Here is a 458,876-nt window from a genome sequence, read left to right as displayed (position 1 = left end):
AACCTCAAGTACCTTCTGAAGGAGGGACCCCAGGTCCCCTTAGGAGCATTGTCCCCTGCACCCAGCAGCTCCCCTGGCAATGGAGAGAAGGATGTGTACATCAAAGACTTCATGGAGAAACAGCATTTTAAAAGAAGATGAAGAACACTGATGGCAGTTGAAGGGGCTCATATTTCTATAGCAAGGACTGTCAGGAGCTCTATTGTGGCCTGCAGAGCAAGAATAATGTCCCAAGTGTATGATGGGTAAGGATAGGCACCATCAAAGAACTACCAATTGACCGGAAGGCGGGGAAGGGAAGAATAGTAACATTTTGGTATTGAGATTTTCACAAGCACACAAGAATTATTAGAAAAGGTGGATACAGAGAGAATTCATAAAGTGAAGCTGCAAATTAAAGGCTTAGAAACTAAAAGTAGTGACAATAAGAAATCCAGGAAGGAAGGAAAATTGTGCCCGAGGAGCAGGAACAGGCCTGGAAGATTGGGCAACAACAAATCCCCTTGTTTTTTTAAGAAGTGAGAAGAGATACCTTCAAAAGACTCAGAATGGAAATTCAGCAAACTGAGGGCAGAGATTTATTGTAAGAGGGCAGGTTGGGATAGACTGATTTATAGCCTATACCCTGAGACCACATATTAAGCAATTATAGCTAAGAAATTTTATTGGCAAGCCATATAAAAGATTATAAAGCAAAGAATATTGGAGAGAAATAATTTATCCAAGCTAATCATGGCCAGAGAAGCAGGGCTTCCAAAGGAACTGAGCTGGGTAAGACTCAGGGCAGTGCCATGGCTGGATTCTTTGCTCTGTGCCCAGCAAATCCACCCTCCTCATCACCAGTCAACTCCAGGCAATTGCACACCCATTAAAATAGTCCCAGAGCACATGTCAAATAAGCCCAAAATGCCTAGGAAGAGCAGCACCCAGTAAATGGCACTGTGTGGCCTGAACTGCTCTAAGATCCTGAGTCTCAGCCAGGACCTCACAACTTCTTGTTAATTACCCATTTGAATGGTGGTTTACAAGCCTAGAGCCAATTTTCTGCTTAGCATGTGCAGCACTAAAAAGATAATTTGGGTGAGGAAAGGAAGGATTCTGTTGGGAGTGGTTATTGCAATTTTAGATTTGATAATACATTGGGATAACTGTCGTTGATCATTATACCTAGAGCAACTCAGAGATAAAGAAACTGAAAAGTAATGACTTGCATTCTTCAGTTCCTGGCTTCTCCCTAACCTCTCCCATGGAGTTGCACAATGTCCAGCAGGAGGCCACGGGGGACTATCACAGAGAGGCCTGAAATAGGGACCACCTCCCTTTCAGATGAATCAGTAAAACTGGGAAGACCAAGGGCACTTACTGGAGTCTCTGCTGAGCAGCTTCCTGCAGCCTCTGGAAAAAAAATGTGATCTGAAAAAATGTGCTATATATGTGTAATATGAATTATACTGCATTCTGCTGTCATATATAACAAATAAGAATAAAAAATAATTTTTTTTAAAAAGTTGAGAATAGATCATAAAAACCAGGCAGTGAATGCACTACTATCCAAGCTGAACCATGAGGAATGCTGAATCTGGGAACCAAGGAGGCCAGGTGGGACTTGGGAGTCATCTTTCTAAACCACGAAGGTCCTGGGAAAATGAATCAGCCTTGCAAAACTCTTCACCTGTTACTCAGTACAGTCATTAGAACATAAAAGAATTTGAAGCCACAATTGTATCAAAACAAAGTCCCTCATAAGCTGTGCCATAGACACTGCATCGGATGCCATAGGTAGTCCAGAAGAAATCTAACTTCCCCAAAGAAGATGCATACCAGGGCCTTGAAGACGTGCACTCCAGGCCAATTCTGAACCCTGCTGGACACAATTTTGAGGCAGTCATTGGCTCAGAAGGCAAAGCCACCAAGTAGTTGGAAACATGAACAGCAGTTTCATGAAGCTACCTCCAACCTTAATCCACAGTTTTAGGCAGGAACCCAGCACAGCCCACCTCCTCCGCCTGCACTGCACCTTTCTGTGAGCTATACAGATTGGTGGGGAGCCACAGGAATGCAGGTTGCCAGAGGTTACCTAAGTGCAGTTCCTAATCAGAAGCACCTGTGTCACCTTGGGTTCCAAGATGGGCTTCCAGACCACTGCCTGCCCCAGATTGCCCCATCCTAGAGCCCTCTAACCCTCCCGCTGGCTGCCATGGCAAGTGGTGTGAGCAAGTTTCCCATCTTTCCCCATAACTCTTAACGTCAACTTCATCAACCAGTAAGTTTCCACATGAATCTGGATTTTCAGTTTGGACTCTGTCCTGTGCTGTTGATCTGTCTGGCCATTGCTGTGTATATAGTATAACTGACTATAATGATAATACATATGTATAATATATAAATACAAATACAGTAAAATGCCCAAGTCAATAATACAAATATATAACACAAATATGTTGTAACTATCAATATACTAGTATCATATGTTGGTGACTCTAGTGTAATCATTAATAATCTTAGGACAGGCACCATTTCTCTCTTTGTATATGTGTCCATTTAAACAGCTAATTGTTTGAAAAAATCAACTATTTTAATTACAAAAGATTCTCTTCTAAAGATAAATTTTTTATCATTCTCTTGATCATTTTCCAATTTTATGTTACCTTTCTATTGCCTTTTTACTCTTCTCAAACAACATACACAGTTGTTTTTAATCAGGGCTATTTATATTATTCAGTGACTTGCATTTTTCACTTATATTCTGCAGATATGTCTGTACATATGCATTCATCTTCACTGCACTGAATATCACAGTATATTTTTAATTAAATTTTATTGTGTATATTTGAAGCTTACAACATGATGCTCTGGGATATATATAGAGACAGTAAAATAATTATGATAGTGAAACAGTAGAAGAGCTATCATCTCACTTAAAAATTTTGTAGGCGTGGCTAAAATCTACTCATTTAACAAGAATGTCTAGTACAATACAATTTAAATTTAGTCCTCACAATGGTAGTAAATCTCTAAATTTGCTCATCTTACTTATCTACTAGTTTGTGTCCTTCGACATTCAATCTCCCCATTCTCTCCTCTCCCCTCAGCTATCCTTTCTCTGTCTCTGTGAATTTGAAGCCACAATTGTATCAAAACAAAGTCCCTCATAAGCTGTGCCATAGACGCTGCATCGGATGCCTTAAATATATGTCTCTGTGTATTTGCCACAACTTGAATGGACCTGGGGGACAGTACCCTAAATGAAATAAATCCATGTCTTTTCTCAACAGTTGTTTTCTCCCAGGTGCATGCTATTAAGCAATGCTGCAGTAAACATTCTTGCATGGACATGAAAGTATACCCTTGTGTAGCATGGCTTTTATTTCTCTAAGGTGGCACCTATTTCAAGGTGGCATTACTGAATTACAAGGTATGTATGTTCTAACCTTTAATACATTTTAATGACTTCATCCAGATTACTTTCTGAGAAAGTCATGATGAGTTACAGTCCCACCTTTTCTTAGAACCTCCCAATTATTAATTAATAATCTGCTCCCAAATTATTAATGTCCAAATTCTACATTTTCAAATCTCTCAGGAACTTTGGAAAACTTACAGCCCCGGGATTTAAAACAATTAAATACTGGTCATGGTGGTGCATCTGCATTTGTTTGAAGCTCCCCAGACAATTTCCCTGTATGGCAGGACTAGATGTTATCAGTTTTCTAAAATATTGCCCAACTCAGGCAACAGTAGGACATTGTTTATAAAATTTGCATTTTCATGACTAGTTTATATGTTAATTGTTTCATTTGTAATATCATTTGACCATTTTTCTATTTTCTTTTATATTTTCAAGGAACTCTTTGTATATGAGGGAAATTAGCCCTCTATATCATTTGTGTTAACTTTAACAGTTCTTTTAGTTACCAGAACATTTAAGTTTGTATGTTATCAAATCTGATAGGTTTTTTCCTTTGTAGATTCTGAATACTTTATATCAACAAGGCCTTTTCCATTCCAAGATTATGCAAATATTGGCTTGTATTTCCTTCTAATATATCTACACTCTCCCTGGAATCATTTTTATAGTTAATATAAAGGAATTACTATGGAATTTTTTTAGAAGAATAGACAATTGTCTTAAAACCAATCAGGCATAAGAAATATATGCCTCCTGTTATTAATATTCTTTTTCTTTTTAATAACCTCAATGCCAGTCAGTTTGTGCTTGTTTAATAAATAGTATTTACTATGAGGCAACCGTTTTTTAAATAAGATCAATCTATGTACATATTGATTAGGGGAAGATGCCTACCATATAATTTTAAATTTTAACGAACAAGATCTAGAATAATTTGTATAATATAATCCAAATTTCGAATAAAGAAAGCTAAATGTATCTTACATAAAGCAAAGAAGTTGCTCTGAGCAACACAAATGAAATACATGACATTGTTACTGAAGTCATAGGGAGAAACAATTTTAAACACTTTTATTATTTAAATTTGACAGTTATTATTTGGCTTTTTAGACCCAAATTTCTGTAAGAATAATGATAATTTTAAAAAAGAAAAAAGTACTTCTGTTGTTCTATAAGGAGGCAATATTTTATTTGCTTTTTTAATTTAGAAGAAAAATGTGTGTATGCCCCAAATAAATGGTGACAGGTCCTTCATTCAAAATAGCAGAATTCTATTGGATGACTTCACTCTAGATTTCATCCTGAATTTCCTGGTTGGTTTCAAGGAAAAATAACAAAGTGACAAAAGCCACCAATTTGTGATGAGTCTCACTGCCCAGGGGACTTGCAGAATCCCAGGAGAAGAGTTTCCCTAGGGAAGATGTCCTCACGAGAGTCACTAGTTCAAGAAAAACCAAAAACCTCTTAAGCTGCTGTCTACCACCAGAAGTCACCCTGCTTATCGGTGCCCTCAGGCCATCAGAGGCAGCGAAGTGAGTGTCTTGGGGAAGGGCGGGGCAGGTCCTCCCCGTGCCTTTCCTGACACAGGCCTCAGAGACCAATCATCCTGTTGCATTTGCCTTGAACTCTGATCCTCCTGGGAACCTCCCAGGAGATATGCCACTCAAGCCGGGCTTTGCATGGGGCTCAAGTCCTCCTCTATGTTCACCCCTGTCCTGGCCACCCTGTGGATCAGAATGGGAGAACAGATGGGGCAACTTTTATAAAGCCCTTTTTGTCCAAGTCTTCAGGAAAATCTACCTACAGCATCAACTCTGGAGCCAAGACATCTGGGCTGAATTTCCAGCTCAGCTATTTCCTCAGTAACAAGAAAGTTACTTAACCTTTCTTTTCCTCAGTTTCCTCTTCTATAAAATGGGATGATAATAATACTTCCTGCTGCAGAGGTTGATATGAGGATTAAACAGAATATATGTGGTGTGTTGAAACAGTCCAGGCAAGTATGAAGGGATAATTATAGTATTTTATTGCTGTTCCCTCCGGCTTCAAATTGAATTTAAAAATGTCTACTGGGAAGAGCTTACCAGATCTTCTTCCCACATATACTTTAGAAAAAGAAAACAGCTTAGAATCTTTTTCCTCTTCTATTTTTCTTTTTAAATTGTGGTTACAAAAGCCACATAACAGGACATCTGCCCTCTATGAATTTGCATGTATACAGAGCAATATTGTTAACTATAGGGACAGCACGGAGGGCAGATTTCTGTCTGATTTGACAGCCCCTCAGGAAGCATCTTCCCTGAGCCCACCCAGGTGTGTGCAGCCAGCATGGCCTCACTCTGTGGGCTCCCACCCTGCACCTGCAGAGGGAAGTCGTGGCAGGACCATAGCCTTGTAACCTCCAGAAGTACAGTCCAGGCCTTGAGTTAAAAATGGCATTTGTGTGGTAAAACAGAAACAAACAAAATGCCTAAAAATGCGTCCTTGGGACACTTCACAGAAAAAGTGTGCTGACCCTTGAGATAGAATTGCCTAAGATGAATGCCATTAGTGGTGGCATGCAGCAGGCAGAATCCTTTCTCCAAGGAGACTTCCGGAATGCAGTCCTGCAGGGGCAACTCAGCACCCGATCCCCTCTGCCGCACTTCTATCTGAGTGCTCTTTAGGGTTCTTCCCCAAAGACAACCCTGCAGCATCCATGAAAAATTCATCTTTCCTTTTCTTCCCCCCACCCCATTCCGTGCCCTTGGCTTCTATGGAGGGCAGTGGGACAAGACTTTACCGTTAGTCTTGAGAATGGAAATGGCACCTGCTCCTGTGAGTGATGAGCACAGAGGGTTCTGCAAATCCTTTGGCGCTCCCAGGTTGTGTTGCTCATTTCCTAGTTGGGACACCTGCCAGGCCAGCAGCCAGGGTCCTTCCCTTGGCTGCCAATGCTGATGTCAGGAATTGAAGGGTTCCAGTCCCCCTGCAGGGCTGCCTTTTCAGAGTTAGGCACATCCCGTTGGCATAGGGAGAGTACGTGTACCCTGCTTATATGCAGAATGGGAAATGATTGAACTTACAGAAGCAGAAAGCAGAATGACAGTTATCAGAGGCTGGGGGTGGGGGGCTGGGGAGATAATCCAAAGGGACACAACTTGAGTTTGAGAGGAAGAATAAGTTTGAATTTGGTTTTGAGATTTTTTTTTGCAGAGCATGACAAATACAGCTAATAATCAAGAACTGTACATCTCAATATTGCCGATGTTCTTACCAAGAAAAGGAACAATATGATGTGCATGCATACAATTTTATTTTTTGTAATAAGTAAGTAAATAAATAAGAGGGGGATGTATGAGTGTCTTCACAGAATGGGCACTAAGAAGGGGATGGTGACATAGTTGGGCAGGTGATAAACCTTGTTCATTCAGGTTTTTGGATGCTTTGACCAGCTGGGTGAGGTCCTAGCACCTTCTCCTGGGGACAAAACCAAGCACTTTCTTCTCTTTGAGAGCCTTGCAGTCCTCCAGAAACCAAAGCAGTTCTGGCAGCTTCTGAGATGTTGAGTCTCCAGTACCAGAGGGCAGCTGAGAACTGGGAATGAAAGGACCTCACCCCTGGGGACACTTTAGTCAAATGGGACACAGGAAATTTGAAAGAGCATCTATTTTATCTTTTTGCCTCAATGCAGTTACAGAATATGGATGAAAAATTCCTCCATGACGCTATAACTTCTGTGATTTAGCCTTCCCATTCCTGGGATAAGGCTTAGCTACTTTTTCCATAGGAAGAAGCTGCAGCCAACCTTGGTTTCTACCATCTGTGGGTTCAGTTCCTTTTCCTGCCTGGAGCCAGATTCTTATAATCTGGGACTTTAACCAGTTGGAACCAACATTGCCAAGTAATTAAAATAAGATTCTCTCCTCAAACCTCCTATCTTTTTATAAACTTGAGGATTTTCCCTTATACAGATGAGCATCCCTAATCCAAAAATCTGAAATCTTTAAAATGCTCCAAAATCCGAATCCTTTCAAGTGCTGACATGATGCTCAAAGAATTTTGGATTTTGGAGCAGTTTGGATTTTGGATTTGGGGATTAGGAATGCTCAACTGGTAAAGTTCACGAAAATATCCAAAAATCTGAAAAACTTAGAAATACACAATACTTCTGGTCCCAAGCATCTCAGCTAGGGGACAACTGACCTGTGTGCATTTCTATAGCTTTTGGGAATGGCCACCTCCTCGGTGGAAAAGGGGAATATGATTCTTCACAAGTGGAGAGGCACCACAAGAGGCCTTCTGGTCAAGGTGGTATATTGCTTTGAAGGATCACATTTGCCTTAAAAGTTCATTGACTTTTTCCTTTCTACTCATAAATGTGAAAGCTCATTAAAATGAAAAATTGGTGTTTTCTCTTTAGTATATTTTCATATGAACTCTGTGACTTTAATAATTTCTAGGAAGCTCCAAGTAGTACTTCTTATTACTCAAGTATAAGGTCAGGAAGACTCAGCCCATATCTGCTCTTCACCCATTTCTGAGGTTGGGAAAGGTACATAACTGTGTTAAGCCTCAGATTCCTCACCTGTAAAACAAGGATAATCATATTTTTGCTTTCATGGGGAGTGGTAAAGAGTACCTGGAAATAAGGACTGAAAGTCGTCCCTGGTCAAGGGAAGCCTTCAATAAAAGGTACTTCTGTATATATGAGTGTGGATGTGTGTGGTTCTTCTCAGGGTAGAAAGGAGAATTAAACATGATCTCATCTTCTAAGAGAACCTCTTCAACAACACTTGGACTTAGTTTCTGCCAAGTCCATGGAAAATTTCCTGCTGTTTCAGGAATTCTCCCTACGTTCACCTTCACCGTCACCAGGTACTCCAGGCCATGTGTAGGCAGTTTCATTGGGAAGTTTGTCTCTATCTTGAATGTACATCTCTCCCCATATCTGGATCTATTCTTTTTGTGGTATCTCCAAATATTGCAATTGTAAACTCACAAAGATGTGAACTTAGGACTAGCTCCTTTAATGCACATAGTCCAAATAAGCAAACTTATGAAATTTTTGCTTCCCCAGAGTAGACATTCTATATTTTTAGAGAAACAAATCTAAACTTGGTAGTTTTGAGTGTAAATGTCTCCCAAAGCCTTGAGAATATGTAACAATGGAGAATGTGATCTTGGGCCAGTGAGCACATTGAATCAACCCTCAGCTAGCCATTCCCGCTCTCATACACTCCAAAGGAAAGACGTGAAATTCCATAGATTGCCATGGACTGTCTCAAAACCTGGCTGATCAGGGAAAATAGCAGAGAACACACATAGACAACTCTGTTCCTTGGTATTTTGAGAAGGGTGACAAGGGACGAACAGGGTGCTTGGAGAGGGTAGATGCCTGGCCAAATGAAAAGACTGATAACTGCTGGATCCAAAATGCAACTCAAAAGCAGAAGGAAACTCACTACAGCAAACATTTCAGCCCTCTGCAAATTCATCAAAGGCCTGAAACAATAGGAGAAATGTTCATGCTTGAAAAACTGCTTAACTTTGGGTAAGTGAAGGTTGAATTTGTGGCATTTTGCCTGGGGCTGTGCCCATTCCCCACCCTCCATTGTTGGGTCAGCATCAGAACACAGCAGTTCATGAGGACCCACAGCTGTGCTGCTGGTGTTTGATGAAGGATCTAAAGAAGGCTCCAGTGAAGACAGAGAGGAAGAAATAGAGCTAGGTACGGAGAAAGGGGCACAGAGCTTCCATGCCCTCCCTGGGCACCACCCTCCAGGCACCGTCACCTGTTGAATTTTTCAGAGTCCTCTGAACCCTGCCCTCTTGGGCCTCTGAGGGAAGCCTCACCACACACACACACACACACACACACACACACACACAATCGATCACATCTTTGGCCATTGATGAGCAATGCAGCCCTCAGCCTCTCTTCCCTTCCCACATGTTGGAGCCGAAAGTTTCCAATTCTATACAAAGTTGGTTCCTGTACAACCAGCCCCCACCTCAGACTAACCCAACGCCCTCCAAGAGTCACCTCAGTCAGTAGAACAGAAGGTGTTCATATTGTCACATGAGAAGTGGTGTCTCCCAGGAAGTGTCTAAGGAGTTTCCAGGGAGCAGGGATAACTGGACTCAAGACCAGAGGGGTTCTTGGCATATGCATCATTTAGAGAGGCCCAGACAGAGGCTTATTTAGAAAGTAGGTAGACATTTAAGGAAGAATGCAGGCAATCTCAAGGGAGAGAGGCCCTTTGGGAGTTCTCTTAAAAGAAACTCATTGTGGGGTGGATATGGGAAGGTATATAGGAATGATATCAGTCTGGTGACCTCAAGATGGTTTTTGATAGTTTGGTCAACCTCCAGATCCTTAGGTTGACATAGTCTTTGTTATCTGATCAATAGACTTCACAGTAAACCCCCTACATTATAGGTTCCTCAAGGCATCATACCTCTTTGTTAATATACTTATTGGGGGGAAAATATCACTGCACTCGTAGATTTATAGATTTCTCAGGAATTCGGGAGTAACAGATCTAGAAAAGAGAGTCTCAGGATGCGACAGTCCAGGAAAAATATGTAGAACTTCTGAATTAAAATCTTCCTTTCTTGTCCTTCCTTTATGTCTCCTTTTTACCTATTTTTTATTTCTTCTACCCTACCTCACCCCCTACCAATTTAATCCCTTAATCATAAGGGACAATGAAGTTTGAAGATATGTCTTTTATGGTCACTTTGGGCTGATAACAGACAATGACCCTCAAGGACTGAACATCTTTTTTTTTTTTTTTTTTTTTTTTGAGAGAGAGAGAGAGAGAGAGAGAGAGAGAGAGAATTTTAATATTTATTTTTTAGTTTTCGGTGGACACAACATCTTTGTTTGTATGTGGTGCTAGGATCAAACCCGGGCCACACGCATGCCAGGCGAGCGCGCTACCGCTTGAGCCACATCCCCAGCCCAAGGCCTGAACATCTTGTCCTGTCTAATCTACAGGGGACAAAGAAAGGCCAGGATTTGTTGGTTGTAGAACCATTCTTTGATAACCTTGAAGAAGAGTCACATGCCTGTGAGATATTAACCTCCCCCCCACCCCCATGTCAGTAAATAAGCACAAAGAGTAAGAGTCCCTGAGTGGTACATACAAACAAACATCCTTGCTCAGCCTTCTCACTTCTTTTGCATAATACTTGTAAATCTTCTAGAGGTTCATGGAACTATTGATTGCAAGTTTTGTTCGAGTCTTGGGATGGATTCCAGACTTGTCAAGGTCTTGATTCTGCAAAATCTCAAGAGGGACAGCATGAATTCTAGATTCACAGATTCAGAGAGTGTGCCCCTGTGACTTAACAGCTGTGGGAATGCTAAGGAGAACCAGAAAAGGGCCCTTTCTTTTGGGGTCAGAAGAAGTCTTCCATAAAGCATCTCATAAGGGCTTGCTGGAGAGAGGTTTAGGAGCAATTCTGATTCTTAACACAGCAATGGGCTGTAGAGGTGACCAGGACATTGAAGTTTCTCAGCATTGTTTTGCCAACGTAGTTTTGTTATGTAAGTCAGCCCCCTCAACTTTTCCTGGGGATCAAGGGTACCAGGAGGTTTGAAGATAGTGAGCAATGCCAACAGCTTTAACACCTCCTAGGATACCTTTCAGACAAAGAAATGTCCATTGTCACTCTGAAGTGACCTAGCAAGTCTAAATCTAGGAATTATTTCTTTTAATAAAGGTTTTAATGACTTCTTGGGCCTTCCCGGTTGGGTCGGGTATACTTCTATCCACCCAGAAGAGGTCTCAGAAAAAACTAGAAAGAATTCAGATTCTTCCTTTATGTCTCCTTTCTAGCTATTTTTAAAATTTCTTCTATTCTACCTCAGTATCACCTCCACAAAATTCTAAGGAATTTGGGAGCACTATGTCAGGAACCAGGGTCCCAGGCCAGATATGAGAATAGAAGATTCTCCTTGTACACTTATCTTCAAGACTTGCAGGAATTCTGTCTGAGTAAATGGGGGTAGAGACCAAATGTACATTTCCTACTTCATCACAATAACACAATAACAACAAAAAGTCAGTATGGAGGAACAGAGGGGAAAAAGAAGATGTATTCAAACCAATAGCAGAATGGCCAGCGTGAATCCATTTGGTGTAAGTTCCCTGGACAGCAGCAGGAGGTGTGGCCCTAATGGATAACAGGCAGAGAGTCTTCAGATGCCTGGTCCTGCTCCAGGCTCTCCAGGAGTGGGTGTTGTGGTTTGGATGTGAGTTGTCCCCCAATAACTCTTTTGTGAGACAATGCAAGAAAGTTTAGAGGAGAAATGATTGGGTTATGGAAGCCTTAACCCAATCACTGAATCAATCCCCCCCTGATGGGATTCGCTGATTGGTAATTGAGAGCAGGTAGGGGTGGCTGCAGGAGGTGATTGGGGGCATGCCTTTAGGGTGGATATTTTGTCTCTGGCAAGTCGAGTCTCTCTACTTCCTGATCATTATGTGAGCTGCTTCTCTCTACCACACTCTTCCACCGTGATGTTCGGCCTCACCTCAAGCCCCCAGGAATGGAGCCAGCTGTGAATGGACTAAGACCTCTGCAACTGTGAGCCCTCAAATAAAACTCTCCTCCGCGACGATTGTGCTGGTGAGGTCTTTTAGTCACAGCAGCCAAAAAAGCTGACTGTCTTCACAGGTACCCTATGGGGTGGGTAGTGATGTTATTTCCACTTTAGAAATGAGGAAACCAAGTGTAAAGGTAAAATTTCTAAACTGCAAAAGCTTGAGTTAAAGTGTAAAAGACTAGGGCATTGTAAAGCTTCTAGATTACAAGGCCTGGGCTAAAAAGTAAAAGACAATTGTTACAATTGTAAAAGTCTATTGTTACAATTCCCCTGCTATCCCCGGAACGTGTAATCTCTGTAAGTTGTTAGGACAATGTGGGAACTGCCCAGTAAATATCTCCATTGATTCCCTGGTTGTTTAATAGCTAAGGGCTCCAGGTAGCATGGCACGTAAGCATCTAGACCCCAGAACCAATCAGTTTAAATGTGTACCCCACTTAGAAGTGACCAATCACCCCTGCCCAAACTGTTCCCGCCAATGAATGTGCTAATCACGTCTCAGAGTTGTTGTTCAGTTTTCCTACGCCTCATGATGATTTGTTCTGATGTATGCAAAGCCCACCGCACTCTCCAAAAAGTGTACTTAAGCTCTGCTTGACCTCTGCTCTGGGCTCTGGGCTGCTCTCCCTTCTTGGGTGAGCACAGAGCCCCAGCGCGCTGGATCGGATCCCTAATAAATCCCCCTTGCCATTGCATGAAGCTAGTCTCGTGTGGTCTCTCCTTCTCCCACGCTTCGCCGGATCCTTTACACAAGGAAAAGAGGGATTAAAAAAGTAGCCAGGGGAATGATAAAACCAGAAAATCAAATAACTGCTGGTGTCCTATGACTAAAATGTGATGAAACCAACCCAGCCTAGAAAATAAGTGAGTTTGGCTACACAATAGCAGAGGACTCTTGGAAGAGAGGAGAAAGGTCAGCCACTGCCCTTAAGTGCCCTCCATGGATGAGCCAAAGTAGTCTTCACAACCCTCCTTCAGGCAGGAGGAAGTATTCTCTTTCCTACTCTGTGCTAAGATTTGGATGTGATATGAGCATGCCCCCCACCCACGCCCCAGGGTTCTTGTGTTGACAACTTGGTCCTCCTCGGTGTGGTGATATTGAGAAGTGGAGGAACCTTTAAAAGGTGGGACTTGGTAAAGGGTAATTAGGTGGGGGAGGTGGACTGAACTCATAAGAGACTAAAGTAGTAGCTCAAGTGGGATCCTACACAGATCTCTAGAGGGAAGGTGGTTATAAAAAGGCAGGACTGGCCTCTCTAAGCTCTCTGGTTTCCTGTCCATACCATGTGATCCCTATCACTCTCACACCCACAGTAAGGCCATTGGTCTTGAGATGTTGCCAGAGCTGGCACCATGATGTTTGGAACTTCAGCCTCCAAAACCGTGAGTTAAATCAACCTCTTTTCAAGTTACCTAGCCTAAATATTTTGTCATAGTATTACCCCTGTTTACTGGTGTGACAAGTCCTTGCTTCCCCAATGCTGAAGTATAACTCCAGAGATGCACCCCAAGGCAAGTGTAGAGTGGAAAGTAGAAGCTTTATTAAGGACAGCAGAAAAGACTCCTCCTGGAGGAAGAAGGGGACCCAAGAGGTGGAATCTGTGGAAGCGGGGGAGAGGTCTTCCCTCTTTTACAGCTAAGGTCTTCATTCAACTTTCCTGCATGCATTTCTGTTGGTGTTTTGTTCTGTTATTTTGCAGTGATAGAATGTAGGTGGGGAGACCCAAAAGGTGAGGGGCAGAGGGGTCAGAGGAGTAATCTTGGGCAGAAAGGGCCTGAGGCCTCTTTTGATTAGCACCTCCCTATTTGCTGGGAACTGTTTCATTAACATTTCTTTAGAATGGGCTCTGGGCCTTGGGAACTTTAACATTCCAAGTGCTGCTCTGCTTTCCCTGGCTCCATTCTCAACATGGCCTTCATTTTCGATTTTACTTGATATTAGACCCGATTTACCTAACTACACTAACTACCTATCTTTAAATCTGGCTTCAGTAGTAGCTATGGAAAACAGACTAATACACTTTACAGGAAAAGAAAATGAGGCACAGGGAAATTAACTTACTTAAAATGGCAAGGTAAATGGTAGGATGAGGATTCCAACTGAGTAATCTAGATGCGGAGCCTGTATGTGATGTAGCTCTCAATACATCATGTGCTCCACTCCCCCATTCCTCAGGTGAGTCATACAGAAAACAGGTAACTCTGAGGGGAAAGGATGTCCTGAAATGGAAACCAGTCATCCTGCTTTACCTCCATGGTGGGGATAACAGGTTTTTGATCTAAGCATATATATTTCAGATCATTCAATCATCTATTCACTCTTTCATTCGTAAATAAGGACTCAAAAAGCTTCTTTGTCTCTCACTGGGAAGAAGTTGGGGTTAAGTAATAGAATACAGTTATTCCAAGGAGAAACTTATTTAATCCTCCTCATCATCTTACAAATGGATGATGGCTTATCACCATTGTGTTGATAACCTGAAGCTCTGAAAAACCAATTGTCAGTGATCCTAAAACTTGCATGTGATGGTGCCTTGTCAGTGTCTGAAAGGGTAAAGTTTCTAAGCTGCAAAGCCTGAGTTAAAATGTAAAGGATCAGGCATTGTAAACCTGCTTCTAAACTGCAAAGCCTGGGTTAAATTCCTGAGGCAGTTAGGATAAGGCCCCACTGGCCATTTAGTTGAATTATGGCCTGGAGTCCTGTGCAATTCCTCATGTAGATATTCAGGGTCCGAACCAATCAGTTTAAATGTAACCCCTACCTTAGGAAAGACCTATCACTCCAGCCAGCCCTGTTCCCGCCAATAAATGTACTAATCAAGTCTAAGAATTATTGTTTGATTTTCCCGAGGTGTAAGGTGATTTGTTAAAGGAAACTGTGATGTATGCAAAGCCCCCCCCCCCACTCTCCTCCCCAAAAGGTGTACTTAAGCATTGTTCAACCCCTGCTCTGGGCTCTGGGCTGCTCTTGCTTCTTGAGTGGGCCTAGAGTCTCAGCACGCTGAATTGGATCCTAAATAAAAAATCCCCTTGTGTGTTTTGCATGAAGCCGGTCTCTTGTGGTCTCTTCTTCCGACGTTTCGCCGGTCCCTTACATGTCTACACACCTGAAGTCAGTGTCATACACCTGCAGTGGGGGCGCGCAGGAGAGGGGGATGGAAGATCTATGTTCTACAGATCTTCCAATCACCTTGATTTCCCATGAAACAGTAGTGAACTATTAGCAACAAGTACAGCATAAAAACAAAAGAAAACAAAACACAATCTTTCATTTATTCCTTTATTTGAACATCAAATAGGTTGAGAAAAATGTTTTACAGGTGCTAAAGCATCCTGCTGGATTCTTTACTTTTTCAAGGTGCAAAAGAGGTTTACAAGTGTGTTTCATTAAACAAAGCAAAGCTGCGACAAAATGGAATCACATCAATAATGGTACGCATCAGCATGAGCGCATATCACTCCATCAAACACAATTGGGCATTTGAGCCTTTTCCCATAAAACAAGAGCTCTACACTGAAGAATATGTGGTGCACCAAAAGCATTGTTTACATCTGTGAGAGAACAAAAACTGGCTTAATGTCACTTATTAATTCAAGTCTCTACGACCAATGACCTCTCTGTGAACACAAAGGGGTCCGTGTCTTAGGCACCTGTTCATGGGACTAAATGTTATTTCGAGGGTGCACAGCTCATAAAAACACACTAAAGATGGGTTTGGTTGGGACATGGCAGCATTTACATATTTAAAAAGTTCAGGCACATTTGGATGCAAAAAAAAAAAAAAAAGGAAAGAACAGAAATTTTTCTTGAGTCTCTAAAAGACAGTGCAAAATTGAAGTGCCATAATAGAGGCAGTAATTATTAGAAAGTAATTTTAAATGACTTAAATAAAAGACCACACCTTAATTTAAATGGAAAAAAAATGCAGCTAGAAACAGAGCATAATCACACTAATGAAAAGATGGATATTTGGGACCACAGTTAAATTCATTTGCTCCAGTTAAGAGTAAGTAAATTTTCAGGGGATTTAATCTAGGGAGTGTGCAGTGTTATCTGGATCAACCTCCCATGACTTGCATGGAAGAGAATCATAGTTCCCTTATGAGCTACTCTGTAACTCTATTTGCCTTTCAAAGAACTAGTTTCCCCAAGCAAATCTTCCTGTGAATATATAGTCATTACTATGGTCCCAGTGATCATCCCCAGTATCCACAGTCCGTCTCAGAGTTGCAAAGTATTAATAGGAAAGGATTCATAATTGGTTTCATGTAGCGATAGAAGTCTTCTAAACAAATGGCCTAAATAAAGGGCCATTTCAATGAGTAAAATTTTAAATACAGAACACCTCAATGTGATTAAGAGTAAATTATCAGTAAGTCACTTATTTATTCAGCCTCCAAAAGGCATAAGACATGGCATAGTTAAGCATATTTGCAAGACTACTAGGGAAATCTATCGAAGATTGCACTGCCTTATGGCCTGAATTTCACAATCTCCATCAATAGGGTCTTCTCTTTGGAATACCTAGTCTCCTTATTTCTGCATGATAGCATTGCAGCATCATTACAGCAAGCTAGGCAGTGGGTAAAAGAAACTCAGACCCCCAACTATTCTTTGGACGTCACTGCTGATGTCACTTACTTCCCCAGAACTCAAGCCACCATTTTGGAAATGGCTGTCAATGGAGCTAGTTATTTTTGGATTACAGTGCACAAGTAGAATACTGAAACTTGGTGCCAGAATACTTTCAATATTCTTATTCCCCTTTTTCCCATACATCAATCTCCCAAACCCACTTTCCCATCCTATCTGTATCCTCCAGGTAGATCATGTCTTTCAAACTTTAAGTTGGCTCAAAGTGGGGGGAAAGGACAGGAAAAATTATTCAAAATCTACCCTATACTCTACAGCAACATCAGCTGGAAAATGTCAGCAGCTCATTATTGACACTTCAAATAAGGATAAAAAGAGATTTCCAAAATTGTTGTAATTCCCGGGCTAACATTTCAACCATCTAATGTTCTTGGCCCGTTTCAAATGTAGTAGTATCTTGACATGAATACAAACACAGTAGATGAATAATGTAAAACCCTCCACTGTATTATTGTTTGGATTTAGCTGGTATTACATCATCTATAGTCCTAGAGGTTTTTTTTTATTTTGTTTTTATTTTTTTAAAAGAAAATCTCAGTATAAACATTAAAAAGAACCCACTGACCCATTAGCTACTGTCCAAAAATATTACTACTGAATATTTTGGTAAAAGCAAAATTAGCTGCCCTGAATAATTTTCCTTTTCAGGCATAATCTCTGCTACATAAGATTGTCTTATCATTCAATATCCAACAATAGGCATGTGGATTAGTGCTATTTTGTCTACTGTGGATACAAAAGTTGATATGAAATGTGATCTTCATTTAAATGAATAATCACCAGGCTTCAGGCATCAATAACTGCATACATGACAAGGTAACTTGAAAAGTATACAAAAAAGCTAAATATTTTTCCTTGGTTTTTGCATGTTAACCCAGTCAAATTAAATCCAGAACAGAATCATTACATTCAATTGTCTGATAAACAAGCAATGCAATTTCAAAAAAATATATATTATACTATATAAGGTGCTTCTTAAACAAACAACAAAAGAATTATGTTCTTAAACATATTCTTAATGCAGATACATAAAATTGCCCCCAAATTTAGATGCTCATATAAATGGAAAAAAAAATTTTTTTCTTGGCCCTCCCAGTTTCCCAGTCCTTTGGTAGAAATTTAACTGGGCAACCAGAAATTAATCAAACTTGCTTTTCCAAACAGGACATACCAAGAGAAGCCTAGTAGCTCTCCAGGGGTGTTGGCAAACATGTCACTTCTCAAGGGGGTTCGAATTACACACTATGAAGTCAGGGAAGGAAATCAAACTTACTTCTTAGCTTAAAAAAAGGAAATAGCCCTCAATTGCATTAAAGAAGCAAAGACCCCAATGCTGGTCTCCTCCTGGCTTATGAAGTTTTAGGACAGGAGATGGGGGGTGGGGTGGGGAGGGGCTGATTTCTTCCCAAGGACATGTGCAGTCTCACCAGCCCCCACAGCCTGAGTCCAGTGCTCTGTCACTTCTCTCCTTCCCTCCTTCCCTGCCAGGAGCATGCTGGGCCAACTATAGGCACACAGCTATCCACTGCTGTTCTTCCAATGAGGACCACTCAGAAAGCAAGAAGGGCAGACTACCCTGTGGACCCTAGAACAGCCCACTGTGCACTGCAAGGTGGAGGGCCTGGGAGCTGCGGCCTGTGGCCATGCTACTCTGAGCAAGGCTGACCTTGCTTTACAGATTTATCCAGTTTCTCCCCTGCTTACTTTCCTCTGGAGCAGCCGCAATCATCATGCAGTGTTACTATTTAGCCCCATGCCCCAGGGCTAAAAAAAAAAAAAAAAAAATTCAAACACCAGGAGGAAGCCGGCTCATTGAAACTCCCCTTTTTCCTGATGGGCCTTACATGTTAAAATTCAGTGGAGCTCACACCAGGAAGATCCAAGTACAGCGCCCTCTGCTGATAAATAGGAGACCCCACCGCGACCTGTCCTGAAAGCTGTTTCACTGCAAGTCCTGGGGGCAGAGGGCTTGCTTCCATAAATAAAAATTAAAACAAAAAAACTAGAGCTTGTCCCTCATTAAGAGAGACTGATCTGTGTGGGGGTGACTTAATTGAAATCGACTTGCTGACTTCCCACAGGGCCTTGGGAAGCAAGAATTAGCCAGAACCCATGATCTGTATGTAGTGCTCTAGAAATACAGCAGTAGAGATGTCAGCAAGTTGACATGATCTTGACAATCAGGGGGTCTTCCTTCCCTGTGTGTGTCTTGTATTCCTATAGGTGAAATGAATAGACAATCACTAAATATAATGCTACAGCCATGCAACAGAACAAAATGATAAAGGCATCACCTTGATAAAGTGACACATGACTACAGGAATACAAGAGGATGCTAAGGAACCCTTGAGCTAGCTTTCTCAATGTCATAGGTTAAAAGAGCCACTATCAATTCTTTCCTGAGGCTTTTTCTTGGAGCCATCACAAAGTGCTTATCAGAAGTGAAATGGCCACTCTCCGGGCCTGGGCCTCAACAAGTAGTTTCAATGCACAGTCATCTCATAGGTTGAGTTCAGTCGCGAAGGGCTATGGGAATCCTCATTCTCAGTCAGGTAGCAAAGGGGGAAGAGAGCTGTTACCAAGAATTGGCCTTGGACTCCCTTTGGCTGTTCCTAACAGAAGATGTATCACTAAGAACTGAGCAAGCAAATGAATGGCCACTCATACTAGAAAGCCACTGGTGGTGGATGCATGCCTGGTGTGTGCAGGAGACAGAATTCCGCTAAAGTGATGCTTGGCTTGAGTACAATGCTGCAGGGATTCTCAAAGCTTTGGGAGAGGCCGAGAGCTCTCACATTGTGTTGGGGAAACCCTCTGCTTCCTGGGGGATGTAGTATGTCTGCAAGGAATGTGCTGAAGTGGAGCCCGTGGTGGCCAGCAGGCTCTGGCTAGACTCCTCTGGGGACCCTCCTCCACGGCTGGCTGGGGCGTGCAGGCGGTGGGCATCCAGCATCTCCAGCAGCAGGTCGTACAGGGGCACCACGTTCTTGCACTTCATGTTGTACAGATGCTCCATGCCCTTGTTGCTGGGGAGGATGCACAGAGAGGACCGCATTAGACACCAGCGGAGCCCCAGGACACCTGAAATTCCCAGGGGAAGTAAGAAGGACTCCAGGGACGCTTGTAAACCAGTCTTCCTTCCCATTTAAAGACCCATCTTTGGACGGCACCTGCAGAAACCTGAGGACTGCTGAGACCCCCGTCTGTGACTTATCTTCATTTGTGTTTCATTTTCCCATCCTACAAGGGCAGTCCCACCCCCCACAAACCCACTCTCCCTCCAGTCACCTCACTGACAGCGTACTGTTTACGCAGGTGACTTTCATCCTGGCATGAGACCCCATTCCCCTCTCTCACCTTTACATGTAAAAAGAGAACAGGAGAGGTACAGCCAGGCAGGAGTGAAACTACGATATTTGGAGCTGTCCAAGAAGCTCCCTTGCTTAAACCTCTCCATGGCTTCCCAGCAAACTCAGAACAAAACAGAAATTTCTGTCCACACTCTCCAAGGCCCAAGTGACCTTCCTTGTCCTCCTTCACGGTTCTCATCCTGTCTTCTGTCCCTAACTCACACTCCTTAGCCACACTGGTTTTTGTGCTGTCCTGTAAAGGAACTAGGATCCTCCTAGATTTAGGGGCTCTGCACCTGCCAGTCTCTCTCCCTGGATATACTTCCCTAAATCTTCAATTGTCACCTCCTCTGGGAAGTTTCCACTACCCCCATGGCACGAGGCCTGGCCCTACAGTCTGAGCTGCTCTCTTGTGAATTGTTCCATCTTCCTTCTTACAGTTAACACAACCTGGAATTCTCCTGTGTGCTCATGTGTGTTTATTCCCCCCACCAGACACACACTCCACACAGACACACACACACACACACACAACCCAGCATAGTACAAGTTACAGGAGGAGAGGATCTGTCCATCCTGTCATCTACCATAGCGTAGAACTGTGTCCGGAACTTGGTGAGTGTCTTGCAAATGGGGGTAAATTGGCAAGGGGAACATAGGCAAATGTCACTCCTTTCTGTCACATGCCCCTCCTCTACCCTCCACCAGCCACCTCTCTGCTGTTCTCACCACAGCATGAGGTGGGAGGGGGCTGCAACAATGACTATCTAGCTTGACATTTCTTAAGAAAGAAAATATGTATCATGAGGAGACAGGACCCAAAGAATGTCCTGGAAAATATTTGCAGTGTTGGGGGCGGGGCGGGGGGTAGGCAAGCACAGATTGGGGTCCTGCGGTGGAAACCCAGCATCAGAGTCATCCAGGTCTACAGCCCATCCTAGATGATGTGTTATTTTGTTACTGTTTTGCTATTTAATTTAGATGCTGTTAAAGTTAAATGCCCCCTGGATCCGCCACTGTCTTGCTTGTGCAATGTAATGAATCACATTTATAGTCAGATGAAATCTGGTGTTAAATTCTTTGAATAGCAGCATATGGCTGGAGCCACGCTTGACAAAACAGAGTTCTGGGACTTAGATTAGCTGTCGTGAGGCACCAAAATATTATTTTGTATATGTGTATGAGTGAGAGAGACAGAGGGGTATGGGAATGGAGGGAGGGAGAGAAAGAGAGAGAGAAGAAGAGAGAAAGAGAGTGAGGGAGTGGGACACTCAAAGCTTTCAATAAAACAGCATCTTTCTCTAGTTTTTCACACAATTCCTAAAGAAATTCTAACAGAGCTTCCACTCTGTTCTGCTCAGTAAAATCAGCCAGGGCTGGATGTCTAGTGCCAATATACTTGATATTAACCCGTTTAGCTTGCTAATGCTGTCAGACTGTTAATGAATTTGACTGGTCATCTATTCCTATCAACAAATAAACACATTCATGGGGTGTGGGGTTTCTATAACATGCCTGAAATTCCTAGCTCAAAGTAAAAGATGGTCTGTTTTCTTCCAGGTAAGGTTATTGTCTACACCAGGTAATCTGGCAGGATATATGATATTCTGAGCCTTTTTTTCTGCTTCTTTCTCTAGGAGGCTCATCAAAAGGCAAAGACAGGAAAGGGCTGGATTGTTAACCCTGGTGCAATCACCTACTGTACCTGGCAGTGTGAGTCCTTGTAATCACTTTCTCCCAACTTACCCAAGTGGAATTCTTTACTTATGAATTTCAAATTCATTGGAAGAGGAAAACCTATCAGGACTCATTTGTTCACTGATTTATTCTCTCATTCATTCATTCACTCGGTTATAATTTTATGAGCGCATTTTGTATGTAAGTATTCATCTACAGCACTCTGGGGGATATAAAGGAAAAAAGGTACTTCTCTTTTCTCAAGAATCTAACAATCTTGCAAGATTGTCTCCAGAAAGGAGACAACTAAGACTTTGATGGGAAAAACTTCTTGCCTTTTGAATCATACAGCTAAAGATTGAATGAAGGTCCCTTGAAAATGAACTATTTCCACTCCCTCTAAACATCTTGGTCCTTTCCTCAAAGATACCTCTTTTTGATTCCTAGGGTCCTTGTATAAGTTCAAGGTCATGCAGGTTTTATCACCCATGGTACTTGTCTCTAGTGCTATCATTTCATATCATTGTCATTATCGTGAACTTTCTGGAGTCTGTGATGAAGAATCCATATTTTCTTCATCTCTTCCCTGCAGGCTGAGCTCTGCCTATGAGAATGGCATCCCCTAAACCTGTTGGCAGCCAAGTTTCATGATTCTTTAGAAAAGAAATGAGGCTACCTTTAAGTTTTGGCATAAAGAGATTCTATTTCCTCTGTAAATAATATTCACTGCATTTTACTATGTGCTTAGCACTGTGCTGGGTTGTGTAGGGTATACAGGGTAAGACAAATTGTGATCATAGCCTCACAGAGTTTACAGTCTATTTGGGCAAGAGGTTAATGAAATGGGCAATAACAATTAAGAAGAACAAGTCTAAAGGGTCAGGTCATACTTTCCAGAAAGGAGAGAGATCTAAGTGATGACAAGTTTGATTACTATTTAGAAATATTCACACACACACACCCTTGCCACCATGTGTCCATGATACTTGACTTTGGGTTTCACCACCTGACTTGGTTGCTAGGGAAAGTTAATGGAAATGATGCACTTGCCCAAAAGGGCTTGCTTCATCTGCCTGTGCCCAGCACACGCCAACCTGTGGGTGCAAGGAAGATGCACCAGACACAAAAAGCTGTCAGCTGGCCTACCTGCAGGGCTGCAGCGTGAAGCAGACTCTCCCACCTGTGCCCTACAGATGTGTTAGTGCATCCAGTGGAGATCAGCAGAGCTGCCTGGCCCATCTGCAGCCTGAGGTGCAGGCTCCCGGAGGACTTAGAGAGCAGCTTACTATGGAGGCAGGGCTCAGACTACAAGGAGGTCCCTGTAAGTTAAGTAGGGCTGGACCACGAAGAGTAACATAAACAAAATGAAGGGATTTATATAACTTTTATTTAAAAGCAATGGGAAGCCCCTGAGAGGTTTTAAGCAGGGAGATGACATGATCAGATTTGGTATAAGAATGATCACTCTGGCTACATCACGCAGGATAGTTTGAAAGGGCCAAGATTAAAGGCAGACAGACATGTTAGGTGGCTGGTACAGAAAGGGCAGTGGAAATGGAATAGAGATGACAAGAGGGGTTAAGGAGCTATGGAGAGGTCAAGTTTGACAAGGTTGGGCATCTCAACAGTCTGTCATTTAGGATCTCTGAGTCGAGCTTGGCAGGGAGCAGAAGGGATGTGCCCCTTCAGGAGAGGGGCATGTGCTGACTGACTTGCTTTGATTGGCCTCCTCCCCCACCCATAAGACCTTGCACATGCTTCCAACCCAGCACACACACCACACTCTCTATGAAGCCTTCTCCAACACTTGCCCCATGCTCTAGGCAGAGCAACACCCCCCTCCTCTATCCTACCATAACATGTGAGCTTATTATGTGCCCAGAACTGTCCAAGGGTGCTCTCCATATATAGGCAGTGGTCCTTCCTGAGCCAGCTGTCAAACAGGGCTGGGGCAAGCTTCCTTTAGGTCTCTCCCAGGGGACCCCATGGATGACTGACCTCATGTGCCGGATGTGGGAGAGGATGAGCAGGAGCTGGGCCAGGCGCCGGTGCTGCTGCTGCAGGGTCAGGCCTGCCTTGGCCATCAGGTGGATCAAGGTGTCTGTGATCTTGTCAAGGACCCGGTGGATATGGTCCTTTTCTTCCAGAGACTTCAGGGTGCTGGACAGAAATGTGTATACTCCTGAATGTGCACAGAAAGAGAGACTCAAAGAGGATGAGGTCTTGGAGACTGGAAATGTCCATGAGACAAGATAGTGAGCCAGAGCCCATTCTGGCACAGCAGTACAGCAGTAGGAACGTTCTGGAACCATTTAAGACCAAGCCACTCCATGAAATTCCTAATGAACATGCAAGTCTGGGAGCCGCCAGAAGCCAATATGGCCCCCTGTGTCGGAGTCAAGATTCCTAGGATAGAACTGTGAGCATTGGGGCCGTGGGACACTGGCCACCCTTCTGGGGTCTATCTGACACCAGTGTGAACTGTCCATTTAACACTGACCACAACCCTGTAGGGAAGCCACTATTGTTTCTTTTCAGGGCAGAGGGATGCTCTGACCTGCTACCAAGCTTGCACAGTAGTTACAAAGCTTTGTTAGCACAGCTGGTGATGAGAAAGCAGACTCTCGGACTCCTGGCGGTTGCTTGGCTAAGTGACTGGAAGGTGGCTTTCCAGGTAGGATTTGCTTTGCTTCTGTGTTTCCAGTGAGATTTGGGGCCTAAGCCCTTTTCAGTGTCAGCTGATGGCTTAGGATAAGGGTGAGTGCAGAGGATCTTGGAAATAGCTGTTTCTACTCCAGGTAACCCTCTCTTGCCTTTCTCCAGCTCTCTGTGCCACAGGTAGGGTCAGGACTGCAGCCGAGACCATCATGCACTCCATTCTGGACAGTACCAGTCCTGAGCTAGACAAAAGAGACCCTTTCTGGAATTTTTTTTCCTATGTTTGAGTTCAAATCTAGGGCCTTGCTTACTCTGGACAAGCACTCTGTCACTGAGCCACAGCAACAGGACACCTCTCTTCTGAGGTTGTGCATGGAAGTTGTAAGCTAGAAACCCTTCTTCTAGGGTTGCTAAGCTAGGAGATGAGAATGCTGTATAGGGCTTTAAATGGCCCTCTTTCTAGTACATGAAGCTCCGATCTGCAGAAGGAGCTTAACAGCAATAAGGAGAGAGAGAGAGAGAGAGAGAGAGAGAGAGAGAGAGAGAGAGACTCTATTCAGTCACAAGACCCTAGTTCTTATATAGTTTTCATAGTATCCTTCCTAACATGTGAATCAACAAATTCTCTCTTTGCTTAAGATAATAGGAGTTGAGTTTCTGCCACTTTCAACAGAAAGAATCCTGACTATTCCAGTAAATTGTAAGCTGAGCCCCAGCACAAGGTGGGGAGGGTTGAGGAGTGTTAAAAAGGGCTGGATGGAATGTGCTTGTCTTGGGACCACAGATTTTCTATCAGCTGAACCTCCGGAAATAAGCACTCTTCCTGCTCAATCACACTATCTTATAGGGAGTAGAAAGCACAGAGCTTTTCTCTTAGTTATAGGTTTTGCAGCACCATTTTTTGGTCTCCCTTCATTCAGCTCACTGGCCATCTCATGACTAATTTCTCCTCCCCTCTCCTCACCAGCACCTTCAAGTTAAAATCTTCCTAGTTTGCAGCCCCCAACTTAATACTGTTAAATGTAATTCAAAAGTTACTGCCCATGCAGCAGTCTGTGGGTTGGGATTAAAGAAAACACCTCCTTAGAGGAACTTATAGTAAACAGAGTTGTAATTGCCCAGAATAGAAAATGGCTAAGGTTTAAAACAAACAAAACAACAACAATAACAAAATAAGAGTGGCTAGCATGCCATCAAATAGCATCAAGTCATTTTTGTTACCTGGAAGCCATGGATCCAAAATAAACAAAACACATAATAAGCAAGCAGCAGACGGGTAGTGGGATAAGAAGGAAATTGCAAAATTCCTTCACTTACATTTCATGTGGGTTGCTGACAGAGAAAGAATGTGTCTATCAGAAAAATGGGCAATGTCCAGTAGCCATGGGGTTGGATTGGACGTAGCACGTAGCATGGAGATATGCAAGGGTGGATTGGGGTCAGGGGTGGCCCTGACTAAGCTCCCCATGGGCTCTGCCTCTCGAGGTCTGTCCTTTATGTCATTATCCACAGTCCAGCTTCATCTGCTACAGGTCCTGCCGTGGACTGGATATGCTGGGAACTCACCCAGGCCACAAGGCTAAGTCAGTCCAACTTGAATGATGCAATTTCTACTAGTTTCCTTTTCTGTTACCACCCAGGATACTGGCCTCATTCATCAATGACCCCTTTCTTGTTCAAGGGAACCCAGAAACCAGGGTCAAACAGCACAGAGGGTCCTGCTTGACCCTTGTGCTTCACTTCTCCTCCTACTGTGGGCTCAGTGGCAAAGCACACACTCTATCAGTCCTGGGGGCCAGCATTTCATGATGCACTTTCCAGTGGAGGTAAAAGAGGCAGCACTCAGGCTTGAGCAAGTCAAGTTTTCTCTTGGCCTGCCAATTCCCTGTCCCCCTCAATGAGCATGGCTGCATGGGTTCCTTCATCCAGCAAGCAATAACTGAGAACCTATTGTGTGCATCACTGTGCTCTTTGATAGGGATTCCATGCCTTATTTCCTTTCAAGTGTTAATATTTTAAGAGCAGATATTTCCTGTGGAGAGAGGATTTTCTTAACAGTGACTCTCGAGATGTGGGCCATTCTCAGAACAAGCCTGTTTTTCCAGTCCTGCTCTGGCACCAGTACAGCTTATCATCTCATCCTTGTCAGCAGATGCTTCCTAGCTGTGCAAATATACTTAGAAATAAAAATACAGCCCTGTAAAAATGCCAATAATTGACAACAGCAGCCATCATCTTTTGGGGCCTTTCCAGCAGAATGTGGTCCATGTTTGCTGCCTATTGCCCTTAAGGAGCCATTTGAGAAGCAACAGCAATCCAAATTCCCAGAATGCTTCAGGTTCACTGGCAACCACTGGCAATGAGCAAGAGCAAAGCAGGGCTGTTGGTAATGTCCATATCCCAGATGGTTTCTGCAACTGCTGGAAGGCTGCTCCCTGGCTCCCTGCAGCAGGAGCCAGTGAGCAGACACTGAGAGCCTTCGGAGTCTTGCAGCAAGGCAGACTATTGCAACTCTGGAGATGGGTCCAAATCCCAAAGACAGCGCAGGGGAGAAAAGAAAGACCATTTGTATGTCCCTGCCCATGGTTGGCCTGGTAGGCAGATCTGAGATTCTACATACTCTGAATCTTGCAGCCACCATTGAGAGATTTAGAAAGAGTCTGTAGGAAACACACTGGTAGAGAAGATTGGGGAGTACAAACACACAGAGACCCCCATGCGCAAGAGATCTTGACTTTCCTCTCCTGTTCTCTGGATCTCATGAATTGGATTCTGCTCTCGGGCACCTTCTCTCCTGCATAGACACCTCTTCCTGCTTCCCTGTCCATCTTCACCCCATGCAATCTCCTCCTTATTCCTCAGCTCTTTTCTAGATAGTAGTGGCTTCTGGAAGATGGGGGAAGGTAGGCTTGGCTCTGCAGCACACAGGTGTCTGTCTGCCACTGGCGGGAGGAAGACAAGCAGCCCCCTGGGGTCCCCAACTTGCCCTGCTATTGGCCTCCACAGGGGGGCACTGTGGTTGAGAACTGACCAATGCGGGTCCCTGGCTTACCAGCTGCTTGAGGACAAATTCTTCAAGCAAGGCCACATTCCCTTCCCCTCCCCTTTTCCAAAAGGAAGAATGTGACAATAGGCCCTGGGAGAGTTCTTCAGTCTATGGCATCTTGATAAAAGAGGGAATGGGAGGGGGAATGATTCAAAGGGAAAAAATAGCAAAGACTAAGTCCACAGCTGTCAGTGATCTGGGCCAGGATACTGTCACTGGGCTTGGATGAGGAGGAATGCCCAGCATTCATCGAGGACCCTGTGATGAATCAGCATGCTGGCATTTTTGGGTTTCTGCAGAGAACTGTTCCCACAACCAAATAGCAAAATAGTGTGTTGGCTCAGAAGTGACTTTGAGGCCCAATGGCTTGATGACCCACACTTGTGGGCTTCGCCTCAGCTAACCGTTCTTCCAGGGGGTGGTCCTGTCCCTGATGGAGTCTTGGGACAGCTCATGGTTGCTGCTGCCACTTGGTGGCAGGGGCTATGCTAGATGTCCTACAATGCTCAAGACAGCCCCAGACAAACGAGGATTTTTTTTCCCAATCTCTACGTCTCTTGAAAGTCCTACAATAAAAATTATTGCAAATAGAAATTTGTAAGAAAAAAATTTGAGAAGTGGTCTGGGAGTGTAGCTCAGTGGTAGGAAACTTGCCTAGTTTGGGCAAGGTCCTGGGTTTCATCCCAGCAACAGACACGCACACTCACACCATTTCAAAAGCTTTCACAGGCTGTACTTAAAAGTCTAGTACACAAACTGGTATACAGACAGAGAAGATTAAGCAGAATGCATTTTCTCAAATTATTAAATAACTGCTTCTCTTTATGCCGTCTGTCAACTGAGGGCATTGTATAAGCTTTCCATGTGCACATTCAGTTGGATGATTTCAGGGCTACTCTGCAGGTACTACAAAAAATAAAACCACAATTGGCTGTGAATATATAAAGAGGAGATATGAGACTCTTCTAAGCAAAACTAGAACAGATGATTGTAAAAGTAAACACCGGTGGAATATTGTGTTATTGCCTCCTATACAATTTAAGTAATTTTATAACATTACTTATAAAGGAATTCATTTTGTGAAAAGTACATATTTAAGATATTTGGGGATTCTTATTCTTTCTGTCTTATGTTGGCACTGTCTCCTGAGTTTCCCCTGTACTTCCTGATACCTCCTCTGTGTTTGGATGTTACTTTTTCCAATCTATCATCTAGTCTATCATCTAATCTGTCATCTTTTCCAATCTATCATTTAGGATCTAGTCTCTAAGGCCTTTTCAAGTTTAAGAGACTGACTGAATATCTGTCTTGAATGTAGTGGGATATTAGGATATGTTTCTCAACATCCCAATGTATCCCATTATCCTACCTATCAAGATAGGAGAGTTGGCACTTTCTCATCCTACATCATAACAAAGGAAATCACTTTTTTCCACCTTTTTTATTGGTGCACTATAATTATACATAATGGTGGGATTCTTTAATACATATTCATACATGCACACAATGTAATAGTCATGATCAATTTCAATCCTCAATATATCTCTCATTTCCGGTCTTTCTCCCTCCCCCTGTCCCTTGTCTCTAGTGAATTTCATGGAATCGTCCACATACACGCACCTTTCTTTTTCTTCTGAGACTCCACATGTAAGAGAAAACATACAACCTTTGGATTTCTGAGTTTGGCTTCTATTGCTTAACATCATGTTCTCAAGTTCCATCTGTTTTCCAGAAAATGTCATAACTTCTCTTCTTTATAGACAAATAAAATTCCATTATGTATATATACCACATTTTCTTTATCTGTTCACCCACTGATGGACACCTACGCTGGTTCTATAGTTTTGCTATAGTGAATTGTGCTGCATAAACATAGGTCTGCATGTATCACTACAGTATGTTGATTTCAGTCCTTTAGGATAAATATCAAGGAGTGGTATGGGTAGGTCATATGATGGATTCATTTCTAGTTTTTTAAGGAACCTCCATGCTGATTTCCATACTGGTTGTACTAATTTGCAATCCACCAACAGTGTAAAAGTGTTCCTTTTCCCCCATATCCTCTCCAGTGTTAATTATTGTTTGCATTCTTGATGGCTGCCATTCTGACTGGAGTGAGATGAAATCTTCATGCAGACAGAGAGGGAATCACTTTGACAATAAACTTAGAATAATGCCCAGCGTAGGTAAAATTACTTCACTCTCTAATTTTTCTTTCACCTTTACACTCTTTGGTTTTTCTTGGCATGTTATTACTAGATCTATTTATTTTTCTCATTTTATCATGTACAAATAGGCTATGGTTAGTTTTTCATCTTCTTCCTCTGGTGTCCATCTCTAGCTCTGCTTTTTTCCTAGGCCTGTACTTGGACAGAAAGGCTTCTGATCATCTTATATCCAAACATTCATTCTGAATACAGGAAAGCATTTTACTTACTGTATTGCATTTTCTACTTTTCTTAAGCCTGGATATCTATATTGAAATAGATATCATCTTATTTTAAATGAGTTCAATATTATTCATTTTTTATATGAGAGTTTTCAAAGTACATTGATTTTTTTTTACTATCATGCATCTAGGTGTAATATTATCTATTTCATTTCAAGATAGTCAACGTGTTATGTATATTTTTATGTTTTAAATGCCAGTAGGCATTTCCATATTTTTTCCTATGTTTGTGATTTCCAATCTTGGCTTTCTTTCAGAATCTTCTATGGAATTTTGTAACATGCAGCTACCCAGGTTCCACCCTAACATGATGATTGGAAGCCAAGGGAGGAGTCTGATATCTGTGATTTAAGAACATCCTCCATTAAGAAGACCATGCAGCCAGGAAGAAAAGCCATGTGATTACCTTGAATTTTTTCATATTGTGGCTCCTAAAATGTAAATGTGGCTACGGAAAGTATATATCGTGTGTTCCATGAAAAGTGCCACAACACAACAATAACTTCGGGAAATTGTCTTCGTGGATTTCCTGGACCACTTGTGCTCCCCTGGGCCCCTCCTACTTCCCGGCCTGGCTGGTGAGAATGGAGATAACTCCGCGGATCTCCCTGGAAACCACTCATTTAAGAAAGCAGAGTCCTCATTCACCTGCATCCCTAAACGACCACATGGAAGAGGACTATGACACCGGGTTAGAAAAACAAGCCATTTTTCCTGTGCTCTCACACCACAGTAGACACAGAGGACATCTGTGACCCTGAAAAGGGTGAGGACTTCTCCTCCCCAGCTGGTGTCCTCTACTTCAATTTGGTTCTGATACTATCAACCTGGAGATGGCACTGGTTCCCACAGGTGAGGGCTCCATCCCCCAGGACTGTGATCCCACCCCCTTCATATGCCAGTCACTAGCTCTCAGTTGTTCTACTTGGGCTTCTGACCCACCAACTGGAAATCAGGGTTCCCACAACCTCCTCCTTGCTTGAGTTACATTAATTTGCTCAAGCAGCTCACAAAACTCAGAGAAACATTTATGTTCAGTGGTTTATTATAAAGGATATTGCAAAGAGTATCGATGAAGAGATGCCTGGAACAAGCAGAGAGGAGATTTCAGGTCTTCTCAGGGCTCACCACCTCCAGAAATTGCCACATGTTCATCTATCCTGACGTACTTGAGCCTTGACCTTTGGGGTTTTTATGGAGGCTTCACTGCATGAGCATGACTGGTTACACCACTGACCACTGGTGCTCAACTCAGTCTTCAGCCCTCAAATCCTACCTGGTCTTTCTAGGGATCAGCCCCCATCCTCCATCTACCTAAAGGCTGCCAGCCATTAAGTAAATTCATTGTCACAGAAAAAAGACACTATCACTTTGGAGTGTCCATAGACAGGAAACTTCTATGCTTCTACTGATGTGTAGTTATTCACCTGGTGAGAATCCACTCATAACCCCATCTTTGTGCCAATGTGTGCAATTACACTAATGTGTACAAGACCACACACTTCATAGAAGTCCTCTCTCAGTGGTCTCAATGTGAGAAAGATCAAAGTGAAGTTGAGAGTCCCTGCCAGAACCCGGCGTGGGAACATGGTGGCCCTATTCACTTGGCAATGCTAGGTCCCTATGAGTGCCCTCTTGGCAGCAATGACTATGAAACTATGTATTTCTGATTCAGTGACATTTGTCAATTTGGTATTTTTTTTTTTTTTGGTGAAATGTACTAGATGTTCTAGAAGGTAAATACTTGGTCATCAACACAGTCAAACTGACTCAGAAGAAAAATTTCTTAATGATGACTTCAGATGAACTGACTCAGAAGACTTGAGGGAAAACATCTTAAATGTGGACTTCTCTTTTACATTTAAGTGTCAAATATGTTTCACTTTTACATGTGAAGTCCCACTTCTTACGCTTTTCTAACCACTTATCCTTATTCCTTTTAGGATAAAGCCATTGTGGATATATAGTTTGTTTAGGAGTCTTAGTTTTGTTAGTTATGTTTGTAATATATTAAAAATCATCCAAGGTTTTACCTCTTCAAGGTCAGAAAGGAAATGCTCCAAAGATACACTTGGTGGAAATTGTGCAGTGCATCTATTACAGAGGAATTTGTACAAGGTTCCACGTGGGACTCCTAACCACAAGGAGCTGGCTTAGTCTCAGGAGGTCCTGACAGTTTCCTTTTCTTTCCAGAAAAGGCATTTTCTTAACTGGTATTTTAAGAATCAGGGAGCAACAACACAGAACAGGAAGCAGCTCTGACATACTGGGGCAGATTTTATTTTCCAAAGATGACCATGCCAATATCTCCTATCCACATGGCTTCTATAAGGACATCTTGGCATTCTTCTTATGGAGATATGTGGTCTGTTCACCCTCCCTTGAATGTGGATGAGCTCATAACTTGCTTGTCATCAATGGAATGGGCTGAAAGTGACTTTGCATGACTTCTAAGCATATGTCATAAAAGGTCATGAAGCTTTGACCTTGTCAGCCAGGATATTTGCTTTGGAAGCACTTGCCACCTTCTAAGAGGTCTAGCATTCCATGCTGTGGAGAGGCCACAAATGGCCATTCTATTTGATCCCATTGATAGTCCACCCAATAGCCAACATCAATGGCCAGTGAGCCAACAGGGGTAACTCCAGGTCACTTTAGCTCATGACAAACAAATTACCCCAGTTGACAAGTATCCTCATCTGAAGACCCTAACACCACAGAGAGGAGACTGTCATTCCCTCTGTGCCCTGTCCAAATTTATGACCAATATTTTAAGCCATTACATTTTCAGTTAATTCATCACACAATGGCAATGACCAGAAGATACTTTGACATCCACATCACACACCTAGGGAGGAAAGTGATGAAGAATAAGCAGGATGGAAATTAGGCTCCTAATCTTTTTTTTTTTAATTTTAATATTTATTTTTTAGTATTTGGCGGACACAACACCTTTGTTTGTATGTGGTGCTGAGGATTGAACCCGGGCCGCACGCATGCCAGGTGAGCGCGCTACCGCTTGAGCCACATCCCCAGCCCCCTAGGCTCCTAATCTTGAAGGCTATGTGAAAGATGGAATTTGGGCTTCCCATTCTGCATTATGAACTCTACCACTCACCAATGCTTTGGTCCAGCCTCATTGTTATAAGGGTTTCAATTCATCCTAAAAGCCTGAAGGAGAGTTTTCATGGTGAGCAACTGAGTCCATTTTATTTCATTAAAAGCCTATGACCTGATAATGGAATTTGTCCTCCTTTTTGGTTTGGGCAGGCAGAGAAATTGAGAGCCAAATTGTGGACCAACCTAGGAACTGAACAGAGGTGTATGTACATCTGTGTGCTAACCTGACTCCTGAATTTATTGTTTTCTTCATGGTATTATTCTTTTATGCAGATTTTGTCAACTGTTAGTTTGCCCCTTTGCCTGGCATGAAATTTGGTCAGTCAAACCCTCTGTGGAATAGGCAGTGTATGAATAAGAGAATGGAAAAGATGCTCCCTTGCTCTCTGCCAAATCAATGAACGGTGTTAGTGTGAGGAGAAGTGTTTATAAAACATCATGAAATATTCACCTGACTTAGCCTCGACTCCAGGAAAAAATGACAGACAACCTAAGCATATGCAGTTAGCTGATTTGCACATGGTCACATCATTCTGAACCAAGCAGCCTGCTTAGCTACCCTGTGATATTCAGCTCCAGCAGCTAATATGTGAAGTCATGCCCTCTTCACACTGATCTGCATGTCTATCTCCTCAACCACAAACCTTCAGAAGTATATTTCCTTTTTATCCTAGTTATAAATGGAAATGGCTGAGAGTTTTTTCTGGTTATTCCTGTTTTAGAGAGCTAAGTGGTCATGCAGGTTGTATGTATCTTTAGGTAGATCCATCCCATCATTTTCATTGTATACTAGAGTGGATTTAAAACTCTATTGAATAACTGTAACAGGTTTACTTTATTTTTCTTAAGGAAAGAAAACTTATACTACACAAACCGAGGTACAGGATTTTAGAATTATAAATTTAAGAGATGCCTTAAGATCATCATCACACTTCAAACTTTTGAGAATCAAAACAACCTTTGTACAAATAGTGAACCCCATCTAAACACTCATATATAAACTGGGGGAAATCAGACTTTTCTGATTCAAGCAGGGAGAATGATAGGGGAAGCCTAAAGCCCACTCCTGCTCTTCTTGCTACCAGTACCCAATCCTGTGGTGGCTCTGTGGATCCTTCTATAGTGCTTAGTTTTGGCACAAGTAAGTGCAAAAAACATTGATCTCCAGAAAATGAGAGGACAAACCAGAGACTGGAAAAAATATTTGCAAAAGACACATCCAATAAAGGACTATTATACAACATATACAAAGAACTGCTCAAACTCAACAAAACCCAATTTAAAAAATGGGCCAGAGACCTTAACAAACAACTCACCAAGAAAAATATACAGACGACAATTAAGCATATAAAAAGATAATTAGCATCATATATAATTCAAAAATCGCAAATTAAAACCACAATGAAATACCACTGCACATATCTTAGCATAGCCAAAATCCAGAGCACTGACAATAGCAAATGCTGACAAGGATGTGGTGCAACAAGAACTCTTATTTGTGTTGGTGGAAATGTATAACACAGCGATTTTGGTTTTTTATTGTTACTGTTGATCTTTTTCTTTTCCAATGTTTTTAAATTGGTGCATTATAATTATGCATAAGGGTGGAATCACCATTACATATTTGTACATGCACACATTATAACAATATGATTTGGTAAATTTTATTCCCCATAGTCTCTTTTCTCTATTCTACTTGTCTCTCTTTGATTTTTGTGAGACTCTCCCTGCATTTTCCCCTCCTTTACCTCTAACTTTCACATATGAGATAATATGTGAGTTTGGCTTCTTTCACTTAACGTAATGTTTCCAAGGTCTATCCATTATCCTGAAAATAACATAATTTCATTTTTTATAACTGAATAAAACTCCATTCTGTATGTATACCATATTTTCATTATCTGTTCATCTATTGATAGGTTGGTTCCATAGTTTGGCTTTGTGAATCATGCTGCTATAAACATGAGTATACATATATCACCATACTACAATGACTTTAATTCAGAATAAATACCAGGGACTGATATAGCTGGGAGTAACAGTGATTCCATTCCTAGTCTTTTGAGGAACTTCTGTACTGACTTCCACAGTGGTTGTACTAACTTACAGTTCCACCAACAGTGTAAAAGTGTTCCCTTCTTCTGCATCCTCTCCAGATTTTATTATTTTTTGTACTCTTGATGGCTGCCACTCCAGCTGGAGTGAGATGAAATCTCAGTGTAGTTTTGCATTCCCCCAATTGCTAAAGATTTTGAACATTTTTCAAACATTTTTTTGGCCATTTGTAATACTTTAGAAGTGTCTGTTTAGTTCATTTGCCCATTTATTGTATGGGTCATTTTTTTTTAGCAGTAAGTTTTTTGAGTTCTTCGTACATTATGGATATGAATCCTCTTTCCAAAGAGCTAGCAAATACTTTCTCCCATTCTGTTGGTTCTCTCTTCACCCTCTTAATTGTCTCCTTTGCCGTACAGAAGCTTTTAAATTTTATGTCATCCCATTTACTGATTCTTACTGTTATTTACTGAGCTTTAGGAGCCCTATTGAGGAAGTCATTGTCTGTACTTATATGTAGGAGTGGTGACCCTACATTTTCTTCTAGCATTCGCAAAATTTCTGGTCTAATTTTAGGTCTGTGATCCATTTTGTGCATGGTGACAGAGATGGATCTAGTTTCATTCTTCTACGTATGGATAATCAGTTTTTCCAAGTACTATTTGTTTAAAAGGCTTTCTTTCTACCAACATGTGTTTGGGGAAACTTTGTCAAAGATCAGATGACTGTCTCTGTCTGGGTTTGTCTCTGTGTCTTCTATTCTGTTCCACTGGTATATGGCACGGCCACTTTGGAGAACACTTTGGCAGTTTCTTAGAAAACTAAACATACCCTTAGCACACAATCCAGCAATCATGCTCTTTAGTATTTGCCCAAAGAAAATGAAAATATATTTCCACATAAAAACTTTTCATGGATGTTTTTAGCAGCTTTATTCATAACGACCAGAATTTGGAAGTGACTGAGATGTTCTTCAATGTGTGAATGGATAAACTGATACATCCAAACAATGGAATATTATTCAGTGCTAAAAAGAAAAAAAAACCAAGCTACTGAGCTATGAAAAGTTACAGAAGAAACTTAAGTGCATATTACTAAGTGATAGAAGCCAATATGAAAAGGCTGTATGTGTATGAGCCCAACTACATGACATCCTGGACAAGGCAAAACTATGGGGATAGTAAAAGATAAGTGGTTGCCAGGGGTGGCCAAAGGGAAGGTTGAATAAGAGGAGCACAAGGATTTTTAGGGTAGTGAAAGTATTCTACAGAATAATACAATAGTGGAGACATTTGCCAAAAGCACAGAATGCACAATACCAAGGGCGAACCTTGGTGTGACCGTAGATTTGGCATGATAATGATGTGCTAGCAGAGGTTTATTGATTATAACAATCATCCCACTCTGGCTGGGGTGTCCATAGTGAGGGACACCGTGTAGATGGCGGAAGTGGGTATCTGGGAACTCTCTGTAGTTTGCCATGACCCTAACACGATTCTGAAAAGTGAAATGAAGTCTGCTAAAATGTAAAAAATAAAGTTCAAACCACTGATTGGATGCAATTATTTTAATTGTTGAGAAACAGCAGCTCAAAGAGGCAAAGGTACTGGAGCTGGAAGATGTGTGAGCTGGAGGGAAGTCAGGCAGGGCAAAGAGTCTGGACTTGACTGAGGTCACCCAATTGGTAAATCAGTGACAGAGCTTGAAATAGAATCCAAACATCCCTTACCTTATCCCAGTGTTCAAAAACTACTCAAGGCATTTCCTCACTTCAGAGTTGGAGAGAAACTAGGGATGGCTGCCAAAGGACTCACCTCCAGAGTTCTTTGAGAAAACAATAATTTTCCTGGAATGATTTAGGAGTGATTCTGCTTTTCAAAACAGGGTTCATTATGGTGTGGAGAAAAGGAGTAGACATGAGCAGGTATCTTCTAAAATGTCTCTGTAATTAAGGACTTTCACCAAAATGTTAACAATTATTACTTTTGTGTGATAAAATCATGATTACTTAGGAGACTATTTTTCTTGGTGGCTTTTCTCTACTTTGCAAGTTCTCTGCCTTGGGCATGCATTATTTTCATAATTTGATGGAGAAAAGTGCTTTTAGAAATAAAAAAAAAATCAAAGTTCCTTTCATTCCTATTATTTCACAAACTGTCAACACCCAGACTGTTGAGAGGGAAATACAGCTGGTGAATGGATATTCCAAAGAATTAAGGAGCTTTCTATAGAAATATTATTTATTACTCTTTTCATAATATTTCCATCTTCTCTAAGGCTGTTCACATTTATGAAACTCTTCAAATCTTATTATTTCACCAGGAAATGGAATTAATGTTACTAAAAGATTTTTTTGAATTATTTTCCTTAGAAATATCTGAGATGTCATCAATAAGCTTAGCTACATATATAAGTACAAAGAAGGTCAGCTTCAAAGAGTGACCATGCATGGTCCCCAGAGGACTTGCAAGTTTGACTGCCAAGAGAGCACAGGCTCAAGGTCTTACTAGCAGGTGCTGAGGGCTTAGCTTTTACTAAGCGTGAAGGCTCCGCTAACTCAATGGTTCACATTCCCTTCCAAAAGAAAGGGCTGATGCTTCAGGTGTCATGGTGAAAAGGCATTTCACATTCAAGTTCATTCATCACTGTTGTTGATGCCAATTTTAAAGAATAAATAAACTTCCCCTGCCATTTTCTTCCTGACCCACATGCTGAGCTTCCTCAGAACGGCTACCTGTCCCAGCTGGACTATGGAGTCTAGTATCTGCCTTCCATTGCAGAGAACCTGGAGAGTAGTTTGTACTTGATCCTTGAGGCCTCAGTGCATTTAGACAGGACACAGTATGAGTAAAAGTAGAGCTTGTCAGAGAAGGGCACACCTGGAGAGATGGTTACATGCTAAACTGCTTCTTCTAAGCTTCTTACTGACTAGAAAAGAGCATGTCCATCACACAAAGCCCAGAACCCAGATGGAGCAAAATCACTGGAGGAGCCAGGATGTCCTCTTGTAGAAGAGTTTTAAAAGAGATGTGCTTTCATATCTTCAACCTCTTGCCTGTCTTCCTTCCTTCCTTCCTTCCTTCCTTCCTTCCTTCCTTCCTTCCTTCCTTCCTTCCTTCCTTCCTTTCACAAATATTGCTTTAAAAAAAGTCTGTGGCACAGGAGCAACTGCAGAAGGTAAAACATAAACTATCAACCTGTGAGTGCCCTCACTGCCTGGAAAAAGGGTAGCTCACCAGCACCATATCTGTGCAAGTCAGGACACTTAAAATGAACATAACAAGCACCCGTATGGATCATTAAGCAGGTAACATTCTCCGATAAAAGATAATCTGTGTTTATACTATAATCTGTGTATAATTCCTGACTGTAGGCGTTTCAATGCACAGGCAGTGCCTGGCAGGAGGACAATGCTCTCTGGACTATCCAGCAACCTGCACTTGTGTTCCATGGTGCACTATAAGCTTGCGTTTATGTGCACACTTTCACTCCCAGTTGTTAAAAGTGTAAACTGGTAGAGTTTGCTGGAGCTGTAGGCAATATGTATTAAGGGCCTGAAAAATGTTTAGGCCTTTTGCACCAAGCAAATCCACTTCTAATAATGTATTCAAACTAATAATGAAAGGTGGACAAATAGGTGTTGAAAGTGCAAAATTAGCATTATTTATAATATCAGAGGAAAGTAATCACTTTTAAGTGTTTAACAATGAAAGATTTGTTAAATAAACCAAGTTGTATCCTCATGATCAGCATGCATCCATTTACAACCTTATTTTAAAAGAAAGTACAGGTGTAGAATTGTAATTAGATACATAAATATAAAGACAGTCATGTATCACAGAATGACATTTTTGTTCAGTGATGGACCACATATGGGACAGTGGTACCAAAGACTATAAAGGAACTGAAAAATTCCTGTTGTTCAGTGATGTCATAGCCATCATAATGTCTAAGTGCAAAGTAGTACCTGATTGTGGGGGTGCTGGTATGGATAGGCCAACTGCACTGCCACTAGTAAAAAAGTGTAGCACAAGTATACATAGCACATGATATTGATCACAGTAACAAAGGACTGTGCTCCTGGTTTATGTATGTGTGTGTGTGTGTGTGTGTGTGTGTGTATAGTCAGCTGCTGTATCACCTGGGCAGCCTCATGCAATTTGTGTTTACTGAGTCTCTTGATTGCATTAAGAGGCTACAAAGAGAAACTGACCTGAACCCACCACATCTGTGCAAATAAATGTACTCTGATGTTCATACAGCAACAAAATCACCTAATGAAGCATTTCTCAGAATGCTTGCTGGTCATTAAGTCACACAGCACTATTTACGAATACATGCACACTGCGGCATGGAGAAGAAAATTTGCCTCATGCAAATTGTTAGTTTCAGTAGCCATTGTTCTAAGAGCTGACTGGCATTAGCAATACCCTACGAGGTAGGCATTACTACAATTTCCATTTCACGGACAAGGAAACAGAAGCACAAAAAGTTGAAGCAATTTCTCCCAATGTTGTACAACTAAGAGGCAGCAGAAAGAGGACTTGCACTTGTAGCCAAAGTCCCTTGTTCTTAACCCTTACACTGCCTTGTAGGATGGTGCATCAAAGCATTAGTGTGGTTGGTTAACTGCAGGTGGTTCCATGTTTCCTTAATTATACATTTTATCTAATTTTACATTTTATATGACTATACATTGTTGAATGCACTATATTATAGTTCTAATTTTATATTTAAAAAGGATAATTCTCTTGTTATACCTGTCCTTTTCATCAGACTGTGAGTTCCTTAGGGTAGAAGTTGTTTCTAATTACCATTACTATTCCCACAGCCGGTCCAACCATTGAGTCACCCATGGAGCCATTCTTGGGTTCCAGGAAACAGTCCCTAGGCCCCACTTGACACAAAACCTAACGCAGAACTACTGTTTTCCCCATTTTACAGATGGGGTAACTAAAGGCAGCTTTGTATTTCAGCACTTAGCACAAGAACTGGAATGTAGTAAATCCTAAATTTGAGGTCCAACTCACAAGTAATATTCCATATAATGGGAGATTGCTGTCTTTCTTTATGGCAGAAGAAAAATAAAACCTACAATATGGATATAAAGTAAAAACTCAGAAACTAGAGCGGAGGCAAACCTCAGTCAAACTCAACACAGCCACATGCCCCTGGGGACTGTGCTGAGGGAGGCTGTATCTCCATAGCAGGGCTGGACATGGGGAAGATGAACTTCAGAGCAGGGATCTGGTTTTTCCATCTCTATTTCAATCCCAGGGAGCAACAGGAGAAGCAACAGGGCCATTGGAAAGGCCATGCCCATGGGTAGGTCTTCCAGGTAGGTGCAGTCCAATTGGGTTCAGACTTTAAATTTTACAGAAAAGTTTGATCCCCCACTTCTGTTTCTGAGGGAAGTATACATTTACTATTATGCATGCCTTGAATGCTCACTCAATATTCAAAATATCTGGTGGAAAAAGAAAAACCCATTTTTTAAAAAACAGAACTTTATTTTTATTTCTGGTCTCAGGACTTTGGTAGGGTTTTTCTTATCTGTTGTTTTTGCTTAGTTTCCTTTGGTTCAAGGTTCAAAACTGTTATAGTCTACAGTTCACAATGCTGGGCACAAATACTAAGAATTTTAAAGTCAGCACTTCAAGAGTCTGTGGGCATATTATTAAAAAACATGGATCTACACATTATTCAAACTTAAGAATGCCAATTTACTGTAGAGAACCCACAGAGGGTGTGCCAAAATGGTTGTCAAATCAAAGACCTGAGCGGTGGCATTTCCTTCATTGGTGTCGATGAGAGCAAAACATGATGAGCATCTTCTCCTCCTGCCGAGGCCTGAACATGAGTGGATAACTCCTCCTGGTATCCATAACAGACAGGGATTCCCAGTCTCTCAATACCAGATGCCTTTTGCCTCCTCCCAAGGATTTATAGTAAAACTCCCTGTTTCAGTCTGTTTTCTTTTGCTAACAACACAAATTTGATTAAGTTACAAAGACAAGAGGCCTGTTTTGGTTCATAGTTCAGATCCAAGGAGAAGGGGCCATATGTGGTAGTAATTTTCCTGCCTGCAGGGTCCAAAGGCAGCACAGGATATCCTATGGCAAGAGACAGGAAATGCACACAGACGTTTGTGCACATTTTTGTGTGTGTTCTCTGGTCTCTCTCTCTCTGCTTTAAAGCCATTCAATAATGGGGACTCCCACCTGATGACCCTGATGATCATAAGCACTACTCAAATGCCTCACCCCATCTGTAGCTAGATTGCGTTTCTAAACTCTTTTTTTAACCTTTATTTTGTTTATTTTATTTTATTTACATGATGCCGGGATCAAATCCAGTGCCTCATGCATGTTCGACAAGTGCTCTACCACTGAGCCCCAGCCCCAGACCCAGCCCCAAGTTTCTAAAGGCTTAATCCCTCACAATGGGGATTAAACTCCAACCTGAGTTTTGGAGGCAAGAAACCATATCAAACCATAGCATTCAACCCCTTTTTTCCCCAAATTCATGTTCTTCTTACATGAAACATACAATCATTCCATCCAAATAGTCCCAAAGTCTCATCTCATTCTAGTTTTAATTCAAAAGTCCAAAGTCTCATCTGAGTTTAGAGCAAATTTCATCCAGCTATCAGTCTATAAAGTCACAAGTTATCTACTTCCAGTGTGCAACGGCAAGTCAGGCACACAGGACACGCATTCCCATTCCAAAAGGGAGAAATAGGAAAGTAGGAAAGAGTAATCAGCCCGAAGTAAGCCAAAACCCAGCAGGAAAGATAAAAAGCTTAAGACTTTAAGTTTAGCATGCTGTATGCACTGTACTGGGTAGAGAAGCCCCCTCCCAGGGTCTTAGGCAGCCCTGCCTATAAGGCTTTGGGTCACAGATCATGTTTACTCTCTTGGGCTGGCTCTGCACACAGCCTGCAGCTGTCTGCAGTGGATTTTGCATATTGCTGCTAGGTTTCTTCTCTGGGATTCCTGCTTAGGCTCCATGAGGCATTACCCCACTGGAATTTCTGCCCAGAGGATCTGACTCTAAGGCACACTTTTACCTGGCTTTGTAGGCTTTCCTTTGAAATTTCAATGGGTATCATCATGATGTCATAACTCCTGTATCCTGAGCACCTGCAAAACCAGCACAATGTGGACACTACCCAGGTCTGCCACTAGCACAAATGGTGGAATCCTACAAGGAATAGAATCCCAAAGACTCTGTGGGAAACAAACCCCTGGACAGTGTCCCAGGCTCAGTCTCTAAAACAATTTGCCCTTATCTGGGCCTGTAATGGGAGAGGTCATCCTAAGATGGCCTCAGTGAAGCCAGATTTAAAGTTAGGTAGTCAGTGTAGTTAGGTAAATCGGGTCTAATACTGAGTGAAATCTAAAATGGAGGCCATGCTGGGAATGACTCAGGGAAAACACAGGACAATTCATGGAATGTTAATGAAGTCCCGAAAAGGCCCTAGGCCAAAGTCCACCTCAAAGAAGTGTTAACCAACAGCCCCAACAGATTTGGAGATAGCCCATCCCAGAGAAGTGATAATCCCATCCCCAAAGGTGATAATTAGGCCCACCTGCGTCCCACCCCTCGGGCCTTCCAACCTACATTCCATCACCAAAACTATAAAAAAGGGAAACAACCGCACTTCCACGGATTCCACCTCTTGGGTCCCCTTCTTCCTCCGGGAGAAGTCTTTTCTGCTGTCCTTTAATAAACTTCTAATTTCTACTCTGACCTTGCCTGGGCGTGCTTCTTTGGTGTTATTCTTCAACATCGGGAAGCAAGGACTCGTCACCGGTCAACAGTGGTAACATCAGGACCTTTTTCTCATTGTCTTGCCATTTATCTGCACCAATTGCTTTAACAAGTGTCATCTTGGCTGCATCTCAGTTTCTTCTTTCAAATATACTTTTTACTCTTTACCTGGCCATGCAAAGAATTTTCCAAATCTTTCCTTTTTATTTCCTTTTGCTCCAAAGTTTCACTCTAAAGGTGATTAAAAACAACCAGTAATACCTTTGCCACAGCCTGAATGCAAGTCTCCTTTGCCAAAAATATTAGTCCATCACTTTCAAGTTGGGCCTTCCACATAAGGCCAAATAGAGGTGGAGGGCATGAATACAATACAGTCAAGCTCTTTGCAAGGGTGAAACAAAGATGGCCTTTCCTCTGACCTGTAGTACGATCCTCATTTTCATCTGAGACTAGTTTCCTAGTCGCCTGTCTTCTGAGCCCTTGCTAGAATTGCCGATAATGTTCCACTCATAACATTTGAGGCTTTTTCTAGTATTTTCTTCCAAAACCCTCTAGCCTTCATCCATACCCTTACGCTTCCAATGCTGCTTCCACATATTCAAGAACTTGTTACTAATAACAGTCCCATTTCTTGGTACTAATTTTCTGTCTTCATTCATTTTCTGATGCTAATATCACAATGGCACAGACTGGGTAAGTTATAAAGAAAAGAGGCATATGTTGGCTTACAGTTTGGTTCACAGGGGAGGGTCCAGGCCTTACTATTGGCAGAATTCAGAGGCAGTGTGGGGCATCAGACAGCAAGAGACAGGCAGTGTGTGCACATGAGTGTGTATTATCAGAGCCTCTGAAGTTCAATCATGGGGGCTCCACCCTGACCTTATGTAACCCCAATCACCTCCCAAAGGCCCTACCTCCACCTCTATTGTTGGCTTAAGTTCCATTTTCTTCATGCTTCACAATAGGGGTTAAACTTCAGGGTGACTTTTAGAGGTAACACACTAAAGCCAGAATTAAAGACAGTTATTACAGAATTAAAGTCAGTGTAAATAGGTAAATTGGGTTGAATTGAGAAAATGGAGGCCAGTATGGGTCTGGGAAGTTGGAAACTGCCCCTGAGAGATTGAAATGTTAATGCCTTCAGAGATCTTCCTCCACCCTTGTCAGGATAACCTGCTCTGTGGCTAAGGTACCATGTCCCAGGAATTGTCCCTGCTTACAGGGAGTTGTAAAAGTTGTTAATTAATGTGTCCTGGGCTGCTTCCTGCCCGGATCGCTCCATTTGGCCCTTCTCCCTGTCCATCTGTTCTCCCTTTTGGCCATCCCACCAGAGCATCTCCTGGGCCTTATCGCATATGCAGAAAGGAGAGAGAAGGGGGAAGAGAGCAGGAGAACAAAGAAAGTCTAGGACACATAAAACAGGCAGAACACTCTCATTTCTGGGGATACCAGGATAGCAGCTATGGCCCCCTTGTCCCTCCCTGGAGAAGCCTGTATTATCCCTTTTTAAATAAATCCCGCTTTATATGCTTTCCTCAGCATGCTTCTCTAATGTTATAGAGTATATTCCAGTATATTTGGAAGCAGGACTCAGTGATAATTGGCCTGTATCATACTTGGAGGTCCCACTGAGATGTACACCAAAGTAAGCTCCTCTTCATGCACCCCACATCTGTTTGAGGTGCATCTTTCTGTCTTTTTCTTTGTGGAGAATGATAATGGGGGCACCTGTCGGCTACTTATATGCAGTTAGTGCAACCACCATTCTTCAAGACTTGGGGAAAGATTTACTGGCCTAGGCAGCTCCCAATCACCTGTTCTGTGCAGACCGAAGCCACTTCCTACTTTTCTATCCAGGCCTGGAGAGCAATGGGCATAAGTGCACAGTGTCTCTAGTCCTGGTCTACCTCAGATACCTGGAGGCAGATGAAAGAGCTTGGAACTACTGAGGAATTCTGGCCCAGACCACTTTTGGGTAAATTCCAAAGGTTCCTTCTCCAGATTCCACTCCCCACTGCCCTAAGGAATATCTAGGATGACAGGTCCATAAGTGGCACTGAGGGAAAGGGTCTGTTACAACTAGCCTCCATGTGGCCCATACAATACTCTCTGTACCCCTCTCCCAATACCACCCCTCCAGGGTGCTTTCCTTCCCTGATCAGACACTATCAATTCAGACCAAGCTGAAAACTGTTAGTAAGAAAACATCCATGTTCCCTTTGTTTGCATACTTAGCCTTCACTAGCCAGTTAAAATCTCCCCATAACTGTTCCTCTGCTCAAAAGTGTTCAATATATTTAAAAAAAAATGTAGGAGGGAGGCATTGTATTTTAAACCAATCCCTCCAATAAACTCTGGGGAAAGGGCATTATGCACCTAACAACCAGTAGATGTTCCCTTACTCTCCAGCGAGTCCTTTAGTCTACAGGGCAAAAAAATAGGCAAAAATAGGCAAAGAAATGTTCAATTTCCTTCTTTTTTTTTCAGGGTTTTTTCATAATCAAGAGTTTATAGTGTCAGGGAGAAAAGCAGTAATTCCCTTAAGTTTGAATCCTCCAAGGGTCTCTGGCACAGGGCAAACTGGGACCCTAGCACTTTGCCAAAGGAGGCCAGAAATAACTTTGGCAAAGCTAGGTGAGGAGAGATGGGTTTTCTGGGCCATATTGAAGCTTAAGCTTAGGGAGCCGTGGCAAGTGTTAAGATAGAAGCTTCACTCTCGACAGTGTGCAGGTTCATCACTAACCTGCATACTGGGGAATCACAGATGATCAGGAAAAGTGCCTCATTTTCTTATGTTGCCAGGCCTGCCTTCGATAATCTCTGCCATGAGAGGAGAGAGCCTTAAGGAATTACCTACTAAGGGAGAAAAATTAAGGGAACCCCCTCAATTTAAAACAGATAAGAATAAAATTAGGAAGATTTTCAAAGGATCCAGATAAATATATTGAGATGTTTCAGAACTTATGCCAGGTGTCTGACCTCACCTGGAAAGATATTATGCTATTTCTTAACCAAACTTTAAGAAGGAAGCCACCCTAAAAGCAGCTGAACAATTTGGGGGTGACCTACATCTTGCCCAAGCCCCAGCAGTACAAACTAGGAACAAACCTAATTATCATCTAGAGCACAGGCAGTTCCCAGAAATGATCCTAACTGGGATCCAAATGATGAGCAGGATGCCTGGGAAATTATTACATAAAGCCCTCAGGAAAGTCCTGCTATTTTCATGAAAAGATAAAGGGAGACAAAAACAAAAAAAACAAAAAAAAACAAAAACACCCTGGATCCTGAATCCATAGAGGTCCACTTACTTTTAAGAGGATAAATTTATCATTCAGTTGGTCCCAGAAATTTGGAGGAATTTACAAAAATTAGCATATGGCTCTGATCGATCCTTAGATGATATCCTCAAGCTTGCAACTTCTGTTTTTTTTTTTTTTTTTTATAATAGAGATCAGAAAGGAAAAAAGAAAGGGAGCATAAAGACAAAAAAAAGGTGGGTTTTGTTGTTGTTGTTGTTGTTTGTTTTTTATTAAAGATCATTAAGATCCTTAATTGCAGAAATGTCTAATGCCCTACAGCAGCCGATGTAACACACCTATTTTGGGTGTTCAAAAGCCAAATGGGGAATGGGGCCTAGTGCAGAATAATTAATGAAGAAGTCATTCCCCTCCACCCTATAGTTCCTAATCCATATACTCTGTTATCTGAGATTCTAGCTGCTGCTGCTTGGATTACTGTGTTAGATTTTAAAAAATGCCATTTTCTGTATACCCCTAGACTCTCAACCACAATACCTGTTTGCCTTTGAGGAACCAAATAGTGACTCTCAATTAACCTAGAGAGTGTTGCATCAAGGATTTAAAGATAGCCCTCATCTGTTTGGATTAACTCTAGCTAAGTACTTATCAAAATTCAGAGATAAAACATCTGTAATTGTTCTCCAATATGTAGCTGACATCCTTTTTTTTTTAATGTGCCACCACTCAGGAAAAAAATCAAAAGGCCACTACATTAGCTGATAAGGGTTATAAAATCTAAAAAATAAAATAAATAAAAGAAAAAAAGAAAAAAGAAAAAAGAAACAAAGCTCAATTATGCCAACAACAGGTTCAATACTTAGGATCAAGCCCTTTAAGGAACAGGCAAGCTAGGACAGGAAAATAATCCTCACAGGACAATATCCTCTACCTGAAACAGTAAGGCAACTCAGAGCCTTCTTAAGATAATTGAATACTGCCTGCTTTGAATTCCTGGTTATGGGCAATTAGCTAAGCCTCTTACAGCCTCTTTAAAGAAACCCTACACTAAAGAGCAAATACCCTGATGTGGGAACCAGATCATATTAAGACCTTTAAGGCATTAAAAAGGGGACTTACTCTAAGCCCCTATCCTCAGTCCTCAGTTTACCTACTGAAGAAAATAAGTTTTTAATTAATTTTTAAAAATTTATATATGACAGTGGAACGCATTACAATTCTTATTACACATGTAGAGCACATTTTTTCATATCTCTGGTTGTTTACAAAGTATATTCACACCAATTCGTGTCTTCATACATGTACTTTGGATAAAATTTAACCTGTTTGTCACTGAGAGAAGAAATAGCCCTGGGAGTGATCACACAAAAGAATGGACTTGCTCAACAGCCAATGGTATAGCTCAGTAAGGAGCTTAACATAGTAGGTTCATCCTCAAAAGTAATGGAAATAAGGTATCATAATTTTCTTTTTCTTTTTTTTTCCAAAATAAACCTTCTCTATTTTATTTTTTCCCATTTTTTTTGTTACTGAGGATTGAATCCAAGAGTCCTTGACCACTGAGATACATGTTACATCCCTACCCCCCCTTTTTTATTTAATTGATTTTATTTTTTTAAATATATGTCAGTGTAATGCATTATAATTCTTATTACACATATAGAGCACAATTTTTCATATCTTTGTATATGAAGGAAGAGGAGGTGGGAGGGAAAGAGAGGAGGCAGGGGATTAGCAAGGATGGTGGAATGTGATGGACTTCAAAGTACATGTATGAAGACAGGAATTGGGTGTCAACCTACTTTTTATACAAACAGAGATATGAAAAATTGTGGTATATATGTGTAATAAGAATTGTAATGCAAAAAAATACATGTATAAAGACATGAATTGGCGTGAACATACTGTATATACAAAGGTATCATGATTTTCGATGTCCAAACCTGTCAGATTACCAACTAGGAAAAAAAAAAAATGGTTAAAATGCCTAAGCATGAGGTTTCTGCTCAGAACAGCAATTTCTCTCATCTCCTTCCAGATCTCCTGGAAGGGCTTACATTGAAATGTAAATGGAAGAAGCTTGCAGGCTCAGTAGGAGACCAGTCTAAAACCCAAGGGGGAAAAAGAAGTGTCTTTTGCCTGAACTCATGCTAGCCTGAGCCAAAATTATATAATGCTTTACTAAAATAATTAACAGCCATGTCATTTTTTTCTAGGACTCCTGTTTTGTTCTTAGATTCTATATGTTTTTGAGCTCATGATTTTGATCCTACACACCTAGGTTAATGTTTTTGTGATCACTTCTATTTTTTATTCAACTACAGAGTCCTTTGAAACATCTGAAACTTTGCAATGGAGATTCACCTACAAAAAGCTACAAGGTCTTTGCTTTTGTATGTGTGCACAGTGGTGTATCATGTTGTCTATGTATGAGAGTATCATGTACATGATATTAAAATTGATATATAGATAATGAGCACTCACAAATCAAAATTTAAAAATGAATTCAAATACCTTTAACTCATGTGATTTAAAAAGGGTCAATTTAAATTGGGTAAACAAATAAAGGTAAAATGTCTTTAAAATTACTTAACTCACAAGTCTCTCTAGGTGGTCAAAGAATTAATAAAATGTCAATGTCTATAAAATGTCTAACATCCATTGTTTCTAGGACTTTTCTTCAACCAGGAAGAGATGGCAAATACTGTTCAATACACTTGTCTGATATCTTGGTTTTTACAATGAGATAAATAAATTTGATATGTAAAGGATTCCTCATAAATGTGTTTCTTAGAGACATCTGATTAATTTACAAAGTTAAAATGCTAACTGTTAAATATAACATCAAGTAATCTTAACTCTCTAAGTTCCATAGGAAAACATACTTAAACATTATTGGTGTTTTGATTGGAAAATAAAGGGTTTTTAATTGCTTTGTGTCATAACTAAAGACAAGGTTACTAAAAGTTAAGTCCCAACAGGTATAATCCTATATACAAAGGACCTCAAAAGGTTCAACTACACTTCAATCAAATACTATAACTTTAATATATATAAAATATCTCATCTTAGTAAAATGGAGTAATTTATCTAAATTCAGAAATTAACAAGGGTTGTTTCAGAATGTAAATAAAAAGAAGGATCAATGGATAGGAAAGAGAAATTAGAAAGTTCTAGATATAAAAATATACTTAATAAAAGGAAAAAGAAAATGCTTCTGGGTAAGAAAGTCTTTGTGTGATGAAATAAACAACATGAGGGTCTAAGTAAGTGATAAGAATGTCTGTGTAAGGAAAGGGCAAATTTCAACAAGTTTGTGTGCAACTAAGTTGGTTATATATATATATATATATATATATATATATATATATATATATATATATAATGTTTTATCATATATATATTTTATATATATATGATGTAAACCAAAGTTTAATCTATGTGCTAAAATGGCAAGGATTTCTTAAAATATTAATTTACTAATGTTGTTTCTGTTAAGTTTTATTCTTTAGAACAACTAGTCTTGAAGGAATTAAAGTTTATACAACTGTGATTAAACAACAATGGTTATTTTGCAGTATTATATTATATTACAGACTCTAGATTTTTATTTAAGAGCTAAACTCGATTAATATAAAAACATCAATGTAATGGTGGTGCTATTACTCTTCTTTGTATATTAAATGTATTCCTATATTGCAGGTATACATGTCTTTAAGGTAGAAGGTTTAAAATAACATTTTTATCAAGCTGGTGTTCTCTGAACTAAAGTTGTCTGGTAATTTTAATTTTAGACTTAAAAGGATAACAAATTTTATTGGGGATTTATTTATATCATGTTCTATAACTAGATCTGTTATCAATAAGATATACACACACACACACACACACACACACACACACACACACACTAAAAGTTAAGTCCCAACCAGCATAATGCTATATACAAAAGAATCCTTTTAATTTACATATATGTGTGTGTGTGTACACACATACATACAATTTTATGTTACTTTTTACACTGGGATAAAATTTAAATGTATTTTTAAAAGATAATGAAAGCCTGATCTATTCAAAGGTTAATATTGTAAAATATAAAACCATTTTGCCACTTCTTCCACAAAAAGAAGGTTAAAAGTTATCTTAGCCTTTCTTTAATTCATTTTTACATGTAATATCATATTATATTAGCTAACATTCATATAGACGCAAGAAATAATATGTAACATTTGTAAAATGATATTTAAGAAAGAGGCAAAGATCAGCTTCAGAACTAGAACTAGATTTTTGAGGAGCCCTGCCTTACCTGAGATAAGGCTCTGCCTCCAACCTTACTGCATGTTCAAATGTTTCCAAATTAGGCCAGACTTCAGTTCATTTCAAATTGTGTTCAAAAGATTGATTTTTTGATATAAAGATCATTGTGATCTCAAACAGGATATAATGAATAAATAAGCCAAAATTCAAGATAATTGTTACACAAATTAATTGTGTTTTTTACTCTTGTTAATTCCATTTTGTATTTTCCTTGTAAACTCTATAATTATTACCTATTAAAGCTTTTCAGAGGTACTGTTTCAAGATCACACAACCTGGGTTAATTTAAGATAATAAACCGTCACCCACAGGATAATGCAGACCCCAATTAAATAAAATGGGTAAATGACTGTGAAGTTATAAACGTTAAAGTTAAAGCCAAATACTCTCATTTTAAGATTAATGAAACTGGATTGCTAGATATTTAAAACCAAGACTTAAAAATTAAAGTTAAATTAAAAGGACCAAGAAAACCAATATTTGGCTCTTGCCATCTCAGTTAACCTAAACCATGGAACAGAGAACTTTCTAACGAGCTTTGCAACTCTGGGACACATGGTCTCTCCATCAGGGAGATTAATGAGACCACTGGAGAAGGAAAATCCAATCAGTGCACTTGCTATGAAGAGGGGGGGTCATTGGAGAAGGGAGACATCCCTGATGCTTCTAAGGGAAGCCACATGGTCAGTGAGACCTCAACCCATCTTAGGGCAAATGTCACTAGCCGAGGTAAGAAGCTGCTCTCAAGCTCCCCCATGAGTGACCCCTGGAGGAACTCTGCTGACTTTTAACAACAGATAGGAATAAGATCAATTTGACCAGTTTGATCTTAAATATCTAGCAAAAATAGTTAAAACCAAAACACAACCACTCCTGGGCATTAATAAACAACAAACAAACAAATAAATAAATAAAAAGCAATAGTTAAAAGTAACTTAAGATTTGTGTTATTAAGAATGTAACACAATTCAATAAAAAAAAAAAAAAAAAAAAAGAATGTAACACTTGTGTTAGCCCCTAAGAGTAAATAAGACTGGAGGCTACAAAAGAGAGACTTTCAGGCAGGAATGCCTGATAACTATCAAGAGAATCTGCCAAAGCCAGGATGTTTTTGTAAGTTTAAGGCCTAGAGCTCTTCCTAACCTCCTACACAGGTAGGCTTAATCAGTGTTTGCTAGCATGATTATCTAGCCTTAAGTAACAGAAATAAAGAGATCTCTACTAAACACAGAGGTCATCATACCAATAAAATCATCTTTTCCAAAAATCAGCTGACATTAAATAGCTTACCTACATCTTATGAGGATGGACATCTGTGATATTAAAAGTTAAGTGTTGTGTTTACATTCCTGATAACTCTGGCAATGTTAAAGATTTATATTCCCAAATAAAGGCCTTGTCCTGTCTGGCCTTGTTATAGGGACAACTTCTTAGCTCTTGCACCTCCTGGTGAGAGATTATTGACTTCTAAAGCATCTTCATGATATTCATTGACATGTTCCAGATGCTGCAACATTCATTATGTATTAATCTCATTTCAGTATTCATATATTTTTGTTTCTACCTCATAGAATCACCCATCCCCAGGTGACCCTACAACCTGTTCTTTACAACCAGACTATTACCATGGACTTCTCAACCAACCGGATTTCTAAAAGGTAACTCCTAACTGCTTGCCCCACTCCACGCCATCTCCTCTCAGCTCCAAGCAGCCAGAGAGGTCATAGTCCCATTTCATTACAACAGTAAGGAGTTCCTAAAATTAGATGAGGGAATGATGCCAGAATTAAAGAAAAGTAAATTGGGCAAATAGGTAAATTGGGTCCGATGAGAGAAGGGAGGCCAATTTGAGTCTCAGAAGTTGGAAACTGCCCCTGAAGGATTGAGGTGTTAATGCCTTCAGAGCCCTTCCTCTACGCTTAACAAGATAACCTGCCCTTGCTCCATGGAACCTGTAACATTGTAAAATGATATTTGCTAAGGTAACCTGTCCCGAGAATTGTCCCTGCCTACAAGGAGTTGTAAAAGTTGTTAATTAATGTGTCCTGGGCTGCTTCCTGCCTGGATCACTCCATTTGGCCTTTCCCTCTGTCCATCTGTTCTCCCTTTTGGCCATCCCACCAGAGCATCTCCTGGGCCTAGTCTTCTATGCAGGAAGGACAGAGATAAGGGGGAAGAGAGCAGGAGAACAAAGAAAGTCTAGGGTATATAAAACAGGCAGAACACCCTCACTTCTTGGGATACCAGGATAGCACCTATGCCCCACTTGTCCTTCCCTGGAGAGGTCTGTAATAGCCCTTTTAAAATAAACCCTGCTTTATATGCTTTCCTCAGCATGCTTCTCTGATGTTATACTTCAACATGTGAGGAAGCAGGACTCGTCACCAATTACCAGCGGTATCAACACCATATTCAAATCATAGCTCTCTTTTGATTTCCCCAGGCTATAGGCACTTGGTTGGTTCCCAGTTCTCAGACCCTCCAGGAGAACTTTGAAGGAACAAACCCACCCCATCTCAAGGGCATCCTTCTTCTGAGACTGAGAGCTTTTCATTCCGAATGAGAAGTGAAATCCTGCCTCAGAATTTCTGGAGGAATTCACTTATTATCTGCTAAGAAAAGCAGAGTAATTTATTTCATGAAGCCCAGAGCCAGGGTATTTGTATTTGGAGGCCTGGGATAAAACACTCTTGCATGCATGTGTATCCCCCACATGCCATGAGCAAGTGCAAGATGCCACATGAACTGTGTGGCCAGGCTCTCAATTGTCCAACATTTAGTGTCACTTGGGACTGTTTTACACACTGGCTTCAGGGAAGCAACTTATCAAAGGGCCTCTATTATCACCCCTTCAAGTAAGTGGTGGCATCCCTTGTATTGAATTCCAGTCCTCTCTGATGACAAAGATCATGCAATGTCACATTTTCAGGAGGTGGCCATGAGGCTTGTTTAAAGCCACACTGGAATTTGTTAACAGGTGAAGGCTCCAAAAGTTGAGTTGCTGCCTGCACAATCCAGTCAGCCAGAGAGGAGACAATGAACCACTTAATAACTGTGAAGTGCCATTCATCTCAAAATAATGACAATAAGCAGGCTCCCTGGAGAGGAAGCTTGGCATTACAGAGAACACAGAGATAATATAATCAAACCTTTTTCAATGGAACAACAATGGGCATCCTTGGCAATGTGCCCATTTGTGATTTCCAAGGCTTCTTCCTGTCAGAAACCTTTAATTGTTGAGAATCAATGATCCTCAATGTTTACAGTCAATATGGTTAAAAAAAATGTTCTTTCATCTAAATATAGGGACCCTCTGAATTACTGTATTACTTCTAAACTTAAAAACATAAATGCTCTGAGTGACTGTCTAATAACACAGAACAAGTGCAAATAATCCAGCTCTGGAGAGATGGAATATTCTTTGTGATAGGACTAGTTAAATTTAATTGTGAGAGAGCTGAGTGAGGTGGCTCATGCCTGTAATTCCAGTGGCTTGAGAGGTTGAGAAAGGAGAATTGAGAGTTCAAAGCCAACCTCAGCAAGTTAGTGAGGCCCTACGCTACTCAGAGAGACCCTGTCTCTAAATAAAATATAAAACAGGGCTGGGGATATGGCTCAGTGGTTAAGAACCCTGGGGTCAATCCCTGGTATAATAATAATAATAAATTGTGGAAGAAATGCTTCCTTGACCAGAGTGTGGCTACTGATGAAGACAGAAAAGGCACTCGGATGCCATGAGTTCAACATCACCTGCTTGACTTCAGGACACCATGATGGCAGGTACATAGTCAAAATAGCCTAACAGTTTTAAACTTATGTCCACTATATCTGCTCCTGTTCAACATTCCCCCCTTGCTTCACTAGGGTACACACTTTAGAAATCCTGCCAGAATCCTTTCTAGCATTCTGTTTTCCCTTACATTTCACCTTGAGTTTTTAAGAGTCTGTGGACTTTGGCTCTCATCCCTCATTATTCCATCAACAAAAGAGAAATATTGTCCAAAGGTCAGTTCAGGTAAGGCCTTCCAGGACAAGATGTCCTGTTAATGGTGTTTTGGGGAACCAGCAGCACATGGAGAGGACTTCCGGGTGGCTGGAGTTGGTTTGTGGGCCAGGAAAAGAAAAAGGCCCTTCAGAGAGATGAACACCCAGGAGATGGAATTGGGAGTCTGACCAGCTCTCCAGGCTCGAGCTGGATAATGTTTCCAAGGAGCAAAGTGAACGAGGCTCTTCAGAATAAATATGTAGAATTGTGATCAAAAAGTGTTCCAAAAAGGGAGGAAATAATTATTAAATTGAATTTCAGACCAAACAAAGCAAACTTCATTAGAGATTATAGATATGTGCATATAAAACTTGGATACATGGATTTTTCTGAGTTATGAAAAAGGCTTTTTAAAAAGGTGGAGTTCTCTCTCTCTCTCTCTCTCTCACTCTCTCTCTCTGTCTCTCTCTCTTTCTTAAAAAAAAAAAAAAAGGATTCCAACATGGCGGCGGGTGTGGAGAGATCAAGTCTCTGACCTCTTCAGCTGTGCGGGCATAGGGAGTCGTAAACAACCTAAATCTGTTTGCTCAGGATCACTAGGCAATGCTGAGCTGACATGGATCTGGGGCAAACAGTCTGGGCCTCTCAGAACACACACTGAGCCCGGATCGGCTGAATTCAAGCTCCCATTCGCCTGCTTCCCGCAGACAAACAGCTGTGACTCAGCACTAATCCATCCGGCTGAAACAACTGGTCAGCCCTTCTCATCCTACGGAGGTAAATGCCTACTGAGCCTTCATAGGTAGTGGCCACAGGTTTGAAACGGGGCTTGGGAGAGACAGTAAGGACCCACCCGTTGCATTGGTCACCCGGCAAAGGGAAACGAACTGTCGCCATTTGCAAGAGATACCACCATGGCAGAGAAGTGACGTCATCAGACTGCGGCGGAGGAGATAACTTCATTGAAACCTGCGGCTACAGGTGTGTAATTCCCTAGCCTTCCCTCTCCACACATCGGGGAAATCTTAAGGGCCTCTCCCAGCTCTCCCGTGAGTGTGATAGCCAGCCCGAGGGAATTAGAGGTGGCGCGGGAACCACGGCGCGGAACTACGGAACTACCACTCCCACCAGGGCTGACTGCTGAGGCCTCTTGCACCAGCTACCGGGGGCGTGGCTACCGGAGGGCAAGTAAAATTCGCTGAGGATTCTCAGCCCCAAGCTCTATAAACTTAGGGTCTGAGGGAATGGCAAACTGGAAGAGTGTGCCCAGTCGTTCATGAAAACAGGGCTCCCGGGAGCAACAGACCTGGCGTGTAGCCAGTATTGTGGTGAGCGGCACCCATGAGAGGGGCCTGGCTAGAGGAAAAGTGGGAAGTGACTAGACACAAGAGGAGGCCCTAGGCACTCAGGATTGGAGACTCGCCCAGTCTGGGAGGAGCTGCTGCACAGTGATTGGTTCCCGCGTATTGACAGGAGAAACTTGGCCTGGTGGGCACAGCGCCACCTACTGGAAGAGAAGTTAATCAAACTCTAAGACTGCATTTATTAGTTTTTTTTCTTTTTTTTCTTTTCTCTTTTTTTTTTTTGATTTGGGTTTTTCTTTCATTTTCATTTTTCTTTCTTGTTTTTTTTTTAAATTTTTTTTACAATTTTTAAAAATTTTTTTTCTTCTAATTTTAATTTTAATTTTTTAATTATTTTTTTAAAATTTTTTTCTTTTTTTATTTCCTTCTTTTTTCTTCTTTTGTCTTTTCATTTCTCTTATCCCCCCTTCCTTGAATTCTACCTGCTTACTCTCATTCTCTTTAGTGACTTCTTCCCTTCCCTTCTAATACCTTTCCTCCCAAGCATCTAATAAATTTATAGGAGTAAAGAGTAACTCAGCAGTCAAACAGAACAAGTAACATGAGCAGCTTCAAAAAGCAAGGAAGAAACAGAGGACAAACAATGCAGGACAGCCTAAATATTCAGGAGGACCTAGAGTCATCAGAAAAATGGTCATATAAAGAACTCAAGGAACACCTTAGACAGATGGAATGGAACCTTAAAGAGGATACAAGACAGCAAATTCAAGCAGCGAAAGAACACATTGAGAATGAATTACATAAACAGATAAAAGAAGAAGTTAAGCATCTTTATCAGGAGATAGAGATTATAAAAAATAATCAAACAATAATTCTAGAAATGAAGGAAACGATAAACCAAATTAAAAACTCAATTGAGAGTATCACTAACAGAGTGGAGCAAGTAGAAGCCAGAACGTCACATAATGAAGACAAAATATATCATCTTGAAAAGAGTCTAGCCAACTCAGAAAGGCTGGTAAAAAATCACGAGAAAAACATCCAAGAGTTATGGGATAACATAAAAAAACCAAACTTACGAGTCATCAGGATAGAAGAAGGTACAGAGATTCAAACCAAGGGAATGAGTAACCTGCTGAATGAAATAATTACAGAAAACTTTCCAGAAATAAAAAAGGAAACAGATATACAAATTGAAGATGCATACAGGACACCGAGCACACAAAATCACAGTAGACCAACGCCAAGACACATTGTTATGAAGATATCCAATATACAGAACAAAGAGAAAATATTAAAAGCTACAAGAGAAAGGAGACAGATTACATTCAGGGGTAAACCAATAAGGTTAACAACGGATTTTTCATCACAGACACTGAAAGCAAGAAGGTCATGGAACAATGTATTTCAAACACTGAAAGACAATGGATGCCAACCAAGAATTCTGTATCCAGCAAAATTAAGCTTCAGGTATGACAATGAAATAAAAATCTTTCATGATAAACAAAAGTTAAAAGAATTTGCAGCCAGAAAACCAGCATTGAAAAGCATTTTGAGCAAAACACTACATGAGGAAGAAATGAAAAACAATAACCAAAACCATAAGTGGGAAGTGCCTCAGTAAAGACAGAGGGTGAGGGGAAAGATAATCATGGAGAAACAAACTAAATTTTTTTAAAAAAGGATAAATAATCAAACATGGGTGGAAGTACAAACCATATATCAATAGTAACTCTGAATGTTAATGGCTTAAACTCTCCAATAAAGCGACATAGGCTGGTATCATGGATTAAAAAAACAAATCCAACAATATGCTGCCTCCAGGAGACACATCTGATTGGAAAAGACATACACAGGCTGAAGGTGAAAGGATGGGAAAAAATATACCACGCACACGGTCCTCGTAAGCAAGCAGGGGTGGCCATCCTCATATCGAATAAAATCCACTTCAAGACTAAGTTAATCAAAAGGGATAAAGAAAGTCATTATATACTGTTAAAAGGAACCATTCACCAACAAGACATAACAATTATCAATATTTATGCACCAAATAATGGTGCTGCGACATTCATAAAACAAATTCTCCTCAAGTTCAAGAATCAAATAGACCACAACACAATAATTATGGGTGACTTCAACACACCTCTCTCACCATTGGACAGATCCTCCAAATAAAAGTTGAATAAAGAAACTATAGAACTCAATACCACAATCAATAACCTAGACTTAACTGACATATATAGAATATATCAACCATCATCAAATGGATATACTTTTTTCTCAGCAGCACATGGATCCTTCTCAAAAATAGACCATATATTATGCCATAGGGCAACCCTCAGTAAATATAAAGGGGTGGAGATAATACCATGCATTTTATCTGATCATAATGGAATGTAACTGGAAATCAATGATAAAAGAAGGAAGGAAAAATCCTACATCACATGGAAAATGAACAATATGTTACTGAATGATCAATGGGTTACAGAAGACATAAAGGAGGAAATCAAAAAATTATTAGAGATAAATGAAAATACAGACACAACATACCGGAATCTATGGGACACAATGAAAGCAGTTTTAAGAGGAAAATTCATCGCCTGGTGGTCATTCCTCAAAAAAAGAAAAAACCAACAAATAAATGAGCTCACACTTCATCTCAAAGCCCTAGAAAAGGAAGAGCAAAACAACAGCAAATGTAGCAGAAGGCAAGAAATAATTAAAATCAGAGCGGAAATCAATGAAATTGAAACAAAAGAAACTATTGAAAAAATTAACAAAACTAAAAGTTGGTTCTTCGAAAAAATAAATAAGATTGACAGACCTTTAGCCATGCTGACGAAGAGAAGAAGAGAGAGAACTTAAATTACTAACATACGGGATGAAAAAGGCAATATCACAACAGATGCTACAGAAATACAGAAGACAATTAGAAATTATTTTGAAAACCTATATTCCAATAAAATAGAAGATAGTGAAGACATCGATAAATTTCTTAAGTCATATGATTTGCCCAGACTGAGTCAGGAGGATACACACAATCTGAACAGACCAATATCAATGGATGAAATTGAAGAAGCCATCTAAAGACTACCAACCAAGAAAAGCCCAGGACCGGATGGGTATACAGCGGAGTTTTACAAAACCTTTAAAGAAGAATTAATACCAATACTTTTCAAGTTATTTCAGGAAATAGAAAAAGAGGGAGCTCTTCCAAATTCATTCTATGAGGCCAACATCACCCTGATTCTGAAACCAGACAAAGACACCTCAAAGAAAGAAAACTACAGACCAATATCTCTAATGAACCTAGATGCAAAAATCCTCAATAAAATTTTGGCAAATCGAATACAAAAACACATCAAAAAAATTGTGCGCCATGATCAAGTAGGATTCATCCCTGGGATGCAAGGATGGTTCAATATACGGAAATCAATAAATGTTATTCACCACATCAATAGACTTAAAGATAAGAACCATATGATCATCTCGATAGATGCAGAGAAAGCATTCGACAAAGTACAGCATCCCTTTATGTTCAAAACATTATAAAAACTAGGGATAACAGGAACTTACCTTGACATTGTAAAAGCTATCTATGCTAAGCCTCAGGCTAGCATCATTCTGAATGGACAAAAGTTAAAGGCATTCCCTCTAAAATCCGGAACAAGACAGGGATGCCCTCTATCACCACTTCTATTCAATATAGTTCTCGAAACACTGGCCAGAGCAATTAGACAGACGAAAGAAATTAAAGGCATAAAAATTGGAAAAGAAGAACTTAAATTATCACTATTTGCAGATGACATGATTCTATACCTAGAAGACCCAAAAGGGTCTACAAAGAAACTACTAGAACTAATGAATGAATTCAGCAAAGTGGCAGGATATAAAATCAACACGCATAAATCAAAGGCATTTCTGTATATCAGCGACAAAACTTCTGAAACGGAAATGAGGAAAAACACTCCATTCACAATATCCTCAAAAAAAATAAAATACTTGGGAATCAACCTAACAAAAGAGGTGAAAGACTTATACAATGAAAACTACAGAACCCTAAAGAGAGAAGTAGAAGAAGATCTTAGAAGATGGAAAAATATACCCTGTTCATGGATAGGCAGAACTAACATTGTCAAAATGGCGATATTACCAACAGTTCTCTATAGGTTTAATGCAATGCCAATCAAAATCCCAACGGCATTTCTTGTAGAAATAAATAAAGCAATCATGAAATTCATATGGAAAAATAAAAGACCCAGAATAGCAAAAGCAATTCTAAGCAGGAAGTGTGAATCAGGCGGTATAGCGATACCAGATTTCAAACTATATTACAGAGCAATAGTGACAAAAACAGCAATGGTACTGGTACCAAAACAGGCGGGTGGACCAATGGTATAGAATAGAGGACACAGAGACTAATCCACAAAGTTACAACTATCTTATATTTGATAAAGGGGCTATAAGCATGCAATGGAGGAAGGATAGCATCTTCAACAAATGGTGTTGGGAAAACTGGAAATCCATATGCAACAAAATGAAACTGAATCCCTTTCTCTCGCCATGCACAAAAGTTAACTCAAAATGGATCAAGGAGCTTGATATCAAATCAGAGACTCTGCACCTGATAGAAGAAAAAGTTGGCTCCGATCTACATATTGTGGGGTCGGGCTCCAAATTCCTCAATAGGACACCCATAGCACAAGAGTTAATAACAAGAATCAACAAATGGGACTTAATTAAACTTAAAAGTTTTTTCTCAGCAAGAGAAACAATAAGAGAGGTAAATAGGGAGCCTACATCCTGGGAACAAATTTTTACTCCTCACACTTCAGATAGAGCCCTAATATCCAGAGTATACAAAGAACTCAAAAAATTAGACAATAAGATAACAAATAACCCAATCAACAAATGGGCCAAGGACCTGAACAGACACTTCTCAGAGGAGGACATACAATCAATCAACAAGTACATGAAAAAATGCTCACCATCGCTAGCAGTCAGAGAAATGCAAATCAAAACCACCCTAAGATACCATCTCACTCCAGTAAGATTGGCAGCCACTATGAAGTCAAACAACAACAAGTGCTGGCGAGGATGTGGAGAAAAGGGTACACTTGTACATTGTTGGTGGGACTGCAAATTGGTGTGGCCAATTTGGAAAGCAGTTTGGAGATTCCTGGGAAAGCTGGGAATGGAACCACCATTTGACCCTGCTATTGCCCTTCTCGGACTATTCCCTGAAGACCTTAAAAGAGCATGCTACAGGGATACTGCCACATCGATGTTCATAGCAGCACAATTCACAATAGCTAGACTGTGGAACCAACCCAGATTCCCTTCAATAGATGAATGGATAAAAAAAATGTGGCATCTATACACAATGGAGTACTATGCAGCAATAAAAAATGACAAAATCATAGAATTTGCAGGGAAATGGATGGCACTAGAGCAGATTATGCTTAGTGAAGCTAGCCAATCCCTAAAAAACAAATACCAAATGTCTTCTTTGATATAATGAGAGCAACTAAGAACAGAGCAGGGAGGAAGAGCAGGAAGAAAAGATTAACATTAAACAGAGATATGAAGTGGGAGGGAAAGGGAGAGAAAAGGGAAATTGCATGGAAATGGAGGGAGATCCTCATTGTTATACAAAATTACATATAAGAGGTTGTGAGGGGAATGGGAAAATAAACAAGGAGAGAAATGAATTACAGTAGATGGGGTAGAGAGAGAAGATGGGAGGGGAGGGGAGGGGGGATAGTAGGGGATAGGAAAGGTAGCAGAATACAACAATTACTAATAGGGCATTATGTAAAATTGTGGATGTGTAACCGACGTGATTCTGCAATCTGCATTTGGGGTAAAATTGGGGGTTCATAACCCACTTCAATCTAATGTATGAAATATGATATGTCAAGAGCTTTGTAATGTTGTGAACAACCAATAAAAAAAAATGTAAAAAAAAAAAAAAAAGGTGGAGTTCTGCCTGGGCATGGATTCTGAAAGTTAAGAGAAGACAGGGTGGATGGTGAATGAGCTGCGGTGATTCTGCACTGAGTCCCGTAGCTTCATTAAGCTTTCAACACTAAAGTTCAATCACAATCAGTTATTACTCATAAGATATATCTCACTCTAACTTTTTCTAAACATAATTAATTAGCACAGTTGTTTAAAGCTTCAGGGTAACCCTCACAGCCTCTACTACTTTACCTTCAAGTTCCTGCATTTCTTTCATAAGCCTTTCAACTACAATATTTCATTGCATTGCAAAAATACAGTAATCCACTCCGTGTAGGCCAGGTTCTCATGGGCAATGAGGATGCAGCCCTGTCTGAGGACACTACGTCCCAAGAACTGCTTTATACATTTTCCACAGCATTTCCTCCTTACCCACAGCTGCAGCATAAGGACATCGCTTTTTCCTCTTAATAATTTGGTATTATCTGGAGCTGTAATCCTCTGAAAAGAATGATGTATTTCAGAATGGTAGGAAAGGGCTGGGGAAAAAATAAGGACTTGAGAGGTAGCAGAATACAACTGTCACTAATATGGCATTATGTAAAAATGTGGATGTATAACCGATGTGATTCTGCACTTTGTATTTGGGGTAAAAATGGGAGTTCATAACCCACTTGAATCAAATGTATGAAGGATGATATGTCATGAGCTTTGTAATGTTTTGAACAACCAATAAAAAATAAATAAAAAAAATTAAATTAAAAAAAAAAAGAAAAAGAAGGACTTTCAAGGTTCTCCAGGCCACGTTCAGCAAATAAGCATCTATTAAATGACTGAATGGTGCAATATATGTTGACAGACTATGAGGAATATAAAAATGGTATGAATAGTTCATGCAAGAATTAGGAAATACATGCATACAGAACCAGAGAATAACTTAGGTTAAAGTGAAAAGCTGAAAGAAAAGTCATAAAACTGTGACATTCATTTTGGTATATTTGGCACAAATATCACAGTGGGGATTCACAAAGCATTGGATTGTTGAATAAGTGAATGGAATTATTGATTAAAGAAATGAAATTGATTAATTAAATGGTAAATTTTTCAGTATTGACATAGACTAGAGAAAGAAGATGCATTATGAACTGAGCACTAGAAAGATTTCCCAAGTAAGAAGGGATCTGAACTAGGCTTAGAAGAATGCAAAATATCTGATCGCTCCTGGGGAAGACAGGAAGTCACCTGGGTGGAAGGAAGACAGTGGATAGGCACAGGGTCGCCTCCTCAGTCTTCTCTCCTAGCTCCAACACCCCAACCTTCCTCTACTCCTGCTCCTTAAGTGCTGTGCCCTGAGCTCACGTGCTCTGTTCTTATTCACCCTCCTCCTGAGTTCAGCCCAGCTAGTTCTCTGAAGTCTTGAAGCTGGTACAGATTCTGTTACAGCATCTTTGGTTTAACCAGGAACGCCTTTGTCCTTCAGTGCAGAAAAACAGTGCTTGTCCGATATATGATTCCAGTCTTTTGCAAGCAAAACAATAAATTATTCTAAATGAGGCAAGAATCGTGATGGATATCTTCTCCCAAGCTGCTGTGAATTTCTGGCCTTTAGAGAATTCCAGGAAGATGTTCCTGGCAGGTCCTCACAGTAACCCTTCAATTCTCCTTGTGCCTCTGCTCCAAAATCAGGGCCAACGTGAACATGGCCTTGTCAGACTTTTGACAGGCCCTTGACACAAAACCTTAGGCTCCTCCATATGCTGGGGATTTGCTGCCCAGGCCTAGGAAGCTATCTCCTAATTCAGGTTTCTGAACACTTCCAGTGTGGCTTCTGTCAGAGGCTCCTGGAATGGAGTAGCTTTGTAATTTGTCTCATGATAGGTAAGATGTTACCCAAACAAAACCATGAACTAGTTAGGTTTTTAGAAAAATCTTTCCCCTCCATTGTGTGTGTGCACGGGGAACCATTGGTGGTGGTATTCTTCCAATGACAGGTTGCTTTCTTTACTCAGAAAAAGGCTCCCAATAACATACCATTGTGTTTCAGAGGCTGTCCACTTTGATTCTGCTTTGATGGGGACAATATGAGACATCAGGAGCTGTGCACAGCAGCAGATCTGCTTTTCCAAAACAGCTCACTTTTGTGTTGAGAAGAGTGGCTTCACTTGTGACAGGGTTGAGAAACTACTTTCTGCTCTGTTCCTGCTCCCTTGAGCCAGCAGCACCGTCCTTGATGGAAAAGACAAGCTGCCAAGCTGCTGCACTGTTATCTCATGAAAAAGAAAACTGTAAACTCTATCAACATTACAGGGCCTCGTATTTCCAAAACAGTGTTCCAGCCCTTCAAGAGCCAGCAAGCACACAGAGGATACTAAGAAAGGAAGGAACAAGGACAGGGTATAAAAGGTTACCTCGCATGACAAGGAGTCAGATGGAAAGGGCCAAATCCCGCCATGAAAAATTCAGTATTGAGGTTCTAGGGCCAGTCTTTGAGTAAAAATGTTCCAGTGAGGGCTGAAAGTTTTTCTCCTTGGGTTATAACTGAAAGTTTTTCTCCATGGGTTTTAAAAATCCTTGGTCTATGTATGAATCTAATGTTTTGGTGGTAGTGTTATGACTTTTTTTTTCTTTTTACCAAATGTTTTTAAAAAATAATAAAACCCACACTGTCCTAGGAAGAGAAACAATCAAAATTCAGGAAAAGGCTATCTGGATCCGAAGGAGGTATTTTTTCATTACCAAGAGTAGATAAATCACAGGTGTTGATTCTGAGTAATGCCACTTCCTGTCTGGGGTATCCTTCCCTGATAATGAATTTTGAGTTTTATTTTTCAGTGCTGGGGACAGAATGTAGGGCCTCATGCATGCTAGGCAAGCACTCTACCTCTGAGATAGACCCCCAGCCCTTTTATGTTTTGTTTTGAGCCATAGACTAAGTTGCCTGGGCTAGTCTCAAACTTGTACTCCTCCTGCTTCAGCCTCCTGAGGAGTTGGGATTGCAGGTGTGCACCACCACATCCAGCCTCTTTCCTGGTTAAAGACGGAAATACGTCCCAACACTTGTTAGGCCCGCTTTCCCTGAAGTTAGCAGATTTCCCACATGAAAGCTCTGCGTGTGTGCCAGCCCTCCACCAAAGGAGGAGCAGGTTCAGGACCTGGCACTGTGCAGCCGAGTGGCACTGCTCCCAGAACTCTCATCCAATAAAGAGCCATTGTGGGATCTGGACCCTTCAATGTACAGGACAAATGACTCAAATGAATAGGCACAATGCTTGTGAGTGAGACCCGAAACTTGAATGGGGTGGTAATCACTTCCTCCGAACAGACCACAGTATTTTCCAGGGAACTTCACTCTGTAACGCAGTCCTTGCCTCATGTAATAGTACAGATTTCCATTTTTTAGTTGATAAGTGAGCATGATTACGGTGACAATCATTAGGCAGTGAGTTGCTAGCACTGGGGGGGGGGCAAGAGAAGTGGAAAATTGTTTGGGGAGATGGGATGGGATTGGCATTCCTCAGGGAGAGACAAGAACATGCAGAAAGACAAGGAAGTGCTGTATTTGATCAAACAGACTGTGATAGGTAATGATGTAAGGAACTAAATTGGACCTGAGGCTTCAAAATAACTATGATTTCACCATAAGAATGACGTAGGAGGCACAAAGTAGGGCTGGGGGCGTTCAGTCCCCACTCAAGGTATCCACTGAGCAGGTGGCACTCAGTTGAGGGCTTCTAGTCCCTGAGGCTATAGACCTGGTTCTTGACCCACACATGAAGGGGGCTGGGAGGAGTAAGGGTGTTAATTCAGGCTGAGCCACCCTTGCCATCTGGGTGGCCTGTGGTGACTCCATGCCACAGCCAGCCTCACTGTAGAAAGACAGAAAAGCAAAGCCGATCCGTTGCCCCTCTCAGCTAAGCTTTCTCAAGTGCATAAATAGGACGGGACAGCAAGAGTAGACTTCGTGGGCAGGTGAAAAATGCTCTTGCTGCTGCATTCCATGATGCTCAGTTTTAGTAGCTGGTTTATTTAAGCTAATTTAATCAATTTTAACCAGAAACATGATCTGTCTCAAATAACTGTCTTTATTACCTGGAGTTGGAAATGGTCATAATTTTTCTTCTTGGTGTTCCTGGGGTTGGAACCCAGAGCTTTGCACATGCTAAGCACACACTGTACCATTGAGTTGCAATCACCCCAGCCTACAGATCACAACTTCTTATTAGTGCCTCTTGGTCTGCTTACTTCTGACATGCATAACTCTCAATATATATATATTACCTACATCCACCATTTTTTTTTTTTAGAGAGAGAGTGAGAGAGGGAGAGAGGAGAGAGAGAGAATTTTAATATTTATTTTTTTTTAAATTTTATCGGCGGACACAACATCTTTGTTGGTATGTGGTGCTGAGGATGGAACCCGGGCCGCACACACGCCAGGCAAGCGCGCTACCGCTTGAGCCACATCCCCAGCCCCAACATCCACCATTTTTAATTTTTTAAATCCCTACATCTGCGAAAGGATGCGCATGTTTCAACCAAAAGGCCATTTGATTGTCTGCTATCATTTTCACTTTTAATATTTGACTAACATTGTTCTAGCTTCCCAGGAAACTCACAATGATGATGGGTTATTTTTAAACATGCATAATGTCTTTCCATTTATGACATCATGACCTTGGAGTGGGTAGATCATATCTTGCTAAAAAGTACAAACAGATATTTTTTCCAACAATCCAGTATTAAGTTCTCACATGTCATCAACTCACCAGAATTAAGCAAAATGATAGATTTGAGGCACACAAACTCCTCTCCCTGCAGATTCATCATACGGAACCGGGTCGACGTAGCCAGCAACATGTCAAAGATCTCCACCATGCCCTCTACACATTTACCCTGATTCCTACAAAAACAAATTTTTAGAAGCATTAAAGGACAGGAAAGTTTCTGCAAAACCGCAAATTACATTTATAAAAAGCTACCGACTCCAAATCTGTAATAAAAACCTGCAGCCCATCCTCTTAATGGAACATGGACGTTCATTTGAACTCCAGAAGGCAAGATGAGCAAAGATTTTTCCATCAATAAATATCTTCACTTCAAATTCCTAGAAAAGATGTGTTTAGTTGCCAAATCTATGACATTAAATGTGGAGTTCTTCAATCTATAGTAATTGAAAATAATTAAGATTCAGGCAATTTTTTTCTAATACAGTTCATTGTTCTGTTACTGTATTCTAGATATTGTAGTAGCTATGAGAATAAGAGGGGAGGGTTTGCCCTCAAGATGCTCGTGACCTTCAAGTAATATACCAATGTGCCAAGAAATTTACTATGGTATGAGTCTGGGCTGGATCATTGGTGTTATAAAGGACCGTGGGGAAGAATGTACCTAGGAAATGACATTTGAGTTAACCCTAAGAGAATGTAGGATTTCCTCAAGTAAGTATATGAATGCATAGCTAGAAGAAAGTCCTACACAGAAAGAGAGCAGCAGGAGAGAACATAGAGTGGTGGCTGTAGGTGATGAGGACACAGGAGATGAATTCAGGAAAGTAGGCCTGTGTAGCTGATGAAGCTTCTCCTATACCATCAAAAGAAATTCAGGCCTTCTCCCTTTCCAACAGAAACTTGGCATCAAGGATTTCACCTTAGTGGTTGCAACTATTAAATAAGCAAATTCAAAAGGTCAGGAGACATAATATTTAAAAATGCACATGGCCATATCCTATCCGTGGGGTTGTTTCAGAAATAAAGAGAGATACTATATATGGAAGGAATCCATTCATTTGAAGGCATGATATGTTTGAATATTTTAAAACACAGGAATAAGTTAAAAGAGTCTGTGCATATTCAGTCATTTGTAAAACACATAACATTTAAACATGAGCAGAAACATAATTTAATTCAGGACTTCATTTTGTCTTTGATTAATAGATCCTGGAGTTCTTTATTAACCCAGTTTAACAACTGAACAGTTATCACTGAACAGAATGCTATACAATCATTTGTCACATAATGATGGGGACACACTCTGAGAAATGTGCTGTTAGACAATTCTGTCACTGTATGATCATCATAGAGTTTAGATAAACTAAGATGGCCACAATGTCACTAAGCAATATAACCTTATGGGAACACCATTATACATGTGGTCCATTGTTGACCAGAACATTCTTAAGTGGTATATGACAATTTATTTATCCACCTCTTTTTTAGTTGATATCTAGCTTGATTCTAAGTATTGTGCTGTTACAAACATTTCACAAAATGACAATCCTGTGTTTATGCCCTTGGACACATATAGATAGCTACAGAATACATTCCTAGAGTTAGAATTGCTAGAACAAAGGACATAATATATTTTTTATTTATGATAGTTAAAATATTGGTTTCAAAGACCTTGTACCAATAAGCTATTGGTAGAATAATTTTTTCCCCTTATTCTGGCTATTGAACCCAGAGCTTTGCATACTAAACATGTGGTCTACCACTAAGGTACACCTCCAGTTCCATAGGAAAATATGTTGACATGAGATTTTCCTCTGAACTGCCTGCTGTAGTAATTTGCCCACATTTTTCAGTTGGGTTATTGGTCATTTTCACCTTGAGAGAGAGAGAGAGAGAGAGAAATTTTTTAATATTTATTTTTTAATTTTTGGCAGACACAACATCTTTGTTTGTATGTGGTGCTGAGGATCGAACCCAGGCCACAAGCATGCCAGGCAAGCATACTACCGCTTAAGCCACATCCCCAGCCCTCCATCTGATTCTTAAGAGATATTTATATATGATAGTAATTAGTGCCATGTCATACATATTTCTAATATGGTTTTCCCATGGTTTGTCATCTTTTAATTTTGTTTCTGGAGTTTTCTTCCTGAAATGATTTAATTGTTGTAGGATCAGATTTGTCAAACTTTTCATTTATGGCTCTAGAATACTATGTCTTGCTGGATAAGGTCAGTTCCCATTCCAATAACACATAAATCTTATGTTTCCTTTCAGTAACGTTCTATGCTTTTATGTTTAAATTTTTGATTTTCTGGAATGTATTCATTTTTTATAATGACTTTATTAAGAGATACCCACATGCCATATAATTCACCCATTGAAAGAATACAATGCAGTGGATTTTGGTGTATTCACATAGCTGTGCTACCTACCCTCTTGTGGGATTTGTTTTGGTGTAGTCTTAAGATAGGATTCAGCTTAACACTTTTTTCAGGTAGCAAGTTGGTGTCCTCAACACCATTTGGGAACCAACCACCGGCTTGAGATACACTAGGGACTCTCGATTTTCATTTCCAGAGTGTTATTTTTTCTGTTGTCCAAGTAGTAGAATTAGGACTCTAAACTTTCCTATCAAACCACACTGCCTACATTCTAGAAGGAAGAATCCTAACAAAAAGATTTTCTTTGTCTTCCTTTCTTTAATTCAAAATTATGAGGATCTATTATTATACCAGTCTTGTGCTCGACATTAGGGCATAGAGAAGAAAACAATGGGAATCCTAAATGAAGAGGTGAAAATTGGGAGCTTAGGTGCAATGACATGAGATGCCATCCACAGAAAAGGTCCAGAAAGAATCTCTGCATCTAATGTCAGTCTCCACCAATTCCATCTGTGTCAATATTGAAGCATTTGCCATGGTATGTTTGACACAGTTTAGTAAGTGTTTTTAATGTGAAATAAATTAGAATGCTATGTGGCATTTGGCAGGGATGATATTTAAGTATTAGTTACGTATATGTTGATGAATAGAGAGATGAGTGTCTGTCAAGGGAGAAGCATCTAGAGCCGAGTGCTGTGTGCATTTCATGTTGACCATGGAAATCTGGACGTACAGGGGAAATTTTAAAAGCCATATTGCTCAAAGTGAGGATGAGATCGTGTTCTCGCCAAAGGGGCCCTTGGCCTTAAGTGGAGAAGGCGTCCTAGGAGTGGGTTTTCCTTGTCACCTAGCTGAATTTTGCAAATGTGGTACATTTTCTTTCCAGTGGAAAAAATAAACAAGGATAAGGGAAAATGTTTGGAAGATGAAGCTTTAAAAATAACAACTCATAGCCAAAATAGAGAAATGTTCCTTTCTCAGTATAAAGTCTCTGTTTACTTAGCAGACTGCACACCAGCAGGGAGGAAGTCTTGGTGTGGGAGGAAGCCTGCTTTCACCTGCTGTGCGCAAAAGTTCAGTTCAGAAACCGAGAAAGTAGAGTCTGAACAATTTTCCTTTTTTCTCGTCCTTTTTCAACAGTCTCCCACATTTTCTGATGAAGGAAAATGCCTGAATCGTTCTTAACTCTTCCAGCAAAGGTGGATTTTTCTGCACTCTCTTTTCTCTGAATATCCTGCTTATCCCCACTAGCAATTATTATCTGCAGACATAATGCTGACACTGCAGTATTCATTAGAAGCTATAGACTGTGTCCTCAGAGATGGGGCATACCCCCAATTCTCAGTTCAGTTCTCCCCTTGAGTGTGTGTGTATGTCTTTTAGGGATGTGGAGAGGGCATGCATTGAGCGGCAATCACAGGACATGAGAGGAGGTCCCTGGAGTCTCCTTTCATGTGAATATAGGTGCTCCACATTCTGGTGCATGAGTCTGAGACAAGCACTTGTCTTCTGTCTGGTGCAAAGAAACTCTCACTGTTGGTTGAGGTCAGAGCCCCGTCAAAATATCCTGCACCAACTTCAAGGAGCAAATCAGATGAGAGCATTTAACTCAGTTTTTTGAAGAAGTGAATGTATCCACAGCATCAAAAAGGGGAAGCCGGTGCTGAAAATCTGGAGGTAACATTACTGAAAGACAAGATTAGTGTAAATCCATGGAGGTGCTCCTGAGGCTGAGAAACACACAGGGTGTGGAAAAAACAAGATGTATTTTAAAGGAATCACAGCACCAGTCATAGATCAAAAGCAACAGTTTACCAAGCCGACCAGCCCATGACTCCCACTGTGAGACGTGACAGCCTGCCATGACTAACTCCTTCGCAGATTATATCAGACAGCTTTTCAGAACACCTCGAAATCCCCTTGTGGGGAACCTTGTTCTGCCACTGACCCTCTTCAAATGCGGCCCATTGTCACTTAAGTAATGAGAGAAGGAACAGGGCTTGAAAGAGCTCAGAGCAGGTCTTGGATACTTCTCTATAAAAGTGAAATCCTGTTTTTCAGAAGCTTCAAGTTCCTCTTCTTCCCCATGGGAAGGAAATAGAGATGTCTCATAATCAAATCTTTTATATCTTCAAAATATGCTTTACAAACTGTAATGTTACCCATTAGCCTCTCTTGTATGTAAGGAATTAGAGAAATAGAAATCAAGAAAACCCAGATCAGTGTAGGACATTCAATGAAAAATAGCACAATATGGTTAGAAAACAGTTACAAATAAGATACTGTATAAAATCAACAGTGGTAAGATCAGTCATATTTGAAGAACTTGACTTCAAAAATATTTATAGGATCATGAGGTTTGCATCTACAACTCTGAAACATAGAAAGAAGAACTGAAAATGGCAAATTGTAAGCAATATATCTAAAAAGATGCAATTTTTAACAAGTGATTTAGGCTCTGTATCCCAGAGCCTATATGGGTTCAGATCTTGATATCACTACTTAGAAAGCATGTGACCATGAATCTGTGACTTTATTTCACTACTTGTTTCTGAATGAAAGGAGAGACAGAATCACCCATATTGGAATGTAAGTTGAATTAAAAAAGTAAAGAAGCCATTGGGGAATGATGATTCTGATATAGCAGTTAGATCATGGAGGAGAGAGAGATGGGTGCCGGAAGTGGAAATACTGCTATAAAAAATGTTTAAATGTTTACTTCCTGAGTGCTGGGTAGTAAGGAAATAGATACTGCAGCAAGCTCGGGAACCCTGCTACAACATCATAAAACATCTGCAAAAACTTGGAAGGCAGACCAAGTACCCAGAGAAGTGGGCAGAACGAGTCAGACTGCAGTGGGTACTGTGGCTGCCATCAGTAAGGCATTTTCAGAAAGAGGTGAGCTCAAGCAGAAACTGAAGTGAACAGAAAAAAAAAGGTAGATGATCTTACAGATTTGGAAAAAACAACTATTTCTGGCCAAAAAATATTAAGAGATGAAACCGAAAAAGGTCTTGGGTAAGAAAGGCTCAGGAAGGCTCCTCAGTTTACAGAGTACAGCTAGACTCCCATATCTACGCACTCTGCATCCTGTGGTGCTTCATACACTATATGGTTAGACCTACCGTGGATGCACCTCTACTGAACAAGTACTGAGCAAGAACATTTTTCCTTGTCATCATTTCCTGAAAAATGAAGTATAGCAACAATTGACACAGCACTTACAGTGCATTAGGTATAAGACATAGTCTAGAGATGATTTAAAATTCATGGAAGGGTATATATATATTTCATGTGCTAATTTTATATATGGGACTTGAGTCTCCACAGATCTGGGTATCCTCAGGGGTCCTGGAACCAATCCCCTAAAGATATCAAAGGATGACTACAACATAGTCTCATGGAAAAGAATAACTCCAAAAGGGTATTACCTCCCATCCAAGCACATCATTCAAAAAGCCTCAAAAGAGTCACACACAAATCATAAGGAAAAGGCCAAAAGACTAAGAAGCCAATGAGAATATCAAACTTGTTGGTGAGAATGTAGGAAATATGTAGCCCTTGCACCCTATTGGTAGAAATGTAATTAGTGCAGCCATTATGGAAAATAGCACAGAGGTTCCTCAAAATTTTGAAAATAGAATTATCATATGATCTAGCAACGTGTCCAAAGGAAACGTAATCAGTATATCGAAGAGATATTCCACTCCTGTGTCCTTGAAACATTATTCATAATTGCAAAAAAAGTGGAATTCACCTAAGTGTCTATCAGTGGATGAACAGATGTAGAAAATGTGGCATGTACATATAATGGAATACTGCTTAACTTTGAAAAAGAAGAAAATTCATTCTTCGATGATATGGATGAACCTGAAGTACAGAAAGACAAATGCAATATGGTCTCACATATGTGTGGAATCAAAAAGTGTCCATCTCACAGAAGCAGAAAGTGGAATGGTTACCAGAGTCTGGGAAGGGAAGGGGGTTAGGCCTGGGGGATGTTGGTCAAAGGATACAAACCATCACTGAGAGGAGACCTAAGTTTAAGGGTTCTTCTGGGCAACATAGTGACTACAGCTAATAGCATGCGTTGCATCCTATGCATCACGATTGCCCAGAGAATGGATTTTATCTCACCACAAATAAAAGATGCTTATGTGATGCAATCCTTTTGTTTAGAATATGTATATATTTCAAAACATCATGTTGTACACCATAAACATATACAAATCTTATTTGTCAACTAAAGCATAAACAACAACAATAAAATAAAGAATAATCGGATTTGAGAACTGTCTCTAGCAAAGTACTTTGGGAGTGGTTACAAGTGGTTGGAACTGACAAGAGGCATGTAAATTGAAGCCTCCTAGGTTGTGGAGACAAGTGTCCTACCAAAGAAATTACAGCTTTTGACTGAAAAACAGCTTTTGATTGTTCTGAGCCTCTGATCCACTGGAGAGCCCACCACTGCCCACTTCAGATGCGACCACGGGGGATCAATGGGAAGAAAAACCTCCCAGTAAGTGAATGACGGAACGAAAGACCCTCCCATCAGGGTGGGAGAAAATTAGAGCACTTTGCTCCCAAAGAGCAAAATTAGGGACTAATTAAAGAACTTTCCAGCTCAGGAGAGTAGAAGCCACCTTGAGTCTGGCCACCAGAATGTCATAGCTCCTATGAAAGCGTGACACTGAGTCTTCCCTTCTTCCATTTCTCTGTAAAGAAGTCTGGATCACAGTACGTTTGCCCTTGCTCGATCACGGGGCATTGGGTACATTTTGTGAGTGAGGCTGCCAAACCAGGGAAAGCCACATCCATCCTTGACAGAGAGGACAGCACATCATGGAGAAATCTTTGAGCTGACTCTATGGGTAGATGTGATGGGATCCTCTCCCTGGGGTGGTGCTAAGTGTGTTCTTTGTGTGGGACAAATAGATATTTGGCAACCATAAGTGAAGGCTGTGATAACAACGATGACAGCCGTGTTCCCCAAAGCACTTTTCCTTGTTCTCTTGAATTCCCACTTGGAAGAGACTTCCTAGACTCCATTACTGGTTAAGAGTGGACTATGACTGGGCTCTGGCCAATGGAAAGTAAGCAGACACTGCTGACATCTCCTTTGTGATGAGGTAGTAAAGAAACATATGTGCTTCCCCAGACCTCCACCGACCACCTGAATCAGGAGCCCTTCAAGGACCTAGTAAGGGACAGAGGTACAGACTAGAAAGATTCTGGGTCCCTTAATGATAGGTTCACCTAGCAAGAGATATACCTACTCTGAAAAAAAATGTTTTGAATAAGAAATAAACTGTTATTAAAATTTTAGAGATAATTCCTCCCTGTTCCAACATACTCTCAACACACAGAAACACATGGGATGCAAAAGTGCACCTATCTTCTGTAGACATGGGTACTGTATGACCAGGGGGGATAAGATATGGAATTCCAGGGCTGGGGATGTAGCTCAGTGGTAAAGCACTTGCTTAACATGCACTCATGAGATCTGGGTTCAAGTGCCAGTGCAAAAAAAAGGGGGGGGGAATGTACTTTGATAGCACCTTGCTTTAGAGATTTGAATCATTTCCAATGGTGTGATTAGTAAAAGCACAAAAGAAGATGTAGCATTTGACATGGGTCTCCAGGGGAAGGGTGAGTGAGGAGGAAGGAAGGTCTAGGCCCTGAGGTGGGGCCATGGAGCAGGCTGAGCTGGCTATTTCTAAGGAGAGAAACTTGCAAAGGGGGCTTAGTCAGAGCGTGAAGAGTGGTTAACAGAAGAGTCACAAGATGATGGTGGGAAGAAGAGGGCTTATCAGTGGGTGTCGGGATCAAGTACCATAAGCACTTTGTTCTGATTAATTTGGCAACAGTGCACAAAGGAGAGGAAGGGAGGGAGGAGAGAAGTCTGAAGGAGACGTTGGGGGTGGGTTGGGGCAAGAGCCACCACAGCGGTAAACAAGAAGAGAGAGTTAGAAAATCCCCTCGAAGGAAGAGCAGACCCACTTAGTGAATACTCCACAGTGCTGGACAGACAAAAAAGGGTCTAAAGGGTCCTCTGAAATCATATGCCAGGATAACTGAAAAACTATAAAAGAAATAGAGAAATGAGCAGAGAGAGGGAAAGTCAGAGGTCTTTAATTTATGAGAACAACCTCTCCTAAAAAATTATCGAACTTAAAAATTCACAGAACTGTGTAACTAGAGATGACAAGCAGAAGATTAAAGATGTAAAATAAATTAAAGATATATATCTGAAACCTGGGAGAGAGAACAGGCTACATACATCAGTGCAGAATAGTTTTTCCCACTTGCCATAGGGGGCATCTATTCAAATCAGCACATGAGAATATACACATTTTTGGAAAGGGTGCCCAGCCCAGTTGTCCACTGTAGTCATAGTTATATGAATGCCCCCATATTGATTAGTGTCTATACTATTTCCAACTTTTAGCTACAAAAAAATGTACGATTATTCTTATATATATGTTTCCTACACTTGCCAAAGTGTACAGAAAAAAATCCTTACATATGTTATGTCAGTCAAAGAATAGAAACGTTTAACGTCTTACTAAGTATGGCTAAAATGATTTTCAAAAATGTTATGCCAACTTCCACAGCCCTTAGGAGAGCAGGGACATATCCAGAAACTGAGATTTTGAAGCTATCCAAATAGACTGCACTCATTAGGGAAAACAGAGGTTGAGAGGAAGAGGTAGGAGGAGGAGGAGAGCAGGAAAGATGGAGGAAGAAGGAGGGTGGGGGAGATAGAGCCAGAGGAGAAACAGGCTGAGCAGAGGAAGTTGGAAGGCAGCAGCGTCTCTAGCATGAGAGACAAAAACGTGGAGCCAACCAAGAGGGCAACAGTCAGAGATGGGCGACACAGGAGGAACCGAGATGCAGAAGGTCTGAAGGTCAGACAGAAGAGGTAGTGGGCTCAAGCGGGGACCTGAGGGAAAGGGAGAAGAGAGTCATGGAAACAGACGAGAACAGATTCAGTGTCATCACGGGAGGAAGAGAGTGCTTTTTTCCTAACTCCAGAGTTAGAAGCTATAATGTCAGCACAGTAAGTCTACATTAAATGGCTGATTAATGCCTCAGTTGTTTTAAGAAATGGAAGTGTCATTATTTGCAGAGAATATGGAAAGGTAGACTGAGGCAGGGAATTCAGGACACCCGAAACATCTGTAAAAGCCACTGGAGCCCAAGATTGGATCAGGCTGAAGCTCCCTGGCATTGCCTGGGATTTCTGGCCCTGGTCCCTTTCTCTGTGAGTCCATGTCTCACTCCCGGCCTTGCCTGTGAGCTGCACAGCTCTGCAGAACAAACGCAGGCTTCCCAGGGCACTGCTTGTGCTGCCTGCTTGGACTATCCCCTCACCCCTCCTGCCCTTGGAGAACCCCTTCCCAGCTTCTAAGGCTCAGACAGGCTCTAGGAAGACTGCCCTGAGAGCCCACCATTCTCTTCCCTTTTCTCCCTTGGGTTTTATACTTTTCCCGGGTGTTGTTGGACTATCTCTTTTATCAGTGTCAGCAAGCTGTTTCTCTAAAAGGCCAGAAAGTAAATATTTTAGGCTTTTGGGGCCATCGAGTCTCTGTTGCATTTCCTCAGCTCTGATGTCTTAGCATCAAAGCAGATGTCAAAAACGTATGCTCAAGGCACATGACTAACATGCATAAGTAGAGCATATAGCATGTGCTCTAATAAGACTTCACTTACAAAAACCATAGCAGGCTGCATCTGTCCTGTGTTCCTACTTTGTTGACCCCTGTCATATATCGCTGTTGTATATTTCATGAACTTATTGGCCACTACTGTGCTCAATATGTGCCCACACCCAGTGGCTTGGTAAGAATGTCGTGATGAGTAGACAGGAATGTGCAAACTCAGAAGGACCTTACAATAATTAGAGTGGCAGATAGTTTTCAAAAGAAAGAAAGTCATGGTTATTGATAGAAAGGAGGAAGTCATGGTATTGCACTGTACTACGAGAGGGGGAAACAGAGCCCCATGTGGAAGAGAAGCTTGAGAAGGCAGTGGGATATCTAACTAGATGGTGGAGAATGGATCTGGAACTCAGGGAAACTTTGGGATCAGCTTTGGGAGCTGCCAGGGGGGAATGTCAAGGGCATGGAGGGAGAGGAGAAAGACAGCCTAAGAGGAAGATGAGCCTGCGAAGACACAGAGAGGGGCACTGCGGAGCAGAACAGCATGGGAGGAAGGCATCGCAAGGCCAAGAGGAGGTGTCGAGAGTGTTGATGGCTCAGAGGAATCGAGGAAGACAAGCATGAGTTTGTGGGCCAGATTAAGATGCTATCCTGGCCTTTTTTTTTCCAGCAGTCTAGGTAGCCAGGGGATGGAAGTGAAGAATGTGGATGGTGGATGTGGTCCAAGGTAGAAGACTGACCCTCCAGGCCTGGAGAAAAGTTGAAGGCTGAGATGCTAGAAGGTAATTTTGCAGTGGTTGATTATAGGGCCTAGGATGGACCAGGAGTCAAATGGAAAACTATTTATAATAAAAGAAGAGGAAGGAGTAGGATCAATAGTAGGAAGGGGTGAGAGGTGTGGAGGAGGCTACGGAGACTCCTGCCCTGGAGAAGGAGCTTCCGGTTTAAAAGACTGCAGGTGGTGGGGTTCCCAGGGGCAGTTGTGCTAATGCAGAGGACAAACCAAATAACAGAAGTGGGGAGCCATAAAGACACTGAGACCAAGTCCGTGTCACATAACAAAGCACAATATGAAATGGCTGATTAAGAGTTGACAAAAGGCCTGACTTTGAAGAACAACCCAAGGTTCCTTTATGGCCAACCCCAACTTTGAGGCCTTTTCCCATGAAGACTTCTCTGAACAAAGACAATGACCAGAAGGTTGCCAGACCAGGTTTCACAGTCTCACTAGAAGGACAGCCACCTCCCTCATGCCCAACCTTCTTCCTGGCCACCTGTCAACCCTGATGGCCCAGGGTCAAATTCTATGTTCCTGTGTTAGTGTCCTTTAACTATCACAAGCTGTATTGCAAGGCAAAGGAGCTAAAACCAAAATAATAACTAGGAAAAATATTATTTCTCTTAGGAGCAAGTTTAGGTAGGGAATTAAAGGGCGGGGGCGATGGAGTAAAATAAACACAAACAGGAGAGATTTTAAGAACACAGCCAGAGGATCCTCTTCTCAGAGTTATTAGGAGGAAATGGAGATGACTATGTCCTGTGATTCATTTAGAAGGATTGGATTTCAAGTGGAAATGGCTCTCGGGTCCGTTACCTTGAGAAGAGTTGCTATGAGACAGAGAGCAGTCCAGCTTCCCCGGGAGTTTGAGGGATAAATGCTCAGAGCAACCCAGGAGCCCTTCAGAGCTGCAAACTCCTCAGAAGGCAGGCAGGCCCCAGGCAGCACAACTTGCCCCAGAAGCTGGGAAGCAGGACTGTGTTTTAGCTCTCTGCTTCTCTTAGCCTAAACCTGTACATAACTATACTTCTGTAGTTGTCTTTTAAAATTTTGAAACATAAGGAGATCTGTAATCAAGAGAAGCCAATCGATGTGTGTAGGTGCCCAGTGAATAGATTTTTTTTTATCATAAAAAATTAAAAAGGCAGAGATATTCCTTTAGTATAAAGAAGTCGATGCTCACTGAAAACAAAGAAAGAAGTATTTATTTCTCTCATGCAGTGTCCTTGGGCAGATATTTTCAGGTTGAGGGAGAAGAGTCATTCTCCCTGAGACCTGCCTCACTGGGGGTGAATGCTCTGCCCTGTATCACCAGCTATCCACGCACGTCTCATTCTATCCACAGCCACCCTCTTCCAGAAAAAAAAAGGCCCCCAGCCTTTTTTTTTTTTTCATCCCTTGTCCTTGTTTTTTACTGCAGTTTCTACAGGTGGATGTCAGCCTTGAAAGAGCCCCTGTGAGCCTGCCTCCCAACCCTGGTCACAGAGGGCAAATAATTGATGTATCTGTTACCCGCAAGGAGTCAGTCCCTCTGTGTTCACGTTGGCTCAAACTGTTGTTGTGGAAATTACACAGGAAATGTTAGATTGACCTACCTGAAGGATGTGTCTGGATTTGAGCTTCAAACACTTAGTCATATAATGTTCAATTATCTTTATTAAGCTGCCTGTCACACAGAAGTGAGACCCTGGGGAACTCGTTGCTATTTTCTTTTCTCACATCAGGGGGCTGATAGTCAAAAGCTTTCTTAAGCCAGGAGATACTTTCTAATAAATTGAATGAGCTTTAACATGCTCTCTTTTCTTATACTTTTGGGTGGTAAAGTGGCAAAAAAAAGAGGTTAGAATGGGTTATTATAGATTCTTCTTTCAGAATGTGTAAAACACACTTCTAGGTTTGAATGGTTTACCAGAGGGAGATGGGATTCTGCACTCCTATAGATAATGATCCACTTGAGATTGCTTGTTCAGTTTATATGGCTTAAGAGCCACAGTAAGCCCCTGGAGGAAAATTCTCTAATGGTTGTGGCTACTCAGATATCCAGCTGAAAGGAGACACAATCAATCTTTGAAGGCATCCTCATCAAGTGGGTAAGAGAAGGATGAAGGCCTCAGTTATTCACTTTTTGTTGGGAAGTCTTGAAAATATACAAAAGAGTTAGGCAGTTTCTCTCCACTGCCCTTCGATGAGCAACTCCAGGAACTAAAAGGAAGGCAAATGAATGAGCAGAGAGTGCGCCAGGTTATGCACATGAGAGCAGGGTTTCTAGATTGATCAACAAACCACCGTTTTTCTGAAAGAAAACATGATTAACACCTCATTTGTTCATTAACTCAATTTTAGCAGAGCACTATTTCCAGAATCCAGGTTAGATGCCATTCTCTATGCTAGGCACAAGGAACAAAACGATCAGTTTTATTCATTCCTCTCTTTATTCATTAGGTAAAAATGGACGGAGTCAGAATCTGCTATGCTGCAGGCCCTGGGTTACAGGCTGAGTCCTTCTGCAGTAGAGAGGTTAGTAGTAAGCTGATATTGAATACGCACAAACACATACACAGCGATAAAACAAATAAAACTCCTAATAAATGCCAAAGAGGGAAAGCACCCGGGATTATGAGATGGTACAACAAAAGGAACTAAATTAGATGATAGAGAAGAACTTAAGTGTCAGAGAAAGTCTCCTTGAGGAGGGACATTTAATCTCGAACTAGCAACTAGCCTGGAAAAAAATTGGGAGGAGTGGTCCCAGGAAAGATGTGTGAGGTTTTGGAAGTAAGAAAATGCTACAGGATTTGAGAACCTGAAAGAAGGTCAACAAACTAGAGGCAGGTGATCCAGGCACTAGTGGCCCCAGGAGCTGGAGAGTTAGAGCTCATGCTATAGCCCACAGGGAGGGCACTGAACCTTGCCACCAAAAGAGGTCCTTGCAGTCTTAAGGGAAGAGTGACCGAGCTGTGCTGTTGTTCTTTCAGTTTCTGTCCTCAAGGCACTCATATGGGAAATATTTCTAAGTCTTTATAGCAGGAAGAAAATAAAATCTACGTTTCTTAACTTGTTCATTCTATTGCCAAAAGTTTTTATGCATCCAGAAACCAAAACAAAAACAAAATGCACTGTATAATGTTTAGGATGGATGAATCATGACCACTGAAATACCTGAAGGAAAAAAGAAATATTTTTCTTTCCCTCTTCCTATTATGAAAAACCTACCCACTCACAAAGACTTGGAATTTCTTTTTATCTTTTTCTTTTCTTTTTTTTTTTTGGTACTGAGATTGAGCCCAGGGGCATTTTACCTCTGAGCCACTTCCCCAGCCCTTTTTATTTTTACTTTTTATGTAGAAACAAGGTCTCACCAAGTTGCTGAAGCTGGCCTCACACTTGCAATCCTCCTGCCTCAGCCTCCCAAGTTGCTGGGTCTCACAGGGTTCCTAGTCACCAGTTTTTTTTTTTTTTGGTACAAATCATGCTTTCACTTGGCCCTAAGCTGCTAATGTGTCAAGCCCCTGACTACCCTGACACATAGTCAAGTGGAGCAGACAGACAATAAACATTTCATAAACAAGATCATCTCCAATTGTTGAAAGACAGAACAGGGGGAAGCAGGCAAGCTGTGTGAGGTCAACTCCAACTAGCTTGCCCTTGAGGAGGTGACAATCGAACAAAGGCCTACATGACAACATGTTTTGAGGTTATCTAGAATCCATTTTTAGGAGTGAAATGTGAAGTACTTTGCATCAGGATATGAAAGAGTTCATTATTTTAATGGTTGCTTTTAGGGGTAGGGAAATAAAATGTGCAACTCTAAAATCCAGTAAGGAAGAACAGGAAATAAGTGTGCAGAACAACATGAGAAATCTGAAATGGAAAGGTGGAATTACAAGTGTCCTAAACACTGTCTCCCTCCAGAATCCGTCTTTCCATGATGAAGTCAGAACCGCAAAGGTTAGCGGAGTAATAGGCTTTCCCAGAACCCAGTTCACAAACCAGGCCCAGAATAGAGTGGAAGGAACTTGGCAGGACTTCCCAATTGCCAGTCACTTCCAAACAATCCTGTTGAGTATTGGACGTCTCTCCTTTCTATTGCAAATATTCTGTGGTTTTTTGTTTACTTCATTCTTTTCACTTTGTCTTCTTTTATTCTGGACAATCCTTATCTTGAGTTCTCCACATGATTCCTCCTTTGTAACTTCATTTCATACTTCTTACTTTCAGTTTTATTCAAATAAAATACAGAAATGAAACCACCATTTATTTAAAGGAGTGCATGTGTGAGCTGTTCCTCATGGGGTGGGGGAAGTGGAGACATATCTTTCCATGTTCCATACTAATTTTTTTTTAAGCTCTTGCATACAGATGCCGATTTGGAGGCATGTTTTAGATTTTTCTTTTGATTTTTCAAGATTAAGAAAAGTGAACTTATCTTGTGTCATGCAGCAACAGGTAGCATTATGTAACTAGGAAGGAATAGGTCTGTGTGTGTGGATTCACTGTGCTCATAAACGGTTGTGCCAACTTGGGCAAGTCATCTAACCTTCCTGGAATTCCATTTCCTCTTCTGTGGATAAGGAGCCTGGATCATATCAATGGCTTTCAACCTGATTTTTAGAAGTGAGCTCCTCCTAATAAATAACATGCAACACTCCAATTACGAAACAGAATCAAAGAACCTCTGCTATGCAAGAACGAAGAAAATGTCCTAGATATCCCATCCCTCCTCTTTTCTTTAAGGCAACCTCTCAGCCACCTTTGTGAAAAGTCTCACAGAACCCAAGGTGGAACGTTATCGGCCTCACTCTTAAATTCCATTCCAATTCTAAAATGATTTAGGGTCTTTATAAGTGCAAAGAGAATCATAAAATCTCCAAAAATGACACTTGAAACACAAACTGAATATTTGTAGATTTGCTAACTTTTACGAGAAGGTAAACCTTCAATAATTACAAAAGCTCCATCTCTGGTAACCAAACTTCTTAAAGTACTGCTCTTCATTCCTTTGTCTTAGTACTGACCACACCTCAAAGGCTAGTTATGATGTAATTGAGCTCCACTATAAGCTAATGTTCTGAGTTTTTACTAGATGCTAATAAGCACAGCCTAGGGATTGAACATCTAACCATTGAATCCTTAAAATACTCCACAAGAAAGCTACTGTTATTATAAAAAAAAAAAAAAAGAAAAGAAAAGAAAAGAAAGATGAGGCCCAGAGAGATATGTGACCTTCCAGAATCCACCATTAGTTGGCGCTCAACCTGCAGCCTGGCTCCAGTACACACTGAACACCCTTCCACCACCACCCCTTCTCCACTAGGCTTGCTGGCCCTGGTCTCTGAGGCAACTCAACCTTCTCACCAGGCTGCTCTGGGATCCTCTCACCCCAGTGCATCTGAACATCAGTGGGGAGAACCAAAAGGTCGCTGATTTTCAAACTGATGTGCCAATAAAGCTTTGAAAGTTTCTATAACTCTCTTTTCTGCTGGTTCCTCTGTCTGTTCAATGACTACATGGTACCAGTCCCACAGCTAAAACCTGACTTGGAACCAGATTCTTGGATTAAAGATCCTGTAGCTGTTGAATCCTCTTCCTCGGTTCTTGTAGGGCACCATCTATTTGCTTGCGGTAATCTTCCTCTCTGCTTCTCCACCTACTGCTCTCCACTGCTAGTTCTCCCACGATGAGGACATGGTTAAGTATGCTCCACCTTGATCCCTTATTTGCCACCTATCTCGTTTTCACTGATATATCCAACCTTCTGTATTTATAAAACTACCCTCTCCCCAATGTAGTACATGCTCTCAGAAGATGGCAGGTCACATTTTTCTCTATGTACCTAATGCCTAGGAAAATAATGAGACTCTTAATCAACACCAATAATTAATGGTGGAGTGAGAAAGCATTGAATTGCAGTCAAGAGTCTTGATTCCTTCCACATTCTAGTCTTGTGGTTCAAGGCCTCGTAATGTGTATGTTAATATTGTCATGATGCTGTTCCAAGGCTACATGAGAGGCCAGGACACTCCAAACCACTAGCATGATACATACTATCAGATCGTCATCACTTAAAACTTACTTTGATCTTCTAGAATCTTTTATTCTAAGCCTTTTTAAAAAGCAATGCAATATGAGAGAAGGAGGAGTAATAACTCATCAATGTCTTGAGGAAACAAATAAAGATCCACTAAGTTTCACTAAGAGCAAGGCCCACCATCACCCATGTGACTCCAAAGGCCAGATGAAGACTTTCTACTCGGCCCAGAGGATGTTTTATCTTTGCAGTCACATGCACTGACATTTTCAGAAATAAATCACAGATTATCTGATGTCTTTTATGGGTAATGGCGTCTCACTCATCATCCTTACTGTACGGGGCCATGTTCTGGTTTTGGTTGGTTCTTTCTCTCTGTCACTTACTCTCTCCCTCTCCTTGGAAAACATTTCCAGTGCTTCACACCTCAGTGCCTGTGGAGAGTGTATCCTTGGTCTATCAGAACAACACAGAAGAGAGTCAGTGTCCTTGCTCTCAGTTACCTGAAGCTTCTTCAAGAAACAAGATCAAAGTATAATCCTGCACCTCCTCCTCCAGGGTTGGCACTGCAATATGTCATCCCTGGAACAGCTGGTAAACAAAACCCCAGCCCATTTCTGGGCTTTTAGCAAATCATTGTCATCTTTCCCACCGCTGCCCAGAGTATCCCCAAGGCCTTCAGGCTGCTGCCTGAGCTCCCCAACCTCCTTGATGGTTGAAATGGATTCCGAACCGAGGTAAACAGGGCTCCTCCCTGCAGTCTGGAGAGCTTCGGGCTGCAGAAAGCTAATGAAGCCCTTGAAGCAGTATGCTTCTCTTCCACCCACACTTTATTGAAATGCTTTTGAGTCTTATTGTGTTGTAATTACATGCTATAGAAAACTCGACCAACATCTATTTCAAGGATTGGGCCCATGACTCTTACTAAAACATTTCAATTCCATTTTCCTGAGCATACAATCTCTAAATGCATCTGTGAGGGCCCTCCACAAGTATTTCCATTTCACATTTCAGAAAACTTAAAAGTGATGCAGGTTCCTGATTCAGCTGATGATGGATGTAAAGGGACTACCTTCATGAGCCCTAGGGGTTGTTTTTCCTTTCTGTTTCCCTTCCTTTTCTATAGTTTTAGGATAGAATTTTTATTTTATATATATATTTTTTTATTTTATATATATATGTATATATATATAATATATATTTTATATATATATATAATATATATTTTATATATATATATGGAAACATAATGAAATAAATAAGCATTTCTTTGATAATTTGTTTTCTTTTTATTTCCCTTATAAAAGCAGTTACTTTAAAGAGATGGGCTTTATCCATATTTCTTTATCCTTAGAAACATTTGGGTCTAGTTTAAGGTATAATTCCCAACCCTGAGATAAGTTTTCTTTCCAATAAAGATTTAATTTTGGCTTTTAAGTTCTGGAATTATTTTTTTCACATGATATGGAATTGAATCTGATTTTCTTTTTTTCCCCTTGTAGAAAACTAGTTCCTTCACACCCTTCATTGAACGATTTCCCTGGCACTCTCAGTACTCATGGGGTTACAGAACAGCTTATCCTCAGAGTAGAGGTTTATTTCTGGTTCTATTTTCTATTAGTTGATGTGTTTATTTCTATGCAAACACCATCACGTTGTCCTAATTATTACAGCTTTATGATTTTTATAATTTAAGGGTTTCTTTTTTTTCTACCCAATCTCCTCAATCTTCATTTTATTCTTGGGAGCATGAGGGTGGATTCAGTTGTTAAGCTTTTCCATATAAATTTTAGAATGAATTTGAGATTTTGATTGTAAGTCCTATGAACTTATAAATCAATTTAAGGAAAATAAAAACATTTTCAACAATGAATCTTCCCAGTCATAAATGTAGTATAGATTTTTTTCCATATATATTTAGTGACTTTCAATAGAGGGGTATAATTTTTTTAGGTTTGAGTTGCAGCTATAAAGTCTACTTGTAGTATAAAATAATGTTTTGAATTTGTTGCTGGTGTAAATAGATTTGATTTTTTTTATATTGATTACCTTCTTTTAACCATTTTTACGGGGTTCAATATCAGAAATATAAAATGTAATTTCTTATTTAAGAATGTTTTAAACAGGATATGTGAAGTCTATATGAATCATCATTCATATTTTAAAAAATGAAACTTAAAAACTTATATCCTGCTGCTGCTGCTTGTAAATGAAGAATAACCCCATAGGATTTCCATCTCATGGCAAAGATAGCATGAAACCTAAGAATGGCTTCCTCTGGGCCAATTACCTATGGATCATTAATTGTTCCCAAACAAAACACATTTCAGCCAGGAAGGAGGATCCTTTGGAAGCTCTATATATGGTTCAGACTTCTTCTAAAGACAGATATGTTATGCTTATGAGAGTTTTCAGCTTGAACTCTTTGTTAGCTGTCAGTAACAATGGGGTCTGGTGCAGATTTCAGGTTCGCAGGGACTGCCCTGGCAGCTCAGCTCCCCATGGCACTGCTGTCCACAAAGCAGATGAAAACTGGAGCCTAATGTTTCAGTCAGAATTAAAAACACTGAAAAAAAAATGATCAAAGCTTTTCCAAGAGCTGGTGGCATATTTCAGAAAGGGAAAACTTAGAAAAGATACGGTCAGGTAACAGGAAGTACAACAGGTGAGATATTTTAGAAATATATGGGTATCCTTTAAATGTGCCTCTGAAGAAGGAAATCAAAGCGATATCGCAAAGCAATTATTTAAGAATATAAATCAAGAGAGTCAAGAAGTAAGAGATTGCAACCTACACATTCAAGAAGCGTGCCAAGTACCTAGAGTTACTGGCCAAAATGGTCAAAGGAGAAGCACATCTTGATTGCTATTTAAGAGAAAAACAAAAAGACCAAATCATTAATGAGGGAAAGAAAATCAGATTTCCATTCAACTTCTTGACACGGCAATACTTTGTACAAAACAACTTAAAAACACTTGAGGAGAACTGTGAGCCAAAGATTCGATATGCAGGCGAGTTTCAGCACAAAGGAATAAATAACAAGACAAATACGAATGTTATTAAACTAGACAGGAAAAGTGTTCTCATGAGCATTTCTTGGAAAAACCTACAAGAAAGAAGTTCCAAACAACCAAAAAGATTAGAGAACCATCACAATGCGGTCTGAGGGTGGACATTAAGTATAATAATAACAGAATTGACATTAGAAATGAACTTTGAGGTGGTAGAAAATAGCATGGAAGTATTATTATAAGCTCTAGAGATATGTAAAAATACATGATGAAGTGGGAAAAATAGTCATAAAAATTATTACTAGCTTATAATTACCTCATAGGCATTATCTGGAAGTAAATTAATATCATTTAATTCTGACAAACCACAAAGTAGAAGCTTAAGTATATTTAACATGATAATGCTGAACACAGACAATACCAGTGACTAAAATTGGAAGTTAGATGGGAAATATTACGTTCACTATTGCTCATAGCAGGAAATGAACCGTTTCTAAAGGAAGATTTGATAATTATTTATAAATCTAACAATCAGAACAAAAATACAAAGATCTAAAACCCAAAGAAACATAATAAATCAGTCAATAAACAGCCAAGAAAATAGAACAGTTAGAATATGGGAAATACAACTTGAACCTAACACGCTGTTGGTATCACTAAATATAAATCAGCTTCATTCACATACTAAAAATATTCTCAGATCGACAAGTAAACTAAAATACAATTGTAGTCTATATAAAATAGAGACTGAAAGCAAAGTTGTTCTGATGTTGAAAATAAAGAATGAGGAAAGATCTATGGAGTAAGTGAAAACAAAAAGGAACCAGGGTGGATTGGGGCTGTAGTTCAGTGACAGAGCGCTTGTTAGCATGTGTGAGACACTGGGTTTGATCCTTAGACACACATTAAAATAAACAGATAAAATAAAGGCATGCTGTCCATCTACAACTACAAAAAAAAAAAAAAAAAGAAAAAAAACTTTTAAAAAAGGAACAAGGGTTTACGATCTCGGTTTTAAGCAGGGTAAAATTCAATCCCACAAAATAACTGAATGAATCAAAAACTTTACCACACAAACAACAATAATGCATAATAGATATAAAGCAAATATAAGTATTTATGAATCATGTACCAGATTTGAAGTTTTCATTAAGCAGAAATGACAGATTATAAGAAGATAAATAGACACAGGCATATAATATTTTACCATGTAGCCCAATGATTGAATAAACCTGCATTTCAAATATATATGGAACATTTAGAAAAGCTGAAATTATAAAGTTGCATTAATAAGTTACAAAAGAATCAAAATGTAACCCATAGTCTTTGATTCCAAGGAAAATAGTATTTATTAATAATAAAACAAAAAATGCTCTTCCAACCTAGAAATTAAGATATTTATCGAAGAACTATTGAATAAAAGAGAATAAAACATAAAGTAGAGGAATTTGGGGGAATGTTGATGAAAGAAAATATATATAGGAACACAGCCAAAGCAACAGTTTGAGAAAATTCTGAGCATTAATATCCTATACTATTAAATGAATTAAATATTAATTTAGAAAGCTAATGAAAAAAGCTGAAAGCAGAAAGAAGGACCTAATAAAGATATGAGTATAATTTAATGAGTTAGGAAGCAGAAAACCAGCAGAACTAATAAGACACAAACTTAAGCTAGTTCTTTGGGGAAAAGAATCAACAAAACAGGAAAATCACCAGCTGATGTAAGTTTTCTAGAAGCAGCATAAATGCATAAAACGAATTATATATTGCAATAACCATCCAACCAGAGGAAATTTAAAAAAACAATTAGGAATCAGTTGTCCAACTCAATACAATAAATTTGAAAACACACAAAATAGATAACTTTATCAGAAGATTCTATGTATGTATGTATGTATGTATGTATCTATCTATCTATCTATCACCTGACTGTGGAAAAAAAATAGAAAGTCTAAAGAGATCAATTACAACAGAAAAAATAAAAGTTTCCAGAGACCTTCCCTATTATAAATTTCCAGATCCAGATAGTTTCAAAAGGGCATTCCACCAGTGTTTTAAAAGATCAAATAATCCCAATACTACCTAACACTTTCTAGAATATGAAAGGCAAATTTCAAACTACTTTTTAATGCAAGTGAACATAAATAACAAAAACTCTTTAAGACTACATAAAGAAAAAATTTCAAACCAAGTGTGGTGGTGCACATCTGTAAACCCAACAATTTGGGAGGCTGAGGCAAGAGAATTGCAAGTTCTAGGCCAGCCTGGGAAACTTAGTAAGATCCTGTCTCAAAATAAAATGTGGGGATGTAGCTCAATGGTAGAGCACCACTGGGTTCAAACCCCAGTACTAAAAAAAAAAAAAAAATCACTCCAAACTTTGTCTGAATTTTGATGTAAACTGACAATCATCTTTTTTTTTTCCTAATAAAAGCACTTAACAATATAGAAATGGCTGAAAACATTTTAACATGAATATATAGGAATAAAGAAGTATCAGATAGATAGATACACACAAACATACATAGAATTTCTGATAAAGAAGTATTTCCCACAATTCATACCAATTTTACAAGATATTAGACATTAAATATAAATAATATAAATAATCACAAGATTATTTGACACAGTTAAACAAGAAAAAATATTTGGATGCTTAGGAATATGAAGGAAAAGGTAAAAGAATCTCTATTTGCAGATATATGACTATATACTAAGAAACCCCACTGTATTTAATGAAAACAAAATACTCTGAACAATAAGAAAATTTAGTAAAATCATCATCTATAATAATAAATGCAAAAGTCGCTTATCTACCAACATAGAGTATCCAATTAAGAGAAGCAATGGAAGAGAAACTCCAATTAGTGATCTTCATTCACTATATAGTGCATATATAGAGTATATAATATAAATATTACACTTTCATATTTTATATATTGAATTTATATGTATTTATATAAAGTAGGCAAAATTTTACATGCAAAATACTTATGAGGATATTTAAAATACTTATGAAAGACACGCAAAAAGATTTAACAATGAAAAGGCACAATTTGTCCTTGAATAGGAAGATTCCACATGATAAAGATGTCAACACTTATTGTGCTTCTCTTACAGTTACTTATTCTGCTCTAATTTTCAAAAAAACAAAAAAGTCAACACTCCCTAAGCTAATTCATATTTACCACAATTCCAGTAAAATTATCTACAAGTTTTCTTATAGGGTTAAACAAGTTAATTTCAAAGGTCAAATGGAAAAAGAAACAGAAGAATTGCCTGTTAAACTGTTAAAAAAAAAATCAAAGGGCAATATTAGAGGGATAGTAAGCTAGATTTAAAATCATTTGGAGCTTCTATAAATAAAGCTATGTGATATTGATTTTTAAGTAAACAAACTTTAGCAGATAATTAAAATTTCAGAAAAAGACTGAAGTGTATAGAAAAATTTAATGTGTAATGAGGGATTCATCTCAAATCACTTGAGAAAATATTGACTTTTTTATAAGGGTGTTGGGACAACTGAATATCCATTTGGAAACATATGAAAGTCAATCTTTATTTCACACTGTAAATCAGGAAAAATTGGTTTAAAAAGCTCCCCTTGATGCTGCAGCTGTCAAAACCAGAGGCCCCCTGCTTCCCTCACTGCCAAACATCTCAATGAGCAGGCTCATGCTTCCTTTCTTTAATGTCGCCTGCCCATTTTCTCTTTCATATATCAATATAAAGTACTTGTGTTCAATACGCTATACTGTTTTTTCCTCCTCTACCTTTACTGAATGTGGTCCCTTAAGGAACAATGATCCCCTAATTAACCAATCCTTAAACCCTTCCACCTCACCCCTGCCCCTCTCTCTGCTCTCTGGCCTCATGCACCATCTTTTTCTTTTGAAAAGCATTCCCCTCCATGGTTGGAATTAGGGATATTTTTACTTCTACTTCTCAAAACAACTTTTCCTTAACCCCAGGCTGAATTCTCTTTTGCCTAAAGTCCCCCAAAGTCAGCCTTTCAGGAAACCTTCCCTCAGCCCTCTGGACTCCTCTTTCTCTATCATTTCATCTTAGAGTTGCGTTCATTCCACGCTGTAACCCATGGAGGTAACTTCCCAAACCTTTATCGTCAGTTCTGACCTCTCCTTGGAGCTCCAACCTTCTGCTGGGCATCATCTTGAGGACATCTTCCCTGCACTTTAAATCAGCTGTCTCCCTGAAAAAACTTCTCTGATTTGGTTTCTCCAACAGCCACCCTTTCTCCTCTTTCTCCTGGCCTCCCAGTCTCATTGCATACTTCCCAACACTGACATAAAATTTGGATCATCTTGCTGCGTTGCACAAAGTGCCCTCAAAGTTTTCACTTTCCCCAGAGGCGCACCTGAACCTATCCAGAGGATCAATCACACACATCAGTTAAACTTGTCTTGACCAAACTCGCACAGATACATCCCTGCTTTGTCCAGGGGGTCCAGGATAGAAACCTAGGGTCCAGAGTGCCTGAGTGTACAGAGTATGCAGTAACTAACCTTCCCTTAACAAATCAGTGTGTTTGTTGCATCTCCTTTTCCAATGATGAAGTTAGGATGGATCTTGCATTACACCAATGGAGAATGACACTTAAGCAAGCAGGTTACAGAACTGGTTCTCAGCGGTGATATAAAAGAAGACACTGACTGTTTTTAACATCTCTTTTCTATTTGATAAAATGAAGATGCAGGGGAAATGACAAATAAGAATACTAAAAGACTTAATAAATGTCTCCAAAATCATCAAAAAGAAAGTTCATTGCCGCAGTCTGGCTGGGCACAAAATAACCGAGCCATCACAAAAGCCTTGTAGATTCAAACAGCAACTCTTTATTCCCGAACTCTCACAGGCCCTCTACATGCACATTCTGGGAAAAAATCCACCCTCCACCGGGCTCTGGGTACCAAATACCCTCTGAATTCTGCGAGAACTCAACGTTACCTCAAGGAGCGGGCACCTGAGGCAGTAGGATACGCCCTATTCCCAGCAGGATCCACCTTAAACCTGGAACAGCCCTATTCCCAGCAGGATCCACCCTAAACCCAGATCCACCCTAAACCTGGATCTGCCCTAATCCCTGAGCAAGGTCACCTTTCAAGCAATGTCACTTCAAATGACCTGGGTCCAAGGCAAGCCCATTTCCACAATGGAGAGTCCTCCCTCTAAGCAACATTGGGTAGGCTGACAAGGAAATTGCCATGCGTCATTCCTACTTGGCTATGGCTCTCAGCAGTTCATCTTTATCCTTTGCATTAGAAGCCCACAGGGGATGTCAATAATACGAATAGAAACTGTAACTTAATTATAGACCACAAGGACATGTAACCATGACACTAATAATAAAGACAATTTCAACTTTTAACAAGAAATAGACATTCTAACTCCATTTACCTTGAAGCCAAACATTCACCTACTCATAAAATTAAGAGCTATTGTCACAGAAAAACATCAAAGCCTGGTCAGCCTTAGCATATGCAATATTTCAAAAATGTATATGTATGTATTATGTGTGTGTGTGTGTGTGTGTGTGTGTATGAAGTGACTTGATTATTCCTGCATAATATTTGTGATTTACATAGTATTGGTTTAATATTAAATGTTTATTTTAAAATAGTATATTTATAGGCAGGAATAATGTATAATGAGCATAATTATGCTAACTATTGCACCTTGGATTATCAAGAATGTATATCAGTACAACAATGCAAGCATAAACCAGGGGTTGGTTTGCACTCAGAAACCATAGCCATTAAAAAGTGATGAAGGAAGACAAACAGACATGAATGAGGTGAAGTGTGGCAAGCTCCTGCTTTCGATTACATTCATTTACTTACAAATATTAATCCACTACTGCACACTAAATTCCCTGAGGGCAGGTCTGCCTCGTACCCATCTCCTTTTTGTGTGTCCTCTAGTATCATGCATGCTGCGTTGTGCTGGTGTTCAGTAAATGCCTAATGGGTTGGACTATACTGAATTCTAACCAACACAGACTTGCAATTGGCTCTCTTCCCTTATAGCTGGATTTTAATAACTCATTTAAAAAAATGAGAATGGCCACACTGGAGTGCGGTGCAGTGGTAGGAAGGTTGCTTAGCATGCAAAGTCATTGAGTTCCATCCCCAGCACTGCACACACGAAAAAGGATATTTCCATTCTTAACAAGAAGAGGTATCTGTAATAAAAGTAGCTATGCAGCATGAGGGCAAAAGCCTGGATTATCCCTGTATAGAATCTGTGATTTCAATAGTATGAATATATTTGAAAATTAACTGTCAAAATACTATTTTGATTATATCTAATCAATTTAGCTGATATTTAATTGCTACTAATAAGTGGCAAGTGAAAAATAAAGCAGTGTATAAAAATGTAAGAAAAGTCAAATTAACCTCCTACACAGGATTAATTCCTGAGTTGGAATTAGGCCTTTTCCCCTGGAGTAATTGTATGTTGAGTGGATACTTACTGTTTACAGGCTTAACTCTCTTAAGGATTTAAAGATTTGGGGTTTAGCAAATTTTATAATGTTGTTCTTTTGTTTTTAAGAAGAAACTTTGCACTCCAGTAAGATTGGCAGCCATTATGAAGTCAAACAACAATAAGTGTTGGCGGGGATGTGGGGAAAAGGGTACACTTGTACACTGCTGGTGGGACTGCAAAATGGTGAGGCCAATTTGGAAAGCAGTATGGAGATTCCTGGGTAAGCTGGGAATGGATCCACCATTCGACCCAGCTATCGCCCTTCTCGGACTATTCCCTGAGGACCTTAAAAGAGCGCACTATAGGGATACGGCCACATCAATGATTATAGCCGCACAATTCACAATAGCTAGACTGTGGAACCAACCTAGATGCCCTTCAATAGATGAATGGATAAAAAAATGTGGCATCTATACACAATGGAGTATTATGCAGCAGTAAGAAATGACAAAATCATAGAATTTGCAGGGAAATGGATGGCATTAGAGCAGATTATGCTAAGTGAAGCTAGCCAAGCCCTAAAAAACAAATGCCAAATGTCTTCTCTGATATAAAGAGAGCAACTAAGAACAGAACAGGAAGGAAGAGCATGAGGAAAAGACTAATAGTAAACAAAGACGAATGGGGGGAAAGAAAGGGAGAGAGAAGGGAAAGCATATGGAAATGGTAGGAGACCTTCAATGATACACAAAATTATAAGAGGTTATGAGGGGCAAGGGGGAGGGGGTGAAAAAAAGGGGAGAGAATTGAACAACAGCAGAGGAGGTAGAGAGGGAAGATGGGAGGGGAGGGAAGGGGAGGGGGGATAGTAGGGGATAGGAAAGGTAGCAGAATACAACAGTCACTAATATGACATTATGTAATATTGTGAGTATGTAACAGTTGTGATTCTGCAATCTGTATCTGGGGGTAAAAATGGGAGTTCAAAACCCAATTGAGTCTAATGTATGAAAGACGATATATCATGAGCTCTGTAATGTTTTGAACAATCAATTAAAAAAAAAGAAGAAACTTTGCTTTCAATTTTTTATTTTCTACCTTTTTCCAATAGAACACATTCAAGTACTTTCATGACTGATGATCTTGTTGATCAAGTTGACTTTTCCTGAAATACCAATATGGGTATTTATGTGTCTGTGTGTTCAATATCTTTATTGAGATACGTTCATGTCTTAACAATGATGCATTGAAAGTGTATAAATTCAACTGACTTTTAGTCCAATAGATACTTTGATTCATCTTCAATCAGAAGTACCAGTAATAATGGAAGTTAGGCTAATTTCTCCCTTCTTTGACCTCAATAGTTCTCCTTTTCAGTTTACAGTTTTATATTCCCAGAATCTGTCAAGGTATTAAACCAGAGTTTTAAGAATAGATCAACTGGCACAAGCTTCTGAGTGATTAAGGGCTCAGAATGACAATCAATAAATCCAGGGTTAAATTATAAACTGGTTATAACTTCCTATATTCTTATACAATGAATGAACTATAATGTAGAAGATAACCCAGAACAGGACTGTACACATTCAAGAAGTTAAATGAACATTGGCTTCCTCTCTTTTCTTTTTGCATCCAGTTCTTAAGATGGAGAGGAAAAAGGCTATGAAAGGTTAAAGTATTTTAAAATTGACAAATGATAATTATACATCTTTGCAGCTGTGCTATGATCTATTGGTGCATTGTATAATGATCACTCAGGTCTGAATGGGGCAAAGGGCAATGCAAAGCACACCGCACTCCTGGCATGTGGAGGGGGAATCTGGCAAAGCTCCTGGCTTTATGGAACTGCCTCCTGCCCCAGGCTGGCTCTGCTGACAGGTGGATGGCTCACTGCACACCCCCACAACCTGCTCCCCCGTCTACCTACTGTGTGAGGTTTCTCTTTAGCACAGCACACACTTCTTGGAAGGGCAATTTTGAAAAGGGAACATAAAGGGAGATCCTTCCCTTTCTACCCCCAAAACACATGTGGATGGATTACATTCTGAATTCATCAACAAGTTATTTCAGAACTTCATATTTTTATTTCTTCCAAGTAAAAAACCTGCAAAGAATTAATGAAGCTGTAAAGACAAGGGAGGGAGGGTGTGGGGGAAGCCAATAAAATTATTGCTGAAAGCATTATTTTGTTGTTGTTGTTGCTGCATGTTTTTATTTGCATTTTCTTTCTGAAATATTTACAGTAAACAACCTAAAATAAGAATGTTCAAAAATTACTCTCTTTTCAATTTAAAATGAATCTATCAACAGAAAACAGTTTGCTCTTTAAATGTTCTCTCCGGTGGAGCAACCTGGTTTTTTTCCTTAAGGAAGAGAACTCATTCCTATTTCATGCCTATGGGTTAAAGAACTTCTGTTATCCAGCTCTTATTCCCTGCAGGCAGAGCCTCCTGATGGAAGAATAGTGGAAAGAGCTAGATCAACAACCCTCTGGTGAAAGGCTTGGTTGAGGCAATATTCTGTTTGTCCAATTTGTTCTCTGCATTTCAAATGCATGAATCTTTTTTTTTTTTCTCTCTGAGAGTGAATAAGAATCAAAAGAGAGTGCGTTGGCTTCACTGACAAACCCACAAATATTTCTCAGAATTTGTTAGCATGGACGGTGCCAGCAAAGCAGTATTAGCCAGCCCCTTGATGGCTGGACAGTCCTACCTAACAGCCAATTTACATTGCTTCCTCTAACATCCTATCTGCCTTGTGGACATAGTAAACTTCATTCCTGCAAAAGTGAAGAGACCTCACAACAAATGAGTCATGATGAGTGCCTCCGCTCCAGTTTTTGGTCTGTATTTTTAGTATGAGCACTCAAGCAGGACTAACTGAAGAGGCTCATTCCTAGTAGACGCGGAGGGCATATTTTGTGTTTTCTAGGGCCAAACACACACCAAAGGATTAGGTGCTAGAATGAAAAATGAGTTTTCTCCATTTTTTGATTATTTTCGTAGGCATTTCTATTATCTTTAACTTTCTTCTTCTAAAACACACACACACACACACACACACACACATACACACACTGCCTAAGGAAAATTACTAAAGAAATTACTGGGTTCTTTATTTACATTTGATTACAACCTTTACTTCTTGGTTTTCATAGGAAGAAGTGACAAGGACAACGTTAAGAGGTTGGCCCTCACTGCTGCAGGATATAGGAAAGAACTGGAAATTGAGGGCAGGCTAAGCTGGGTAAGGATAAAATTAGCCTTCAAGCATATGACTACCAGGAAATAATAAACTACCAGAATCAAGATACCCTGAGTTGTCATCGGGGAGTAAATCAAGCCATAACTCTTTTCTAAAGGACACAAGATAGCAGGGAGGGCAATCCAGCAGGTTTTATAGCCCCATGCTCACCAACCCCCCACTTGCCAATTCAAACATTTGAGTAATTACAAAAGGCTGGGGTGTAGTCTACCCTTCGGATGGCTTTGTAAGACACAAATGCCAGATTCATAAGAAAGATTTGAGAAAACAGGGCATCGGCATCGGTATAATTAATCACAGATAAAACTCTGTCTCCAGTTAGTAGCATTGATGACCCTCATGTTAAAAGGGCCATTGTGACTTTAGGCTTGATCTTTCCCCATTTCTACGTAAATGAAAACAACCCCTGGAGATGGCCAACCTCAGCCGACCTTTCCAAAGTGGCATCAAAGCCTGAGATGGAACAAAAAGGGTGGTGCCAACATTTGTCTTCTGCCTCCCAGCTCTCCCTCAATCCCAGAGCTTTGAAAATTATGGATGTCTCTAAAAGAGCAACGGGAAGATAGAGGTGACTTGTGCTAATCAGAGGGTCCAGTGCTATCAGAGTGGTTTGGAGCTTATAGAAAAAAGCCACGTGAACCCAGTTCTCAGTCACCACTCAAAAGTCATCTTCTACACATATAAAGTTTCAGATGGGCTGCTGATTGAAATACTTTTTTTTTTTATTGTTCTCTACCTATCAATGTCATCAAAAGCAGCTATCCTCAAACACTAAGAAGTTAATTTACATTATATTAAAATTTAATAATATTTATGTGCATGTTAATGATTAGAAGACTACAGAATTTTTTATATTCTAGATCATATCTTACTGTTTATATTTTACATGATTCTATATACCTTTTATATTTATTTATACATTTTAATCATCATTAACATGTACCTAAATATTCTTTTTCTTTCCTTCTTTCTTTTATTTTTTGCACTTTACCACTGAGCTACATCCTTATCTCCTTTTATTTTTTTATTTTGAGACAGGGTCTAGCTAAGTTTCACAGACTGTCCTTGAACTTGTGATCCTCCTGTCTCAGGTAACCTAATCACTGGGATTATAGGCATGCACCACCATCCCTGGTCCTAATTATTCTTAAATTTAGTAATACTAAGAATTATACTCCATAGTGAGGCCAGTTATGGGGGAAAATATTTTGCTCATCCACATTTAGAATTTAAAAGTTGTACAAGAGGGTTGTGGAGTATAAGCAGAAGTATAGTTACAAGTCAAATGCATTAATACATTTAGAAAGTCCTTCCATAACAGATGGATACTTATTCTGCAAAATTTATAAAGGAATAAGCCAGGAATTGATGAGTAACGATGAACAACAAGAAAATAAACTTGATGACAATAACAGATGACATGGTTATCAGAAGATGTGGATCCTCCTTCTGATTCTGCTATGAGCTACCTGGTTGACTTGGCCTGTGTCGTTAGCAAACATTTATTGGGGATCATGGAACACTTTGTATGTTGGAGGTGACACAAAGATAAATAACATTTGGTTCTGGACCTTGAAAAGTTTATGAGCTGGTATGGAAGATAAGAAATACAACCATAGCTAACATCTGGCAGGATGAGAGAAGTCCAATTCAAACACATGAGATTGTAGACAGAGGAAAGGATAATTTCTGTCTGAAGAGAAGAGTTTAAAGGAAGGTTTTATGGAAAAGTAGTTTCTGATTGAGCCTCATGGAATGCATAAGTGTCTGACATGAAACTCAAGGAGGAAGGTCTTTCAGAAGCAGTGTGTGAAGTTGTGTTCACAGTTCTCACGCCAAGTTCAGCCACCAGATGTCTTTAGCCTGGGCAAGGTCACCTAATCCTCAGCACTCCTCTTTGGACTCTCACCTCCTAGCCTTCGTCATTTACATCATTTGACTGGCTCTGCAGACATTTGGGATTGTGACACTTGTAATAGAGATGTGGAATTTTTGAGATAAGGAGCCTACATAGTACTTCCAAAAGAATGGACAGAGCCAATAGTAGCTGAGTCCAGAAGCTTCATGCTTCTAGCTATGCCTTGGGAAGTAGTTTCTGGTATCACTATGGAGGATAAAAAGAGGGGTGGGGGGCCAATAAAGAGAGACAGTCAGGGAGGTGAGTCATCTGAGGACGAGACCACCAGGACCTGAGCTGAGGCAGTAGAATGGAGACCAAGGGAGCTTTGGATTCTGGGTATTCTTGAAGGAGGAAGTGGAATCCATCCTTCATTTAAACTTTATAGCTCCAAGGTCTAGGTAAATATGTCATTAAGAGAGGGAAAAAAAAGAAACAGACTTGAGGAGGAAGATCAGTTCTTCATTTTGAGATGTGATGAGTCTGAAGGGCTTGTAAGACATTGAAGTAGGAGTGTGTAGCTATGGTTCTCAACCAGGTTCACAATAATTTGGCCTCGGCCACCCACATTGCACACAGTAGAGGTATGGAAATGTGTGGAGATGGTATTTGCTGCCATATCTGGGAGGATGCTACTGGCGATTAGCAGTAGTAAATATTCTACAAGGCACAGACAATCCCCTGCCCACATGAGAGAATTACCCTGGACATCAACGGGGCAGAGGTGGAGGAATCTTAGTCTAGAGGTAATAGAAACTTCTAACCTAGATTTTTTGAGAGTAGACTAGATACAGATGAGAACTATGAACCCCTCACCCTTCTGTAGGAGATGTGAGAGAAGACTCACCACTTTAGAAATGTGTACAAAGGAAAGAAAGGCAGGGACTAATCAAATCCTAGGCAACTTCACTTCACCGGCAATATGAGTTCAGTGGGTTGAAGTAACGCCAGAGGCTCTTTCATATTCAAAATACAATGATTTTATGACTGTTCTCAGCAACTGTGAATCTATAAAGATAGACATAAAGGAGGATGGAAATCATGGAGCAGATCAGTTCAGCTATGAATGTGAAGACACATTGTGGTATGTAGGAGGGAAATATTATATATTGTCTAAAATTTTCATCTGCAAATTTGATATAGAACCACACTATTATAGGGCAAGAAATTTAATACAAAAGAAGGAGACAGGTGCAAAAGAAAGAAGGAAAGAAGATAGCAAAAAAGTAAAAGAGAAATGAAATAGGGAGGGGAAATGACAAGACCAGGAAAAGAAGGAGAGGAGAGGAGGGGAGAGGAGGGGAGAGGAGGGGCGAGGAGAGGAGAGGAGAGGAGAGGAGAGGAGAGGAGAGGAGAGGAGAGGAGAGGAAAGGAGGGGAGGAGAGGGGAGGGGAGAGGAGGAGAGAGGAGCCTAAAGACATCCTCTAAAGTCTGAGAGAATACAGTATGAAACAGTTATGCATATGGTTCCAAGGAATAAGACTAGCGGCCATTCTTAATAAGTTTTTGAAACTGTGATACTAGAATATGGTCCATGGACAGCAAAATCTGCTTTTTGAGTGGTGTCAACAATGTTTTTCAAAAGCTAAATTCACACAACATGACAAAACAATGCCTTGCACTATATTCTCACACTTGAATTTTGCTGTAACTCCACTATAGTGGGCTTGGTGAGTAGAGCGAGCCCCAGAGCAGGGCGACCCTGGAGAGGCAGTGCAGCTCTCCAAAGCAAATGGAGGCTAAGTTTGCAACAAACAAGAAGATGGTCCTTTCACACTCAAATCATCCTGTAGCTTTGAAAGACAAGGTGCACATGAAAACAGCAAGTTAAAGTAGCCAACCATAGAGCCAGAGCCAGAAAGACCTTGAGTTCAAGTGCCAACCCATCATCCACTGGCTCCTGCTGACTGCAAGCCGGGGGATGTCTCTGAGCCTGGACTTCCCTTCTCTAAAACATGGATGATAAGCCCCTGCCTCCTATGAGCTCTATGACAATTGGATGAGATAACAAATGTAAAGGGTTCAGGCCAGCAGCTGGTGTGGGGTGGTGACTGTCCCCAGTAGCTGCTGTTAAGTGACATATAAATCCCATTACGCTAATCAGTGACCGAAAGAGAAAAACAGTAGGACCCACATTCCAAGGCAACCAAAGTACAATACATTAGAGAAGGTAATGCATTTGAAAACTGAAATGAATTTGTAGAACTGGAAGTGGCTTTCAGAGCTCTCTTGTCAAATTTCCTCATTTTATTGATAGGAAAATTGGGGGAGGAAATGAAAAGGCTATTGTGGGTTGGATATACATGCACCAAAAAAGGTCTTAATTAAAGGGCGGTTATTCAGGTTCAGCCAGCAGATGTCTTTAGCCTGGGCAAGGTCACCTAATCCTCACCACTCCTCTTTGGACTCTCACCCACTAGCCTTTGTCATTTACATCATTTGACTAGCTCTGTAGACATTTGGGATTGTGACACTTGTAATGGAGATGTGGAATTTTTGAGATAAGGAGCCTACATAGTACTTCCAAAAGAATGCATAGAGCCAACAGCAGATATATATATATATATATATAAATATATATCTGAAAGAACAACAAACCAGGAAAATAAAGGATGTGCTTCTCCTAAGACAGAGCCAAGTCACTCACCTGTCCAGGAGCAAGTTGGGAGCAAACAGTAGCTTCCCTGGGTGCTCCATGGAGCGCCAGACAAGACCAATCATTAGGATCTCTAGCCAGGCACATTCCAGAAGATGGACCTGATCGTGGAGGTTCAAATCCCCAAAGCCTGAAACATGACAAGAAAAAATAAACTCTGCTGAGTTAAAATGAAAAGCATTCATCGCTGGTGGAATCAATGCACCAGGGATTGCAACCACTGGGCTGTGTTTTCTATGAGATGGAATTAAGCGTAATAGAGGCACACCATATAGGAAAGTCAAGGAACTATTATTTAAACCTAGCACTATGAATAAATTTGTTGTGGTTTTAAGTTTTTTTAATGACTTAGTGTCACATCTACAGAAATACATTAACTTATATAACCCACTTAGCTTTCTGTACTTAGTAATGAAGCTTAAATGCTTTCTACTTTATAAATTTTTTATTTGTTTTAATTAGTTATACATGACAGTAGAATGCATTTATGCACTTTGATACATCATACACAGATAGGATACATATATACATAAAGTAATAATGTCTGTTTCATTTACTGTCTTTTCTATCCCCACATCCCCTCCACTCCTGTCTCTTCATTTCCCTCTACCTAACCTAAAGTGATGCTATTCTTCTCTAGTGCCGCACCCCCTCTTATTGTGAATTAGCATCTGCATATTAGAGAAAACATTTGGCCCCTGGTCTTCTGGGATTGGCTCATTTCCCTTAACATGATATTCTCCCACTCCATCCAGTTACTGGCAAATCCCATAATTTCACTCTCCTTTAAAGCTGAGTAATATTCCATTGAATATGTATACCACATTTTCTTTATCCTTTCATCTATTGAATGACACCTATGTTGGTTCCATAGTTTAGCTATTGTGAATTGAGCTCCTGTAAACATTGATGTGGATGCATTACTGTAGTATGCTGACTTTAAGTCCTTTGGGTATAAACTGAGGAATGGGACAGCTGGGGAAAATGGTAGTTCCATTCCAAGTTTTTTGAAGAATCTCCATTCTGCTTTCCATGGTGGTTGCACCAATTTGCAGTCCCAACCAGCAATTTATGAGTGTACCTCTTTCCCCATATCCTCATCAACACTTATTGTCACCTGTATTCTTGATGATTCTGGCAGGAGTGAGATGAAATATTAGTGTAGTTTTGATTTGCATTTCTCTAATTGCCAGAGATGTTGAACACTTTTTCATATATTTGTTGATCAATTGTATTTCTTCTTCTGTAGAGTGTCTGTTCAGTTCCTTAGCCCACTTATTGATTGGGTTATTTGATTTTTGGTGTTTTTTGAGTTCTTTATATATCCTAGAGATTAATGCTTTACCAGAAGTACATGTGACAAAGATTTTCTCCCAATCTGTGGGCTCTCTCTTCACGTTAATTGTTTCCTTTGCTGAGAAGCTTTTCAATTTGAATCCATCCCATTTATTGATTATTGATTTTTACTTCTTGTGCTTTAGGAGTCTTGTTAAGAAAGTCAGATCCTAGGCCAAAATAGTGAAGATTTGGGCCTACTTATTCTTCTATTAGGCCCAGGGTTTGGGTTGATTTTTGTGCAGGGTGAGAGATAGAGGTTTAATTTCATTTTGCTACATATGGATTTCCAGTTTTGCCAGCACTATTTGTTGAACAGGCGATCTTTTCTCCAGTGAATGTTTCTGGCACCTTTGTCTAGTATGACATAACCAAATTTATGTCTAGTATGACATAACCAAAATTCTATTCTGAACCATTGGTCTACAAGTTCTATTTTGGTGCCAATACCATGCTACTTTTGTTACTACAGTTTAAGATCTGGTATTGTGATGCCTCCTGCTTCACTTTTCTTGCTAAGGATTGCTATTCTGAGTCTCTTATTTTTCCAAATAAATTTTATGACTGCTTTTTCTGTTTCTATGAAGAATGTTCTTGAGATTTTAATAGGAATTGCACTAAATCTGTATAACGCTTTTGGTAGTATGGCCATTTGGACAATATTAATTCTGCCTCTCCCAGAACATGGGAGATCTTTCCATCTTCTGAGGTTTTCTTCAATTTCTTTCTTTAGTGTTCTGTAGTTTTAATTGTAGAGGTCTTTCACCTCTTTTGTTAGACTGATTCCCAGGTATTTTATTGTACTTATGACTTAATAGCCCTATTTGGCTGCTATTCATTTGTGCTTGGTTGAAAATACTAAGGTGCAAGAAATTTAAATTACTTGTCTTATACCATATAGGACCAAAGTCATTAAACGTCTATTTTTTTTCTTCATATCTAAAAGATCATATCATATGATCTTCTTTCATAATCTGTCGAAAACTCAAGAAATAACATGTAAGTAAGTCACTTGGGAGAATGAAACAGATGATTAAAGGTGACATTATGATTACTTTTGGTAAAAAAAAAAAAAACATTAAAATGTGCCCTTTTTCCAAATTGTTGATTAGGATATTAAAGCTTTTTCCAATCATTAATGACAAATGCTGGATGCTCAAAATATAACAATAAGGAAGAGGAGGAAGAACAAAGATAAGAAGGTGGAAAAGGAGAAGAAAATGGAGGGAAGAAGAAGAGGAAGAAAGAAAGACCAGCTTATGAGTGCCTTACTATAAGTTAGAGGCAGTGCCAAGTGCTTCCTGTACTTGGTTCTTCTCATTTTTATTAATACAATATCCAGAAGAGGTGGGAAGTGACACCTATTTACAAAGTAAGAAAACAGATACTCAGAGATAGGAATGTAATCTCCAGTGCTTGTGCCCTTGACCACAATTAACATGACCTCTTCTGAGCTTTCCTTAATTATAGAATTTGAATTGAATGACCAAGTAAATCTAACCACACACATAAGGATAAATTAGTGACAGGGAAATTAAATGAAGATGCTGTCCATAAAGTTTTTTTGGTTTTCAGATCAGCTTCCTGTTCTTTGGCCCAGGGGCACAGTGTATTTCCTTCTTCTTGCTCCTTACCCTCAGCTCTGTTCCCACTTATCCATGAGAATGGCTATATAAATCTTTTTTTAATGTTCTCTTTTTTTTTTCTTGCTATTTCTAATTCAATTAACAATCTAATATTGCATTAATTGAAAAGTCAAAATGTAAGATGATTTCCTTAATTAGTCAAGTATAAATGATCTGCCTAATGGATATTTCTTCTTGAGGGTCTTGGTGTTATCCACAGCTCAGCCTTAAATAATTAGCTCATATTTGTACATGCCTACGCATTGTATAGCACTTAATCTTCATCAACAAATAAGTGAGATCCAGATACAGAAATTTAAGCCTGAAACAAACCTCACAGCCTATGTCCCCTTTCTTGCCATCATCTCATCATCAAACCTAATCCATTAGTCTTCCTCTCCTCTCTCTTCCTACAGTTAACAAAGTCAATTCCTAATCACCTCTTATCACCTCTTACCTTTTTGTATGACTTCCCTATTAATCTAATACTTAATCATGATGTTGCTTGTATGGATAGTTGATTCCTTCTCTCGTGGAGTGGATTATTGAATCACTAAGTACACATTTATCCTATCATTGGGCATTTCGATTGTTTTCAGATTTGAGTTATTACAAGTAAAACTGTTATGAGCAATTTATGTATCAGTTTTGGTATGGACATATACTTCCATTGCTCTTGGTTAGATATTTAAGTGTGCAGTGCTTCTTAGAAACTGCCATACAGTTTTCAAAAGTGGTCGTACCACTTTACATACCCACCAGCAATGGATGAGAACAGCAGGTGTTCCGCATCCTTGCCCGTATCAGTGTGGTCGGTCTTTTTCATTTTAGACATTCTAATAGATATAAAGGTATAACAATGACATTGTGGTTTGATTTGCATTTTCCTAATCATATTGAGCATCCCATGTTTCCTACCAGATCATCTCGTTACACTGTATTCACGTCAATTATTCACGTATCTGTAGGACCCACTAGACTATGTACCTATTAGAGCCACAAAATGGATGATCTCTCAAAGCCCACTTTTTTTAAAGCTCAAATTTGTTGCGACTTCCAAACATCACACAGCCATTCCAGGGCTCATAATAGCATAGCCTTCAGGGCAGGTACCTTTCAACTGGAAAGAATGGATTCCACTCAGGTGACACAGACTGGTATCTGGAGAAATGAGGAAATGGGTGGCATTGATCATAAGAAAATCTTGAACACTAAAAAGCTATTTTTTTTTGGTTTCAGACCTGCCTGGGGGAAAAAGGAACATAAATATCTGCAATACGTAGATGTTCACCTAGTGCCCTGGGTCAAAAAGGACCAGGCTTTCTCCAGAGGAGACATCACCTGGCTCAACAATAAATGCTTCTCTTTCTTCTGGTCTAATAGGAAAAACCAAACCCAGGGGAAGAACATAAAATGAAATATGTCCCTCAACTCTCTGAATAAAGTCTCCTAATAGTGAAATAAACCTACCCTATAAGTTTAACTCACTTTCAGAAATGTTAACTTTTTTTGTGTGTGTGTGGTGGTGGGGATTGAAGCCAGGGCCTTGTGCCTGCAAGGCAAGCACTCTACCAACTGAGCTACATCCTCAGCCTAGAAAGGTTAACATTTAAAAGCAAGTCTTTTTCTGTCTTCTCACAACATTCACTATTTTGTGTACACAAAAACGGTATCACGTGATATGTTTACCCATGAAGAATTTACCCTGTAATATTAAATTCCTTACATTAGCCTCAGAAAATTATAAAGGATGGGCTTGGGGACTGACTCCCAAGTTCTCAGAATTGCAGTTGGTCATGTAACCAATCAACTTGGGAAAACCAAAGGCCTGCTTTCTGATGGCAACTTTATATTTAAATGGGAATCACACATTTTAATTCTCTCTTTAGAATTCCAGTGTTGTTTAGGTGTGACAGTTTTAGTGGTCTTTTGGGAGCCGAATAAGCTCCCTCTAATCCTTTGTACCATGTAAGTATGGTGATTATGAAATGGGTCTGAGGGATGTCTGTTAGTAATAGTTTTCAATGGAAGGCCAGCAGGATTGCTAGGTCTCTCTATTGAAATGTTGTAGATCTCTCAAATGAGCCTATTTAATTATCTTTCCCAGCTGTGTGTATTGCCTACAGACAAAGGTTATTATGTCTGTTCCACAGTGTCCTCTGCAAGTTCCTGGGACAGGGTCAGAGAATCATGCAGAAAAGACTGTCAATTAACCTCCTCGATGAATGAGAGGGCTGTAAAAGGGAGTTATTAGATGGAGTGTCTCCTTTCTTCCAACATACTGGTCTTGACATTACATTAACCACGCAGGAGCCAAATACCCTTTTTGGTGTGGAACAAATGTCCATGAATTTTTCAATTGACAGTCAGTGGGGAAAAATAATGTAATAAATCCCTAACAAAATGATAGTGTGCCAGATATCTAATGCCATCAAGTTTCAACTCCTTGGCTTACTTTCCTTATGAACATGAAGACAGTTCCAATATGTAATTCCAATGGACCACAATTTAAATTCCATTCTTTCTGAACACTTGAGAGTTCAGCAATAGGAAGACAGGAGCTTCTCAGTTGCCATGGGATATGAGTAGAGACATCAATGAGAGATATTCTCGCAGGTGGCACAGTGAGAGGTGACTCATCCCCCCATCACTTGAGGACCATATCTTAATAACCATGATAAGGCAGCATGATCCTTTGGACTCCACTAGAAGGAAAGAACGTGTGCTAACAAGTAGTAACAGCAGTCAATTGAGATGAAGCTAAATCAAATGTTCAGAAATCTCATTATATAAAATAAAATTATTTTTAAAAAGCAAACACAGGTGTTTTCTCCTGTTCTCCTTCACAGGCCTAGTAAAATAAAATCTCCAGAGATGGGATATAGTATAGACAGACAGAGATGCCTCAAGACCTCCTCTCCATCCCACATGGAATGTAATCTAGCTAATAAAGTTGAGGGAGAAAAAGGACACCAGCCCATACATCACCAGCTTATTATTTCCAGCATCCTGGCCAGGTAGAATTATGCCTTCTCTCCTACTTTTTTTTCCCCCTTCAAGATATTTTAACTGTAAAGGGAACTACAGCATGTCCGTCACCCTCCCTAGGGCCTCATGAGATGCTAAGCCCTCTGCTCCACTCTTCTCTGCTAGGAATTGTTGTACAGATTGCTTCATTTGCCTTGGCACACGCAGAGATCGTTAAGCTTCACCCTCCATTACTGGGTGTGGCCTGGGGCTTTTAGAAATGATGTTGAAAGTGTGCAGAGATCCTCAGGCAAAATGACTAATATCATCTGAATGCCCATAAAGTCCCACACTGCTTCAGAATAAATGATAAATCAGAGTTCCTCTTCAGTGGAGACATGAGAAAAATCAAGCATTACAGCAATTATATGTGTTATTTCCACGGGATACACTTAATGGAGACAAAAAGTTGAAACCCCATGGAAGAAGAAAGTAGCATTTCTCAGGGGAATGCTATCAACAAAACCAGAAGCCAGGTAGTTGGGTCCCTCAGTTAATCTATTGGAACAACTACTGGCTTCTTGACCTTCAAAAAAAGTAATCATGTTCTCAGTCATATGACCACAATGTTCTCCAAAATGTCAGTTATGAAATTGCCTGATTTATTTTTTTCTGTGTTGCCTTATTACTCAATGGAAGAAAAGTTTAATAATTTATATCTTTTGCCCTTGATGCCAAAGACTCAATGTAAGAGAAGAGAAAGGTAAGAAATTAAGAAATCATGGAAGGTTCTGAGAGATTTTAGCACAATGATAGCTACAAGCTGAACCAAACTAGGATTTCTGAGAGAAATCTTATAGAACAGATAATATCAGAAAAGATCCTAGAACCCTGTTCAAATGCCAAGTAGTCTTCACATTCTTCATTTGGTAATTTTTTCCCCAGAAAAATAGTAATTTAATGTTATACCATGGTCCATGGACCCCATGGTATGGTTAAATATGATGTTCCTTCATTCCAAAAATATTCTTACACTCCATCTTATACACAGTCCCAGTGTAGAGGCATCCACCAAAGCTGTGATTGCTAGTTTATAACACTTAATGCTGTTTCCAACAGTGTAAGCATCAAAAACTTCTTTTTGCAGAAATGGGTTTAATGTACTTAAATACACACAACTCTTTTATCAAATATGTATTACCATTAAAAATAAAATAAATATAAACTGTATCAATACAATAAGTAGTAACAGAATAAACAGTCACTTGCTCAGAAATATTGTGAATCACAATGCAAGAGCCTTCCCCACATCACCATCACTAGGTTCTGACTTTAATAAGAGAAGTGTGAGCAGCCTCCTCCCTGACCTCACACCTTATCATATCACCTATCTGATGCTCTTAAGCAACCACCAATTAAATATTGACCTTGTCAATAGCAAGTTTACTTCTTTCCTTCTTTGTATGACAATAGCCCTCATCTGTGGGCATAATGACTAAGCTATTTCCAAATCACATCCCAACATGGGACTGTGATTATCTGGACCCTACCCGCCAACAGAATGGACAGAGAGTGAGCTGAAAAGTCAAGCAGACCTGCTTTGCAATTGCTCTGTGGCCTTCAGCCAGTTACTTAAGATCTCTGAAAGTGCTTCCATCTGTAAAATGCAGATAAACTGACCTGCCACTCAGAGTAACTAAAAAAATTAGCAGATGTCCCAGGGTACCAAAGTGACTACTGTCTTCCATACTTCATACCAACAGGCTAAAATTTCTGTTTCTGCATAACATCAAGAGACATGATTTATTTTTAAAATATTTTAGATTTTGAATCTCAAACTTAAATTGGGCATTTTGTATTGACCAATTCATGATGTCATGTTGTATTTTCTGTTTCTTTTTCTGTATATATAAAGAACCTAATAAAAAGGATAAAAGACTTTCTGGACATCAAAGAGCGCTTTAAAAAACAACAACATTTTTATTATTTAAAAGTAGAAGAAATAAGAGCATGTGAATTATATTTTCCCTAAAATACATAGATGAGAAAAGAGGGTATATTTGGGATTTTATTATATCCAAAGCATTCTAAAATGGTAAGCATCTCCAGAATGTATCTATCTCCATGTATCCCCCCAAACAAGTAGAAGATGGTTTTCTATTGAACCCAGAACCCTTCTAGGCTATGCTGGGTACCCTTCATGTCCTTGGGATAGACAAAATAAAACTTTCCCTGTGGTGGATACTCTCTTTGGGAAACAAAATGGTGTTCCCCAGAAAAACACTATGCAATAAATCCATTGGTAATGAAGGACCAAATGTGAAAATTTGATATCTTAAAAATACGTACACTTAGCATAGTTGGAAGCCAATTAGTTTGAGTAAAAACTGAGGAATTCAGTAAGAGGTTTGAAAATAAATGAAGAGATTGGTTTTTAAAATTAATGATGCCTGCTTCTAATGCCCCACACTGAGAGCCATATCTCAAAAGACTTACAGATGATGAAGGTCATGATAGCTATATAAATCTGTATGATCTCTGTTTCCCAACATTGACACTGCACTCTGACAATGGAAGCATGTATTCTTTTACATAACATAATGAAGATTTTCATGACATCATCACCAATTCCTTCAGAATAATGCAGCAAAACCTAACACATCTTACCTGAGAATTAGTCTTATACCTACAGAGTCTAAGATGATGGTTGTGTGGAACACCTAAAACAAACAAAGCAGTACTGTTTGGGGTAATTGCATTTTTTTCCTCATTTTTATCTAAATGAAAGGGGAAAAACAAGAGAGTCACAGGTAATCCCTGGCCCTCACTTGTGAATGCATTCATTAAGTATAAACTAAGTACAGAAGAGATGTTCTTCTGATAAAGTCTTAGATACCTTATCATAAGCTACTTGTTGAGAAAAAAAATCTAAAGACATAACCATTTGCTCAACTGTTGAACTAAATTGAAGGATCCATATACCTCATAATATGCCTCTAAGAAATTATTAGCCTTAACCCCGAAGTAAATTCAGACTCTACCACAAAGTCTTTCAACAGTTTTCTCCTGATCTGGAATCAGTCCACATTTATTGTTTAGGTGTGTGTGTGTGTGTGTGTGTGTGTGTGTGTGTTGTGGTTACATCTTAGTCATCTGCCAGTATTCGATTATGTTTGCATATAGAGATAACATAAAAACAGTGTATGGAAATCTGACCTACAGTGGTAATTATAGAACTTCTCTGTATAGAAAGAAAAATAGAGCTCTATTATAAAAGCTCAAGATTCTAATGCTTAGAGTAATACATTATAGCATATATAAAATAACATGCAAATTATTCTTGACTTTAAATGAACTTCATGAAATATTTCCCTTAATCTTATTGATTTAGTTTATCACATTTTTTAATAGCAAAATTTGTACTTTCTTCTTTTTCAAAGGCCAAATGGATCTTAATTCTGATCATGGCACATGTGAATTTTTGAAATACTGCCTATTTTTCTTAAAAATGTATCTCCTCTGTTTCTGTAATGAGTCAATATTAGAAAATGTCATTGCATCTTTGTCAAAGAGGCTGGATACCTCATAAAAGTCTTCATTTATATGGTTCTTTATGAATTTAGTAAAAAATTTCTTCTGAAGAATTGGCATGTCTCTTTTCATTGGCTGGTAAGCCCCATCGTCAGGAAGCATAGACATGAATACAATGTTCTAGATCACAGGCAATTTCACCTATTTCCTAAAAAAAAAAAAAAAAAAAGTCTGCCTTGCTGCTTCTTTTCTGTGGACTTTACTTTTGGACGAACCTTATATGGAACTTTGCAAAGTAGGTAGAGAAATAAACCATTCAAATATGTGTGTATTTGGTTTTGCATACATACAGAATATTCCATTTTCCCTCCATTTAACCATAAGTAAGTTCTGTGGTAACAGATGAGGAAGTGATTTGGCAAGAGAAGAAAATTCATAGCACAACTAGAGCTGCCTCCCGAGAGGAAAACAGTCAAGACTTCAAATCTGAGGCTCAGACTTGGGGATCCAAAAACAAGTCCCTCAGAGAAAACAAAGCAGATGGCAATTCTACCTTGTTTCCAGCCCCATCTGTATTACATGCAGAGCCTTGGTTTATGAAGACATGGTTGTCATGACGATGAGCATTTGAGAAGAATTCTGGAGACGCTGATGAATTTATGAGAGTCCCAATTTTCCAAACACACCAAAATCCAAACCCCCAACCCCCAAATAAGCAATTCCATTACTGCCCATATTGGTTACAATTATTCTACATAGATATTATGAGTTTGGGCACTTTTCAGATCAAAATCCTCCACAGAAGGATGTAACAGCTTTTTACTCTGATAGAGCACAGCTTGAAGGTAAACCAGTCTTTTATTTTTATTCAGTGAAGGCAACTCTATTAACTATGGCTTAATTTTCTTTCCTTACAAGCTCAGAAAGAAATCAATTTCAGCTTAAATGAGAAAGGGGAAAAAAGTAAAAGAAATTATTTTCCAGTTTCTGAGAGTAGATTGCAAACTAAAGAAGGAAAAAATTAATAAACTATAAAGTAAAGTACTTAAGACTGTCCTTTTAAGTGCTTGTCAAATGGACAGGAAGGCCAGCCACTGTGGAGTGACTCTGAGTTACCTGACAAAGAGCACAGACTGGCTGCATTTGAAAAGTCAACAAGCACTTGTCCCCGGGAACATAGTTTTCCCCATATTTCTAGAAGCAGACCTACAGAGCATTTCAAATACTATTGTCATCAGTCTGAGTTTCCAAACTACGCTCCTGGTAAACAGTACAAATGTCATCAACACACTTTAAGAAGGAAAAGATAGTCTCCCTTTAGAGTAAGTCCCCAAAACAAATCAACAATGATGATTTCTTTTCTCCCACCTCTGCCAAGCTCAAGCCCCTTCATGAAACCAAATTGCTGATGATCTATGGTTTTAGGAGGACTCCCCCCACCACACACACACACACACACACACACACACACACACACACATACTCACACCTGATTTAAATACTAGAACACCCATCATAGCTGATGGCCCAGGGACATCTAGCTCTAGAATGCTTTAGGAGAAAAAAAGGTTAATTTGTTCATTGTTTCACTTAAATTTATGTCAAAATGGGAGCTTTACAAGGCAGAACCCCAAGAGGTCTGGGAAAGATAGAGTATCAAATCACACAGCAATGCTCCAGCCAAGAAGGCAGGGGACAAGCCACAGGTTCCAGATCAAGAAGGGGCAGGCCAGCAAGTCTGGGGTCTCACAAGTACTTGGGAGTTATTTAGAAAAGATGGGTCTTTCCCATCTGGTCTTCCTACAATTGCCTGCCACCCATAATTGTTCCATGATCCTATAGAAATTTTAGTACCAGATAAAGTGAGCAATGAAATGAAGGAGAAAGAATTATTTCCACCTCTTCCACCCAATACTTGAAGACAATGATCCCTGAATTTGCACGGATCATTCTAGAGAGAGGTCAAAAGGAAGCCAGATAGCCAGAATTGATGTTCCTTTAAATCCTAGTGGATACATTTATAAGTCCAATATATATTTCCAGGTCATTAAATAGCCTCTCTAAAAATAAAGTGGGTGCTAGGCCAGCCTAAAAGAGAGCTTCTCTAAGTACTGCTTGTCTTGAAAGCAAGAGCTATGTAATTTCTTGCCGGCTGAATGTGGAACCTAGCTTTGTCTTGGGCCTCATGGATAGTGTGGGCTTCTGAAGGATTTCAACAGGAGCACAGCAATATTTCCAGACAGAGATAAAGAGCATCTGTTTAATCTCCTAGGATTTCCACCATAAAGTTCCACAAAATGGGTGATGCCAACGTGGCTTAAAAAAAATATTCAACCCTCAAAATTGCAAAGCCTCTTGATCTAACTATTTCAGGCCACAGATGTGAAATAGTGTAAATTGGGATCACTGAAAAATAACAGAAAACAAAGATCTCATGAAAATACAATGGCACCTACACCAAATTAAAGGCAAGGTTTCTGAATATTTGTCGAGGCAAATGAGTAGATATATGTTCGTGCGTACAAGGACACATAGATGCCATCCCTGGGATGACAGACTCTTAACTCTGCATCCTTGCAAGATTAGTGACAGAGCTAGAAGAGAACTGGTTAATTCCAGAACATCACTGATTGGAATACAGCTTGCTCACTCAACGCTAGAATAAAGAAAAGCAGAATCATTTCTTTCCAGGGAAACCTAACTATATTTCATATTTATATAAAAAGTAAAAGATGTATCAGATACCTTCCTAGAGTTTCAGGTCTCCAGGGGACTTCTTACCTGTCTGACACAGAATAAGATGCTGTGAAGATGTACTGTCTGGTGGAGGGACAGTGGGCTTTGCCGGGCCCAGCTTTGCCCCCTATGAACCATGTGGTTTGGGTGAATTGATCAGTGTCTGCTGCCCACTCTTGGTGTCTGCTCTATGGATACTTTAAAAATAAATATGTGCTTTGTTCTGGGATTCCATTTCTTCATTTGCAAAATGAGAATGATAACATGATTCCTGCAGTTTATTATGGTAAAAATTATATATATATATATATATATATATAGAGAGAGAGAGAGAGAGAGAGAGAGAGAGAATGAATCTCCTATTGCCTGTTACAAATTGGTGGTTCATGAATAAATGGTAGCTATCATTACTACTAGTTCCATTTTAAGGTAAAAAAGTCAAATATTATGCAGAAGATCAATTTTCTTATGCCTAACCATGAGTTTTACATCTAAAGTATATAGGTAGAAGCACATTTATGACAGGGTTTTTGAATATTTTTATTTCAATTGGAAATCTGTGAAGTTTATGGAGTAATGTTTTAAGTGCATAAATTAAAATATATTTTATTGAGAAAAAAATTATGGCATTTGTGGGTAAATGGATGGAGTTGGAGAACATCATGGCAAGCAAAATAAACAAAGGCCAAATGTTCCCCAAAATCCCAAAATCCCCAAAAAACAAAGGCCAAATGTTCGTTCTCTGATAAGTGGACACTAATCCATAATGAGTGGGGGGAGAATGAAGGAACAAAGGGGAGCACCGGGGCAGGAAAGATGGTGAAATGAGATGAACATCATTATCCTAGGTACATGTATGACTGCACATATCATGTGACTTGTATCATGTACAACCAGAGAAATGAAAAGTTGTGCTCCATTTGTGTACAATGAATCAAAATGCATTCTGCTGTCATGTATAACTAATTAGAACAAATAAAAATAAATAAATAAACATATGTACATGTGCATGCATAGATATAACAAAATATACTGCATGTGGATATATTTCTAACAAATGGGTACATATCATATATATTATATTTTTGTATATATTACATGTATATCATGCTTATGTAGTCTACATGTTGCTTTTTTAATTTGACAATAATAAATCTCAATACATTCTAGAAAAAGAAAATATCTTTTACCAAAGTCACTAAATGAAAAAAATTTTAGTGGGACTTAGTTCTTCTTAAGACCCTGGTGTATACATGGACCTCAGGTTAGGAGTACCTGATAGGCTGAGGATAAATGTCAATGAATTCCTAAATAATCAAATTGGGTTGGAAGACTGTCCTACAGTATCTTTCTGGTGGACTGTGACACACGTCATTCATTCTATATCTTCTCTTGAAACTAAAACACAAAATATTAAATGAGAATTTCATGCATATGACATTTCAAACAAGGAAGACCTTTTCTCATCCTGCACTCTTTCTGGAATGCTTTCATAAAATGATTGAAGAGCAAATAAACTTCTATAAGCTATTGGAAATTCTTATTGTATATGAGACAAAGAGAAGTGAAAAAAATTGCAACAGAGATCTAGTGAAACAACTACTGTTTAACAGCAGGTACGAGAGTCGGCCTTGATGACCCACTTTTGATGATTCATTTCACAAGCTATTTAGGGAAATCATTAATATCTTAACTAAAGAATGTCTGTGAAATTTCATGAAGATTTGAAGAGTAAAGGTAAATTGCAAGTCTTAACAAGAAGAGATTAGTAATTCAATAAATTATAAGATGATTTGGAGGTATCAAAAATACATTTTATTGACTTTTAAGGAATAATAAAATCCGAAGTTATGCATGAAACAGACAAGTAAAACCTCAAAAATACAATGTTCCTCAGTATGAAGCATCCTAGTACCTGAACATAAATGGCCAGTAGAGGGCTGGCCAAGAGAGGGGACATCCAGCTGTGGGGTGACTGTTGACCCAGCCCACTCTGCAAAACTTCTATGAATTCTGACAACAGCCTCATAAACACTGATAAGAGCCAGATTTGGGGCTAACAACCAACAGCGAAAATATTCAGTGAGTGAGTACAAGGAGCTAAGAACGCATAGGAAGAACCCCAATTTAAAAATTACGCAATGTATATGTGTTCTAAAACATCACATGGTACCCCATTGTTTTGTATAAATTTTATGTTTTTATATATCAGTTCAAAATAAATTTACATTTTTAAAATTTCAAGTGAAAAATAGAGATAGAAACTTAAAAGATTATCCAAACAGGTTGAGGTATAAGAGAAGATTCTATCAAGAAGGCAGAAGCGCTGGGGTTGCTTTCATCACTGAAATTTTAGAATGACCCTGAAAACTCTTCCTTTGGCCTTTCGTGACTTGCTGCTTAATCCCTCAGAATGGTGGCATCTTTAAAACTTTTCCATTGCTTTTACTGCCCTTCTTACATTTCTGTGTTTTCCTCTTCTGCTACTCTATCCAGTGGCATTTTAGCAGAGGGACCATGATGTAAATTCTGAAAGCTAAAATTTCATATAATTTTTGCCCTGCTAAAAGCACAGTCAATGTCAAGAAAGAGGCAGAAAATGGAACAATGATTTGTTGAAAACTACCTTCTGTTCTTGAGTCTATTAGTGTCCAGCTAGCATAGGAAATCTTTCATAAAGTGTTATTCTTTTTGAGCTTAATTTCTTACAGTGACAATACCAATCCTATTAGATATCTGTATCTGATGTCTCATATTGCAACACTGGGACTGTGATTTTTTAAAAAGCCCCCACCCCAAAAAAAAGAATGAAAGAAAGACAGAAAGAAAAAGAAAAAAACCTATTTGGGCATAGAAAACATTTCTAGTTTCCTAAGGTTGCTATAAAAAAGAGATAATTTAACCTAAGCATAGTGTTAGGGTTTGCAATTACCTAGCATTTCAATTCATATTTCCTGAAAGGTCTACTATAGAATTTTTCATTTATTAGTAGATGATTAGTAAATGATGTGTGAATTTAATGTATTTTAAAAGTAATTATATTGGAGGGAAAATTGAAAGTCAGACTTCCATAATACAGATTTTCCACAAATACTGATCAAATCTACCACTATTCACTAGTCTGGGGCAAATTAACCAAATAGTTAAATGGGGTTTACATTGTTTTTGCTTTTGATTTCTTTGCTTTTTAGTTTTTGTTTAAGACTAGAAAAGGTACTTAAATAGAGAGAGATGGTATTTTCTTTTGAAAGACTCTTAGGGCCCCATTTAGTTAGCTAAGATGAAGTATTAGGATAACATATTTGGATGGGCTCAAAACATTTTTGTCATTGAAGTCTCTTTTGTCCTTAATAAGTAGTAGTATTTAAAAGCTCCTCACTTGTTTGAAATGACCTAAAAGATAGAATTATCTTCACTTTGAGAATAGCACTTATGGATTTGTTCAAACAATATGTCAAAATCTTTCATCCCTTAGATATTTATTGAAGTCCTATTACATTCTAAGTATTGTGTTAAGCGTTGAAATTAGTGTACTTTGCTTTATTTTCTATATTGAGATGGACTCCAAAGTTCTCATTTTATCTCATTAGCTACATGCTTACATATCTATTGGTGTGAATGATACACAGAGAGATATGTAACATGGTCTCATAGTCATACCTAAGCAAGAGGCATAAATGCAAGCTGGGAGAGCTCAAGAGGAGAGAAGAGTTGGTGGCAAGGGGTAGGGAGCTAAGGACATAGTCCCCACAGACATTCATGAAGACAGCAGGGCAAGATAGGATGCATGTCCAGAAGAAGAAGTGAGATGGAAATGACACCAGTAGAGTCTTGCTTGGGAAGGAGCATCACAGTAGGAGGACAAGGTGGAGGGAGCCCTGGCTAGAGAAAAAGGTATGTATGCAGAGGAGGAAATACTCATCTAAGTGGAGCTCAGGCCAGCAGAGCAGGACCCCAGGCCTTGCTCAGATGCCTCCATGTGAGTCTATGGCAGCCACTGTGGGAACCAAAGCAGACAGCCATAATGGCCCTCTCCTTCATAGGCAAATAAGGAAGTTCTCCCACACGTACCGAAGGGATGAGGGGCATGCACTGTTTATGGAACGGTATTAACGATCTTGCTATGCAAGTTTCTTCTCAAACTGCAGTGGAGGAAGATGCCATTCAGTTTGATGTAGTCATGTGTACTTCAGGGTGTGGCCTCAGGAACAGAGGGTCTGGCTGAGATCCTGGCTCTGCTACTTCATAATGGAAACACCTTGAGAAGGGTACTTGACTTCCCCATGCCTCGGTTTCTTCATCTGAAGTGGGAGCTTAAAATTTAAAAAGTGTCTTTCCTCTGGGTGTATTATGATAAGTAAATGAACCAAGAAATATAAAATGCTATAAATGTTGTTCCAGGTAGTCACTCACTGTTAGTTCAGCAGTAGTAGCAGCACTCATTGTGGTTCAAAGTGGTAGGACAGGTCTGAAATAAAAGTCAATTTTTACCTTTGGAGTACTCAACTTACTTTATAACTCTCACCATTTGCATAAAATAAATAAAATAAAATGAAGAAGCCATAAAACTATTATTTGATTTTTGAAGTTTTACCCCAAAAAGCATAACTGGAAAACAGATATTAAGAACACAAAATGTGAATATGTAACAGATGTGATTCTGCAATCTGTATTTGGGGTGAAAATGGGAGTTCAAAACACAATTTGAGTCAAATGTATGAAAGATGATATATCATGAGCTATGTAATGCTTTAAATAATCAATAAAAAAAGAAAAAAAAAGAACACAATCAAGAACTTCAACTTTGAACTTAAAATACTACTGTCAAATATGAGACAATATATTTTAATCATGATCTTATTTCAATTGTGACTTCCCATATGAAATCTTTCCTATCGGTCCATGCCCCTAAAAGAATTGTACAGATTTTCCTTTATCTCACCTTTCTGGCACATAAGTACTCAAAGAGTCTTGGATTGATGGATAGATGAATGGGAGAAGGAAGGAAGGCAAGAAGTTAGAGAGGCCAGAACACCAGAGGTTAGCTGCTGTCCCAGCACTGGAGGTCAAGGCCTTTTTCTGGATTTAGGAGTTCAGAATTCAGGGTTACCACCCATGTTCTCAGGGCCTGATCTGCACACAGAGGTCATCTTCAGAATGAAGCCAGGGGATCCATGTGCTTCTGCATGCAGAGGGTGCTCCATCCATGGACTCTTCCTCTCCTTGTATCTCCTCTAGAGAAGGCTCCCTCCTTCAGTTTGAAAACCTCCGGAGATATGTGAGGGCATATGAAAAGCATAATTTTTGTTTCTCTTTGAATCAGGCAAATGACATTATTCAAATATTACTTATAAAGATTGATTTCTTTTAAGTTAAGGAAGGAATTTGCCTTGGAAAGTGGAATAATAAACCATCTCCATGATAATTTCCTAAATGGAAATATACTAAGCAAAATGGACAAGTCTGCCCCTTTCACTCTTTCTCTCTGTACCTCTCCCTTCCTCTCTCTTTCACTCTCTGTACCTCTCCCTCCCTCCTTTTCTATCTCTATCTCTATCTCTATCTCTATCTCTATCTCTATCTCATCTCTATCTCTTTCCTGATTGTAAAGGCAAGGTGTTAATGAGAACTAGCAGGCATCCTGCTAGCTTGTTAGAATGCACTGTATTGCTTCATGAAGACAAAGATGCAAGAAAGCTTCTCTGCTTACTTTAACAGAGCTTCCTGGACTTATTTTTGATGGAAGGTTTTGGATGCCACCCATCATCACACATGGAATAACAAGTAAGAGAGGGTTTGTCACCCATGGGTCCTGACTCAGCAGCATGAGGAGCATGTTAAGACATCAGCCTTTCTGTCTTGGTTTGGGGTTTATTTGGAAGAGTATTTTTCAACTTAATTCCATAAGTTTTCTCTGAGTGCTCACATGCCTAGGATTGTTCACACTTGTTAGAAGGTAGAAATGGAAGACCAGAGATTACATTTGAATCGTTTACAGCAAATTTAGTAGAGGTTATTTTTTAAATGTTAAGGTTCCAATCAAAAAGTGATCTCATATAGAGAACAAAGAATCGTGACTTCAGGATGGAATGGACCTCAGAGGGGCTCAAACTAAGTTTTCCCCAACTTCTGTGACCTAAGCAACTTACCTACCATCTCAGTATTTCAATTTCCCTATCTGTAAAAATAGTGATAATCACTCTATATGGTCATTGAGAGGGTTAAATAAGTTACCATATAAAATGCATATCATGCCTGGCATAGAGTTAGTATTCTAGAGTCATTTGCTCTTATCATTACTTTGCAGTATAAAAAAAAGTAGAAGTAATTCTTTGGCAAAATTCCTAGTACTGCCTCATCTAGAAAGGAAAACGAGCTATGCAATTATGTGGCAATGTGGGCTAATGGAAGACACTTCCCCATTGAAGAGCATGCAGCCTTGGACAAGCCACTCAACCTACCTAGACCTCAATTTCCATATCTGTGGAATGGGGATAATAACACCCACTCATCTTCCTGCCAGATCATTGGAAGTTTTGGTTCAGATGTTAGAGAATAAATCAAGTTGAAAAATGCTAAATGCTGTGCATGTCAGAAATCATAGGGAGGATCTTGGGTTGAAACCAGAGAATTCAAGGGAAGCTGTCAACAAATCCAGAGCTGGAGTTAAAGCTGATCCAGAGTTTAGGAACAAGTCAGTGCTCTCATTCTTTTCTGGTCCTTTCTTTAGCTGGTGTCCTTGTGGCTTGACTTTTATAACTTAGAGAATACTGTGACTTGGGAGAAGGAAGTTGGTCCTGTCCACTTGCTCTGGGCCAGGACTGACCCAAGAAAATAAGTTAATATTATTAGATCAACATATCCCATTTCATACCTTGCTGACTGTGATGTGAATGTATTGAGTGTCCTTTGGATAGTATGTCAACAGCCCTTTGGCAACTGAGTGTGATGTTAACTTCATAGAGACTAAGATGTTTCTCTGATTTATAGATTGCCCTAGACAACAGTTATTTAATTTAGACATATTTAGAATGCAGAAGAAATAGATTTTCTGACTTGTAAATTAATTATCTGAAAACATATTAACTCATTTATATCATGAAGTACAATTTACTGTATGAAAAGTTTCTTTTGGGCTTCATAATCACATTTTTAAAATGTGATTACCTAAGAGTGGGGAACATCTCCACTCATGTACCAACATTTTGCAACTCAAGCAAAATCCTGAAGTAAACTAGGTAGGTATAGACACTATAGTGTGCTTTCTTGCAGGTATTCTAAATACTAAATTACATACAGCATATCAGACATGTTTATACAAGTCTTCACACTCTTATCTCCTGTTCAAATCCTGTTCTTCTCTGCCTCTCCTTTCTAACACTGGTGCAGGTCAATAAGATAGCGTCCCACACATGAGTCACAACAACATCATTGTTATGATAACAATAAGGGTACCCAGGAAAACTGAGGATGCTTACCTCTTCCAAACTTTTTAGAGGTCCAATGCTGCTGATAGGAGATCCAAACACTTTAGGACACACAGGTTCTTCCCGTTCTCGCCCCACCCACCTTGCCAACCTCACCACTCCCAGTCAACTTCCAAATTCCAAGCTACACTATCTCTGTCCCCAGGAAACTCTCTTGAGTATTCTTCAAATATACTTATATTTTTCTGATCTTATGCTTTCATTCAAAAAACATTAATTACCTTCTATGTGCCGGGCATTATGAAAGAAAGATACCCAAACAAATAGGACAACATGGATAAACTTTGACAGTGCTGTCCCCCTGGGAAATAAGCTAGGCACAAAAGGGAACCTTATGTGTGATTCCACTTGCACGAAGTACTTTGAATAGTCAAAGTCATAGAGGCAGAAAGTAGATTTGAGGTCACCAGGAGTGAGGGAGGAGGGAGCAGAATGGATAGCTACTGTTTAATGTGAACAGTTTCAATTTGGGGTGATGAAGTTCTGGAGATGGTGGTGGTGGTGGCGGCTGCACAAAAATATGAATGTACTAAATGCCACTCATCTCTAAGATTTAACGTGGTGAAAGAGAATGTAAAATGAAAAAATTAAGCATAACAAAGAAAAAGAAGACCCAATCTCTGTCCTCCTTGGAGATCCTGACTAGTTGGAGTTAGCAAACTACCATAACAGAGATGCAGCAATACAGAAGCCTGGGGACACTTAATCCGGGCTCAGGAGAAGTTCCTGGGAAAGTTGATGTCCTGCCCATGACAATAAAGAGGATGAAAGAGCATGTCAGCCAAGAGTGTGGGATGTTTGGGAGGCAATGGGGGCAGGATTTGATGAGAAGAGGACTCCTAGACAGACCACCTGGCCTGGAGGGGCAGGAAGTCCAGGGTTTGTGCTGGGAACTACAAGCTCTTGTTCACAGTATCACATTCACCTTAATGGCCTTTCCTTAACTGGCCCTGGCTCCTCAAACCATGATTCATCTTCTCACAACCAGTTCAGGGCCCATTTTTGTCTGTGAAACGTTTCTTCCCAAGAAATCGATCATTATTTTTCCTTCCTCTAAACTTCCATTTTGCTCCTAATTATACATTTTTTAAAAAAATTGAACTTGCTTTCTCTGACCTGTGTTTTGAGACAGTTGAGAGCAGAAACTATGGAATTTGTTTTGTTTTTGTTTTTGCTTTTGGTTCCTTATAGCATCTAGCTGGTAGTATTATAAAATTCTTTTCAATAAATGTTTTCAGAGTAGGATTCATCTTTAATTTCCAACTACTGTCATCTAAGAAAATTAAAAAAAAATGAATCATAAAACCAAATTCTGAAGAAGAAATATTTCCTCCTAAGAAATAATTCATATATGGGTATGGTGGTTTAATAACACAAGACTGAACTGAATTGTGATTCAAGATCTGCACACCTCAGAGTTACCCAAAAGTCACATCAACCAATGCTTTCTATCATCACAGATATTAGGATCCACAGATCCCATAAAGTAACTTGCCATCAATATGGAGTAATGTGAAATGAGCTTTTTGCCTAATATTCTCCCCTAAAATGCCATTTTTTTCTAAGGGACTTTAATACACAAAGGTTCAGCATACTGAAAGAGGCACAGAATTGGACTTGGATTGTATGGGTTCCGATGTTTCTCCTAGAGGTACTGTGTGGATTTGGGCAACTAACATAACTTTTCTTGGTTAAGTTTATCTTTAGTAGGATATTAGCTTATACATCTATTTATAAATATCTACTGCTATGGTTTAAATGTGAACTTTTCCTCAAGGGAAGGTGTTGGAAGTTTCTTTTCCAAGGTGAAGATGTTAAAATGTGGTGGGACCTTTAAGAGGAGGGGTCCAGGGAGAAGTCCCTAGGTCAATGGAGGCATGCCGTAAGAAGGAATTAACAGTTCTCGAGGGACCTAGGTTTCCTTTTCTGGCTTCTAGGTTTTACCATGCAATCTCCCCCTCATGCATGCTTATGAATCCACCTGCCATAAGGTGAAGCAGCCAGTGGGGGTGCAGGCCTTTTGCAGAGCTAACACTATACAGTCTGGACTTTCAAATAAATCTCTTTTCTTTAAACAGCACCAGCTTGGGTGCTTCACTATAGTAAATGAAAACAGACTAACCACCTTTTCATCTATGCATATCTATATTACATAGCAGATAAGCAAAATTAAATTCTAGAATTAAAAATGGAAAGGGAAGATTACTATTTATTCATTGATTTTTATGGATAATTATTCATATATTTATATCAGTGTGCTACAATGACAAGGCTGAATGTCACTTTAATATTGAACAGGGGATGGTTCACTCTCCACCAAAACTCATGCTTCCATCCCATATTTTACACTTAGAGTTGCCACTGAGAAAAGATATCCAGGGACTATATTTCTCACCCTCTCCCACTGCAGCCAGCTCTGGGCCACCATGATACTACATCTGTCCAATGGAATGAGAGCAAAGAGGTATGTTAGGTCCAAGCCAAGGCAGTCACGAGCAAATATCCTCTACCCTGGCTTTTCTCATGGCCACAGAGATGACACAGCCACAGAAGGAGCAGATTTTTTCTCTGAATCTCCCTGTAGATAGAGACACCCTCCAAAAAGGAGCTCAGCAGGGACTATTTTGTGAGCAGGAAATATTTTTTTTATAATAAACCAATCAAATTGGGGGATTTTTCTAAGGCAGCTAACATTATCCTTTTTAATACAACATGCATGTACTTCTCTCCTTATATACCATGTACACACATTCATTCCACAAAAGAATCATCACTTAAAAATTTAAATAAGCAAAATATACTTCACTGGCAATAGTTGATCATAATCCATACTACCTCTTAGAAGACATTTAAATCATTTAGAATTCAGTGAGTTTACATTTATTGTTATAAATGTTGCTTTTTATTATTATTTGTAGGTATGACTATTTATCATCAACATTCACCTAACACTCCATCGATGACCTATGAAACGTAGTCTTATCAAAATATGACTGGATGCCCACGTGGTAGATGATGTAATTCTGCCCATAAAAAGAAACATAAATTAAAAGGAAAAAGTGTTCAGTGTATGATATAAGTGGGAATGTACCCATTTTGTCCCAATGTCCCAGATACCATATTTGCTCAAGGTTCTATTTTTAAGACAGCTTATATATCTATAAGATGCATTTTCCCAGTGTCCTGTTTATAGAAAAATCTACTTTTGCTCTTAATGATAATAAAAGATATATAAGCTCTAGATTATGATTCCCAATCTATTTTATTTATTTATTTTTTTGGGGGGGATTACTAGGAATTGAACTCAGCAACTCTCAGCCACTGAGCCACATCCCCAGCCCTATTTTGTGTTTTATTTACAGACAGGGTCTCACTGAGTTGCTTAGCACCTCACTTTTGCTGAGGCAGGCACTGAACTCATGGTTCTCATGCCTCAGCCTCCTGAGCTGCTGGGATCACAGGCATGCACCATCCGGCTCCAACCTATTTTCATGCACCTGTGTCAATTTTGTTAAAATATTTGCAGAATTGGAAGATTGGGACTTAATGGGTAGAAGCTCATCAACATTTGATGAATATTGATGCTTAATATACTCTTAAGGGAATTTTGCCTCCAAATTGAAGCTGTAAAGTCATTGGAATTATTAAAAAAATAAAATAAAATATGTAGCTTTCTAGATTTTTGTTATATGTTAAAAATTGTGTAACGTTGAAATGTCTATGTACTGATCCTTCACACAATAAATAAAATCTCAATTATGAAAGAAAGAAAATGTAGTGTCACAGAAGCCAATATAACACAGAAAAATGTACATGTACTCCCACCCTTAACACATACACAAATCATAGATAGAAAACAAATTCTAATAGAGATGTAATCCAATTTTAGGCATCAATGACACATTAACATAAAAGTATTTTGAATATAACAGAGATACTGGGAACATACACAAAGCAATGACTTTTTCTGCCCTGAGATGCCTGCCAATAATCTGAAGATAAGTCATAATATAGCAATTAAATATAGGTAGGAAGCAAAAGTATGGAATTTTTTCAGCTATTCAGTCCCTGAGCTGGTTTAAATATATCCAGGACATTATCTCAGTCTCAGACAGTTATTGGCAATGAAGTCTAATGCTTTGCTCATCACTAGAATTTTTTTTCTACTGGCCTATGCAAACCATTTAAATCTGCAATCATTTTAAATATAATGATTTGATAATAGTTTTGAAGTTAATTATGTCTTAGGTTCAGAGGGAACTATAAAAGCCATCGTAAGCACTACTATTACATATTTTTCAAATTAATTTTAGAGAAAGGTCTTATAAGAAAGTAATAGTAATGAAAAGTGAATGTGCTATATTCATAAACACATTTAACAAATCTGAACTAGATCATCTTGTTTTTATTAAGACACGTATTTAATTTTTTGATCAACTATACAATATTTATCACCAGGGAAGTTAAGCAACCAGCTAGGATGTGCACCAGCACACTCAGGAAGAGGTGGAATCATCCCCTCCAGAGGCATCATTTGCCAGCCTACTGGGTAATTTTTAAAAAGGTGCCTTTATTGGGCTGGGGATGTAGCTCAAGTGGTAGCGCGCTTGCCTGGCTTGCGTGCGGCCCGGGTTCGATCCTTAGCACCACATACAAACAAAGATGTTGTGTCCGCCGAAAACTGAAAAATAAATATTAAAAAAAATTCTCTCTCTCTTTCTTTCTCTCTCTCTTTAAAAAAAAAAAGGTGTCTTTATCATCCAAGGCCTCAGTGTTGTAAAAAGTGTTGGTAAAATTCCTAACCAATGTACTTGACTTGATAGTCCTGAAAAAAAAATAGGACATTCCTTGGAAATGTATATATAAATGAAAACATTTTTCAAACTGCTTTGAATTTTAGCTTTTAATTCCACTAACCCCAAACAACAAGCCAAAGGAGAAAAACATTTGCATATTTTGTCTCATTTGTCATATATTCATGTGTATATATATATATATATATATATACACACACACACACACACACATATACATTATATATACATATATATATAAGTTCAAGTGACAAAGCAATAGAAGCTTAAAAGACATGGTCAACTTTTTATAATTACATAATATTTTTATAATTAATGATAATATTCAAGAGCCTATTAAAAATCATAACAATATATACCAGGCATAAATTTTTTAAAATGCTGTCAGTGGAAGGATATGACATTAGCCATATCCTTTTGGTGTCCTGAAGGAGAGATGAGTGGATACAATGGGATGAGATGAAGCACCAAAATTAAGCTAAATCACTGCAGAGACCTGAAGTGTAAGAGCCACTGTGCTAAGCAGAGCCCACTGGGACCCAGAGTGAGGGAGGAGAAAGAATGTCCAAGGAAATACCAGGTTGCGGTCTGGAAAAGGCCAGGGATTCCAGGGTAGGAATCCTTCTAGAAGCATAGGAGAGATGGGAAGGGCAGCTACCCTGAGGGATCATCCCAAACCAAAGCCTGCCAGACAAAACGGTCCCACATGTACACACACATGTACTCACATGTGCATACACACACATGCACCTGCCCATATTCCCCAGGCAGGCATGGAACAATAATTGAGAGGTGTGTAAAAAGAAGGAGAAGAGAAAATGATTCATATTCTTTATCCTTCATAGCTGGAAGTCAAGACATTCTGCTCAAAGTCGGTAAACCAAGATGTGAGACACAGGCAAATCATTCAGAATTCTGGGTGTGGCCACTAGGAGAGCTGGTCTAAGGTGGTTTCCACTGGGAAGACATCCAAGGGAGCATGGCAGGCAGGACCCTGACCACTTCTTCACTTAATGACCAACTGCACTTGAATACTTTGGGCCATGGATACTTGCCTGTTGAATTCTCAAAAAAAAAAAAAAGATCTAAAAAACTAGTTAATCCACTAGTTATATCTATTGCTGCTTATGTTATAATCCATTTACATAATAATGCAAACTCTTATTGTCCCATTTTGTCATCTTATCAATACAAATAAACTGCTTCTCCATACCAGTGTGCCTGGGAGGTGTCCACAGGCACAGAAACCTAGAAATTTAAACAAACATAAACAGTAAATGAGGAAAAGAGAAAAGCAACAGATACTTTCTCTTCTAATCAACAATATGCTACAATATATAAGACAAGAAAGAAAAACAGGTTTTCATTTAAAATTTTTGACATTTTGTTCCTCACAGATTTTTGCATTAATTTTGATTTTTAAAATACTGCTTTACAATATTGTATTGAATGTTGAGTGTTTCCTTTGGTTTTGTGCCCAAGACCAGGACCTCACACACCCTATACACCTCATGACCAGTCTTAGCCCTGTCATGAAGACAAAGGGCACTTGCCACACTTCCAAACTGTGCCTGTTCTCAGCAATGCAACTATATATCACTGGGCCTCCTCACCCTATACGGTCACACACCCAAGTAACACATTTGAAAATTAAGGAATGAAAAACTTAACCAAAAAAAGAACTAATGCATGAAGGCAGACATCTGCCCAGCTGAAAAGTCATAACCATTGCCCTGTCAACAAAGATGACATCCATACCTGGAACCTTACAATCCTTCTGAAGATCCACTGGCCTTTTCCATAAAACCTGCTCCCTTTTAAGGATGACAAGACCTAGAGCACAACCATCCCTCCAGCACAGAGATGTTGATATGCTTCATTTTTTAGTACTTTATGGGGTTGATGTTTAGGTATCCATTGGTATATTGCCCTCATGATGTACAAATAATTCTCTCCCATCTTCATGATGAAGAGGCTAACAATGAATGTGATTAAATTACTTGTGCAAAATTATATTTGAAATCAGGTTTCATGACCCTAGAGTGCTGTTCTTCTAAAGCTGTCCCCAAATATCCACGTATGGAGAGGTCAAGTCATAACATTTAGGATAGAAGAAAAAATTAAGTACTCAAATTACTTTTTAAAATTTTTGGAGATTTCTATATATGTAGAGATTATTTTGGAGAAACAAGGGTCATACAAACACTATAAGAAGCAAAGCTGCTTATTTAAGAAAATAGGCATCCATAGCTTTGAGACAAAAGAGCAGAATTATGAAAATAATACTTGCAAATGGTAGTCCACCAGTGTCCAGATCCACAGCCCAGGGAGGACTATAGTAGGGGGCCTGGACTATCTGTTGAAACCCAGCTAGTCTGTGATAGCAGAGGTTAAAATCACTTTGTGTAAAAAGTTCTGCATTTGTCCATGGGTGTCATAGCTTTTGATTTTAGCCTAGCTTCAAGTGCCAAAATTGATTACCAAGTTTGTTATTTCTAGTATTTTGGCTCTCAAATTGAATCCTGCTTAGACCTGATATTTCCTCATAGTTGGGTTTGAATGGCCACTCTAGCTTTCTATGAAAAGTCTCTGATTTCACCTTAATCCATGTCTCTCTGAAGAGAAAATAAATTTTATGACTGATGGATAGTAAGCCTTCTAAAAAAAATCCATAAGAAAACAATCATACAGGTTAGACTTTAGAAAATGCTTCCAAAACCAGGAGGATGGTGAAATACTAAAAAAAAAAAAAGAAAAAAAAAGAAAAAAAACACTAATGAAAATTTTAAAGAGAAGATAATAATCTTGTAGAGGATAGTTGAGAGAATTTTTCTAGATGCACCATGATGTTCTTGTCTGTAGAGTTTCTGTTTGGTCGGTTTTGATTTGTTTGTTTGCCTAATCTTTAGGGAGAGTTAAAACAAATAAAGTGACAGACAAAAGCCACAGTGTAAACGGAATAGAAATCTGCCAGTCGTGAGTTGACTAGAGATCCCAAACTGCAAAACAGGCAACATGCCAAGGAGGTGATCAGGGTCTCAGCTAGCAGCCCAGTCCGGTGACTCTCACTCACCTCCCATGTCTCCAGGACAGTTCCAACATTCCAGATGGCAGCCACAGCCATCATTGGCCCAGGTATTCAAGTAAAAGAGCCAAAGGCCACAATGGAGTTTGACTGAACCCTGGTGACAGATGAAAATCCCACAAGCAAATGACTAGCAGACCCTAAAAGTCATCAGAAATCTTCAGTATGGGCCATGTTATCTTTGTCAATCACAGGCAATATGATGAGGCTATTTAAAAACTAAAAATAGACCTATCATAGGGTCTATCCATTCCATTTTTGGATGGGGATATACATATATATGTGTGTGTATATATATATATATACACACACACACACACACACACACACACACACATATATATACACACATACATATATAAATACTCACAGATATAAAAATATATACATATGTGAGTGTGTATATATACATACCACACACACACGCACACATATATATGAATTAAATGAGAATACTGAAGGGATATGGTCATGTTTATTGTGACACTACTCACAGTATCCAATATGTGGAATCAACCTAGTAGATGAATGGCAAATTAAAAAAAAAAAAAGTACACAATGGAGTATTATTCAGACATAAAAAAGAATGAAATCCTGTAATTTACAGCAAAATGGATGGATCTGTAGGCCATTATCTTAAGCGAAACAAGCCAGACACAGAAAGACAAGCACAGACTGTTCTCTCTCATATGTCACAGTTAAAAAAAAAAAAAAGTTGATCTGAATGTAGAATAGTGATTACTAGCAGTTGGGAAGGAGTGGAGGCAGGGTGGAAAAGAGGAGGCTGAATTTGACCAGTGCACACTACATGCGTGTATTGAAATATCATATTGAATCCTATTATATACAAATAATAGATATTAAATTCTTTAAAGCACATTTTCCCCCTGGAACTGAATAAACCTCTTACTCATGAGGCAGCCCTGAAAGTGTCAAGTTAGAAATAATGAGCTATAGGAAGCAACATTTTGGCACACCGTGGATCACACCCAGGCCCACCTCTTTAAGAAATGGGTCCATGGATAACAGACTCTAAGTTACTTGAGCTCAGGGACCATGTCTCACTGAAGCTCGAGTACCCAGCCCAAGCACCAACATAATGCATGCTCAATTAATTACTTTCAATTAAATGATGAATGTTATTAAACCCATCTACTGTAGCTATTTCTCATTCTGTCAATAAATGGAATATATTGGTCTCCTCCCCCCACCCACCTATGAATCCTATTGATTTTTCAAGACCCACTTCATCTTTTCCTTTTTAATTCCTTGCAGTTCTCTCTTCATGCCTCCTTCATACCACTTATACTGAATTCTCATTCTAGACCTGCACTGTGCAGTGTAAAAGCTATTTGCCAACTACAGCTGTTGAGCATTTAAAATGTGTCTAGTGTGGCTAAAGAAGAGAATTTTAAGTTGTATTTAATTTTAATTAACTTATGTTTTAAAATCAATGATTCGATTACCAAACACTGTGAAGTGTACTTGGAACAACTTGGGTATGTGAATCTCCTTTTTCAACCCTGGAAGTTATCTAATCTAAATATAGATCAAATACTCCAGTGAAAAATTAACATCAAAATCAAAATATGCACTAAGCATAAAGTGTAAATTAGATAAGATTTAACACAAAACAAAGAATGCAAAATGGTTGACAAATAATATTTTAAAAATACCATTATTTTTATATGTTGGACTAAGTGTATTACTGAAATTACCTGTGGCTTTTCGCTCTTTTAATTTGGGTACTAGAAAGTTTCATATTACCAATAGTGTATTTCTGAGTTAGTATCCCTGAATGAGTGTATTTCTACTGAATAAGCTCTGTTAGGGACATTCTACAAACACTTTCTAAACACTACTTATTGAAATGAGCATCTTATATGTTAAACCTGTGTTGCGGATAAACAAATCTGGGTGTCTAAAGGAAAGTCAGGTACTATGCCCAGGAGAATGTTAGGAGGACATGAAGCTGCCTCCACAGCCTCTCAGGCCCTCCACCCTTTTTCCCCAGATATTGGTGTATCAGCGTGTCCAGTAGATCCTGAGCTGCTTTTCTCTTCTTTGAATCTTCACCAACTTGCACACAGTGTGCAGTTGATGTATTTTTACTGAATGAATGAGACACAGAGTGAATGAATGAAACAAGGCTATATATATATATAAATGCATTTGTAACATGCAAAGGAATCTGTATAATCTTGAATTGCAAATTTAGCAACATAGAATGAAAATAGATTTGATTTGCCTGGAAGCGCCACAGAACTCCTCAGCTTGGTGTTTACACTTGACCTAGGAAAATATCATTATGAACACAAAGCATACACCTTAAAACAGACAGACAGACAAGCTGCTGGGAAGCCAGGTGGGACAGAGAACAGTCTCTACCAATGGAGAAAAGAAAAGAACATCTGAATTTTTGTGGTTCAATATAGTTCTAACTTCTCAAACAAAAGCAACAATAATTTTTTGTAAACAAAACTATCATAAGTTCTTAGGTATACATTTTATAACAGGCATTTTACTAGACAAATTCTACACATACTTCTCAAGTCCATTCTATTAGAATTGGTCTGTTACCACCAAATGTCTTATGCATAAACATGGATTTTTTTCTGCAAAGAGAAAAACTCATGGTCTATCAGAAGAATACAGAAACTTTAGTTTTGATATTTCTCTTGGTTTGAGAATTTCTACAGAACCATTTTCTTCATTGTTATGTATTTTTAAAAAAAATTAATTCAATTCTACGAAAATTGGTCAAATGCCTGCTGGGTGCCAGCCCTGTACTAGGTGCTAGTTGTTCAAAAGTGAATCAGACCACAAACAAGAAACTCCACCAGATCTCTGAATTTTCGTTTCTTTCTTTTTCTTACCCTTGAAAATGAGCTGTTACTTTAGAATTGGAAATATGGGAGGGGAGTATAAGAAGTTCATAAAAGAGTAAGTCAAAATAAAATACTTCCTAACCTTAAAATGCAAGTATAGAATGAACAAAAAGACTAGAACCACTGTACGACTCCAAATAGAAACTGCTCAGAACATACTGTGCAGGACATGAAAAACGAAGCATAACCCTAGAGTTCATGGTCTGGTCATTCTTTCTAATCATGAGAAAATAAAATTAGTCTCCTACTAAGACACCTGCAGCCATTTAAAAACTTCAGATGAGTCCAGTTTGCAAAGCTCATCTATCTGAATTTCTTTTGGGCAAGATAACCTAGACATTCTGTATGTTACAGGCTACTGGGCTGATGCCATTCAAAGAGAAAAGGTTTTAAGAAGAGTCAACTATAGTTGTCAATGAGTTATCTATTTATTGTCATCTGTCAAGAAAATAAAATAAGTTTCAGACTCGTTAGACAAAAAAAAATTTTTTTTTGTCTCCAATTTAGGAAAAGATTATATTTCCTTTATTGCTGCTCCCCCTCCTCAAAGTCAAAACACTGTCCTTGAACAAATGCCAAACACCAAAAATTACTCATAGCATTATAGTGACACATCAAAGAGAGAAGAGACTGGGAAATTAATTACAACGATTTCTTTTGGACACTCTCACAAGTGCTTTAACTGGCGTGTAGGAGTATCAAAATCCAAGAATGCAAAAGGGGAGGATGTTACAGGAAGAAAACAATTCAGAACGCAGCTGATCATTTGGATTTTTTTTTTGTAGTTAGCATAAAATATATCCCAAGAAAATCCGTCACTTACCAACCAACTAAAGGGCTATTTTTTTTTCCCTAAGAAATGCTTTCTAAAATGTAACAACCACAAGAACTGTTTGAATCTTTCAACTTCAGACAAGTAAATATTTAAATGGAATTTTAAAACTGTGTGCAATAATATTATGCAATTTGGAAAATAGGTTCTGATTATTTTTAAAGTTCTCATCTGATCTACTTGAAAACACAATAAAATGCTTACTACTGAAAAATCAACATCATAGATTATGTCTGTTGATATTACAGCAGTAAAATCTCATTAAATTTTAATTACATGTGCAATTTGGTACTTAGAAAGCAAATGTGTCCAAGATTTATGTTCCACTATCTAGAAGAAGCAGATAATCAAAAAAAAGCAATATTGTAAACACCACTGAAGAGGAAGACTATTAACCCTGGTGAGAAGAGATTGCATTCAAAAACTTCAGAAGAAATACATAAGATCAATTTTTAATTGCCCATCATTTTTATCTGTTTATTAAAGTAAATTCCACACTCTGCTTTCCTAATTTGAATAACTGCACATTCCAGGAAAGTAAGTTAAAATATGAATTGATATGATTCTATTTCTATAGAAATGTTAGTTTTATAATATTAAAGTAAGGGCAGGACTCTGGAGTTATCATTATGATACTATTAGCTTGTTTACTGATTTTTTCATACACATCAAGTCATGAATAAAATCATAAAGACAAAAGCCTAGTACTTTAATGTCCACTTTCTTCTAAAGTCATCTTAGAATACATAGCCACATTCATTCCTCCAAAAGAACTTTGTTCTCTTCTGTTCCAGAAGGTAAGATATTTTCCCCCACAGACATTGTATTTAAATTGCAATGGGCTAAAGTGCATCCCCACCCCCAATTCATATAATGAAGTCTAATGTCCATTATCTCAGAATGTGACTATACAGGCGCTTTAAACAAGTGAGTAGATTCAGCGAAAATCATAATTTAGTCCCAGTAAGAAGAGGAAATGTAGAAACACAAGGAGAGTGGGAATGCTCTCCCTGAATCTCATCATCTACCTCCCAACTTACGTTCCATTACTGTCCCATATTTTAGTTCTATTTAATTATTAAAATTTCAAGTTAGACATTATTTTTTTTGCATTAGCCAACACTTATTTTTATTTATTCACATACTTCTCTATATTTCACTCACCATTCCTTCTTGCATATCAGACATCCTTTCTGGAAATCTTATTTCTTAGGCCTGAAATACATGCTCCAAAATTTCCCTGAATGATCATTATGTATAGGAAACTGTTTTTATCTAATAATGTCATGCCCTCACTCTCATTCTTGAAGGATGATTTTGCCATATATACAACTTGAAGTTGAAAGCATATTCTCTCAGCATATTGAAAGTATTCCTCTGGCTTCTTATTTTCATTGTTGCTACCGAGAAATCAACTATCTTATTGCCTCTTTCTTTGAAGATGATCTGTCTTTTCTCTCTTGCTGCATGTAAGATAAGTTCTTCATCTCTGATGTTTTGCCAAAGCCCTAAGACGGTTCTTGGTGCTGATTTCTGTTTTCTGTTTCTGTTTGCAAATTATAGGCTTCTGCATCTCAGGACTCATGTCTTTCAACACTTCTAGAAAAATTTCAGTTATTATATCCTTTGAAAGTGTTGTTTTTCCAACCTCTTTCCTGTCTCCTCCCTGCCTCTGGTTAGAATTTACTACACTTCTGTTCACTGTTTTCCATGTCTCTTAAATGGCTGTTCATATTTGCCATCTGTTTATCTGCTTACATTTTATGTTTTTCAGTTCAACAAATATTTCTGCTGCTGTATTCATTCTGCTGTTTAATTCATCCAGTGACATTTTTTTCACTATCATTATTATACTGTTTTATTTCTAGATGCTCAATTTCATCCTGTTTTCAAATTTACTTGGTTATTTTTTCCCGCTTCTTATTCCTGACTGATATTTTCAATTCCCCTTTTACATCCTAAACATGCTTCACGTTCATATTTGGTATCCTGTGTCTAAACCTCCATCATCTAAATTCTCCAACTATCATCTCTCCATTTCTTTTGCTGGTTCACTCTTAGTGGTTTGTTTTTAGAAAGAGTGTTTGTTTGTGATTTCTGACTGTGGGCACAAATTTTCTGAAATCTTTTTAGTGGGAAATCTTTGAGGAACAACATGAAATTCCATTCCCCAGTGAGAATTTGTGTTTCCTTTTCCCAATCCTCTGTAGACCCTATCAACAAAGTCCATTTTGAAGTACCAAGTCCACTGTGGCTTCTTTGGACGGCACAGATAACATCAATCCAAGATGCAAACTCACTTGAGTTGGCTCCTGGTTCTCATTTCTCCAAGATATTTTTCTTTCAGGGTCATATCAGGCAAGTTTGGGGACTGCTCTTCTCTGCATTGAGAGTTTATTCACATTCTTTCTAATACCACCAAGGGTGTAGCTCCAGATTTATGTAGAAATTGTCTACTGGCCCATATGCAGGTCAGAATGGAAACTTGATGCTGTCGGTGTCATAAATACCTGCAGACTCCCTTGCCTCCCGGGGTTTCTGCTTGCACTCCTTTGTTCTCTACAATGGCATACTTTTCTTGCCAGCTCAGTGATGCATTTTGAAAGATATGTTTTAACATGTAATCCAACACAGTCGTTTTCAATAGGTTTTCCATGGCACCAAGCCTCCATAGTACCAGCAAAGGAAGTCAATAAATTCTGAAAGATTTCAAAAAGTCTCCATCCGAAAGTAGTAAGGGCATTTCGGATGGAGACTTTTTGAAATTATTTAATTATGTAGTTAGATACATTTTATGCATATACGTGTAAAGCATTTGGAGCTTCTGTGAGTGCTAAAAAGGACAGAGTTGTTGAAGCATTTTGCTGTTGAGGGGCTAGTCAAGTAAAAAAGAAAGATTCTGCTTACAAAGTTAAATATTTAACATATTAGGTGAGGATGACTAATACAAAGATATTTAAATTTTTTTAAAGGAGAGAGAGAGAGAGAGAGAGAGAGAGAGAGAGAGAGAGAGAGAGAGGGAATTTAATATTTATTTTTTAGTTTTTTTAGCGGCCACCACATCTTTATTTGTATGTGGTGCTGAGGATCGAACCCAGGCTGCACGCATGCCAGGAGAGCGTGCTACAGCTTGAGCCACATTCCCATCCCTATTTTAATTTTTATCAATGGTTAATTTTTTAGTTTTTAAAATTCTGTTAGCTTTATGTTACATTTTTTTTGAGTAGGAAATAAAGTCAAAATGTAAAAGATTTGTTACCCTTATGGTATTTATCAATTAACCCAAATCAGGACATTTGAAACATTTAAGAAATGCTGTTCTTGTGATACATTTCCTGCACTTTTCAGACAATCTGGATCTGTACAACCAAAAAGGTTTTGTAGTTCAGGTGCAAAACTGAGAAGTTTGTTAAGTCCACTGACTGAAAAGTTTTAGGTGGAGACCTGGCTTAAAACCTCCCTATCATAACATCACCAGCGATGGACTCTTTACTTTTCTAATAATAGGGACAGTAATTGAACTCAGTCACAATCCCACTTATGCCAGAAGGGAATCTCTTGAGTTTTAGGTAAAACCAGCTAAATTCTGATCTTGTCGAATAAAGATGATGACACCTCGGTGGGCTGCTTTCTCCCTCCTTGTCCTTCCCAGACTCTATTTTTTATTATTTAATGAAAGACTGAGGCTTCCTTTATTGAGCATTGAACAAAAATCAAAAACCTTAAAAAAGAATAAAAATAAATAAATACCTTACAATCCTGGGATCGTTCAAATAATATACATCACTATCATCTGCATCCTTGGAAAACAGCATTATTTGAAACTAATGAGTATATTATTTGCCTGAAGATAAACTGTGAGGAGACTTACCCAGAGGTGAACTGCGGTTCAAGTACACTACAAATTTTCATGCTATCTACTCAGCAAAAGAGTCATCCACAGAATGACCAGCATGTCTTTCTACTCAAGTATACAGACAGGTTCAAAATGATATGTTTTTAATATCAATCATGATGGCTAATTTTAAACGTCAACTTGAATACATTATAGTATCCAGCAGTTGGTCAAACCCTAGTCTAGATGTTGCTATGAAAGTGTTCTTTAGAATTAACGTTCACATTATGTAAACTATATAGAGCAGATTACTCTTCGTCGTAAGGTTAGGTGGGCCTCGTGCAGTCTGTTGAAGACCTTAGGGCAAAGATGAAAGTTTCTCTAAGAAGAAAGAATTCTGCCACACAGAAATCACCCTGAGTTTCCAGCCAGCAGCCTGCCCTACAGATCTCAGAATTGCCAATGTCACAACTGCCTGTGCCAATTCCTTAAAAATAAATCTCTTTTGATGGATGATAGAAAGATGGATAGACAGACAGACAGACAGACAGACATATGGTTCCTATTGCTTCTGTTTTTCTGGAGAACTGTGACTAATATACCCAATTGCTCTAGACTCTTAGAAGGGATGAAGAGCTGAAGACAAAATAAGGAGAGTTTTCTAGGCATGATATTGCAAAGGAATTGGCTCGGTGGCAAAGGAAGAGCAGTCAAGGTAATTTCCATTCTTGGCCTTTCTGGTTCCTTCCAGAGGGGAAATTATGGGACACTCAAGTCCCATGACCAAACTACTAATATATGAACAGATGCCCCACTGAGGGGACCGAGGGAATTGGGAGACAGGTGTCTTGAAACTTCCAGTCAAGTCAATCTGCTGCAAGGCTTGGTTACACTAGGATCATAAAATTGGAACTCTGTTAAAACCTAACTGTCCTTTCTTTAGAGCACAACTTCAATTCTGTCACTTCAGTTCCACCTAGCCTGAGAGATCTAGGTTTAATCTCCCTCCACAGAAAAACAGATAGGGGAGAATAAATGGCCATCTCTCCTTCAGACAGGGATGGGCCTAGAAGCAGTTAACAAGAGGCCAAATACCTAGAAAAGGTTAGGGCTGCCAGGACAGTCAGAGATCAAGTTATCTAAGAACCCAAATACTGATGGTGGCTTCAACACCCCTAAAAGCTTTCTAGTTTCAGGAATCTCACTGTTTTTCTTAAATATTTTTATTTCACATTTTAAAAAAGTCTAAGATATATCCAAATGCAAATGAATAACTAACATCTGTATGGTATTTAGTTTATGAAGTACATGCATATAATCTCTCATTCTTACTGCAACTTCTATGGTTACAGGGGCCAGGGCTGGGATTAGTCCCTTTCCTAGGTGGAAAAGCTGGGCCTCCATGTTAATGTAATTTGGCATGGAGCGGATTTGAAATACAAACCCAGATTTCTGACTCCTGGTCCTGTGCTCTTTCCTGTTGGTCCCATATCATTGTGATCTTTGCAGAAGCTCGTGGATCCTGTAATCAGACCACCTGTTTCAAAGCATGGGTGACATGTGACCATGGGCGGTCTCTTTAAGCTTTCTGTGACTCAGTTCACTCAGCTATAAATGGAGATAATAACATTATTTGCTTTATGAATCATATAAAGCATGAAGAGTACTTAGCAAAGTGCCCAACATAGAGCAAACACTCGATAACCGTTAGCCACTATTATCTCCATGATTGAATTAGATTGCTGTATCATCAATTTAGTCATTTCCTGCCCAGTAAATTTTAGAAAAATACAGAAAACTCAGAATCAAACTCAGGTAGCATCTAATGGGCATAGCACAGCACATTCTGTCTTTTCTTTAAATCAGGGATTGAAAAATGCAGCCTGAGCTGACCTTTTGTTTTTTAAATAAAGTTTTATTGGAATACAACCATGCATGTTCATGTACATGCTGTTTGTGACTGCTTTGGTACTACCATGGCAAAGTTCAATAGTGGCCAAGATCAAATACTCAAAAAGCCTGAAATTTTACTATCTGGCCCTTTACAGGAAAAGTTTGCTGGTTTCTATTTTAAATCAATGATGAAAACTTTAAAAAAAAAATGAACATCCCTGTCAGGTATCTGAAGTGAGGTAAAAGAAATTAGGGGAGCAGGAAGAGTTTATGAGCCATCTGTGAGTGGAAGAAGCCAGGGAGCTGTGTTTTGCCAGTCACGTATCTGTCTGGGAAATGTCCTAGTATTTACAACATGTAAAACTTCAGTTTCTATCAACAAGCTGCACTCACTGGCCCGCCTATGATGTTGTGTCTTGCTTCCAGAAGCCTTTGGAAAGCTGCAATAACTGAAGCACTGACTTTCTCAGCACTTGCTTTCAAATCGCAGGAAAGGGAAGGAGCAGTCAGAGGGACTGCAGCTGGTGCTGGCAGCAGAGTGAGAACTCAGGAAACCATAACAGAACTTGATAACATTGACAGCTTAGTGACGGCTTTGTGTGTGCTAGACAATCAGCTTGCGGAAGTACTTGGGGGAATTCCCTGATATCCCCCAGAGCAAGATCTCTTCAGACCCTGAAGTTTTATTGGCCAAGTTATTAAATGGGAGTAGACCGAAAAATCCAGTCATATTCTCCAGCTTGCTTGCAACTGAAAAATGAAGCTACACTCACTTTTGAATGAATATAGAGCATTCTCCACTCAGCAAATCATTCTGCTCCTCTAGGCCTGTTTCCTCCTAAGACAAAAACAAGTGTCTATTCCAGGGAGTTGTTGTAGGGGTTAAAGAAGATAATCACATGGTTGTCACCAACATCTCCTTCTTCAGGAAGACAATTACCCACATTGAGAAATCAGATATCAATATTCTCCCTGCCACCACCACCATCAAAGCCTCTATTAGCCAGGGCAAATAAATGGCAAAAATTTAGAATGGATCCAGGCAACAGGATCTATTGATTATCTTGTAGTGTACCAAGCACAACACCAGGCATTCTATAAAGTATGAAAATGAATAAAATACACTAATACTATGGAGGAAATAATATACACCAACAAATAACTCTGGTATGGGTGAAATACACCATAATAAAGATACAAATCAAAGATGAAACCCAAGATTTGTATTAGAATGAGGATGAACACTGTCACAGATAAAGTAGCGTTTAAGCTACTTGGCAGATTTGGAAAACATTAAGGCCACTTGGAGGATTTGAAAAACAGGTGGGGAAAGGTGCAGGGAAAAGAAAACTGAATTTAACGGAACAGGAAGTCTTTTGGTTGGGGTGGAGGTTCAACTGAGTGAGAGGAACAGGGGGACAGCACTAAATCAGGACGAAAGGCCAGCTGCCCTGTTGAAGAACAGAAGCTCCAAGTCCTCCGGTGTGGGATTTCCTGGCCGCCCATCAAATGATTGGCATGTAATCTGTCACTAATAATAAAATGTGAATTAAACTCCAAGGTACTCCCTGTCATAACATTTCTTTAGTTCAGGTCTGCTGCAGAGCGGGAGAAAAAGGGCCAATTTCCAGAAGCACCAGGGCTGTGACGCTCCATCACCAGGCTACCTGCAGGAAGCCCAGAGAGAAGCGAACTTGAAGGGAATTGCTTCCTTAAAATATTTTATTTGTTTTCATAAAATCTAAGTATGCTCCTGGGAGGGCTTCTTATATGCAAGTGTCTTAATGTCATGTGCCATAGTAGAAAGAAGGAAAGATGCTGGAGGTCAGTGGCGGAGGAGGGGGACAGAGGATGCAGGACTCCACCAGCCTATTCCCTCCTGGCCATAGACCACTGGTCTTCTTTAGTCTTGTCTACTGAATGCCCAGCATCATGCTAAGCATAAAACAGCAAGGGAAGCAAAAACATGGCTTCTACGTTGGAAAGCATCCAATGTAGTCACCATTAGAGCCATGCACTAGAAGGGTCTCTCAAGGCACAGGGTAGAAATGATGAGAAAAACTGAAGTCAGTAGAAGGCAGAAGGCCAACAAAGAGCTGAGCATGAGATTCCAGGAGAGTAGGGATGGAACAATGCCGGTGTCACGAGAAAGGAGGGGACACACAGGGAAGACAATAAATAAGTTAACTTAAAATTTGGAAAAGCAATGAGTTATGATTTTCTGCTAGAATGGTGAGATGAAAGGAGACATGGAGAGATGGTGTGTGTGTGTGTGTGTGTGTGTGTGTGTGTGTGTATGCACGCATGCATAGGCATGTGTGTGAATGCTTATACACATTCCCTGACCAGGGCTCCTATGTGCTGTATACACAAATGGCTTATTTAGAAAAGGAACTCAAAGCATTTGGAATACAGAACTTTGATCCAGGTTCTTACAGTTCTGACTTACCAAAACCCCAATAACGAATCTGTATAAATATCAAATCTGATTTAAAACAAACTGGAGGGATTTCTGGTTGAAGGAAAGGGACAGATGGCACCCATGTGCTTCCTCTCTCTCCTCAGAAGGAAGCAGACAGGATAGTCGTAAGCAGAAATGAGAGTGGAGGAAACCACAACCCACACCAGAGTATCAGAGTTCTCCCTAGACACCAGAAATTCAAAAATAAATAGCACCTGGAGCAATTATCAGGGTGATTTATTAAAGCACTGCATTCAGAACAGCCTGGAGAACTGGATCCTTGACCTTCTCACCCAGCAAACCTGACCCTTTAGCCTCCACTCAAAGCCTGAGCTCTACTTGCTAAAAAATGTGGATGACTCAAGTGAGGACATATTCTACCCAGGGGTTTTGATACCAGATAGAGGCAAAGAAACTCTAGGTCTTCATTGATGAAAGAAAAAATAATCAAGGAAGCAGCCCTGATCAGTACCATGCACAGAGCAAATCTTCTCTGTTGGCATCCCACAGCTAGCTTCCATCAGCCTGAAGGATTGCTTGCAAGAGGAAACACTCTGTCCACTGACCTGGAATCAGAGAAGCTCATATAGCCACAATGACCAGCAAAGACCAGCTGCCCACACCAACCTTCACGGTAACTAGCAAATATGAACAATATAAACAGGCTATTGCCAACATCGAGAAACAAAATACATAAGATGGACAAATGATAAGTCATAAAAAAAGATAGAGATCATGCTGGGAATAGAATATTTAACAAACTCTTTTCCATACTCAGAGAGATTGCAAATTTATTGCATCCACAAAACCTGAGAAAGTTGTAAGGAAAAAGTAGTGTCAAGGGATGGAGTTCTTCCCCTTTATTTCTCATCCCACTGTGAATGTGGGTATATCAAGCAGGATTGTTACTGGAGATGTGAAAGACGACAGCGTGAATTAGGAATTTGCTGGCCTAATTACAAAGAGTGGGTGGCAAAATACAAGTTCCACCGCCCTGGAACTTAAGGGCGGTGGTGATATACGGTGGGTAAGGGAGGTTGCTGGAGGGGAGGTCTCTTGGGCCTGGAGACCTGGGGACAGAAGCAAAGTGCCCAGAAGTCTGCATTCAATGTTCTGATGAGCCACAGATAAGAGAGAGTTCTCTCTAGGTATTGCAGGATATAAAAGTAAGGTTTCAGGGAAAAAAAAGTAGAATATAAACAATAGATTCTTGGAAATTAAAAAGACAGTTGCAAAACAGAAAATCAAAAATACTCGATAGATTGGATAATAAAATTGACAAAACTGAAGATAAAGTAGGTGGTATCCTATGTGCAAGGATGTCCTTAATGGAGTGCAGCTTTCTACAGAGACAGAGTATGAGATCATCTCAAAGACATGGAAGGTAGATCACAGGAGTTCAACATCTATCAAAAGGACAGTTAAGAAGGTAAGAACAGAAACAATAAAGGGAAAGAAGAAACCTAAACATAATAGAAGATCAATCTCACAGCGCTGAAAAAAATGAGAATTTAATTGAAAATCCTGTTCAAGTCTTTAAGGATTAAACACAAGCAACATTTATACCCAGGGACTTGATAGAGGAGTGTCATCATTCAGAGGAGAAATATTAGTTCCCAGAAGAATAAGCCCAAGTAACCTCAAAGAAATAAGACTTGCCTGATACTAGAATTTCTCCATTGCAGCAATGGATTCTAGAACATGGTGGGGCAGACTATTTAAAATTCTAAGGGGGAAAGAATTAGAACCCAGAATCTGATTAGCAATCAGAGTATTAGTAAACATAAAGGCAAACTCTTTGGACATAGGTGAGGTCAGGAAGTTTATAACCCACATGCCCATTCTGAAAAATTACTCAAGGATATATTCTAACACTAACAAAAAAGCTCAGCAACAGCTTCTGAGTTCCATTCTCAGGAAAGAACCCCTAAGGAAATTCTCTGAGTTCCATTGTGCAGCTTGTCATTAATATTTACCAGATAATGTTGTGAATGCTAATTATATAATCAATTTTTGTATAGAACATGAAATATATTCTATAGCTTCAGAACAGTAACTATGAATCCTGTCAATCTAACAGCAGTAGCATAGAAAAAAAGGAGGGGGAGAAAGAGCTTTGGAAGAAATAAAAATGTGCAAATTCTTTATTTCTTATAATGAGCCACTGATAGATATGTCTTCAGTTGATGAATCAAAAGTATAGGTTTAGGTGTATTACTTAACAACAGATGAGCCAAAAACTATAATCAAAATCAGTAAGTAGGTAAAGGGTAGGAAAGGGAGAGGAAAGTATTCAATTCCTTATTTTCAATAGTAAGAAGAACAGGACAAAATGCTCAGAAATAAACCCACACACTTAGCAGTCAATTCACTTTCAATAAAGGGGCCAAAGGGCACAGGGGAAAGGACAACCTCTTCAACTAATGGTGCTGGAGAATGAGACCTTTATCTCACACCATGTGCCCAAATCAACTCCAGATAGGTTAAAGACTTAAACATAAGACCTGAAACCACCAGAAGAAAACATAGGGGAAGTGTTCCTTGATTGGTCTGGGCAAGGAATATTTAGACACGCCCTACAAGGAAAGAAAACATAAGTAAAAGTGGGCAGATGGGATGGCTAAAACCTTCTGCACAGCAAAGGACTCAACCCACAGAATAAAGAGAAAACAAAGCACACAGCTGATAAGGGGGTAATATCTAACAGGCTATTAGCAGGAAGAAAAATAAGCTGATCAGAAATGGACCATGGATCTGAATTTATTTAATCTGGTTTATTATTTTGGAGAAACATAATTTAAGGGGGTTCATATTTGGGGATACCAACGGTAGCAGGAGAGGCAGAAGTCCCAGGGCTGAAAAGAAGCCAATTAGTAAGTCTGCGTTCTGATGGCGGGTCACTCTCCTCTCCCTTTCAGTTCCATAGAACATGCAGCCAGGCTCTCACCCCATGGAAACAGTCTGGAAAATTATAGATCTGGGGAAATTAATCAGAGCCAGAGAAAACATTGCAACGGAGCCCAAGAATCCAAAACCCCACTCCAACGGCACACAGAGCTCCAATCAGCACTTTCAGTTCCTCAAGGTTAAAATGAATGGATGGTCAAATATTCGAAAGACTCCAAAACCAAGAGCACAAGCAAAAGGAAGAAAGGGCGGGGGGAGAAAAAGAAGGAGGGAGAAGGGAGGAGTTTAAAGAAAAGAGGTAATTCAGGGAGCGATGCACAACATATTTTTAACAAACCTATGATGAATATCATCCAAAAGATAAAAAGAAAACAGTAACAATGAAGCAAAATCTATACAAAAATATATGTACATATTATTCATTTTATATATAGTTAAAGGAAACCCGTAGGGGAAAAAGAATATATTTTGAAAATGGAAAATAAGCCAGTCATCATTTTTAAAAATCCATGGGATTTAGAAGATAAAGTTGAAGAAATCTTAAAAAATAGCTCTGCCACTTCCCTACCCACTCCTCCTAAAACTGCAAGAGTCCCCTCAGTGTGCGCCCAGCACAGTGAATGAAAACGAGCACACAATTATGAAATTTCAGAGACAAAGGAGCCAAAGGGCTTCAGTGTAGGAGGGACTGTGGTAAAAGGTCACATACTTTTCTTTTCTTTGGTTTGTTGGTTTGGCTTGGCTTTCCCCCTTGGTTGTGGTTTGGGTTTGTACAGGAAAGTAACCCTCATCATTATTTAATTCCTTGTAGGATTGTGGTAGTAAAGGTTCTATTGGAAAAGAAAGTACATTAAGCAGGAGTCCAGAACCACAGGAGGAACTAGGGATGGCAGGGTGGAAGACCCACGGCTGGGGGTGTGGTGGTCTTCTCAGGCCACACAGGGCAGAGTGAGGTGGGCTTTAAGCAACCACAGGAATTTTCCCATCTGAGCCTCCCAGGGGGCCTCTGAGCACCCCTCCGCGCAGGTTTCCAGGCATCCCTGCAGAGCTGCCTCCAGGGACACCCCTGCAGCAGCAGAAAGCCCTAAAAAGGCAGGAAGCTCTTGGCCCTGCTTTAAAGGCACAAGTATCCCCCTCAGGGATCCTACTCCCTTTGCTGCACCTGCCCACTCAAGATCCACTGCCTCCCTCCTTGCTACTTCCTTTTCCAGGAGTGTGCATTCAAATGGCTCTTCTTCTATACGTGGTGTGGGCTCCCTGACGCCTCTTGATGCCACATACTCCTTTTCCAAAACTGCCATCTGGGTTACACTGAACTCTCTGCCAGCCACCCATGCAGAGGAGTTGATGGAAGAAGACACATCTATACCTCCATGCCCCAAATATTAGTTGGGAGGATTGTGCAGCCAAGATGCCACACCATTCCACAGGGTCCATCTCGTCTCCCTTCTTCCTGAAAGACTTGGGGCACTACCCCAATCTCTCATCCTTCTCCCCTACCCACACTCTCAGCCAATGGCCTCACTCCTTGCTTCTAAGAACTGTGCTCTGACTCCTCCCAGTGGAAGCAGTCCCTCCTGTCTTCCACCTGATATCACCAGAGCCGTTCTTCCTTCTCCCTCTGTTGAGAGAGTTGGTTATACTTGCTTTTACTTCCCATTTTCTAAAGAACTCACTGAATTATGCCTCCACCATCCCTCTATCAAAACTTCTCCTGGTAAGATGGACAATTACCCATTCTCATTCTATTTGGCCCAAGAGCAGTATTTGACATAGCTGATCACTTTTTCTGCCTGTATTTCTTCATCTGTCTTCCATAATGCCACAGTAAAGAAGGACTCTGTGTCAATCTCCTTTCCTGGGTCCTCTTCTTTCTTAAATAACGTCTGAGCATCCCAGGTCTCAGTTCTCCTCCGTCTTTCACTCTCCCTCTTTATATCGACTCCCGTGGTGGTCTCATTCATCATTTCTACACTTAGGATGCACAACATTACCAAGTCCAGACCCACTTCCAGACTCCAGGCATCTCCTCTGGGACGGTCTAAATACATCTCAAAGTTCAACATGGTCAGCACTAGACTGGATTTCCTCCTCCAAGACTTAGTCTATCTGTGGCTCACAATTCCACCTTCCAGTCATTCAAGTCAAAATGATCATGTCATCCTAGACCACCCCTACCCATCAGGGAATCCTGACAGTTCTACCTTAGGGTATGTTCAAGATGTGACCAGCCCTCACTGCCACCCTTGTCAGGGCCACCATAGTCCCTCTTTTCTCACCTGAGATTCTGTAGTAGGCTTTGAACTGCCCTTCCTGCCTCAACTCTGGGCTCCCTTTGGGATTCTCAACCCAGCAGTCAAAGTGAACACTCATAAAACAAGTCAGATGGCGTCTCTCCCGTCCTGCCATGAATGTGCATTTCCCTCAGAATGCAAGCTGAAACCTTAGATGCCACGAGGGCTCACATAACCTCCCTCACCCTTACTCTCTGAATGCGTTTTCTCCCACTCCTGCCTCCCTCTGCTCCAACCATATTGGCCTCCTTCCTGTTCCTAGAGCATTCTAGAACTGCTCTTGCTTTCAGGAATCTGAGTTTTCTGGGCTCTTTGCCTAGTACACTGGCTAATCCCCCCACCTCTTCCATCAACTGTTGCTCAGATGCTCTCCCAATGAGGCTCCTTCTAACCTGACCCCTCACCCAACCCCGCACTTGCCTCTGCTTTCTCCAGCTCTTGCTTCCCTTTGTCCACACTTCGGCCATCTTCCAAAAATCAGACATCCTGTTTGCCTGTTTCCTGTCTCCCCTCTAGACTGAGCAGTCCAGTTGTAGGACTTGATGTATCCCCAACACCAAGGACAGCACCAAGCATGCTCAGTGAGACTGCTGAATAAACAAAGCCATCATGAATCTGTAGCTGCCACCTCCAACCATACTACAAGCTCATTAAGGCATATGTTTCTCTACACTTTTTAATAGTCAGAGACTCCATATGCACATCAGAAAAGCCTAAGTACCTACGCCATACACACACACACACAGTTAATGTCCTGTCAGTGAATGTTGATTAATAATTAACAGCCCTAAAACACTGGGATCAGTAAATGCATAGACTTAATTTGTATTTTATTAACCATGCAACATTAAAAAATATTCTTAGGCACCTACTATGTTTCAGGTAGTATCCTAGGAACTGCAAATGTAACAGTAAACAAAATGGATAAAACTTCTGCCCTCATAGAACTTACATTCTTCTGGATTAAAAGTTATAATAAACATCTGAACATAGTAAACACAAGTTTAAGGCATATTATTGAATGGTGCTCATACAGAGTGGTGGACATCTTACATGAATGTGTGTAGGATCAAGGCAATGATCATTTCTCAGGGGACAGAGATTACTTCTGAGGGTTAAGAAATCCTAGATATTATAATGGTTTGTGATCTTCCAAAGCACAACCTACCTGGTATTTAACTCAATACTAACTCTTCCTTAGTACGTAACTTGATTCAATTCAATTTTCCTCCTGTAGTTCAGAAGGGGTAATAATGACAGGAGGGTGGAGACACAGCGCCACACCGTGCTGGGCTCCCTGGGCTCAGGGATTTCAGACTCTCTACCCGTGCTCCAGGAAGAACCCCACTCAGCTTTGCACTCCCTGAGGATTGCAGGTCTACAACTTCCTCAAAAGCTAGTGGCTAGGTAGGAGCCACCCTGTGCACAGCCCTCACAGCCCTGCCATGAGGACACTTCTGTGACATGACGGAATATGGAGACTGAGAAAAAGCCAAGATTGTGGGGAGAGGAGAAATCAGGAGTGAAGCTGTGGTTAGTTAGCCTAGGAATTTTTTTTTTTTTAAAGAAAAATTCATGAGAAATAAGCATTTGCGTTTGTTCACAGGTAGAGAAAGGTGTGTCGCACCAGTGATTCCACACAATCGAGAATTTATGCTTTCACAGGTGACTAAGTGACCTCTCACTAGGTTTGATTAATGGAATGATTCAAACAAAGATGAACGAAACAAGCCAAGCTCAACCCCAGAAGGTGAGGGTGGAAGAGGTGCATTTCCTGCTGAACAGTGCAGCCTCCAGAGGGCTGGTTCGAAGGTAAGTGGGCATGTGCATGACATACTAGGTGAGTGGTCCAAGCCCTCCACACTCCTCTCTGTCTCATTCCACCCTCCTGCTACTGGCCGCACCCTCTGCTGATGCACAGAATCTCTCTCTATAGCTATACAACTCTCTCTCTCTCTCTCTCTCTCTCTCTCTCTCTCTCTCTCTCTCACACACACACACACACACACATACACACACACAAACACACACAATCCCTCCCAAAACTTTGTTTCTATTAATGGAATATGTAGAACTCCACTTCTAATTCCTCATCTTTGAACCTCAAAAAAGGAAAAAGCAGGAATGGTATGGACACTCTGGTTGTCAAATAGGCTGCACACAGGCTGGGCTCTGAGGCGCGGTGCGCCTGACACTTTCTGAAGACAAGTGTGAAATATTTGTTCTCCAGGTGCTCTGACTGCCTTCTCTCGTGTAGAGAAAAATTTCCCTTCAATACAAGAACTGTTCTGAGAGGTACCTGTGAGGGTGCACATGTTGATTTGTTACATTTTTTTTTAAGTATGCACAAAGCACAATCACATGTAGGGACCAAAATCCCAAATGTCAAATAGTTCAAGTGGCCACATTTCTCCACAAAATCAGAAGATGACGATTAATGCTCAAGATGACCAACTGCACATCCTGTAATACTTTATGAAGTATGAAATGAGGCAACATCACGCCTTACCTTAAGGCTTGCAACTGGGGACCAGACTCCCCAGGCTCTGCCACTGCTTAGTTCAGTCGTGTTTGGGAAAGCTCCTTGTCATCTTCATGCCCCTGTTTCTCTATCTCTAAAATGGCCACACTCATAGGTATGTTGTACAGGGGATACTACCAGGGGTAACTTTTTTTCTTCCTAGTAGGACTTCAGTATGAATTTTGTTATTGTGTTCTGGTTCTTTTTCAGAATGGTGATCTATCTATGATATAAATTGACACTCAGTAACTCAGAATATTTATTAAACGGGATCCGAGATTCCTCGGAAAGCTGGGAATGGAACCACCATTTGATCTAGCTATTCCCCTTCTCGGACTATTCCCCAAAGACCTTAAAAGAGCATATTATAGGGATACAGCTACATCAATGTTCATAGCAGCACAATCACAATAGCTAGACTGTGGAACCAACCTAGATGCCCTTCAATAGATGAATGGATAAAAAAAAATGTGGCATTTATACACAATGGAGTATTACTCAGCACTAAAAAATGACAAAGTCATGGCAAATGCAGGGAAATGGATGGCATTAAAGCAGATTATGCTAAGTGAAGTCAGCCAATCCCTAAAAAACAAATGCCAAATGTCTTCTTTGATATAAGGGGGGCAACTAAGAACAGAGCAGGGAAGAAGAACATGAGAAGAAGATTACCATTAAACAGGGTCGAGAGGTGGGAGGGAAAGGGAGAAAGAAGGGAAATTGCATGGAAATGGAAGGAGACCCTTATTGTTATACAAAATTACATGTAAGAGGAAGTGAGGGGAAAGGGAAAAAAAAGAACAAGAGAGAGAAATGAGTTAAGATAGATGGGGTAGAGAGAGGGGAGGGGAGGGGAGGGGAGGGGGGATAGTAGAGGATAGGAAAGGCAGCAGAATACAACAGACACTAGTATGGCAATATGTAAAAACGTGGATGTGTAACCGATGTGATTCTGCAATCTGTATACGGGGTAAAAATGGGAGTTCATAACCCACTTGAATCAAATGTATGAAATATGATATGTCAAGAGCTTTGTAATGTTTTTAACAACTAATAATAATTTTAAAAAAAACAGGATCCAGTTCTGAAATTATTATTTCAGTTTACTGTTTTTACATAAACTTATTTATATAAGTGTATTATTAAAGCAGACACTGCCATTTGCCAGCCAAAATATCCATTCAACTCTGCTTATTAATAGAACTCATACTTTATTCCAGGTACAAAGTACATAGCTTCATGATTAGATAACCCAGAGTCCCTTAGGGCAGGTGTAGTTTAAGTTCCTTGAAGGAGCTTTCCCAAACACGACTGATCTTAACAGTTACAAAAGCAAGTGCCGAGAAAGACTTTCAGAAAGGCTCCTTCAAGGAAACTGCTTCTGCTGGCAACTGTGTCCCCGCTGACTTCCCGTAACCCCCTCTGCTGCTGCCTAGGAGGCAGCGGTGATGGCTGAAGCCCCCGCAGCCACACTAGACCAGGCATTGGCCTTGAAAATGGAATGTTTGTGCTGGGAGAGGGGAACAGAAAGTCGGGAGACACGAGGCCTTTTGACTGTGAAGCTGCCATATCTCTCTGAAAAGAAGTTCAGGTTATTTTATGTGACAGAAAATAAAAATTTTACCTTGTTTAAGTCACTGTTATCTGAGGGTTTTCTTTTGCACATGGTTGATTTTAATTGTGAAACCGTATGTTTGAAGTGGGATTTATTCTTCAATAGATGCTATTTCTTATCTCTATATTCTCTTTCCAATTTCACTTAAATATTTGCATGGATAACTATTTTAAGCTTGTTGGCTAGCTTGAAGCGTTAAAATGTAGTAAAAGTCTCTAGTTAAGGTTAACCTGAAAAATTGACAGGAGCTGATACACTTCAAGAAATGTTTTCTTTTTCTTAGTTGTATCACTATGTAAAAATAAAACAAAGTGAAAGCAAAGAAACCACAGTTAAATCTCATTTAGTTTTTGTGAATAGCAAGATTATTTGAAAAAAGAAAAGGCATAAAAGCATGAAAGCAAATCATATAGCACAAGTAAAAAAGGGACATGCTGAATTTAGGCTTAAAGTGCATTTTAAAACTGGTTTCCACTTTTGCAAAGTGCCAGGTTATCTTATGATTTTAATTTATAGTTACATAATAGTTCTTAAAAGTCAGATTCAAAATTAATTATATCAAAAACCTCAAAACCAGCAAGAACAACAACTAATTTTATTGAATGTGCCCTATGAGGTCTGCATTGCTCTAAGATCAAGGTTATGTTCTTAACTTCCTGTAACACACAGACCTTCATGTTGATGTCTACATCACAGGGCAGGAGAGGAAGAGGAGGGCTCTTTTTAAAAATCAAATCAGGAGCAACTTTCTTTAGCCTATGCTGAGAATCTCACATAGGAATAGTGTTCTAGAAGTCAAATCACTTCCCTAATGACACACCAGACTGCAATGGACCTCTCTGCTCTGCATCATCATCCATAAGATGAGATGAAGATGGAGAAAATAAAAGCATTCATCTCAGTGAACACAGGTAAATGCTGAGAGCAGAGGCCAACTCATCAGCCACTGCTTCTAAGAGATAAATTACTAAGCTTGGTTCTGCTTTGACTTCTTCACATAAAATAGGCAGACGGTCACAGTAGGACCCACATCCTCTATGCAGTAACTGGGAGCATTGCATGGACATTCTTCAACGGCAGAGATTTTTGTCCATTTTGTTCTGTGGCATAGTCTCACACAGAACAGTACCTAGCCATAGGAGGAGCTCATCAAATTACTGTCAAATGAATGAAATTAATATGAAAAAAGCTCTTAATATGAAAAAGACTCCATAGGAAACTAAGGTCAAACTTGTTTATATTTCTTTGTTCCACTCCATGTCCTTAGTTTATCAAGTTACCTTCTTGCCAAATGTTTATATTACATATATTATGTATTATACATACGTATTATACATATGTATTTTTTTTGTTGGTTATTTTGTTTTGCAGTACTAGGAATCAAACCCAGGGCCTTGTGCATGCTAAGCAACTGTTCAACCACTGAGCTACATCACCAACCCCCATAAAATGTTTATATTCTTATCTGAAAATCAAATTTAAAGTTCTGGATAAGAAGAATCACTTCTGAATGTAGTACCATTTCCATGTATTTCTTTCTGCCATGTGCTATGGTTTGGATGTAGAATGTCTCTCAAAGGCCTGTGTGTTAAAGCCTTGGTCTCCAGGCTTGTGCTATTGGGAGGTGGTGGAAACCTTAAGAGGTGGGTCTAGCAGGCGATCTTTAGGTCACTGAGGGCATACCCCGAGAGAGGATTGTGGGGCCCCGGACTCTTCCTTTTTTCTACTTCCTGACCATAGGTAGACCAAGTGGTTCTGCTCTGCTGTACATTCCTGCCATGATGTGCTGCCACAGTCCAAAGCAATGAGGCCAACTAACCATAAACTAAAATCTCTAAAGCTGTAAGCCAAAATAAACTTTTCCTCTTTATAAGTAGATTATCTCAGGTACTTTTTATAGTTATAAAGCTGATGAACTCAACATGCAAAGACTTATTTTCATGTAAGTTTCATACTGTATTGTATCTCCTTCTTGATTACAGTAAACCATTTTTAAGTGGCATTAAGTTCATTCACATGGTTTTAAAACCATTACTATGATTCATCTGCAGAACAGACTTTAAAACTATGGTTTCTATGATAAATAGTTAGGTTCAATTATTTTAAAAAGCCAAGGCAAATCAGAAATTGGTTAACTGGGCTATTGATAACATTTGTCTGTTTGACAGTCACTTTGGTATTAAAGATTCCCTCAAAGTGGTCTTGATATTTGTTAGGCAAGACCAAGATATTTATGTAGAGCTCTCTGATTTCATGAGATTGGACCCATTTGTTTTGGTATGCATGTGTTAGATAGTAACTATTTGGCTGCTTCTCCTTATACATCTATATAAACAGTCCCAATACCAACATAGGATTGTTCTGGATTGCATTTGGAGAATTTCAAAGTCTACCCAGAAAAAGATGATCTATTTTTCAGTTTATACCTCTGATTTGCGAACAGCAATAAGAAAAGACAAACATGATCATATTTATTTCTGCTTTATTGATACAAGAAGAAAAACACTGACAGATACAACTTGAATACATACTTTAGACAATATCCAAGGCTTTGAATGACTTTTTAAATCCAAAGCATTTACCCAGCCTAAGTAAATTTAGGGAAACATCTTGACCAGGTAAAAATAACCACAGGTTATAATGCAACACCCTATTCTAAGAAGAGACACTTTTAACACCCTCCAGAGAGGAAACTGCCCATCATTTTATTAGATTTCATATTTATGAAAGAGTCACATAATGAACACATGAGATACTACAAAGAGAAACTGCAGTTCCCACCAGAGAAGGGCACTGATATCATTTTAATAAATTTTATCTTTCTCTAGCACTTACATTTTTATTTTTCCCTATTATTATGTAAGGGGCTCTGCTAGATACAATTAAGTGATAAATCCTAGACCCCCGCCCCCCCCCCAAAAAAAAAAAACAAGGTCACTTTTGGAAACTCAATCATGATGAATCGGTATCAAGAATTTTGAAATAGAACTTAGATTTTAACATATCAAGCAATTTACTTACAAGGGAAGACACTCCTAAGAGAAGTATCCATTGGAAGTTGAGAAGGGGCTAGGAGGTAACTCTGTGGGAGAACACTTGTGCTTAACATGCACAAGGCCCTGGGTTTAAGCCCCAGAACCAAACCAAACAACCAAACAAAAATAAATAAATAAATAACAAAGTTAAACTGTGGAACAGCTTAGTAACCATGGCAATAGACCTGAAACACCGAAACCCAAAGACTCCCCATTCTCCAGGGGAATCCAACCAGAAACAATGAAATCACTTACCCTTTGAAAGAAGGTGATTGAACACCAAGAAGCTTTGGTGGCTCTGGTGAGGTGACCTGTCAATAGTCCTAAGGTTGTGTCTACTTTATTGATAATGTCCAAATAACTTAAGTAATAAAAAGACTTTACAATTGCACATTTTCTAATGCATTCTCTGCACAACCATCAGAGTGCAGAGTGGGCACCTGCTTACCAGATGACTATCAACTTTTAGCTATGAATTACCTAAGAGAATGTTACACCATCTTCTCTCTCAGAAATACATTATGTGATTGAGAGAAGAAGAGCACACATATATACTACATCTAGTCTACTTCTAATACTTTTCAATCTGTTTCAATGTTCAACCGTCTGCTTGAGGCAATGGTTTTATTTTCATACTAGCAAAAGAAAAAAAAAGAAAGAAAAAAATTCTTGACATAAGTAGTTCAGAGCTAGAGGTGGAGTAAGAAAGAAAAGTAATAACTATGCCAAAAAATAAACAGTCAAGTTTATGTCATAGTCTCATGTAAACACCAAAGTGTAAAACCTTTCATTAGAACCCACTTATTCTTGCAGGGGAACAAAGCAATAACAAGACGATGGCATGAAAACAGTTCCAAATCTATATAGTAAGCTTTCTAAGCTTTCTTTAGGATTCAACTGATTATATAAGGAGCTGAATTTTTTTTTTAATTTACACTAGAAAATTCCTTCCCATGTACTCACTGTTTTCTTTCTCTCTACTCAGATCTCATTAAAACCAACATCCATTTCTGTTAGGGTCTGTAAACAAGCCAAGATGGCGCCTGGCATTTTGCCAGAGGGAGTGGTTTGTGAAGTAATGCCAGCAAGCCATTAAGTGTGGAGATTCCTTATTGGTTGACTGTTGTATCTAGTTTATGTTAATTAAGATAAGCTGTGGGGAATGTATATATACCCCTCCTGTCCTACTATAAAGGGCTCCCACTCCTACTGTATCAAGGTACACAAGTTGCTCGTCACCCCCCGGGGTTATTTTGCTGCAGCTGGACTGTGGCACATTTCTCTCCTTTTTTGCAGTTCTCCAGCCATTAACCCCCAAAGAAAACTAGCATCTTATGTCATGGAGGTGTAACCTCCATTGCATGGCAGGGAAGCTCAGGCTGGGCTCCACCATGTGCACAGTGAGGACACAGAGTTTAACCCATATGGGTCTAAATATACCACTGTTGGAAGTAACTGGATTTCAGGGATCTAGATACAGAATACACTAAGCCAAAAACATGCAGACCAGTCACCCAAGAAAATCAGCCACACATGTATTTGGAGAATTCATGTAGTTCTGAGCCATTCTAAGAATGTGAGTATATTATAGTTAGTACAAATGGTCACTCTATTAAAAATTCTCAATTTGTGAAAAATTTCTCTCTTTTTTTCAGTTCAATAAAAAGGAGAACTTTTTTTGTCAAAGAAATGCTTACCTCATAGAAGTATATTTCACAGATTTTATTTATCCTTACAACATTAAAATTTGATTCATTTAATATAAGTTTATTTTGAACATATATAATTTTTAAAGAACAAGATGGTGGTTTGAGCAAATTAAACTTAGATTTTGGAAATATTTCTCCTTTCACAGAGTTTCTTAGAAAAACATACTTAGCCAACAAAAACTAATCATCTTTCCATTTTAAAGAAGAAATTCAACTACAGTTTGTCAAAAAACAAAATTATACCAATTTGGTTTGAAGATCTTAATTGGTTTTAATTTTGCCATCCTGGAATTGGATAACACTTCATTCCATAAAACAGAATTAAGTGCTACAATGGGCAAAGCAGAGGAGGTTAGTTTTATAGGCAGGAAAGGATGAAGAAAGCATAAAACCAAGAATATAAAGTGGATTGGTCATTTCAAAGTCTCTTTCCCTGTAAAGTGTGGACATGGAGACAGAAAAAACAGACAAATAACTGATTGACATCAGATTACCTTGGGATACTTCTTGTAAGAATTTAAGGACATAAGTATTTAAGCAGAGGAACTTCCATGAAATTGAAATGGGCCTGTTAGGGAATTGGGGCTGTTAATTCATTCTCTCCTATTTCTAGGAAGGTCAGATAACAACTTGATTTTAGTTTGACTTTCAATATGAATGAAAATTTTCAACTTTTTTGTATGGTCTGATGGGGATTACTGCACAAACTTAGTCCAAAACAGTGGTCTTCTTTAATTTTCATCTCACAAATTAACTCTCCAGCATCAAACCTACCATAGAGGAAATGAGAAATAAAACAGGAGTAATTACTGTGTTTTAGATTCCCATTGGCTCGTTTTGAGATTTGACAAGATATTCTGGCCTAAGTATTGGTTATCCCGAAAAGGCAAAGTCAATGAAAGTAGTTTGAAATTTCAGAATGGAAATAGAAATGATGATGTTCTTTTAGAAAAAAAATGAGCATAGAACTGGAAGGGAGGGGAATGAATGCAGGCATTCAAACAAAAGAAAATTAAAATCAATGCAAGGTATGAATGGCAAAGTGCCAGGAAAAAGGGTGAGCCAACAATATTGTCCAAGGTAAGTAGATCATGTTGGAAAGTAGATGTCAAATAATAAATTAAATAAGGACTGTGGTGATCAGATTTTCATGCTCTGAGTAAAATACACAAGAAAAACTTAAAAGAAGAAAAAGGTTATTTTTTTGGCTCATAGTTCTGGAGGTTTAATCCAGGATCTGCCAAGTCCATTGCTCTGGACCCAAGGTGAGGCAGAACTTCATGGTGGAGGGTGTGGTGGAGTAGTGCTGCCCCATTCATGACAGCCAGGAAGCAGAGAGAGGCAAGGGGGCCACAGTTAAGATGAACCTTTCCAAGCATGCCCTTGCTGACCAACTTCCCCCCACCCAGTTGTCACCCAGTCAAACCATTCAAACTAGGAAGGACAGATTAGGTTACAAGTCTAATAATCTAATCATTGTGCCACTGAATATTCCTGCATTCACACAGGAACTTCTGGGTGATGACTTGTGTCCAAACCACAACATTCCACCCTGTGCCCCAAAGCTCATGTCCATCTGACAATGCAGAATGTATTTAGTTCATCTCCAAGAGTCCTGTAGTCATAATAGTTCCAGTACTGCTCAAAAGTCCAAGTCTGAAATCTCTGCTGAGACTCAGGACATTCTTGACTGGGAGCCCTTATAAAAATCAAAATTAAGTTACATATGTTCAATGTAAAATGGTAAAGAGTAAATATTCTCATTCTGAAAGGAGGGAATAGGTGCATAGAAAAAAGGGATGAGTCCAAAATAAGACTGAAATTCAGTTTGGGAAACAAGTCCTGAAACATCACATACAGCATCTAGATAAATGGTAGGGAGATGTGCTCCCTAAAGGGTTTGGCCCGTCCCATCTCTTTGGCCTTGCTGGTTGCAGCACATATAGGCTCTTTTAGTCTGGCTTTATCCAGAGCCAGCAGATTTTCTTGGCAGCGATTCCATATTATTGGTATCTCTTTCCTATCTGGTTCTCCATTCCAGGTTTGGCTTCAATTTCACAGCTTCACACATTACCCTCTCAGGGGAAACCTACAGGGATCCCAACTCTGCTACACTTTACTTTGCCTTCCAGGCCTTTCTTTGAAATCTCAGTGGTAGTCTTCTAACCCCTTAACTCCAGCATCCTGCATTCCTGAAGAACTAGCACCACATGAATGATACCGAGGTCTGCCACCAGATCACATAGCACCTTGGTCCCCTAGGATCACAGTAGCAGTGGCCTCTGAGTGCCTGCATGGTTAAGCAGGGTGAAACAACTCCCTAGGCCTAGGTATAAGCAGATTACTCTCAGGATCACTTCTTAAAGGAGTTTCCCTTCCCACATCCTTAAGCCTGCAATGGGTATGGTCTTGCAAATTCCTGAGATGTCCTCAAGGCATCTTTCCCATTATCTGTGTGAAAAGTACTTAGCATCTCTTTAGTAGCTATAATCTCTTTAACAACCACATCAGGCTTGGCCCTAGTTTTACAAGCACTTTTCTCGCTGAATGCAAGCTTTTAAAATCCTTCAGCTCTGCGTTTTTTGCTACAAATTTTCACAGAAAAATCTGGCTGAAAGCTGAAAGCAAAATCTATGCCACTGACTAAATGCTATGCTGTGTGGAAATTTCCTCTCCCAGATTAATTAGTCAATCACCTTGAAAGTCAGCCTCACACAAAGTTTCAGATTACGGGTAAAATATAGGCAAGTCCTTTGCCAGAATAAAACATGAATGGCCTCTAGTCCGATTCCAACTACAGTCCTCATTTCCTCTGAAACATCACAAGCAGAGTCTGCCTTCCTGTCAGCATGCTGGTATTCCAAGCTCCCACCAGAAATCACCCATTAAGCTCTGCTTACAACATTCTAAGGCTCCTCCAGCCTGCATTTTCAAACTTTTCCAAACTCCTTCCAAAAACCATTTCCAAAGACTTCTGAACCACCTGGAAAACTTAGTCAGAACTAATTTCTATGTTGGTGTTTCATGGCTGTGATCAAAATATCTGACAAAAACAACTTAGAGGAAGAAGATTGACTTTGGCTCACAGCTCCAGAGGATTAATCCATGGTTGGCTAAGTCATTGCTTTAGACCCAGGTTAGGCAGAACATCTTAGAGGACAGGTGTAGCAGAGCTTTACTGTTTCTCTCATGGCAGCCAGGAAGCTGATAGAGAGAAGGGAAAGGGGCCACAGGGAAGATGAATCCTTCCAGGACACGGTCCTAGTGACATACCTGCCTACGGCTACCCCCCAGTCAGTTCGTTCAAACCAGAATGGACTGATTAGGCTACTGTTCTCATAACTGAATATTCCTGCATTAGCACAGAAGCCTTGCAGGGACACCCAAATAGTAACGGTGTAGTAATTTGGTGGTGTGGACCAAGCTGGTGATAGTAGAATGAGGAAGCATAAATCTAGACGTATGAAGAGAAAGAGTCGAGGTGCATGATGGAAAAGAGCCATACCCAAAGATGATTCCACAGGTGTATAGGAAGAAGGGTGGAGGCCCTGGCCCGGGTGGAGAGGACCAGAATCAAAAAATGAGTTTACTGTTCAAGGGAGAAAGAGAAAAACAGCCCATTTCGTTCCAGATGGCTTGTGAAAGTGTGACCTTTAACTCCTGGGCTGCAGATGTCTAAAAGTGAAAATTTAATATTTAGGTGTTTAGGACCTAGAGAAAGAAATCTGGAAAGAAGTAAACCAAAAGTTCCTGGAGAAAGCTTTGTATAGACTGGCTTTTCCAGTTGGTTAGAAGCAGCAGGAGTGTCGAGGGTCCAGTTCTGCAGCATTTGGGGGATACCTACAACTTGTGGGAGAAAAGAAAAAAGAAGCCTGGCACACTCTTTTCTCTCCTGGGAAACAATTTTGATGTCCTATTCAAACTTAATAGTCAGTATATCACCTGACTACCTCCTACCAGCACTGGTCTTACCTGAATGTCTCAAGTCTCATGATATTTTTGTCTTTATTTTCCAAATGAATGGAAAAATACAAAATATCTCCACCCAGGGCAGAAAAATCACACATATATTTAGTTAAATTAGGAAAAATGTATAATTTTGAATAGCTAACTTATTTTTATTTCAGAATTGGAAACAATAACCATACATATAGACTAATGGTCAAATCTTTCACCCTACTTTAAAAGCTCTTAATAAACTGAAACTAACAAAGGTCTGAAATTTGGAAGGCAAAATATTAAAGAAGTATTGAAAATACTTCTTTAGGAGGCTGTTCAATAAATAACAACTAAGTGGCCACCTGTTGAAAGACATCGTGAGAGCCACACTTCATATGGTATCCCAGGAGGAATTCAAATGGATTGAAGACATAAATGTTTAAAGGAGAAACTATGAAAGTGCCACATGAAAACATCCTTCTTTGGGTTAAAATCTTTTACAAGATATTTACCAGGTAGAAGCATGGAACAGTTACAATGCTAACTCAGTTTCAAAGCCAGAAGTTAAGTAAACCACTTGCACGGTCACTGAAGAGAATACACAGGAGTAATTGATTAACCACACTTGCCCTAGATGAGCCAAACATTCCTCTTGGTATAAATAACCCCTGATTTTTTTTCTTGCCTCAAAAAATGCAAAACAAAAAAAAATATTTAATATACTTTGTATTATTTTTCTTAGGTTTTCATATGAATTGTCAAAAACAATGTGGCCTTTGAAAGAACAGAAATGCATTGCTTCACAGTTCTGGAAGCAAAGTCTAAAATCAAGGTGTCAGTGGGGCCTCTCTCTCTCTCTCTCTCTCTCTCTCTCTCTCTCTCTCTCTCTCTGAATGCCCCAGCGGAGAGTCCAACTTGCCTCTCCAACTTCTGCTGTTTGCTGCAAACTTTGGTGTTCCCGGGCTTGTGCATGTACTCAGGTTGGGTGATCATCTTTTCTCTGAGTTTCTTCAGCTTCCCTCTGCACATGTCTAGTTCTGGGTCCAAATTTCCATTTCAATAAGCACACCAGTTGTGTGGGATTAGAATCCATAGAGGGAACTCATTTGATCTTGATTACCACTGTAAAGTCTACTTCCTAAGTCACATTCTGAGATATTAGGGTTTAAGATGCATTTTGACCTATTAACCACTTCAAAGTGGCGTCTTTGAAGTACATAAACAGTTAATGGATGCTGATATTCTCTCTGCCAGTCCCCCAAGAAAGTGAGAGAATCAGGTTAACACTCCCCATGGTATGTCCTGGGTACACTCCACCAACCATGCCTACTGTGCTCTAGATAGACATGGAGATGCCCCAAATCCCTACCCAGAATTCCTGAAGCAGATCCCTGAGGAGGATGGGGCATGTTTCTCAAATATTCTCAAAATAGAAAAGGGATTTTAAAAGGCTTTTTAGCTTTGGGTCCTCAAACATTGATAGTGCTTCAAAGTTTCACATGAAAGAGAAAACAAGCAAAGAGCTTCGTTCTTTGAGTGTCACCCAGAGCTTTTGCTGGAGCCATGGGAAGCGGGGAAAGGTTATCAGGAAAGCAGCACACTGGAGCCCAGAGCAGCTGCTCTGTTCTCACTAGGGCAATTCCAGCCCAGTCCTGGGGCTCTTTGTTATGGTTTTGATCTGGAATGTACCCCAAAGTCTCAAGTTGAATGAAGGGTTGGTCCCCGAGAAGAGCAAAGCTAGAGGCAACATAATATTCAATCTCAAATTACACTACAGAGCTCTATTAGCAAAAACAGCATGGTACTGGAATAAAAAGAGACATGAAGACCAAGGGAGAGCAGAAGACACAGACAGATCCACGTAGACACAGTCATCTGATCCTTGATAAAGTCTCCAGAAACCCACGTTGGAGAGCAGATAGAGCTTTCGATAAATGCTGCTGGGAAAACTAGTTATCCATAAGCAGAAGAATGAAACTATATATATATACTCATATCTCACCCTGAACAAAAAATCACCTTGAAGTAGATCAAAGCCCAAGGAATTAGACCAGAAACACTGAAACTACTAGAAGAATACATAGAATCAAAACTCCAACATGTTGGTGCAGGCACTGACTTCCTTACTAAGATCCCTAAAGGTCAAGAAATAAAAACAAGAACCAATAAGTGGAATAGCATAAAATTAAAAAGCTTCTGAGGAATCTCCGTACTGCTTTCCATAGTGGTTGCACTCATTTGCAGTCCCAGCAGAAATATATGAGTGTAACTTTCTCACCACATCCTCACCAACGTTTATCATTGCCTGTATTCTTGATGATTGCCATTCTGACAGGAGAGAGATAAAATCTTAGAGTAGTTTTGATTTGTATTTCTCTAATTGTCAGAGATGTTGAACACTTTTTCATATATTTGTTGATCAATTCTATTTCTTCTTCTGTGAAGTGTCTGTTCAGTTCCTTGTCCCATTTATTGACTGGGTTATTTGTTTTTTAGTGTTAAGTTTTTTGAGTTCTTTATATATCCTAGAGATTAATGCATTATTGGAGGTGCACTTGGTAAAGATATTCTCCCAATCTGTAGGCTCTCTCCTCACTTTATTAAGATTCCTCAGAAAATTGGGAATGAAACCACCGTTTGACCCAGCTATCCTACTTGTTGATTTATACCCAAAGGACTTAAAATCAGCATAGTATAGTGACGCAGCCACATAAATGCTTATAGCAGCTCAATTCACAATAGCTAGACTATGGAACCAACCTAGGTGTCCCTCAATAGATGAATGCATAAAGAAGATGTGGTATATATACTCAATGGATTATTACTCAGCTTTAAAGAAGAGTAAAATTATGGAATTTTCCAGAAAATGGTTGGAGTTGGAGAATATCATGCTAAGTGAAATATCATGCTAAGTGGGGGGCACTTGGGAAGAATAGCGTTACCTTAAATTAGGCAGAAGGAAGTGATGGGAGGGGAGAGGAGGGGATGTCGGGATAGGAAAGATAGTCCAATGAAACAGACATTATTACTTTATGTATATATGTGACTGCATGACCAATATGATTCTGCAATATGTACACTCAGAAAAATGAGAAATTATATCCCATCTATGTATGATATATCAAAGTGCATAAATTCATTCTACTGTCATGTACAACTAATTAAAACAAATTTAAAAAACTTCTGCACAGTAAAAGAAACAAGAAAGAAAGATACAGCCTACAGAATAAGAGAAAATCTTACTAAAAAACTCTTTCAGACAAGGATTAATATCCACAATATATTAATCCTCCCCCCAAAAACACTCCAAAAAATCTAATACCCAATCAATAAATGGACAACAGTCCTTAATAAACATTTCTCAAAAGAATAAACACAAATGACCAACAAATACATGAAAAAATGTTCAACATTCTTAGCAAACAGTAAAATGCAAATTAAAAAAAAACTACACTGAGATTTCATCTCATCCTGGTTAGAATGGCAATCATCAAGAACACAAAGAATGATAATTGCTGGCAAGGATGCGGGGGAAAAGTACACTTATATGTGGTTGGTGGGAATTCAAATTAGTATAACCACTTTGGAAAGAAGCTTGGAGATTCCTCAAAAGACTTGGATTGGAAACACCAATTACTCAGCTATCCCACTCCTTGGTATTTATCCAAAAGAACTAAAATCAGCATAGTATAGTAATACAGGCACCTCAGTGTTTATAGCAGTGCAATTCACAATAGCCAAGTTATGTAACCAGCCCAGGTGCCCATCAACAGACAAATGAATGAACAAAATGTGAAGTTTTACTCAGCCATAAACAAGAATGAAATTATGTCATTTGTGGGTAAATGGATGGAACTAGAGAACATCATGTTAAGTGAAATAAGACAGACTCAGAAAGTCAAGAGTTAAATGTTTTCTTACATATGTGGAAACTAGAGAGGGAGAGAGAGGAAAAGGGAATAATAAAAATCAAAAAAAGAAGGAGGTCTCACAAAAATAGAAGAAAGACCAAAAGAGCAGAGGAAGGGGATTGAAAGGGAGGGGAGGACATGAGGAAGTACTGAGGAATGAAATCTAGCAAATTATGGTAGGTCTATGTATGAATATACCACAGTGAATCCCACATATTACATATGTGTGTGTATAAAATTATAATTCACTAATTAAAATAATAATGACTATAATTAAAGGGAGATAAATAGAGTAAAGTGGATCAGGGGAAGTAGAAGGGCAGGGAAAGAGAACATATTGGGAAATGAGATTAAACAAATATGTTATGTGCATGTATGAATATAGCATAACAAATCTCATTTTATGTATAATTACAATGCATCAGAAAAAGTTAAAATAAAATAAAGGTTTTGTCCCAAATGAGTCAATGTTCAGAGGTGGGGCTTATGGAAAGTGATGAGACGGTGAGGAATCTGACCTCATCAATGGATTAATCCATTGATAACTGAATGGACCATTGGAAGGTGGTAGAAACTGTAAGAGGTGGGACCTAGTTGAAGAGAGTAGGTCCTTAAAGGAATGCCCTTAGGGATGCCGCATCTTGTCTCCCCTCACTCCTGTCCCACCAGCAGCCACGAGGCGAGCAGCTTTCTTACACCATGCCCTTCTGCCATGATGTTCTGCCTCATCTCAGGCCTACAGCAACGGAGCCAGCCAACCATGGACTGAATCCTCTGAAATTGTGAGTCAAAGTAGATCTTTCCTCTTTTAAGTTAGTTTTCTCTGATACTTTGGTCACAGAGATGAAAAACTAATACACTCTTATTGTAGCAAAGCAATATGGTTGCAAAACAGCAAATCTTGCCCTTAAGCGTATGCATCTGTCACAGTATGTCACCCATATTCCCATGTCAAGTTCCCTCATTGCTGTGCCATGTTGAAGCAGTTGAACCACAGCCACCCAAGAGTAGGGTCTACTGGTCTAGTTGTAGTTGGGAAGAAGAGTACTGGGTAGCTTTGCCACCTCCCTGGAATCCACAGGAACCTCCCGAAATAGAATATGTTCCTCCAAGATGCTCCCAATTCCTAGATGGAGGAACTGTGCCCTCCCCCTGCCCTCTTGTCCCTACTCATTTAAGTTTTCAGTTACACTCATTAAGTGAACTCACCTGCTGACAGACACCTGAAGCCTGCCCAAATCCTCCTATTTGCACATTTCTCTGCCCTTTAACAAAAGAAAGCATGGAAATTTGGAGTCTCACCAAGGCAGCTGCCAGAGAGATGTCAGAACATCCCATAGATTCAGAAGAGAGGCGAAGGAACGCCACAGCCTTACAGAATGGGTTGAAGGGGTATTGACTTCTAACAGGGCTCAGCTGTCTCAAAATCAGGCATCTCAAGGGCTACTTTTCATTTGTGTACTTGCTCCTTCAAGCCTTTCCTGAGCTCCGTTCATTACTGGTTTGAGTGAGGAGGCTGAGCTTAGAGCCAGAGAAGCTAATCACTGAATTCCTGGGGAATACAGGAGAAGAAGCAGCCTCAATCCCTGGGGTGGCTGAGACAATCATGCTGTCACAGATGGCACAGAAACTGCTGAAACACTGAGCTTGGAGCTGGTGGGGGGCACATCCCCACAAAGTGGATCCTCTACCCCAGGGACCAAAAGTGAGCAAGGAGAGAACATGAAGTAAGATGGGGGCAGGAGCCAGAGCCCAGAAGGAAGCGGGGACTCTAACATTGTGTTGAGAGGGATGGACAAGAAAGGAGAAAATAACTAGTTTGCCACTAAAAGAATGAGGAAGTGGTTAAGGTTGAATGAGTCCCATGGAATCCAGCTCCAGAGCCACTTCTCCTTTAGTTCCTCCCTTGGCCAGGCCTCTAGCCTACTCCCTGGAAACCTTACACCTGTGCCCAGAAGTTCAGGGCTGTCAGGTTTCTGGGTATCAGTTTTTAAAAGGCAATCTGCCTTGGGGTATCCATCCCAAATCGATATTCCCAATTCAATAGGCAGAAACTAGAGTATGAACTGTAAGAATGAAATTGCTTTGGAGATACATAGAATTATGGTGCATTTTGGAAAAGACTTATTTTTTCATAAATCAAAGTGAATTTTGCTGCTGCCTTTCAAGCTTCTAGCAAAAAACCAAAAAATCAAATGTATTTCAATAACACTGAAACTGAGTGTCAACCATTCATCGATGTCCCTGAAAGTGATGCAGATATCAGAAGTATAACAACTTTGTAGTAATATCTCCCCCTTTGTGATCAGGCTGAATGATGTTTCATTTATTGACTAGTTTCACTATGCACAGGATAATAGTAATAAGATTTAATAATATATTTTTTAAAGTTAATCTCCATTATGGTTGACTATAAAATGCATATCGAAGAATAACAAATCAAACAATAAAGAGAAAAACTTCTATAGCTAGATAACAAAACGCAGACATATAGCATATATTATAGAAAAGCGTCACTTCTCAGAGCTGGGTAGGCAGGTTTTCACATTCTTGTTGTGGCTTTGTTTGTAAATTGTGAAGGGAAAATTAATTCCTTGAAGTCATGTTTAATCTGGCTTGATATAATAAGTATTCTATAGGTTGGAACTTGACTATCAAGATTGTGTGATGTATTTTATCTTAAAACTCTTCTCATCTTAATTATTAATAAAGAGATGTAGTCAAAGTATGCCAAGATATTAAGACAAAGGGAATTTCAACTTACAATCACCAGTATTTGAAAATTCTGACAATTTTCTATTAGTAAAAAAAAATATATATATATATATATATATATATATATATATATATATCTAGAACTACTAAAGTAGCCCAAAGTTTGATTATCTTTATTAAAATCCATCACTCAAAATGAGGTCTGTTCATAATTTCTGTTATATTAATAGCCATTCTGAGGATGGAATAAAGACCAACTCTGGGTATTTCTAGAAATAACTTCCCCACTATTCTGCTTGCTGATGATGCTTCCTATCCTGTCTTTTAAAAGTTACCATTATTATGACTCTCAAATTACTATCACATAAATGTAACATTGTCTGAATTTGATTCTTAGTGTAAACTATTTTTTTAAATGATTGACAATATTTGATATAAAGTCATTTTAAAATGTGGCTTTCTCAAATTTTAATGAAAATCTTGACAATCGTCTTCAGAATTCTTCCAGGACAACTTTTTCTTCTCTTACTCTTCATTCTTTTAAAATCAATGACTATTTTTACTCTGCTTGGTCAGACAAGTAGGCTTTTGACTTATAAAAGCTCTATTCCAATGGTGCACACACACACGTGTGCACAACCCCCCATAGTCATGTGTCACTTAGTGGCAGGGATACATTCTGAGAAATGCATCATTAGGTGATCTTATAATGTGTGAACATCATAAAATGTACTTCCACAAACAGCTACACCATCACTAGCTAATAAATCACATGGGAATTCCATCATACATGTTGTCCTTTGCTAAACAAAACACCATTATGTAGCACATGACTGTATATAATTTCATTTTTGCCTGTGTAGTTCTTTTTAAAAATAAATAACCAAGTAATAGAGATTGGTTCAAGGATTTTTTTGAGTCATCTAGATCTTTTAAATTAACATAAGGGAGTTACAAGGTGTTTTTGAACATGCCTCATTACTATAAATTTGCCTAGAAGTGAGTTGATGATGAAATAGCTAAACATGGACAAAGTATTTTCTTTTCCTTGACAGAGTTCATATTTTATTCCTAAATTCAGAATATTATTACCATGAATTCTTCATCCACTAGTACTGTCTTTGAACTTACAATTGTTTCAAATGATTTTAAATTTTTATAATTATAAAAAATGCCACAAAGGTAATCTACAGATAAATATCAAAAGTACATACTTGAATTGAGAAGTACTCAGATAGTAATATTGCCAAAATTTCATAAGGGAAAATATACCTTTATAGAACAATAAACAGCAACCAAGAGTTAGCTCTTAGAGATACAACCACTAGTATTTTATTCTTTTGTTTGTTTTTCTCTTCTTCCAAAGTATTTTTAAAGGTACTAACAGATATAAAGATAAAGCAAAACCTATAGCCCCATAACATCCAGATTACAATTTATGGATGATGTGTCTACTTCACATAAGAATGCTAATATATATATATTTTTTTCAATAAAACTCTTAATTCCAAAAACGGTTAGGAGTTTTTGTCTACCAGGTTGACTTACCCTGAAAACCTAAATTTGCCTATTAATCCCCAGACTTCCCTGTAAGCCAATCTTCACTATCCTAACCATTACCTAAGTGGATTGGATATGCTCTAAGGAATATGAATCACAATACAGATGGCTTCTTATTCAAAGGACCACATGCTTATATATTAATTTAATATATGCAATACCTGTAAGGTTCTTTAAGGCCAGACATAGGTCTACTCAACCTATAACATTCAGTGACCTTAGAAATGTGCGCACAAAACTTCACATTATTTTAGTTTCATAAAAAGTTCCACACTTCATAGGTAGGAGAAATCATATGAGAAAATCTCTATCTAAATCCACTACTCCTTTGACCAATAAGCCCACAAAAGAGATCTAACTTCCTCTTGCCTTAGTACAAACTTCTTGATATGCATAATGAATGTGTTGGGACATGGAGGAATCTGGTTTCCATACTAATTAGAGCTCTTCTCTGAACAGCAAGAGCAACAGTCAAGTTTTATGGAAACACCATTTCTGAGAGAATAAATAGAAATGTCACTTCCACCACTGGGTCTTTCCACAAACTCTTCTCAGAGACAATGCCCTAATTTATTTTTCAATTACATTTCTAATATGCATATGTCAGTTTGGATAAATAATAGGCATTCAGTGAATAAATCTATTAGTATTATGTCTCTAGTTCAGACAAATCTTTAAAGAAAATATTTTCAGGAAAATAATTTATTAGTAATTGAGGTATTTTGAATGATAGTGCTCAATATTAAAATCTTTTATAGACCCTATAGTATTAAACACTTCTGACAGCATGCACATATGATATGTAATACATTCATCATGTGTCTACTCAAAATCTTTTTGGCAAATAAGATGGCTTAAAAATAAGTTTTGTCAGATCAAGTATTTTAGTCTTCTAGATTTTGATATTAAAATGCTACTTCCTAAATTCTAGGAGAATTGTAGTGTAATGATATGAAAATTTCTAATGTAGCTTTGAAACTAATGAGATAATAAGTATTGTTTCTTTTCCTCCCACTATTTCTCCCATGAAATCGCAATCAGTTCTTAAAAAGACTCTTATAATAAAAGTTGAGTTTAGCATTCTTACCTGGCACCCTTTTGGCCCAGTTGATCATGTGAACCAGCTCCCTGTCTGCCAGGTTGGTCAGCAAGCCCATCATGGAGGCCTCGCTGAAGGGTCTGGTAGGATCGTACTCAGAGTAGATTATGGGGGGCTCAGCATCCAGCAAGGCACTGACCATCTGATCAGCTGTCAAGGACAAGGCAGGGCTGTTCTTCTTAGTGTGTTTAATAATGAGGGGGCTTGGCCAAAGGTTGGCAGCTCTCATTTCTCCAGAGGGTCCTATTTCATTCCTGCCTTCCCCATCATCTCTCTGACGCTTGTGTTTCAACATTCTTCCTCCTCTTCGGTCTTTCCGTATCCCTGAAAATGCAGGGGGAAAAAATTAACTAATTTGTTCCCAAGTAAATTTTCATATAAACACCATTTTCAAAGCAAACAGCACTTTATTTTATTTCAATACATACATGGGGGGCAAACAAACTAGTAAGCATTTAGCAATTAACTCTCCATAAGGGGGAAAAAAAGGAATTGATTTGTAGCATTTGCCAATTTTCATGATATAAATACTGCCACTGAAACTAATTTCAAGTCACTTGTCTAACATCAATATTCTTATAAAATGCTTGTAAATAACAGTAGGCTTTTGTGAGCCAGTACAAGCTGGCTGTGACACACCAGGTCTGTGTGTGTGTGTGTGTGTATAAAACAGATGCTGTAAAACAAAAGAATTATAATAAAAAAAATATTCTTGAAATATAGTTTAACATCAAACATTTCTTCTGCATGAATATTCTTTTAAATAGTAAATTAAAAGAATATTTTAATAATAGAGGGGCAGAGTAAGATGGTGGGATAAGAGCCTCCAAAGATTGAATCTCAACAGAAACATCAATTCAAGAACTATTCATGCATGAAAGTACCTTCACAAGAGCTATGGGAGATCACAGCACCTGCTTTTAGCATCAAATAAGAAAGATTCTTTAAAGGCAACAAGGAAAGAATTGCTCACATTACCCTTCTTTCAACTCTAAGCAGCACAATGTAGAGAAGGACACCTCCCACTTGAGAGAGGAATATAGACCTTAGACACGAAACCAAGTACCAGGTGTACCACAGTGACATTCAGTACTGGGAATAATGCTATAGCCCCTACCCCCAGTCTTTGACTCAGACAAAGCCTGCGTATGCACCTTTCACCAGGCAGAGACTTGTGGCCCCAGTAGGACAGCCTTGCATTTTAGCCCACTTCACCTCCAATCAGCTGCAGGGGTCTTGGGCCACAAAGAAACCACAGCAGCAGGCAGGTCATAGCAGGAAGGGCCTTGATCCTGCCTCATGCTGCACTGGTATCAGTGGACTATTGGCTCCTGATACGAACTGGCACTAAAGCAGCCATGGTGTCCGTGGGACTGCTCATCCTTTCCACAATCCCAGGCAGCACAACATGGAGAGAGTTACTGTCCATTGCAGAATGAAGAGGGAGATAAGTACTAGTTGTTTCTGGACCTTCCACAGTGAGGCCTGTGCCAGGCAAAATTCTATGGTACCTGACTTCAGATCATTGACCATGGACAAGGCATCTGGATAGTTGACATGGAGGCTTATAGAGAAGGACTACCCTTTCAGATATATCCCTCGGCCGTCTTGAACAACACAATGGCAGATTTATGACAAACTAGAGTTTGGGGGCACTCTCTAGTGCTGAAACAGTGACTACACACCACTGTACAAATATTAATAGACCTAAAGGGAGAGATATACTCCAGCACAATAATAGCAGGGAACTTTAATATCTCATTTTCAGCAATGGACATATCATCTAGACAGAAAATCAACAAAGAAACAGCAGAGTTCAACTGCACCAGAAACCAAATGGACCAGTAATTACAGAATATTCTATCCAACATCTGAAGAATATGCATTCTTCTCAGCAGCACAAAAACATTCTCCAGGAGAGATTATATGGTAGGCCATATCAAGTATCTTATCTAATCACGATGCAATAAAGCTAGAAATCAGTTACAAGAAAAACTTAGAAATACATGGAACTTAAACTGACCCAAATTACCAATGGGTCAGTGAAATAATTAAGAAGAAAATATACAATTTTCTTGAAATAGATGATAATGGAAATACAACATACCAAAACCTAGGAGGTATAGGAAACTTAGAGGAAAACTGATGGACTTGTATATATTGAGCCCTTCTTGCATCCCTAAGACGAATCTCACTTGATGATGGTGGATAACATTTTTATGTGTTGTTGAGTTTGGTTAGCTACTATTTTGTTGAGAATTTTTTGCCCATAGGCTCATGGTAATGTTGACTTTCTTTTACATCAAAAAAGCAGAAAGTTCTCAAATAAATAGCCTGTTGCATCTCAAGGAACTAAAACGAAAATACAAACAAACCAAACCCAAAGTTGGCAGAAGAAAAAACTAATAAAAGTCAGACCAAATAAATAAAAGAGAAATGAAAACAATAATATGAAAAAAATAACAAAATTAAGAGTTGATTTTTGCAAGCATAAACAAAAATGACACTTTTAGACTAAAAAAAAATGACTCAAAATTAGAGATGAAAAATCTCTGATATCACAATTTATACCACAGAATTGAAAAGGATCATTGAAGACTATCATGAACAACCACAAGCCAACAAATTTGATAACCTAGAGAAAATGGAAAAATTTCTGACACATATACCTTACCAAGGCTGAATCATGAAGAAATAGAAAACGTGTACAGACCAACCACAGCAAGACTGGATTAGTCTCCCATCAGAGAAAAATCTAGAATCAAACAGCTTCACTGATGCAGTCCATCCAAACCTTTAAGGAAGAACCAATTCTTTTTCAGTTATTCCAAAAAAATTAAGTGGTGGAAGGAACTCTTACATACTCTTTTTTTTTTAATGTTTTAAAATATTTTTCAATTGTTGATATTTATTTATTTATTTATGTGGTGCTGAGAATCGAACCCAGTGCCTCACACATACCAGGTAAGTGTGCTACCACTGAGCTACAGCCCCAGCACCTCTTCCAAACTCTTTTTACAAGGTCAGAATTATCCTGAGACCAAAACTAGACAAGAACATGAATAAAGACAACTACATACATTTCCTTGAATAACATTCATGAAAAAATTCTCAACAAAATACTAGTAAACCAAATCTAACAACATATCAAAAGAATTATTCACCATGATCAAGTGGGATTCATCCCAGGGATGCAAGAATGGTTCAACATATGCAAATCAATAAATGTGAGACATTATATCAACAGAATAAAGGACAAAAGTCCATATGATCAGCTCAGTAGAGGCAAAGCATTGAATAAAATTCAATATCCGTACATGATGAAAATTGAACAAATTAGGTTCAGAAGGTATGCATATCTCAGTATAGTAAAGATCAAATACAATAACCCCACAACTCACATAATAGTGAAGAGGAGAAAGCTGAAATTTTCTAAGAGGAACAATAAAAGGATGGCCACTTTCACCCCTTTTATTCAACCTAGTACTGGAAATTCTACCCAGAGCATTCAAGAAAAATAAATAAATAAATGGCATCCAAATTGGAAAAATGGAAGTCAAATTGTCCCTTTACAGTTATAATCTTATACACTGAAAATCAGAAAGACTTCACCAAAAAAAAAAACTATTAGAACTATTAAGTGAATTCAACAAAGTTTCAGGATACACAGTCAACATACAAAAATCAGTTCATTCCTCTAAGTTGATAATGAATCATCTAAAAAAGAATTTTAAAAAGCAATCTCATTTACAATAGCTATAAAAAATAAAGTACCTAGGAATTAAAAGTTCTAAGTAGTACAAAGTAGCTTTTTTTTTCCCCAAAAGATTTACCCAGCTGGGTTCTTACTAACTACATCATGAAATAGGGGAGAAAGGGGGAATTCAATTTTTCTGCTGTGATTCTTTGAGGTTTTGGCTCAGCATCTTAGCCTGAAAAAGGCCAGGCTGTGCTGCTAAAAATGTTATCAGCAAAACCAAATATTTTTAAAAGACAAAAATTCACACAAGCTTCTGTATTTTCAAAGAAAGTTAATCTCTCCAAAATTTGTCAGATAGCAACAATTTCGATTTATATGTAGAAAATTATCATTTGATAAAAAGTTAATACAACTATTTTTACTATTAAAGATATGAGAAATAAATGCTATAATATGTCTTCTTTCTCTATCACTCCACAACAAATGAGTGACTATGAGAGCTTTGGTTTTTTAATTTAATTTTTAAAGGGATTTTGACAAATATGTGGTTGTAAAGTGTTTAATATATAACTTTTATTCTTGTAGGTCTAAAGGTATATTAGATGTCATTTTTAAAACTAAGAGAAGCCACCCACCTTTTCTATTGCTCAGTATTAAAATGAGCATTTATCAGAGCTCCTAGAATGTTATCATAACCATAGATTTTATTATTATTGCAAATACACATTGGGCACTATTTGTTTTAAGTGTTTTACATACATTATGCTATAACACATTGTAACTAATTAGTCCTCACAATAATCTTGTAAATGTTAGAAAACTGCACTTAGGTTCGTGGCTCATCCATGATCATTGCTCTTTGATTCCAGGTCATGGCTCTTTAAAGAAGTGGTTTTGTTTTGCCTTTCAGTTAAACAGAGATTTTGAATTTTAGCCATTATCATAGGTACAAAGTTGCTAAGTGTAAGAACACCAAGAAGTAAACCAAGTCAGACAAGAACAACAGTATAGGACCAGTCATTGTGCAGAATTGGGCCCTTCAGCTGCCTCACTGCCAGATGCACCCACATCTGGATGAAGGGTGATGGTGCTCCCCCTCTGCTCCCGGCTCATCAGAGCACACCAGAAGCCTGCTCAGTGCCAGATGCCACATAGTAAAGAAAGATCTATTCAGATTAGAGTTAACTAGAATGTCAAGGAGACCTGAACTGAGGTCACATGGAGAACCAGGAAGGAACGAGGAGGAGTGAGCCTGGAGAAAAGACTTACAGGAAGTTCAAGCACCACCCTCAGATGGGCAATCTTGCGTGGCATGATTCAACTAACTGCCTGCTTACCAGCCCAATGGCTGAAACAGAAGCAGTGTGGAGCAACCCCGGAGAGTAGGCTGCAGTGCAGGACCAGGAGCATGTGCAGCAGTCAGAGGGACAACAGAGTCAGAAGCTGCCACCATAAGAAGAAATGAGGTGGGCCTCTGGCATTTTCCAAGAATAGGCTAAATGAAAACCTTACAGGAATGTTTGTGTCAAATCATGAAATTTCTCATCTTAGAGGAATTTGGAAGTAGACTGTTCTGATGGTTTAGTCATAGCGCTATTTAAAGCAATGACTTGAACCAGCACACCCACTTGAGTTTCACACACAATTCAGGTTATTGAACATACGACAAAAATGGCCACAGGTTGGAGAGGTGAAAGAGGGAAACACAACTGGAGAGATGAAGAAAGGCTGATTATTTGGAAAACCATCAAAGAGTCAAAGAGGGAAAGGTAAATTCAATGAGCACTAATGAATACTTTTTCTAATTTACCCCAAATGTACTATACTTTTCAAATATCAAAGTTCCCAAAATAAAAAGAGATGCTTCTACATATTATGTGGCCAACTGTCTGTGAGAGGATCCCAGAGTATTGTTCAATGAGAAAGGAATCCTGTTCTACTTGCAAGTCATAATGTACACATTGCTGGTGATAACACTGCACAACTATTTTGCAGCAGTTAAAACAAGGTACAACTGGAAGTAAATGAAAGAAGGTGAAAAGTAATGCAACTTCTATTCCTATTTTACCCTATGTCTAGTGAGAACTGAAGATCAGAACCATGACTGTGGGCTGTTGTGTCTCTGAGGAGTGTAAGGTCAGTTCTTAGTTATAAAGAGGGGTGGAGCACAGGAAAGGCATGGATACTTGAAAGCCAAAGACAAAACTAGAAACTCGTTCTCTGCTCTCTCCCAATTCCTCCAGAATTATCTGTAGAGAAACAACATAAGCTCATCCTCTTTGCCTACCTTTTTTACACTATCAGGAAAAAGCTAAAAGACTAAACAATGAGCATGAAGCAGAGGCAAGGGGGAAAAAATGTAGATTATGCAAATATTAAACAGACAGCTTCTTGAGAGTCAGAAACTTTATTGGTAGCCAATAGCACTGTGGCTCACAAAATTGTACATACGAGATGTACTACACTTCCATCCAGTACATTAAAATATTTTCAGAATGATTGAGCAATATATTTATCAGCACAAGATGTTAGGCACTGGAGAGGCTAATGTACATGTTATTAGCTCTCAAGTTGTGCCGCTGATTAGATAACACTTGTGCCTGAGCAGATTTCTTTTATCTTTCCGTTATTCAATGACTTTCCTAACCAGGTCCATGGATTTTACATAAGTGACTGAGAAATGAAAGCCTCTTTCATCTGTCAAACCTATCATGAGTGTGAAACGCCAACCAGATTAATTTTTGTCTCCTTGGGGTTAGGCATCTCTGACATCCTCATTAACTATTGTCAGGACTTAGGCCAAGGAAAGTGTCTCCACTTAGTAGCACTCACTGTGGACCCCAGTAATTCTAATCCACCATAGGAAGCATGAATTTGAGAGAATTTACTAACACAGGCAATCAGGGTGAGCATGAAAGGGAGAGGAAGGTGGCTGGGGTACTCTGGAGGGAAGGCAGGCCCCAAGGATCTCTGCAAGCCTGCCTGGGATTCAAACATCAGTCATCAGCTGAAGGCACTCTGGGCATGATCCCCAGGGAAAGAGGATCAAGATATCTCTCTTGCTTAAAAGTACATCCTAACCCTAAAAGGAAAAAGATCTGTCCTAATGAGGAAATTGCCTGAGGCATTTTAAAAGAGCATGTCTAATTATTTTAGACTTGGCTTAATCATTTTTTTAACGTTTTAAATTCTTTGGCCATTGAATCTCAAAAAAGTTAATGTACTATCTGAATATTCATTAATAATAGAATTCACTGGATTTTTCACTTCTAATGCATTCTAATTTTAAATTTTTCTTTTATTGAAATGCTTTTTTCCTCTTAATAACCAATACCTCTAAAAAAAAAAAACCTAGTATAACACCAGTACAGTCATTCTTCCAGTTTCCTACAACTATTTCGATGTATTATTAAGTATTTCAAGCATTTGCATAATCACTTTTCCTTTGTTTCTCAATAATTTCACATTACTCGTGAGGTATTAAAGAGCCAGACAAAGAAATACACTAAAAGCTTTTTAATCTAACATGTTGAAGAAAACAGAAGTATTGATTAGTTAAAAATTAAATAAAGAACTAATAAAACTGCTCTAGAGATATTCCCCTTCATCAATTCTAATGGTGTCCCTTCAAATACTCAAGATAAATTCTATAAAGTAAATATTATTATTGTCCCCATTTAACAATAAATACATTGACTATCATGCCCAAGGTCCTACCAAGGTCAGCACAGGATTCTAACCAAGGTACATCTGATTCCGTAGCCTGTGTACCACAATATGACTGATCATAAAGCCCCTATCGAAACATTAGATTGTATCTTCAAATTATGTAATTATAGATTATTATTATTATTAATATAATCACATCCCCAAAGTGTGTCAGGCCAAGGAACTAGGAATTATCTAGTTTATTTAACACTATTCAACATTCTTTCTCCTCACATCCAAAGAATCAACATAACACACACAGCATTTCCACACATGCCTCTTGCTTTAGTCCCTTCCTTTCTCTGCACTGCCATCATTTGCTCTGGCTGAATAAATGTCTCCCAAAGCCAAGGTGTTAAAGGCTTGGTCCCCAGCCTATTGGTTACAGGGAGATGGCAGAACCTTTAGAAGCAGGGCCTAAAGGCAGGAAGTGAGGTCACTGGAGGTGTGTCCTTGAAGGGGATATTAGGATTCTGAGCCCTTCTTGTCTGTCTCTTTGCTTCCTAGCTGCCAAGAAGAGAGCAGTTTTCTGCAACATGAGCTCCAACCCTGATGTGCTGCCTTGCCAGAGGCCCAAAAGCAACAGAGCAAATCAAACATAGATGGAAACCTCTTAAACCCTAAGCCAAAATAACTCTTTTTCTCTATAAATTGATTACCTGAGGAATTTTATTATAGTAACACAGAGCTCATTAACACACCATGCTACTTCATATCCTCATCCCCTTTCCCGGATCATTGCAGCAGCTCCTAATTGGGCACCTTGCCTACCTTCACTAGGGATTTGTTAATCTCCATTGTACACCCATGTCATCCAGCCACTGTGTATGTAAGACTTTCATTGAGTGCCTTGGCTGTAAGCTGGAACTCTTCAACCACACTTCGAAGACTCTGGGCAGTTCCACAGGGTATCTGAGGTGGGGCTACTGGGGTTTCTAGCCACCCCATCCCTTCATTTGTCCAAAGCAGCTGTGTGTTGTTTGCATGTGTATGTGTGTTTGTCTGTGCATCTTGTCTGGAATTAGGGGAAGAAGTTATTTTAGGGCTTACTTGTTTATTTTCAGTTTTAAAAGTCATGAATTAATGGAATAAACCCAAACTCTAAATTAAAACTCATGAGTTTTCACAAAGAGTCTAAATAAAGTACCTTTGAAACGTAGCTTTACAAATCCTCTTCATAAACCTTCCATTTGGGTAGAAGCAGACTGGGCCTGTGTCTCCTTTTATAATGCTTTGCAACATCACCACCCTATTCTCTTTCTATCCCTTTCTTATCAACCTCAACAACTTAGGGTCCCATTTCATCTGTGGTCAGACTTAGACCCCATTCCGCCCAGTGGCTCCACCTTCTTTGTTCCAGTTGCTTTCCTTCCCTGGGCCCTTCACGGTGCTGCTGTCCCGTTTTAGTTATACCTAAGTTCCTCCTCACTTTTTTGTCCTGGATCTTCCCTCCAGGAAAGAACCTGGAGCCGTCTTGAGCTCTCCTTATTAGTTTCCCTTTCTCAAGAGACACCGTCATGCTCTGCTTGGTTTTTAAAGACTGTGTGTGTGTGTGTGTGTGTGTGTGTGTGTGTGTGTGTAATTTTTTTTGTAGGTTTTATTTGCTTTATGTTTCTGGTAGTGGGTAATCTAGTACCTGCTATTCCATCTTGGCAGAGATTCCCAATAATTATTTTGATCATTAGATTTAACAAAATCCCTTACTCTCATCTCTTCTCTATTAACCAACTTCCTGTTTGAAATCCTCCATTTCTTCTTCTAGAGTTTTTACCAGCATGGATCTTATTGGGATTTCCTTTTCCTCTTCTGTAAAGTGTAATGACCAAAAAGGATCTCAAGCCCAAGTTAGAAAAGTTAGAGGGAGGGAAAGGAGAGTTCATTTTCAGTAAGGAAAGACTGTATTTCCCTCCCACTAACTCCATGCTTGTTCCCAATAGCAAGCTAGGAGGCTTAGCTCCTTTACCCTGCTCTCTCCATTTCTTTACACTATGGCTCACTGCTTCCCAGTTGCAATTCCTGTTCTCCCCAGCTGCCAACCATGAGAACTATTTTTACCTTTGTTTATCTGATGATCCTCTCCGATCCAGGTTACAATGGTCTGAAGACACGTTTGCTATTTAGCTTTCTGTACTGGAACTTGGGGAGGCAGCACATCTCCCAAGACCCCAGAAGCAGCATCTCTCCAGAGACCTGCAGCCCTTTGCTTGTTCCTCCAGTTTAACCCTGTGAATGTAGCTCTCTTTATTCAAGGGGATAATCTATTCCCTGTGTAGAAGCAGGTTCCCAAAGCAAGTTGAAATGACCTTCCAGGTTCCTGTCAGGCAAGATCTACATGACCAAACTGTTCTGGGTTTGAATAGATCCCAGAGTCTTCAGTTTTCTAGAAGTTTAGAATCACCACAGAACACCTAAAGACAGAGAACTTAGAAAGACTGAGGACCAGTTTTGCAGTTTTGAACCTTTTCTTTGGTACTTCAATCTGAACTGTAGCTTTTAGGGCATTGTTCAAACATTTTTGAAATGGGTAATTTCGTTAACTAATTGTAGTAATAGACATTTCTTAATTTTTGTTTTCCTGGCATCTCAATTGTCTTTCTATATTTGGCAAATTTCCTAGTTTGTGAATTAGTAGATGTCAGAATCTGCCTCTCAGTGCAAAAGCCACAATTACTGCTTTCTGTGGCTCCAGACTTTAGGGAGAAAGTCAGTGGCCTGGGCTCCACCCACAGCCTGCTTCCCCCTGAGGCTGTGCAGCCAGGACGTAGGACAATTCCATTTGCTGTCTAGTGGTGGATCTGGTGCCCAAGAATGGAGGCAGGACTGCTCCACTGGCAAAGGCAATGGCTCCCTGCTTCTCTTGCTCACAACTGTTTCCTAAGCCTGATATTCCAGTCCTGGCATTGAATCAAATTGTCTCAATAGTTTCTTTTGTCACAGAATTGCCTCAATAATTTCTTTCTTAAGTGTGAGCCACTTTGTAGTGCTTGTTATCAATAATAATGCAATCAATAATAATAATAGTTGCTAAGATTTATTGAGTCGTCGTTATATACCAGGCGTTCATCTAAGCTCTTGGCCTATATTATGCAATTTAATTTTCAGAGACACAATGTAAGATAGGTCCTATACAGTATCTCTTCCTATTGCCAAGAAAACTGGATGCAGAACTGGAGCTTGAACCCGGAAAGACTGATTGCAGGGCCCACACAATTAAATACCATGCCACAGCTGTCTCTGAAAATACTGATTAGTAAAATTTGTAAAAACCTACAAGCACTGTTAATCAAAATAACTAGCTGTATCCTGTGGTTTTTGTGTTTACAGTTGAGACCCTAGAATCCCTGGAGGACATACTATCACATAAAACAGTACATCTATTGGTCCACCATGCATATAATCATGATTCTGTAATTCCTAGAAATATCACCTACAACATTTCTCAGTACATAGTCTACATTATATAAATCCTAGTCCAGAAATTTTTTAGAAGTTATTTTCCTATTTTTTCATTGAAGTTTTTATTTAGGCAAATTATTTGCCTACTAGTAGATCCCAAGGTTTGAATATCAGACATATTAAAATAGATAATTTTTCTCCAAATGAAGCAGATGGGCTAAAATTGATACCTATCTCCTATTAAAATTTTCTCTAAAAAAAATCTTCACCATGATTTTTCCAGTGTGTTACAATCAGTTGAGAATAGTTAAAAACCTCTAAGCTTTGAAAGGGTGTCATATATCACTTATGTAAAATGTATGCATGCTTACATAAACAGTGCATTTTAAATAAATTTATTTAAAATTAGATAAATTAATTTTATTCATTCATTAATTCATACAATACAAATTACTAATAGCCATACACTGCTCTGGGGTAAAAAGACAAAATTCCTACCCTCACACTACCATTATTTTTGTGATGAAGATAAACATTAAACAAGTAATAATAAACGTCAGGAGGAAAAACAATGTGTGGAAAGTGCATTTAGACCAGAGAGTACATAGATTTAGAAACCAAAGCACAGTGGATAGGATGGTCAATTCTGCTGTGGAAGAAGAACTAGCATGCCCACAGTTGGAAGAAAATGCATCCAAGTTGTTCAAGGAAAAGGCAGAGGTCAGGAAGCTTATAGTTACAGTAGACAGAGCAAGGAAGAAGTAAGGTGAGGGGGACCCGTCCTCCAGAACGCAGGAGATTAGGTAAGGACTGACTATGCATGGTATTCTGAGAGATGAGAAGGCATTCTTTTAAGTCTAGTGACATAATAGAATTCATATTTTTAAAAGATTATTCTGGTACCCCCTAGGGAGAACTTACAGCCTCAAATAAGCACTGCAGAGTAAGTTAGGGAGCCACAGCAGTTGACTAGGTAACAGATAACAGGAGCTTATATTTTGCATGATAAAAAAGAGGATGAGATGTGTCTGAATGCAAGATAGATATTAGAGGTAAAGTCAATAAGAATTGTTGATGAATTGAATGTGAAATGTGAGGAAAGAAAAATTCCAAATACATTTGATTAAGATGTCAAGGGCTCTAATAGAAAAGGTAGACAACCTACAAGAACATATAGGTAATAGAAGCAAAAAAGATGAAAACTCTAAGAAAAAAATCAAAAGCAAATGCTAGAAATGTAAAAATGTGATAGAAATGGAAAACATCTTTGATGGTTGATGGCCAAACACTGCTCTGGGGTAAAAAAGCTAGACACTACTCTAGCTCATCTTGGCCAAGGGAAGAAGCAGTGAGTTGGAAGGTAAGTCATCATGAACTGAAATGAAAGGACCAAAAAAATAAAAAAAGGCAAAAAGTATAACCTATGCATAATTAGAACGTGAGAAAGAAACCAATGAAAGGATAAGAAAAAATATTGGGGAAAACAATGACTGAACATTTTTCCAAAATTAATGAGAGATCAAACCACAGATCCAGGTATCTCAGAGAATTTGAAAATGAACAAATGTCCCCATTCCCGCAAGGACAGCTACACCTCGGTACATGATATTTGAACTGTAGAAAGCCAAAGACAGGGAGAAAAGTGTCTGAAACCCTAGACAGGGGTCCACAACTACCTATAGAGAACAGGATAAAAATACGTCTCTTCGGAAACCATGAATGCATGAAAAGAGTAGAATGAAATATAATGATGGGAGAAAAAAAGTGACCTACCTGGAATTTCAAACCCATAAAAACTGTCCTTTAAAAGTGGAGAGAAATAATAATTTTTAAAAAGTCAAAAACTAAGGGAATTCATCACCAGTAGACTTGTGTTGGTATTAGAAATAATAAAAGACTGTCTTCAAGTAGGAGGAAAATGACACATAGATCAGAAACTGTGTCTACATCAAGCTTGGAAGACCAGCAGACAATAAAATTAAAGCAGAAAAAGTAAAATCTTTTAAAGTTCTTAATATGCTTAACTTCCCGTTTAAATTAATAATAGTAACAATGAATTAGGTGACTAGATGGGTGAGATGAATGATAGTAATGTCACAAAGGACAGGAAGGAGGGCTTGGGATTATTGTCTTAATGTACCTATACTACAAATAAAGTGGAAGAGTGTTATTTGAAGGTGTACTAGGATTATTTTTATTACTTTAAACTTTAGGGGAACTATTACAAAAAAAACCCTTTGCTCTAAGAGAGGTGATAATTATATAAAATAGAAGAAGACACAAAGGAAGACTCTAGCAATAAACATGAAACAGTCACGAACATGGTTGTTAATACAAATATATCAATAACAACTTTTAAAACAAACGATCTAAATATACCAATTAAAAGGCAGAAATTGTCAAGATTGAGCTATGTATTGTCTACAAGAAACCCACTCTAAGCATCTGATATGCTAAAAGTAAAGGGATGGATAAAAAATACTACACTAAATCAAAATAAAGCTGACATAGCTATATTCATTTCAGGAAAAGCAGACTACAGAACAAGGAAAATTATCAGGATTTAAAAAGAGGGTTACCATATAATAGAAAAATCAATTCGCTAAGAAAATATTACACTAGTAATTATGTTTGTACCTAAGAGTAGTGCCTCAAAATACATGGACAAAGCAGGTAAATGAAAAGTGAAACAGACCAATCCACAATTAGAAAATTCATCATTTTCGTCAGTAATTGATAGTTTAAACCAGTGGAAAAATCAACATGGATATAGTTGTTGACTTCAATAGCTCTTATCAATCAACTTGACCTAATTAATATTTATAAAATGTTCCATCAAACAGTCTTCTCAAGCTTTGGTGGACTATTCACCATGATAGGCCATTTTGGGGGCCATAAACATCCTTTGAAATTTAAAGGAACAGAAATCATACAAAGTATGATCTCATGTTAGAATTGAAATAAACTAGAAGTCAATAAGAGAAAGATAACTGGAAAATTCCCAAATACTTGCAGATTAAACAACACACTTTTAAGGGTCATAGGGGTAAAAAGAGCCTCAAGAGAAATGTTTAAATGTTTTGAACTAAATGAAAATAAAAATAGAATTTAAAATTTGTAGCATATAGAAAAGTAGTACTTAGAAGAAATTTTATAGCATTAAATGAATATATGAGACAAGAAGAAAAGTATAACATCAATAAAACAAAGTTTCACCTTAGGAGACAAGAAGAGAAAAAGCTAGATATGTCTAAAATAAACATAAGAAAAAAAATAACAATTAGAACAAAATCAACAAAATTAAAAACAGGAATAAAATAAATTCAGTTGAATAAATCTTGTTCTTCAAAAAGATCAATTAGAATTGATATATTTCCAGTCAGGCTAATTAAGAAAAAGAGAAAACATAAATTACCAACATAATAAATAAAAAAGGAGTCCTCATCATTTGTCCCATTGGCATTAAAAGGATAATAAAGAAGTACTATAATAATTTTATGCCCTCAAATTTAATAATTTATATAAATTGGACAAGTTGCTTAAAGACAAAGTACCAAAACTCACACGAGGAGAAACAGATATCCTGAATAACTCTTTATTTAGGAAATGGAATCAATAATTAATAACCTTCAAAAACGGGGAAACACTTTGTAGCTCATTTTGTGAGTCCAGCATCACACTAATACCAAAATCATATGAATGCATTAAAAGAAAGAAAAGTATAAACCAATATCTCTCACCTGATCAATTAGCATAAAATTTTAGCTAATGTCAGCAAATCTAATCTAAAAGCATATAAAATAAATTATACATCCTGACCAAAGAGCATTTATTCTAGTTATGTAAAACAAATTCAATGTTAGGAAAATAAATTAATGTAAATATCACCTTAACAGAAAGAATAGGAAAAATTCATATCAATTGGTTCAGAAAAAGGCATTTAACAAAATCCAAAAGCTATTCATGATTTCTTGCTATTGGTTCAGGAAATGACCAATGGGATGAGGCAGCTAGAAGGAATACTCTTGCAATGGGTTAGCCTTGGAAGCATCAGCATGTACTCATATTCAGCTTAGCATAGATACAGAGTGTCATGTATGCAAATAGTTGTAGATATATGCAAAGGCTTGGGTTAGTACATATACCTCTTTGTATCATCAGCATAGGAGACCCAAAATTAACAACACTCAATAACAAGTAAACTTACTACCCAGATCTTGGTTCTCCAGATTCTCTGGAGAAATGGCTGATCATTAGAGTGAGGCAGGAAGTACACAAATGAATCCAAAATATCTCATTGTGAAAGTTAAAAAGTGCCAAATGTGTGGGGTGGGGGAGGGAAGACCAACAATGATAGGCACATGGTAAAGGCATACAGAAGTCAATAGAAAGAGCTTCCAAAATTAAAGAAAAAAATTACTGGTAGGTTCTACCCAAACCATAAAATAAGTATCCATGGATATTCTTATGTATGTGCCTGTGTGTGTGTATGCACATAAGAATGTATGTATATAGATATACACATATATAAATATATGTATATACATAAGTGATTAAATAAACTAATTAGTGGAGAAGAACAGATACTTGAAAATAATTTGTATAGTTAATCCCTCCTTGAGAAGGTGGAGCACAACTTCCCAGTCTTTAGGTCTGAACTACCCAATGCTTCTTCCCAAAGAAGGGAGAGGAAAAGCAACCGTACAGTAATCTGACAAATGCAACCTCAAGCCAGGTAATCAAGGTGAAAATCAACAGCCATAAGATATATTGATAGAATGTATGCTTGATATGATGTGATAAGAATCACATTTAATCTAAGTGGCCTTTCCTCCCCAAATTACACTCACACCTATAACCATGTGAAAAATCTCAGACAAATCCACTGTGAGAGATGTTTTATAAAATACTTGATCAGTATCCCTTAAAACCATCTAGATCAACAAAAACAGTCACTACTAAGAGAATCCTAAGGCGAAATGACTTACATAAATGTATCCTGATGGGATCCTGGAGCAGGAAAATGACATTAGGTAAATACCCAGGAAATCTGATGGATGTATGGACTTTAATAATAAAGAATCAAAACCACAGTTTAGCTATTGTGAATTGTGCTGCTATAAACATAGATGTGGCTGTGTCCCTGTAGTATGCTGTTTTTAAGTCCTTTGCTATGGAACCAACCTAGATGCTCTTCAATAGATGAATGGATTAAAAAATATGGCATATATACACATTGGAATATTATTCAGCAATAAAAGAGAATAAAATCATGGCATTTGCAAGTAAATGGACAGAGTTAGAAAAGATAATGCTAAGTGAAGTTAGCCAATCCCAAAAAACCAAATGCCAAATGTTTTCTTTGCTATAAGGAGGCTGATTTATAGTGGGATAGGGAAAGGGAGCATGAGAGGAATAGACAAACTCTAGATAGGGCAGAGGGGTTGGAGAGGAAGGGAGGGAGCATGGGGTAATTAATGATGGTGGAATGTGATGATCATTATTATCCAAAGTACAGGTATGAAAACATGAATTGGTGTGAATATACTTTGTTTACAACCAGAGATATGAAAAATTGTGCTCTATATATTTAATAAGAATTGTAATGCATTATGGTATCATATATAAATTTTAAAAATACAATATTATTATAACCTCAAAACAAAAAAAAGAATCAAAACCAGTTCATTAATTGTGGTGAATATACCATATAAGATGCTAACAGTGTAGGAACTGTGTGGGGTCTATGAGACCTCTTGGCATCTTTGCAACAATTTTATAAATCTAAAACTAATCTGAAATAAGTTTCTTTTTTTAAAAAAAAGTAGTAAGGGGGAGGGCACTGAGCAAGAATTATCTTTCTATAATGTGAAGATTGACTTTCGGCTGCCCACTCGCTGGTTGGAAAGACCAGTCAGTTTCTGCTGTTTGTGCTGCTATTTGAAGGAGGACAGCTGAATGGACCCACCTGAGAGTGGGAGTCAAAATATAATTTTATAATAATGATTGCATTGTATTAGTAAAAGACCATGAAGTTGGGAAAGAGGAAAAAATAGGACTGTCAGAAAAACCCAGCCTATAAATCAAAACTACCAAGACTCTGTGTTTAAAAAAGCTTTTGTTGGGCATGGGGCTGGGGCTCAGCGGTAGAGCGTTCACCTAGCATGCGGGAGGCCCTGGGTTCGATCCTCAACACCACATAAAAATAAATAAATAAACAAACAAAATAAAGGTATTGTGTAAAAAAAAAAACAGCTTTTGTTTAAGGGCTGGGGATGGGGCTCAGTGGCAGAGCGCTTGCCTCCTACATGTAGGGCACGGAGTTCAACCCTCAGCACCACATAAAAATAAGTAAACAAAATAAAGACATTGTGTCCATCTATAACTAAAAATTTCACAATACATTTTACAAAAAGCTTTTGTTTAAAAAGGTTTTGTCTCCATCTTCAGCGTTCTGAATGAGTCTTTGTAACTGGGCACCTACGCCCAAGCGTGTGGTGGCTTTTCGTGTGTGAGGGGGTGTGCACATGCATATGTCTGTGTGTATTTCTGCGTGTACCTCTGTGTGTATGACTAGAGTCCTCTTTCTCCTTATCTGTCCCCTGCTCCCTCCTGCCTACTTATCTCCTACTCAATCCAATGCCTCTGCCTCAAGGAAGTTTTCTCAGATCCTTCATACTAATCAATCAATCAAATACTGCTTTCATAGCACACGATGCTTCTTCTCCATAGCACTTATCAAAATTACAACCAAAATATCCAATTACACTTTTATGTTTAATGATACAAACAGAATTGATTAATACAAACAGAATTGATTCGTTAATTCAATTCTCTTTAAAACTATTTAATGTCAACTTTTTCATCATGCTATTCTCACAACCAACTACCAGTTAACCTGTGTAATCTCAAACTGATTATAGGGATGGGGGCAACTAGTTCGATGCAGTCAATGTTCTGTAACCTCAGAATCTAACACAGTGCTGTGCTGTATTAGCATTCAATTAACATTTGTTATATTATAAATATATTATCATTTTCAGAGCTAACACTTTCAAGAAGTTCTAGGACCACTAAAACACTATTATAATAAGATTCACTCCTAGATCATCAATTACATAATTCCAAAACTGCCCATCTATTTAGGCACTGATTTTTTTCCTTTCAAGGGGGAAGAAAAACCCAGTGGGTTTACTGAGTCTTAGAAAAGCACCTTCCACTTTTCTCCTTTAATATTGAACATAGCACACTTTAAAGGAAAAATTTCTCCAATTAAAGAGGTAAAATGATCACAATAAAATGTTAAAGATCTGTGTCCACAATGTTTGTGTCCACAATATTTGCTACACTTCAGCAGGTATCCATCAATTGAACACAAATATGTTTCTGGTAGCACCTCAAATCATATTAAGGAAGGAATTTATTAACAACACAGCTTTAATATATTACAAATATCTTGATCACTATCAGTGGTTGACTTTTGATGATAGCAGTCCTCAAAACAGGCACTTTTTCAGTAAGGCGCTTCACTTTATACAATCAATGTAAGTAACACATCTTTTTATTGTTAAATAAAAGAGAATAGTTATGATCAGTCTTTCTACATGAAATCCTTGACCCACTTATGCAGCCTAATATTCCTGTGATCTAATTTTATGTACTGATCCCTCTGTCCCTTCCCCATATTGCCAAGTTTTGTTTGAAGTGAAACTGTTAAGAGCAAGGGGGAGGTTGTATACATAGTACAAACAGAATTGATCCATTAATTCAATTCTCTTTAAAAGTAATTAACTGTCAACTTTTTCATTATGCTATTCTCACAACCAACTCCCAGTTAACCTCAATTGTTCACGGTGCTATTTACCAACTAACTTTGTCCTTCCTCCCAGACTAGCAGTCTGTCTCCCACTTCTCCATAACTGTAATATTTATGAATAAATATGAAGTCCCATGCTATCATCTTCCAGAGCCCAAATTCAAATCAACTGGCAAGTTCTCTTAACATGGGGGTCCTTTATGGTAATTAGTCAGGGTGAACCAACTGTCCTTGAATCTATGTGGGCACAGATGGGCAGTGGTTCCTTCGGGTGCAAAGGGTACATCCCCACCTCTCCTCCTAAACTAGAGCTCCAGCCATGCGTGCTCTAGCTGTTCCACTTGTATGCGCACCAACCAGGGCCCACCAGGCGGCTGGTTATGTCCCCAATCCAGCCTGGGTTCTCCTTATTCAAAGCCGGTCCCTCGTATGATGGCAATAGGAACTCAGCAATGAGAGAAGGGAGCAGCTGCAGTTTCATACAAGGAAACCTTAATTAACACGCTGCCAGCCCTCCTGGTCATGCCTGCCCCACCACAGGGCTTGTGTCCACAAGTCTGCAACAGCCCAACCCCACACATTGAGCTCAGATGGTCTGGCTGAAAAGCGCTTGACAAACACAGATTTAAGGATAATACAGGGATTTTTTTTCAATCAGAAAAATAATATATATGCTATTGTTCTTAAAATTAGACAACAGGGACTTTATTTGTTTTCTTATTGCTCTTCAGCAAAGCAAATGCTTAGGGATTATTAATCTTCCTCTTTTTGACAAACCCTAAAGGAAAAGCACAATTTACTTTGATGACATTTGTTTCAAATTTTTAATTTTAAAAAGCCACTGCAGCAGTCTTACCCTGACTTGCTGTACTACTTAAAAAACCGTTCTTTGTGGAAGCTGAATTCACCACAGAGGAGGCCCTCCTATATGACTGAACTGTTTTTCTATTATGTACAACTATAATGGACTTATAAATATATATATTTTTAAAAAATTGAACTGGTTTTGAATTTTCCCAGAAGTCAGGAAAGGGAGTGTCAAGAATGGGACATCAATTACAGCTACCGCACCTTTATTTGCATGACAAATCATGCCACCTTATCCCACCAACAAAAACCAGGCACCAGACACCACCCCTCCCCACCAAGCAAGACACTGGTAAGGGGTCAACAGCCCCACATGACCTCAGAGACATCCATTTTGACTGAAAAGTATAATGTTTACTCTTAAAACTACTGTGTATTTTATTTTATTGAAATTTTTACTAATAAAACTGTTTCTAGAGGTAGCTATGGCAGGCTGTTCTATAAGAATCTGATTTATTAATAACGAAATTTATGGGGTGAGGAGAAAAGCAATACATGGTTTTCTTGCCTGGCTTCATTTCCCCGGAATATCTTAGTGATGAGTCTCCTGCTGGCAGGCATTCTGTAGCCAAGAGGAATAAATAAGACCCTGGGACTCAGCCTGGGAAGTTCTCTTTCTTCCCCTCTATTCCCTAGCAGTTCTGCAGCTCAGACCTGTTCTTGTCTAACTTGTGAAAGACACATTTTATCTCCCTGAATTCCCATGTGGATAGGTGCTGAGTAGGATACAAATAAAGCCCCTGTTGTCTTTAATTTGGTCACTGGTGAGTCTTCCCAGCCTCGGTTGAGTCACCAACACTCAATTACATTCTCTTGGGCAAGAAGTGCCTGCCAGCGTGACTGTCATCCTGCCACAATACCACACAGGATCACAAGATAATTCACCCTGGCTAATGATTTAACAAAACAAGTGAGTGCAAGTCATATTCTTGAGGCTTAAAAATGAATACTCCTTTATTATAAAGTCTTGCTTGTGAACTCTGTCACCTTAACTGTGTTAGAGAGATTCGATATGCCCTATAGTACTGAATCCTGGTGTGGAACAAATTAGCAGCTCAATAAATACTTGTTAAATGATGGATGTGTATCTTATCCTGGGGGTTAATAAAAATCACTGGAGTTAGCAAGTATGCTTCTTTCCAAAAATATTGATCTGACAAATAGAAGCAGTACTATAGGGTGAAAAACCCAGAATTATCAAGTCTTAATGCATATCAGGTTTACTGCTCTCATTTTAATAGAGAGATCATCAAAAGAAAATATCTCACTCTTATCATTGAAATGTCAGAAGCAATTCTTTCTTAACACACTCATTTCCAAGGAAAGAACCTATTGTCCAAGCTGAGAATTTCTCTCTGAAACATGTTTAGATTTAGAAATAGCTTAACAATAGAGACAGAACCTGGTTCTCTGTGTTTCTTACTACTTAGCTCTGTGCCTTGTAAATAAATAAGCTTTCCTAACTAATTATCAATGCAGGTTTCATGCAGTGAATTGAATCATGTCTTCCAAAGGAGACAGCATTGCACTGTGGACAGAACCTCTCCCCAGGGCCAGCCTCTCTTCTACAGAATCTCCATCTTCCTTTTTTCTGACTATATTTCAGCACAAACAACTCCCCATTCAACCCAAAGTAGCATATTTGTTATACTGTGATTTATTCTTGAATATCAACTATCTCACCCCATCTGATTTAAATTCCATTATTCAGTTTCACAGGTTCTTATCCACTTTTCAGAAAAAAAATTAATGCATCTTGATGCATAAAGCATGTCCACATCTGTTTACTTCACCAAATACCAACTGCATCCTTTGCTGACAACTGCCAAAGCTGAAATTGTATTGAAAATATCTTAAATAAGCTTGTTTATCAAATGTCAAATGCTAAATATATGCTGCTCCAGAATAATGGTCCTTCAGTGGGAAGATACTTAGCAACCTGGCCTAACTACCAGTTTTCTATAAAACCTAGATTTTACTACTGGAAATGGAAGGAGAGAGAAGCCTTCAATCAAATTGCAAGAGCAGGAGTCAGTGATGTCTATAAGAGTTAAGGGAGCAGAAGAAATTCTAAATGAAATGGTCAGAATAGTCTTAAACCCAGGCAAGATGAATTCATAACCTTCAGAAATCTATAAAAACAGTCCAAGGTTCAGGAAAGTCATCCATCAGACACTGTTAACAGTTCAGACAGAAGTAGGATGTATTAGAGTCTGCTCCATGGGATGTAAAAGGACTTCCCTAGATGCGTACTTTCTCTTATAGAGAGAACAAGGGAAATTTCATCCTTTTTCATGAAAGCTAGAGTCACATTGACAATCAACTTCATTCAATCTTTGGGTACTTGTCAACTGGTAACTGCATACTTTTTCAAGTTTAATATGTTTTAAAACTGGTTGTGACATATAAAGCATATTTTTATTATGATTATAGGACTCCTGTAGGCAATATGAATATACCTCATTGAAATTGGCAGGGCTTTGATTCAAGGAGTAAAAACACTATTACAGTTGACCCCCAGGACATGCAGGTGTACCCAAAAGGACACCCCATTGTTGGAGACCTCAACTTTAGCCTTCCAGAAAAGGCCTCTGGTCACAAAGATCACAAAAACAGAGTGAATGCTCAGATTCAAGTAAAGGTGAAGACATTTCTGCAAGTCAGATAACAGACCTGCCTTGTAACCAAAATAGAAGCATTTTTAAAAAGCTAGAAAGAAAATTTAGTTGAGATTTTATAAGATGGGATGTCTAATCTAAAACTTTCTTTAGATGTGAAACCAACGTTTGAGTTGGCAGGCGAAGTGAAAAGCAAGTTTAGCTAACTATGTAGGACATGATGAAAGTCATGATGAAAGCAAACTGTTCTCTTATTGAAATGGTTATAAATTGCCGGAATTCATCCATCCTGAATTCAAAGCACAAGTATCCATTTGGGGGAAGAAAGTTAACACTATGCAGTGGTTACTGTGCCAAGTACTTTAGATACCACTTCGTGGAAATGTCGGAGATACTAGCCCTCTTTCTATACATGAAAGTCTCAGGAGGGAACAATGGCTTAGCCCAGAGACATGCAATTAGGGGCTGACAAAAAATTAGAATGCAAGACAGCTCGCTCATCTCAGTTTTCCTGCCCTTTCGCCTGCTAGTCTGTCCTCAATACTATTAGGTTTGGTTGAATTTCTAATAAAATGGTGATTTGCCTTGTGGATTTGTTGACCCAGTCCCTGATATATGCAGATTCTCTAATTAGTTCTTAGTATTGAATTCATTATAAGCTATTTCACTTCAACTTCACTGCACATAATGCAGTAACCTGGATATGCTATCTAATTCATTCACATTATGTGATGATTTTTAAGGCATTCACAAGTTACTTAATTCAGTACAATTTGGTAGGAAGAAAAGTCCATTTCAATAAATAAGTGTGTGCGTTTTAAATATGGTAATACGCTGATGATGAAGTTAAAAAAATACTGATTTTTTTTAATGAAAAAGTAGGTACAAGGATTACAAAGGGTAATCTGAGAAGCTCAAAGAAATTGTGAGCCCTGAATTGCAGAGAATGGAGCCTACGAGAAAGTTCTTCAGAGTAGACAGAAGAAAAGGAAGAAAATTGGCTTCAGAAAATGAGGAGGGAATTGAAGACAGGGATAAAGAAATGACAGTTATTTTTCACATGATTTTAAAACGAAGGAATAGAACACAGAGCTCCCAAAACTAAAGAGTTTATTTTTCAAAAAGAAAGCACATTAAGACCATATGCAGTAGAGAAAAGAAAAATTAAAGTTCTCATGAAATGCTCTGAATGGAAACAAGAAGAATAATGAAAAATAAAAGTTTCCAAGGATGACAGTTTGAAGATTACAAGATTATCACCTCTTAAAAAGGAATCATTTTTGAACTAAGAAGCTGGTTGTTAAAAGAATTTTCTGGTAATTTGGTGATGCTTATAATTTTTAGCCCAGTACATGAAAAACCAATCTACTATATGTTATTATTCTTCATAATATTAGATTTTTGAAAAATGTGAAATATTACACTGGGGAAGATTCAGACTTCTTTGGAAGAACAAAATTAAAACTGAAGATAGATGGATGGACTAAAATGGGGGAAAAGATTACTTTGGTAACTAAGTCCCAGTAGAAGAAGTTGTTCTGCTTAATCTAATAGAATAAACTTCCCAGAGTTACTATTTGTATGCTATGAGCTAATATTTACAATTATTGAATACAAAAACTGGCCTTACCTGCCAAGAGTATCAGTTAAACTATCATTTTAATAATTCTTCCTTGTACCAGTGAATGTCACTATTCAAAATAGATGACACTTAATGAAATGAATTTGTTAAAAATAACATGTACACGTCCATGAAATTATAATTATAATTACACAGTCGCTTGTGATCAGCTTTAAAGTTCTTCTTGAAGACAAATGAGCATAATGAAGTCCATTAATGGACCAATGTGTTCTGTTAACATTTAGGGAGGGACATGGGAAGAGCATTCGAAAGAGTAGGAGGGCGTAAGAAGTGAAGCTCTAGTTGTAAGTGCAAGTCCCACCATGGAGAGGTCAGGGGCAGCATGTGAAAGATTCCCAGTAATCTGACAAGGTGATTCTTCCCAAAAGCCACTAAATACTCAGCTGGTAAATAGCTACTTTTAGTGCTTTCAATAAGTAGAAATTATATCAAGGTGGACATCCTAGCACTGCTATTGTTCCTGACATGATGAGGCTCTTCAGTGCTGCCCCATGGAAATGTTTATATTGATGCATTACTACTAGAGCATGAAATCCATCAGAAATGTCACGATGTAAGGTCATGACTGACACCAGGCTTTCCTTTGGAGGGATTAGAAACCTTAGAGTTATTTTTCACCAGCTGTTCACTCCTTCCTTAAAGCAATTCAGATTTCAGAAGGGGATTATCTCTATGATTAAATTGGTTTTGATAGTTTTTAAACTATAGTTTTTAATAGCTTTTAATAGTTTAAAAGTGTGAGATGCTGCTATAATCCCTATTAACAAAAGAGATACATTAAACAAAGGAAAGCTAAACCAACCACATAAAATGAATCCAGTCATCAGCTAGTCCTTCGCTTAAGCCAACCAAAGTTCGTTTCAACTGAATTTGAAAATTAAGAAATTTGAAAATTAAGAAATATATACATGACATTCCCAATATAATTCCCAATATAATTTAATATGGTTGTAAGCTCTCCTCCACAGAGCACTTTGGAGTTTGTGCTACATGGTACCCTCCCTCCTTTGCTTCTCCATCTCAACGTCTCCTAAGCATTTGCATTCTGCAACAGAACCCTGTGATGACAGAAATGTGCTATAGCTGTCCCGTTCAATGTGGTAGCCACTGTCGACTTACGGTCAGTGAGTACTTGAACATGCCTACTTCAACTGAGGAGTGGGATTTATAATATTATTTAATTTTAACTGGCCGTGGCTGCCTCTCAGACAGTAGACATATGGGCAGCAACTAAGTCCTGTTGGAAGATGCCGGGCAATGGCAATGCTCAGGGATAACCGTGGATGCACATTAGAATCACCTGGGACCCAGGACAACTATTCTTGTACCTGCAGCCATCCTCAGAGAGTCTGACTTAACCAATCTAGAGATTGGTGCCTGCTCTAAGTCACAACAGTAAAGTGGGTAACCCAAGAGAGGTTCCAAGGGCTGGAGCTTGTGGCACCAAATCTGGATTACATCCTAATGAGGGGCAGCTGGGAGCTGAGAGGGGTGGCCTCCCTCCTTCACCCCCAGAGGTGAGTCAGAGCAGGTTACAAGGAGGCTGTAAAGTTTTGAAGAGCACATTTGAGGGGCCTATGAAGATTAATGGGGAATAAAACAGCAAAGACATGGAAAGAAATAGAACACTCACTGAGAATGAAACAGAGCTATAAAACTTACATCAAGTGAACCAGGTGATACATTTATTAAAAATCCTGCCAAGAAAGGCCATTCAGTAAAAACTTGATCCTGTTACTAAATTATCCAAATATCTGAGAAGAGGATAAACACTGAATCACACTGGTCCACCCCACTATGGCCACGCTTTTCTATAAAATATACTAAGACTGGAGCTCCAAACTTTTTAACTGTTCATCTCTACTAGGAAAAATATTTGAGCGAGCACTTCCAGGAGATGTGTATATTTGAATTACATTAATATCCTAGTGTACTACTGTGTTATGCACATAAAAGATACACAAGCCAAAATACTATTTCCTTCATGTGACTTTTTTAAAGTAAGAAATTCTTTTATTTTCTGCCCACACTTTAATAGATCATGTTGTTAATTGCCTGCTTCCAAAACTACTTTGAAAACCACTGCTAAACGATTTGAAGGGATATGTAGAATTGGCCCATTCACCATCTACTGCTGGAGTGGGTTCCAGTACAGGCTTAATCACCACTTTGTATACACACAGAGCAGCGCAATGTACATCTTTAAAATGAGTTCCATGCCACCTCTGTGTGTTGAGTACCAGTAACCAGGTGAACCTGCATCTCCACAAGCAAAGGAATTTATATTTTATAAATTTTCAAAATGAGTGCTCCCTATTTGGAGTGGAGAATACCATTTGACTTTTGCCCATCTCACTAACTTATAGCTATTGATTCCCATTATACTCCACATGAAATTTGCTGCTATCACTCTAGTAGCCTCAAGAGCTGCCCTGTCCTGTCCCATCCAATAGCCACCAGCCAAATGTTGCTATTTAAATTTAATTTTAGTTGAATTAAAAATTTAGATCCTTAGTCACACTAGCAACATTTTATACATGCTCAAGAGCTGCCTGTGGCTCACGGCCACCAAAGTGAGCAGAACAGAATCATTCCATGGCAGAAAGTTCTATTGGACAGACCTCACTGGATATGGAGTACATCCTCCCAGAACCATGTCAGAGGTGAGAAGGATGCTGTCATCAGAGACAATCCCCTGCCTAGTTCTGACAGTAATGGTCACATTAGTTACAGCATTCCTCTGCCTACTCATAGATTCTTGCAACTGGATTTGTTGATGGCCCCCACCTATAGTTCAGTCCCTTCCTGCCCCAAGCCAGGTAGGTCAGCATTCCTAACTTGTTGGTGAAGCCTATAATTAAGTCCTGCTCTCAGACACAGCATAGATGCCACCTACCCCCAACCCCACCCCCAGGCCCTGGGCAGAGAGCTGTGCAGTTCCCCACACATTCCCCACTCCTCACCTACACCACTCCCTGATGGCTCAGTTGGTCAAGATCCAGAGGTCCTGCTTCTGCCTAAGCTGTAGACTGAATCACAGCTCTGAACCCAGTGGCAGCCAGGAGGACTGTTTATGACATTTGACAACCCTCTCGCCATGTTATATGTGCACCATCCACTACAGGCAGGTCTCCTCCTGACACTAAGGTGTGCAGTCACTGCCGTCTGGAACCTGCTGGTATTGGTACCCACTCTCATCGTTACATCCACCTACTCCCTGGAGCCAGATGAGCCTAAGAGCTGTGCTCTGGCCTAAGAGCGCTCAAGACCGGCCCTCTTCCTTAGTCCTCCAACTAAGGAATTCAGGCTTCAAGTCAGAGACTTTAAGCCATCTCCAAACATAATTCGCTAAAAAAAAAAAAAAAAAAAAAAAAAAAGGCACTCCTTTGCCTCATTGAGAATGGCTGGCAGATGTCCCAGGGAGTTTGTGTGAATGCAATGGGATTTTTCCACTGAGATTTACTGCCCCGTAATGGAATAGAATCCATGACCTTGGTGCGATCAGCACCAAGCACTTAGCAGCTGAGCTAACCGTCTCCACGTTTCAATAGACGCTTAAGGTCACAGAGATTGGGTTGCCTTTTTCCATTTTATCCTCCGAAGATAGGGTGAATTACCTTGATTGCAGAAGTTGCCCAAATAAAAATATTTCAACTTTGAGATTTTTCAGAACAGTGTGTACTCACAGTGGACATGAAGCAGACAATCAGAATGAGCTACCAGGTATCAGTTACAGAATTCTTCTGAAAAGAAACCCGATGGCAGCAGGACACCTTGCTGGGAAGAAATTACTTTAAACATAAAATCATCAAGCTCCTTGCCAGTCACTGCTTTAAGAAAACACATTCAAATGAAAGGACGGGCCAGACGTTGCTGCTCCAGAACAATTTTTTCTCAGTTGTTTGGAACGTTTTCGTTCGTGGTGAATCCTCTTTGTTCCTTATTTAATTTTCTGTAATTCAGAAACTGAAAACATCTTGACAGAGGCCTGGAAAGGTAACTTACTTCCCCGTGGCTTCTTCAGGTAACTCCTGAGTGAATAACACCAAGTGTTCCTGCTTCGGTTTTAAGCAAGGAAAGGGAAGAGGAAGGAGTGGGCAGTTGGAAAGTGTTCTTGCCATTTATAGTAATGGCTGCCTTTCATCATGAAAAAAACACAAATGTGCCAGGCTTGGTAGTGCACACCTGTAATCCCCGAGACCTAGGAGGCTGAGGCTAGAGGATCACAAGTTTGAGACCAGTCTCAACAACTTAGTGAGACCTTATCTCAAATAAAAAATAAGAAGGACTGGGGATGAAGCTCCATAGAAAAGCATCCCTGAATAAAATCCCCAGTACCATTTTTAAAAATGTAATCAACAAATTTTAACCCCCAAGACACCTGTCATTTGTTAAGAGAATCATTATTTGTTATTGATGACTCAGTATTATAATGTCAAATGAGTTCAGTCAATGATATTTTTGAGCTCACCTAAAATATAGTTAAGAGCCAAATATGGGATAAAATAGTTAGCAATTGTAGAATTTATCAGCTAGATACAACAATGACAATGTACACAGCATTACAGTAAAACAGCTGCTCAATCTCACTTCTTAAAGACAGGAATAAGCATTTAAAAAAAGAAAATCAATTGTGCCTGGCATGGTGGCACAGGACTGTAATTCTAGCAGCTTGGGAGGCTGAAACAGGAGGATTGCAAGTTCCAGGCTACCCTCAGCAATGTAGCGAGGCCCTAAGCAATTTACTGAGACTCTGTCTCAAATTTTAAAAATAATGAAAAGGGTTGGGGATATAGTTTAATGGTAAAGTGCACCTGAGTTAAATCCCCCGTGCCAAAAAAAAAAAAAAAAAAAGAAAAGAAAAAAGAACAGCAACTGCAAAAAGAAAGATCTCTTAAAATGAAAGCAATAAAGGAGAAATGTTATCCCACTAAACCTATCTAACAAATCAAAGTTTTAAAAATTTTATTCCTAAATAATTTATATACACAATTTAAAATATACAGAGAAGAAAAAAGAAGAAAATAAAAGCATACATCAGTCCCGTGCCTAGAGGGGTTAACTGCTATTAACTAACCCTTTGATGCAAATTCTTCCAGAATCATTCATTTAACCATCTTTTTCTGTATTGCTCACAGAAGCCTATATGCCTCAAAATGGTTAGGCAGTGTTTATAACCCATTTCATTCAAGATATATTCCATCTCAATCAATATTTTTTAGATTTCATAACTCGTAATGCTTTCATAGTATTCTATTTATATGATATATCCTGATTTGTAAATCAATCATCACTGGCTTAATTTTGATAATATATACTAAGTCATGAAAAAATGCATAGCTTTTGACACAGAAATTAAAGTTCTAGAAATGAACCATTAAAAAAGCAATTATTGTGATATGCAAAAATTCAGCAAAACAAAACCCCCCAAAAAATACTGATTATAGTCATGTTTAAAATTGTGAAAGTTAGAAACAATGTACATATCTGATTCAAGATAATTACATATATTATAGAATGTCCATACAGGAATGTTAATGTAGCTTCCCTAATAGTTTTGCCTTGATAGATACCAACAATATGGGACACTGAAAAATGAATAGGCGATGTAATCCCAAATTTGTAAAATTTTTCAGACACATCTGAAACAATTCAATAATACAAATTTTAAAAAGATATTTCTTTAAATATTGGTAAAATGACCTAACTATGAATAATTTTTTACTGAAATTCATTTAAAAAGACTTAAATGGAGAGTCAGAAAATGCTAATGCATGGGAAGACTAAATTTTGTAAAATGTCAATCCTCCTCAAATTAATTTATAAATTCAATGCAATTTAATTAATGGTAGATTTAGAAATTCCTTTGAAAGCAAAAGTATATCCATAAATAGACAAAACAATTTTGGAAAAGGACAAAGTCCTTTTTTAAGAAGAGATTATAAAATCAAAGCAATTATAAAGTTAACTGGTTTAGTGAATGGTCTTAGCCATGGTTTCATTGAAGATACAGACATATAAAGGAAATAGGAAAGAGAGATCAGACTCAGATTCCTTCATGCTCTAGAACTTCAGAGGTAATGGAATTAGCTTTACAGATCAATGGGAAGAATGAAATGCTTTAGTATTAACACTGGAAAAAATTTGTTTTATCTAAATGAAAAAATAAAATAAAATTATAATCCTTCCTCAATTAATGTGCATAATTCTCTTCCAATAAGTAACAAAATGTGAAAGACAAAGCTGTAACACTTTTAAAATAGAATAAAGAGAAGTACCTTGATAGAATCCATTATTAAAAATTGACTCAACTCCAAAGCACAAAGTATAAAGTATGATAAATTTCAGAATTAAAATATTCTGAGAAATAGATGATAAACAAAAAAAGTTGAGCTACAAACTAAATTAATACACTATCAAATCATAATATAAATTGAAAATTAGGATCCAGAATACATGAAAACCTCTAACCCAATGGTTTTGTACATTTATCACTTATATTTTGTGATTATAGTATTAGGACATTAAAATTCAGAACTGTTACCTGTGTCTCTTTCAGGGATTATATTTTTAATCTATTCAATTATTTTTACATATGTTTAGACCATTTTCCTTAAATATTAAAAATGATTTAGAAATCCTAGATGAATTGGATGGTCAACTTAGATTTTAATGGTAACTGTGTCTTTAAATTCCCATTTCAGGCTTTTAAATTGTTTCTTAACTAAATACATCAAAAGTAACCTTAACTAATATACTTAACCATAGTCATTTCATTTTAACATAAATTTGTATTTTTAACTTGCTGTTGGCTAAGTGAACTAGTCCTCATGCTAAAGGGGGACACAGAGGTAAAACTTTGGATATTTCCTTCTGTACTTGTCCTACCATCTTCATAGGTCGTTTTTGAAATTGTCACAGTTCTCAGTCTCATCATTTTAAAAATATGGAGTAATTAATAGTGCATTTAACTTTCTAATATTCACTTGTCGCTAGTGTATTGACCTGTCCTTCACTGATCTGTCCTCCCCATCTTTGTGTGTGACCTACTGGGAGGAGCTGGTTCAGGTTTTCACTAAAAGTTGAAAAGTGATTAAGTTTTCACATCTTTTTTTTTTTTTTTTAAGAGAGAGTGAGAGAGGAGAGAGAGAGAGAGAGAGAGAGAGAGAGAATTTTTTTAATATTTATTTTTTAGTTCTCGGCGGACACAACATCTTTGTTGGTATGTGGTGGTGAGGATCGAACCCGGGCCGCACGCATGCCAGGCGAGCGCGCTACCGCTTGAGCCACATCCCCAGCCCCAAGTTTTCACATCTTAAGATAACATTTTCTGCCTTCAAATAGAAACGTTATCTTGCCCATAAGCTATATAAGCTTGTGATGCTCATGAAATGTTCCATATTTTTTCCTGAAATCTTATCTAAACATGGAGAAGCAAACTCTTAGAACAGTCTAACATCTTAATTTTAATATTAAAGCTTCCCATTTTTTAAAATCGAAAAGTAGATTCTACTTCTTTGTCTGGAGGATTATGCCCCAAATCTAAGGTCTTAGTCATTGGAGTATTTCTTTTCATTAATATGCCTCATTCAATGTTTTATCATCTGGAACTTAAATCTGTCTTTCTACTATCAGGTACACCAGTTCTGCCTTGGATCTCATCAACTCTCCATGCAACTTAGAACCTACTGAGTTTTGAGCCAAACATTTATCTGCAGATGCACCATGCCTGGACTTCACACCTCCTGGTATTTTGATTACTTCTATCATCCTAATGACGTTCTAACCATAATGTCATCAGTATTCTACCTCTTTCCTTTTGTTAGTCCTAAACATTTTTCCCCCTATTTTTTAAAATGAATCTGTTCAACCAGACTCCCATCCCATGATGTTCCATTCCTGGGTAATTCTAGTTCCCTCCAGCCAGATCAGTCTTCTGTTTGATTATTCTTTTAAATGGCCTTGGGCGCTTTGGTGGAGTATTTTATTTAATACTCTATTTTTAAACTTACATTTCTAGGGTTTGTATTTTTTGTTTTGTTTTTAGCTCTTTGTCCTTGATTCAGACAACTAATTCTTTTAATTGGACTTCAGTCAAAGAAGTTACCTACTACTATTGCTCAGTCCTCTATCTTACCAGTAAACTCAATAGCAAAATTCCATCAGGGAATGATGTCAGATGTAGACAGATACTTTTCTGACCTTCTAGGGAAAACCAGAAACCAGAATCTCCTTGGGAAGAAAAACAACCTCCCTGTGAAGCAAATCAGTTACAGATGCACAACATTTAACTGTGCAAAGGACAGAACTGAACAGATGAGGAAATTCAGCCTTGGAGCAAACGTAGCAAGCTATTCCAAAGACAATTATTATTAGAGAAAATGCTTAACACATTTTTTGGTCTTTCACTGGATGTATTAGAACCATATTTAGAGAAAGAGGGACTGAGACAGAGAATGTCTTTAAAACTAAATAGAGCTACTATCTGTCTAAATGAAGGAATTCTGGGAAATCCATGATGGAACTGTCATCAGACAAGGAATAATGTCAAAAAAAATAATAAATAGCATGAAACCCAAATTTTTGGATTCCCACACAAAACAAAATAATAAACATAAAAGTAAGCTAAAGAAAAACAAACAGGAATTCAACAGAAAGATATCAGATCTAGAACTTGCTGGAGTCATGCCTGTGTTAAGAAAGTAGAAGAGAGAAGCTGGAATCATGTCAAGGATCAGAACATCTCCAACTCTGTCAAGAATGTCAACTCCCAACAAAATCATCCTATGATACCAAATCATTAAAATCATAAAATCATTAAAATAATTGAATAATAAAAAAATCTTATTTTGGCTTAATTTTAGAAATGGCATTTTTCCCTATTTCCCCAAACCTGTGTTTCTTTGAGTTAATGTACAGTTGTATTTATTTGTTATGATGGTTGTGGTATTTGCCTTCATGACTTTTTATAATTAAAATTACATAATAAGTTCTTACAGGTCTATGCCCTATATAAATAAAAGCTGAGAGAGACAGAGATAATTATGGTATTATAGTCAAGGTGTTGCTTCAGGCATGCTATGTCATCTGAACAATAGACTATGTCGAGGAAATGGCTTAGCTAAACTCTAAGATAAATGACCTCCTCTCCTGTTTTCCTCTGTCACTTAAACTCACCATCAATAATAAGTGCTGAAAACAGTATTATTGTGCTATGAATAAAATAAGAATATGACTGTTTCTGACTGTAAAGATTAAAAATATAATTGAATAGATATGAGAGATAGGTATGTTTTTAAAATACTAAGTTGTCAGCTTGTCTTAACTTTTTAGAAAGTGAATTCTATTCCCCCATTCAATTAAGCATGCAATAAACAAAGGTAAGTCAAACTCAGGGCCAGCAGGCCAGGCGCTAAAGGGACAGCACAATCAAAGGGCAGGTTCCAACTGGCATGGGTGCTCTGCCATTCAGTGCCAGGCTGGACGGAGAGTGGGTGACAGTAATGAACAGAGCTGAGTGGCAGACATATCATGGGAAGATGACATCAACACCTGTACACAAATAAGTCGCAATGAAAGAAAATGAGCAGTGACATAAATGATCTAGAAGTCCAAAACCAAAACCTCGTGCAGACTGGAGTCATGCCAGAGACCAGAAGTGGAGGCAAACCAGCAGGCAGAGGTTGGAGTCTAGGTGGAAACCAAGGAGGTGAGATCAAGCAGGAGTCCAGAGCAAGCATGGTCACTGGTGGCAAAAACTGGTCTCCCAGTTGAAAGCGATCACATGTGTCTGACTTGTCCCCAAGCTACCAGGGAACCAAGAGCTCAGTGCCTGGATTAACCCAGGGGCTCTGACAGTAGCTCAGCTGACCCTGAATTAGACATTCAAAAAAGGTGTCACAGAAATTCAGAAGGAAAAGTGACAGCTTGTGGGGAGACATGATCCAGTTCAAGAGAGGGGCATCAGTGAACAGGGGAATGCACGACTAATAAATAAAGCTATGAATTACTAACTTCAGGTTGAAGGGAGGCATAAAGAGACAAAATACATTCTATAGTCAATGACCAGTCCTGTTGGCTGGAGCCAAAGGTAGGTTAGGAACCTAGGAAAGAAAACCTGAAAAAAATAGGTGTGATTCAGAGGATGAAGAACTTTAAAGGCCAAGGTCAGCAGGAGCTGTATTGTAGGTTCCTCAGGGTGAGCTGTGGCATTTTATATTGATTATCCAAATGGGACCAAATGCATACTAATTACTTCTTTAATTTTTTCTGTTTAATTATGATGATAGTACAGTGGAATTGCATTTTATTTGGAGATTAGATTAAGTACAGAAAGCAAAATTGAGTGTAGTTCTCAATGCCCACTGTAACCAACTTATATGGAGAGCTCACTACAAGCCAAGCTCAATATTGAAAGCTTGACATTCATTCTCATGCAACATTAAGTAGGTATGACTCTTATCATCCTCATTTGACAAATAAAGAAGCCGAGATCTTAAGCGATTACGGGTTTTGTTCAAAGTCATACACCTGTAGATAGAGTTAAACTTTTAATCCAAGTGGTCTGATTCTAAAGCTGAATATTGAACCCACAAGGCTACACTCTATACAAAAAATAATCCCTTATATCGATGCCAATTTGTAATTATCAAAATACAGTTTGCACCTTTCAGTTTCAAAATAATCTTAGAAGGCAGCAGTTTTGTCTGAGACTGGAACACAAAATGACAGCAGAAACATCAAGGATGCATAGGATTCTGATGTGGCAATAGGACACATCCCCAAGAACATCAGTCAGAAGTTGAAACCACAAAGGACAAAAGGCCAGTCATTTCACCTTGCTTGACCTCTGGGAACAAGGTCAGAACAGTAAATAAGCTGAAAAACCAGGAATTGAAAGCCAACTCCAAACTTAGATCTCCTGAGGAAATGGAGGGATTTAATCACCTTCTTAGGTGAACGGTCTCTTTCCACCATTCAATTGCCTGAACTCTGAGGTCAGTCAGTGACCTCCTCTTAAATTCTCTTGTGTCTCCAGCACCTGCAAATTGTAGATGCTTAACAAAAGGTCAGAAGTTGGACTAGTCTTGGCATTTGTTATGTAAAACATTCTACATAGGAGCTGGAGGTGTAGCTCAGAGCCCAGAGTCCTCAGTTTAGCACTCAAGAAGCCCCAACTTCAATCCCCAGGTTCAAGCCCCAAATTCAATCCGGAAAAAAAAAATCTTTTAAATTTAAATTGGCAGTTTTACTGTCAAAATTTTAAATATAAAATAAATATTTATTAGTTTTATAAAGCAAAGGTTTTTTGTTGTTGTTATTGTTTGTTTGTTTGTTTGGTACCAGGGATTGAATGCAGGGGCACTCAATCCCTGAGCCACATCCCCAGACCTATTTTGTATTTTACTTAGAGACAGGGTCTCACTGAGTTGCTCAGCGCCTCGATATTGCTGAGGCTGGCTTTGAACTCACAATTCTCCTGTCTCAGCCTCCCCACCTGCTGGGTATAAAGCAAGTTTTTAAAGATATAAGAGACTAAATATAATTCTGTATGCTTCTCAGATATTTTTCTCTGCTCAATCAAGCTTAAACCAAACAAGTGTTGCCTCCAGGAGTGACCAGAATTTTTCTTTACAAATTAGTCTCTCTGCACTGTACTTCAGGATCCCTCATAGGCATGGAATAGATTTCTGTGATTTCCGAGAAGTCCGGCCTCAAGTGCACTGGTTTATACCCACTGAATATGTTTTCCAGCCAACACCACCAAACTAGCATATGTAATATTGAATCAGAAACTTCTCATAATCACCAGCTTTTTAACCTCTCTCTTTCCCAAGGCAGAAACCAGAATGTTCTACCATCTCTTGGTATTCAAGTCTTAATTATATGCATATATGACATCTCTAATAAGAGAAAAGAGCTTCATTATTGTCTCAAAGTCCTGTCTAAATAAACTTTGTTCTTGAATTCTTTCTTTTATTTGTATAAATAATTTGTAGTAATTTTTGCCTTTTTTATTATGATGATCACTCTGAAGACAGAATCTATTAATTTTTGTGATATTCCCCATTCAGAAGAGACTCACTTTCCATGCTTATTAATGAAGAGAATAACTTCATCAATTCCAAAAAATTTTTCTAGTTGCTAGTTGTTAAGCTAAATTTAGCATTAAATATAAATACAATTGCCAAGCTGTTTCTGACATCCAGAAACTTTACATACTACCTTTACAGTCTAACCTTTCCGTTGTTAATCTGAACTCAAATCTTAAAACAAAATTTAAAATTAGAAAGATACTTTATAGACCACTGATTCCTAAGCCCACGTCTTTTCAAAAGTAAAAACTGAATACATGTATTAGTCCATTTTCCTATACAATAACAAAATACCAGAGTCTGAGAACTTTACAAAGAGAAAAGGTTTATTTATCTCACAGTTCTGGAAGCTGAAAGGTTGACCCATTTGTTCAGTCTCTGGTGAGGGCCTCAGGCCAGATTGCATCAGGGTTAGAGTGTGTACAAGAGGGATAAGAGGTATCACAGGGGAAGACAGAAATCAAGAGTGGAGAGGAGCCAGTCTTGCTCCTTTGTAACAACCCATGCTCAAAGAAACTAACTGGAGTTGCACAAGACCTACATAAGTCCCTCCCAAGGGAAGTGCTGCTGATGACCTAGCCACCTCCCGTAACACTCCCTCTTAAAGGTTCTACCACCCCAACAACACCACACAGGAGCCCCTGGGGGACAAACCACAGCCAAATTTTAACAGGACAGAAAAATAAAGTGATCTTCCCAAGGTTCTAAGTAGTAAGTAAAGAGTCAGGTTATGTATTTGATCTTTAGTCAAAATCCCAATTTGACAAAATGAACTTTCAGTATATCAAAACTAGTCCAAGCCTTTAAAAATAAAAACAAGCTTTATAAATTTTTTTAAAATGATGTGAAAATCTTTGGCCTGAAGGAAAAAAAATGTCCTTTTAAAATTATATTAAATATTAAGTCTTTAAAAATTAGCTATTACACCCACTGTGTATATTTATTTTTGTATTTTGGTTGTGCAACTATGTCAAATTCATCATTCATGATTTTTTTTGAAGAGGAGCAGCACCCTGTGTCCACAATAACTGTTCCTAAGTCACTTTTTGGGCCTGTGGCATATTAATACCTGACATCTGCATGCATCTATCATCCACGATGATCTAAGTCAGCTCACCAGTGAGCACCATGGAAAGAACAACGGTCCAAGAGTCAGGCAACTGGGCTTCTGGTCCAAGTCCCAACTAGCTGTATGACCTGGACAAGAACCACGGGCTGAAAAACAAAGAGGTGGGGCGGGTGATCCCCAAGTTCTTTCCAGCTCTTGGTTTCCATCTCTGGTACCAAAAAAGAGAAAAGAAAAAAAGGCCATATCTCACTTTGAATGTTAGAAGAAATATTGGCAGAGACCCAATTCCAGGCAAAAATTTCAAAGATTCTCTCTTGTTTTTTACAATTTGTTTCTGGAAAACTAAATGATTTTTGATATGCTATGAAGGCACTTTCTGTGAATAGAATACTACGAATGTCAAAGTTTGTGGGCAATAGTATGATAGTTGCTCCTTTTAATTTCGGTAAGCCCCAAGACCTCAGGAATTTCTACATACTTTTTGTTTCAACGTTGTGACTAGGGGAGTGAATCGTTGTTAGAGCCCCTGTTTAAAAATTGTTTCAATTTTGAGACAGAGTCTGGCTAAGTTGTTTATTTTTTATTTTGAGGCAGGGTCTTGCTAAATTGCTTAGTCTTTGCTAAATTGCCAGGCGGGCCTTGAACTTAGAATCCTCCTGCCTCCTGAGCTATTGGGATTACAGGCATGTGCCACCATGCCTATCTTTGTTTTTGGTTTTGTTTTTTTGAACATTGTAAGTACACATAGTATTGGAGTTAATTTTGACAAAATTATACAGACAAGGAATTTGATTTTAATCCCTATCCTCTTTTTTCTCCCCTCCTCTACTGATAGTCTTTTCACTCCTTAATTAATTTATTTTTTATTGGTTCTCTCTCTCTCTCTCTCTCTCTCTCTCTCTCTCTCTCTCTCTCTCTCTCTTCTCTCTCCCCCCCCCCCTTTGGTACATTTATATATGTATATAACATGATTTTGTTAAATTCATTCCATATTTTCCCCTTTCCCTTCTTCCCTCTCTCCCTCCCATTCTCCTGTTTCTCCCACTCCACTAATCTTCCCTGTGTCTTTATTACATCTGATCCACTCCTCCAATACCTTCTTCCTCTTATTCTGCTCTAGCTTCTATATATGAGAGAAAACATTTGACCCTTGGCTTTGTGAGTCTGGTTAATTTCACTTGGTACAATTTTCTCTATTTCCATCCATTTTCCTGTAAATAGCATTATTTCATTCTTCTTTATGGCCAAGTAAAATTCCGTTGTGTATACAGGCCACATTTTTTTGATCCATTCATCTACTGACAGGCATCTGGGCTGATCCCATAATTTTGTTACTGTGAACTGTGCTGCTATGAACATTGTAGTGGCTCTATCACTACAACATGCTGATATTAATTCTTTGGGATGAATACTGAAGAGTAGGATACCTTGGTCATAAGCTGGTTCCATTCCTATTTTTTGAGAAATTTCCACACTGCTTTCCAAAGTGGTTGAACTAATTTTCAGTCCCAACAACAGTGTATAGGTATACTTTGTCCCCTACATCCTCATCAGTTTTATAATTATTCATACTCTTGATAGCTGCCATTCAGACTAGAATGAGATAAAATCTAAGTGTAGTTTTGATTTGCATTTATTTTCCTGATTGCTTGAAATGTTAAACATATTTTCATATATTTATTGGCCATTTGTGTTTCTTCTTTTGAGAATCTTTTTAATTTTGCCCACTTATTGATCGGGATATTTGTTATTTGGTTTTTATTTATTTTTTCATAGTTTTTTGAGTTCTCTATATATTCTGATTATTAATCACCTGACAGAGAAGGAGCTGGCAAAGATATTTTCTCAGCCTGCAAGCTCTCTCTTCACTTTCTCAATAATTTCCTTTGCTTTGCAGAAGCTTTTTAATTTGATGGCATCCCATTTATGGATTCTTCATTTTATTTCTTGAGCTTTAGGGGTCTTCTTGTGGAAGTAGGTGACTGTATGATGGAGTATTTATGTTTTCTTTTAGCAACTGTAAGGTTTCTGATCTAATTCCTAAGTTTTTGATCCACTTTGATTTGACTTTTGTGCAGAGAGAAAGATAGGGATCTAATTTCATTCTTCTGCATTTGGATATCCAATTTTCCCAGCACTATTTCTTTAAAAAGCTTTTTTTCTCCAACATATATTTTTGGCACCTTTATCAAATATCAGAGGGCTATAAGTATGTGGATTTGTCTCTGTGTTTTCTATTCTATTCCATTGGTCTTCATGTCTATCTTGGTGTAGATATGGTCATTCTTAAAAAGGTAAATGATGGATTCCTTTTTCCTTCTTTAAAAAACAAAAAGAATTCTAAATAAGCAATCAAATTATTCAAGTATAAAAATATTAGTCAAGGTTAAGTTGTTATCAGTTTAAAATAGCCTGTTGTAACTGCAAAAGGTTTTATGTAAGCATATGGTTTTTTAAAGCATCTTTATGTAAGCATTATGCAGAGCAAAAACTGACAGTCAATAAGATAAAAAGTAAGATTTAAAGCATACCACTATGAAAAAAAATCACTTAATCACACAAGAAGGTAGCAAGAGAAGAAAAAAGAAAACATGCATCTAGAAAACAAATAGCAAGCTTAAGTTCTTATTTATCAATAATTATTTTTAAATATAAGTGTCAAATTCTCCAATCAAAAGATAGAGTGAGCTCCCTGGTGGTCTTGTACTTAGGATTTGGCACTCTCACCACCAAGGCTTGGGTTTGATTCCCAATCAGGGAAGTCTTTCTTCTAAAAGCCAGGCATGCTGCACACATCTGTAATCCCAGTGCTCTGAAATCTGAGGTAGAAGGTTCACAAGTTCAACAACTTAGCAAGACCCTAAGCAACAAAGTTATGCCTCATAATCTCAAAATAAAAAATTTAAAAAGGTCTAGAGCCAGTGCCATGGTGCACACCTGTAATCCCAGTGTGAACCACTCAAGAGGCAGAGGCAGAAGGTTTGCAGGTTCAAAGCCAGCCTCAGAAACTTAGCAAGGCTCTAAGTAACTCTGTGAGACCCTGTCTTAATAAATAAATAAATAAATAGGATTGGGGGATTGGCTCAGTTGTTAAGCAACCTTTGGCTCAGTCCCTACTACCAAAAAGAAAAAAGAAAAAGTCAGAGTGGCTCAGTGGACTAAAGAAAAAAAGACCCAATGATATACCACCTATAAGAAATACACTGCACCAATAAGAATCCACAGACTAAAGGTGAAGGAATGAAAAAAGATGTTCTAAACACATGGAAACCCTAAGAGAGCAGGGGTAACTATACTTATAGTAATAATAAACAATCAATATAGCTAAGAATTGATTGTGATAACTAACAAAATTAGCAAATCATTAGACAGACTAAGAAAAAAAGACAATACAAATGAAAGAAGAGACATTATGAATAATACTACAGAAACACAAAGATCATAGATACCACTATGCACAATGATAAACCAATAAACTTGATAATGAAGAAGAAATGAACAAATTCCTACTCACATAAAACTAACCAAGATTTAAGCATAAAGAAATAGAAAATCTGAATAGGCCCATAATGTGTAAGAAAATTAAATCAGTTAATAAAAAGTCTTCCATCAAATGAAAGATCAGAACCTTATAAATTTACTGCTGAATTCTTTCAAACATTTAAAGAAGTAATATGAATCCTTTTCAAACTCTTTGACAAAATTGAAAAGAAGGAAATTCCTCCAAACTCGTTTTACAAGGCCAGCATTATCCTAACGCCAAAGTCAAACAAGAACAGTTTAACAAAAGAAAATTACAGATCAATATCCCTGACAAATATAGGTGCAAAAATTCCTCAACAAAATATTAGCAAAACTGATTTCAACAGCAAATTGAAAGGATCATTCACCATGTTCAACTGTAATTTACAGGGACAAAGGTAAAATTCAGCACATGCAAATCTACAAATTTACTACATTAAGAGAATGAAGGGCAAGAATCATATAATCCTCTCAACAGATGTAAAAATGCATTTGACAAAATTCAACTTTCTTTCATGTTAAAAGTTCTCAAAAAATTAGGAACAGAAGGAATGTATTTCAACACATTAAAGAACACATAGGGTAAGCACACAGCTAATACTATACACAATAGTAAAAAGTTAAATGTTCTTCATCTAAGATTAGAAACAAAATAAGGATGCTGACTCTTACAACGTCTATTCAACATAGAGCTGGAATTCCTTGACATACCAATTAGGTAAGTAAAAGAAATAAAGCCATGCAGATTAGAAAGGAAGATGTTGAATTTTCCTTGTTTGCACTTTACATAATATCAATATATAAATCCCTAAAGGTTAGACAAACACATCTGGTAGACTTAATAAACAAATTCAATAAAGTTTCAGGATACAAAATCAACCTATAAAAATCAGTAGTGTTTTGACACACCAATAATGAACCATCCCAAAAAATAAATCAAGAAAACAATCCCATTTATAATAGCTATTAAAAAAAACTCTTAGGTATAAATTTAACCAAGAAACTGAAAGACCTGTACATTGAAAATCAAACATTGATGAAAGAAACTGAAGAAAATACAAATAAATGGAAAGATACCCCATGTTCATGGATTAGAAAAATTTACATTATTAAAATGCCCTTACTAGTTAAAGTGATCTACAGATTCAGTGCAATTCTGAGTGAGGAGAACAAAGGTGGAAGCATCACACTACCTGACTTCAAAATATACCAAAAAGCTTCTGTAATCAAAGAAGCATGGTACTGGCATATAAATGGACCCATTGACCAACAAGAACATAAAATCCAGAAATAAATCCATATATTTAGCAACAATTAGTTTCAATAAAATTGCCACAAATACAGGAGAGTCTCTTCAATAAATATTGCTGGGGAATATGCATATTCAAATGCAGGTGAATGAAAATAGACCCTTACCTCACACTATATGCAAAAATATTGTGATCCAGTCATTGAGCACACAGATTTGGTCCCAATAACTCAGGTGGCTGACAACATGAAGATCAACTTAGCAACTTAGCAAGACCCTGTCTCTAAATAAAAAGGGCTGGGGTATAGCTCAGTGGTAGGGCTCAATGGTAGATACTGCAAAAGAAATACCAACTTAACATAGATTAAAGACTCAGATATTAGACCTAAAACTATGAGACTACTAGAAAAAAAAAAAGAGAAAACTTCCAGGACATTGGTCTAGAGAGTAATTTTTTTTTTTGACACAACCTCACAACCAGAGACAATAAAGGCAAAAAAAAAAGAGAGAAGTGAGATTTCATTAAACTAAAAAGTTTCTGCACACCAAATTAACAATAAAAGAATGAACACAACTTCAGAATGGAATAAAATATCTAAAATCATACCTCTGATAAGCAGTTAATAATCCAACATATATAAGGAACTCAAAAACAAGATTGGTGATACAAGTGAAAAATGGACAAAGGACCAGAGCAGACATTTCTCAAAAGAAGAGATACACATGGCTAATAGGTTACTTAAAAATATGAAACAATGTCCAAAATCAATTAATCATCAAGGAAATGTAAATTAAACCTACAGTAAGGTATAATCATGAACCCATTACAATGGTTTTATGGTTAAGCTCATGTGTGAAACAACACAAGAAATTTTAGAGGTGAAATGATTGGGTTATGAGAGCCTTAACCTCAAAAGTAGATTAATCCACTGATATGGATTAACTGAGCAGGTAGGGTGTGGTTGGAGAAGGCAGGTCACTGTGGGTGTGCCTTTGGGGTTTATATTTTGTTCTTGGTGAGTGAAGCTCTCTCTGCTTCCTGGTGCCACATCTTAAACTGCTCTCCTATGGCACATCCTTCTGCCATGATGTTCTGCCTCACCTTGGGCCCAGCGCAATGGAGCTGGCTGACCATGGATTGAGCCAAAATAAACTTTTCATCCTCTACATTGTTCTTTTCAGGTATTTTAGTCACAGCAATGAAAAAGCCCACTGAAACAAGTGGCTATTACCATCAAGATGTTGGTGAGAACTTTGAGAAAGGGAAGTCTTACACACTGCTGGTGAAAATGTACACTAATATAGTCATTATGGAAAATAATCGAGATTTCTCAAAAAAAGTTAAATATAGAACTATGATGTGATCTATCAGTTCCACTAATGGGCATATATCAAAATGAAATCAGAAAGTCCTACTACTTTGCTGAATTCATTTACTAGTCCTAGAAGTTTTCTGGTGGAGCTTTTTGAGTCTTCTAGGTATAGAATCATGTAGTAAGCAAATAGTGCTAAGTTAAGTTCTTCTTTTCCTTTGTATCCCTTTACAACTCTTTCTTGATTGCCTATTATATGGTGGTACTGATGTGAGTACCCACAAAAGAGTAGTTCCCATTTATCTGCAAGGGATATATTCCAAGACCCCAATTAAATGCCTGAAACCATATTTATACCTAAAACTTATACATGGTGTTATTTTATATATGCATTTGTATTCTAAAATTTAATTTATAAATTAGACACAGTAAGAGATTAGCAACAATAACTACTAATAAAATTAAATAATTATAAAAATATTTTGTAACAAAAGTTATATGAATCTGATCTCTCTCAAATTGTGTAACTGTAGTTATACTTCTTGAGATAATGTGAGATAATATAATGCCTATGTGATCAGATGAAATGAGGTGATACAGGCATTATATCATCATGTTAGGTTATTGGCTGTTTAAACACAAGCACCGTGATACCTTGGGAATTAATCTGATAACTGAGATGGCTACTAAGTGACTAACATGAAGGTAGTATATACAGCATGGATACACTGTCAAAATGGATGATTTATGTCCTGAGCAAGACAGAAAAGGATGACACGAGATTTCATCGTGCTACTTAGAAGAATATGTAATTTAAAAATTATGAATTGTTTATTTCTGGAATTTTCCATCTAATATTTTTGGACTATAGTTGACCATGGAACTCTGAAAAGCAAAAATTAGAAGGGGGTGCATAAGATACTGAGAGTAGAGCAGGATATGGGGAAACAAACTGAATTATAAATAGAATAAGGTTTCGCCTCATTGTTAAAGTGATATGGGGCACAGATTTGAGAGGAATGAGTGAGTCACATAGATATACAGAGACAATGGCATTCCAGGGAGTGGAAAACAGAAGGGAGCCCACAGGGATAGAATGGAGTGAGTGAGAGAGAAATAGGAAAGGAGGTGAAAGAAGGAGAATTTAGGGGAGGCAGATGGAGAAGAAGTCCCTCAAGGTTTTGAGAAGTGACAGAATCTAGTTTGGTTTTGTATCTGTAGAAAGAATAGGCTGTAGGGAAACAAAGCAAGGAGGACTCCATAATAAACTGGGAGAAAGATGATGGTGTTTCATATCAAAGTGGCAAAGGTAAAAGTGGTGAAATGTGCTCAGATTTTGAAAGCATCTGAAGTTACAGCCACCATATTCTGAAGATGGGGTGTGGGAGAAAGAGAGGAATGAAGGGCGACTCACATTTTTTGAACTAAGTAATTTGAAACATGGAGTTATTAGCTAAAATGGGAAAGATGACAGATAAAGCTTTACTGAGGGAAAGAGCATGGATTCTGGTTTGGTGAAATGATTCCGAGATGTTATAATTATCTAGATATCCAAGAGAAGAAGACACATATCATCACGGACCAGATGCACATACAGTCAGTGACATGGGAGAGGGTTTGGGCTGGAGGTGTGAATTAAGGAGTTATTAGCATATAAATGGTGTTTAATACCATGAGACTAGATATCAAAAAGGAGGTAAGGAAAAGACAGAGGAGAAAAGAGATCCAAAAACAAGACCTCGGGCCACTCTGATACTAAGAGACCAAGAAAAAGAGGAGAGGCAGGCAAAGAAAATCTAAACAGAAGGACTAAGGGGATGGGAGGAAAAACTAAGGGAATGTACAGTACTACAAGCCACATCAAGAGTGTGAATTAAGGAGGGGACAACGATCTGTTGTGTCAAATGCTGCTTATCTATCAAGAAGATGAGGCCTGAGGATTGACAGCTAGGAGTTCATTGGTGACGCTGACAAAAGAAGTTGGTGAAGCAGTTAGTAGGACATCGATCTTTTAATTGAGTTGATCCCCTCACATTCGGTCAAGTGTGTAAGAAAGTGGCTTGATCTACTTAATAACATCTAAAGATCACAATTCCCTTACAAGGATCATGGCATGGCCTCTATGACACTTCACCCAACTGAACTAACAGTCACAGAAGCCAACCTGCCTTTGTCCCTAGGCAGTCAAGGGAATAACAAAGCAGGACATCTCTTCCATTGTTACCATATTTTGGAGAGAAAAACTAAATATTCATCTTATTTTTTTTCATCCATGCTCAATTAATGAACATGTAAAATTCCCTTTCTCCTTGGAATTTTGTGACTATAGTTTTTGTACCTGGGTTTCTCACTGATCTTATTTTCTGACCCAAATGTGGTCACTACCCACCTACGCATTTCTTCAAACTCCACAACCCAGAGTGAGTACGGACACCTTCCACACCTGCTGCTACCACTACTGCTGCCACTATAAGGCAGACACAGAACATTGTCCACAGGAGAGCTGTGAGCCTGTTAGGCCAGGTTCCCTTAGCTCCCCAGGTCAACAGATCACTTGACTCTTGGTGTCATCATGGTATCTGGAAGAACAGAGTAAGATGATTTATTTTACTCTGGATTTCTTTTCTCTGGATATGTATATGTGTTTGTGGGCATTTATTTAGTTACATGGCACTCATATTTTTTAACAATTATTTTTCATGCTAAATGTGAGGCATAATAACATGGTGAATAAATGTGCTAGAAAGAACTCTGAGTCTACAGCCTAGGATTAATTCTCCTGCTAAGTAATTCAAAGACTTTGATCAAGTCACTTAATCTTTCCTGGTCTTGGTCTTCTTATCCAGAAGATGAAGGGGTTACATTAGACCAGTGGTTTGCAAACTGTGCTTCTTAGAGCTATTCAGTTCCAAAAGGTTTCTCATAAACACCATATTGGGTGAAGAGAAGCTAACAACCCAGTCTTTATCTCTTTCATACACATTTTTCTATCTCATACATTGACAATCTTCTTCTGCTTGTGGAGGGACAGTTTGATTGCTGTAAAGTGCTGCAAAAAAATCAGAAATATGTAGGTTGCTACTTAAAACAACCAGAATCTCTTTGGTAAAGAAGGATTAACTTTTCTTGAACACTTTTTAAAAATTGAATCCTAAACATTAACTCCCAAATCTCCCTTTTAATAAAACTTGGATTCACATGCAGCTACCATTTTTTTGCAAATATTGGGCAATCCAAAAAAGGTAATTCACTCTTGATTTTAATTTATTGATTCGGTTGTAGCATCATTAATATTAAAAATGACTTATTTATTCTTGGTTACAAGATAGCTAATGTAGGAAATTCTAACACCAGTCCCTGGTTTGAGAGTTCATTTCATCAAGAAAAATAATTGTAGTAATGATAAATATTTAAAAACAAGGAAATATTATATTTTCTAGCTATTCATTGGGCTTTTAGGTTATTCTGGATACATGCCTATATTTCCCCATCTATGTGAGTGGAATGCTTTTACCTTATTTCAAATCTGCAACATTACTAGAACCATGCTGTTTGATTACCATGGCTTTGTAGCATGTTTTAAAGTCAGGTAGTATGAAGTCTCCTGCTTTCTGCTCAAGGCTGTTTTGACTAATATGTGTTTATCATGGTTCTGTACAGATTTTGCAATTGTTTTATCTATGACTTTGAAGAAAGTCATTTTGATAGGGATTTCATCGAGTCAACAGATTGCATTGAATAGTATGGACATTTTAATAGTATTCATTCTGCCAATCCATGAACAAGGAATATCTTTCAATTTTTTGAGTCCTCTTCGGGTGTCTTTCATCCCTGTTTTATAGTTTTCATTATAGCCGTCTTTCATCTCTTTGGGTACGTTTATTCCTAGATGTTTTAAATTTTTTGTAGCTATTGTAAATGGGAGTACTCTCTTGGATTCTATATCAGATAGCTTGCTATTAGTCTATAAAAAGTTATAAATTTCTGTATGTTAATTTTATATCTGACAGCATTGCTGAATTTATTAGTTCCAATAGTTTTTTTGATGTCATCTGTGGGATTTCTTTCATATAAGATCATGTAATCTGCAAACAGTGATAATTAGACTCTTCTAACTTAAAAGCCTTTCGTTTCTTTCTCTGCTTCAATGCTCTGACTAGACTTTCAGCACCATGTTGAAAAAAAGTGGTGAAAGTGAACATTCCTGCCTTGTTCCAGATCTTAGAAAGCTTTCAGCTCTTCCCCATTCGGTATTCTGTTGGCTGTGAGCTTATTGTATATGACCTTTGTTATGTTGAAGGACATTCCTTCCATACTTCATTTAGAAGAATGTTATTATGCCAAGGTACTTAATTTCATACTTCATTCTTCATGAAAGAATGTTAACTCTCACCAAATATCTTTTATGCCTCTATTGAAGGGATCATATGTTTTTTGTCCTTATTTCATTGATAAATTGCATCACATATGATACACTATATCACATTTGTTGATTTCTCATGTTGAGCCTGAAAGTGAATCCACACATCCACAGCCAACTGATATTCAACCAAGGTGCTGCTAAGACACACATTGGAGAAAGGACAAACTTCTCCATAATGGTGCTGGGGAAATTGGAAATTGGTTGTCTATGCACAGAAGAATGAAACCAGACCCCTACCAATCACTCAGTAGTTACAAAAATCAACTCAAAAAGATTAAAGACCTCAACGTAAGACCTAAAACTATGAAAATACTAAAAGAAAACATAGAGAAAACATTTCCAGACATTGGAATGAGCAAGTATTTTTCTAACACGATCCCAAAAGCACAGGCAACCAAAGCACAAATAGAGAAATGAGATTACGTCAAACTGAAAAGTTTCTGCACAGCAAAGAAAACATGCTAAGTGAAATAAGCCAGACTCAGAAAGTCAAGGGTCGAATGTTTGTTCTCATTTACAGAAGCCAGAGAGACAGAAATGAAAGGAATATTGAAAAACAAAAAGTGGGAGGGACCTCATGAAAATAGAAGAAAGACCAATAGAGGATCAAGAGGGAGGAGGAGGGAGGGCCATGGGAAGTACTGGAATAATACATGGGGAATCTATCAAACTATGCTATGTCTATGTATTTAGCAAATACACCAGAATGAATCATAAATATATGTAATTATAGTTTTCTAATTAAAATAACAGTAATAATATTAGAAAGAAGATCTGTAGATTAAAACAAGCAGCCCAGGGGATTCAGGAGGGGAGGAAAGAAAAGGTACTAAGGAATGAGATTGATCAAATTTAGTTGTGTGCCAAAACAAATGTAACATAACGAATCTATTATGTAAAATTCTAATGTGCTATAACAATGAAAGAAAGAAAAAGGACAAATAAAACAACAAGTGCTGATGTAAACATGAAGAAAGGGGAACCCTTGCACACTGTGGGTAGGAATGTAAACTAATCATTATGGAAAATGATGTGGAGGTTGTTCAAAAAAGTAAAATCTGTACTGCCGTACGATCCAGCAATCCCACTACTGGGTGTACATCTAAAGGAAGGATGTATGTTGAAGAGACACCTGCACTCCCACGTTTTCTGTAGCATTCATCATCACAAAAGCCATGAAACATGATCAACCCAAGTGTCCATCAACTCACCAGTAGATTGAAGAAAATGTGGTACATATATGCAATGGAACACTATTCAGCCTTTAAAGTGGATAACATTGTTGTTTTTGTCAACATTGATGGAACTGGAGAGATCATCATGGTTACTGAACCAGACACAGAAGGCAAGGGCCAGACACAGAAGGCAAGGGCCACATGATAGCACTCACATGTAGAATATGAAAAGGCTGATCTCATCTTAGAGGCAGAGAGTGGGACCCTGCTTGGCAGAGGTGAAGAGAGTAGAGGGAGGGAGGGACAGGGCGAGGTTGGTCGGTGGGTCCCAATTACAGTTAGATAGGAGTAAGAAGTTCTGTTGTGCTAGTGCATCTCGGGGCAACCATAGATAATGATAATGGATTTTGTGTTTCAAAAAACTAGAAGTGATTGAGGGTTTTCACCATAAATGTTTGAGATATATATGATTTATCTGATTTAAACATAACAATATATCCATGAATCAAAACATCCCATGGTACACCATAATAAGCACAATCGTTAAAAACATAATTAATATATCAGCTTAACAAACAAATTTAGACTTTAGAAAGACATAAACATAAAGAGATCAAAACAAACATGAAGTAGAATTAGAGCAATGTTTTAGTTTTTTTATTGTTTTGAAATAGTCCTAAACATTAGATTGCAACATTGTCATCAAAATAAAGATGAGTTGACAACTACTACTTTGTCTTAAATTTCTTTTAATATGTTGTGATGAAATAAAACCAGGATAGTTAGTGCAAAAGTCCTGCACATCAATTAACCTCTTCATGCCAACTTCCTGGACTCCAGAAAAGAGAACCTTGCCAGCAACTTGCCTCTGTGTCTATTGTAGGGAAAGAACTTTAATGAACCTGTGTAAATCTCTGGCATCATAAAATGATAATAAATCTCCCTTATCGTGCAACTATATCCAGTGTATGACATAAAAATGACTTTAAAAAAGCATATGTGTCTGAGCCTAGGTTTTTATTCTTCAAAAAGGAATTAAACAATTTTACCTAGTGGAAGTAATGAAATTGTGTCTTTCTTCCAATTGAAAAAAAAAATATCAGCATTCAGACATGACGTTCCTTAGTAAGATAAGAATTATTTTTGACAGAAAAGATAAAATAGCTAATGCTTCTATGGTAACTTTAAATTTATAAAGTATTTTCCTGTGTTATGATTTGTGATCTTCATGACAAACTGGTTGAGTAGAAATTATTTCATCCTACATCCAAGAGCAGTGAAGCTCATAAAAATGATTTTAATGGGGTTGCTCAGCTAGTCTGGGGAGGGATCAGTATTGAAGTCTTCCTTTTTTTTTTTTTTGTCAAATTCATGGGTAGCAATATATACTTTGAAAGTCAGATGGGCTGAGTAATGTTCTGGGTTGGGCTAAACCCAGGAGAGGCTGGCTAAAGCTCTGGACATCCATTCTGATTCTTCATTATTTGAGCCATCTTCCAAGCTTGTCAAGTCTCAAATTTTCTGGATTTCTATTTACCACTTCAAATGCACCTTTGCAATGTGTCTTCTTTGTACTATGAGGATACTGATGGAAGAGACTAGGCTTATTCATATTCACTTTATCCACAACAACTTGCATGTAAGACAACTGAAACAGATACTACTTCAATGAATTAAGTCAATTCACTTTTGTAAAATATTTTTATTAAACACCTACTTTGTGACTTGTTCAATACTAGACCAGTCAACAAGACAGAAATAACTCCAGACTGCCTCATAGAGTTTATGAACTAGAGAAGACACACTCTGAACAACAACAGAGATGGAATCTCAGAGACATTTGCTGTGGAAGCTAGAATACAGGATCCAACCCAAGGCAAAGGAACAGGAACTAATTTTCCAGAAAGACAAATTCCTGAACTATTTAATCTGCATTCTTAGGGCTGAAGGTAAATGAGGCGGATGAAGAAGAAAAAAATACACTTAGATGGAAAAACATCCCCTGAGGCATATCTTAAATCCCTCATCTCATTGATATCATAACTCAGAAGCAAATCTAATCATGGGATTTAGGCAGGGAGGACAGTAGGTAATCAACAGATTGATTAAAATTTTTTTCACGTAGATAAATCCTGCTCTCTTAGATCTTTAGAATACATCTTCACAAATGTATTCAGCCTTGCTATTAAAGCAGAAGGTATGTTATGTGATTCTCTGAAGCCAGAATTTTTATTTCATATATAGAGATTTACTATTCTGTTGTAGCTCAGTAGTACAGTGCTTGCCTAGCATATGTGAGGCACTAGGTTCGATCCTCAGCATCACATAAAAACAAATAGAGATTTACTATTCTAATTGGCGACTAGCCTGGTTAAGAAACTGGATTGTTAATGAAACCAGTTGGAAAATGTTGTAAAGATTTATTGAGTCGCAGCTGTTTTTTACAACTGCAAATTTTATAGTTAGTTATTACTGTACTTCCAGTTGTAAATTAAGTCTTTATTCATCGGGATTTCCAAGGAGTTGTTATATAAGGTGCCATGAGGTTATATGTGCTATGAGGATATATTTTATAATATCCCATATTATAAAAAACCAATAAATTATATTGCTTTATGGAAAGTACTTTATTTTTAAATTTTTTTTTAAATTTTAGGTGTAGATGGACACAACACCATGCCTTTATATTTATGTGGTACTGAGGATCGAACCCAGGTCCCGCCCATGCTAGGCGAGCGCTCCACCGCTGAGCCACAATCCCAGCTATGAAAAGTACTTTATACATGTAATTAAAATGTGATATTCTTGCAGCCTACAGTTTTATGGTAAAACTTGATTCAAAACTCATGTATGTGTGTGTATGTGTATATATATATATAAACTTCCAGAAGGACACATTTTCATTATATGTGGATAAGTACTGAACAATCATTGAGTAATCCCAATGGGATATTGTTACATAATGAATTATGTACTTGCAAATTCATATTTTGAAACCCTAAGTAACTCCTAGGGCCTTAGAATGGGACTGAGTTTGGAGATGAACTCTTTAAAAAGGCAATTAAGATTAAACAAGGTCATAACAGGTAGGGTGCTAGTTCATAGGCCTGATGTCCTCATGAGGAGAAGAGACAGCAGGAGTGCGTGGGCAGAGGAAATGTCATGTGAGGACAGAAAGGTGGCAATCTGCCAGCCAAGGAGAGAGGCCTCCAGAGGAACCAAACCACCAGCACACAGACCTCAGACATCCAGCCTCCAGAGCTGTGAGAAGATGAACTTCTGTCATTTCAGCCACTAGGTCCAGGGTGTTTTGTCATGGTAGCCTGTTATGACTGAATTGTGTCCTCCCAGATTTAGATATTGAGGCTGTAGCCCCAATCTGACTATCTTTGGAATAGGGTCTTTATAAAGATAATTAGGGTTATGTAAAGTCATAAGGGTTAGTCCCAAATCCAATGAGACTGACATCCATATAACAAAAGGAAAATACACCAGGAGTGAGTGGCAGAGAGACGGCCATGTGAGTGAGGGCATCCAAAGCCTGCAAGAGAGGCCAACACCGGGAACAAATTTTTCTAGCAACTTGACCTTAGACTTCTTGCCTCCAATAATATGAGAAAATTACTTTTTATCATTTGAACCAACTAGTTTATTTTTGTTATGGCAACTCCAGAAAACTACACAGATACATATTTTATGGTCATAAGTATACATGCACAAGTATATGCATGCTGACTGTCCAGGTAGCATCAAATTATTTAGATTTCTATTTGAAAGCAGTGAGAAAGATTTTATTATGACTTTACAAATTGGAATGTTTGCAAGATTAAAAATGAGGATGAATAATTTATGTTTTTGTAGCCAGATTGTATCTGAATATTAATTAGAAAAAAAGAATTGTTTTCAAGAAGTGAAGTCAATGTATGGATACCTTCAAATTTATAAACAAAAAATGTTTAGGACCTATTCACAAGTTTATTATTTCAGCTTCTAGAGACAATAAAAAAATCTTGGGCTTATCTTACCTACAACCGCCAAAGAATATTACATTTGGACTCTTCTGTTTCAAATTAAACTTTTCTTATATAGCCATTATCTTTTGTCATTTATCAAGTTACCTTAAGAAGCTTTTGTGGGCTTAATTAAGTATGACTAATTTTCCAATGGTACAAAGAAAAATTAATTCCTTAAATATTTAATCCATTTATGACTCAAAGTGTCATTTTCTGAATGCGGCTATTCAATTCTCAGAATTAATTACCCTTTGAATTAAAGCTGATTTTTCAGACTTTCAAGACATATAGTCACATCTCATAACACTGCTTAAATTCAACATTTCACCTGCTCGCCAAGAAAATGTATTCTGAATGCTGTATTCAAAATCACAATCTGACCATGGAAAAAAGGCTTTTTTGTTGTAAGTTTATAATGACCAAGTGTGCCTTCATCCTCACCTCCATTCTTACTTTAGGTTTCCCTCTCCTTTCCCTTCATCCAGGTGTGAGTGAATTAAAAATTAGCTACCTTCTATCTGCAAAATCACTGTTCTTCTTCATTGTAACTGTGTTTTCCTCAGCTCATCCTGAACCTTGCCTGCTTCCGAAAGTCGTTCCCCAGGGAAGACAGTAGACCGCACAGTCATTGACCCCTCCCTGCCTCCTGTATCACTGTGGAACACGGAAAGCATCCAGGACTTAATTACACAGCGCCTATTTGTTCTCCCCAACTATGTTTGAAGGCTATCCAAAACCAGAAGCAATGTTCTTCAAGAGGACATTCCCTAGAATACAAGAGGATCTTAAATAGGAGCATTGAACACCCCCCAGAAGTGGACTCCAGATTCCCATACAAGAAAACTGGAGGACTGAGTACGAGGCACCGGGAAACCACATGTGCATACTTGAGCAGCCACAAAGGAAAGATAACCACATGGGCATGAATCCTGAGAGCTCGGGGATTCGTTAGTGCTCAGTGGGCATTTAACTGTCCCAGCACTGAGGTTATAAAATATGCTGCTTGACTCAAGTTCCAAAGGTGAACAATCCCTCTGACTGAAATTCAAATCCCCTAAGGTACATCAAAACATCGCACCATTATAAATTAGTATTTAGTGCTCACATGTACAAGTGTGAATCGAAGGGGAAGTTTATCTCTAGATATCGTTTTCTAGCAATAGCAATAGAATTGGTAACTGAAAAAATATTTCCAGAATAATTCATTGAGCAGTCTTCTTTTCCTTCCACTACTCCTCCCACACACCTTTGATTTAAAAGACAATTATTTACATTGCAAATATGAAACACAAAATGGCATGTTAGAATTTCTAGTTCCAGCCACTTTCAATTGCTTTGAAATAAAATGCATTTGTTGAAAAGAGAAATAGGAAAAAAATGAATTAAACACACTAAACTCCTAGTGGCTATGCAAATAGAAGTCGCCAGCCCTGGACAGTAGGCAAGTTCGGCCAGAACGGGCACCACGGCAGGGTACCTACCACCTTTCATCATCCCAACTTCATAGCATTTGCGGAGCCGGCAGGCCTGGCAGCTCTTCCTCCTGTTTTTATCAATCGTGCACTGGTTGGTAGCTGGACACATGTAGTCATTATGCCCTATTAAAAGCAAGAGGACAGAATTAACATTATTTCAAGGACTTTACAGGGAAACTGCTGGGTGATGTTTTCATATCACTAACTTGGCTTTCCCAAGTTGCCACCTTGATCTGCCCTCCTCCTCTCCATGCTAAGTGCAAATAAACCTCAGCTGGACTTAATTTCTACCTCAGCTGATTGCTCCAGGAGGTCTTTGGAGCTCACATGTACAAGTGTGAATCACACAGCCTAGATAGAGCTGTATCACCTCTCACCTGTGCCCCAAAGGTCAGGGTTCTCGGTGGGTGAGATGTTTTGTCTGGGTTTTGTGTTTTTACCCAGGCCACTCAATAAAATTGTCCAAATAGAGCTGCTAGAAATCAGATTTTAATAATGAGTTTCAAGGTGGTCCTTCCTAAAACATAAATTAAAGGCTCTTTAATTAGATACTCAAATGAAAAACAGAATATCTAAATTCAAGCGGGAGGGTGATGGGTGTCCCCAAGGCTCATCCTTGAGTTAGTCGGTCACTTACTTCCTAGAGGGTGCAGAGTAAACTGCTGGACAGCTCTGGGCCTCCCTTTCCTTCTCTCTAACCTAGAGACGATATAGTGTCCACTACCGAAATTATTCTAAGACTCAAATGTGAGAATACATGTCCACATGCTTGTATCCAGTCAATCACAGGAAGTTTCTACTCTAAGATTCAGAAGTCACCTCTACTTCTTTATCCATTAAAAGAAGTCTGGTTTGTATTGTGCAGAATATTAAACTTCACTAATTAATAAGTACTTTTTTGTATGAGTCTAATTGTCTTAGGAAAGTATCCTGAATTTAGACTAAGAAAGTACTATGTACTGTTTAAAAACACGTTTCCCGTTCTCCCACCCCCACCCCCAAAACTGAATGTATACATACCACCCTCTAATTCAGATTCTCTGCTAAGGTCTTTATCTTCCCATTTAGTAAGGACAAGATGCATCATATAATGAAATGTTTTAATATAGGTCTCTTTGTTCTTTATTCAACATAAGAGTCAAACTTGATTAAATAGGGTGGAGGGGGGTGGGGCTTGACAAGAAATGCTAGCCTTATAAAACTTGTTCCTCCATCTTTAGATATACATTATAAAAGTTACTGTATAAACAGACTTCAGCTCAAATTATCATCTGCATTTTTCTATTGCATAATAGAAACCAGAAAACTATTAAATGGAGTTGTAAACTTGGAACTTTGGCAAGAGACCACACACTGCCTCAAATATCCAGGCACAGATATTATTTTTAGAAATGTCCTTATTAATAAGGACAAATTGTGGAAGTAATAGAGCCAGGAATGAAATTTGTCTGGGAAGATGCTAACTCTAAGCAAAAGGTGCATTTTTCTGGTATGGTTAGTGTTTGGTCTTCTGTGGGGTTTATTCAGAATACATTAATGTATTTTAGCTAAAAAATGAGTATAAATTAAATTAATAATGACTTAAGCCAAATATTATGTTGACTCGCTTTCTCCCCTAAAAGCAGGTGTTTTGCAAGCCAGAGGAAGATGGGAGAACTGAATTGGGTGACAGGCTAATTGGCTAAACCTTCTATTTGGATTTGTCATCCACTGGAGGTGCTTATCTTTATAGAACCAAGTGAAATTCTTCAACTAACATGTTTAATACACAAAAAGCACTGGATTTGTGCAGTTGAATTCATTCCTTCACAAGAATAAAAACAGATGTACAACAGAATCACTTCATAATGTAAACCTATTTTGACAAAGCTGGGTTTTCTTTTACCTGAAATACATTAAAAAACATTGATAGACTGATGAGAAGAAATATTTAAAAGCACATATTTGATATTTACAATTAAAACAAATTCTTCTTTTTTGAATTTTTAACTTGTTATTTTTAGATACACATGACAGTAGGGTGTATTTTGACATATTATTATTCATACATGGAGTATAACTTAATCCAATTAGGATCCCATTCTTGTGGTTGTACATGATGTGGAGACTCACTGGTGGTGTATTCCTATATGAACATAGGAAAGTTATGTCCTTCTTAACCAAATACCAACAACAACTATTATTAGAAGAAGAAAACCAACAAAATAATATTTTTCCTTAATGAGTATAATTTGGTCAATGGGTATTATTAAGGCAATTGATTTAATTTGCTTTAAGAGGAAATTCTTCTTTAAATCTCATTTAATCTTGTGGGAAAAAATACTCCAGAAAAAATCCTATTGAAGTATAGTTACTTTTTTAAAAAGCCAACTCACACCAGTGATATTTGCGAAGCATTCATGTGTTCACTGTAGAGACTCAAGACTCTGCATACCTGTGACTAAAGGCTGAAGCTATGAGTCATGTTCAGGTGAAGGTTTGAAAAATAATAATCACTATTTTCTTGTCCACCAAAACACAAAAATGATGACTAGGGTTGTAGCTCAGTGGAAGAGCACTTGCCTAGACTGCACCACACACTGGGTTCAATCCCCAGCACTGCAAAGGTAAAGATCAAAAGTAAATAAAAATGAGAAGCCGTTGGGAGAATCTATAATTTGAGTAATAGGAAGTAGAGGGACAGCAGGTACAGCAAACAACCAGACAGCCAGAGAGTGGGGGGAGAAGACACCTATACACAAGATTCATCAGGTTCTCGGGGAACAGAGGATTCACATGAACTTTGCCTTCAGCATGTCTGAATTCTTTTCTCTTGATTTTTTCTTTTTCCTTCTCTTGTTATCCCTATTTTGGTAGCAGATGATTTTTTTCTTTGTTACTATCACTCAGAAATTCTACATTTGTTAGTTATGAAAATAAGCAATGACCCATAATCAGAGATTTAAAAGGAATATAAACACAGGCCATATAAAATTAGCAGTAACTTGAGAGAAACCCACTATTGTGGGTCCTTATTTTTACCACCTTTTCCTCAGTACTTTCTTGACAGTCATCTCAGGCCGAGTTTCTTTCCCAAACTTCAGACTTCTATGTCCACCTGCCCTCGGTCCATACAGACTTGACTCACAGACTCTTCCGAATGAACATGTCCCAGTGGGATTGACTGTCTTCTTGCCTCAGCAGTGTGTCCATACCCACCACCCCACCACGAGACCAGAAACATGGGTGTTATTCTAGATCTTCTCTCTTCCTCAGTGGACCCTCCTTCCATACCCCTCATCATACACATGAACACAGACACATCCACAGAGAAATCAAATCCATTATTTCTAACTTTTTCATAGCAGATCAATTTCTTCCTATGCTCACTCTCACTACTGGTGTCTGTACCATCTCCCATCTGGATCATCACAACAGCCCACTGTGTGTTTCCCTGCCTCCAACTTTCCCCTGTCAACCTTCTCACCATGTGGCCACTGATGTTTTCAAAATCACACCCCATGCTACCACTATCCTGTATTATATTCTCACTTGCCTCCAAGGACTAAGGATAAAATCCAAAACCCCAACACAGCTTACAGAGCTCTTCCCAGCTCCTCCCCAAGATTCTCTCCACACTCCCTAAGGCATTCCTGGGTTCCAGCCATGTCTTCTGTCCAAACATGCCAGGCTCCTGTCACTCTCAGGATTTTGCATGGGCTCCTTTTTCTTGTGGATACTGCACCCTCCCTACTCTTGCATGGTGGGTTCCTGTTCATCTTTCAAGTATGCATCTGAGATATGGATTCCTCTGAGAAATCTCCTCTGCCCCTCCAACCATGCCTAGTTTATGTCCTATTAGCACTTTCTACATTGGACTTGATTGCTTTTCTCAATTTCTGGATGGGTTTAGGTGTGACAAGGATGGACCATATCTGTCTCATCCATTACCATGTGCTCTGCACATTCTCAGGCACACAGTGGAGCTTAGTGAGTCTGTTAGATGACCCAAAGAAAGATGTCAATGTTCTGTTGCCCCCTCCTTCATCCTGTCTGAGGAGCACAGGCTTCTTTATATCAGGGTTCTATAAAGAAAGTAATGACTGACAGAAAAGCAGTCATCAAGAACACAAACAATAACAAAGGCTGAAGAAGATGTGAAGAAAGAGGAAACCTTTACCCTGTTAGTGGGACTGTAACTTAGTACATCCACTATGGAAAGCAGTATGGAGGCTCCTCAAAGAGTAGCATGGAACCACCATACAACACAGCTATACCACTTCTCAGCATTTATCCTGGAGAATTAAAATCATCTTACTTTAATGGTACATGCATACTATGTTCATAGCAGCATAATTCACAACAGCCAATGTACGGAACCAGCCTAGGTGTCCATCAAAAGATGAACGGATAAAGAAAATGTAACATACACACAATAGAGTTTTATTTAGCTGTAAAGAGAAATGAAATTATGTCACTTTGGGAAAATGGGTGGAACTTGAGAATAACATGTTAAGTGAAATAAGCCAAACTCAAAATGTTTTCTCTCATATATGGAAGCTATAGAGTAAAAAGGAAAATAAAAGTTTGAGGGATCTCATGACAATTGAAGGGAGATTTGCAGAATAAAGGAGAGGGACCAGAGGAGGGGAGGAGTGGTGGGAAAGGGGAAATATGATCATTTCAATAGATGCAGAAAAAGCATTCCACAAAACACAGCACCCCATCATGTTCACAACACTAGAAACTAGGGAAAATGGGAACATACCTCAACATTGTAAAAGCTATCTATGCTAAGCCCAAGGCCAACATCATTCTAAATGGAGAAAAATTGAAAGCATTCCCTCTAAAACTTGGAGCAAGACGGGGATGCCCTCTTTCACCACTTCTATTTAACATAGTCCTTGAAATAACAGCCAAAGTAATTAGACAGACAAAAGAAATTAAAGGGATACAAATAGGAAAAGAAATCAAACTATCATCATTTGCCAACAATATGATTCTATACTTAGAAGATCTGAAAAATTCCACCAGAAAACTTCTAAAACTAATAAATTAATTCAGCAAAGTAGCAGAATATAAAATCAACACCCATAATCAAAAGCATTTTTGTACATCAGTGATGAATCCTCTGAAAGAGAAATTAGGAAAACTATCCCATTCACAATAGCCTCAAAAAAATATATTTGGGAATCAATTTAACAAAAGAAGTTAAAGACCTCTACTATGAAAACTACAGAACGCTAAAGAGGTAAATGAGAATACTGATACAACATATCAAAATTAAAGCAGACTTTAGAAGATGAAAAGATCTCCCTTGTTCTTGGATAGGCAGAATTAATATTGTCAAAATGAGTGAAGCCGGTGGCATCACAATACCAGACCTTAAATATTCTATAGAGCAATAGTAACAAATAACAAAAACAACATGGTATTGACACCAAAATGGACTTGTAAACCAATGGTATAGAATAAAGGGCACAGAGACAAACCCACATTAATACAGTTATACTAGACAAAGGCACCAAAAACATACATTGGAGAAAAAAATAGGCTCTTCAACAAATGGTGATGGGAAAACTGGAAATCCATATGCAGCAAAATGAAATTAAGCCCCTATTTCTCACCATGCACAAAACTCAACTCAAAGTGCATTAAGGACCTAGGAATTAGACCAGAGACCCTGCATCTAATAGAAGAAAAAGTAGACCCAAATATTCATCATATTGGATTAGGCACTGATTTCCTTAACAAGATTCCTAAAGCTTCTTCTCAGCAAAAAGAAAAAGAAAAAACAATGAAGTGAAAAGAGAGTCTACAGAATGGGAGCAAATTTTTACTACACACACATCAGTAGAGCACTAATCTCCAGGATATATAAAGAACTCAAAAAACAAATAACCCAATCAATAAATGGGCTAAGAAACTGAACAAACACTTCTCAGAAGAGGATATACAATCAATCAACAAATATATTTTAAAAAATGTTCAATATCATTAGTAATTAAAGAAATACAAATCAAAACTACTAAGATTTCTTCTCACTCCAGTCAGAACGGCAGTTATTAAAAATACAAGCAACAATAAGTATTGGTGAGGATGTGGGGGAAAAGCACACTCACACACTGTTGGTAGGACTACAAATTGGTGCAGCCTATATGGAAAGCAGTATGGAGATTCCTTGGAAAACTGGGAATGAAACCACCATTTGACCCAGTTATACCAATCCTTGGTTTATACCCAAAGGACTTAAAAACAGCATACTACAGGGACACAGCCACATCAATGTTTATAACAGCACAATTCACAATAGCTAAATTGTGGAACCAACCTAGGTGCCCTTCAATAGATGAATGAATAAAAAATTGTGGTATATATACACAATGGAATATTACTCAGCATTAAAAGATAATAAAATCATGGCATTTACAGGTATATGGATGGAGTTGAAGAATTTCGTGCTAAGTGAAATAAGCCAATCCCCAAAAAGCAAAGGCCAAATGTTTTCTCTGATAAGTGAATGCAGATATATAAGGGGGATGGAGTGGAGCATGGGAAGAATGGAGGAACTTCTTTGGATAGGGCAAAGAGGAGGGAGGGGAACGGAGCAGGAATGGGGGTAGGAAAGATGGTGAAATAAGATGGACATCATTACCCTAAGTACATGTATGAAGATACGAATGATGTGACTCTACTTTGTATACAGAGAAATGAAAAATCGTGCTCCATTGTGTACCATGAATTTAAATGCATTCTGTTATCATGTATAATAAATTAAATAAATGAATAAATAAAATAGAAAGCTGGTAGATACCCAGACATACTGAAGATTACAAGGGGCCTTGTAGAATTTTATTAGAGGTATGCTGGTGTGATCACTATCTCCAAACTAAGGGAAACAAACAAAAAATAAAAAACTGCTTCATGATTTTACAAAATCCTACAAGATTAGCCCTGGTTCATCTCTCTCCTCACTATCATTACCACAGAATACATTTAGCTGTAAAAATAATGAGTCTATGCTATTATATTCCAAAGAAAATAAAAATCCTCATAAATAAATTACAAGGTCAGAGGACTAGTAGGAAAGAATGAACACCTTGATTGAAGGGTTTCTTGCACATAAAAGATATAGACTGCTAAATGTCTCAATTTATAAGAGAAGCTAAAGTTCAAGTGTTCTACTCATGGCTTAATAGTTAAATATGAAGATATTAAAAATGTTTGCTTCAATCGTAGCCTCTAAAGCTGAAGATCATTTTGTCAATAAAATAATACTGGTCTGTTGACATATTTGTGCAGTGAGTTATTTTTTCCACCATTTTATTACTTCCTAAGTTTTTGCCATCAGAGTTGTATTTGAATGGGGCTTTCCAATGTCCCTATCTCCAATTGACACATTTCAAAGTGCTCTATAGCTCACAACACTCCTAAGGAAGTACCCACACAGATTTAATTCAGGACCTCCAAACGTCAAAATATATGATATCAGCTCTTATTTTATGATTTTTTTTATAAGTGAGCTCACTAAGAATATATACAATACTCTGAAAAAAAAGCATTGAAATCAAGGAGGTTTTCATGAGATTAGGCAAAAAGCTAATTATGAAAACTGGGAAAACATTTTGCACCATTAAGGAATAAACACTTAACACTTCTTATCAACATATGTAAGCATTTAGCTAACAGTTCATATTTTAAGGCACATAAATCAAAATGAATTCTCAAAGATAAATTAACTCTCCAATTTTAAGCATCCACACATCAAATAAAAACCAATTGTACTAATCCTGAAAAGCTCATTGAAGAATTCAACACAATAACATTTTATTTTCAAAGTCTTTTTCTCTCATACCTAATTTAGCTACCATCTATAAAGCTTGGTTACCTTTCCATTCTCTTTATTAAAGGCTCTTATGGACTATTTGCATAAAATTAACAAGTTTATTAGAATTTAGAAGTTGTGTACAAATAGTTTAAATTGCCAAATAAGATATCAATTCTGGATTTATTTCCCTGCTTAAGTATTTAATGTGTATTTATAGAGTGTTGAATACAGCTTTAATGTGGATCGTATTAATATTTAATAGGATCCTATTAATATTTGGCAAAGGGAAATCCATGACATTAGTGTTTATCAGTAAACTATGCAGATGCTCCACAATTTATGATGAATGGGGCTACAGCCTAATAAATTCATCATAAATTTAAAATATCATAAGTAAAAAATGCATCTCATACAGTTCATCTACCAAGCACCCTAGATAGCAACACATCACACACTGCAGAGTGAGTGCCAGTTGTTCTCCTCGTGATCATATGCCTGTCAGGAGCTAAGGCTGCTGCTGCTGCCCACCATCATGAAGGTAGGTCAGACTGCACATGCCTAGCCAGGGAAGGGAGCAGAGACTCTAAATCAAAGAATTTCTACCAAATGCATATCATTTTCACAATATTGTAAAATCAAAAAATTGTTCATCGAATTATCCTAAATTGGGGAACATCTGCATTATTCTCTAGATATTAAGGCACATGAGACAAGTCAAACACATGGTTTTGAGCTTTTGCATTTGAAAATATAATAAGAATCCACTGGGGAATGAATGGTCAGAGCTCCATTGCACAAGGTAGCAACCAGCAAGACCTGAGCAACTGCATTTTGTAACAGAATTTTCCGTAAATGGAATTCCTAAGGAGGGATGCACCTCTTCCTGCTTATTCCTTTCAAACCTGTACTACTTCCTGTCTGGAGGCCCTGTCAGAGGCTTCTCTGATCATTCTAAGAAAATTGGCCTTTTAGTTACTGTAGTTCATGTGGCAGACACTTGATACTATATGAACTGTATCATTTAATCCCCAAACAACTTTATGAGGAAGGGATTATATTAATCCTCATTTTACCAATGCAAAACTTTGATATATCAAAGTTTTAAACTCTGTTCAAAGCCACATAGCAAGCAAGTGGCAGATTTTTTTTTTAAACAGGATTGAACCCAAGGGTGCTTAACCACTGAGCCACATGCCCAGCTCTTCTAAGTTTTTATTTTGAGACAGGGTCTCCCTAAGTTGCTTAGGGCCTCCCTAAATTCCTGAGGCTGACCTAGAACTTTCAACTCTCCTGCCTCAGTCACAGAGTGGCTGGAAATACAGACATGCACCACCACACCCAGCCACAGATGACTTATGAATCAAGTTCCCCCATCTTAGAGATTGAATTTGTTTCAATTCTAACAGCCTTCACACATGGTAAGCTTGACTTCCCCAAAGTGCAAGACTTTCACTCAAGAACCATTATCTACTTTCCAGAGAGTGATCATGATAGGATCCTCCACAACAATTGACCACAGAGTATTCTGATTCTTAGGATGTGCATGCAAAGAAAGTAAATCCTGAGGAGTTAAGACAGCCAGGCCAATGCTATTGTCTTCTACTTAATATATCTGCAAATTACACACAAAAATCAAACTAATATTGGATTCTTTGAGCAAAATTTTTTTATTTACATCAAAGGGATGAAATGTACAGTCCAACTCTCCTGGATATGACTGTACAGGGAACAGAAATCTTCCCCTATATTCAACTCAGGAAAATATGGACCTCCTGCATTATCTGCATCCCCCTGTCTCAGGAATGATGCCATATATTGGTGGTGCCAAACACATTATTCATTGTCACCAAGGGAAGAACAGGTTCAAGCAGTGATGTTGTCAGGGCCCACTAACAAAAAGAAGATGAAGACTAGCAGGGATTTGTCATAGAAATAAGAGTTCAAAAATTTTTAAGTGAAAGTAGGAATGTATAACTGTCATAAAAAAATGAAGGATTCAAAGAAAAATTATACCAAAATATGTACTAATCATCTTTGAGTAGTAAAGGAGATGAGGCGGAGAGAAGATGTGAAGTTTTAAATACCTTTGCCAAATATTTAGAGCCATGGGGAAGGGGAGGAGAAATTCAAAGAGTCTGATGGTTTGTGCCAAGATGTCTTGAAAGTCGGTCTTACTGTTAATCAGAAAGAGGATCTGATCTGAGAGTGGGGATAGGAAGAAGCATGGGACAATTTTAAGCATTTTATAATTGAGATCTCAATAATACACCAATCAACTGTGCAGGAGGCCATAAATGCAGTATTGAAGCTTGGAAGTCAGATCCAAATGAAGTTGGAGGCCAAATTACCTAACAATCCCTCTTTCAGGAAGATACTCAAAAGAACTGAGGGACTGGGAATGTAGTTCAGTGCTAGACTGTATAATTAGCATGTACAAGGCCTTGGGTTTAATCTCAGGACCAAAAAGTAAGATTATAAAAGGATTGAGAGCAAGGACTCAAAATTCCATGCCTATGGCAACATTACTCAAAGCAACCCAAAATGAGAAATAATCCAAATGTCCATCAACAGATAAATAAACAAAATGTAGTATGTAAATACAATAGAATGAAAAACAGTAGAATGAATCAGACATAACTTTCCTATGTTCATATCTGAAGTGAATCGCCACATCATGTACAACTACAAAAATGGATTCCTAATTAGAATAATTTATACTCCATGTACGTATAATGTCAAAATATACTCTACTGTGTACATAAAAAGGACTAACTAAATAAATACAATAGAATAGTGTTCAGCCTTAAAAAGAAATGAAATTCTGACACATGGTATAAAATAAATGAACCTTAAAAACAATACAAAGTGAGAAAAGCCAGACCTAAAGGACAAATATTCTATGTTTCCTCTTGTCTGAAGCATCTAGAAGAGACAAATTCATAGAGACAGAATGCAGAAAAGCTGTTTCCCAGGAGTTGTGGGAAAGTGGGGGAGGGAGGGTTACTGTTTGATGGGTACAGAGTTCGAATTTGAGAAAATGAAAAAGTTCTGGTTTCACAACACAAATCAATTAATGCCACTGAACTTTACTTTGAAAAATGATTGAAGTAATCAACTTTGTTATGTTTATCTTGCCACATTTTTTTAAAGTGAAGTTGGAGTTGTATGAAGTTATCTCCATGAGGAGGGCAGGAAAAGGAATCAAAGTTGCATGCTGTGAGTCTGCCTGTTCCGATCCCCTTCCTTGCACCAATCTGGCTTTCTGTCTCATCTGAACATCACAAGGAATGAGTGAGGTTACTCCAATTCCCAGTTACAGAAGTCAGAGACTGAGACCCCAGGAAATCGACAGGTTGAGCAGGGCATTGGCTTTTCCATGGTGGACCATGATTAAAATCCAGGTCTGTCTCATCACTAGTCCTTTTCCCAGGAATACTACCTTGGTTGGTGAAATGGAAAGAACTCAATGAATACTGACTCAGAACACATAAATATTAAGTTATACTTCATAACAAAAATAGAGTACCCAACGGAATGACTATATCATCAAAAGGGATTTCAGAAGCAGCCAGGCAATTATTCCCAGAACCACTAGAGGTAACACTTCCATGGTTATATCTCCTAAAATATGAGAGCTCAATCCCATGACAAGTGTTTATCAGTGGATTTGGAAGATAGGTAATAAAAATCTTTATGGAAAATGTCTTAGCACACTCCAGCATAGAATAAGAAGAGAAAGCAGAAAGCAAAGTACTGATGAAATAAACAAGAAATTTACATCCTGTGGAAGAACTGCAGTATTATGTTTGGAAATAAATTTTGACTCAGATATTAAAGCAAATATTCTCCAATTTACAGCCAATGCAATGTGCCAAACAAAATGAAATAAAATTTGGCTGTCTTGATGAACACATTCCTAAAAATCCAGCAAGGACATTCAACGTGCCATGATTTGAATGATTTCACAACCACATCTGTACGTAATGGCATCCAAATAAAACCAGCATGCCTTAATAATGCCTCCCAAATTATATTTTTACACCAGTCAAATCTAGTTAATCTTATCAGTGAAAACATTACCTCCAATTGGCATTTTGTTTTGATTTTTTAAGTGAAACAAAAAAATACTATTGTCATCTCAGAATATTTTTAAAATAAGATTTAATAAAAAAAAAGAAAGAAAGAAAGAAAGAAAGAAAGAAAGAAAGAAAGAAAGAAAGAAAGAAAGAAAGAAAGAAAGGAATTCTAGGAAAGAAAATCATACTGAAAAGTTTCTTTTTCTAAATGAAACTGAAGTAATAAGGAAATCTTTGTCCTCACAAGACCCTAGTCTGTTAAAATTTTGGCCGGGGTGGAAATGACATGACCCCCCCCCTTTTTGCCCAGCCTCTTGATTTCATCTGCAAAACCACAATTGTTTTAGGCACCTGGCACAGGATCAAACCAACAGCTGCAATAGGGGAAAACATAATGAAATCAGTGACCACCATCTCATTGTCATACTCAAGACAATGAATGGCTTTCAAGAATGCCTCTCAGAGCTCCACAAATAAGTGCTGTTCTACATCTCAGAAAAAGACCTTCTGAAAGTGCTCCTTCTGGGATGACAGATAAGCATCAAACAAAGAGCAGAGAGGTGACCATTGGTGAGATTAGTTCAATGGCAGGTGGCATTCAGCTCCCCTTTGGATCTCTCTCCTTTTCTCTGTTCAATGGTTTCCAGAAAGTTCTCCAACCTTTTTTTTTCTCCTACTTGGGCACCTTTAAAATCCAAACCCTGGTATGTTCAAAAGTAGTAGAAATAATTTCAAAGTTTTCTTGTCTTCAGCTGAAGAAGCAAGGAAGAAGAAAATGATCTGGTGATCAGAGCTTGAGGGTAAAACTCAGAGACCCTGCACAGGGCTGTGTTTCCTGCCCTGGATCTCTGAAATTATGAATAAGCACATCTCCCCACCCTCTCATTTCTGGGTCCTTTTGGTGCTTTGGAACAAAACGGAAAAGCTGTTGACTAAGATGTTGAAGGTCCCTCAAACTGTCACATCTCAAGGTTCCCTTATGGAATTTTGGTCCTCTAAGCACTAAAATAAGTGCTTTCACCCATCTTCACTATCTCCTCCAAGTTCACATAGTAGGTGAAGTTCCTCCTAGGCATCCTGATCAGAGTAACAATGAGGACCTTCTGAATCAACAGGCAGAGGCTACTGTGGCACATCTATAGCATGAGTTCAGTCGTCCCTCCCTTTTTAAGTTTGTTCAGTTCTCTTTTAAAATAAGGAAACAACCCGAGAGCTAGTCTGTCAGATTGAGAAATAACTACTAACACTTTTTCAACTTAGGTAACACTTTTTCTTATCTAGTAGAAACAAGTGAATGTTGGTTTTCATTCATTTTTAGGGGCATTGAACCATTAGAAATGTTTGTTTGATAAAAGTAAACCAAATCTGTGTATAGGGAGAAATGTTTTCCACGAATGTGTATTTATTTGCATGGAAAATTTAACCTAAGAGTATAGACAGTCTCTTGTATTTTATAGTCCTCGTGGTTGGGGATAGATTCTGTGACTTAAGCTGCAGAAAGTGGCCCTGGAGCCTGGCAGAAGGCAGAGTACATGTGGATGCTCAGGCAATCAGTGCAAAAGTGGTACTAAAACTTCCTGGGCATCCAGACCACTCCAGACTGTGTGGTCATACTGCCCTGCTGGGAGAATTATTCCAGACAAGCCTCATCACAGCATTGCAAAAGAAGTGTTCTCATTTCTCAAGGATATTTAGCTTCTCAGTCAACATTCCACTTCACATTTTAGCTGACGAGAACAAAAGAGCCAGAAAAATCTAGAATCTCTTTGCTTCCCTTTCCAGAACTAGTCTCAGGAAAGAAAGAGGCCCCGCTGTGTGGCCTGAACATGCTAATTAATGTTTGCAGGCCTCACCCAGGTCTGCCTCTGTGAAAGGAAAGATGGGAATCTGCTAATCATTATGGTCCGCTCTAGTTCTAAACCTTCTTCTTCTCACTCTGCTGAGGTCCACATTTTATATGTCTTCTTGATATTCCAGATTGGTGAGATTTTTGCCACTTCCAGTAAGTAGCTGCTGTACCAAACTGTAGAGATATAGGCATATTTGGGGAATGCTTTAGTGTTAGAAGTACCAGACTTGGGTTTGAGGCTCAGGCTCCGTGTGCTCCTGGGCAAGCTAGGCAAGCCCTCTGGGCCTTCGGATGCCCCTAATATGATTCTTTTTTTCTTTTGGGGGTGGGGAATATGGGGGGTTGAACTCAGGGGCATTCAACCACTGAGCCACATCCCCAGCCCTATTTTATATTTTATTTAGAGACAGGGTGTCCCTGAGTAGCATAGTGCCTCACCATTGCTGAGGATGGCTTTGAAGTCACAATCCTCCTGTTTCAGTCTCCCGAGCCACTGGGATTATAGGTATGCCCCACCGTGTCCAGCCACTGCTGCCATATAGATGGATGAGATAATAGATACAAAGTTGTCTTTGTAACAATAACAGGTATCACTCCATAATATGGAGCCTCAAAAGAGAATGAGTGAGCCTACATGAACTGATCTAGAAAGATCTCTAATCTAAGTTATTCAGTGGGAAAAGTCAGGCACAAAATAATGTTTATGCCATAATGTTATTTATAAAATGTTACCAAAATATATGTGTGCATACATAAAGTAATTTTTAGAAAATGTAATAGTTTTTGCCTATTGAGAAAGGAACAGTGGATTTGGTATGAGACAAGAAGACCTTAACTTTTCATGACATACCATGTTGTATTGCTTTAACTTTTAACTTTGTCTACTAATCTGCTGGTGTTTATTAATAATTAAAAAGAAAGAAACAGGGCTGGGGATGTGGCTCAAGTCGTAACGTGCTCACCTGGCATGCGTGCGGTGCTGGGTTCGAACCTCAGCACCACATACAAATAAAATAAAGATGTTGTGTCCACCGAAAACTGAAAAATAAATATTAAAAAATTCTCTCTCTCTCTCTCTCTCTCTCTCTCTCTCTCTCTCTCTCTCTCTCTCTCTCCTCTCTCTCTCTCTTAAAAAAAAAGAAAAAGAAAAAAATATATTTGAAGTTTTTGAAATCAACACCAGCCTAATGTCAATCTTCATTTTCTTTTCTGGCTCTGCTCCCATCACCTCCAATCCCCTCCAGTGGTTATTTCTCTTTTATTTCTGCAAAACCTTGTTCATCAAAAGGAAACTATCACACTTCTCTTATATAGAATTTTTAAAAAGGCTAAGCACAAGCTGTGTTTTGCAGCTCATCCAGCAAAGTACAAGCAGAGGTTTCTCAAGGATATTTAGCTGTTCTGGTCTGTGGGGTCACAAGACCATCTGAGTGTGAGTCTCCACCTTTCCAAGCTGAGACATACAACCCTTATTTCCAGCAGACCCAAATCTTTATCCCTAAGAGGCTTGGTGTCCTCTCCATAGAGAGGATGGAGTCATCCTAAACCTTAATCCTACACCTAGTGGTATAACAGGTAGCACGTGGGAGCATTCTGGCTTTGCCCCATTATCCACTTGGCAATCAAGACTAATCCCAGACAACACTGTGTTCCCCTCCCATTGCCTGCTAACCTAGAAGGACAATGGTCAGAGAGCAGTCCTCATTCCAAGTTCCCTTCCAGAAGCACTGCTTCTTTTATGGGAGACCACAGAACACAATAGTAAGAGTCAGGCTCTGCAGTTTGACTAGTTTCAACCTTGGATTATTTTTCATATAAACCTCAGTAATTACAGAGTTGACCTCCTAAAATTTTGTGAAGTATTAAATGATATTAGATGCATGTAAAATGGGTAACATTAAGCCCAGGGCAGGGTAAGCCCTCATTAAACATTAACCATCATCATTATTAGATGCTAAATCTCCACATGGCACAGCTCAGGGACAACATCTAAAAGACAATAACTTCAAGCCAATCTATAATAACCTATCATTTCCTAGTATACAATCTGGTTTTACCTGTAAGTAATTCTCTTCACATCATATAACTTGCAAGGCTACATTTATGCAGTCAAGTGTAAATCATATAAAACTCTTGGTCACATGCACACACACACAAAAATCCTCCACAGTCAGCAAAAGGCTAACTGTCAGAGCCTTATGAAACTTCTAAGGCTTGAAAAAGCAGGCTGAAATGTAAGAAAAACAGCCATTTATTCAATCCTCTTGACAAACTACATCCAAACACCTATTTAAACAACCAAGAATTACATTCTAACTTGTCCAGAACTATGTGAAAGTCATAATATGCCTCTACCATAGATGATCTAACATAGACTAATAATTCACTTCGGGGCTGTAAAGTAAATGCAGTTACCTCTCCTCTTCAAAAAGTAAAAGGTACTTGCTCACCTACAGTCTGAGGGAAGCCCAAATCTATGAAACCCATCTGTGAACACAGAATGTATTGTTCCCTGATTCTTGTTACTGGAATTTTCCTAGGTGCTTACAAATGAGAACAAGGAAGACAGACTATATTTTATTTAACAAAATATATTTCAAGAGGTGTTAAATTTGGCATAATTACTTCTTTGCAATCTACTCTCTTTCTACTGATTAATAACTTGGTGTCATTCCAAATTCCCATTTCAAAGTAGCAATTATGAAGGTTATTATGAAGTTTGATTTTCTTTTTTTAATTCACTAAAAAGGCTAGGTTTATGTGGAAGCATAGCCCACTTTCTGAGAATGATCTCATGAAAAGGAAAGATTATATTCTTGATGTCACTATCAAAAACACAGCAAGAAAAATAGAGTAGTAAGACTCACCTAGTCCCATAAAGTATATTTCACTAATCTATAGAAACAACAAATTTCAATTTAAATTGTTGCTCTCATTCTGTACTTTGCAGTTAAATACTATCTTCATTCTTTAAATATATTTTTAAGTAAGGAAATGCTAGTTAGAAACTTTATCCAAAAAATGATTCAGCAATAAAAGAAAAATGAATTCATCCAAGAAATTTTCTCAGTCTCTGCTATATATAAGAAAAGATGTACTTGTGTACCTGATATTACAGAGACTCAAAAAGACTATACTTGCTCACTTTTTTTTATACACGGTATTGAATTCAGGGGCACTTAAACACTGAGCCACATCCCCAGCCTTTTTTATCTTTTATTTTTGTATTTTATTTAGATACAGGGTCTCACTGAGTTCCTTACAGCCTCAATAAATAGCAGACACTAGCTTTGAATTCGCAATCCTCATGCCTCAGCCTCCTCAGCTACTGGTATTATAGGCATTGCCATTGTGCCCAGCCTGAAGCTTAACATTTTAAGGTAAAAAAAAAAAAAACACACAAGTGATAAAGATTCCAAGTCTTTATAAAAAAAAACCTCTCATCTCTTGTTTTTATAGCACAATGGTAACTAATTTTCAAATTCTGGTTTTGAGAAGTAATGGGTATTTTTCTGTGTCTTACTTATTTCAAGTAGTTCAATGTCCTTAAGATTCATCCCTGTTGTCACAAATAGCAGCATCTCCTTGTTAAGAATAAATCCTATCAGCCAGGCACAGTGGCACATGTCTGTGATCCCCATGGCCTTGGAGGCTGAGGCAAGAGGATCATGAGTTCAAAGTCAGCCTCAGCAATTTAGAGAGGACCTAAGCAACTTAGTGAGAATCTGTCTCTAAATGAAAAAGGGGCTGGGGGTGTGGCTCAATGGTTGAGTGACCCTGGGTTCAATCCCTGGTTACCCATCCCCCAAAAAAGAAGAAATAATATTATAACACACACACACGGTTAAGGGGGAGAGAGAGAGAGAGAGAGAGAGAGAGAGAGAGAGAGAGAGAGAAGGATACAGATGTTGGTCAAAGGATAAAATGTTGCATGTAGGACAAAAAAGTTTACAAACCTAGAGTACAGCATGGGTGACTGTAGTTAATAATACAGTACTATACACTGGAAGTTTTCTGTGAGTAGATCTCAGGTGTGCTCACCACACACAAATTATGGTAGTATATGAGATTTGAAGCAATGGATATGCTAGCTCAAATGCAGTTATTATTTCACTATGCTTGTGTTTATCAAAACATCATATTATACACCTCAAACATATACAACTTTTTTTTAAAAAATTAAATTTAAAAGGACATAAGAAGTAAAGATGGTTGTAGAAATAAAATAATGAAATGTTAAGTTACTTGCTCCACTTAGCTTCAGAATAGAAAGAGGGCAGAGACCACTCAAGGTCATAATGACGACGATTCTTTTCAAAGCATGATCTCTGATCACTGCATCGTCCAGCAATGTCAGAACCACCGTGGCATTTATAATTGAGGAAACAGAAGTTCAGAGACACTGGTTTTTGAAGACCAAAAGAGGAGTAGCAGGAAGGAAGATAATTGACTCATAATGACCTCACAGGGCTTACCCCAGGAACCAACTCTGTGCATGTGACTCTGCCTCCTGACAACATGCAGAGGCGTGTCCCTGACCAAAACTAGGCCAATCAGAGTGCTTTCACAATATTTGTTAGCTTGAAAAACGTCACAGGATGTGAAGCTTGGCAGCTGTTGCCAGTCCTGCTTCCCACCTTAGGGTTCATGTAGATTTACCGATGGAGGACATGAAGCTGTCACAGAGAGGAGCAGAAGCAAGGCTGGGGTCCTGACTTGCTCTGAGACCCTGGGTTTTTTCACTTAACTCAATGAAGTAAAAAACAATGAATTTTCTTTATTTTATTTTATCACTCCATCACCTTTTTCGGTAAAGATTTTAACTAGCCTTTCTTTACTGAGACCTACCTGCACTCCTGTCCTGCTTGCAGTTAACCAAGACCCTCAAGTGACCTTCTAGCAACATGTTTTCCTTTTCATCTCCCCTATCACCAAGCTAGTCTGAGTTGCTCACTCAAAGCTATAAGCCCTACAAATTCATGAAGTGATTTTTCTAAGACTACACAGATAAGTTATAATAGTGACAACTATATTTCCATGAAATATAGTAATCTATGACAGATGTTATAGTCATATTTATTAAGCACATTTTATAAATTGTGACAAAATATAATCCAAAACTGCAAAAATACATTGAGGGTAAAGACTAATTATGCTATTTGGCATCTCAAAGTCATGGAAGTTGAAAATAATAGGGGAAAGAAAGGAAAAAGAAAAGGTTAATGAACAGGAAGCTGTTTTACTGAACTGTCTTCATCCACTGCCACAATAGCAGGTGTAGAGCTCCTAGCCATATAGAGATGGCCCCTTGTAGAGGTTTTGTTTTTTTTTTTTTTTTTTTTTTTTTTTTTAGGAGAATACTCCTGTGACCTGATTCATACGTCTTTTATAAAAGTTCACCACACTTAATTGGAAACAGAAACAAAAATGATTTTGAAGAAAACAAGTTTCCACTAGTCTTGAAGCAATAAATCAATCTGTCCTCTTATTTCTTGGTAAATGATTCTGTCTTTAATACCTACTGCTTTCATTTCAAATGCACCAAGTATTTAAACAGCTTCATACCATGAACAATATATATAATTTCTAATCCAGCTATAGTTTTTAGCTAAAATATAGTCCTAAACAAGATGGCACCGGACCAGGTCCAATTGTGGTTTTATTTCTACTTAAAATACTAAGCTAAACTCCTTATAAGATAAATAAAGCAATTAAAATAATATATTCATTCATAGGTAAAATACCAAAAACAGAGAGAAAAGGATTCAGAGGCAGGGTAGTGAGCCAGACGGATTTCCAAGTTAGTTCCCTTCCAGATCTACATATATCATTTGTTCAAGCATCAGCTTCAGTGTTCTTTCAGCCATCCTGACTCAACATCTCAGAATCACATCATATCTCTTCCTCAAAGGCCTGTCCAGTGGGCACGGTGTCACATCCTTGCAATCGCAGTGGCTCAGGAGGCTGAGGCAGGAGGATTGCAAATTCAAAGCCAGCCTCAGCAATTCAGTGAGGTCCTAAGCAACTTAGAGACTCTGTCTCAAAATAAAATATAAAGAGGGCTGGCGATGTGGCTCAGTGGGTTCAATCTCCGGTACCAAAAAAAAAAAAAAAGAAGAATCCATTGTTAATTGTTGCCAGTTCTACTTTAACCAGCCTTTGCCTCTCCTTAGCAAGCAGCCTTTTTCCTCCATGTGGTGAGGACGTGGCCACCATCAGTTGTTACTTGCACAACCTGGGACCCTCTGTTGGTCCCGCAGGTCCATCCAACATTCTGTACCACTCTCCTTGACTATTTCAATGGTTTCTTGACTTCAGCCCATTCCAAAGCAAACTGCATAAGAGCAAAGGGACTAATTTATTATTTTTTTAAAGAGCTCCCTTTCAAAGAGATGCAAATGAAAGGCTTTAAAAAGTCTTCATGGCTTTTAAATTAATTTAGATAGAGAAGTTCTAGCATTATGAGAGTCACCTAAGAAAGATTAATCTCTAAAATTAAAATCACATTGATCCTCAAAACTTCTAAGAGACTATAACAAAATACTCTGTTTCTGATCTTAGGTTAGAAAAATGTCGCTCACCATAGGGCCATATGAGCACAGAGAAAAGGCTCTGCAGCCACCAAGGCCAAGCTCAGAACTCCCTGGGACTTCAGATAGTTCAGCCATAGAAGACCAGAGCACCAGCTTCTTGTCAATGGGGAGTTTTCTGTCCCAAGGGGTTCTCAAAGTTCTAGATTTACAGCTAATAGAATAAGAAGAAAGGGAGGAGGAAAGAGAGAAGAAGAAGAATCGCCGTTACTGCAATTAGTCCATTATAGTCCTATATAATGTTTTGCTTTCAATTCTTCCAGCTGCTTCCAGAAGACCTTTTCACCCTTTGTCCAACTACTGTCAGAATTAAAGAACAAAATCAAAAAATATAATTTGCAAATGGAGAAGTGCAAGCAGAATGAATTGCTAGAGTTCACATCATAAGTCACTTGAGGTGCCACTGGTCCCCAGAGCTGGAGAAGGGGAAAACAAGCAAGGTGAGGTGATCAAGCATTGTCTTTGGACTGAAGGACTGCTTCTAGTCCACGTGTGCAGTTGGCTTCAATCCATGACTGATAACAACCCAAGTCCCTTCCAGACAGCTGTCTTCCCCCTTCAGTGGATATATGGTTAGAGTCAACAGTCACTGAAATATGTCACTTTGCTGGTCAGGCCTGCAGCTGTAGAAATCTAGATTCCTACTGGTATTGTTCACACAACAACGCCTTCTGCCTCCTCTTCTGTGATTTCCCAACAGCTCAGAAGGAATATTCTATTGGCCTCAGCTACCGGTGCCCACCTGATACAAGTTCACATGGGCTACTTGGGAATGAAATGAAAGCTGTATTTTAGTGCAAACTGAGAGTAAAGACATGTTGAAAACAAAGTGCAAAGACTTTGCACTTTGGTAGATTCACAACACTCTTTCTCTACTAGAGGAAGAATAAAGAAAATGCTAAGGTAAAATCAGCTAATCAACCGCAACGTTGATCTTTTACATGATGTTTCAATTACAAAAATAAAAGATGTTAATTGTAGACAATAAGAATATAGATAAGAAAAAAGAACCAGATTTATTCCTGATCCTATCATTCAGCAATTAGGCACTATTTTTTTAAAATTTTTAATTTGTTTTTTATTAGTTATACATGATAGTAGAAAGCATTTATGCACTTTAATATATCATACATAGATGGGATATAATTTCTCATTTTTGTGAGTGTACATGTGGCAGATTCATATTGGTCATGCAGTCACAAATATACATAAAGTAATAATGTCTGTTTCTTTCTACTGTCTTTCCTGTCCCCATATCCCCTCCCCTCCCTTCCTTTCATTTCCCTCTATCTAATCTAAGGTAATGCTATTCTTCTCCACACCTTTATTGTGAATTAGCATCTGCATATGGATTTCCATAGTGGTTGCATGAATTTGCAGTTCCACCAACAATATATGAGTGTACCTTTTTTCCCCACATCCTCTCCAACAATTATTGTTGTCTATATTCTTGATAATTGCCATTCTGACAGGAGTGAGATGAATCTGAGTGTAGTTTTGATTTGCATTTCTCTAATTGCTAGAGATGTTGAACACTTTTTCATATATTTGTTTATCAATTGTATTTCTTCTTCTGTGAAGTGTCTATTCAGTTCCTTAGCCCATTTATTGATTGGGTTATGTGGTGGGTTTCTTTTTTTTTTTTTTGGTGTTAAGTTTTTTGACTTCTTTATATATCCTAGAGATTAATGCTTTTTTGGAAGTGCATGTGGTAAACATTTTCTCCCAATCTGTAGGCTCTCTCCTCACATTATTGATTGCTTCCTTTGCTGAAAAGAAGCTTTTTAATTTGAATCCATCCCATTTATTGATTCTTGATTTTTACTTTTTGTGCTTTAGGAGTCTTATTAAGGAAGACATATCCTAGGCCAATATGGTGAAGATTTGGGCCTACTTTTTCTTCTGTTAGATGCAGGGTCTCTGTTCTAGTGCCTAAGTTTTTGATATACTTTGAGTTGATTTTTGTGCAGGGTGAGAGATAGGGGTTTAATTTCATTTTGCCACATACGGATTTCCAGTTTTGCCAGCACCATTTGTTAAATAGACTATCTTTTCTCCAGTTAATGCTTTTGGTACCTTTGTCCATTATGACATAACAGTATTTATGTGGGTTTGTCTTTGGTTCCCCTATTCTGTACCATTGATAGATTGATATTTTGTACACACATTTTCAAAGTTTATAAATGTTTCTTGCTCTATGTGTGTGCATGCATGTGTGCATATATACATTTATTTATACACCTATTTATGTGTGCATTCATACACATACATACACACACAGAGAAAAGGAAGTGTTTACAAGAAACCTTTGATTCAAACTCTTTTTTCTACCTTATAGTCAGAAAAATTAGGCCCCTAAAAAGCATTTTATAAGCAATAACTATCACATTAGGCCCTTGACAATATTTTCATTTCTAGGGAAACATATTTAAAATCAAAGAGTGTGAGTAGGATGCCCTTACTTATTTCAGGGAGGAGACATGGGAACAAAATTAGGAGAAAGGAGAACATCCTGTCCCTAAAGTTGCACTAGCACATCCCATGCGCTTCTGGCTTCTTTTGTGGACTTACAAGAAGTGAGGAAGGACACAGAACAGGTAGTACAATGAAAGGAAGTGTTTCCAGGACCTAGACTCACATTTGCTATTGTCTCCTGTTGAGACCAATTGCACGGACATTACCGACCTTAAGAAAAAGTATCAAAAAAAAAAAAAAAAGAAAAAGTATCACACTGAGAGTGGAAGAGAAAGGAACTGAAATCTTTCAAACATCTTTTAATGTAATGCAATTGATAAAAGCTGGCCATACAATTTTCTACCTTCTCTGAGACCAGTTTTACTGGCATCATATTAAAAATTAAAGAGTGTATCTAAGTTTGTCAACTACTAATTGCTCAGGTTATAGAAAAGCTTACTATCAACTCTTAGATGAAAAAGGCTCTAGCCAATTTTAAAGCATCCTTGATAAATATCTCACAGAATTAAAACCAGGGGAGAAACCAAGAAAACTGCAAACATAATAATAACTGGGTCTAAATCAGGCCTACCTAAATAAATCTTTACTTGGAACCAATTATTTACCTAAAATCATCATAAAAAACATCAAATACAGTATGTTTACCTACACAATTTCTGCATTATATATTACTACAGAAGAGAATGTCCAGGTTGTGTTGATATAATTACCATGTTAAGCTTCAAAAATAAGTGGAAATATTCTATTACCCACATCCTACAAAATATAACCAATCTCTAGATACATAATAAACTTGTTGCTGAAGATATTCATTGGGAATATTTAAAAATATATTACAAATAGTTAAAAACCTACTCTAAGTTGCTATCTGCTACTTTACAGTACTGACCATGCAGAATTAAGTATGCAATTAATAACTAATAACAAATCTCAGGTTACTTGCGATGAAGTAGCCTCTCTTCATGGTGTTCTGGACAGAATCAGACACCGTCTGCCCCACAAAGGCTTCTAGCCTATTCTAGAGCATTGTGTTTATACCCTACTCTGAACTCACACATGTCCTTCTTGAAATACTCCTTTGCTCCTTTCTAAAGCTTCAGTACAGCCTATAGTGCTAAATTTAACCTGGGTGTTCAATTAATGTTCCAGCTGAATCCTTCATTGGACTGGAGGGTCTATGGATGATATGGCTTGCATTTCTCACCTTTCCAAACTAAAACGGTCATTCAATAAATATCCATTCCAATGAAATAAAAAAAAAATTTAAGTACCTGAGCTCCACAAGTTAGCCCTCTCTGAAGAAGAGGATGCGGGGAACTTGAGCTGGGAAGTCTCCAAGAGCATTCAGAGTGCACATGTGCTAAGGGGAGAGAAGTAGGAAGAAAGGGGAACTGAAGTAGGAGGGTGAGGGCAAGGCTTGCCTGCAGGTGCTGGTGGACAGGGAGGAATGACCAATGTGCTAGAAATCAAAAAATAAAGAGAAAAATCCCCTCCATAGTGATTACATTACATCATCATGAACTGCTTAACAGTAGTGTCAACATACACTAGTGATGGTTTTCAAATGAAATTCTTTATCAGTAATTCTGAAGTGAATTGTGAATTTTTATTATCTTAAAAACCATAATTTCTTTGTGCATAACACAGAAATAAACTAAATTGATACGGCCATCCTTCTAGATCTTTGTGCTTAGATTTTAATCACAAAATAATTCATATTTGTAAATGTAGTCTAACCAGCCACCTATAAATTCTTAAATCTGGTGATTTCTGAATGATGATTTTACAATTTCAGCACTATAGATATAAGTTATGCCTTATCCTCTTGCCTAAAACAGCTCCCTTTTCTGAAAAAAATAACACATACAAGAAAATTCTATTTCATGAATCTACCATCCACTTTATAAAACTTTTACTTGCTACTATGGTAATTCTGCATTTATTCATAATATTCATTTGGATAAAATTTAAAATCCACTTACTCTTTCTTAAAGAAAACAAAGAATATAGGCCTATTACAGAGAGACACTGAATTTAATTATTAAGGTTTTTTTTCTTCCTCTCTTTCTTAGCAATGAAAAAGATAAAATCTCTTTATTTCAGCTAAAGAATACAAAAATGTGTGGGAGACAATAAGAGTACTTTCCCCACTATATTTTCTTTTTCTCAAGTAAGTATCTTCCATATTAAAATATATTAATAAATAAATCTGCTTTCTAACTCATATACAAATGCAGAATTAATATAGTAGCAAGAAAAAGTTTTATAAAGTGGGATGGCAGATTTATGAAATAGATTTTACTTGCATGTGGTATTTTGCAGCAAATGGGGCTTTTTTTCAGGAAAGGAGGTGAGGTATAACCTGGATCTATAGTGCTGAAATTGTACAATATGAATTCAGAAAATATCAGTCCATGTTTAAATGCATAGTTTTCTCTGAATGAGTATCAGAGAAACAGACCTTTCTCTTTAAAAAAAGGATATGACGGTATCAACAGAAGTTTTCCATGGAAGAGGGACCAATCTGGCAGGATGAGACCACAGACCACTACTGTAAGGTTTTGCAAAAACAGTGTCAGCAATAATTCTGAGGGCTAGTTGATACCCTTTGCAAATGTGCCCATTAAAGCCTATCTATAATTTTTGTGGGAAATTATTGCCACTCATAAATGGGGCTTTCTAATGGAATTGTTGATGAGCTTAACCACTGTATATGAGCACAAACTACCACTTTAATGGAAATAATCAATGCCATGACCAGAATAGAACCACTTAGTAGGGAAATTGGGAATTTAATTTCAATCAGGTGAACAAAAAGTAAAGAAGAATGCTTGAAGTGGTAGCATAAAAAACACCAGCGATTAAAAACATTTGGAACCTTTGCTTACCCTTCAAAGGCATTTGTTGCCATGGTTTTTAAAGACCTCTGAAAGCTTCAGCTGTGTCCACAAAAGCTGCCAAAAAAATAGGGGTTCTATACTGATTTTATTTGTCAGAGGCATTTTGTCTTAATTACCTCCAAGAAAAAGATTGCCTGGCCAAAGGGACAGAAAAGAAGAACCACTGTCATTTCACATGTAGGAAGACTGTGATTTTACCTTTTCTGAGACTTTCTTCAAATGCACACATGCAGGTGCATACACACATGTCTAATTTTTGTACTAATGCAATAAGAGTGACAAGCACTTAAAAGTGGTAATGGGGGATTCTTGCATGGAATGAGGCTTTCAGATCTGGATTCTCATGGTGTGTCTTTTTTTTTTTTTTTTCTTCTCTGAGGAGAACCAGGAGCCAAACTTGTAGCAAAGGAAGCCTGTCCTTCTTTCTCATGGCAAGGAATAAGAAAGGAAGAAAGGGGCTGAGATCTTCAGATTCCTTAAAGTCCCCAGTGACTTTAAGACCTCCCACTAGGTTCTGCCTCTTTATCAATTTATCAATACCTGCAGGTAATTCTTTCTCCAAAAAAGATTCATTATAACAACTTTCATATGAAAATTCTATGACAGTGCATCTGTGTAGACACTAAAGACCTCCTGCTCTTCAGCCTCAATACTTTTATTTCTCTGTTGCATAATATGCATGTTACCATAAGAAGGAAAATTGAAAATTAAAAGTAGAAACAGTAGAAAGACTAGGCAAACTCTTGGTCAGAAAAGTGGGCTATGAACTCCCACAATACAAATAATTTGCAAAAAAAAAAAAGTAGTTCTTACTTGAGCATCATAAAAATGCTTATATTTGTTCCTGTGCTTTAGTACTATCTTGGTACCAGCATGTTCTCTTTTCAATTATAATCTCCTGGAGAGCATTGTTTGTCCCTGTTCAGCTGATTTGTGATTTTCTTGTTTAGAAGGGTCTTGTGCCTACTTTTATTAATAAACATGCTTCTTACAAGGTTTTGGTAAAGTTCAGGGAACTCTTTCAACATATTAGAGTTTCTGCTGTGGTTTGAGTAAGTATCTCCCAAAGGGCCATGTGGTCAAGGCTCAGTCCCCAGCCATGGGGCTACAGGAAGTGGAGGCACCTTTAAGAGGCAGAACCTAGTGGGAGGTCTTAAAGTCACTAGGGACTTTAAGCAATCTGAGGATCTCAGCCCCTTTCTTCCTTTCCTATTCTTACTATGAGATGGACAGGCTTCTTCTGCCACAAGCTCCTGCCCCATTGTGTCTGCCTCACCACAGGCCCAAAAGCCAAGTGACCATAGACTGAAACCTCCAAAACTGTGAGCCAAAATAAACCATCACTCTATTTCACGTGATTATATCAGGGACTTTTAGGTATTAGGTAAGGGGAAGTATACAGTTATTTCTCCATTATTAATAATGTACAACCTTCAAGGAGTATTTAGACCATTCTTCTCATCATGCTCCTTTAAAATTAATTGAGGAAATTGATTCAAATCACCCCTGAACTGTCTGCACAGTGCTGATTCTGTTTCTGTGGCTGCTGGATAATTCCATCTGCAGACCCAGCTACATTCTCAAACTCAGCCTGTCTAGAATTCAACTTACCCTGTGCCCCTACTAATTGGCCTTCCTCTTGAATTCACTAGTTCATTCATTTCCAAGGTCACTCCCTCTCTGTTGGAACTCTTTTAACTCCTTTCTTTCCTGGATAATTCATATTTAATCATCTTTATACAATGTATGATCTTTTTAACCTTCCATTTTATTCCCTTTTTTCCCATTTTACAATCACCGAAATGTCCAAATTTATAATGTACCTAAACTGACGGAACATCACCCAAATTAGTCTTTATGCTTTCATTTGCTCCCTTCCCTGAACTTTCCTACATGCTTGTGGAAGGTTAAACTTCATTAAAGAGTATTTCATCCTATGATGGTTTTATGTTGCTTAAAGTCCACAAACCAAGCTTCACCTTCCTTTCATTCTTTGATTTATTCATTGAGCGACTCCTATAATACAAAGCTTGATTTGGTCCTTACCTCTGAAAAGCTAATATCAATATGGGAGAAACACAAATATATGTGATTTGATGGAACAAAGTTTTACGGAAGTCGAGAGAGAGAGAGAGAGAGAGAGAGAGAGAGAGAGAGAGAGAGAGAGAGATCTTTTTGCCTGAGCATCAGAGGTTCTGATGACAATTATTACTTTTGACCAGAGAGGAAGAATTCTTATAGGGAAATATGAAAAGACATGGAATGATTGCATTTGTAGAATAGTAAATAATCCAGTCTGTCTAGTGTTTACTTCATGCAAGTACAAGCAGTTACTTAAAAACAACTGGAAAGACAAGCTAGACAAGACAGTATAAATGTTGAAATAGCCATCTAAGCCATGGGTTATTCCATGGATTCTAGACAGAGGATTTATATGATTAGTCATTTGCTTTAAGAATATTAACAGACTGGTGGTGTGCAAAATGGTTTGCAAGAAGAAAAAGCAAATGAAGACAAACAGAAATACTGAATTAATGTTTGGACCTGGTTAAAGGTTAAAGGACCAACTCTGAATAAAGGGAATTGCATTTGAAAGATAGACTCAACAGAACTATGCAATCATTCTGATTGGTAACATCAGAGACACAGATTGCAGAGAGAAACCATGGAGGTAACTAACCCCAAGTTTGAAAATCTGGATGCTGGAGACAGTGGTGAGGTTAGGGACCCATACGTCAAGCAGTCAGGAGGAGTGGTTGGTCGCAGAGGGAAACACAGCATAATCACTGAGAAGCCAAGATGGGACAAGAGCCAGACTTGAGAGGTATTTGCATGGCTGTGATACTTTGGGCCTTATATACTGTGTCAGTTTCCTAGGCTTGCCAAAACAAATGAGTGCCTTGAGTAACATAAAGTTTTGTCTCACAGCGCTGCTGGCTAGAAGTCTGAAATAAAGGTGTTGGCAGGACCATGCTCCCTCTGAAATCTGCCAGGGAGGATTCTCCCTTACTGCTTCCTAGCTTCTGGTGTTTGCCCACCCTCTGTGATGTGTAGACATGCACCACTCCCACCTGCCTTTCCACTGTGCATGGCATTTCTCCTCTCTGTCAGTGTGCACTTTTCCCTCTTCATTAGGACATCAGTCATGTTGGGTTAAGGGACCACCTTACCCCAAGATCTGAATTAGTTATATCTGAAACAGCTTTATTTTCAAATAAGGTCACCTTCTGAGATACTAGAGGTTAAGACTTCAGCATATTCTTTTAGGGACACATTTCAATCCATATCAGACATGTAGGAGACTCCCTAGTAAACTGTGTGGAGAAAAGGAGGAGGAAGAGAAAGCAAGGATTGCAGACCTGGAGAATGCCTGCTTTTACAGCACCAAAGAGGGGAAACAGGGACAGAGCACAGTAAGCCCTCTGTTATCTCAAGGCTGAGTTACTCAATTTCTTGGTTTATCCTATTTCACATTTCTGAAATTATCTTCCAAAATTCTTATTGCCTATGAAAAATCCTCCATTTCTTTTCAATCTTATATCACATGTACTACTTGCATTACACTTTTCTTGCCAATCTAATCTGCCTTTTTAAAGATCCTCTAGGAGTTTTTATCCATCATTCTTTTGACCCCAGTATCCATCATTCATTTGACCCATGTTCCATTCAGTGCATATGTGTCCAACAGTGCTAAAGGCAAAGGAGCTATAGCAACCAGAAATCAGCTCCCATTGAGTTTACATCCAAGTTTGTGTGGGAATATAGGGAGGAAGTACCTGGTGCAGACAGACAAAAATCAAACAACTGAATAAACAGGACATCTTCATAAAGCTTTAAGGGCATTAAAGAAAAATAATCTGTACCATAAATTAAAAAAAAACAGAGTGAAGATACAACCATAAAACAAGAGAAAATTTTTGCAAATTCTACATTTGGTATGGGGTTAATGTCCAGAATACACACAGAACTCAACTCAATAACATAAAAACAAATAAAAAAAGCAAACAATAAATTTCCCAGTTACCTAATTTTAAAATAGATAATAGACATTTTTCAAAAGAAGACATACAAATGACCAATAGGTATATAAAAAATGTTCAACATCACTAATCATCAGAGAAATGCTAATCAAAACCACAATGAGATATTACTTCATTCCAATTAGAATGGTTATTTTCAAAAAATACAAAGGATAAGTACTAGTGAGCATATGGAGAAAAGGGAACCCTTCCACACCTTTGGTAGATATATTAAATTAGCAGAGTTATTATGGAAAACAGTATGGAGATTCCTTAAAAAAATTAAAAAACAGAACTATCACATGATTCAGCAATCCCACAATTGGGTATATATCCAAAGCAGCCAAGCGATGGAATCAGTGTAAGTGCCCATCAAATTTTGAAAAGATAATCAATCTCTCTCTCTCTCTCTCTCTCTCTCTCTCTCACACACACACACACACACACACACACACACACACACACACAAAATGGAATACTACTATACCATAAAAATAGGAAATGTTGTCATTTAAAATTAAATGAACAGACCCGGAAGACATTAGGTCAAGTGAAATAAGCCAGACACAGAAACAAATGCTGCAAGATCTTACATGATATGTGAAATCTAAGCAAGTGGTTCTTACAGAAGTTGAGAGTAAAATGTCGGTTACCAGAGACTAGGGAGAGGGAGGAATGGGGAAATGATGGTCAATATACTAAGTTATATTTAGATAGAAATAAGAAGTTCTGGTACACTATGCATAGAAGAGTGACCACAGATAATGGTAATGCATTATATATTTCCAAAGAGCCAGAAGAAATTATTTTGATGGCTATAAGAAAGGAGGAGAAAAAATAACAAAAACAAAGTAAAGGGAGAGATAAAGAAAGAAAAATAGAATTTGGCTGTTAGTGGGAGAAGAAAAGAGAGAGACAAATAAAACAAAACCAAAACTAACCACATCAAAAACCCTAACACTCAAAAAATAAGGCAAGGAAAATTAACTATATTTTTAAATGAGAGAAAATGAGAAAAAAGAAACAAATATATGAATGTATGTATGCCCACAAACCAAACAACATAAAAAGAAAAAGAAAAGAAAAGAAAAAAATCTTAATGAAAAATGATAGAATAAGAATTGAGACCACTGACGTGGTCACAACAGTCAGATAATGGATAGTCACTGCCTATATCACCCCAGTGTCTTTCTTTCTATTTCTTCTTGGGTTATGTACTGAGAGAGAGAGGGGGAAAAAAGCAAGGGCTGTGGGTTTTTAACCCCTTCCTCTTTGTGTTGCTCACCAAGCTGCCAGCTGAAGTGGCCTAGGATTGATGCTGGTTGAAATAACTCTCAGCTTCCCCTCTCACAAATAGAAGGAAGGATGGAATGGGAAGTACTGTTGATTGGAGTTTTTTTTTGTTTTGTTTTGTTTTGTGTTTTTTTTTTTTTTTGGTTTGGGAATTTTGGGGGATTTTTGTTTTGTTTTTTGTAGAAAAGGGGATTTTGAATGTTTTCATCACTAGTAAATGATACATGCTTGAGGAAGTAACATTGACTCTGATTTGAACATTATGCAATGTATACATGTATCAAAACATTGGGTACCCTACAAATAAGTACCGTAATTGTTCTGTATCAATTGAAAAAAAAAGAAAAAAAAAAGAAGATAGGGTAAGGGAGCACTTAGAAAACAACACTTCAGGGCAATGGTCTGTAGGGATCCTTTTAGGTAGGATCATTGAGGAAGACCTACCTGAGGAAGTGGTTATGGGCTGAGTTCTGAATGTCAAATAGCTGGCCAGGGAAAATCTGGGCATTCCAAGCAATAAAACAGAGAGAACCACAAGTGTTAGGTTCTGAAGAAGGAAGTCCAGTGTGGCTGGACCACCATTAATTGGGGAGAAGTAAACAGTATTAGAAATAGGTAGACCGTTGTAAGCCATACAAAGGAAATTTTACTCTAAGTTCATTGAGAGTTTTAAGCTCAAGATCATATGGTTTGGCTAAGTATCTAAAAGATCTCTTCTGCTGTTGCATGGAGACTGTACTGCAAGGGGGGGAAAGTATAGAAATGTGGAGAAAAAAGACTTCATATTTTTATGTGCATATATTATCAGGATCCAAATCACATCTCTGAGGAGATCACCAGTATAAAACAGTGACATGATGCAAGAGGAGCCCCCACGCCTACCTGTTCACTAACCCTTTCCAGATAGGGGTTCACCTACCAATCAGAAGGCTGGACACTAATATGAAAACTAATTAATCTTGAGTGAACAAGCGTGAGTTGTCAATCCTGGGATAACTGTGTTCTCTCTCAACAGAGCTCTACAGACTGAATGGAACCAGCTAAGTGGACCTTTCTTTAGAAAGTAAGCCTCTGCACACCTTCAGCAGCTTTTGCAGGAGCTATCCAGGGTCCTGGACTAGCTTACCCCAATGCTTTCTAAGGTCCAGGTGGACTGTGCACTCAGTTATCCTTGTTGGATGTAAGCCCCCCACTGCATTGAAACATAACCGGATTCCACTCTGATACCATGTTGTCCCATCTCAGCTCACCTGTGGGTTAACACCTGCCTTGGCCATGTATATTGGTCTAATGTTGAGTGACTTGAATACATGGATAGAATATGAAGTGGTAGCATAGTTAATGGTGTATAGATAGCCTTGGGCCCTGCTATGGCTCAGGGTTTCTGAAATAATAATGTAAGAGAAGTGAACTCAGTAGAACCATTTTTCCTTGGAGAAGCACTCAAAGATAATATCAGCTACCGAACCTATAACTGGATCTGCTTATGTAACTTATTCCATAGTCTCTATCTAAAACATACCTTAAGGCATAATCCAATGCCCACAATGATTACTAAGTTCATATAATATTCAATTTCATCCTTCTGACTTTAATAGCATTCTTAACTTTGCTTTTTATTTTTTTTTTAAAAAATGCATTCAACTGGAGGCCATTACTCAATTTCTTAAGTAATCAAGTTTATAGACTAAGTAGTGGATAAAAATCTGTGTGCTTTCAAGTCAAACACTTTACCTCTTCAACCAAAACACTTAGAACATGAGAATAATATGATGTATACTCACTCCTAGCTCTCTTCTTAAGTAACATGAAAAACAGGGAGAGCCGCAGCCTCTTCAGAACTTTCCACCTACGTGCCAGCCCCTCCACTGTCCTTCAATGTGTTTGAGGGGCAGTGTGATTCATAAAGAGCCACAAAAGTTCAGTAAAACCTTTAGTTCCAAGTTATCAAGACTCTGATGAGAAAAACAGGATTGGAAACATTTAAACTTGCTCTGGCATATCCCCTTGTAGCAGCACAAACCAACACAACATATGAAAATAGCATTAAAATGGAAAGGGAATCAACAGCCTGGAACGTCTCTGTTCAATCTAATAGCAAATGAATCTTGTGAAGTTTTATTCACAGAACTCCCTGCACTCTGTCTTCCCTCCTGACCTTCACTTATATTCTCATTCTATAACTAAACATTCTATCCTCCACCTTGCTCACTTATCTCATCCTTCAGACTTAATTTTAATCAGGAAACTTTCTCTGAGAGCCTTACTCCCTGGGACTGAGTCAAGTTTAGACTTCTGTAAGACGCTGCATTCACCTGGAGCTTGAAACTTGTCACACTGTAATTTAATTGCTGGTTTCTTTATTCATTTCTACTTCTACCTTATAAGCTCAATGAGAGTAGGGACCAGGTCTTTTCTATTATTGCATCCCCCTGGGCTTTGCATAGCACTTTTACTAGAAGAAATATTCAATGAATAAATTAATAAATTAATGAACTTAATAGTTTTAAGGTCCCTCTATATCTCTAGAAGTAATAATTTTGCCTTGTTTCTAGGTTTCTTGCAGAACTTCGTACTCAATCTTCACCCCATGGAAAAAATTTTATATATATGACCACACCATGATATATAAGAACTTTCTGAACCTAGATAAAACTCTCATTTTTATATGGTACAATTTCAATGAAATTCTACTATTTAGTCTGTGAATACAAGATGGAGATTAGTGTGTGTGTCTGTGTGTGTGCGCGCGCTTTGCGTGTGTGTGTGTAAAGTATCAAAGAGTAAGCAGAAATTATTTTTAAAAATTGAACTTGAGGTAAAAACCATACCAATAAGCAGATTTTTCATTGATATTTTTTAAGTGTATCTTTCTTTTTTCTTATTTTCTGGTCAGATGTCTTAATGCCTGGAGATACTACTAAATATGATGGGAACTTGTGTAGTTTATTACTAATGTTGAAAAAATATGATGAAAATAATTTGTAAAAATACTGCTATTGTTTCTTGGAAGACAGCCATCTCTACTTTCAATTTCAATAAGTTTCCATTTATAACTGACACTATTTTCTTCTCTTACATTTATCTATTATTTTCCTTATCTTTTTCATAAAGTAACACTTTATCTATACTAACTTACTATACAATTATGTCATGAGAACCAGTACTTTTGTTTCCCCCAAATAAACTTCCCAAACATCTCTAAATTCTGTGGGATTATGAAGTATATCTTTCACATTTTCTATTTCCCTCAGGAAAGTACAGAATAAGTTCTCAACAAAGCATGAATAATCAGAACTTTAGATTTAAAAACCACCCATTTTTTCCACAAACTGTGATATGAAGACTAAATAAAATCAAATAAATATTAAATAATGGATCAGTAAATGATGCTCTACCAGCTAATTCTGGTCAGTTGTCTACTTTAACAAAGCTTTATTGACATATAAACACTCTCATTTATTTACATATTGCCTGTGATTCTTTGCAAGCTACAGTGCCAGAGGAGAGTACCTGTTACAGGGATTGAATGGCTTGCAGAAGCTAAAATAGTCACTATTGGGCCCTTTTAAAAAAAGAAAACTTTGTGGACCCCTGCACTACTCTAAATCATTTTTACTGATGATGGAAATAAGTCCCTGATATTTGACTTACCTAAGTATATAGCTGAACCTATTCACTAACCTTACCTTTATCAGATACATTTTCATTATTGGATTAAATGCTTAGTAAAAATAGTATTTTAGATTATATAAAATCAAATCAACAGTAAAACCACAAATGAAGATGTTTGTCAGACTTTTAAGTATTTATACTAACCTTAACCAAGATATAAATTTTAAATTTAATTTTTCTGAATTATGATAGTATCAGCTAGTAAAATTAACAGTGTGTATACACACACACACTTATTTATTGCCATATAATATCACTAATTGTTATAAAAACACTGACAAAAAAGTACAAGTCTTACAGCAGAGTTTTAAAGATGTTGAAAGCAGTAAGTGTCAAGAAAAATGCTTTTTAAATGGATCACATTGACCTCACAGTCTACTCTATTAAGATATGAACAGCTTTAAAAAAATTCCACTGGCAATGGAAGGAAAAATAAATAGTATGTACCATCCCTCAGTTTTCATGCCATATAAGAGCTGTGAAGAGCCATAGCAGAAAGTTCCTGAGAATCACTTCTTCTGTCAGTGTCTATTAATTTAGCAGATTCTAGTTTTTAACAAGTTACTTAAGTCTAGATTTCTGGAGAGGGAATTGTGAAAACCCTCTCAGAAATATCCTTAGTATCTATAGACCAAGCTTCACAGAATCTGAAAAAGTAAAGGGATAAGAACAGAGAAAAATATCCCCTTATTAAAACAAAAGGTAAACTCAGTAAGACTTTTTGATAAAGGATCTGTAGAATGGAGATTTTAGTAGTAAAAATGATAGACGTCTTCATAGGTTATCCTGTGAAATACCACAACATGGACAACCCTGGAGTAGACATAAAATGTAGCTGGCACTATATCAGAGAAGCTGCAATTGATAAACCATATACAACAAAAAGATTGAGCAGGCAGAGAATGAAGTGTTACAGTTGGATACTTCGTAACTACTTGGTACTGATGCTATATCCCCTATTTCAAGTCACTAGATATTTAGTCTGCTCATATTAGCAAAAGGTCATGTCATCCATTGAGACAGGAAAGAAATCGAAGAGAGGAAGGGAACAAGCTGGATAGAAATGGTCTGGACTAAAGATCAGAACAGAATACTAACCTGGATAAGGCCAAGGTAAGATAACTATGCACAAACAATATAGTGCATAAGCTTAGTTGCTTGCAGAACAGGAATGTCCATCTGCCAATTCCCAATCAGGGCAGAGACATTTCCTTTTATTTCAGAGACCCAGCTACTACAGTCCCCCTCTATAGAATTTGTGGAGACTGTAGGGACCTTGCCAAATGGAGGAAGCAGAATTACTCAACCACAGCTTCCCTGGCATCTGTCAGCTCCTGTGAGATTCCATTTCTTCTCTGTATTTCTACCAAAGATGCTAGTGGGACCCACTGGTGTTAAGTAGCTGATTTTGAGTCTTCCTTCCTTGGTCATTTCTGATCTTTGGACCAAACATAGAATAAGTTGATTTCAACACACTATTACCTTGAATACTCCTCTTGAAGAAAGCCTTACAACCCTCACAGGACCAGACTCCATAGTGGTAGCCAGAGGCATAGTCATTGCATACTGCACAGTAGCGAGTCTCCTTGGCAGATTCCAAGGCCAGGCTTCCCTTGTCACTGTTACTGGTCAATCTCTCTCTGCCACTCTGGCGACGATTATCTGAATTTGGCCTGAGGGAGAAAAAGGGAAGAAAAAGGTGAGTCCATTACCATCAGAAAAAAATAAAATATGTATTCTCCTCTAAAGAATAAGAGGCTTAGGAGATGAGCAGATTCACTTTATCCCTGACATTTTGAAATAATGAATCATAATGTAAGCTAATCTTTTGTTACTTCTTGCTGTTTGCTGCCACAAAAGGTGTTTGCCTACTGTATTAACCTTGAGGGAAAAATTGTTTATTGCAAACTTGCTTAAGAAACAGACTGTCTATCCCCCCCAAAAAAATGCTACCCCTAAAAAAATGACAAGATGAAATTAGCTGGTTTCTAATAAGCGTCTTCATTTTCTCAAAACTTACAATTAAATCAGAACTGTTAAAGGCGAAGGCTCATTCTGATTCTAGACCACAGAAAGGGTCTTTAGGAAATAGAAACAAAGCCTAGTACAGCTGGAGCATTTGAAATTCCAATGAATTGGTGAACAATGTAGAACACATGTCAAAAAATCAACAATACAAATGTTTATGTTACTGTTACTGGGTAAGCCTGGGTACGGATTTTTAAAACTTGACTATAACTTAAGGGTGCTGTTCTCCACTATTCAAAGTCCTCTTTAAGAACATGTAGAATGAGAAGAGTGGAGGAAGACTGATGGTTACCTCCACCTTTAATGATTTCATGGAAGAAGCATATCCCAGAAATGAAATTGAAAAATAAACAGAAACAAAGCATGGTGCTAGGAGAACCAAGAAAATGGGGAAGTAAAAAGCTTTAAGAATGATTCAAGGGCACTCAATAGTGCCAAATGGAACAGAGAAGTCCAAGGAAACAAGCACTGATAAAGTGAGTTTGAATTTGACTAAGAGAACATTCAGCAAGGAGTTCTGGGAGAAAGGGTAGAGGTTCCAGCCAAACCCAGTGTGGACACAAAGGGAGGATGTGAGAAGATGAATGAGGGCCATACCTTGGAGAGTCTGATAGGAATGGCTAAAGAAAGACTTTGTATAGTATTTAAAGAATATAATGCCCCCCAAAGGATTTTTATAGTGGAAGAGGTTACAAAGCCCTCATGCAAACTGAAGGGAATAGACCAGCAGGGACAGAATGGATGAAGGCACAAAGAGAATAAAAGAACAAAGGCAAGAAGGAAACTAAAGAAGCTGTCCACGGAGCCACCTGTGGGAAGATACCTTGAAGAAGACTGGAAGAGAGGAGGTATGGGAAGAAGTAGATGAGCAGTTCGCATTTCTCATCTGGCCAGGTATAGAAGCAGTAGTTAGGGCGGCCTGGGATTTTCTAGACCTGTGACAACAAATACAGGTTGAGTGTAAGGGATTGGGGGTGGAGGGGGGTTGGCCAGAGGGCAGCACAGTGCCTGGAATGTAGCTGGCACTCAATGATACACATAATGAATGAAGAGTGTGTACAAGGTGATGGGGAAACAGAGGTTGGCAGATATTGTAAAGGTAGATGGGGTAAAGGTTCCTAGAATATTTTCAAAACTAACCTAAGAAGAGATACAGTAAATTGAAGATAGAGGTCCCAGGATCTCATGGTTAAGGAAACTCCAGAATCCTTCTTCTATTTGCCACTCAAACAACCAAGCCATGCTGAGTTCAACCGATTCCCCTCTTTACAGCCCTTTTTTCTTGTCACTCAGATTTTATAACCCTTACCTGCCCTTCTCACTTACTAATATTGTACACAATTTTTTGTGTGTCTACAACTGCATTTGCCATAAAATTCACAAAACATTGGTCCCTTGGGTTAAGTATATCTGACTTTGCCAATTTTTTTTCCATTTGGAATAACTTAGCTCTGAGGTTGGCAGCCTCAAATAGGAATTCTTTATTTTTTAATGATCCTGAGAGAGCACTGGCCCTCAGTTTTCAATCCTAGTTCATATTTTGTTACCCATCTCTTTCCATTTCACCACTATGCTGCTGGATGCCCCCCATCAACCACAGATCTTTTTACGGTTTATTTACTAATGTCTTATGCATGATTCAAGTCAGTAGGAAGCCACTGTGAATATTTAACTATAGGAATTCAATCCCTTGGGGGTGTGGGAGTGGATAATGAGAAAGCATGAAATGGATAGACATACTGTCTTAGAAACCTTATTAATTGTTGCAGACAAGTACCTAGCTCAATGCCTAGCACATAGCAAGCATTCAATACAAGTGTGTCGAATGAATGAATGAATGAACGAAAGGTATGCATGGGCAACTATTCCAAGATGTCAAATATACTCCCACAATTCTCATACAATAAAGTACAATTGACTCCCAAATCAAAACAGCTTTTAACTTTCAGTAGCCAATAGGTGGACTGGGAAAGGGGAGACATGCAACAGACATAAACATTGTAGCCTAGAAATATAGAAAAAAATAAGAAAAAGGATATGTCATGAATGCATAAAATATATACATATGTAATAGTCTATTTTATCACTACCATAAGTTTTAAAAATCCATTATGAAAAGTTAAAAGGTATCCAAACTTAGCCACAAAAATACAAAATCTAGTTGGCACGAGGTGCAGTACAGAAATGTAAAGAATTAAATCATAATTGCATAAAACTAACTGTATACACTGTACTACTGTCATAATTTCATAACCACTTCCAGTTGCAGCTAGCTCAAGTGTTGCCAATATCCATGAAAAACACTCATGAAATGCATATGGCAGTAAAAAAGAGAAATCTCATAATTCACGAGTAATTTTCATCACACATAATATATATAATATGTAAAACGTGTGTTCAAGTTTAAGTCTGTTTATATTTTATTGTTTAAGTCTGTTTATGGTATCGCTAAGGCTTCTGGTTAAAGGGAGGCTCCTAGTAGTTGGATTTGGCGCAGTCAAAAGTTATTCTTGGGAGTTTGATTGGCAGCAGGAGGGCAGAAAAGCCCCAGGGAGCCCTGAGCAGTCTCTCTGCCACCTCTGGCTTGTCACCATCACCCCCGCCCGGGGAACCGTAACCACTACCAGAGCTGCAAGGCCCAAGCCCGGAAGGCGGCAGGTGCAGCGGCCACCAAGCGCGGCACCACGGACAGCGGCGCAGGAGCCTGGCACGGGCGGCCGCACATCGGCGGCACCTACCGGTGGGGACCCGGCTACCGCAACCAAGGTTTGGGTCAAATGGTTCAATGGAAGAAAAGGACATGGTTTCATTAGCGGGAATAACACAAAGAAAGATAAATGTATATGCCAGACCGCCACAAAGAAGAGTAACCGAGATGTCCCTGGGCAGGGTCGGAGGAGAGACGGCGGATTTGGATGCCACTGGGGAAAAGCGTGCGAGGCAGCCCATGTTACAGGCGCTGCTGGAGCTGCAATTCAAGGCATTAACTATGCGACAGACATGACCATTATATGTGCTTTCTATCCACACAATCAACAGCAGAACTCCAGAATAGAGAGAGCGCGAGAGAAGGAGGGACCCGAGCGCTCCCAAAGTCCGTGCCCAACAACACTGGCCTACAACGGGCCCAGGTCCCCACCTTACTACACGTGGAGACCCCCAGGGGCATGGACCACAGTATTCCACACCTTCTGTGCAGGGAGAAGCCATGCAAGGCGCTAACAGGGGACAAGGTGGACTAGAAAGACAGAACACGAGCAAGGGCTATAGACTGAGGTTGTTCCAGGCCCTGCTCACCAAAGGCAGCGTGGAGAGGGCCACAATGAAGAAGACAGGGAATGTCTTTACCTGTTGATCAAATAACTCAAGCTACAGAGTCTATACAGCATAGGGTTTTTACTATTTTTACCTAAAGACATGTCTTTTTAGTAATGAGAAATGTGTTCTTTTTAAAAGCATAGGTTTTTCTTTCTTTAAAATTTTGTTTCATATATGATCAAATTGAGTCTTTTAAAGAATTTTATTTTTAGTGTGTAATAAAAAGCTTACAACTTGATTTTTTAATAAACAAACTTTAAACTCCTGGTAAATAAAAGTCTTAAATAATTTTCAAAGTTATATTCAGATATTTTAACTGAACAGGAGGTCAGCACCTCTAACCCCTACATAATTCAAGGGTCAACAGCACTGCATTTTTTTAAAAACTGTGGTAAGATACACATAGCTTAAAATTGACCAACTTAATCATTTTTAAGTGTATGAGTCAGCAGTGTTAACTATTTTTACATTGTAGTGTAACCATCTTCAGAAATGCTCCACGTTACAAAACTGAAACTCTAAACCCATTAAACTCCCAATATCCCCTTTCCTTTATCCCCTGGCAACCACCATTCTGCTTTCTGTTTCTAAGAACATCACTATTTCAGATGTCTCCCATAAGTGGACCCATTCAGTATTTCTTTTTGCTGTTGTTGTTTGTTTGCAGGGTGGGTGTCTGGCTTGTTTCATTTAGAATAATGTCCTGAGGTCATTGTGGATAATTCTGCCATAAACATGGATGTACAAGTATATCTTCAAGACCCAGATTTTCTATTCTTTTAAATTTATGCCGAGAAGCAGCATTCTTGGATCACCTGATATTCTGTTTACTATTTTGAGGATCCATCATACAGTTTTCCATAGTGGTTACACCCTTTTCTATTCCCTCCAAGGCACAAGAGCTCTGACTTCTACATGTCCTTGTCAACACTTGCTATTTTGCCCATCTGTCTTACAGTGGCCATCCTAGTGAGTATGAGAGGAATGCTGCGATTTTTTTTAAGAGAGAGAGAGAGAGAGAGAGAGAGAGAGAGAGAGAGAGAGAGAATTTTTAATATTTAGTTAGTTAGTTAGTTAGTTTTCGGCACACACAACATCTTTGTTTGTACGTGGTGCTGAAGATCAAACCCGGGCCGCACGCATGCCAGGGGAGTGCACTACCACTTGAGCCACATCCCCAGCCCCAATGCTGCGATTTTTTACATCACCTTTAGCATGTGTTCCTCCCCTGCCCACCACTCCTAACCCGCACAGACTTGAAATATCTCAGCCTTTCTCTGGACTCTCTGACAGGTTTTTTGGTATACTTTTCTTCTGCTATTAGCTACATTAATCCTTCCTCTGATTCATTTTCAACTTCGTTGCTGTCTGCACAGTTCCTTGTGTCTAATTCATCTTTGTAATGCCAAGTGCTTAGAGCATAGCGTCTCATCCAAAAGAGAGACTGAATAAATATTGATCACAAATAAATTAGTTCATAACTGAACCAATGATGTGATCATTTTCTCAATATAAATGGAGTAATCAACGTTGGTTTTTAAGGTTTTGGTAAAAATTTTAATAGCAAAAGCCAATTTTCCTTAAAAGTAGTATAGATGTTTACTGTAAGGAAAATGCCATTCATAATACACTTTAACTTTGAAATGATTCTGGATTATTGAATATCAACTGCAAACATAAGGCATAAAAGCAGAAGGCATATAAAGTAGAGGGGGGGGAGTAGACAGACCATACTTACTTTCCGTAAAGCAACTTTTTAGCCAGAAATCCATGATACAATATTGTCATAATATGACAATATTATATGCTGTATGAAAACTCCCAAAACATCGTGAAAAAGAGAATCAACCAGATTACCCTAAAAGTCAGGTGAGACCTTCTCACGGGTTGCAGAGCCCAGTGGCACATTGCAGTTGTATTCAAGTTTTTGTGAGCATCCATTGGGCCAGGCTAATTGGGCACAACTGTCTCTAGACAGCTGTGTCTTCTGAATGCAAAGCTCAGCCTGATTATCTTCAGTGGAAAGGAACAAAGTGGGATGTGTCCATGTCTGGGCTCAGACCTGGCCATATGAGTGGATCAGGCACCAACCTGCAATTATCTGAGTACCTCTAGTTAGACCAACCCCAGCAGATGGGCCTAGACATGAGTCCCAGTCTCATCTCATCTCTTCTTGCTGCTCTCTACCTGGCTGTGGCCCACTGCTCTGTCACAGACCTGGTCTTGTTAGCCTCACACCTCCTTTGCAGGAAGGGCTGACCCCATGTTTAAGTCATTGCTTCTTCCTCTCCCTTCACCTCAGAGGACCTTGATTTCCTTTATTTTCACAGGACCAAAATTTCATGTTCAAAATGTCTTCAGGTCCTGCTTTCCTAATAGGAGGCTTCCAAATCCTATCCATGCTCTTAGCTCTGGATTATAAATGAAGGATGCACTAATTCTTTAGCAAAATTGCTAAAACACCTTTTTTTTTTCCTTGTAAAGTTCTTACCCCTTTCTCATTGAATTGTAACCCAGTCATTACAGCTTTTTATCTTGGAAACTTTCTCATAAGACCCAGATAAGAAGTTGAATGGATTTACTAAGCTCCAAATAAAGAGGCTGAACATTGTTCAGTTTTTCTAACACTTTTCAAGACTGTTTGGAAAGAAACAAGACAGAAGCTTCAGGGTGAAATGAAGGCATGTTTCACGTAAGTAATACATAGATATAGCCCTGAAGCATACAAGTGACCAAGGAACAAAGAAAAGGCAGAGGAACACGGGCCAGAAGCATGAGAGACAATGCTTAAAAAAAAAAAAAAAAAGCAGCAACACATTTACCTATGGAAATTGGAAACTCAACTGCCTTGACTTAGTTCACTTTTCATTTTATCAACTGATTTCTAAATATTTCCAAAAGGATGCCTCACTGATATTACATATTCAACATACTCAACATAATTAAAAGATGTATCTGAAGGCATTCATATAGGTGGACCTATATGAGTGGACCCACTTGGACCAAGTATAAACACAGCATGATAAAAAATATTAACCAAGAAGATTTTTATTAATCAAAGGAAACTTTTAAAGCTCAGTGTAATGAAATACTGTTGTTTGTCTAACCACATATAATGGTACCAGCTATCCAAAAGCATTATTCTCTTTGAGTAACCAAGCATTTTTTAAAAGTTTGAAAGCCCTGGTTTCTAGAGGAAATATTTTTACAAAGCTAAATTAAAAGAACCAACAGATGTCCACTCCCTAGAAATATGGTTTAATTAACTGCTAGTGGAATAACTTCATAATTCTCCCTCACCAGATCAAGTACCCAAAGCTGTGCACACTCAATATTCCCCAGAATTTTCCTTCATGGCAATTACCACAAAATCCAGTCCTATATTTGGGTATTATTGATAGGTGTATTTTCCCCTTCACCAATAAACTCATTTGCTCCCAATTTTAACTGACACACAGTAGGTCCTTAATAAATATTTGCTAAATGCACCTCCCACATCTATTCCACCACCACATTTAGTCAATTATTTCTTCAAAACACTCTGCCTATCCTTCTCTCCATTCCTTGTTCTCATCATTCATATCTGAGAAATCAGCAATACTCTGAATTTGAATTAATTGTCCCCCTCGCCCATTTCCTCAAACTCACCCTGATAGCACTGCTTAAAAAAATTCTCCCTGTAATTTTAGGGTAGTTATAAACCTGAAAAACACAAGTTTAAAAAATAATGTCAACACATTAGAATTAAGCCCGAATTCTTGAATTCCCTGCACCAGGCAATATTGTTCTTTTAGGAAATTGCTCATACTATGTTCCCCTCATATTTCCTGCTTCCCATCACCTATACACATCTCATCCCTCCTAGAAAACTAAGCTCTATATTCCACATCATCCATTAGTATTCCGGCTCACACTAGTTCAAGTTTGAATTCTTATACAATTTAACATTGCCCCCTCATCCCTACACACCTAGTTGGACATGGACTTAGACCTCTGGCAACTATTCCACTTACTGTGCAGTATTTTCTGCCTCCACAGGGCTCCTTAGGCAGTGTTCCTCAAGGTTCTTCTACCCTTGGCCCTCTGCCATTCTCAGTTGACATTTACTCTCTGTGGGATCTCAGAAACATGTGTGGTCACATGCAACTGCCATCCCATACCCCCTCCTGGACTTCAGACCATATGCTAATTATCTCCTCTGCAGCTTCCCGTAAATGAACCAAAGAAACCTCAAGCTCAATGCATGCAAGACTGTTTCCCAGAGAGCCTACTCCTAGGATCCACTGATGCATTCAAGCCTGTGCTCCCGCCTGGAACACCTGCTCCCCACACCTGAATGACCCTTATTCATCCTCCTGTCTCAGCTCAAACAAGGTCCTCCATAGCTTTGCCCATGCATCAGCCTAGTTTATATAAGACCTGGAGTCATCCAATTACAGCAGAAGTCTTTGCACTCCCCACTGCAAACGCTTAGCAGGTCCCCACCCTCCAAGAAGAAAACTCAAAAGTTCTTTCGGTGCCCTGGAAGGCCCAACACAGTGTGACTCTGCCTGTTACTCATTGCACCCCTGCCCTTGCTCCCCCAGTTTCAGGTGCCACCTGGGCTGCTGCTGGACAGTCACACCATGTGCTCCCCCTCCCATGCCCTCCCCATGCCCAGCTCCTCCTGGCTTTCTTCTTCCCTCCATGCACCACTTCTTCCTTTCCCAGCACCACTTTCCTGGTCAGTTTAGATTAGGCTCCTTCTTACTTTCTCTGCTCTGCACTGGTTGGTTTGTTGTCTTTACAACACCTAATACCACCCAACATTGAACCTGCCATGTGAGGTGTCCCCCAAAGTTTCTGTTCATGCAGGAATGTTGGGAGGTGAAATGATTAGATTATGAGAGCTGTAACCTACTCATCCCATCTTAACTGGAATGGACTGATGGGTGGTAACTGTAGCAGGTGGGTGTGTCTAGAGGAGGCCAGTCACCGGGAGCATGCCCCAAAACAGTGCATCTTCTTTGCTGCCCATTGCCCTTCCTCTATCTCCTGACCCCGTACGTGGAGCCATGCACCTCCACCATGCCCTCCTACCAGGATGCGCTGCCTCATCTCGGGGCCAGCTCAGCAGACTCAGAAAACCATGAACTAAACCTCTGAAACTGTGGGCTCAAAACACACTTTTCCTTCTCTACATCGTTCTTGTCAGGTATCTTGGTCCCAGCAACAGAAAAGTTAACTAACATACCTGCTCCAAATATGTTTATTTCATTGTGTATCTTCTTCCCAGAAAGGTAAGCTTGATCCACCAGCACCTTGAAAACAGCCCAGCACAGAAATAGTTGTTGGATGAAAAAGTCCCTAAATAAATGAGAGCTGCAGTGAATCCACACTTTGCTGCCTTCTGCTTACTTATGTATCTTATCTTATGAGCCATTACCTCCACCATGGCAGGCACTATGGCCACATTACTTGCCAGGGTCAGCCAGCTCCTTCTTACTGCCTGACACTAAGTTACTAATTTGCTATGTGAATGACTGCAAGTTACTAATTTGCCATGTGAATAAGTGGAGGGTCATGGTGAGTCTTCTCCCACTCCTCCCCACTCCACATCTGCCACTCCCCCCACATCACACACCTGTCCTACACACTAGAGCAAGAAAGAGGGGCTCTACCTTGAAAAGTGGACTCCTGTTCAAAAATCCTTCCTGTGTCCTTATCATTTCTGCAAGACTTCTTAACCTTCTTTGGCTGAGGGAGCCCAGGAGAACCCTCTTATTTACAGACACACAGGTTTCACTTATAATCGTAGGGTGTTCACAGGCCTCCTGGAGGCCACGAATGTCTTCCCAAGAAGATTTCAGCCTAAACCCGCTGGTCCGTGGGACACACACAGGTTCTTTAGCATCAGCCCATTATGACCTGGCAACTCTGTCTCTCCAGCCTTACCTATCCTGCAGGGATTAATTTTATGCATTATGCTTCCCAAACCAAGCTACTACAGCTCTGACCTTCGCCCACACAGTTTCCTATTTTGGTCAAAAGGCAAAAAAGCTCCTGAGTAAAAAATCCCTCCTGCTCAGATACCAGCCACTGCCTCTGTCAACAGAATGAACCTGTGCTGACCGAATATCAAATCTATGCTTCATCATCATCTAGCTGTGAATCTCCAGGAAGGAGACCTACTATAGTCATGGCTGCTTCCCAGTTTCCAACACCATATAATGAATAGCAAGAATTGGATAGGTGGTTGTGGGAATGAGTAAAATTCTATGTTCAATTATTTTGTGCCATGCTTTCCCAGTAGGGGGCTTCAAGCTTCCCAAGAATACAGATGCTGTATTATAAGTATTTATATCACCCCCAATTTGTATCCCTGCATTTCTTTACACATGGAAAGTAACTGATAAATGCTCACTGAATAAGTCAATCAATAGACTTAAGAATAACCTGCAAGGGGCATAGCAGAGAGTGTTTCTCTAACAGAATGATGGATAGAGGGAAAAAGAAAACAATTAATAATGCCCATTTGTGGAGCAACAAATCCATCTAAATATGGTTTCTTGGGCAGCTGTCTCTGCTTTAAATATCCACATGAATGGGCATAAGCTGGGGATGCTTCATGTCATGGGTTGATTTCTAATTTCTCTACAATTTTGTTTCTTGACTTTATATGATCTGTATTTGTTTTCCTGGAAGTAAATAAATGTTGCTTAGAAAAATGGGCAGGAATCAACTCTATCTATCTAAACTGGTGGAATCTGGAAAGGAAAATCCTGAACCTCCTTTAGAAAAATTTAAGTGAATCCTGGATCAGGTTTAGGCAACTCCCTTAACCAGGTGGCAGTTGTGTGCAGGGGTAGGCAAGTTATCAATTATTTTCAGCTTGACAAAGTGGACTCTTTCAACACTTTTAGAAATTATTCTAGCTCCTCTACACTGTGTTTCTGAAAACTTAATATGTATATATCTCTGTCTCAGATGATCCCTTTAATGAATTTAACTTATTTTTTATTGTGTCTTCTAGTTAATATAAAAAAAAAAAGCCAGAGAAGGTTCTTCCCTAAAAAGTGTAGAAGTAAACTTCTTCCAAAAAAGACTAGTGATAAAGCAGTGAAGAATGCTCCATGGAATTCTCTAGGGAGAAGGTGGCAGCTGGAGTTCCAGCTGCCGCCCAATTTCTAGACCACTCCCCAGACTTCTAGGAAATGCCAGCTGACTCTGGATCCAGAAGACTAGCAAACGGTCACACTACCTGGATGGTAGCGGCAGGCACTATTTTAAGTGTTTTATGAATATTATTTTACATGGTCCTTCAAACCACACTAAGCAGTACTATTAAAACTCCAGTTGCTTCAGAAATGAGGCAACCCATCAGAGTCAGTCAGGAAACTCTGGAGCAGAGGGCCCTGGAATTTGACCCCAGAGCCCAAGCTCCCCACAAAACACAATCCCCAGGAGCTCCACCCAAAGTCATTGCAGGCCAAGCGCAAAGTGCATCTGGGAAAAAAGTCATTGCCTCAGATCTCATCCCTACACTCATAAATCCCTTTAGAAATCACTGCAGATGTTTCTCACAAGGCCAGCAATACTTTTTTGAGGGAGAATGGTAATTTAACTTGTAGGGCAAAGGTTGAAAACTCTGTTGAGTTCCATGAAAATGTAGTTAATGGAGCTAATAAGTCCTACAGGAGAAGGGTTTGATGAAAGTTTGAATATTTTCTAAAAAATGTGACTGCAGGAAATCATCTATTTTCACTCAAAAACAAACAGAAAATTGTGTGTCATTAATGCTCATATGCAAAAGTTCTAAAATTCTTTACGCACAAAGAACATTAGCATTCATCACTCAAGAGATAAGGCACTCCATAAAATGTCAAGTGGTTTTCCCACTCACTTAAGAAAAATGTCTTCACCCCACAATACAAGCAAGTGTTGATTTTCCACACTAATGGGAAACAAGAATAGCCTGGTATAAAGTTCCCTAAAAACCCCATTTAGTCAATATCTTTTTATCTTCTCTGAGCTACTAATGTGTAGCCAAATGACCCAATTTGAGCCTCATCACCTCTCCTTTCTCTATTCACTCACATCTGTTACAAGTACTAATGAACGATGGGGAGAACTAAGGGCCCAGAGATGCAAAGAAGCAAGGTATACAGGTGACACAGAAAGGGGTCAAGAGGCAGCAAGCAACAGTTGGATTCCACACCTTTAAAAAAAAAAGAGAGAGAGTCTGATTTCCAGTCCAACTTCTACAGACACTATGACACTGTATTGGGAGAATGATAAACGTATTGACACCCAGAATTATTAACATTTATTCAACAGCATTGAGAGAACAGCTCCCTGTGCCCAGCCAGAGGGTATAGCATGAGAAAGGACAGGAACAACAGGAGAAGGAACGCGGGGTAGCAGGCAGTGGAGGGGCGCAGAGGGAAGACAGTCAGGCCAAGCTCTGTCCTGGGAAGCAAATGACTGGGGGAGGAAGGCCCGGGCCCTTGGGAAAACACACTGCAGGCAAGAGTCCTAGACCCACTGACACTTAAACACGGAATGTCAAGGACTCAAAACAACGCTCTTTAAACAATGGCCTCTGGCTTGCTTTTGAACGTTATCTATAAATCATTTCATTTATGATCCCAGCCAAGAGATAAGGCCAACATGTCATCACATAAAAATCCCACACAAACATGTCCAGAATTGCAAATGGAAATTTTTTGCCCACAAAAATTATTTGGGAAGCCGTATGTCATCAGGGATCACATTGCTGCAAATGTAATAAACTTCAAGATAAAATAAGGAAGGCAGGATATTGTAGTGAAGAAGTTCTAGACTGAACCAGAACTCTTTAGTTCTAGACAAAACTCTGCCAATAACAGCTACATGGCCTAAGAAAATGATCTAAACTCTCTGGATCTCCATTTCTTTGCTTGTAAAATGAGAAATCACAACAGGGCTTTCCGAATTCTTTTTTGGCACCACAATTTTGTGACCATGATTCTAGCCCATGCAACAATAACATCTGACCCAACAATAACATCTGTAGCCAGCTAGAATTTCTTCAATGGGTCCCACGAGAGAAAAGCTTATTTCTCAGAACTCTTTCCTAAGAGTAACAAAATGCATAAAACACGAGCTGGGATGAGGGGTAGCACCACAGTGGAGTCTTCTCGGAGCTGCCCTAGCCAATTAATGGTAACAAGCAGCCATCTCAGCATAGGTAGCTGTCAGTCATAGCCACTGGGTTTCTAACTGTTCATACGACTTCCCCTCAAAACTGTAACTTTGGTAATGCAAGGTAAGAGAAAACAGAAAGAAAAGGGAAAGAAAAAATGGAGAAACAGAGAAAGGGGGAGAAAAGTTGTACATGTGTCTTGTTCTCAGTTCTGAGAGCTCTATCATCCATGATTGAGATGGAAACTTGAAGAAAAAAAGAGCTGAGACAGAAAAAGACAAAGTAAACTATAATTTGACTATCATGGCATTGCACACGTGACTGGGAAGAGTTCCAAAGCAAGTGAACGATCTCAAATAGGAGATGATTTGGATATGGTAAAAAAATAAATAAATAAACACAGACTCTTTTTGCACAGAACAAATTTATCAGTGTGGCAAAGTCAAACCTCTCAAAGTCTTCATAGACCAGAAATTTTGAGTAGATACTAAGGGCTCTCTTAGACATGAAAGTCAAAACTAAATCTTTAAAGTTAAATCTTCTTTGGTTTTCCCGCCTACTCTACAGAAAGCAGGCTCAAAGAACAATTATTCTATTGCTACTGAAGCAAAAAAAGATAAAGTCTTTCTTATGTCTCAGAAGACATAGTCAAGCACTATGTGGTACAGTGAGGACATTTGCTGAGGGTATCATCTGGAGACTCTGGGAATGTGCTAGAATATGCATGGAGATGCACACGATATGGACCCCAAGGCATAAGACTGGATTGACAGGTGTAATGCACTCTACTAGGGCAGCGACTCGATCGCTTGGTTGCAGTCTTGGAGTTTAGATATCATATTATCATCTTTGACTTAGGATAATGTCTACAAAGTGCTGGAACACCTTGACCTTTCTCATGGCCTGATTCCCTAGCAACCCATTTTATGCCGCCCCTCACACTTCCATGATTTGGCTCATGTACTTTCCTTCCAATGGCATCCTTTTCCAGCCCTCACGAGTCAGGAGAAATCCCCAACACATTCAGATCCAGCTTCATCTGTTGCCTCTCTGTGCGTTACCTACTTCCTCTTGGCCCCCTTGGCACCACACTGCAAGTCACATGTACACAGGTTTCAAACCTGCTAGATGGTGGAAGCTTAGATGGGAGACAGCCAAGAAATCTTTTTGAATTTATTTAAATTGAATTCCATTCCAGTGATTTTATGGAGTGAGTTCCATGATACCCTTTTAAATAATTCAAAATATCTCAAGAGTCCTGACAAGTGCCCAATTGCCTGCCCAAATTTCCCACAGGCAAGAAAGAAAAAAAAAATAACAGAACCCAGGGAAATTCAAGTTTGGATAAGTGACTCCAAGTTTACCAAGATTTTCTAAATCACTCTATAAGGAATTATAGCGTTTTCTCTAACTGGAGAGATTATGACATTGAATAACATTTAGGAAAAGAAATTAAAAAATCAGAAAGCCAATGCTTGCCATTAATCTTTAAAACCTGTTTTGAGGTACATATTTAGTGGTCTTTCAATGTGCTTCTCTGAAAGGAATAAACCAATTCAGATTCTTGATACTTAAGGAAATAATGTTAAGTTTTTAATGGAATAATATTATAGTTATTTTTAAAATAGTCCTTCTTCTACAGAATTATATACAGAAATATATGTGAATAAAACATAACTGTTGAAGCTGGGCGAGGAATAGATAAAGGGTCATTATTCTCTGCCATTTCTGTAAAGGTTTGAAAACTTTCACAATAAGAACTCTGACCAGGTCATTATTCTCTTTGAAACCCTCTATTGACTCTCCAACTCACTCAGAGTAAAAGCCAGAGTCCTGCTGATGGTGCACAGTGGCTCTCCTGGCTCTCACCTCCCTGTTCTTCTCTTTAGTCACCTCCAAACTACTCCACTCCAGCCATACTGGCCTCTGTCTTAAACATGTGATGCATGCTCCTGCCTCAGGGCCTTTCCACTACTGTGTCCTCAGCTTCAATCACTTCTCACTAGGGACTTCTCATGGCTCCATTCCCTCCGCTATTCAGATCTTCATTTAAATGTCATCTTTGCAATAACAAAGTTGCTGCAATAGAGCCTGTAATGGAATGGTTGTTTGATCTGTTAGCTGATCTATTCCCAATGCCTAGAACAGTGCCTGGCATACAGTTAATGTTCAATAAATATTTGTTAAATGCATGAATGGGCAAACTGAGCCGGCCACCCAGTGAAGCCAGCTGCAGATTTAACAATATCAAATGAAGTAAGAGCATGTCAGACAGGCTACACTGGTCACTGTCAACCAGACTGCCCATGACTTCAATTACTCTTTATGAGGAACAAAAACAAGGATTCAATGTAATGCCCAAGGAGGTCAACATAGTTAATACAGCAAAGTTTTCTAGAGCTTGTGTGGCAAGTTAAAAGCAAGGTAAAGCCCCCTGCTACTCTCAGAAAACATCAGGGCTATAGCCGCTGGCGCAGACTGGCTCCTTCTTCACTTGACTCTGAAAACATTTCTAGGCAGCATCCTCTGATGTTCTTGTCTAGATAGTGGAATCAGAAGCAAACTGATTTGCTAGGATAAGGGCACAGATTTCCAGGCTCCAGCTCATTTATTCTGTTGTCCTGCAAGACTTGGCCTGTTCGGAGGAAATTTAATATTACATCTTTATTACTCTTACAAGTGGTATTTATAACTCTTTATATTTAGATCAGAAATAGTCTTCCTGATTCTCCTGCTATAGTTCTCCAAGGTATAAGCATGCTATGAAGCCAAATGAACTAGCCAAGCAACTTCCAATGCAGTACTGTCCCCAGGGCTCTGTTCAACCTGGCTCTCAACCAGTTGGGGTAAGTCACTTACCAGTCAGCCAATCACCTTGGCCGCCACCAGCCAATGCAACAAGTTCTCTAAGCACCTGAGAACCCTGGCAGACACACTTCCACCCTGGCACCAACTCTTGCTTGCAGTTATGTCCTGGGATGTGATAGTGGGAGTTCTCTAACATCTTTGGGTCAGCACTGAATGAAAGGAAATACTTCAGAGAACTTGGGAATTGTCACTCACATTCCTGTCTCCAGGTTCTCATCAAAGAGATTTCAGAGAACACCTCCTCCCTGAAGATTACACAAGAACAGTTACTGACCTATACCCAGTGATTACTGGAGCATTTCTTTACTTTCCCTTTTCATACTGTGGCTTCCTTTACCAACCCCACGGTGCACTGGAGATCCCCCATCCCTCCAAGGCCGTTGGTAGCCATGCACCTCCTGGTGCAGCCAGCCACCTCCCAAGCCACCACAAGCAAGCTCAAGTTCTCCTGCTCTCAATACAGCCAAACCAAGGTCTAGCAAACTGAGCAGATGAAGAGAGGGAGTGCAGACAGGTCTCTTTAAAGCTTTATCTACATTGGAGGTGCACTTCCTCCTTCTGAGTCTTTTATGCCTTAGACAGCATTTCAGATTTTTGCTTTTCTAAGTTGCTATTTTTTGAAATCCAACGATGCCCCCCCCCAAAAAAGAGAATTCCCCCAAAGTTACCAAGAAAAGTGTTATAATACTCACTGCAATATTCACTACAAAAGTGAATCCACAGTTCTGAAGATCTCCTTTTACCACATCCTACGCCTTCACCTTCCCCTCATGCATTATAATATTTATTTTATACTTCAATTATCTATCTTTATAATTGTCAAATTTTACAATTATCAAATTATCTGAGTAGCAGTCATGTCTATGTTTAATCTAAACCAATGTTCTCAATCATAACTAACAATAATAGCAAAAATACATGTACAAATTTGACATGGGTATGCCTCCTTTGCTGACAGAAAGGCAGAGGTGGAAACCTGTGTAGTCACACAAAAGAATCTCTGGGCTTCAAAAACTAAGCCATAAACAGTGAAGCAAGATGATTATGGCTGCCAGATTTATCCAACCAAAATTCAGAATGCCCAGTTCAATTCAAATTTCAGATACACTTCAAAAACAACTTTTGAGTATAATATGATGGGAGAAATAACTAAAAACTGACTTGCTACTTATCTAAAATATCATCTTACCTGTGGCATCCTATATTTTATCTGGCAGCCCTGTGTAGCCTTTTAAGAAAGGCAATGGAGATGTGTGACTCCAGCAGTCACCAGAGATTTGATCTGAGAACAATAGGAAAAGTTAATGATCACACACTTAATCATGCTTTTCTCGTCAGGGGACATAATACGCAACGCTCAAGGAGAACTGACTCTGGGCCAGTGGGATGTCATGTTAAATTAATGTTCACCTGTTTACTAAAATGACCTGGGAGTAAAAAAACTAATGTATTCTCATGATTCACGCAGCTTAAGTCACCGAGGAGAAGTCCCCTCATCAGTAAGTGCCACGAAGATCATCCTCCAAGATGTACTGATGGAAGACGGGTGCCATCAACCTGAGCTTCCTGTATGTGGCATCCTCTGTCTCTAAGGACGACCTAGACTGTGGGATCCTGCACAAGAGCCCCTCCAAATATCAGCAGGGTGGCTTCCTTCTCATGCCTCAGTGGGAGTCATTTTGCTGAAAGGATAGTGATACTACTTTTAAACCTGAACAAAATACATTTTGGCCTACATTTTTCATAAAAAAAGAAAATCTATATGAAAGCCAACCTCAAGGATTCCATATAAATTCTACCTCAAAAACTTTCTCTTTTACACAAAGTAGTCTTAAAATAACATATTTAATTTCTACATACCATTTTGAATTGTAAGATTATTTTCTCCTTTTCAAACATTTTAGTTGAAAAAGTAACTAACAGTTCTTTAACTGGTAAAAAAAAATCAAAGTGAAAAAATATTGGATTTTTGCTTAATTGTAAATCCTATCTTGATAAATTTCTAAAGAATAAGCTGTGTCAAAGTACTTTGCTTTTGCTTTCGTGTAGTTAGAACCCATCAGCCACGATAAATGTGCTAAACATTAATTATACTTCCAACATATGGTTCCATCAATTGTCATTCATATTAAACTTACATTTAATTTCCTGGAACAATATTAAACCACAAATGGAAAAATTTAATAGTAAACAGTATATAACCAACATTGGGTTTAGAAATTAGTCTCAGAGGACACAAATGTTGTTCAACATAGGGACCATTGTAGCAAAGTTTTTAATGTGCATCCTGGCTTTTTAAAAAAATATTTTGACAGTACAAAGGTAAATATCCATGATGAATTAATGCAAGTTTCATCTTCACATTTGTCATAGTGGAATAAAAATAGCCTCCAACTGCTTTAGAAATCTGGAAGGAGTCAGCGTACGCCTCCAAGGAAATTTGGCAAGGTAATTCCTAACCTTTAAGCTCCAGATGGAAGGGGGAAATAAAAAAATAAGAAAAGAAACCTACAATCAGAAAGCAAACAAGTTATAGTTATTAGGATGGAAAGGAAACAGTCTAAATGGAAGTATAGAAAGTAAGTCTCCACTAGAAAGCCAAAATCAAACTGCCAAATAGAGGTTATGCTTTTTCACGGAGACCATATGCCAATCATGTGGATGGCCAGCCCAGGAGGGTACAGCTGGGCACTTTCCCTTTAGCCATCATTATAATGTCATAGCTACCAGAACCAGGCTTCCCCTCATTCCACTTTGTTGAGCGTCCACCACAAACACTAGAACAACAACATGAGTGTGTGTGTTCTCTGTGCCCTGGGTGATGGGAGCAGGCTCACCCTCATCTGCTAGGGGTGAGGTAGTGGGCAAGAGCCAGGTATAGACATAGACCTGCTTTGACTCTCCAGAGTGAAGCTCTGGGGAAGTCCCTTCACCTCTCTGGACTTTGATTTCTTTACATGGAAAATAAAGAGATGGGACGAGATCACATCTAAGGTCCCTCCTTGACCTAAACTACTGGGACCTTATGGTTTCATCTCAAAAAAAAAAAAAAAAAAAAAAAAGGTTGAAATAGATCATATCTAATGTACCTTCTAGATGAAAATACTATGATTTTCTGATTTTTATCTGTATGAAGAGAGGATTGGACCAAACAAACACTATAATTCTGTCCACATTTGAAATTCTTGGATGTTTTTCACATGCAAAGAAAAGAATAAGGTTGCTATCAGCAAGTCTTTTTAGGATTGTATTTAATGGCTCCTTCTGATATTAGAAGGGAAAACATCCCCCTACTTAATGGAAAATTGTTTAAACATGCATTTAGAAAGCATCATAAAAATAGCAGTTTCCCATAAAACTAAAAGCAGCAGCCTCAGGACATAGTCTAAGATTAAAGCATTGTCACAACTAAAAATAAAGACATTAAAGAAATTAACAGACCAACGGCCCAGCAAGCTGATCACATCAGAAGACACCCCGTCACCGTTTCCACATAGTCTACAGTCAGTTTAAAGCTTCAGCTCTCTTTTCTAGATTGAGGCTCACTGGTCCTCCATTACCTTGCTGTGTGACCTTGGACATATCATTTCCACTCTCTAAGTATTAATTTCTTCATCCATAAATGAGGGCAATAATAGCACCAGCCTCTTAAGTTTAGCATAAGGATTAAACCAGAGGATCCCTATAAGGTTTTCAGGAAGATGTCTGGCACAGTATGTTCCAAAAACCCAAAGCACCAGCCATTGGCATGGTTAAAGTTATCTCTCTGAACTTTAACATTTTACCCTTCTTTTGTTGAATCAACAGAGTGGTTCCACAAGCCATTAAGTATTTATTTGGTCAAAGGAACTGAGTTCATAACCCACTTGAATCAAAGTGTGAAATATGATATGTCAAGAACTATGTAATGTTTTGAACAACCAACAATAAAAAAATAAAAATAAAAAATAAAGGAACTGAGCTAGAATTGCAGGAAGCACCAGGACAAGCAAGCTTCAACTCCTCTTCACAGCCTCACCCGCCCCTCATTCTTAAAACCTCTGCTGAAAGTGTCACTTGTTTCATCAGACCATCTGTGACCTCCACGAGGAAGGATGGGACCTCCCACCTGGCTTGGTGCCTCTCCCGGAGGCTCCCCGTGGCTGCCCTCTAACATAACTCTTATTCCGCTGTTCTCACCTGGTCTACACACTCAGCGTCTCCCTCACTCTGATGAACTCCTTGACCCCAGACTAGGTTTCCATCTCTGAACCAGTACCATATCCAATGAAACTTCCCATCCAGGACATTCACCTGTAACCCTGATTCAATCTGTTCAACAGATAGGGGAGAGAAATCTATTTACAACCAAAGTGAACAGAATTCCATGTGGCTACAATAAAGATAACAAAAAAAGTAATGTATGTGCACAATTCACATTGAAAGAATGTCAGGTGGGAAACTCACCTGGCTGAGAAGGCATTTGAGCTGAGTCTTGACTTCCAGGTAGAATCAGCCTCACAGAGATGGGACAAAATGGAAGAAAGGTACACAGTACAGATAAGGGTGACTATAAGGATCACAAGTGCCATTCAAATATGGCTTTGAACAAGAGCTTCTTGGAGCGACAGTAGGAGATTTATTGGAATCAAGTTACAAGGGTTTGAAGGCCACACCATGAAATACATGTGTTCTGTGACCAGTGAGAAAATACTGAGGGCATGTAAGCAGAGGAAGGAGCAGATCAGGTCTACAGATCTTTGACTAGTATGCTCTGGTAGCAACCTGAAAGCTTAATTGGAGTTTGAAAAAGAGTTAAAAAAAAAAAAAAAAAACAGTGATGACCCTTAGGACAAGTAGTCAAAGAGGACTGAACTTGTGTAGAGAAAGGAGAGAATGACGTGAGAGACATTCAAAAGAAACATTTTGCCTGTGTTTGTAAAGTGTCCTGTGTTTGTTAGGTGGCCTAACTTTTAGGTCAACCACAGCAATGGAATGCTTCTAACCTGATCACTCTGCTAGCCATTTCTAATGCCAAACACAGACTTCTTAAAAGAAAATTGGACTCATTACAGAAAAGCAAGTTTGGTCCAATCAGTCACAACTACAAAGCATCAAAATCAAAAGAACAAAGAGACCAAAAGCCCCAGGATGGTGTGTTGCAAGTCCCTCAAGGTCAAGGTTTCCTAGAACCTATGGTTCAAGAAGTACAGGCGCTAGAGGAAACCTGTATTCACTTCTAACCCGAGGAGGTGCATTTATACATATTCCTATGATTTCAAAAACTTGCTCTCAACTGCTTATTCCAGACAGTCAGATGAGAAAAAGACCAGACTTGAGCATTGGGCAAAGTGAGGGGGAATCTTTAGGAGACCATGCCCTGGGCTCACATGCCAAGATGGAGGGCCTGAATTCCCCTTTCCTTCATCAATAAATTAATTTTTTAAAACACAAAATTGGAAGGGGAAAACATTAAAAATAGCACACATTCTAACTCCATTAAGAATTCTGAAGATACACTGTGACAGAGGGAGTGCACCAAGAAAGCTGTACAGGCATCCTCCTCCACATCAAAGACAAGCCAAGGATTCCAATTCATAGAACTTTCCAAACGTGCAGCTAAAACTTTGTGCAGTCAACCCATGGTACTGATATTTAGTATTTTATGGTTATAAATATAGATATATAGAGGTTATATCCATCACCAACAGCTTGACATTGTAGCAACTGAAAAACCTAAAGGAAAGAGAACTCTTCTTCAGGAATCACAGGAGAGCTTCAATCACCTCCCAAGTATCTAAACACTTAACAAAAACCCAATTATGCAAAGTAATGGGAATTGGGGTGTGTTTGCATCCGTGTTTTAAGTGGTTTCTTAATTTCAATTTCATATCCTGTGTGGAAAACTGTGCATCTTCATATTCTTATTCATTCTGTCTTCTGTGTATCCACATCAAACAGAAACGGTCTAATCAAGTCTTATTTTGGAAAGATGAGGAGTAGAAAGGAATGTTTCTGTCACCTTGGTCCTCAATACTCCCTCTACTCCCTACTTCCAATATCCAAGTGGCCCAATAGAAGGGAGACTTGGAAGTTGGGCACACTTGGATTTGAACATTTCTCCTTAAAGTTGGAACACAGTAAAGCCCTGTCACATCAGGGCCCTCCTGCCTCTATCTCTCCATATTAAACAGTGCTGGAAACATCCCCAACCCATCCAACATGGTGGGAAGATGGAACGCAGGAGCAGATGCATTCTGGGAACCTGCAAGTCAGTGGAGTGCCCAGGAGTAAAGCCTGAGGAATCATTTTGTTTTGTTTGTTCGTTTCTTATTCTAGCTTCAACCTCAAAGCAATTATCAGAACTGCTGTGAAACAGCCCAGACCTTAGTGGGTTTTGAATCATCTGGATGATTCTGCAATCGTCCTGATTCTAACTGCAGCCAGGGTTGGAAAGGCACCTTTGAAGATGCACATTCATATTCCTTTGTTCCAGATCTCAGAGGAGTGGGCTTCTTGACCTCTGCACTTGAAAGCTTCTCCCTAAAGGGCTCAGCTCGGCTTCTACTCTGCCTCTCTGAGAGACTGCTGCATTCCACCATACTCAATACCTCTCCCCACTTTTGATCTGCTGATTGGTTTTTATTCACTTGAAATTTATTACAGTTGCTTTATTCTTTTTTTTCTTCCTTTTTTTCCTGGTACTGAGATTGAACCCAGGAGTACTCATCACCAAGCTTCACCCCCAGCCCTTTTCATTTTTTTTTTCTTTTTATACAGGATCTTGCTCAGTTGCTGATGCTGAACTTGAACTCACAATCCTCCTGCCTCCAGCTCTCAAAATTCTGGGATTACAGGTGCACACCACCACGCCCAGCTTGTTTTGTTCTTTTCTAGCATAGTACCTGGCATACATTAAGCACTTCAAGAAATACTAGCTTCCTGCTTCCTTCTGGTTGGAAAAGTTTAACTTCTAATCACAATAGGGCATTAAAGTTGGTTCCTTAAAGGCAAATTAAACCAATTGAGGGCAATCACAAACGTTGCAGACTCTAGAGAGGCCCGTCTTCATCATTTGTGGGTAGTTCCCATTCTCCCTTCTAAAAGAGAAATGAAAATAGTGACTTCTATGTGCTGGGTATGTTTAAGCCTTAGATGTCTATGAACTCACTTAATTCTCATGCCATCCAAAAGAGGCAAGTCCTATTCTGATCAGCAATTGACAAATGATAAAATGAAACACACAGTTAAATAACTTGCCAGATTTTACTGCTAGACAAGAGTCAAGCCAGGATAGAAATTTAAGTGGCCTACCTCCCAAACATGTGCTTTTAATCACTCCCATGTGTAGAGTCAATTCTCACTTTTCACTGTAGTTATATACCATAAAGTCACTGTGAATATGGAATCATTTCTCTGAGGGGAAAACATGGTAGGTCCCTGGGAGCCTCTGGTTACAGTGTTTTTGTCAATACATAATTTTATCTTATAGGTGTTTCTATTAAAAAACACTTTACTTAGTATAAACTATTGATTCATCAATATTGAACTCAGCTGACCACGCTATCGCTCATGCCAAAACACTGCTTGTCTTTGTGAGACACATCAGAGCCTCTCTGCACTTAGAAACACTAGGCGGTCTTTCAGCATTGTGCTTGGGGGCCATTTAACCAGCAAAATCACCAACAAAAAGTATAAAAATGCAAAAAAACAATGCATTAAATAGGACTCTAAAAGGGCACATTTACACTATGAAAGTTGAAACAAAAAGAGCACCTTACCCTACCTTAGCTCAGAACATGTACATTGGGGCCACCAAGTCTTTGCCACTCTGCATGTGTCTGCGAAGGGCCAAGAAAGCACCTTACCTATTGATTTGGGGGTTACAAAAAAATTATAGCAAGGAGGTGAATTTTCAAATACCAAATCTGTGGCCGATGAGGGTTGATTATACTTGGAATGCTTATGGAGTCCTTCTTTCTACTTTCATTTCTGAGGGAGGAGATTCACAGACCCTCCATCCTTCCAACGGCATCTGAAGGTCCCTTCCTGAATGGCCTTTCTCCCAGCCAAGAGACTGGAGAGAATCAGTGCAATTGGTGCTTCCTGCCCACAACCACTATTCACTCAGCTGCTTCTCGGACATTCATGGGCCACATTCTTTGCAAAGGGCTCAGAGAAACAAATGATGAATGAGATATGGTATCCACCTGGGTCAGTGCTCAGGGATCCCTCCTACTAGAAATCAAAGAAGCTTCCAAAAGTCCTGTGATTCTTTTCTCCTGTAACTAAAGAAAATAATTTTGCAATGTCACTAACTTGTATCTCATACTCAAATTGGAATATGCATCCTTTCACTCTGGAATGCTTGAAATAATCCAGTAGAAATAAATACAACCATCTTCCCCCAAAAAAGCCAAAACCAAATAACTCTTTCTGTCACATCATGAAAGTTTAACCCCCCAAATCACTGTCTAAAATCCTTCATAACATAAGTAAAATGACTCATGAAATGTAATTAAATTATTTTCTAATGAGCTTTTACATCAATTGAGTAGGAGAAAAAGGTTGGCATAAATGTCTTGTGCATATTCATATGTTTCTAGAACTCCTGGTCTAAAATTTCGATCCCCAGGATAACAATAACCAGCCTTCACTTTACTTTTTTTTTTTAATCTCCATGCCACATACGAACTCAATAGACTTGGGTGTTAGGATTTCATCCCCCCCATGCCATAAGACTTCCCAGCTGTCATATTCAACATTGTTTGATGAATTACTGTGAACACGAAAATGTACTTTATGTAATCCATGCCCTCAATGAGCTACTCAGTTTGGAACAAGGTAGCCAAATGAATGAATGAACTGTCTAAGCAATTCCACTAAGTGAAAATTTCTTGACTTTGTTTCAGGTTTGTATCCTTAGAGATAAGAAAAACTCATTTTTGATAATTTAATCTAGTTAATGCCACTCTGAGTTATTAAAGAATATTCTAATACTACTGGTTTTCCCATGGTAGGTAGGAACTCTGCTTAATCCTGTTCCAAATTTCGTTAAAATAACAGATGAAATAGCTCCATAAAGAAACAAACCAGAAAAGGTGGAAGAAAAAAATTGAGGCTACACAGAAAGAAACAACTAAAATAGAAGAGAAAAAAAAGAAAACTTGATGGGGAAAGAGACCCAAAAAGAGTTCAAAGGGAACTTAAAGCTTCCATTTATGAGAAAATGAAGCAGAGGAAACAAGAAAGTATGAGAAAGTAAAAAAGATCGCAGAGTAAAGAGGAATTATGCCAATAATTCCTTTCTATTCCTTTTTTATTTAACCAAATAACTCTTTCTAACATCATGTAGTTGCATGAAACTAGAAAATTGTCTTTTGCTTTTAGAGATTTAGAAGAAATCCAAAACCTGTCAATGATCAAGAGTCCAGGGAAACTGCCCCGGAAGTAGTAAGTACCAGCATGAACACACCAGCCACTGGGGCCCCTAACCATGCCAATGCTTGGACGGTGGTAATTCACCATGGAGCTGGAGAATGCAGGTCAGAATGGAACCAACAGAGAGGACCAGCCAGTCTGGCAGCTTCCAAGCTGGAGGTAAGAACTGCAGAGGCCCTTCGGACTCTTGGGATGGATGACATTTAGGGAATTCTCAAAAGCAGAATTTAGATTTTCAAGGGCTCATTTGAACATATAGAGTCTTGAGCACTATTTAACCAACTTTATTAATTTTAAGTGAACTCCCAAGGTTTACCCAGGTATAATTCACAGAAACTCCGGAACATATAAAATTACAGGACAAAGAGGCCCACTGCCTTATTAAAGACAATACATTTGATCAAAGTAGAAAATGTTATGAGAACAAACTAGTGACGTGATTTGGTCCTCTATAATGTTCAGGGCTAGGGGGAAATCCAGGCTTGTTTGGGTTTGGGGGATTTTTGATCATTTGTTTTAATTTTCTATGTAGCAATTATAGGTCCTTGATAGATTCATGATATTATTATTAATAACATCATTGACATTTTCAGACTATTAAATTATAGCCTCACAAAAATGAGTCGAGTATAATAAATGGATTTTTTTTCATATAGGGTAAACCTCTCCAGGCTATATTACAAGCAACCAGAACTCCATTGACCCTAATTGACCCCGAAACTCCACTGCCATCACCACCACCACCATCATCATTAACATAGTCACCACCCTGCCATACCACCTAGGAGTGACAGCTGCATCCTCTTTTATTTAACCAAGTTACTTAAAGTTATGATTTTATTAAATGGCATGAAATTCTGACATATGGGACTGACATAGTTTGCTCTATCCTTTGTATCTTAATAAGGTCTAAAAAATACACATCATTTAAAATACTGTTGGTGAAGGCCAAACTTTCCTCATCATTCCTAATAATATTCTCCGAGGTACAGAATTCAGCAATTATGCTTTCCTCCCTCATGAGACCAAGATGATCATAAAGGAGCTTCCCTTAAACTCCAGTCCACCGAAGTCCTCCAATTCCAGGAGACAGGGTAAAGACCGTTTAGGATGGTGGAGAGAACAGCTCAGACACACTTTTTTTTTTTTTCAAATGACATTATTCACCAATTGACTGGAAGCATTTAAAATATAAAACTACTCAATGACTTTGACGAAGTGCCTTCTGTGAAATCCTTTGCCTTTCACTTTGGTTGGTTCCCTTTCAAGTGGCTATATTTTTTATTTATATAGCGTCTTTCTCTGGAGCATGCATTTTGATTCCAAACAAGTGCCCAGGTTTTCCTTTCTTAGGTAAGCAAACTGAGACTTATCATTAAACCAAAGAACCTACTTGCTCCTCTCTAAAGTCTCCTGGAAAAGGAAGGAGCACACTCAGAGTGCTGCTTTTTCAACTGAGATCATCTAAATTTACATTTAAAATAATACTGAAGGCCCAGGGAGGAGTGAGACATCTTAATTTTATGTACACTCTGGAGTTGAGAAAAATACAATTAAAATTCATTTATTTCCTCATGTGAAAATTCTTTTCACATAATCAGTCTGAATCAGATTTTTAGAATCGGATATGTTCTAAAAATGCATCTATAAAATAAATGTTCCTTAGAATAACCCTGGTTGCAAACAAAGGTTGCAGATGGAATAAAGATTTTTACCTAAATTTGGCACCGAGAGGAAAATATTTCACAATATCATCACTCTGTATTCATAGCAAAACTTCTGACCACTTAAATCTGTTCTTCTCTTCTGCTTTTTTAGAGTAAGAAAGCACCAGCACAAATATTAGGATGGGGATAAAGTAATAAAAATATCTAATATTTGTATAGTTATATACTACTTTTATATATTCAATCTCCCCTGATAAAGATTACTATTTTCTCATCGTTAATGGGAAATTGGACTTGTCTTTTACAGTTTTTCCTGTTTTCTATTGTGCCTGCCATTGGTGATTTCTTGCCCCCTGTCTTTTATATCCTTAAATGTATAAGAAACCAAAATCTTCAACCTGAATTTTCTCAAATTATAAATGTCATAGCCTAAATATATCCACAAAAGTAAATAGCAAACAATTATAGCCAGGGATCCAAATTAACAGAGTGTGAGAAAGAAGATTAGAATAAGTGGCAATTATCCTTCACGAGCTTTCTACAAAATAGGCACAAGCCACATGGAGTAGGTGAAAATGAAATGGAGATTGGAGATGTGATTCCGTTTTCATCTGAACATCCACTCATTCCCGAGGCAGTATGAGTCAGGTAATCAGTAGCAATTTAAATGAATGAAAAAAGTAAGAACAGAAAGAAAAGGAGCTGAAATAGCATCTAAGCACAAGGGAAGAATTACTGGAAACTTGAACATTAGCCACTCAAAAGAAGTAGGCAATGTTCAGCCTTTAGAAATACTGAGTAATAAAACTGAAATAAGCATGCAGCATTAAATGTCTACTTTGAATTTAAAAAAAAAAAAAAACAGTGTCAATTTTTTCATTTTTAGTTGCATTTGAAATCCCTAAGCCATTGGCACCTTAAAGAAGAACTCAAGATCAGAGGCCTTCGTCATGAAATTTTAGGTAAGACACATCTTGCAAAATCACAGCTTGTCTGTGAACAAACTAATTATCTCTTAATAACTATCTGTTGGGAAGTGCAACAATCCTTCTCATGTTATTATGTGACCTGTGCGATTTTACCTGTTACTTTTCTTCATACATTAATGCTGAATAATGTGAACTTCACACAAGCTCTCTGAACATCCCAGGGGGACATTCATGTGGATAGTGCAAACTGTACCCCATGGTGCTGTTCACCATTCTACAAATAGAAAGTTAAGAATCAGAAATAGCAAACCTTAGTCTAACTGACCTAAATATACCAGCCTAATGTATAGGGGAAAAATAAAATGAAGGCAATCAAATAAGTGTTTTGGTTTGGGTAGATAAAACCGCAGCCACTGCCTCAATTTTCTGTTTTTACTGAACATAACCCTTGAAGCCTGTATCTTCCAAATTTCTTTGACCACAACCCACAGTAACAAATATATTTTACATCACAATTGGCACCGTAGCACATAAAATTACCACAAATTTACATGGAACAAAACTTACCCTCGAGAAATATCGTGTACTCTAATATTTTTCTGACTTATTCCTTTAATAATGTAGTAGACATAATAAACTAATTTTTTGATCTACTGTGTCATGACAAGTAGTTGAAAACACTGCTTTCCAAAACTTTTAAGAACTACTTAAGAAAATTAAAGGTTTTTAAAAGAGCCTAATCATTTTTTTTCTTTCTATCCAAAATTATCCAAACAGGAAAACTGATAAGAAAAGAAAATATATTAAATAGCATCTGTGCATTTGAAGTAACTTGCACAGACAACTCCTTCCCTCCATGGGTAATAAGAGGCAAACCACACAGAAAAAAAAAATCCAAAACTGAGTTTCCCAAGGGAATTGCATTTCTGTGAGTATTTTACTTTAAAAAGTTTTTTTGCCATTTTTTATTATTCTAAAAGTATTTGGATATTGTTTAACACAAAAAGTTTAAGATGGGGCATATTATAGTGATATTATTTGCCACTTGGATGATGAGCAGTTTTGAATAAAATGTGGTCCCCTCTTTATTTGACCATGCTCACTTTGTAATTATTAGCAAGGCAGCAATAATCCACCAAGGAGCAATCTCATTAGTGCCCATTGAAATTCAGTGGCATTCATTTGCAATAAAAGAACTGAAAATTAAATGGAAAAGAAAATAGTTTCAGGAGTCCACCATAAGGTTATGGAATTCATATCCTACCAATACCTTCCTTCACATCATGAAGTTTAAAATGCGATGGGAATTAGAATTAATCGCTATATTTTGTTCTTCCAATTGAAAAAAGTGGGCAGAAGAAATGTTTTTTTTCCCCTCTCTCTCTTTCCAGTTTAACCCTGGATTAAAACAGGTAAATTAATTTCAGTACAGCAACTCAAAGTTTTGTTCGTTGTTCATCTTTTAAGAAATAACTCAGCCTAGACCTGCTTGGTTGTAGAATGAGCCAGATTTCTCTAACGGAGATGAAGATGTATCCTTGGATACCCCAAGAGTCTGCTCTCCAGTATCCTCGGGTGCCAACCTGCTCCTTAGTCCAGTTTCTTCTGCTATAAATACCTCTGGAAAAGGAACACTGAGCAGAAAACGGTCCAGAGCTTGCACTGCAGGAGGACTGGGCCAGCGCAGCAGAAGGCTCCAGACACCAGTGTACAGTCGGAAAGTGCCTAATGTGGGCACCCTGAAGTCTCCCAACCGGACCCAGCTCTCTCTGTCCTCCCACACCTGTATTTACCAGAAAGGCCCACCCAAGCCCTCTATGGGCCCTCTGTAGAGGAAGGGGAACTGTTCAAGGGAAAATGAAAGGTAATGGGGAGGCAGGAGAAGCAATCTCTATTAGGAGATAATAAAGCCACAAAACAATCACCACTCAGGTCACAAAGAGTTTCCCCTGTGTTGTGCACTGCCAGGGTTTCTTGCACAAGACGAAAAAGGCGACAACCCCCGCTGACCCCGCGCCAGCCCAGGGGCATTCTATGCCTGGCAGAACAGATGTGTCATTTAGCAGGCAGGAGATTATTTTGAATCACTGGTGTTTCAATATGGCATGTTTTAAGTTTACAGGACACCTATAAATTTCCGGTTGTCAAAAGTCACATGCCAGCAATCTGCTCCAACACGGAATCAGCCAGAAACTCAGTCAGAAATCAGAAACTTGTTGAGACTCATTCAACTCCTGTATGAATCTTCTGAGCAGCGCGATTCCATCCAAAACCCTTCGAAACTAGGATGCGGAGGAAGGGTGAAGTGGATAATAAGAATCTAAGAATCGCTTCCCCAAAATCATCATCATACCTTGCATATTCCAAATTCATGATTCTAGATAAAAGAAATTTTTACTGGCATATTAAAGTAAAATCTTAATAATAATAATAATAATAATAATAATAATAATAATAAATTTTTTTAAAACTTTCCTGAGTTCCACTAACCCCAAATACCTCCAACTTTAAATAGTAAAGCAGGACTGTTACTGGTGACTCAAAGTGCCTTGAGTTTATTTGCTTTGGGGTATTTAGCCCCCACAAATAACTGCTGCTTTGTATAATTTTCCAGAATATATTTAGTTAGGCAGCACCCGGGCTTTGGGATCCGCCTCTCACAGAGACCATAGGAGGGTGGAGAACAACTGTTTTTTAAGTACCAATGTACAGACCCCGGGTTCCGCAAATAACCCCAGGGCTCCCGCCCTTGCAGCCCAAAGAGCTCCAGCCTGATCCCACCCGCGGCCTCGGGCGAGCTGGGACCCGCGCGGGTGCCCGCAGGCTCCCCCCTCCCCTCCCGCAGGGCGCGCACCGGCCACCCGACTTGATGCAACGCTGCGCGACGCGGCAGGCGCGGGTACCTGTAGAACGCGGGCGGGCCGGCCTCGCGCACCGCGTAGGTGCTGGGCTCGTTCTCCAGGTAATAGGGCACCTGTTGGCCGTGGGGGTGCAGGAAGGGCGATAGCTGCGGCGGCGGGTGCAGCAGCATCAGCGGGCTCGGAGACACGCTGTTGAGCTGGGGGAAGCCCCCGAGGTTGTTGGCGCCGAACGTCGCCTCCGACCCCGGGCCGTAGGCAATGCCCGACTGGCCGTAGACCGGCGCGGAGGCGGCGGAGGCGTTGAACTCGTACGCGGCGCCCTCGGGGTAGTTGAACACCGCGGGCTTACTGCTGTCCACGTACACCTCACCCAGGGGCCGCTCCAAGGGCATCTTGAGCTGCGGGCGGTTTAGGGGCTCCAGCTCGTTCCCTTGGATCTGGTGCAGCAAGGCCATTCCTGATGCTTTGGTGTGGAGAGTCATGGTCATGGTCGGTGACCGCGGGGCAAGGCGCAGACTGTCTCCCTGGGCGACAGAGGACTTAGCAGCCGGTGGGCCACCTGGAAAAAGAGCACAGTCCGCAGTTAGAGGTGGTGCGGCTCAGGTCCTGCGACTACTGGAACTCCGGCCTGGCCCTGCCCCGGGGGCCGACCGTGGAGCCAAGTAGCCAAACTCTGGCCAAACTCCAGCAAGTGCAACCCTGGTGCAAACGCGCCCCGCCAGCTCCCGGTCTCCCTAGTCTCTAACTTTAAGTACAGGTCTCCTTTGCTTACAAGTGTTACAAAGGTGCTGGAATCCCGCCAGGGACCATTGCCTCTCTCTGACACTGGTTCAAACATCACTCCAGGCACCGCTCCTTCTGGAGCAACCCCAAAGAGTCGCTTCCCAGAACTTAACTTTACTTGTGGTCGCTGCTGAATGAAGGCTGAATTTCACCATAGGGGCATGGGGACGCCGAGGGATCCCCTAAATGTGGCTCAGGGAAGACGAGGGTTAAAACAGAAGCAGAAGACTAAGCCAGGGGCCAGCTTTTTCTAAAGTGCTGCCTGATGTGCCCATGCCAGGCTCCAATCTATCTCTGTTTGTCTTTCTGTTTGATTCACTCTCCTCGTTGGCTAGAAATATGTAGTGTGTACATAGAATGACCCTGGGGAGGACTGCTCTGTAACTGAGATATGGTAGATAGGATGGAGTGTGCAGTTGCATATGCAGCCAGCCACAGCAGGCTATATTTAGCAGCTGAAGGAACTGATAGGAGGCATGTAGGGGCAAGGAGAGTGGAGATGCAAGGTGTACTTATAGGAAGAACTGCTTTCGGCAGGCAGGAGAATCCTACCACGCTTCAGTTTTCTCATCTGCTGAGAGCTTCTGATAAGGTCCTTTCCAGACACAACCTCTGAGACTCTCCCAGCCTGACTTTTCTATTTATGTTGGACCACGGTGCTGTACTTGCTCCCTTTAGAAATTCTCATGTGAATGATGATTCAGAAAAACCTTTGGTTAGGCGCAAATGGGTGTTCATGCCTTCCACAGGTTATGCAACCCAAACTTCAGAAAACTGAATATGCAATGCGACCTTTCCCCACAAAACCTAACCTCTCAGAGGTCACCAGCCAAAGCTTTGGCAATTATGTTACACTGTCCATCTAACCAGCAATTTTAAAATGCATTTCTGCATTTCATCTCTTTAGTCCTACAGCTGGACTTTCTGGGTCCACTTAGGCTGGAATATGCAGAAGCAAATATCCAAATGAAAAAGAAATAGAAACAATTTTTGAACTCAACTGAATTAAAGCTAAGCCACCCCGCTTGCACTCACACACACGTGCACACATGCACACACAGTCCAATTAATGAGATAAAATATCTGGTCAAGTATATCATAATCCATAGTCTTGATTAGTTTATACTTTTTAATAAACTTCCTTTGCTACAGCCTAATAGCCTCTGATATAGCCATTAATACTTTACCTTAATTACTATCTCAAACGCCCAAAAGAGTAACTGACAAAATGTTCATGGCATATATAAATGCCAAGGTTGCTGTTACTAATGGTAACATTCATAATATTTTATACTAAGTTTACACATTTTTATCTAATTCTTGCAAAAACAGATCAATTTTGGATGATATGTAGATGAGCTGATTTAATATGAAACCAAAATTGAGTTTAGCATCAATAACTATAGATCATAAGCAGAGAAAGGGTTAAAAACACATTAGGTGAATTGCAGATATTTCTCTCTTTATGGCCAGCAACAATTACTTTCCAGAGCAATTTTTTTTTTACAGATGATTTAGTTTCCGTAAATCACACTTTCAATTTTCAAATGCCTTCTTTACAACACATGCAAAAGCACTTCATGGGGCTCTTTAAAAATCTGAGCCTGCCAAATTATATATATATATATAAATGGCACAAAGAATCCTACAACTCCTGAAAGAAAAGGGAGCCGCACACATCCCCCCCACACACATGGAAAACGGCACATCCTCATCTCCCAGCTAGGATACAGACGCTGGCCAGAAAGGTAAGTTGCTTTCTCAAAATGCTCAAGCTACAGAGAGAGAGAGAGAGAGAAATCAAAACAATCCTACCCTGCTGGATCAAGAGTGTCTTTCCAGAAATGTTCCATGGGCTTGTAGAAGTCAAGGGCCGAGACTGTAAGAAGGGAGGAAGGAATGTGCTCGCATGTTCGAGTGGCTCGGTGTGTGATCAAGGCAGAGCGTGTGTGGATGTGTTTGTGTGTGGAATGGCAGGGACTCGGGAAGCAGCCAGTAGGCAGGGCACTTGGCAGCCCCTCCCGGCAGACGCGGCAGCTGGGCTGCTGAACAGAGCTGGATGAATGGCAGTGGGGAGTGAGGGAGGCTTGCTGTCTGCTGGGGACAGCAGTGTGGCATAGCTAGAGTGTGCCTCCCTAGGGAAAAGAAACTCCAGCCCCCTCTGCTCCCTACTTGTGTCCCAAGCTTTCTGCCATCGTCACCCTACGCAAGAGGGAAACCAGCCTAGCTGTAAATCATAGGCTTATGGCGAAAATAGAATGCCCATCAAAAGTGTATAGAGATCAAGTTTACAAAATGTGCCAGGGGTGTTTTTTTTCCTGAAGAATATAATTTAACAAGAAAAGCTTCCTGAAATACACTTGGATCAAATGCCTTACTGGTCCCAGCCCCACACATCTCTGAGTAGCCACACTATTGCCAGGCCTCTAGTGGCACAAGGAAATCAGACTTTGAAATAAATGTCTTGGCATTCCAGGGATACATTTGCAGCTGAAAAGTAATACTCCTCCACCTCATTAGCCAAACCTACGAAACTCTCCACCAACATCTCCTTGACTGCTCTCTGTAAACATGTGAAAAATGTATTAAGTCTGAGGGTATGAAGATAAGACCAAGGTAGGACCTTTGTTTTAACTGATTTTAAGCTTTTAGTTGTACTGGCATTGACCGTAGGCAGGGGTCTTACTTTTCCTGACAGTGCCCACATGCATCTGCCTGATTCTCAACATTTCTCCTGACCAGAGAGCAAGAGTTGGTATAAGGTTCTCCTAGTGTGCCCTCCCCCAGGGTCCCAGGACACATGACGCCTAGTAGGGCCCTCATTGCCAGACATTTGTCACTGCCTTGGGTATTAAATAACTCTAATCACAATGCCAGGAGTGGCTAGTCTCTGGTCTTAGGAACCTGTGCAGTTACCAAGAGATTTATGAGTAGTTCTTAAAACTAGTACAAATAAAAAAGTAGAAAGTTTTTTTTTTAAAAAAAGGCTAATTATGTCGTAATGCAAATATATATTTGGTGTGCTTTGAAAAACCCAAAATAATGCAATATTAGAACACAGAAGAGTTCCGTCTACAATTAGCTATGAAAATAAATATTGAACATAAATAAATACTGAAGACTAGGTGTAACTCAGCAGTAGAGCACTTGCATAGCATGTAGGATGCCCTGGGTTCAACCCCCAGCACCACAAAAATCTAAAAAATTATAAAGAAAAGAAAGATTATTATCCTTTGTCGGTGACAGTGGTGAATCCTGGTGACAGTACCTCCTCTCATAGGTCAACAATGGTCACACATGCACTAGGCCAGTCCTAAATAAAACAAGTGTATGCAAGAGGGACAGAAAGGAGAAGGGAAGGGAGGGGAGGGGAAGTGAGAAGAGAGTGGAGATGAGGAAAAAAAGAAAAGAGGAAATAAGAAAGGAAGGAGGAAGGGAAAGAGAACCTGCAAATGTTCACCTTGAACACGGGAGGGATAAGAAGCCTAGCTGTCTTCTCAGAGACTCTGAATCTGCAGAGACTTGTGATCAAAGTCTGACATGTCCAATAAAGACAGTTTTCTTGACCACTTTCTTTCCAGTAATTTCTGTCAACATCCTGATCAGTTTGGTCTGCCATGTTGGGTGATGGTGGGTGGGAAAGCATGGTGCCCGGGAGCCCAACATGGACTTTCCTCTAGTGGCTCTGGCTCCAACTTTCTCTCCTTTCCTATCACCTCTCATGTGAGACACACAGCCCTGCCATGACTTACTGACTAACCAGGTAAAGTCTACTTCTCTAGAGCCACTGCCCAGTGTATCTCCAGACCCGCTTTTCCAATCATCTCCCAAGCCCTCATTCTCTCTCCTCCAACATGGTCACCCCCCTCCCCCAACTTCCCTTTGTGTACAGCATCACTGTCCCTCTGGTCACCAGATTAAAATTCTAGCATTTTCCTTTGAGGCCTGACTTTCCATCACCTTTCGTACGGGATCAAGAAGTAGTTCCCAAGCAATCTAACTTAGCCACTTCTGCTCATCACTGCATTGCCATCACCCCTTTTCCATCCCTCCCTCCTGGCCTTACCTGTGCCAAGAGCCTCCTAAAGACCTTCTGCCTCTTCCTTCTCCCTATTTTCCCTGAATTCTGCTGTGGATTTATTTTATTGACTTTTTTTTTTTTTGACTGCTCCAGGATCTGTCTAGTCGTGACCCAGATCCCAGCCTCCCCAGGAGTTCCAGACATCTCTCCTCCATCGCCATCCTTTCTAGTCTGGTGGCTTCTGTGTGGGACCCATGCTTCAGCTAAATGAAAGTGTAATCCTCCAAGGCCCCAAAATTTTTCTGTCTAGAACCCCCACCTTCCTGACTTGTCAGGGAAAAGCATCTCCTTTTTTAAGGTCCAGTCTCAATGCCACTGAATCCACCGTACCTTCCTCTATTCCTTATCCAAAGAGAATTCCTGTCCTCTGAGCTCCAGGGGTAGTTCGCATGCATTTAACCCATTCTTCCTTGAATCAGTTATTTATATAAATATAATTTTTAACCTCTTACTCAGAAGCTCCTTAAGGACAAGTTCTAGCTAGAAATATTTGGGAATTTGAGAGCCTAAAATGGTGTTTGATCATTATTAGGTCATTAAACATCAGCTAGTTAATTACCACAGATACTTCAAAGGATAAAATAATATCCCATCTGTCAGAATAACAGTGTCTAAAAACTAACTTTCTAAGTGATGTCCTACCACTTTCAAAACTGTTTTTTTGCTATAAAAGCTGTTTTTTTGCTATATAACTGTTTTTTGTTATCTCTGTATCTTCAAAATGACTGAAAACATAAAGTCAAAATTCAAATCTGTACCATCTCAATGTGTTAAGTCTGCAGTTCTTGGCGACATGATTCACCAGAGGGCTCTGCATTTTTAGTTCTTAACCAGATAATACTGTGGCCAAACATAGCTTCTTCTCTAGCTCCATTAAAAGCTTTTTCAGTAACAAAAACATAATTCCTCAACAGAAACATGAAAAAAAATAAATGTAGAAATAGCTTTATGATAGCTTATCCCACCAGACATGGTTCCCGCACTCTGAGAAGTGCAGGTTTAGCTCTGTTCAAACTGATCGTTGTACTGATTACAAATGCCATGTTGGGGAGTTTGTTTTTGAGCATTTATTTGACATCATCTGTTTTCCTCTAAAGTGGATGAATAATGAGTCCTTTTAAGGGCTCATTTTAAAGATAGTTTGGTCATTTGTTTTAAGTGTTTTTATTAGCTCCTAGCCTTTATTTTTCACCCAGTCTTGGATTTTTGCTTTTTCAGTCAAAATTTACGTACAGTAGAATGGACATGCATATACAGTTTGATAAATCTGGGGAGAAGGATATGCCCATGTAACACCCTGCCAGTCAAAATATAGTATTTCCGTCACCCAGAAAGTTCCTTCCTGACCATTGTAGTCAACCCCCAACCTCTATAGTAACTGTCGTTGTGAGTTCTGTTGCCATAGATTGATGTTGCCACCTGGCCCAGGAGATCTCTTACAAATTGGAGCACATGTGCCCCATTTCCCACCAATGGCACAACCAGGCAGGTGCTGGCTTTGCAGCTTCCTCTGGCACCAAGGCACAGATCTACTTTATTCTTCCCAGACCTCCCAGCATGAGAACCCTTAGACCACAGAATTTTACTAACATTCCACTATTCATGGACACTTTGAAGCTCAGCAGGTGCAAAGATACAAGTGACCAAAACGCCCAGTGGAATCAGTGTTCCTTCACCCATTTCTAAACCCTCTGCCACTGCAAAGAAAAAGGCACGATTTTTAACCAGGAATCAAGCCAAAGACCCCTCCTCTTACAAACCCTGTGACCTCAGATGCCATTTTCTGTCTTCTTGCTCAGGACTTGATGCAGATGATTAGAATTCTTGGTTGCCAGACAGAATGGCTGCTCTTCATTATGAATCAATAAGTGATTCAGATTTCATTTGCCAGCTTAATAGAATTGGCTAACTTTCATCTTATATTTTCTTGGAAAATGTATTTAAAATACTCTAAGAACTTTTTATATCATTTACCTACACTGCATGTGGTAGAAGACAATTTAGAAGACACTTTCACTGTAAGTGCCATGTAGGATACAAGAATTCCAATTATTCCAATTATTGTTACACTGTGTCCCTCTTTCACCCTTTATCTGCTATTTACTTGAGGAATCTCATTGCCAGTTTAGGGTATTATTTCTCTGTGTAGAGCAATATCTAGATTGTGCCGAAATACACATAGATTTAGATAGTCCTATCTAATGTTAAGGAGGGCTCTTACACACACACACACACACACACACACACACACACACACACACTTCTCTCTCTCTCTCTCTCTCTCTAACCAAGAACCATCCCCCATGCCCAATTTCAGAGCCAAGCCTAGCCAAATGGTTTTTATATTTATATTTTTGTGAGTTTTAAGCTTTTTCAGGCCTTTCAATTATTTATGTGTTTGTTTGTTCGTTGGTCATAGCTGCCTCTTATTCACACTACCAAGAGCTCCTTCCCTCTCTCACTCCCCTCAATTGCAATCATTCTGTATTGAGGAAGTAACACATTTGTAAACATGACAATGAATCCCTCATTCACTCAGTTCTTTAAAAAAAAAAAAGAACTATTGATTACCTATATTTACCAGGCCATCTGTAAGTGGGCACAGTCTTAGCTAGCTCAGGCAGTCATAACAAAATACCACAGACCGAGTTTCTTATACAACAGACATTTATTTTCTCACAGTCTGGGAGCCTGGAAATCTGAGATCAGGGTGCTGTCATAGTCAGGTTCTGGTGAGGGCCCTCTTCCTGGTTTGTAGACGGCCACCTTCTTAATGTATCCTTACATGGCAAGAAGTAGAGGGGAAAGGAGAGGGGAAAAGATCGCTTCCTTTCCTAAGAAGGTCACAGTGCTACCAGAGTAGGGTCCACCCTTCTGGTCTCATTTGACCTATGTAGCTGCCTAAGGATCCTACCTAGATAGTCACATTGAGGGTTAAGGCTTAAATATATGAAGCTGGGGACACAGTTCAGTCAATATCAGGTACCCCAAATAAACCAAAAACCTCCAACCTCACAGAGCTGACTGAGTGCTGAACCTAATCTCAGGGGTCCTCCTACCCAGCCTTTGAGACCTGGTCTTCCCCAGGGGTCCACAGGCATTGCTACTCCTCTGCATCCAGCCCGTGCATTCCCATTTCTCCTCCACACTCCCCTGGATGATTACAACCACTCCCAGAGATTGAAGTTTCATTTAAGTACATTGAAAATGATAGAGTAGAAATCTCCAACCACGATCCCCATCCTGGCCAGAAGAGTTCCAATTCCAGATAGGGCATCTTTTTACTTGCAGATTCATTCAGTCTATAAATATTTATTGAGCACCTATACTATACTAGCCATTTGAAGCTCAGCTTGTTCAAAATTGAATCATTATCTTTCCCCAGATGTGCCCCTCCCCTCCATTTCCTGCTTTGGCAAAGGACCCCACTGTTCATGGAAATGCTCAGGCCAGGATAATCTGGCCATCAGCCTTGACCCTTGTTCTCACTCATATTTAATCTCTCACAAATTTTTATTTCTATCTCCTGATCTCTTTTACATGGTCTCCCTCTTCTCATCCTCACTGTGGTTGTCAGGCCATTGTCTTCTCTCTGAAGATCACTGTCTCCCTCCTTTGTAGGAAGAATAATCTATCTGACAAGCAAAGGAATTCAAATGATCATCCTTTCTTCTCCAGAGGCCCCATCCCTCCCGCTGGTACCATGCTCCTGCTTTCAAGTTGCTCAAACCCTCTGACCTAAATAGGTGGATATTTAACAATGCAAACGGGATGTCCACCTATTCAGATTACACTCCCTGGAATCTTCCTCCCATCCCTTTTCAGCTGACTTACTCCTACTCATCCTTCAAATCTTCCCAAGACATCACAGCCCTTCCTTGATTTCCCATTGGGCCACTCGTAAGAAAGCTCCTATCTCCCCATCTTGGGCCATTTCTGCTTCTATGACAGAACACCACAGACTGGCTAAGTGGTAAACAACAGAAACTTATTTGGCTATGATTCTGATGTCTGGAATTCCAAGATTGAGGGGCTGCATCTGGTGAGGGCCTTCTTCCTGTGTCATAACAGGGTGGAAGGGCATCCCGTGGTAAGGAAGCATGTGTGTGAGACAGAAACAACAGGCTCAACTTGCCCTTTAAACAGGAGCCCACTCCAACAATAATGGCCTTAGTCACCTCTTAAAGGTCGTATCTCTTAATACTGTTTCAATGGCTTTTAATATGAATTTTTGAAAGGACATTCAAATTTTAGCACTCTACAAACACTCCCATTACAGCCCCTATCATATGGTTGGACTTCCTAAGTAGTTCTCTGTATCCCCCCACTGGCTTGTAAATTCAAAAGGGCCATGGGGAGCATGTTTTTCAAAGTCACAAGTCCATTTCTTAGTAGGATGCTTGATGCATAGTCGGCCCCCAACAACTGCTATTTGGATAATGAATATGGAAACCTCTCCCAGAATCCCGTTTGCATTGTTAAGTGACTTCCTCAGAAGGATGGATGATGAGGGCGGCTGGAATTTAAAACCAGAGCTGCAAGGAAAATTTGAAAGTAGATTCATATTTTCTAGAACAACTCCCATTTCTTATCACATAATGGACTATTAGAATTCGTGGTTTCTTTATGGGTTGTCACGGTCAAATCCTTCATGGTATTTATTAAGAAACTGAGGCCCAGAAAGGCACAGGAAACTTGCTGAAGGTTCCCAGGTAGAGGAACTAGACTAGCATCTGGGGCCCCAGACAGGGTGAGTCCTTCTTTCTCACTCACCCCAGCTCTCTGTGTAGCTACTGTATCCTCCTTTAGAGTGGCCCAGGTTTAGCAAAAAGCAAATTAAGGTATAATCTTGGTGGTTCAATGAGCTATTCTTAAATGTCTTTAAAATTCCCGGCTCTTTGGAAAACACAAGTTTGCTATCACATTCCCAAATTATTGGTAGAGAAACAAGGGGGTTGAAGAACATAATGTTTTTAACAAACATTAACACAACTTGTGTTCAGAGATGTGACTTCCCTAATAGAACGTGAAGAAGTGAGTAATCCACCTCCCATTCATTGCTGCCAAGAAGAGAGTTCATTTGAGTCTCACTTCCATATAATTGGAATTTAACTTCCTAGCTACAAAATGAATTTAAATCCTTCCTGTATCTGCTAAACTGTACAAACTTGCAAATGCAACAGCTTTAACCAAAAAATGAAAACAAAGCTGATTATTTTACTTTATTTGTTACATTTCAATTTTCAAGGGAATCTAGTTTGAAAGAAATTAAATATCCTTTCTATTTTGCTATTCTACTGATCAAGGAAGCCACTTCAGAATCAAAACCCAGTAGCCTTCCTAAAAATCACCAGCTTTCTAAAAGAATTGGAAAGATTATTAATTTAAACATGCAGATTCAGAAGAATTTAGTGGCAAACTCTTAAATGATTGTTGCATAAATATATTCTTTTTAGTGATATTTGTCTGCAGCATTTTGCCATAAACCCAGAGAAAAAAAATATTTCCACATTTTTTCTACCAAAAGTTAATAAATGGTTGAATTGTATACTTTTTTTTACTTTTTTCCACCCTACCCTTACATTTCTATTTTCTGTTCTTAATACAGATCTACTTTTTCCTTAATACATGGTCTCTGAGATACTTCCAGGCCTCTTCAACTCCTACTCAACAGGGGTCACCCCACTAGCCCCAGAATTCTAATCAAACCTCACAGCCAACGTGCTCTCTCTTACATGGGTGTCCTTGACTCCCTTGGCCTCTCTTTTTCAACAAGCCAGTCAGTGACACCCCTTGCTCAGCCCAACTGTCACTTCTGGTGAGATGCCCAACGTTCATCTTGTACAGCTGCCCCATGCCCAAAACCTTATCACATCAAAATCCTGGCATTTTCAAGTCTTAAGTTCAGCCTGCCGTTCATAGGAACATATCTGATTGAATTCATTTTCATTCTTACCAAACCTGTAGGTGTTTGAATTTTAAACAGGGAAATCTTATTCAACTAAGACAGTCCCTTCTTGCAGAAATGCAAAAGTACAAAAAAGTAAAGCATGGGGCTTGGGAGGAGGTAGTTATATGAAAAACCTTAGGCACTTTGCTTTCTCGAGAAATTCAAAACGAGAAAGAGCTGCATCAAACCATCCCTTAGTGAGCCCCTGGAGTGCCCCGGTACATTGTTCTTGGTGTCTCGGTGGGGTCGCATGCCTCCTTCCTACACAGGGATGGTCCTTGTGTTTGGGTAAGCACTTGAGAATACATAATAAACAAGCACAAACAGCACCGTGGCTAGAGTGGTGGCTCTCACAGAACATGACCCACAGCAGTCAGATCAGAGGGCTGATGATTTGCCCAAAGGAAGTGGAAGGTAAGCACTGAAATTCACTCCCTGACTGTGCACAATGCTAGAGACAGAAAACATTAAAAACAGTAAAGTCCTTTTCTAAGTGCTACCGTAAAATAACCCAAAGTTTAAACCTAACAGCCCATTTCATTGGCTTCTCTTTCATGCAAAAGGAGATCTTTTGACTCTTTCTGATGTGATAATTTAGCTTTCTTAGAATGGGCATAAGAACGACTCAATTAAATATAGTTCTTGCTCAATGAATCTGGACGTGCCTATTCTTGGAAATAAATGCTATATTCATTCCAATGAATGTTTCCCAATCAGCCTCAATTCACCCTTCACTCCATACAGAGCAGACTTGCCCTCCTCTGCCCACAGCTGCTTGGGGTGATCCAGTCCTGGCTGAATGGTCAGTGACACTCCCAACCCCACCATCTTCTTTTCACTTTCCTTAGAGGAATTTCAGTAGAAACCCTCATCCATATCCCAGGAGTCCCAACCAGTGCTCCTCTAGGCCTGGCCCACAGGGTCTGGTGTGTGTTCTTGAGAGCTTTGCTACCTATCAATCACCCCAGTCTATAGGCAGGAAGGAAGGAGTTTGGTAAAGAGAACCAGATTTCATTAACCTCTGTATAAGTGGGTTGATAGTGAGGATTTTTTATTTCTGTTCCCTCCAAACTGCTGCAGTGTGAAGATGGCCCTCTGCTTTGGAGACTTTTCTTTCTTCTTTTTGGGGGGTTGGGGAGAGAGGGGGTACTAGAGACTGAATCCAGTGGAGCTCTACAACTGAACTACATTTCTAGTGTCTATTTTTTATTTTGAGACAGGGTCTCACTGAGTTGCCCAGGCTGGCCTTGAACTTGTGATCCCTCTGCCTCAGCTGTGTGGGTCGCTGGGTTTACAGGCGTGTGCCACAGAGCCCACTCAGAGACTTTTCTTTCAAATTGATTTGACAACAAGGAAAGCATCCTTTCTAGTGTTGATGTTTCTACTGAAATCTCTCCTCTGAGGCCTCACCAGAAGCATAAGGGAAATCCTTATGGCTATTAATTGAGCATCTATCATGTGCTTTACAGATTTCATTTCATTTAAAAATTGTATTTAATCAATTTTCAAGTATATAATGCAGTTTAAAAAAAAACTTCAAAAGATATTTCCAAAGCAGAATTAGGGAAATATCCTCCCACCTCTGCCTGGCACCCTTTAATTTCCCTCTCTGGAGAAAACCAATGTCATCAATTTTAAAAGTAGCCTTCCAGAGATACCCTATGCATATGGAAGAAAACACACCACACACACACACACACACACACACACACACACACACACATACACATTTCCACACCCCTTTTTAAAAAGTTATAGTAATATGCATCCTATTTTGTGTCATGCTTCGTGTTTTCATTCACAGTATACCTTAGACATCTTCCTATTTCATTATCAAACATATTCTTCCTTTTTTATAAGTATTCCACTGCAAGGAGGAAACAATTTATTTTGCCAATTCCCGTTAAAGTCAATTAAGTGTATTTCCGATCTTTTGCAATCACTACAATACTACAATTACTTAATACCTAAGTCAAATCTCACATGAGTAAAGAAGTTTAGTTTTAATCTTGGTACATGTTGCCAAATGTCCTCTTAGTGGCTGTACGATTGGAACTCCCACATCCTCAGAAGTATGTTGAATCTTTGAGTTTTTAAATATTTTTCAACATACTATCTCCATGTGGATTTGCTTCTTTGTTTTTGTTTTAAACCAGGGATTGAACCTAGGACACTCTACCACAGAGCTACATCCCCAGCCCTTTTTTATATTTTATTTTGATACAGGGTCTCACCAAATTGCTTGGAGCCTCTCTAAGTTGCTGAGGCTGGCTTTGAACTTGTGATTCTCCTGCTTCAGACTTCCAAACCTGGCTTTGTGCAGTTTTAATCAGCACTTTTTAAACCATGAGCAAGGTTGAACATCTTTTCACATGCTTTAGCTTCAATTTTTAGCTGATACACCTAGAGGTTGTAAGACCTGGGACAAAGTAAGGTGTTTTAGTTTGGGGTTTTTAATATTTTTTAGTTTTCGATAGACTTTATTTATTTGTATGTGGTGCTGAGAATCAAACCCATTGCCTCATACATGCCAGGCAAGTGCTCTTCCACTGAGCTACAACCCCAGTCCCACAGTTAGGTTTTTAACATGAATCTATAAAATTGGGACAATCTCACCTCGAAGAATTGTTTGAAGATTTGGAAGTGATGATGCAGGAAATGCAAGTTCTTCTCAATGGTTTGCACCATTTTCCCCAGTAGTTAGCCCTGGGCCCCACAAGCACAGGTTACTACAGGTGACAGAAGATATGACAAAGACTAGAGTTGAGTGAACCAAAATTTTTAGATGAAGTGAAGAGTTATTATTTAAGACTTATTTGCTACCATCACAAAGTGACAGTCAGCTTAATACATTATTGAAATTAGATACAAACCAGCACCCTTTCTCTGGGGATAAAAAATAATCAAGAACAGTGTAACCAGAAGCAAGCTATGTAAACTTGAAAAACAAAAGCTCACTTATGAGTTCAGTGTAATTTGGGTAATGAATTTTTACAATACCAGCTTTTACTGTTTTACTATGTTTTCAGACCTAACACAAACCACCTTCTATTGCTCCCACTGAGACATTGTAATGCAATTTAATATCTATCATCAGATTTTAAACCTTCATAAATAAGTGATGGGTTGTTGACAAAATTGTGGCTGTCATGTTGAGAAAAGGACTGTGGCTTTCACAAAAATAAAAATAAATATTTTAAAGTAGACTGTCAAATATTAGGTTTTAAGATGCTTTAATGTAAAGCTAAAATGCTTGGGACCCAAATGGCCAATGTGTCCAAAGTCTAACTTAGATCATCAAAGTCTAACATGATCATCCAAGAGGAAACAAAAAACCATCTAATTTTTCTTAGCCATTTTTTTTAGCCTTTCCATTTATATTAATAATAAATATAGCCACTGGATTTGAAGATTATGGAAACCAATCTGAACCTCAATAAGAAAAAAAATGATAATAATTACAACCTATCTTTAGTGGAAAGACAAGGTTTTATATACATAGATAATTTTTCATTTTTGTGAAATAATTTAAAAAGTTGTTTTAATATTAGAAAAAAACAATTGTTATATATTTATAAGTATTTTTATCCATAGAACATAAATTGAAGGAGAGTTATACTAAGACTTCTTCTCACAATTATATATACTATATCCCAATTGTTTAAAAATCAACAAAGAGAAAATTAGCCTGTCATTAAAGATAAAATCTAGTCCCCTAACTTTAAAAATATTTTTTCATATCACAAGTACATAGACCTAAAATTAACCAAGTAGACATAATTTCTCCCTGGGGGAGTGGAGAGGTAACCTGCTGTTATAGGACTGTCCCTTTGAATTACACATATTGTTTTCATATCATCTTTTCCACTAGACTTTGAGATTCTTTGGGGTCACCAGTATACTGCCTGGCATTCATTTGGTACTTGAATATATTGAAAGAGAATAAATAAAGTGATTTGAACCTATTGTCTAGCTTCATGTAGATAAATCTCTTTTCAATGCTTTACCTGTTGTTTGTGCTCAAGTGTTTATTATTCTATGAAATATAAAACAACATCCATGCCACAAGAATTATAAGGTGAAAAGACAAGTTCTGATCAGCAGACACCCTGAAAGTCACATGTATCACAAGTCCCACATTGCCCAGCCCTGATGGTTCAAGACAATTGCTGAGTGTCCTCTGAGAATCCTGAGTCCGAAGTCAGCCCATAGAGTGGATCTCTCATCTCATAGACCTTCAGGATGTCTGTCACAATGTGGCTCAGTAATCACAGGTTCACCACACAGCTTACAGAGTCAAGAGGTATAGGTCAATAGGATAGACCCAGGGTCCCTAACACCACACATCCAATATTAGGCTGGCTGGCTTCCAGGAGCCCTCTCTGTTTACTACCACATACCATGATTTTTCACAATCCACTATCAACTCTTCATTATCATTAGCAGCATTTATTTCTTAGATTGGCACTTTGGGGAAAACTCATGATATCCAACTTTACAAACCATCTTTTTCACGTCCAGAAATTTCATTATAATACTGATTTGCTGAACAAAACTATAAACTCCTTGAAGGTGAAAATCAAGAATCAGTTCAGGACTACACAATGGAGAATCCTAATCCATAGAAAAATTGACTTTGTTAGTTTTTATTAACTGAATTAAGTGATTTGGTGGCAAATAGGTTACTAAAGTCAAACCATGTTTATTAGATCAAATATCTGCTAATATAGGAACAAAATGTAAAAATGGAGCCATTTTTTACTGGTGCTGTATTTCAATCCCCAGAATAGATGACATGTTCCAAAGTGAAGTATCAGGCCACCGTACAGCATTCAAAAACAAAAAAAGTGTGGGATTCACTCTTATCTCTCATACATCAAGGGCATGAAAGAAATAGGAGTTGGGAAATTAGAAGATTTTTGGAGTTGCCTGCAGGGTCACGTCCTCTTCAGGGTGGAGAGTCAGGACAGGCCAGCTGACATCTGGAGCCCAGGGAAAAGGGCTAATACAACCCCCAGGAGATTGGTCTTCTAAGAACTTGCAGACACAGTGACCTCAGGTGTCTGGCCCACCTGCAAAGCTTGAAGACAAGAGAACTCTGGCCATGGCAGAGCTGGGCTGGTCCCAAAGTTTGTGGAGGCAAAGAATGGACCTAATCTGGGTCACATGCAAGAGGAAACCAGCATAGCTACAATTTGGATCCAACAAAGAGGACTGACTGGCAGGGACAGCTGACCTTGTCAGGTAGAAGTGCTCTGGTGACTCTACTCAAGACCAACGAGGCACGTGGTGTTGCCTGCATGGAGGATCCCAGAAGTGCGAGACCCTGGGGCTGTGGTCAAGGGGGTATACCCTGCGAGCCCATGAATGATGGTTGTCCCTGAGACAGGGACAGCTCCTAACATCTGCCAGATCTAGATGTGACACCAGCTCACCCAATATTCCCTACCCTCACTTCTCCTCCTGACTCACTTCAACCCTGTAGGGATCAGACATTGAGGTGGGAAAGATGTACAAAGAGGAATAAATATGAGGGAAGGAGGAAGGAGGCCAACTCCCACTAACCCCACTACGAGAGCAAGTGAACCTGTCTGGGGCTTGCCCTGGGAAAGTGGAGGAGTCATGACACAAAATGAAACTCGTGTTTGACATTCACATTGGACCAGCTATGGTACTTAGTGACTAAAGGGCCTCTACCACTTGAAAGAAAAGTCTTGAGCTTTGCTTTATATTTCTACTACTACCAGAAAGTCTTGAGCTTTGCTTTACACTTCCTCCTTGGAAAAACTGACCCCATGGGACAAGATTAAGGGCACAGAGAATGCTCTCTGTTTACACCCTGGGAGTCCTGCTTTCCAGCACAATGGCACATCTCTATTCCTTCAAGGGACTGAGCCTCCTGTTCCCCCTTCCTTCTGATGCCTCTAATACACAGAGCAAATGGATCTCATGAACAATATTTTAGATCAACTGCAGTGAAATTGACTGAGCCAGGGAATTCAGTATACCTTCTATTGAGGACATATCTGATGCTTACTGGAATAAATGTTTTCCTAATCATTCATATGTCAAATCATAGAGTTTTAAGTAAGTCAACAGAAGACACTCTCAGAGGTTCAGTTTACACCCTCGTGTAAAGCCAAATGTCTCCTTTGCAATATTTGTGTATATAAATGGTTGTTCATTGTTGATGTTTAAAAACACAAAGTTGGGAGGAAATTAGCATGTTCTTTCCATTAGCTACTCTCTAAGTCAAGTGCAGTGAGAATGGAATAAAGAAAGGTGTGTGCCGTGCAAAGAGCACACCTGGTCTCTTGTCTCTGGGGACAGACTTTCCCCAGAAAAGCCCCTGGACTGCAGCTCTCCTGGACCGGGTTAGGAGCAGGAGGGCAGCCTCTTGCTAGAGGGTAGATGACACAGGGCCTTGCAAAGAACATCTGATTTTGGAGGTTGGCCCTGGCCCTGCTAGATAGAATCAGGAAAATGCTCTTAGGAAACTGACCTCTATCAGACACCTCCACAGCCGTGGTGATGCAAAGAACGTGACTTCATTGTTAATATTACATCCAAGTTGGGAATATTGTGAGCACCCTGTGAAAATTAATCTTGTCAGCAAAGGATGCTAGGACTGGGGAGGACTTCAGCAGTCATGTAGATCAAGGTCTCAAGTCTCAAGTCAGGAAGCTGAGAAAGAAGGACGAAGTTCACAAAAGCTCACACATCCTCCTGTCCTACCCCGGGCTCTCTGCAATCTCAGGTGCACCCAGATTTTCCTCCACATAGAAGAATCTGAATGGAAAGGACATGAATAGAGGAATAACCTAACCCTCCTTCATTCACAACACACTTACCTCTTTTGGTAACTAAGTACTTGAATCAGACCTCCCCACAAGTCTCATTGCTTAAATGTGCCACCAAAATGTGTTTCAGAATGCTGTATTCATTATCACCTCTTCTTTGCATCGGTGGGGAACTAAGCCCCAATGGGTTTGGTTGCTTGTCCAGAGAGACAATGCAGAATCAAGGTCTCATCTTTTACTAGTTTGGGGTGAAATTTATATTTAGTACAAACTCCAGGTAAACCCAGTCCTTACCTGCAGAACCCCTATCCTCCCTTTGTCCTGGACCTCTCTGGACTTCCTTCTTGAGAGTCTGCCTCTCAACACACCTGCCAGTCCCTCCCTGCCAGGTGAGATGGGCATTTGGAAGAAAGTGATCACAGGAGGATGATAACAGACCTTCCGAGGATTAGTTGCATGATAAGAGAATTTGTACCCTCACTCAGTGGTTCTCAAAGGAGGTCCCCGTGTCAACTACATCAGTATCACCAGGAAACTGTAGAACTTCGAAGTCTTGGTGTAACTGGTTCCTTCTTTTATAGCTTCTCATATTTCATCTCTCTTGACCACTCCATCTAAAGTGTAACTGTCCCCCTATGTCCCCTGGCTCGTCTCTCACTCTCCTACCACCCTACATCCTACTCCTGCTCACTTTCTATCCTGATTACTGTGATAGTCATTTTTCGGTACCAACTTGGTTAGATTATAGAACCCTTTTATTTAATCCAACACTAGTCTAGGTGTTGCTGCAAGGTCCTCTGTAGTTGTAATTAATATCAACAACCAGTTGAATTTATGTCCCCCTTCGTAATGTGAGTGAACTTCATCCAATCAATTGAAGCCTTTACCACCAAAAAAAGGTTTACCAGAGAAAAAATTCTGCCTCAAGAATGCAGCATTAAGTCCTTCCTGTGTTTCCCACACATCTTAAAATTTTCAGCCCTCAAAACTACATGAGCCAGTGAATATATATATATATATATATATATATATATATATATATATATATATATATATAGAGAGAGAGAGAGAGAGAGAGAGAGAGAAAGCCAGGGTTCGAGGGTGGGGGCACTTACAGGGGACTCATTCCCAAAAGAGAAAGTAGCATATGCCAAAACCCTTTGGTGGCAAAAACTATGTTTGAGAAATTATAATAAATCTGAGCAAACAGAACCCAGTAAGGGAAGGTCAAAGTGAACACATGAGGTAGACCAAGGAGAGCCATGGAGGCCTTTGTCTTCACCCAGGAGCAGTGGGCCACACAACAGATTTAGAGAGGGGAATGGGAAGGTATTCCTACAATTGCACATGTTGACTAACTCAGCCTCAAAAATGTTACTTTTTTTTCTGATCTTAGTACATTAAAATACAAACACTATTTTTAAGTTACAAGCAATAACAGAATTTTATTTGATGGGAAAATGGTATAATTAACACACATTAAGGAAAATAAAAAACAATTTTCTCCTGTTGACTTCATTCTTTGATAGAGTATTTTTATATTTAAAAAAAATCTCTCCCAAAGCTTGAACAATGTGAGAAATAAAGTAATATTGTTTTATATCTCAAAGTATAAAACAAATATCCATCAATCTATACAGATATAAATAAACATTTGAATAAACAGATAATTGGGAGAGACTAGACAAATCCCCAAGGCAGAAGAATTTCAAATAATTTATGTAGATACTCGACCCTCCAGGAGGAGGAGCATAATTCTCTACTCCGTAAGTATGGGCTGGGTCCAGGGACTTCCCTGAAAGGAGTACAGTCTTCACAGTGAAGTAACTGGCACACACTCCCCTCAGCCAGGTATCAAGATCAACATAGGAAAGGCAGCAGAATACAACAGACACGAGTATGGCAATATGTAAATCAATGGAAGTGTAACCGATGTGATTCTGCAATCTGTATACGGGGTAAAAATGGGAGTTCATAACCCACTTGAATCAAAATGTGAAATATGATATATCAAGAGCTGTGTAATGTTTTGAACAACCAATAAAAAAAAGAAAAAAAAACTAAAAAAAAAGATCAACATTCACAGTCACAAATTGAATTGGTAGTCTATGTGATTGATATAAAGTGGTAAGAATTTGCATTTCAGGGCTGGGGCTGTGGTTCAGTAGTAGAGTGCTTGCCTAGCATGTGTGAGGCACTGGGTTCAATTCTCAGCACTGCATATAAATAAATGAATAAAATAAAGGTCCATTGATAACTACGGAACTGTCATAGCAAGGAGAGCCTAAGGAGACATGACAATAAGAAGTAAAGTGGCATTCTAGTTGGGACCCAGGGCAGAAAAGGGACACTAGGTAACTACGGAGGGAATGGAATGAAGTTTGGGCGTTAGTTAATAACAGTGTATCAGTATTAATTAATTAATTATAATAGACCATAGCAATGTAAGAAGAGTGTGAGGAAGACAGGAAATCTATCATCCTGGTTTTTCTGTCCTAAGATTGAAAGTTTATTTCAACACATCAACACACACTCCTATCTTCTAGGACAAGTGAAGCATGAAATTATTTTCTAAGTAGACATGCAGAGATTCTAACACCACTAGTCAGACTGCTCTGAAGTTGACACATTTCGGTTATTATCTCCACCCAGAGCTGTTGAAGCTCCTGCAGCCCCAAGAGGTTTCCTCTGCCTTTCTGCCCTCACATTCCAATGTGCCTAAGAACCTGGATCCTGGCGACAAAGGGCCTGCCCCTCTCCAGTTAGCAAAGAGCTATACCTCCCCCCGGGTGCACAGAGGCTGCTGCAGACCCTCACGGGCTGTTCTGGGCATTGTCAGGAAGTGCCCCCTCTGCCAGCCAGGCACAGCCCTTGTGAAATGGTGCCTGAGTTTGGGGTGTAGACTGCGGGTAGAAGTGAACCATCAGTGCCCCCTCAGTCCAGCTGTGCAAGCCTTCAGTGTCCTTGGGGGACACGGGATAACATGCAGACCACGGCTGGTGATGCGGGAAGACAATGGTGCTAGAGTGGAGGGATCAGTCTGCGCTGGGGCATTAGAAAAAGCATGAACAGGTAGGGTAACTGGGGGTAGATTTCTCATTGACCTTGATTCACACCTAACCCTATGCGGCCTTCATGGGAACTGGCCACATTTGGCCTGGACTTTGGACTGTCCATTCACACACTCACTGCCTGTGTTCAAATCACTGGACTTCTGGAGGAAAGCCATAATACCAGGCTAGCATGATTTCCGGAAGGCAGCCACGTACAGAGATGAAGTGGTGTTAATCCTTTTGTGCTCTAGCAGATTCCCATGGGCTGGGTCATTTGTAAAGAACAGAAGTCCATTTCCTCTCGGCCCTGGGGGGGCGGCCCTGGGGGCTGGGAAGTCCAAGGTGGAGGGGCTGGCAGCTGAAAGACCTTCTTTCTGCATCATCCCCTCACACACACACCCAGAAAGGGCAAGAGAGCAGGAGGAGTGGACTCGCCCCTTCACAACACATCCTCCCATGAGAGAGGAGTCTGGGGCCCAGACCCCTCTGACACATCCCACCACTTGACACTATTAGATTCCACAACCACACAGCAGCAATAAAATTCCAACATGGGTTTTGGCAGGGACACTCAAATAATAGCAAATGGTCACTTCCACACACTTTTAAATTGGTATACACATTCATGGAGGGAAATAGGGAAGCCTATATCAAGAGTCTTACAGATACTATAATTTTCAAAATATCTATCTTGAAATCTTGAGGAAGTCATTCAACATATAACAGAAAGATCCACTGAAATAGCCAAGGGGAAAAAATTCAGTTGATAGGGGAAATAATTAAAGAAAACCATTACCTGTTTTAGTCAGCTTTTTTTACTGCTATGATTAAAAGGATCCAAGCAGAACAACTGTAGGGGAGGAAAATTTTATTTGGGGGCTCATGGTTTCAGAGGTCTCAATCTACCCATAGCAGATTCCATTCCCCAAAACTCAAGGTCAGGCTGAACATCATGGCAGAAGAGTGTGGCAGAGGGAAGCAGCTCACGTGATGATCAGAAGCAGAGAGAGAGAGAGAGAGAGAGAGAGAGACTCCACTTGCCAGATACAAATATGTACCCCAAGGCCACACCCCCAGAGATCCACTTTCTCCAGCCACACCCTACCTGCCCTCAGTTACCGCTCATGTGACCCCCATCAGGGGATTAATTCAACCGCTGGATTAAGGCTTTTATAATCCAATTGTTTCTCCTCTAAACCTTCTTGCATTGTCTCACACATAAGCTTTTTGGGGACACCTCACATCCAAACCATAACATTAACTATAAAATTGCATTATAATACTATTTCCAAAATAGACTCGCCATCTTATGAAAAGTGAAGAAAACACACACAGTGCTTGTCTCTTTATAATCTTAACCATTTCCTATAATCATATTTCTATGTAAACATACATAAACATATCGAGGCTCTGAGCAACACTCTCTAAATAAAATATGAAATGGGCTGGGGATGTGGCTCAGTGGTTGAGTGCCCCTGGATTCAATACTTGGCACCAAAAAAAGGTAAGAGAGAATATGTGGGAGTCAGCAATGAGTTTATTATTTTGCTTTTGACACCTCTGCGGCCAGTTAAGATCTACTAGGTTGCCAGGTGCAGTGGCACATGCCTGTAATCCCAGCAGCTGGGCAGGCTGACACAGGAGGATTATAAGTTCAAAGTCAGCCTCAGCAACTCAGTGTAACTGTGTCTCAAAATAAAAACATTTTTAAAAGGGGGATTGTGGGCTGGAGATGTGGCTCAGTGGTTAAGTGCCTCAGGGGTCAATCCCTGGTACCAAACACACACACACACACACACACACACACACACACACACACATTAAGTTAAATAACAAAATATATAAGGAAAACCAAGGAACAGAACTCCTAACGTTCCAAACAAACCAGGCTCCACTCAGCGATGCAGAGTATTTGGGGTTACGCTTGCTGCTCTACTCTCCCTGTGCACACAGCAAGAAGAGCTAGGCTTCACCCTGAGAACTTGCCCAGCAATAATGACAAAGAACTTTAGAAGGACTGGGAGTCATTTCCTGAGAAAAGTATAAGCTTCTTTTAAAAATTAGGCCAGAAATGAATGATGTCTTGGCTAGTTCAGTGTCAAGACGTGAACTTGTGGGTTTGCACAATCTGTCTACACATTAACCACCGACAGCTGCCCCTTTGCTCTGAGTTAATCAGTCTGGTCTCTTCTCTGTTGTGCCCACTGGTCTTCCTATGCCCACCTTCCCTCCTCTCTAGCCACAGCTCCTTGCTCTCAAGGGCATCACCCCTCAGCGTGCGTGTCCACGAGATACCTGACTCACCTCTTCTTCCAATTTCTGTGGCTACAGTCCTAATCAATACTCTTACTTGGGACTGGCAAAAGAAACAAAAAGACAAAACCTTCAGAGCTGAACAGGCCTTTCTCTGGCTTTTTCATAGTCAGAGAGAGCTTCCACACAAGCCCGTCTTAGATTTGCACCCCGCAAATACTCTCTTTTACTTTTTGCCTATTTTACTGTTTGCCTGCTAGCCCACCCCATCAACCCAGCTTTTTATTTCTCCATATTCTACACTCCTCCAGCCACACCCATCTGTGGCCAGTTTTCTGAATACAACATTTAATCCCTACCTCCACGCAAGCTTGAACTCGTCGCTGTTCCTCCAGTAACAGCCACCACCACCCATGGCTCCATAGCCCTCTTCAGAGGCCATAGGGGCCTCCTGACACCGCTATCTGTTCACACCGATGACAAAGAGCAGATAGCAGCCTCTGCATTGGTATCTCTCACCACAAAACTACCATGGGAACCATTAGTGTTGCCCCACAAACCCGTCCACCCTGAAATGAATTTCAGGTCTCCTTCTCCTAATATTTCAGTACGGTGGTTTCTAACCACCTGTGCCAGCTTCTTTGAACCTGGAAGCTATTTCCCATATCTATTCTCTGCCCTGGTCTTGTGTTCTCAGGATACCCAACCAAGGTTCCCAGCTCCCGCTGGCGGGTTCCTTCTGACCCAGCCTCTTTCCTTTACCTTGCTTATCAATTCCTTTGGCTCCAAAACCCAGAACCTTTCAATTTGCAACAACTGACCATGCACTCTGCTGCCCTTCTGTGATTTAAAGTGCTCTCATGTCCACTCTTACATTTAAGTGATTTTTCTGACCACCACTCTTGCTCTCCAGCTCGTAAAAACAATCTTCTGTGTAGACCAGTCCCTCTGGGTGACTTTTCTTGGCATGCCCTCCCCCCATGCTACCAAGGTGCTGGCATGAGAAGGCCTTGAACGCCATCTTCTATAGCACCATTTTGTTTTCCTCAGGCCTCTGCTCTAAGCCATGAAGTTCAGGATGGTTTTGTTTGCTGATACAGATGCTCCTCAATTTACAGAGTGGTTATATCTTGATAAACCCATCCTAGTTGAAAATGCCCTATGTGCATTGAATCCACCTACTGCCCCAGCCGCCTGGCTTAGCAGCATAGCACACTGTAGAGTGTTGGTTACCAACAGTGTGCTGTGCTCACTGCCCCTGTCTGGCATTGAGAGATAGGATCTCTAATACAAGAAGAGCTCAGCAGTCAGATTTGAGTTTAATCTCTTCTGAATGTGAATCACTTTTGCACCATGGTAAAGTCAAAAAAAATCTTAATTCAGGGCTGGGGTTGTGGCTCGGTAAAGTGCTTGCCTAGCATATGTGAGGCACTGGGTTTGATCTTCAGAACCACATAAAAATAAATGCATAAAATAAAGGTACTGTGTCCATCTACAACTAAAAAATATTTAAATCTTAATCCATGTTATCGTAGGTTAAACCACTTATTTCTCTATCACCCAGCTCTTGTATTAAGAGTACATCTCTGTAGTTGATTGTGCCCTTTTAATATCTGCTTTTTCTTCCAATGCCACTTCAGTCCTTACCCAGGGATGGAACTGGCTGCCTAGTGAGTAGTCGTGCAGATAAATTTTGAAGTGTGACCTTTTCCAAAATCAAAGGAATACATTGCACTAGTCATTGGGTCAAAGTCCATCCCAACCCATTAGTGACATGAGAAATAGGTCAATTCACATGTTCCTAAAAATGAAGCCAATAACCAACCATGAAAAAAGCTTGAATAACTGTATAGTCATTTAAAGGCGACTTTATCTAGTCCCAAGTTTCTTCTAGTTACTCAATAGGCTAATTCTATGAATACACCAAAAGAGGTCTAAAAAAGGCTTGACTTCTTTCAGCTTCACCTGTAAATGTTCAACACAGTGGGTACAGGACACTCTTTCTAAATATAGACTGTCTAAACCCATCCTTTCCAATCAGTGATCATCACAGACTTCAAAAGATGGAAGCTGGGGGTAAAAAGCAATGACGGCCCAGCCTTCCTAATTGTTGTGCAAAAAATAAGCCAAGAATTCATCTCAAGCTGCTTATACTTTTAAATCCTACAGAAAGACCACACAGGGCCCACTGCCCATCCATGACTAATTGGTCCCTAGTGATCCAGAGACTGTTAGCTGCTCTTAGCATCTAATGCCTCAACGTCTCATCCAGGGACAGGAAAGTTCCAACAAAACAACTAAACTTCAAACAAAATGTCAAAGTTATTCATTATCATGGAACAGCCATCTGTCCCTCTGCCACCCTAAGATGCTGTCCTTGCTCAAACTACACTAACCAAAGCATGTTTTCAGAAGTAAATGAGTGACATTCTCTATCTCCAGTTGCTAATAAATTTTACCAGCTAATGAAAAGGTTTTGGATCAAATTCATTGCAGGTTGAATTAAAACTGACCAAACTCTTCCTGAAGTCTTCCCTAAATTCCTGATGACAGTATTTCTTAAATAACCCTGTTTAATCAACCTACTCTTCAATAAGGACACCTACTTCATGAAAAGCATGTGTCCCAGTTTACCACTCTTGTTGTAGAAGCCCATATTTTTACCAAGGATGCAGGATGTGTTTATTTAGTTGAAAGTCATCAGACACCAAGACAGTACTGATAACAGATCCAAAAGTGAAATTGAGCTATACATCACTTTTCTAACTAGAACCTCCACAATCTAATCATTTGCCAACAAAGAAAATGAGAGGCTGGGTTTTTTTTGTTTTTTTAAATAATCATATTTTATATGAAATTTCTGCCCATAACTCTGCAACAAGCATGATCTCCCTCCATAAATTAATATAAAAGAAAAGATGCCAGAGTTGCTACTTGCACAAAGATCTTTGGGGTAAGGAAACCTACCCGGCTTTCCTGAGTCACTGGGTCACCTGCCAAGAAGGCTCCCTGACTCCACCCCTGAACCTCCCTTTAACTAGGTCTAGGGTAAAAGCCTCCAGTGGCCTCCCAACACTGCCTTCAAACATGCACTTTGGCAAAGATAATTATTCTTTATCAGCAGACTTTCTGTTTCTATAGAAGAAATGAGTAAGGATTGTTCCAGAGTATTCATGTTATCACAGACATTGGCTCATGGGGCTGCTGGAATAAAGCACCCCAAATTAGTTGACTTAAATTTCAGAAATATATTCTCACAATTCTGGAAGCTAGACCTGCAAAATCAGGGTGTTAATAGGGTGAGTGCTTTCTAAGGGCTGTGGATGCCAGGACCCTCTGTAACCTCTGGTGGTTTGCTGGCCATCTTTGGTGTCCCTTGTCTTGGAGAAACATCACTCCACTCTCCACTTTCACCTCTTTCTGGATCTCCTCTCTCTCTCTCTCTCTCTCTTTGTGTCTGTCCATATTTTCCCTTTTTATAAGGACACCAGTCACATTGAATCAAGGCCAACACTATGGCCTCAGTTCAATTCCATGGCCTTTGTAAAAACCCCACTTCCAAATAAGGTCACGTTCTGAGATCCTGAGGGTCAGGTTTCCATGTACCTTTTTCTGGGGAGGACACAATTCAATGGATAAAGGAAAGATATTAAGATCCTGGAGGAAAGGAATGTTTCATCATCCAAGAGGTGATAGATCTGAGGCACAAAGACAGTGAGGATTTTTTATGAAACCATGAGAGGAGGAGTGAACCTGTGACTAACGCTGCACAATTTGCCTGCTTCACCACCACTCAGGGCTTTTATCTTGGTAACCTCTCTGTCAAGCAGTCTCTTAGCATTTGCGAATATGTTATTAAGGCTGGACATCTGATGAGAATTTCAAGTTTCATAGTGGATTTGCTGATGGGGATTTTCCACTCACCAGAATCCAGCTTTGAATAGCTCACTAGTATGTCGGTTGTCAGGAAGCCAGCATCTTTCTTAGCCCTGGTCTCTCTGACCTCATTGCATTCAGACTCCAACAAGGCCGTCTGTCTTAAATCCCTCCAAAGCAGATGACGTTCTTGATTCTTATAATGATTTTGATACATGGTTGAAAAAGCTGCCATATATTTTGTCAAATATTTTGCCATAAAAAAATTAAAATCAAAAGGGAATCCGAGTCTAGCCTCTTCCACCCCACACACACATCCTGCTTTTGCACACACCTGTGGCCACACAAATCACCATGTACCCTTTGTAACAAGATGCAAAAGTTACTATTAAAGTTGCTAGCAACAACTTTCTCATCATTGTTTTGAGGCATATTCAAGAAAATTCAAAGAGATTCAGGTTGGTGCATATGTTGGAAGGTCCACTCTTTCCTGATATGTGGGTGCCATGTCACCGTGCCCAGTATAACTGAGATCCCTTCTGGTCTCTGACTTCCTGTTGTTCCAAATCTCCCTTCCTGCTACCATTGGATAAATCAGCAATTACCAAAGCATGGTTTCCTACTGAACTGCCCTGTTAGACGCCCACAGTCCTTGATTTACCATAAAGACTTGCATGTCACATTTGCTACTGACAAAATCAAAAGAACCATTTAGGCTGGAGGTGGGAAGACTGAGCTGCTCATTTCCTCTGAAACATTTACCCTTCTTTTTCAAAGCCACCTCCTGAGAAAACAGGGGAGTTTGGGGGAAGCAAAAGAAAATAATAGTCAAGCAGCATATCAACAAATTAATGATTCAAACATATTCCAACCCAAGTAATTTCTCACTCCTGGGGGGTTAACTGTCAGTTGTTTGTTTGGTTTGTTTTTTTAATTACAAAGTAACACTTGTTCTTTTTAAAAATTCAGACAAAACAAAAGCATACAAAATAAAAAGTATAATGTTAACAGTGAAAGTGTCACGTTGCCTTTACTAATCTCACTCCCCATAGGTAATCATTGTCCCTAATAGCTGAATAGATATACTTAAATGTGACATATACAGTTAAAAGTAGGATCTATTTGACATTTGCACTGTAACTGGCTTTTTTCACCCCATGATAGATTATGGACTTTCTTCATGACATTCCATGTTTCTTTTGAAAGAATACAATTTTATTTTTTGATCAGTGCCAAAGTGGCAACCAAGATGTAACCATGTGAACACACATGGTTATTTACAACTGCCACGAGAGAGTCCAATGGCATTTCTAGTGCAGGACCACATTTTCAACAGGTTATCCTGGGAAAAGTGGAAACTTTAGAACAAAGCTGACTGAAGAGCATTTCCTGGGCCTTGGACAAAGGTGGGGGATTTCATTACTTCCAAGTGCCCAATTTTTCTACTAAGAGAAGATAAACGCTTTCAATTACGTGAATTCCCATCAGGCAGACAACAATAGGAATAGACACAATTCTATAGCTCTTGAGCAATCAAAAGTATATCGCAAGACAGACTAAAAAGAGAAACAGCTCTGCCTTCATAATAAGGCAGAGGGAGAGTTGTTATCTGCAAAATGCTGCTGAAGCACATTAACTGAAAATTTTAAGCAAATAAGTTGTACACTATTTTTTTAAGCAAATAAGTTGTACACTATGATTTGCAATACTTCCATTGAAAACTCTAATACAACTGGTTTAGGGCTTCCTTTATATTTGCACTCTTTTCCTGTGCTTTCTTTTTGTCCTTCTTTTTCTCTTCTTCAAACTTTTGTCTCTCTGATTTGAATGGTTTTACTTTCTTAAATTTTCTTTCTGCTCAGAAACAACTGAAATTGTCAAATGAATCATCTCCAAATCTAATCTGAGGTGAGATAGATTACTAGCAGGAGTTTCCATCTGTCTAAACTTCTTCCACATCCCATTATGACAAAATCTTGGGAAAAAAAACCCAGATGACTGGATTTATAATAGCAGAATTTCATATGTAGTTATTTATCCCAAAATTAATTATACCAAAGGCACTTTTGCTTGAGACTCTCAAATTTGGCTTATTGCCTATGTCTAGTCACTGCCAATCACATACTACCTTCACCTCCTGGAAAAAAAGAGGGAAATTTTAGAATTCTTCTTCATGGTTGAATTTTAACCTTTTTCAATCATATTTATCAATTACATATAATTACAGTTACATTAAGTTAATATTAGTTACAGTTACATGTCAATTATATTTAATAACTAGAATTCTATAAAATAATTGAAATTATGCCTGGCTTTATTAGTGATGACTATATTTTTAATTCTGCATAATAAATATTTCAAGGATGCTCTACCTAAATTTAATAAATATTTATAATGAAATCTCTTCCAAGAAAAACAATTTTTTTAATTTTAATTTCATTAACATTCTGGGTTCAGCTGAGAAAGATGTGACAAATATTGCATAATATTCTTATTTATGAATGAAAAATTAAGAGCACACAATGCTGAATTAAATTGTTCCAAATCTCTTATAACATCACTTGAAATCATCTAACTGGCTGTAGAAGCAAGAATTTCCTTCTTAACTCATCTCTTGCACCCCCATCTCCCCAAACCCCTATTTCATCCTGGCTAACATATCCTGAGTTCTAGCCACTCCTCTTCCGAACTTTTATGGAAATCTCCTCCATAAGCTATCATGCAATCAAGTGTCACTACAGTCTTTCACCCTTGTTGTTCAAAGAAGTCTGAAAAATCAAACTTGGAGCTTATGGAGTGACAGGGATGTGAACATAAATATCCAGTGCCCCAGTAGACATCTTCACATGGACATTTTACAAAAACCTCAAGCTTGTCATGTCCCAGGCTGAACACAGAGTCCACTCCCTGCCTAGTCTCGTCTAATCTTTCCTCCCGTGTTTTCTATCTCATTACATGTCACCCAGATCAATTATTTTCAGCCTAAAAATTTACTGTCCATTCAATCAATCACCCAGACCTGTCAATTATAGATCCTAATGTTCTCTGTCATTCCACTGTTCACCATGTCAGCTTTCACTGTGACAATCCATAGGAGAAACAAAAACAGTGTCTGTGTGACAGTGCCAGTTAAGAAGTGTGCACTGATGAAGATATCATCAGGCAAGTGCCACCAGATGAATTAACCTGCTGGCTCAGACCATTTGGGATTGCCCATTTAAAGTTGGGGGAATTTCACCCAAAACCAAGAGTTGTCCCTTCTGCTAGCAATGAGTCAGAGTTCAACCCCTCCTAGCAAAACTTCTAACCAAGAAATAAAAGATTTATAGCATTAATACAAAAGAAATCTCTCTCCACTTCCTATAACAAGATGGGGTGTGCTGTTTGCAAGTCAGGGAGACGAAGGTGCTTACACATAAGAAGTCAATACAACCCTATTTGAAAACAGAGATTTATTAGTCTACTACATGCTAAGATTTGCAACATCAAAGAGACCCTGGCATGTTGCCCACTGCATCTCTAGCAGTTAATACCAGGCATAGCAAGGAACAAGAGCTCAATAAATATTTGTTGCATGTATGCATAGTTCCCCTGTCTCTTACATGTATAGTAGTATTGTGACACAAAAGCCAAAAGATTGGTAATAGTCCACAATCAAGATAATCATTTGACTTACAAATTATTTCTCAATATAGAATCAAAGGGTATGGATATTTAAAACAACGTTAAGTTTTCTGGACAATTTTTTTTCAATATAATAAATCTTGGGCAGTTAGGCTAGTTGTGACCAATGTATCCAAAACCCATTTTCCTTACAATACATACTTGCAGTAATGACATAAAATCCATTCTTTTTATCTCAAGAGATGTTCAATTAAAATCATGTATACTTCCACCATCTCCAGTTTCAGAGGGAGATCCAGATTAATTGATCTATTCCAACAAGTTGGTCCAAGAATGAGCACAAAACAAATTTATCAGACTGAAAGGAGTCACTCACTCACATTCCACAGTTCACAAAATTTTTCCTGTTCTCTCTACATGAGCAAGAAACATGATTCTAGAAGCTGGTGGAAAAAAAAAACTGTTTATCAGTGTGGTAACCCTGCCTCAGAGCAAAACAGATACATGGAAAATGGCAGAGCAAAAAGTTGGAGAGAACCCAGTCTTAAACAATATTATTAAGCTAGTGATTCAACCAGCTCTTGATTCCAGCCCACCCCACCCCACATCTGGAATCAACACTTTGTAAGATAAATTTTCTTATTGTCAAAAACAACTTGAGTTTTCTGCTAAAATGCATCTTAATTGATCATCCCTTTATAAAAGATAATTTGGTGAAAAAAAGAGCTGATATAGGTTTAGGGAGAATACTCAAAATACTAATCATTCTTTAATGTTACAGACAGAAAAGACTTCCCATTTAAAAATAAACTTGATCTTACTTGTTATTCATACTGAGAAAACTATTCCTGCAATGAGTGGCAGAGAAGACAGGGAAAAGATGAGTGTTATTCACTTTTCTTATGCAACAAATACATACTCAGTTCCCTGTTTAGGTGTTTATAAACTATTTCAGTTGATAGCCACAAAAACCTGATGAAGTGAGTACCTGAGTCATATTTTAGAAAAGAAAAACTGAACCCATAGAGGTTAAATAACTTGACTTGCATCATGGAATCCCTGAGAACCAGGACTGGAACATAAAACTGTCTAACTTCAAAACTCAAAGTCTTTCTACCATTCTCTGTTGCCTTCTATGATTAGGTTAGGCAAAAATTGGAAACAAATACCTAAATTTGGTAAGTGGATGATTAAAATGGCAGAAATGGTATGCATATACCACCACAAACTGATAGAGACACCTTGGAAATAAAACATAGGAAGAATATGCACATATACTCCTACTTATCTACCTGCCATCTACCAATCTATGCACATTTCTTAGATTGAGCAATCTTACTCTGGGAATTTATCCTAAGGAGCATGTTCAATAGAAGTAATATGTACATAGATGCTTTAAAGGTTGGGATTGGTTAGTTATCTTTTATGAAAAAATTAGAAAAAAAATTGAATTCTAACAATAATGAACTGGCTGAATAAGTATGGGCACATAAATTAATATTAGACTATTGTGCATACATTATGTGTAATTCCATTGTATTAACACTGGTATAGAAATATTGAAAATGATGTATAAATCAAAAAGCATAATGTAAATCATATGTAGGCTATTAAAAACTAGAAAACATCTAACAAGTACATAGATAATGATTAAGAGGGTGAGATTTTGCATGGGTTTAATTTTTTTCTTTAGTTCAGTTTATAATCAACTTCTTTTACTTATGTGAGGTCTAGTACTTCAAATAGAATAAAATTGAGTGGATTCAAATGGATTTTATTTAGACTCTTGGCAAATATATCAAGGTTCTTTGGTTTTAGGGTATTTTCTCCTATTAGTGTCTGACCTGACTTCTCAGGTTATGACAGTCAAGTTCATTCCAACAAATTTACCTTCTGAGAACATAAATTAAAAGGAGATCGTCTCCCAAAATAGGGCTATTGGAACGCCATCAGTATGTTACCTAAGTGTGATTCCTACAATTAAACATTATTGGGTTATTTACTCCACTCTTACTCCCCTCTGTAATCTCACTGGTGTGTGTGTTGGCGGGCAGTGTCCATGCGACCAAAGCCAAGACCAGGTATGTTAAAGATCATAAGTTCAAAGATAAAGATGAATATTTCATCAGTTTGGCAGAGTTGCATTCAATATTAGAGGTTGAATATCCTTTCTCTGAAATGCTTGGAAAGGAAATGTTTTGGATTTTGATTTTTTTTTTAATCTTAGAGTACCTGCATAGGCATAAGATGCTAAGGATTAGGGTATTAGGGTATTTGTCTGAACCCAAAATTCATTTATGTTCCACATGCATTTTATATGTATACCTGAAGCTAATATTGTACAGTATTTTTGATGTACCTGTGTTTTGACTACAAACTGTCACATGAGTCAATTGTAGAATTTTCCACTTGTGAGATCATGTTTATGCTCAGAAAGTTTCAGGTTTTGGAATATTTTGGATTTTAGATTTTTTGGATTAATAAGGCTTTGTTAATGAATGAGTTTGGTCATTCAAATTTTTTTTCTGTGGTCTAAGCCATCACACTTGAAAAAATGTCTTGCAAAATTAGACTTCCAGGGACCGGGGTTGTGGCTCAGCAGTAGAGTGTTTGCTTAGCATGTGTGGGGGACTGGGTTCAATCCTCAGCACCACATAAAAATAAAATAAAGGAATTGTGTCCAGCTACAACTAAAAAACAAAATATCTTTTAAAAAATTAGACTTCCAGGGGCTGGGGATGTGGCTCAGGCAGTAGCGCGCTCGCCTGGCATGCGTGCGGCCCGGGTTCGATACTCAGCACCACATACCAACAAAGATGTTGTGTCCGCCGAGAACTAAAATAAATAAATAAATATTAAAATTCTCTCTCTCTCTCTCTCTCTCTCTCTCTCTCTCTCTCTCTTTAAAAAAAAATCAGACTTCCAAATCCATATTTCCCAATGAAGTCTTAGCAAAACCACTGATGATTCTGGCATTCAAATCTACCTAAATATATAAGATAAACCAAAGTAACAAAATGTTCCAGAATCTATCTGCACCATTGCATGCAAATTACTAGGCAATGTCCAGACAATAAAGCACAAATTCACTATTATCAGAAAAATGGATTAACATAAAGAACTATACTTTTTTGCACATGGTCCAGAAACTTCTGGATTTATTCAGGTGTTAACTAGAATATCAGTGATCAACCCAGATTGTCACCAAGATTCTTTGACAAAGAAAAAATAGGAAGCATAAGAAAGTTTGGGCCAACCTACTTAGTTAGTTAAAAACTTTTTAAAAAAAATGATTTCAGACTTAAAAGAGAGGTTGCAAAAATAATACAAAATATGCCTATATATATTTTGCTTAGATTCCTCAAATCACATTTTGCCACATTTACTTTATCATCATCTTATCATCCATTTATCCATTTATCTACCCCCATCATCTGTTTATCCAGTTTTCATTTTTCTGAGATGCTTGAGAATAAGTTGCATATATCAGAATGTGTTTCCAAAAAACAAAGTCTTTTTTTCTTTCTTAACCATAATACTCTTACCAAAATCAGGAAATTCACATAGAAACAGTGCTATTTTCAAATTGATAGAATTTATTCATATTTTACAAATTGTCCTGCTAATGCCCATTTTCTAACCCAAGATTCAATCCAAGATCTCACTGGAATTTAGTTGTCATAACTCTGAAACAGTTTGTGACCTTCACCATTTCGAAGAGTTTTAGCCATCTATTTTGTAGAATGTCCCTAAATTTGGGCTTTTCTGATAACTCCTTCAGGTTACAGATTGTGGGCAGGACATCACAGAAATGATATCTTTTCTCCATCATGCACCACATCAGGAAGTACATGGTGCTAATTCGTACCACTAGTGGTGTGAGCTTTGAGACCTGGATAAGGTGATCTCCGACATATCTCTTCCTCTCTGTGAAGTTCCCTTCTCCCTTTGCAATAAGCATCTAGTATGGAGGTACTTAGAGACTTTGAAAATATTTACTTCTCAACCTATTTGCCTTCACTAAATTTAGCCTCCATTGTTAATTCTTCCTACAAACACATCTTCCTCCACACTCCCCACACTTTCCCTTCTTCTTAAATGCACAGATGAAATCTAGTTTACAGTCCTCTTTAATCTAGGGGGGATTAGATAACTAGTTCTAGTTCATAGGCCTGTGATTATAAGTGACACATGCCCCTGTTCTCCCACAAGTTCTTAGTCATTCAATTGAATGCATAAAATCTAGCAAAAGGCTCTAAGTAGGCTTTGGTAATTGTAGTCACTAGACCTCAGAGGCTGTACCATTCTGGGAGTTTAATGAACTTGAGTGAGGAAAATCTATCTTTAATAAACTTTTATTTGGAGCTTGGATTTTCTTTCATTCAAATAAGCAATAACTATAATAGTTGTTAACAATACTTATAGCTTTGTCACCTATATTTTGTGTCCCAGATACTTGATGTAGCTATCTTGTAATGTATTTACCTATCACTAATTTGAAATTCACATTGAATTTTAGTTATTAAATCTGTTGCTACATTTTTTTTCCTTTTATCACGCTTAGAAAAACCATCCTAGGAGGACATTCCCATAGGATTTGCCTGACTGCTGAGGGGGAGCAAGACATAAAATGGGTAAAGACAGAGAGGGCTCCTCCAGTCACTATATTTTGAGGGGTCACTCAGGAAAACAGGTGGGAAATATCTGCATGAGAATTTGTGTGACTGAGAAATAAACTCTTATTATTTTAAACTGATATTTATGCAGTTATTTGTTCAGCAATAATCCTAACCTGACTAATCCAGAGAATAAAGTTGTAAATTTGGAAATTGCATGCATGGGAAGATGGTAGAAGCCACAGGATGGAATGTGATTATCAAGAATACAGATAAAAAATAATAGAAGACAAGCCCTGGATTTGGGGTAATCATAGATTGAAGGAAAGGGAGACAAAATGTTATTAGGATAGCAGACAAATAGGAGAAAGGGAATGAGGAATATACTGTGCACGAGGTTATATCAATCTGACACCATAGTTTCAATCTCAGATGTCTTCCCATCGAAGCCCTTATATGTAATCTCTGCTTTCGAGGAGTAGGAGGAGGACAAGGAGGAGGAGAAAAGGGAGAGGGGGATGGGGCGCAGGAGGACCAAACCACTTCAGTAGATTTTCTCAACTGAATCCATCATTTACAAGATGATGGGATTTATACCTAAGTCCAGGTTTCTTTATCTATAAAAACTGCTATGTGTTTTAAAGAGGTACCGAGAACAAACACATGCCAAAGAACCTAGGACCACTCCTGACATGCCCCTGTCTCATGAAGTTAGCTCTTCTTCTCCCCATTTTCCCTTATCTACTCTGCCACCATCAGAAATCCATTTTATATGTTAGAGTTTTAAAGAATTAAAGAGTATATTAAGAAAAGAACTTCTTCTTGAGTGAAAAGAACTTTTTCTTGTATAAAAAGCATAGCATGTTACCTATTATACTAAGTACAATACAAATATTCTAGTAATAAAGTTAACATTAAAAAATCATGATTAATATTCAAAAGAATATTGATAGTACAAGTACAATACAAATATTCTAGTAATAAAGTTAACATTAAAAAATCATGATTAATATTCAAAAGAATATTGATAGTCTATGTGAGAAACAGTAAAAAATATAGAAAAGGGAAACTGATTTTTAAGTGTTAACCAAAAAGGATGAAGACACCAAACCACAATTTTCCAGGGTTTGGTCCCAGACAGGTCTCATAAATTATTGGAGGTATAGATGTACATTGGTCCTCGGAGAACCTAACTCTGCATCTTCATCTCTCCCTTCAGTATGCCATTACTTACCTATGTTTGCTTATTGCAAATGCAATGTGAGGAGAGGAAAATGATGCTTCAAAGGTAAAAACATGATTTTTTTCTACAGGTAAATATTAACCTTAGCTACATTCCATTAAGTTCTTTCAATACTGGATGTGAATATCTAGCTTATATATAAAAGCAATATGAAATTCTGTGTGCATTCTCAAGCAAATCAATTATAAAGTCCAGTGGAAGATGAAAACAGATTAATATTGCCACAGCGTGGAAAACAAAAGCCACCTCTCATCTATTAAGAAGTTTCATTAAGTGGCACTTGGAATTACCACTGCCAAAATATGGACATGAGCAAACAAAAGCTTTCTGGGAACAATGCTTCAACTGCACCCCTTTCTCTTCTCACCGTTTCTTTTCTCTTACCCCAAACTGAGCAATGAGAAACTCTCCAGACTGAAGGCTGAGAAACCATTTCCATAATCAACAGCCATCTATGCAGAATAACACTAGAGCTGAAAAGATTCTGACCTATGCTATGAAAGAATTTTCCAAAGAATTGAGAATTTCTATGGAAAATGCCAGAAACAGAGTGAAAAGTCCCAGCAACACCTCCTCCTGTAGTTTCAGGAAGAAAGTGCTGCCACCTACAGGGAGCTTATGGAACAAATGCCTGCCAAAAAAAAAAAAAAAAAAAAAAACCCGCTTGGTCTGGTGGATTCTAAAGTTGTACTCAGCTAAGGGCAGGAGGGTAGTAGTCTTCAAAGAAAGGAATGAGATTATTCCCACTTCCAATTTCTTACTTATACCTAGTGGAGTCTATATCTTGTCTGTTCCAATACAGCAGCCTGTAGCCACACTTGGCTATTAAACACTTGGAATGTGGCTGGTGTGACTAAAGATTGGAGTCATTTAAATTCTCATATTCAAGGCAAGTGGTAATACTTCTATGCTTGAAATTTCATATTTGAAATCTGTATCAAAACCATGATAAAGATAATATTTTGAGGGTTTCAGAGCAAAGATTGTTTTCCCATGACCAATCTGAACTTGGATATCCTGACCAATAAGCAAAGGACATTCATTTAGTAAGTATCTTTAGTTTCCAAAATTGTAATCAAAACAGTTTTGTCACTAAATCCATGGTTACTATATTTTGCTTTTAAAACTCAAAGTCGAAACTTGATTTAAAAATAAATTTGTAAGGTGGCATCCAATTTTTTTATTTATTGTCATGAGCAAATATTTCAAGTGCTGTGGGTACAGAGAGAAGAGGCACCTGTTGTGTTTTTGGTTCTGTCAAAGACTAATTGCAAGCTCTATAACACTTGGAGAATGAAGATTTAAATAAGGCAAGTTACTATAAAAATATATTTCATCTTAGTCAATCTGTTTTTCATTTTAAAATGAATATTCGACTCAGCCATTGAAAACTGAAATGCAGTTATAGCTACTTAGATACATGAATCTACTTTTTAAAAAGTAAATTTAAAATATGTACATATAGATCAAATATTCCTAATGAAATTTTTATGTAAATTGCAGAGTTAGTAGGGATCAAAAGAATGTAATATATCTCTTTAACAATATGTTGAAATTGTGACATAGCTATATTGTGTCAAACAAAATATATTATCAAGATTAATTTCATTGGTTTCTCATGACTTTTTAAAGAGAAATTACTAGAAACTTTTAAATGACTTTGTTTGACATATTTCTATTGCTCAGTGTTATTCTAATTGATTAAAAGGGAAATAAAACAGAGAGGTGTGTTCAGTGCCAACAGAATCACATGAAGCACTATATTTACAAATGTGCTATTTGAACTCAAGATTAATTTTAAAAATATGTGGCAGACAGTGAAACTTCTATAGGTTAATATAACACAATTTTTAGAGGAAATTATCTAATCCATCTTTAATAATCATCATTGTCACTGATAAATATCATAAATCAGAAGAAAATTTAATTTTGATGAATGTAATTACATGATCATCTCAAGCATAGTTAATAAACTGTTAATAGGAACCAGACATTTTAAAGAAATCCCACTAAATGTGTTTTCTGTTCCATTTCTTCCATCAGTTTCCACCACTGTGTTCCCAGACATAATCTTCATTCTCAGGAGCCCAAGTGTGTGGACCCCTAGAGTCCCACCCCTGGATCCTCGGGTGCTCAAGCACTCTTGCTCCCAAGTATGAACACATCCTTCATCAAGAACGGCTCCATCTGATGGTAGAGGAGGGGAGGAGTAGGGAGGATAGGAAGGGCAGCAGAATAGAATAGACAATATGACTGATGTATGTACATTCCATGTATGTATTATATATCAAAATGCATTCTACTGTCATGTATGACTAAAAAATAAACAAATAAAAATAAAAAATAAAAAAGACCAATAAAAAAAAGAATGGCTCCATCTGTTCCTTAGAAAACTTGAAATGGAACCACCATTTGACCCAGTTATCCCACATTGGGTATAAACCCAGCTATCCCCCTTTGGGTATAAACTTTATACCTAAAGGACTTAAAAATAGCATACTACAGTGACACAGCCACATCAATGTTTATAGCACAATTCACAATAATTAAATTTTGGAACCAACCTAGATACCCTTCAGTAGATGAGTGGATAAAGAAACTGTGGTATATATACACAATGGAATATTACTCAGCAATAAAAGAGAATAAAATCATGGCATTTGCAGGTAAACGGATAGAGTTAGAGAATGCAATGCTAAGTGAAGTAAGCCATTCCCAAAAAACTAAATGCCGAATGTTTTCTCAGATACGTGGATGCTGATCCATAATGGGAGGGAGGGAGAGCATAGGAGGAATGGAGGAACTTTGGATAGGGCAAAGGGGAGAGAGGGGTAGAAAGGGGACATGAGGGTAGGAAAGATGGTAGAATGAGATGGCCTTCATTACCCTAAGTACATGTATGAAGACACAAATGGTGTGACTACTTTGTGTACAATCAGAGAAATGAAAAATCGTGCTCCATTTGTGTACCATGAGTTGAAATACATTCTGCTGTCATGTATAGCAAATTAGAAATAAATGAATAAACAAGTCTAAAAAGAAACAAAAAGAATATTTCCATCTGATCTACAAACATCATACCTCCCCTTTCCTCCTTTTTCATATTCCATCTTTAATATATTCTTCTATCACTAAAAAGAAAAACAAGACAAACAACCAGACAGCCCTCAATTCTGTTGGCAGATACCTACATAAAGATAGGGCATCTAACCGTCCTGGGGTTTGGCCCAGGACTCTCCTGGTTTGAGTACTGAAATTCTTTTCAAGAAACTCTGAGTCCTGGATAAAGCAGGGCGGTTGGTTGCCCTCCTTGCCAGCCTCACCTGTTGGCAGCAGAGCAGGGGAGAGGAGATCCCCACACTCTGTGCTCCTGCAGTGCTGGGCCCCCTGTGACTCCCTGCAGCTTTTAGTCTCCTTCCCGTTAGTCTACCCCTGTCATCCTTGCCTGATGGCAAGTCACCTTCCAGGCATGGCTCTCTCTCCACGTCCTTCCTCCTTCCTCCAGGCTCCTGAGTTTTTAACAGCTGTGTGCTCCTTGAAGGCAGGAGTCTCACCATCTTTCCAGTATTCCCATCAAGTATTCACTGAATTTGTGAATGAATGACAAGTGAAGTGTCTTAGAAAGGCCTCTGAGCTCTGGGTAACCTCTTGAGCTTTCTTGTAGCCAACACACCCTCTTTTGATGTCACCACTGACAAACCATTCTCAAGACTGGAAGTCTGTTCATTTCCCAGGTTTGGAGACTCTTTCCATACTCTTGGTTCCTCCAACACAATAAATAACACCATCCTGTCAGTCTGTAACCCCTAATTAAGGACATCCATACTGCATTCCAGGGAGGGGGAGGGCCCAGGGGAGGGGGTTACATGCAAAATATTCACACATTAAAAAGCAACAACAATTAAACCAAAACAAAACAAAATACTCTCACTTTCATTTTCTACAGAGGCTAGTCATTTTTGCCTTTGGGTGTTGAAATGGGTCATTATGTGTATTTCCTTCCAGTTTCCAGGAGGAAACAGGAGGAATGCAGCAAAGAGAGAACTGGTAGAAATAACAGAAGAGGTGTTCTAGAGGTCAGCACATGGGAAACAGGGAAGAAACTTGTCCAAGCTCAGAAAATGTGTAAATGGAAGAGCCGGGAGTCAAGGAAACCCTTTAGAGCAATAGTAACCTTCTGGGATGCCAAGAAACGTCCACACCACTTTCAAGTTATCAAATATCACATCAGAGGATGAATTTATCACAGGAATCTCCAACATCCAAAGCAACATTGCAGCATGCATTATGCTCTTTTTCTACAAACCATACAGTAATGTTATTATAACTCAAATGATATAAGAGCACTGGGAAGAAATGAGGAGAGGCAGATTTTAATGCCCAAATCTGACAGAAAATCAGTGTGTGACCTTGGGTGAGTCACTGCCTGTGCTAGCTTCCTCTTCTGTGAACTAAGGGATTGGGTTAGATGTTCTCTAATGTCCTCTGTAGCTCCAATGTGCAATAATTTTCTGATTCTAAATGCATCATTATTGCCACTTCTCTTGAAGTAGTATGCAATAGCTCAGAAAGAACAAACCGATTGAGGACTATTAAATAAATGCATTTAAAAGGAACAGAACAGACCAGTATATTTTAAGTTGCATTGATGAAAGGAGGCCCCCCTGAGACATCCATAACAATAAAGTAGTTTGCATCTTATTTTTTTTAAGAGAGAGTGAGAGAGGAGAGAGAGAGAGAGAGAGAGAGAGGGAGAGAATTTTTAATATTTATTTTTTAGTTCTCGGCGGACACAACATCTTTGTTGGTATGTGGTCTGAGGATCGAACCCGGGCCGCACGCATGCCAGGCGAGCACGCTACCGCTTGAGCCACATCCCCAGCCCAGTAGTTTGCATCTTAGCATCTATTTTGCTATCTCTAATATGAAAGAGAAACAAACCAGCCCATGAGTAACAAAATTGCACACAAATTCCTACTATATTTCTAGCACACAGGTGTCTCTAAAGAATGCTAAATAGCCAAGATAGGAAACCACCAAGAATTTATATGGCATGAACATTCAGAACTACCAAGTATTCTGGAGTCTTTGCAAAAGTTCACATTTCTAAAGTTTTATAAGCTATGCTAGAGTTTATAAACTACCATGCCTCGGTATACAGTGGACAGTAAATGCTGTTCTACAGCTATCCCTAGAAACGGCCTCTGTGTTTAGAAGCACACTTTGATAGATTCCTCAAGGTCAAGAAAATTGCCTCATTATAGGAAATGGATGAAGTCATTGCTGGCTTCCCGATTTCTCTGAAAAACTACCTGCTGTGTTGGTTGACCACTCCACATCCTGCTGGGTGTCTTTTGCCTCCTCGGTTGTAACACTTGTCAGATGGAAGCCTTCATCAGCTCTAGTAGAATGGGAGAAAATTCATCTTCAAAAGCACAATAGAACAAAGGGTCCAAGTGAGGACATCAGCCCCTGGGTGGGACAGCAGCCGAGAGCTTGCTGATAGTCAACATGCATGAGCTCACTCTCCTCGAGAGCTGTCACTTGGGCAGTTATTCTGAGGTCAGATCCAAAGTTGGAGGCCAGCTCCCGCCCTGTCTGTCCTGCAGTAACACATTCCCTCAGACTCTCAGGGTCTTGCTTTCGACTGTTAGGACACATGGAGGGAAGATGAGAAGGAAGGCAGGAGACAAGAGAGATGGAAACTTTTTAATATGTCCTTAAAAGCCTCTTTACAGAAATGAGTAATAAAAAGATTGAGGCCAGCAAACATATTCAACCTTTCCACATTTTCTCTAAACAGTTATAAAACTGAGAGTCTTGTAAGGTCAGAGTTAAAGTAATACTGCCTTGTTTTTGAATTTTAAATGGTTTTTAATGGAACATTAAAATAGCCTCAGTACAAGTAAAAGGTGTATACAAGAGTATTGGTTGGAATCCGGAGAAAGATAATGGAACCTGCCCAGTGAAGAGGTTAGGGAGGGCCGATGTGAACCCCCACTTCAATGCCAAGTAGGGTTCTCTGCACACTGTGCCCTCCCCTCAGCCCAACATATATTTTTCCTTCTTATTCAATCTAATAGCGAAATGCTATGAATTCATTTGATTTATTTTAACCAATTATAATGTGTTATTCTACACTCATTTAAAAATATGATTGCATGTCTACTGTGTGCCCAGGAACGTCCTAAATACTGAAAATACAGAATTGGACAAAACAAAGAACTCTGCTCTCACAGATCGATTATTCTAGTGTCGGGAGCCAGACACAGTGGGTTAGAAGGTTACAAAGGGGAAAAAGTCACATCAGGTAAGGAGTAAGTGGATATGGGCAGTGGGGAGGCAGGGTGTTGCATTTCTGAACAGAATGATAGAAAAGGCCCCACTAAGGTGACATCTGAATTATCACCTAAAGAAAATGAAGGAGCAAGCCACATGTTTGAGGAGATGGCAAATATAAACTTTCTAGATCAGAGGACAGTGTGCTTGTAGCAGAATGAATGGAGTCGGCAGTCAATCCAAGAGATAAGGTTGGGGACATGCAGGTCTGACTTTTACTGAATGACCATGGAGGTGATTAAGAGACTTTAAACAGTCTTGAAACAATCTGATTTCCCTTTGTAACAGATAGAGCTGACTGCACCTAGGCAGGAAAGGCAGGAGCAGAAAGACCAGTTCTAAGGCGACTACAATAACATCCAGGCAACACATGGATTAGCTAGGATCAGGATGACAGGGGTGGCATCAGCAGGAAGTAGTTAAACTCCATGTGTATTTTTATTATAAAGCCAAAGGGATTCTTTGATATTTAGATGAGCAGTACAGAAGAGAGAAGTTGAGAATTATCCCACAGGTTTTGGCCTGAGACCTGGAAGGAAGGATCTACCCAAATTAAAATGGTACCTGTTGTGAGATGAGAATACCTATGGAGGGGAGGGAGAACTAAGAATTTGTTTTAGACATGTGAAGTGTGAGAATTCTGTTAGACATGCAGGTGAAGATGTTGAGTTGGTTGGAGGACATGTCTAGAGTTCAAGAAGACAGATATGATAGATATGTTTAAAGCCATATACCAGAATTGAAGAGACAAAGGAAAAAGAAGTCCAAAGACTGAACCCTAGAGAACTCCCAACTCTGAAAGACTGGAAATAAGGAGCAACCAGCAAAGAAGACTAAGAAAGTACAACCAATGAAGAAAGGGAAGAAATAGAAATCAGGGTACAACGGGAGCCCAATCAAGGAAGGTCTCAAATGATCAACAGTGGCTGACACATTAAATAAGATAAAGACCGAAAACTGATTTAAGACTCAGTAATTTTCCCAGGTAAGGTCAGTGAAGATGAATACTCACATAGTCACTACCCGAATGAAAGAAATCAATCAAGTTTTAGCCAAATAATTAAATATTAAGGAAAATCCTCAGCATCTTCAGTTTGTCTTTTGATTCATAAGTCTTACCATATAGGCCAAAACATGAATAGAATAACACACTTTTATCTTCCCTTTACCAAATAAAATAATAATATTATAGAAAGTAGAGATTTCTATGTTTTCTCCAGTGACAGATTTAATAGTAACACTTCTTAGCTGACAATGGAAGGCTTAACCTCATGTAAGACACACACATTTTTCTCTTTCTGAACTCAGGAAATTACAGATGACATTTTTTAATTAAAAATAAACTTTTCTTTCTTTTTCAAATCCTAATTCTAATGCAAAAATGTTTATTTCCATTGGTTATCTTGATTGTAATTTTTGGTCTCCATTTACTCTCCTTCCTGAAGGCTTTCTCTGTGTGGCCATCTCTGGTTTCTCCTTCCCTCATCTCCCCGCTGTCTCTGACTGCTCTCCACATCCTCGCTCTGCACTATTATAATCTGTTTGACCTTGGACATAACATTCCACTCATTCCCACAGCAGCAGACTGATGTCACTGAGAAAACATAATGATTCCTAGGAAGAGGCCAAGAAGAGGGAAAAAGACCAATTAGAGGAGAAAAAATGGCGGCGAAGGGAGTGCATCACCCCCGTGCGCCGCGTCACTGTGCAGGAGAAAGACGAGGTGAAACAGCTGAAGGCTATCTTGTTGGGAATTTCCAGTGAAATTGAGGTGCTCCAGAATCTAGTGGACGGATTTCCATCGCGCGAGGTTCGGCTGCGGGGGCTCGGACGCGGGCGATTTCTCCGCATGGAGGGTCGCATTGCCTGATCTGCTGACCGCCCCGCGGCTGGAGTCTGCTGCGCGTGCTGGGAAGCGGTGAGGTGCCAGAGCGGGAGTGCAGCGATGCGGATTCTGGGGGCTCCTGCCAGTGGTGCAATGGCCGTGCTTAGTGCTGAGTTCCAGCTTTGAGACAGAGGAGAGAAGCGGTCCAGTTCGATTCTCGACACCGGTCGGACCACGGAGGAGGACAGCAGCCGCCATCTTGGAGAGCTGATGTAATCATCCCTGTTTTCTACTGATCTCAGCTCATTCAGCTACGGAACAGGTGAATTCAGGCTGGTATTTGCCTGCGTCTCGAAGACAGATCACTCAGGCTCGGGGCTGGAGAACCTGTGGAGAATACTCCTAAGGGGCTCACTCCTGGCAAGGCGTGCGCCGGGCTCTGAGCGGCCGGATTCTGGTTCCAAGGGCTGCTTTGGCCCAGGGCTGGGGAACCTGCGGAGACTGCGTGTTGAGGCCAGCTCCAAGTGGAGCGTGCGCTGAGCTCGGGGCGGCTGTGTTCTGACTCCCGGAACAGTTTTGGCCCGGGGCTGGGGAGCCCGCGGGGACTGCGTCTTTGAGCCTGCTCCCAGCGGAGCGTGCACCGAGCTCGGAGAGCTTGGAGCAGCTGGGCTCTGGCTCCTGGAGTTGCTTTGGCCTGGGGCAGGGGAACCCGCGGGGGTCGCTCCTTGGAGCCTGCTCCTAGTGGAGCGTGAGCCGGGATCAGAGAGGCCGGGTTCTGGCTCCCGAAGCTGCTTTGGCCCAGGGCTGGGGAATCTGCGGTGACTGCTTCTCGGTCCAGGTCCTGCTGGGTGCTTCAGGGGGGCAGAGTGGAGCTGCCGCCTGCGCCCAGAGCAGGCCAAGTGACCCGCCAGCGTGGTATCACGACACCCCAACTGCAGCTGGGGCCGAAGAGAGTAGCCGCCCACACCTAGAACAGGACCAGCGACCCGACGGCGCGGTAGCCAAGTCACCCCATTTGGAGTAGGGGCTGTGCAGAGCCGCCGTCTGAGCCTGCAAGGTAGGCAGACCTGCGACCCACTAGCAGGACAGGCCCGGTAGCCTGCCAGCGTGGTGGACAAGTAGCACTGAGGCAGTCACGTCACACTGGTTGGAGTGGGGGTGAAGCAGAGCCGCCGCCCGTGTCCGGAAAAGGCCCAGCAACCCATTGGAGAGGCAGTCAGGTACCCCCACTGGGAGTGGGGGCTGAGCAGAACTGCCGCCCGAGCCCGCAAGGTAGGCAGACCTGCGACCCACCGGTGGAACAGGCCTAGAGGCCTGCCAGCGTGGTAGACACTTCACACCAATTGGAGTAGGGGCCGAGCAGAGCCACCGCCCACATCCGGATCAGGACCAATGACCCAAGGGCGTGGTAGTTACGTCACCACAATTGGAGTGGGGGCAGAGCAGAGCCGCCACCCGCGCCCGCAGGGTAGGCAGACCTGCGACCGACCAGCGTGGTAGACAGATCACCCTAATTAGAGGAGGAGCACAGCCACTACCCTCCCTGCAAGGGAGATTTCCCAACTATACAAGAGCAGTATAAATAAACAGGGGGAAATTTTCAAAAAACAACAGTTTCACCAAGCAGAAAGAAACGCGAGCAGTATGAAAAGACAAGGAAAGAAAGGACCACAAGCAATGCAGGTCAACTCAACTTTAGAAGAGGTAATAGCTGCAACAGATGGAATGTCAGATAAAGAGTTCAGGATATACATGCTTCAGATGATCTGGAGTCTCAAGGAAGACATGAGACAGCAAAATCAGACAATGAAAGATCACTTTGACAAGGAACTACATAAACAAATCCAGGAAGTAAAAGATCAATTTCACAGGGAGATAGAGGTAATAAAAAACAAACAAATAGAAATCCTAGAAATGCAGGAAGCAATAAACCAACTTAAAAACTCAATTGAGAATACTACCAGCAGAGTAGATCACTTAGAAGATAGAACATCAGACAATGAAGACAAAGTATTTCAACTTGAAAAGAACAAAGACAGCTCAGCAAATCTGCTAAGAAACCATGAGCATAACATCCAAGAAATATGGGATAACATTAAAAGACCAAACTTAAGAGTCATTGGGATACAGGAAGGCACAGAGCTCCAAACCAAAGGAATAAACAATCTATTCAATGAAATAATACGAGAAAACTTCCCAGACTTGAAGAATGAGACAGAATCCCAAATCCTAGACGCCTACAGGACGCCAAATGTGCAAAATCATAAGAGATCCACACCTAGACACATTATAATGAAGATGCCCAACATAGAGAATAAGGAGAGAATTTTAAAAGCTACAAGAGAAAGGAAGCAGATTACATTTAGGGGTAAACCAATCAGGATAACAGCTGATGTCTCAACACAGACTCTGAAAGCTAGAAGATCCTGGAATAACATATTTCAAACACTGAAAGAAAATGGGTTCCAACCAAGAATCGTGTATCCAGCGAAATTAAGCTTCAGGATGGAAGATGAAATTAAAACCTTCCACAATAAACAAAAGTTAAAAGAATTTGCAGCTAGAAAACCATCTCTTCAAAAAATCCTTGGCAAAACATTACAGGAAGAGGAAATGGAAAATAACATTGAAAACCAACAGTGGGAGGTAGGACAGTAAAGGGGGGAAAGTAATCAAAGAGGAAAACAAATCAGGTTTAGTAACATTAATAAACAAATATGGCTGGAAGAACAAACCATATCTCAATAATAACCCTAAATGTTAATGGCTTAAACTCACCAATTAAGAGACACAGGCTAGTTGAATGTATCACAAAACAAGACCCAACAATATGCTGCCTACAAGAAACACACTTGATAGGAAAAGATATACATAGACTGAAGGTGAAAGGTTGGGAAAAATCATACCACTCATATGGACTGTGGAAACAAGCAGGAGTGTCCATACTCATATCTAATAAAATAGATTTCAAGCCAAAGTTAATCAAAAGGGATAAAGAGGGACACTACATACTGCTCAAGGGAACCATACATCAACAAGACATAACAATCATAAATATATATGCCCCAAACAATGGTGCACCTATGTTCATCAAGCAAACTCTTCTCAAGTTCAAGAGTCTAATAGACCACCATACAATAATCATGGGAGACTTCAACACACCTCTCTCACCACTGGACAGATCTTCCAAACAAAAGTTGAATAAGGAAACTATAGAACACAATAACACAATTAACAACCTAGACTTAATTGACATATATAGAATATACCACCCAACATCAAGTAGTTACACTTTTTTCTCAGCAGCACACGGATCCTTCTCAAAAATAGATCATATATTATGTCACAGGGCAACTCTTAGACAATATAAAGGAGTAGAGATAATACCATGCATCTTATCTGATTATAATGGAATGAAACTGAAAATCAACGATAAAAGAAGGAAGAAAAGGGGCTGGGGATGTGGCTCAAGCGGTAGCGTGCTCGCCTGGCATGCGTGCGGCCCGGGTTCGATCCTCAGCACCACATACAAAGATGTTGTGTCCGCCAAAATAAAAAAAAAATAATTATTAAAAATTCTCTCTCTCTCTGTCTCTCTCTCTCTCCTCACTCTCTCTTTAAAAAAAAAAAGAAGGAAGAAAAAATCATGCATAACTTGGAGAATGAACAATAGGTTACTGAATGATCAATGGGTTTTAGAAGACATCAAGGAGGAAATTAAAAACTTCTTAGAGTTAAATGAAAACACAGACACAACATATCGGAATCTATGGGACACATTGAAAGCAGTTCTAAGAGGAAAATTCATTGCTTGGAGTTCATTCCTTAAAAAAAGAAAAAACCAACAAATAAATGATCTCATACTTCATCTCAAAATCCTAGAAAAAGAAGAGCAAAACAACAGCAAAAGAAGTAGAAGGCAAGAAATAATTAAAATCAGAGCTGAAATTAATGAAATCGAAACAAAAGAAACAATTGAAAAAATTGACAAAACTAAAAGTTGGTTCTTTGAAAAAATAAATAAAATCGACAGATCCTTAGCCATGCTAATGAAGAGAAGAAGAGAGAGAACTCAAATTACTAGCATACGGGATGAAAAAGGCAATATCACAACAGACAATTCAGAAATACAGAAGATAATCAGAAATTATTTTGAAGCCTTATACTCCAATAAAATAGAAGATAGTGAAGGCATCGATAAATTTCTTAAGTCATATGATCTTCCCAGATTGAGTCAGGAGGATATAGACAACCTAAACAGACCAATAACAATAGAGGAAATAGAAGAAACCATCAAAAGACTACCAACTAAGAAAAGCCCAGGACCGGATGGGTATACAGCAGAGTTTTACAAAACCTTTAAAGAGGAACTAACACCAATACTTTTCAAGCTATTTCAGGAAATAGAAAAAGAGGGAGAACTTCCAAATACATTCTATGAGGCCAACATCACCCTGATGCCTAAACCAGACAAAGACACTTCAAAGAAAGAAAACTACAGACCAATATCTCTAATGAAACTAGATGCAAAAATCCTCAATAAAATTCTGGTGAATCGGATTCAAAAACATATCAAAAAAATTATACACCATGATCAAGTAGGATTCATCCCTGGGATGCAAGGCTGGTTCAATATACGGAAATCAATAAATGTTATTCACCACATCAATAGACTTAAAAATAAGAACCATATGACCATCTTGATAGATGCAGAAAAAGCATTCGACAAAGTACAGCATCCCTTTATGTTCAAAACTCTAGAAAAATTAGGGATAACAGGATCATACCTCAACACTGTAAAAGCAATCTATGATAAGCCACAGGCCAGCATCATTCTGAATGGAGAAAAATTGAAGGCATTCCCCCTAAGATCTGGTACAAGACAGGGATGTCCTCTCTCACCACTTCTGTTCAACATAGTCATCGAAACACTGGCCAGAGCAATTAGACAGACGAAAGAAATTAAAGGCATAAAAATAGGAAAAGAAGAACTTAAATTATCACTATTTGCAGATGACATGATTCTATACCTAGCAGACCCAAAAGGGTCTACAAAGAAACTATTAGAGCTAATAAATGAATTCAGCAAAGTGGCAGGATATAAAATCAACACGCATAAATCAAATGCATTCCTGTATATCAGCGACAAAGCCTCTGAAACAGAAATGAGGACAACTACTCCATTCACAATATCCTCAAAAAAAATAAAATACTTGGGAATCAACCTAACAAAAGAGGTGAAAGACTTATACAATGAAAACTACAGAACCCTAAAGAGAGATATAGAAGAAGACCTTAGAAGATGGAAAAATATACCCTGTTCATGGATAGGCAGAACTAACATCATCAAAATGGCGATATTACCAAAAGTTCTCTATAAGTTCAATGCAATGCCAATCAAAATCCCAACAGCATTTCTTGTAGAAATAGATAAAACAATCATGAAATTCATATGGAATAATAAAAGACCCAGAATAGCAAAAACAATGCTAAGCAGGAAGTGTGAATCAGGCGGTATAGCGATACCAGACTTCAAACTATACTACAGAGCAATAGTAACAAAAACAGCATGGTACTGGTACCAAAACAGGCGGGTGGACCAATGGTACAGAATAGAGGACACAGTAACCAATCCACAAAACTACAACTATCTTATATTTGATAAAGGGGCTAAAAGCATGCAGTGAAGGAAGGATAGCATCTTCAACAAATGGTGCTGGGAAAACTGGAAATCCATTTGCATCAAAATGAAACTGAATCCCTTTCTCTCACCATGCACAAAAGTTAACTCAAAATGGATCAAGGATCTTGATATTAAATCAGAGACACGGTGTCTGATAGAAGAAAAAGTTGGCTATGATCTACATACTGTGGGGTCGGGCTCCAAATTCCTCAATAGGACACCCATAGCGCAAGAGTTAACAACTAGAATCAACAAATGGTACTTACTCAAACTAAAAAGTTTTTTCTCAGCAAAAGAAACAATAAGAGAGATAAACAGGGAGCCTACATCCTGGGAACTAATCTTTACTCCACACACTTCAGATAGAGCCCTAATATCCAGAGTATACAAAGAACTCAAAAAATTAGACAATAAGATAACAAATAACCCAATCAACAAATGGGCCAAGGATCTGAACAGACACTTCTCAGAGGAGGACGTACAATTAATCAATAAGTACATGAAAAAATGCTCACCATCTCTAGCAGTCAGAGAAATGCAAATCAAAACCACCCTAAGATACCATCTCACTCCAGTAAGATTGGCAGCCATTATGAAGTCCAACAACAACAAGTGCTGGAGAGGATGCGGGGAAAAGGGTACACTTGTTCATTGTTGGTGGGACTGCAAATTGGTATGGCCAATTTGGAAAGCAGTATGGAGATTTCTTGGAAAGCTGGGAATGGAGCCACCATTTGACCCAGCTATTCCCCTTCTCCATCTATTCCCTAAAGACCTAATAAGAGCATGCTACAGGGACACTGCTACATCGATGTTCATAGCAGCACAATTCACGATAGCAAGATGTGGAACCAACCTAGATGCCCTTCAATAGATGAATGGATAAAAAAATGTGGCATTTATACACAATGGAGTATTACTCTGCATTAAAAAATGACAAAATCATAGAATTTGGAGGAAAATGGATGGCATTAGAGCAGATTATGCTAAGTGAAGCTAGCCAATCCTTAAAAAACAAATGCCAAATTACTTCTTTGATATAAGGGGAGTAACCAAGGACAGGGTAGGGACGAAGAGCTTGAGAAGAAGATTAACATTAAACAGGGATGAGAGGTACGAGGGAAAGGGAGTGAGAAGGGAAATCGCATGGAAATGGAAGGTGATCCTCAGGGTTATACAAAATTACATATAAGAGGAAAGGAGGGATAAGAGAAAAATAATACAAGTGGAAGAAATGATTTACAGTAGAGGGGGTAGAGAGAGAAAAGGGGAGGGGAGGGGAGGGGAGGGGAGGGGAAGGGGGATAGTAGAGAATAGGATAGACAGCAGAATACATCAGACACTAGAATGGCAATATGTAAATCAATGGAAGTGTAACTGATGTGATACAGCAATCTGTATACGGGGTAAAAATGGGAGTTCATAACCCACTTGAATCAAACTGTGAAATATGATATATTAAGAACTATGTAATGTTTTGAACGACCAACAATAAAAAATAAAATAAATAAAATAAAATAAAATAAAACATAGTATTCTATCATCTAGGCACACATGTAAATGTGTATATATTTGCAATATCTAGTGCAATATTAAATCTTTATTTTAAGAATCAAAAAAAAAAAAGACCAATTAGACAAAAAGAGAGACAATGGAGGTGGAGGCACCTAACCTGGAGTTCCAATATTTATATTTCCAATACAAGCAGGTTAATCCAGTCATTGCAGGATCTAGAAATTCCATATTTACAAAGTTGGGCCAAATTTTTACCTAAATAATTTAATATGTGCAATAAATAAACACTACTGGAAATATATATGCTCCAAACTGATGTTACCAATTGGGACTCGATTCATTAAAAGTCAGTCATATAATGAATTTTAAGAAAAACTTACAATTTGCATGGTTTTTTCCAAACTGACTTCTATATATTAAAACTGCCTAACTCTCAATGGTTAGCTATACAAACCAAAGAGTGGAGGTGGCTTAAAGGATCTTTTTGGCAGGATGTCATAATTCTAACTCCAAATCACATCAACAACTGAGGAAGACACAGAACTGGTGACTATGTTACCAGTGTAGTGAGTTTGCTGGAAAGCTTAAATTTCAATGCTTCTGGTTTATTCATTATGGTAAATTTCAGAATATAATGAGCCAATCAAAGTTACTGAGAGCATGTTCTACATTAGGTTGATTTTTTTTTTTTTTTTTTTGGTACCAGGTATTGAACCCAGGGGCACATATCCACTGAGCCACATCCCCTCCCCTTTTTATATTTTAATTAGAGACAAGGTCTCACTGACTTGCTCAGGGCCTCACTAATTGCTGAGGATGGCTTTGAACTCGCAATCCAAGTCATTGGGATTACAGGCTTGCACCACCACACCCAGCTAGGTTGATTATTTTCATGTTCTTAGCTCTTTTAAAAGAATCATGACTGAGAATAAAGGAAAAGTACACACTCCAGTTGCAATGAGATGAATTATTTTATGAGTCCATTAGTCTTATAATAACACAGTAGCTAAAAAAAAATGGCTTAATCCAACAGATGATTTTGTCCTACAAAATCCTTTAAAAGAGAAAAAAAAATGCATAAAAGCCTGGGAAGCATCAAATGGCCCAGAACCCTCAGAAATGTTTTCTGAAGATAAACATTTTCAAGAAAAGGGTATTAAATTTTTAAGGAGGAAATCTTTAAAACATTTAAAAATATGTACTCTGTGTTGAAAATAACATCTTAATAACATATTATAGTACTTTCCATTATGGTAAAATTTGACCCCTGGAAAAGAAATTGAAGAGCATATTCTCTTCTCTTACATCTTTACAATTTGAAATATTTTTTTATTATCATGGTGAAAAAGTTTTGCTTTGCAGAAAGTCATGAAAACACACATAGGGAGCCTGTGACAATGTTCTAAATTTGTAATTAAGCAATTGCAATAGTTATATGAAGATTAAATGCAAAATTAGGAACTAAATTATGAGGAAATGGCATTTAGAAACAATGCAGTTGAAAACTGTCATTGGTGTGCATGTTCCTCTGTATTCTAAATCATTATTAATAATCAACACATTAGAATCCTTCCATTTTGCCATTGTTAACTTTCCTTTGGTCTCCCAAAATATGAGTAAGATTGTTGTTCTTTCTTTAAAGCTACATTAAGAATCAGCCTGAATTCCTAGTAACACCAGGTGCATGGCACTTACTGCTAATTGAAAGTGGCTGCTTTTAGCAAGTCTGGTAGTTGCTAAAAGCCACAGTTACTGTGTTATGGCCTCACCAGTATTCAGGGTGCAGTACCATTACCTCTTCCCTGCCAAAGCCACACGTCTGCAAAATTTGCCGCACATATACATAGCCAACTCTGTCACTTAAATGCACAGAGACAGGAATCTTTAAAGAGCCTCCTACAACACCACTGAAGAAAATATGAACCTCTTAATGCACGATAAATATTCCCATTTAAAGTATTTCAGTAAAGTGTTTTCCTATGATAATAAGTCATTTCGAGCCCTGCACCATCAAGGTGGGTTACAAAATGCAACACAACTAGCACATTCTTATTTATCATCTCTCCTGTGTGCCATACCAACCGGCTGGGGCACTAGAGTTTTGGAAAATATCATGGACCAAATGATATCTATGTCTCACATCATCATTTGTGTTTGTTTTGGATGTTTGTTCTGAGAAAATTAAAAATACTTTGTTTAAGTTGGATCACATTTTACCAGTTCAGTGAAACTTACCAGGTAAGTCTCCTGATTTGAATATTAACTCTTTCTGTTTGGGTTTGTTCAATTTGGTTTTGCTTTTCTAAATTTACAGCCTGATTCAAATATTCTCAGAACAGTTTCATAAAACATTCAAAACCTGACTAGCCTGTCCTATGAGAATCATTGTTCTCATTCAGTCTCCAAAACTCTTTGTGTCTTACTATCTGTGTTAGTCACAGTCAAGGATGGACAACTGGTTTATTGGAAAGGAGTTACTGTGAATACTGAGAGAAAAATCCAGAAGCAGTAACATTAAAATAATCCCACTTTTTCTCCCAAACAGATAATGAATGAATTTCCCAGCTCTAGAATTATGGACCAAAGATATGTAAATATCATTCCCCTGAGCATGTACTCTCTCCTGTTTCATATATTGTAGCCTTCAAGAAATCCCAGTAGAGTCTTTCCCTAAAGAATTAATATCACCCATTTCAGACAAATTTGTGCAGAGTCATATGGCAAAGTCAACTTTAGCCAAAATTGAGTCCATTCATGCTGATACCTGGCTGATTGTCTTGTTTCCTCAAACATCTAAAGTGTCTGTAGAATGTGTCTTTAAGTGTCTGAAGACTAGTGCTAAGACCCTTATGCTATTTAAACTTCAATTCTTCACAACTACTTTTACATTTCATGTGAAAGCATTTTCTTTTCTCAACTTGGAGTAGTTTTCCAGAATTTCCCTCAAATAAATATTCAACTTCTAGAACAAAAAAAGCTTACAGAGGCAAGATGAGTAGTCTAACCCTGACCTTTGTTTCCAGTTGAATGTGGGGTTTTGTTTTTTTATCATGGTCATAAAAATAGGCCTGATTTCCAAAGCAAAGCTAACTCCATTGGCACCAACTCCTCAGATGTCATATCTTCAGAAATCACAAGTTTGATAGCAAAACAAAACCTTTCTGCAAAGATCTTATTTTAAGGATTAGCATAAGAAGAAGACATTTGACTTCAAGGAAATGAAGATTACTTCTCACCCTACGGGAAAACCACTTTGAAAAGCTTGGCAAAATTCTACCTAGCTATTTTCACTTTTTCACTAGAAGCCTGGGAAATGTTCTTCATCAGAGACAACCTTCTATTAATTCCAAAAGAAAACTTCAAATGATTTCTCTTAAAATACCTAGAGAAGACAAAGCAATCACTACCTTCTAAGCTAAAGGCCCCCTGCTTGTCAGCATTAGTAGAGAACATCAATCCAAATCTGGGAAGAGAAGCCCAGACCCACATTTCCCCTATTGACTCAGGTACCCTACAAATTGCTAGTCCCCGATTCTCTGTCAATGACCAAACTGCCACTGCCTAACTGCAATTATATAATATCCATTATCAGAAATGGTTTCACTGGTAGGTTACTTTCTGTAAAACTTTTGCCATAGGAAAAATACAAACTAAAAGTACCAAAACAAATTGAATTCCTAATAAATATGGATGTAAATATCTAGAGTTATTTTTTCCACAGAGAGTTTTGAATACATAAAACCCTTGAATCTATGATTTTAAGAAATGCAGCATAAAAGAGTATGCACAAAAGTAACTATGTTTACACAACACTGTATCAAATATAGCTTAAGGGTCTTCCCCTGGTCACACATACATTCTCATCCCTTTATTTTTAAGCAGCTGTTGTGTTTGGGATCTTACATTTCCCTCAAGGCCCATATGCTGAAGGTGTGTGTGGTTCTCAGCCCTAGGGTTACTGGGTGGCAGTAGAAGCCAGGGGAGGTGGGGCCTAGTAGGAGAGGAAGTTAGGCCATTGAATGGGATATGAAAGGGATATTGAGACCCTGGCCCCTTCTAGTCTCGCTCCTGGCTTCCCAGCTATCAGAGGGTGATCAGAGCTCTTCTGCCATGCATTCCAGCCACTATATACTGGGCCATCAGAGGCCCAAAATGACATGGCCAAGCCACTACAGACTGAAACCTCTGAAACCCAGAGCCAAAATAACCCCTTCACGCTTTCAGGCTGATTTATCTCTGGTATTTGTCACAGTATGAAAAGCTGACTAATAGAGCAGCCATGCCATACAGTATCTTGCATAAGTCCTATTTCATAGCGCCAATTATATGATCCTGTGAATCACATGTCTTATGTCACCATGAGATTTTACATGGAATAATCTTATTTATTAATCCCAATGTAGTTTTAAGCTATGTTGGCAAAGATCTGTCCAGCAGTTCTAAGAAACATCACAGTGACATAGCTAACTGCCCTTCCACCTGCTTCCCACACCGTGGAGCCTAAACCCATGCTCCCCTGCCCACAGAGGACCATAGCAACCATGGGCACACAGCTGGACTTATGACCCCAGCCTGCCTTACAACTAGAAGTAGCTTTCCAATGCATTTTGAGAAGTCAGGGTACAACATACATGGCTCTTGCTTAAAAGAAATGGCTTCCTCTTGATGTCCACTCCTTCATCTATTCTGCAAGCTTTTCTTAACTTTTCCCAAAAGCAATCCCCAAAGTATTTGGAAGGAGGTCTTAATTTCACAGTTGCTTAGCCCGTGACCTAACCAACACTGAAGTTTATTGTACTTGTATTTATGCCATGTTCACTATGCAAAATGGTTCATATGTGCCTCCTTTGCTAGATCACATATTACTTGTGAGCAATATGTGCTTCTTATTCATCTTTATTTAGCTCAACTTCAAAACATTTAAAAAGTTAAAATTCCAGCTTTATAATAACATACACCTGACTTGCCCCCTGCAGCTCAAATTTACTTTCACTAAACTATTTTTCTCCTACCACATTGGCCAAGATGGAATTGTCTGATGACATATGATGGCACGTTGGAGAGACCTGGCCTGACAGCCACTTCCATCCTCTTTTGGTGGTAACACACAGCAGTGGGACTTATTTTTCTTGTGAATATTGTCACAAGTGTTACTCAAAACCAAATTGTACATGATGTTCATATGAGCAACATACTGGAACCAACCAAAATCCTTCTAATAGAAAAAAACTGTTTACATGAATTATGGTACATCCTTACAAAGAAATACTCTGCACAGAGCAAAAAGAATAGCCAGTTCTATAGAAATTACTCTAAGGTATATTATTAAGTGAAAGAAATGATATAAAAAGTATACTCCTTGATGTGTCTTTTTTTTAGAGAGAGAGAGAGAGAGAGAGGAAGACAGAGAGAGAGAGAGAGAGAGAGAGAGAGAGAGAGAATTTTTTAATATTTATTTTTTAGTTTTTGGTGGACACAACATCTTTATTTTATTTTTATGTGGTGCCGAGGATCGAAACCAGCGCTTGAGCCACATCCCCAGCCCAATATGTCTTTTTAAAATATATATCATAGCTGCATAGACAATTTTAAAGACCTATAGAAAAAGAAATGTGATTCTGGGAGACATTTTGATCCTAGTCCATACTTTCTGCACTGTTTTAATTTCACTTTTACTTTACAAACACATTACTTTTTTAAAAAATATTTATTTTTTAGTTGTAGTTGGATACAATACCTTTTATTTTATTGATTTATATGTGGTGCTGAAGATCGAACCCAGGCAAGTGCTTTACCATTGAGCCATAACCCCAGCCCCAACACATCACTTTTTACCAGTTCATATTCATTATGACAAGACAGGCAATAATGAGGGTGATGAGGATGTAGAGAAGTTAAAAAACCTTATACATTGTTAATGGAAATGCAAAATTGTACATCCCTTTGACAGTTCCTGAAAACGCCAAATATGGAGTTCTCCTATGAGAAAATGAGGTCTGTATTCATACAATGAAATCCTACTTGACAATGAACAGTGAAGTATTGATACATGCTACAACATGAATGACCCTCAAAAACATTATGCTAAGAGAACTAAACTAGATACAAAAGATGGCAAGTTGTGTTGTACCCTTTATATAAAACAGGACTCCCTAGAGAAAGAAGTTGAGAATATTCGAAATTAGATTGCGGCAATGGTTGTTCAACTGTGTGCAAATACTAAAAAGCACTGAATTTTACGCTTTAGTCATGTGAATTGTACATTCTTACATGAAATGTATCACAATAACACTGTAAAAAACATTTTTAGAATTATCATCACACACATGATCCCATCTGATCTATCCACCCATCCTGGAAGATGGAGAAGATGGAAATGGGAAGAGCAGATGAGACCCTGCAGACAACAAAATACAGAAAAGATAAACAGCCATAACGTTAAAATTTACAAGCATCTATTGTCATGAGCAGTAGTCTGAGTCTTTACCTCTCTGAAATGTTTCTGTAGTAAGAGAAAAAAATTCTTCAGGGTTTGCCTCCCACAGTCCATCTGCCTATTCAATGAATCATTCATTAAAAACTCTTGCCGTCACAAAGAATGTATTGGTGATGCACTCATTGAATCTCCTGGTGTTTCCTGTGCACAGTCTGAGAGTTTTCAGGGTACAAAATGTTCCATCCATCCCTCTTTCAATTTATGCACTAACCAATTACTAAAAGGAAAAGGGGCTTTCAACCTTTGATTTGTCCACATTTAAACCATTCAGAAAAAAAAAAAAAGAAAAACTTTTCTTTTTTTGCAAATGACAATATTGATGCCTGGATAATAAAAGAAAAAAAGAACAACATAAGATTTCATGGGCTTGTATTAGAAAATCAGTAATAAAATCTTTATTAGCACTTCCTCCACACTGGGCAGTGTTCTAGCAAGTTACATATTAAATCTTTAAAATTCCACAACTATTGTTAACTGTGTTTTACAGATGAGGGATCGGAGACTGTGAGGAGATTCCCAAGTCACACAGCTACTGGTAGCTTACACTGGTACCAAACACTTTGAATCCAGAATCCCTGCTCTTGACCTTGTTTTATCCATCTCTTACCCAAGTCCTGGTTTGTTATGTAAGAGTTGCAATATGTTTTTTTCTCTCATAATATTTTTAATCAGAGTAAAAGTTAAACTCAAATTCACATAGTCCCCTAATTTATACCTTTCATTGGCTTAGACTTGTGTAAGAGCCTCAATAAGAATCCCTTCCACACTGCACACAGCATGTCGGCTTCTATGCCATGTCAGACGCCATCCCAATCATGGTATCTGTTCGTTAGATGGCCTTAATAGAGATCTGTACTCTGTATTTTGATGTAAAGAAACTTGTACTATTAAAACTTTGGGCTTTTACATTATAAAAAACAAAATATATATGAAACATTAAAGAAATTGTTGAAACTCTACACAGTTGTCACAGAGATGATTCACTCATCCTCTTCATCACTTACATCTAAAATGATTTGAACCACACACATCTAAAAGGAAAAGAAGCATTTAAATCTGTCAAATATTGAGTCTATAAGCTCCTCAAAAAAGGAGGGGAGGGTGTCCTTCTTCCTCTTCTTCTTCTTTTTTTTTCCCTTTTTTTGTCTATTGAACCTAGGGGCAATTTACCATTGAGCTATATCCCCAGCCCTTATGATTTATTATTTTGAGACAGGGTCTCACTAAGTTGCTGAAGCTGGCCTCGAACTTGACAATCCTCCTGCCTCAGACTCCCCAGTCACTGGGATTATAGACACGCACCACCAGACCCAGAACTTTTTTCTCTGAAATGATTTTCTTCCCTGAATCAAACAATGTTTTCCCAGAATAATACAGAACTAATATCCCAACAGTAATAACAGTGATTGACCTACTTAGAGTTATAAGTCTGCAAGTTCGATTAACTTCAGCACTCTCACTATTTGCAAAAGAAAGCACAGGCAGGTAAAATTCAAGTAGTAATTTGTTCATGGTTACCTTAATGAGAGATGTCCAAAAAGAAGCAAAGTATAAAGGTCGAAATGTTCAGAAACGATGAAAAGCCTAAATCAGGAAATGGGAGTCACTACCTGAAAACTCCTTGATTATTTCGTGAAGTTAGGAAGATGCTAATAGTCAACCCAAAAAACCCGTGGGAAATAAATAACTTCATCTTAATTATCCACATGGTTGATTACAAAAGTTAAACCTTAAAAAACAGAAGGCAATTTTCTTTGATAATTATCTTGGCATGTGCAATCCTTAAAAATATACAAAGGTGAAAAGTTGTGTTTAGAAATTTCCTATCAGTATTATAAATTTTAAAGCTATAAAGACAGTAGACATGTCTCTGGTGGTACCAGAGAAAGAGCTCTTAGCTCATATTTCCATTAGAGAAGTTGAACCATTACTGACTTCTCCTTGTGCACTGTTGAAGGGAATGTAAAAATGGGTCAGCCACTATGGAAACCAGAATGGCAGTTCCTAAAAAAATTAAAAATAGGGTAGCATATGATTCAGCAATTCCAATCCCACGTCTGGTTATAGATCTAAGAGAATTGAAAGCATAGTTTCTAAGAGCCAAGAAGTGGAAGCAATCCAAAATGTCTTTTTTTTTAAACCAAGGATTGTATCCCCACCCATTTTTATTTTTTTATTTTGAGACAGAGTCTCACTAAGTTGCTTAGGGCCTCACTAAGTCACTGAAACTGGACTCAAACTTGCAATCCTCATACCTCAGCCTCCCATGTTGCTGGGATTATAGGCATGTGGTACCATGCCCAACTCTGAATGTCTATTGACAGAAAAAATGAATAATGGGAATGTGGTACATATATTTAGTGGAATATTATTCAGCCTTAAAACAGAAGGAAATTCTGTCATATGTTACTGCATGAATGGACTTTCAGGACATTATGCTAAATGAAATAAACCAGTTACAAAAAGACAAATATTGTATAATCCCATTTATATAAGGTATTAAAAACAGTCAAATTCTATTGAATCAAAGTAGAATGGAAGGTACCAGGGAGTTGGAGGAGAGGGGAATGTGGAATTGATTAATGGTTACAAAGTTTCAGTTTTACAAGTTCTGGAGATGTGTTACATCACAATGTGAATATACTCAACACTAGAGAACTATATGCTTCTAAAAGGTTCAGATGGTAAATTTTGTTATTTTCTACCACAATTAAAAATAAATAATTTTTATAAATTAACAACTTCTATTTTTACCCCAGTAATGAAAGCCATAGTTTGTAGTGATGTAGAAGGCCTTAATTATGGGTGTCAGAATGTAAAATATGGACCTTAACAACAAAGTTGCAGAGTCTGAGATGGGTGGTTGATTATTAAAAATAAAACTTAAGGATGGATCATTTGTGAATTTGACTCTACCTATAAAAAAAAAACCTCTAGTCATATTTTTCTAAATGTTTTAAAATAGATTGCTAGTCCTAAAATGTTGGCTTCTTAAGGGTTCCTCTAGTCATTAAGATAAGAAAATGTGATAGCACCTCCATTCTTCAGAGTCCCTAGTTATCCTATAAGCATCCCTGCCACAGTCAGCCACCAAAGTCACATATGTCTAACTCAGATGCCACTTGGCCAGAAGGAGACAAGCCAAGTGGCTAGGGATGGCTGGGAGGGGATGGCAGGTGGGAAGGAAGTAATATAAAACTGGAAGGAAGACTGAGGTCAGGGAACACAGGACCTTTAATTATGTGCTGAGTACTTGAAATATTTTAAGGAGAATAAGAAAAAAAATCCAGTGATTTTTCTTAAGGAAAGGACACGATCACATCTGTGAATAAGAATAACTGGTAGCAAGGTGGCACGGGAACTCTGGTGGAGAAGAGCTAAAAGCAGGAAGAGCCATGAGGTGGGTACTTCAACAGTCTGGACAAGATGGATTCAAATAACTAAAACGTACTGGATATTTGATGCTGGGAAACTGGACACCTACATGTGAAACAACAGATTTGAACTTTTGCCTCACATCGTTCGCAAACTTTTAATCAAAAGGAATCAAAGACCTAAATGTAAGAGCTAAAAGTATAAAATTCTTAGAAGAAAACATAGTCTTCTGACTATGGATTACACAACTGTTTCTTAGATATGTACCTAAAATATAAACAAACAAAGGGGAAACATACACAAATTAGTCCACAATACAATGAAACTCCTTTGTGCATCAAAGAATACTATTTTGAAAGTGAGAAGACCAGAGATTTAAGATGGCAGGCTAGAAGAAGACTACCTCCCTAGTCACTCTCTGGCTCAGAATTAAAGCAGCAAGAAGTACAGCTTTTCTGCAAAGTGGGTGAAAGAGGGATTTCATTAAAACTCAATATTGGATAGTCAGAGTGTCTTAGAAACTCAGAAATTCAGATTCATTAAACAAAGAAGAAAGACTACATCAAGCTAAGCCAGTTGGGGCAGCAATACTGGTTCTGCACAGAGGGAGGGAGAACGGAGAAACAGAGCAGACAGATTTAGTACAGAAAAACCTGAGATCAGAAAACCAGCCTGCTCTCAGCTGATCCAGAGACTGCACTGTGCACTGGTGCTTGAAATGTGCCCTAGGTTTCCCAACTGGCTGCAGAGAGCTGAGGTGGAGCCATCTTGGGGCAGCCACTCTGCAGCTGCTGCTACAGGAGCAGAGAGATCTAAGTAAACATGGTTAAACTGTCCTGGCAAGTGCCTGCTGTATGACATTGGGTGTACCTAGCATAGCAGGAGTGAAACAGGCACAGAGAATATTTTACTAGGGAGATTAAAGTCAGAAAAGCAAAAGGGAGTCCAACTCTCTTCCCCCTTGGAGTCTGGGGGCTCGTGTGACCAGCTGAAGCAGGTTGGGAATCTGAGCAGGCAAGTGTGAATACAGTCAGGGACTAAAAAAGTCTGTGTTCATGGGCAGCAGAGAGGGTAAAAGATGGGCTTGCCCACCCCATGAATAGAATCCTTGGGAGGCCACTGAGATCCAGACTTCCAGAAGAGATTAACACCTGCCAGGCCCTAGGGGTGTGTTGATCTAAACCTTCCAGAGTATACACCACCCAAGAAAGCCTCCAAGGCCTGATTAGACCTCAACCCCCTGCCAGAACTCCACTCCTGGAACTCTGCAGCAGCCCCAATCCTGAGAGTTAGCGAGCTCTAAGAGAATTATTTGAATCCACTTCAGTCTTAGGCCACTCCAACTGGCAGCTTGGTGAGCAAACACAAAAAGAAGACAGTTTAATAACCCTCAGCCCTTGTTCACATGCTCAGTACATAGCTCAAGAAGAAATGAAAAGAAAGACAGTCAGGCAACTGATCATCTGTTCTTTTTTTTTTTTTTCAATCCTCTGTTCTTGTTAACTATTTTGACCACATTTGTGGAAGCAATTCCTTAATTTTTCATTAAGAATTTTTTCTGTGTATGTGTGTGTGTGCTCCGCATTTTGTTTTTCTGTGTTTTTTTGCTGTGATTAATTCATGGATATGTATACATATACATATTTGTTTTGTTTTGTTCTAATTTTTAGCATTTTTAAATTATAGTTATTTTTCCTTATCTTGTCTTTTGAGGGTTATTTAAATTTTTTGAATAGTATATTTTGGTTTGGTTTTGTATTGTTTTTCATTTGTCTGTTTCTCTTATTTCTCTTTCTCTCTTTTCTTCTGCTAACAACCAGATTTTTCTCTCTCACTCTCCCTTTCTTCTACTTTTTCTCCCCCTTCCTGATAACCATCACATGCTACATCTCTTCTGCATTCCCTCTGTTCACTTTTTAAAATTGTAAATTCTTTTGTACCTTCCTATCACATTTCCTATTCTCTTAGTTAACTGTATTCTTGCCACCTTTTATCACTAATTGGTTTATCTAACTCTTACCTCCACCATTAATGCTGTTGCAATTATTACTGCTGTGGATGCCATGGTTGACACCTCTTGTATGTTTTAATGCCAGAACAGTTAATGGATACTTATTATTTTTGCTGTTAACAATTTCTGACCCTACACTTTCTGTTTTTGTGGCAATTAACATTATAGATGTCATGATAGGAAGCAAGTATTTAGGTTAATGCTGTCTTTGCATTGGTCATTACTATTGTTTGTTTTCCTCTATTCTGTGAGGTGTTCAGAACCGACAGGGACACTACAAGTTCACAAGGTAGAAATTCTGCTGCTAAACTAAATTCAACCAAATGACAGCACACCTTGCTCCACACACAAATTAATGACACCTATTCTTCAGTTATACTCTAATACAAAGAACAGAATGGACAAAAACCCAAGCTAATGACCAGGACCCAAGCATAAATGGTTAGGGGTGGGCACCCAGGTTCCACCTATGGATATACATTGCTATAGCAAATACAGAGAAATAACACAAAAGTGGTGGACACCACACCTATGAGGGGGTCTCAATCCAGATCACTCTAGGACATTTTGGAAAGTGTGCCCTAAAAAGGCCCACACACAAAAGTGGAACAAAAATCACTTTGAACAAATGCATAAAACCCAACACATGAGTACAAAAAAATGAAAAAGCAAGCTAATACAACACCTCACAAAGGTGATAATTTACCAGCAAATGACTCCCAAAATATTGAAGTGAATGAACTATAAAATAAGGAATTCAAAAGAATCATTATAATAATGATCAATGAATTCCAAGAGAACACAGAAAAACAATTGAATGAATTAAGGAAGTCAATATAGAATATGAATGAGAAATTCAATAAGGAGATAAAAATGTTGAAAAAGATCCAAACAGAAATTTTAGAAATGAAAGACATAATAAATCAAATAAAATGTTCAGTTGAAAATCTCTAATAGAGTAGACCATGTTGAAGACAGTATATCAGAGCTAGAAGACAATGGTCAGCCTTGAATATTCAGGCAGTATTAGGAGGCATTCAGAATCCCAAAGCAATAAAATCAAAAAAGAACCTCTTCATGACACATTATTATTAAAATGTCTAACATATAGAACAAAGATAGAATTTTTAAAATCCTCAAGCGAAAAACATCAGGTCACACTTAGAGACAAGACAATTAGAATAACCTCTGATTTCTCAGTATAAACTACTATCCAGGAGGGCTTGGAACGATGTGTTCCAAGTCCTGAAAGAACGTAACTGTCAACCAAGACTGCTATATACAGCAAAGCTATAATTCATATTTTAAGATGAATTAAAAATCTTCCAAAATAAGCAGAAACTAAAAGAATTAATGACTATTAAATCAGCACTAAAGAATTTACTTAAAGAAATGCAGGGCCCAGTGCAGTGGTGCATGCTTGTAATCCCAGCAGCTCCAGAAGCTGAAGGAAGAGGATCACAAGTTCAAAGCCAGCCTTAGCAACTTAGTGAAGCCCTAAACAATTTAGTGAAACCCTCTTTCAAAATAAAAAATTGAAAGTTCTGGGAATGTGGCTCAGCAATTGAGCACCCCTAAGTTAAGTCCCTGGTACCAAAAAGAAAAAAAAAATACTGCACACAGAAGAAATAAAAAAACAAACCTCAGTGCTCACAAAAGAACAAATCTCATTTGAAGAGTTGCTAAGCAAATGAGAAACAGGTCCAAATTAAACAAGATAAGTAAATCAAACAGCAGAAATTAATAAACATCTCTCTATAATAACATTAAATGTAAATTGTCTCAACTCTCCAATTAAAAGACATAAGCTGGCAGAATTGATTAAGAAATAAGATCCAAATATATGTTGCTTGCAAGTGATGTACCTAATAGACAGACAGTCACAGGCTAAAAGTGAAAGGATGGAAACTGATATACCATGTGAATGGAGCCCCAAAACAGGCAGAAGTGGCTTCTCTCATATCTGACAAAGTATATTTTACAGAAAAACTAACCATAAAAGACATAGGTCACTTCATATTTGTAAACTGAACAATCCAACAAGATTGCCCAATCCAAGCAGAAGATATAATAATAATAATCAATATTTATGCCCCAAACATGGTGCAGTTATATAAAAGAGACACTACTCAAATTGAAGCCCCAGTACAATGATATTGGGTGCTTTCAATATGCCTCTCTCACCATTAGATGGATTATCCAGACATAAACTCAGTAAAGAGTCTTTGTACATGAAAAATATTATAAGTCAAATGGACCCAACAGACATCTGTATAATATTTCATCCAACAAGAGCTGAATACAATTTCTTCTAGGTGGCTCATGAAACCTTCTCCAAAATAGATCATGTTTTAGGCCACAAAGGACCTCTTAGTAAATACAAAAGAACAGATATAATTCTTTGCATCTTATCAGATTAAAATAGAATGAAATTAGAAATAAATATGATCAAACCCTACAGAAACTACACAAACACATGAAGATTGAACAATACTCTTGAATTATTAATGGGTGATAAAAGAAATCAAAGGAGAAATTTTTAAATTCTTAGACTCAAATTAGAATAGCAATACAACATAACAGAACCTCTGAGACACTATGAAGGCAGTTCTAAGAGGAAAGTTTGTAACTATGAGTGCCTGTGTAAGAAAATCAGAAAGATCCCAAATTAACAGCCTAATGTTTCAGCTCAGGGCCCTTTAAAAAGAAGAACAAACCAATTCCAAAGCCAAAAGAAAGAATTAAGATCAGAGACGAAATCAGTAAACTTGAGAATAAAAAAAAATACAAAAGATTGATGAAACAAAGAGCTGACTCTTTGAAAAGATAAACAAGATTGATAAGCCCTTAGCCAAATTAACTAAAAGAAAAAAATGAGATAAAAACAAATTAATAAAATTGTGATGAAAAAGAAGAACTCACCAAAGACATCTCAGAAATCTAGCAGATCATTAGGGACTATTTTGAAAACTTATACTCCAATAAATTGGAAGACCTGGAAGAAAGGCTTACATTTCTAGACAAATATGATGTGCCAAAACTGAATCAAGAGGATGTGGAAAACCTAAATAGACCAATAACTTATAATGAGATACAAGCCGTAATAAAAATCCTTCCAACATAGAAGAGCCCAGGACCAGATAGATACTCAGCTGAATTTTAGCAAACCTTTAAAGAGGAAATAATGCCAATACTCCTCACTTATTCCATGAAATAGAAAGAATGGGACACTTCCAATTTCATTCTGTGAAGCTAATATCACACCCATACCAAAACCAGATAAGGACACATCAAGGAAAGAAAACTACAGACCAATATCCCTGATGAACTTAGATGCCAAAATACTTACTAAAGTATTAGCAAATCATGTTCAACAATATATTAAGAAGATTGTACACCATGACCAAGTAGGTTTTTACTCCATAGATGCAAGGATGGTTTAATTCATGCAAATCAATAAATGTAATTCATCACATTAACAGATTTAAGGACAAAAATCACTTAGTAACGTCAATAGGTGCAGAGAAGGGCTTTGACAAAATTCAGCACCCATTCATGATAAAAACACAAAAGAAACTAGGGATAAAAAGGAACCTACCTCAACATCACAAAAAAAAGTGTATATGAAAAAACCAAAGCCAACCTAATAGTAAATGGGGAAAAACTAAAAGATTTCCTTTAAAATCTGGGACAAGACAGGGATGTTCACTCTCACCACTTCAATTTAATATAGGGATAGAAATTCTATCCAGAGCAATTAGGCAAGAGAAGGAAATAAAATAGATTTAAAAACAGGAATAGAAAAAGTCAAAATATCATTATTTTCAAATGATATGATCCTACACCTAGAAGATCCTAAAAATTCCCCCCAAAGACTGCTAGAACTAATAAACAAATTTGACAAAGTAGCAGGTTATAGAATATATATATATATACACACAAAAAAAATAGCTTTCCTATCTACCAACAATGAATCTGCTGAGAAGGAAATTAGGAAAACAATTTCATTCACAATAGCTTCAAATAAATACCTAGAAATAAAATCTAACCAAGTGGGTGAAAAAGCTCTGCAATGAAAACTATAAAACACTGAAGAAAGAAATTGAAGAAGATCTCACAAGACAGAAAGACTTCCCATGTTCATGGATAGGCAGAATTACCATTGTTAAAATGGCCATTAGTACCAAAAGCAATATACAGATTAAGTGCAATCTCTATCAAAATATCAATGACATTCTTTACAGAACTAGAAAAAAACAGCTTTAAAATTCATTTGGAAGAATAAACGACCCACAACAGTCAAAGCAAACTTAAGCAAAAATGGCAACACCATAATACCCAACTTTAAATTATACTACAGAGCTACAGTAACAAAAGACTGCATGGTACTGGCATAAAAATAGACACATAGATCAACGATACAGAATAGAAGACACATAGACAAGCCCACACAGATACAATCATGTGTTCTTTGACAAAAGGTGCCAAAACTATACATGGGAGGAAAGACAGCCTTTTTAACAAATGGTGTTGGGACAAGTCATCCATATGTAGAAGAATGAAACTAGACCCTTATTCTCACTCTGCACAAAAATCAATTCAAAATGGATCAAAGGCCTTGAAATTAGTCCAGAAACTTTGCAACTGCTAGAATAAAATGTAGGGTCAACACTCTAGTTTTTAGTCACAGGCGACTTTCTCAATTGGACCACTAAACCTCAGGAAAAAATGCCAAGAGTTAATAAATGGGACAACACCAAATTTAAAAAAACTTCCACACAGCAAAGGAAACAATTAGGAATGTGAAGAGAGAACCCACAGAGTGGGAGAAAAATCTATGCAAACTACTCCTCTGACAGAGGATTAATATTTAGAATATATAAGGGGCTCAAAAAACTTTATACCAAAAATTAAATAACCCAATTAATAAATGGACAAATAAACTAAACAGACATTTCTTAGTAAAAGAAATGCAAACAGCCAAAAAAAAGACTTTTTAAAAATGTTCAACATCATTAGGACTTAGGGAAAAAAATCAAATAAAAAATACACTGAGATTTCATCTTACACCAGTCAGAATGGCAGTTGTTAAGAATACAAATAATAATAAATGCTGGAGAGGATGTGGAGAAAAAAGAACACTTTGACACTATAGTAAGGCTGTAAATTACCATTATAGTGTAAATAACCACTGTGAAATCCATATAGAGGCCCCTCAAAAAATAGGCATGGAATCACCATATGACACAGCTGTATCACTTCTCAGTATTTATCCTGAAGAATTAAAGTCATCTTGCTACAATGATACATGCATATCCATATTTATAGAAGCACAGTTCATAATAGCCAAACTATGGACCAGCCTAGGTGTCCATTAATGTATGAATAGATAAGGACAATGTGGTATATATAAACCATGGAGTTTTGTTCAGCCATAAAGAAAATTAAATTATGTCCTCTGCAGGAAAATGGATGGAACTAGAGACCATCATGTTAAACCAAATAAGTCAAACTCAGAGGATCAAGGCTCATATGTTTTCTGTTATCTTCAGAAACTAAAGAAGAAAAACGAAAACAAAGGTAGGGTAGAGCTCCTAAAATTCAAAGGGAGGTCAGTAGAGGAAAGGACCAAGGGGAGGGAGGGGGGAAGTGTTGGGGTCATATTGTCATATTGGCCAAATTATATTGTTATGTTGTGTGCATGTACAAATATGTAACAACAAATCCCATCAATATGTAAATTAATGTACCCATAAAAAATGTGGGGAAAAAAAGAAAGTGAGAAGACCCATAAAATTAGAGAAAATATTTGATAAGGATCTAGTATCCATAATACATAAAGATTTTTATAGCTAAACAATAAAATGAGCAAAGAATTGAATATACATTTTTCCAAAGAAGATATACAAATAGCTAATATGCATATGAAAAAATATTAACATCAAAACCATAAGATACGGCTTACCCATTAAGATGTCAATAATCAAATACAATAAAAAATGTTGGTGGGGCTGGGGTTGTGGCCCAGTGGTAGAGCGCTTGCCTAGCATGTGTGAACCGGTAGCTAGGCACTAAGTTCAATTCTCAGCACCACATACAAATAAATAAACTAAAGGTCCATTGACAATTTTAAAAATATTGGTGAAGATGTAGAGAAATTAGAACACTCACACATCACTGGTAGACTTGCAAAACAGTATAGTCACTATGGGAAACATTTTAACCAGTTCCTCAAAAAATTAGTAAACGCAGAGTCACTGTATGTCCCAACAACTCCACTCTTGGGTATATTCCAAGAAAAAGGAGAACATGTATCCATGCATGTTTTGTGTGCAAACATTCATAATCATCTTATTCATAACAGTCAAAAATTAAAATCCAAATGTCCATGAGCAAATGAATGATAAAGAAAATGTGGTAACTCCATACAATGGAATATTACTCTGACATAAAAAAGTATTGAGGTAAAAGTAATGATATATGCTGCAAGCTGGATGAACCTTGAAAACACTATGCTAAGTGAAAAAGGCCAGTCACAAAAGTGTGTATGTTACATTTTCCCATTTATATATATTGTCCAGCCTAGGACACCAGAGATGCAAAATAGATCAGTGGTTGCCAGAGACAGAGACAGGGACATGGGGAGAGAATAAGAGTAGGAGTAATAGTAAATTTTTACGAATAATAGTAGCAATAATAGTATATGTTTAAGAAAAATAGTATCAGTAATAGTTAAGGGACATAAAAATATTCTAAAATTATTTAGTGGTGAAGGCTATACAATTCTGAAGATACTTAAAATATACTGAACTCTACACTTAAGTTGGTGAATTTTATGGCGTATGAATTATATTATATGTATATAGCAAATTTATTTATTTATGTTAAGAACTAAGGTTAAAAGGTACTGGAACATTGGGAGAGTTCTTACAATATTTGGTGACTACTTGGTCTGCCTGGTCTAAGAGAGATGTGACCATTGAGAAGTTAGAAATTATGGAGATGTGTTGAACTGTTACTGTGATCTCTGTAATATCAGAAACTAAGTTCTGTGAAGGGTATAAAACTTGAACATAAAATATAATCTTTGAGCTTATTATTTTTCAGGCTATTAATTGCCAAGTCAGAGGCCACATTGGGGTGTTAGGAGCAGTTCTTCTCCATACCCAACTGATAAGTGCAAGTAAATCACTCAGTGAATAGAAGATTTTAGGCACCTTCCAACAAATGACTCTGTGTACTCTGTGACTTTGTTGGGGCAAACCAAGAGACTGATGGAGCTGGTGGGCAGGAAAATGTGGCCAGAAGGTCTCTGTTCCTGAATGTCAAACCCACTGTTAAGATGCACTGTTAAGATTTGGTTCTAGAGGGTCCCCCCATAATCAGAAGCTCAGGTGTTAACCAATGGAACAATGTTCAGAGGTGAAATGGTTAGATTGTGAGAGCGATAACCTCATCAATGGAAAATCCACTTGATAGATTAATAATTTGAATGGACTACTGGGTGGTAAGTGTAGGCAGGTAAGCTCCCTCCTCCTCCATCCCCTTTCCTTTCCCCCTCCCCCTCCTCTCTCCTTTTTCTCTGCCAAGCACTTCCGCCATGATGTTCTGCCTCACCTAAGCCCCAAGGCAACAGAGTCTGGCAAACCATGGACCGAACCTCTGAAACTGTGCCAAAATGAGCCCTTCCTCCTCCAACTTATTGTCATCAGGTATATTGTGAGAGTGACAAAAGGCTGGTGAAAACACCTGTGACCAACCCTACACCACACTAGTCCTTCTTCCCATACCCAAGCCCCACATGTCCAATGGGGTGCCCTCTTCCACCAGGCCGTGCCAGCAGCTCAGCCCACAGAGCTCTCTCCCTCCTCTATCTCCTTCATAATTTTCTACGTGTGCCTGTGGATCCCAAACCTGGATGTTCACTGAAACTCCTGGAGAACTTTTTTGTACAGATTCCTGAACCTCAATTCATATCTATTCAACCAATATTAGTGAGTTTCACTGGAAAATTAGCAATTTTAATAAACCTCCCAAATGAATCTAAAAGAAAAATCTTGAAATGATACATAAACCTAGTATTTAAGCACCATTCAATTATTATTCTCAACCAGACTGTGAGGTCTAAAAGAAAAAAATCACTTATATTTCTTTGTATCTGCTGTGCCAAAGTCATTCATGCATTCATTCACTCACTTGAAGATATTTTTTAAGTATTTATTGAGTAGAAGATGAACACATATAGTATCTTTATTTTTTTATGTGGTGCTGAGGATCGAACCCAGTGTCTCACACATGCGAGGCAAGCACTCTACCACTGAGCCACAGCCCCAGCCCCAGAAGACATTTTTTAATAACTTCAACATCCCTAGCTTCATTCTTGGTGAAATGATATCCATGAACAAAACACATACCTTCCATCTGTAAATGGCTGGTAATTGTGATTACAATGATTCTATTAAACTGAATTCAAAAGTAATAGAAAATATTTAATAGCACTTATATGTATGACAGTAACTGTCCTGAGCATCATTATTATCAACCCTATGCTACAAAGGCAGGAAACGAGGCACGAAAAGGTTAAGCAACCTGCTCAAGGTTACAGAGTTAAGAACTGGCAGGGACAAGTTGCAAACATGAGCAGGCTGATTCCAGAGACAGAAACTAGTCTGCTGTATTTGTCTAGCACATACACTCTGCTAAGCTTAAAGAAAATAATGCTAATGACACCTGCTTTTCTGTTATAAAAAAAAATGCAAGAGACAAAACTTGGCAAATGTGTGGAGAACAGGGAATCCTTATACACTCTTGGTGGGAATGTAGATTAGTGTAGTCACCAGGGAAACAATAAGGAAGTTTCTTTTAAAATCAAAATTAGAACCACCATATGACTGAGCTCTCTCTCTCTTATGGGTGTATGTTCAAGGTAAATGAAATCTGCACTCCCATGCTTATTGCGGCATTATTCCCAATAGGCAAGATATGGAGCCAACCTAAGTACCCTCTGATGGATGAATGAATAAGGACGCTGTGGTAGTTCCATACAACAGAATGCTATTTGGTCATGAAAAGGAGATCCTGCCACTTGCCACCCGTGGATAAAACTGGAGGACACTATGCTGTGTGCAATAAGCCAGACACTCAAAGAAAAATATTGCCTGATCTCAATTACATGTGGAATCTAAAATGCGGTCAAATACACACAGAGAACAGAATAAAGCAGTGTTTATCAGGGCAGAAGTTGGGAAGGAAATAGGCAGATGTGGCCAAAAGATACAAAGTAGAAGATACATGAGATAAACAGTCTGGAGAGCTAACTGTAAAGTGAGGTAATGAAATAGGATTTTATCAGGGATTTTTGTTTAATGAGTAAATTTTAGTGGATCTTATCAAATACACAAAAATAGGTACCATATGAAATGATGGATATGTAAAATTGCTTCACTATAGTAATTATTTTACTACTTATAAGTATCTTATAGCAGCATGTTTTGTCTCTTAAATATATACTGTAAAATTTACTTTTAAATTCATTGATTCTAAAAACTACTTGTGTGCCTTGAGTACATATATGATTTGTAAATTATACCTCAATCAACCTAGAAGATACTTCTCTAACTACTGGGAAGTTTTTCCTGTACTATAAACTTCCTGAAATATAAATCACATAAATAAAGCATGCTTAAAGCTATGATGAAAAGGAGACTATTATTTTTTAAATTAAAATAACAACATGCCCTTCCCTTATCATGCATGAGTTCATGGATAGAGAGAGCTATAATATGAAATGGTAAATAACACACCAAAGAGATAAGCAGAGAAGAACAGAGAAGGCCCAGGGGGTCACGGGTGGCCCTGGCAGCAGAATGGAGGACTGAGTGTGTTAAACATTGGTGGTCTCAGCCACGTCCAACCACCTGCAGAACAGAACAGCAGCCCCAACATTTTTTTTATTGTTAAAAACCTAGGGTGTAAAGAGAAGCAGTCAAAATACTAAACAATGTCTAAGAGGAAATTTTCAGAGTGAACCAAATAGAAAATTGGGCATGTGATTCAAACATCTATTGACACAAACATGCCAGAAACAATTTCTGGTAATATTTTTCTTAGTTTGAAAAGTCTATATAAAAAAAAACATGTATCAAAACTAAGGAAACTCAATGGAATATGGAGAATGTTCCTAGAAGCCAGGAGATAGGCTCCAGGCAAAAGGTGAGGCTGGGGTGAGAACCTTTTTGAGCCACATTGTCAGCTAGCTGTAGGGTAGCACAGTGGATTAATGGCCCACTGTGCGCCATGAATTCTGCCACTGTAAGTGGCAAGATCCTCAGAGGACATTGGTTTCACCATATGGAGGGGGGCCCTAGTGACAATGTAGCAGATTTGGACTGTTCTGAGAAGCCTTCTGTGACAGAACACGAAAAGACAACATCCAGTACAGGGCCTCTCACACAGTAGGTTCTCACTAAATACCAGATCGATGGTGGGGAAAAAAAAAAGATGGAGAGATGGAGGGAGGAAGAGACGGCAAAGAAGGATCATTGAGCAGAAGACTGTGTACAGGTTGCTTAGAGACAACATAAAGGTAAGAAAGAGCCTCTGCCAGAAAGAAATGGAAGTATGGTACCTCTAAATAGAGACAGAGTTCAAAATGAACTCTGAGCATGAAAGATGAGGATAAGGTGGAATAAAACAGTTCACCTTAATCTACGGTATAACCATATTTGGGAAATGGAATTAAAGGGGCTTGAGGGTTCAGCCTGCAAGGAATTCCCTGTCATTTGAGAGCCATGAAAGTGGCTCAGTAGAAAATAAATCCTTGAGTTACACCCCACAGAGCACTTTGAAGATATTATGATCATGGTTCTGCGGGCAACAGCTGTTTTTATACGACTGACAATGGGCAGTCAGAAATGGACTTGGAACCCCTTCACTGTGATGGATGGAAGGGAAGGAGGGGGAGGGGGAGAGGGGAGGGAGGAAGGAAGGAAGGAAGGAAGGAAGGAAGGAAGGAAGGAAGGAAGGAAGGAAGGAAGGAAGGAAAAGAAGGCCTTCTACACAGACAATATCTGGTGCTAGCAAAAATCTGCCTAGAAAGGAGCCCAAACCTTGGCTTCATACAATTGTCCTGAATATCAAGAAAAATAACTAAACTCTCGATGCTCGACAATGGTAATATCAACAATCACTAGGTTTATCTAGCACTTACATACAACATGTTTTTCATACCTTAGCACATTTGGTCTTCACAATTCTGTGACATAGATATTAGATTATTATTATCCTTATTAATATTATTCTTACTTTAAATATTATAAATAACTTACCCCTGTTCATCTATGGGTCAAATCAAAAAAGCACTATTCAGTGAAGCCCGTTCTTATAAATAAGATAAAGCAAAAATGTTAGAAAGGACTCCGGATAGAGAAGTCTCTATTAACAATCTGCACTCTCTGATTTAAACATGGCTACAAGTGTCCAAGTGTCTTCAGACACCAGTAAATTCTGACTTGGTGCTGTCTGCATTTCTAATATTCCAAGATTAACAGAGGTAGAAATGAAGTAAAGTTCCAACACTGTCCCAATTCCTTCCTTAATGAAAATTTATCCACAGGCAGCTTCCAAGTCAACATAAAGCCCATCAGTCATTTCATCTTAACTCGAACTTGAACTTAAGCCTCCTTTGGCACAGGAACTGCACTTCATATCCATTAAAAACGATTTATTAAATGAAGCATATGTAAAATGGAACTAACTCATAAAAAACAGATTCTTCCAACTACAAATCTTCATAGACGGTTCTATTCATGATATTGCTCTTATAGAATATTTGAAGTTGGAGGGATATTATTTGGAAACACTCTTTAAGATTCTGACAAATTTTATACTCAGAATGATCCTGGCACTGCTTAGGATGGGCTACTATCAAAAAAGAATATACCAAATGTTGGCAAGGATATAAAGAAATGGGACCCTTTGAACAGTGTTGGTTGGATTGTAAAATGGTTCAGCTGCTGTGGATAACAACATGATTATTCCTCAAAAAGTGAAATGTAGAAACACCACATGGCCCAGCAACTCCACTCTGGATACATAAACAAGAAACTGAAAGTAGTATTTTTTTAAAAAATATTTTCACACTACTGTTAATTGATAGCATTATTCCCAATAGCCAAACCCCCATGTAAAGAGACTACAAGTAAACAAAGAGATCATGGCAGCTCTTGATCATCCAGGAAAATCATGAATAGGTTGGATTACGTAAGAAGACTTCTCTACATCCACACCAAAACAAAAGACAAAACAAAGGCAAAAAAAAAAAATGAACAACCACAAAACAATATCAAAAAACCAACAATGAAATATGAAATAAAATTTGCATTATTTAATACCAATGGCTTGGTCATTTATTTTACAACAAAGACTTGGGAATCATCATTAACAACATAAAAGTTAAAAAAGCAATTTAAAAAATTTTCAAAGGACACTAACAGGCAATTATAAAAGAAGAAATGCCCATAGCCAAAAAAAAATGTTAATATTTGCAACCATTTCCTTATGATGCAATGCTATGTAGATATTGTAAATAATAAGATAATTCTTTGTTTACTGATATGGAATGATCACCAACATTTCCTGTTAAGTGGAAAAAGCAAGGGGCAAACAAGATGTATGGTATATTTCTCTTTGTGTGTATGTGCATGTACACAAGACCACTTATGCACGTCTTTGATTGTATATGCTTGATACCTTTAAGAAGGTTACTCAAGAATGGTACCAGTGGTTCTCCCTGAGGTTACTGATGGACATCTGGGAGCCAATGTTGAAGGTACATGCACTTTTCACTGTAATGATATTTTGCTTCTTTAATAACTTGAATAATGCACACCTATTCAAGGAATAAATAAAATTGTGTTGATATTTAAACTTTTTGCAAATCAAGAAATGCACATTGAAATGAGAAATTTCTTTGGTTTTGTCTAGAAGAAAGGGGGAAGAAGAAGAATCCGAGGTATCCAGTGTCCAGGAAAACAGGTACTCTTGTTCACTGCTAGCATTAAGGAAACAAAAAAATCTTTCTGGAGGACAATTGGCAAGATGAATAAAGGCACTTAACATGTGCATCTCCCTTGCCTCTGCCTGAATCACTTAGAAGTGATTCTAGGAATTTATTATAAGGAAATAACCAAACATATGTTTAAAAATAATGCACAGTGACATTTATTGAAAATTTGGAAATAACATAGGTGTCTTTTAATAAGAAATTTAATTATAGAAATTATGTACTTTCATACAATGGAACGGTGAAAATCCAAAAAATCCAGTTTTGGACCTAGGAAAGTGTCAGAGGGGGATAACAAACAGTATGGATAAAGAAACTACTTCTTTTTTAAGTTTATATTTTCATAAAAATTCAGAAAGTGCATACAACTGAGTGTTAAATGCTTCCTTTTAATAGATATCTTTGAATGGTAGGGAAGTGGAAAATTTATTTTTGAAGTTCTCTGCATTAAACAAACACAGAGCAATTTTAAACAAACACAGAGCAATTTTGAGGAGATTGGTCTTAAGAACCAGACTTCCAGGATTCAAATGCCCTTGATGTTACTCTCCACTGTGACACTTTGTGCAAATTACACAACCTCTCTGTGCTTTAGTTACTGTGCCTCGATGCTATCTCTAAATGCAGGTGATTTTTACTACCCCAAAGGGTTATTGTGAGTTCCATGAATTAATAGAAGCATACTGATTAGGACAGTTCCTGAAATACACTATTACTATTGTTGTTAGTTTTAGAATTTGAGAAGTAAATATTTTAAAAACTTTAAAAAATTTTTTAAACCTTTTTAAATCATAAAAAAATGTATGATTTAGTATGCAATTCCAACTTTCACTGCATTATGTCTTACTGAGAATAAAAATCAAATGTGTAAGATTTGGGGGACAATGAATGAAAAAATATTGATTCACAAGATTCTTATAATGGAATGGATTAGCATTGATATGACCCTCCAAAGTGAAAAACTTCTATTATTGACATCAAATGCAAAACCAAGTAAACAAACAAAAAGCCTAATAGATACAGTCCCTCCAAATTCAGGTGAGACTTCTGCCGTCTTACCTTCTAGGAGAGAGCTATTTCCTTTGGACACCTGATTGTGGATTTACAAGCAAGGTGTATTTTTCTACTGAACTGGTAGAAGTGATGTCTCCAGAAAAAAAAAAAAAAATGCTCTTGGGGTATTCTGTGGTTCTTAAGCACAAAATTTTTACCAGCCTGTAGAAAAATGGTGATCAGAATCATTCTATTAAAACAAGAAATCTGTTACTAGGATTCTGGTGCCTCGAAAATCTGCAGGAGGGTGAGGAACTGAGGAGAAAGGCTTGGCGAGAAAGAATGATGCACCATGAGGACCATGGCAATTCCTGATGCTAAGAAACCTGGTCCAGAACGGAGAACTCCGCTGATGTGAGATGAGTCTATTTGCTACTCTCCATCCCCAAAAATAACACAGTCATAAAACACAGCATCTTTGTCTAATGAAGGAACGGCCAAAGAAGATGATTTGTCTGCTCATAAACATTTTATTTTTTTTTCATAAACATTTTATAAACATTTTATTGTAGTGGGTATTTGTTAAATCATCCAAAAACCCAGTAGGTCCTAGGCCTCTTTTCAGTTTTGTACATTTCTTTCTTTTGAAGCTTGGCTTCCACTCATAGGGAGCAATGAGTTGCCCCAAAAAAATGCAGTTAAATGGCCCTTCACCTTCATACGTAGGTGGTGTGGCCCTCTCGCCATGCAGGAGGGCAGAAGCAATGAAGTGGGTGTCATGCCAGGGAGTCCAGCCACCATGGGGCCTTGCCAATCTAGAAGATGGGCCGTTCCTCTGAAGCTCTCAGAAATTAATCCTGTGATAGCATCCCAGGTGACTGCATTTGAAACCACTGGCACAGTCTCTGCAAAGATAGCTCGGGACAATGTCCTTCAGTGACCCCCAGTAGCTGCCACCTGGCCTTGGCAAATCACAAAGAAGATGGAAGTTGACTTTGGATTACACCCACTTCTTTTTCTGCATCTCTCATGTACATGATAATGTTGTCTCACAAGCAGCCAGGCCTCACCAGCAGCACACAGACTGTCCAGGGAAACCCCAGGGAAAGGCTTCATTATTTAAATAGCATTCTTCCTTTCTTGAAGTAGCGCCATCCTCCAAAACAACCTCTCCATCCTACATCCAATTTAAACCGCCATTTCTGGGCTGGGGTCATGGCTCAGCATGATGAGGCCCTGTGTCCCACCCCAGAACCAAACCAAAACAACAACAACATAAACTCCATTTCTGCACTTGCATGAGCCAAGGCATTACAAACAAACAGATCTGATTCAAGAGCATCATACTAAGCTGGAAATTAAATGGATTATCTCACAGTTTTAAAATAAGAGGGATATACTGGGGGATAAAATTGATCAAATTATGTTGTGTGCACATATGGAATGTAACAATGAATCCCACTGTTATGTATAATTATAATGCCAATAAAAATTTAAATAAAATAGGAGGAATATCCCAATTAACTTAAATGAATATGTAATCATCTGAATTCATGGAAAAAATAATTGTGTAAGGTAAAGCATCTGGTAGAGGGCAGAAGTCTCCTTGTAAGTCCAAGAAAACCAGGGTGAACAACCTGGCTCTTTCCTTCAGAGAGACAGCAACACATGCTCTGAGTGTTCTCGAATCTACCAAGAGGAAGAAAGAAATCCTAATGCTGGGAAAGCAAAACTCACCATGTCTTTGTTTTGTGCTCACCTACCAAGTTCCTTTTTTTTAATTAATTGAGCATGTAGTGTCATGAAAGTCATGAAAGGGAAGGATTAGGAAACCAAACAGAAGGGTCTCAGACTCCCGTCCCATGGCTTCCTAAATGCAAGATCTTTCCAACATAAAATGGGAACAATGTGGATCTCACAAGATTCTAGCGAAAATTAAGCCTAAGTATGTGAAGTTAGATACAAATATTCCAAATATGTAGTAGAGGATGACACTTAACACTTACAGGGTGCCTGTCTGCATGGCCCTGGTGCTGGACACAGTCCAGGTTCCTCATCCCTAGAAACACACAATTAAGCAGAGGAGGCAGGTATGTCCCTGATTAGTTCTACTCTGCGATGGTGCCGTGGATTTGAGGTGTTTGGGGTGGGAGAGTGTGCCAGCTAATGATATGGGTTTTGGGGTTAGACGACTGGGTTCAAATCCTGGCTCTGCTGCTGACTTTATGAACTTGGACAAGTTATTTTTCCCCTTCGTGCCTCAACTGTAAAGTGTCCTTAACCATAAAGTGTCCTTAACCGTAAAGTGGAGGTATGCATAGGATCTGTTTCATTGTGTTGGTTGAAAGAATAAAAATGTGTGAAGTACATAGGAGAGTGCGTAAGTTTCCCACCAGAAATGTCACCTGCTACTTACTGTTATCCAGGCTTTTCAGAGGTCCTGGAGATGAAGGCAACAAAGGCTGTGGTCCTGGGTGGGACTGGAGAGGGACTACAGCCCAAGGTATGTAGCCAGGAGCCTTGGGAGAGGTGACAGGAGAGGGTATGTATACCAAGTCAAAACCCTTCAGCTCTTCTCTTGCCCCAGGTAACCTTCCCTTTCAGTTTCAAAATCATGGTTTGTACTAACCAGGTGTCACAATGATAATGGTTACAGCTACAAGATAGGATCTGAGGGCGGGTTAAAAAAAGACCTTCTGCCTAAAAGTATAGCCCCTACTAACCTCTGTGTGAACCCCAGAGTTTTTTATCATTGGAGTTCATTCTAGGTTAAGGCACTATATTAAAAAAAAAAAAAGATCTTTTCAAATAGGATAGTTCAAAAGAAGACCGTCAAACTCAATTAATACCCAATATCACAGAAGCACAAGATATGTGCATGTCGTGTAATCACATACACACACTCACAAACACAAAAAAAAAAAACAAGGGAACCCATTTTCCATTATGCAAATCCTGAAAGCAAAAAGTCCTTTTAGTTTTTAATCTGAGAAACAGTGTGTCTTGCTCATAAACAGACTAACTTCATTTCACAAACACTAAGTCCTTCATTCTTTGGAATTACATTGGCAAGACTATGAAATCACTTTTCATTTTTCTGACCAAATGGATCATATGCATTATGTGACAAGATATCAGTTACTTTTTATTTCAGTTAAATGACTCATACTTATTTTACAATGTAATTAACTGCCTGATGAGACTAATACCCTATGAACTTCTACTAGCTATTTATAGCGGCAATTTTATAATTGAAATAAAAATGTTATCCGGGAAGAAGAGAAGGTACACAGCTTTCTACAACTCTATTATAGAAAGTCACCAATTGCAACTTGAAGAAACTTACATTTGCAGATTTTTCTCTCTCAAAAAAAAATTATAGGAAGACTCAGTTAACAGTAACCAGCTAACAATAAGGATATGTCATGGCTCCTAATTCCACAAACCCTCTTTCTAATCCCCTACAGTGAACCATTTCATTAGGACAAGCAATTTCTTTTATGATTAATGAGAAGACAGCATTTTCTCCATGATCTATGAAGACATAACTACAGATTTAACCTCTGTCTTGTTCTTGGATAATGAAAGTGGTAATTCAGACACCTTATTTTGTCTGCCTGATGAGAGGAACAAGAACATTATGAAGGTTATTAGCAACCAAAGACCCTGCATCTCAAACCTCACAATGCTCACATGGCTCTTATTTCGTGCAGCCAGGATCAAACTGATCAGTGTTCTATCACAGGTGAGCTGTGGCTGAGGCACTAGGCTGGTGTAAACTCTCTGAGGGTTTAAGAGGAGTCTGATTCAAACTGAGTGGCAGGAAGCAGCAGGTATCTGGCACCATCTTTATCCCCCTTTCTTGGAACTGTCCCAGGCCTCTATGTAGACTGCAAGCCGCTGCCCAGTTTCCACATTGATCTGGGTGTCCAGCCAGCCAAGCCTAATCCTTCCAAACCCATACTAACAAAACAAACCTTACCTGCACCCATGTTTCTGTCTGCTAATCAATTTCCCTGGAGCAGAACAACAAAGCAAAAAAGAATGAGTGTCTCTTCACCCTTGGGTGACACCACTGTAAAAAAAAGATTCAAGTAAAATGTCTTTGTGATGATGAATTTTATACAAAGATCTTTCTAGCTGCATTTTGGCTAGACAGGGAAAATTGCATCTATTTAGTTTAATGACCTATTAAAACTTGTGTGAAAGTGGTCTCAGAGATAAGAGAAAAAACTAGGATGAAAATTTCACCAGGGAAGACCAGCAGGACGGTCTTCAGAGCTACACTTGATTTTTGTAAGCTCTGTGCATCATAGAATTACAGGGGGGCTGGGGATGTGGCTCAAGCGGTAGCACGCTCACCTGGCATGCGTGCGGCCCGGGTTTGATCCTCAGCACCACATACCAACAAAGATGTTGTGTCCGCCGAGAACTAAAAAATAAATATTAAAAATTCTCAAAATGGGAGTTCATAACCCACTTGAATCAAAATGTGAAATATGATATGTCAAGAACTATGTAATGTTTTGAACAACCAACAATAAAAAAAATTCTCTCTCTCAAAAAAAAAAAAAAAAAAAAAGAATTACAGGGGCACTCAGTTTCTTAGAGTGATGTCAAGATGTTGAATAGGAAACATTGATTCCTCGCCATCTATATGACCAGAGTGTCCGCCAAGCTAGAAGGAATTAATGTGAAGGTACATATTTGTTTGCTAACACTTCATACAGCAAGGTGAAAGCTAGATCCAAAGGAGAGGAATTCTTCAAATGAAGTCAAATATGACGGGAGCTGGCCGTGACGGGCCAAACTGGAAAAGCTAGAGATCTCCTCTGAGGACCAGACCCCTGGCACAGGCCAGAGTGGGAAATAAGAGGCTGTGCCAGATCAGAAGAAGATGCTGAAAGAGGGTAGGATTGGTGATGTGCCAGACCCAGGGCACAGGCACAGTCCTGCAGCAGAGACCAACAAGGCACTAGTTAGCAGGCCTCTGACACAATTCTGACTGGGATTGTGACAAGACTCATGTGATGTCTTCACAAAAGGATCCCTAGCTGTCTTTATTCTCCCTGACTAGAAACTGCCCTTTGTCATTTTCAAACTTGTCACTGATCATTCTATGACATTACCAAGTTACTTAACCTCTCTGATAAGTGTGTATGTGTGTGTGTGTGTGTGTGTGTGTGTGTGTGTGTATGCGTGCAAGCACGCACGCACGCACAATGTCTGGCACGAGCTAGGGCTCAACAAATGTTGCTTATTTTCCTTTGCTCTCTACTCCTTGCAGTTTCTCCTACTGTTTCTTCAAGGTAGGTCCAAGCATTATTAATTCCCCTACATGTCCTGCCCAGTTCCTGTCGCAGCACCAGAGACACAGGAGCCCTGTAGGTGCCAAGGTGAGTCAAATTGATGGTGAACAAAGTCTCAGTCCATTTGGGCTGTGATAACAAAATCAGGTGGCTTGTAAATGACAGAAATTTATTTTTCACCATTCTAGAGGCTGGTGAAAGTCCCAAGATCAAGGTTGAGTCTGGTAAGGGCCTACTTTCTAGGTCACAGATGCTTCAGGCTGTATCTTCGCCTTCTGATACCATCAGCTTTGAGGTTAGGATTTCAACATGTAAATTTAGGGGGAAAGGGACCTGAATATTCAGCCCGCTGCAAATGAATACCAAAAGCATGGGACAGTAGTAATAGAATATAGGTGTTTCTACATTGTGACATCTTAATATCGAGTTTTGGTTGATACAAATCAAACAAATACAAGCTTCATTATGCATTTCTAGTACCACCCTTCTAGAACAAATCTTACATTGTAGTACTGGCTTATGTGGCTTATGTTACATCTGAGTCTATCAGAATAGGCACTTCCAATGTCTTCCTCCATGGGAGTTTTTCCAGGCAGGGTCAGATTGCCCAAGGCATCATCAAACATTTTTTAATAGACAGTGAGGAACGGGGAGAGATTTAAAAACTTAGAAGAGGGGTGTGTCCCTTGTATTGATTATGGTAAAGGTTAAATGGCAATTTACATGTATCAAAACTTCTCAAATTATATACTTTATGTGAAATTACAGTGTGTAAAATTATACCTCAAAAAAAGCTGTTTAAAGATTTAAAGTTTGGAAGTCATCAAATAGTTCATATATCATAAATGAGTTTTAAAAAGTATTCAAGGTTTTGGAGAAAGCCAAACTATCAACCAATCAGTGTTTTCTATTGATGAAAATCTTTCTTATAAATAGACTTCAAGATTTCTCAATGTTCAGTTGAACTTTCCATTTATAGGTGCCTGGGTGAACACCTTGTATTCATTAATAAAAATAATAATAGCTAGAATTAAAATCATTTTCTATGAGCTTGGCATAAACCTCTAAGGGAGATAAATCATCATCTTCCTTTATAGAGAAGGACAATTGGAGCTAAGGTCACACACCAAGTGAGAGGCAGAGCTGGAATTAGAGGCCTATGACACTACACCAGGTGAGCCCAAGCTTTTGAACACAAGCCAGGGCTTCCTCCTCTTATTTGGATTTTGCTATGAGATAGATTCCCTCTCCCATCAGATATTCTGAGTTTCAGGGCTCTGCCTTTCTCTACCATGGCTGCCATTCTGGCTCCTATTGTTTTTATGAATCTGATTCATCAGCTTTTTTCTTGACATCAAATAATCTATGAAAAGCAAGTTGGACTTCGTTTGGAAATGAAAAGTGTGTTTGAAAGTCAATTAATGTAATTCGTCTTAGTAAATGAAGGACAATATTCAGGTGATCCTCTCAATAGATATAGAAAAGATTATATTACTTAATATATTAATAATACATTAATCCATTATTTTAGAATAGCTATTAGACAACTAGTTAGGATAAACTATAAAAATAAGTAAAGCAAACATTACTCATGATGGTTAAATGTTAAAAGATGTCCTTCTGTGATCAGAAATGAGAAAAGAATGCCCACCATATCACCTTCTATTCACATTATATTGGAGGATCCTAACCAATGCAATAGGTTAAAAAAAATCAGAAATGGCCAAGGTGTAGCTCAGTGATAGAGCAGTTGCCTAGCAAATACAAATAAGACCCTGGGTTCAATCCCCAGCACCTCATAAAAGAAAAATAAGAAAAGAGGAAGAAAAAGTAACAATGTCATTATTTATACATAGCTTGATTGCATATTTAGAAAATTCAAAAGAATCTATAGACAGAGTTGTTATAATTAATAAGTTAAATTAGCAAATTTGCAGGATATAAGGACAATATGCAAAAACGTGTTGTACCTCTGGGTAGTATCAACAATTAGAAAGTGGAAGTTTTGAAATTATTCAATTTATTTAAAAAATAAATTACCCAGTCAACAAATGGGCAAATGATCTAAACAGACATTTCTCAAAAGAATATATGCAAATTTTTAACCAATATGTGAACAAATGTTCAACATCCCTAACAATCAGGGAAATACAAGTCAAAACTGCACTGAGATTTCATCTCACTCCAGTTTAGAATGATAATCATCAAAAACACAAATAACAATAAATATTAGAAAAGACATGGGGAAAGGGGACACTCGTGCATTATTAGAGGGATTGTAAATTGGCACAACCACTCTGAAAAGCAGTGTGGAAATTCCACAAAAGATGAGAAAATGGACCCATCACACCCAACTATCCCATTCCTTGGTATTTATCCAAAAGAACTAAAATCAGCATATTATAGTGATATAGGCACATCAATGTTTAGGGCAGCACAATTCACACGGACCAAGTTATGAAACCAGCATAGGTGTTCCTCAATAGAAAAATGAATGGAGAAAATGTGGTATATATACTCAATGGAGTTTCACTCAGCCATAAAGAAGAATGAAATTATGTCACTTATGGACTAAATAGATGGAACTGGAAAACATCATGCTAAATGAAATAAACCAAACGCAGAAAGTCAAGGGTTGAATTTTTTCTCATATATGGAAGACAGAAATAAAGAGGTTTTTTTTAAGGGGGAATCTCATTAAAATAGAAAGGAAAACTGTGGAGTAAAGAAAGGGGATCGAGGAGGAGGAAGAAAGGATGGGAAAGGGTTAGAATGACAGAATGAAATTGAGCGAATCATGCCATGTGCATGTAGGAATGTATCACAGTGAATCTCACTTTTATGTATATACTGCACCAGTTAAAAACAACTAATTAATAGAAGAAAGACCAATAAAGTAGAGGTAGGGTACAAGAGGAAGGAGGAGAAGCAGGAAAGGAGTTTAAATCTTTAACAGTAGCATAAAACTGTCAAATGTCTAGGAACAAATGTAACAAAAGATGTACCAGTCTTCTACATAGAAAACCATTCAAACTATAAAAATAAAGAAATTAGGCTGAAATGAAAGGAGGGATAGATTATGGTCACCGATTGCAAGACCCAGGATTGTAAATACCTTTTCTGCCTAAGCAAGCCAGAGTTGCTTAGTTTGGCTCCTTACCAAACCCAAGTACCCTAGCTCATTTAGAAGTTTGGAATGAAGGGTACCCCTCCCCCACGTCACTTATTTCCTTGCTTTCTGTCAATCAAGTATCTCCCATTGTTTCCATCTTTTTTTAAATTCCTCTCTTCCTCATCTGCCCAGATCCCCTCATCCCACAAGAGCTCATCATTTTTAAAGTTCTTCCGTGTACAACTCAGTTTTTTCATTTCTCTTGTCTTGAGCCCTTAATACTCTTTGACATTAGTCTTAATAATGCCTGCAAACTCATGTATCTGTATGCAAATATCTGTTGTTTAACCTTTCACAATTCATCTCCCCAGTGAGAACATTCTCTCAAAGTGGGCCAAATTCAGACCTTACGTTTTTTTGTTTCACCCTCACCTTATGCCTCTCACATAGGAAATGTTCCACACACATTTACAAATATAACCTGTTTGGGAGGCAATATTGCCAAAATCCCTGGTTAAGAATTATACCATGCTCTGCTTTCGAGTTTTATATGTTTTTTCCCTATTAATTCAAGTGGTATGGCAAATTTCTTCAGAGTCTTACCAATTCCTAATAATCTAGAAAACTAAGAATCAGACACTTTAACTCTCTACTTCCAAATCAAAGAACATAGCCTTAAACAGATGAAAAAAAAACTCAACTTTTTTTTTAAGGAAATTTTGTTTTCTTGGAGTCTTAAAATGCTAAAGGGACACAATTAAACCTACCACCCCCACATGACCTGAAAACACTGCAACAGGTTCGGCAAACAAAAGCAAAGCTCAGATCAACAAAATCTGCTAAAACTGGACCAACTTTCCCAGGGCCAAAGGGAGTTGTCATGGAAAAGAGTCTTCAATTCCTCAATCAGAGAGCAGAGGTGGGAATTTTAATAAATCTATAGCAGAAAGCCTCCCATGAATCCCATGCAAAGAGAAAGCTGTTGCCTTTTTAAATACTTCACTCTGAATTTGAAATAATAGACAAAATACATGTGTTCCCTAATTTCATTTGTTCACAGTATAGGAAAAAACTAAAACAAAACAACCTTAAATTCCCAAACTTGGCTCCTAAGATGACCAAATAAAAGTGTATTTCATAGGTTTCCAGAGACTCCTTGATGAATTACAAAAACAGAGCCATAAATTGGCCCCAGGTGTTAGCATTTGTAGTAACTCTGGATTCAAATCTAAAAATGAGGAAGAGCAGGGATACAGACCAGGAGGGACCCAGGACAAACACTGAGCAGATTTTTCTCTGCCTTGCAAAGATCTATCTTTCAGGGAGTCTGATTCTTAGTTTTCTGGTTAGTGTTCAGGTTAATAGTCTTAGCCAAAAACACATGCAAACAGTAGCTCAAAAAAGACACAAGATGTTTTTCTTCCTGTATAGTTCCTCCAGTGGAAGAGTGTATGTGTGTGTGTGTGTGTGTGTGTGTGTGTGTGTGTGTGTCCATCCTTCATTGTACCAATGTCAGATGACTGTCCTTCATTGGAGCATCATGTTTCTGTGTAGTTCTAGGGTAATCAGGTGGGGACCTAGTCCCTTCAATGTCAGTTTCAGAGGTCCCTGCTTGCAAGTGATCAGTTTCATCAATTAGCCACTTCCCCCAAACTCCTGCCTGGGTGGTTCACACCTTGTTACCAAGTCTTGAGGCAGGAAGCACTGGGGTCTCCCCATTCAACACGATGGCCTTCCCTTAATTTCTCTATTTTCAAGAAGGCTTCTACCCCTCTCCACTCAACGAGGAGGGTGTCTGTGGTTCTAACTGCCACAGATGTTGACTCTCAGCTGGTTCTGTTTTCAGCCCCTAGTCTTTGGAGGCATCTGCTGCCACTAAACCCCCAGCTGACCTGGGATGCCTTAGCTGGGTGAGCTGGACCTCCACAAGGCTCAGAATTCACACCAGCTGGTCGTGGAGCTGCCTATCACTCATCCAGCAGCTGCCTGCACTCCAGAGTTTCATGTATTGCTGTTGTCTCTTCTCCTATCATTGTTTGTTCTTGTGGGTTGATGCCTTTTCCGTTCCTTTTTTGTTAGTAGTCTAAGTTTAGTCAGAAGCTTCTGGTTGTATTTTATATGTGACCTACAAGGCATCTCTCTATCTACACAGCTCCAAATGCCCAAAGCCCACCCCACTCCCATCTCCTTCCTATTCTGAAATTCAAAAAGTTATGACACATGGCTTTCATGTACACTGAAAATCCAAATTGGAAAGTACAAATATATATATATATATATATATAGAGAGAGAGAGAGAGAGAGAGAGAGAGCTACAAAGTTCTCAATATACTGAGAACCTGAACACATCTAACCATTCACATTTTATACATTGCTTGCTTCTAAGTGGCTGCATTTACAGGGTAGAGAAGGATTTATAATAAATGCTATGAAACAAAGTTAGCTAAAATGTACTGATGTTCTGCCTCCCAGACCCCGTTTACATCACACTATAAAGTGGCAACTTGCCCAGGTAATGAATTAGCTTTAAATAGAATTTTGTCTCAGCAGTGATATATGAAGATGTATGCTACTTGTGATTATTACCATTTTATGGAAAAGACAATGGTTTTAGAGAAGTTTAGATTTTTAATTCAATATACAGGACTACAAAGCTGCCCAAGTTTGGAAACATATCAGGATTTATAGACATTTGGGCACATTAATGTCAGAAGTACTATCACTGGAGGGTCTAGACGTCAGTAATCTGGGCCCCCGAGGGCCAGTTTGTTTGAACACTCTACTGTCACTGTGTTGGCCCATGTGTTCTTGCTAAAGGCACTGTCTGTTCTGACTGCACACAGTCTTGGGTGGCATTTTCCTCCTCTGCCCCTGTCTCTGTCTACATCTGTCTTTTTCTCTGCATCGCCATGGCCTCCCCCTAAACCAGGCTCTTCCCTGGTTTAGGAACTTCTCAGTGCAAATCCTTGCTTTAAATGTGTTACTTCCCAATTCAAAGAGCTCTGATAGCTGCCTGTCACTGCAGAGAGAAGCCAAAACTTCTTGGCAGGCAGGTCTGTCAAGGATTCCATAGTCAGAGCACACCTACCTCAAGATCAAATCCCCTACCCCCACGACCTCTCTAGCCCCTGAACAGGCTGGGTTCACTCAGTGCTCCTGATTCCTTGCTTACAGGATGTCCCATTCCACCCAGCCAAACCCCTTACTGCCAGGATTATTCCTGCCAGTTCTCCAAGGTTCTGACTGCAATCTTCTCCTGAACAGGATTCTCCCAATGCCTCTGTTATGGTTTGATGTGAGGTATCCCCCAAAAGCTCATGGGTGAGACAATGCAGGAAGGTTCAGAGGAGAAATGATCGGACTGCAAGAGCTTAATCCAATCAGTTAATTGATCCCTGAAGGGATTAACTGAGTGGTGATTAGAGGCAGATGGGTTGTAACTGGAGGTAGTGGTTAATTGGGGGGTGTGGCTATGGGGTATATATTTTGTATCTGGAGCTGGAGTCTCTCTCTGCTTCTTGATCACCATAATGTGAGCAGCTCTCCTCTGCCACTCTCTCAGGCCATGATGTTCAGCCTCACCTGGAGCCCCAAGGAATGGAGCTGGCCTTTTCTGGACTAAGACCTCTGAAACTGTGAGCCCTCAAATAAACTTTTCCTCCCCTACAGTTATACTCATCAGATCCTTTTGTCACAGCAGCAAAAAAAAAAAAAAAAAAAAAAAAAAAAAAAGCTGATTAAAAGAGCCTCTGAGCAGATAAGTCTCTTAGGAAATCAATATGTCACCAACAGTTGGAAAGCCAATCACATCTGCCTGATAGCACTTGACTAGTTTTCATGTCTGGGAATTCATTGAAAATATGAAACATCGAGCTGGCATTGTGGCTCAGTGGCAGAGTACTTGCCTAGGAAGCATGAGGCGCTGGGTTCCAAACCCAGCACCTCATAAAAAAACTAAGTAAACAAAATAAAGATATTGTGTCTATCAACAATTAAAAATATTAAAAAATATATGAATCATCCTCAACATGTACCTCCTGCTCCCTGAGAACCTACTAGGATGACATGTACCTCTATTTAACAATTTATGTATTAATTTATTCATTAATTTATTTATTAACTTGTTGGATGAATGACTTGCTCTTGAAAAAGAGAGAAATCTTGTTAAATGGTTATGCCAAAAGACCATGGTTGCAACTGTAAAACTACAAATCTGCCATTTGATGTTTGGTGAAGGAGAACACTGCCTACGGCCAGGCAGACACGTAAAGCATAGGAATTTAACAGATGAAAGAAAAACTTTGATGCCTTCTTATCTAACCACTCTACTCCCATGATTTTTAAAGAGTTGGTAGTCATGATTTTGATTCCTATAATTTCCTATTTGAATGTTAAACCACTAGCGTATGTATGATCCCCAAATCCCTTCCGTCTCCTCAGGAATCTTGTTCGTCACTTATTCATCATGCACCATCTTGCAGCCAGAGTGCTCTTTCTAAACTCACGTCAGACTAGTGTTCTTTCTCTTTGTAGCCTCATGGGTGGGACACAGGCCCTGAGCAATCTCCTCACTCCCAATCTCTCCTTGGAACCCTGTACTCCAGCCATGATGAATCACAGCTCCCTGAACACACCACCTCTCTGGTCACTCAAACATGTTCCTTGTTGCCTCTTTCTTGAATCCTCACCTCCAGCATGTTGCCCTGGCCATCCTGATAAACATTTCTGCCTCCCTTTAAGATTCAGATCAAATATCACCTCTTCCTAAAGATGTCCCTGGGCAGCTAAGTCCTTGTAAGTTTATTTTCATAGCACATTATTGACACAAGTCATGTGGTACTTATTTCAATCCTATAAATTATTTCTTTTTCTGTCACTGCACTGTGAATCCATAGCAAGAGATATGTCTATTAATTTTTAGATTGTCCTCTTTATATTACTAGCATCTAGCACAAGATTGACACTTAACAAATGATTGGATTAATTACTTTAAAAAGTAACATGAAATTCAAAAGCAAATAAAGAATTCAAATAACCAAAAGCACATTGTTTCCTAACTAATGCATGTATGTCAGACCACCTAAAAGCAAAATGAATGTTTTGTTCCAAAATATTGTCATTTTTAAGAATTCTATTTTTCAATTTGTCCTTGTATGTCTTTTCCTTTAACACTTCTCTAAGTGTTTCCCAAAGAATATTAAAAACTATTATACTATTTTTTAGGCTTCACAATCAAAAAGTTTGGGGAAGAAAGGAACAAATAAGTTAATCAAATAAGTTAATTGGGTTTCTGCACCACAAACTTCCCAGAGGCCTTCATGTGTTAATCTGCACATAAATCTCTCAAGAGGAAGCACAAAGTTTTCAGGTTTTTTTTTTTTAGCCATGTGTCAGCCACTTTAATATAAGATGTGATCAAAATTCAATTTTGAGAGTTCAAAAAGGCATAGAAAAAACCAATGAATTTAAAACTTATTTCATGTTTTTAAATTTGGAACTAGTTAAAAAGGAAAAAAAAACTTAATTTCAGTTAAGAGTTTTTGAGGTTTTTTTTATTTTTTTCTTTTTACAACCAAACTAAAAATGACTACATGAGAACATCCGTGCAACAAACTAGTGAAGTTTGCAAACACAAGTCACAAATTTATGAAGTTAATAGTTACAGTAAGGGACATGGCCAAAGAACAACTAAGTATGAAAAAAAAAAAAATCCTGCCTTCTGTAAGGACAGAGGAGGAAAGTGCAAAAAATTCTGCTCCAAGAAATTCACAGCATTTAAAAAATGTATTTGAACAAGACTTTTGCAGATGAGTGGAACTCACTTGGAAAAAATCTGCTTCCTAGATATCTCTTCAAAGGTGAGTCTCTTTGCTCATTTAAACTTACTAAGGGCAAGAGCAAAGTATAAAATCAAAAGAGAAAATACTGTAGTATACCAGTAAACAGGTCTGTAGATAATCCTGAACTTCTTATTTAACCTCTCTGGGACTCAGTTTTCTTCTCTTACAAGATGGAGTCAGGGATACCTGTTTTGACAGGTAGATTGCATATCTGGCATGTAATGATAGGGGTAGAACATTCAGCATATGTCCAGGCATATGGCAAGGGAAAAGCAAATGGCGGATATAAAATATTGGCAACATTAATTATCTTGTACCCTTGGGTTCACAAAAAAAAAATGTCAGTGGCATGACATTTCAAAACATTCTGCCCTCATTTTTGTTATCAACCACTAGTTTTGACCTTGCATTCTCCCTGGGAGCTACAGTTTAGATATTTAACCAGTGGAGTCACATTTCTAAACAATCCTGCATCCTAAGTCAAGTACTTCTGATCCTCCTAATGTTAACAAGAAATGCATAAATATACTTGGTAGTAAAAAGAAATAAATAAATATCCTCAGTGGTATCTTGAATATACTCTTATCTTGGTTGCCCTTAGAGAAACTTACTACAGAAATCTGCAGCTCCTTTATGAATCCCTTCTCTACAATCTTTGCCATCTGCACCTCAGATAGAGCCTTGATCTCCAACATTGATCTCCAGGATATACAAAGAACTCAAAAAACATAACACAAAAAAATAAACCAAAGAGCCCAGTCATTAAATGGGCAAAGGAACTGAACAGGCACGTCACAGAAGAAGAAATATGACTGGTCAACAAGTATATGAAAATACGTTCCACATCTCTAGCAATTAGAGAAATGCAAATAAAAACTACACTGACATTCCATCTCCAGTCAGAATGGCAAGAATACAAGTAACAATAAATGTCAGTGAATAGGTAGGGGGAAAGGCACACTCATAAATTGCTGATGGGACTGCAAATTAGTACAACCACTCTGAAAAGCAGTATGAAGATTCCTCAGAAAACGTGGAATGGAACCACCATTTGACCCAGTTATCTCACTCCTTGGTTTATACCCAAAGGACTTAAAATCAGCATACTTCAGTGACACACCCACATCATGTTTATAGCAGCTCAATTCACAGTAGCTAAGTCATGGAACCAACCTAGGTGTCCTTCAGTAGATGAATGGATAAAAAAATGTGGTATATATACATACACAACAGAGTACTACTCAGCCATAAGGAAAAAATGAAATTACGACATTTGCCAATAAATGAATGAATCTGGAGACTATCATGTTAAGTAAAATAATCCAATCCCCAAAACCCAAAGGCCAAATGTTCTCTCTGACATGTGGATGCTAACACACATTAAGAGGTGGAGAGGAAAGAAGTTCGTTGGATTAGACAAAGGGGAATGAAGGGAAGGGAGGGGGGATAGCTGCAGAAATTTATAGTAAGTTTCTCTAAGAGCAACCAAGATAGGAGTATATTCAAGATACCACTGAGTATATTCATTTATTTCTTTTTACTACTAAGTATATTTATGCATTTCTTGTTAATGTTAGAAGGAACAGAAGTACTTGACTTAGGATGCAGGATGGGCATAGAAAAGACAGTGGAATGAATTGGACATAACTTTCCTATGCTCATATATGAATACACCACCAGTGTAACTCCACATCGTGTACAACCACCAGAATGGGAAGTTATAGTCCATGTTTGTGTACTGTGTCAAAATACACTCTACTGTCATGTCTGTCTAAAAAGAACAAATAAAAAATTAATGTTTAAAAACCAAATAACTCCCTTCTCTATTGGTGAATAAAAAAAGAGAAAATTGCAAATAAAATTGTCCTAGAGTTCTGATCACAGTCTGCTTGCCAATCAAGTATTCACATGAAAGTGATTGTAGAATAATATCAGAATGAATTTGAGATACTTATCATTTAAATCTATCCTAAGAATTACCGTTTGAACTCCCCTAAAGAAAAAAGTTCACCTTCCACAACTACTCCTTGACCTTCCAAGCTTTCTCCTTGACTGGGCTCCAGACACACTGACCTCCGTGACACTCCAATCACACAGCAAGGATCCTGCCCTGAGGCTTAGGACTGGCTCTTAATTCTGTCTGGAAATTTCTTCCCCAGACATCCATGTCTCACTCCCTCACCTCCTTCATGTCTTTGCTCACATGTTCCCTTCTCAGGGAGGTTTATCATGACCATCTAGCTGCACCCTCCCACTGGGATAGGCAATCCACCTCACCTTGGTCCACTTTTCTGTTCTTTCCTGCAGCAGTGACCATCTTTTAAGATCTTTGCCTTATACATTATCTCAGTATCACCTATCTGCCTCCACCATAAGATGTAAGCTCCAGAGGGACAAGATTGGGTCTGTGCAGAGCATCCAGAACACTACCTCGATATAGTAGGAGCTCAACATACTGGGTATGAATGAATGAAGACTGCCAGCTGAATTGAGTCCAGCACTGGAGGTGAAGGCAGAGCTCCAGGAAGGGATGAGGAACCAGCAAGCCTGGGGTGGCAGGGACGTTCTTCTTCTCCCCCCCCCATTACTGATTCAGGCTCTTTTTCCAAACCCTGAAGATTCAGAGGAAGAAAAGAAGAGCTAAGACAAGAGAGAAGGAGGGAAGAAAATGACTAGAGGAGATGAAGAGGAGGAAGAAGTGATGAGGGTACTTATCTTAAAAAAAAAAAAAAGGCAGAATAAAGCTTAAATCTCTGGACGGTGACAGCCTTCCATGTTCCCCTGCGCTCCTTTTTCTCTTGCTGAAACTGAAACTAACCAAAAGATAGTTTTAAGGCCCAATAAAACTGCATGATTTAAACAGACACTACTAATTGTCAGCAAGCAATAAGGACTTGCTGGGGCACCATAACCTATTTCCAGTCATATGCCTAGTAAATCCACTCCATCACCTCTGCATCCAGCCCATTGGCAAAAGACAGATGTGATGTTTTTCTCCCAGTCCTTGTATGATTTTTCCCATTAATACAATATTTCAGTAATAGGTAGAAAGGCAGATCTTATGCATGTTTTCAAAATTAAAAGCTCAATTCTTTGGTCATCAGACATAATTCAACACTGTCTACTTAATTTGCCAACACTGTTTGCAAGTTTAATCGGAGTTAGTCTCTGTGCTAAGTGCTGAAGTTTTAGGATGATACAATGACAACCGATTGTAACTTAATCCAGTGTTTTTCATCCCTCTCCATAGATAAATCTCAAGCTCCATCTTCCATACAGAACTCTCTGAAGAGAACTGGCTTCCTTGGGACAATTTCTTATTACTGATTCATAGAAGAGATGTATCTTTTGTAGATTCTCACCAACCAGTGAGACACTTTTATTGAATTTTATTTTCCCATTTCATAGTATGAAACAATACACTGGGTTTCTTTTCCAAATTCACAGTATTACAACATTTTCTTACAATACTTTATGACATTCATTCACTTATTCATCAGATGTTCACTGAGTGCTACTAGATGCCAGCTGTCAGCTACAGTTAAGATGAGGACTAATAAGGAAAATGTCTCAACTTGTACACACAACACCAAAGAGCTTCTCCCCACTCCCCAGGACCTGTCCTCCATGAGATCCACCCCAATGAGATGACAAAAGAATGCCAGGTGAAATTACAGTTCTCATACATCTGAAAAATAGGTGTTACTAATTTCTTACACTATAAAAAGAATGCATCATCAATACAGAAAAGTGAAAGAAGAAGCAAAAGTTTTGTAACACCCACCACCAGGATCAGCTAATGTTAATAGTTTGATGTATTTCCTTCTAGTTTTTTCTCTTACAGAATTATTTTTACTCTAACAGGAAGCACAACTAGGAAGATACAAGAACAATATAAAGAGAATCCCATGAAGGAACTCAATGTAAGAGCTAAACAATGAAAAGGTATACTATGTTCTTGGATAAGAAGATAATATCACAAAGCAGTCAACTACTGAAAATTGTTGCTGTTAACTGCAGCAACAAACAAAACTACTTTGCTTCTATTTATGGTCTTTTTAAAATAAAGTTGCATAAAAAATTTCAATTCATATAGAAGAATAATCATTGAAAATGACACCAAAAGTTATGGATAATCATGAGTGAGGGCATAAAAGTTTACAGATGTTAAAATATATTATATATCTATTGTGATCAAAGCAATATAAAAATATACCAGTGGACTAGAGAAAAGAATTTTTAAAGAGATACTAGTAAAATTTGATTTATTGAAAAAAGTTTATTTCATATGTGATGCTTAAATGATAGACTATTCAAATTTTAAAAAATACAATTGAGCCTCACACTTTTAGACACACAAACAATTTCAGGTGTAAAAATTGCTAATGTTAAAAATGGAAAAAGATAAATAGAATTTTTAGAAGAAATTGTAAGGAAAAGAGGAGGTGAGAAGATATTTTAAAGTAAGGAGATCCAGAATCTGTAGAGGAAGAGAAGCACACTGAATTTCATAAAATTACTTTGTAAATTTTGTGACAGACAAACTACAAAAATAAAATCAAAGGAGAAATTTTTGATGGGGAAAGATATAGCAACTGATGAGACAAAAAAAATCTATAGGAAAATTTGTTGAACATCACTAATCACTAGAAAAATGAAAATTGAAACCACAAGAAGGCATTTGATCACAACTGTTAAAATGACTATTATCCAAAGGGGGGAAATAGTAACAAAGTAGTACACTATTTGTAGGAATGTAAATTAGTATAGCTATTATGAAAAACAGTATATGAGTTCCCTTGAAAATTAAAAAAGAATTGCCATATGATGCAGCAATCCCACTACTATGTCTACATAGAAAAAAAAACTAAAATCAATATGTCGAAGGGTTTATTCATACCCCAACATCTACTGCAGCATTATTTGCAATAGCTAAGATCAACCTAAGTGTCCACTGATGGATGAATGAATGGATAGAGATCCTGCATAATAGAAGACTATTCACCCTAAAAAGGAAGAAACCCCTATCATGGATGAACCTGGAGGACATTATGCTAAGTGAAATAAGCCAGGCACAGAAAGACAAATCCTGCGTGATCTCTCTCATGTGGAATGTTTTAGTTCTTCTCATAGAAATAGAGTAGAATGGTGGTAATGAGGGCTTAGGATAGTTGGGTAGATGTTGGTTAAAAGTTACCAAATTTCATTAGATAGGTGGAACAAGTTCAAGAGCTCTATTAGACAACAAAATTACTATAGCCAGTAACTACATAATGAATTCTCAAAAAAGTGGTAGGAGGGTATATTTTAAGTGTTATCACTACAGGAATAACTTTGTGAGATAATGTATATATTAATTAGCTATATTTCACCATTCCACTGTGTGTGTGTGAATGTGTGTGTGTATATATATACATATATATATGTGGTTCAAAATACCATGTTGCTCATAATAAAGAGATTCAAGTTTATCTGGCAATTTTTAAATCTATAATATAAATATAAGGACATTTATAAATAAATAAATGCAACTATACAGGTCAAAAAGACTAACAATAATGAGGAAAGATGTTCAACGTCGTTAAACATCCAAAAAGTGGAAATTAGGACTGGGAATGAGTCTCAGTGGTAGAGGGCTTTCCCAGCATGTGCAAGGCCCCAGGTTCAATCCCCAGTACTACAAAAATAAAAAATAAAAAAGGTGGGGAGGGTTATCAGTTTACTCATTAGACTAGCAAAAATTAGAAAGTGAAGAAATAGGAATGCTAGTGGAAAAGTGAGGAAAACAATACTCTCAAACATTCCTAGTGGGACTGATTTGTTATATTTTTAGAAAATAATGTGGAAAAAAACATTAAAATTTAAAAATACACATACCCTTTGAACCAGCAATCCCACTTCTGGGAATTACACCATAAAAATAAAACCACCAATAGTTAAGAATATGTGTCTAAGAATATTTGTAGTGACAGCACTTTTTATGTGTTGAGAACTTTTCATGACAGAATAACTAATGAAAGACGATTACTTGAATAAATTTTAGCAAATTCCTACCTCATGCAACTATTGAAAAGAACAAGATACGAGTACAGTTCTCAGGACTTCCAAAATGCATCGCAAAGAGAAAACCAAGGTACAGAGTAATATGCACACGTGCACCCGTGCACACACTCACACACACTCTGTATATGCAGCCTGATGCCACACGTGAAGACAAATGGAGACTATTCCTCTGAATATCAGTGTGCACATTTGTATAGGGTTGTGTGAGATAAGACTAGTGGATGCACATCAAGCTGTATGTGCTGGTTTCTCAGAAGTAGGATGGATGAAGCAAAGAGAAACGAAAGAAGGAGGGCAGACCAAAAAGAGACTGTGGTATAATAGAACACATGCAAGGCACAGTAACCAAAGAAAATGCAGAAAACAAATCCTATCTATTATTGGAAAGATCCAGGAATAGAGTAAATTCATAGACAAGGTGACAGACAAAATAGTGACTCAATTTCTAGATGGAATTATAGATGATTTTCACTTAGAATTTTGAGAGAGAGTTTCTGCAATGCAGTAATTTTTAAAGAGAAAGAAAAAGAGATCTGAAAATATTCCTTTAAACCCTTAAAAACAGCTTTCCCCTTTAACATTCTATTTTCACATTTAGGAATTTATATTAAGGGAATAAAAATGTAGACAACAATGCTTCTTAAAATTTCTAAGTATTTAAATAAATTATAATATTAAGGTAAACATAACCTCAATCTGCAAAATACATACCTGTATGTGTGCATACATACATGTTATACATCTATAATATGTATGTGTGTATTATATATGTGTATTATAAAAGGAAATTGTTTCATCCTGAATTTTATTAACATTATACTATGGAATCTTTTCATGTTATTCAATATACATATATTTGCTCAAAAAGACTAAATGAAAAGGTGCTAAAATATTATTAGCAAAATATTATTAACAAATTTCTGTGGCCTATGAGAATATAGGTTATTTCTACCTACATGTTTACTCTTGTCTAAACTTGCTAAAATAAACAGGCAGTCTACAATATGAAAAAAACACAATACCACTTTTAAATGGAAGCAGAAGAAAGGTCATGATTTCCTTTTAAAATGAAGGACAACAGTCAATTCTGTTAGGAGGCATAACCTTCCTCCAGTGCTCCTTCAGCATAAGACTCTTTAATCACCTAAATACAAGTCTCACACATCCACATCGTTGGTTAAGAGTGGAAGCAGAGAAGGCCCTTGATGACCACAATAGGCCTGTCTCAGATAACCTTACAGCCTGGGACCCTGTAAACCCTCACGTTTCCAAGTCCCTCTGCGGAGGCTACAGAGAAGAACTTCCACGATTCCAAACGTGCTTCTCATGTTAACTCTGCTGAACAGCATTCACTATTCACTTCTCCAGCCCTTTACTTAAAACAGATGCCTGTAGATTGGACAGAGGGCTCAAAACTAGAGACACTTCCTCCTCCATTTTTTTCTTTCATTTCTCCTCCTGCATGGAAAGAATTTCAGCTGAAACATGAGGCAGAGCCAGTGTGGGAAAGCAAACAAGACAGTACTAGGGACCTGGTGTGCTCTTGTGCAGAGCAAGGACAACCAATAAGCTTTGTTCTTATCCCAGGAAATCTACCCTGAAAGGACCAGTCAGCCAACAAGGTACACAGTAACCTGTGAAGCGTGGTCCTACCCTCCCTCTCCTTCCTCCCATCCCTGGGAAGGACACTTGCTTCCTGGGTGATGAGAACAAGGATTCCCTGATATATCATTTTCCTGTGGTACTCCAGGATTGAAGAAAGATCAACAGAAACATGGTGAATTTCTTTGAAGCACATTAGCTGGTTTCTCTTGTTGTAAATGTCGTTTGAAGAAATGTGTTCTGCATGTTTTGAGCTGAGCAAAAATCCCAAAATTGCTCTGTAGAACTTTTGGATGCTCAATAGTAACAAAATGTCATCTATACTTTGACAGATAATATCATATTATTATTTAAGTATGTGTCAAAACAGTAGCTAAATGTTGCCATGGGAAGAAAATGTAGACATGGATATGGACATGTGTGTTCATAACTGATTCCAGCTTCAGATGTCCACATTTTTCTGGAATCATAGAATTCCAGATGACTAAGATTTCTACTTGTTGTATACATATAACTTCTGACTAGATAGCAGACATAAAGACAAGAATTGTAAAAAGTATATATATATTTACAATTCTTGTATATATATACTTACAATGTATATATGTATATATATTTACTATATATATTATATTTATTGCCTTGTAATTTTTTTAGAGACAGATTAAAGCAATGAGATAGAGTCAAAACTAGAAGAAATCACCAGTAAATAGATATCAATGAGAATACATCAGAGAAGTAATATGCCCCAAATAGATAATGAAGTTGCTCCAAATAGAGGATGAAGTGACATAATCGTTGAGCACATTGTTACGTTACAGTCAGTCCTAGATTATTCAGGTGTGATTCACCAGGGTTATGCCATCCTGTGCACATTTGAGCCATCTCTTTTCATCTTTAGTTCATATTTCCTGAATCCCCCAAATCATATTTACCATTAATCTACATCAAATATAATTAGGAAGCAAAAAAATGATCTGGTCAAGAAGAGACCTCTTCCACTGTCTATTTTGGGACAAAATCCAGTGACACATTTTCACTAACTGAAGTTAGAATGAGGATTGAGCTTAATGACTGGTTAGCTAATCTTGCATGTTATCTTTTTAATAAGTCAAGTTGGTCCAGATATATATTATCAGTTGGCTTCACTAGGTATTATTTATAGGCAGAACAATGTACTCCAAATGATAAAAAATTAAAAATCCATTGTCCATGGCCTGGTCTGTAAACACACAGAGTTCTTGACTTGAATAGATGAGCTCCAAACATATAAAAATAAGAAATCATAGGCATCTGTCCATCTATTCAGTGGGGACACAAATACCAATTCACAAAGAAATCTGAGCTCTCATTTCAAACGGATGATGGGATCCTACTGGGAGAAGACTTTTCCTTTTCATTACACTTTCTGTATATCCTCCAGGATCAATGTCTTTTGCCTGCCTTCGTAACCTGGAAACCCATGTTTACAGTGGCCAAGATCCTCTATTCCAGTCTTGTTGTACCACATATAGTGAGGTGGTCTTCAGGAAATTACTTTATTTGGCTTTCCTTTGCTTGCCTGGGAAAGTGGGTGTATAGACACCTACTCCTAGAGAGATTAAAAGGACCAAATGAGCTATCTCTATAAAGCACCAAGCACCGGAAAACAATGTATAACTGTTATTACTGTCATTATATTAACCACTTGACTGAACTCACTGACCCCAGGAATGAAAAAACTAGACCATGAAAGACACAGGACTTTCAAGAGTGCTCGTGGGGAAACCCACATGCATGTGCCCCATAACCTAGTGCTTTATGTATCTCCTTTTTTAGCCTTCAGGTTCTTTGTACTGAAGACCAACATTTCATGTTAATAGAGCCAAATATGTTTGAGAATGGGAGAAACACTTCCGTTCTGGGTGGTTTGTAAATGGAAGAGCAACTGGATTGGGAAAGAATGATTCTGGCGTGCCACCTAGGTGTCGCAGTTCCTTGGGGAGGAACACGGATAAGCCCTGAGCTCCATGCCGGCTAGAAGACTGATGGTTTTGTTTCAAACCTCTATCCAAGTCACAACAATAGCGATCTTAGACCTTTGTAGAATAATTAACTTCAGAACTGGGACCTCAAAGTAGAAAGAAAAATGCAAGAGATCCGTGGAGCCAGTGGAAACACAGAAAGGGAGACAGGACATAGGACAATATATTGAAAATGATGTGGGATCCAAATTCCCAAGATTTGCACTGGTTCTCCTGGTGTCTTAACCCCAAGCCAGATAGAGGATTCATTTGTTTGTTAAAATCCTGTTCTTTTTTTATTTTTTCCATTGTCTTTCCCCTTGCTGTCCAAAATCAAACTGTCTGCACCGGGTTGGCAAATAGCTCCAGGCATTTGCTGTCTTCTTGGAAGTGAGAAGCTACAGCAGCCATGCCCCTGGCTCTGCTGTGATTCACATGAGGGTTGATTTGCAGTTGCTCAGACTCTTAATAGAGGTATTAGAACCATAACTCTCTTAGATTCATAAGCCAGAGCAGTTTTGGGGGTGGGAGCTTCTACATAGCCTGCAGTCAGTCTTGTTCTTGTAGACAAGGTTCGGAGGGCTTTGCATGCCTGGGGACAGTTGATCATCTCCAGCTTCTTGGGAAGACTGGCCTAACCAGTTCCACAGCACTTTTGAGGACAGTGACTAAGCCTGGAATTGGTAATATTATTTAATATTTGATTAGTCACCAAAGAAAGTCTTTGCCTAGTAACCCTTCATTTCTTATACAAGGTCTAATCAAAAACTTTCCTGAAATACTTCACCAAAACTGCTAGTTCTACAATTGGTCATCTCTCTGAGTAAAATATGCCAGTTTGGACCCTAAAGAGGTCAGGTTAAATGCTGGCCTCTTTAGCTGATTGGCAGACAGAGCTAGGTCCACACCCCACACCTCCCTTGCAATGTGGGCACGTTACATAAAAACAAACCTTGCATATTATTAAGTTGACTCAGACTTCTTGGGCTTTTAATCATTTTGAAGGATTGCATGGAATTTACAAATAAGAAGGGATTTTAATATTTTATATCACATGCCTGCTACTGGATTCATGTACTACAAAATAAATACACAGCTTCTCAAGCTGGCTTTACACAATGGTGACACCTTTCATTAGAATATAGGCATGGCTTTCCAAGAGGTTCTGAACTAGTTCTAAAATGTTTTATGGAGGAAATGAGAAAGCACTTGGAGGTCAGTAAGTTATTTTCTCTTTAAATTTTAAATTTAAATGATCTGATTATTTGGTAATCACAATACAAAAAAAAAAAAGTCTGCTTGTCCACCTAAACAATTTTTTTTCCTTTAGAAACTGCCACTTATCACTTTTGAATAATTAAATTCCACAGGAAGATTCCTAACTAGTAAGAATGTAAGAGCCATGTCTCTGGTTTTAGGTAGAAACTGATCATATAAAGCCTACATTCTGAAGACGTTCTCTGATTTTAGGGTTAAATGCAAATTCACATCTTGCATCTAATTAACATCATACAACTGGCAAGACAAAAAGGAAGTTGTGAAATTCCAATAAGGAAATGTTTTACTTGCTAACAGCTATGATAAAGCTACTAGAGAAAAAAAAATGATACTTAAAAGATTTTTTTAAGTAGTGTTTTCTATATATAGAATGAAATATTGAACATTGTAGATAAGTTGGTCAACCTCCCTGATAACAAGTAAAGAAATTTCAACTACACAGTTCTTGTGGGGGATTTTTTTAATGGTGGTAGTTCATAGATTGTATCCTTCTCTTCAACTCAAGAAACACACTGCAGTGCTCCGCAGAGAGCAAGTATATGCTAAGCCCCTGACAATAGTTGCTAAATAATCAAAGAAATTAAATGAAAAGTCATTCCCCAAACTAAGGGTCCAATTATATTTTATATATCCATGGAAGAAGCTGAAAGACAAAAACGGAGACTAATATGATCTCCTATTTTGATGGTGGTTCCATTGAGATTTGTATCTACATCCTTATTGGTAAAGAGCTGTGCTGAGATTTGGTACTACGGTCCTGAAGAGTATAAAGAGATTTTTGTGCTTACATCTTCTTGGTTTTCTTCTTCCTTTTGTTTTATAACAGAGTGGGACAGTTTCATAATATGGGTGATTTCCAAGGATTTTATTTATGAATTCTGATTTTATCCTCCACTTAAATAAAGCAAGGTGATTAAAAATAAAAGTAGTCTCCCTTATCTGCATAGATCAAGTTCCTCGACCATAGTTTCTACAAAACTAAGTGAGGCATGAGCTATTTACCAATGATGTAATTAGTCGTTTTGATTCATTTATACATAGGCCATAACCTACTATCTCAATTCAGTTTCAGGGAATGAATTTTATTTCTGTACACTCATATTGTCATTAGAACAAAACCTCCCAGTCCACAGCATCTCAAAGCATGTGTCCAGTACAGTCACCTGTGATGGCTGTGTGGTTTTACCAGAGAATCAGCAAGTGAGGAATTAGCAATGTCATTTCCTACACAATTTTATCTCATCACTTATATGACTTTCTTAATCCTTATTTACACTATTTTTGAATTTTTACTTTATTACAAGCTATTTCAATAGAATTCCTTGCAGTGCTCCAAAAATGCCACAGTGCATTTTTTACTATGGGTTTTAAACTTCAACTTAAGCTATTGAAAAGTACATCATAGGTTTTATTTTTGTTTGTTTATTGGTTTCTAAAATGCTGTATCATGACTTCACATGTACAAAACATGATAATGTGAGAAAAAAAACTTGTTTAATTTCTTAACTTTGTTTTTCCATCCGAAATATGAGTGTGCCTGTGTCTTTTCCTAACTCTAAGCAACAGTAAACTTAATTTATGAACTTTTTCTCAATTAAAAAAATAACAAATGTGACATTGAATAAAAGAGTTTTTACAATTAGCAAGTTCACACTGACAGACACAGGGATGATGATGGATAGTGATAATTTAGAGCTGGGAAACATCTGCTCAAAGTGAGTAGCCTATGGTTTTTACATCAAATTTTAAAAATACCACACTGATTCTGAGACTTTGGTAGGTTTTTTTTCTTTCTTCCTTTTTTTTTTAACCAAAAGCAATGCAATCCACTTCTAGCAGACTTGTATGCTTCCTTCTCAGGTTCTATTAAAATTAAGAATATATAAAAATGGCCATATGAGGAAATGAGAAAGGCAAGAGAGCATCAAAGTTTTCAATGGAAAATTCACCAGCATGCACTGTGGAGGGTAAAAAGACTAATTAAATACAATATTCGACGAAACTGTAAAAGAACATAAGTCAGTTTCCTCCACCACTTCAACCCACTAGTCTAGAACAGTGAAATCCGATCCCTGGAAATACTCAGGATTAGACATGTCACAGATAATAACACAGATATGGAGAAAAATCTGCACAAACTTGCAACAGCCTCAGTAGTGACTTTGTTTTTCCCCTTGTCCTTCAGTCTCATTCTAAACAATGACATGAAGAAGGCATTGGCTGCTATTCAGTAAATTTGGACTGTGGATACTGACCAAATTGCTTGACATTCCACACTCACTCCTACCCTATTTTCAGTCCACATTTTCCCTCTGCAATGACTTTCTGATCATGCATTATCTGGTTTGGCCGTCTCTACTGCCCACTTCAGATAATTGCTCAACTCTCCATTTGGCTTTTGGCTGGGTAGGCTTGACCTAAGAGAATGGATGAAGGAAGAGCCAGAATTTTCCTTTGATCTCTTAGAACTCAGGATTCCATTATATAATCTACCATAAATCCTGGCAGTCAGATTAACATCAACTTCCAAATTTACCAGAGTATGACACTCCTCCTTGATTCATGATGGATTCTGACATTTCTTAATTAATGTGAACTTGGTCCTTCAGTGTATCAGTGATAAGACACTTTTCTTTAGTGTAGTCTCAATAGTTTTGAGGGTTTCCTTGATTAATTTTTCTCTTCTGCAATCTGAGCTTCATTATGCCAAATGTTCTAACTGGCTTTTTGCCTCTAAGGTTTAAGCTCACAGATGTTTCCTTGTGGCCACAGCAAATACCACTCCTCTGAGAATTGGTTTGATAAATAAAACTAACAATAAATTTAGAACTAAAGAGCTGGATAAAGAAGTCAAGTGCACCCAATGTTTGTTACACTTTTGTACATCTATAGTGCACCCAATTCTCAAACATTGATGGTAGTGGATTCTAGCAACATCAACAACAAACCAAAGCCTTAGATCATCCAAAACCCTCCTTCTACATAACAGTATAAATCCCTTTCACTACTGAACATATTACTATAGCTTCTAATAAGTAGAAATTTGGCACATTGAAATTTCATTTCTATTCCAAGTGCTGAGGGAGGAGTGAAATGGACAGAATCCAGATGGTGAGAAAGAAGTGAAATGAGGTCCCTGCATAGTCCAAATGTGAATAATTTGTGAACTGCTCTAAATGATTAATACTCATCTACTTTAATACAGCTTATGCAACATGTTTGCCACTGTAAACAGACCTTTATTTTTTGGCTTTTCATTTCCTAGAAAACATTTTTCTATGAATCTTTTTTTGTTCCCAACTAGATTTAAAGTACCTGTGTGCTTACTTTGTGCAGGCTGGGTGATCTAGAGGAAAAGATCATCCAACCAGTATGAGTAATGTTCTTCCTGCTGAGTGGTGCAGTATCACCTTCTCTCTGTTCATCTCTGCCCAAATACAAAAGCCAAGTGTTAGCCACTGAGCACTCTCAGGAGTGAAGCATCAGCCCTGGAGATTTATTATAACTGAAATTAGATTATTGAGTGCACTTGGCCTTTTCTATCAACCCCCACCCCAGACTGTTCTTTGCCATTTTTCTTTTCATAATTATTTCCCCTTCCTTTTATATAAGAGAAAAAAGGAAGACAGCAAACCCAACCTTCCCCCTTTCTTCTACCCACAATGCCTGGACTCAGCTCCCCATTCCCATAATGCAAAGCATTTTGGCAGAGGAAAGACAAATCAGTCTTCCTTTCCAACTAGAACCCTGAGTCTTTGGGACAGTGGCACATCTGTCTCTTACTCCCAGACAGATGCCTATCAGTTTGATTGTGTTGATGATGGTATCTCAACTCACTGTTCTAATTGGAGGTAACTGAACACCAGAACCACAGAATTACCAAATGGTGAAATCACAGAGACCATGCAGTTTCCCAAGTCCAACCCCTGTGTCCATTTCATGAGAAAAATGAGGCCTCAAAAGTCTCAGTGCCCAATGAAGAGTATCTATTTAATAAGTATATGCAAAAATTGGGATGATCCTATTAATCACAATAAGATTAAGAGAATAATCTTAGAGAGACTGATAGTAGTAGTACTAGTAGTAGCAGTAGTAGTAGTAGTAGTAGTAGTACAACTACTATAGAGATATGAACTATTTCCTTATGAATCTATTTTTTGTCCAAATAAAATAATTGTCCTATAAAAATATTCTAAGTAACTAATATTTCACACAAATGGCACTCCACAAAGGTCCATTACTTCGTCTCCAGGGTACCACTAGTGTAGTGCTTTGATGGGTGCCCAACAGTTGTCAGACCCATTTTACAGTTACAGAGACACAGCTCAGAGCCTGTGACTGTTTGCTAAGCACCTCAGTGGCAAAGTAAGACCTTTTGACTCTCACTTCTTTCTCCGCTCGTCATTTTTGGAACAAAATGTTCTTTACAACCATAAACAGTCCTGATTCAAAAAACAAGTCCTAAAAGATTCATTAAATTGTTCAATGTAGGTTTCTCCACTTAAATTAATAGTTCACCTCTCTTGAACTATTCAAATCACCTCCAAATTGATGTTCTCACTCATCACCTGAACACTTCCATCTATACAGTGTTTTCCTAAGGTTGAGGCATTATTTCATTATAAGCCTATACCAAAATCTTTAACGCTTACATTATGAAGTCCAAGTTCCTCAAAATGACATTGAACTCTCCATTCCTAGATTATCTCCTGCTGCCTCCCTGCACGTGTCCTAACTATATTTCTGTCAAACTGCTAATGATTCCCCAAAGCCTTTGTTTTGCTTATTTTCTGTCCTTTCCTTACATCTTCCTGTGGAAACATTGCCCATAGTTCAAGGTCAGGGTCATATGTCACTTCCTGCCTGAAATCACCCCTAACCACCCTTTGCCAACTGGAAATAACTTCCTCCCTTCTCTTCACACTCCCCCACAGAGCTCATCACTCTCAAAGCACTTATCACATTCTCCTCTACTGTTACCTGACGTTATGATAGAAAGGACATTTTACAACTGTCAGCTAATAGTCAGACATTGTACCCAGTGCCCAGCTGACCCTACCTAGTAGAGAATGTCTAGGGATCAAAGAAATGTCAGGCTCAATCAAACACAATCATGCCCCTGACACCAGTGTGTAGCAGGCTCTTCCTGGGCACCGATGTGCAATCACCAGCACTGTACCCAAGACACTTTTGTTCTGTTAGGAGCAGGGTCTCTAGGACAAAGCTTAATGAGCCACAATGGGACCCTGTAGTAACTACTCATTTCCTAGGCAAAATTAGGGAAAGAAATTAACAATGTGGATTGAATTAAATTATATTTGGCTCTGAATAGCCTTAATCCTTAAATATTCTGTAGTAAAACTCGATTCAAGTAGGACTTCTAAAATTCCTTATTGAAAGTAAGTGTGTGTGTGTGTGTGTGTGTGTGTGTACATGTCTGTGTATGTTTATCCCATAGCTTTAAAGTAAAAGATATTAAAATGACATCTTAGCAAGGCCTTAAGCAACATATGTAGATCCTGTGTCAACATTTTTAAATAAAATTTCTAAAAGGCTAAGGATGTGGCTCAATAGTTAAGCACCCCTAGATTTAATACCCAGAACCAAAAACTAAATAAATAAAAAGATATTAAAATTAATTATTAAATATGATGCTATCATCTTTATTAGGCCCTTTTTTGCATGGTTTTTAGAAAATAATTCCTGATTTACTATCTGTCAGATAAATTCAAAATTGCTACTGGATTTCTTGGTGTCTCCTGAAAGGAAATAGCCCAGTGAGACCATTTCTAAGAATAGCAGAAGGAAGATGGGTCTCAGAAATGCAGATCACTTCTCCCATGTTCTCAGGTGGGCAGAATTAATATTGTCGAAATGTCCATACTACCAAAAGCTGTATACAGATTTAATGCAATTCCCATTAAAATTCCAATGATGTTCTTCATAGAAATAGAAAAAAAAAGTTTTGAAATCCATGTGGAAAAATAAGAGACCCAGAAGAATCAAATCAATCCTTAGTGAGAAAAGCAAAGCAGAAAGCATCCAGACTTCAAATATACTATAGACCTATAATAACAACAACAACAAAAAGCATGGTATTGGCACCAAAACAGGCAAGAACTCCAGTGGAACAGAGTAGAAGACACAGAGACAAACCCACAGAAATAGTTGAGATAGTTACCTCATACTACACAAAGTCACCAAAACTTACATTGAAGAAAAGACAGCCTCTTCAACAAAAAATTCAATCACCAAAAAAATAAAATAATCCAACCAATAAATGGGCAAAAAGAACTAAATAGAGACTTCTCTAAAGAAGAAATATGAGCTATCAACAAAAATATGAAAAAATGATCAACATCTCTAGCAATTAGAAAAATGCAAATCAAAACCACTCTAAGATTTCATCTCACTCCATTCAGAATGGCAATGATCAAGAATACAAACAACTATAAATGTTGGTGAGAATGTGGGGGAAAGAGTACACTCATACATTGTTGGTAGGACTGCAAATTAGTGCAACCACTCTGGAAAGCAGTACGGAGATTTCTCAGAAACTTGGAATGGAACCACTATTTGATCCAGCTATCCCACTCCTCAGTATATATTCAAAGAACTTAAAAATCAGCATCCTAAAGTGACACAGCCACATATATGTTTATAGCAGCACAATTCACAATTACTAAGCTATGGAGCCAAACTAGGTACCCTTCAATAGATGAATGGACAAAAAAATTGTGGTATATACACACAATGGAGTATTAATCTGCCATAAATTAAGAATGACTCTATGATATTTTCCAGTAAATGGATGGATCTGAAGTTTATCATGCTAAGTGAAATAAGCCTACCCTGAAAAACCAAAGGTTGAATGTTTTCTCTGATATGTGGAAGCTAACCCACAATAAGGGCAGGGGGCATAAAAATTCACTGGATTAGACAAGGGGAAATAAAGAGAAGGGAGTATGGAAAGACAGTAGAATGAATCTGACATAACTTTCCTATGTACATATATGAATACACCACAGTGAATCTCAACATCGTGTATATCCACAAAACCAGGGTCCTAATTAGAACATGGTATATTCCATGCTTATATAGTTATATCAAAATGGACTCTATTATAACCTATAACTAAAAAGAATTAAGCAAATAAATAAATAGAATCTAAACTGAATTTGAAAAGAAAAAAGAATTTCGATCACTGGGCTGGGGAGATAGCTCAGTGGTAGCGTGCTTGCCTACCATGCAAGGAGCCCTGGGTTCTATCCCCAGAACCACCAGAAGAAGGAAAAAGAAATGCAGATCACCCATTTTCAGAAGAACCTTGGTGGGTTCTGAACCAACCTGGGGAAGGAGCTGCATATTAGGAGCTCAGCTGCTCTCCATTTGAGAAGATGGCAGTTTAATGAGACCCAAGGGAAAAGAAACATCAAAAATCCAGTGGCACTCTACTTTGCCAGTGAAGAGCTGGAATCATAACATCAGTTGCTTAACTTCACAAGCTCCCTGGAATGGTCATCTTGTCGTGGTCTGTCTCTTCCCCCTTATGATTGGCAGTAACCACGAAGATCCTGGACATTATCTCCAAGGCAACAAGAAAGATAGGTGGAAGATTGTGCCCACTTACACCCATTCTTAGCAGAAAAGCACACAAAAAAAAATGTTGATGACAACTTTAATTTCAAGTAGGAGGCAAAGCCAGATTAAGCTCCTGAAAGCTTGGGACAACACCATTCTATGTGTACAGCCAATAAGAGTCTTCAACGGCTTTTACAACAGCGAGCCTAGGGAAGCTCCTAGGCATTTGTTTTCTCCAAATAAATTAGAAAGCATCCCCCAAGTCTGCAAGGGTCGTCCAGGGACAAGGTCGCCATCTTCCTCCACAACCACCTCACTCCTGCCCCCGCCCATACGCATGTTTAGTGACGTCACGCGCTTGGGGAGCCAGGACTCTCCCAACCCACACTTGCACTGATGCACTCACTGTCAGTGCTTCACATGCACAAAATGACCTACCCAGTTCCCAGCACCACACTCAGGCTATGCTCACTTACCTGGTGACAAAATGTTACATGTAAACTCAGTCATAATTTGAGCATAATTGTGTTACTGGCAGAAACAAATTTGTATTTGAATAAAGTGAACTTTTCACAATGTTCTTTTACAGTTATTATTACATTGAATTCTCATCAGTAGCCACGAAACTTCTGTTAAATCCAACATCATTATTCCCATTTTACAGAAGAAGATAGTAAGCCTTAGAGAAGGTATAATATCTTCTCTGAGCTCAGCCTGCTTCTCCAAGGCAAAGTTCATATTGAATAGAGACTTGAGAAATGAATACTATTTCAAGTAATAGCTGAGAATATGAACTTTGGAATTAGATGAGTTTATCTTCCAGAGCTAGCTTTGTCATTTACAAAGCTTTATAAAACAAGACAAATCACTAACTTGCAAAGCCTTAGTTTCCTCATTTGTATATTGAGAGTCATATGACTGTTTATGACCTGGGGTTGGTGTGAGGATGAAACATGATATACTTATAAAAAGTATCATGCAAAATAAGAGCTCCCCAAACAGTAAGTGCTAATGTAATCGCTATTATTGCAACCGTCATGGGCCCTAAATATATGGGGGTCAGAGAGGGAGAGTCTATTTCAGTTCTCTGATACCACATTGAATTAGAAATTTAACATGCTATGCATACATGAGCTAAGATTTTGCCCAAAAAAGCAACATAGTTGTTCTTTTTCTTTCTTTTTGGGGGGAGAAGGGTAAGGCTTGTTGTGCTGTACCACTGAACTTCATCCACCCCATCTCTCAAAATATTTCTTATAACGTGAAAATAAATATGAAGAAATTTATAACAAAGTATTGATATCTCAGCAAGATATTCCTTACTGCCTTTCTTATCACAAAGGAATGTGACCATCCTGTGGTCCCAAAGGACAGAAATAATGGGAATAAGAGCCAGAAGGACATTGGCAGTTTCTGGGCCTTCTGTTTCAACACTTTGTGCTTAATACAAAAGCACCAGTTCTTTAGTAGGTGGCTTTCTCAGCAGGATGAACTGACCACCCGTTATTTTTCAGGGTAAGTCTCTGGTTATGATCAGATGGATATCAACTGCTAGCAGTCATGGGACTAACCTGGAGTTCAAGTCATTTATTCACCAACATTTATTGAGCACCAGGCACTGTGCTAGGCTTGGAATGAAAGTTACTTTCTTGTGTTGAGTTTCTATCACTTGAATACTACAAGTAGTTTAAAAAGTGGTTTAATCTCATTTTTTTCCATTAAATTATACCTGGTGGCTACTCTTAGTCCCCTACATTGCAGATGAAAAACTTGAGTTCAGAGGTGAAATAATCTGCCTGAATTGCACAGGTAGAAATTCGTATAACTAAGTCTTGGAATTAGTCATATCATATTTATTTGTATCTGAAACTTCACTAAAGAGTTATCTGTTATAGAAAACCTGAGCTGAAAACAATCTGTATAGAATGTTTTTTAGGGGCAAATGAATAGTGCAGGCCTCTTCAAACTCTAATAAAACAGTCACAGGCTTTCAGAGAGAAAATTTTTATACTCCTTGGAAAGAACCACAAACTCACAGTTGTGCGAGGTTTCGCTGTCCTAGTCCAGGGGGAATGGCCCAGAGGTAGCCTACTGGGATGCTGCCCAAAAGGCAAGCACCTTCATCACTATCATCTTCAGCAAGAGCCACCTGTAAAGTGTCTTTTAAAATGGCACCTTATTAGACTCTTGGCAGAAGCTTCACAGGTGGTGTTTCATTCTTAGGAATTAATGACAGAGACCCAGCCCTGATAGAAGTGGATGGGCAGGACCATAACTCACCCATCATGGATGAAGTGTGGCTGTGAGTCTTTTTTTTTTTTTTTTTTTTTTTAACCAGAAATGTGATGGTCTTCTCAGAGCTAATCCCTCTTTTTCCTTGGAGCTATCTACAACCATGGAGCGGAGCTTTTCTCCATTCAGATCAAACAAAACTTCAACCAATGAGCCTCAGTCCCAGCATTTGTTCTGACCAACTGAGCTAAACGGAAACAGACAAAATACTCAGAGAAGCCCTGCAGACGACCAGGTAAGAATGTTCAGCAGGTACCTGGTGTCGTGGTTACAGTGCAGGTGGCTTTAGAGTGTTAGGAGAAAGGTAGAGGTCACAAGCTCTAAATCCTAAACTGAATGAGAGACACAGGCTTCACTGAAATAAAAGGTAGTTGTTTGACTTTGTTCTCATTTTAAGTTTAAGTACAGAGCTTTATGCCTTTCCTTGACTGTCACCAGTTATGAAACGAAACGAATATCTCCAAGAGCCTGAGAAAAACATCCTACTAGTAAATATAATCCTTATATTCACATTCAGAAATTTGCTTTTTTTCCTGCATGCTCTTTCTCTCATACCTACATTATTTTTGTTTCTAATTTTCTTGAAAATCTAACAACTTGTACAGTATTGTATCCAACCTGTATAGTAATAATACTATGTCCATTCATCCCAAGTTCTTATAGGCACACTTCATAGAACATTAATAAAACCAGAGCAAACATTTGCTTTTAATAAATGGGAAGGCATTTTAAAGAATTAGAAATGGCTCTGAATCCAAGATCTCAGTTCTTATCCTACTTAATTTTTTTTTTTTTTGTTTTTCCATGCATTCTGTGATTTAGTTCAAATATTTCTACCTGGTTCTCTCTCCTAAGTTCACTCTCAACATTAATAAACAAATATATCTTATATGTGTAAAAAATAAATATATATGTATCATATCAAAACCGGATAAGTTTCCCAACAACCTTCTACTTGAAGGTACTCTGTAAGCCTATTAGATATGACCCATAGTCATTAAAAATCTGGCACTTTGAATAGGAATCAGTACCAATGATCACAATCACTGATAAAGCCAACCCTTCTATTAAGTAATTATAAAAAAAATTATTAATCGTGTTGGCTTTTATGTACATGTCAAAGAAAACAAAAACTGGTTAGCTTCATAACCCAGAATAAAACTTACAACTTAAAACATTTCCTGAAACGTGTAGCATTCCATTAACCAAAATGAAAGTATCCTGTCCTATCTTTTGTGACCACCACGTCATTATGTGAGCAACAGGCTACATGTGGTGCTGTAGTTAATGTGCACACCACCCTGCTGCAAAAAGTCATTAGTAGTAGTGTTCAGATAAAGAAAACCGGAACCACAGGACTCAAACGAACTTGCCTAAAATTATGGGGCAAGACAAGACACAGATTCTCAATCTCATCTTGCTACCTCGAGCAGCTTTTCAAAAAAAACTTTGCCTTCAGGAAACAAATAATGGCTTATTCCAATTGCTTAGTTCAAACTCACGTAAGTTATAGCACCGAACAGAGACTAAGAAACAGTTAGTGTTCAGGCTAGTCCAAGATCATTTCAATCATGAACTTCTAAAATTGCAACAGATTTCAGCCATACAGTATCTCATGGCTAGAGCCGGATCCAATAAATATACAGTTATCTGGGGCGGGCAGGGAGCCTGTCAGTGCTGTACAGAGCAGAGGCAGTCGGGTTGCCCTGTGACTCAGCTGAATCTTACTCCCAAAATGAATTTCCACTACCAAGTTCAGATTAACATGCTAACATCATGCTAAGACTTTCTAGGAACTTTGCAAAATACCCCTGGAGCAGTGAGAGAAAAATGAACATCGTTTCACAGGAGAGGTAAGCTCTGAGTTATACCCTGCTTGAACACAGTAGCGCATTCTAGCAAAAAGAAAAAAATAATCAATTGAGAAGAAGAAAAAGGAGTACCTACTTGAGGAGAAGAAAGTCACTCAGAGACTGTCTTCTTGTGCTAGAGAGGGCAGCAGAAGGGGCCTTAACCTTTGCTGCCCGTCACAGAGCTGCTGAGCAGGGAGCCTGCATTTTCAGTTTTGCTAGAAGCTGTTGTGAGGCTGTTGTGACCATGAAATTAGGAAATGCAGAAACTCAAGAATAAAGAACTAGCACCACCATTTGACTGGGACTGGAAACTCTCCTTCAAATAATAAAGGCGGCCGTGGCCTTCCATCCAGGCCTGATTCTAACTTTCTCAGCACTTCCGTTTTGATAGATGTTTAACATGGGGAAAGTCATGTGTTGATCCACCCAAACTTTTTTCTTTTCTACTTTTCTCTTTCTCTCTCTCTCTCTCTCTCTTTTATGTAATCCAGCCCATTTTCTGTTTACTCATAATAAAACTTGAGGTCTAGACGAATTGGGGGGAAAGAAGTAAATAAAGCTTTCATTCAGCACATTTTGAACAATTTTGTTCATCCAAAATTAACCACAGCTAAAAGCAGGACGGAGGACACACCTGTGATCGCCGTCTTAGTAACTAACTTTCTCTTTCTGCTCTGCTTTTTGTGTCACTGATTAATGACCTTCCTGACATTGTAACCTGCACAGGTTTAGCTCCTCTGACTTTGAACTCCTTCTTCTGTTCTATGATCCTGGCACTTTCCTGAAATAGTTTACAAGTTCAATAGGGTTTTGTTTGTTGTTTGTTTGTTTTTAACACAGAGACAAACATTCTAAAGTAGAAAATGAGTTTTAAAATAATATTAATTTTTTTTTAATTTTAATAGCTTATAAAAATCTGCTGTAGGTTAATGTAGCATGAACTCCAAAGGGATTTTTAAAATACATATTAGCTTTTTCTACTCTGAAAGTCTGAGTAAGGCTGGTTTTCCGGAAGTTGAGCAGTGACCGATGAAGGGAGGAGGAGGGGCCTCTCTCTGGCTACTTGCACCTCTTGGTCTCCCAGCCAAAGGCCACACGCAGGAGGAGGGCCATCTCAGAAATGACTTAGGGAAGAAAGGAAAAGGGAAACTCTCAGAATCAATGCTTTAAACATTTTTTTAAATAAATAATCTTCACTGTCTTCCATCTTCTCTATATTTGTGAATTAGTCCATAAATAATTTGAATGAGCAAACTTCTCTGAGATTAACTTTTCCAAAACATGGAGAGCAGGGAACATTTTAGTTAAGAGGCAAAGTACTTGATTTAGTTTAACAAACATAAAATGTTAACAAGATTCACTTACATGAGGGATAATCGTGTATACTAAGCAGTGCAGGAACTTTGTTAGCTGTTTATTGTTGTTTATGATTTCTGGGGGAAAGTAAACTTTAAATGTTTTGAGCAGTTTAAATGTTTTAAAAGCAAAGTATTTTTTTCTAATTTAATTAAATCCTTTCATTATTTTTTAGCAAGAATGGATGAATTATGCTTTTCAAACAGCATTTAGTTTCCTGCTAAAATCAGTTGTGCGCATCAATATAGAGAAAGAAATTACAGAGAGCAACAGTTCTTAAAATAGGACATTCAACGGATTCTAAACTGATTATAGATTATTTCCTTTTTTAGAAAATATGAATAAATAGTGTAAACGTCACATAAAATATAAATTAGATTACTTACCCTTAAAAGAGTATTATTGATATTCACTTACATTTCAGTATATGCTTTCTTGAGTGGAAGAGAATCAAAATAAGAGCAAATGTCTCCTGGGCATATAAATACAGGAATTCTAAGCACTTTCATAGTGATATAGGTTCTACCAAAACACAGATGTGGAGACCACGAGATACTAAGCTTAAGTTCCCATACCAGCAGGCAGGAGGGCTCAAACCTCACACCTTCAACACTCCCCTGTAGCATCTGAACCAACACAGGATCTCACACTATGAGAACACTCAGGTTTCTATGTGTCCTGAGGAGACAGTGAAGTTTCATCAGCAAATCAAGAACAATTTAATCAGGTTGATATAGAAAGTTTATTTTGATCATTTTGATGTTTATCATCCTAATGAGTTCACTAAAAATAAAAATGTGTGCTTAGACTAACATTGTTTTAAAATACTCTGTGCTTTCTTATAGAAAAAAAAAAACTTCCTTTGAGATAAAGTGTATAATTCACCACTATTAAGAGGAGTTGGTAATGAAAAAAAAAAAACAGAACAATTTAAATAAAGCACTATAATACAGCATCATAGAAACAAACACAGGACAAGTCAAATCTCATAAGTATAATTCAAAGAGAAATATCATGCCTGATTCCCTCATATACACTTTTAAAATGAAGAATCATTTTCATCAAAATCATGCTATCCACTCTATCTTTACTAAAAACCAAAGTGGGCTAACATAAACATATCGTGTATATGTTATAGAGTCATGTGGCTTATTAAGGAACACTGAACAATGAAATTCTAAAAAAAAAAATTTCAGGTTACAACCTCCATGTTTTTTTCTTTCTTTCTTTCTTTTTTTTTTTTTTTTTTTTTTTTTGATGCCTTCTCCCATTCCAGAAGTAGCCACTAACAGCCTGGTTTCCACAAGTAAAGTGAAGCAGAAAATTGATGCAATCTGGGTCATTCAAGCAAAATCTTGCTGTGATCTGGTTGATTCAGGCTAAAATAAAAAAATCAGGTTTATAGTTTGCAATGTGTGCTTTGGTCAGACACCCGATGATAGCAGAGCTTGGGACTCAGATACATAGGTAATTGCCCATAGTCTCCATTTGTCCTTATTAGCAAAGATGCTTCCACTGTGGGCAGTACTCCAAGACCGTCTCAATTCTATCATCACACTATAAAAGCCGCTTCAAATTTCTGGTTTTCCTCCTGAAGAGCAACAAGAATTGAACTGTCCTAGCCTGGAGGCATCAATCAGTACCTGACCACCCATCTAGCCATCTTCACAGGGGAAATTGCCCTGCCCTCTACTCCTGTTGCCCAGACAACCAAGCAGACACCCTTGGACTCCACGTCCCCCCACAATCTGACTACCACTAGCTGGACAGCCAGTCTGCAGTCTGGGCAGTGACCTAGAACACAACCTAACAAGATGGACTTGGCCAATCATGTTGAGGTTCTCAGGAGTATGAATTTGGAAACCTACAGGGAGGTATGAGCCTCACAGGGAACGTCTTGGGATGGAATGGAGAACATAGGAAGCAAAGACCCCTAGTAAGTAAAGTTGTACAGGACAGAGAAAACCAGCCAGCTGAGATGAGCAGGCTCATCTGTGATCAGTGGTAAGTCCATCAGATAAGTCCATCTGTGATCAGTGGCCCTGACACTAGTATATTTTCAACTGCTAAGGTCTATTTCTGACAGGAAAGGAGAATCCATAAATTTCACCTGAGAACAAGGAGCCAAAGTCAGAGAAGAACGGTTTTTACATACAGCACAGAATCTGGGGTCAAGTTCAGCTGCCCAGCTCGCCCAGACACCAGAATCACAGTGACAGAAGACATGGCTTTATGGGAGGGAAACAGCTGTAAACAAATGAGATCAGAGGGAAGCCTTGACCCATATAAGAACAGGAATCAAGAACCAGATGAGCCAGTGCAGTGGTGCATGCCCATAATCCTAGTGACTTGGAGCCTGAGGCAGGAGGACTGCAGGTTCAAAGCCAGCCTCCGCAACTTAGTGGGGCTCTAAGCAATTTAGCGAGACCCTGTCTCAAAATAAGAAAATAGGGCTGGGGATGTGGCTCAGTGGTTGAGTACCCCTGTTACAAAAAAAAAAAAAAAGAATGAATGAAATCTAGGAAATAGTAGCCACAGAGAATCAGGGGCAATGGGCCCTGCCCTTTTGCTGCCTTTGATGTGCATCAGCGTGGACAGCCATGGCCCACCAATACTGGTGGCTCCTGAGAGCCCACAGTGACAATCTGCACTGAGGCCAGTTCTGCAGCACATTCTTATTCACCCAGCACCAAAGAAGTGAAGAGTCTTCAAGGGCTGCAGGCTGTAAGGCAGTTGATGAGCAAGAACCTGAGAAAACTGCTGTGTGGTTAACAGTTTTTCTCCTATATTCACCCAGACTCGTACACTCTAGGGATTTCAGACACCATTTTCAAAATACCTCCAGCCTCCAGATCTTCTGGGCCCCTCCCGCCCCCCTCAGGTCCTTGTCAGCTCTGGAGGACTTGACTGAATGACATCCTAAAGGGTCTGATGGCCGCCAGCCTCTCCCGCTGCTAACCCATGGAACGCAGCTTCACCAGATTACCTCCCTCTTTAATCACCCTCACCACGTCACTCTAAATCCAATGAAGTACAAACCACTCACTGGGTCCCTGTGACTCTTCTGACCCCAGCCCTCTCACCAGCCTCACACTCTGAGCCCCGGTGGCCTTGATCTCAGCCTATCCTCCATTCAGCTCAGTCGTAACTGCCTCACTTCTTCAAGGTCAAAGAACACCTTCTCCCTGGAGCCCTCCCTGGTTGCCCGACATTGCTCAAGCCTCGCTGTCCTCTGGGTCCCACAGCGCATTGCCTGCACCTCTCTCCTGTAGCAGCAAGTGCCTATGAGTCCTCTCCTCTATGCCCAGCAAGAACAAACAGACATGACCTTGAGGAGCTGTGCTGGAAAGGGAGACGACCTTTCCACAGGTGAAAGGTATAACCCATAACAGGTCAAAGCACCCCTTTTTTTTTTTTGGTACTAGAGATTGAACTCAGGGGCACTTGACCACTGAGCTACCTCCTCAGCCTTGTTTTGAATTTTATTTAGAGACAGGGTCTCACTGAGTTGCTCAGTGCCTCAGCACTGTTGCTGAGGCTGGCTTTAAACTCGTGATCCTCCTGCCTTAGTCTCCAGAGCCACTGGGATTACACCCAGTGTAAAAAAAAGTGGCCACTGTGCCTGGCCAGAGCACACTTTTATTAAAGAATACTCAATGGCTCTTAGGAAGATTCAGTCTGGCCCTGAGTTGTACCTTCCACACCTCCTACCACCAACTGATTGCAATTTACCTGGGAATATGTCTTACTCCACCTAGATCTATGCAGTAAACCACACAATGCCTGGTGAACATACCTTTTTTTGTTTTTGTTTTTCATTCAAATACATTTCGATCTGGATTGAATGGGAAGAAACTCCAGTCCCTCCGCCATTTGCTTCCCTCTGCTATCCTCAGTGGCCAAGGAGACTGACACTCACCTTGCTCTCCAAGGAGCAAGAAAAGAGTTGGCCACACGTGGGGGTACTGCATAGCCTAACCCCAAGTGTAGCGCTGCTGGGCTTGGAAAGCTTCCTCTGTAAGACCAAAACCTATACTGGAACCTACTTTTCCCCCAGTCCCAGTACCTTCAAGGTCCTTGAAGGGACAAGCAAAAGACAAAACGTAAGAAACCAAGGACAAAATTAGATAATTACACCAGAGATAGGACAGTTAAGTTGCACAGTACAGGCATTACGTAGAACAAGAAAATCAAAGCAAATAAAGAGCATTTAGATTACTGGATCACCAGAAATGTAAAGAGTGCTTAAAACAGATAACAATATAAATGTGATTTTGTGCTATCTCCTAGGCATTTTCCTCACAACTATTATATTTTAGCTGGTTACTAGGCAAAGATGATATTTCCCTTTCATAAAACCATTCTGTGTTCCACTGGGTCCTGTCCTCTGGTTTGCTTACTCCACCCTCTAAAACAAATATCCACATGGGTAGTTCCAGGACATTTGAAACCCCCTGAAATCTTACCTGAACTTTTGGGTACATAAGCACATGTGTATTTTTCTGAAAGAAAAATCTAGAAACTTTATCAAATTCTTAAGGAAGCCCAAGCAAGTTTAAGAAGCAAAGGAATTGGGTTTCTCACTGTAAATGCAACATATATTGTTATTGTTCCTTCACAATTTGTAAACATTGCCTATACATCACTTTTCCTTTCCAAATTAGTGCCTTTTACCAAGTTGTTACAATTTTACAACTCACATTTTCTCAAAGAAATTGGAATGGTCATTTCTCAGTTTTGAAAATCTCACTGGTAAAACTCCAAAGAGATCCTGATTTTCAAAACTTTACGTCTTCTCAGCAGTTACCACATTGTGGTATGAACTGGCCCCAAGATTCAGAAAGAATGACACATGGACCTTGCCCCACAGGGCTCCCCCTCTGTCCTGCCTGTCCCACCTACGAAGCTTTATACTTGAGGAAATGGAAGAAGCAAAAGTCAGCCTTAGCATAGGGCAGCGCCCGTGTTTGTTGGGCCAGTCAGGGTTTTTTTATTTTTCTCATGTAGGAAATAAAAACAAAGGTATGAACGAGCTAAGCCACCAGTCACACAGAGAGTCATTCAGGTGTGAGATGCAACATAAAAATAAGAAAACCTAGGCTAGGAAGTAAGGGCTGAACACAGCAGCAAGGTACCCGCCGTCCCCCCATGACAGAGTCCACTCCTGTGTTTGCAGCTCCAGACTTCTGAACCTGCTTCCATGCCTGCTGCCGAGTTTTGCACTTGGCCACTTGGCCGTGTGAGCGCTGCCACAGCAGACGTCCAGCTTCACGGCCTCCACAGCTCACGGTGAGCAGGTCTTCAGGAGTCCCCACAAGTGCCAGAGGTGGGGCCTTGTTTGTTCTGAGTCGAGACGGTTTAAAAGGTGTTTTGGCAGCGTTTGTGCTTCAGGAAGGAGGCGTGAAGGCAGACGCTGCTCCACGTCCAGCTGTGGCCACCACTAACCCAACAAAGCTACCAGCCCCTCGGAAGCACCAGGGTAGAGGAAGCCGCCCGTCCCACAGAGCTGGTGTGCTGTTGATTCAGGCAGAGAAAGGATATTTATTTCAACCAGCAAGAGAAATATGAAGTTATGTAACGTTGGGGATCAGGAGAATGAGGCTTTCTTTTTCCCCCCGACTTTTTCCTGGAGAAAAGTGTTGTGAAATAGTCCAGGAACAGCATCTAGTTTCCACAAGCACTCATGCTTCCAGAGGCTTCTATATGACAGGATCAACAGAGCCTCGGGCACAGCCCAGTGGGACTTGCCCACCTGCCCTGCCCCACCCCCACCAGCAGCATGACAACTCTGGCCACAGAGTCCCATTAGTCACTTCAGAGAGACTCAGTACAATTACCCTGAGGCGTTTTTCCCACCTCACACCCCAGTGCGGCCTTAGAAAAAAACGGTATTTACATGGTCGGCTGCACAGGAATCATGCAAACAGAAGCTCACGCAGGACTGGGCTGGACCAATGTACCATAATTACAGGAGCTGGGCAGTTGGTGGGGGCTGGGGGTATTTATTTAAGTGGAAAATAAGAAGGTGAGCCCAGGTGAGGTCTCAGCCAGCAGATGGGGCCACAGAAGAAGGGGCAGAGAGGGCGTGAGGGCTGTGAGTGAAGAGTCCACACCAAGACCCTAACTGGCTGAATAATCAGGGACAAGGAAGTGGCCAGCAGCCACCTGGGCAGTTGGCAGGGCTCCAGTGGGCAGTGAGAGTGAGAGAACCATGCAATAGACTATGAGCATCTCCAGTGCTCCCCAAGTGGCACATGAGGACCCAAGGCCGAGACTTGGTCACAAGGGAGCTACGCAGACCTGGCCACTGGGAAGTATCTTAGATATTATGTAAAGAACCAGTTCATTTTTTCAACACAAAGTTATTTATTGAGCACCTACAACATGCCAAGCATTGGCCTAGGTGTTGGGGACATAGCAGCAGAAAAAAGGGGCAAAACTCCTGAAAAGTTTGTGTCCCCCAAAATTCATAGCTCATTCTGGGCACATAACAGCTCAGAGTCGGAGCAAGTCCAAAGGGCAGAGTGTCCCAGGTATAACTGGGAGAGAGAGAAGCACCAAGTGCAGCTGCTGTGGCCCCAGCAAGGAAAGAACAAGGAGGAGGTGGAAGAGAAAGAGGGGCACCAGGTCATGTGGGCCCCAGAGTCCTCAAAGAAGAGTGGATGTCCCGCTCCGAGCACAGTGGGAAGGCACTGGAGGCTGGTGAGCAGGCATGATCCAACCTGCGTTTTACCAGGCCACGGTAACTGACTAGCACACATGGGCGTGTGAGTGGGGACATTGCAACCACGCAGTTGGCTTAGGCCACTGGGGCTGCTGTAACAAATAGCACAGACTGAGTGGCTTAAGCCACAGAAATGCATTTCTCACAGGCTGGAAGCCCATATCAAGGTGCAAACCGACCCAGTGTCTGGGAAGGGCCTGCCTTCTTGTTTGAAGGTGCCTGTCTTCTTGTATCCTCACATGGCAGAGAGCAGAGAGAGGAAGCCGACTCTCACATCTCTCCTATAAGGGCATTTATCACATTCACCAGGGCTCCACATAAATTCGAGAGGGACACCAACATCCAACACACAGCGCCCAGAGACAAGTGCCGGTGCTTGGACCAGGCAGTGGTGCTCGGTGGTGCCCAGTACTTACACGCTGGGTACATCTGAAAGGTGGAGCCAACAGGACTGCTGATAGGTCAGATGCCTGGAGGAAAAGAGAGGAGACCCAGCTCTACCCCAAGGTCTTTGGCCTCCAGAACCCTGATAGGAAGATGTCACTTACTGAGAAAAGAGGTTCCCTGAAGGTACAGGTTTAAGGGGAAAAAGGGTTCCAGAATCTAGTTTCAGACATGTTAAGTCTGAGGCACCAGTTAGGCAGCCAGACACGGTAAGCTGGCAAAGGGTTTGGAAGTCTAAAGCACCTAGCGGGCATTGAACCTTCAGAGCTGGTGACCCTAGCTTGCTCATCCAGGAAGGTGGCATCTCTTCCCTTCATTCAGCTGCCAGGATCCCTGTCCTGCCTTTTGTCCTCCCACGCAGAGTTTGCCTTCTGTGCCCTTGACTGTCGCCTCTCTCTTGACCCAACACAGTTACCTCTCCTAATTCCCCTTCTCCTGAGCTCTAACAGACAAGCTAAATGAACAGGCGGATATAACAGACTAGCAGATGCCAACCAAACTGACTGGTCTTTCTGCCTGTAAATGACATGTCCAAGCTAACAAGAGACCTTTTCAATAAGGGACTTCTGGGCCACACCAAAAGAAAGAAGCATTCGTGTTTTGGACATGCGGCATTCTTTGACACATGTAACTCTTTGAATCACATGGAGAGGACAGTGGCTCTGAGGCTGAAGGCAGTGCCTTTGAGATACAAAACAGATATGTCATCCACGCTCAAAAGCAACCAGTCCACGGCTGCTCAGAACCTCTGAAAAAAAAAAAGTTTATGAAAAGCAATTTACCCCTCTATTTCAATCCACTTCTGTTGGCATTTTTATTCTATCCTAAATGCTCCAGGAGTTCAACTGGAGAAAAAACTGTTTAAAGTCAGGAAGGGCCAGATGGCATGGGACCATTGCCAAAAGAGAAGCCCCATCAAGATTAGATGAAACCCACAGGTTAGCGTCAGGCAGACAGATATCTGCAGCCAGGCTGAGACCCCTTCTGTGGAGACCTCATAAGAAGCTCATTTCTGTGGGTTATCAGTAATTTCCAGCCCTGGCCGTACAACTAAGGAGACATTCAAACATCTATGCCTCATCCACATCCTCTGGTGTTCTGATTTCTGGGGAGAAATGTGGGCATTAACATGGTTTTAAATCTTCCATGAGATTCTAATGTGCCAAGGAGAGTGGAAAACCACTCACTTGGATTCATATTTTCTCACCGTTCCTACAAACCTTTCCCATTCAGCCTCATGCATGGACCCCCTCACACACACAGTCAAGCCATCACAGAGCCAACTCCTCGTGTCACTGTTCTGTCCACTTACTTCCTGCTTCTTTCGTTACATTTGTATTGACACATGTTTCATGATCTTTTAAACACATTTACCTTGTTTAACAACACCACTCAAGAGAATTCGTGAGTTTCTATTAGAGAAAAAAAGAAAAAATCCTGAGAAACCGTTCTAGCATTTGGGGGCGGGGGAGAAAAAAACTTTGACAGTGCAATATTCCAAATTTTTTACCAAGCACTCTTCCCTCTGCAAACTCCCTTCTGTAATCACACTGTGCACGCCGTCCCCAGCGCGACTCTATTATTGACAACGTGCGTGAAGAGGTAAACAAACAACAGGAAAAAAAAAAAAAAAGCCATGCTCACTTCAAGCCGCTAAGCAGCACAGGCCAAAAGAAAAATAAAATCCGTCAACCTTTGCCAAGTGGAAAAGAACAAAACCAGCAGGGACTGAAGTTCTATATTCAGCTTTTTAAAGACTATTTCGAACAAAAGAGAAAAAGAACTGTGTGATCACTTGAAAGATTTACAAACCAAGCAATAGAACAATGCAAACTAAGTCAACACTTCTCCTGGCAGGCTGTTTATTCTCCAAAGACACACTGAACTTCATTAATAAAATGCTCTTGGTGTTGACATTCATTCACAAGAACCCTCTCAGAGAACTATGCATCAGTCAGTAATCTCCATTTTTTTTTTATTTTTATTTTTATTTTTTTTAGTACCTGTGATTGAACACTGGTGCACTTAAACATTGAACCACATTCCCAACCCTTTTTATTTTATTTTTTTAATTTTGAGACAGGGCCTCACTAAGTTGCTGAGGCTGGCTTTGAACTTGCAATCTTCTTGCCTCAGTCTCCCAAATCACTGGGATTACAAATGTGTGCCACCACGCCCAGCAGTAATCTCCATTCATTTCTTTAAAATCTTTTGGAATCATGTCATCAAGGTCTTTAATTCCCATTTTACAGAAAAGTAAATAAAGGCAGGAAAAGGTTGATCATTTTGATCAAGGGAGTCACAGTTGAGCTGCCTCAGCCACTCCTAAGAGTAGAGCCAATGAATGGTGCGTGGTATCATCCCTCATCAAGAACTTTCCACCCATTTTCTCAAGAAAGTCCGTGCCTACAGTTTAGTGTTCTAAAGCCTAACTCAAATTTTTCTTTTTTTCCAAGAACTCCCTTGTGTTCCCCTTTGTCTTTCTCTAGACTCTCCCAATTTCCAAATTGTCTTGCACAATTCAAACGCTGTTATAATTAGATCAGAGGAACTATCCAAAAGCCTTTTTCTTCTGCTGGGACTTGGGGGGATGGACGTGCCTTGAGATAAGCTGCCATCTGCTAGGACTTGGTGCTCTTCTCCATTGGATGGCAGCCTCTCTGGTGAGGCAGCTTAGAGGAGTGGTAAGGGAAAGACAGGGGAGTGCAATGAGGGCTCTCCGAATGCCTGCCCACAGGGGTGCTAAATACAGCATGCGAGGGTGCCAAGTCAGGGAAGGGATGGCTGTATGCGTGTTGGCTCTGTTAATTAGCGCCATTTGAAGATAATTATGACAGACCACACAGGGAGAACATGACGCTTCGAGTGTAGTAGACCACTCAGTAAACAGGAGCACCGGACTGTATTTCCTTGGTGATTGTAAAAATTCTTCCAAAAGATGGACGGGAGGATATCGTGGGCTTTCGTCCTTTGCAGTAACCAGGATTAAAAGCCCAAGCAAAACTTCATCACCACTCCTGGATGGGGACCAAGTCATCCCAAGTGTTCTCAATTCATTTTAATGTTTGTTGCTGGAACAAGAACTTTCCTCATAATCCAAGCTCAAGGAGAGAGGTGGCCAGCTTCTCACATGTCAGTTCTTTCAGAGTTGTTGTTCTGGGAGGACCAAGCAAGATGGAATTGGGATCTGGACCACCATGTTGGGAGGGCTCTGGAAAGCAGGCTGGCTTCCCTGGCTCCTCCTGTCCACTGCCCACCCTCCTCACCTTTCTGTCTGTTCTGCTGTCTCTGCTATGGTCTAAGCTCTTTGACTCTGTGTCCTACTTCACTTCCTGCTTCCCCTGAGTTCTGATCTTGGTGGTGTTTCTAACTCTCTTGCTTTCCTCCCTTCTTCTCAGATGCAGAGTCAAAACCTTGATTCTCCTAATTCATTGCCTCTTCTATTCCTGCCTTGGACTCCAAGGACAAGTCCTGGCCTCCACTTGGTGGCCCTCAATCAGCTCTCTGCTGCCCCCACCTGCTCCAGATCAGAATCTGCAGATAGTAAACCCGCAAACTGGCCCCTAAATCCCATGCTTCAATTTCCCACCTCAACTCAAATTTTGCTAATTTTGTTTCACCACAGCCTGACTTAATTTATTGTTCCAAAACAATCCTTAATGTTCAATGGTCAAGTGATGCTATCAAGTAAATGAGATACGTTAAGGGGAGCACTTTAACTTTTAGGGTAAGTGCAAACAATACAGGTATCATTAAGATTCAGCCTAAAATTAATGGTTTTTCTTAATGATTAGGAAACATTACATAAATGAAAGTATTCCAGAAAGTGACATTATGACATTAATTTATTTTTCCGTCTATCTATTTCAATTTTCCTACAATAGTAAAAGAGGGGTGGAAAAGAAAAGGAGAAGGAAGAAGAAAAGGAAAAGATGAATCCTCTGTAGTTCCCCAAACACTTCTGGTTTTAAAGCAACTCAGAAACTTCTCAGGATAAATTTCAGCTGCCGCAGTCTTGGCTGGGCATAAGATCACGAGCCACCACACAGCTTTGTAGATTCAAACAGCAATCTTTATTCCCGAACTCAACACCGGCCTCTATACACGTTCTGGGGCAATCCCAGTTCTGCTGCCGCCCAATTCACCTACTCCACGAGGCTTTTTTCCCAAAATCCCATTTGAATCTCACGAGAACTCAACAGGAACAAGCAGCAGGAACACCCTAATCCCAGCAGCAATAATCTTCAACCTCCAACTTCCCTAAAACCCCTATTGTCTTAAACTGGGAACGCCTTAAACTTGTCTTAAACAGGGAACGCCCTAAACCCAAGGAGCGGGATACTTCCTCAAACTGCAGGATACACCCTAATCCTGGATCCACCCTCGTCCTTGAGCAGGGTCACCTTTCTCAAACACACATGCAATGTCAACAGCGAAATTCCAAGGCAAGTCCATTTAACATGGGGTACGCTGGCAAGGAAATTTCGATGTGTCATTCCTACTTGGCAATGGCCCTCAGCATTCAGCATCTGAAGGCACTGAGCTACCCATGTAATTATTCACACTCAGAACAATAGCTGGAGTCCAGCTGTCCATCACAAGCCTCTATCTGGAAACAGATATATAGCAGACCATCAATCAGTATTTTTGAGTCAGTCAATGAATGCCCATGTAATAAAGAGTACTTGGTAATCCATACCTTCACTACGTGTTGTGTAGATATTTGTTAAGGTATACAGCCTGGCAGTCAACAGCACTTTCTCATAACAGGAAAAGACTCATCCTCCCCCTTCTTGCAATCTTAGTTTTTCCTACATTTATACCTCAAATTACTAAAAATTGGCTTAGAATTGAGAAAAACATTTGTTTTCATAAATCAACAAGGCGCTCCAATGCTCTGGTTGAAAATCCAATGGTCTGAAAATATGTATCTACATTATTTCTTCTTTTCAAAGCATAACATTTCTCAGTGGACATCCAATGCATTCCTACTGAATACTCTCTTGCCTGTGGATTTGTGCTGGTGTCTGGAAGATATTGAAGTGGGGCAGGTAAGTCTGGAGGTCCTAGATAGACTGGAACTGCAACCTAGGCCCAATAGAAAAGTATGCATTTTCTTTTATAATGAAGAAAATCACTTGGTTGTAATGAAAGTCCAATTGGAGCACACTGGGAATGGATAAATAAATCCCCTCAGCCTCCCAAATGGCAAAAAGTACCATGAATTTTTATAGACTACATTGATAGACTCACATATGGGATACACAGCCTTAGAACAATCAATCCCAAAGGCAAAGTATCACATGATGGGAACAGAGTAACCTAAGCTAATTTCAAAAAGAGTCACATTAACACCAGGGCATTTTAATTAGTTATAGAAAAACTGACCAAACAAAATAGAAATATGTGTAATATCATAATTTTGTGAAGGAACTACAACAGTCAATAAGCCAAAAGGTCCAAACATCATGGCACCTAAATACATAGAGAAAAACTATCTGGAAGAGCAAGAACTTCATTAACATGTAATTATGAGAGATGTTGATGCATTTTTTTTAGAAGTGAATCAATATTGCTTTCAATTATCTACATTTTTAGTGATAGATCTTTCAATTACATCTTTCAATTGGAGATTTTTTAAAATATATCCCTTAACAAATTATAAAATTTAGTTATGTATTTGGGCACCAAGAATGTGCAAAAAGATTTTTTTAAAAAGTTGAGGTCTATAGGCTATATAATCTGATAATAATCCAATAAAATTTGAATATAAAGAAAAGTCTTTACTTAAAAATGGGAGATATATATGGTATATATCTATATATCTATATATCTGTATATATCTATAATTAATCTTGGGAATCAAGACAACCAAAGGTGGAGGCTAGGGGTGTAGCTCATGAAAGAACACTTGACTGGCATACCCTTGGATCCCCAGATACTCCAATTATCCTGGAAAAATGAAACCAAAATCTATAGGTCATGGGAAAAAAAGTGACTCAGATGCAGTTTAAAATATTTGTAAATATATTATCTGTAAAATATTAAATTTAAAATATTTATAAAATATGTGCTTAATACTTGTTTTAAGAAATCCAAAATAAAAATAATAAATTAAGAAGCTAGGGCATGAAGGTGAAGGAAAGACAAAAAAAACTTAGTAAATTTAAAATCTATTCTTTGAAAAGATCAAAAAAATAGATAAACTTCTTCTAAACCTGGAAAGTCAGTGTTCTAAAGCCTAACTCAATTTTTTCTTTTTTTCCAAGGTTTCTTCTAAACCTAACACAATAAAGAAGGAGAAAGAAAAACTAAGAATGAGAAAACAGTAGAGTTTCAGAGAATTACAGACACGTCTAGGTCAATGAAAGGGCGCTGTGCTGCCAGGTAACCTTCCTACAAAAAAAAAAAAAAAAAAAAAACAAATTAGTAAAATTGACCTGAGAGATTGTGGGAAAAGTTGAGTAGATCAATTATCATCGAGAGCAGCAAAGGTGATTGAAAAGCTGTCCTTGAAAAGGGGGCTGTGACCTGACAGACCCCAGCTGAGTCCTATTTAACACATAAAGGAAAGGTAATAATGAGAAGACCTTTATTCCAGTGCTCCGCCAGCCCCCAGCTAGGAGTCGGCTGGGTGGGGCATTACACCCTTCTCTCTTCGTTCACACTTGAATCCGCTGTGACTGGAAACCGGGTGCCCCTCAGGGAGCAGCCTGGACAACCCACAGCCCGCCCCAACTGGATTTTGGAAAGCACAGACCCTGGAGCCAGGGGCTGAAACAGTGTCACTGGAGTCAAGCTTGGGACGGTTCTGAAACCTCCACTGATGGTCGTTTAACCACTCTAACCCTCAACTTTCTCCTTCACCAAGGGGAATATGCACAGCCCCCACGCCAGAGGTTCCTGGAATGAGCTGATGCAATGTGCGAGGCACGAAAGACTCATCACCATGTCAGCTCATGCTAAATGCTAGGCACGGCTGTGATTTCATGTGGCCTTACAAAAGGACACCAGAAGGAGGCGGGAGGGAGAACTTCTAACTTCCTGCTGGCCCAACTGTACTGAGAATCCTAAGAACCTTCTTCTCCATTCCCAGGGTGGGGGTTCAGGGCGTGGCACCCCGGCTTCCCCTCCTTTCCTCTACTTCCTCTTAGAGCTCCTAGGACATTCCTCTGAGATGTATTCTGAGCCACAATTTCACCCCCTCACTTCTTTTTTTTAATAACAAAAACTGTATGTCTACAATGTATAATGTGATGTTTTGATCTATGTGTACAATATGGAATGATTAAGTCAAGGTAATTAACCTCACATTTTTTATCTTTTGTGATGAGAACATTTAAGATCTACTCTTAGCACTTCTGAAGTATTCAGTATTGCTGACCATGGTCACCATGCTGACATTAGATCTTTAAACTTATTAATCCTATCTAAAACTACCCACCCTTTCACCAACATCTCCCCACTCTGCCCACTGACCCTCACCCAGCAACCCACCAACCTAGTGCCTGCTTCTAGGAGTTCAACTCTTTTAGATTCCACAAATAGGAAGTGTCTGTCTTTCTGTGCCTGGTTTACTCCGCTTAGCCTCCAAGTTCACCCATGCCGTCACAAATGACAAGATTTCCCTTTCAGTAGCCAACTAGTACTGCACTGTGTCTGGATGGATGGATGGATGGATGGATGGATAGATAGATAGACAGATAGATAGATAGACAGACAGATATCACATTTTCTTTATCCACTCATCCGTTGATGGACACATGGTAATTCCATATCTCAGCTATAATGAATAACACAGCAAGTGCTGATGTCTATTTGAAATACTGATTTCATTTCCTTTGGAAATACCCAGAGATCTATATCCCTACCCCCTTGCTTTCTAGATGTTATTTTACTTCCTGATTTTCAATGGAAAATGGCTCGATTTCCTCAATTTTCTTCTCTGCATCAAAATACGTCTTATCCACCTAGACTTGCCTGTGTGTGTGTGTGTGTGTGTGTTGTGTGTGTGTGTGTGTGTGTGTGTGTTTTGCTGGGGAATTGAATCCAGGGCCTTGTGCATGCAAGGCAAGCACTCTACCAACTGAGCTATGTCCCCAGCCCCTCTAGACTTGCCTCTTGCTTTCTCATATATTGATGAAAACGGTGTTCATTTCTTCATTCAGCAAACATTTAATTGAACTCCTATGCCAGGTGTAAAGAATACTGTCATGAACAGAAGAGGTCTCCGCCCCAATGAAGCTTACACCTCTGGAAGAGAGAGAGACCAGACACTGATAAAGGGGCAAACAAAAACATCAAGGGGTGATGCATACAATTCAGAGACGAGAAAACAGGCCATGTGATAGACACTGGGTGGCCCTCTTGGACTGCCTGGTCAGGAAGTCCTTCATGAATTCCAAGCGAGACCTGCAAGATACAGAGGAGCTGACCAGGTAAGAAACTGAGGGAAGATGGAGGAGCTGGAACAGGGCCCAGGCCGGAACCATCTTGGCAGGCCTGAGAAAATGCAGGAGATGCCCAGGGCAGCAGGGAGAGTGGGAGCTGGGGCTAGAGACAGGCAGGAGGAGGCCATCGCGGGACGCGGAAGCCCAGGTGAACAGCCTCAATTTGAATCCAAAGGCAAACTGAGGCCATTTATCCCCCAAGACTGCCCCCCACAACTTACCCCATGCCGTGAGCATGAATCTACCTTCACTCCCAACACTCCTGCCTTTCCTCTCCATTCCCCCACCTCCTGTGCCAGGGGGCTCGTTCTCCAGGTTTCACCTTCCCAGGCTCCTCAAGCAAGTTTCTTCAGATTCTCCTTCCTCTACCTTCCTCAACTTCTTGTAGACTTAAGTTATATGTGGGGTGTTCTATTTTGGCGGGGGGGGGGGGGACAACTGGTACTGGGGATTGAACCCAGGGCCTCGTGCAGGGTGGGCAAGCACTCTACCACTGAGCTATACCCCAGCTCTCTGGAGACTTATTGTCATTGAGGACATTCTCTGCGGTAGGACTTGCTCCTCCTGCTATTTCTCAGAAGCCCACCTTTAGCCCCTTCTCCTCTCCCCTTGACTCCATCCATTTCTATAAATCAATAGCCCCAGCCCAAACCTCAGTTTCCAATTGGCTCTGAGAAGTTTCCAACTGACCCTGCTTGCTCCAGGCTGCCCAGCTCCCAAGCTGGTCCCCACCACTGCCATGACTCTCTCCCTGAAGCCCAGAGCTGGCCAGCACCCTCTCAGATACCTTCCGTGGTTCCACATCTCCTGTGGGCAAAGTCTAGATGCCTGCAGCCTGGCACAGCCTGTTTCCACACTGGTCTGCCGTGGGCTGGCTTCACATCACCTGCTGCAGCGGAACTCACTCACGTTCCCCTTGGGTGCCAGGGCTTTCCACCCTCCTGCGCCTCTTCTTTCACCTGGAATGACACTCCCGCACTCTGAAGGTCCAGATCCTGCCATGCTGAAAGGCCCAGCTCAAACCTCCCTTCCCAAATGATGCAGCAGTAAGTGGTATTTCTTTCCTCTTAAATCCTCATAGGAAATCCAACAGGAGAGGACTGCTAGGAGGGAGGAGGGCCTGTCTCATTCACTTCACATTGTCTTTGCCATATTTTCGTTGGAAAGATGCCTTTCTTCCCCAATCCAATAGCATGATCCTTGAGGCCTGATTTTTTTTTATCACTTTAGCACTTTGCTCAAGAATGCACTTAACATTTGCCAATGGAATGAACTCTAGCTACACAGAGGAATACATGCACATACACATAACGCATCCTTCTCCTTTACTCTTAGCCTGCAAACACCTTTGTAATGAGCCTGCCAAGTCTCACCAGCACATCTTCAGGCCCAGGAGAGACTTACAGGCAACTTCTTCCCAGAGCAAGAGTCGGCTGCTCTTGTCTCTCCCAGCTAATGAGGGCTGGTCTGAGTTCCCAGGCCTCGTTCAAGGTCCTGTATGAACAGTCTCCCCAGCAGTCACGGTCTGGCTTAAAAGGTCTCCAATGTCCTTGCAGGCAACAGCCTTATCTTCTTGAGTTAAATCGTTCCTGGCATTGGGCAGAAAGCCAGGGAAGTACAAAACCATAGAGGATCGATGCTGGTGGGGGTCTCCCAAATCAACTAGATCAACTCTCTCATGGTGTAAATGAGGGACTACAGTCCAGAGAACCGGAGTGACGGACCTCAAACTCCAGACTCTCAGCAAATGTTTAGCTAAATGTTTATTATGAGCAGGGTCATTCTGCTAGGTGCTGGGGCTACTGTGATAAAAGAGAGACCGTGGTGTGGTCCTGCGTTTGTGAAGTGAACTCTCCAGAGGATAAGAAGCCAAGAAGCGATTTTAATGAGATGTCCTTAAGTGTTATGATATGTAAGAGCTCCCATCAGGACACACAGCTTCCCAGTGAAAGTTAACAGAAGTTGTACACAGGGCTCAGTGGAACTGTGTCAGCAAAAAGAAAGGAGGAAGACTAGCGAGTGGGTGAGACCCACCCAGAAATCCAGTCGATGCATCTCTGTCCTTCTCGCTCCCTTTATTGGTACCTTCCTTCACTGAAGTGAGGGAGCCTCAAGACTCGAGTTCTCTTGGCTGCGTTCCAGTTCTCCTCTCCTAATTCCCTTTGACGTCCCAACTCCTTCTCTAATTTTTTCTTCTCTCTTCCACTTGCACCTTCCCTTTCTTCTTTCCTGTCTCCTTGTAGCTCTCCGGGTCCAGCTTGCCTGATGACCTCCACCCCCCACACACTCTGGAGCACATAACACTGTTTAAAGCTGCTGTGGTCACGTGTGCTTGGTGATGCTAGAGCCCTCACATGGCACACCCATGGGTGCACTCCTTCATTTTGTTAATACCCGTCATGCATCTCCTAGGGGAGGCCCCTGCTGGTGGGTAGAAGCCTGCAGCCAGGTGAAAGTGTGCACCTCAGTAGAGGGGCTCTGGCTGCAGAAAGAGATGGGCAGAGGCCAGGAGCTCCAGCTCTTTGAAGGAATGAGAGTGTGCAGAGCCATGTCAAGGGCAAGACTGCACAGGGCCCAGACAGGCGGAAGAGACACGTGACCTCAGAGCTGTACAGTTCCTGATATTCTGACCCACTGAGAACCCAACATCCTGAGTGGTGCATCCAACAGAGAACAGAAATGTGCAATTTCCCCCATAGAAATAATAGGGATTATTAACAAGAAAATAATATAAATTTATATAAAATAATATAAAAATGGCTCAAGGAAGCCAGAGTCTATTCTACATACCAGCTTTCTTCCTTCATATCTAATGGCTGAATTCAGAGAGGGCCAACGTCTTTGATTCCCTGGGCATGAGATTTTGGGGGGTACTTTTTAATATCCTCAAGTCTAAGATTTAATTTTTCCAAAATAGCTTTTCTCCCCTGCTACAGCTTTAAATCAGTTTCCGAGTGACAGTTATTTATGGCAGACACATTTCAGTCATTTTCTATGAAGAGCCCAAAGAAAGACAGTGAAATTAGCCAATTTCTTCTGATCACCCTTGTTACGCTAGTGAAAATTTTTTTCAATAATTCCTTAGTTTTCCAATGCAATTCTTTAGGCCCTGACCAAATAAAATGTAATTTTTAAGTGATATGAGAAAAAACGGAAGGAAATAACTGTCTAAGAGATTTAGGTGAAATGAAATGAAATAAAACCTAAAATGATTTGAAAAGTAGAATGGTACAAAATTCTTGTCTCTGTCTCTGGAGTAATCATTTGAGATAATGTCTCTATATCCTAAGAATATGGATGAAGATGAAATCAATTCTTAATATGCCATTGTGCTTTGGGAAAATGTGATAAAACCTCATGCGTTAGTTATCTTGAGATGATTTAGAAACCATTTATTTTTGAATTATTTGAAACCTTTTAAGCCTTGGCATGGGAAAGGGAGGGGAGACATTTAGAGATGAAGAGGATGTGGAGCAGAAGCAGGGTAGTGTGGCAGGATAACTGGCTGGCCTGGACACTGGGGGTCCTACCCCAGCCGCCCACCTCCAGCCAGTGGAGCCATCACCCAAAACAGGGGGCCTGAGTGCAAAATTTACTTGCATTTAATGTATCAGTGTTTACTTGCACTAAGCTTAGGGAGGCCAGGGAGGAGGGTGGGAAGAGGGAGAGAGCAGCTGGGAGTGGACTGCTGTACAGAGAGGGAAGACCACACACACAGCAGGCAGACTCTGCTGCTCTCACAAGCACCAGGGGACCTTCCCTGGACCTTCATGGGCTCAGGTCTGGCTGCTTCCAGCTTCAGAGTTCTGGACTTCTGAGTTCAGAGGTCATGATTCTCTAACTGTGCTGTCTCTTTAAAACAAAATCTCTCCTAGGCCAATTGAATGATGAAAATAATAATGATTTATAGTTCATGTCAGACACTTCTAAAAAACAAACCACTTTAAAAAAATCAAGGGACTGGACGAAGCTGGGCTTTGAGGCCAACTGCATTACCCTGCTATTGTGTCTTGACCCTTCCCACCTCGTTTTCTTGTTTAATTGGAGGCAGCACCAAGCCAGAAAATTTAGGGCAGCCCACGGCATGAAAGCGTTGGTACTGAGCACAGCTGTGAGAGAGGAAGTAGATTGATCCTGCTCAGTCTATGCTACCCACACACGCGCACACGCACAAATGGGAAGTGGATATTCACAAAACTTGCTTTAAGTTTTATACCTGCTATTTCAATAATAATAATAATAATAATACCCATAAAAATGTGTTGAGGACTATATATTTTGGGGAATTTGATTTGCCATGTCTTGTACCACTTGATAATCAATCAAAGGCAGTAATTTGGCACAGTAATGAAACCACTATGCACGTCATCACTCTTCTTCAAAGGCTGTTTTAAAGTTAATTCCGTTTTTATTTCCTGTCTCCTTCTCAGTTTAGAAGTGACAGAGTTTTGTTGTAGTATTTTTTTAAAAAGTGTTAAAAGCAGAGGAAAACAGACAGTCTTTCTTCATTGACTTTCACAACAACACGGTTTACTCTCCAGTGTGGAAAAGAGAAAAAGAAACACACATGGCGTCAGGAAACTTAGTTTATTATTCTTCAAACTTTGAGAAAACAGTGCAGGGTGGACCGAGAAGAGGATGTAGCTGATTTGGTCGGGCAGGTGCTGCGGGAATCAGCTTAGGGGTGTTCCCTCCTTGACCTTTATCAGATGGGCTGCCGAGTGGGCATTCTGGCAGGTCACTCTGTCAAAGAGAAATCTGCGCCAGGTATTTTTTTTTTCTGCCTAAAGAAAAATTATCTTCTCTTGTTATCTAAAATTTCACCCTTATTACAACCTGATATATTTTAAATAGTTTTCTTTAGTGATAGTTTTTCCATAAGCTACTGGATTTGTTATTACAGATAATAATTTAGAAATCCTCACTGTCGGAGTTACTTCTCTAAATCACACGAAAACATGGTAAAGGTGTCCTTGTTAATCGGCTCCCAGTAATCTGTAAAAGCAGTGTTGTGTCCATCTGGTAGTAATATAAGTTTTTATCAGGTCCTACAATTCAAGTGGGTTTTCTCCATGGAATCTACATTTCCTCACTTCTAAGTCACCATTTCAAATTTTTGTTTTTTAACTTCAATGTATGCTTAGCAAGAATGTGATGTCACAACCAAGGCACCAAAGAATGTCAGCCTGAAGGAAAGGACAAGTGGCAAAACACATCCAGAATCCATTATGGACCGCCACCATAGAAAGAAGCCCACACCACACAACAGCATTGCAATGAAAAGCACATACTCAGGGCTGAGGTTATAGCCCATTGGTAGAGCACTTGACTAGCACGTGTGAGGTACTGGGTTCAATATTCAGTACCACATAAAAATAAATAAAATAAAGATATTGTGTCTATCTACAACTAAAAAATTTTAATTTTTTTTTTTAAAAAGCACATTCTCAGAGTTCTGTTTTTGAGTTCACTCCTTTCACCTGTGTGTTGTTTGGTCTTGTTTCTTCCCTATGTGGAACAAAGGGTGCTTTGTTTTAGACCATAGCCATGAAACAGATGCAATCAAAACTTGCATTATGTGTTGTTCTTGTATTGCTGCCTAAAATCAATTTATATTTAAGGCTTTTTTCCAATGATTTTGTCATATCCTTGAATATAAAGCCATTCTTGTGACTGGAGATATGGCTCAATTCAAGAGTGCTTGCCTAGCACATGGGAGGCCCTAGAAACAAAGAAAAAAGCGATGCTTTGGGGAGCCATGGCTAGCACTTGGCACAATTCTAGGGATGCAGTAAATATCCAACAGAAAATGAATGGAACTAAACAAAGCAAAAGAACAGAACTCATTACTATGATTATTTTGTTTAAAAATTCGAACTGCATGAATGTTTCAATTATTACGGGCAGTTAATGTCCAAAAAAAATTTTTTTAGATGCAACCTGTCTCTTGCTATATGATGTCTTGACACTCTATCATCAAGAAGGCCATCACCAAATGCAGTCCCTTGGCTTTGAACCAGAATCCTGGGCCAAAATAAATCTCTTTTCTTTATAACTTAAAAAAAAAAATTGAAACAAAAGGCACCAACCCTTTTTAAGGAACTAAGTTTGAATCTCTACTAATCCCGTTCTTCTTAAGTGCATTGAGCAAATTTCTGGCATTAGATGATTGTCCATAAATCTTACTTGGTCTACAGAAGAAAGAATTTTGGAATAAAAGTGGTAAGTAGATAAATACGAATGGATTTTGAAACACCCAACCCACATTAAGATGTACAGGTCATTAATTTCCAAACCACCCACTTTCCATAGTGGAGATAACAATCTCAGACACTATAAAATGCTCTGATTTGTTACCATGTGTAATCAAATAATAATCAAAGAGAAGCTGAGGCTCCAAGACATGGGTAACAGATGCAGAAAGCTGCTGCCAATTCTACCTGAGCAAGGACCAGCCTGAACTCCCTGATTAATAGGTGAGAATACTGAGACCCAGCAAGTTTGAGAGATTCACCCAGAGCTACAGTGAACTTGGGGCCAAGTCATTCCTAGAATGGGGTCTACTGAGTCACAATTTAGGCATACTTTCCATTACATAGAATAAATAATGACTTAATTTACTAGCAGCACACGAGTTTAACAAGAATTTTTTAGAGGAATATGGAAACAATCCACACTTTTTTCTTATAAACAAAATTCTTCATTTTCCAAATATCTGCAAGAGACTTTCAAAAATAATCTTTGAAAATAATTTTGAACAAAACTGAGAAGAGGTGTGCTTGTGCCTTTTTTTCTCTCATCTCCTGCATCCTGGGACTAAGCAACCTTTTTAAGAAGGGGGAGCTTAGCTCCCAGCCCTTCCTGGGGTCCATCTCCTCTCATTGCTGCTGCTTCTTATCTCTGCTTTCTCTGCTCTTCATCCCATGACCCATGGATTTGCTGATATAGAGATAAAGGATGAGGACATGGGGAAATTGGCAGCCAGAGTTCAGCAACAGAGTCCAGACTCCAAGCCTGGCTTAAGACCCAAACAGACCTGGGTTTAAAGGCTGATTATTCTTCTTCACAACGAGGGTTGGGGACATGTTCTTTAACCTCAACATCCTCCCTTTAAAATGTCATGGGCCCCAAGGACTGGTATGAAGATGAAATAAAATGACCAGTTCTCAATAAGTATTGCCATGATTACTATTTCCCAAAACTGGAAGTAAACCTGTGTTGTGGCCCATAAACTATATGCTAACATCAAAAGGGAGAGAGAAATGATCAAACTTCGATTTCTGAGATAGACGGCAGGCAGAGATCAGGCTCCACTTGTATATACCCTAAGGCCATATTGATTGTTCAAATATGGAAATAACTCCTCACCAGATGTTAAAGAACCACTAACTGAATCCTTTAAGTGCCCTCCAATGCTCCCTCCCTCCATCAGCCCCTCCCCTTGGACTGCCTCACCCACCTCACTCCATCCAAGGATAAAGGGTCAGCCCCTGGCACAGTGGTGCTGCTATTTAATTGGGAGATGCCCATACAAACAGGCTGTCCTCATACAAAAAGTTTGTCCCCATAATTATTTTGAGTATTCGTTTTATGTTTGAGAAATTATTTTTTTACATTTAGCAGTCCTAAGTACTAAAATAAGAGCTCTACCCATGGGACCAATCTAAGCACTTCTGTAACCTTGGACATATTTAGGAAAAGCAGCTCCTACTCTCCTGGAAGCAGCCCCTCCAGGACACCCAGGCTGCAGAGCAGAAAAAGGCTGAGCTTCTCCTCTTACCTCTGATCTGGACATGCTGCTCCAATGCAAGCCTCACACATCATCCTCCACAAGCACACCCCTCACCCCTAGTATATGATGCAAGCAGAAACAATAGCACACTGCAGAATCTTTGTAGGGAAGGCCAACAGAATTCTGCTTTCCCCATGACGTCTGTATGGGTACTCTTTAAAAAAATCAAATACCTTTTTAAAATCATTTTACTATTTTTGACCCTTGCCACCATTCTGACTATTGCATTATGTCCCATATGGTACTCCCAGTATTGGTCAATTTTAACTTCCTATTTGAATTTCCTGGACCCAACTCCAAATCAATCAGAATGCCTTAGGCTAGAGGTGTCGCTCAGTGGTACAGAGAATTTTGAAATGAGGCAGAGAACTGGAGCATATCTGTGTGTGTGTGTGTGTGTGTGTGTGTGTGTGTGTGGTGTGTGGTGTGTGCGTGTGTGTGAGTGTGTGTTACATCCCTCTCAGTTGAATTTACAGATATTTATTGTAAGACATACATACATAAAATAGTTCTAAAAAAAAGTTGCTAGAGCAAGTTATAACATCCTGTGGAATTTACAGGGAATTTTTCATTTTCCCATACAGTGGATATGTTAATTTCACCTACCAGGTAAGTATGTAAAAGTAATAGTGATTCCTTTGAACTCTAAAGAGCTGATCTGATAACTGTACAGATGTGTCTATTCTAAATTGATAAAGGAGATTGCTAAAAATTCCCTTTTCACCTTTTGAATAAAAATCTTTTGCACACACACTGGTCAAGAGTAATGTGTTGTTTTAAAGAATATTTTGATTAATAGTTCCTTCTTCTTCTACACCTTTTGCCTCCTTTGTTTTGACTTTAATGATCAGCCACCATCTGCTAGGAGTTTTAGGGGTAAGCATTTGAACTGATACATATTGCATATTCATTTTCCAATCTTTTGGTTTTTAACTTAGCTGAGAGTCCCACAGTAGACATTTAAACTATTATTTTGAGTAGAAAAGCTCTTGGTAGGGGTGGAATGTTGGCAGGGAAGACGTTCGCTGTGAATTACTCCTGTCAAGGGCCTATCCCCAGAGGTTTCCCACAGTAGGGAGTAGAGCCTTCTTCAGGGACTGGTTCCCAGAATCCTAAAGATAAAGCCGATGCCAGTGTGCTTGTTGGCTTTGAGAAACTCGATGGTAAAAGGGCTGGACAAACTCTTAGCTGCTAAACAGGAAGCTGGAGGGGTGAGCGCTGTGCTTGGGGTAAGAAGCTGCTCACTGCTAGCACCCCTGTCTCTTTGTTTCAGGGAAGGCCTTCAGAGAAATCGAGCAGGAACCAAGTACAACCAGCTGTGGCCATCCAGTTCCTCTAGGTGACACAGGGTAACTTCGATCATTATAATCTCATTATAATGCTAAATTCTCTGCCTCAGGAGTATCCCTGTCTACCATCTTTGAACATGCAATGTAAGTATAAGCACACTCCACCTGAGCATGCTCAAGAAGGTGGCTTACCCTACCTGTGATGTCCAATATGAATCGGTATAAGTTTTCCCAACAGAAGTCCCTTGCTCCCTTTGTTCGGGGAGACACTGCTTTGGGAGTTATCCCCAGTGCTCTCGTGACTTTCTGAAAGTCATAACCCTTTCTTCACTCTTTTACCTCCAGTTGTGTTTAATGGCTCAGCACCCACCAAGGGGCGAACCCACCGTTTGGTTAGAAAACCAAATAAGGAACCACTTCATGAATGGGAGTTTGTAGGATGGACAATGAACCCAGAAAAGAGGCAAGGGAGATGTAGAAGGGCAGAGGAAGCTGAGGCAAGATGGCAAGTGAAGAGTTAAGGGACAGGTCCAGACCAAAGGAGCATGGAGTGGGTCTCTAATGAGGTCAACTTCCTCCTTGACAAAAGTGCTCCTGGACACAGGCAGGGGACCCACTCAGACAGACACTTCCATACTCTGCTCTAATCAGAGTATCCAATAGCAAAACTAAAACAGATGCATGGACAGAGGGGGCACCAGTCAATAACAGTGAGGAGTGTGGACAGGGGAGGAGATAAGGAAAGAATGAATTCCAGAGACCATCCAAAGAACAGGCCCCAACTCCCCCACCACGTTCCCAGCTCTGGGGCCCCTTCTCTATGGAGAAGTCTTCCTTGTCTGTCGCCTTCGAAATAAACCTTCGTCTTGCTTGCTGTCTCTGTGTCCTGTTCTTCTATTCTTTGCTGAACAGAGACAATGAACCCAGCACTCCTAGATGGTAACTAGGGAGTTGATTGGAGAGTGTCAGGAGGGAAAATCCTGCCATCGAGACTAGTCACCTCCTCTAGTGACCAATATTTGCCTTAGCATTTTTGAGTTCTGCCTCAGTGGGCTTCCCTAAACCAAGCCCTAGGCTGGCCACCTAGAAAGACCTTTCCTTCCTTCCTTATGGATGCATATTTCTAATAGAGTACTTAAAACCTGGGTTTAGATCCAGGCTTGGCTGCTGCACTAGCTGTGTGATACATTCATTCTCTATACTTTAGTTTCCTTATGTGTAAAGCAAAAAGAATTCTCCTCTCAGTAGTGCATGAGATCATAACTCTATCCACTTAGAACAGTGCTCAGCACGAAGTAGGTGCCTAATATATGATACCAATGATTGTTTTTAAATAACAATGTCAAAAGCCTTATTATTTTTGTATGTATGAATGTGTGTGTGTACACACACACACACACACACACACATTCATACATACAAAAAAATATATATATATGGGGGTAGGGGGGGATTGAATTCAGGGGCACTCAACCACTGAGCCACATCCCCAGCCCTATTTTGTATTTTATTTAGAGACAGGGTCTCACTGAGTTGCTTAGCACCTTGCTTTTGCTGAGGCTGGCTTTGAATTCTCAGTCTTCCTGCCTTGGCCTCTAGAGCTGCTGGGATGTTCTCCATGTGGCACCCGGCATAAATATATTTTTGACATTGCCATCCAACTTCATTATGGAAGGGAAAACAAAGCAATGTCATTGTCTCAATGAAATGAACAACAGTCCTTAGCCTGGTGCTTATTGTATACTGGGGATCGAGGATTTTTATTGAACAGGCAGTTGTTTCAGTCCACGTTTGCATTGCTGTGAACAAAGCACCCAACAAGAACAACCTAGAGGAAGAAAAGTTTGCTTCGGCTCCCAGTATCAGAAATCTCAGTCCACAGAGCGCAGACTCCACTGTTCTGGGCCCTGAGGTGATGCAGCGCATCGTGGGGGAAGTGAACCAGTGGAGGGAAGCAGCTGGGAAACAGAGAGAGAGGAAGAGGAAGGGGCCATAGGAGGAGCGACCCTTCCAGGGCACATCCCCATCACCCACCTCCTCCAGCCACACCCCTCCTGCCCACAGTTTCCACCAACTTAGTCCATTCTAACTAGACTGGGCTGATGAGATTACAGCTCTCACAATCAGTCAGCCTACCTCTGGATATTCCTGCATTATTGACAGGAGCTTTTAAGAGACACCTCACATCCAAACCATAACAGGAATATTAATGAACATTTCTCTCTCTTTTCTTTTTATTTTTTTTTAAGCAGTACTAGGGATTAAACCCAGGGCCTTGCAAAAGCTAGACAAGCATTCAACCACTGAGCTACATCCCCAGCCCTAAGTAACATAATTTTAACAAAAACAACAAGAAATAGCTTTGGCTGTGCTTCTGTGTGAGGAAGGATATACAAAATACTTAATTTCAGAAATCAAAAACACAGGAGGGCAACAAGAATTTTAGAATCAATAAGTAGCCTTGTGAGTCATTTCATCTACATGAAATAACATTCAGACAAACTAAAAAGGTCTAACTAAGTGAAACCCAGCTGTACTGACAAAAGTTCAAGTTGCTTTTAGCATTATTTCATCACTCCATAATCAGGACCATCAACAAATATTCACTGGGTGCTCTCTGCCCTGGAGGCACTGCGGTTTGGGCTGCATCTATGTGCATCATCAGGAAATCAATGAACATAGATGCCCAAGGGTGATGAGGAGAATTGCTTACCTTTCTTGAATTATTAAATTCTAACTGAAGAGATAGACAGCACATAAAAATAAATGGGGGGGATTTAAAAAACTAACCTACAAATGTTTCCAATGTTGTTGGAAATGTGTTTATATTCCTTTAACATTAAAAAAAATATTTTAAAACATAAAATTTCAAAGAGTAAAAACACTCTCTAGTCATCACAAAATTTTCAGCCAAGAACATCGTAAAATAAAGATATTAGGTTGAATATATGAAGATGGAAATGTTTAAACACTTTTTAGATAAAAAAACAACAAAACAAATTGCATATGATTCAATTTTAATTTCAGAAAGGTATTTTTGTTTTGTTTTGTTTTGTTTTGTTTCTGTTTTGTTTTAGTTACCAAAGATTGAACCAGGGGCACTCAATCACAGATACACATCCCCAGTCCTTTATTTATTTTTCATTTTGAGACAGGGTCTTGCCAAATTGCTTATGGCCTCACTAAATTGTGGAGGCTGACTTTGAACTCACAATCCTTCTGCCTCAGCTTCCTAAATCACTGGGATTACATACATGTGCCACTACATATGGCTCAGGAAGGCATTTTTAAGATGAATACATACTGGCATATGTATAACACTTAGAATTGGTACTCATGAGTTCATGCTAGTTTCTCCAGATTTAAAATAGATTTAGAGGGTGCTGGGGTTGTAGCTTAGTGGTAGAGCACTTGTCTTGCAATGCATGAGGCCCTGGGTTCAATCCTCAGCACCACATAGAGAGAGAGATTACATAATGTTTAAAGTGAGGAACTAGAAAATCAGCACAGCTGGGCATGGTGGCACACACCTGTAATCCTAGCGGCTCCAGAGGCTGAGGGGCAGGAGGATCATGAGTTCAAAGCCAGCCTCAGCAATTTAGTGAAGCTGCTAACTCGGTGAGACCCTGTCTCTAAATAAAATATGAAAGAACTTGCTTAGCATGAGGATGTGGCTCAATGCACCCCTGGGTTCAATCCTGATATAAGAAAGAAAGAAAGAAAGAAAGAAAGAAAGAAAGGAAGGAAGGAAGGAAGGAAGGAAGGAAGGAAGGAAGGAAGGAAGGAAGGAAGGGAGGATAGAGAAGAAAAATCAGCACAAAAAGTTAGTCACTGATGTATAAAATTTCATCCAAAACATTTCACAAAGAACAAAAACTTCAATGGTAGAGTCACGCCAATAAACCATGCTAGTGTAGTGATATCATCCAACATAAAATCTAAGAATAATTTTCCCAAAAAAGGACTAGATATGAGCTAAAGAGTAATCAAAGTATGAACAACTATGGAATACAATGGTCACCCAAAATATTTACTTTCACAAAAACTGAAAATTATTTCACTGTAACATAATTTACAATGACTAAAATTTTATTTTTAAGGGTTAAACTTTTTCAAAAGAAACGGGAAGTTTGATTGTTTTCCCATTTTTATTTGTGCATAGGATCTTAAGTTTCAAAATTCATCTATATTTTGCTATATATTTTCAGAACAATATTAAATTCCCACACAATGTTAACTTTTTTCACAACTATAAAGCTAAGATTTGAATTTTTAAGATGAAAGACATAACAACTTTGCCTGAGAAGAAAAAAATTAAACAAAAATTTATTTTCTGTATTTAAGATGTAGACTCATTTAATATTGTTGAATAATGAGATTGTTTGGCTATCGTTACTTTATAATCTAAAGATTCTCTAATTTGAAAGATTGTCATCCTTAATCCAGGGCTCTGAAATATCCAGGGACCATGTGTCAAGTCTTTGAATATGTCAACCATTGCACCCACATGTATCCCACGTCCACGTCTTAACACCAATTTATAAGACACAGATATTCTTTCTACGTTGTATGATTTTTAACCAAATTACATTCTTTCATAGCAATTACAATATTAGATTACCTAAGGTAAATTAACAAAGTAGAAAAGTTAGAACTTACTTCCTTTGGGCAATGGAGAACATCATTTTCAATCAAATGGGTTGGAATCAGGTTGTGGGGATGTTTGGAGCTACATGTCCATTTTTTCCTAACTGGTGAGAAACTTAGAGCTTATCAAAATAAAATCTAGCGGCTAGGGGTGCAGCTCAGTGGCAGAGAACTTGCTTAGCATGTGTAAGGTTCTGGTTCAAACCCCAGAACCACAAAAAATAAATAAACTGTCCCAAATAAAAATCTACTTACCATAATTTTTTGGGAACTACTCTTATTGTTTCTTCAGGCATTGAAAACATGTCTAAGAGTCATTTCTGCTTTCAGATAAATTTTGTTTACTGGAAGAGAACACAGAACAACTGTCTCAGAGCCATCCATGATGTTCCTGAAGAGTAGTAAGTGAGCTCTTCAGCAGCAAATTGGTGTTTACCAACTGCCTCTGATGGTAGCTTCATCGAAAGCTGGAGATGATGTGGTGTGGCAGGTGACAACCTTCCATCCTGTGCCCTAGGGCTGAGGGGAAAAAACAGTATATATAAAGAAGGTACTGGAAAAATACCAGTGGTAATGATAAAAGGTTAACATTCTTAAGCAAAAAGAACCTTACTACCTTGGGCTTGGGTGTAATTCAGTGGGAAAGCATTTGCCTAGCATGTATAAGGCCTGGGGTTCAAGCTCCAGCACTGGGGGAAGAACAAATACCTTAAAAATAAAACATGAGAACTGAAACTTTAGCAGAAGACTTACAAGACAAAATATGAGAGCCTAATAAACATAATTTCTTCAAGTTCAATTCCACTATTGATAAAGAATTTCACATTTTAAAAACTGTATGCTACAGATTTTAAGGTAATATTTATGGTGTTGATGGTTTAGAATAGAGGTGCTCTGAAACCTAATGCTAGTGGAAATATAAATTGCTACAGCTTTCCCAAATTTCATTTCAAATTTTTAAAATATGTCAGGGAAAAAAAAAGAACTTTCCTAGACTCTCATCTGCAGTTTAGAATAATATAACCAAAACTGAGCCCACTCATAAAAACAAAATCATATAATAAAATACCTAGGTGTGTGTGTAGCAAGAATGGGCAGAAGAGAGACAGAGATGATCAGAAAGAATACAGAATACTAAAGATTGGAGAGAGATCCAAGATGGCAGAATAGAGGAGTTGTGTTCCTGGCTCCTTGGTGGTGTGAAACCAGGAAACCAAACAGGCAGCTTCTCCAACAAGGTAGGTGAGCAAAAAGAGGGGGTACTTTACCAGAACCTAAAACTGAACATTCAAAGCAGATCAGGGACACAGGAGGTTGGATATCATAAGGAAAATATCCCCAGCAGCACAGCCGCTGCCACAGGCCAGAAGCTCCAGCCACAGGGGTCCCTCTGTGAGCATAGTAGAGGGATAAGTGAATTAAAGGAATCCACATTCCTGGGAGGCCTGAGATGTCTGGGTATGGAGTGTTTAGTGAACAAGGACATTGCCCAACAAACATGAAGAACCCGTTGCACAATATCCATGTGGAAAAGAAGCCACCATCTCTCCAGGCAGCATGCAGAGGACAGGAAGGAAAGATTTTGCAACTGAGGCACAGGGGCCAGCATCTGAGGAAGCCGATTCCTGGCAAACCTGAGTTTGGCCCTAAAGATAAGCCCAGTAAACACACACTGCATGACATAGAGTCTGTTTAAGTGACCAGAAGAAAATCAAACATGCGGAGAGTTTTACACAGGGGACAACTGGTTGTGGAAATCTGCCCAGTTCAACCTGTCCCCCTCCAACCCAACTGCTTATAGGACCACCTGGAAGAGACGCACCTGGCTGGGAACTCAGAAGGACAGGGGCATGAGAGATTGGAGACTGAACCAGAGACTAGGAAACATGGCGTCTGCAGGTAGGGGATTAAGAATTCGCTCCCCCCACCACACAAGTGGAACCCAGGGGAGCCCTGGCATAAAGTCCTCCAGTGTGGACCAGCAAGTACTGGGCGCTGGAGGTGCCTGATTTAAAATCTCCAGACAAGTTAGCATTCAGTAAACAGCCTGGAGCCCACCCAGGTCTAAACCCTGCCTTCAGGAGCTTCATCCATGGGATTACCCATCTCACTCCAGCAATCCAGAGGGTGGAGCATCACGCTCCAGAAGACCCCACCTAAAACTGCTCAGAAGAGAAGCTGAGAATATTTTGAACTCCAATGGAAAGAATTCTTTAACTTTTCATCAAGTTTTTTTTAATTATTTTTCACTGTTGAATTGTGACCCTTAATGGTACATGGACATTTATACAGTTTTCTATTTCTTTCTTATTCTTATCTCTAGCATTTTTGAAGCCAGTTATTTTACAAGAATTAGGTTTTTTTGTGAAGTAGGATGTTTGATTAATATGTTTTAGTTTTGTTTTGTATTCTTTTATTTTTTTATTTAAATTTTTGCTTTAAATATATTTTTAGCCTGTTTCCCTTGATTCTCTCTTTTCTTCTAACAGCCAATCTCTACTGTTCTTTCACTCTTCCTTTAATCTTTTACTTCTGTCTTCTCTCCTGCTCCCTCATAATCATCACCTCTATCACTTCTGTTCTCTCCCTGTCCATCATTTGAAAATGTAAACCCTTTTGCAAACTTGCTGTTTATATTATAGGCATAACCGATCATGTCATTTCTGTTTATTGTGATAATTAACATTATAAACATTAAAATAGGAACTATTTGGTTCTATCCTCAAAATTATTTGCATTGATTGTTGTTTTTATTTGTCTCCCCCTAAACAATGAGTTACTGGAAAACTTCAGAGACACTATAAGTTCCTAGGGTAGAAACTCTACAGCCTCAGAGCCATACAACAACATGAAAAAGCGAGGGGAAAAAAATCTCCCTAGGGATGGCTGGGGCTCAGAGGTAGCATGGCATGTATGAGGTACTGGGTTCGATTCTCAGCACCGAATATAAATAAATAAAAATAAAGGTCTATCAACAACTAAAAAAAAACATTTTTTAAATAAAAAGAAGAAGAAAACATTTACTCCAAGCAAACCAAGGTACTCCAATAACAGAATCCATCAATTCCATAGTGGAAGAAATATCAGAGAAGGAGTTTCGAATGTACATAGTTAAACTCGTCTACAAAGTAAAAGATGATGTAAGAGAGCAAATACAGTATCAAAAGATCACTTCAATAAAGAGATAAAGATTCTGGAGGAAAAAAAACCTTGAAATGAAGGAGACAATAAACGAAATTAAAAATTCAATAGAAAGCATCACCAACAGACTAGACCACTTGGAAGACAGAACCTCAGGCAATGAAGACAAAATATATGATCTTGAAAATAGAGTTGACCACAGAGAAAAGATGTTAAGAAACCATGAACTTTCAAGAATTATGGAATAACATGAAAATAACAAATTTAAGATTTATTAGGATGGGTGAAGGCATGGAGATATAAACCAAAGAAATGCACAGTCTTTTTAATGAAATAATATCATAAAATTTCCCCAAAATAAGGAATGAAATAGAAAATCAAATATAAGAGGTCTGCAGGACCCCAAATGTGCAAAATTACAACAGACCCACATCAAGGCACATTATAATGAAAATGCCTATCATACAGAATAAGGATAAAATTTTAAAGGCTGTGAGAGAAAAATATTAGATTACGTATAGATTATAATTTCAATCTCAGCTGATTTCTCAACTCAGACCCTCAAAGCTAGGAGGTCCTGGAATAACATACACCAACCACTGAAAGAAAATGGATGCCAACCAAGAATCCTCTATCCAGCAATTTAAACTTCATATTTGAAGATGAAATAAAAAGTTTCATGATAGACAAAAATTAAAATAATTTGCAACCAGAAAGCCTGCACTTCAGAATATTCTCAACAAAATATTCCAAGAAGATGAAATGAAAAAAAACTGAAAACCAATGAAGGAAGGAACTACATTAAAGTAATAATCAATCAAAGTAGAAACTAATTCAAATTAAAAACTAGAAATAAACCAAAATGACTGGGAATACAAATCATATCTCAGTAATAACCTTGAACATAAAAGGCCTAAAGTCATCAATCAAAAGACACAAACTGGCAGATTGGATTAAAAAAGAAGACCCAACAATATACTGTCTCCAAGAGATTCACTTCATAGGCAAAGACATCCACAGACTGAAGGTGAAAGAGTGGGAAAAAAACACATCGTTCACATGGATCACACAAACAAGCAGGGGTTTCTAACCTCTAAAATAGACCAACTTATGTAAGTTATGTAATTGTAATTATACAATTGTAATATTATTTTTAGCAAGTTTAGTTTGTTTTGATAGCTCCCTTTCCATTGGTATTAATTTTTTCTTGCTTTTTTTCTTGATCAGACTTGTTAAACTTATATTAACTTTTAGCTATATTATTTTTCTATTTCACATATTTCTGTTCCTACTCTTATTTTTTTCCTTCCTACTACCTTCCTTGAGAATAATTTGATTATTAATTTAGCTTCTTGCTAATACAAATTCTTTGTTATAAGTGTTCATCTGAGTACGATTTCATCCCAGAAATTCTGATATTTTAAGTTTTTATTATCACTTAGTTCAAAGCACTTTTTATTTACTTTTCTTGTGCTTTCTTGTTTGATCTGTGAGATATTTATGAGTGTGTTATTTAATTCTAAGTAGGGTTGTATTTTATACATCTTAAGGTGATTGATTTCTAGTGTGATAAATCATGCAGGAAACACAATCTACATGATTTCAAATTTTTAAAATTTCTCAAAGATTATTTTATGACAGAATATAGTCTATCCTTATTAATTTTCTATTTGTCATTCTTGTACATAATTCTCTATAAACAATGAGTAGGTCAAGGTGGCTGATAATGTTGTTAAGCCTTCTATATCATTACTCCTTCCAGCAAAGTGAGGGGGCTTAAAATCTCCAAATATGATTGTGGATTTGTCTTTCTGGTTTTATTAAATGTTACATCATGTATTTTGAAATTTTGTTATTAGCTACATACACATTTAGGTTTGCTATACTTTCTTGACGAAGTTACTCTGTTATGGTTATGACATGTTCCCCTTTATCTCTGAAAATACTTTTTCTTGAAATTTATTTTATATTAATAGCTCTTTCTAATGCTTATTTCCCATTTCTTTTGCTTTTAACCTATTGGTGTACTGATATGTAAAGTGCAACATATGTATAGAGCATATAGTTACTGTTTGCTTTTTATACATGTTGAACATTTATACCTTTTAATTATAATATCTAGTTCATTTATATTTAAATTAATTATTGATATTGTTGGGGGAAAAAAGAACACCTAACATAAGGTCAGTGGGAAATTGATTAAATGATAGGTTTGATGATGTAATATTTTAGAAAAGGGTTGAATAGTCTTGCTGTCAGGTTCAAAAAGGAGATCGTTGGAATGCTTTTGTTGCAATTGTTCATTCTCTCATTTATCATATGGTACACAGCGACAGATTTATTTTATTTTTTGTTAACACTTTTTATTTGCAAATAAAAAAATAATACATAAGTGTGTGTGTGTGTGTGTGTGTGTGTGTGTGTGTGTAAAACCATAGGCAATCTCTTAGGTGTCTCATTATGATTTTAATGTGAAATTCTCTAACAATGAATAATGCCAGGTATTTTTTAATGTGCTTATTTGTCATTTGATTATCATCTTCAATGAAATACCTGTTTATGTGTTTTGTTCATTTTTAATCGCATTATTTGCTGATTGTTGAGTTTTCCGGTCTTTGTATATTTTGTAAACAAATATGTATATTGCAAATGTTTTCCATAGTCAAAAAAAGAGAAGAAGAAGTCAGACACAGAAGGACAAATACTACACATTCTGACTTACAGGTGGGTGCTAATCCTGATCTCATAGGAGGAGAGAGCAGAAAGTGGTAACTAGAGCTTCAGAAGATGCGGGAGAAAGGGGAGGGTCAACGGGTATAGAGGTAAAATGGGATAGGAGAAATGACTTCTAATGTTTTATAGCAAAGTAGACTAACTATGTTTGTCAATAATTGATAGATATTTTAAAATGAGAAGATTCTGGATGTCCCCCTCAAAAAAAGAAATGATAAATACTTGAAAACAAAATATTTGAGGTAGTTTAAATACCAGTTGACCTGATTTGATTATGCATTTGTGTACATGTACTAAAATATCACACTAAAACCCACAAAAATGTGTAATTGCTATTTTCAAGAAAAGTTATATGTAAATAAATATTTATGTCTATTAAAAATTCTCTTAAAAAGAATACTATAGATTCAGAAGTTTAATATAAGTGTAACCATATTTCCAATTTCTCTTTAAATTGAGATCTTCTAGAAAAATAAGTACATAAAAATAGACTAGACCTATCTGAAGAGAAGTAAGGGATAGCATATTTCCCTGAAAGTTATTGTTAAACATTATTGTGAAACTAAGATTGATACAGTAATAGTCCATTAATGCAAATTACAACTTTAAAGTAAGCCTAAGTATATTTAATAATTTGGCACATGATGAAGGTTGTACTTCAACTCAATGGGAAAAAAACTATTTAAAAATTATTTTGAAATAATAAACTTGAATAATGAATTGTTGAAACAATAAAGTTGAATCTACATTGCAAAATATAAAGGAACTTGCATAGGTCTTAATTTTTTTAAAGAATCACATGATCATCTCAATAGATGCAAAAAAAAACTTTTGACAAAATTCAGCATCCATTCATGCTCAAAACACTAGAGAAACTAGAGATAGTAAGAATATACCTCAACATTGTAAAAGCTGTATATGCTAAATCCAAGGCCAACATCATTCTAAATTAAGAAAAGTTGAAAGCATTCCCTCTAAGAACTGGAACAAAACAAGGATGCCCTCTTTCACTATTTTTCCTATTCAATACAGTCCTTGAAACCCTAGCCAAAGCAATTAGACAAAAGACAGAAATTAAAGTGACATGAATAGGAAAAGAAGAGCTCAAACTATCCCTATTTGCTATCAACATGATTCTATATTTAGAAGAACCAAAACATTCCACCAGAAAACTTTTAGAACTCATAAATGAATTTTAAGTAGCAGGATATAAAATTAACATCCATAAATCAGTTGCGTGCCTATATATCAGTGATGAACTGAAAGAGAAATTGGGAAAACTGTTCCATTCACAATAGCCTCAGGAAAAATAAAATATTTGGGAATAAATTTAACAAAAGAGGTGAAAGACCTCTACAATGAAAACTACAGAACTCTAAAGAAATAAATTGAAGACCTTAGAAAATGGAAAGCTCTTTACTTTTAATGAAAAAAAAACCACTTATTATGGTAATAGAAGAACATTTTGAAGGAAAGGAGAGTTATTCTAAATAATCTCTATATTAAAATAGTGACAGGTTTTATCTATCATTCTGTCTCTGTTATGCATCAAATTTCCATTTATATGTGAGTCTTTTCATGGGCTCTCAAATCTATTACCTTCTATGTAGGAAAAAAGAGGAAGAGAGAAAAGGAGGGAGGAAGGAAGGAAAGAAAGAAAAACAAAAATAAACAAATTTAAGGAAATATTTGCTACATACATAGTAAGCACAGTTGACTTTTCTTAATATAGAGAGTTCTTACAAATCAATAAGAAATATCACAGTAAAAAAAAAGGTCATCAATTAACCAAACAATAAAAAAGAATATGAGGGGCTAAGTTGTGGCTCAACAGTAGAGCACTGGCCTAGCATGTGTGAGGCCCTGGGTTTGATCCTCAGCACCACAAAAAAAAAAAAAAAAATGAATAAATAAAATAAAAGTATTGTGTTCGACTACAACTAAAAAATAAATATTTCAAAAGAAATAAAAAGAACATGAGGACTGGGGCTGTGGCTCAGCGGTAGCACACTTGCCTGGCATGTTTGAGGCACTGGGTTCAATTAATTCTCAGCACCACATACAAATAAATAAAATAAAGGTCTATTAACAACTAAAAGTATTTTTTAAAAAAGAGCATGAAAACAAATTCAACTTCACATTAATAACAGAAATATAAATTTCTGAGTTTGGTATAATTTGTACTCTTCAAATTAGCAAATACTTTTTTAAAAATTAGTAATAGTGATGATCTTTTCTTTTAAGGTTAGCACTTAAAAAAGAAAGATACTGATCCCTTCCTAAAGTCCAATATGTAATCATTCAATATTCTGTAAAGAGTTTTAAATTTTGATTTTTTAAATATTTATTTTTTAGTTGTAGATGGACACAATACCTTTATTTTATAGATTTATATGTGGTGCTGAGGATCAAACCCAGGGCCCCACATGTGCTAGGCAAGCGCTCTACCACTGAGCCACAACTCCTGAATTTTGATATTTGACATGTAAGTCCTTGAGACATCTGGAGTTGAGTTTTTGTATGTGATGTGAGATAAGAATCCAATTTTCAATTTTTATCTTTCTCCATATAGGATACTCAGTTGCATTTCTAGAATAATCATTCCTTGCCCTCATAATCTAGCATTCGCCTTTGGTACAGATCAAACTTTGCTTTCATGGGCTCTCAAACTTATTTCTATTGATCAATTTGTTTATTTGTATATCGGGGCCACACTGTCTAATTTTGATAGGCTCAGAATAAATTCTAATATCTGACAGAGCCAGACCTATCTACTTTTCTTCCTTAGAAGTATTTTAGCTTCTCTTAGCTCTTTACTTTTTTCATGAAAACTTAAGAATCAGTTTATCAAGTGTCATAAAAAATATGTTGGAATTTGTACTAGATTTGCATTGAAACTATAGACCAATTTGGAGAGAACTGAAATCTTCCATATGTTAAGACTTCTTATCTATAAATATAATATAACCTTGTTTATTTAGATCTTCTCCAATATCCCTCAACAAATTTTTATGATTATTTTCTTCTAAGAAGTCTTTCCATATTTTATGCTGGATTTATTCTTATGTTCTGGATATTCTTTAGTGTAACCATAAACAGTGTCTTTTTTCCAGGTCTTTTTGCCAGTGACATTGGTATATTAATTTTATATTGAGCCATATTGTTAATCTGTCCTATTATTTCTAATAATTTGTCTGAATTCTAGAGGTTTCTATGTAAAGAAGTATATAACCTAAAAATAAAGTTTTATTTCTTCTTTTCAACCCTTATCTGACTCTATAATTCTCTCAATTTTTGTTTTATATGTTTTGAGGCACTTTAATCAGCTTTAGAATTGATATGTATTCTTGGTGAGTTGATGAATAATCTCATATATGAATTAATAAATGCTTTCTATCTAAAAATAAGCTTTGTCTCATCTTTATAGAACTATATGAGCTTTTCGTTAGCTTTTCTTTTGTTCATTTCTTCTACCCTTTAATTTTCTGGTTTCTTGTGTCTTTATGCTCCAGGTATGATCATATGAAAGGCATATATCTGGATTTTTAAAATCTAATTTGGTAGTTTCTTTCAGTTGGCAAGTTTAATATTTTTGCAGTTATTATAGTTAATGATATGTTTCCACATCTTTCTACTATCTTATTTTACTCTTATAATGTTATTATAAGAGTCATCAGATTATTCAGCATTTCTTTTTCTTTTTAATTCTTCCTTATTTTTAAGTTTTTGTCTATATGTTCTTCCTAAACAAGTCAAGAGTTGAGTGTAATCTCACATCTTTTTGCCTCTCTCATATCATCACAAACTCCCTTGTGCTAACATGACCTAGAATTTTAAATATGAATAATTACTAGACTAGAATTGCTACCACTTGAATTTTTTAAAAAATGTGTTTTTTCATGGAAATAATATATGAAAATTCAAGTGGTAGCAATTCCAGTCTTTCTTCCCATGGACTATTGGGCAATATTTGAGACTCTATAAACACTACACATGATTTAAGTATGCAGGGTCTAGAATTGCCTTCAAAAATCAAGATTGTAATTAGGAGTTCTGTTTCTACAAAATCAAAAGAAAAGTGTGTTGTTATCAGAAAAGAACCCATCCCATACAGGGCACAGTGGCACACACCTATAGTCCCAGCTACTTGGGAGGCTGAGGCAGGTGGATCACAAGTTTGAGGCCAGGCTGTACAACATAGCAAGACCCTCATCAAGAAAGAAGGAGAGAGGGGGGGGGTGGGTAGGGAGGGAAAGGAAGGAAGGAAGGAAGGAAGGAAGGGAGGGAGGGAGGGAGGGAAGGAGGGGAAGGAAAGGAGGAAGAGGGAGGGAGGGAGAGAAAGAAAAAGGAAGGAAGGAAGAAAAGAGAGGGCTTACACTGGAAGATAAGTAGGTAGGTAGATAGACAGATGGGTGATAGATCAATGGATATGGGTGATAGACAAATGAATAGGGAGAAAGGATGTAGGGAAAGAGATGATAGACAAACAGATAAGAAGAAAGACACCTATGAATATTTAATAGTTGTCTAGATGTATCAAAGTATTCATTACTGTATAGTTTGTAATTTGCCATCATTGTGACCCAAACTAAGCTTCAGATAGAAAAACCTACCGTGTTTTCAGAACAGGTTTTACAAAGGAGCTGACAGGTCATGATTTGTGAGAACCACGCTGTCATTCTTTGAATGTGGTAGGTGCTTCTGCCGTTGGGGCTCATACTTCAGTAAAACATTCCGTAAAGATCAAGGTTAGACCAAAAGAATCTTACCCTGCCATAAGCCAATTCTTTTCCACTTAAGCAGCCTTACTTTCATGGAACTCATTTACTGAAATGAGATCATTTATTTATCTGCCCATAATTATCCATCTGCTCCTAATATCTCCCCCAGTTAAATCTTTATACTATGAGCTGCACATCAATTCCTAGTGGCAGTGAAAGTCCGTGCTTTGCCATCCTGTCACCCTTGCATTCTCTTCCACATGAAATCACAGAGCAAACTGTGGAATGGGATTTAGTAATCACGCAGGCAACGATGTTTTCTCAGTGTTTGGAATGTTATGGTTGTAGACAGTAAAGTAAGAGACCAGTTTGCTATGAATCTGTCTGAACCTCAGGAGTTGGTGACTTGGGCTCATCAGGAGCCTCACGCAGGATCTGTGAGGACGAGGCGGTCATTGTCAGGTGATGGCCACCTGAGACTGACTCCAGCTCATGATCTTTGCCCTGTACTCAGCCTTGACATGAGTGTGGTCAGAAGATGCCCCACAAGGACCCTTAAGCATAAGCATCCTTGGTCCAAGGCCAACCACAGTGTGAAGATAGAACTTCAGCAGAAACTTAGCCTGGTGCACCTTAGCCTGGTACACCTTGTGCCAAAACAAGGCTGTCTCCCTCCCTCCCTACCCCCTCTCTCCTCCTCTCTCCTCTCCTGGCTCCTAGCACCATCCTCTCCTTCTAACTATGCCTCTGGGGTTAGCCTTGCTCTTCCGGGGGACCTGAAATTCCTCCCTTGGCTTTGTACATACCACTGTATTGTTTATGAAATCAGGTTAGTTGATTTGCTTGACATAACAGTGACTGCCAGGCACTTTGCACCCATGTTCTTATTGAATTCCCACAATTACCCCTGAGATATGCTAATTCCTTTCAATCCCATTTTACTACAGAGGAATAAAGAATTAGAAAGAGACTTTGTCCAAGATCACATAGCTTGGAACCTGTGAATCAGGACTCAAAGTTAGATGACCCTGGTTTCAAAACCCAGCTCTTGACCCCTATATAGTATGGCCTCCAAATGCATCAGTGCTGCAAGCCATTCATCAAATAACACTTTGGATTGGTTCTGACAGATCCAATTCCATGGAAACTTTACAATATTTTTAAATTACTGAACATGCAATCTTATGCAGTTTCTCTCCATGTTGGTGGGTTCTGAATTCATGGATTCAACCATGGATTGAAAATACTGGAAAAAAATTGCATTTGTACTAAACGTGTATATATACTTTGTTTCTTGTTATGATTCTCCAAACAACACAGTAGGACATCTATTTACATAGCATTTACATTCACTAGGAATTATAAGTAAACTAGATTATAATTTAAAATATACAGGTATGGAGGTTATATGCAAATATATGCCATTATATATACACAACATGAGCACCGCAGATTCTTGTATCCACGAGGGTTCTTAGAACCAATCTTCTGCAGAAATCAAGGTACAATTATATTTATTCATTCAAGAAACATTCATTAAGGGTCTATTCTGTCTCATCAAATATGCAGCAAATATTAAAATATTGGGGCCATATTGTATCTCAGGAGGCCACAGCCTAACAAGGAAGACAGACAGGAATAATGATAATATAGTGAGGGAAAAGGAAAACAACAGAAAAATATTAACAAATCTGTTTTTTCTACAGATCTCCACTATTTTTCAGTCTTTATTAGATTGTCTACATCTTGAAGATTTTCTCAATTATATTTTTGATACTCAGAATAAATTTTAATACATTCTCTCCTTTATATAGAATGATTAGATATGTAGAATCAGCATCCTATCAATGTTTTTCCTAAATTTGATCATGATAGCTAATATGTTTCTATTTGTTTTTTTAATAATTATTTTGTTTACATAATACTAAGATTAATTTAAAACTCTCAACTTTATTATCTTTATAAAACTGTTCTAAGAGAAAATATTTGCAAAAGACATATCTGATAATGGACTGCTATCCAAAATATACAAGGAACTTTCAAAAGTCCACAATAAGAAAATGAACAATCCAATTAAAAAGTAAGCAAAATATCCAAACAGATGCCTCACCAAAGAAAATATACAGATGTCAAATAAGCTTATGGAAAGACGCTCAACACCATGTGACATCAGGGAATTGCAAATTAAAACAACAATGAGATACCATTACATGTTACAAGGGCCAAATCCAAAACCCCACCAAATGCTGGGGAGGAGGTGGAACAATAAGAAGTTTCCTTCATTGCTGATGGGGATGTCCCACTGGAAGACAGATTCACAGTTTCTTACAAAATTTACCAGAGGATCCAGAAGCTCTTTGGTGTATGCTCAAATGAGTTGAAAACTTATGTCCACAAAAGAAAAAACCCACAAATATTTATAGCAGCTTTATTCATACTTGGTGAAATTTGGAAGCAAATGGGTAAATTAACTGTGATACATCCAGACAATGAAATATTATTCTGCACTAAAAAGAATGAACTATCAAGCTATGCAAAGACATGGGAAAACCTTAAATACATATAACTAAGTGAAAGAAGCCAGTCTGGAAAAGCTATGATTCCAACTATCTCACGTTTTGGAAAAAACAGAACTATGGAAACAGTAAAAAAAAAAAAAAATCAGTGATTGCCAGGGACTAGCTGGGAGGGAGGAATTAATAGAGCACATAGGAGTGAAACTACTCTATATATTACTATAATGATGGCATGTAGCATTATACATTTGTCAAAACCCATAGAATATGCAACACCAAGAGTGAGCCCAAATATGAACTATGGATTTGGGGTGATAATGATGTGTCATTGGAGATTCATCCATTGTAACAAATGTCCCACTCTGTTGCAAGATGTTGAAGTGGAGGAATCCATGCCTATGTGGGTGGGGAGAGAGGATGTGAGAAATCTTGGTACCTTTTCACTTAATTTTCTGTGAACCCAAAACTACCCCTCAAAATAACAATAAAGTCTATTTTTTAAACTTGCTTGTTCAAAATCGATTTTTTGCTTTATTTTTCTCTCCTCCTAGTAATAGATTAAATTTTTCCCCTAAAGATTTATAATCCTCTCTGATATCCACATGAACCAATTCACTTCATCTAACACAATGAGCAAAAAGTAATGCAGGAAAGAGAAACTGAGCCCATGGAGGTCACAGTGTTGGTGCAGGTACTTAAGTCAAGAATATGTTGCTGACAGGCCCATGTCCCTTCAAATACAATAATGTTCAACGCTGTTTAGCCAACTTCTTAGAGCACTCTTAAAATAGCCCAAGTCCCTACCCTCCTCTTCTTACTAACCACATGTTTTAGAAAAACAGCGTCAGGGTACAACTGGCACTGACATTTTCCAAATAAAACGTTTGTTTCTGAAAATATAAATTGTCCTGTTTTTCTGTTGTAAACACTGGTTTTGTAGGAAAATGGAAATGTGGGTTGCATTTATTGTGGCCAGGTCACTGGAGCGCCCGTGGTTTCTTTCTTATTTCCTACAAGCCAACGGTCCTGGTGCTGGGTTTCGCATCAGGATGGAGTCCTGGCAATGCCGTGGGTGCCTTCGATGGAGGCGTGGCCCCAAAACGTGGGCTGATAATGCAGTTGACTACTCTGAGCTCTTTGAAAGCTCTTCTCTTTTCCCACAGCTATCCATTTGCCATTGAGACGGGGGCAATTGTGCTTTTTTTTTTTTTAATTAGTTTGGCTTTGGTACAAGGTTGTGTTTCACAGTATTATGCAGACAATACAAAGGGTGCTTCGGCCATCTGTTGCTACATAGAAAACCGCCCCCCGCAAAAAACAAACAAACAAAAAAAAACCAGTGGCTTAAAACAACTGTGATTTATTGTTTCTCATGATTCTGTGATTTGACTTGGCAGTTCTTCTGCTCAAGTCATCTCTGGGGTTGCATTCAGCTGGAAAACGGACTTGGGGTCAAGTTCAACTGTGGCATTGGCACGGATGAACCTCTTTTTGTATGGCCTTATGGTCTCTCTCCAAATAGACTCGCTTGGTTTGCTTTTCTTGCACCACCTCTGGGTTCCAAGTGGGCAAGTCCCAGGATGCAAGAGCTGACCACATCTCTGCCTACAGCACACTTGCTGGGGTCCCATGGCCAAGCAAGTCACGGTGCCAAGCCCGGAGTCACTGTGGATTGGGGAAGAATTACACCAGGCATCAGTACCAGGAGGTGAGTCCTTGGAACAATCCACTTGACCCTAGAGGTCGGAAAAAGAAGCCCTGTATCTGAGTACAGTCATTTAATTCAGCAGCAAACGCCTTAAATACGCAAAGATTATATTGGACATATTAATGGCTTAATATCAGTAATAGCTAATATCTGTTGACAATAATAGTATGGCAGGCCATGCACTAAACATTTCATGTAGGCGATGGGGACCATTACTGATCCTCATTTTATAGATGAGAAAACCAATGTCCAGAGATACATGCAAACAGCAAAAGGTGGGTTCAGATTAAAGTTCAGCAGTATAATCCAAACTGTGCTCTTAATTCCCAGGTTATCAGATCCCTAAATAGAATGGTCCAGAGGTGCCAGGTTAGTGAAAATGGTATGGCTTTCAAAATGTACCTCTAATATCCAGCTAAAAACAATCAGCCGGAGTCCCAACCCAGGGAGTCACGGAGGGCTCCCAGAACACCAAGCTGTCTGCTAGGGACATCGTTCCTCCTCTTCTGAGTCAACCTGGCTGACACCTGTGCATACACATGGTTCCCACACTCACATAGGACAGTGCCAGGCACTGGCCAGGCACCCACATCAGGGCCTGCACCCTAGGCTCTCCAAAAGAGTGGTACCGCTGGTTACCAGTTACTGTGACGAGTCCTGCTTCCTCCAATGTTGAAGTATAACACCAGAGAAGCACCAGACAAGCCTCGAGTAGAAAGTAAGAAGCTTTATTAAAGGACAGTAGAACAGATTTCTTCCAGGTGAAAGAAGGGAACCCAAAAGCAGAATCTGTGGGATGAGGAAGTCCTGTCCCTTTTATATGACTAAATTTTCCCTTCTTCTCCTGCATTCTTCTCCCTTGTTCATTGCCCCTCATCCTGCCTAGTGACTGGGGGATGTCCATGGAATGGCCAGAGGGTGAGCAGGTGGGCTGGAAGGGCCTCGATGGGGTGCTAGGCAGGAAGGGAGGGCGGCCGGGGGGGGGGGGGGGGTGATGAGCAGCTCCCTGTCCGCTCAGGAGTTGCTTAATTAACAATTTTTGGGGAGGGGGAGTATCAAAGGGCTCTTCTCCCAGGGGCTGTTTCCAATGTCCCAGACTCCAGTCGAACTCCATTTCCTCCATCAGACCCGATTTACCTACCTACACTAGCTCCCTATCTTTAAATCTGGCTTTAAGAAGAGGTGGAACAGTACAGGAGCAAGAGCCTTCAGATCAGATCAGCCAGCATGGGGTTGGACACCAGTAACGGCTCTCATCTAGACTCATCCTTTGGCTTAAATGAGATTGATCATAGATTGATCACGCTGTGCAGTTTAGGGAACATTAATTTACAAAGGGTTTACAAGAGGCTCAACACAGTCTCTGGCACATAAATAAATAGTAACTCCGGTTATTAAGATGAGGGTTTAGTGTTTCTCAGAACTTCTTTGGAAGCTCTACCTTTTCCTTAAACCCATCACATGCTGAGAGAAGCATATGTGGGGTTTTATCTTCTCTATGGAAGACATAGTGGCCAGCTTCTGAGGACTCACAGAATTGTGTAGATCTCATATTGATTTACGCATAAGAAATAACCCAAGGAAGATTTTAAATAAGTTACTTGTTTGTGCCTAGCTTTGTCTCTGTCCTGAGGTTAATAAAATCGGATCACATAGGCAAAGCATCTTACCAAATTGTGCTCTTTTTAATCTAATATTTTACTTAATTTTTAAAAATTTTTTTGCTAAAAAAGAAAAATGCAAAAACAAACAATATGAGAAGCAAACGCACTTTGTAGACTTGTTTCACGTATTTTGCAAGCTTGGCATTCTTTACATTGCCACCACCACATGCACGGGCCACATATACCACAGGTGGTTGGGTTAAGCTGACGCAGCGGAGGCACTCAGGGGAATATTTTGTTACATACTGCTTTAGTCAACTCAAGGTGCCATAACAAAATTATATTGACTAGGAAGACTCGGCCAGCAGCAATTTACTTCTCACACCAGTCCCATCATGAACCACTCCACCCTCATGACCTCATCTAAACCTCCTCACCTCATGAAGGTGTCACCTTCAAATGCCATCGTGCTGGGGGTTAAGGCTTCAACCTATGGTCTTGGAGAGGCACTAACATTCAATCCACAGGAAAACCATGAAAGATATGAAACTAAAATTATCCCAGCAAATTATCTTTTCCAATTCTCTATTGCACTTAAGATATCTAGGTCTTATAAAGAGCAAAATACAGCTTAGGAAGATTTTACACGAAACGAGTAGCTTAAATGCCCATAAGAATGTCTCATTTTCCAGAACATAATAATTTTAGTCTTGCCAATCAAGTCTGTTTTGAGAATTCTTTTTCACTTGTAACCACAAAGCATGAGCTATGAAATCACCCAGATCTGAGTGTAAATTCCACATTCTACCAGTTTTTAGATTAATGACCTTGGTTCAGTCTCTTTAAATCACTTTAAGCTTCTTTTTCTCATCTGTAAAAGTCATGATCAAATTCTTCCTTTAAATTATTGTGAGGGCTGGGTGTGGTAGGGCACGCCTGTAATCCCAGTGGCTTGGGAGGCTGAGGCAGGAGGATTGCAAGTTCAAAGGCAGCCTCAGCAACTTAATGAGACCCTAACCAACTTAGTAAGAACCTGTCTGTAAATAAAATATTAAAAAGGGCTGGAGATGTGGCTCAGTGTTTAAGCACCCCGGGTTCAATCCCTGGTACCAAAATAAATAAATAAATAAATAAATAAATAAATAAATAAATAAATAAATAAATAAAATATTGTGAGGAACTAGAGTGTGGCTCAGTGGTAGAGTACTTGCCTAGCATTTGTGAGACCCTGGGTTCAATTCCCAGCACTGCAACAAAAACAAAAACAAATAGCTAAAAAAATATTGTGAGGTGTATATGAGTTGTTGTATGTGGAAATGATTGGTACCCCATTTGGCACAGAATAAGCATTTGGTAAACTTTAATTTTCTTCTCCCTTTTTGATTGGTTTCTCTTTTTCAAAACAAATTACCTTCAAACCTACACCAGATTAGAAAAAGTTCCTATTGAAAGCCTCAATCACTGGCAAGTATAAGATTTTACCTGAAAGCTCTACATTAAAGGATTAACTTCTTTACAAACCTTAACAGCAAAATTAACTGACACTTTTCAAACTTGGGGCAGGTGAACCAACCATCCATTCCACATTTGATACATACTGCCATGTTCTTAGAATTGATCATTAGGATTTACACCTACATGCAAAAGCAGGAACTGGACTAAAGCCAGTACTTAAAGTACTACTTTTTAAGAGTACACATGTTGATCCACAAGCACATTTTTTTGTTGAGACTGCCTTGTGAGATTAATCCACACTGTCCTTAAAGTCACAAGGCACTGATCAATTTTCCTCAGTTTTTCTTCTAGGCAAGTGACAATAGGGTTGTTACAACCCAGAACTATTACAATGCTCTCATTTACAAATGGAGAAATTGCTGTTCCAAGGACAAGCCACTCAGCCACTCTGCTGGTCCTCAGTCCACTGTACACTATATCCTATTACTAAGTCCCTTCTGTAAATAGCCTTAAATCCTTTTTGTTAATTCAGGGACAGGGGAAAGAACAGCATAGAATGGTGAATATTGTGACTGGCACTCAACATCCATTTCTCTCTTCTTGTAGTGAAGTATTTTTTTCAAACTGCCAGTTGCCATCCATTAGTGGGTCATGAAATCAACTTGGTGAGTCAAGACCAACATGGCTTAATGGAATGGAATAGCATAGAATAGCAGAGCCCTGCGCAACACAGACCAGAATAGAAACCATCAGGATTCGTCACATTTTTCTTATAAATCTTTTATTTCAGGCAGACATATCTGTGACTATGTGTATCTGTGAGTAAAATGAATTTGACAATCGAGCATGTCAAAAGGTTTGAAAAACATGTTTCTAGCATGCCTTTATGTATCTCTGACATTGACAAGTTAAATATTATATTTCCTGGAATCCCTTAAGAACAGATTCCAGATGTAAAGTGAGTTTAGCCAATCAGATGCCTAAGTGTGAGACCTGCAAGATGGTGTCTCTCCTGTCACAGCTGTTACTGCTGCCAAGCATGTGGTGGAGGCTTTGGGTCCTCTGTGGTCCTATTAGCAGAGGTTCCAGCAATCACTAGGTCCAGGGGTCCTGAGGGGCAGGGTACAAGGCATGCACTTCCTGGTCCAGATAACAGCAGGTGCAGTGAGGTTCTGGAACTAGCAGCTGAAAGGGAGACCCCCGAGAGCCATAGCTTCAGACCCTGGTAGTATCAACACGATAATGGATCCCCCAGCTTTCTGGTGATTGGCAATCAACAGCCATTTCTCTCCTCCTTTAATTAAGTATTTTTTTTCAAACTACCATTCGCCATTCATTAATTGGTCAATGAAATCAACTTAGTGGGTCAATTCAACAATTCTTCATGAAATGGAACAGCATAGAGAGCTCATCCCTCAAACATTGACTAGAAGAGAGTATGGTGGTCTAGTTCTGTGACATGCCTTTGAGAATTGCTGTGGAAAACTCCAAACACATTTATTTCTGCCGTCCTGACAATTCTGTGAGCCACTTAATACCTTACAACAGATTCCTTCTTGTTTATGTCACTCTCAGTACTGTGATCTGTTACAACTGACTAGAAAGTAAAGCTAATAAAATCTTTTTTCTGGTGCTCAAACTTTTACTGGAACCTAGTTACGAATCCCTGTGGGGAATTATGAAAAGAAGCAAAAAAATGAGTAATTTGTCCCAGATACTTTTGTTTTTGTTCTTTTATGGGCACTACAACACCAAGTGATCAGAAAATACTTATTGACTGACTGATTGACAAGGAGCATGATGAAAGGTACATCGTCAATACTCACTGCAGGGAAAGCTCATGAAGCTGACTTAGGTTAGGTTTCCTGGGAAACTCCAGGACAGAGATTTAGACATAGAGGGGTCATTGAATTGCACACTCAGGGACAAAACATGTAAGAAAGTGAGAAGCAGGATTGACAGAGGGGGCTGTCACACCATGATGTAGTGGCCACAGAGGCCCCAGCCAATCTTCTGAGGGAGGAGGGATGTGAAGCTGAGATGGCCCTTAGGAGCTGCCCTGCACGGAGGGAAGATAGCCATGCTGCGTGTCCCTACATTGGCCAGTCCCTGGATGAGAGTTGCCTTAGGAAGGGTCTGCGATCCTTTAGGACTCAGCTGTGTGTTATCAGGAGCCAGCAGCTCTGGGTAGCTGGAGAATGAGTGCTTTGGAGCTGGGGATGTACTCAGCTTGCCTAGTCGGTGCAAGGTCCTGAGTTCAAGCCCCAGAACAGCAAAAAATAAAAAGAAAAAGAAAACAAGAAAAGAAGAAAGAAAGAAAGAAAGAAAGAAAGAAAGAAGAAAAGAAAAAAGAAAAGAACTAATGCTTCAGTCCTAAGGAGGGAACTGGGGTGCACCCATAGCATCTGCTGCAAAGCCCAGAGAAGCATTAGCCCGTATCACGTTCTCAGAGTTTCCTAAACAACTCATCAAGACATTCAGCCCAGGCCTGGGGAAAGGCATGCTTTGTGTAAATGACTTTTAGCAGGACAGTTACAATAAAATCCAGTTTCCACTTAGCAGTACTCTAGGAAAGCATGTTTCTCTAGTTGAACTTTGTGAATCTGGAGCCAGAGAGCATGAGTGTGGGCTTTGTCCCCTAATCTATTTCCAGATCAGTAGTGGGTGCAATCTCTCCATTTTTATTTATTGACCATAACCACTTGGGAAGTAGCAGCATCTTTTTCTTCAGTACTACCTTCTTCCCTACTTTCTACTATGTCAAGATTTATTCATAAAGTTACTCAAAGTGTTGCAATGGAGAAGCTTTGTGAAAGGAAAATTTCATGGAACCAGGAATTAGGAAACCTGGGACCTAGTCTCAATTTTGTCAATTCTCCACACCTCTCCTCTCCTATTTTCTCTTTCCTTCTCCTTCTCCTCTTCTTTCTCCCCCTCCTCCTTTCTTCTCTCTCCTCTTTCTTCTCTGCTCTCTCTCTCTCCCCCACTCCATTTCCTAGAAATAACCATGCTTGCCATCCATATCCAAATTATTGTGTAGATGAAACATTTTTATAAATAAGAACTAAATGCATCTGCAAGCTATCATCCTTATAATCATATGCCCACTTAGTAATTACACAAATCATTATGCATTAAGAACCCATCCAAATCATTATGCATTAAGAGAGGATCCAACCAACCTGTATATTCAAACTCCATTCTATCAACTAATTTGACCAGACCTTCAACAAATACCCACAGTGCATCCACCACGGGTCAAGCCCAGCATACATAATGAACAAGCCTGCAGGAGGTAGTGTGGCCAAGTGTGAATAAAGGGGACTTCAAAGTAAGATTGGCCTGGATTTGAGACCAGGTGGCTATAACTTTGATTTGTCAGAGTCTCGGTGTTTCTTTGTTCCATTAATTCTATCATAATGGGATGCTACCAAAAAAAGAAAAGTGCTGGTAAAATTATGTACAAGATACCATGGAAACCCATAAGTGGGTTACCCAACCCAACTTTAGGACCACAGGGAAAGTTCTTGGGTGATATCCCAACTGAGGCCTAAACAATAAGCAGGAATCACTCAAATGAGAATAGCAGAAAGACAGTCCAAATAGTAGGCCACTGCAAAGCCCTGCAGGTGAGAGAGCACTGAAGGGATTTCCAAGGTTCTTTTATATAAAGTATGGCATTCCTCAAGGAGAGAGTGAGAACCCTGTGCTCCGTGCCACCAGACCAACTTCACCCAGGGGTCAGCAGGAGTCAAAGAAAGGGAGCACAGGGTCCTGTTGGTATGATCACTCTGACCACAGTGGAGAAGGGAAGGGACAATACAGGAACACCCAAGGTTGGGCAGAGAAAAGGGGGTGTAAACCACAGTGCCCTTAAAGTGGAAGGAGAGACTTGGGTAGATGAGGGAGAAGGCAGGGGGTGGACTAGAAAGGGCTTTGTGATTCATCAGATGTGGAAGTGATAAAGAAGTCACAGTCTCCTCTCCATCCTGACGTGGACAGTTGAGCAGAAACCAAGTCACTCTCTGAGGAGGGAGCCCAGGAGAGCATATGGTGGGATACAGGTGGTAAAGAAAAAGAATATGATGGAAAATATAAACTCAGTGTTGCATATGTTGAAGTTGAGAAGCTGTAGGATATTACAGAACCCATGGAGCTCTGGTGTTGTCCAGGATCTCAGCTGCACATCTTATACACATCAAGTCAACCCTCACAAGGACTCTATGAGCAAAACACTCCTGTTATTCCCACTGTCATCCTGAAGTAAACACTCAGGATAAGCACTCAGCAGAGCCTGTATTTGGCCCGAGCCTGTTTTGCTCAGTTTCTCCTGGTGTCTCCTCTACACAATTCTACCCCACACTCGATCATGATGATTAGAACAGAAACCATCTCAATAAAGAAAGGTCAGCACCATCATTACATGAGTGATAATTAAAGCCACAAGAGTAGGTGGCCCTGGCTAGTGATATTTACAACAACCATCTTAGCTAGGATGTGTTGAGTATCCATTATGTGCTATGATATTTTCCAAATGCTTTATATTATTTAATTTTTGCAATAGGCTTATAAGGTAGAGTACTCATATTGTAGGGCTGCCCTAATAGAGTTCCAGAAACTGAGTGACTTCAACCACAGTTCAGGAGGCAAGAAGTCAGAGATCAAGATGCCACAGGGTTGGATCCTTCTGAGGACTGAGAGAATCTGTTCCAGGCTTCTTTCCTAGTTTCTGGTGGTTTGTTGACAACCTGCCTCCATTGACTTCTAGATTCCTTGCCCTGATATCTGCCTTCATCTTCACATGACATTCTCCCTGAGTAGGTGTCTATATCTGTGTCCAGATTTCCACTTTATAAAGACACCGTCATATTGGATTAGGGATCACCATAATGACCTCATCTTACTTGCTTATCTGCAAAGACCTTTTTTCCAAATGAGGTTATGTTCACAGAAACTCAACATCTGTTGTTAGCTTCTCACCTCTGTGACCAAAATACCCAGCAAGATCAACTTAAAGGTGGAAAAGTTTATTTTGGCTCAAAAGTTTCAGTCCATGTGCTGAATCCAGTGCTCTGGGTCCAAGGTGAGGCACAGCATCCTGGTGGAAGGGCATGATGGAGGAGAGCTGCTCCCTTCATGGCACCCAGGAATCCAAGACAGGGAGGGGAAGGGGCTCCAGAGAAGATGCTCCCTTCCAGGTCATGCATCCAGTGACCCACCTCCTCCAGCCACGCCCCTCCTGCCTGCAGTGATCACCCAGATGAGGCTACAACTCCCACAGTCCAATCAATTCACATTTCATTTTAAACATTCCTGCATTAACACAGGAGCTTTTGGGGGACACCAAAAAAACCTAACCTCTGTCTTACAGATAAGGAAACCAAGGCACAAAGAAATAAGTAACCTGCCTGAGGTTATGAAGCTGATGCATTGAAAAGATTATGAAATGTGAGAAAAGGAAGCCTAGAATAAGCACCCATGAAACATTCACATCCAACAGACCCGAGCAAGACCCCACTCCATGACCACAGGGGACGGGACCAGGAATGGGTGCTGAAGCTGTCAAAGCAGAGGCAGAAAGCTGAGTCACATCAAGGAACCAAAGGAAACCTGGCACTGTGGGGTGGATAAGAGATTCCAAAGAGTCACCCTGTGCCCTGCACGGGGCCCTCCAGTTCTGTTCCCGGGATGTCCGACTGCTCTCCACTGAGTTCTGACTATGCAGTCAAGGATCGCACTCACCCGTGCACCCACTTTTCCTTACCTGAATCTCTCGTTTCATTTTTGTTTCTTACAAACTGAAACTTATCTAACTCAAGCACCTAGAGAGATAGAAGAAAAACAAGTTGCAGGTCACTTCATGGAAACCCACGGAAAAGAACGTTTCAAGAAGGAAATGGTCTATAGGGCCGCGTATTGCAGAAAGTTCAAGTTAGACAAGCACTTTAAAAGCAAAGCTTTGTTAACCAAAGAGCAGAGACAGGGCCCGGTTGCAGGGAGGAGGTAATGACTGGGAGTTGAGACAGAAAGATAGAAATGTAATGGACAATTTCAAGGGGCTTGACTATAAAGAAATCGACAGAGGCAAGGCTTGAAGAATTGTCATGAATAGAGGGAGTGATTTTTCAAGTAAGAGAGATTTGAACATATTTTAAGGCTGATGGAATTAAGCTACTAACAAAGGTAAGGATGAAAATATTGAAAACAGACGAAAATAATTGATGGGATAAGTTGCTGGGGACTCTAGTGCCCTGACAGAGGAAATAAGCCGAGAGGGGGAGAGGGAGGATGGGTGTGGACACAGGAGGCTGTATGAGGGTGCGGAAGTGAAGGTGTTTCCTGTAATGGCTTCTATTCACTGAGTGAAATCACAGACGAGATTATCCACTGAGAGGGAAGAGAGAGGATAAGAGCTTTGAGCAAGAGAAGAATATTTGCAATAGTAGTTTTGGAAAATGGGCAGTAAGAGCTAACCAGGAAAACACGGCAGTATTACCAGTCAGCACAGAGGGCTCGGTGGGGCCCGAGGTCATGAATTTGGGATGCCACTTAGCTGTGATTTCATGTGATTTTCTCCAGCCTCATTCAATGGGGGCAGGAAAAAAACAGCAGAAACATTGGTAGTTGGGATTATTTCAAAGTTGAGGACAGAAAGGCCGGGGGAACAGGAAGTTGAAGGTATTAGGAAGAGAATGATTGAAGAAATGAGCCATCATCTCTAGGTGGCTCCAGATGGAATGAAGATTGGCAGGGCAAGGAGGGAGAAAATAGGAGGACCAAGGAAACTCAAAGGCTTTGTGGGAGTGGGACGTAAAAGTCTGGGATGAACAAAGTTGGTGGAGATTTTAACTTATAATTTCAATCACAGCATGCTGTGTGCATATGTGGGAATGTCGGAAGAGTCACACTGAATCCCACTAAAGTGTACAATTAATGCATGTTAATAACAGCATTTTTTTAAGATTTCAGAGCTGGAGAGGTGTAGGTCACTGGGAGGTTCTGATGTGAGTGGGGCGTTTGTGTGTTTGTGTGTGTGTGCACGTGTGCGCTCGAGGGCAACAGCTGTCATTACAGGTGGTCCTGATTGAACAGTTCATCGTACACCTCACCCTGCCCGGCCTCACTGCAGGGTTGGCATGAGTTGTAGGCAGCTGGGTTCATCCCCTGGCTCCAGTCAGGGGTCAGGGATGGTTACATGACAAGAAGAGATGGCTCCTCTGTAAGATCTCTCACACAGATGCTTGGAGACAAGTCCTTTTTCTCAGCTCAGGGATTATTATTATTATGGTTTGGATCTAAAATGTCCCCAAAAGCTCATGTGTAGAAGTGCTGCACATTGGCTCACGAGGGTTCTAACCTCATTGATGGGTAAATCTGTTGATTAGTTCATATTAGGAGGTGAGGCTCAGTTAGACACAGTAGGTCACTGAAGGCATTCCTAGAAGAGTACTTTTGTCCCCAGTCTCTTGCTCTCTGCCATGGGGTGCGCAGGTCACCTTCACT

At 38.9% G+C, this 458,876-nt stretch overlaps 1 protein-coding gene across 7 annotated transcripts; it reads right to left on the bottom strand.

The window, feature by feature from the left end:
* Positions 1-18,016: 18,016 nt before the first annotated feature.
* Positions 18,017-403,031, bottom strand: ESR1 (estrogen receptor 1). Of its 7 annotated transcripts, none has more exons than XM_081294002.1 (11): positions 402,888-403,000; positions 329,873-329,961; positions 288,324-288,840; positions 257,510-257,700; positions 221,350-221,466; positions 167,251-167,586; positions 100,460-100,598; positions 66,381-66,514; positions 23,685-23,868; positions 19,455-19,685; positions 18,017-18,876 (listed from the first exon to the last, which is right to left on the bottom strand). In XM_081294002.1, the coding sequence occupies exons 3-11, from the start codon at positions 288,767-288,769 to the stop codon at positions 18,840-18,842; spliced, it is 1,815 nt and encodes a 604-aa protein (XP_081150128.1). In that variant the 5' UTR covers positions 288,770-288,840; positions 329,873-329,961; positions 402,888-403,000; the 3' UTR covers positions 18,017-18,839. The 7 variants fall into 7 exon arrangements, with proteins under 7 accessions (XP_081150128.1, XP_081150129.1, XP_081150127.1 ...); XM_081294003.1 differs by lacking the exon at positions 329,873-329,961 and adding an exon at positions 394,395-394,494 and having other exon boundaries at positions 402,888-402,997; XM_081294001.1 differs by lacking the exon at positions 329,873-329,961 and having other exon boundaries at positions 402,888-403,031.
* Positions 403,032-458,876: the final 55,845 nt, after the last annotated feature.

This window comes from Spermophilus citellus, assembly GCF_964194105.1.
Source record: "Spermophilus citellus genome assembly, chromosome: 5".
Lineage (NCBI taxonomy): Eukaryota > Metazoa > Chordata > Mammalia > Rodentia > Sciuridae > Spermophilus > Spermophilus citellus.
This window is presented reverse-complemented; position numbering and strand designations above follow the sequence as displayed.

Excerpts from the sequence above, each read along its gene's own strand:
- ESR1 (XM_081294001.1), bottom strand. The coding sequence starts at position 288,769 with ATGACCATGACTCTCCACACCAAAGCATCAGGAATGGCCTTGCTGCAC. Across the intron at positions 100,599-167,250 it reads CTGGGCCAAAAGGGTGCCAG|GCTTTGGGGATTTGAACCTC; the intron begins GTAAGAATGCTA and ends GTCATGTTTCAG. Across the intron at positions 23,869-66,380 it reads TATCATTTTGCTTAATTCTG|GAGTATACACATTTCTGTCC; the intron begins GTGAGTTGATGA and ends GTGCACATTCAG.